The sequence below is a fragment of the Prorops nasuta genome, unplaced genomic scaffold (genome assembly GCF_024137725.1).
Source record: "Prorops nasuta isolate Cenicafe-Biocafe unplaced genomic scaffold, Cenicafe_Pnas_1.2 PNAS00008, whole genome shotgun sequence".
In the NCBI taxonomy this organism is placed as follows: domain Eukaryota; kingdom Metazoa; phylum Arthropoda; class Insecta; order Hymenoptera; family Bethylidae; genus Prorops; species Prorops nasuta.
The window spans coordinates 2,053,312-2,510,000 of record NW_027116805.1 but is presented as its reverse complement, the minus strand read 5'-3'; the positions used below and the strand labels follow the sequence as shown (position 1 = coordinate 2,510,000).

At 41.8% G+C, this 456,689-nt stretch overlaps 22 protein-coding genes, 2 long non-coding RNA genes and 2 other non-coding genes across 56 annotated transcripts in view; 15 read left to right on the top strand and 11 right to left on the bottom strand.

Moving 5' to 3' along the window:
* Eip93F (Ecdysone-induced protein 93F) overlaps positions 1-42,837 on the top strand; it is a 58,817-nt gene extending 15,980 nt beyond the window's left edge. For 3 of the 11 annotated variants that reach the window (XM_066731327.1, XM_066731320.1, XM_066731326.1), the window contains exons 2-11: positions 18,403-19,686; positions 31,574-32,370; positions 32,505-32,822; positions 33,433-33,693; positions 33,913-33,992; positions 36,927-37,359; positions 38,321-38,561; positions 38,978-39,506; positions 39,602-39,877; positions 39,961-42,837. In XM_066731327.1, the coding sequence (XP_066587424.1) occupies positions 19,593-19,686; positions 31,574-32,370; positions 32,505-32,822; positions 33,433-33,693; positions 33,913-33,992; positions 36,927-37,359; positions 38,321-38,561; positions 38,978-39,506; positions 39,602-39,877; positions 39,961-41,215 (4,284 nt within the window). In that variant the 5' untranslated portion in view covers positions 18,403-19,592 and the 3' untranslated portion in view covers positions 41,216-42,837. Of the gene's footprint in view, positions 1-106; positions 562-18,402; positions 19,687-31,573; positions 32,371-32,504; positions 32,823-33,432; positions 33,694-33,912; positions 33,993-36,926; positions 37,360-38,320; positions 38,562-38,977; positions 39,507-39,601; positions 39,878-39,960 lie in introns of all 11 variants that reach the window. The other 8 variants (XM_066731321.1, XM_066731323.1, XM_066731328.1 and 5 more) reach the window with 7 other exon arrangements.
* Positions 42,838-58,043: 15,206 nt separating this feature from the next.
* Positions 58,044-59,402, top strand: LOC136775927 (uncharacterized). Its single transcript, XM_066731132.1, has 4 exons — positions 58,044-58,629; positions 58,707-58,920; positions 58,992-59,167; positions 59,239-59,402. Exons 1-4 carry the CDS (start codon positions 58,437-58,439, stop codon positions 59,397-59,399), a joined length of 744 nt encoding a protein of 247 aa, XP_066587229.1. The 5' UTR covers positions 58,044-58,436; the 3' UTR covers positions 59,400-59,402.
* A 37-nt stretch (positions 59,403-59,439) lies between these two features.
* Kdm3 (Lysine demethylase 3) lies at positions 59,440-182,402 on the bottom strand. The gene is made up of 18 exons (XM_066731131.1): positions 181,062-182,402; positions 162,042-162,299; positions 161,844-161,957; positions 160,039-160,233; positions 159,484-159,568; positions 159,230-159,318; positions 151,277-151,385; positions 117,556-119,620; positions 79,179-79,329; positions 69,343-69,699; positions 66,936-69,248; positions 65,472-65,694; positions 64,652-65,049; positions 64,273-64,477; positions 64,044-64,174; positions 62,293-63,733; positions 61,960-62,215; positions 59,440-61,879 (listed from the first exon to the last, which is right to left on the bottom strand). The coding sequence occupies exons 1-18, from the start codon at positions 181,215-181,217 to the stop codon at positions 61,564-61,566; spliced, it is 8,862 nt and encodes a 2,953-aa protein (XP_066587228.1). The 5' UTR covers positions 181,218-182,402; the 3' UTR covers positions 59,440-61,563.
* On the bottom strand, positions 63,812-63,885 carry LOC136776027 (small nucleolar RNA SNORD36). Its single transcript, XR_010823017.1, has one exon. It is a non-coding gene; the product is annotated as a small nucleolar RNA SNORD36 (small nucleolar RNA).
* Positions 182,403-183,343: 941 nt separating the features above from the next.
* LOC136775573 (uncharacterized) lies at positions 183,344-199,373 on the top strand. 2 transcript variants are annotated; one of them, XM_066730474.1, is made up of 9 exons: positions 183,344-183,481; positions 191,568-191,640; positions 191,743-191,822; positions 192,588-192,822; positions 195,652-195,769; positions 195,878-196,025; positions 196,108-196,267; positions 196,401-197,615; positions 197,897-199,369. In XM_066730474.1, exons 1-8 carry the CDS (start codon positions 183,450-183,452, stop codon positions 197,589-197,591), a joined length of 2,037 nt encoding a protein of 678 aa, XP_066586571.1. In that variant the 5' UTR covers positions 183,344-183,449; the 3' UTR covers positions 197,592-197,615; positions 197,897-199,369. The 2 variants fall into 2 exon arrangements, with proteins under 2 accessions (XP_066586571.1, XP_066586570.1); XM_066730473.1 differs by lacking the exon at positions 183,344-183,481 and having other exon boundaries at positions 190,083-191,640; positions 197,897-199,373.
* Positions 199,374-200,345: 972 nt separating this feature from the next.
* On the top strand, positions 200,346-205,614 carry LOC136775591 (condensin-2 complex subunit G2-like). Of its 3 annotated transcripts, none has more exons than XM_066730506.1 (15): positions 200,346-201,131; positions 201,218-201,331; positions 201,390-201,536; positions 201,632-201,748; positions 201,819-201,986; positions 202,054-202,530; positions 202,607-202,933; positions 203,011-203,314; positions 203,379-203,548; positions 203,622-203,861; positions 203,924-204,607; positions 204,679-204,972; positions 205,051-205,187; positions 205,257-205,364; positions 205,434-205,614. In XM_066730506.1, the coding sequence occupies exons 1-14, from the start codon at positions 201,039-201,041 to the stop codon at positions 205,297-205,299; spliced, it is 3,315 nt and encodes a 1,104-aa protein (XP_066586603.1). In that variant the 5' UTR covers positions 200,346-201,038; the 3' UTR covers positions 205,300-205,364; positions 205,434-205,614. The 3 variants fall into 3 exon arrangements, with proteins under 3 accessions (XP_066586603.1, XP_066586602.1, XP_066586604.1); XM_066730505.1 differs by having other exon boundaries at positions 201,200-201,331; XM_066730507.1 differs by lacking the exon at positions 201,390-201,536 and having other exon boundaries at positions 201,200-201,331.
* Cog7 (conserved oligomeric Golgi complex subunit 7) lies at positions 203,336-209,187 on the bottom strand. 4 transcript variants are annotated; one of them, XR_010822956.1, is made up of 9 exons: positions 208,604-209,187; positions 208,323-208,412; positions 207,504-208,005; positions 206,631-207,437; positions 206,394-206,567; positions 205,869-206,330; positions 205,572-205,782; positions 205,439-205,498; positions 203,336-203,475 (listed from the first exon to the last, which is right to left on the bottom strand). XR_010822956.1 is itself a non-coding variant. In XM_066730508.1 (8 exons), the coding sequence occupies exons 1-7, from the start codon at positions 208,604-208,606 to the stop codon at positions 205,610-205,612; spliced, it is 2,211 nt and encodes a 736-aa protein (XP_066586605.1). In that variant the 5' UTR covers positions 208,607-209,187; the 3' UTR covers positions 205,257-205,498; positions 205,572-205,609. The 4 variants fall into 4 exon arrangements, 2 of the variants coding, with proteins under 2 accessions (XP_066586605.1, XP_066586607.1); XR_010822957.1 differs by having other exon boundaries at positions 205,609-205,782; XM_066730508.1 differs by lacking the exon at positions 203,336-203,475 and having other exon boundaries at positions 205,257-205,498.
* Positions 208,362-209,935, top strand: LOC136775593 (uncharacterized). The gene is made up of 2 exons (XR_010822958.1): positions 208,362-208,431; positions 209,223-209,935. It is a non-coding gene; the product is annotated as an uncharacterized lncRNA (long non-coding RNA).
* Positions 209,936-212,505: 2,570 nt separating this feature from the next.
* On the top strand, positions 212,506-281,553 carry LOC136775514 (uncharacterized). Of its 2 annotated transcripts, none has more exons than XM_066730359.1 (9): positions 212,506-212,966; positions 255,852-255,938; positions 256,234-256,648; positions 268,190-268,339; positions 272,562-272,834; positions 273,754-273,837; positions 273,969-274,017; positions 274,114-274,372; positions 274,456-281,553. In XM_066730359.1, exons 3-9 carry the CDS (start codon positions 256,433-256,435, stop codon positions 275,033-275,035), a joined length of 1,611 nt encoding a protein of 536 aa, XP_066586456.1. In that variant the 5' UTR covers positions 212,506-212,966; positions 255,852-255,938; positions 256,234-256,432; the 3' UTR covers positions 275,036-281,553. The 2 variants fall into 2 exon arrangements, with proteins under 2 accessions (XP_066586456.1, XP_066586455.1); XM_066730358.1 differs by having other exon boundaries at positions 212,507-212,966; positions 274,108-274,372.
* Positions 281,554-281,828: 275 nt separating this feature from the next.
* nanos lies at positions 281,829-288,615 on the top strand. Its single transcript, XM_066730677.1, has 3 exons — positions 281,829-282,182; positions 283,946-284,168; positions 284,944-288,615. The coding sequence occupies exons 1-3, from the start codon at positions 282,041-282,043 to the stop codon at positions 285,086-285,088; spliced, it is 510 nt and encodes a 169-aa protein (XP_066586774.1). The 5' UTR covers positions 281,829-282,040; the 3' UTR covers positions 285,089-288,615.
* Positions 288,616-288,760: 145 nt separating this feature from the next.
* Positions 288,761-299,231, top strand: LOC136775769 (uncharacterized). Its single transcript, XM_066730843.1, is given in 20 exon segments — positions 288,761-289,299; positions 289,377-290,338; positions 290,513-290,669; positions 290,908-291,179; positions 292,156-292,367; positions 292,438-292,532; positions 292,997-293,074; positions 293,372-293,435; positions 293,591-293,812; positions 293,856-293,974; positions 294,260-294,419; positions 294,513-294,564; positions 294,661-294,696; positions 294,760-294,874; positions 294,916-294,991; positions 296,481-296,869; positions 297,611-297,922; positions 298,006-298,272; positions 298,274-298,511; positions 298,583-299,231. Coding segments are annotated over 20 exon segments (4,329 nt in total). The 5' UTR covers positions 288,761-289,000; the 3' UTR covers positions 298,787-299,231.
* On the top strand, positions 292,999-293,070 carry TRNAH-GUG (transfer RNA histidin (anticodon GUG)). The gene has a single exon. It is a non-coding gene; the product is annotated as a tRNA-His (tRNA).
* A 138-nt stretch (positions 299,232-299,369) lies between the features above and the next one.
* Positions 299,370-306,106, top strand: LOC136775688 (uncharacterized). Of its 3 annotated transcripts, none has more exons than XM_066730672.1 (12): positions 299,370-301,201; positions 301,406-301,459; positions 301,698-302,145; positions 302,227-302,965; positions 303,035-303,383; positions 303,460-304,234; positions 304,316-304,552; positions 304,808-305,023; positions 305,102-305,284; positions 305,365-305,582; positions 305,673-305,828; positions 305,902-306,106. In XM_066730672.1, the coding sequence occupies exons 3-12, from the start codon at positions 301,734-301,736 to the stop codon at positions 306,103-306,105; spliced, it is 3,489 nt and encodes a 1,162-aa protein (XP_066586769.1). In that variant the 5' UTR covers positions 299,370-301,201; positions 301,406-301,459; positions 301,698-301,733; the 3' UTR covers position 306,106. The 3 variants fall into 3 exon arrangements, with proteins under 3 accessions (XP_066586769.1, XP_066586768.1, XP_066586770.1); XM_066730671.1 differs by having other exon boundaries at positions 301,695-302,145; XM_066730673.1 differs by lacking the exon at positions 299,370-301,201 and having other exon boundaries at positions 301,449-301,459; positions 301,604-302,145.
* Positions 306,107-306,301: 195 nt separating this feature from the next.
* Positions 306,302-308,703, bottom strand: LOC136775693 (transmembrane protein 230-like). 5 transcript variants are annotated; one of them, XM_066730680.1, is made up of 4 exons: positions 308,281-308,703; positions 306,970-307,082; positions 306,793-306,891; positions 306,302-306,701 (listed from the first exon to the last, which is right to left on the bottom strand). In XM_066730680.1, exons 1-4 carry the CDS (start codon positions 308,291-308,293, stop codon positions 306,564-306,566), a joined length of 363 nt encoding a protein of 120 aa, XP_066586777.1. In that variant the 5' UTR covers positions 308,294-308,703; the 3' UTR covers positions 306,302-306,563. The 5 variants fall into 5 exon arrangements, with proteins under 5 accessions (XP_066586777.1, XP_066586775.1, XP_066586779.1 ...); XM_066730678.1 differs by having other exon boundaries at positions 306,353-306,701; positions 306,769-306,891; positions 308,281-308,678; XM_066730682.1 differs by having other exon boundaries at positions 306,363-306,701; positions 306,769-306,891; positions 308,220-308,675.
* A 670-nt stretch (positions 308,704-309,373) lies between these two features.
* Positions 309,374-313,492, top strand: LOC136775689 (USP6 N-terminal-like protein). Of its 2 annotated transcripts, none has more exons than XM_066730675.1 (7): positions 309,374-309,519; positions 309,963-310,202; positions 310,282-310,605; positions 310,682-310,869; positions 310,950-311,110; positions 311,186-311,633; positions 312,010-313,492. In XM_066730675.1, the coding sequence occupies exons 2-7, from the start codon at positions 310,048-310,050 to the stop codon at positions 312,429-312,431; spliced, it is 1,698 nt and encodes a 565-aa protein (XP_066586772.1). In that variant the 5' UTR covers positions 309,374-309,519; positions 309,963-310,047; the 3' UTR covers positions 312,432-313,492. The 2 variants fall into 2 exon arrangements, with proteins under 2 accessions (XP_066586772.1, XP_066586771.1); XM_066730674.1 differs by lacking the exon at positions 309,374-309,519 and adding an exon at positions 309,530-309,697 and having other exon boundaries at positions 312,010-313,491.
* Positions 313,493-313,704: 212 nt separating this feature from the next.
* On the bottom strand, positions 313,705-316,036 carry LOC136775691 (mitochondrial carrier homolog 2-like). Its single transcript, XM_066730676.1, has 7 exons — positions 315,192-316,036; positions 315,041-315,125; positions 314,796-314,976; positions 314,608-314,739; positions 314,368-314,548; positions 314,224-314,291; positions 313,705-314,147 (listed from the first exon to the last, which is right to left on the bottom strand). The coding sequence occupies exons 1-7, from the start codon at positions 315,291-315,293 to the stop codon at positions 313,952-313,954; spliced, it is 945 nt and encodes a 314-aa protein (XP_066586773.1). The 5' UTR covers positions 315,294-316,036; the 3' UTR covers positions 313,705-313,951.
* An 815-nt stretch (positions 316,037-316,851) lies between these two features.
* Remo (Remoulade) lies at positions 316,852-323,480 on the top strand. The gene is made up of 7 exons (XM_066729923.1): positions 316,852-317,077; positions 317,328-317,539; positions 317,609-317,752; positions 317,823-317,894; positions 317,953-318,024; positions 318,112-318,195; positions 318,259-323,480. Exons 1-7 carry the CDS (start codon positions 317,063-317,065, stop codon positions 322,310-322,312), a joined length of 4,653 nt encoding a protein of 1,550 aa, XP_066586020.1. The 5' UTR covers positions 316,852-317,062; the 3' UTR covers positions 322,313-323,480.
* A 140-nt stretch (positions 323,481-323,620) lies between these two features.
* Positions 323,621-325,603, bottom strand: Coprox (oxygen-dependent coproporphyrinogen-III oxidase). Its single transcript, XM_066729926.1, has 2 exons — positions 325,463-325,603; positions 323,621-325,397 (listed from the first exon to the last, which is right to left on the bottom strand). Exon 2 carries the CDS (start codon positions 325,394-325,396, stop codon positions 324,242-324,244), a length of 1,155 nt encoding a protein of 384 aa, XP_066586023.1. The 5' UTR covers position 325,397; positions 325,463-325,603; the 3' UTR covers positions 323,621-324,241.
* A 479-nt stretch (positions 325,604-326,082) lies between these two features.
* Positions 326,083-327,733, top strand: SerRS-m (Seryl-tRNA synthetase, mitochondrial). Its single transcript, XM_066729924.1, has 4 exons — positions 326,083-326,221; positions 326,376-327,100; positions 327,165-327,332; positions 327,401-327,733. Exons 1-4 carry the CDS (start codon positions 326,156-326,158, stop codon positions 327,720-327,722), a joined length of 1,281 nt encoding a protein of 426 aa, XP_066586021.1. The 5' UTR covers positions 326,083-326,155; the 3' UTR covers positions 327,723-327,733.
* A 127-nt stretch (positions 327,734-327,860) lies between these two features.
* On the bottom strand, positions 327,861-331,066 carry kra (basic leucine zipper and W2 domain-containing protein kra). Its single transcript, XM_066729925.1, has 8 exons — positions 330,872-331,066; positions 330,300-330,371; positions 329,942-330,222; positions 329,547-329,851; positions 329,224-329,467; positions 328,828-329,047; positions 328,577-328,738; positions 327,861-328,336 (listed from the first exon to the last, which is right to left on the bottom strand). Exons 2-7 carry the CDS (start codon positions 330,358-330,360, stop codon positions 328,587-328,589), a joined length of 1,263 nt encoding a protein of 420 aa, XP_066586022.1. The 5' UTR covers positions 330,361-330,371; positions 330,872-331,066; the 3' UTR covers positions 327,861-328,336; positions 328,577-328,586.
* A 2,817-nt stretch (positions 331,067-333,883) lies between these two features.
* On the bottom strand, positions 333,884-342,075 carry Ide (Insulin degrading metalloproteinase). 6 transcript variants are annotated; one of them, XM_066731078.1, is made up of 15 exons: positions 341,994-342,075; positions 341,461-341,521; positions 341,161-341,360; positions 340,591-341,091; positions 340,308-340,510; positions 339,992-340,240; positions 339,522-339,914; positions 339,342-339,451; positions 339,117-339,261; positions 338,916-339,026; positions 337,691-337,811; positions 337,403-337,612; positions 337,022-337,314; positions 336,426-336,635; positions 333,884-334,984 (listed from the first exon to the last, which is right to left on the bottom strand). In XM_066731078.1, the coding sequence occupies exons 1-15, from the start codon at positions 342,058-342,060 to the stop codon at positions 334,754-334,756; spliced, it is 3,105 nt and encodes a 1,034-aa protein (XP_066587175.1). In that variant the 5' UTR covers positions 342,061-342,075; the 3' UTR covers positions 333,884-334,753. The 6 variants fall into 6 exon arrangements, with proteins under 6 accessions (XP_066587175.1, XP_066587176.1, XP_066587178.1 ...); XM_066731079.1 differs by having other exon boundaries at positions 333,885-334,984; positions 342,040-342,060; XM_066731081.1 differs by having other exon boundaries at positions 333,885-334,984; positions 341,998-342,040.
* A 1,610-nt stretch (positions 342,076-343,685) lies between these two features.
* LOC136775897 (CLK4-associating serine/arginine rich protein) lies at positions 343,686-348,483 on the top strand. Its single transcript, XM_066731085.1, has 14 exons — positions 343,686-344,356; positions 344,422-344,519; positions 344,603-344,778; positions 344,853-345,068; positions 345,133-345,308; positions 345,377-345,450; positions 345,529-345,870; positions 345,953-346,345; positions 346,408-346,515; positions 346,596-346,644; positions 346,985-347,048; positions 347,136-347,241; positions 347,337-347,636; positions 347,968-348,483. Exons 1-14 carry the CDS (start codon positions 344,225-344,227, stop codon positions 347,984-347,986), a joined length of 2,253 nt encoding a protein of 750 aa, XP_066587182.1. The 5' UTR covers positions 343,686-344,224; the 3' UTR covers positions 347,987-348,483.
* A 945-nt stretch (positions 348,484-349,428) lies between these two features.
* cin (Molybdenum cofactor synthesis protein cinnamon) lies at positions 349,429-352,446 on the top strand. Its single transcript, XM_066731086.1, has 11 exons — positions 349,429-349,582; positions 349,760-349,911; positions 349,987-350,174; positions 350,239-350,446; positions 350,507-350,782; positions 350,859-350,928; positions 351,002-351,110; positions 351,165-351,440; positions 351,516-351,655; positions 351,720-351,907; positions 351,978-352,446. The coding sequence occupies exons 1-11, from the start codon at positions 349,552-349,554 to the stop codon at positions 352,203-352,205; spliced, it is 1,866 nt and encodes a 621-aa protein (XP_066587183.1). The 5' UTR covers positions 349,429-349,551; the 3' UTR covers positions 352,206-352,446.
* On the bottom strand, positions 350,480-351,008 carry LOC136775900 (uncharacterized). Its single transcript, XR_010823005.1, has 3 exons — positions 350,872-351,008; positions 350,685-350,738; positions 350,480-350,573 (listed from the first exon to the last, which is right to left on the bottom strand). It is a non-coding gene; the product is annotated as an uncharacterized lncRNA (long non-coding RNA).
* A 152-nt stretch (positions 352,447-352,598) lies between the features above and the next one.
* Positions 352,599-356,716, bottom strand: Chmp1 (charged multivesicular body protein 1). The gene is made up of 3 exons (XM_066731087.1): positions 356,501-356,716; positions 355,951-356,416; positions 352,599-355,867 (listed from the first exon to the last, which is right to left on the bottom strand). Exons 1-3 carry the CDS (start codon positions 356,520-356,522, stop codon positions 355,753-355,755), a joined length of 603 nt encoding a protein of 200 aa, XP_066587184.1. The 5' UTR covers positions 356,523-356,716; the 3' UTR covers positions 352,599-355,752.
* A 420-nt stretch (positions 356,717-357,136) lies between these two features.
* On the bottom strand, positions 357,137-360,306 carry Alg9 (alpha-1,2-mannosyltransferase Alg9). 2 transcript variants are annotated; one of them, XM_066730278.1, is made up of 13 exons: positions 360,177-360,306; positions 359,787-359,925; positions 359,517-359,722; positions 359,345-359,458; positions 359,157-359,267; positions 358,808-359,090; positions 358,613-358,729; positions 358,331-358,544; positions 358,135-358,225; positions 357,929-358,058; positions 357,735-357,865; positions 357,485-357,658; positions 357,137-357,411 (listed from the first exon to the last, which is right to left on the bottom strand). In XM_066730278.1, exons 1-12 carry the CDS (start codon positions 360,254-360,256, stop codon positions 357,526-357,528), a joined length of 1,749 nt encoding a protein of 582 aa, XP_066586375.1. In that variant the 5' UTR covers positions 360,257-360,306; the 3' UTR covers positions 357,137-357,411; positions 357,485-357,525. The 2 variants fall into 2 exon arrangements, with proteins under 2 accessions (XP_066586375.1, XP_066586374.1); XM_066730277.1 differs by having other exon boundaries at positions 357,138-357,411; positions 358,135-358,276.
* Between the last annotated feature and the right edge of the window lie 96,383 nt (positions 360,307-456,689).

Sequence of the window (456,689 nt, the reverse complement as noted above, 5' to 3'; positions counted from 1 at the left end):
ATTTAACCAAGAGTTTTTTAATAAATAGAAAAATACGCGGGCAAATGTGAAGAAGGAGTAGAAGAAGAAGATGATAAAATGGTGTTAATGAGAATCGTTTTATTAGGTGGTTCGTGTGAAATTGTTCAGGTTCACCGGAGATCGAAGTCTTTTCTTACATTAGGCCGGTTTGACCTCGTTAGACCTACCCATGCAGACGCCTTTTTGGATCTTTTTTTTTCGTTTCGACAAAAAATAACGCTCGAAAGAGATAAGATATGAGACATTCGAAGATATCGAAATAGTCTATCATTCGTAAAAATAAAGAAAAAACAAAACAAAAGATTAGCAACTGATCTGGATGTTTCTTCGAATTCATGGTGATTGTGTTTTGAGCCGTGAGACTTTTGTGTTTGTTTCTTTCGTGTGCACTCTGTCGAATTTCAAGGACGCAAACAGTGCCAGTGCGCTTGCGATTTCTGGAAAATCCCACCTGATTGGATCGTCGAATCACGTGGAGGCGCGCCAGCTTGACGAGGATTGCCGGTCAATCGTGAAAAACTGAGGTTTTCAGTAAAAACGGTAATTCTCCGTGTTAATAATTTTTGTAAGTCAGTGAAACTGTTGCAAATTTAGGAATTTTGGTTGCATTGGAATTATTTGGGCGGGAGGGGGGGGGGGGGGGTTAAGAAAAATCTAATGTTTTTCCGATGGAGCGTTTTCGCGTATTATTATGCTGCTGTATACATATACTGTAACGACTGAATATAAGCCGAGATTCCTGGATGTTTACATCCCGTGAACCATTTACAGTCTGCCCAATCGACCGGTGCTCGCTTGGTTCGCGGGGCAATTAGAACGTGGCAAAAAAATAACCGGTGAATTAACATGGGACGCAGTGCGTGCATTATACTATACAGTGGTGTTCGAGGGAACGTTTCCTTATTGTTTTTTTCCCTTTGATGTTACACGCTTCCTCCTCGAGTCAATTTCATTCCGCCACTCTGATATATGCTATGCGAACTTGGCACTATTACTGAATTTATCGTAAGAGAGAAAAGTATACGGTGAGCTGCTGACTCAGATGTTATCCAGAGAATTTTTGCCCCTTCTTCCACTTCTTCTTCTTATTTTTTGACAGAAAAGCTTTTAGTATCCGATTACCGCTGATAAGCGTTTAACATTGTTAGTGTTACTTCGCGTATTGAAGATAGTAATCGAAATGGCATCATTAAAACGTAATCAGGAGTTCGCGCAGCGGTTATGTAATTATCTTAGCGTACAATCGCGACAATGTGCTGAATGCAATGAAATCGACAAACCACCGCCGATTATGCAGCTATTTGCAATTTCGCTTCATCGACAAAATTTCGATAAAGATGCAGCCTTGATTTGGAGCTTCATGGGGGGAGGGGAGAAACTATTGAAAAAAATGCCATTCGATCAAAAATTCATTTTCACGAGAGAGGATTGTTTGCGCCAGAGATTCGCGGCTCTGCTGCGCGTGTTTCACGATTGGCGAGCGTATAGCAACATCTTTATCCTCGCACGTTTTCAGCGGGTGATCGAGAAAGTTCGGCACGTTTCATCGACAAGTATTTTCAATCACGGCCGGTTCAAATGCAAAGCAAACTCGGCTCGCAGCGAATTTCAAACTTTCGACGCCCAAAGTCCTGGCGTGACCCTCTTTCGCGCCGGAAGCCCTGCATTATCCGCGTACGCTCCTTGACAATTCGGCAAAATTACCAGGGACGATTTCCCCAAAAGTTTTTCAAATCGCTTCTTTCTCCGGGTTTCGAAGGTGGGAGCGGATAATTGTATATTTGTATGCTTGACGAAGTTGGTTGTAATTTCTGCTTGATCCTTGTGACTCGCTCGTTGGAGAACAATTTAAAGGGAGGAGAGGAGGAGGAGGGAGGGGGCGGAAAGTTGTCCAAGGATGATTATAGAGAGTGGCTCTCGCGATGGGGGATGGGACTTCGGAGCTTCCACGTATGGCTCGTTTCTACCAAGGTCGTTTAGAAATCCCAGAAGCCGTCGGTACTAATTTTGAGCGGTGGATTTCGCGGTAAAGACGCGAAGACGTCCATCCATTACTTCTTGTTTTAGAAAGCTGAAATTCGCCGTATTCAGTAGGTTAAAGTAGAAAATTCGGTTGACCTCGATTTAGAACAGCGCGTACGTCGTGTCAAAGTCCTTAACCATCGACAGACTCTTATACTAATATTGTTGCTCGCTCCAATCATTCTCATCAAAATTGCCAGTGAAACAATTAAAATCTATATCGAATATCTTCGAAACAGTCCACGCGAAGGATTTTCCACCTCCTCGCGGTCCAAATTTCCATGGATATTCTCTCTCTCTCTCCTGCTGGAAAAGAAAAAAGGCTGAAAAACCTAAATAGTTCGATGAGTCTCTAAATTGTAGGGATTAGCTTTTAACTACCCTGTGGTTTTTTTTCCGTTGTTTTTTTTTTTTGGACTTGAACAAAAAGCAAATTTTCCTGTCGGGATAAAATATGTATGAGCCAGTTGACGGTTGTTGGAATGTTATTACAAAATTTACGAAATAGAATGCGACAAGGTAGAAAAATAAAAATGGCGACTACGGCCACAGTTACCGCAGGAAGCTAAAAAATTATTTGAAATTTAACGGAGAACGGCGGCGGAGGGGGGTGGGTGGACAGTGGAGAATGTGCGTTCTACGAAAAAAATTGCCACTACAATCATTATTATTATTGATAGAATTGTTTTTCTTGAAGAATCGAGTGAACGTTGACCCACAAAACTGAACGTTTTCTCCGGCGATTAGGTGACGCGCGACGACTCTTCCAATCGTGGCCAATTAGCGCGTCGCCATTCGATCCGCGCGATTTTTGTTTTCCATTTGTAAAACCAATTTGTAAAACACTCTTGTGCCTTACGTCTGCTCTTGGCGTGGATTGCTTGGAAAACCGCGAAGCCTAGTCATCGCGTCATCCGATCGATACTGATTTGCGCTTCAATTTTCGCCGCTAGAGACTGTAAAAGTCACGGCGCCAGGAAGAAGACCCTCTGCATAGTTTTTGCTCGTAATTTACACGCGCATAAGAGAAAAAGATAACGCATGCTAGGAATAATATATACTATATATATATATATATATATATATATATATATATATATATAGAGGTATATATACAAGGATGTGCTCGCGGTAGATTCGTGTTTGGAATAATTGTAATTGGGAAGGACGAGTTTGGTGGGGGGAATAGGAAAGAAATCTTGCGCGTTGGGCGGGGAGTGAATAATACCGAGAGGGAGAGTAGAGTAGTAGTATAGTAATAGTAGTAGTAAGAAGGGGGAGGACGGAGGAGAAGAAGCCGTGACTAGGAATAGATGGGGAGGTGGGGGGAGGGGCTAAAAACTAGACAAAGGAGTTTTCTGGAGGCTGCGTTGGCAGAGAATAGTTATCGAGTGACCTTGGGCATCCAGCGAAAGGTGTTTCTGTCCGATTGGATTCTTGCGCAACGAATTCTTCGCACCAAGGAATTTTTTTATCTCGTTTGCTGTTGCCATAATATCCTAGGCGTCGGTATCGCATCGCAGCCGTGATTTCAGGCTGACTGGCGCAACTATTTTGAAAATATTCGCGCTTGCGGGCTTTTCAAGCTCGGCCACAATGGCGCAACCTGTTGCACGCCGCCATCGGCTTAGAAACTAAGCGCCGACCACCGCACGCTCCGCTATGAAAGACGCGTGTCTGCTTAAATTTTGCATCCTCCCTCCCTTTCTTTCTTATCTTAACGTGTGTGTGTGTGTGCGCGCGCGCGCGCATGTGTAGGAGAAAGAGAGAGAGAGAGAGAAGCACGAACGACGAGATCCTCGAGAAAATCCAAGCGAGCGCTGCGCGACATTCGAGTCGGTAGCCAGAGAGCAGAGCCTCCGTGGCTTATATTGTGTGGTATACATAGTATACGTATACTGTATTATCAGATGGTGAGCGTGCGTGAGTGAAGTGGAGGGGCTGGAGTGAGGCAAAATGGCCGGCAGATTTAGACTTACGTAACTATCCGTTTGCCGAACGGGCTGGGCCGCTCTTTTTCTTTCTCGAAGCGCCAAGAACGCGTCCGTCCGCGGATCAGTGAGAGAGGAAGGGGGCAAGGGGGGCAAGGATGAACCGCCGCTGCGCAACGTAGTAAAACTAGTTCACACTACGCACACGTACAGCTACATCGTACGAATGCTCGCATACTTTTTTGCGTCGATTGAAATCGACCGATAATTCGATGAGCGATATTTTGCAAAGTTCGAGCAGTGGTCTCTCCGAAGAAGCCAGTGGACGGCGATATATAGAACGTCGCGGAATCTAAAACGGGCTAGCTGCTAAAATGTCAGTCGGATTTCAGATTACGCAAGTCCCACCGAGAGATCCTGACCTCTGCCACACACAGCCGTGCCGCACTTGCGGTCTTCATTTGATTCTTGCGCGACGTCCGAAAAAAAAAAAAAAAAAAAAAAAAAAAAAGGAATAACGCCCAGGCATCGAACGCGTAAGAGCACGTACGACTGCCGTAGCTCGATCGATTTGTAAAATGATAAGCGGAAGATGATAAAGAACAAAAGGACTAAGTGTGTGAAAAATGCAAGGAGGCGAGATTAGCCGAGCGTCGTTCAATTACACTAGCTATATGTATATAATGGTCCAGCTGTAAGAGAAAAATGGTTAAAAGTATATACTTGTTTAGCCGGAGTTCTGGTTGCGGCCAATAAGTGAGAGGGTAATGCGCGACACAGTGGTGACCTTACACTTAGGAGTGATTCTATGTAAACATAATGTAAATTGCTCATTGCAGAAAAACAGCTATTGTCCTTTCACTGCACTTTGAATGTGTCAAGTGACAGTACATAAGCTGAAACTTCCTCGGCAGCTAGGCCTTTGCGCGCTGACATTTAATCGTACAGAATAATATAATAGTTAAATTTCTGTGCGTTTTTACAATGAAACGGGAGCTAGTATGTACCCATATCGCTTGGCCGTGCAGGCGAGCGAGCCTACGAGGTTTACCGAAGCATCGTTCGTATCGAAATTAGTCAAGGCGAGAACGCATTATTTCGCAAGGATCGATGAAGAAATTGAGAATGTCGGCTGGCCGTCGCTAAATAAATGTATTCCGTACCCACGTGCCATTTTCCCAACGCGCGCAATCGCAGGCACACTGCCTTACCCACGGACAATATCTGCCTACGCGAGCACGTCGAAACAAGTCGTCGTCCTTTTACCTGACTGCGTACGAAAAAAAGCCAATCGTCAATCGCACCGGCAATACAGCCTTAACGATATACTCTATAACGGACAATATCGACAGTCCACGAAAAAAACATTCAGGCCAATCAGCATCCACGGAAATCTCGTTCCACTTTACTACTTCACCCCCCGCACGCTACCTCGATCTCCACTCGGAGATCTTGTAACTCTCAAATTGTATTCTCCATCGAGGCACGATTTATTCGTCTATGCGAAAGTTACTTTGCGGCCAGAATTTCTTGTTCAATTATTTATTCTGCCGTTATTTTCCATTCCATTAAATTTATTGGCGCGTTTCAAGAGGAGAAAGACGAATATCGAAGATCGCGCGGCATTAGAATCGTTCACGAACGCCAACGATAATTACTGCTCCTTCTCAAAAGTCACGGGATAACTCGAGCTCCGCAATTATGTCACTTTAAAGGCTGCGTTCCGCGTCCGATGGTTTCAAGTTTACGGAATCCTCATAAATATGATAATAAATAATTTTACAATTAATAGACTTTGGAAAGCCTCGTATAATTAACGAAATTCCTATTCCGATGGAAAATCTATCCGGGGGTAGGAGAGGAGGGGTGGGGGAGGGGCAGACGCAGAAAAATTGGCCAAACTTGCGAGAAGTTTATTTCAGTCCAATGGCTGTTACGTCACCGATGATAAGATCTTAATAACAAGCGAAGAGAGAGAACAAACCGATGTGCAAGCGAGACGGAACTACGGTGGCTGAAAATTATTGTACTGGCAGTATGTACGCATCACACGAAATAAACCGAGAGACATGGTGGGGGAGGGAGGAAGGAGGGAAGAGGGAGCTAACGCAGAAATCGATAGCACATACATAAGTAACACGAAACTGTTTAACGAGTCGATAATGCAGCTACATCGAGATTTCTCGGTACTAGATACGAATATCAAATACCTTATAAACTTATTTCCATCCCTATCACTGCGCAAACTATATAAAAATCTCGGCGAATCAAAGTTTCCCATGGGGGGGGGGATGTGGAAGGGAAAGGGGTGAGGTGGGGAGGGTAGGAGACGAGGGAGGGGGAGAGGGGGAGAGTCGGCAAAGGAAATAACGAGTAACGTAACGATACGGCAGAAATAATCCCTAGGTTTTTCCCTATTTTAACGTTGGGAGGTAAGAGTGTAGTGTTGTAACAATATCGAGGCGATTTGGCAACAATGGTGGAAATGGTTGGTTATCAAGCGTCGCTGACACTCGACGGTACGGACGTCAATGTGTGTACATGTATGTGTGTGTGTGTGTATACGCGTTTACCGAAACGCCTTGGGTTCTAGCCGGTGTCAAGCTCGTCTCTTATTCCTTCAGTTTGTTCTCTCTCTCTCTCTCTCTCTCTCTCTCTCTCTCTCTCTCTCATTCTGTCCTTTCTGTCGCACTGTCTCCACTTTGCATAAACGTTTATTGTCAATTTGGGGGGAGAAAAGGCCCGGCCGGCCGGCCGGCGAGCAAAGCAAAAAGAGCGAGAGAGCGGACATGCGATGCGCGCAGTAAAAGTAATGGACGCCGTTACTGCGGATTTTACGACGACTACCGGCCAAGAAACTCTTCCAGGGAAGGAACGTTTTTCCCGGAGAGAATCGTCCAGCGGCGTAGCGCGCGTTCGCTCAACCCCACCACGATATACCCATCTACCACCCAACAATACTAGATTCTTGATATGACAAACTCTATTAAGCGCATCGCGCTCTCTTTGTCTCCCTAATCGAGCAAATGTGATCATTTCCAGAAAAGGAAATCTCCCCTCCCCCCTTTATCCCCTTGCCAAACCACCAGAAAATCTCCAGAGAGAGTCTCCGTCAAAATTATTATTTTATTATTCTTTTTGCAACGCGTCTATTTAAAGAACGCTCGTAATATTGATTTTACAGAATTTTTCACGGTAAAGTTTAATTGGTTGTACAAAATTGTAATGCAGGAATCGCCTTACGATGTATTATTATTGGTTTAATATTTAGCAAATAATAACATCAATTGACGTTTAATTACTTAAAATAAAGATAAAAGCGTTTGAACGAAATCCCCGACCGTATGGCTGATTTGCCAGCTCTATAGCAAAGTATAATAATAATAAAAAGTGATAAAATAAAATGCAAATTCTTTCACAAAAATTCCATGCGGATTAAAATATTCAAGTGCTAATGGGTAATTTTTCGAAGAGAATGTGTAGGAGAGACGGTGAAAAATGGTTTTGATTAATGAATTATTGCGAGATTAATAGGAGAGGTAGAAGGAATCGATTGGTTGAAATTTGTTGGTAGAGAAATATGCGTGGCTCTCTTATAATGTTAGCTATATGGCAAACTGTCGTCTGCACACACAGTATTCTCAAGAGTATTTTTCGTGTTTCAACTCCCATTGAAACTAGCGTGGCGTCCAAATTGGTGTGCGAGTCGAGGATGTGTTCGTGCACGTGTGGGATAAGGTTCGTGTGCGTGGGCTAAATTCGCAAGTGGTTATGTGCATTGTATTTGTGTGCTTGTGTGAATGCGCGCAGCCGCGTGCAACGCGTGTAATGCGTGCGAACAAGAAGAAGAAGAAGAAGAGAGAGAGAGAGAGAGAGGCGGGGTAGTGGTAGTGGAAATAGAGAGAGGGGGGGGGGACTCTGCGATGTTTTCGCGTCGGACAGTAAATGCATGCAAGTGCATTTCGTTGGACAACGACGCCGGTAGCGTCCCCATTCTAGTTCGGCTATCTACACCGCTAAGTTTACGTAACCACGCGAAACCTGTCAGCCTGCATTTCGGCGTTAACCAATGGCGACTGCCATTGTTCATCCCTAGCTCCTTCCACCACCTTGCGCTACATCCAACCCTCTTTACAACCCTATTCCTACGCTGTAAATGTTCTTCTCCTCCTACAATGTTAACTAACGGTTTCTGTCTCTCTCTCGCACTAGCCTCCTTCGAGTGTTCACCAAATATTTTTAGTTACACTCTATTCGTAACGATCAAAATATTTGATTGAAAAAAAAAATTGGTTTATCATCGAGGTATCGTAATGGGAAAAATCTTTTGTATAACCAAGGGTAAAAGAGATTGATAAGTCGTGGGGGATTCGTGGGAGGAATCGATCTAGTCGAACGTATCGCCTGTTATGTTATCAGCTTTCTGTCAAGGACAAATTTGGCGTCCGTATGCGAGAGCTCTCCGACTGACAATGTTCGATATTTTTGTGTCCTCTCATTTCGCCAAACTTGACTATTCATTGTTTCGGCTTAATAAAATTACTTCTTTTCCATTCGGATTTGTCAATTGGTCGAGTATAATACTCCGAGAGAGTAGCATTCGATTCAGTAAATTCATCAAAGCCAGAAATACTAACGCAAAAATTAGGTCGCGCGGAAATCGAAGAAAAAAAGCAGGTTTGAAAGGTTTCATTTGAAACGTATATAGGTGTAGTAAGAAGTCATGATGGACGGCTAGTGTAAGTAGAAAAAAATTAGTTAACGAGGTAAATGGATTCAACGTTAATGCATTAATCTCGTAGTATGGTTAAATAAATTAATTCTCGCTCGTGTGCATTGTTTGCCACATTGTTTGGTCACAATAGCGGACAGCTCATAGTAGCATATCCGCACAGTGTAAATGACAACTCTGTTTGCTTCGCTTATTTAGACACGCAGTTTCGATGCATCTCAAGATTTGCTCTGCTTCGAAACAATACTAGGCCGGTCGAAATTGCCAATATTGACACACTCGTGTATTCTATATGTTCGTATATATATATATATATATATATATATATTATTTTGGAGAATTTTAAAGATGTTGTTTCACCCTGACGCGAGAAAGAGAGTCGAGTTGCGCGTGCGTTTTGCTATAGTATATGTGTGTGTGTGTGTGTGTGTTTGAGATAGAGAGAGATGAGAGTGACAGGGAGCCGGTGGCAGGGAGTCAACAAGTTGTTCAGCCGGACCACCCCTTCCCCAACCAAGGCCCACTTCCTATAATTATTAAACGTCACGTATCGCGTCAGTAGCGACCAATTTAGATTGTATCCCCCCCCCCCTTCCCGCGCTACCAAGAGACGATTTTCGTCGGTGTGTTTCAATTTTCGTTCGCCTGTCATTGTTGATTTTCCTTTCCATCGCGCTTCGTCCACCGAGATAACGCAGACGCTCTCTCCTAGTCTCAATTGCAGCTATAATAGACCCTCCTCTCTCGAATCCATTGAAACGCTTAAACGGTAAAATGTGCTGCGAGATTTGTTCGGAGATAGGTGCACCTGTGACGTAACCGTATAACTTTAACGCCTTTTATCCTTCTTCCATATAGCTCATCCTCCCTCATCGTCACACAGAGCTCAAACTCTGTATTAAATAACGCTGCGGGCTATCGATGCTGCCGCAAGTAAATGTCTATCGCAAACAGCTTATTAAGCAAAACGACGAGTATCGCTGTAATTAAATCCTCGTTCGAAAATTTTAGCCGAGTGTTTCTCGAAACTTCAATAATGTTTTCAATAAGAATTAAATTTGACTCTGATGCTATTGTTGTATCGCGTTAAGGCTTCTTGCGAGGGTTCTTCTTTTTAATAGGGGAGAAGGGGTGGGAGGGGGTGAGACTGATGGAGAGCGGTGGGAAATTCGCCTGGTCGTTGAACGTAGGCCGGTCGATTCGGCGTTTATATCCATACCGGAAAATCATCCGGTATGTACCGGTCTAGTCTCTCCCTGAGTTTCTCTGCGGCTAGCAGGCACGTATACTCGTGTGAATCCGTACACGTGTGATATCGGCGCGATACAGTCGATATATATATATATATATATATGTATATATGGTGTGTGCACACTAACTTCCGACCTCCTCCCCTTCCATCTCTCTTCTCGAACGTGACAGGCGTCAGGAAAATCCGCGATTGCCCCCTTCGCAAATCCATAAATTTTATTCGCCTTCCATTTCCCTACACATCCACCAGAGACCCTTTTTTTCCCAGACGAAAAACTTTGCGGTCAACGAGATTCATTCTTCGTCATATCTCTCGTACACACACACACACACACACACGTGTGTGTGTGTGTGTATGTGTGTATACGAGCGGGAGAAGCGTGTTTCACGAATGAAGAAAATTAATTGCTCTAGGAAGCCTAAAGCATCGGGGCAAGACACGAAGTAAATTTCCTAATTTCCAACTTGAGAGAGAGCGTATACCTCGGCCATTTGCCATTACTCTCTCTCTCTCTCTCTCTCTCTCCCTTCCTCCAAGGAAGGAGGAAATATTAATTTCAAGAATTTTTCCATCCGACCCGAGGGTGGAAGCTAGGGAGGAGCATTAATTTGCAAAGTCGTAAACAAGACGGCTGCTGTCGATACTTTTAATAAAATGCTAGCAATTAAATTGCGCGGAGACCAGTAATGGCCGGCCGGGCGAGAGGGGTCTCGGAAAAGAACGGTGCTGCTGGTGGCTACGTCGGGGGTGAAAGGTAATATCGAACTCGTATTTTAAGTGGGGGAGGAAGAACCGAACCGAGGACGAAGGGGTGAGAGGGGATGAAAAAAGAACTCGGAGAAACAAAAAGGAACTCGCGTCTTCGAGCTGTGTTGGCTCGGTTGTAGTAGCAGCGGTGCAGGCGGTAGTGGTAGTGGTGCTGCGCCTGCTGCTGGTGGTGGTGATGGTAGTTAACCCCCACCCTCTTGCGACAACCACCCCTTGCAGTTTCCACTCCTGGCCACCCCCGACCCCTTCAACCTCCTGCAGCCCCCGCCAGCCTCGGGTTCCTTTTCCTCTTCCTCCTCTTCCTTCTCTCATCCTGCGTGCTGCTACCGCCACCGCCACCACTGACTACTCCCTCTTTTTCTTCTTCTCGTTCGCTCGTTTCCTCTGTGTCTCCTGGTTTCTGAAATTTTTGAATATCCGATCAATAGGCGAGCCCCGGCAAAAAACAGGGAGCGGCCGCGATACTCCTCTCTGACCATCCTGTCGATGTCCCTCCGTTCTCACTACTACGACCACTGCCACCGTCTCTACCCTCTTTCCGATTTATCGCTTTTACGCCCTTCTTCTACTTGCAAAATACAACTCTTCTCCCTCTCTCGATCTCTAATTTTTAGACCATTAAAATAATGGCACTTTTTAAAAAGATACCCTTGCAATAACATAAAGATAATAACGATGAACGCATGTTTCATTGTCGAGCTGAATTTTTCACGTTGGACACGTGTACGTGTGGGGGTAAAGTTGCCGGTGTTTGTGTGCGAGTCGAGCACAAGTTGGTCGTAGAATTATTGGCTGCCGGCTACAATGCTATAGAGCAACTAGCTAGAGCACGGAAGTGTGACAGGTGGTGCTTGGAGTCGTTCTCCCTCAGAGGTACAACGTTAACTTTCCGTCTCGGGTAAATGCATCGATTACGCGGCTGGTCTCGATCGAAAAAAACAAACTCTAGATAAATCTTCTTTTATACAGGGAGTACGCTACCATTCCATTCCAAGTCTCTCCATATAGTGGGTATAATATATACCCCATGCAAATATTATTTATCAATCCTTTATTTATTTCCTTACGGTCATTCTCTCAAATCGATGTATTTTTAACAAAACAGCAAATTGGAAAATTGTTTGAGAACAACTTGAAAGTTCTGTGTTTTTCCTACGGACGTAGAAAGAGAGAGAGAGAGAGAGAGAGAGAGAGAGAGAGAGAGAGACGCGACGGTGCTTTTAAAAATCAGTAAACATTGAATGAGGGAAAGAGAGTCAAAAATGATTGGGGCGATGACTGAAAGAGGAAGAGAGAAAGGGAGAGAAGAGTAGAGGGGGGCTTGCTCATTTGGCTCGACGAAGTACTTTTAGCAACGGTAGACAGGGGGGTTTTCACATGGCAACGGGTTTTTCGTCGGGCTTTTGATTTCGGGCCTCGCGCAGTCATCGTCTTGAGGGTCGCGTCGGCGAGTTTTGAAGCGTTTCATAATTGAGACTGCAGTCGCTGCTGGGGGTTGCTGTAGCGCGAGGATCGATTTTTTTTCGGCTTAGGAACACACACGAGAAAAGCGGACCGAGAAAAAGTGATAGAGTGAGTGAGAGAGAGAGAGAGAGAGAGAGGGGGGGGGAGGGGGGAGGGGTGAGGAGAGGAAGCGAGAGGCAAGGTGAGGTGAGATGAGTTTTAAAGGGGTTGAAGGGTGCGACACACGCACGTTACGTGAGAGGGAAAACCGAGCGGAGGTGGCTCGTCGTCGGTTGCTTTTCGACAAAGAGGCGACGACGCTTTTTTATAATTGCGTTTTTAATTTGATGGATTCTTTGATGCATTTCGCCGTGCTTTCGGGCGATGAAGGGAGAGAGAAAGGGGATGTCAGGATTGCGCGCGGAGGTGGTGTTACATACTGGGCTTGTGGGGGAGGGTGAGGGAGATTTGGAGTTCTATCGCCGGACCAAGCCAGCTAGCATTCTTCTTCCCACCTTCTCCAATGCGCCGCTACCATCCCAACCTTCCATTCTTTTAGCCTCCAGGACCAGTTACGTGGACACGCATACACCTTCTACTTGCTGACAGAGTTTCCTACGCGTCTACGTGTTTTTCCACCCTTCTTCTCATTTCCCTCCCCCACCCACGCCACATCCCTACACATCAGACTAAATTACTTTCAATTGCGTCTCCCTCAGGCATTTCCAGCTAGATTCCCTACATTCCGATTTTTCAGCCGTACACCTTCCTCCTCCCAAGAATCGAGAGCACACGAAACAATACTCGCTTCTATTTTCCAACTTTGAGGAAACAAAAAGGAGAAATTGTACAATTTCATCAACTCGCAAAACTCACAAGGGACATTCTCAGGGGCAATTTAATTAGTGGACAATTATCGTTCGAAAAATGAAGCTTTGATAAGAGTTGACGTAGTAGGACGAAATTTCTCCAGGCGTTTTGGAGAGCGGCCAATTGTCTCTTTTGCTCTTTCGCAGACTCAATCGTAGCCGTTACACGAAAGGGGTAATAGGGAAGGAGGTGTGCCGAGGCTCGACTCGCCGATTAAAGTTATCCGAGGGCCTAGAGCGAAATTAGATTTCTCCGTACTAATCCTTTGACTCTCTCCCTCTTTCCTACGTAGAAAAAATAAATTGGAAACATCCGTAAGCGCTCGTATTTCCATTGGGATTCCTAACTACCGCGGCTTCGAATCACGATGTGAATTCTTGGTAGCTTTTGGAGAAGGCTGAAAGACGAATTCGATGTAGGAAAGCGACGCGCTTGCCAAGAAGCACCACCGGCACGCAATTAACGCCTAAAAGTCTTGTGACACGGTGGCGCGTGTTAGAGTAGGGTGTGCTACGGATACGAAGGGAAGCGGGGTGTGTCTGGAGAATTGATTACGTTACGCGAGTAGTCGTCGCGCAAGATCTGGCTAAATCATCATATAGCTTCGTGCTGAAAGAGAGCGACGTTTGAAATAACAGGGACAACGCCTGTGTAAAATAAAATGCATTTGTATATGGCTATTCTCGAAAGAAAGAGCGAAAAACTTATGAAATTGGCCTATATGTACCGATAAGGTCGATGACGGAACTAAATAATAGTAATTGAAAAGTGGAACATTGACGAGAAGGGGAGCGGCCAGTGTGGCGATGGTGGTGGTGGTTTAGGTTCGCAAAAGGAGGATACGAGTGGTGGCTTCTAGTTGTGGGGGTGCGGGAGGTAAGGGGTAGGAACGAACTGTTGCTTCCCCGAGAGCATGCGGTGCTCTGGTACTTCTGACACAGGATTTTCGAGAGCCTCCAAACAGGATTTCAACATCTCCATGCGAACCTTCTCGATTTTCACCTTCAAATAACGCTGAGCATTGGCCTAGCTTTTTCGCCTCCTCCTTCACTTTCTTTCTAACTTTCAAGTCCCCGCACAACCACCCAAACGATCACGAAATTTTACTCCGGTTGCTCCCCCGATTTTCATCGTACAGTATACACACTTTCTCCTGCCGATCAGCTGTTTCGACCCGTAGAGCAATCAATTTCCAGCTGAAATGAAGAAAAGATTGCGAGAGAGATTTGTATCGCATAATTAACGTCATTGGCGAACAATTTTATTAGCCTGATTACTCGTTACTCGGTACTTACTTTGATGCAGTACCAACAACGACGATAATGTATAGCAACGAATAAAACGATTATCCAATAATTCGTTGTATCGGCTTGGAATATCTTGAGAGTCGTGATGCTCTCCCGTATACCATTAGCGTCCATCTCATCTTTTACGAGGGCGCTGCCTATTATTAGCCATTTTAGGGGATTCTTTGATCACGCTTGGTAGGGTTGATCCAAGAGGGTTGAACAAATATGTGCTTGCCAGACCGTAAAAGCCTCCGAAAAAGGAGAAGAAAAAAGCACATGGAAAATATTTACACCTCGGGAGCACCTTGGACGGATAATTAATGGCAAGTGCACAAGGGAGGAGAATATATATATATATATATATATATATATATATTATAAAAGTGTATTGTGACTAATGCCTGCGTTGGAAGAGAATGAAAGGAGAATGTAAAAAATGGCGGACTGTAGAATTTTAGGGATGTGCGATATGATATGGTGGCTGTAGAGGAAAAGAGTGAGGGATAGGGGGGGGGGAGGGGGGGAGGGGGGGGGGGAGACAGAGAGGCAAAGAATGAAGAAAAGAAGGAAGGAGGAGCGAGAGGGAAGTTTGGACGGCAAGGGTGAGAGTGAGGGTGAGGGTGAGCGCGATCGTGGGTGGAAGCACGTAAAACAAAGTAACGACGAAATGCACTTCCCCCTCGCAGCCGGGGCAGCCCGAGGGGAAACGTCGAACCAAACGTTAAAAACTAGGAAGAGGAATGATAGAGAGCAGGGGAAGAGTGCGGTGGGAGGATGGGGTTCAGGAGGGAGAAGCCGGGAGAAACTGAGAGGGTGAGATGCTCGGAGGGGGTGCACCCTGGGAGGGTGCCGGGAGGTTATGACAGCCGAGGTATTGAGCGGATCCTTCGTTAAAAAAACGAGAAAGCTGAGGCGCGCGAAACGAAGAGAGAAAGCGACCCAGGGTGGGAAAAAGATGCCAGCCTGAGGTGGCTGAGGGAGAGAGAGAGAGAGAGAAAGAAAAAGAGGGAGAGATAGCGCGAGCTGGAGTGGAGAGAACGGGTAGAAAGAGCGAGAGAGCGAGAGATGATAGGAAAAAAGTGAGCGAGCTAGTCGGGCCAGAGAGGGCAAAGGGGTTGGGTGTGCGCCAGGGAGAGAGAGAGAGATAGAGAGTAGGAGTTGGTGTGGCTGGGGGTGAGAGTGCAGGGCTGGCAACGCTAGAGGTGGTCCAAGGGGTGAGACCAAGTAACCGAATCCAACGCACCCTTGCCTGCTGGACCCCTCTCGGGGGAAAAAACCGAGTGTACCAACCCCCACCAGCCCCACCTACCACCCCAACTTCACCCTCCGCTTTACCCCGAAAACCCCCTCGGGCTACCCACGATGCTCTTCCTCGAGCAGCTTCACCCTCTCCCAAGCTTTTTTCTACTCTCCCGACCATCCTTTTCCACCGGATCGCCTGCTGGCCCACCCCACCCCATCGTTCACTCATCGCCGGATTCCTTCTTCTATCTCCGAAAAATATTCCACCTCGCGTTATTAACCGTTCTCCCAGAAAATTTTCCACTACCGCTCTCTCCCTCTCCCCCCCCCCCATCTCTCTCTCTCTCTCTCTCTGATAATATTCATATAATATGCCACAATTGGAAAAATATTCGTCGCATACAATTTAATTTTCGAAAAATTAATAGCGACTTTGAATTAATCTGGATTTATAGAAATAAATATGTAAAAGAGAGAAATTTCAGTGGTGAAATGGCTTTTTGCATTTTTATAGAACAATGGAAACTTAAAATCGCCGGCACGCTTGAAGGCCGTGGTGGAAGAAAGAGACGGGAGTGGGGATGAGAGCGAGTCATTGGAGGGCTCGGGGATGGGAAGGGGTTACCTCGCGAACGGAAATGCAGGGTGGACACGCGAGTGTGTGCGAAGCTGCCCGGAATCGCGTAATGGGAAAATCGATTAGGGGCAGAGAGTAAGTAAGGCGACCGTCCAAGGTGCGGATACACCGCGTGAGCTTTCTACCCTCTTGCTCTCTCTCCTTTTATCTCTCCTTCTCTCTCTCTCTCTCTCTACCCCTTTATCCATTCCCATCGAAACACCTATCAAAGTATTCTAATATCATTTTTTTTTTGCGTAAACGCAATGAAGAAATATTAAATATTAATTTCAGTCATGAAAACTTTAAATTTGTAGAAAACTGTTTTGACTCCGTTAAAATAGTTTGATAATGATTAGCAAGCATGGAATTTTGTCCAGGAGGGTTCAATGACGTCGATGGGTTGGCTTGTAGAGCATATGCAAACTTCGTGGAAAGTGGAACGTGCGTGCTGGCTGCATCGAATCGATCTTCTCCGGATTCAGCGTCTAAAATAATGCAAGATAGCGAAAAGCAAGGGTGAAAAATCTATCGCGTAGAATTTTTGTAGTCTCTCTATTGCTTCGTTAATTTTGGTCTCCAGACTATTTGAGAAATATTATATACGATTAAAAAGTATACGCAAAGTTTACTACGCTAAACTTTGCTCAAAATATTTTGCTTCGACATTCCTGAATTTAGTTGTAATTTATATACAGAAGCCTTATTACGGAATAGGATTTCGTTTCCCAGATAAGCGTACCTCGCGAGTAATTGCAAGGAGTTGGCAGTGCAACAACAGGAAAAAAAAGCGACGCCCACTTAAGCGAGTGCTCAAGTTCCGCACTTGACTTCGAAAGCCAAGCTGGCTCGATGACACCCCCTCCTCTCCTCTGCCACACCATCGTCTTTTTGTTCCTCCGGTAATTTCTCTCGTCGAGAGAAAATTGCAAACTTTCAAAATATTTATTAAAATTCTCCTCGGGTATTATACGCACAGAGAAATTGTCCGGCGAATAGATCGAGCGATCAATTAATTGATAGAACGACAAACATCAGTTGGTGATTGGCTGAAATTTCGTGAAAAGGATCGAGAGCCATTGTAGTTGGTCGTTTCGACCCTGACAATCGTGCTCTCTGCTAATCGCTAAGCCCTTGTCTCGATTGTTAAATTTCGTTAGAAAATCCATTTGAGAAATGACGTGCGTACCGTTTGGTGGATCTCATCCCTATATATTGACATTGATTCCCTTTGCGATTGACTGTAAAACAAAAATTGGATGATTTGTTCGTGGCAACTTGTTGAAAGGGCGTAGAACCAACAGGTTCGAAAATAGAAATCAATTGGCAAGAAAGGTCTCTTGATTGGGCTTTAGCGTCGCGCAGGTAGGCTTTGCTGATTACGGATATATAAGTGCGAGGTTTTCGTAAGGTGGAAGTGTGAAGGAGTAAAGAGAATAAGCAGAAAAGTTAGGTGGGCGGTGGTGCGAGTGTCCCGGTGGCGAAGGCGATAGAGCGTCGTAGAGTTGAGTTTCGCGATGGGCTTTTGAGAGAGGGGTTTGCGGCCGAAGGGGTAGGTGAGACGGAAAGTAGGAGGAAGGACGAGGGTGTCCGCGGGGGCGGATGAAAGGACGCTTACCAGCTACTACCTATTGATCGCCAATTCTTTTTCTCTTGTTGCATATTAGGCGCACTCCTCGCTCCCTCTCTCTTTCTCCCCCGTCCCTGTTCTCCTACTCTGGCCAGCAGCCGCCCCTCACGGCGGTAGCAAACGCGAATCCGCCCCTGCAGCTCCCCACCCCCTTCGACACCCCCTCTAGGGGCTAGCCCTACCATTCCTAACTCCCCCCCCCCCCCCTCCTACTCCACCCAGCACCTTGCATCAACGCTTCATACCTACCTACCTACCTACCTATACTCCTTCCTATCCTCTTCCTATCCTTCCACGTCTCTACTTCCAACTTTTATCCGTTTTCCGGGGTGGGGTCCTACCCACCCACTCCCTCCCTCTATACTCCCAAAAACTAACCGACACCTCCTTCCTCTCGTCTCCTCTCTCCTTAATTAAAGCCTTCCTTTTCTTCTCACTCTAAAGCGCCAACCAATGGAACAATAAACTCATCCCCGGTAGCGGGAGACTAGTTGCATATATCATTTAATTGTTAGAGCGTTCTAATATTTTGCAGCGGTGATGAAACTGTCTTGTCTGACCGTATCGCGGTACTCTTGTGTTTCAGGTGACTGCACGTAGTCGGTTTGGCAGAACTAAGAGCCGGCCGCGCGAAACAACAGAGCGAGGTGTCTCCGCACGAGGATTCCGGGAGGAGAAGGAAGAAGAGGAAGAGAAGAAGGAGAAGGAGGTGGTGGTGGTGGAGGAGGCAAAAGTGTGGAGGGGAAATTGGACTAAAGGGACGGAAAGTGGGGAATCGTGAAAGAACGAAAGAGAGGTAGATGATAAAAAGAGACAGATAGACGGGGTGAAAGGGAGAGGGAGGGAGAAGGAGGGAGAGAGAGAGAGAGAGAGAGATTGAAGAAGAGAAAAGTATGAGAAGGGTGAGAGGAGGATCGCAAGGGTGGTGGTGGTAGGCGACTGCTACGGTTACGGCTACGTTTACGGCTGTACAAGCACGACAACCTATACGTATAGGTATAGGTATAGGGATACGGCTACGGCAACGACGACAACGACGGCGACGGAGCCAGAGACAGAGACGGAGGAGACGTCCAAAGAGTGCACTTTCGCGTGTGCGCCGGGACGCTCAGGGCGCAAGCGTCCGCGTGTGTGTGCGTGCGTTCCTATGCCCTAGCCCTGTCCCACTACGCGACTTTATCCCCACTCTTTGGCTGCTACGTCGCCGACGACAGCAGCGCACCCTCACCCACCCCCGCAAGACGAGCCGTGCCGCCATACACACAAGCACGCCAACACTCCTTTGTCAAGAAGGCAAGGACGAAACTAAGAGGGAGAGAGGGAGAGTGAGAGGGAGAGAGAGAGAGAGAGAGAGAGAGAGAGAGAGAAACAAAAGAGAAAGGGGCTTGGGGTAAACAAACAAAGTAGGATATATCGATATATGTGTATATATCATAATATATTGTTTATTATAAATTGAAGAACGAGCGCGAATATTCCTCCTTTTGCATATTGGAATGAGGAGGCTCGTGCAGTAAGAGAAAAGAAAAGGGAGTGTGTTGAATTGGCGAGATATCGGGTGACCGTCGTCGCAATTGTCGACGACGCCCCAGTAAGGGACACGACGTCTCCGTGGAGTACGGTGCCCGCGGCCGGCCAGGCCACGGCGACGACGAGGACGAAAAGGACGACGCAGCCGCCGGTAACCACGCGGCCTCAGCGACTTTCGGAAGTCATCCAACTACCAGGCGCACCCGGCCGGTACGCGCACACACACCCTAAGATGTGATTTCAAAAATGGCGGATTGCCCCTATGCCCGCTGCATACAGGAACGCAGACACATTAGACGAGAGCTGCTGCGATGGACAAAGAATATGGTCTTCGTAGTCGGTAAGTAAACCATCGTCATCTCTGCCATCTACATTGTTGCTATATGGATACTATTATTATTATTGTCATTATTATTTTATTACTACTACTACTACCAATCGATAACAATAACATCGTATACTTATTTGCGTTTACTGCAGTATACCATGAAACTTATCAGTTTGCACTTGTAACGAGGCTGGTTTAAATGGTAGTGGTGATGCAGATGTAGAGGTGGTAGGGGAGAAAACTGGCTGGGAAGGGGTGAGAGTCTGTCGGTGGTGGCGAGAGAGACCTGTTGCGAGTGAAAACGCCGAATCCTGGCTCCGAGAGTACGAGCCAGAGACGACTCGACTCTTATATGCTATAGTATACTGAAATCCGTGCGCTCAACAGGGTGGTCGTTTCACCCTGTTGGGGAAAACTCAGTTACTCGGTTCAATGACACTCCTCTACTGTACGTACCACCGATGCAACGCTTCGCCTATCGAATTTTTCCACATAAACAGCGCTGCGAAAAAAATCCAACTTTTCCAATCACAGCGCGTCACATTCCGATCACGTAATTTAATTTGCAGTGGTTGTAAGCGGAGACTGATTTTATGGTTTGGTGGGGAGTGCGGAAGGGGAATCGATGATTCGGATGGTTGCTTAGAAGAGGCCAATGTTTTGTATGGGGAGAAGCTGCTGGCGTTTCTTGACCACGGGCAAGGAAGGCAGGCAGAGCGAGGGGCGATAAGAGTGGGGTTTCGCTTGGTACGAGGTCGGCTCCGATGGGGGAGGGAAACGGAAAGCGATCCCGGCCGCCGCCCGAAACCTTCTTTTCTTCTTCTTCCCTCGGTCCCGAGCAGGCCTCTCGCGTCTGGAGCCCCCACCATTTTTACCCCCACCAGCTGCAGAGTTGCTTGGCGCGGGGGCGAGTTCTCTCCTGGAAGGCACGTTTCCACGCGATGCGTGCACTCGCCGTTACGCTTCCTCTATTTTCGTCACATCTCCCTTCACAGCCCCCGTCCCCTTCTCCTCTCTTCCTCCACATCTGAGAATCCGCCCGCAGGAATACCCCGGCAGGTCGTACCAGTTTTCCACCCCTTCCGGTGTCTTAGACTCCCTTCTCCATCCCTCTCTCGTTTATCGCCTCCGGAGGGGGTGGAAACCGAAACGCAGCTGGCCGAGGAATTTTCGTTTCCATCCCACCCCCGAATCCCCTTAACCGACGCGGAAGATGCTATTTCTTTTCGTCCTTCGTTTCCTTCGTTTCCTACAGCTTTTACAGAGAGGGGGATATCGAGCCTGTGTGCAAGTCCGTGTGATTCTCGGGAGGGGTAGTTACGAGACTCGCACGATCTTCGGAGATCGACCAGTAGTGCAGTTCGTTCGTTCGGGCTGGCCGATGGAGGAGGGTGGCGGGACGAGAGAATTCCTGCCGCCTACACGCACCATCCCGCTTATAGGACACTCCCGATATGCAACCAGGATGCATCATCCGAAATTCATCTCGATCGACGGACGCGTCACGCGACTTCTCCTCTCGCAAATTGCCGCTAAAATTTTTCAATAGGGGAGCTGCGCGCAAATACCGAATCAAATAGTGTTTAACGTGGTAGTGGTGTGTCTCTGTGCATGCTTCTATATGTGCGTGTGTTTATGTGTATATCGCTGTGCGTCCGTGAATTTTTCCAAGTCTCCTCGCAATGACTCTCCTGATGCTTTTAACGATCGTTGAGCGAAGAGTGTGTGTGTGTGTGTGTGTGCCTATACATATATATATATATATATATATATATATATATATAAATAAATAAAGGAAGAAAGGCGGGACTTTTGAAAAGTGATTGAGAATAATTGCTACCGTACGAGGACTGGCTTGTTATTGTAGGATGAGAGCGTTGCTTTTCGGAGGATTGGAAATGTGGGAGGGGCTTTCGTGCTACAGGAGAAGTTTGGCTGGAATTAATCATGTTGACCGGAGAGTCTGATCCAGCTTCGTCGCAGAGTACAAACGCCAAGTGGACGAGGCAAAACGTAGCGACGTAGGTAAAATACACGGCGGCGTATGTAACACACATACACACAAGCTTCGTTTTGGCGACGCGTGGTGCAACATGTGCACGTGCATATTCAGGAATAACATGGGAATCCTGTTCCTACCCCACTTCGGTTCTAGATTCCCTCCCTCCCTCCCTCCCTCCCTCCCGAAACTCTCGACATTTCTATTCCTTTTTCACATTCGCTATATATATATAGTTGAACATTCATTGTTTTTTATTTTTTGTTGTTTCATTCGTTTGATTTTCTTTTTTCTTTCCCCTTTTTTTTAACTTCAACTCGAAATAAAAGGATTCCAATTGGAAGGAGACAAGGAATGTGCAAAGACTCGTCCTTGGCTTGGGCGTCGTCTACGCACTTGTCGGATAAATTTAATATCGATAGTCGTCCTCGGCTGAGCAGCAGTGAAAACAGGGACAATGTATATATAGTATAAACATTCTTTGAGCCGACGGATTATTGCGTGTATTCTAGGAAGCGTCATTCCTTTCTCTCCGTCAATACTTGATACCGTTGTATTTGAGAAGCATGAACCCTATAGCGATAAGACGGAAGAGAAAGGGTGAGAGGATGAGGATGAGGACGAGGATGTGGATGTGGATGTGGATGTGGATGAGAATGAGGATGAGGATGAGGATGGGGGATAGGAGGGAAGTTGCAGTTGGCGCTGATCGTTAAAAGGCGCATAAAAAAGGGAGAAAAGAGGGATGAGGGATGGTATATAGAAGAAGGTAGATAGCTGTAGGAGGGAGGGTGGTGGGAAACGAGGTGGCTGGCGCAAGAAGTAACAATAAAAATTCGTGGGCATTCGTGTTTCGTCGTGGAGGGAGAGGAGCAGGGGGGTTTCGGCAGTAGGGGGTGGCTGGCTCGTTGGAGTGGGGTGCGTAATGAAACGATATTGAGTAGCTGTGGTGGGGAGAGGGTCACAGAGGTGGGGGGTCGTCTTCAGCCCTCTCCGTCGATTGACCTCGCTTCGACGGAGTGGGGTGAGGGCGGCTCAGGGGCGGACTCACCCTACGGAGTGCCATTCCCTCCAATTTCAACTTCCTGCTCGATCATGCCATACCCGCTCGTGTATTACCCCACCCAAAACCCTTTCTACTTTCTCCAAAAAAATCACCTGTGCATCTCATCAACCCGACCAATTTCCACAACTTTAATCCATTACCAATCCCATTATTCCAATTATTTCCCTCCTTCAAATTCCAACCAAATAATAAAATCGAATGCTTTTCGTCTGGGCATTGTATGGAAAGTTAGGCGACTCGTCGATATCCTAATCGTTAAAAGTTGATCCGGAAGTATCGGCTTTTCAGGCGTTACAACTTTAAATCAGCGTGTAACCTTTCCCGTCGACGTTTCAAGGCGGAAAGAGCTGTAGCGGAAAGTTTTCCTCCTCTCTCGCTTAGTTACGACTACGCTTCGTGGAATTTCGGAAGCGTAATACACACCTGTGACTGTCGCGAGATAGCCGAGCCACGGCTGAACATTGCATCGGCCTCTTGGAAATTGATTCAAAAATCTCGGAATAATGTGACGACGATGCGGTTTCCAGAAGTTTTCTCAACTAGAGTATCGATGTGCAGTATATATGCGTGCTATAGCTGCGACTCTTGCTCTTTCATCGTACAGCCTTCAAACGGATTAATTTTTGGTAATGGACCATATCGGTAAAAGTCGTCGGTCTGCTATAGCGAGAGCTTTCGCAAATAACGAATGAGAGAGGATTCAAAGATTGAAACGCGAGCAAGATTGAATTATAAATAGGGAGAAAAGAGAAAAAGGAATATATTGGTATAGGCATAAGCGGAGGGAGTTTGAAGCGCATAATAAAACACACGTGTGTTTGTTTCCGTCGACGTTTGTCTGTGTAGACGCGCGGCTAATGTCATCATTATTATGCTACGCCGAGCTTTGGACGGACGAAATTCGACGATTAAAACGCAAAAGAGATCACGGCCTCTCCCATAACTCCCAAAACAAATAACACTCCCCTTTTCACTTTATTTGCAAATGTCGAGCAATCTTCATCATTGAATAAACCTGCAATCGTCCAAGTTTGATAATTCCTATCTTTGTAACTGGCGACAGTTCGATCCGCGGAAAGGCCAATGAAAAAACGCTGGATAAACTCGTTCAAGGTTGACATTTCAACGAGTCTCGATGACCCAATCTTGGACGAATGACGCGGGAAATGTAAAAATCACGCGAGATAAATTGCGTCGATTGTAGAAAAAATCCAGCAAAAAGTCTCGATTACATTTATTGGCGAATGACGCGAAATTCTTAAATATATTATAAAAGTATAAGTTTAGCTATGTGTGTGTGTGTGTGAGTTGCTGTCGGCGAAAGGGAAGGCTGGGGGAGGGGGATGGTTGTTAGGCGAAAAGAGGGGGAATGGATGGAACGTGCCGAAAGTACCGACTTTGTCAACGAGAGAGCGATTTCGCGCTGAACTCGTGAAAACGATTTGGCGCGAATGACGCACGGCAGTGGCGACGAAAGCCGATAGTTCGGACTCACCGATATTGTCCTTATCGGACCAATTATTATCCAACTCTCTGACGTCTCAGATCCGTCGGTGAAAATTTCACCAAGCCCCGGGCAACCAGATACACGCACTCACACAGTCGTGCGAGCACGTCGACTTGTTTTCAAACATCAAGCCGCATCCGTTGATCGCCGCGAGAAACAATGAGCTCCACAGTTCACGGGGAATCGCGCTTACGTCATTTCCGTTATCGAGGATCCGCGAAATTATCTGAACGCCTCGTGTTTAAGGTAACCCGAGGCTCGGCTCTAAGCTTAATTGTGAGCTGTCGCCGCAGCCTCTCTCACTCGCGCTTCTCCATTCTTCTTCTTCCTCCATGCAATCAGCCAGCAGAAGATCGCCAAATTGCAGAAATTTTACAAAGGCCTATTATGCAGCTCCTGTATAGTTTGAATTTATGTGTCACCGTTAATTGCGCTGCGCTCCGCTGTACGAATGTCGTTCGAACTGCAGCGTTGCCTCGGTGGGGGAGAAAGTGGAGAGAAAAAGAAAAGAAAAAAAACAAAATGGTCGGCAATATAGTTGGGCCAGGTAATCTTAGAGCGGTGGACGCGATAAAATGGGTCATCATACACGCAAATAAGAACGGTGTCCGATTTCCGCTGACGAGGAGAGACTTCAGGAGGGTCTCGCGCCAATTCTGGCCCACCGTGTCTCAGGAAAACTCTTGAATTCTCCTGCCTTGATTCTCCGGTGTGCGCGATCGGTGAAATTATATGAAATTATTTCGGATGCGGTCTTAAAGGTGCGGATCGATGAGAACCGGAAGCGCATCGTTAACCCAATGGCTTGATTCGAGAGGCGCGCGACCTTAGACCTTAGTGTGTTGGACGAGCTTTGAGCAGAGGCTGATTATTGGCTTCCCGATTGATAATACGCCACACTGCCATCCCGTGGCACTCGCCAAGTGGCACACGCCGCGAGTCCAGCCACTTTGATGGACTTGCCAAGAACACCGCAATCACGTGCAACGTTCGGCTTGGGCCGTATATGTATACATATATATATATATATATATACGTGTATGTACACTTCTCCTCCGAGCTCCGCTGCAACTGTATCTTATATATATATATATATATATAAAGCTATCGCGCGACATCCCTCTCGAATCTTTTCTTTCTCTCGCAGCCTACACCCCAGGCTATAGCTGCCACTCCGACGAATCCAATTAATTCCGTCGATGAAAAACTGGGCGCAAAGCCACGAATAAATCCATTCCATCGTGGAAATCTAATCTAGACTTTAAGGAAGACTTCCTCTTGCCACTTTAAATTCAGTTTTCATTAACGCGTAATCACTTCCGCTGAAACAAATGTTGGTATATAATCACAGCGTGTGGTTCGTTACGTCATTCCGCTATAAATGGCAATCGCTCTAAAATAATTCCTATCGAGCGTTGTTGTATTTCTTATCAATAATGCCATATGTTAAAACGCCAGTCTCCACGAATCGTCTCGCAATTAGACCGCGGTCCGTCCAGTGGAACAGCTAAATCTCCCCCTTTCACTCCCCCCCCCCCCTTCTTTAAACAAACCAAAAGGCTGATTTGCAATTCCAACATCATCGCGAGTCGCAAATTACAATATCGCGTGACGTATTAATATTCCACGCGATCTCTTAAATTACGAATTATTTTTCGTAGAATTAGATATTTAGCCGACGATAATAAATTTTTCGGTTTTCGATGTATGTCTGTTTTACATTAATTGTTCATTGTGAAGCTCGGAGCGATGTATATAGATTTGGATCGACGTCGACGGGAGCAGGCCACGATATGCTTATACCCACGATTTACACATCTGGCAGGATTAAGGATTCCCAGTCAATGAATTTAACGGATAAAATAGCAGTGGTAAAAAGGGTATGGAGTCTAGCGAACGATTAGCAGGCTTGAATCGATAATTTTAATTGAGAAAAGGGAGACTGAGAATTTTCTCGAGTGATTCGAGTCGAATTAGAGAATGCAGCGATAGGATCGTTGGAAAAGTTTGGAGCGAGGAGGGGCGGAGGAGGGAGAGTGGGGCGGAAAATGAGATTGGAAGGAAGATAAGTGACGTAGGAGAAAGATGATGCAGTGGAAGAAAAGGAGATGGGAATGGGAGAGAATGGGATACGAGGTCAGCCCACGTTCGCACATATTCTCACGTCCCTGTGTAGGCAGCGTGTGGATGCACACACGCGAAGCAATCGACGCATGCACACCCATATAGCTGTACGAGTGCATATAGAGCCGAGGAATGCATGGCTGAATATTTTGGCGAATACGCAAACACAGAAATGGGAGGGAACGTGCGGAAGGGACTCGACGACGATATTATAACGTTTCCTCGTGTGTCTGTTGAAAATGGAGTAGGTACTGGTGTAGTGGTGTATATATATATATATATATATATATATATATATATATATATATATAGTGGTGCTTACGGAACGGAGGGGAACTCGGCTCGAACGCAAAGGGCCCAGAAAATTTGGCAGCTGGACCCAATTGGCCCAGGAACAAAAAACCGGTCTTCTGTCCTTCTTTTGTTCCTCCGTTCCCATTCTGACCACTCGTACACACACCGCCCCATTGTGTCTGGCGATTCCTGTTCTCCTCTACCCCTTCTCCCCCACCCCCTCACCATCACCATTCCTTCCCCCCTTCGGCAAAACTCAAATATGGAGCAGTGGATCCTTTACGCCGAGCAAACTTTTACTCTCTCTCTCTTAACGTACTTTTTCACATGCAAAATACTTGTCGCAAGCACACCTATCGCACGAATATCGTATATATATATGAGGCGACACTGGCGCGAATCCACTTATCGGCTTTTCCGCGAATTTAGCGGCCACACGGCTAAGTGTAGAAATTAGCGCGCTGGAAAAACTAGAAATTCCCTTTGGTCAAAGCGATCCGAGTGGCTTTGTTGCGCGATCACGAGACTTCCATTCACCAGGTAGGGCCGGCCACTTAGCGGTTTCCGAAGGACGAGGAGCGCGTCAACCAGCAAAATGTTGAAACTGCCACGGTTCGTTGTGAAGTGTGCTGTTTCCGTTGAGGAAAATTCGCGGAAAATGTAACGAAAGAGTGTTTTTCTTGAAATTTCTCGAGGTGAGATAATTAATTGGGTAAAATTGAATTTGATTTGGGAGAAAGGATGAGAGTGAGGTAGCTGCAATGTGCATGCATGTGTATATGGTATTAGAGTGAAGAGAGAGGGAGAGAGAGAAGAAGCAAGAGCTGGCGAGCGGCACCATTCTTCGGTGGGTAGATCGAATGGCCTCGCGGGTCCCGCAAATGGGCGTAGGAGAGGGGAGATTGTAGAATTTTCGTAGCATCGGTCCCCCACCCCCGTAGAGAATTTCCATGGTCCCGTCTCTAATCGGTCTCGACCAATGGCGGGCCTCGGTTTGGAGGAGAGCCGAAGCTTAGAAAATGGGTGGCCTAGCTACGTGGTCCCTGCTCGGTCGCTGTATATATATATATATATATAGCTAGGGTACTACGGTGTGGCGGCACGAGCATGAGTTGGCACGAGCATGGCATGGCATGGCATGGCTTGGCGTGGTGGGGCCGAACCGACAGCGAACCACCGGGCTCTCTCACGCAGCACAAGGCTATCCTTTGTCCGAATCCCGACGGCTCTCTGATGCGTGCGTGAACGCTAGAATTCACTTCCCCACGAAAATGGGAAAGTTGGTCAAGGCGCGCGCAGTATTATCGCCATTAAATTCAACTCGAATCTAATAAATTCTCAACGAAACAATCGACGCTAATCGCCGACCAACGAAACGAAGCAATTTGCCTTCTTCCAGCCGATCGCAAAGTCGCGTACTTGGATTCGTCATCGTCGAATTTTCGATCCTCGGAAAATGGAGAGAAAACTCGATGGATTCCAAGGAAGTCTGCAGTTTTCCTAGGAGATTACTCCCATGGAATTCCATTGATTATTGCACCGCGCCGCCGCGGATCCGGCCTCGAAACGAGCGCGCGCGCGCGCGCGCGATAAATCTTAACGAAGATAATGAGAGCTTTGGCAGGAAATGAGAAATGCTTTGTAATTCACTTTCGTTCTTGAAAATTCAGCTTGATTCCGAAACCAACGCCTCCGCGATGCTACATAGGTACACTCGCACAGTTTTCCTCTCCTTCCGTGTGTATTGCGTGTGTGTATATAGCCTCTCTCACGGTGTATCGAGCTTTATTGGTCATCGATAAGCTTCGAGCACAAACGTGATTAATGCGAACATTTCTTCGTGACATTCCATCGCGGTATAAAAAGTGAAGGAAGCGCTGGGAGAATTTTATTGTCGGTATATATATATAGGGGACAATAATTTGCCTCGCATTTGAAAACAGGGTCGTGTGTGACTCAGGACGCGATGTGTCGTCGAGAGCTGGAAGGTCGTCGGTTGTCACAAAATTCGCAATTGAGTCAGAGCGAAGAAGGAATAAAGACTCGCATGGAAGAATCATGAGGCACGAACGATCGTCCTTGAATTTCGTACCGCTGACCAAAAGTACGACACTCGAGAGATTTCCGACGAATCTCATCCATGTACGCTACATATATTACTATAATGAAAATCGCTTGGATTTTCGCGATTTTTTCTGACTCACGGCCGCGACGATAATTTATCGCGTCTCGATGACGCTTTTGCCGGCGCTTAATAATCACGTGGCAAAAATAATAATGAAACGTGCCATAAATGCAATTATACTCGCTCAATTATGATCCATGGCGTGACTGGATTTTCCACATAATTCTTTAACACGAGTGTTTTAATCTCTCACGTGGATATTGGGTAATTTGTCAAATTTCTGCACGACGGAGAATTCGTTTCTCTCTCGGTGAACGTGCACATAGATACGCGGTTGGTTGGTTTAATCCCGGGCGTGGTCATCTGGCCTACTTCTTCGTCAACTTAAACGGCACGCGAGATAAGATTGGTTCGGGGCACCTCCTGCCTGGAATTTCATCCGAAGGCGCGCCAGCAATCTAATTACTTCTGATGGAATCGATCAAGGACTCGGACTTTGTTCGCTATGAATATCTAATAACGGAGAACCTCCGTCGCAGCTGCCAGCCGTCCTTTCCTTCCTAAACGCTATCCACTCTTTCCATTGCTTCCACCGAAATCCGCCATTCCTCCTATATATATACATATATTGATAACAAAAGAAAAAACCCTCATTTTCTCTCTCTCTCTCTCTCTCTCTCTCTCTCTCCCAACCACGTAAGTTAATCATATACACCACGATGTATTTCCTTTCGAGAGTAAATTACTCGCAGCTTTGTACAGCTCGATTCGGGGAGGGAGTCGTGCGAGCCTTCCAGCTGTAAAAACTAAAACACGTCGAAAAAAAGGAGCCTTATCGCGTCGTTCTATAATTTCACTGTCAAGGGCATGTTCGTGAAAAACGCTCGGGCATTTCCGCCGGTTCTACGTCACGCTGCCGTTCTATAATGATAGGTTCGCATATGCGTAATTTCGTATTTCCTATCCCCTTGCCTTTTAACAGTCTATATATATATATATATATATATATAGAGAGAGAGAGAGAGAGAGGCACATCCCCCCGAAATGGCTGCGTCTGCAATTTTTCCAGCGCACTTTGAACGATGCAAGTAATTTTTGTCGGTGGCTTCGAAGGACAAATATTGGACACGGTACGTACAGACGGACAGTCGCTCTACTGGAGCAAACATTGCATCACTCTGCCAACACGGATAATTAATGATCCCTTAATAACGCTGTGCAAACGATTTTCATCTGCACATCGCACACACTTATTTCCTTTCTCGCGGCGCGCTTCGATGGACGATATATACCTTGAATACCTCCCATGGTTGTCGAAGGAAAAGGAACCAACGAAGAGAGTTGTCTTTTTTCGGAAGGATAGAAAATTTGCAACATTGAGAGCTATCACTGTGCACGAACGTGATTGCATGGACGTCCCTGACTCTAATGTTCACGCGCAGGTTGATTTTTTTTTCCAACAACTAATGCACCCCCAGTTGTCGCGCATAAGCCGGTGGATCTACTTGGCGTTTCCGCAAAGCGGCATTATAGCATGCCTATATTTGATAAGCTGCGTGAAACTAGAACGCTCAAATAATAGTCGTTTGTCGACGATGAACTGCGCGCGATGGTCTGCGACGTTCTTTCATTTCAAACATTCGACAAACAATCATAATTTATTCAGATGTTTTTCACTCTGCGCTCGTACACGTGGCAGTCGCCTCTCGTTGAGCTATAATTCGTCCAGGACTGAAAGCAATTCTCCGTTTTGCTCTATACTCTCTCTCTCTCTCTCTCGCGCGCGCGCGCGCTCTGCCTCTACGAGAGCCAATCGTAGAGCGAATCGATGGAATTAGGAGATTAGACGTCTGATAAAATATTTAGCATGATTTATGACGGGTCGAGCTGCGGATGGAGAACGGAAGTGGAAGTGGAAAGCTTGAGTGACAAAAAAAGGGAGCGATTCGCGGTGGTCGATTAGAGTTCCGGATAGAGAATCGATCGATGCATTCATCTCTCCGTAAGCCGGGAATACTCGTTAAGGCTAAGCGATTTTCATCGAGTTTTTGTTCGGTTTAACGATCGCCGACGAAAAGGAGCCCCGAGGTCACTGAGAAATTGCACAGATGGTCGACACTTTTGCCAAAGCTCATTGAAAACTGGAAAAATTAACGATATAGACTAACGGATTGATCGACTGTGACGTTACCATATATACATATATACACTGGCACCAAGGACAACTTGGCTCGAAAACCGCGAAGGATGTAATTGCGATTAACTGCTGCCGGACGATAAAATCTCTCGCAAAAGAGAGCCAGAGAGAGAGAGAGAGAGAGAGAGAGAGAGAGAGAGGACGGTCAATATATAAAATATAGCAGCACTGACGCATCTGTATAAAACTGACAATTATAATAATAAAATATATATTAGGAAAAAGAAAAGATAGAAAGAAATGTAATTGGTGAATAAAAGTTAGCGAGTGATTCGCAGTTAGGTGCGTCACGTCGTTTCGATAAGAGACTATTCGGCCTTTGGATAAGGAAGTGAAAAATTGCCGTTATCACGGTCTGTATCACCGGCTGCAGTACCGGCGAGAGTGAGATCGTGCACATTGGACGAAAGTTGGCTATTTCATTGTGCACAAGAAATAAAGTATACTATTATATATGTAAATATATTAAAATAATTTAATTGAAGAATAAAGGATGCAGATTAAGGAATAAGAGCGAATGAGAGCAGAAAATAGTATTATCGAGACGCGTTGCGTGATTGTTTGATGTATTTGGGCTGATGTCGTAGGTTTGGAACGAGTAGCGGAGGAGTTGATGGGCCGTAGGAGATGGAAGCAATACCAGGACACCCTGTACAGCGGGAGCCGCAGCAGCGAATCAGCGACGGGCCACCACCGGGTATACCAGGGGAGGCCGTTGACGGGCTGCAACCCCATCGGCGGCGTCAGCAGCCTCGGCAGCAATCAGGGTACGGAGCTCGTCGGGCCCCTCCACGGCTCGGCAAGCGACTCCACGACGATCGGGAACAGCAGCACCAGCACCAGCAGCAACACTCCTGCGACGACTATCTCTACGACCTCAGCAGCAACGGCGACCTTAACGGCGACCCCGGGCTCGCCCGGTCCGCTCAAGGAGGCCACGAGCCTTCAGAGGCATCACCACCCCAATCATCATCATCATCACCCACACCGTCATCACCCCCCGCAACCCCAGGAGGCCCAGCAACCGGACGATCTCCGTCGTCTGAGGCCGGAAGTGAAGCAGGAACCCTCGGAAGACGACGTAGTCGCGGAAAACGGCATCGTCAAGCTCAACTCGGCTTCGAGCCCGGTCTCGGCGCTCAGCTCCAGGAGGAGACGGAGGACCGACCTCGAGGACGGATTGGAAAACGATCGGGAAGAGGGAGAAGTCGAGGAGGAGGAGGAGGAGGGGACGGAGGGTACCGCGGAGAGCCGAGAGAACGAGGACAAGGAGAAGAGGCTCAAACTGGAGGATACGAATCCTCCTACGAGGGACTCTGTCAGTCCGTTGAGGCAAGAGAGGGACCAGTCTGCTGCCAACGCCACCGACCCCGAAGGGACCAAGGTTACCTTTTCTTTTCATTCCCTTTTTATATACTCTCTCGTATTTATATATATATATATATATATGTACTCTTCCAGTTCAATATATTTACATATAATGTGTATATACATTAATGAGAATATTTAATCCTTCAGGAACGAACGGAGGAATCCGCGATAGGGCGGATACCGGTGACGCAGGGCTTGCTAAGGGTAAAGAAGGAGGAAGAGTTGCAAGAAGTGCCGAGAGTATCCGGTTCGACGGCGGAAGGAGAAACGACGACGACGGTGACGACGACAACGACGACGACGACGGGAACGGGAAATTCGGAAGGAGCATCAGCGAGAACGACGCCCGGTGCTTTTATCATTGGAAGCAGGCGTGCCAGTCCACCGCCGGAGGATTGGAAGCCGCTCGACAAGTGTTACTTTTGTCTCGATGGAAAACTGCCCCACGACGATCAACCGCCGCTTGTAAGTCTTCGGACAAAACGTGCTCTCGGATTTTTCAAAATTTTATACTTACGTCTGATGCTTGTGTAGTAGTAAGAGTCTACGGCTTAACGGGCAACTGCATTAAACGCGAGATTTTATTCCTTGATAATCGATTAACCGCTAGGAAAAGAGTTAAAAATAGCTGCTGGGTAGAGTAGTTAGGTTAGATGAAATCCTTTTGAGGGGGTTTGCGTGTACTCTTAAGAAAATACATTCGAGAGTTATAGTATATATTCTTACGTATAGGCTGCGGTATAGTGTAGTATACATATAGAGAGCAAAGGGGATAGAAAGAAATATATATCGAGTCGTTATAACCGATTGAAGTTTGAACGAACGGATGTGGTATATACACCGAATTATCCCTGCTGTATCGAGTAGACTGCTTGAATTTTTCATGACGAATCGGATCAAAGGGAGTCGGATGGAAAGTTGAGAGGCGCGAAGCTCGTATTAAAGTAGTAGTAGTAGTAGTAATAGTAATGGTAATAGTAGTAGGTATATTAGTAGGATACACAGTAGTAGTAACAGAGGAGGAAAACGAGATGTAGAAGTAATTCGAAATAAAATGTATATTACACGTTTGCAGAGTCCGCAAAGTGACAGTAGTAGCAGTTCGCGATCGGTCGAGTCACCGATGTCAGTTCAAGTAGATCCCATGGCCGCCTCGGTGGTGGCCGCCGCTCTAAGCGGCACTTATCCCACCTTACTGCCCCAATGGTGCTTGCCACCCCGGGAAGCACCCCTTGTTACCGGGGTGCAAGCCCATCAGGACAATTCGACGTCGGTGGACCAACCGCTCGATCTGTCCGCCAAGCCCAAAAATTCTCAGGTGAGCAGAAAACGAAAGGTGAGCAACAGTTTTTTTTCTTTCTTTTTTATCGTTTTATTATTTCATTCTTTGGTCACGTTCCTTCTAATTTTCGCAATCCCCCCCCCCCCCCCACACACAACGCTAGTTTATTTTTCTCGTTATTTTTTAATCCCCACAATTCAAGGTGATATTAGAAGGAATTGTGTAAAATCTTACATTTTCTACGAGGAGTGGGTGGATTCTTTTCTGTTTCAGGACAACAACATATCCTTATTGGAACAACAGAAAATACCTCTGCGAATGGCGGCAAGCATCGACCCGAAGAGCATCTTCAAGTAAGCAATTTTCCATTTATCTCCCGAACACTTAGCTAGGTGTGAGTAACGATCGCTTGTGTTTTCTCGCGAAACCGATAACGGCCAAACGACAGAAGCATTATCGCTAACTTTTATTTTCTCTGCCAACTACTTGTACACGCTTTTTCCTCTCCTTCTGTATCTCGATAAAATCCCATTTTCCATTTCCATCTCTGGTACATGCAAAATTTACCACTTTTTAGTTTTCAACTATCCATGTTGATCGAACTGATTAATAGTGCTCCAGATTCTTCGATTAATCCCGTGCAGTTTGGAATTGCGCTAACAACTGTAATTTTTTATTAAATTGTCCGTAACTCCAGGGCTAAACAGAAAGAGAGAGAGAGAGAGAGAGAGAGAGAAATTGTAGAGTAACAGTTTTTGAAGGTGTGAATATTAAAGGTATATTAAAAGTAGTTTCGTGAAACCTTATCGGCATCGAGTAGTTTTACACGTGAACGCGAGCCGCTGATAAAATGCATTCCAGTCGGTCGAAAAAGTTGGAATGCATTCCGCTCTGCAAGTTTTGAAATCACTGTAAAATTCGATTACCCCTTATATATGGACTCTGCCTTTCTATCATCAATTAGCTCGTTTAAAAATTAACAATTTACGCTTTTTATTTCATCTCGAAGCGATTAACGCTAATGACAGTTTTGTTCGCTTAATTATTAGTTGTTCTTGGCAGAAAGCAACGCTTCTGTTTGCAGAAGAAAAGTCAATACAACGAATTCATAAATAAATAAAAAAGTTTCTAATTTAGTGACTCGACCTTGAGCTGGCCAGTGGATTTTTGCAAGCGAATTTCGATTACGCGATGAGTCAGATAAGTCGACCGCGCGTGAGATTCGGCGAAAGCCGATCGATTGTTCTACTGGCGAATGTTTTTATTTTGTCACGCACGCACGCGTCGCGGCGAAAACATGCAAAACGCCAACGGCCAATCGCACTTATCGACTTCGAGGAAAATGACTTGCATGCGCCGCTCTCTCTCTCTCTCTCTCTCTCTCTCTCCCTCTCCCTCTCTCTCGTTGTCCCAATGTTCCTTTGACTACCATCTGTGTCAACAGCGATAGTTCAGTTGTTTCAAAGCTATATTGTCGATCAACAGACTTTTCCGTCCTTCGATCGCTTCCCCAAGTCTCGCCGAAAAAACCAATGATCCTCTCAATCCATCTCCGCTCATCCTAGTACTCTGTCCACATTCGAAAGAGATGATTTTTCAACTAAAAAAAAAAATCTTTCGTCCGATAAATTTTAACGGTCGAACAACAAAATTGGCACAGAGTTTTCTGGAAAGAGTGGAAAACAGCGATTCGCCGGGCGATGCCCTCGTGTTTTCGCTGTTTTCCTCGCAGTGAGCATTTTGCGCATCAAATTTTTATCGTCGTCTATTATTAGTCCACCGTAATCTGCACCTCCCGGCATAGATTGAAAGCGCAAAGTACCCTAGCATGAGAGTATTTAATACATGAATGTCTCTCCCTCCCTCCCTCTCTCTCTCTCTCTCTCTCTCTCTCCTCTGCTTTGTGTGCGTTAGTCCGTCCAGGAAAGAGAAAGCCAAGGCGCATGCGCCCGGCGTAATTACCGATAAGATACGCCAAAAATGATCAGCCAGCCGAGACTCGCCAAATTCGCTAGTGCAATCGACTAACTTTCATTTCCAACATATCAGACTGCCCTAACAAATGACCAATTTTTCCTTCTTTTCGACCCATACGCTCCGTTAATTATACATGCCCGCACTTATCGTGCCCTAAATTGCACATATTCCACTGTTGATATTTAGTTAAACGCGTCGGGCAAAACCATTTAATCCCAATCAATCTTGGCCACCGTCTGATTTCCCATTAGGATATAATCGTCGACTAATTTTCGTAGATTTATCGGTCCTCGATTCGCGCTTAAAAATTTATCGCTAAGTCTGAAACCGGCTCTTCGATAATTTCGTTTTTAGGCCACGGATACTGGATTACCCGAATTAACAATTAAATGCTCCCGATCTAGCCCAATCAATCTTTCGCGAGATAATTAAACGAATGTATCGGGAGCTCCCCAAAATTGGATAACATATTTTTCCAAAAGAGAAAAAGCTTTTTAACGATTAGACGGAGGGTGGGAAATGGTTGCGCAAGTTTTTCGCGGAAGGAATTAATCAGTGGAGGAGGAAAGAAGAAGTGGCAAATAAATTGGTTGACGTTGGGCAAGTGTTTTATCGGGGGGCCATGCGAACGAAATGCACTTTTTATCACGGCCGAGGGTCGATGAACTTTCGAGGGAGAGAGGGAGGGAGAAAGAGAGAGAGAGAGAGAGAGAGAGAGAGAGAGAGAGAGAGAGAGAGAGAGAGAGAGAGAACGTGAGAGAGGAGGGGGGGACTCCAGCGATGATTCCGTACTCGTAATCTTATCGTCCCTCGCCGAGACAAATTGCACCAACCGATACCTATCCTCCTGTCCTCCTCCCTTGCCGATAGTTTTTCCTATCTGTCGCAGAAATGATTTATTTCTCCAGCACTGTACCGTACACTATATATCGCGGAACCATGATGCTGTACGGAGAGGTACATTTTTAAAAGCAAAAGTATAATCGTTCTTAAATATATGAATAGACCTGACAGACGTTGACGCGAATATTTCGGTATATATGGAAAATTCGTGAAACTTGCATTTAGTTTTGATTATCACGTGTATGTGAAAGACGGGAGGATGAGGCCCGCGTTAGATGGCCACGTGGCTGCTGGCTCGTATGCACGTGTATACCGTGTAGCAACGATCGATCCGTGTCTGGCAGGATGAGGACCGCGCCGCTCTCGTCCTTCTCCCGTAATCGTGCAGATTCCAGTGGAGAACGCGTTTAAAGATAGCGTTGCACATGGATGACGAGGTCCTCGGCTGAGAGAAACGAATCTTACAGTTCGTGTTACAGGGCGAAGCCACGAATGACGGGTCAAGTGACGGCGGCGGCGGCTGCGGCTGCCGCCGCTGCAGCCGCAGCAGCAGGCGTGACAGGTGTGCCAGTGGTCGGTGCTGGTGGTGGACGTCGCACCTACACGGAGGAGGAGTTGCAGGCCGCCCTCAGGGACATTCAGAGCGGGAAACTCGGCACGAGGAGGGCTGCCGTCATCTACGGCATCCCCAGGAGCACCCTGCGCAACAAGGTCTACAAGCTCGCCTTGGAAAGAGAACGAGACGCTTCCCTGACCAGCACCCACACTCATCCTCACGAGTCTGCTGCCCCAGTCTCCACGACCACCACCACCATCACCAACACTACCACCACTACTACCACACAACCAAATACGACCCAAAACGCCTCCACGACCACTCCGCCCCCGCAAGTGGACGAGGTAGGTTTTGGGGATTTCACGGAAATAACGAGCGATCACTCGCGCAATTGCAAAAAGACGCTTTCCATGTTTCTATTAAAGCGTCGGTGCGTCTATCGCGTTGCTCCAAAAGGGCGGACGATGGTTCATTCGAGGTATCTTTGGATGACGGAGAGTTCGCGAAGTACGCTTCCAAGACGGTCAGTAGGGTTTTGGTTAGGAAGAGCGAATGGAGCTTCTCCCCAAAACATACCTCTGGCACGGCTGTCCTGGAGTTTCTTTGAAATTTTCAAGGATGACCGTCGAACCGTGTAGTTGTGTCCATTGTGTCAGTGACTGCATGGGCTTTTTAGTTGTTTCTTTTTTTTACAATTATTTGTAGTTTAACGTACGGCCTCTTCGCCTCTACGAGATACCGCGACTCTAGGTAAGTATTTGGGAAGATTGTAATCTCGACAAAGTAATCAACTTCTAAAGGGAATACGCTTGATTCAATGTGGTTGTCGATGCCTTTTTACAGAACTTAGTCATGTTTGCAATAAGTCGTACGCTTAAACGAACCTAGCTGGAAAAATTCTTTTTCCATCTTTACTATGAGCTGTTTTAAGCATTGGATCCTTTCCAAATTCCGTAAATTTCAATTAATACGAGGATAAACAATTTTATGTTCCTGTCACATTCGAGGTAAAGATGAGTATTTGACCTCATTGAAAAAGTCCGTGAATGGAATGCGAAAGAGTAGTTACACGACTAGGTCCTGCATGACGCTTTTCATGCTCGACGAGCATAAAAGATAAAAAGTCTACCTAGGATACACACGCTGTACTAAAGACAAGTCACACCAATATGAGAAAAACATTTCCTCGATAAAAACTATTAGAGAACCACTCATCGGTCTGTAGAATGAATAAACATGAGTAGAGAGTATGTAAATTGTGGAGGAGATTTGAGAAAATACTAAAAGATAATTGTTACTCGACAGGTGGAGGACAAGGAGCTTTCGGGTGCGGAGGAGGAGAAGGAAGTGGAGAAGGCACTGCTGAAGCCACTGTTGTCCTTGGAGGACCTCGTGAGGTTCTCCGCGCTCGAGGGTAGCGGCGGAGATTCCCTGAGAACTCTGCTCCAGCGAGGCCAGGAGACGGGAACCGAATGGCCAGGACTGGAGCACGCCAATATCGGTCCTTACATTCAAAAGATGCTGGCTGCTGCTGCACCATTCAAAGGTGAGACTAATAAAATCCCTGAAGAGAGTTTAGGTAAAGAGCTTCGTACAGGCCGCACGTACATGGCATTTCTCTTAATGACGGATAAATAAGGCGGAATTTAAGCGGTTAAGCTACTTAAGGGGTACTTCAAGCCCGAAAGGCGTCGAAAGTGTCGGCGACCCGGCCAACCGGCCACCGGGCCTGGCTTCTATCGATTCCTGAAGTCCCACCGCGTTATAATACACTTTCCAACTTTTTTCCCGAGTCTCTCGGTCTCCACTTATCCGGTCAGCGACGAAATGAACGGCAGGATCGATGGAAATGACCCAAATACGAATTCAGTTAAGGCAATCTTAACGCGCGCTCGGCCGATAAGAGTTGCTCCTGCTAAACAAACTTTTAGCTTCGACTTAAGATGACTGGCTTGTTTTTAGGTTTGGAGATGCAGGACTATCGCATACCGGAAGTTATGAGGAGGCTGATGAGCGAGGACAAGCGATTGAGCAAAAGTGTGAACGGCGACCAATCGCAGCAGAGCTCGCAGCAGCAACACCACCAGCAGTCGCGTGGACCAATAACGAACGACGACTTCAATCCTTCGATAGAGGAAGAGGCAAGCGACAGTGCCCAAGGTCGAGCGATCCTGAAGATTCCGTCCTACAAACCGGCGAGCACTCCCGGCTGCTCCAGTAAGAACGGCGAGCCTACTTCCGGTGCGTTCGCTCAGGGATTCGCAGCTTCCTCTTCCTCGCCGGGTATCCTCGAGCGTGCGAGTCCCGCGTTCTCCGGTACCAGCAGTCCCACCAATTCCCTCGTCGGCAAAGCTGTCGCTGCTAACTTCCGTGACGTCATCGCCAAGAGCATAAGCGTAAAGTTCCAGGAGGGTCAGACCACCGGTTTACCAAGCGGCTGCACGCCTTCTTCGCAGAGCCAACAAATGATGGAGCCTAGTCCCTATAAGAGGTATGCCTGTATCAACCATATGTTACGTAACAACTGCACGACACTATTGTCTCTCGAACGCCGTTGATCGACGCAACGTTTCTCTGGTGAAACAGGGGCAGGTACACCCCGCCACAGCCGACGAGTCAGCAACAGCAGCAAAAGCCGCAATCCCAGGATGCGAATAAAGCGAAACCTGGGACGGGAGGCAAGGGTACGAGGCCAAAACGTGGCAAATACAGGAATTACGACAGGGATAGCCTGGTGGAGGCTGTCAGAGCTGTACAGAGGGGCGAGATGAGCGTCCACAGGGCCGGCAGCTACTACGGGGTACCACACTCCACTCTCGAGTACAAAGTTAAGGAGAGACACCTTATGAGACCGAGGAAGAGGTACGATTTTTTCATTTACCATCTTGTATTGTATCGAAAGACTTTGTTTATCCCCAATAATCGTTCGACGATCGTTCGTTCAGGGACCAAAAGCAACCGGACGACAAATCAAAGGACACAGCGGCGGCAGTGGCGGCAGCGTCGGTGCTTCGTCCCGGCAATGCCGAGAAGAAGCCGCAGCTGAAGCCGCAGAAACCATTCACCCCACCGAGCGGAATTCCAGGTCCGAACGGCCTGAAGATGCCACCGTTCATGGAAGGAATGCCGCATCTGCAGTTCACACCGTTCAACTTCTGGGGCCCGACGCACTTTATGCCATCGCCGTTTATGGCCGGTGCTGCCAACGTACCTACGATCCTATCCGATCAGTACTTCGCGACCCAGAGGATGCGCGGTCTTCAAGAACAGCAGAGAAACGCAGCGGCCATAGTGCAGCATCAGCAGCAGCGCGACAGGGACGGAAATCCGAGTGTCGCCACGACGGAAGCGCCGTGCACGTCGAATTCCCGTGGTACCCCGTTGGTGAAGACTCCGCGAGATATGGCGGAGAGCCTTTACGACGGCACGGGAGCGAACGGTAGCTTCCTCGACAGTCTGATCCGGTCGAGCCTCGAGACCGGAATCCCCAGGGACCAGCGTGCCCACGCCGAATCGAGGGCCCAGCAAGCACCGTCCTCCGCATCTCAGCAAACGCAACCGCAACATCCGGAGACCCTGAGCAGCAAGGCGCTGCTCGATCAGCTCTGCAGGAACTCGCGGAGAACGCCCTTGCCGAGGATCGCTCAAGATAGCAGCGAGGACGAGAGTTATCGGGCGCCTCCCAACAGATCCGGGATACCGGAAAGACCGGAACGAGTACCGACGGTGGACCTAAGTCCGTCGCCGTCCGAACGGAGAACCGACGATGGGAGTGATCGACTGACGTCACCCCCAACGCCCCTCTCGGTCTCCAGGGCAGGTAGTAGGGACGAGGACACCAGGGACTCTAGGAACAGCAGGGAGCGAGAGGTTCACAACGGTAGCCAGGAGGACCGGAAGTCAACGCCGCAATCCCAGCAATCCCAGCAGCAGCAACAACAACCACTCAACCACTATCCGGACTTACACAATCTTTACGCCGTATCAACTGACAAAAAAAGTGCCTGTGATAGTAAGCTTATAGTAGATCATTCGAGCCAGAAGACTCAGCAGCAAAAGGAGTTTGCCGCCGTGAGCGGCCTGGTCGTTCAGCTCCAGAGGGGTTATAACACCGGAAGTGGACGGCCGGAGCAGCAACAAGCGAACAGCCAACAAACGAGCGGCGCAGTGCTCGGCATGGAAGACTCCGTAGAGCAGTAGACGAAGTCAGTATCAGTAAGAGATATACAGTACCATCTTACAGTACAGTAAATCCGCTATACCATACAGTAAACGAGAAGAAACTTTGTCAACTCCCCCTCTCCTGCTGCCCCGTGCTATACGCGACGATCGCGGTTAAAAGCCGACACGAGAAATTCCAGAGGTCCGTTCGTTTCGAGCCCGATCGTCATCTGCGGAGAGGATCGTTCGGGATTAGACTGTTACATTTGTTAGGAGCGAGTTGTAGAATCCAACGATACTCTTCGTGGTGGATCTGCTGCGAGCGACGGACCACGAGGGGATCGTCGTGCGTACGCGAAATCTCTTTCACTCCCTACCGACATACCCCCTCATCCCTCCTAAGAGGATACGACAAACAGTGAAGAAAGCTTCGAAAAGACTATAAAAAGTCTCCGATCAACCGTTCACACACCGCGATCCCGTCAGTTGGCCATCTTCCGACCGGAAGGTGCCAGAAATTCTTTCGACTATGGCGATTTGACGAAACCGGAAGTATACAATATTTCCCCGAGCACCATCCAGTCGTAGCTAGACACAGTTAACCTGCAGGGCTAATCGAATAAAATCGCATACGTGCGCGCGTAATTTTTTTCTCGAGCCAGGTAGATAGGCAGTTAGGCGAGCGAGCAAGCAAGCAGATAGGCAGGCAGGCAGGCAGGCAGGCAGGCCGATGGGAAGAAAAGAATGAAATGAAGAACGGAAGGAAAGAAAAAGAAAAAGAAAAACACAGAAGTCGACACAACGTATTTTTTCCTCTATCAATGTAAAACTACCTAATGCAACTTATACTATTAACATTACTTAACTCGTAAGGAGCAACATAATTATATAAGGAATGATATATTATATATATATATTATATATACATATATTTTTGGTCATTACGAAGTATGCGACGAAATCGAGCCAAGGCTTTTGTTGGCGCGCGAAATAAGTGGCGTTTTTTCACAAGGCGACAATATTTCTCTAATCTCTCTGTTCTTTTTAGGCGTTATAACCGGCGGCGGATAGTCGAATCTTCCCACGTTGAAATCTTAGCTAATTAGGAATGTTAAAGGGAAACCAAACTGAAAACATGAGGGAGAGCAAAGAAGCAAAATATGCGGAAAAAAGTAGAAATTGTAGAGAAGTGAGGAAGAACACCGTGGGACACCGCCGAGTTGTGAATTTGGCGGATTCTTTTTTTCTTACGCGAAGCGAGTACGCCCACCTTTTTGATACGAAATGCAAATTTTCTACCAAGTAGAGGAACAGCGCGGTGTGTAGAGTTTCCGAGAGGAGACACGCCCATTTTAGGATCTCTTTTTTCTCAACGGCATTTCACGAGGGGAAACGGGGAAACGCGGCTCGATCGCCCTCGCAATACCATTGGATAGAAACCAAGAGATAAATGTGCGAAACGAAACAAAAAAAGAAGAAAGAAAACAAAGAGTGAAAAGAAAAATTCTTCATCGACCCTCGAGACGAACTTTTAATCCCAATATTTTCCATTCTAAGAAAGATTGATCGATTACCTGACGTAATTATACGACGTAAACTTAGAATTAACGAATAGGAAGAACGCTGAAATGTTATTATTATTATTATTATTATTATTATTATTATAATTAACAAAATTAAGGTGCGTTGTACTGATTATCAATGTTAATATTTAGATTATTATTATTATTATTATAATTATTATTGTAATGGTGATGATTGTGATGATAATGATGATGATTATTGTTATTATTATGATTATTATTATTATCAATCATAAAAAGGACGCGAAAGGGGATTTAGTATACGGAAGCTTCCCGTGATACGGGGAAAAATGTGATTTAGGACCAAGATTGTATACGCTGACGAGGGTTACCGATCGATGGAAAGTAAGAAGCAAAAAGAAAGCCGCGATTTTCCGATTCCGTCTCGCGCAGAGCGTCGTCGCGCTTATTGTTACAATTTAGAGAAGAAAGGCAGGCGGGTTTTTGAAAGGACGACAAGCGATAATGCAAGGACGAATCACGCACTCATCATATTGTGACTCTCTCTCTTATATCGATGATAAAGGAGGAATGAAAAGAGTAAGGATGAAGAGAATGGGGAGAAAGTAGAAAAGAAACTAACGACTGAATATTGAAAAAAAATCTCTAGGCTGTACATAAAGTATAAGGCATGTATGTTCGGTGTTACTTAAAAATGCAAAAATTCCATTATTAATGAAAAAAAAAAAATTATACCTTAAAGGAAAAAAAAGCGTAAAAGCATAAAGCATGTAAGTCAAGGCTACTCTCTCGGTGTTTTTTGGAAATCTAATCTAAAAATTTTACCCCCTATTTAACGGCAAAAAAGTAAGAAAAAACCGTGCAAATTAAATAAGGTATTAAGAAACGACAGGGCGCGGCTCGAAAACACCGAGCCAAACCATTGGGTGTAAAACTTTTAAGGTCTCTCCTTATATAGAGTAAAAGGGATAAACAGCAAGCGATGCAAGAAACACTAATCGTGATTGTGTGTAAACGTAAATTTTAACCTTCTCCCGACTTCCTTCGTCCTCTCTCTCTCTCTTTCTCTCTCTTTCTCGCTCTATGTTACTACCTCTATTGCTACCACTATCGCTTTTCTCTCTTCATTCATCCATCCATCCATCCATTTCTTCTATATTCACAAACCCTCTCTCACTTCCCTTAAATGAATCCACCCCCACCCCCATCACCACAACCCCACCCACGAACGACTTCAGCCCGCATATGAAGCCCTTTTTACGAAAGACTTATCGTTAGATGTGAAAAATGATATTTATCGTGCGGATGATTGTAAAACGTACGTACACACTATGATTGTCGTTAACTGAATTACAATTTGGAGAGTTCGTCGCGACTTTTCCGGTGGCTGTCGAAAACTTGCGCGCGACCCGCGAATATCTCATTCTTCGATCTTTGCTATAGAAACATTCCCGTCTATAATTGTGTGCTTCTCTTTTTATTCCCAAATTTCTCTTCTCGATTTTATTCTCAATGGTATCTCCATTGCTATAGTATATTAGAAGGCATCGCGGGTTCGGAGCGCGAGCGATCCGGCGAGACGGATTGGTTGAAAACGGGAAGGAAAAAAAATCTTTAAGAATTAAAAGAAGATATATTATATTAAAATATCTGTGATGTAAAAAGTAACAAAATTTTGATGTATATTTTTCACAAATTATTGTAACCAGCTAGTGTATATGTATAAGAAGTACTAAAGAACTATTGTAATTAACGGTGTATGGTGAGAAATGCACAGGAGTGGAGGGTGGGGTAATAGGAAAACAGTTTTTTTAAGGGGGGGGGGGGAGGGGGATGGGCTAAAAACGGAAGCGATCGGAAGGGATATCGCGATATTATATACGATTAAGAATTAAGCCGTCCCTCGCGGAACTGGACTACCTGCTTCTTTGCCGTTTGGGACGGTCCACACCGGTGGTCAGACGGGACCAAGATGGCGGGTATCGCTCGGTATAAAGTCGGGCCCCGCCCGGACAATCCCGTTTCTCTTTCGCCTTTTTCTCATTATTAAATGATTCGAGAAAGAATTTTGCAAAAAGAGCTCTCTCGAACCGTTGACCGAACTCTCTCACTTGGTCGTCTTTCGACGATCGACTGGAATGACTCGAAGATATTCCATTCGGATGCTTTAATTCGCTTTCGTCAGGGAAAATGGGAGAATCGGGGAAAAATGGGTCCGACGCGACTGGCTCTGGTAACGGCTAACGGGGTCATCCACCTCGCGTTCATTCTCGTCGCGTTTCGTACGTTCACGGGGGGATGCTCGAATGACGATATACGAAGGACGCAGACTCTTGCCTTATGTTTCATTAATTTCGCTGAGTTTTCCTTGTACTGCGAAAGGAAAAGTTCCATACTGATTTCAAGTGAATTTTTGAAAAAGGATCCACGTCATTCGGGCAGCTCGAGGTTTTGGGATCGTGCGGGGAAAATGGTCTAAACAGTTCCAAATTGTGCCTAAGTTTTGAGGTTGTTGCGTTTTTACGAAACACAAGTGTAACGAATGGTAATTAAAAATAAGTAGAGTTTTAGTTGACGGATGTTTTGAGGGGGAAAGCTGGGGATCCGTGAGGAACGCGACTTGGAGCTTAAGCAAGTTTTAAGGGTGGATGCAGCACACGTTCCAGGGCCGACCGGCCGCCATCTTGCGTTCGATTTTATGTTCCGTTTTATCGAATAAGTGCAATTAGGTACACGAATACGTTCACCGCGACACACACGTTCTAGACACTTATACACGCGCGCATACATCCAAACGCATACGTTTAAATGGTAATTGAGAAAAACGAACTGTTAAGCGCTAGGTTACCGTTTTTTAAATTCTATTTTCAATTCACGCATTCTCGAATGTTGGGATTTTCGTGATCAACGAAGAGCTGGCCTGTCGTTCAAGTGAGAGGAGATTAAATAGCCCATTCGTGCAAACACACAGAGACTCATTCATATGGACACTTTGTACACACTCGCACACACACATACACACACGCGCAAACGCACACGCAAAGACAGTTACTCTGCACATACACAGGAACAATCGAAGGCGAGGTAAAAGAAAGATCAACGTCGACGGGATTAGGCAAATTTTCTCGATCACCTCTTATTCGTGCTCCTTGTTTTCTGCTGTCCATCATTCTTAGGAGAATATATGAAAATCGTCAAGTTTGTTCAATCAACGAAGATGATGGATCCATCGTGAAATATCATTCCAATGAAGATAACCCATCGACTGTGAAAAACGTGCATTTATATAATATAATATATTATATATATGTAGACATATATATATTTTTATTCGCTTAAGCTCAATCTTAGCCGAAGAAAGCGGAGGGTGTTAGTTAGAGTATTAACCCCGTGAGAAATCATTCCCAAGTTGATCTCATCAAGTACTCGTCGAGCCTCAAATTTTACACTCCAACGAACGAGGAGGGAGAACCACCGAAAGATACTCGATTTGTGCCAATGAAGCTTGACGAGTAAACGCAGAATTCAAGGAAATTCGACGACTCGCTTTATTCCACTGTTTCCCCCTTGATTTTTTCCATCGGTTTCTTATTCCGTTCTCCGAGACCAGAGGATTCTTCGCGTCGTTATATACATTCGGCGATCGAGAAAGCTCATCATCAGCCCCTGTTGACAAATCCTCCTTTTCGGAATAATCGAGAAATTAAATAGAGCAGCGTAGAAATAAAGACAAGACCATGAGAGTGATAAAACTAGGAGTTTGTTGTATTCCGATGAAAGAGGATCATCGGAGAGAGGCACGCCTAACGCGTCCCGTCGACGTCGACTTTATCGGGTTACGACGAATAAAATTGAATGATTTGAGCGCGAGAATGGCAACATAGGGAGAGGCCACCGATCGAGCTGTGCCGAGAACTCGCGCGATAGAGGACTCCTCGTCTACCGACCACTTCCGCTACCCGCCAAAACCACCCGAAGCATCCTATGCGAGTGCGAAGTTCAAATTCTATGCTCGAAACTGCTAAATTTCTTCAGGTTTTTACTTGATTTCGCGCCAATCGTGAGGTTTGCGATTCTTCGAGCGGAAATTTCATATGTTCCTGAGGTTTTTTTTGTAAGTGCGAGCCTAGCTTCTGCGTTATTGCCAGGCGATCGAGAGTCGAAATTACGTTGATGTTCCTAATTGAAGTGATCGAGAAGTGGGAGGAGAGGCAAAACGGAAGTGGACTCTTCGCGGTAGACTTTTCACGCTCGCGCGCGATTCAGAGTTCATCGGGCTCTCTCGTCGGTGGCTCCAGCCTAGGAAACTTTTCGACTAAATAGCTAATTAGATGAATGAGCGCCGACACTACGCAGTTTAGCAACTGCAGTGCTCGTAGTTTGCGGCGCTTTAGTTGTTTGTACATCGTGGTTTTTCCTTTTTCTATATTGTCACTATTCGGCCTGGCCCTCCCCAATGGACCATCGTTTCTCAGGCGCGGAACCGAAAACGACTAGCGCTGCTCTGCCAAGTAAATTTCTGTTAATCGAAAGAAAAAATATATTCAATGGTATATATAAAGAAATAAATAAATAAATCTCTATATAAATATATATATATATATATAATATATTGAATTAAATTGAGAGCTAATGACGATTATTGTTGATAAAAGCTATTATTGTATAGATTTTTCAATATAGTTTTTTAATGGCAATTGTGAAATTCTCGAGGAAACAATCAATGCGGCCAATGAAAGTCGATCGTACCGGTACTATTAAGTACGACCAACTAGTTACAGGACCAAGTACTGAAGCACCGGTGTTAAAGGCAGAAAACGAAAAGAAACAAAGAATCTCGAGATTCCAGTGGGCAGCGCTAATCCTCGTGGATAGACGGGAAATGAGAAAATGGTTTAACATTCGGAAGGGTCAGAGCCCCCTTATATACGCTACAAAGATTTTTAAACGTTAAAGTTAGTTAAACCAAATACGAAATGCGGTTCGTTAGCGACTATATAAGACATCCGGAATCCCCAGAGCACCCATCCGCACCAACCAAGAATAACCAGTTCCAAATCCAGCTTTAATTCCAAAGAACCCCCCCTGGCCACGCAAAACTAAACAGGAAACATATATAAAATACGAAAACACACACTAAGCGACAGCCAAGTGAAAGAAAAAATGCAGCAAACAGAGTGAAAGAAAGTATTTCAAATAGTCAAACGTACAGTCGCCGTTAAAAATTCGGCCTCCGAATACCAGTCGTCTCCTTACAGTTTCGAGAGGGCAGCCCGAAGGTGTCCGCGTAGAATGGTGGGGGAAGCTGGGCCCAATCGGCATATCACGTGGTACCAATTAGCTTCGAGATCGCGTTAGGCGAACATATCGAGCGTATTATAATAACCTATAGGGCTAAATAGACGATGCTGCCCGATTTTAAAGTGGGTCCAACCAATTTAAACGAGTCCCGGAAGGAGAGGGTCCAGCGCTTATTCCGTTCACCAAAATGGCGCCCGGTAAGGCTGCACCTCGATCGCTCCCGGGCTGCACACTCGCCCGGGACGCAGCAAAAAATAACTGGCAATAACACTACAGACAAACAATAGACATTTCTCAGTCGAGCAGTCAGTCAGTCAACAGTAGCGCACGAGGTCGCAGAGTCCCAGAATCAGACGGTGAATGAGAAGGGGGAGGGGGGCGTCGACGCGTACTCAGTGCTCTCAATCTATAAACATACATTCATGTGTAACCAATCTCTAACATTTAATCCAGCAGCAGAAATTTGGCTGAACGCAAATGCCACAGAAATTTACGCTAATAAGGATCGTTCGGATGCTCGGCAGTGCCAACCGGAAGCAGCGTCCCTCTCATTTTCGACGCTCCGCATTTTTCCGGAGAGCATCGTGGGCTCCGTGAAAACTTAGCCATGCGACAACGCTTACGGATAGTAGAAACGAGCTCGCATCATATTGGATTGCTCACGGTGTCTCTTTTACGCGATTCATGACGCCATTTCCGGTCGAGAAGGTGCTGGGCACTTCCGGCGGGCCTTGTCGATCCAATCCGACGATGGTCCCCTCAAATCAAAACCTGCAGTCAGCACACGGATAAGCGTTAAGTGCAGATGAAACAAACTACTATAGTAGGAAAGCTATATATTATAGTACATATTATTATGATGATGATGATTATTATTATTAATTATTATTATTATTATTATTATTAATTATTAAACATACATAAAAGAATATTATTAATAACACAAAAAGTACTATATTACTACTATTATTAACTATTATAATTCTTATTAAATTTAAATGAAACAAGATTACATTCCAACCGTCAATGTGCCACACGACTTTTTATATGCTCTTAAGAAGAAAAAAATAGCAAGTTAAACATTATGATAATCGTCGTAAAGCAGCGAGGCTCTCGATAGATCGTTACGAAAGGGTGGAAGGAAACGCGCGTAATTCGGGGAGGGAGAATTGAGCGAGAACCAGTTAAGATGAAAGTGAAATTTCAAACGCGTGAATATTATGTATACTATATATAAATCTCTCTCTCTCTCTATCTCTCTCTCTCTCTCTCTCTCTCTTTTGTTTCTCTCGATGTTTCTCTCGATACTCCAACGTTGAAATTTGTTTTAGATATCCGCACATATCACAACGCGTTGTCTGTTCGCAGCCATGCTGATTATCGTAGACTCCATCATCGTTGTGAGAATTTTCCAATCCTCGGTGTAGACCGCGCGTACAGACAGTAATATACATAAACACACAATTTTGGTTACTGGTAGAGTCCAATTAATGACCATCAAGAGCGCGGATTTTTTTTTCTCTCCGGCACATCGATTCCCATTGATTGGACTTTCAGTAGTAAAAGACGGTGCCTGGACAGGCGAGGTTTTCAGGACTCGAGGGAGCTATAGTGGTGAGTTGGAGGTAAATTGGGTTTCCGGCGTACAAATATTTCACGTATCCACAAGTGATTTTCTTTTCTCGTTACTCTCGTTCAAAGACGTTTTCAGTCATTCTCGCGAAAATTTACTCGACTTTCAAAACAAGAAATATGAGTGGTCGCCCACTAACGATTCGGCAAACTTTACCACGGCTCGGTATATTTTTGCGGCAAGATAGGATAAATATAGGAGATCGGGTACTCCGGCAGAAAATGGGAGGAAGGAATGATTAATAAAAGGTAAAGTTGAACGAGTTCGATGAAGAAAATCTTTTGAAGGTATCGGAGATGGAGATAGGGTGAGAGAGAGAGAGAGAGAGAGAGAGAGAGAGAGGAAAGCGGGGTTTGGAAGAGGTGATAGAAAAAAGTTGGAATGAGAAACTAAAAGAAACATATACCTGTCGTTTTTCTCCCATCCAAGCTGGCCCAATCGATAATGCGTTTATTACTGCGATTACGGTGAATTCTTAATGATTGCGATGATTATTATGATTGTATAATTAAGTACACTAGCCGTAAGTACATTTACTAACGATAACCTGTTCATTAATTGCATTAGTTATTACGATGATCATTAAGCGACACGAGAGAGACTAATTATTATGATTACTATTCTTCTTATTGTTCTTGTATCGTAAAGGGAGCGAGCGTGTATGAATGTGTCCATGTGCATCGTTACGCGCGTGTTCATCTTGCTTTTGCATGAGTCTGTATGTGTAAAGTGTACGAGGACAAGAAAGAAAGTGTTAGAGCGAGAGTGAAAGAGAGAGAGAGAGAGAGAGAGAGTGAGTGTATAAGAGTGAAAGGAGGATGAGAGAGACAAAGAGAGATTATAAATAAATATGGTCGACACACACAAACACGATGGATATGAACGACAGTTAATATAAATATATGAGATATATTATATTATATATATAGATATACATATACACGCGCGGTTTAATTATCGAGAAGAAATATAGTAAATATATATAAATAATTATTAAATAATTATATGAATGGACTTTTGAAGGCCAACGTCCGAGACGAACGAAAAGGTATAAAATACATTATAATTGGGAGCAAAGCGCTTTTTTCGGCAGGACTGCTATACGATTGTCGTATACGATTTTTACAGAAGGGTGAAATTTTTTCCCTTTCACTTTTCCTATATCGTTTCTTTTTAAACTTGGATTTTCGTTCGTCTCGCGGAGTCCACAGGCTCGAGACCAATCGTGCAATTCGTAGCTTTTACAAGTCGAGATGGTATTTCGAATTACCCCTCACACTCCATTCCCCTCACAATTCCATTCCATCGCCTCGATCGTTCCTTTAACCTATCCACAGCCTCCCATTCATGTACTTATACAGTATACGCTTGGCCACTTGGGGTTTCCACTGGCGGTGAGCGACACGCGCGGTTACCGGAGATCCAGGGACCCCGCGTTTTAAACAAACTTGGAGGGCATTTTTCTCGACCGCTTTAGTATACGTGTACACACACTCACACACACATATGACAAACCTAAAATACAATGCAAGCACAGTGACGAAGTAATAGTGAAAACGAGGAAGGAAAAACACGTAAACATGGCAGCTTCTTCAGAAATTTGCGAGGATTTCGCGACAACAATCAAAAAGTCTAATGTGTTCATAGGTAAGGGAGTAGTGAAATTAGAACGCGGAGAAAGGGGAAGAAACTGAAGGACTTTTATACATTCCGCGCCATGTCCATCCATGCAAATGTATTTCATCGCAGCGTCTCGTTCTAGTTATTTTCTCGAGATATGGCTATACTATCATATCGATTTGCTCGATTGATTCAATCATTTTTCTAATTAGCTTGTAAAGACTAGATTAAGAAAAACGTCGAGAAAATTCGTCCTTTTGTCGGTTCATTGGGAATATACTTCGTACGAAGGAATTTTCAACGCATTGAGATAGTTTAAGTTTTCTAATGGAAAGGAGCGTTGGTGGTGGGAAGAAGGGGTAGGGGCGGAGCGCGTGCGGATGGAAGAAGACGCGTTTTCCGTCGTTGCTTTACCACGACAGAGGTGCGACCACCGTTAATTAAACCGTAAATCTAATTTTGGGCATAGATCGTGCAAACATCGCTCGGTGTTTGTCGATCGTCGAGTAGAATCAACCCTGTACATACAGCATAGGCGTATATCATGTATATCACTCTCTCTCTCTCTCTTTTCCTCTCTCTGTTTACCCGTTTGTTATTTCCAACCCTTTCGTACCTATTGCTATACATAAAAAATTTAAACAATTTTAACTTCGTGTTGCAGACTGTCGGAAAATGTCGAAAAAGTTTTTCCGAAATTTGTTAATTATCACCTCTTTATTCTCGCGACAAGGTGCAAGATCGTTTGTGAACGAAGTAGTTACTCAACACACACACACAAACACAAACACAGACGAGAGTACACAGCGTGTCTCGTTCATATTGTAGGTAGAGGTTTTCGAGAGAATATTTTTTATATTCCATCATGGATTTTACCATTGTATATTATCGTTTCGACGAAGGAATTAAGAAACGTTCTCAAACGCGAACGTCATTTTATCATTTAATCGACAAATTTCGTAAATGCCTCACTCGCGCGTCCTTTAATAAAGCCGAGCAATTTTGTTTAATGATCAAATGCGCGTCGCTCTCCTCCTCTTTCCATTCCTATTTATCTCTCTCTCTCTCTCTCTCTCTCTCTCTCTCTCTCTGTCTCTCTCTAGAAAGGACATTTTCTTTTCCATTCCGAAAGAAGCTTTTCCATTGCCGAGCGGGAAAAATCCAGCTTTCCCAAGGGAAGCTACGAAAAATTCTCTGAAACACACGCTTACACCAGACCAATGTAATTGCAAATCGATATATTGATACATTTTGACGAGAAAACACATACATACGGATATTAAAACTATAGATGGATAAAGTAGAATTAGAATTGATTTACTACAATTAAGAATTTATTATATGTTTTTATAATTTGTTTTCTTTTTCGACTACCTGATTTTTACAGACCCTGCGTTTCTTTCTCCTTCTCTTCTCCTCTCTCTCTCTCTCTCTCTCTCTCTCTCTCTCTTTCTCACCCACTTCTGTCGTGTTTCGAAACCCCGGATAAACGGAAGCTGCGCGGACCGTAAAGTGTATACGAAAACGAAGGAAAAACGAAAAGAGAGAGAGAAAGAAAAATTAAGAAGAAAAGAGAAAACGGAAGCCGCGCCAAGCTCGACTCTCGAGTTGCGTATACGAAAGAAAGAAAGGTCGATTTAATGGATTTGATTGAGAATATGTAAGCTTTATATAATGTATAGAGACAAAACTAATAATGATAAAGAAGGGAGTAAATTTGAGGATATATATCGGATGTTCTTTTTTTCTTTCTGTTCCGTGTGACGAATAGCCCGAGGCTCGATGAAACTGTTCGCCATTCAAGGACACGCGTCGATATATCGCTTATAACGTAATAAGCAAGGCAGTACATAGCGAGGGGACGCGTAAAAGATACGAGGAGAGAATTCGGCACTTTGGTAATATCGACGCGTGACCTTGCAAAACAGCTATAGGATAGAGCGCGTACTCTCGTATAGGAGCGAGAAGAAAAAAACAAAGGAAAAAGAGAGGAAATATTTCATTAGGAAAATCGCCGAAGGTTCTTCGCAGTTTGGAAAAATGTGATATATATTTGAGAGGCGACGCGACGGTGCGGTTTCCGGGTGGTGGTCAGCGAAACTCCGACCGGAAGTCGCCCCTACTCGGCGCATTTTTAAAGCTTTTCTGCGGCGAGGCGCTCTTTTGTTGAAGGTTCATTGTTGTCAAAATGGTTGTGAGGTTATAATATTTGAAGTATGTTAACGATGCGACCACTCGAACTCCCGGAGATCTCCAAGGGAGAGATTCCTGCGCGTAAGACCATATCCGGATTTGGACGTTGCGGGAGAAGCATGAGGAAACCCCTGTCGGAAATCCCTGGTAAGCTCGAGTAAGGGCACGCAGCACACCGAAAGATCGCGCGCTTCTCCAAAGCTGTTAAGCGAGTCAAGAAAACAACGGAAAATTCTCTATTGACAGGCATCTTTGAATTTGGAGCCTTGTGTTAGCCAGAACTTTGTATCACGCATGTTTTTCAGCTGCTTCGAGCGAATTTTCCTCAGTATTAATTGTAGCTCGGAGAAGTATATGGAAGCGAGGAAGAAGTGCGCGTTCTCCACGGTGAGAGAATAAAACAGAAATAATAGAATAGAAATGGTGCCGTCTCGGAAAAGAAATTAAAGCGTACAACTGGCATTGCACTATCGGAGGCCTGCGTATGGAATTTGGCCGAAGCGAAAAAGACGATTCGAAAGACAAGTGAAAGAAAGAAAGAAATAAATAAACAAACATAGAAAAAGATGAGACTGATATAAAGCAGTATTCGCGCGAGAAATTGTAAAAGAGTGAAACACGTAGTCTTAACGGAAGTTAATGTGCAAATTCACACAAATCGATTGGCTGTTGAGAAACTTGCGATCGCGAGGGTGGACGGATCTAGATGGTAATACGTCCAGCCTGGCGTGCAATGTTTTTATAGTGAGAATAAATGTTTATTAGGTACCTTAGCGTATTATTGTGTACGAGCGTAACACGGAGGAAAATGCCAGTTGTAAATGAGCAATGGAATATTTTTGCCGAGAGGGAGGAAATATCCGTGGAAGAGGGAGCTTCCGGTGAATATTTATTCCGTTTCGGTAAAATTGGTCGCTGCGATATTCCAATGGCGTGACAGAGATTGGGAGGGGGGGGGGGGGGGGTGGTGAGAGCGCGAGCATGAAGATGCCAGGAAAGGAAATGGAGAGTGAAAAAAATAAGTGAGGACGGAGGAGAGTGGTTTTGGTCGCACTAGGCGATTCATTTTGTTAAATGAGTTCTTCTTGCTGTCCTTTTAATCGTATGTTTCTTTTTCTTCTTCATTTTTCTTTTTGTTTCCGGGCCGCGAAAGAAAGCCGGGGTACAGTACGGCATATACCTACTATACGATTCAGCGAATCACGTTACAATACTCTTGTCATGTGTATGCGCGATAAATTTTTCGAGCGACAGCTTTACCGATAGTTAACAATAGTTTTTTGCAACACGTGCACCCAAACACGTATAAAGGATGAAGGCAAAAAGCCGCCACACACAATACACCCTTACACATATGCATTATACTGTAAAAGCGATCTGAGCGCGAGAGAGAAAAACAAACAAACAAACCTACAAATTAAAAAAAATGTATGAATATAATCTTTGCAGTTAGGTGGGACCAAAAACGACTTTATATCTCTATGTGCATATCCAAGCAACGTGTAATTTAATTAATGAATTAATTAATTATTCATGATTAATGACTAGGTAAAACTAAAAGATCCACTGATAGCGATCGAAGATGACGACGAATAATTCACAAGTATAATTAGCTTATTAAGTTTGTTTATTGATACATTATTCTATTATTATTATTATTATTATTAAATTTATTGCCCTTATTCTTATTTTACTACAATATCATCATTATTTTTATTATTATTATTATTATTATTGACGACGATAACTTCACTATTTAAAAGAACGTTTTAAGACATAATTATTTAGAGATCGAGTAGATCTCCCAATAATTAATTATTATTTTTTAGTTATGATTATTATTATTATTATTATTATGAGACATTTTGTTGTATTATTTTCAATAAAATCAATTGAAAATATTAATTTTCATCGTTTTATTTATTTTAACTTGTTCAGGTGCTCCGGATGGTATTAAAATTCTCTTGGTACGGTAATATGGTCCGATTTTTCAATTTTCTCTTCAATTCTATGACGTTAAAAATATTTGATTCCTTCCTGTAAGATTAAGTGTCATGCATGGCACATATGTATAGTATATTATAATATACGTACAACGCGTTGTAGCGTTGCTGAAAGGGGGAACATAAAACTAAAGAAACTATCACAAGGCATAGCATGGAGCACTGGACAAATACCATTATTTCCCATATCAACTGTGATTTTAATTTTTAGTAAAGACTTTTGATTTGCTGTCGCTAGGTTGTCGAAAATCGGAGATCCGATAAAAATGAATAATCCGAGGACGCGCGCTAAAAAGTCACGATATTAAAATCGCAATTTGTATTATAAATACATTATACATGTGTGTGTGTATAGAAGACCCGCGATATTCGATTATCATTTTCCTTCCTTGTCTTTGTTACTCTCTCGTTTTATTCTTTTTATTCGTTTTTGTAAATTTAATCTATCACGCATGCTTTGTCTTATTCGATTGGATTTTCGTTTTCCGTGTTCTCTTTCGCTCTTATTGTATGCGATTATACTCTCGGGCTGATCCCATATCGTCTCGATAAAATTCAGCCCTTCATCCCTCCTGCCTACTCGCCTCTCTCCCAGCCTCTCAACCATCCGATCCGGCCCAGCATCACCACCACCACCACCACCACCATTACTACCACCTCCCTACCATCATTCATCTTCGAGAAAGCTACCCATTTCTCTCGTGTACTCTCGCGTTAATTTTTCGAGACTCGGAAGAACGAGGGAGGCAAACGAGCGGTAAAAAGAAAAAGGAAGGAGAAACTAGAAAAACCAATTGTATAGGAATACGAAGAAAAAAAATTGCTAGAATGTAGAAAAGAAGCGTAAGGTGGCGAAATATAACAAGGAGAACCAAAAAGGTAACAAAAAGAAACGGAAACAAGAAGAGAAGGAAACATGGAAAAACCACACGTAGAAGAGAAGGCACGGAACAAGCGGACAAAAAGGGCGGATATAGTTGTAAAAGTCACACACATACGCGTACACACATAAACACACAAAATATATTAGGTAAGTTCATACTGCGTATTGCCTTTCTGACTTCGGTGTGAAAATATATAAATAACAAAAAAACATCAGTCGTGGGATCTGCTGGTTCTTGCGTGCTATTTCCGGTAGTTTTTGGCGGTTCACGCTATTTTAAGAGAGAACAAGAAAAAAAATAAACAAACAATTCACTACTATCTCTTCTCCCAGCGTGTCATTTTCGCGATACTAAAATTCCACGAAAAAGAAAATGATCTACTTCTATACTATTACCATTAATACTACTGTACTACTACTACTTATACTAATACTACTACTACTAACTACTACTACTACTACTACTACTACCACACTACTACTACTACTAACTACTACTATTTCTATTATCTCATTCTCTCTTTGTCTGTCTGTCTGTCTGTTGCACCTCGCTGGAGAACGGATGGCAGCGAATTAAAAATATAATTAAGCAAACGTACTTACGCTCTTTTTTCACGATTTTTCCAAGTATACAAAATATGTACCAAGGCCACCTGAGCCCGCCGATACCCAGCGGCTGTATCTGTTTCATGTTTTTCAATATTTGTAATTTATCGATAAAATTATAAAAGGTATCGATACATAACAATCTAAAGTGTGCGCTATTCTACATAATATTATTATATATAAAGTATAAAAGTATACATTATATATAAATATATACATATATATTATATATAAAGAAGTATAATATATATATATTATACACACATTGGGATTGGTGAGAATATACGGTTTTTTCGCTTTGGAGTGTTATTTTCTGAAAATATTGAACAAAATATGGAAAAAAAAATTAATAAAACCAATGAATAAAAACAAAATACTATTGCTTTATCATTATTTCCTTATCGTAATAAATATCTATTCAGTGAAACTTACGAAAGCACACAACGTTTCTTCTAAATTTATTTGCTAAAATATGTAGCTCTCTACTCATTTTCCTCTTTAGGCCGGATATGGCTTATCAAAACTCTATAACTTCAGTTTGTCTTCAATTCCTACACACCTGGCTCGCTTTTGCTGCACTCTGTGGTGCAATAATTTGAAATAAGATAGGTATGTTTCTTTTCCATTCCAAACTTTAAGCGCCAGCAATGCAGTATACATAACAGCAAGCAAAAAAAGTGCAACAGAAATGAATTATGTTAAATTAAGGGAATAAGTTAAAGACAAATAGATTTTTTCTTGTTCTAACTATTATAACGCCAGAGCAGCAGCGCAGCAATAGAAAACAAATCTTAGCTTACAGAGGATAATCACCGGCGAGGGACTTCTAAAGACAGCTCAGCCATAGGCAATTATGCATAGTATCTAAAAAGGCTCTCCAAGGAAGACTCAGACAATGCCGGTAAATCACATTTATAGCGAATCTTAGGGAGTGCTTCGGAGTCCGATGTTCGCATGGTAAGTTTAATTTACCCAACGTCGATACACGCTTATCGATTAAAAAGTCCGCAAATAATAAAGAAATTATTATTTTTTAATAAATTGACATTATTATTTATTTCATTTATGGTAGCAAAGACAGAACAGTAGTAAAGCTAGAATTATAAACGGAGCAACGTAAATGAAGTCAGCTGTAGGTCATCAGGCGCTGCCGTATCCAGTCTCCAACTCCAATTCCTGTTTCCAATCAGTCAAATCTGGCTTCGCTGATTTATACACGTAGTAGTCATCGTAGGCATTAGTGCTGTCCCGTAGCGTAGTACTGTAGTGAGTAGAAACAGAGATAGACAAGCTTATACGGTAGACATGGAAGATATACAAGAAGGCAAAATATTGAATAATCATAATTTTTTGCAAACAATCCCGAAGAAATTGAAATCCCTCGCTACAGTGTCACTTACATTGGATATGGATGACCCGCGATATGTCATCGAGTTAGCAATATCTTTGTGAGTAAAAGAGAGAAATAAGGAAAAAGATGAAAGATTATTATTCTCCATCCAGATTCTTAGGATCTCTGTTGGGAATCCAGGACTACAAAACAAATATGGTTTCGTATTGGTTTTTGGATACATTAACGCTCCAATTAATTAAATATCACAAGTACCTCGATGAATATTACGCTAGTGTCTTCGTTAGTTGGTTAGCTGGTGGGATGAATATAATTCAAGGTATGTCATGCCAGAATTGTAAATAAATATTTGTATTAACCTGGAAGCTTCTCTCTCACTCTCTCTTTTACTTCTAGATAGAAAATATACTCATAAGGAGTTCTTTGATAAAATATCAAAAATAATTTTAAATTTTGAGCAAAGAATTAATTATGATAGTAATCCACTTATTCATTGGGATCTTATCGACTACGACGATCTTGAGAAGGTAAATGAACCAGTTGTTGCAATCAAAAGCGATCGAGACCCGATAATTGTTTTGGAAAAAATAATGGACTCCTTTTATGAGATGTATGATTTGAATTAAATTTGTGTTAATTGACTTAAAGTAAATGAAAATCCACCACCTATTGGTCTCGCAGGTACGGCTGTGAAGTTAGATACTTGCTAATTTATCAAATTTTTGTACAAAAAATAAGCATGCAAACACACTATTTGCCCGGTTTAAAAAGATCAAGATTGGTAAAATTCTACAATGACCAAATGTTACCATTGGGTACAAAATTGAATGAAATGTTAAGAAATCAACAGAAGAAAGGTAAATCAGGTTGTTATCTTTCCCCGTTGAAAAGGAATTAACAATATTTTATGCTTTCATGTTTATTAAAGGCAAAAAGAATGACAAAAAGTCAAGTTTCACACCACCAGAACCACCAGCGAATTCGCTTTTAGAAGAGGAACAATTAATGTTTAATCGTCAATACATATTACCTCTGATCGAATCCAACGAAGCCAGTGCTTTGCTGTATGCAAGAAACGATGATGAGTAAAACTGGGGACAGGCGTTGCAAATGAAATAAATGCAATCACTCATAATATAAACATTTTTCTTATTCAAACGTATGTCTTACATTTACACAGTACAAAAAATTATACTCAGACCTGCCGGCCCGCGGTTCATAACTGCTATGACTGGGGGCGACCGGTGGTGGGGTAGTGCGGGACTCTGGGGGTGGTGGATGCTTCTAGGATTCGAGGGCTGTACATTGTGTCATCCATTCCACTCCGCCCCCAATTCACGGCCCCTTGTTCACGCGTGCGTTTTTAACATCGCACTAATCACTCAAGCTCTCTCAACTAACGCACACACAGAAATACACACGTTCACTCTCATCCACTCTCGCTTTTAACATATTCAGCAACATTTAAATATCGTATTTTTCCTTAAAGTTAATCGTAATAATAATCATCATAATTATAGAATAATAGACTACCTAAGCTTGTAAAGTTATTAATCCGCGTTGGTGGAGTGTGTTATCCCTTAAAACTAAACTTTTCTTCGTATTTATATATGTATATGTATACATATATGCATGTATAAATGTATTTACATAGATGTAGCAAGAGAACAATTAGCTTTGCCTGCAATAATACACAGAGTACGAATCGTTACTTCTTTTTTCTTCCAGAATCTTTATAATACACTTGCCCGTAGGCACAATTGAAAGGTCTGCTTGTCGCTTACAATTTCCAAAGGATTAAGATACTTTAAGCCTAAGATACTTTATAAACTTTAATCGTTAAATATTAATCGAGTCGTTGTATGCTAGACAATTGTTGAGATCAAAGAAATTGCGAATTTTAGGATTCTACGGTTTCTCATCTTTTCGCTTTGCTTATTTTTGTTTCTGTTGTCGTTATACATCGATCATCAGTCGTTGGACAATTGAGAAGCGTAAAAACAGTACACGAAAAACAAGTATTAAAAATGTACCGCTCCTTGATTGAAAAAGAACCTTGCTAGGACTTCACATAATCCCGGAAGAATTAATAAACGTTGCACAGGCCGACAACAAATTTGTGGCAATTGCAGTGTAGTCTTATTCACTGATGCTTTTAAGCAAACGTTCAATGGATAGGAACACTTAATCGTTCCGCAAAATCTGACTTTTCTAAATTGATCTAACACGAGATTTAACGCGTTAAAAAGGTCCATCGTTCAAACATTGGCACTTTGAAAATTCATTCTACACACAATTTCGACATTTACAAATTTTACGCATTCGGTAATAAAGACGAATGGACATACCGAAAATAATTCATGATCCGAATAAAGCTGAAAATTTGCAGATACATTCTTGTATAAGCCTTGCCCATGGCCGTTACATTATCTCGCTTTTCTAAAAGCAAATGTACATTATACGTTTTTTCTCTTTTGTCTGGTTATTTGTTTGTTTATTATCGAAAACAAACAACTGAGTGAAGTCAATAAAATAGGCAGTGATAGATTCTTCGACTGCAGCCAAACGTAACGCAGGTAACGAGAAAATGCAGCGACCAATTTTGACAAAGCCCGAGGAACGTCGAAAGCACCGAGAGCACGATAAGTAGGGAGGACACAAAGAGTGTACCAGTAATAGCATTAATCCATTAAACAAATGTCGACGGCTAATTGCACAAAGGTAAATCTAGACAATCCTCTCGCAATCGCTAGTAGGAATTCATTAGAATATTATTATCTACAATGAATATCTATATCTATGTATGTATATGTATAAATATATATATATATCCATATATATATATATATATATATATATCCACATACAGATAGTATAGACAGTGTGTATTGGATACAGGCACGAGATACAATTAATTACAGACGATGTATGATCCAAAGTCCCTCTGGTATCACAATGGTAAATGGACGAGGTCGCACAAATGACCCACTGACTCCACTGAATGGACGCGGATCTTTGTGGTATCCGCGATAACGAAGAGCTCCTCTCTAGATGGAAAGGAGTCGATCAGATTGAGCTCCGTCACCGCCCTGACCCTCCATATCCCAAAACATCCAAGGATTATCACAAATATCTTATGTTCTGCAGCATCTTCCTTAAGCGAGGTTCACAGTGCGGAAAATGACATTCGTTCATAATAAGATTCACTCGAAATATCATCGGGATTTCTCTGATTTTTGAAAAAGCTTCGAGGCTACGTCTCGTCCTTGATTTTCGCTTCCTCCTTGATTCTTATTTTAGCCAGTGTCTCTTCCTTGACAATAGATAAAACGCTCAACGAGTCTTTAACGGCATGGTAAATGATATTCTTAATCTGCAACTTATCCTCGTGATTCGTGTGTGTGTCGGATAAAGCACGGAACTCCTGCGTCAGATGGAAACAGTGCGCTACGTTCTCCGGTGAGACGAAATCTTCGGCTACTTTGATGCAATTGTGAAGATTGCGCACCTGATGTGGTGCTCCGGCTGGTACAAATACGGCATCTCCCAAACATTGAACAATAGCATAACTGTAAATTCAAAGAAGATTGATGAAACTGTACTTTGTAAAATAAGAACATTGATAGTATGAAAGTTAAGTACTGCTTACCCTTCAACGCCATATTCTCGATAGAGACGTTCTCGCAATGGTCCATCGAGATAGCAGCTCTGATCGTGTATGGGATCGTGATGGGGCTCCAAACGAGCACCTCGTTCAAGAGCTACGGCATTCAATAGGTCCCGAATTTTATCAGCATCACGCGCAGCATAGATATGCCACAGTGCTCCTGGCGCTTCTCCCTTTTCACGAACTCGTCTTCTCGTCAAAATATCACAGCCTGCTTCGTCTATCGCTCGTAAAGCTTCTGTAAATACAGAAAAATTACCAGATGTGAAAGAACATGTCATTTGTTATAAGATTAATTATATTTTATTAACAAACCTTTAACGTGTTCATCGTTATCCGAGTCTTTTGGGATTCCAACGTACACCATAACATTGACAGCATCAGAGATGTCCAGATGAAGATTGGTAGTACCTTTGTTAGGATGGAGGGCGGATCCATAGGCGTTGTACATTTTAGGACCTAAGTCCGGCCTCACGAAGCAATCGGGTAAATGACTCGCCAAGTTAAGCCTGCCGTTTCTGTGAGTGTACTCGGATAGGGGAAGTGCCTTCATTAAATCGGCGAATCTGGATGGCAACAATTCAGCAAAATCATCACCTGGTGGCCAATCTTTCAATTTCAACAGCATAGGATTTCCCTTATCGTCCTTCAATCTCTTGGAAAAATGCTCGAATCCCTCCCAGAATTTTCGCATGGGTTGATTTGGCACTAAATTGCCCGTCATACAATTGATAAGATCGTTCTTTTCATCCCCGAAATCTCTGGCGAACGAGTCTGGATGCCATAAGTCCATATCCAATGATTTCGAGACGTCAGATACGATGACCGGCTGGCCCCGTTTCCACTGATCTTGAAATATTCGGTAATTATTAGGATTATTAGGATCGTTCAACCTCAGTAATTTCCCATCGCACAGCCATGAGTGCATTACGTCCGGATAGAGACTCTTGCTCTCGGTCAGAGTCATTATTCGAATGGGCAGTGGCTCACGGCCTCTCTGGGTCCATTTGTACCTCCTGACAAAGTGTTTTAATTGCCTTGGCTTTTCGTCACTCTCCAATCCTCCACAATCCTTCTCCTTTTTCACGCTGTGCTCTATAACGCTAGATATTACTTCGTCCAATGTATCCATCTTTGATTTTTTGCTAGACTTCGTCACATTGTTCTGTACAGCATTGGCGACGGATACCGTATTTGCACTCGGGCTATTGTTTGTGGGCGAATTTGATCTGGAGCCGCTACCGTTCGGTTTGTGCGATGGTCTGATCAACAATTCCCTCAAGGTCGAATAATTGCCGTCTCGATCCTCGTCGGAATCCGAGCTCGTACCACTCTCATTCTTGTCTTGGCTCTGAAGCGCAACATCCGCTAACCAATTCAATGGTGAGTTTTTATCCTCGCCATTTGCTTTGTTTTCCGTCGAGCCATTCGATTCATTCTTTTTCTCATCCTTTATTTCCTGCTTTACACTACCATTCAGGACAGATACAGAGTCGCCTTTAATCAGACTTCGTAATTGATCATTTGGAGTAGATGGGATAGCCAATGGACAGTCACAATGCTGTGGTATTCCCCATTCCGAACGACATTCGTGAAGACGCTTTCCAAGCCTTAACAAGCTATCGCCAGCAATGATCTGAGTGAGCATGAGCCTCTCCGGCTCATGGGCCTGTCTGTTGGTACACAAAAGCCATGAGAAGTCATCTCTGTCTTTCCCGCTTTCTCCCCAAATCTTGATGGTACCATTTTTTCGACCCTAAAACCATCATTAAACAATTTTAGAAACTACTGAAAGCAAAGAAAATAAAAAAAAGCTATTTTTTTCTTTTGTGACTAAGTCAGTGTTAAAAAGCTCGTTGAATTTTTATCATCACTCTAAATCAACAATTTAACTTTCATCATATTCTCTAACTGTTGGCAACATTTAAAAGTTTCACAGCAATTTTGTTTTCTACAATTCCCTCCCCTGTAGAAATGCCTTAAATTCATCATAAATTAATCGAACATTATTATAATGTTAAGTCGATTGATGACTTAAACTTTAATCCAATCAAATATCTTCTCACCTTGTAACAATCGATGCACACGACGAAGCCACATTTGCCACAAACCCAATGATAATTGAAGAGAGTAGTTTCGCAAACATCACACAATTCTCTCACGCCTATAACCACACGCTTCCAGGCAATTGTCCCATCTATATAAACAATGTGAATATCACGAATTAATAGATTACAGATCATTATTAACTGGTCAAAGAAAAATCGATTTAAAGCAATAATTATTGAGAATTACCTTCGGCCATATGTTCTTGAAGAGCATCCTGTTCTTGATGTAGCAAATCGCAAAATTGATCACCCACTTGACGCAGAAGTCTGTGTGCCATTTCTAAGTCAAGGTCAACTCTGTCTCCTTTGTCCTTATCGCTCTTATCTAATTTGTCGTCTTTACCGTCTGCTTCTTGGTTGTCCTTTCCTGGTAACCATAACCGCAGTTCTTCCTGTAAGATTGTAATTATATATGCTACTTGATTTGCATCTGATGATAAGATATATTCTCTCACGTTTCTGCTTGGTCATATATCTTTAGCACCAGTTTCTTTTTTGTTTAAGCAAAAATAAAGAGAGGGAGAGAGAGTGAGAAGTGGGAATTAAGATAATAACATTTTGCTCACCTCGGAAGCATCTTTGTGTGGGTCGCTAAATCCTGCTATAGCTAGTTGGCCATTTTTCGTATACCGCAGCCTGCGGAATGCGTAGAACCTACAAAAGTGAAGAAGGTGCTTCGACCGTTGGTGGGGCGTGAATCTGCATTCGCGACACTTAGCCAGCTTGGGTGCAACATCGCAACAGTTACCATCTTGTAGCCAGCTCTCCCCGGTCTTCTTCAATTGAGATATCGATGGCTTACGAAAAGGATCTCCCCTTCCCCCATTCCCACCTACTCCACTGTTACCGCTATTCCCACTCTCATCCCTACGCTCTTTTTTTTGCCTTGGTGACTGATCATCTATCTCACTACCTTTCGTAGTCTTTGGTCTTCGTCCACGTTTCCTTGGTTCTTTGTTGGTACCTAAAATATACAAAAGCAAAAAAGTTCATTTTTAATGAACATTTTAGGAAACAGAGGTCAGACAATGTAGAACTTTTATATTCAGTGTTAAAAAGCTCTTATATTTTTTATATATCATTGTAATCAATATAAATTTTTCATCATATCATAGACGTAAGAGGACTATCGTAGGAGCATGATTATAGGAAGTCCTTGTAGCATCATGAACTTGGAAAGCTTTATTTGACTAAAATAATTTGACAGTTTATATGTTACTACTTAGAAAGGCAAAAGAAAGCATTTGGATACCGAAACTTTCGAGTTCCATGACTTTTGGATAAGGATTGATCGAATGAGAATGGAACGCAGGATAACTTACCATGCAAGTGAATAGTTAGTTCACCTGCCGGGAAGTCCATTTACAACAAGCTACGTCAACTAACCATTTCCCGAGGAGTTGTTGGAATTGACAGTGGTCTGCCGGACCCGAGAAGGAGGTTGAACGGAGCTCAATTGCTCGCTGTTATCGCTAACAGAGCCAGCTTCACTTTCGTTACTAGACTCGCTGCCCACTCCAGCACCGCCACTTTGCTTATCTTCTTTTCTTCTTCGCTGATCTTCTGCGGCTGCTTGTTGTCTCCGTGCGGCTCCTTTCTTTCGTTTTACCTACCACAGGGTTTAGATTATTAAGTAGTCAGGAAGTTCATGCTTTTACCTCAGCTATTATCTACAGCTACTTCAGACAATACCTACTAAAGAATAAGCACTAATTTTACAAGAACGCATCGATTACAAATTATTTTCATTAAAAACTATAATTAAATTTATTGAAATGCCATGCCCTATTAGACTCACAACTTAAAGGAGTTAGGTTAGGTTTCGAGAACGGTAGAAGAAGCGTTCGAAAAGATTATTGTAAAATATACTCATCAATTGATCGTACAATTTGCCAATATCTCGAGGGGTCGAAAGAATCCATAACGAATAACGAGAGAATCATTAACTTTATCTGACGACATTAATTTCACGATACAAGAGTCCAAAGAATTTACCGCCAAAGTTCGCCATTATCGCCAACGACTTTCGCACGTATACCGTCAACCGTCACGACCACTCACGACCAGTCCACGACACTGTACTGTACTGTAAAGCTGCAATAGGATGGAAGCGATGTGTGTGGGACTGTGGCTTGCTTATGAAGTTGCAAAGGCGAGTTGCTGAGCTTGTTCATTTCTGTGGTCGAGCGACCCAACCCCCCTTTATCAACAAAACCTATAGTACCTATACTATTAACCGTTCATCTACGCATGTGTAATACGGTATCTCCCCACTAGATGCTAGAGTAACGATAAAATGGCGAATAGTAGCGCCAAATTCAAATGGAAAATTTCGTCGTGTAACAAAAAACTTGTAAAAATTATAAAGGGATGCAATGTTATTCTTTAAAAGCGTAATCTAAAAATTATATAGAGGATGAGACATTTGTGACTCTCTGCAAAAATAGGGAGAAAAAGAGAGTCCAGACGTAAAAACTATTAATTTTCATAACTATAAATGATATAAAATTTTCTTTATTATGATTTCTTGGAGGCATATCATTATTGCAAAAAACTAATACTTTTATAAATATAGAAGATAATAAATTTGTACGCCCAGGCTGTAATGTGTTTTATAAGTGGCACACCGTAGCTCGAGTTTAGGGACATTTTGCCATCAAACCCAGCATATCGACAAAATGTAACTCGTGCTTATACATTTATAAAAAAACAACGTGCATTCTCGCAATCCGTTCATGCAAAAGTTACTTTATACCAAAGCTAGATATGTAACAAACCGATTGAAAAAATAAAATCTCTCTACTATCGTCTGATGAAGCATAATGTTTTTTGATTCGGTTAAATAGATACCTTGGGTGGTTTTCTTTTTGGCGGCGACTTCCTTTCGGGGTCGCTACTGGACGAGTCCTCTTGTTGATTTTTTACATCGGTCGCGTGCCCGTTCAAGGATTCCTTGTTCACTGGTTTTCTGCCACTTTTGCCAGTGACTTTGCTCTTGTTAATGCTGTTAACAGCCATGCTGCCAATATTGTGAATAGAATTGACGGCACTTGGCAAACTGGCGGTGGTAGTAGCTGTGGTGGCTGTGGTACTAGCACTGATATTGGAGTCCTTTTCTTTGTTACTGCCGTTGTTGGGTTGGGAAGGCTGCGAAATGTTCAGGGGCAACGAGACACAGGAACCACTTCCTACCAAGCCAGTGGTGTCTTCCGTGCCATCTTCGCCGGAATGCCTTTGCAACCACGCCTTTTTTAACTTGTGAACCGGATAACTGGTACTGCTGGGTGGTCTTGGAGCCGGACTGTTGGATTTTTCGCTATCGACGTTGCTGGCGTTGGCCTTAGCCGGTGTACCGGGTGCACTTGGAGCTGGACTTGGCGCAGCCGACGGTACCGGGCTTGGAATCGGCGCGGGACTTGGTGCAGCGCTGATAGTCGAAGGGTTCAAGGAGCCTACACTGCCGGTGCTAGCCGGTCTGATCGAACCGTCTCCACTGGCAGTTCTCGGCGTAGGACTAAGGGCGGTGACGATAGTTCGCTCCTGACTCTGATTAGGCTGGGCCAGCATGGCTGCCGTATTGACGACAGTCGTTATCGAAGTCGCCGCTGATGCTATGAGGGGACTGGGCTCGCTGACCCTAGAGAGTACAGGGGGTCCCACGCATTGCAAGGACAAAGGCTGATGATGAGGCTCCTCCATTCTCCTTTTCTTGCACTCCAAAGAGACCGGTTGTCCAGCATCGTTCATCTGCGGCGTCGATGGCGCTTTTCTTTTGGGCGAGCCCGACCTCTCCACCCCGAGGTCAAGAGGTTGAGTCTGGAAGGAGGTAGTAGCAGCAACGGACATCTGCGATTGTCCATGCTGAAGCGTCTGGCCGGGTTGTTGATGGGTACTGCTGGAGTGATGAGCGGGATGCATGATCGGTCTGGACAAGGGCGCCGAGGCCGCGGTCGGTGGAGAACCGTGAAGCGGGGGTGGTGGTAATTTTGACGCGGGCATCGAGGCGAATCCTCGAGTATCGTAGACCGAGCGGCTACTGTGCGCCGGTGGTGGAAGCGGAGGAGGCGGCGCCCCGTGGTGATGAGGCACTTGCTGGTAAGGCGAGCTTCCGGCTTTCGACGTGAGAGGAATCGGTGCGGTGACGGTAGCGGGCTCCGACGCACGGCACACCGGCGTACCCGTCATAATCCCCGAATTCGGTTTTCCATAGATGTGAGGTGGGGCTGGACTGCTGACCTTGGGCTTGGAACCAGCGGGCGCAGCATAATGGGAGGTTGGCGATGCCGTGGGTGGATGAGGATAGGGATAGGAGGATTTTGGCGGTGCGTAAGGCAGACTTGCTTCAGGCCTGCTGAGGTAACGAGGTTCCGGTGGGGAGGGATGGGGCGGCTGATGAGGATGCTGCTGCTGCTGCTGCTGCTGCTGCTGCTGTTGCTGCTGTTGTTGTTGTTGTTGCTGCTGCTGCTGCTGCTGCTGCTGCTGTTGTTGTTGCTGTTGCTGCTGTTGAGTATGAGGGGACTGTCGATTGTGATGGGAGGACGGGTGATGAGCGGTAGTGTGCGGACTTGGCAATTGCTGAGCCGTCGTTGCTGCGCTGCTCGACCTGTGATGACCCTGAGGAATGCTCTTCCCCTGCAAACTATCCAGATGATGAAGATGATGCGGACTCTGCGTGGGACTCCTGTACTCGTACGTCGGTTTGTGCTGTGACGTTACGTTCTGCACGTTCAGGTAGGACATGATCTTGGGACTAGGCGAGTGTTGCTGCGGCGCCGGCGTCTTCTGCATCTCTCGGCCCTCGTTCTTCACGATAACCGAGCTCTTTTGATCGGGCAGCAGCGACGACTGATTCTGCATGACCTCTCTGCCATGGTGGTCCCTGACGTGAACCATACCGCTCTTGCTCGGCATCGATTTGTGCTGAAGATCGCTCTTCACCTTGATATCGTGGATATAGGAAGTCGGCGGCTGATAGGTCGAGTAGCTGAAGAGACTGACGTTCGGCTCGGCTTTCGGTAACGAACTGTGAGAGGATCCCACGACTTGTTGGGACTTCTCGTGGATACCACCGGACGGAAGCGACGACTTGGACGTCCTCGAGTGCGCCGGCGGAGGTGGATAATCGACCTTGCCAGGTACGCTGGACGGTCTGGTGGAGGAGGCCTTTGCGAGAAACGTACATAAAAGGAAGATTAGCGGGAGATGCTCTATTGTAGGGGGGAAAAGAGGTTGAAAATGTGCAGAGGTAGGTTTATACCTGTTGCGGCTGGGGTGCAGCGGCGTAATAAGCAGCGACATGGTCCCTGCTCTCGATTTGCCTGTGGAGCCTCTCGGTGGCGGCCAGGTGTTCCCTTTCTCGTTCTCGCTGCTCCCGTTCTCGCTGATCCCTCTCTCGTTCCCTGGCCTCCTTCTCCTCCCTGTCGCGTTGCTGCTGCTGCTGCTGCGCAACCGTCACCGGATGCGCCGAAACCGCTGGGAACTGATGACATACGTGCGGTGGTTGGTTCAGACTGAGGGGTGCCACGTGGCTCCGGCTACCGGGTGGTGGTAGCGGGATAAACGTGTTCCACGGCATCGAGGCCGACTGCATGTTCCTCTGCGGAATATAAGACACCTACTTCAATCAATACTGCTAATCATTTTCGCTGCTCCGCTCCGTCCAATATATACATATATATAGTACTAATAATAGCACGCCGACGCGTTAATCAATCTGCGGTCTTATTTCTCTTGTATTTTTCAGTAGCAGCTACTGCGCTATCACCGTTAAAATCACACCGAAGCCAGATTGAATTCGTGCATTTCGTTTATCGTCGAAACTCGTTTTTCGCGGAAAAAAAGCTTGTGCAAATAACTCGTACCGTTATCGCTCGACAAATTTGCTTTAAACAAGAGCCAGGCAATTTGATAAACGAGGCCTCTCGGTTTAATCACGTGCGAGCGACGGTAAACATCGTCGGATGGCTTGATTTTCTCGAATATCGCCACGGACCGTTGCTTTCTGACTACGTTCAAAAATTCCAACCTGGTGATTTCATTGCTGCACGGTCTCTCTCGAGCTCGAGCGTGTATTTCGTTTAATTGGCTTTCGATCCATTCTCTTTGGAAGAATCGAGTCAAGGTCGAAATCGTATCGGTATAACGCGGACTCTTAATAGGCGAGTCTCTGGCAGGAGTGGAGGAGGAGGAGGAGGAGGAGGAGGGGAGAGAAGAGGGAAGAATCGGAGAGCGTGAAGAGCGCGAATCTAATTATAGCTTCGAACAAGAAGAAGGTTTACTATGCTAATCGAAGCGTGAGTAAATGTCAACTCACGTTCTGTTTACCTCGTTGCTCGCGTCACCGTCTATACTTTGCCTATCGGTGAGCGTCGTTCCTTTCGAGCCGTGTATGCGTGCTCTACGGGCAAGGTGCAACGATCGCTCCTAACAAAAGCTCGTAAAATTCTCTCGGTGTGAGAGGAGAGAAACAGAGCTGAGAGGCGAGGCGTGGTGAAACGACACCGGGCGAAACGAGAGGCTCCGAGAACCGATATGCGTGGGAGAGAGAAACAGAAGAGAAAAACAACTTGAATAAAACATTGATTCGATCATTAATTAATGAAGAATACGAGGAAAAATCTCGGTGGAATTTTTCCTCGGACTATATTTAGTATATCGAGTTAACGTTTCTCTAAAAATTCTTTGTCTTCCATCTGTTTTAAATATAGGTATATATATATATATATATATATACGTTACACCGAGGGAAGTGAGATAAGTAGGTGAACGATTAAAATGGTTAGCTGGCGTTGCAATTCTTACGACCGGTGTAATAGTGCGAACGAGTCATCGTTCGTACGACAAAAAAACAAACTCAATTACTAATTAACGATAAAACGCTGGTGTAAGGATTCCTCGAGGCAGAACCTAATCGCTCAAGATGTATCTGCTGGTTGATGCTGAGGTGTTTGGTACGTGAGTCATTGTGTAACACGATCGACGATCGTTACATCGACAAATAGTATTCCAAGTGTTGTCGTCACACTCCCGACGTTTCGTGCCCATTAGTCAAACAAAGATTAGCTGGGGTCTGATAAGCATAATTAACACCGGATCGAAAGACGAATGTATGCCAAGCTTCTCATCGTGTTTATTGGTGCGAGAATAATGTGCACAGGTTTTGATAATTCAGGCTGGATCGCGATTAATCGGGCCCTCCAGGAATACCCCGAAGACCTCGTACTCTGGAGAAGACCGTGCAGGGACGCGATGAGTATGGCGACCCTTGCTTTCCACAACACCCCTTTTCCACTGCACAATAACCAGCAACCCCTCTCTCACCACCATTTATTATCAAGCCGAGGCGGAGGCGAAAAGCTGGATTAGCGGACGAGGATGAAGGGATGGGAGGGGTGGGTTGGGGTAGGTGTTCTCTCTTCCTGACAAAGCACAAAGCCGAAACAAATTCGCTTCCATCAGATTTCTTATCGCGTCGAAAAACTACACCTTGAAAAGGAGAGAACACAAATAAAAGTGCTGAATCGATAATTGAATTTTGCAGAATCCCGGAGAATTTAAAAAAGGTGGGGAGGTGGCAGGGACGAAGGGGAGAAGAGCTTCGCGTCGAGGCTAAAAAAATCATTAGCTCGTGTTTGCCAATGATACGAGTTATCCTCGGTTACATCGGCTTAATCGATAGTGGAGAATCACAGTGGCTTCGAAATACATGATAATATTTGTTGCTTGACGAGAAAAGCAAAGTTTTATCGGATGTAATAAGACTAGATGGCTGTTGTCGATTTGTACTTGGAGCAACGAAAGCGATACTGCGAATTCCATTACAATTTTGCGATGCTTGCTTTGTTTTTCGCGAGATAACTAGCGATAAGGAATATAAAGCCGTGGGCACGACGACGCAACACCAAAACATGCGAAAATTCAGCAGCTCGATCTATATCGAGTCAGTACATGAGTTGATCGTCTTCTGTTGACGCTATCTCTCTCTCTCTCTCTCTCTCTCTCTCTCTCTCTGTATACGAGTGCTTATTGCTACTATGTGCAAACACCTCGGGATTCTTATTTTTACATGCCACAGTCACAATTAGCATTCTATGTCTCTCTTATTGATATTGATTCTTTATTACGTTATTTATTAGATCAGTGGCAAATCAATGGTTTCCCTTGGTTCCGAAGAAATTAAGAGAATAGAGAAAGGGGAAGAAAGATCAGTTGCAGTTTTTAGCGTAAATTCACAAGGAAAATTCATTCTGGGTAATTAGGAGTTATCTTATCGGTGTGCGTTACGGTTAGAATATATTAATGCCGCACGAGGAAAAATAGAACACGGTGAGATAATTAACGATAAGCGTATAAAAGAATTCAAGTTGCGTGGAAAATTCACGATAACGCTCTCTTACTCGAACCTTCCGTGTTTTCTTCGAAAACGCAAGATAAAGAGTTTTGAGAGGAATATGCCGAGCGAGGCTATATACACTCTCTCGAAGAAAGATTACACCCTGTCGAATTGGCATAAATATTATTATTAAAACTGCAATGACTCGCATCGACCGGTATCGGATTATCTCAGGTTTGATTAATTAGCCACGAGTTTTTCTGCCGATCTTAGCAGAAAGAATTCACATATTTCTAGGCCTTTCTGGAGGTCGTGTTGACTTTCAACCATGCTCGGGGAGAAGCTCTGCTGACGAGGCTGCCACCGAGTAGGAAACTCGAGATCTTGGTGTATGCGTTCGCTGGCTCTCTCTCTCTCTCTCTCTCTCTCTCTCGCTAGGTCAGCAAAGCAGTCGCGAAAAGTGCTGATACCGAGCGTACAACCGCCCCTTTTCACAGCGCTAGGCGAAAGAAAAAGCCAAAAGAAATTGGAACGTGGGAACGATAATGGCAAATGAAAATTCAGGAGAGCTTTCGCCTTAAACTCGATCCTTAATTCGCATAGGTTAGTGCGTAAATTGCATTAGGTAGCGCGTGCGCTATTAAAGGTGCGACTTTGCTCAAAAATCCTCCCGTGAGAATTGGCGCGGAGCTGCTAGCTTCTGGCTTATCCAGCCATTAAACTTTGAGAATTAACGTCGAGTAGTTTTCCTGGCGCACGCATATCTATAAGAAGGAAAAGGCCAGCTTGTACCTAGATAGTATATATAGAGGAAGATGATAATAGTGAGAGAGGGTGATAGGCATCGGTGCCGGGATGGAAAAATTCCCGAGTCCCGTTACGCATCCGGTTGCCAGGTAATATTGCAGCTGCTAAAGGAATAAAGGCGAAAGCTTCGCAATTCCCGGTGCATCGTGTCATCATCCACACAGGAGCCTCTTCCTATATTTATGACCCAGTTATTCCCTCTTCCTTTTACTCCCTCCCTTTCCCCCAATCTAAACTCTCTGACCATTTCTCGAATAAACCGATCGAACCTCTGAATCAAGTCTGAAATATATAGCCAATTAATTCCGACATGAAAATTCCAGGTTTTAAAGGTGACCCTTTAAGACTATATTTACGGGTACCAGCTACATTCTATATACATAAACCCTTCGTTCTTTCTCCCGGTGAAATTATATCTCAGGCAGAGATGTTTGCTTTCTCGGAAATAGTAAAAGGATACTCTGCGCGTCGTATATATATATATATATATATATATATATATATATATACATAGTACGTGTATAGCAAGCGTAGGAATGCTGGCCAGTCATCTACGATCGGACTTCGGGGAAAGCACAAATTGACCTGTCAACTTCTGGGAATTGGACGCGTTAACGTCGTTCCCCTCTTATTTTCTTCTGCGTCACGAGACCTACCATTTTTTCTTACACCGTTCACCTCATCCTCCATATTAGTATATACTGCAATATAGCTTATTAAAGCGAGAAACGTTACATCGATCGACGTCTGCTAAATAATTTAAGGATGCACCGGTTTAAACGAGTCTCGTACCGATCGAGGAACGGGAGATGCTGTATATGATACTGAAAGAAAAAAACAAGTTGATTGACTCGGGGCTCGTTTCTTAATGGTCCGATAAAGAGTTCTCTTTCTTGCACACTGCTGAAGGAGGAAGGAGCTATAGCTTTAATATATGTTAGAGACGCGAGCGAGGGACGACTACTGCTGCAGTTGTGTTGCAGCCGACGTTTGATCGTTCGTTTTGACCTGAATATGACGACGGCCTTCTTCTTATTGCGAAGGATGGGAGCAGCGAATCCTCGGTGTCCGGAGCTCTCTAATCCTGTGCAAACTTAATTACCGCCTTGTCGGGATGCGCCGCGTTAGCTGCTCCTCATAAATCCTATCAGAGGCAAGGTGTGTGCGTGTGTGTGTGTGTGTGTGATGAAGTAGCGAGCGTGCATGCATATATATATATATATATATACACGTATATACGTGTGCTCCGAGTGCCAACACACGCTTTGTTTACAGTTAGCTGGCGAGCTGCGAAGAGGCGATCAAACGGTGCCTCAACAACACGAAACGTGTGACGCCAATGTGCGCTTCCGTGAAATTTATTCCCCGCCTAAATTGGTGCACACGTGTAGCGGAGCACCGCGTGTATCGCTCGTTAAAAATTAAACTTTGCCTCGCGAGGGACTTTTCTGATTTCCAAAGTCGTAGAAAAGCCTTTATCTAATGATGAGTCACACACACACACACACACTCACACCGAGCGCGGATTTTTATTGGTGCAATAACGATTAACGGTGCTTGAAATAGACGAGCGGATTAATCGAGTTAAAGCGTGTCTCTAATCTCTCCTTCGATCGGAATAATCCCCAGGGTCGAGTACGTAAATTAGGTGACCCGTTGCATATATCCATCTGCCTCTACTATAAACTATTTTTAGTTGCAGTTCTTTTAAAGTAAAAAAAAAAACACAGAAAAAGAAAAGTAAAGTTTGCGAAAGGGTAGAAGGGAGGGGAAAGAAAGTAAGTTTAAGCCGTGTGGTCGGACGGAGGTCTACGAGCGGAAACGGCAGGTGTCGCTGGATTTCCGAGATGAGGCACGTACATATATATATATATATATACATACGAGTGGCGCGCAGAGGTCATGCACCCGGTGAGAGTTTCCGTTGTCAAACGAAAAGCCAGCAAAGTCCATTATCGATAGCTGCAGCCGCGTGTACTGCATTATTAATGACCTTGGGCCAACCTGCCAAGTGCCGCTTGACACAGGTACATATTTAAGCTCGCAGTTGGAATTGCGTGAGAAGCCTTCGAGTTTTTGGCGACAAATTCTACAGCTGTCGAATTACGCTACTGTCTCTCTTACAATGCAACACGAGAGAGAGAGAGAGAGAGAGAGAGAGGATAAACTGTCTGGAGAGGAAATTATATTTACTTCTTCCTTTTTCTCCACGAAAAAAAGTTTCAAGGATTTGGAAGACGAGAAGAATTTTGTTGCTGGCACTGCGCGTTCCACGGAGGTTTCGTGGAGAGTTCTCGAATTCCTCGAGACGCGCGCGCGACATATGCCAGACAGATGCGCGCACTTATGAAAATATGCGAGTGCATTCGTCGAGCTAGCAGAGCGAGGGAAAAGTGCAATAAAAGCAACTGCGGAACAATAAAGAACGTGAAAGTTTTGAGCGTTGTCCGATAGGTAGGTAGGTAACGTAACACCGAGCAGAGCAGAGCAGAGCAGAGCAGAGCAGAGCAGCGTTGCAGCTCGACCTCGTTTCTCCTCCTGCTGCCGCCATCAATCCTCGTGTATTCGCGAACGCGCGAGGAGACGACGACGCTCGTATAACGCGTGTCCCCCGCTCATTATTCATTCATAATTTTCACGGACGACCAGAAGGCAAGACTGTGGCCGACAGCTGCGTGCCAATATTGCTTATATATATATATATATATATATATATGCCATGTAGCAGCTAAAAAATTCACCGAACACCTTGAAAATGTCCAAGCGCGATTTTTCTTCGATTCCCTCGGACCGCGTTTGAAAGAAGAAAATTATTGCTCTGGCGAAAATAGCAAGTGCGATCGTAGAGAACGTCTCTGTTTTTCTCGACGGACGTCACACGGGCTCTTGAAAAAACAACGTTTAAATGCATGCTAGTCGCTGATGTACATGCGAATCATCGTTATATCGCTAGAGATCGTTAATAATAATAAGAGAACGACGAATCGACTTGCTGAGACTTCTTTCTCGACATTTTTCTGTGGCAGAAAAACTTTTGTGCTTCCATCGAGCCAGGGATTGGTCGACGCACAGAGCCATCGGTCAATGTCACGATGACCATTTTTTTTCCCCACTGCGATCATCAACAGAGCTATTCCATTCATTGGAAATCACGTGACGCGACTTGGTCTGACGCAACGCATTACTGCACGATGAATGTAATTTTAGCTAGCACGGAAACACTTGCGCAATCCTTGCTATTTTCTCCGGTCCCTATCGCCACGCTCAGACCAATATCGCATAGGAAGAAAAGTGAAAGCGAGAGTTTCCCAGATCACGGGAAGAGATAAGGAGAGCCGGATTTTTGCGTAATCCAATATCTCCTTGGTGAATTAATTCCTTCCACACACACACACACACACACACACATATATATATGTAAGTGTGCGGCAGGAAAGAGAGAAGAAGCCTGCGATGTTTCAACTGACCTTCGAGGAGCTGTATTTCTTTGTCGGTCGAAACGGTGGGTCACGGCTGACATCTGGACACATGGAGGAATTCATTCACATCCTCGGCAGGGTTTTCTCAAAATTTCATATCTCTCTCTCTCTCTCTCGGATCAGGATAAAAAACGTTAAAGTAAATCATCCACACAAGCCTATACGGATGTACAGCGACACACACCTGGCCTTGCGAGCGACTTTATCCGGACGCGGGTCAATCGCGAATAATTCTCAGTCCCGTTATCTCCTGACAAACGACAAACATGCCTGATAACGTTATCGATGTTATCGCCCTCCGGCCAGAGCTCACGAGTCTCTCGCAGAGAATTATTAATTATGCTTGACTTGTGCGGTGACCTTGAGATCTCTGCAAGGCCCACACGGTCCTCTTTACAAGAGCGCACGTATAACAATGGGAGCTTCCTGGAGGAAGCGCGATTGAAAAATTCTCGGAAATCTAGTAGCACGTTCGCCGAGCGAGGGGACGATGGTCCAATGATACAAATACGTTATATATAAGTCGAGAGAATCTTTGCATCGTTGCTCACCCAGTGTTCTTTGTTAAACCAATCGACGCCTCGCATATCTCGTACATGAGCTCGTCCAGCTGATGAGAGAATAGGGTATATATCACGCGATATCACTGAAGAGATGTAGGGGAGTTGCGCGACGGAAAAAGAGTCTCTCGTAAGATTTGGCGTGGAGAGAAAAGAAAAACATATTTTCAGCAGAGAAGAACCGTGCTGGACGGGAGTCCACGAACGACTGGCAGGCAGCAGGAGCAACAGCAGGAGCAGGACATCTTTGTGCGAAGGGCAGGTAGTAGATCTCGTGAAAGGATCTTCTCTTATTCAACCATACGTGTCCTGCACGATGCGTCTACCGACAGTGTCTCTCAACCTCGCTGACTCGCTATACCGATGAGCAAACCAATCGTACGCACTTTTCTTATCTCTCGCACTTATTTAAACATATGCAAACTATAATTCATTCCCTGCGAGTCTACTATTTGCTAATATAACAGCTATTTTTCGCGACCTTCGCCAATGTACGCGCACATCAGGAATTTCCCAACCTCTCTCTCTCTCTCTCTCTCTCTCTCTCTCTCTCTCTCTCTCGTAGTCACTGATATTCAGAAGTTATATTCATTGAAAGGTGAAATGACGACGATGGTTGTGTGCAAGCAGAACTCATCATCGTAACGTGATTGCGTGAATCAAGGTATATATATATATATATAGTTTCTTCGCTTGGAAGAATTGTGGAGTTTTGGAGAAAAGAGATATTGTTGACGTTGAGAAGCACTGAGGGTCGTCCTTAAAGTCTCACGTACATTATAGGAGATAGAGAGAGAGGAGTGGAGAGAGGTTTGGTCAGGTTTGGATGGTTGTGTGAGGGTCCGTAAGACGCACAAAGGGGGCAGGTGCTGGAATGCATCGATTGGCCTCCACCCTTCTCCAGCTGAGCCTTTCAGAGAGTAAGTATATCTCGTGGTATCTGGAAAGCAACGCACCCTCTGGCCATCGAGATTTGCGAGGAGAGTGCTGGTCTCTCACCAGGGTAGACGACCCCTCTCGTCCTCCCTATTAAACCCTTCACTTTTCCAACCATCCCCCCACCCCTCCCCTCCTCTACAACACGATGCGCAAACTTTAATCGAATCGCTCCCCCATGGCGAAATTTCTCCGTCAAACTTCGCCTTACCCGATAAACATTGAAAAGTAACGATCGTTCTGGCACAAGCTCGAGAAGGAAAGAGGGAAGGGAGAGGGGGGGGGGGGGGGTGGGTGGTGGTGGTGGTGGATGCTACGCTATCCTCCGAAGGCAATCCCGTGCAAGTTCACCAGTACCCCGAGACCACCAGATTTATAATCGGTAAATTTAAAGGATATACGTACGCTCTCTAGCCTGCTCGACTATTTTTTCTCACGACGAACGAGAGGAAAGGAAAGTTTTATCAGCGCGATTGCACTCGTAGCGAGAAGCCTCTTCGCGGGAGGCTTAAAAGAGATTAAAGTGAAACCGAGAGTGGTCGAAAAGAGCGCATAGTATTCTATATACAACTGTATATATATACTTACTAGATATTCACGAGTCTTATAATACTTGGGACGAGGAGACGCGAATGTTCGCGTTACAATGACTGTACAGAAGAGCACGTAGAAACGTGACTAATCAGAGAAAGTTCCGAGAAGAGACCAGACTGTGCGCGCAGTTTAATTGATGCCCGGACAAAAACTTAAACTGTGTCAGCGGGAAGCGGCGCGACCGCTTAAAACTCTTGCCAACAGGTTTCGTTAAATGAAAGCGGCCAACACTTTCGAGTTACGTTGCTTTATCAACTGGTGGAAGGAAAAGGAAGAAGAAAAAAAAAAGCAGCCTGGCGAACCGCGCTGGTATTTCGAAGTTGGCAAGTCTCACGATCGCGTCCCAGGTAAATATAGGGAGTAAAATTCGTAAAGCCTGACTCACCTTTTGCTGGGCCAGCCTGAGGGACTCCTCGAAGTGTTTGTGAACCGCCTGCTCGGCCGCTCGTTGCTTCTCCAGCTTTTCTCGCTCCATCTTGGCCTCTTTCTCTCTCTCGCGCCTCTCCAAATCACGCACTTCCGCCTCGCGACGCTCCCTGCAACAAGAAACCGGTCTCAAGGTCAATAACAGCATCCACGGTATACAAAGCGCCTAGCTGGCGCGCTGGTACACAACGATGACCCGTGTATTATCCCAAACATTTCTCTTCGATCGTTTATTGCTATACGTTTTATATATAGTAGCAGCACGCGCGTGTTTACATACGCCTTTCGGCGAAGATGGCTTCGCTCGCTGAATCGATTCGTGATTCCAGGAACTGCTCGATCGTCTCGCTTACAGTCGCACGCGTGTCGTTGCGACGTAATTGTGCAGAGAGATTCTCTCCTACCACAATGGACTAATTGTATATAGTTTTTTGGCAGTGGCGCAAAATTGGCCACCGTCGATCGTAGGGATGATAAAGTGTGTGGAACTCGATCGAGGTGAAAAAAGAATTATTGGAAGAGAGTCGCATCGATCGATGCTTCGATTAATTTAGTTTTCGGAAGGAGCGAAGGGAGATCCAAGTGGGAGGAAACGCGTGTGTGCGTCGGTGAAACGGCTTATCGCTCGGATCCCGCGTGCATTTTAAGGTCCGCTGAGCGAGAACGATGATAAACATGCGCGTTGCGCACGTAACAGTATAAATAACTTGCGCAAGCGTTAATGAATGCTTATCTGGCGGGGCCCGTTAAAAAGTCACGATATACGCCGGGCGCACGGACAGACAGCAGCAGTCATTAGCGCCCATGCACTCTCGCACACACACGCGCGCGCACCAACTGGCTTTGGATTTCTCCCCATCAGCCAAATTTCCTTTTCCCCGGTGTTTATCGTGCGCACCGATGAGGAGGGATCAAGGAAGGAGAGCAAAAGCAAAGAGTGATAAACGGGAAATATATTTATAGATCGCTGCTGAGATAATTGCAATTACATAGGCAGAAGCTCGATTACTACCGCTTTTTGCCCGACGATGCCAATAATAATCTCTGCGACGCTGCTTTGTTTACGTTGCATGGATATAGGAGGAAACAGAGCTGTGCTGCGATAGCGCAACTACGATTCCAGGAATTAAACTGCGAGAGATATTACGCAAATCATAGTTTGGTGTAACGCATCGAGGAAATGGCCGCTCGCTCGATCCTACGATTGCGGTACACCGTGTGCCATGCCGTAAAGGTGGATTTGCACAAAGTGACAATAAGGGATAATGGCGTTTCTCGGGGAAAATTCCCGGGAGAGAATCAACTATATAGGCGGGCGAGCGTGTGCACGGCCAGAGAGCGTAGCCGAGAAATCGAGTCGACCGATAAACCAGTTGGATTCTGTCGTAGATGGACCCGGGATCTTTGAAAAATCCGCTCGTTTAACCGGACAAACCTGAACTACCAGCTCTCTCGGGTATCACCAAAAAAGGAATTACGCATCCCTACCTGTTTTTCCTCTCTTTTGTTTTATTCCCCTCTCTCGACGTCCTCCTCCTCCGCCTATTCATTTCACAATCTATAATACTATATATATATAGTACACTTTTCGACAAACTCCCGAGAAAGTACACGTGCGGAATTAGTCGATGATAATTCTTTGTGTTCTTGCGACATTCACTTTTACTACCTATATATATATATATAGGTACACTTGGTGTGTTTACTACTCCTCCAACGATATGTAGATTAATATCTCTCTTTCTTCTTATTTGCTTGTTTTGCCAATAAGAGGAAAAATCACAGAGACACAGAGAGAGGGAGATTAGATAATGGATCTTTGTTTGGATGGTGCGCGCGCGAGCACTTTAAGAAGCGACAGGTGCGAGACCTCGGGTCTCGGTTGACCTTCGTGCTTTTTCCTCCCAAACAAATCCACGGTGCTGTCTCTGTTTGTCCGTTCTATTTGCGCAGCGTGGCCAAACGGTTACTCGAATATCGTCTACTCTCTAGGATCCGTCTAGCTAAAATTTCTTGGAACTCACAACTCTACGAGACTCTAAGGCCCGCGATTGGCGTTGTTTGTTAATTCTTATCCCGATCGGACAATGGATATGGCCGACGAGACACGGGCAAGACGAGTGAGTCAACAATATCGGATCAAAGAGGTCAGCGCGATAAAACGAAATAGGAGAACGTAGGAAATTCATCCAAACACCTCGCTCGATACTCGTAATATAAACTTTGGGCTCACGCGCAACGCTACACTCGCGATACTGCGGATCGCTTACTGATCATTCCTACGAATCTAGTAAATATATGCCCTGTGTTTATTGACATACTTTATGAAATGAAAAAAGCTCTCTTTCGGTCGAAAATATTTTTCAAACACAACTTGGGCTACGACCTTCGGGCGTTATTTATACTTTTGAAATCTCGAGCCGGGTATTATTTCGATTGAGCTGTGCGCGTTATGTCATAAAAAAAACGGCCACTTAAGCAGGATTGATCGGCTGAAAATGCGTCATCGGATCGAGGCACACACGCGCTCGTAATGATTTTTAAACGAGGGCTGTATCAAGGCGAGCGGCTTCCCTAATGAGTCGCTCGATAACTATAAGAACCAACGCAAAAACACCTATCCACCAGTTAGCTTAACAAAAAACAGCTCCATTCAACGCGTGCATCTCGGCGAAAAAAGAAGACGAAGAGGTTACCGAATAAAACTGAACAATCGTCGAGAAAAACGATGCTTTCATATTGGGATATTTATTTCTTTTCACAACTATATATATATATAGGAGACTCGAGCAGTCTAGCGAGAGGAGGCTGCTTAAATAATTCAACACATTGAAACTCGCCTGCAGATACGAATTTAACGATTTTCCAGAAAAAAAAAGTTTCTACTATTGGTAGAATTCCAGTAAGGTGAATACTTAATAACTCTTATATCAGTAAACACAGTGATCATCCATCTCGTAATGAATTCATGAATAGCGAACGTCCCGTTTCTGCCGTACACATGTAAATATGAATTATTCAAGTTTCGCTGTCGCAATCATCAGGAAATATATCACCGGTGCCAGCTGAAACTGTCACGTGACTCTCTCAAAAACCAAGGTGAAACGAAGAAGATCGAGGATGAGAATGCAGCAGCGCGAATGATAATATTGTTGCGATTGGAAGAATCGTGAAGAATTTGGGCATATCGAGGGAATTGTTTGTGCGAGAGAGCCTAGCCTCGGCGGCTCGTATCGGTGAGCGCGAACCAGCTTGGATTCTTACGCTTTCTGCACTCGTACAGCGATTATCGTAATTCCTACGTGACGTAATTTCGCTGAGACAGAGGTATGCATCATTCTAATAGTTGCTGCTACGATACAACGAGATACTTTTCATGCACGCAATTAATACTCCTAATCGAATATTCCATCATTCTTAATTATTACCGTCGTAATTTATTTATAAGCTCCTATATATCGAGAGAGAGAGAGAGAGAGAGAGAGAGAGAGAGAGAGAGAACTGATAGAATCTAGCGAAGGCTCCATCGGATTTCAAAAAATGCAAAGCGGCAATTGTACATAAGAAGAAGGTCAAAGAATCTCTATTGGTGTATAGCATACATTAGAAAAAGTGTGGAAAAGGCAAGAAAAAAATGGTCGATGCGTTAAAAAAGAGTTGGGAAGAAAAAAAAGAAGAGTTGTGTATGGGAGGAGCTTCGATGGATAGTCGAAGAAAGTTTTTGGTGCGATAGTTGTACGAAGTGTGGTTGGTCGATTCGTGACGTGTAATCGAAGGTATATCTGCCTTCTCCAAGGTACATTAAAGTTGAATCGAGTTGTCAGAGTCGCATGCCATTACTGCGTTGTGAGTTTATTGGATTTGGTATTAATGACTTCCAGGTAAGCGTGTGAGGCAGCTATAGCTATAGCTGTACGGGCTCAGGCATATTACAAGGTTAGTGACATTTACCGACTCTGCCTCTCTCGTTCTCTCGTCGTGTGCTTTCTATAGACGCACCAGCGATCGAGCGCGCGCGCGCGTGTGCCTATATAGGGATATACCCACACGAACAACACCGTGCGCGACACGCGCGTCCTCCTCTCTCGCACGGTCGTACCACGTAATCCTTGCTCGGCTGCTCGCTCGTACGGAAAAATGTGACGCCCAATACAATTTCGCTCGTCCCATTAGTAGGAGCTTCCCCTATCGAATTTAACCTGCCAGTTAATCCATTTCATTTCGCGTCCCTGCCTCCACTCCCTCCCCTATCAACTTTGTCCATCTCCCGCAGTCAAAATTCCCCAGCTGTACCAGCAGCAATATTATTAATTTTCAAGTCTGACAATCCTTAAATTTGCCGGTTTCATCGATAATTGCTCTCGGGACGAGTCTGCGGGGCTGTCGTTGAAAAATTCACGCTGATTTCGCCGCTCTTGCTCATATATCCTCCTCTCTCTCTCCCTCTCCTATACCCTTGCAATTGCACGGAGACTTGAATTGAGCTCTCATGAAGGGGGCAGACGGAGAGAGAGAACGTGATAAATCAATACAGCGGTTGCTCGCTATTCCAGGACCTATAATGAACAGAAATGCCTCTTCGTTGCAAGCCTCTTGCCAATCGAGAGATTCGACGTGTGTCTCAGGATAATTTCATCCATCCAATTCTCTTCCCCCTAGGTATTAAACGTGTGACAAGAAGAAATAGGATTCTCGTATTTATATCGTACAAGGAGGAGGAGGAGGAGGAGGAGGAGGATTGATAAAATAACGATGTTGCGATGGAAAAAATCCAGAGTGGACAAAGATGAATATATATATTTAGAGGTTCCGAGAAGGACGCTTGTTAAACCGTCACTCGCGCGAGAGATAAAGCGTTGACTTTGTTTCGCAAACGTGTCAGTTACGCGGGAGAGACCGTCTCTCTCTCTCTCTCTCGAAGAGTATTTTTAAACCGGCTTGGTGCGCGCTGCTGGCCGAGCGAGCCAGGGCGTGTTCAGAATTCATCAGCGAAACTTATGAGCGCGCCACGAATGAGTTCGGTAACCCACACGGATAGAACGGGCGTGCGCGCGCGCGCGCGCGCGAGCCCGAAGAGCCTCTTCTGATCTTTATTCGCGCCGAGTGATTTACCGGTTCGTTGCTCTTCCTGCTCCAAATTGTATTTCAGACGAACCTTACCCTACTCACTCCATTCCTCGCAAGAACCACCGATAATCTTATTATAAATAGTTGGCCGGTTTATCAACAATAAAAGCGCAATAACGAGTTTCTCTCCACCTCCTGGCGCCGGGACCGGAGCCCCGGCGTCGCTCCCCTCTCAACTTATTCCTCGACACAGCCTTTACCACGAAAATCTCATTAAAACTTGGTCAAGTTCTTCCCGGACTTTAAATCGACTGAGAATTTCGCTCGAATGAAGCGGCAGCCTCGTCGCTTACGAAATCTATAAAGAACATTGTGTCTGTGCGTCTCGAGTACTACGAAGATGTGCTCGATCAATCAGCTGTTATCGATATCTATATTTGTGTGTGTGTGTACGAGCTATCGAACGTTTATACTATATCTGGCGGCAAACACAGATCTCGATAAATCTCCGCAAAAGTTTTTCTTCTAGTTCCTCCGGTGTGTGGATCGAGTGGAGACATAAACGCTCGTTGCACGTTTCAGGATCAGGAAGGAAAAGTTTTTGGATTATCGCGTATTAAGGGGGCGTTGTCGGTACGTGCATGCCCTCCTAAGAAGGTATATATATATATATATATATGCTATACACTCGTAGAAGGGTCGATCAATAAGTCGAGGAAAGAGGGGGGTGGGGGGGGGGGGGGGGTCGAGATGAAAGGCGATGGTACAAAAGGTCGAATAGGACGAGGGCGGCCTCACAAGGGTTGGCGCGAGCAGAGTTCATCGATCCTTTATATACACACTTTGGAGAGAATCAAATATACGAAAATCCTCTGTGGACGTTGCATGCTCTCGCGATAAATCCTTTATCGAATCTCGCGTTCCAGCAGCTTTTTTCTCTACAAGTTTCTCAGGTTGAACATCTCGAAGACACCGTAGGCTATATGTATACGCCATATCGGGTATATGGAGTGCGCACATTGATTTGGTAATTGGAGGAAGAAAAGTGGTGGTTTTCGTGGTGAATTGGAAGATGGCCAAGTGCGTGTTTACGGAAATCTCGGTGGAAGGGAATGCGATAAGGGGAGTTCGGTGAAAGATTCTATTTGCGGTGTGACGAAGAGGAGGAGGACTCCCGGTCGGCCGGCCAGCCACCCAAGCCGGGACCGGAGCAGACAAAAGATCTATCTCGCGCGCACTGCTGGCTAACTTATCTTCTTCCCGCGCGCGCGCATATATGTATATATAGTACAACTATATGGACGCCCGTGGTTCTTTATGGAAACGCGATACAGCAGGTTTGAGAAAGAAAGAGAGAAAGAAGGTGTTTTGCTCAACGACTCATCTTGATAAGCCGTCACCTTTCACATTTGTATAGCTATCCTACGCTTTCGACCGAGCGTTTATCTTTGCTAAATTTCACCTTCGTCCTCCTCCCAGCGCAATTATCAACAATCTTCTTCTCTTTTCCACTTGCTCAATCCGAAGCTCGCAACTCTCGATATCGTATCTTGCTCATTATTGCGGCGTTGATCAAAGGATGACGCGAAGAAATAGAACGGGCGATTGACCCGACTAAATATAAATCGAGTCGAGTTCCCAGAGTTTCTGCAAAGACTCGGCAGCGTTGCGAGAGAGAGAGAGAGAGAGAGAGAGAGAGAGAGAGAGAGAGAGAGAGAGAGAGAGAGAGAGAGAGAGAGAGAATCTTGCGCAAGAACAAACGCCGGAAATAAGAATGGAGATGCGTGCGAGATAGAGTCGAGCGGAAGGTCAACACGGGTTGATGAACGTTCTCTCTTTCCCTCTCGGCCCAATTAAATTAGTATTGCGCGGCTTATAGCGTTAAAGCGGACATTTATTTTCGTAATCTCTCTCTCTATATATATAAACAACTGTTTAGTCGGGATGGACGTTTGCAAAAGCCGGAAAAATCACGTAAAAAAGGGTCGGTTGCCGTCGTCGACGACTGCCAGGACCAAAATAAACTCCGCGGTGGTATTCAATGCAGAGTTTGCCCCTTTCCTATGGCATTCCAAATGAGAAATTATTTCGCTTGGATCGAGCAGCCAGCTGGGAACGCGGCCAACAATGGACACGAGCCTCTGCCAATCCTTCGAAACGCACGAATGAATTGCCCACAACTCGAAACTACGATTCAATAACCAAGTCTGCGAAGGTCACGCGACACAAACAGGATCCATCTCTTTTTCTTCTCTCTCTCTCTTTCATTGCTAACATAAATTCTTATCGGATAATAAACCGCTCGGTCAATTAGAGTTTATACTCGAGCGAAAGAATTGTGCAGCGATGATTGACTACATTGGAGAGAACAAGAGGAAAGGAATTACCAATATATGTGTGTGTGTGTGTGTTCTGTGTTGACGGAGGGATCGAAGGCGAATAAATGTACCAATCACACAGAGGGAAAAAGGGGTACTGCGGGGGTGGGAGAGGCAGCGGAGTAGGAGAGGAGGTGACAAAACCAGCAGATAACACTACGACCCGTTGCTGTTGATAAGAGCTTGCGCGTACAACTGATAAGATAAGGTCTCTGTGTGCGCGCTTACCGACAAATAGAGATTTTTCATCGCCGTGTCTGAAAAAGATTGGAGCTCGAACTGATAAGCCGCGACAACAATTTCCAGCGACCTTCGAACTTGTTCGCAATTGCAGTTGCGGACGATTCTCCGATAAAATGCGGAAGCTTCTTTGGCTCCTAGCCATTCAATGTAATTCGACTTATCTCTGCTCCATTATATATACAAATACACGCACACATACACGCTTTATACTCGCACACGGTGTACGTATGTACGACGCGTATATAAATAATGCGTTGCTTTGTTTGCTCTGTTGTTGCGAAGTTTGCGTTACGAATAAATTCAACGAAATGGCCCAATTGGCATTGTTTTGGTCAAAGCCGAGTAAACGGTGTAGTGGTGTACTCTTAATGTGTTGTATATATGATACCAAGTATATAGCTATAGATATACTTGGTAAATACTTAAATATCTGGTGAGAGGAGCGTGATTTACCACGTCCAAGTTTAGATCGCGTAGTACGCCTCTGACCTTGACGGATTGAAAATAGCCCATGTGAAAATGCTGCTGTGCGCCATGTATCGAGTGACTGAACGTTCTTATAATCACCGGATGTATCTCCAGTATCGCGTCTCCTCGCAGTTGCTTGCAAAGATTACCCGATATTTTCTGTATATACTCTCGTAGGGGAAATGACTAGAAATTTCTTGGCAAATTGTTATCCTTCGGTCGACCTGTACAAATAATTGTATAGTCCATCGATATTCGTAGAAGGAAAGCTGGATTAGTCTGACGGGTTTCGTATATCTATGGTCGACCGTTGCGGTTGCCTCTGCTTCTCCATTTTCAAACCCTTTCCTCCCCCTTCCACCTTGCAAACTACCTAGTCCATAGAAGAATAACAACCGCAAATATCCTTCGGCAATTCGCTCTCCAAGACTATCGAGAGGAAGACGAAGAAGAAGAAAAAGAAGGTATAAGAAAAGAATAGGAACGATCGATCTAGGTCAATCGAGGTTTAAACAATGGAGATGCAAGTCGAAACGATAAAGAGAGAGAGAGAGAGAGAGAGAGAGAGATTTGCATTGGAAGCCGAGAGAGTTCGATAACGAGGAAAACCGCGGACAGAGAGGAATTGTGGGTTTTAGGTCGGTCGAGTCATCAGAGATTTTCGCAAGAAGTGCTGGAAACTAAAGGGCATAATGATACCTGGTGAAAAGGTAACAATGCAGTTAATCGGGCGCCTGGCTCGCTTTCCCGCGTAAAGACGAGGGGAAGAGGAGAGAGACGGTGGCGGTAAAAAGTTTCTAGACGCCAGGCATTGCTCCCTTTGTTGGTCCAGGGCTCAGGCTCAGGTAGAGAGAAATCACGAAAGTCTACCACATTCTATGGAAATACACAAAGACGGGACTGGTCCCCCTTTGTTGTCCCGCGGCCTTTTTCTACCTGCCCTCCACGACCGAGTCTCGACCAACAATGCCCAGGACCAGAAGAAGAAAAAAAATCGCGAACCGTTTCTAGCTCTAGACGTTGCCCGCTCGAGCGCTCGTCTCTTTCGAGATCACGCAAGGTCAATTCCCGAGTCTCACCTTCCGTCCAAGGGATCCAACAGCAGCGACACAACAAACACACGGGCATCCCATCTCGCTTTTTTCCATTTGGCCCGTGCACGCGCTTCACGGGTCAAATGGAAAAACAAAAACAACCGCGAACGCGAAACTTTTCTTTCCTGAAGAGCCTCGACGCACACACACACACACAAACACATATAGTCTCGTAGAAAACGAAAGCTGGCTAATTAGGCAAAGTTTCACCGGGCAGAGAAGCGTTTACTCTTCGTGTTCCGGTTCAGGGTCGAGAGAGCCTCGTTCCAATCGATTACCGACTGGATTCGTTCCGTCGAGGATTACCAATGCCGAGATGTCCCCCCTCCCCCTCCCCACCCTCTTCCCAAAGCTCTGTTATACCACGCTTCGTCAACTTCCATCAATAAAAGCCTATCTACAGTTGTTATTCCTTTCCGGGATGGAAAAGAAAAAAGAGAAGAAATAAAAAATCATTCACGCTAATTTGATCAAAAACAATTCTCTCTCTCTCTCTCTCATCAACGTTCGAATGCTCGAAGCATGGTATACAGGTACTTTTCCACCAAGCTCAAATGCTCAGTGGTTCGGTCTTAATAAGTCAACGGATAAATTAGCTGTTCAGGGTACTGGATGCAGTCTGCAAACTGGTTTCATTCGCAATGTCGAGCTGGTTGCGCAACGCTTGACACGTTGTTAGCTCGACACACCACTAGAACACTCGACACGCTCTTCGTCACGAGAAAATAATTGGAAAATGCACAGAGTCGTTTCTCTCCTCCTCCCCCCCCCCCCCCTCTCCCTCTTGTAAAAGCTGCTAGCCACAGCTGCTTTGAGAACCTGCTTTTTTTCAACACCTCCTCCTCCTACCTCTCCCTTTCCAAATAATCGATAAACCACTCGAGAAACTTTTAGTAGTCAGGTAGGTTCGAGATCGAATGGATAAACAGAGGCTTCTTTTTTGTTCGATGGAATTAAATGACGAATCGCGGAGCAATTAAGGAGATCCGAGTCTGGCCAACAGCTGTTGGTACACAGGCGTCTGGAGACTACAATACACACCAAAGCACAGACACACACACACATGGATTATACCGCGCGAAGCGTTACTTGGCACTATTTGCCAGAGAAATTTCCCAGAAGCGATTTGCATATTCTGGCACGTGCTGGCAAAACCCAGTTACGCAGTGCTTGGCCCATAAATCCCTCCTAGCGATGCGTTTTCTTCGCCAAAGCTCCGATATCGATTCCAGCGCACTTGAATCGATTAGTGAACTTTTGACCTTGGTTGGGTATCTCGGGCGCGGCACGATATAAGCGCAGGTCCTGCGAGAGACGGAAGAAGGAGGAAACGGAAGGATACATCGGTCCGGATAAGGTCAGGAGGAAAAGAGGATCCGAAGGTTTAACCTTTGGCGTGGATCGAGCGCATAGGTATACATAAGCTCGGAAGGACGACACCTGCACGCCATTTGGAGTGGAAGGAGAACGCGAACGAGCGTTCTCTCCTTCGCTCTCGCGTGGATTTTATCTCAGACAGAGAGGAGAGGGGGGGGGGGGGGTTGACGTTAATTAATACTCGGGACATTAAAGTGAAACTGACGGATGCACCGAGGCTGGAAGGACTTACAAAGAAATAGCGGTGGCAAGTTTGTTGGCTTCCGTATCGTGAAAGCTCGTTTGTTGGGATTGCTGGAGATGAAAGTGTTGCTGTTGTTGCTGTAGGTGGAGATGATGATGATGCTGCTGCTGAAAGGGTTGATGGGAGGAGGGTGATGCGGCCGGCGTTATTAAATTGTAAGGCTGGTAGAGCAGCTGGGGTGGTTGCTGCGTACCGGAGGACGCCAGGAGAGTCTGTTGATGATGCACTAGGTGGTGGTGGTGATGATTGTGATGATGGTGCGGGTTACCCTGCGTGGCCGTCTGCGGGCTGACCGGAAGGACCGCCATTGCAGCTCCTCCTAGCACCGGTGCCATTCTAGTTTGGTTCCTTCGACTCCCCGACTCCTCCAGCCTGGCCTGCTGCTCATCGTACGAGCCGCACTCTCGTTCAAGGTGCGGCTCATCTCTCGCAACGGTACGGACCGTCACGAGACCCTACCTCTGACCTTGCCACTACCAAAACACTCCTCTATCACCGCAATTACTACTACTATTACTCTACTACTACTCTTACTGCCACGAGGATGAGGACGACAAAGACGACGACGACGATGATGAAATTACTCGACTCTCGCCTCGAGCTATCACGCGCGGTGCACTTTCCTACGAGCAAATAACGGGCCTCTTCAATTTCTCTAGCGGTAACTTTGTCGATTATCTGCACGGCTCGCAATTATTCCCCTCTCAACCACCTCCTCCTCCTCCTCCTCCTCCTCCCTTTTCTTCTCGCTGTAGCAAATGTTTCTCGCTCTTACAATATCATACGCACTTGTACAACTATTTACGAATTTAGCACACTGATAAAGATCCAATTGCTTTCCTGCCAAAGTGGAGAACACTCGGAGAGCTCGTTAATCCAAACGCAGCACTATTTCCGACAGGACACTTATTTTTGACATGCGTGTTGCATCTCCATAGAAGGTTCACTGCATGTGTGTACTCACTACTATTACGGGGTCACTGGCTCTAGCGCGCACTGCAACCTGGAGACTCTCGAGCACCGCGAGGAAAATCTCTGCCAATTCCAAGGTCACTTTGAGCAGAGGCAGAGGTAGCAGTGGAAGAACGGACAATAAAGAACACAACACACGTTCGTCTTTTCTCTCTTCCCCCCTCTTTCTGACACTGCGTGTCGAGAGATCGCGTTTAGCCAGAGGCGATCGACCACGAAGATTGCCGAGCGACCACGAACCTACCACTTGATCGATCGGCCAACAATGCTCCTCGATCTCCCTTTTTGCTGTCGATCCTTCTCTCCTCTTCCTCCTCCTCCTCCCACCGCCGCTCTTGCTACTACCACTACTACTACTTCCTTTCCACCAGAGAAAGCCCAGCATTACGGCATTCTTCCAGGACTCGCCGGATTTTATCGACCGGCAACGCGAATTACGGGACTCTCTTCTTCTTCTTCTTCTTCTTCCTCCTCCTCTGCTCGCTTCTCTTATGATATCCACAAAGCAGCCTTCTTCTTCTTCTTCTCGAGAAGAATTAGAAGCGCGAGAGAGGAGCTGAGAGGTCGTCTGGATTTTAAGGAGAAACCTCACAGGGCACCACACTTGGTATTTCCCGAACGGGAAGACACCGTTATCGGAGCTGGCTGCATTTCACGAATTCCCCGAGCTAACAAAGGATTCACTCTTCTCGGAGATCTCCCTCGCGCACTCGGTTAGCCTGATCAACTCGACACACTGCCACTTGCTCCTATATAAAACTGTCCTTTTTCTACTCGCAGCTAGCCAGCCCGACCCTCCCCGCGTGTTTCACTTGGACTTTGGACGAGCGGTCGTGAAACTCGCACGCGCTCCACGAGATTCTTCCTTGGCTTCTCTCCTATGTGTATATATAGAGAGAGATGGTTTTGGTGATAATGGCGGGGTAGGGAGATGGAGGGACCGGATAGTTTACTCGCGGAGATTATTCGACGTTTCGCCTGTGTGTCGAAGATCGCCACTTATTGGTATATATATATATATATATAAAGTTTCGCAGGAGGATATCGAAAAGTAGTTACTGTTACAAGAGTTGGGAGCGACGCGTGAACGAAGATCAGATCGCGTCGAAGGCCGCTACTCTACTGCGGCGGTGGCTGGCGGCATCGAGGCAGCCCCCACCACGTCTACCCTAGCCTGCTGCTGACTTCCCCTCCGACCCCGGCTACACCACCCCCCCCCCCCCCCCCCACCACCCCGTCTACCTCGCCGCACCACGACTCTCCCATCAAGATTGCCAGCCAGCCAGCCAGCCAGCCAGCCCCAGCCGTCGCGCAAAACCCCTTCCCCTCTCCCCCTGCCGCCCTCTTCAGGGTCTTCCACGTTCTCTCTCTCTGGCGCGTTCACCGACCGACGTATTTCACTCCACTCCTCCCACTCTCTTCTCTTCGCTTCTCTTCTCTTCTCTTCTTTTCACCCTTTCGCCGCTCCCCCCCCCCGCCTCCTCATCCTCCTCCTCGTTGCCCTTTCAGACCCCTCTCTCGCCTATTCCTCGTCTTTCTTGTCCGTCACAGTGTATATGTGACCGAACGAAGGCGACCGACCGACCGACCGATAGAACGAGCGCACAGCCAACTCAAGCACGACTCTCTCTACTCTCCGCTTCGTCTCCTGCAAAAAATACTCCGCGTGCATTCACGCACACGTGCTCGCGTGTGTTCCTACACTGGCGTAGCCCCACGGCCTTTCTAGCCTCGCGCTCCCTCTTTTTTGCCCGCTTTAAATGGACACGCTGCCCTTTTTTTCCCCTCCGCTGATTAGGCGCCCGCTGAATCACGTGCCTCCGACTCCCTTCCCCTCCCCTCCCCCTCCCTCTCCAGCAGACATTTGCCTTCGTGGAATTCGATCAATGAAGTTTTTGTCCCAGTCCCCGATCTCCCGGTCCCGTCCCGCCGAGCCTCGTTAATAAAGTCAGTTTCTCGTTGTCGTCCGAAATCTTATTATTGTCGATATCGTTACGATCGTTGTAAGGCCTGTCCAATAAGGCGCAATTATTCCCTCGTTCGCAAGCGCGCTGCTCATTTTCTTCAATTCCTATATATATATTTTCCTCCATTGTCCGTCATCGTCGTTTGTTTTTTCTCGTTGCTGGCTTAATTGGAAAAGGATTCGACGCCAATGGGGAACGAGTCGGTACCTCGCGTTTGCTCGGCCCACGTATACGTTGCACATTTAAAATATTTCGCAGTGTGTCCTTGAGGTGGGAGGCGTGATAGCGCTACGTTGGGATCTTCTTTGGGAAAAGAGGGGACGGTGGGGGGGGGGGGGGGGGGGGGGGAGCGAGGAGTGCGTGGAAGAAACGTTGCTGCGTGCCTTTGCTTTTTCCGTCGCTGCCGTAGTCGTAGTCGTCGCCATCGCCGTTATGTAAGGCGAAATTGTTTTCCACCGGATATCGCACGACGCTCGATTTAATCAGGAATCGTGGGAGTCGAGGTTGGAATAGGTGAAGCCTCCCCACCTTCGCACTCCTCCCGTTTACGAAACAACGACGATTCTTCGGTTGTTTATCGAATTTCTCGAGTGCGCACAATCCTGTTCATCGATATAATTGGCAAGTGGCAAACATTAAAATGGAAGGAAAAGAGAAGCAAGAAACGAGCAATTTCTTCTCTCTGTCGAGTAATTATTGAATTGGCTACCTCTGGTTGAAGGAACGACATCCATTGTACATGCACGCATTGTACGAAGAAACGTGGATGGCTTCCGGTGGCCGATAAAATCCGGCTTATCTGCCAAGTCGACAATTCCGATGCAAGAATCGCAATTGCATCTCGTTGGAGACAATAAACCGATCTTGATACTCGCCGAGTCATTCCTCGAACATTCCTCCGATCACTGGCCAACAACGCGATTGCAACATGAAAAATGCAAAGTATAAAAGAGAATTTCGTATTCCAAAGTATTAAAAGAGTGTTCGGTGGTAGTGAAATTATAATCCGTTGTGAATTTATTAAAGAAAGTTGGATGGGGAGGATGGTGGGATAGGGAGAGCAGGTGGGTGGGGGAGGGGGAGGGGGCGGAGAAGAGAAGTTGGGTATCCTGTTTCAATCAAGATATTCCGGGGAGATTCTATTAATTAAATGGCAACGAACTATGAAGGATTATGAAAGAGATAAGAGAGAGAGAGGAAGAAAAAAATGTTAATCTATTAATTAGAGGAGCGATAATCGGTTCTCGTTGGAAGGTAGTAAACACGATGGACATGTTACGCGAGGAAATGCTGAGCGGGACAATGCAAATGAGCGTCGAGAGACTATATAGCAGCTGATTCGAGCAATGAAATATTGTCTCTGCGCGTATAGATGTGCGTTGCCAGAGAGAGAGAGAGAGAGAGAGAGATAGAGAGAGGTATTATAAGAATATAGGGCGCGAGGTATACGTGCAAGATTAGGCTATGGGACACGGGGGTCGAGGACCGGGGACGAGCCTGCTTATAGCATCCCTAATCGTCCAACCGCATCTCTTCTTCTTATCAGCGTGCCTTGTGTTCCATTTCGATTGTTCGAGTTCTCTCTCCGCTTCCATTTAAATGATTATTAATGCAATTATTGCACACACTTATATATGCAGTATATACCTTGGTACATTCATCCCGCTAACCAGATAAAATCCGTTTACTCACGGATTTGCCTCCATTATATTTTGTCTAGTTCCCGTGTTCATTTAAATGGAGATTTTCTCACGCGACTTTCCATTCATTTTCACTGCTCTTGCAATCGCACGGATGAAGGAGCGAACGCTGGAGTTTCTAGAAATAGAGGAGTGCAGAGTGTGGCAAAGTCCAGTTTGAGATACGCAGTAAGGCAATCGGTATCTAGAGATTAGACGGGATCGAGAGCTATGCGTCAGTTGAGAGTTTCTGATATTGGCATATCCATAAGGCTATTTATCCCGCGAAGCGGAACTGCCAGATAACATTCAGCTGCGTAATAAGAGTATCGCAATAAAATTCTGTCTCCGTTGCCCCCTCTCCCATATATACTACACAACTATCAACTTGTCTGTTTGCTTGTTCACGCACGTGTGTTGACGCTGCATATTTCAATCGAGTACATCGCTATACGTATATCCCTCCATTTCCCTTCTTCTGCTTGTTTATGGTGGCACAGTGCCCCTCCCCCCCCCCCCCACCCCTTTCACCAACAATAAATAAACCATTATCATTATTGCCATATATATACAACTTGTCGAATATGTACACGCGCGAAATACTGCGCAAAACTTTTACGAATCAATCTACCTATCAATATGAGTTTATATGTATATAGGAAGTAAGGTCCAAGTAGAGGAAGATAATAAAAAAAATGACACGTGGTCTAGCGAAAGGTTTCGGAGCAGAGTACTCGATGCAAAACTGATCCAACTAGTCGCATTGTTGATGGCACGTTGCACTGTTAAACTCATCGCTGAATCGGAGGATGAAACTCGATGATTTAATTACGCGTGTAAATGAAACGGCTGAATTACTACGTATACTTTGCACACCACGTGTCCCAATTACACGCTTAAATCACACGTTTAAATTGCACCTTTCAATTACACGTTCTTATTTAATGGTTAAAATACACGCCTCTCGAGTGCCTCGTTCAAATTGCACGTTTATATTTAACGCTTAAACTTTGAATACAAGTTTGGACTGGCCGAACACATGCAGTGCTGGCTATACAGCTGTGTGAGAGAACACAGGTCGTATTTTAAATAGTTAAAGCACAATGCTGAAAATAGTAGACTAAGCGTTGTATTTATGAATATCTATATATTATTTATGTTTATACTATATTTAGTTTGAGATCGAATAAGAGAGAAAGGTTGGATATATTGAATCTTGGCGCGAAGGAATAAGAAGCAGCGGCAGCAACAGCAGGGATAAGAATACAAACGTTTCGGTCAATTTCGATGAATAAGATTATCCACGCGTGGCAGCACGTTTGGGCGTAAACAGGATTAGACAGAAGTTGGGTATAAATTTCAGTGGCGGCAGCGTGCGGCGTGCGGCGCTCCGATGGTTTTGGAATAGCGATGAGAATAACCGAATCGGTTCGCGGAAGAAATTTATCGGTGGAAGTGGATCGAGTTTCGCTGGTAGCTTGAAAAATTATCCGACCACTCGTGTTGCAACTCGTGCGCGCATCTCTGTCCTTGAAGAACGCAAGGGTCTGCGCGAATGTGCATCGGGGGACGTCGCCGCGTACTAACACGCTCCAAAAAGAGCGAGAGAGAGAGAGAGAGGGGGGGGGGGGGAGACAGAAACGCATGGGGAGCGAGCACGAATGTGTGTTGAACTGGCAGGAGGCAGCTGTCGGGAATGCGGGAGACAGCAGACACTCGAAACGAGCATTAATGTCCCTCTTCGGGCGTGTTACATAAACCAGCAGGCTTCCCTTGACACACGCACGCACGCACGCACGCATACACACACTCTTCTCTTTATCTTATACTGCAATTCCTCTCATTGTGTTCTATTTTCTTCCTCTCTCTCTCTCTCTCTCTCTCTCTCTCTCTCTCTCTCTCTCTCTTCTTTACCTTTGAAAACGTATCTCGTCGAGTCTGGTCGAAAATTGCGAAAAAAGGAGAAATTCATTTATTAGCACGTAAGCTACGGAGCCTGGCAAATCGAAATGGAAAGGAATGAAGGAGGATCTTGTGGAATTTTGGGCTAGTTGACAAAGGGCTGGCAAAAGGGAAGTAGAGGGTGGAGAGAAAAGGGCGGAGACCGGATGGAAAATTGCGCGACTAGCAGTGTGGAGCGAAGTTGCGGCACGCTGCTCTTCCGGCCTGGCGGAATGCGCTTCCTCCAAGGGTAGTTTACCATCCTCCCCCCTCTTGCCCCGCTCTACCCTCCTCGCATCCACCCTTTCCATCGCTCTGTTTGGTGCGCCGGGGCTTTCATCCCCTCGCCAGAGGGTAGATTGAATCGATAGGAGGTTGCACGCGCGCAGTCTCTGATGGCTCGCGCACACGCACGTTTACCCAGCCGCGTATACACACACACATATATATATATACGTGTGCTCGTGGGCCGATCAAGGCCGCTGCGGGGATCAACGTGATTCCAATTTACTCCCTACCCCCTCCCTTTATCACTCCTTTTCCTCTTTATGCCTCGATATTCCCGATTCCGTATCTCCAAGGAGAATCTCTCCATCGCGCATCGCTTTCTACACACACACACATATATATTTACTCGGCTTCTCCGCCATACGCGTATACGTCGTCTGCTGTGCTCTCCATTCTTGTATCTTTGTTTACCGCGTATTTTCAGGCGCTTCTCAACACCATCGCTCGTCCCTGTGTGTGCGCCTCGCGCGACGTTTTACGACCAACTTTCCTATAAAACTCATAAATGTGCAAATGCCGCAAGCTTTATACCGGATATACGCGCTGGAACGAGGGTGAATTCCGGAGGCGGAAGCTCTCGCAAAAACATCGATCCCACTCTTTCTCGTCTGTGCTTATACCCATATAGTATATACATATAACCACGCTAGCAAAACTTGTCTAATCGACTCGACGTCCAAATAGATAAAGCGCGATAATTCGCTTATCGAGACGAGAAGAGTGATGGCAAAATATTTTTCGCTCATCTCGACTGGTAATTTATTTTTCCCATCGGACTAACATATATATTATTATTCGCTCGATGTATTGGATGGATCGAGTCGCGTCTCGGCTCGTTTATGCACGCGTAGAGAATTCGGTGGAGGAGTATTATTTCGAGGCGGGAAGGGGGTGGGAGGGGGCTACTAGGTCGATTCCTCCTCCAAGTTGTCGATGTACCAAACTGGTAAAGCGAGACGTATCGGGGTGAGGTCGTGTGGCAAGGTCCTCGGCACGATACGCCCGGCCAAGCTCTCTTCGGTTGTCTCGCAACTTTCAGCAAACTTCAGTCTGCTGGATCGACCCTCAAGGTCGACCTCCTTGGCGGCGCGCACGGATCTTTCAGGACTTTTCCAATTTTCAATGCTACGCGCGCGCGCGCGCGCGCCAGCTTTGCCAAAGTTTGACAAGCGAGCTATAGTATAGCAAGAGAGCTCCTATACAGTCATCGATTCGATGGCCTGGCACTGCGGCAAATTAATTGCCTCCATCCAATCCATCTTATCGGCTCTTATCAGTCGCGTTGCTCCTCGATAATGACCGCGGGCAGAATTGGAGAAAGGCGAGTCGATCGGCCGTAGAGATTAAAATGAAATTTGGCATTGCGGAGAGTGCTGGCTGTTGGCTAGTACAGATAATAAGTTGCTTGGCTATGTAGCAGCTTCGTGATCCAAGGCTTCCCTCCCTCCCCCTCCCCCTTGAAATATGAATTTTCACTGGTCGAAAGTTGCGGAAACAAGTTCGCTCGGAAGAAAAGCGAGCACGTAGCAAAAGCGGTGACGCCGGGCCCCCGGTCAAAGTAGCGATTCCAAGAAGTTTTATCCGAGTTTTGCCAAGAAGTTGGCAAGTTCTGATTGGCGGTGCTCCATTCCATCCAAGTTTGCAAGAACTTTGCTCACCGAGTATAACTGATTATGCGTCGAAACTTGCTCGCTCAACGGGTTGTTCCACTTACAACCAGGCCATGGGGGATGCTGCTAAATCAGTGAAATTTATACGCCAGAGAAAATCTCTTTCGTCCCCCCCCCCCCCCCCCTTTCAACTATCATATACCTATATAGAGTTTGCTCCATTATCGCAGACGATGATGATTATGATGATGATGATGATGGAGAAGCAGAAGAAGAAGAAGAAGAAGAAGAAGCAGTTGGTACAAGTTGAAAGCGGATCGGATCGAGCGAACAATTTGATCGCGAAACATGTGGCGACGAGTCATTTGCGAAATGACCGTCACGCCACGTGACCCGAGCAGTAAACGCGCGCGAGCGAGCCATCTACTGCTACACACACACACATATATATATATATATACATGCCATAAACGAGCGATACAGGAAGAGGAGAGTAAAGCAGCCGAGCTTAACGAGAATGAGATAGGCACGAGCATATATATACGACGGTTGGCCAAGTCGGTTAACGGAAAAAAAGGAGCGGATTGCGATTAGAATTGAAGAAAGATCCTCGAGATACCGCGATAACATTCTTTTACTTTTCTTCTCTTTCACTGGAAAGCTGCCGGATGAACGAATAAGCGAGCGCACCGTTGCGAGTCTCCTGAATTTATTATATTAATAGGGAGGCAGTTGCAGAGTGGTTAGCGAATGACACGTATGCATACAAGGTGCAGATACATGTATGTTATATAGGAAGAAGCTGGCGCGTCTCGTCAGAGCGAGAGAGTCACTCTTCGAATAGGGAAAAGGTGCAGTATACATATAGAGATGGAGAGAGCGCGAGCCGCGCCGAGGGAATAAAGAGGAAAAAAGAGGTTCGTTAAGGCATGACCTTTAGCGTGGAACGTGGGAGGTTGTAAACGTACACGTATATACACTGCACGGTTTCGTTTATCGCGAATGCAGGTCGGGGGGAGATCCTTCCGCGCGTAAATGCACACCCATCGAAGAAATTCATGTGCTATGTCTACACACGTATATATATACTCACGAGAGTGGATCGTCGGGGAATTACACGCGTATATATATATATATATGTACACGGGGAGCCGTATGGTGAATATATTTGGAGCGAGGGAGGGAAATAAGAGGGGATAGAGGAGAGTAGGTGGAGGCGGAGGAGGTCAGAAGAGTCGGAACAGAGACACGAATAGAGTTGGCTGGGATGACTTGGTGGAGTAGGGGGATGAGGAGGGAGGGAAGAAGAAGAGGGGAGGGAGGTCAAAGGCCTCGGTGCAGCGCCAATGTGCCACGAGTAACCACCGACTGAGCAGCTCTACCGTTCCATCCATCCCCCCCCCCTCCCCCTCCTCCTTTTGTCATCCTACCATGGCACCAGTCAATAATATATTCCGTGCAGAGCCAATGGTAAACGTGCCGACTACACGTGCACCACCAGCCGACTATATAGTATTTCCAAAGTTCTTCATCCCGATCAAGCAAAACTACACTCTCAATGCTGTTAAAGTTGGTCCAATTGTATTTGCGCTTTCATAAAATCCAATATAACAAACTTTAATTCGCGCTAACTGCGAAACACAGTCAAGTTCTCTCGCTGGCTAAGGACTCTGTAATTTCGTTGAATCCTAACTATTCGCTACTAAACAATCCACGGGAGTAACATGTGTCTGTGGAAAGTTTGCAAACTCTGTTCTATCCGACTGACACATCCAGTCTATTTCTGATGCTAACCGACCAGTTCGGACTACTTGGCTCTCCCACTATCCAGTTTCAGAATATACTGCCAGGCTTGGGTCACACAGAGGGAGAGTGAGGGAGAAGGCGAACTGTGCAAGTTGTGTAGCGTGTAGAGCCACGGTTTAATAGGGAGATAGCGCGATCCAACAATAGCGACATTTACGAGTGGATTTAAAGAGCGTCGCGCACGAGTTAAAATCGACCAAGAGCACGAGAGGCCACGTAGTCGTTGAACGCATGCGTATAGACTCGCTCGGTTCTTCCCAATAGCAATGTAGGGACGCATGGCTACACAATAACAGAATATACGATGCACGGCAAGCTCTACGGTATACATATAGGGCTGCATGCTTGCGCGATAGCGCGAGAGCTTTTACAGCCGGCCTGGGGAACGTTGACTGATAGCGTCTAGCTCCGAGGAGGAGCTCCACCAGCGCCAGGAGAGGGGGAAAATAATGCATGTCTCGACCCAGCGAGCAAGAATGAAGGCAAGAGTGTTTTCTCAAGAAGGTCAACGTATCAACGACGAGAAAGAGAGAGAGAGAGAGAGAGAGAGAGAGAGAGGCGGGCATGCCGATGAATAATAGCGACCGAAGGTCGGAAACCATCATCGACTCACTCTCCGACGCCTGTAATTTTTTAAACCAGCCATGTCTATCGATATATTGGCTCTCCCTCTCCCCTCGCGTCTCCCTTCCCCTTCGCTCTACCTAATGCATAATAACTGTGCAGCTTTAAATCAGCGATCGAGAGAAAATTGATCTCCAAGGAAAATAGCTCAAATACACACACACACATGTATAGAATATAATGGTTGCTATATAGATTTATAGGGGAGTATTCGGATGTGCTTTCACCGGTTGGCTACGCTATAGGCACGAAGAGCGGATCGTGTGTGCCTTTCGAGCAAGAAGATCCCCGAGTCGACCAACGCCACTCCGGGATATCTAGGTCGTTGCTGTTATCCTAACGGTATTATAGCCGCCACTCGGCCCATGAACAACCCACCCAGCACCGACTACCGATGCCCCGTCTTTCTTGCTGCAGAGAGAAAGGATTTCTCGCAAACGCGACGATAATCATTTTATCTTTTTACTGCCCGGTTCCGTAACCGATGCTACTTATTCTCCGGCTCTTATTAATCGTTAAACCTTTTCCCGCGTCCGATATATTCATTAAAAACTTTTCTCCCTATTAATATAAGGAGGGGGGGGGGGGGGGGTGGGGGAGCCAGGCTCGTTTCACAGACTAGAAATGGAACGGTGCACGTATGCGCGCACCTACTGCAGCGGCAGACGGATAAATTACAGCAATCCCGATGGTCATTATCTTATTACCGGTTATGGTTAATAGCGATCGCTCGAAATAACAATTTAGTGGGTGTTTTAAATCCACCTGCGTGTCTCCGTGACTCCAAGAGACTCCTGGCTTAATGACGGGTCAACGTTCCTGACGAAGGCTTCCCATTAAAATTGTTCAAAGTATAGTCGGTACTCTACTAGTGCATAGGACTCGTCAATCTCGTTCCAGCAGCTTGGTCGCTGTAGTGTTTCATTGGAGAAATTGCTGAAACCGGTATGTATAGGTAAGACCCGTGGTACGAGGAGGGAGGAGGTGAGGCCCGATGGCGTGGCAGAGACTCCCGCTTGGTTGAATCGTCATTGTCTCCGCGCAGCACCACACGTGTTCCTGGTCCGTTCCAGTGACTCAACCTCTCTCCTCCCTCCCGTCTCTCTTCCCCTGTAAACTCCGAGAACGCGCGCGCGCGCGCGATCGAGCATCGTCGTCCACAAGCCACGCTCGCAAACCAAATGGAATCACGTAGATATAATAAGGAGCAGAGGAGCACACGGAAACGCGGCACGACAGACAATAACGAGCAGCCCAGCGCAACGAGCGATACAAAGAAAAGCTCTCAGAGTCACATATATGTGTGTGTGTGTACTGTATAGGTTTGAGGGTGGGGGGGGGGGGGGGGGGATAGGTGGATCTCTATCGAGGCGAGTATTTATAGCCTCCGCTCTTCTACCGGCCCTTCGGTCCGATTGTTTTTGTCGGCGTGAATTTTATAAGCAGCGGTTTCTGCTGGCGAACTGGTTTTGCGTCCCGCCAGGACGACGCCGCGAGGAATTACAGCGTGTGGAAACCTGTCAGACCTGCCGGAGGCAAAAGGTGCAGGCGAGAACAGGTTCGTCAAGCTTGCGCGGAACTGGTCCGCTTTCTGCACTTGTATTCGTTCCTTTCTGCCCCGACGCTTTTCTCTACTGCGTCTTATTCACTATGTACATACAATGTGTATGTGTATGTTCCATAAGGTCTTTTTTCCATGTACAGCGCACGCCGTCGGTGTAGAGAGTTTCTCGAACCGCTGTGCTGGAATAATGCCATGTGCGACACACGCGGTTCGATACAATAGGAAAGTGTAACGACGCGCGGGGACGATGGCTCGCAACTCGACTGCTATAAAATCACGCTGCGGCATGGGCAAATTTGCAATTGCTCTTTATCACGGTGACCTTGAATCTTGAATCTTGAATCTAGATGGAGTCAACGGAGAAATTGTGCACGCGGTTAGAACAGTATGCTCGGCGATTCGACGAACGAACGTTGCGTCGTGCACGGAAACGTTTCTCGCGTGACTTTCGAAGAGAGAGAGAGAGAGGAGAAACTGTTTTTGCTTTATCGTTACACCTACGTTAAAAGCAGCTAAGAGTCCAGTGGGAGCTTTGGCAAAGGTCGGTGAAAAACTCACGCGAATCGTCTCCGCGAAAAGTTTCAACCGTCTTCTCCCCCGATCTTCAAGTTTTAATTGGAGGACGCGATCGGTGGAAAACTTTGAACGCTATCAAGATGTGCAAGTTTTTAATCAGCCGGTGGCACGCTACAGCCAATTGCTGGCGTATTTCCCTCTTTTTTATCCTCTTGCGCTACTTTTTTCTTCGCGTCGAGGAGAGCCGAGGCTCTACAAAAGACGAAAATTTGGTCGGAGCAATGCTCATTTCGTATGTATGAAGTCGGGCCAGTGCTTTGAATAATGGCCCATTATGCAATCAGTACCGTTTTGCCATTCTACTGCCTCCAGTGATACCAGCAGAATTATCCCAAAAACCACGTTGGATATTTATAACTTTTAACCAACGACTAGATGCGTGATCGTGCTCTACTATATATATGTATGTATATGTACAGTACCATTTGCCAGATATATCCTTCGTAAAGATTTAATTTTTTTCTTAGCAGATTCAACTAGCTCAAACGACTAATAAACCAGCCTCTTCTCATCGGTGCTGAATGACGTAATTATATATGTATATATATATATATCGGCGAATGGCACGTGCATGTCTGGAATAATCTTTGCAACGCTGAGATTCGTAAAGAAGCAAAGTATTATTGCATATATATATATATATATAGGAGAGAATTATTTTCTCTATTGACCGAGCCGTTGTTACAGTCGCTATCGGGCAAACGATAACCTCGGCAAGAATTTGTTTTGAGCGTGAGGAGCGCGTGTCGAAAGTGAAAAGCACGGTGACGTCGCGTCCGTTTATCGTCGGGACTCGGGAGTCGTCTTAATTATCGTCGCCGACGGACGTCTCGACGAGCTTGCGGCTATAATTAAAGATAATTAAAGCGGATATGGATGGATGCCACGAGGAATCGCGTCCAACGAGTTGCGAGAACGATTTTCGGACCTTCTCTGCGAGAAGCGCTCATCCTCTCGTTTTGAAAAAAGAAATGCTGATGTGGGTCTGCGAGTCGACCTTGAAATTATTGCGGCAGGCAGGGAGGGAGGCGTGGAAAACTCTCTCGATGGAGATGCTACATAGAGACGATGATACGAAGGATCGCGGTTGTTGCACGCGACGTCATCGCGGCATAAAAGTAATTATGATTAATGAGGCGAAAGAGAGCCGCGCGGCAGAGAGGTAAGGCGTTGTATAGCAAATGAAACCTGTCGGGCAAACGTACAAGGCTCGTGCAGCTAATCGATAAATGGCTATATCGACAAGTGCAGATTCGTCCGATGAGGTTTTCCTCGCCTTTTCCGGTCGCGAAAGTGGGACGCGCGGGTCATCGCGATTAACCTCGTAAATTATTCGAATTTTCATATAGTATGGAAAGGACTATGTGTGTGTGTGTATATATATATATATATATATGGGAGTGGGGTGGGACACGCGGGACGGACGCGTACGTCATTAAGGATTAAATGCTCGTTTCGTTGATGGAGCCACTCGTGGCTGCAGAGAGCGCGGACAGCTTTGGCAGCAATTGATCTTGGAACTCGCTTGCTGGAATGCCAATTGCCACCTATTTGTTAACGGGCCAATGGCTTCCCAAGGCTCCACGCTCCGTGCTCGCTGCGCCAAACATCCGCGTGTCGAGCCAAGCGCAAAATCTACAATCTCTTCTATATACATTTGTGTATGTGTCCCTGAAGAAAACCAACCGAAGAAACTTGTCGCTCGGACAAACAACGGCGAGTTTTCGGTCAATCGGCGAAACTTGGGAACGATCGACGAGAACTGGTTTTCCAGCAGTCTAATAAATCAGAGCTGTATATACATATACGTATGTGGTAGTAGAGCCGTAGACCGATGGTCGATGAAAAACGGTAGAAACCGGTTTTCCTACGGATTTTCCCGTGTGAAGGAAATTTCAGGCACAGGTGTTGGAAAATGGGTGATGAAGCGGTAGTGCGGTGCAGGGGATGATGATGGAAGTGCCGCTTTGGGAAAGAGGGTCAGGTGTGACGTCGAATCTCCAAAGATTTCGCTTTGTTTGCTCGTGGGCCTCTGCGAGACTCGTCTGCGCACGCGTGTCATGCCCTACTGGCGTACTCTGTCTCTCGAGGGTGTTAGGGTGTAGGCAGCGCCAGGTAGTTCGGAGAGAGAGAGAGAGAGAGAGAGAGAGAGAGAGAGAGAGAGAGAGAGAGAGAGAGAGTCGAGGGTGAAAGGCTCTGGCTGGAATACGATAGAGGTCACGTGTCTCTCTATCCACCCTCGTTTCAGGAATGCAACGTTTGAAAGAGCCTTCACCCCTCTTACCGAGACTCAAGGGTGAATTCCCCACCCTAACTGAAACTATACACGCTGTATACTCAGCTTCGCATCGGCAGCCCCGGTGGCACAGCTGGTCTCTAGAGGACCGTCCAGATCGTTCCTACCGACTGCAATCTATATACTACACATACATATGTATATAGCGACGTTTTGTCCAGAGGGCCATTTAAATTTGGGGACGCATCGAGCTCCAAGTGGCTGGCCAGGAAAATATTAAATCCCATTCGGAAGGCCCATTTATCCAATTGATCCACATGGCCTTCATCCTTTCTCCCATTGAAATTGCCTACTTGCTTGCTTGCTCGTTGGCTCGTCGCGATGCTCCGTTACACCACGATACAATTAAATTGGAACGATCGGTCAAGTTAAATTTGAAAAATCAATGAGATTATGAAAGAATAATGAAGATAAAAATAGTATATATATATATATGTACGATGGTGGAGTCAGAAATCGGTTGAATAATCGAACGATAGGACGAAGCACTTATATATATATATATATATATATATATAAATTCTACAAATGTGATAATTCGGTGTGAACGGATTTAGAATATCTTATATTGATAACGATTTCGCTTATCGTTCTATCGCGACTGGTGCGTTACGCGTCTCGCTTCTTATCGGCCGTACACTTTGGAATGTAACACGCCATGTGCGATAGGCCACATACACACCAGTATATAGATATATGACTATTTACATTAAATGCTCCGTGTCTATATTGACAGAGAAGAACTACTTTATCATTGCTCGCGTCTTAAATTTTCCTCTCTATCTCTCTCTCTCTCTCTCTCTCTGTCTCTCTCTCTCTCTCTTTCTCTCTGTTATTATTATTGCTCCTTTTCTATATACGAGCGTACGTGTTGGATAGATTGGTATTGATCGAACGGGAGAAGAATTGACCCGACGAGCGAGTTTAGCGCGCGCGCGCACGAGGGTGGAAACGATCGCAAGGTTTAAAGAGAGAAGAGCGAAGTGACAATAATACGCGCGTTGTTGAACTGCTGCAGCTATTCGGCTTGCGCAACACAGCAGCTTGCAGACTGCTGCAGCAGCCGCTGAACCGCAGTCGACGGCCTCTTTCCGTCTTGTGCTCGCGCTACGCGTCTCTCCTCGTCTTCTCCTTTTACAACGCGCAAACCTGTTTTCCCAAGCCGGAACGAACGGTTCGATCGCGACGTTCCATCACGAAAGGTGACTCGTTCGTTGCATCCAATGACACAGAAACTCGCTGCGATTCCCGAGATGAAATCGAGTCAAGGGAGGGGGTTGCGTTATCTTCCACCAGTGTAGATTATACGTTCGTTCAAAGAAAGTATAGACGCGTGTGTATTGCGAGTACGTACACACACATACACACGTAGAGAGAGAGAGAGAGAGAGAGAGAGAGAGAGCGAAGAAGACGCGGATCGGCGATGTTTATCAGAAAAATTGGATCGAGTTGCGAGGGAAAGGCGGTATGCGTGCATGGCACGGTTGTCCTTGCGCGCGAATAAATCATTTGGGTGAGGCTGCGGAGCATCGAGTGCTGGAGTGGGAATAATGGGAAGTCTATCAGGCTTAATAAGTCGAGTGTGATCGATCCTCGTTGAAAGGTCGACGGTAACAGATCGTCCTGGCAGGGAGATCCGATCTCGAGGAGACCGAGAGACACCTTGCCCAGGTCCCTGCGGACCTCCCGTGGTGATTTATAGCTGAAATAAATGCGAGCTCGGCCTTTCGAGAAAACCAATACCAGCCAACCGCACACGCTCTCCGCTCTCCCTTCTCTTTTTGCCACAATCCTCCCCCCCCCCCCCCCCTCCAGCATCATCAGTTATATGTAGTCGTGTCCAACGCAAGAAATCCCCCCCCCCCTCACCCTATATATTATGGATGATTCAACGTTATCCAGTGTGTATATATATATATATATATATATATATTTATATATCCGCTTGCAGCAGTTCTCGCCTCTCCGTTATTGCCAATTATCAGAAATAATTTGCTTGATTGGCAAAAAGGGGCTAAACTTATTCGCAGCTATAGAGTAAACTATGGATCCTTCTTCTGTACATATATAGGAAGCAGCAGCAGCAGCAGCACGTAGGACGCTGCAGATCTTGCTAAACGAATTCCCGGAGCTGCAATTTCACTGTCATTGCTCCCGTCAAGTGGAATTCCATTATCTTCGAAAAAGGTCGAGAGAGTTTTGCTCGACTCCTGCCTGCCAAACGATCACTACGTGTTTTCCATTGTTCTCAAGCCTACCGCACACGAGCAGCCATAAAGGGATCCCTCTCAGTTTTTTCGACCTTTTTCCTTTTCCGTTTCCGTTATCCTCCGGCTTTCAGCGTGTGTGCCGTTGGAGCATTAAAAAAACATGAGAAAAATAAGTGAAAAGCGCTTTATCACCGCTCACCTATATAAAGCTTTTCGCGTTTGTCAGTCTCGCGCGATGGACGCTACAGACAGCGATTCGTGCAGCCTTCCGCTCGTACTACGAGGATCGTGAAAACTTCGATCGTCCTGACGGTGGCTGCGCTGATCCTTCGGGATGACTCATCGACATTCGTGAAAAAACAGAAGCGACACAAATAAAACACCCTTTTACTCGTCCTTTCTCCCTCTCTCCCTTCTTTTTGCTTCTTCGACTCTTCCACGGATTTTCATCTTTCCGAATGATTTACGCGAGTGACTCGAATCCGAGAGTAGGTATATAGGAGCTCGTTCGAAAGGAGAATTTCTACAGTGTTGGAGGACAGTCTGTGGGGCTCGAACAACGAACGGATGGATTTCAGTAGCATCCTGCAAAAGAGCCCCGCACGACTTGACCCATTTCCTCAACGAATATATCTCCAGACGAAAATATCTCATTGATTAGGAGGATTCGTTGGACGATGCGCGAAAGAAAATATTAGCCACGTGGAGAATTATTCCGTGCAGAAGACTGAAAGTTTCGGAGCGTGCTTCTATATATGTGTATATGGAAAAAGACATTCGTGACGGCGAACAGCATATTCCGGCAGTTTGATTTTAAGTGGCGTTGATGGAATATTTCGATAGCGAGGCCGAGGCTCTCGCGGAATGTAAAGAGCTACTTTCGATCTAGCTTTGAAAATAGCTCGATCGAGTTATGCAAACGACAGGACGTTGCAGTTTGCCAAGGTCCCTGCAGCTGAAATTTCCATAATATCTATCAACCGATGGGGATTTGCATACCCACCCTGAAATCCTAATGAAACATATTGTCTATATAGGTCTGCTATATATCTCTGCTGCGCTGCGGCAAACTTTCAACGATCCCGAAATAAATGGAGATCCGCGAAACGATCGATTTCCAATTTAACGTTCAAGGTCATCGAGACAAAGTAAAACCAATAATCTCCCGAGGGGGAGATATTAATGGGCAAAACTTTTCTCGGGCAAAAAGTTTGGGATTTGTCGAAATAGTTGGAAAATGCACCAGGACGCCGCGCGTCCAACGAATTATATTTCCCAACAGTCGCGAGAAGAGAAGGTTCCTCCCCTGCAGACGGGTAATTAACGTTGGACGTATATATAAAGCAAGAGATTTGAAAATTGGCAAGAAAAATGGAAGCGAGATTTGAAAATGAAGACAAGGGGAAGATTTGTGCCAGTATAAGAAAGTTTGTCGGAGAATTTAGTGGATTGGAAGTTTGGCGAGCGAGCGAGGGCGGCGGCGGGTGGTTTGGCTGGTTGGTTGGTTTCCTTGAAAGTTTTTGGTTGATTTAGAGGCGTCGGAGTTGCGAGAAAGAGAGGAGTAACGGGAGGTGGGGGTTAGAAAGTGAGTTGGGTGCGTCCCTACAGACAAATCTGGTAGTTGGAGCGAGTCGGATCGAGAGTGGGAAGAAAGAGGGAGGGGGGGAGAAGGGAAAGTGGAGGAGGGGGGAGGGGGCTAAAGGGTGATGGTGATGGTGATGCCGGTGGTGGAGGTTAGGAAGAGAAGAACCGGTTGGACAGGTTTCCGAGTCCATTTAGCCGGGCATGTAGCGCCTACCTTCGAACATTATGTATTATGCAGTCCCTCTGTATGTGTAACGCATAACTACGGTCTGTTGTAGCCGATGAGGTATAGGGAAAAGGATCTTGCGGAGAGAGAGAGAGAGAGAGAGAGAGAGGCTATATATGCAAGCGAGCGAGCATAAGCAAGGAAAGACGTATGTGTGTATATGTACATAGGACGCGCGAGGCTCTCGCTCGCGCCTCGCGGCAGAAAAGGAAGAGGCTAACCGCGCCAGCTATTTGTGCCACGCGATAAAAGCGGACCTGACCTCTCGCCGATCTTCACTCTCGACTAACGTCATTCGATCCGCCAGAACTTCCTTCCAGACTTTGTCCCCCTCTTCCACACAACACCTTTCTCCGGAGAACGTGAATGACCTTGCTTAACCGAGGGGAGCCCTCTCTCTCTCTCTCTCTCTCTCTCTCTCTCTCTCTCTCACTCTCACTCTCTAGGAAAATCGATCCATTAAAATATCTTAATCTTCGTTATCGCTCCACACCGATATGGAATCACGCGCGCTTATCGCAAACTACGATAACATCAATGGTCATTATGGCAGCTGTGCGAGAATTCTCGTGTCAAGCTGACGTGAGAGTGTGTGCATGTGTGTGAGTTGCGTCACAGCGTAAACTATACGGACAAATATAAGCTACGGCAAGAGAACTAAAGCGGCGATAATCAAAATTCCCAACAATCGGTCATTGCTGAGCGGCGTGAAAATATTTCAACGTTACGAGTCGAGTGCTCAAGGTCGCCAGAGGTCAGAACTATAAATACGGTTTAAGGATTCTTCCCGCAGCTCGCGTAATAATTCCTTCGAGATTTTCCAAGGACGACCAAGAACCAACCTCTCGCTTAAAATCTACTCACGCGATTTGCCTCGATAAAAAACTGCTGATAACCCGAGTGATATGAAAAAAAAGGAAGAAAAAAGTAGGAACAATCATGAGAGGAGTAAGACGAGGGGGGAATATTTCGCGCAATTACCACGCGACCTCCGTGTGTAATTGAACGGGACTGTGTGGCATTGTTCTGTCGGAACAATGCAAGAAATTTCGTCGAGTCGTAGGCCTTCTCGGAAGCGCGGTTTCGTTTCAGACTCCTCTATATATATATATACTATATGTATATACACAGACTGGGACTACTCCGTTTAAAGCTCTGCGAACCACGCCAAGTGAGACGACGACCTTTCACAGTGCGCTGCTTCCTGGAATGTTCCAGGAAGATTCGATAGGATAAACAACTGGTCGTAAAGAAGAGAACTTTTTGACAAACGTTTCTGTAGAGAGAGAGAGAGAGGTTTAAAGTCGCAGGCGAGGGATTATGTAAGAGAGAAGCTAGGGCGTATCGGATGGTTCCATCTCGCTTTAACGGGCGTGTCGGGGCATTTCCCGCGAGAGACTGAGGGGTGGGTGGTGTGTATCGGTGAAGAGGGCGAAGAGTGTAGCGGGACTAGTTGGTATTCCTGGCGGATGCCTAGAGCGGCGCTCACGCAGGCATTCCAGCGAGACGTGCTAGGCATCGTGGCTGCGCCTCGGCACAGCTCGAGGGTTGTGCGTGAACAAATTCGACATTCTCATCGCGCGATCCGCCCAAAGGAAACTCCCGGTACTTTCCTCCGCTTCAGCCTCAATTTCACCTTTGCTCGCGCATCCTTCCAAATAATCCACGCGTCATCGATATCCCTTGAAATTCATTTCCAAAGAACGGATAAGGAGACTCTGCGCGTATCGCGGTGATTGGAGGGTGAAGCAGAGAGGGTTTGTCGGGTGTCGAGGTACGCGCCAGAAGAATGGTCTACGTGGATCTTGCGCAAATATCCCGAGGGCTCCTTCTTTTTCTCCTCAAATTTACGAGGACCGCCGAGCTGCCTGAGAATATCGCGCCAGCTATAAATATATATTACAGCTTGCGAAAGCTGTAAGGGCAGAATAGCGAGGACGCGCGAATTCCGAGCTTTATCTCCCGTACAGCGTGCCCGTGCACCTGCCCTCTCGCGTCAACCAACGCGTCAAATGGCTGCAACACCATCCAAACTTGTATTATATACATATATATATATATATATGCTTCCACTCTACGCTCTACCTCTCGGGCAAAATTCAAATCCAGTAAACGAGGAAAAAAGTGGAATTTCTTCTCGGACTCTCTTCCACGTTGGAGAATGTGGCGAAAGAGAGGGAATAAACTTTTTGCACGGAGAAAGGTGCGAAGGCCAGTTTTACTTGGCCGCTGGCCACCAGACGTAAACAATCTTAAGCTGGCGCGGGCCAAACTGCACCTTCGAGACGCAAGCTCCTTCGCAAAAACCTCCTCCTAGGCGCTCAAAGTCTCTCGTGTATATATGCGCGCGACTATACATATATACGGCGTTAACGGATTGGCCAAGTCATTAGCAAGAAGCGTGTGCCGCAAAGGTCCTCGAAGAGGCAGTGTCGTCGGCGTGAGTCAGCGTCGCTTCCCCGATAATTGCCCGTTAGAATCATGCCAAGCAGTACGCGATCATCAGCGATGAATTAAGACGACGAGTTCCTTAAGACGATCCTGGATTCCGAAAAATTCCACCGTCGAACCCTGTGCAAAGTGGGAATAAAACAAGTCGATCAAGGGTCGCGTCGAAAGGATTATTTATTATTGCGATGATCGATGCGCGTCGCGGCGCGATAGAATGCAAATTGGACGCATGGGAACTGGGATTCGCCGGGTGGGAATTTACCGCGTGGCGATTTTCTTAATGGAATTTGCGTCTCATGGATATTCGAATGTCGAGAGGCGTTTGCTTATGTAATAGCGGATGCGAGGAGGCCACCTTATAAATACAAACGAAGCGACGCGACGTTTCCGCCTCGACCTCATTGAGCATTCGTATCCTCGGCTGTAAATCCGCCCCGCTGCGCGCGCGCGCGCGCACGCCAGGGCCAGCCAGAGCGATCGCTTAGTCAGCGGCACAGCCAGTCGAAAAGGGGGTTGCTTGTCTTTTCCCCTCCATAACCGTTCCAACCGTATATATATATATATATATATATATGTATAAATATAGCAAAAGTGGTAGTGGTATAGCGAAGAATCGGGATCGCGCGGGACTCGGAAAGCTCGCTGGCTCGAGTTTCTTGTTGCTTTATGCGATTCCACGGGTTGCGTGCTCGAGATGGAATCGGCGGGCGCGCGCGCGCGCGCACGGTTTTATGGACCGTTTCGCTTTACTTTCCTCGTAAAAATTCCTCTCGCCGCAAAACTATTTTTCCCTTCGCTTCGGCAATTCCATCCCTCTCTCCCCCTCCCCACCGCATCATCCTTCCGCTATATGCCAGCTGCAACAATTTTTTACGTCCCTCGACAAGAGAATTAATTCCTCCCCCCGGCCGATCGAGATGCGAGATCATTCGGAGCGCGCGGCGTTCGAGGGATTCGCTGAAAATTTGCAATCTTCCCTGCAATTCTATCCCGAAGAAACGTGGAATAGGTTAAATTGATTATATAAGCGGCGCTATAAGGTTATTTTATGTTGGGAGTTTTATGGACGGCGAATGGTGGTGCATCGACATCTGCCACTGCGGTTCGTTGTGCATAAAGAAGAATAATGACTGCGAGAAAGCAGCTGCTCTGGCTGCTCGGCGTTCAATCACCTTGACCGGCCGTAAAGAAAGATTGCAAGTGCAAACACACGGTTGCTGATCCTTCCTATCCCCCCCCCCCCTCTCTCTAAGTAACGCTCCACTCGCTATACTATCGAGAAACACTCTCGATAACGCTCGTCCTTTTTGCCCCCCCCCCCCCTCTCCCCTCCTCATTGTCCCCACAGCAAAATATTCTTCTTCCTCCCACCTCTATTTAAGATCACATTTCAGCAATATTGCCAGCTCGTTGAATAAAAGATTTTCTCTCCACGGAGAACAATCGAGCGTTGACCATTATTTATTTACGACCGTGCGATTCGTTCGTTATTAATGAAGTTTCAATCACGGCACCGTGGGGATACAATTAGCAACACTATAGACATATTAATTAAGCGAGCTAGAGCGAGGAACGATTTATTTGTTTTTCTCCATATTAATAAGAGTCCTTGTTGCAAAACTTGCTCACTGCGCACCTGTACCTCTCTCTCTCTCTCTCTCTCTCTGTCATTCGCTTTTATCCAACGAGATGAATTTTCATTTACTCGCGAGAGCAAACACGTTCATCTTGATATATTTTTTTTCTTCAGCTCTTCTTCCTAATTAAAGTATCAATCTTCCATCCACGGTACTCATTTTTTATTCTCAACCTCGAAATCCTAGCTCATTCTAGCAATTTGACTCAATAATAACGTACCGTGGATAAAATTGCGATGCTAGAAATTTCCCTTCCATCTGGAATAACGTTGGAATAAAATTTTGCCGAGTCAGTGACCCAGGGAAACTCCCTACCGTTAGGTAAATGGATTTTTTTTACCCCTAATCCACTCTCTCACCCTTTTCCCCTTTCACGAGTATCCTTGAAGATCCTTAAAGCATTAAAGCGGAAAACTCTTTCTTTCCTCTATTTTTCCTCGATTCGATCTGTAAGAAAATGTCAATCGCGCGAATCGGTCCTTTTACGAAGCTTAAATTTTTAGCGTGCCTCTGTACGTCGTCGAACGAGATTATCGCCATTGTTATAATTCGTCCGAAATTTTCGGCTATTATTAAATAGTTGGAAGATTCCACATGGACGCGCTTCAACACAATGCAGCTACTGAGAAATTTCGTCGACCGGACTAACTTCACGGATCGATATAAAATTACAGTGAGAGACAGCAGATTCCTCGAGAAATTGATGCGTCGCGATTGCGTTGGTAGAATTTCGATGAATCGTCCCAATTGGAAGCTGACAAAGAATTCCCAAGTCGAATCCGGACTAGTTCTGTAACGATAGTAATACGCTCAGCCCGAGTTACATCACTCTTATCCCCTCTTGACTCTCGACTCGCTCGCGGATTTACTGTTACTTCGGCCCACGCTTACCAACACACGGCCGAGGCTCTAAGGAGAGCAACACGCGAAAGCATATATATATATATATATATATATACAGAGAGGCGAACACAGACGGACAACTTCACTGGCATCAGTCCCTCTAATCCTGAGAAAAGTCCTACGTGATATCGACCGGAGCAGACAAGCTTGTAAATCTGCGAGCAGTTGGATAGCTTCGAGAGAGTGCGGCAAGAATCGTGTTCGACGTACGCACACGATATTCTCTATATTGAAAGGAAAAAATAAAGAAAAAATAATGAGAAATGCACTCGCTCGAGTTTACGATAAAATTGCGCAAAGACACGTAGGAAAGACGTAATGCGAAAAAGAAGCACAATGTAATCTGCAAGGTTGCGATTGCCTTTGTAGATAGAAGCATTACTGCGCGAGTAATAACGTTACAGCAAACTTTCTGAAGGATTTTCAAAAAATGGCAATAAAAGTTTTGCGAGGTACAATAACTTGTATTTGTGCCGAAGATAATGCTAATGGAGGAGTTGCGGAGAATGAGCTAGAGCGCGGGGGATATCGAGCCATCGTTGAACAATACCAACATAAGAAAGAGTGATGAGGGGGGGGGGGGGGGGTTGAATGGAAAGAGAACTGGTCGCGCGGAGAAAGATTTTGCACGCATGTGCGTGACGTGACAAGCCTGTAAACCCGTTGCTTCTGATGGACATGCGCCACGTGAATTGCATAATGAAGAGCGATCATTGCCTGTACTTCGCCCACTCGGCTTAGAAGCGATCCTGCCGCCGTCAGCACCGCGACGTCCCTCGTGGGAAGATAACGCGATGACCTCCGGATAAACTGCCCCTATCAATCCCAAATCCCTCCCCAATCAATTCCGATTAGACCCTGACGAAATTCCCTTCGATTCAATTATACCATCACGACGCGCGCTACACCTCTGCTTTCATCTTTCAGGCTTCACCTTTTAGGGCATAAACTAACGTTTATCACGCGCGCGATACTATGAAAGCTTCGACGCTGGACAATTAAAACGGTATTTTGTTTTGGTTCGTGCGAATCAGTCGTCGCGTCAAACCAGAGTACAGTCACGAAGCAAACGCCTTTGAAATTCGCACGAGCCAGTAATTTTGCCATTTTTCCAATCGGCCCGCTCTTATTCTGCTCCAAATACGTTCAATTACACACTCCAAGTAGCTCCAGCAGTATATATATATATATATATATAGGTAGTGCAGCGTCGACCGCGATTTAACGCTTATGCAAGTTCCCCGTTAGAGCCCGACTTGTTTCTCTGCCGTTTCTTCATCGTTTCTCCTCCTCCTCCTTCTCCTCAACCATACCTGCCCAACGAGAAAAACAGCCCGACACGCTGGATCTCGATACAGAAACTGGCATTTGGGCACAAGGCCACTGTACTGCCGACTCGCGCGGTTCGTTCCTCTTATTTTAGCAAAATCCCCTATTCTATGTGTAGTACTATATATCTCCCATTTCTGTTATTTCACAATGGCCATTACAAAAATACAAACAGACGCTCCATTATCTTGGATTGAATAAGATCATTCCCATGAAATAAGAGGGAGAGAGAGAGAGAGAAACGGCTTCGCAGGAATCTACAAGATTCCCACTTTTCTTCTCTCCTCGCCAATATTGAAAGTACTACCTGGGAAGAAAAACAGGTTGTCAGACTTCTATAAAGAGAAAGAGAAAGAGAAATGAGATATAGCCGTGCGTGGTCATTAGGACTCCCATTCTGGTTTCTCCCTCTCCGCTTGCTTCTAAAGCACCATTTTCGACCTTGAAAGCGGACAGGGCTATTAGGCAAGAGGGAGAGAGAGAGTTGTATATCCAAGAATAAGCAAGAAGAAGAGAGAGACTAGAGTTCTGACCCGAGAGAAGGTTAAATCTGATTTTTCTTCTCGTCTTTCCTATAACAGCAGCAACAACTAACTGCGCAATATGTTCTCCACTGGATATAATGAAACGGAATGATTAGAGTCGGTGGGGCACTATGTCACGTCATGAGTTCGCGGTATTACGCCTGATGATCTCTATCAAGCCAATTGTGGGATCTTGAAGAGGTCGTTCCACCCCTTAATCATCCCAGAATTATGCAATTATCCGTGAACGATACTCTCAGCTTTAAAAATATTCTCGCAATGCGGACGTTCGCCTCCTCAGCGTCTATATACAAAAACTTGTCTTACTTTCTTATTGCTCTGTTGTATATATATATATATATATATATACGACCGTTGGTAATTCGTTGGCGAGAACCCGAGGATTAATATGGTCAGAAAGCTGCAAGGTTTTTTACCCCCTCTTCAACAAGGTATAAGGTAAGAGAGCGCCTCGATTGGGTCAAGTGGGAATGGTTCATTGGCACGTATACACACGCGGACACAGACGCAAGAGCTTCGCGATGTCAGTGCTCACAGAGTTTATTTATATCAGTGTGCAGCGGTTTCGGGTCATTGCTTCGTGCTACCTAATGATTTGATTGCTCGACCACTGCGAGCATCACCATCGCGCCAATCCAACGGAAATTACCGCTGCTCGCTCTCTTCTTTTGCTATCCGGAAAGGAGAGCGCGCGTCAGACTCTCCAAAAATCTTTTCTCCCACTTCCCAATGAATGCTCTAACGTACTATTATATATTTGTGTGTATGGTTTGACGCACCAATCTCTCAGGCTAGCGAAAAAAGTTTGGAAAAAATTGTAATCATCCCGATGATCGTGTTTTTTTCTGTAGGAGAAAGGAATTCTCGTGTATAAAGGCAAATTGTTCATCGGTTGGTTTTAGGTCAATTCAAAGTCTCCGGGAGGATTAGCATAAGGTATATGTGGACTCTCGTATTCGTCGTACAAGACCCCGAAAATATCGATAAGTAAACAAGCGAGTTTGTATTCCCTGGCTATAGGTACACGTATCGACTACGAAATGCAATTTCATTGTCCATTTGGCAAGAAAGAGAGTGGACGGTTGACGTAGCGGCTACCGCAGTCCGTTCTCGAACATCATTAATATTTATGCTGCCCGACTATATTTAGAATTCCGGTTACGCTCTGTGTGCCACTAGACTACATTAGCTAATCTAGAAAAGTGATTTAATGAACGGGTTGAATTGATTGGGAAAAGAAGAAGAAGAAGAACTAACCTTAGCATCCTCTCGTGTCTGTCCCGTTCGAGAAGTTCTTCGGGAGTGGGCTGGTTGGGGGCGAGAAGAGCATGAGGTAACGGTGGGTACCTCGTGGGCGGTCTCCAGAGCATCTCCGACGCAACGGCGGGATGATGATGACCGGGCGGTGGTACCGGTGGTTGGTAGCCGACCGGGGGAGCGGTAGCGGCCGTCCCCGGGGGCCCCTGGGGATGAGCCATCAGCAGGGACGAGTGCTGGACGCTTTGCACGTGCCAGACTCTGGCCGGTGCGGCAGCCGGGGCCGAGGTGGAGGAGGTTGTAGCGGTGGCGGTGGTCTCCTCGATACTGAGGGCGGAACTCCTGGAGCCGCTGCGTTCGTCCCCGGAGCCGGCGCTCCTCAAGGAGCTTACCCCGCTGTCGGAGCCGCTGTCCCCGTAAGTGGCAGCAGCGGCGGCGATGCTCGAGCTCCCGCGAATACCGATGCCCGAGGTCGCACCAGCAACTCCGGCCCCGGCCTCCACCTCCATGAGGCCACCTCCCTCATCGCCGACCCTCGCTGGCACCTGCTGTTGCACTTCGAGGAGGGTGCCCGGTGTCAAATGATGAAGCTGGTGATGAGGGTGCGCTGCCTGTGGACTCGCGCCCAATTGTTGATGCTGCAGATGATGATGGTGACCGTGGGAACTGGGAGGAGGATGATGATGGTGGAGGTGATGATGATGATGGGCCTGAGGATGGATGTGGGAGGGCGTCGATGGCTGCTGCTGATGATGATGGATCACCGGGCTGCTGTTGCTCGAGTATCTATGGTGGTACTGGAGGTGGTGATGCTGCTGTTGCTGCTGCTGAAGTTGCTGCTGCGATTGCTGATGGTGATTCGCGATCGGCGGTGGCGGCTTGTTCAGTCTCTCCGCTAGTATCACCGGACTCTCGTTGTGCCTGCTACGCTCCTGGTCCCTCTGTTCCAGCAGAAGGTTCTGCTGCCTCCCACCGCCGCCCCCGCCGCCGCCTCCACTCAGAGGACTCAGCCTCTCCAGCACGGAGCTGGAGTCCTGACTGCTCGACTCCAACAGTTCAACCGACGCGACGCTCTCCGCCCTTCCGCAATCCTCCTCCTTCGAGGCCGACACCTTCTCTCTGGCCTCCTCGCGGCCAAACTTCTTCGCACCCTCCTTGATCCGATGGCAAAGCTTCTCTCGCGTTTTCTCGAGCTTCGCCTCCTCTTTCACCGTACAACGCTCCACCGGTGGAATTTTCTCCTCCTCGAGGACAGATCCATTAACGAGGAGCTTTCGCTCTTCCGACTCGCACTTGTCACTTTTTGCACAAGTGGGAGCCTCCTTGCCTCCAGGATCTACCTTGGCCGGAGGTGGTGGTTCCGGTTCCCGATCTCTCTCCCTCGACTGACTCTCCTCGTCCTCCTCGGGTTTGTTGTCCACCGCTCGCTTCAACCCCCTTAACCTTTTTTCCTTCCCCTCGACGTCTACCTGGTCGCCGGAGGAAGGCTCCTCGAGGTTCTTGTCGGATTTTCTGTCGGACCTTAGCTTCCTCGAGACCGGGCTGGGTTTGAGTCTTTTTGTCAGGGGATCACACCTGTCTGCTTCCTCCTCCTCCTCCCCCTCCCCCTCCTCCTCGTCCTCCTCGTCTTCGTCTTCTTCTTCTTCCTCTTCCTCCTCTTCCTCTTCCTCTTCCTCCTCCTCCTCCTCCTCCTCCTCGAATCTTCCAGCCAATCTTTCCTCCTTATCGGATTTAACCCTCTGCTCGGCCGGCTCCTCCTCTGTTTTCACTTCCTGCCCACCTGGCCTGGGTCTTCTCCTCGCCGGTCTTTGATTCGCGTGCTCCACGGGACTCTTAACCGTCGTTCCACGTCTTCGTAGCTTCTGCGCGCTTCCCGGCGCACCGTTGGCCTCCTCCAAAACCGTACGAGTTATCCGATTGTTCGGTTTGCCGGACGTAGGTCCCTTGTTCTCCCTGTCCTCCTGTTGCCTCGTCGATAATGCGACCTCGCTATCCTTCTCGAGCTTCTCCCTGCTCCCACCCTCGCTCGTCCTTCGTCTCCTATTATTTCGAGCACTGCTCTTTTCTGCAACAAAACGAATCGACAAACTCTCGTTAGCTGCGCGATCAAATAGCCAATAAAAACTACTTTCTACCGACTCTGTGCTCTATAGTATATACGCATTATTTTCCATAGCGAGATATATATATATATATACAGAGGGAGGGGGGCACGGAGGATGTAGGAACGTTGCTCGATCGAAATCTTTATGATCCTTAGGTGGGGTGGTAGATATACCATATACATATACATATACGGAGCGAATGTCGAAAGGGACGAAGCTGCTTTTTAACGAACAGGTCCTTTTGATGCGATCACTCTTCGTCCCTCGATCTCCTCTCCCTATATACCGCTCTATCCCTCGTTTAAATCCCCTTTAAGCACACCGCACTCTCGATAAAAAGAAAAATCATCAAATCGATTTAGGATTCCAAGTGAAGTAGTTCGAGAGCGAAGCTTCAGTGACGAACGGAAAATTTTGCTGCGTCTTGCATTGTCTCTTGCGGAATTGAGGAGAGCGAATAGGTATTTGGCTTTGGTGAGATTAAGAGAAGAGGAGGAGGGAGGCGTCCTCGATTAACCCAGTATAGGAACACGGTACAGTGGCTGGAGAGCAATTTACAAGAATACACGCATTCGAGGGATGTGTGTGGATTGGGATGGCGGCGGTGGGTTACGGCTGGGAGGTGGACAGGTGCGGAGCAGGAGGAGGAGACCGAGGGGGCAGGAGCGGGGGGATTTATTGCTCGGGATTTACTGTTATTACCGTTGAGGGGCTGGGGGGAGACACGAGAACCGGCAACGTTGCATTCGTGGGGTGTGCGTTTATCCGATGAGAACCACGTGTACTATACCGGTAAATCCAGGAGAAACCTGTAAATTTCATCCCTCGCAGCTCTACTACGAAATGTGATAACACGTTTCTACACTCTATACAACGAAACAAACTTTGAATCTGTAAACTGCACGTTATAATTGCCCGCCAGGAGAATTCAGAAAGTCTTCTTATTACTGCGCTATATATCTGTGCTATGTACCTACTCTTTTAGCGATGGGAAATTGAAAACTACATAATTGGGTAAACAACGAGGCGGACTTTAATGGCGTATCTTTTTTGTCGGGAAATGAAAAAATGTCGAAAGTATACGCGTACAGCAATTCCGATGAATATTGAAATTTATCGGATTATGCGAGTTGCGTTGGAAATACACAAAAAATCAACATTCTTTTAATCGTTTTCAATCCTGCCCCGTTTTAAATTCTCCGGTCCACGTACGCACGTTTTGCTAGTTTTACATCCAACCAATCCAGATAGAAAAGAATCCCGGTATAACCTAACGGTTGGTAATGGTTTCCCCTTTGCAGTTTCACGGCTCGCATCCCATCCCCTTTTAGCAACGCGCATTATTCGAAGAGTCATCGTAAATAAAAGAAAAAAAAGCAGCATCCGTTCATGGAGAGAGAGAGAGAGAGAGAGAGAGAGAGAGAGCGCGAGAGTCGTAAAAATGGAAATGGAATATTTGGAACGCGATGGTCTCGGGCGTTTGGGTTGAAAATACGGAAGCAGGGTTGTAAATCGCAACTCGACCCAGCTGCCAAAGATCTGGGAGAGCGATGATTTTTCGTCGTTTTCCCTCGTCCCAAAATGATCGCAGGGTCTAGACTGGATCTTCGTAAACAGGGAGATAGTATCGAGTTTCGGGTGAGGCAGACTGCGCGCGTCTACTGGTAGCGTTGCAGGTATGCTATATTGGTGGGACGGAGAGAGGAGGGGTAAGGAGGGGGAATCTAGTGCTGGAACAACCGGGAAAATATCCCTTTGTACCTTGAGGAAGGATACAAAGTCCGATAGGTATCGATTCCTCCTGACCCTGGAAGGACCTGCAGGATGGAATTAGATATGCTCGAGGTATACCCCGGAGAGAGGAGAACCCTTTGTCAAGACCTTCACCCCACGGGGAACCGACCATAACCTTCCCTCTGCAGCATTATGCGTCCATTTAATTCTTCTCTGCTGCTCTGTCTGCTCGCCTTCTGCCTCCGTCCCTTCGAGTCTGCCTCGTTAAAACTAATTAAATCTCCTTCACCCACTTTCACCCTACACCGAATTTCCTCTCCAAATCAATCCTTCCATACAACTCGACCCCGTACGCATAATACACAGCTCTCCACATGTATATATATATCCATCACATCACTGTCCCACCGTATTTTCTCGCACAGTCAATAAAGCGAAAAGTTTGCGTGTCGGTCGAGAAATATGGCGAGAGGGAAGGGCTGATTTTCCAAGTGTGACCGAGCTCTACATATATATATATTCCATATTAAAGAGAGACGGTTCGTTTGTTGATAAACTTGTATATTTGAAAAGTAGGTGGCTAGATGCACAGAGGAAAAATTAGAGTGAGAAGGATTTTCAGAGAGAGAGAGAGAGAGAGAGAGAGGCAGAACTAAGAGAGCTGGCCCTTGGCCAGAGACTCTTCAGCTTCTTCCGAGACTCTTCGGCCCAGAGCCAACGAACCCAGACACTCTCCGTCCGTCTACCTAATTTACTCGTAAAACAACTTTTCACCTTCCATCATACTCTCTCGTTCCATCGACGTTTACGGCACCACCCTTCAATCTTATCCTCCAAGTTTCACCCCTCGTTTAAGCGTAGCATTCGGGGATGAGAAAAAGCGATATTTTGATCGAACGATATATTTTTTATCCACCGTTTTGATTATCAAGAAACACGCAGATTGATTTATGGTAGTTGAAGGGATAACGCTGTTATATCCTCCTATCCCCTTCCACCACCTCGCGGCCGTCCATCTCCGTCCCTATATACGAAATTATTGCCACAGCATCGATCTTAATTAATTCCAGCTTATCGAAGCCCGCTGCTAGACGGATGAACCTAGAAACCGATTTAACGAATGATAACGAAGTGGCGTTTGCTGTTCCCTCGCCAGACATTTTTCATTTAATCGCTTCGCGCGTTTATCGCTTATTTAAGCAACCTCCACTTTTCCTCCATTCCTTTGTCAATCGTTAATCGAATGGCGTGCTATGCGCGTTAATTTATTAATCCTAATTGGTCGAGAGGAGTTTTGGGTTAATTTCAATAGGCAGAGGAGAGGCTAGGCTCGCGCACCAACGATTCCCAATTATAATTCTCTCTCCTACTATATACATATGTGAATGTGTACTCTTGGATATTGTATAATAGGGAGGAGGAGGAAGGATTCGAAGGAACCACCTCGTGTAACATATGAAAAGATGCGGGTGCAGGGATCGTTGATGGGAATAATTTATCGGAGCGAGCCATGGATGGGATGGCAACGATTGAATGGTCACTGACCGGATGTGACGTGGTGGCTGGCTGCAGGCTGGCTGGCCTGCTCGCCAAGATGGCCGGCAACGATAATTACTCGCGTGTTTACGACCGATAACGCTCCAACGCGAATACCCCCCCCCCATCCTCCCCTTCACCCTCCTCAGTTATTCACCAAGTAAACGTGACGTGCTTTTGCTCTACCTGCGCATACATATAAGAGCAAATCAAACGCGACCACCAATTAGGGCCGAGTAAATTCCACGCGTTCCGCTCGAGCATTATTATTAACGTATTGTCATTACACTGTTACTTCTTTCTCTCTCCCAGTCTGAATGAGAGAAAAAAAGGAAATTCTCCGAGCCATCCAATCGAAAGCGATTAAACGACTTTTTGGCTGGACGCGAGCAGGTTATCGCGAGAAAAGAGATAGGAACGGGACGGGACTTTGAAAATCGCTCGCTCGTCGGTCAGAGTGGATGTTTTTCCAGTTAAACGGGGGGAGATTAAAGGTATAGGCGCAGCTGAGCTGAGAAAGTAGCGTGGGACCACCGCATCGATGTCGTCGTAGACGTCTCGTATGTCATCATATGCGCCAACTTATATGCACTGGTCTCGACAAACACGTGATATCGCTATCCGAACCGTAAAAACAAAGCCACTAACACACGTATCTGTGTTTAAATATTCAGCTTGACACGTAGTCACACATGTACAATAATCGCAGGCTCGCATGCATTATATAGCCTGCTGCGAATCGTATTTATATATGTACATTTGATGATTTTGTCGAACCGAAAATGGCCAATAGTGATTTATTCGACTCTGTCATAGGCGTTCGATGAAACATTGCTTTATTATTGGAGCAAGCACGATCCGAGCTTGTAATGAATGAAGGAAAACCTGTTGTTTGACTGTATCTGCTTGCAGTAATAATTTCGTAGCGTGATCTTTCAATCGTGTTTATCCCGAGGCGAGTTCAAGGTTTCCCCTTAATCATCCGGTAAGATATGTGTGGCGTCGGGGCGATCTCGCTCCGTGTACATGACAGGAAATTATTCATTTGATGACGAGCGCGTGAAAAGCATGCGCTTCCGGTGTAAGCGTAATTGGTGCGACTAAGAAACTCGTAAACGCGTCATTAGTCGCGGGAGACATAATAATATAAAGGAACTATATATATATATATATATATATATATATATATATATATATGTGTGTGTGTGTATGAATAGAGAGAGGAGAGTGCAAATATTTGGCAGATTTTTAACAGCAAAAAGAGCTATATATACACCAACCATGCGACGACGAATACCCTGTAACATATATATATATACATATATATATGCCTATCTATCGTTTTGTGACTGACTGTATGACCTTGCGGGAGCTAGGGATTTAACGACGCTGGTGCGCTTGCGATAAAAATTAATTCTTGCGTCACGCTATAGTTTTACGATCGGGTTAAAAGAGAGAAGGATAGATGTATGTGGTTGGATGTAAATGAAAGATCTATTTTGGTGGAGTTTTGGCCTCGAGGATAGGGCTGTTTTCACTTTCGCGCTGAAACAACGGAAGCGAATGAATGAAAACAATCTATTTTGGGAAATGTTAACGATCGAATGGGAGCAATGGGCGGAGGAAAGTTTGAATCGGAATTGAGTTATGTCGCTGGGAGTAGAATTCGCTCATTAGCCGGGTCGATAGCTGGGAATTCAACGGCCATTAGCCGCCTTTGGCTTTATGGTCGGCAGTAAATGCGGAAACGAGGCGGAATGGTCCCGGCTACCTGGCGGGATGAGTCCTGCAGGAGCTCCCGGGACTCTGACGATCGATTTTATCACCGCCCCACAAAATTACACGTCTACACACATACACACACACACACAAACTCTCTACCATCCGGCGCGCGCGTTCCACCTCTCTCTCTTTCGCTCTAACACTACAAACTCTCCTGCACCAACTTCTCTCCAACTTGCAGCTATTACCTCAAGTTGTGCTCCCGCGATTTTTCGTCTTTTATCCGGAAATTCACCGAGTTCCTCTATAGTCTCCCCCCTTTAATGAATTCTCAACTCTTGGCGGAGATTTCATCTCGCGCGCATAAGCCACACTTAATAAGACTTTGTATAATGAGAATCGTATACATATATATGTGTATGGATATGGGAGTAAAGGCACGTAAATTCGAAATTGATTCTCTTGTACATATATATATATATATATATCGATGGAGGAGCGAGCGTCGATAGTGCAGTGTCTAGCGGAATATAAAGATGAGTCATCGCGAGCTTTCATTCGCGTGCTACACGGGCGCGTATATAGGTGCATCAGGGACGATGACATTCGACGACGAAGACGACGAGCCTAAGAGAGGATAGAGCTACTCTCTGGGACTCTGCAAGCGAGTCATGCTTATCTTGACGGGCGGCCGGACTGGCGGGAGTGGCAAACGAGATCGCCAGACCATCCAATACGTGCTGCTCTGTGTCTTTTACTTTATACATACATATATATATAGGATTGGCGACCAGTCACGCTCTCTAACAGTTCCGTCGCATCGGTCGAAATGAAGAAAAAGAAAGAGTAGAAGAAGAAGAAGAAGAAAAAAGGAGAACCACTTAAAGCCATCTCCCATCCCAATAAACCATATGTCTTTACCCACATGTCGACTTCCGCTTCTTCAAAGAAATCAACTTTTTTAAGCGAGAACATCAGGAACGAGACTGCCGAGTCTCTCCTCTCGTTAAGACTGAATTATTTGTCGATTGGTGTAAAAATGCAAGAAGAGAAAAAAGAAAGATGAGGGAGCGGTCAATTAAAGTCAACGGATGGTAGGAACAAAGGGAATCAGTGAGAAAGTGAAGAAACGAGAGCCGCTTTAGAGTTGAAAAATAAAAGGGACTTGGCGAGTTGAAAGAGAGGTCGACAGCCCTCTTCTTCGGAAGGCTTCTCTCCTCTCTCGCCAATGTTCCGCGTGTTCATGGAAAAAGAGGGGTAAATGGCAGAGAGGTGAGGAGGGGGGGGGGGGGGGGGGTGGGGAGGAGGTAAAACCAGCTCGACCGGTTCGGCGGAACTCGACTGGTTTCATTAAACTCCTGCTGCAACCTCCCCTTGTCCCTAACGCATACATCGACGTGGAACGATGGAGGGAGGGAGGGAGAGAGAAAGAGAGAGAGAAAAAACCTTGAGTGTTCTCGACAGGGTACCCCCTACCTCCCATCCAGTTGAGTTTTGCACGATTATGCAGGATGCGCGCGAGTAGTGGAATGAGTAAGAGAGAGAGAGAGAGAGGAGGCAAGGTGCAAAAGGAAAGTCCCGGATAATTGCCAGGGTCCCGTAATGCCCAGACTACCCGTTCCGTGACTCAGACGCGCCATAATCTCTTACCCTCCTGCTACATCGTAATTCCTCAGACTACAATCGTTCTTCTATCTCATTTTCTCCTCCCACTCCTCACTACTACCATTATAGCATTAGTATCAACATGTACCCACCATTGCGCACTCCCAAATACTCGTCCGCATATTTTTCGAGCCATCAAATTTTACGACGCTTTTCACGACTAAATTAGACGATTTATCAGGTCGCTAGTGACAAAGCAGGAAGGAAAAGGAGAGTATATCTATGGTACGTATATGCTTGTATAAACGCGAAGGAGCGGTATATAATATTCGATATCTGTGTGCGCGCGCCTGTGAGTGTCGTCGCTCGCTCGCTCTCTCGTTTCCCGTGAGACTGAAGAGTCCTTCTGGATCGAGGCTTGCTTTTTATGTCGATCGCCTCCTTCTCACTTCTGGGAAAGCGCGTGCGTGCACGAGTGCGTTTATTCACGCTCATTAATTAAGGTAAGTATAGCGCGCGATCGTTAAGGTAACAATGTTGTCCACTGTATATTTACGTAGCTCGCAGCTGTAATGGGTCTCATCGCCTTCGTGCATATTCCACAGGAGAAACCAAAGTCTGTAATCGAAACCATATTATACGGAATTATCCGTTTCTAATTATCTCGAAATTTCTCTCTCTCTCTCTCTCTGCTCTTATTGCATTTAGTGTATATGCATCTATACGATAATTCAGTGCGTCGATACACTTGGCAAAGAAATCCCTTCGATTGGTACTTTCTTACGAATAGAAGAATTAATTCCAAAGACATTTCTCCGAGAGCTTTTGTTATTGGAAGGTCCGCGTTGTTGGGTCGTCCCAGAACTCAACGCGTGTTCGTTTACCCTTCTCTCGATCAGTCGCCAAGTAAGAAAATAAAGAAAAAAGTGCGAGTTGTAGGGGAGCCACTTAGCGAAGTATACGGATCAATAAGTTCTGTGCAGTAATTGTGGTGTACCGTTGGCGAATAGCCTCGAGGGCGAGCATTTCCCTCGCTATTGACAGCAAACTATCTCGTAACTGTTGATATTTATTTCTCCAGCGATGGAAAAACTTTGTAAACAACTCGCATTAGCGGCCGGTAGTTTCGTCTTTAATAATAAAGATGCGACTATGTAATTTCAGTGGAAGTTGATCGTACATGTTGAAGTAGCAGCGAGCGATGGAGCTATGGGGAGCCCTGCAGGATTGAAGAAGGAAGTAAACTCCGAGGAAAATGGCATTTAAATTGATTCCCCGGCGAAAAGCGGCGAGTGAAATGGATCGAGGTGTTGCCAGGGGGAGGGAGAGGTGAGAATTTTTTAAGCGTCCAGGAAGCCACGAACCTGATAAGCCTCTCAGCTGTCGGTCGAGGAACCTGATAACGTCACGTTCTCCGATATTCGACGCGTGTCCTTAAATGAGAGATTACAAGCGCGCAGGGCTTACGCTCCGATTTCTTTCTCGACCATTTCGCATTCTACCACGCGATTCCTCGAAAATTTCTCCTCTTTGTCAAACTCCTTTCACGACGCAATGCCACTCGAATTTTCTTGGAAATCCATGCAATTATCACTGATTCATATTTCAATCCAACGGAGTTACGTAGCGCATTCTCTTTGACTTGTGTTATTCCTTATTTTCTCACTATCATTGCCAATATATATATAGGCTTTGCTGATCTTTGCTTTTCTCTTCCGATCCATCCTTACGAAATTATATTCGTTCAGCCTTGTACGCAGATTTCTCCGCTTGTGTTTTATTCCTCTCGGTTTTCCCGTTTCGATGATCCATCGTTGACCCGTGCTTGCTGGAAATATTTCCAAGCTTATCTTTGCAGGCTTATCATCGTGCTGCAAACATTGCAGTTGACATTTGTCCAGTGTATACGCATACGGAAGTATTTTTTCATTAAATTCAATTATATATGTATGTAGATATATATATATATATATTTGAGAAGAGGATGGGGAAAGAGAAAAGCTGCTGACACTATTTGGTAAGTGAATCTGCCTCTTATCGATTTTTCTGTGCAGAGAGAACTGTAGGAGGGATTCGCTCCTTCTCTTCGCTCAACTGGAGACGATTACGTTATTCGAGTTATACGACAGTGAGACCGGCTCGTCGGGGTATTAATAAAAGCGAGCGGTGCCGTGTTTTATTGCGACAGGGGGGGAATTAGCACGCGATCGTGGAATTACGAAAGTGGAATGCGTATAAATGTCTTTCCCGTGGATGCTGCGTCACTGACCGAGAGAAAATTCTCATCCCATCGTAATTCGCTCGAGTTTATTGGCCTCAACGTTTCTTCTTCTTCTTCTTAATTCTTCTACTGCCAGTCTGCCTCCCCCTCTTAAAACGAGAAAAACAGAAACATGGCCCAGTCCTGCCACTCGAATATCCGAGGAATTTCAAATTTCTCATTGGCCAACCAAAAATTTCTCATTCGAGACAATCCTACTTGAATATATGGCGGAGAGATTAGAAAGAGCGATCGCTGTTTGACGATCTTATGCAAAGAGATTGAGAAAGTTTATAATAGCAATAAATTTTTCGTATAGTCGTGGCACCAGCTGGCTCGGCTCCTCACGTTTACACGATAGTGATAAATGATTTATCCGGCAAATTCTGGTCGTAAGCCAACATTTTCTGTCGCCGCTATCCTACTTCATCCGCTTTTATTAACTCCCCCCCCCCTCTCTCTCTTCTACCAAACGCATGATTCCCGAATTAAATTTTGCCGGATAAAAATCGTACAATTTCGCTCTGCGTTTAATGCTCCGGAGAAACTCCATGTATTAATTATAAAGTTACGCATAGTAAAAGTGTGTTTGTGCGTGTGTGTGTGTTATAGAAACTCTTGGTGGAAAATCCGCAGTAATCTCGTTTAGAGCTTTCGTAAATTTCTTAGCCGCGGAATGGAGCGTGCGCGTTATAGATGGGTCCTTTGGAAACGAGGGGGGCATGGTTCTCAAGGTTACGCTGGGTCCCGTGGTATATATATACAGCGACGCGTCCTTCGGGAGCTTTTTCCGCGCGTTATCATTTCTCTGCGTGGTCGCAATGTGCACAAAGGACTCGAAGGGTCAACGAGTAAAAAGCATGTACATATTTAGGGACCGAGCGAGCACGAATTGTCGGATGACTGCATGAAAATCAAATTATTTGTCTATTTTGGGGAGAGGAGAAGGGGGGGGGGGGAGATGACCACGTTGCGCGCGACCATGGGAGAACGAGGCATGAATGGAAGAAAATTTACATGGGATCGGTGTGTTTATTTAAAGGATGAATATGCGTCTATGAGAGGAGGAGGAGGAGGCCGTCAGGTGAAACGAACGAGTTCTCGGGAACCAGTTGGTCCGTGTAAGGGCTCGAGGGGAATGGCGGAATGGCGGATTCATCCTGACTGGTGCAGGGAACGTGTGCAGCTCGCGCAAGGACTATAATACGATGAGGCTAACAGTGCGTGCGCATTTCTCCTTCTGTGTATGTGTGTGTGTGTGTGTGTGTGTGTGTATTTTTGCAGGAGGGTTTTCTCAGGCGCAGTGACTACTTCTTGAATAATGCATGGCAGCCGCGGGCCCACGCCACTGTATATATATATATATATATATATATATAGGGAGATGCCAGACACGCTACTCGAAACACCAAGTTGTATCCTATAGCACAGCAGTACAAAAGGAAGTCCAAACTATTTCTCTCTCATCTTCTCCTCTCTCTCTCTCTCTCTCTGCACAGTCCCCTCCTCTCCCTTCAATCTCTCTATTGAATGAATTTGCTGAATAATCAACTCTACTCTTTCCTCGCTATACATCTCTCATTCCTAAACATTTTACTTTGATCAACTTATATTATATATATATATATATTTTAGCTTTTAAAGCGAGTATCAATACTCTCTTTAGCTCGCCTCCAAACTGAATTTGTTTTGTAAATGATATAATCTCTCTCTCTCTCTCTCTCTCTGGCTCGCTATTGGAGGGCAAATTTCGTCAATTAACCGGACTGATTAAAAGTTGCCAATTTGCGTGGAACAGCGAGCGTTCCCCGGCAAAAGCACACGGGCTTTTGAAATGATACAAAAGCTCGCGCAAACTATCATTGTGCTTTCGACAGTCCATTGAAAATCCTTGCTATAGGCATAAATTAGCAAATGGAGCGTTCCCGTTCCTATGTACCGAATTAAGCGTGCGTGCATGTATAGAATATATAATGACAGTCTCTTTACGAGTACACGTATTATACTACCGCGCATTTATATATGTACAACAAAACTAAGTTGCATTATTGAATCAAGTTGAAATTACGCAACGAATGGAAAATCAATTTTCCTGACAAAATTTCCTGGAGCATTCGTTGGAATAACCGTTGCCCCGTCGAGTGAAATTAGCAGGAAAATCGAGTATCGATTTTACGATAAGTGTCAAGCTGCAAAGTTTGTCTTGGGACGAGTGAGAGTCGGGCAGGAAAATTTGCTCGGGAGAATATCGCGCGCGCGCGCGCGCGCGCGCGTCCTGGAGCACGATTATTCCCCTATAGCGGAGTAGTTTGCCACGAATAACGGCAGTTTCCGTGCAGACTCCCTGAAATAGATTACAGCGAGCAACAGCGTTGGCTCACCAGCAACTACTTTTAACACGAATATATATCCGACTTTCGCCCAAACCGTTTCCCAACTTCGGTCGGGCTTTTCGCTCCAACCTCAAAATTGATTCGATCGATTAGTTTCCAAATATTCCCTTAAAAAATTTACTACGAGACGCCGAAAGAATTTGTTCCATTTGGCGAATCATTCAGGAGGATCCAATGTTAAGGAGGATGGTGTCGGATTGAATTTGACACGCATCGGCGTAGACTTTGCACATAAATTCTACATACTTATGTGTGTGTGTGTGTGTGTGTGTGTGTGTGTAATAAAGAAAGGACAAATGGATCGGATGAAAATTAAGGGCAGGCGTGGGGAGCCGATGCAGCCGGGCAGTCAGTCGGGTCTGGCTGGTGTCGTCATGGTTGGGGCATTTTCACCTACACAAACGCTCGGTATATACAACGGCTGTGCATGTTTTCGTGCGCAGCCAAGGCGTAACATTATTCGTGTAGTGCCGTGATTAGACACGCCATGGTCTTCGGAGAACCGGTTTTTCCTCCTTCCATTCCTCCTCCGTTTGCCCTCCTCTTCTAACTCGACTATACTCCCCCACCCTCCTCGTCAAACTACGAGCAATCCGCAGCATCCAGTTTCCCATAGGAACACACTCACCTCGGAGACAAGTGGACTCGCTTCGCTACGAGAACTTCCTCGCTCGCCCGCCGTCAACTTTCTCCTTGCGTAATTCCTACCACAGCCTTTCTTCTTCTGACCATCAACCACCATCATTTCCATTCCCGTTACTCATCGTCTATACATACATATAATATTAACTCAAGCAGAAGTATTGGATCGCCTGCAGTCTCTCTGAGTCCGCCAACTCTCGGATCACGAGAAACTCGTGTCTAAAACTTTTCATTATATTATATATATATATATATATATATATCAGTTTCTCTCTCAATCACAAGAAATCTCTGCCAAATCGGTATATATTCCCTCCCCCCTCCCTAATACGTCATGATATTTTTCACAAACTAAACACTTTTTCCCGATTTTACCACTTTGTCCGATAGTTTCAATTGGAAATAGTTTGGAAGTTTTGTCGAGTCGACGAGGTAAATAGTTGGCATTGTGTGCGAGGCGGCACCGACTCTGATACGCGGCAAAATATATTAAAGCTGCCGATACTGGGGCATGCACGTATTGCATATTCAAGACATTAACACCCACGCATTCCGGACGTCTTTGCGTAATCCTAGCGTACCGTGAAAAGCGTAATGAGCAAAACCTCCGCATTTTTATTATTCCGATCCATCTCCTTTCTTTTCTAAGAATAAAAAAAAACAAAGTCTCTCTCCCTCTTTCTCTCTTTGTCCGTTCTGCAAAGGCAAGCTCGACTCAACTACGACAAACGTCCTTGAAGACTTTCGAGAGTTCAAGGCCCTCTTCCCTTCTCCACCGATGAGCAGCACTTATCTCCGGGCAAATTAAAATTCAGGTCCGAGTCGATACCGCGGCAGGAATTAATCTCATGATTTTTGACAAAGTAAAATAAGAAGAGAAAAAATAGTACAACCGACGGTAGAGAGTTTTAAAGCTTCGACCGATAAAAATTCCCGGTACGATAAGCGGAGCAAATATTTACCCCCTCCCCCCCCCCCCCCCCCCCCACTCTTGATTCCCAAATACCTTTAGGGCGGAGATCGTTAAAACTTTATCACAGGAATCAATGTACTTGTTCGTGCAGAAAGAGAATATTTGCCGTGGAGAGCTGGAATAAATTTGAATGAATAAACACCATGACGCGTAAGCATCTATTAACATTTCTATACATTCTTGAAAAGTGTCGGAAAATTCTCAAATTCCAATTAGCACGGAATAATTTCCACTTTGATTTTCTCGAAGCACCGAGTCGTTAAAGCTCTGGCTTTATATTATTGGCCGAAAGTGTTGAAAAAGTTGAGACGCCCATCGGGATCCAAGCGAATTTTGCAACAATGCTGATGGAGATTCATGGCGAGAGTTATTGAATTGAAAACGGTGTAAGAAGAGCGAGGGGGGAGTAAAAATGGCGACGGAACGTTGTGGTTTTGTCGAGAGGGGACTCTCGTATAAGGATTCAGGCCAGGTTGGGCCATAAATCGAGGATAACGACTGCACGGTCTACGCGCTACGAATACCAGCATTAAATGCCGGGAGAGCGCGAGCTAGTTCGTGTTCCGCAATTATTTCGTCGAAAACGAAACGCCCTGAGCTCCGGGGGGACCACTTTGAATCCTCCGCGCCGCAAATCCTTCCCGTGTATTCCCTCCCCCCTCCCCTCATCCACCCATCAACCCCACTCCAACTTCACTATCTTTAAATTCAATTAAATCCTCGCCCCACTCGCGTCCCCCCCCCTCCCCTCCCTCCTCCCCAGAAGACTCATATCTTTTTCCCTGCGTAGGATATAATAAAATAATCCAAACGATCGGTCGACGAGAAGAAGAAGTACGTACGCCAATCCAAAAAGAGAAAAGAAAGAAACACTTTGGAGAAGCACCGGATTTACCTGTTTATCACTGTGAGTTTATATTTTGCAGAGCCGACAGCCGGCAGGAATAAATAGCATCGTAGCACTTAAACACTGGCCGGCGTATCGGGTTGCAGCACATCTCTTCTCGATCATCACTCACAGCCTATGTATAGATTACGTCACAATAAAAAGCACGAATGATGGGACGAATATGAAGAAGCTCGGAAATTGCACGCACGCACGCACGCACACACACACACACAAAGCGAGAGGGACGTCGAGGGGAAGCGGCGAGGCACGAATGCATATAGGTAGAGTCCCGGGTAGATCTCGCGCTCGACATCCGGTTCGCGTGTTTTCGGGAACACGCGCGAGCTATTGGGAAGGATTGTCCATCCGTGTGTCTCTCCCGGGAGCGGAGCGCTCGGAGAACTGGCCGCGACTAGGCTCGCCTGTGCTCGAGAGAGCCGAAGAGCCGAGAGGGACGACGCGAGAGAGAGAGAGAGAGAGAGAGAGAGAGAGAGAGAGAGAGAGAGAGAGAGAGAGAGAGAGAGAGAGAGAGGATGGTGGAAAGCGCGTAGTCCGCGTATACTCTCCGCCGCCAGGCGCGGCACAGCTGGGTAAGACGCACTGTGGTGTGCACGCCAGAGTCACGGCGACGTCGACGACGACGACGACGACGACGACGACGACGGCGACGGCGGCACGACGACGGCACCACGGCCACCACATCAACTTCTTCCAGTGGCCATTCTCGATTCTGCGCAGATCGAGATGCGCGAGTCGCACTTGCCACGCAGCGAACCGAGTTCACAGTCCCGCGCTGCGCGTATACCCAACACTCTAACTATATATACTATATACCTACCTCTCCCTCTCGCTCGCGCGCAACGCTCCGACGTATATTGTATTTATATATATATAGGAAAATCGACGATTTCACTGCACGGCAAAAGCCGTTATCGCTCGTCTCACCGGTATCGCGTGTCGCCTCAAACGATTCATGAAACTCTGCATAATTTTAGCCGGAGGATTAGCCCCCCTGGTATTGCTGAAATTACCCAAGTGCAATTACGCTCGCTAATGTAGCATTGTCCTGGCGACACTGACGTAATAAATGAGACGATCGTTAATCGTATATATATATATATATATATATATATATATGTATGTGCGTGTATTTCTGATCCAATTATTCGAGTGACGTCATTGGAATGCGAAAAAGGGAAAATATGTTTGAGGAAAAATCTAACAATGAAGATGGATAGGGAGGGAGGGTACATATAATTGAAGCCTTGAAGTAATTGGCAGACTGGGCCAGGCAGGCAGGCAGGCAGGAAGAGCATCGTTCACAATTCTACCTTAATCGGCCTGAAATTGCCAATGCAACCGATATGGTATATTGGCCGCGATTAATAATTCATAAGCATCGTCTCATCCCACTTTCTCCGCTTCACCTACTTTACATTACGAGCATGCTTTCGTTGGCCACTCCAAACCGAAGAAATCCAATCCAATCCAATGGAATTAAACGAATCTTATTGCCTTTTTACAGAAAGCGACAATTAAAAGGAGGCTTTTTCTCCTCTTTGCATTTCTTGCCTTGCTCGGCTCTTTCGTAAAAAGAGGCTTCGACGACGACGACGGGAGTAGAAAAGTTTTCGCAAAGAAACGGTATGAGGGGTGTGGGGATTTTATGGTCTGTTGGCGAAGATAATGGAGCGCAAGGTCACGTGGGCTGGGGGATCGTTAAAATTCGCCGTAGCAGCTGCACCGAGAGGCGCGGGGGCGAAAGCACATTCTCCGCTATACACGACGCATGCACACTTGCGTACATACGTACTCTCTGTAAGACTGAAAACTCACACGTTTAAAAGTTGCAATCGATCGCTCGTGGGCGGTCCGATTTCGAAAACCGGGCCCCCGAAACCGGTTCGGGGCTTCCCCCTATAGGGGTCGAGTACCTGGTGCAACTTTGTCCGTAAAAAAAAAATAAACTCCTGCGAGCCTTTTTCACGATTCTCTTTTTTTATCCCCCTCCCCCTCCCCCTCCACTCTCGAAAGATGTAACGCTGCATGGATTCTACCGAGATTTCTACCGACTCTGCGGAATATAAAGGGAGGACTCTCTCTCTCAAGAGAGAGAGAGAGAGAGAGAGGGCGAAATTGGGTACGAGTAACCTCCGGAAGATTAACAAAGTTCAGGTGATTCAGGCTCTTCTGCGCGCTATTGATCGTCGCGCAGTTTTTTTCAAGGAGCGAGCAGAGCATCGATCTCTCGTCTCTCAGGCCAACAAAGTCACGCGATCGTAATGCAGTGCCATTAACCCAGAATTCCTGGAGGACGGGCGAGTCAGGTTTTGCTCGCCTTTCAACCCTCTCTCCTCCCCTCTTCCCCCCTTATTCCTACCTCCTTCTAGATGGACCCATTCCGGATGGAATTTCAAGACGAAACAAGGCAATTAACCTTGAGAAAACTCGACACCATTGACCAATAGCTCTCTTACCGGTTTTTCTTTGCTTATTTTTTCATCTCCCCCGCCCCCCCCTCTCTCTCTATCTCTCTCTCTCTCTCTCTAGCGCGTGAGATGGAGAGAAAAGCTAGCGCCAGTAATAATAAGCACACGGGCTTATAACGAGCACTTGGGCAAACCCATTTGATGACCGCGAGGGGAAACGTGGAAAGATCGCTTCTCGATCGAAATGGAAGAATAAATGATTCTCGTTATATTTCCGAGACTTCCTTAATTACTAAATCACGAAGGCTATAGCGAGCAGTCCTGAAATAACAACTCCTACCATATTGGAGTGTCAATCTTCTTCCAGGAAGCTTCTATTAGGTAAATTACCGAATGGTATTCGCGGTTATTTTCAATGAAATTTTCACGAAATTCTGCTTCATTATCGTTACAAGACTCTCTCTCTCTCTCTCTCTCTCTCTCTCTCTCTGTAGAGTGGATACTAAATTTTCCATTGGTCTATGAAAATTGGAGAAAAAGCGAATTTGCCATAAATCTTGGCAGATTTGATGGACCTGGAGTTTCTAGACGGACACGAGAGCGCGAGGCAACTTTTGGATATGAATTATGAAAGCTTCGAAAATGATACAAGTTACACGGCGGCGGAGGGTTTTAGCGAAATGGGACGAAAGTTTATCGCTTTCCACGAATAGCGCACGGACGACTCGCTAGAAATTCGTTGGGAAATTTCTCGTGGAATTTGCTAAGGTTAGAAGTGAGAAAGATGGAGAGAGGGAGGAGAGACAGCTTATAAAGCGCTCGAGGATCCTTTGACAGGCTCGGCTGTTGGTCGTTTTTCCAGCGTTACGGCTCGACCGGCGTGACAGAAATTCGACGAGTAACAAGCCGAAATGTGTCGTGTCTGGCTCGCACGTGTGAGAAACGTGGCGCGTCAAGTGCTTCGTTTTTCTAAAGCCAGCTCTCCTCTTCTCAGCCTTATTCCGCTCTCTCTCTCTCTCTCTCTCTCTCTCTGTTTTCTTAGATAAGCCGTCTCGTTCCAACCCTATACCTCGCTATATATACGTAAATAGGAGATGAGGAAAAAAAAAAGGTTTGGATAAATACATTCCTTAATTACCAAATGTAATTGGGTGTTGCCGGGGTGATTCGAGGACAAATCTTGCAAAGCGCGCGCGCCCCTTTCTTGCAATTTCGACAGGAAGGGACAAAAGATTGACTTGCAAATCACTCGGCTTGCCTCGGTTTCTACCCCCTCCCCGTGCCGTTCCATCACTCCAGCACGCGGAATGCAATTACCCTAATTGCCGGTACTCCGAGGGCAGGTTGCGTAAGGGTGCTCGTTATCGGCAACTACGAATTACATCGTTAAACTCAAGCAATTCATATATATATATATATATACATGCAGATATATGACGCGGCGTGTCGCAAGCTCGACCTTGACTGTGCAAAAAAGTCAAACTTTGCAAAATCTGCTGGAAAAATTTGGCATTCATTCTGTTTAGTTTAAATTCCGTGAACGAAATTTCCACGAGTTCTCGGCTAGTTCATCCACCATTCCCTTTTCGGAGTTAATTAGTTCCCCAGTGAAATCTGACGGATTAATCCCGTGAAAGGCAAACGGTACAAGGTGGAATCCGGTCAGCGAACTTGCCGACGAGGCGGTAATTAAGCAAAACACAATTAACGCTGCTGCGGAGGGTGGAATGATAAAAAGGGAGGGAACGTAGGCTGCGAATTTTCTTCCAACCGTTATATATATATATATATATATAGGTATACACATACTACGTCCTACGTGCAAAATACCAAAACCATCCCTATATACATCCGATAGTCCAAATTAATTAAATACCATGATTTTTTATCGTCAAGCAAGCTGCTGTAAGTCTGAAGTAGGCAAAAGTATATATTGCGTCAAGGTTACCAGATGCTTGCAGCAAATATATATACATAAGTTTGGATTTTTTGTTATTATACAAGAGGGAATTGGGAAATTTGTCGAATTGAGAAAATCCTCTCAGGATATCCCGAGGTTAATTACGCCTCGCGTGTCTGTTCCAAAAGCGAGAGACTCATGGTCCGACCAGCACAGAAGGTTCCACCTTCGGGTGCGTAACAGTATGTGTTGGACCCGCTGCACATTCCGGGCCAGTGATGCTAGCCGAGGCGCAGCTCGTCGGTCTATGCCAAGAGACGGAGATCCCGGCGATATCTTTCTTCAACACGGATGCACGACCCAAGTACGTACCATTACCCGCCGGAAAACTATCCATGCTTCATCGAGAAGCGCCTATCAAATAAGAAGAGTCCATCAATCCCCCTGGCACTCGATCGATAAATATCCTTGTCAATTTATATCAACCATATGAATTATCATTATTATTAGACACGCTTATAAACGGGCTTCCTTATTCATCTTGCTCCGTAAAGCAGTGTGCGTGCGAAACTATCGAATTTCGAGAATGAATCCGAGAGACGGAGGATAGATTTGCGGCTTCGCGTCGTTCTCGTCAAGGTCGCCTGGTGGGAGGATAAAAAAGCAAGGAGATTCCGTTTGAAGAGGATTCTACTTGTTGGACGAAGAAGATGGAGAGCGGTCTCGTCGCGGATACATTGCGGACCTGGCTGCTGGCCAGGCCTTTCAAAAACTCGTTTCCAAAACCTGATTCTCCCGTCGAATAAACTAACCACCCCCCCCCCCCCCCTCTATCCGATAAACCGCAAATAAATAGATCGTTTACAGTGCTTTTTTAAGCAACGGAAAGCGTTCGGATCTCTCCAAAATCTCTCATGATTATTTACGTCATGTACATGCATATATGTCAGAGATAGACCTTTAAATATCGTTCGCTCTTATATTACACTGCCCCTTTAAAAATTCCTACGAGTCTCCCCACTATGTGTATAGCTGCAGCTATAGCCACGAGGCCTTTGACCCCCTCGCGGCATATACAATTTTCCGCAATTTTCCCTCCAAACTAATTAGATTTTTTTTCTCGGCTTCTTATTTCCATATCCGCGGTATATAGAGTCAAAAGCAGTGGGCGCTTACAACAATTGTCCAGACATTGCTGAATAGAATAAATAACGTTGATTGTTCCCTTTATTCATTTTGCTCGTTCGTTGCTTCATTCGTAAGATAATCACACATGGCCCCCTTTTCTCATCTCAAGGACTCTCAGCGCCAAAGTCGTCAAACCAGATTTAGAGTGAAGGCAGGTTCGGGCCAAGCTCCCAGAAAAATCCACCATTCGGAGACTGTATTATTCGACTGCCCGCACACAAACTTCTTTCATTCAATAAATTTCTCCAAAGATAGAGGCTCGAGGCAAGAAAGGCGTTTGGCAAAAAACCTTCCGTCTGGCCAAAAAAAACAAGAAAAACAGAAAAGATTCCTCAAACTAATTTCTTTTAAAATGAAGCGAGAATATGTCATCTGGACCAGCGAATAATGTCAATTGCTGGCAAAAGTGTGTTTCTCGGAGTGTGAAAGAAATAGAGTAGAAAAGTTAATTCTATTTATATTATATAATATACACGCGCGCTATACGCGTATATATATATATATATATGTATATACAAGAGGCGTGGGCGAAAAAGATGGAAAAAGTGTGTTATAAACGTACCTGTACACAATACGTGGGTATACCATTTGGAAAGGATTTCAAGGTATTGTTGAAGTTGAGGGGATGAAAAAGTGGATTTTACCATCTTGTGGTGGTAGAATAATCCATCTCTGGCAGGAGACATCAATAAAGCACTTACACAAGGGCTTTCAAAACATCTACACCTGCCAGATAAAGTTTCCTCTGAAAGACCCCACTGTGAATTCAATTCCCCCAATGATGAGTATAAGCTTTCAAAGTTGCTGCTTCTGCTTCTGCTGCTTTCCAAGTTGCCTTGGGGCTCCCATTAAAATTATTGATACACAAGCCTCTCAACAGCTTTTCCCTTATAGCAATTTTCTCAATTTACCGAGGACAAATGAATGAGGACAAAACCGTTCGAGTCCGAAACAACTACAATATATAATTGCGTGCTTTACCCGGAAACGCGGCTTTACTGTTTATTATTATTCAGGAGGGATAACCTTCTTGACTTTGCGCGTGGATAAGAGAAGAAAAGGGGTTATCGCGTAGATATACTCTGGTTCATCGCGCACAACGACTCGAGTCATCGACGAGTTTCGACCTGCCGCGCCGCAATATTTCTCTTTTCTGGCCAAGAGGGGCAATCGGAGAGAGAGAAATATAACTTTGATATTTTGCAGAAGAATGGAAAGAGTTGTGCGGGGGTGGGACAAAGTTGGTGGTTTGGCCAGTTAAGCAATGATGTATCGGCTCTATGCCGAAGGATATTGGCGGGTTATCGGCAGTAAACTTTCTGCCCGGTATAGATATACAGAGGACGCAACGTTTCGCACGCGTAAATCAACTCGAGTGAAATTCAGCGGAACGCTTTCGTCTAGAATTTTAGCGAGGGATCTCCAGCTCTGACCGATAACCATTCGCTGTTTATGGTTCTTACGCGATACGGAGAAGGGACGTGTCTCGCGCCAGAGAGTTTGGTCCCGCGGGACCAAACCGACCGAGCCGAGGATCTCTGCACGGCGCGGCGCGGCGTCGGGCGACGGTCATCGAGATTTCCGGGTAAATGCAGCAGGAGGAAAGTGGATTCTTCGTAGAGAGATGGCGCGCAAACTCGATGATGAATATTTAGCCGAAACAATGGGCAGTCGTTAATAACTCTGTGTGTTCTGGGCACACGCAAACACGGCGTTCAACGGTCGAACAAGCGCCGTGGAGAGACAATGGGCCGGAGTGCGGCGTGCGGCGCGGGTGCAACGGCCACTGCGACGCTCGCGCTGCCATTCAGCCTTTTCGCCAACAAAAGCGACGCTAATGCGACTCTTCCGTAATTACAGGTCACGCTCCGATGTTCAGCGCTAATTCATATCGCGTTTCAGCCCCCCTTCATCCCTGTGTTTTCGAAGGGAGGGGAGGGGAGGGGCAAAAGGTTTCTCGAACGGCGAAACAGCGAATGGCCCTTCCAGCTCGTCCATCGATCTGTAGCCCCTATATATATATATATATATATATATATATATATGCGACTTTACAATTTTATTTTATTTCGTAATGCGCGCGAGGTATCGACGCGCGCATCGACGCGATGATATATATATATATATATATATGCTGTGCCGAGTAGCCTTTTCACCTGGAGAGGAGCACGGGGCCGCCTCTCAAGGTCTTCCGGTTTGCACGATTCAGCAGGCACGTGTTAATTTATAAATAAAAGTGCGCCGAGGGCACTCCAGATATTTATATACACCTGCCAGTCGCATGTTTCTGCAGTTTACCGCTATTTTTAAACTCCCCACTACTGGCGATGCCGTTGCGAGCGCGAGCAGCACCCTGACCAACCAATCCCTTCTTTCGGCACACACGCGCAAAACCATTGAAATTTCACGTCGCGATATAAAAGGGCAGAAGAGGCTATCGAGTTTTCTTCTTCAATTATACATTGAATTCAGCGCGAATTATTTCCCATAGTGAGCGTATGCGAGAGTCAATAAAGCTTGTTTGTCAACGGAAAACGTGCTTCGCGGAGAATCAACATTTTTCGCTTGTTATTATGGCCGTTCAATTATTATGCAAATGCCATTTTGTACGTCGCAATTGAATATTCATGTAGAGCGCGGAAAAACGAAAAAGGAGGGATGAGGGCGGAGGGGGAGGGGGGAGGGGCTGAAGAGAGTGCTCGATAATACCGTGCGCGCACTTTTAGTTATTATTATTTCAGGCGATCAACCAAATTTTCTCACTCGATTAAACAGATTCTTCTTGGAGAAAGAGCAGCTGATCCGCTGCTGGCAGTCGACGCGTGCGCCAGCAGCATTTTCCCGAGAAAATTTAGCCCATTCCAATGTTATTGCGAGGAATTGCACAGTTTCCTCCGTACGCGCGTATATTATATATATATATATATATATATATATATACGGATGATTTCGTTGAATCCTCCAATTGTATTTTACGCGAGGGCTCGTGCAAATGGAGGTTTTTAATGGAGAGAAAATGTTTCGAGAGACGGAGAGTTTTCGGGCTAGCGCGAGGATATTTTCAGTGTACGTGAGGATTTTGGTGGATGGGCTACCCCACCATCCCACCACCCCCTCAGGGTCCTTTCACCCTTTTGCTTTACTGGTTCGGCACGTCATTATCGGACCGGTTGCAGCAGCTGCGAGATCCGACCGAGGCTCTCACGCTCTCCGTCCGGAGGCTCGCGAGAGAACGTCGGCCGCCGCGCCGCGCCGCGCCGCGCCGTGCCGGTGGCCTAACCTTCGAAAATCGATCTTCGTGACTCGATCGGTCCGCCCCGAATATCTTTTTGCTCTTCTACGATTCGCCAAACTTCCCCCTCGACTCCCACAGCTTTCTTCGGGCGGTAACCGATGAATTATCACGCTTCCGCTTATTTCGTCGCACGGAATTCTTTACTAATGTATAAATCACACACAGTATATCGATCGATGCATTATCTCGCGTATGGAATCGGCAGGCAGGGACGACATTCTTGCTAAAACGATCCGTTTGTTAAAGGGAGAGACTTCAATTCAATATGTATATACGCATTCTAGCAGGAATGCGATACAAATTTATTTACGCGTGACTAACATATTCGCCCTGGCTTTTATTTCGTATATATTCGCCTCTCTAAATTCCTATAAACAAGCAGAACCAAAAGAATTCATCGGAAATTACCGAGCTGTGCAAGTATATATACATAGTATATATAATCGCTGAGACAATAAAAATAAGCGCTCTCCGCTGCGGGACTGGAAGAATTTTAGAATTACAAAGTTGGAATACAAAGTTTTTGCTTTGCGCGAGCTTTTGGAAAATTCAAGTGGATCAGCGAAGTGAGACGTTTATGGTTAATTTATGGATGGGATGGTTCTATAGTTGCGTAACGGGGAATCTTACGGTATTGTTTGGCCGATCGTGCACGACAGGATCGGAGTCCTTTTACGTGGCATCGCGCGACAAGCGAGGATTCCCACTCTTTCCGTAGGTCCTCCATAAAAATGGAAAGAGCATCGTTGATTCTATACAGCCGACTGCCAGGCACGATCGGTAAACATTTCGATGGAAAGACGTACTTTATCCCAGCTTTTTTCCACCATCATTTTCTTATATATATTCAAAGTAATTTTTACCCTTTCCCTCCAGGCCGAGCGCGAGCGCGCGCGTCTTCCTTTATTCCTCTCTATCCTCTTCCCGTCCATGCATTCTCTCGCTCGCCAAACCTCCTCCCTCCTCCTTCCCCCCAGCAAAGATCCACAAATTATCCTGCCACTACGATACCTTACGAGAGAGAATTTAGCCGCACCGCCCCATTGCCCGCGCTAAGACACCATTTCCGCCCACCGAGCACAACTTTAAATCCTCCTGAATTCTTAAAGCGTATCAGCCACCGGACTTGATTTATATACCGCTAGACAGAAATCTCTGCGCGCGCGAGATCAGCTACCACTTCCGCATCGTAGATTCTGCAAAAAACCTTCTCGGAGCTATAGGGGGCTCCTCCGTGACTTCCGAGAAAAAATTTACTCGCGCCAGACTTTGGAAACGCATGAAACGTGCTTCTACGAAACTATCGGCGCGAAAGCGCGTTTCTGGGAAACCGAGAGAGAGAGAGAGAGAGAGAGAGAAAAATTCATTGTGTAAATACTGGACACGCATACCTCTCGCGTGCTTGAATCGGCAAGAAAAGAAAGAAAAGAGAGATAAAATCTAAACCATAAGCTATTTCCGGAAGGGTCTATTAAAGGTGAGATGTTCGAAGGTAAAAAGGGAGGCGGGGAAACGAACGTGTTGCAAAAGACTGCGGATGGAAGTATCGGGAAAAATCAATGCGCGCGCGGCCTAAGTAATTGACGTGGCAGTTTCTCTTCCGGGGCGTCGAAGATGAAGAGAGGAGCCGAGTGCGGAGGACAAATTTATTTGGAGCAATTGGAAGCACACGGAGGCACCACCTTGCTGCGATGGTGAAGGGCGTCCACGGTGGAGCGAGGGTGGAGGGAAAACCGTTAAAGGGTGGTGTGGGCCGCGCGCGGCGTCGCCTTTAGGAGGTTATCCTCTTTAAGGTCGCTGCTGCTACAGAGCCATAAGGGCTGCCAGCGCAGCCAGTGGGTCGATATCGTCGTCTACCCGACTTGTGGAACACTGCAAGCAAGGGGTGCACCCGTTAGGGGCTCTCAACACCCCTCCTCTCTACCCCATTCAACCCGACGTGGATGTTTATCGAAAGAGGTTACTCCCACCCCCTCGCTATTCCAAAGGGTGTTGCCACATTCATTGTGCAAATGGATTCCTCCCTACCCACCTCACATATTTCACTTTAATCACCAGCAATAACAAGCCATCCCCCCCCCCTCCCCCTCTCTAACGAGTAACAAAAATATCAATCATTCCACGCAAATTTCTCCAGCGTAGAAATACTTCCTCTCGACGACTGAAATAACCCCATTGGCAAATTCGACAGTCCCTTCGAACGTCTTGAAATATCTCAGCTGTTAGACGCAAGTATATACATGTATAGAGGAGGAGGAACGCTGCGCTTCTCAAACGTTAATTATAGCGGGCAACCTTTAATGGTATCCCACAGGTATTACCCAACTTGCGGTATCTCGCACTAACGAGCCACGCTTGTTTGCCTTACGTGACGTGCAATTGCACGGCCACTTCTCTCTCGTCGTCTAAATTTTGCCCAACTTATATCGAATGGTAGCGAGCTGCTAGGAAGAACTCTGTCGAATAACGAGAGGAGCCTCTCGATTTTAAAGTCTTTATATATATATATATATATATATATAGATTCCCTCGCGTTATTATTGTTCTTCCAAAACATCTGCCACCTTCCTATTACATACAATACTGTACTCGAGTCGCCGAATCGATACCGCGGTGCGAAGATTGATCAGTGAGAAAATGGACTATCCTCTGCACACATATAAGGGTCGTGTGCGAGGTTCGATCGAGCTCGATGAAATCATTATTGTTATCGCGTGGTCGTCGTTGGAGAGACGCTGAAAAATTCAGCCTATGTATTTCCTCTTGAAATATATATATATATATGTGTGTAGTTCTATAAGGGGGTGTGGGAGAGAATTACCGTAGAATCCTAATTGGTGAGAGCAACGACGTGAGTCAGCGGTTGATCGTTGTTCATCGTCGAGCGGACAAAGAGAATACATCGTATATTCCATAGAGTTTACGTCGAGTCTCTGCTGCCTGACACACTGAGAAGCTTCCGATAAACGCGTGGAATAACGCTCAGCGATAATCCTCCCACGCTTCGCCGAAAGGACTAACGAGTCTTTTCCTCCTTCCTTCCTCGCTCTTCAGGTTAAATCGGAGCCAGTGATTTCCACAAAAATCCTAATCTCACGGAAATCTGACTAATACCGGTATGTGTGCAACCGTGCTAAGTGTACGAGTGTGATTGATCGCTACTTGACGAATGCGTCGACCAGAGATAAATATAAGTGTGTGTGTGTGTGCGCGCGCGCGTAGGGCGGTTGGTTGCGAAAAAAGAATTTCAATGAGGGAGAGACAGAAGAGAGCGAGTGCAAGCAGGCGCGGCCCGGTGAGTTGGCAGCTCGCGCGAAAATAGTAGGCGTGCCAGTTATTCCGTGTGCCCTGGCTATCTGCAGGATGGTTGGTTGTGCGTGCGCGCACAGTGCATACGTAATGCAACCGAACGACGCGCGTCGACGCATATTTAATCGAAGCCAGCTTCGATCGACAACTGCATGCCGTCGCTAGGCAATATTTTTCTTCCTCCGCATCATTCTCCATCTCCTTTAAAACAAACAACATTTCCGTTAGGATAATTCCAATGCACGCGCTCCGATCGTCTTATTGCACGCCTGCGTCACATTTTATCCAACGCTTTAGTGATTTTATCGCTGCGTAAGGAGAGGTGTATATATACGTATTACGTATGTATACAAGTACACGAATAGCAGGGCGATAGCCGAAAAGCACGGGAGAAATTCTCACCTTGGCACCGAGCCAGTCCCGCACTTTCCATCTTTTCCCGCCGATTACCCCAACCTGTACAATAATCTTCCTAAATTATCTCTCCTCCTGGCGAGTATTTCCAAGAACACCGAGGCCTATCGAGCGATATCGTCCAAACGTCTTCGTTTCTACGAACAAACGCGATAAAGTTTAAAGTTTCCTTCGTTGGAATTCTCGCGATAGTACGCGTGCGATGAAAAAAGCGTTGATCCACCTGTTTATCCTTGACCAGCCACACTGAGATTACAGGTGAGGCGTGGAGAAGGAAAAAAGAGGAATGCGGAGTGTATGCATGGCTATATAGCTGCATCTTTGGAGGAGGATGTGGAAAGTTTAACGATAAAAAGAATTGAGGGGAAGGATTTGATCGGCAGAAGCGATGATTCTGCGATATACCTCGTCAGGTAGCACCTGCCGCTCTGGCCACTTGCAAAGTTACACCTGCGCGCCCTTACTCAACCTTCCGAATGCGTATACATATATATATATATAGAGAGAGAGAGAGAGAGAGGAACCCTGGCGCACGCACGCCACAGGAATTTTGCGCCAAGCAGCTGTGCGCTGCAACGCCGCTTTATTCGATTATGCAATCCAAACCAGTCAAGTACTCCTTCGATACTAATTCTCAACATGCGATTTTTTTATTCCGAGCAATTAAGCAATTATGCGGTAGAAATAATTGACGAATGATAAAATCGAAAAGATTCGGTAGATTGGAGGGAATTTCAAGGGTCTCGGCAAAAGTATCCTCTCTCTCTCTCTATATATATATATATATATATATATATATATGTTTAGTGGAAGTGAGGGGGAATGTGACAAGGAAGGTTTTACGAGAGCTTCGGTGTTAAGGCGGAAAGTTTCTTGGATGAAAAGAGTAAAACTATTGCAAAACTCTTCTCGGGAGCCGTAGTTTCGCTGTTGGGCAAAAAACGAAGCATAAAAGTAAAAAGGGCGCTGGCATAGGTGGGAGAGGTTAAAGGGGAATGTAAAGGGCTCGCAAGAGGAGGAGGATTGGACGGATGTTTTATAGGATGGGATGAAAGTTTGAAAGGGCAAGAGGGGAGGAGTGGGTTGGGGAGGGGGGGGGGGGAGAACTACCGAGGGCAAACTCCAAACTTAATATACACTGGAATCGAGCTGGCTAACTACCTTTGCTAACTAACCTAGCGAGTCCCGGCAGTTTAACTTCTGCTTATCGGTAAATCGTGACCTCTAGATTCCACAGAAGAATCTTCGAGGTATATATACTTTGCCATAACCATCCGCGAAACGTACTTACGTAGATTGCTTCTTTTCTTTCTTATTTTCAAACAATCGCACGAACACTGGCACAGAAGGCCGCTTTCATTAAACTCGCAATTTTCCTTCGGCGTAAAACTCGAAAGAGTTATTTCTGGTTTTCCTTTAGCGCAAAAATTTCCATCAATATTCCACTTGGGAAGGAATGTATTATAGGCGGAAAAGGGAAGTTGTAGCTTTACGAGTTGTCAGTCGATAAGGTGGTTTCCGAAACTGCTGCTTTTAGGGTGCCATAAAGCAGCTCCGATCCACACTCCCCCCTCCTCTTACTACTCCCGTCAATGGAGCTTTTCCGCGCCTCGGAAATTTTATCGCGAGCGATCAGCTCGGAGCTTTCGTGTCTGGAATATTAATGGAGCAGTCTGAACTCTCCGCCACTATAGGAATCTGCGGGAATACAAGGTAAAAAACATTTATATACCCTATATGGCATACACAAGGTATAGAGAGAGAGAGAGAGAGAGAGCGAGGCCACGAGTACATATACAGCCTTATCATTTTTATCTTTCATCTCCCCCACACACGAGCCCCTCGCGAAAAATTTCCCATGGGATTAGCTTTAATAAATTTACTCCGATTGCCATTGGTTGAACAACGGGAAGGAATTTTAATCGGCTAAAGAGGGACCTCTCTGTTCCTCCTCCATTCCTTTCCAGAGATATCGGCTGAAACATTTTTTCTCGCCTCCTATACCTATACCTATATATATATACACAGATGGAGATTAAAGAGAATTTCTTATAGCTTGACAAATAAGCCGCAGTAAATAATCGAGAGATAGCATTTGTATTTTAGGGCAGAGTTAAAATTGGATATTTAAAGTCCGAGAGAGAGAGGGAGAGGGAGAGGGAGAGAGGCGTAGGGTGAGAATCCTTGGCCGGGCGGTTAGATTAGAAGCGAAGTGGTAACGTAAACCGAGCTATAGCTATCTAGTTCGCAACAATAATTATCCGAGTTCTGCAACTAGTGGGCGGAACACGGCCGTGTGCCATTAAACCGGAAGGAATATATATATATATATATATATATAACCATCCACATAGCCGTGTTATCCTGCCGCTCCTCGTGCAAACAAATTCGCCTCGGTTTGTTTATGAACTCTCTTGAAGCGAGCGGCACGTGAAAATTTCGTTGAATTTGGAGATGCAGGTGGAGGAGGAGGGGAGGGAGGGGGGAGGGGCATTGTTGGTCCAGCGATCGATACACATTCGAGGCGATTGTTTTCTCACCGAAGAAACGTCAATAGCCGTCGGCAAGAGTTCATATATTATGCAATAAAAATATGACTTTGGCGAAAAGTTTGTAAATGGAAAAATAACAAGCGTCTCTGTGCGAGAGCTATCCGGAAGAAGATATCCCTCCCCTCACATCGCCCCACGCTAGAAATCATAGAATAGATGGCGCGCGCGCGCCTTCTATTTCTTTAAGGTCATGACCGAGCCTAAACTTTTTTTATTAGCCATCGAGTAAGTACAATCCAGTGAAATTGGCAAATCGATTTATCAACGTTTATCGGTGAGTCATCGCCGCGAGCAAGGAGTTTCTGCTCATTGAAAAGTCACACCTCGTGTTTCGCGTGGGTTGTCTACTTTTGTGCTCGCCAGTGTGTGTGTGCGCGCGCGCGCGCGTTCCGTGTTAAATCCTTCTCGTCCTCCTGTTCCTCACGCTCCTCGCCTGTCGCGCCACCCCCCGCAACGGCCCGTGACCCATCTGTTATGGTTGCGTAACAGATCGAACGCCAACGCGCTCGATAGCGATCGCGAAATTACATATTCGAGCCGCGCGACATTTCCTACACATTGCCGCCACCGCCGCTCGCTCCTCTGGTGCTTCACACCCCACGACTCTTCGTTTAAATCTGCCAGGATTAAATTTCATCCCTGCGAATCATTCCTCTTATCCTCCATGTCATCATCATCCTCATCCTTATTATTATTATCATCGGGAGGAAAGATTCGCTCGTTACTGTCCTCCCGTTTATTTATTCGTAGATAATGAAAAGATAAAAGAGTGCAGCGTGACGTGCTCCAACGTAATTATTTGGACACGCGTGGCGAGAATTGGCGAGAATGGCCCTTTGCCGTTTCTCCCTTTTCCCGGCTCTCCTCTAGGGCCGCTTTATATCTCCTCGTACCAATTACGCGAGAGTCACCGCCGTTTCAGGAAATTATACGCCCCGCTCGTCTGTTTTCCTCGGTCCTCGCTCTCTCTCCCTATATACCACACACACACACACAAAGCCATTCCTCACTTCCCGTCAGTTGCTTCGCGATCGATCAACAATTACCAGCCCGCTCGTTTCTCACATCAGCTTTTATCCGACGCATGTGCCAAGAACGAGTCGAAAAAACCCCCGAACAATTACGCAGCGTCGATCTCTCCTACAACTAAATCAAATTCCACATTCTGTTGCGTTATATATGTATAGCAGTGTGCAAAGATCGCGAGTGGTGGAAATAGCGGCAAACCTATAGATACGTGGTTCACGGGCCTTTCGCGAGGAAGCCTTCGAAGAAAGAGTAATAAGAGTGCAAGAGTAGCACAGAGAGAGAGAGAGAGAGAGAGAGAGAGAGAGAGAGAGAGAGAGGGAGGGAGACGAATAGCGGGAATAGCCGGAATAAAGCGAATGGCAGAAAAACTGCTAGCCGGTAGGCACTGGCTGCCTGGCTGCCGGGCAAGGAGTTTATGCGAAGATTGGCCGAGTGCCAGCTCGTCCAGCCAGTACCTCCATTATCCCCCTCCCCCTCCGTTCTCCCCTTCCCACACATTTAACTCGAGAGCCTATCCGTATACTCGAGTATTTAACCCGGAGAAATCGGGATCAGGTGCATCCCGCGTAATTGCCAAACCAGACCCCAACGACGCTTCCCTTTTCCATTTCACAAATATTTCTCCCATTCCGCTCTTATAATGCTATTCTCGCCTGAAATCTTATCCTCCAAAGTACAAAAGCAGTCGTCGTCGATATACAATAGCGATGTTTATTCATCGAGTGTGCAATAACGGAAGGAAACCTTGGGATTACGCGGGAAACTCGTCTTTATTGCTTTCCGTATACGGTACATCGCGATTATTCCGAGGAGTTTCGAAAAATCGATAATAGGATCACTTCGGCAAGATTATTTATTAATGAAAACAGTCCGATCCTCCCAAGTCTCGTTCCACGCGAGTGCTGAGAGGAACGACGATAAAAGAATTTCGTGGAGGTGGGAGCGAGGGTTGTGGGAGAAGATAAGATTACGTGCCGGTAGACAAAGAGCGGAAAGCTTTTGGAGATCTCCGAGGAGGCGTGTGTTCCATCATAAGAGAACTACCACTACTCTCCTCCTTCCGAGAGAGAGAGAGAGAGAGAGTCCTTCCTCCTGCTGGCCTCCCTCAATAACCGCACAGAGTCTTTTGTTTGTGGACCGGTTTCTCTTGCACTGTTCCTCGAATCATTTATCCCCTCCCCACCCCCTCCTCCAATCCACCACCTCCCATTGCCCGTTCCTCCGTTTCCAAAACCAATCAGTCCCTACTCTTCTTTCGCATTCCACTTTGTTTTGAAAATCTTCAGTAGACGGGGGGGGGGGGGGGTTGGATGAGGAGATTCTTATCCAGCAAATCGAAAGTACCGTATTGGATTTTCATCGGAAATCGAAGACAGCTGGAATAAGCTATTGCCAACGGTTGATAAGGATTAATGGCCGAGCGTGGGATTACACGCCCAGCCACTGACCGAATGCAACAATCGACCATTTTCAGAGTGACCGCACGGAGACGCGCGCGCGCACGACTCCATGGCTTTTATTTATGTGGATTGTTTATTTTTTATTGCCTTCCTCCAGGGAGGAAGAGGGGGGGGAGGGGATCCGTTTCTCTTTCATCCACTTCGAGGTTGATCTCCCTCCGTGCGATTCTCCTAGAGATTTTCGAAGGTCAACGCGTTTCTGGAGCATACTCGAATTTGATCGGGGAATCGGTTATCGAGCACAGCAGCACACTAACACAGTCCCACCATATGCGTAATTAATTACCTTTGTCGAGCTGCTGGGGGGTGATGGGACTCTGCGTCCTCGGGGGTGGTTGCTGGAGCTGAGCAGTGGCGTTCCCAGGTCGTCCCCTGGGTCTTCTTCCCGATCGTGGCTGGAACAAAAAGCACTCGTCAGCTTTGGAGAAGAGCGAAAGAGAGAGAGAGAGAGAGAGAGAGAGGAATTGGCCAATGGAGGACGAAATACGCGCAGGACCGCGCCACTCTCTTAATTTTATAGGCTATTTTAACGCGTATATTTTAACCGAGCGGAATCTCTCTTTGGTCCATTTCTCTCCTCTATATAGCTACATACTCGCTGGTCTTGGAGGGAATCAAGGCTGGAGTTTCTGGCTCTGGGCCAACGGGCAAGCCGTTTCACCCGAATCGTCGCATTCTCTCGCGGAATTTAAGCTACGCGTAACGAAAACCTCGATCCTCTTCCAATCGAACCTGCAGCGAGAAATTCCGTCGGAGGAAATTGCTCACTCTCGAGTTTCCCCACCAATCGTTCGATTAAATGTCGGAGCGGTATATAATCGTCCCTGCAATATATTGCGTTCGATGGACAAAAGCTAATACTTGAGATTTATATACGAGTATCCGTGTGTCGGTTTGTTTAATGCGAAATCTCCAATTGGGTCTCTCCAAGGGAAATTTTAAGATATATATATATATATATATATATATATATAGCAGCGTTAACGAGAAAGAAGAACAGGTCTCTCCCGCGCGGACCAAAGTGTATTTCAGGCGCAAGTATAGATGGTTGATACGGGACACGCGAGGGGGTGGTATGTAAGTTGCAGAGTCAGGCGGAGGAGGGGAGAATTTACTCGCAACTATATACAGGTATGGGTGAACCAGTTTATGGGCGGGAGAAACGACCGGTACTAGCAACCGGTTTGCCCGAGAGCTCGAAAAAATCGCTAAACAAGCCTGCAGGACCGGCCGGCTGGCTGGCTGGCTGGCTTTTTATCGCGACACCCCACGCAACTGTGTTGGTAATCGTTTATTTATATACAACTTTCCGCACGTGTATATCTCCCGAGAGTCATCGCTGTGCCCGTATCTCCGCACGCTCCGGGCTCTTGGTGTTTATACATGTAAATGCACGTGTACACATACATGGAGAGAGAGAGAGGCAGCGGAGAGCGATATTCGATAGAGTGGCAATTTTGGCCGATCGAGCAGCGTGCGCGTCTGCGTGGGTCGCCTGCATTGGCGTAGCCACACTCCCCCCTCCCCCTCCCTCTCCGGCGATTTTTACCAGAAGCAAAAGTTCATCCGGAAGGAAGCTCTCGAGAGGCTCGGCCTCGCCCTCCACCATCCATTTACTTACTCGCGCATACAAACGCACCCTGACTCCCTCCTTCAATGAATATTCCATTCCTCCCATCTCGCATACGTCGAAGAAATCTACCAGGATGCTGTCCTATCTATATATCCGACACGCAGAAACTTTCCACGTCCCTAAATCGCGCAAACACGCCGCTATCAATTTTTCAAGTGCTCTATGCTATATATCTGTATACATATAGCGCAATTGCCTTTTCTCCCTTTGCAATATTTATACATTTCGAGAATCGTATCAATCACGAGTAATTTCCTTTCTTCGCTCGCCGCGCAAGTAGAAAAAGAAGAAGCCAGTTTTGTTCAATGACTTACTTTTCCGGAAGATTACCGGCTTGCACTTTTTATCCACGAAACTCTCAACGATCGACTTTCACCGACTCGCGGCACGGCATTATACGCACAATTACCGTCGGCACTCGCATAAAAATTTATCCAATTCTTCCATCGTCACTGCGTCAACAAAATTACAGCCGAGTCTTATTTCCAGCCAGCGAGGCAGCCGCGCTCGGCGCTATCTCCAAATCGACTCTCCGCTTCATTCCCATCGCTCTTTTTCCCTTTTTTGCCCTCTCGCGTAAACTCGGATTTATGGACCCGTCGCGACCGCTCCCAACGAAATCTTTTTTCCCGACGATAACCCGGTGAATTTTCAAAGTGGAGAGCGCCGACTATTTCGCGGGCGAGTCAGCGACCATGTTGCAACGGCCTGCACTCTAACGGGATACCGTTCTAATCGCGCGATAATGACGAGATCACCACGATAATAACAATGATGCGAGGACGGCCCCCCCGCGTTGGACTCGCGATATAGCGAAACAATGGTATACGCGGCGAGCGAGTGTGTGCGCGAGAGAGCAATGGGAATTCGTATAGCGGGACGGGAACAAGGTGTCAGGCAAACGAGGCGAAACCGTCGCGTCGAGCTGACATTGACCACTCGTCGCCAACTTCGCACCGATTCTCTCCCACTTGTCCCCACCCTCGTCGATCGAGCCACCTACACCACCTCACCCACCGTCCACTCGACTATGCGATACTGTCAGCCAGGAGTCAATAATCCGACAAACCGTCTAGACTAACTCGCATGCACGCCACCCCCCCCTCCCTTCCCTTCCCCAACACTACTCGCCACTCGATCCAATTTCACACTTCTTTCCACCCTTCCCCCCCCCCCCTCACCCTGCTCCAATCCACGTCACCATAAGAGCCAACAAATTCGTCGGCCCGAAAATACCGAAGGGCGAGATCAAATCTATCGTTTTCACCACTCGCAAACTATATATATATATATATACCATGTACCTAACGTACACACGCACATACACCGGAGAGTGTTGGGAGAAAAAGAAAGCTCGCGAGGCGAACGCCGAGTCGCAGATTACAAATCCATTGAAGAAGCTCGATCCATCGAGATGTTTAGGCTCACCAATGAAAATCCAGGAGCACGGAGGCAGGCAGCGGAGTACCAAGAGTGTGGCAAGAGGAGAGAAAGGGCGAGGAAGAGAAGGCGCGTACAACTCAATCCTGTGACACTGAAATCCTTGCAGGAGCCGGAGTAAAGATTGGCCAGTCTCTCGAGGACGCTCCGTCTTTCCGGGGGATGGATCCTCGCGCGCGCGAGGAACGACGCGACTCGCGGAACTCGGTTGGCCGTATAGAATCGGGATCGATCGTGTCGGTGACGCGGCTCGGCGGCTGCGACGGGCCGGCTACGTCGCCCTCGGGAACTGCAGCCTCGATCCGCCACGGAGCTTCGCTCTCTCGCCAAAATGGCTAGGTTAGTCCCTCCGTGTGTACGTGTAGGTGTGAGCGTGCGCGCGCGCGCGTGCGAGGGAGAGAGCCGCGATACGCGCAGGCCGCCGTGCTGCCACCTACTGGCGAGTAAACTCGCCGGAGAATAGCCGCCTCGCTTCCCCACCACGCAAACTGCTTTCCCAGCTCTCGTCTCTTCCTTCCTCTCTCGCTTTGCTCTCTCTCCGCGAGGGCTTAACCGTTTTGCCAACGGACGACGCGATTCTCCCAGCGCCCTCTCTCGCCCGCAGGAACCTCCATCTCCCCCCCCCCTCCACACCCTCGTACCGTCCCGCACCCCACCTATCGTCCACCAAACGCCAGAAATTAGCCTGGATTCGAGCATCGAATCTTAAATTCTCCGATAACAAACGCAACTTCCCATAAACGATGTATAAACGAAAAATGGTTTGTCCGCTCTCCCCTCCAGCTTATCTCTCCTCGTATGCTCCGCTCTTCGTCCACTGGTGACACATGTGCCGATTCCCCAACGCGCCCTGCCATCGCGGGCTTTCGGTCAAAATAAAGCAAAGATTCGCATCGCGAAGCTTTGCACGTTTCTCTGATAGCGACGACTACAGCAGGTATTTATAGCCAATCAATATCGACTTTCCTCCCACCCCATGTTCTTCTCCCCTTCCTCCAAGTTATCGCAGAATTTTCAACGACCGCGGACACGCAATTATGAATCTATAATGGGGGACTGATCGATTGGTCTTGAATGGACGGTGAATGCAGGTGAATCGCACTTTGTATAGGTGATTTCGGAGTGAGAGGGGGGAGGGGGGGGGGGGTAGAGATGGATAAATATTGAAAGGTTGAATAGTTTCGGAGGTGGGATTTCCGGTGGGAGACGCGGTGCAGACGCGCTTTATTTATAAGCTCGAGGAGAGAGAGTATCGATCCGTCGCGTCATTCGGGAGTAGTTTGGCCAGCCAGCGAGGCAACTTTGTTGTTGGGAACTGAAAGTTTCGCGGGAAACTCCCGCACAAACAGGTGGAACGTTGGTGAAAGCCTTCTGGCGCCATCCTCCTCACCCCCCCCCCCCCCCCCCCCGCGTACTCCTCTTACGCGTGAGTTTCGATACACCTCCGAGCAGGCTAAAATCACGAGGGGGTAGTTTTCATCCCCTAACAACCCTACACCTTTATGCACGCGATAATAAGTGCTAGGGAAAATACGATACGGCTGGCTGAGCTTCCTACCAACACATGCATGTGCCTCTACAAACCACCCTCTCTTTCCTTCCTGCCTCAATGTTACCGCGTCGCTCTCTCTCTCTCTCTCCCTCTGAAACGGGCTAGGGTTGCAAACGACCCTCCAGGATTCAAGGAGAAACTGCCAGGGTCAACCCGACGAGACGAAATTCGATCGTAATGAAATTCCGCTCATGCACTTCCGGTTATTATTAACGATCAACAATCACCACCCGTTTCTCCGAGGATATATCTCAGCACCATCAGGAACATCCGGCTCTGCGCTATATACCATATATATATACCTGTAGCAATTAATTCCATTGTCAGGTTTCTTCGGAAAAAAAAAGAGAGCAGTGTCAGTCAGGTAGACTTCTCGTTTTACTGCGCTGGATCTCTGTATCATTTGGGTCTGCCAGTCTCGTGATATTCAAGCGGGAAAAATTAAAATTGTCGATAATACATATTCGAATTTGTATATCGTAGCCCGATAATCGCTGGAGGAACGACGTTGTGGAATTTCTCGAATGGAATTTCGAGTGTGTAAACTATAAATAGAGGCAGGAGGATTCGCGGTGGATTTACAAATGATGTTTTACGTTAGTGCAGGGGATGCGGTGGGAGTAGGTACGAGAGCGTTTCGAGTAAGAAAGAAAAAGAGCGAGTTTGGTGTTGGTTGGTGGGGGGTTGTGTTGGTGTATCCGAGCGTACCCCTCCGCTGGGGCTACTCACTCCCACCCCGCTTTAAACCCCCACCACACGGCGACTTGCCCGAGAATCAATACAGCTACCAACCACCGCCCCAACTCCTAAAACCTCGAGCGCGCGACCCCTTCCCCTCCCCCCTTCCCCTAGGTGCTTTCCATACCTCGCGCGCACCCCCCAATGCCGATTCCCATTCTGCGATCCTCACTCTCGTTTCTTCAGTCCCGACCCCATCTTCCATATATCCTCTCACCGTCCTATACGCGGAGACTCTGTTGCACTCTGTTTATTCTTACCCCTCGAGAATTCCTCTTTCAATTCCTCCCTCCCCTCCTCCTCCGTACTATAATTCCGCACCCACGTTCTCAAAATTCCATCCTTCCTACGCTGCTCTCCCACTCTCCCCCCCCCCCCCCCCCCAATTCTTCCATAGCCCATAATAGTTTATATACAAGTTTTTAGTCCCTGCAGGGGAAGACAACGAGCAATCGAGCAAATTCCTCGTGGTGTTATTTTCATGGGCGAAAAGAAGAAATGCGAGTTCGAGCCGCTAATTAAGTTTTAGGGAGAAAGTTTATTAAGCTGGTTTACGGCTATGAAGCCACTCGATCTGCTCGAGCTTCAAGAAAGCTCGTTCGACGAAACGGTCGAATAAAAAGGCAAGGCTGCGGTGGCGAAACTGGCGAGGGAAGCGAAAGAGATTCCATCTCCGACTCGCACTTTTAATTTCACAACGGTGAAACATCCACGTCGCTGTTTCTTATTCTTCCTTCATTCTACGGATTAAAAAGTCATTGTGCCGATGGGGGGTGGTTGCGTGAATTCTGTGGGCAGGCCTCGAAACGTTTTCAGGGTGATACGAAAGAATGCGGGGGCAAAAGTTGTGCCATGCTTTCTTTGCATGGAATGGAAAAGTGAGAAAGAACAACGGATAGTGCGCAAGGTCAGAGAAATTCCGATAGCTGCAGAGATCCAGCAGCTACAGAAGAGCTGCGTTGAAAAGCCAATGCAGTCGATAACTCGTCCGTGGGATTTTCGTCTCCGAGGTATACTAACGTATATTGGGAATTCCGATGCCACATTTTCTCTTTCCCATTTGCTCACCATTTCCACCCCCGTGCGTTCCATCTCGTCAGGGGGTCAACAGGACAATGAACTCTCTCATACCGTATATTTATATATACACGCATGGTAGCCACAGCTGTGAATCCGGTCCACATAGCGAGAAATTGGCGTTAAATTTCCCCGCTTACTTATCTAAGAGCTCCCGATAAAAGTCCACTCCTCGAACAATTATAGTCGTTACGATCTTCCGGTACTCTACACACATATATATATATATATATATATATATATATAGGGTCATGACTGGACCGTCAGCCTTAAGAGGAGACGAAGACTATAGTATTATTATGAAATGGCTCGAGTAGCTCTCCACAGTGTGGACCTGTCATCTCTCTCTCTCTCTCTCTCTCTCTCTTACATTTCTCATAAACATGATCGACTGAAAAATACACGAGAACGCTTTGAAAGAAAGAAATATCCAAGCGTTTCGACCGAACGATATTTGTTTACCGAAATTACTTTGAATTGGCGCGCGAACACACGCATAGCGAGAATAACAAGGGGTCCTTGAGAGCTGCTTGTTTGGCGAGACATATCAGCGGACTATAACGCGTATATAGCTTCCAGGAATTTCAACAAGCAGGAAAATTTGACGCAGCGAATCCGTCACCTCACTCACGGGTATCTTCCATGCAGTGGGTAGGAAAAAGTCGTCAAACTTTCGGCGTAGTCCAAATAATTGCACAGCTGGTTTTCGTAATATTTTCTGCACTGCGGAATGTTTCGATACTTGAATAGATATTCCGCGATGATAAATAACAAAGGGATTGGTATATACGATTGAAGAATGTTATTGATGAATGAATAGAGAGCGTGGCGAGTCAATTGCGTTGTGATTTCTACAAGATAAATCAGGTTGGGTCGTGGAACGAGTGGAGGGAAGAGGGGGAATAAAGGAGGAACGGTGAAGGGAAATCGGTCGCTTTGTGTAGGAAAGCTCGTAGTACGTGTGGAAAGCTCGGTCGTCCGGAAGCGATTCTTGAAAGCCCCAGCAGCAGCGGTAGCGGCAGCAACAGCAACGGCAGAGACGTCGATGTGCCGCTGCCTCGCCTCTGGGCGTCACTTTATCGATTTCTCCATTAAAGAGAGAGCTTACGAAGCTTCCGTGCAATTATCAAATTCATTTTCTCAACTTTGATTAATTCCTCGTCCAATTACATCCTCCGACTCATCTATTTCCATTGGACTTACTTCCATTGAAAAGCTCATAAATAAAAGATTTCCTCAAATCTATGAAACAAGTTGCTATTCCTGCCTGCGATGCGACTCGTGTTCAATGGGCCAATCTAAGAATTTCATTGATATCGCGATGGCAGTCTAGAATAGTCAAAGTTTACGAGACTGGTCAAGGTGTTTCTTACGAATCGCGCACGATCGATAAACACGATGGTAAACATTGAAGCTCGCCTCTCTCTCTCTCTCTCTCTCTCTCTCTCTCTCTCTCTCTCTCTATCTCGAGGACGTACGTTTGTCGAAAGAAACCTAGATGGATGGTATATTATAGATAAATTCCATTCGGAAACGCGCAGTCCCTCGATCTCTTTCCGTAATAATTCGAATCTATGCCTCAACGATGCAATTAATATTCCTGACCTTTAAAAGAATTTCTCAGGAATAATTTAATCGTCAATAGTATGCTGGAGCTCGTTTGATGATTCAATCGGGTATTGGATGAAGGAGAGGGGGGGGGGGGGGAGTCTTTGACGATAATCATCACTGAACGAGTAGAGGCAATAAGTTTTGCGACGGGGCATTTAATAATAGAACGGGAATTGGATTTCACTCACCACGACCAGTGCGTGCGTCAGAGCAGTCGATGACCTCGACCTCCTGGGTGTCATGCCGACGACCTCGCCCCTCATGATGCTCTCCACAACTGCACAAAAGAGAAAGTAACATCATCAATCCGTCCAATCTGGGTCGCAATTGAATTTTTTACTCCACCCCTTCTTCCCTTGCCTCGGTCGTGTACGCTCTACAGCGACAAACAATTTTCGCCCGTCCCGATAAACACACACACACACACACGTGGAATACGAACCTCCATCACCAATCAGACGCATCTGCACCAAGCTCGGATCCTCGTTATGATCCTCCAAAACCGTGTCATCCGTCACTGTTAAATCCTGCAAACGCAAAAAATACAAAATACGTTAGATTAATGAATTGTGCAGCGAGCAAAAATTAAACGGCAATTTTGCGCAATTCCTCCTTCGGCACTGGAAAGAGCCAGAGAGATTTATACATTCGAACGATTTGCGGTTCTTCGAGTAAGTCGGTGGAACGAGATGGGAAAATTAAGTTAATTAACTCAGCGGGATATTAGGGGGGAATCGTAGGAAGGAACGAGATAAAGAAGCATGCAATTGATCGGTATGTTTGTGATATAAGACATTTCTATTGCTTAAAAGGTTCGTCGACTTCCGGTGTAATATCCGACTGTAGGTTGCACGCGCGCACTTGCTGGCCTCTAGACGTAGCTAAGGTTTCGTGCCATTACACGAAGGAAGGATCCATAAAATAGCCGTTCATGAGGAAAAATCATAAATTTAACAGCGAGTTTTGACTCGATCGGGGAATTGAAATAAAGTCTGACCTTGGTGGACTCGTTATAGCCGACGATGACGGCAGTGTACCACTGGGTGGTGCCTTCCGCTCGATATACCTCCACCCTGAATCCTACAAGGACGCTCGGTGTTGTCAGGAGGATCCTTTGACCATCCTGCATCTCCGCCCATCTACGCACAGCGTTGCCCCAGGGCATCGATCCTTTCGTCAACTCCCAGTCCTGCTGCAAGTTCAATTACAGATTCATTATATAATCCACTGGACATTCCTCGCGTACCATCCCCCCTCCCGTAAAAATCGACCATCCCGTAAAACATATTGCTAAACATTATCTTGTTGATGCAAAAAAATCTTCCAACGATATATACAAAGTATCTTTGATGAAATTCACATAATTTTTCATTAATTTTCATTAATGTCACATGTGTAACGAGTATACAAAACGAATGTGTTTATACATTGCACGAGAAAAGTTTACAGTTTCATTTGCAAATTTACCTAAAGATGGCCCAAAAGAATAGTATAACGCGCTTTATTATTTGCAGAATTTCATAGAAATAATTGTTTACGATGTTTCTCTCGAAGAAGCAGCGATGATTATCATTGGCAGCGGAATCAACGACGCGAAAGGTGCAAGAGAAAGCGTCGAGTAATTTCCGGTAAAATTTGACCATGCATGTATCGTAGTTTTGCGCGTATGTCACGTCTTACTACATTGCACTAGATGGCTCTGCGTTCGCTGCGTTACGTATAATCGCGTTGTAAGGATGATGGACGTTAATGGAAACGATGTAACAGGCATATAGAAGGTAACACAGCAATTATAGCGCCATTATGGAAACCACAAGTGCACTTAACGCGCGTGCGGCAGGCGCCGAGGATTTTTCAAAAGCCATCGAGGAAAATGGGGAGACGCGTGGTTCATCCAATCTGACAATTTGGCCATATTCAATCTCTCCAGCGAAAATCCTTCCTCCTCGCATTGACCAGTGGCGAAAATTGCAAAAGTCAGATAAAAATTCGATCGATCCATCCGATAATAACGGAGATTAATTAATTTACTGTCAATGTTGTTAGCACGCGCGAGAGATTATTATTATTCTTCGGTCGGAATAAATATGATGGTAGACCGACTTTCTTTAATACCACCACCACCACTCCCCCCCCCCCCCTCTCTCTCTCTCTCTCTCTCTTTCAGCAGGCCAAACTGCTAGAGGAAAAAATAGCTAGACCGTTGAGTAAGGGCCCGGCGCGCGATTCTTTAAACGAGTCACAGAAGAGTGAGTGAGTGAGTGAGAGAGAGAGAGAGGGACGGGCCAATTGTTTCCAAGCAATTAAACTGCCGGAACTTTTGCCGTTAAAAGTTTTGCCCGCAGCCGGCCCGAGTTCTTTCCATTTTTCAGCGCATTATACTGTGCCATAAAAAATCAAGGAGAAAGTTTGAAGGATAATTCGTTGGTTGAAATCTACGCCAATTCAACGTTCTGCCGCACGTGTCCGAGACGATCGATCTCCCATTTTAACAACGCACTGTCAGCGGCGGCGAGCCAGCGAGCTGTGTGCCTCTCCTCTGGACAAACGGTCGAGCTTGGCCGAGGCAGAAAAATTCCTCTCAATGTGCATAATCATGGCTGCTTCCAGAAGAAATTCGTCCATCTCCGAGGACCGAGTGACTCGCTGCCGATAACAATAGGCCGAGAGTCGTCTTACTGCTACAACATAACCTATAAGAGCGCCCGAAAGACGCTGTCTGTCTCAGGGCGTACTATCAGCAGGTGTCTTATCAATAATCACGCTGGAGAGTGTAGTAGTGGTGTAAGTGGAGAGAATTACAGTGAAAGGCTTGAGCTTGGAATAATCGACAAAGTCCAGTTTGCGATCCTGCATGAATTCGACCGGCATGCTGTCCTCGGGAAAGTCGGCACGTGCCACCAGAGGATAAAAGGTCTGAAAAATAGAGTTATAGGATTTCATATGAGAAGGCTCCGATGGTTCAACGGTCGATAAGGTGAAAAGAGTGGTGGTACTTACGAGAGCTGGCCAGGGGACGGTGTTGGGAACCGGCGTCGAGCCCCTGAGAGTCTTCCCGTTGATACGCGGTTGGTGGTGGTGGTTGTTGTTCGAGTGATGATGGTGCTCGATGGCGATTAGACTGGAGTGCTGCCTCGTGTCCGGCCTCTCCGCCCAATAGAGTCCCTTCTCCACCAGGAAGAACGAGAACAATGAATCTCTGTGAGGCGACAGCCACTCTCTCCTCTGCCACTCGACGTCATCGTACTCCACCAGTATCTGTGCACCAACAAGAGCGAATCGTTAGATGGTTTCAACTTGTGCTGCTTCGCTACCCTGTGGCTGCCTTCCTCGCGCGCGCCAACAGTCGAGAGACGAGCCACCGCGCCACGAGTGTGAAATCAATGTCCCCGCAGGATTTTACGCGGGAAAAGATGCTTGGTTGAGCCGGGGAGCATCAGATGGCGGTAGCTGTCGGAGTAGGAGAGAGAAAACGATCATGGCCGCCGTTGGCGTGCGACGCTGGCCCCGCCTCTTGGCAATGGCCGACACCCCGTAACGGTTTCCATGCCAACCGAGTCGGCGGCCATCTTGCATCTCCACGACCTACCGCAATCCTCGCTCCCCGCCAATCCACCCCCTCCAGTATCTATATACAGTGCACAACAGCTTCTTTCAAATTCACAACCGAATCGCTTCTCCGCTCCAACGAAAAAAGACTGGCGCGTAGAAGCGTGGCCCGGTGGTAGAAGAGAGTTTCCAAAAATGCCAATCCGATTATCGACGAAAATTATCGTATTATTGGCTTATCCGTGCTCTTCTCCCGAATCAACTTTCGGTCGAATGTACAACATAAGAGTCGAGCAGTCCGAGCAGTTTTAGGCAAAATTTGCCATATATACGAATAGCGCGCTGTACCGGAGAGAGAAGGATGTTCGATAGCGATCAAGTGGGTGGAGACGGAGCGAGGAAAACACATGGAGATATCGATCGAGGGAATCCGATAACTCGGTCGCGGCGTGCATGCTGCAATTGCGCGCGCGCGCGCGCGCTACGTCCGTCGGTGTTTTACGTATATAGCAGCTCTGTAATACGTGTAGGTATAATATATACGTGTGTGTGCCGTCCGCCCGTTATTACGCAAGTGTCCATTAACTGTTACGTTCCTGAGGTACACACGTAAAAGTACAGAAAAGAAGCCAAGCGAGTCTCCTGTTTCTTGCGTGAATCTTGTTTGGTCTTTGACACGTGCCGATGGAATATTCCAGCACTTGCACTTTTTCCCCGTTATCCTCGTCTCTTATTCGTGCACCCTTGGTTAAAGCCGAGGACAGCGGGCGAATGCTCTCTCGCTGGGATTTCAAAGCGACGAGGATCGAGCCCACTCACGGAGCGAGCGAGCGAGACGAGGAGAAATTGTTTTCCCGCGTATTTTCCGCCAGTGGATGAGGTTGTTGCGAGAGACGGGCGCGCGCGGTGCGAGATCGAGACTTTCCCTCCGTCCTCGTTCGACCAAAGCGCCAATACATTCACTATACGCTTTCCCCCACCACCACGTACCCCGGCTTCCTTCAGCATTTTACGCGCATTCTACGTATTCCGATTCTGCCGTCTCTACTGCTCTCTGTCGCGCCACGCCACGCCACTGTGTGTGTGTGTGTGTGCGCGCCGAATTACCGATCGTCCAACCAACCACGATGCGATTTATGCCGCGCGAGAACGAAAGAAGGAACCTTGAGAAAGCGTCCTTTAGCCAATTCTTATCGCGAGAATATATAGCGCAGGTCGCGCGAGAGTTCACTCGAACGCCGATTAGATAACGAGCAAGCGTAATTTTCGGATATGCCCATTGAGCCGTAGCGCGAACGTCTTGGAATATTTGTAAAATTGCCAAGTCCCGAGGACGACGATTACGAAGGATCGAACGTGTGCGAGCGCGTGTCTCGTTGGTCCGCAACTTGCATGCTTGACGCGTACAAGTTAGCAAAGGAGGTGGTGGAGGTAGAGGAGGGGGAGGCAAACTCCTCTCAATGCCGAGTCACCGAAGGCGCGCAATAACGGGATTGATGGAGGCTTTGCCTCTCAGCCTTTCCCTTTCAACATTGTCGTCGTTGTCACCCAACTATCAACCTGCAGTCACTAACCTCGGGCCCCCCGACCCAATAAACACCTTCCCCGCGCACGCGGACAAGAACAACCTATAACGAGCGCAAAATGGTAGCAGATTCCTTCGAATATCCCTAATAGAAATTGCGCGATATGCCTTGGCAGTGTGCGATTGGCATGGGTGCAGATTTTCCGTAAAATTTCACAGCCATCCTCTCTCGTTTCTCCGCCGTAGTCCGGCTAAAGAGAGAGCGACGCGAGACGGTGATGATGGCTCGCGCGGTACGTTGCGAGTGGCCGGAGGAGGCCCTTGCCGAGAGCTCGGCGCACCCGACTATTTTCTTTTCCTCTTATTCGCTCCACGCGCGTCAGCATCAACGCTGCCACATCAGCTGCACTATCGGGCGAATTCTCCCTCTGCTAATTTCCCATCCACCCGCTGCTCGCGATTACTCGTTAAAATTTATTGCGCGTGCAATTCTCAAACGAGCTTCTCCCAAATTAAGCCGAGGGAAACGAGTAGAAGGGCCGGTGTAAGGGCTCCGGCCCCAGAAGAGACTCGGCCAAGGAGGTCGGTCGGGGCGCGTTATTGTTGCAAAGTGCTCGGCTGCATGCTATGCCTCTTTCAACGCTTAAAAAAAGCCATCCGAAAACGGAACACTCGCCGCACTTTCACCCCTTTAAATTTGCAAATGTTTGTGCAATGTCGAACGGATAAAAAATATATACATGCTCGTCTATAAGGAGAGAAAAGGGAGGAAATGTAAGCATTTCCTCGCAGCGCGATGAGTCTCTCGGCGGATTTTCATTCGTGAATCCTTCGAGTCAGGTTGCGCAATTGGAGCTTTATGATTCGTTATGGTTTGGTTTCATTGCGAACGCCAGAGGTAATTAAAAGTAATAAGGGAGAAAAGTGGGGAAAGGCGGCGCGCGCCAACTTTCCTCCCGCCAATTGAATTATTTTCACTTGATACTGTACCATCCATTTTCATGGACCAATTACACGCGTATGTTGATTCCAATGCTCCGATGCACGTTCATAGCTCGACTACAATTTATCTTTCTGCTCATCCATAATATTTCAACGAACGCAACTTTTTCGTCCTTCCTCGACTCGATCGCTATGTACGATGGAAGAAAGTCCGTGCGCTTTTAGCCCGCGCGTGAAAAATGCATGTATCGGGGGGAATGAGAGATTCTTCGAGTGTTGACAACGGGTGCACGCGTGCACGTATGCAGGATGCTATATGGATTGGAGAGCGACAAACGCAAGGTCAAGCGCGGCGGCCTCCAACTTCCGCTGGTGTTTCAAGTCGCACGGACGCAAACAAACATCGAGGAACGGACAGACGGAGAGCAGACCACACACGCACACACGTGTACAAACGCACGAGTATATATAAGAGCTTGCGAGCGCGCGCGCGCGCGCAGATCCTCCTCCTGCGGACACATCGAATCCACAACCTGTACACGTACACTCCATCTAATCGAGCCACTAATCCTTCCTCTCCTTTCCATTTGCCATGTATTTCCCGCCAAAACAGCGCTTATCCGCGTGAATTTCACAATCTATTCGTAAGCTTATCCGATTAGTCGTTCTCGGAACGAGCCAGAGCAATTCCGAGAAATTTGGCGCGACGTAGAAGGAGAAGAAGAGGAAACCAACTAATGAATAGAAGAAGCGAGCCCATTGGACATTGATAAGAATTGGCCCGAAGCAGCTGTTCAAGTATCGACGCGAAAACTATCGATGCTCCGGTTCAAGTTGCAAGGTCTCCCGCGGCGACCAGATACCGTCGTGCAAACTCTTGCGCAATAAACATATATATATATATTATTTATAGAGAGAGAGAGAGAGAGCACTTGCTTCTCAGAAACCACAAATCCGTTACGACAATAAAAGTATATATATATATATATATATATATATATATATATAAAAATAAATCAATGAAAAAAGATAAGACGCCTACGAGTAAATAATAGTTGTGCGCCATAAAAAAAGGCGGGTGGGTCATGGTGCGGGAGAAGAGACGAGTGATGGTGCCTATCGCAAAAAGACGAGAGAGACAGAAGGGTGGAAAAAAGGCAAGTATCCGAGAGGAGACAGGAAGAAGGTTCAATAGTTTGGCCGTTGGATCATGGCAGACAGCAGGGAGATGGACAAAACTTGGCCCGTCCGTGGAAGATCAGATATGGACCCCTTTAACAGACTGGAACTGTAATATGGGCCATTCAAGCCGATAGTACAATATTTCCTTTGCCCGATGTTTACTTACAACCACCGCGGTGTGTCTCTAAACCCCGTAATCAGCCTCTCTCAATAACAATAATAAGTCCGCGCGCGCACCACGCTTCTTCTGCACCGCTCATCCGACAATTTCGAAATTTCTCAGCCCGAGCCAAATTTCAGCCCCCCGGTACACGTATTGCTTACATTAGCCAAGGAAGATTCCTCGCGAGAGAGAGAAAGCAAGAAAAAAAGAAAGAAACTTTTCTTTTTTTGCTGTTGCTGCTGCTGCTTCTTCTTCTCCTCCTCCTCCTCCTCTCGTGCGGTATATTTCATCTCTCGCCCATACACACCAAACGATAAGCTCGCGATACATTAACTTTTTCGCAAGAGTCGGCAAATTAATTTTTTCCTCCAACATTTTTATCGTCCAGCAGCTCTTTCTTGTTTTTTAACACGTATAAATCGAGTTTACGTTTGGAAACGAAAGAAATGTGTGCGTGAGAGCGTAAAGATTTCAATGGCGCGTATCTCGTGTAAAGTGCAAATGGGAGAGCTTGTGGAAACTAGGCTTCGCGTTAAGAAATCGATAGGGCAGACCGGCTAGCGAGCAACACTCGTTCGATGCTCGACTTTAATTCTTATTTGCTTCGTCCAATCCGAGACGCGCCTATTTACCCTGTCCGCACTCTCCCACCCCCTCTCATACTACAGAGAGGCTTGACGAAAACTGCGAATAAACATATAATAATGTTTCACCCTTGGAATAATTCTTTGTTATTATTGCGATCGTAAGAAAAAAAAAGAAAAGGAGAGGAGAGCAGAGCGAGAGTAGGATTTTTGTACGCGTATATATATATATATAAGCGAGGAGGAGAGCATGTGTGATAGCGGTGCCGCAGCCCGCAGCAATATTCTATGGACGGATAGAGTGGCTAAATGGAAAAACGAGATTCGTCTGGAGTCGCTGGCTGGCGATTCCATAAATCGGTCCTAGACATTCCCGCAGGAGAAAGGGCCAAGTTTTATGGCTCGCCGGGAGAGAGAAAATCCCGAGGAAAATATGGAAATCCGAGAGGAAGGAAAAAACGCGGAGAGCAAGCCTGGTTAACTCGAGTGTTCTTCGCTCCTGCTGTACCGCCACGCCGTCGAGGCTAGAAAAAATTATGAAAAACCCTCGAAAGAAAGAAAGAAGAAAGGGGAGGAAAAAAAAAGAGAGAGACAAGGGGTCCCCTGCGGCTTTATTAAGGAGGGGGGGGGGGGAGAATGCCACGTATAAACACTCTCATATTTTCCTATACGCATATAGGAGCGAAGGAACAACGCGTTTTTTACTATACAGGAGGAGTGGAATGGGAGGGAGGGAGGGGGGGGGGGGTAAGATGTAAAATTTAGCAATCGCCAGCTGTAAGATGAAAACAAATGCGATTTGCGAAGAAAAATGGTATATTTGGAAGCGGTACGGCCGTATCTGGGCGTTGCCCGATAAAGCGACTGGCCGTCAGGCAGGGGCTGCGGGGGTGGCGCAGGTTGATGGCCGTCGAGAGGGAGGGAGGGAGGGTCGTCCAGGGTGCGCGCAGCCGGATTCGTTTTAATCAAACCTTCCCATTCACCTCCCAACCCTCTGGCCGGCGACTACTCGCGGTACACGATGCTTCGGATATTTCCTCCTACGTGTCCATCCACTGGCTCATCGTCCCTCAAAGAAAATATTTTTCCTTCTGATTCTGCCACACCCTGTATATAGCTCTCCCTCCCCCACTCTTCAAATTCACGCTCCTCTATACCTCCTTTCTCTCTCCCTCGTAAGATTAATCATCGAAAAGAACAATATTGCAGCACCCCGTGACTATATACATATATATATATATATACATATAGGACCCTCCTGAAAAGGTGAGAGGGATTCGAAATTGGGCAGAGAAAAGGATGTAAAGAGCTTTGCGATCGCAAGTTTTGCTTGGAGGGAAGGAAAGGTTTGTTTTGGCCGGCGTTGAAATTCTGATAGTTCCCCTTTAAAAAGCCGGGGTGATGTTCCATCCCCGTGCGAGCACGAGCCATTCAGTTGTAGCGTGGCAACCCCGCCCTCCTGCAGAGGGTGCGAAAGCTGCCTGCGAGGCACGCATAATTTAAGCCATTATCGATCCTAGCCTCTCGCGCGCCAAATTCTCTCTCTCCCTCTCTCCTCCCGGCCACGCCGATAACAATTGCACTCGCGAGAGAAAAACAGAAATGCTTGCTAGAGAGAGAGAGAGAGAGAAGAACACACGACAAGAAGCGTTCGTTCGGCTTGAAATTTGACAGGCTTTTTCTTCTCATCTCGTCTCGCTCGCTGACGATTAATTAAAAGCCAGCAACGTCGTCGTAGTTCGTCGTCCACGGACGGAAAGCTGGCCGCGGCTATTAAATGGCTCACCGTGCATCGTCCGGCCGTCTCTCTCTCTCTCTCTCAGTCTCCGAGATTTCTCGTCGCTCATTGCCAGCATAATGACGCTGCGCTCGCTCTAGCAGCAGCCCTATGCAAGACTCGTTTAATGGAAAAGCATCGAGTCTAAAGAAGCGACAGAGAGAGAGAGAGAGAGAGAGAGAGAGAGAGAGAGAGAGAAGCTAAGAGGCCTATATAGGTGGCTGGCACGAGAGCTTTCGACCAGCCTCGCTATATGCAATATTTTTTCTTTTTCCTTTCTTTCTTTTATCGAATTTCCAAATGAAAACTCGGCATTGATGCTTTGGCCGTAGCTTCCTCGAAAGCTCGAGGAGAAAGAGCGCTTTTTTCAAGGCAATCAGCCGTGGTGATTAAAGTGGAACGAGGCATCGCAACCCCGTAACCCCCGCGTCCCCCACGGCGTAGCCCGCAACGCGCGCGCCCCGCGGTTTTCGCGATATATACTCGCGATGCAGGCCACGCGCGCCGTAAACAAGGTCAGGAACCGGATAAGAAGCGCCCGCGATGCCTCCCGAACGGGCCCATCTCGCGCGAGCGCGTGCGCACAAGCGCAAACGCACTTCTCTCGACCGATCGATAAATAGTAATCTTTGGCGAATCTTGTTGCAATTTGGAGATAGCAAAAAACTCATAATAGAATATACTATATATACGAGTGTGTGAATTAACCGAATAGAACCGTAGGCGAGTCGAAAGCTGCATCGTCCAACCGAAGAAAGTAAGCAACGTGGAAAAGTATTGGTGGTGGTGCGCGTGTGTAAACCATATATATGCAGGAGTGGATATACGATGAGACGGGACAGGAATATAGTCGAGAGAGAGAGAGAAGAGTTGGAGTGGGAGGAAGGGGAGGTGGGACACGTGCACCGACCGTCTCTATTTTTGTATCCAACTCTTTCGACACGGTCCTCCTCCCCGCCTCCCGCCGCCAACTACGTGGGAGTCCCTGCACTTTTTCTCACATTTCCTCCGACGAGAAACTTTCAAGAAAACCTACCTATTCATCTCTTGGTATAGGAGAGTATATATTTATACGTACTATACACTATTTATTTCTCCACATTAGAAATACCTCTCTCACTCTCTCGTCCCTTATTTTTGCATATTGCCTTACATACATCCCGTCTGGCCAAAGAAAAACTCTCTCGCGCGCGCGCGATTCTCGTCGGACAGCGATAAATCTATCCCCTCGTTCTCGCTTTTATCACTCTCCTGCGTGTAGCGCGAGAATCGAGAGAGAGTGAAACTTGAAAATTGCCGAGAAAATAGAATGGATGGGAAAAAAGGCAACGACGACAAAGGAAATGATCAAAATTATTGACGAAAGCTTTCACAGTGACTGAAAAAGGATCACCCAGAAATTATACTTGTGGTTTCTCTCTGTGCTCGGCGAATATACTACATACATGTACATATATATATATATATATATAGTGATAGAGTTGGGATAGTCGGGGATGATGATGAGAGAGGAGAGAGGATCGAGCTAGGTATCTAAGGAAGGCGAGTATGGAAAAAGTGGGAAAACTGAAAGAAATTGCGGAAAGAGAGAGAGAGAGAGAGAGAGAGAGGGGCAAAAGTGTGGAAGAAGGGCAATGGGAGGGATATTGAGAAGAGCGAGAGTTGCCATGGTGACCATCAAAGGCACCGATCAGACACGCCGAGGGATGAAGTAGCCTTTATCGTAAACTTTGTTAGAGAGTGCAGAAGCTACCGCCAAGCGGAAAACACACGCCATGTATCTTATTCCTTCCTATACATGTATATATATATATAGCTCCCTTTCTTTCTCTCACTTTCAAAAGTCTCGTTTAATTGTTGACCTTTTTCGAGAAACATCAATGGCAGTCTACACGCATACATATATATATATATATATATATACGTAGGAGGATCCCATGATTGCAGTCCTCCTGGCGTCTACCAATTAATCCCCCCCCCCCTCCCCCTCTCCTATTATATACCAACGCCACCGCGCGCGAGAACTTTGTCTAGAAAGTTCATCCCCGTTGAAACGTTTGAAAACCCGGGGCAAAAGTTTGCCGAGGAAAACTCCGCTGACTATTCATGAAAACTAAATTTATATTTGACGTATCCAGCGTCCAAGACCAAGGTCAAAGCATTTGCAAAAGGCGAATGACGCGACGAAGCTCGAGGGTTGAAAATGTAAGAAAAAAAGAAGTCTGTGGTAGTTTTAGAGTTTTAAAATAGCTAAGAGTAGAGAGAGAGAGAGAAACAGCGGCGACATTCGCGTATACGCACTTGGAATAGTTTGAGGAGAGAAAGAGGGTTAAGCAAAGAGACAGTGGTGTATATAGAGTTTGCAATGTGGGTCAAAGGGCTGCTATGATCAATAATTCCCTGCCCTACACACTTTTCCTCTGTCGATTTTATAAAACTTTATTCCTCCTTCCTGCACCTCTCCCTCTCACACACACACACACACACTGTACTTTCTTCCTCTCGCGCACTATCCATCAGTCGACTGCAATTTTTACATTAATAATTCAATCCAGATGGCCAGCAGCAGCAGCAGCAGAAAGAGAGCTTTTCCATCCAATCTCCAGCCGAAGCCTCGCAGCTTCTTTTTTAACTCTACCACCCCCCCCCCCCCCCCCCACTCCTCTCCCCTCCCTACATTTTGCAAGATCCCAATGAAAAAGAGAGAATTTCATTTGAATATATAAATCTAGTCGACACCACCGGTGACCGCGAATAATTCCTCTGAATTATAATAATACTGCCGCAAGTATAAGAGTGCTGGTGCTGGTGCATCGCTCGTGGGTCTCCAAACCAAAATAGAATATGACTTTTTAAGAGCGAGAACTCTCTTGAAGAATTATGGATGCGCTAGTCTCGTTGCTTCGCGAAAATAAACAGGATCAAAGAGGAACTGGCCATATATCACAGATGATAAAAAATATTCCCTAGGTCGAATTTCACTCCTCGCTTTCTTCCAATCGGTCTATTCTTTTTCTCCCTAGCTTTGACGCATCCTCAAATTCATTAATCCACCATAAGCTATGCATATATAGTTAATTATATCATATACGGAGCGCATGTCTGTGAAACGTGAGATCCTCTAAATACTTGAAGCAAAAGAGAGTTCTTTGACAGCACTCGAAGGTCAGTTTTGCTTATTTAAATTATAGAATCCTCCAGTTTTTCTCATCTCTAGAGTTTTCCGAAAAACCATGGCATTGAATCGATCGTTTCATTCAATCGTCCACTAGACACATCGAATTGAAATTGCACAGAGGTGTGTGCGTGTGTATGGCTGAAACAGTATTCACGGTCGCTACACATACACGCAGATTAGTTGCTCGCACATTATAATTTAAAAATCGCCTTATCCATTGATAAATTCGATAGAGTTTTTCGGAAAGCTCTCGAGATAAGCTGCGAGACTTGGGCCAAGAAAGATAGTGAGTTGCATTTACAAAAATCAAGGTGAACCTTGAAATAATCTTGTAAAACTTTATCCTAGGTTAAACATAGATGCAATCTGATATAGATTTTAAAAACTACCGTTTATGTACTCGGCACAGATTTGTTTTGTGTAAAATGCTTGGTTTTCGAGATCCTCTGCCGTTCCGACCCTTTTCGGGCATCTCGTATGCATGCATATTGTATATACACGTCCATATAGGCGTAGGTTGTATAGGAGTATGAATGGTTCGCTGTATTATAAGCATGCATATTCGTGCCACGTAGCTTCTTGCCATTCGTTGGAGAGCGATAGGTTTGAAAGCGTCGAAAAAAGGTCAGCAAAAGGCCTGAAAGAAATTGGAGCGTGCACTTTTAACACGCGTCTTCTCTTCCTTTTTTTCTCCGTTACTATCCACCAACACCACCACCAGCAGTAGCAACGATGGGGACAATAATAATTCTGCGTGTGCCATTTGTTTTTAGCAAGAGAATAGACTATAGAGAATCTACACACGTACATAATATACATGCAAATATCGAGCGGCGATTTGAAAAGGAAGGTAGAAGAGAAAGAGAAAAAAGTGTACGTCGTGCGAGCGAATGCTACGCAATTATAATCGGCGAGTATAAGAATCGTTGATCGCGGAGCCGCGCACTCGCCAGAATTAGGCCGACGTGGTGGTTCGAAAGTTGGAAAATTTCGAGCAGCTTATTTTGCTGCAAGCGTAAACGTTTATATACATATATATATATATATATATACGGTAGAGTTGCGTGCGCGTGTGTGTGTAGGGTCGTCGCCACGCTTGGTGCACATGTCGGGGGTCAGTGACCCTCTCGCACACAGCTGTGACATAACGCGCGCAAACACGCACAAATACCAGCAAGCTTTCTCAAATTACGGTGCATCCCTGCAGCGAGGATGCCCCCGTCCACCTCCCGGCCACCTCCACCAAACCAGAAAAATTCCTCGGTATTTTTCTCGATTGCGAGCCTCCTACGCCAAATCTTTCAAGGGAACAAAATTCTTCGTTCAACTTTTATTAGCGCGTCGCGCAGGTAGACTATACATACGTTACTAAAAATACACGATCGTATCGAGAGACGATTAGGACCAAGAGAAGAATAATTATTTTGAATATATATAGGAGGTAGAAAACACGACGTTCGGATACTCGCGGTAATGTGTATTTATAAGTAAAGTTCTCCACGTGTGTCCGGTTATCCCGATGGCTTTTTTCTTCCTCTCAACATCTCGCCGAGGCAAGGTCGACTAACTGTATTGGAGATAGCTGCATACATGCTTGGCGCGCGCGCGCTCGCGCGAACGAACGGACGAAGGCAGAAAATTCTGCTAGTTTTGCCTTCGTTCCCTCTTACAATAACCTCGTCGAGATCGAACCGGCGCTAGCTCCTATGACGCATTCGCGCTGCTGGAGAAATATACATCGCACCTATCGACACGGTCGCAGGAGGGCGAAAGGATTCATAAATACAGAGGAATAATTAAAAGGCTCGTAGAAATTTTTCGAGACGATGCTATAGATGTACGGATGCACGAGTTGCTCCGCTATAGGTCCTTGCGGGAAGGTTTCGCAAGGGAGCGCGTCCCGACCAGTGTGAAGTTAGCACCCCAAATTTTAAAAATGAAAAAAAAAAACAAAAAGTTCTAGTAGCACTTGGACAAATTCTACAGTTCCTCGCTATTTTTCGAAAAAGTTCTGGAGATTGAACTTGGAAAACTAAAAAGATGATTTACGGTGCCAACTTCACTTTCTCTAATATTCAAACGCTTCTATCCTTCAAACTAAAAGTCCTATCGATAAAAACTAACAGACATAGTTGTAGAACCCTTTGGGGTGCCCTAAGAATTCCCACGAGATTGCCTGGAACTGTTAAACAATTTTTTTTAATTTTCGATTTTTAACCAGAGTTCTGTAGGATCCCCAAAAAGTTCTATAACTATGTTTCATAGTTTTTATCGATAAGACTTTTAGTATGAAGGATAGAAGCGTTTGAATATTAGAAAAAGTGAAGTTGGCAACCCAAATCATCTTTTTACAGTTTTTCTAGTCGAATCTCTAGAACTTTTTTGAAAAATAGCAAGGAACTTTAGAACTTATCCGGGTACTACTAGAACTCTTTGATTTTTTCCATTTTTAAAATTTTGATGTGCCAACTTCACACTGGCTGCGTTCCGTTGGATCGGCTAGTTTACTCCCTCCCTCCCTCTTTCTCTCTCTCTCTCTCTCTCTCGTTCATTTAGCCTGTAACGAAGCGAGAGAGGGCGCATAAGCGCGGGAAATGAGTCCTACGTGCGTCTCAGCCTGTCTTATATCTGCGTAGGAAATCGTAACACTTAAGACGACCCTGGTGACCCGCAGCGACGCACCGCGACTCGACTCGACTCGACTCGACTCGACGGCCAAGCGTCCATCAGTTACGTAAGATTTAAAGCGCCACCGATGCTCGCTCGCTCGAATAAGGGAAAGAAAGCAAAGGAAAGAGATTATCGTCTCTATTCTTGGTCCCGTTTAGCCAAGTTTACGATATAGCGGGGGCTCGTCCCCCTCCTCCCCCTCCTCCTACGTGCATCGCTGTCATAAATGTCGGCCGGCGCGGCGCGGCGCTAGCACTAATGACGTCACGGAGAGTTTATCGTCCCAAGGACGACCGCGTGCCTCGCGCCAACCACCACCACGCGAGAGAATAATGCCACACCCGCGACGTATAGCCAAATGACAACCCAAGTGGTCTTCAAGCGGTACGGAATCCGGCCTCCTCTCCTCTGCTCTTCTTCTTCTGGCCCCATCCTGCAAAGCACGCGGGACCCATCCGACCATTCGTATTCTCCTGCCACGCGCCTTTTGAAAATGAGATATATATATATATATATAGGTACGATCTCTCTGCTCGTTGCTTTTTCAGGATGGGAAGCAATGAGGTCGTCGCGCCAGATAAGCCCTCTAATCGACGATAAGCTCTTCTTATCAGACTCCAGGGTGGCTTTTGCACGCGCTAGCTCGTTCATAAACTTGCATCACCGATCAAACTCGATCTCGTCCATCCCTCCTTCGCTCCCTACTTTTCCTCTACTAATTCAGAGAGAAGACAATCGCCTGCAGATTTTCTACATTAACGAATAATAGTGTAGTGCACGGTGCAGTGGTATTATATATATATACATATGTATAAATAGGGAAGAAAGAGAGTGGTTGTTGGAGCGTCGAGGAAAAGGCAGGCAGCAAGCAGGGCCTTTCGTGGGCCGTTGTAGGGATGCGATGATGTGGAAAAAAAGACAAGTGTAGTGTAGAAAAGGATGGAAAGGGAGGGGGGGGGGTGGAGGTAGAGCGAGAGAACAGGTTCCTGGCGGACCAGCCTAGGCCCCAGGTCACTCACCCAGATTCTACAAACAACCAAACAGCCCATCCCCCTCTCCCTCGCTTCGCTACTATTCTACCTACCACCGGTCTTTCTCCATCTCCCCCTCCCCCTCCCCCGATACCCTTCGCCACGGCATTCTCTCCGTTTCTTTAGGATTCCTCACCCTTCGCACCTCTTGTGCGCGGGTGAAGCACCGCAACGTGGCGGCGGTGGCGGCGGCGGCGGCGTCTAGTAGATTCTGACGAGCGAGGTCACGGTATTAGCGATCCTCTTCAAGGTTGCCAGTCTACCCCCGGACCAACCTATCTCAAATTTCCATCTAGTCCGAGGTTTTTCTTGAAAATTTATTCGCAAAAACTTTATCTTCTTTTTTAGAAATCTCAAGTAAACGGGAATCCATGTTACACACACACACACACACAATATAGATATATGTGTATAAGACGTAAGGTAATATAGGTCTATAATGGGAGGAGGGAGAAGCGAGCGGTGGTGTTGGTGGCGAGGAACGATCATCTGGGTCGCGATGATCCGGGTGAAAGTGCCTCTCGACGGTTAACGGGAGTGTGGAGTGTGCACAGTGTAGACCCCTACGGCAGATCAGCCTCCGTTTTCTGCTGCTCTTGCCGGAAAATCCAACGCGAGACTCTCGTCGAATAAGAGCCAAGAAGAATCGATTAAAATTGGTCTATTATAATGATGCTCTAGGGAACTATTAATTATCAAGGAGAGAATTCGTGTCCCTTGTAGTCTCAGACCCATATACACACACACACACACATATATATATATATAATAAAATTCGAAGCAGCCGCATCCGTTGTTAATGGATATACAGGGTGAATCGATGAAAGCCTCTGGCTAGCACGGCTTCCTCCTCCTCGCGCTCGCTCATTCGACAACTCTATACTATATATATATATATATATATGTTAAATGGATTTTGCACGCTAGATTTTCCAAGCAAGAGTGTAGCATGTATACGTGGTGTGGCGTGGCGTCAGGTTAGGATTATGCAAGTCCGCTTTCTACGCGGGCTTAGAATCTGGGTCGAGCGCAAAGTCATTGTTTACAACGACCAACAAGCAGGGAATCCCCTCGTGCTCTGCTCCGCTCCGCTCTGCTTTTCTTTCCATATCTATATATATATAGTCCCTATAAAATGCCTCATCTCTCTCTCTCTCTCTCTCTCTCTCTCTTGCTCTCTGTCTCTGTGTACGTGTGCATTCAGTGTTGCTGCAGGATGGAAACTCAAAGATCAATTACACAATTTGTCAGGATACTCGACAATTCTGGAAAGAAGATATATATATATATATATATATAGAGAGAGAGAGAGAGAGAGAAACGAGGTTATCAGTCTGCAAGATTTTCCCGCGTAAAATGTGGCTGCGAAGACTAGGAGAGTAGTCTCACGCACACACACACACACGCAATACAAGATGTTGGCTGACCGACGCGACGCAGGAAGAAATAAGAGGGGGTGAAGGGAAGGGGAGGGGGAGAGGCCTCTGGCTGGCTCGCTTTAGGATTCAAGGACGCGTGCCTGCGGAGCAACCGTAGGCCGGGTGCCGGTGGTCTAAGCCGGCCTTCCATCCCTCGATCCACCGACCTCGGGGGCTCAGGAATTTTCGGCAGACCCTCGGCTAATCAACTATTAATTTCACAACCCACCTATACATATAGCTATATATACATAGTATGCTAAAAAACATAAACCGTGTCTCTCTGAGCAACAAACAACGATAAATAAGTTATTTCCGAACATCGAGTCTCTCCTAAAATTTGTACTTGTATATATGAGTGTTGTAATAGTATAATAAAGATGTACGTCATAGAGGAATCCATGCAAATAATAAAGACCGATGCTCGAATTTCGGAAGGACGATTCGTACAACCTCCTATAGCGAGAAAGAGATAGTTACACGAAGAGGGAGAGAGAGAGAGAGAGAGAGAGAGAGGCAACTGTTCGGGACAGTGAGGAGGATCGCGGCCATCAGGGACTCTCCTCTGGTTTTTAGCGGCAACCGAGAGAGCATCCTGCAGAGCGAGAAACGCCGCCAAATCGATTCTCTCTCTCCGAGAGCGAGCAGTTTCTCGCGAGGAAAAAAAATTGTCCGCTCGAAGCAACAACTATCGCTGCAGAAGGAATATCGTGGAAAATTTGACGAGGCTGAAACGACCCGATGGGCATTTGGGTTCGTTGACCCCGCTCTCCAATAAGAGAGGGAGAAAATCCCGAGTGAGAAACGAGGAAACGAGTCCCTCTCTCAAACTTTCGGGACTCGACGCGCGGCCAGTGCGGCCACCACGTGAAATCTCTGCTGAGAAAATCTTCCTTCGGTCTGGATCGGGATCGCTCGGCACGGTTCGCTTTCGCCCGCGGTCCCCGCTGCAAAAAGAAATCTTTCATTAGCCGAAAAACCTACGAGAAAATAGCCGGTGGTTCCCTCCATCGGGCACCGCGAAATTATATATCCTCCTGTCGGTGGCGTGGCGTGGCCTGGCACCCTCCCTCAAAAGATGGAAGTAAGTGGAGAGAGGGGGGGGGGAGGGGAGTCAAAGAGATCCTTTTAAAAATCCATGAACGCCAGTATTTTTGTTTTTTCAAGAGTGAGCAGTATATATATATATATATAGGTAGGAGAAAAAACTTTGTGGTTCTGGCAGTTGTAAAAGGTTAAGCGCAATTACGGTCGATATTATTACTTACAGTGGAATGTTCCATGCAGTTCTTGGTGGCTTAAAGCTCGGTAATTCGACGAGCAGGTATTTATTGGTGGAGCGAAACGCGCGGCTTTCCTCTCGAAAATTAACGACAAACCGGACTTTTTTGCCCGAGCGTAGAAATAGGGGAACCCTAATAAAATTTGGAGAAAAGTACACGCGTGCCGAGAGCGGAGCAGCGAATTCTGCAGAGTTCCATTGCGAAAATGAAATCGAGCGAGCCAACTTGGTCCCATGTATAACCGTACTATAGAGAGACACGTGGAGGCTGCTGCTCCTCGGCCCAGAAACAACCAAACGGTGCTGCCGTGCTCGCGCTCGATCCTTTTGGTGCAAGTGTAACGGTACTCGTGGCCGATGCACCTGCACCACATCGCCTACGGATCGGCCACCGTGCGAGAGAGAGAGAGAGAGAGCGAACATCTGACCGCTAGGTATAGAAAAAACTTCACGAAAAAAAGAAAAAAAAACCACCACCGGTTACCCACAAGGGTGACAATGAGTCTTTTCGATCGTCCCCCGCTCCACCCTCTGTTGAGAAAAAAGGAAAAAATTCCTTCGGAGGTAGAGGAGCTGGGGCACGGAGCACTGCAGCAGGCGTGCCCCTATTATATTCGAGGGAAAAGCAATCGATAAAGAAAGAGCAAACGAGAGGAACATGAAATTCTGACGTATGGAAAGAACGTCAACAACACTAACTCATACACACACATACACACCGGAGACATCAATGAGAGAATTTTAGATTGTTCCATTTTTACCCTCGACTTATTATAGCCGCTTATACCGAACGCTCTGCCCTACTATTCTACTTATCAATCATTCCAAATTCTAATTTTGCGCCAATTTCGATATTCGAGACAATTTTTGAAATAGACGAGAAACTCTTGCCAAACAATTCGCTTCGACTTTCTTATTTTTCGCTCTTATCGATCCTCGTCGCGCGCCCACTATTTTTAAGCCCGTGTCACTGGTTTGAAATTCCCTCAGCCCCACCACCACCTTCTTTCTCCTCGTAGAAGCTGCGAGGTAACTCGAAGAAAGATGCTTAATTGCTGCTATATATAGAAAATAGCAGCGATTAGTCGTTGAAAAATGGATGCGCGAAAATGTTCGGAAGGCCGAGGCTTGGTTTTATCGATCTGGCAAAATGGTCACGAATCCTCGTGTACCGGAAATGAAAGTCACGACTGCGAGCCGGGGATAAACGGCAACGAGCTTTTGCCGTTTCACGATAATCAACGTCTAATTTTTCGCCGGAGAAAAATTGCCTCTGACGAAAATGTGCGGCAAAAAATATAGCTCCGGGCTCGCTTCGTGTTTATTCTTCGTAAGAGCTCTGAATGGTCAAACTTTTCGTTCCAGGGGACCCTCGACGAGTGTACACGGCACTGGCGAAACGAGATGCTCCCCGAATTGACGACAGTAAACGTTTTAATAGGGCATCCTCCGTCGGTTCATAATTTACCAGAGAAAAATCTACAGTTATGCCTAGCTACCTATATATTCTATTGATTGCCGAGAGTCTGGCAAATCCTTGGGGGTGACACTAACGACGCATACGGCACTGGCAACGTGTGTGCGTAGCACGATATAAGTAACCCACGTACTTAAGCGCGGTGTCCTCGAAAACTGAAATAGTTATGACTTGCCGTTGCAATAAAGGTGGAAAAACTCCGACTAAGCAACTCGTTTTACTTTACGTAATCTTGATGAGTCCCGATGCAAAATATTACTACTATATTTCTCTCCCGTTCACTCGTATTTATCGCACATTACCAGCTATCTTCCATCATCATTAGTCACCCCCCCCCCCCCACCCCTTTTTCTCTCGTATTTACACCATTTTCCATTGAATCGTCATACACATCTGACCCTTTTTCAGAAAATCCAAAATAAACAATAGAATAGACGCAACAACAGCACAATTGAAACTTATTCCCTTGTCTCGAAATGATTCACTATTTGTTGCTTCGAGTAAAAGTCGATAAGCGAAAAGTTTGTTTCGATACAATTAGTGAGTCCGTGTTGTTGGCTGGAAAAAAAAAGTAGATGACAAGTGTATAAAAACAGGTGAAAGTTGTTATGGAAGAAACTCGTGGAATCGTTAAGTGCTGTGATATACCGTCGTACGGAATTCGGCTCGATTAGTTTTCGTGGAAAAGCAACGTGCAACGGAGAAGAGGCACTGAACAAAAAAAGAGGTGTGGAGTGGGGAGAGGTAGGAGGGAGGGGGGTGAGCACTCTTGCATCGAATATTGGAATAAGAATTCGCGGGAGCCGTTTTCGCGGAATCGTGCTTTCGCCATAAAGGTCACAACAATGTAAACACAGAAGACACGTTGGCGCCATTGAATTCCTGAAATTTGCGCGCCAACAGAGAAGAACCTTGTCTTCTCGAGCCTCCAATTGAATTAAGCGGCTGATTAAAGGCGAGTGAGCATGAGTTTGCCTTTCTCCCTCTTTGTTTCCATACGAGAAACCTGCCGCAATTCTCTTTACACGATGCACCGAGAGAATTAACGAAGCTCTTGTGCCCACGAATTTTTAGGCATCGTAATTTAAAACTTGTATGGTTTTAGGCGCGCGAGTTTATCAGCGAGGAAAAATATGGCAGATAAAATTCGTGAGATAAGAATCGTCCGACGATTTTTGGGCGATGGTGAAAATTTTGAGCTAACAACAGAGCGTGTAGCGTCTGTCTATAGTATTTATTTACCTGAAGATCGAGGCAGTTGTTATCCCTGTGACTGGCAGCCCTTATCACTCCGGTCCTCCAACCCCATTCACTGATTTTATTCACTTTTAACTTGGAGAAACCACTGACCGATAGGAACCGCTTTCCCACGATCTCCTCGCGAAACTTGTACGCCATATTACGATCTGCGACCACGGCGTGCCGAATCCGCGATTTCGGATCGCCAGCAGCCGGGCCCCTCCTACAATTCCCCTCCTTCGCCCGCTGCCCCTTTTCCTCCTCCTCCTCCCACCCCACCACCAACAAGTCGCCCGATCACTCAGCTTCGAGCACACGGGGATCCGGTCCCCGAGGTTACACACCTTTTCCTTCTCCACCACCGAGAGAAAGCCACGGTACTGCCTGTTTTTCCTTTTCTCTTTTTACCTCTTCCTTTTTTCACCCTCTTTATCCCAAATAACTCGTGAAAACAATAATAACCCACACTTTTCTTCGATCTTTTTCACGTTTCGACACTTTTCTCCCCCCTCTATCTCTCCTTTCCTCTCTCAAGTACACATATACGCTGAATCCCTCCTACTATGTAATCTTAAGAGGCTGCTGACGAAACATTGCCAACGGGACACACTTCTCCTGACTTTTCACGTTTTTCCTCGACGAATTTCTCTTGTCCACTTCGATCTCCCAGCTGGAAAACTGCATTGGTACACTCTTTTCTACGATCTATTCACTCGTTTCACGTATTTGCTCCAGCCAATATCCTATATTGCGTTTTGCGTTCGTTGAAGAAAATCCAGGGTGAATTTTCCGCTTGGTAACAGCGTAAATACGTAAGACAGTGATTAAAGATTAGCTTTTCTATGTACACTGAACACGACGTGGATCGGCTTTATTTTTCCGAAGAACACTTATTTTGTCAAATATACTACATTAATAGGTAAACACAGACCACTAGGCGGCGACCTCTCGAAAACAACGGAACTCTGTTGATCACGCGTTGAACAAAAAAAAAACAGACTCCGCAGGAAGGTACAGTGCGCGAGACGAAACACCAAAAGGCCACTGGTTATTCGCGAAGGCTCGAAAAAACAAACGTTGAGATTTTTTTTAGCAACTTCCGTTAGAGCGGGAATCGAGGACACTTCCGGCCGCTTGATTTTCCAGCGAGAAACCTGCGAGTGTGATACACGATGAATGCTTATCGGGGCTTTCGACGGAGGGAAATTTGGCTTTTGGAGTCTGTCAATGATGGCAGTGGTACTTCCGGTGACAGACAGCGGAACACACAGCGAGGGTTGACGGGAAAAACGGCACTGAGAAACGGTACTAGTGTAACCGTGAGGGTGACACACACATGACCGACCAGCGATATCGCGTAGCGCGCACTGCGGGACGGACGGTAGACGCACGGAATCCTTTCCGCTCACCCCCTCCACCTACACCTCTTCCCGCCAAACCTCACTACCGCCGCCACCTATCCCTACCACTATCGCGCGCGCGCCAACGCACTTGCGCGTGACTCGCCAAGTGTCGGTGAATCAGGGCCGTACGCTTCTTTTCCACTCTGACGGACCCTTTCTAATTGCTATATATACCAACCGCACTCTATCTCGCCTTTCTCGTATCTTCCAAAATTCCACTCACTTGTCTTCAGCAGATTAACAGCGAGTACTCTTTTCTCATTCTTTTCACGAGACTATACCATACGAATTTTTTAATGTTTTCGCCACGAGCGTGATGAATCGTTTTGCTTAGGATGAAAGTGAATTTTGCAAATCTCGTTTTAAGAGAAAAGAGTAGCATTTATTTTAATAATTTTAGGCAGATTTGGAAAGACCACGGTGGGCTACTTTGCGGTAACAGAGATCAGTGAGGGGATATATAGTCACGTATACGTAAAAACATTCTCTCTATTATTTTTCATGGCTTATATTTAAATATCTCCTCCCAAGTATCCAAATAAGCCTTGCAAGGAATAATTTGATGACGAATGATCAGCTTCTCTTTCGTTGTTCCCATTATACATTCGAATCTTCGGTAAATTGAAAGAAAAAAGGAATGATATTGCTGCTTCTTATGCTATTATTAACAAGTACGTTAAATTAGCGGATAGACACGAGTATTTTATTTTGCTCGATAGAATTTTTAGTCTTGCCGGTAATGGAGGGGAAATGCGCGAACTGACCTTCCACCAGGCGATCGAAGCAGAAGACTGCGGGGTTTTGGCACGTTCCTGGTGACCACGTGACGAAAACAGACGTGACGTCACGGGCGCGCAGCAGCGAGCGACCAGCTGCCAGGCAGTTCAACATGGCCGACCAGTGAGCAGCGATGCTACGGTAGGACCTCCGCAAATTTTGCCAAATCTGTCAGTTCCGCACTCGCATCAGCCTGTCGACGCACGTCAATATGATTTCTTCTATCGTCTCGCGCCTTGTCATGTAAGTATTTACAAGAAATTCCACGGGAAACCTGCTATTTCACACCTCTGCAACCCCCAACCCAACCCTTGTCGTTTCTCGCCACTGAACGTTCCATCAATTTTTACCATTTTACCATTGGATATTCTGACCCATCCCAAAGAAACAAGAGATAGCTTTATAGTCCTCCAGAGTTCTTTGTTCCCGAAGCAATTTCGAAGACCAAGTTGATTGTGCGCGCGTGTGTACACGGTATATGTGTCGAGTGAGGCTCCACTGCAGAACCAAGTGGCAGTTTTTCCCGGTCGATTCATTTTCTCCATGGGAAATTGAGTTTTCCACTCAATTCGGGAATACTCCGGCTGGAAAATTCAGTGCTTGCAGCGCGAGGATTTAGGAAAACCTAAGAGCCCGGCAGGGTGTATCATAAACAGAGCATAATTTGAAGAAATGTTTGGTGGGTTTTCCATGGGAAAGGCTCGATTGAAAATTGGAGTTGACGCAGAGATAGGTTATTGACCTGCCTTTTAAGCGTCAAGAGTTCATCCTACTTTCGCAATGGCCTGTACAGTGTGTATATGACCGTGTAAGGTGCCTTTGAATAAAGATAAACATTTCTCTATATTACTGCTGCTCACAAAGGCAATGTGGGCAATTAACGGAGAAAGCATAAACACTCGGCGCGCACTGGACGATGACTCTATAGCTTTGCTGGCTAACCTAACCTCGCACTGGAATCGATTGCGTCATCCAAACAATACATGAACAATTATCTATACGGGCTATAGTATATCTGGTAAATACCACTTGCCATTCAACACGGTTAAATGTAAGTGCTTCCCCCATTAAGTTGAATATAATAAAAGATTGAAGCACGAGTGAAAAACCTTCCAAGGTTCGATGATTTTTTGTCTATTTATTTCGGAGTCGAGATCAAAATGACGAAGAAGCTGTAGCGTGGAATGGGGTGTATACCTACATATATATATATATGGTGGCACGGATTCCTTTTATTGGTCGCTATATAAGGCTTGGTCGGATTTTCACACCGGTCAATTCCTTAATGGAAGCTGTTGCCAGGACGCATTTGGAAGTCTTCCATGCCACGTCGCTTTTATTTGTCTCTGCTGTACCATTTTCTTTGTGACTGTACCCAGCAGCTCTGCTGCACTCCGAAAATAAACTCGTTAAAGGGCAGCGGGCGTCTTCGTTTGGGATCACAGCGAAACTCGTACACGCGTAACAAAGCGCGCGCGCGCGCGCGCGCGCACACACACACACACGTTTAGAAAATAATGAATGAAAAAAAAGAACAATGAGCAATTGGTAGAAGAAAAGGGGATAATAATCGATAGCAAAATTTTATTTCTCTTCGTTCCATTGCACAAATCAGCTGATTTTATAAAACAACGTCACGAATGACGTAGTAAATTTTCTTATCGTATCGTTGTTTCTTTGTCATTTGTTCGGACCATCCAGCACCGTACCCCGCTAATTATTAAAAATTCTTTATCACTTATTACACCATTATATCTTCTGTATTAGCTACTGCGTTGAAAACACACGCTAATCGACCTTATCGAATTACACAAAGAAAATTTCCCTCCTGTTTTCCAAACAGTCTATAAATATTTATTCACGCATTTATAAGCAGTCTTTAACATTCGTCGAATTTGAATCTCGTGATTTCCATAAGGCATAAGGTGAAAGAAACGCTTGCCAGGGATGGCGGGGCGGAGGAAAATGGAGGAGGAGGAGGCGGGGGCGAGGGGGGGGGGGGGAAGGCAATGCTACGAAATAGTTGATTCTGGTTTTTACAGGACAGTGCACGCCTGTTGTAATAACGAAATGAAAGAAGGTAAGAAGATGGACTTTTTTGGAGAAGTTGTAGCGTTCACCTCGTGCCAGTTGGTCTCTCGCCTCGTTCCAATTTATTGTCAAGTGCAGAGCGGCCGTGAGTCACGTCTCGGCAAGGTTGTGCATGCAGCCACACACACACACACACACGTAGGTGCTTCTGCCGTTGCTCGGTGTGGTACCGCGAACGCCGTGAACGACGCAGTAAGCAAAATGTGCCGGGGCTTTACACGAAGGAACGAGGAGCGAGGCGAGTGCAACAACCCGTGTCATTGTGAATTCTGACGCGTGCGATCAGCTGATCGACGTATACAGACCCCTCTCCCCTCCCCTCACCATCCATTTAGCGGGACAAAGTCTATTCGAGAGCCAATGAGACACGCTCTCTCTTTCTCTCTTTCTCTCTCTACGAGCTCGCGATTATCCAATTCCTCCACATATGTATAATTATAATTCTCCGTAAATTTATCCGTTGGAGATAAGTGGGATTACAGGAGTCGAGCTAATTTATTAGCGTGGGCTAATTTGATGGACCGAGCTAACGAGCGATAAGGATCCCCGCGGCCTATGACGAGGTTGGCGATGTACAAATGCAGATATATGTGGAGTCGAAAGGACATTTGCATTTGCATTGGAAAAAGTGAATGGCGGAGGTACAGCCTTGTCTTTGGAGGAGCCAGGACTGGCACAGAGTAGCTGCATGAGCGGCTGAGTGGCAGGAGGCGGAGAAGAAGGTGCGACGCGCCGGCCACGGGCCAGTAAATATCGAGGAGGATGCCGCGCGTTATCCAGTCGATCCTGCAATCTCCTATATATATATATATATATATATATGTATATCGGGTAGGAGGAAAGCGGTGAAAATTTAGAGCCTCGTTGGTCTCTCCTCGATGCTCGAAGAGCGTGCAAGAGGGAGCACTATATCCTGAGAACGAGGGGTGTTTTTCGAAGGTCCTTGCGTTCTCCACGCAACAGTCCGCTCGGCTGCAGAGTGCAGTTGCCAACCAAGCATCGATCCAACAACCGCAGCAGCCACCCTACCGCACTCTTATTCGCCCCTCTTGCAGGTACTACTGCACTTTGCTTCTTCCCTCGCAGCCCTTTCATTCTTTCTCCGCTAATTCCTTTCTACCACGAAACACCAAAATCGACAAACTTGGACACGATTATTAGATTTACGCTCCTCCTTTCGTACATCTCTCTCACTCGCTCCGCTCTCGTTAACTTTTCATTTATTTATATCTTTGTGTTGGACATCTTGTATTATTATCGATGGCTCCGGACCACTCGAACCAGTCGTTAATTTTTCAAAACGCCTCGAGCAAAAATTGCCTTTTCCTCGTTCGTTCGGCGCAGGGATTTTTCTTCCAAACATGTATATATAACGTTAAAGTTTTGAGAAAGTTTGAAGGAGAATCGCGCGAGGGCTCTGCTCCTCTCTCGTTTTTTCCAGCTAATTAGTACAAGCGTTGATATTTATCGTTGATGTACGTAACACGTGCCATCGATTGAATCTTCCAAGAATTTACGTTTATAGATTTTACATAAATTTGCCTTTGTCGTTTCGTGGAACGGCGAGAGTATATATATATATATGCAAGGTATGTGCTGGATCCACCCACGCGAACACTCCACCATTCGAAAGTGTGGTCTGTGTGTATACTTTTCCTCGCAGGGGCTTTGTTTTCTTTTTTTTTTGCTCCAAAGTCTCGATCGCACGCGCTCTTGTCTCGTAGCTGCTGGATTCCTCACCTCCCCCACAAAGCGTGAAAAACGCTCTCTGTGACGTCGAGTGTGTGTGCGTGTGTGAGTCGCGTTAAATATAAATTCGGCAGCAGAAGTGGGCAGCTCCTAGTCTCGGCGTCGCGACGCTCGTGGAACAACACTGACGAAAAGTTGCCTTCTTTCCAATAGAGAGCGGCATGTCGTCGAAAATCAAGCAGCACATAAGAATCACCGTGTTTCTCAACGATGGAGTGATCGTTGTTTACATTTAAGAGTGCAGCCGCGGAATCCGATAAAGAAAATCTCTTGGAAATTCAACCTCGTGGATATCGGCGGTCGAAGGGACAAGAAGCTGAGTGGAATAAGCAAAAGGGAGATAGAGAGAGAGAGAGAGAGAGAGAGAGAGAGAGAGAGAGAGAGAGAGAGAGAGAAAGATTGACTGGAGGGCAATTGGTGATACATAGAAAAAAGCTGGCTGGTACGGAGGAAAATTGTTGGTGGACGACGGTCGTTGCACCGTTGAGACGAGCCGAGCAGGCGATAAAGGAGTCGATCGAGCGTGCAGATTCAACCGGCCAGGGAGGGCTCGCTCGCCTCGACGAAAAAAGAAAAGTGCGCAAAGAGTGCATCGGAGGACTAGGAAGGAAAAGAACGAAGAAAAAAGAAACAAACACGGGCGAGAGAGAGAGAGAGAGAGAGAGAAAGTGCCACAACGGCCAACGGGGTCGTCGTCGGAGTGCACGCCGAGGACACTGCGGAGATTCGACCATCGCGTTCCAACCTTAACCACTGATTTTACAACAGTTTTCCTCGCAGAAGCCAACCTGCCTTTTTTCAGAGCGAGCCCAATAATTATATTAGGAAAAATTGCAAAGCGATAATTGAGAATCGAACGAATGCACGGGGCTGGATCGATTCGGAAAAGGAGCACCTGCGCGCGCTCGATCGTAAGGATTTAGCAGTCGCAACTTGGATTTCGCAATATTCTTCGGCAAATCTGCTTTCTAATCTTCGCGTCGTGCGATCCTGGCCGAAGGCTAATGGCCAATCAGCTGAGGAGTTGTTCAAATGCATAGAATCGAGGCCAATGCTGGACTCCATTCTCGATCCTGAGAACGAAACCGAGCCCTTTCCTTTGCGTCACGTACGACTAAATGTCAATCCACCATTATTAATAATACACACACATATATATGTATACACATCAACGATTGTAATCATAGCAATTGTAAAAATGACGTGTTTCCTACCACCCTGCAAGAGGAGCACGCCTGTGATCGTACCAACACTGGTACACTATTCCCGGAACGTACAAACGCCAATTTTTCAAAGAGTCACGGTTGTCAATACGATCTCCGTTATTTTTCTGCCGTCGCCATCGAAAATTGTCAAGTCCTCCTGAAAATCGTCCATGCACTCGATGCCTCGCTCATTCCTTCTCGAGTCTTTATACATATATACTTTAATTGTGTAACATCTTATTATATATATATATATATATATATTGTATATATTTATTATAATGCAAGTAAAACATTTTTCCACGGAATAAATCATATATACATATACGGACAAACACCTTGATGGTGTAAAAGAGATTTATTGATCCTTCGACCCACGTTGGATTATTTTTATTTAATTCGCAGTTTGTTTTTTACTCAGACGCGCCTTTTAGCCGCACAATTTCATTCCTCTATCGCTTTGTTTCCGCCACTTTTCCGGCGTGTTTATTTTTCCATCGCGAAATCAGCGATTCCTCGAAATACCGAAAACTATACCGATGGATTTTTGGCCCAGGGCCAAAGGTCGTTAAACGCCAGCACGCACGCTCGCAACAATGGCGATCCGATGAATTTTCCGCGAACCGTCCAATTCTTTCTTCAATCTGATAATAATAATAGTGCCACACCTGTGACGCGTCCACTGCAGAAGAATGAACATACGGAGAGCTGTGGCATTATATAAGAACAATCGTTCCTTTCTTCATTTTTTAGCGAGACGACCTCACGCACGCATCGAGCAAATCGTTCAATCGCAGGTTTACACCAACGACCGATCAAATCGGAACTATACGTATATGTATACATGCCGTTGTAAAAGGAAAAGCCTGGAAATTTTTCTATAAGCGTAGTTTCGCGATGGACGGGTTAATGCTCCTCGGCCTCATCTAGAAATAACAGCTCAAGCAGCAGCAGCACACAGCACCCTTCCTTTACACATGCACTGCAGCCAGAGACGCGAGGAGAGTTTGTCAGCTGCTGCCTCATCAGCCTGTTAAATCTACCGTGTCGTAGCAGCTCTCTCTCTCTCTCTCTGCTATCTGGCCAATAAAAGAATCGAACACGCCAATCCGAAAGCAGCCGTGGCATAATTTTGCGCAAAAAATACACCGTGCCAATTGGCATGATTATCCTACCTACTAACGAGCTCTCCACTCTTTTTTTTTTCTTGCCTTTTATTCATCTCCCGAGCAAGCACCATCCACTCTTCTCGCTTAAACTCCATTGAAGGATTCTCCGCGCGTCGAATTGCAAAAAGAAACTTTCAGTCGCGCGTGTGGCATAAGCGATAAATTGGAAGAACAACGGAGAAAACTGGGTCGGAACGCTCCGATCCAATCTGGATGATTGGCTGAGATAAGGCGGCGAATATATATATATATATATACATATAATAAGTGAATCTTATAGATAACAAATCTGCAGGTTTATTAAACTGGCGCATCAACTGGATCGTTCTCGTGAAAATCTTAACTCGGACTCGTCGCACGCACATACGACAGTTTTGCAGCTATTTACACTTTTCGCTCCTGACTGGTACTTTCGTCGCTTAATTCCATTCTCCGTCTGCTTTTTTCGCAGAGAGGAAAGAAACGCTCGGTGGAAATTTCGCCAGTCGTGAATGTCTCGCGAGGTACGGCGATTTCTGTTACGTATACGCGATCGACACAATGATCTTGGCCTTTCGGTTATTTTACTGTCACGGGCACGAGCTTCGCGACCTTGACACACTTTCGATCGGAACGCGAACAAAAGTATATCAGCGAAATTCTTTCCATTTGCCAAGCTGGGAAATGAGGGAAAATGACGAAAGCGCGAGGCTTGTACTTTTTCATTCGATTCGTAGATCGCATTGGAGTGCGTGGTGTGTTTTTAAAAATTAATTGGCACTGCGCACAAAGCAACAGCACGATGCACGGATTATGCAACGACCGAGAATGACATTGATGTCGATCATCGAATTACCTTCCTCGAGCATATATTGGTCGGAGTGTCGTAGAAATTCTAATAGAAAATTTCCATTGTTCGCCCGAGTGGACGCTTCTACCGTGCTCGATATCGCCTTGTTATTGCGGGCAAATAACGTGAAAATAACTCTGTCGCTTTTTTCTTTATGACCGAGCAGTGAAAGAAACGTCGGAAACTTTTCAAAGTGTCACCGACAAACGATTTGACTTTGACCGAGTGCCGTTTAAACTCGGGTCTATATGTATATATATATATATATATATATAAAATTTGTCATACGCACAGATTTTTTCCGAAATCGTCGGGGAAAGTGGTCGGCAAAGAGTCATTGACTCGGCCATGTGGCCGGGAGTGGGAAATTGGCAGGGAAATCCATGCACAATCTAATTTCACTCTGCTCGCGAGAAAGATGGCCGATTGGCTCCGCAAGCTCTCCAGCTGCAGGCTGCTGGTGCCGAGATGGTCTTTTTGCGTAACAGCGGCTTAGGCTGCTAAAATAGAGCCGTTAAGAGTGCGTGCAGTGCTGCCAGAACTGCCTCGAAGCTTCAGTTTCGACTTTGGTTCCCTTCTGGAGCCATCTCTCGGTCGGTGCTGCACCATCACCACCACCAGCGGACCAATTTTCACCCGATACCGAAACAGTCGAACGAAGGTTGGAGTGAGAAGGGTCGACGGACGATCGTGTGAATCGCCGAAGCCTCGGAGAGACAAGTACCACCCCCCCCCCCCCTCCTTCCCTCCCTGTTTCATATAATAAACCATCTTTGTGCGCGAGCAATTTCTTCAGCCGAAACAATTGGCGAAAACCGAGTGAAGTTGGTCGAGAGTCAAAAGAGGTCGACAGGTCGATCGACGGAGGAAACCATGACAAGTACTTATTGGCTCACTGGACAATATTCACTTAATTTCCTGGGAAAGAAATGTCGAAATTTCATTGACACCGTTGATAGAGAAGCAACGCCAAATTTCCAGCGTTTTCCCAAATAAATTGTAGCGAGTTGTGCGAGAAATATGTTGAGCATGAGGAGAGAAAGATTAAACTCGGATGATGAATTGGGCGAAAGAAATTTTGCTCGAGATTTGCCGTTAGTCCTGGCAGAGAGAGACAAGACCAACGTTTCGCGTATCCTCGTCGAGTATTGGATCGCTTGGGCGCGATACTCCTTGCAGAGTCTCCCTGTAAAGATGACCTTGGTCAATCTGGGAGCTCTAACAGTTTTCCTATCGATCCTCGTGCCAAGATACGTCACTTATCTTCTGGTATATCCTGTTTTTAGATTGGTTTTCGGCACGCTATATCCGGCCTATGCATCCTACAAAGCCGTTAGGACCAGAAACGTTAAGGAATACGTGAGTATTGTTATTTTCCTTGGGCAAAATGTCGCTGGAAAATTCATCGAACAATTCATCCTGACGATCATACCGATTTATCCGCTATTTATTGAATTTCAGGTGAAATGGATGATGTATTGGATAGTCTTTGCACTTTTCACGTGTGCCGAGACTTTCACCGATGTCTTCTTAAGCTTCTGGTAAGTTATGCCTCGAGAAACAGTACCTTTAATATAACGATTAAGGAAGCTCCGATCGATTGATAAATGGCCCACCGAGGCTTTTCCACGCGTTCGATGATTCGCTTGGGAATTTCACGCTGCTTCTTCTTCTTCGAGAAGAAGAAGAAGGGAGAGAGAGAGAGCGAGTTCCTAAATTCTAATTTCGGCCGAGATGGATATTGGCTTACACGCGCTTGTGGGTATTCCAACTTGCTTGCCCCAAGCAGGAGAAGTTTCGTGCCAGATATCTCCCCCGTTCCTACTCGGATTACACCGAGGAAGCTTATTTCGGTTCCGCCTGCAGAAACCCTTTGCCTTTCCCTTTCTCCCACCCCCTCGACTCTCGATTTTCCTCGGCGAAACATTTTCTCGCTCAACCCCCCCCCCCCCCCTTTTCACCATGAAAATTCCCCGTTGAGCCATTTATGCACAATCTAGACGCCCGCCTTTCTTCTCTCCAACCCACAAAGAAACTAAAGAGTTTGTAGAGTCTATGGATTCGAAAGTACTGGTGAAGCAGAGTATCGAGAGATAACGATCGAACGCTTGAAAATCCAATTATAGAGCGATTGGAGCATCGTGGAGTCTCCCATTCGCTCGCTCGCTCGCTCGGCTCCATTCAATGTTCTCTTTGCTAATTTTTATGAGACTTCTCATTCATTGGACGGTCGATCTCGTTGATCGATTTCCTCGATTGATTCTGAAAACGAATTGAATAGGGTTGTTGCTCGTGTGTCGATGCAGGTTTCCGTTTTACTATGAGATCAAGATCATCCTGGTGGTATGGCTGCTGAGTCCAGCTACGAAAGGCTCGAGCATCCTGTACAGGAGATTCGTGCATCCGGCGCTGATACGGAGAGAGGCCGAAATAGACGATGCTTTGGCCAGGGCGACCGAGCAGGGCTACACGGCGGTTTTACATTTTGGCACCAAAGGTGTCAATTACGCCACTACTGTCCTCATGCAGACCGCCATCAAGGTAAGTAACCGTCTCCACCTCCGCGATACTCTTCTCTTACTTACTTTTCTTTTCCTCCCTGTTCAGTCTCTCGATTCAGTCATTTCATTTCTGTCGAACGAACAAAGTTTATATTTTTCGAATTAATTAAATCATTTGATCCTCTGTTTCCATCCTTCGCAAACTTTTAATTTCACCATCATGCAACGAGTCATTGCAGTAATTTCCATGGATTCTCTCGAAGAAATGATTTTTTTAATTCTCTTTGTCCGTCCAAGCTACTTTGCTTAAAACTTAAAGACACTTAACCAAAACGACAAAAACTAATATGTTTGCATACTCACGATTTTGTTTTGTCCACCTCCCCCTACCTCACGACCATTTCCATTAATCCAACGAAAAAAAAAAAACACCTTGTCACTCTTGTATCCCCTATCCACTCACCATCACTGCAAACACACTGCAAGCAACGCCTAATCATCGCCGACGTCTAACCATGCAAATCTAACTGGCCACTTCACGAACCAACGACCACAAAAACGTTAAAAAAAAATCCATTGCCAAAAAAAAAACCAATGACAAAAATTGGCGCGTGGGGAAAATATGGCAGAGCTTGCCGATCTTAGCCCCGATGAGCCCTCGCAGCAGCCAATCAGACTCGGCGATTTCTAGCTCGGCCAACCCCAAGGAGAGAAGGAAGAGCGAGGGTTCTCCGATCGGTGCATTGGAGTCGTCCAGGACGATTAGCGATGACCTTGAGAGGCAACTACAGCAGCGGCCGATGGAGATGGACGAAGGAGATTCGTCGGAGGCAGAATTCACCGATACGCGCTGCATCCCTGACTTTAATAACGATCAGGAGAGCTTCAAAGTTCCGGAACAGCGAGCGAAGAAGACCAGAAGACAAACCACCAAGAGGCCCAGGTCCAGAACCTCCAAAGAATCATCCTCCAAAAGTAGTATGACCTTGAGATCTTACGAGGCTGAATTCAGCGACGAATTACCCGAGTGAATCCTCGAGGCGTCCAAATTCTCGTTTCCCTTTTCGATTCTTAGGGAACAATTGTTTAAATATAAAAACGAATCAAAAACAAACAAACAAAAACAAATTGAATTTTACTCGCGCGAAATTTATTGCAATTTCATTTGTTTAAAAATTTCTTAATACGATTCCTTCAAAATTCACTCGATGCACAATCAACCTTTTTTTTTATCGTTTTCCTCTTACATTTTACTTTATTTTATACGTAAGCATCGACGTACTTTTTATTGATCGAGTTTATTATATAATTAGGTATCTAGATAAATATCACTCTTTTATATAAGCGTAGAATTTTTATTCGTGTTATGGACGAGCAAGAGATTTACGGATGCTATACTTGTGGTGAAAATCGTCCGCATCGGTGGACGCACGCACTTACTACCTTGCTTAAAATCAGTCGATGATGGACCATATTTTTGTCTGAAAATCAATTAATGCGAATAAGCCGATCCTAACAGGCGCTCCAATTGTACGCGTTCTGCACGCGAGTGTCTTTACCTTAGTAAATATGCTATATTTATACGAGATATATTTGCGTATAGTATATTTTTTAGCGATAATACAACACGTATTTTATACATTTTAATATTCCCTGAGAAATGGTTTGCATATCTTGCATAAGCTATCCTGTTAGCTAGTCGTTTCTATTTTATTGTAGCCAATTGTAAATCTGGAGGGAATACGTAACAGGGACCCGGACGTCTGAAAAAGATTGCCAAAATTATATAGATAGTAAAGAGAGACATAACTGATAGGGGAGCACCAATAAGCGCCTTAAAATTGTTGTCGAATTTATCATGGAAATTATAGAATTTTCCCATATTAACTTATATAACATTTGCTCTCGGCGCTTGCTGCTGATAATTTAGTAAAGATTGATCCTATTATCGTTACTACTATTATTATTTTTATCATAATTATTACTATTGTATAATTATATCGCTGTGATTTTTCTACAAGTGTTGCTATTTAGTACCTAAGACTTTTAAGAACCCAAAGATTCTCTGCGGAATTCTGAGCTATCCTTTTGTTTCTTCTGCAAATAAAATAAATTTACAAAGTAAAGAAAAGAAACGAGTGTCAGTGGTGTTGCCAATTGATTTTCTAATTTTAATTAATTTTAAGTCTGGCCGAGCTTCTTTCAACATTATCATAGATCATTATTAATTGCACTAATTTCAAATGAGATGTCGTAAATATAATTCACACGAATTTTCTCAATCACTGTTCATTGCAAGAGTATTAATTTGGGTTTAACTTTTTAACTTTTGCTTAATTATTAATATATCAATGATTTACGTCCCAAACAAACTGCGATGAAAATCTTTATATAACGGTTTGGCAAATTAATCGAAAGCTTGCATGTACGAGTTCTTTCAAGAGAATCGGCAAGAGCGTTTTCTGCATTTCTTCTAAAAAAAAGAGCAATGTGTGTGTGTGAGAGAGAGAGAGAGAGGGGAGAGGAAGAGAAAGAGAGCCAATAGAAAAATAGGACTCACTGCACATACCGGTGATGGACAATTCCAATTATTAACACCTTTTTCGCGGTCGGTAAGACTTTTTTTTCTTCAATACGCGGATAAACATTTTATAATCTATGGCAGTTTTTATTTTATTCTTTTCTCGTGTGTACTACAAAATTAAATAATCTAATTGTCTTGGTTACTCTGCCATAATTTGTCATTAATGTTTTATCTGTTTTTATAATTACATTATAATGTTTTCTATGATAAGAGAAAGGTGAAGCGAAGAGAAAGAGGGGGGGATGAGGATTTCCATGAAATATTTAATCATACTGAATATTTCAGGGTGGTGGTGGCCTAGTTCAACAGCTGAAGAAAAGTTACAGCCTGAGCGATCTTACTGGAGAAAAGGAGGACGAAAATCGAAACACCACAAATTCTCGAGACGAGACTGATATGCAAGGTAAGAATAAATTATAAATTTATTTGCTGTCCCGTTCAATATAACAATAGTGTATATAGATATCGAAAGTTGGTGCGTTTATTAATTTATATAATTTTTTATTTGCAGTAGAACCTCGTCGACGGGAACAGCCTGGCAGAAGGGGATACAGCCCTCGAAGAACACAGTCCAGCAGCAATCGAGTAGAGATGTATTTTTCTGAAGTGGACGTTGACGTTAGACAGCCGAGGACTAGCGAGCCTATAGTTAATTTATCGTAAATATCATGTTCATGCAACTGCATCCATCAAAGCAGAATATAGCTGCTAGAATGAACTTATGATTATATGTATTTGTAGAAATATTAGATCGTCCGAGGACATATCGAGTGGATATAGCAGTGGTGAAGCGTTGCATTCTCACAAACCAACTACTCAGGTCGATAGTCTAATAAGAACTTCCAGCGTAGGTGCCAGGGTAAGGGCAAAGCCCCGCGCAACCACGAAGAAAGTTCCAGAGGTTGGTAAAAGAGATCTTGGCAAAGTTGTGGTAAATTTGTATCATTTCTCCCAAGGCTATTACACTTCTTTTTCAAGACAACTAGCCTCGAGTTTTCAATTTAATTTAGAGCAATTTTTTATGGTATTTGAAGGAAGATGGGGAGGATTCGGACTGCGTCGATTTTGATTCTTCTGAAAGTACCCAATTTCCATCGCCCTTAAACTTTCTCACGTCCGAGCAGGCACTTGAGCTTTTAATGTTACTGTCTCAAAGGAATTGTCAAGAATCGACGCAATTGGATAGAAGCCGGGAGGACCAGGTGATAAACGCGGAAAACGAAACCTTTGTGAATAAATCAATAATCGTTACCGTTACTAAAAGTAACCAACCTGAATCACACGATGAAATTAGCAAGAATAGCAATGTAGAGTCCGATTCACCGGATAATTGTGAGAATTATTTGGGAGCAAGTATTTCCGAAGTAGAATCAGGTCAGACGGAAAAGAATATCTTGGTGGATAACTTGGATATTGTTAGCGAAGACGATTGCAGTCTATCGGGAGAACATTTAAAAACCCCTGCAGGATCCTTTGACATTGACACTCGTCTATTGACCGATGAAATTTGTCAGAAAAAGATTGAAGAGCTGAAAGAAATTTTGACGAATGCTCGACAAGCAGCGAGTAATATTGTTTCGAGCCAAGAGTTACGCGAGAGCGATATTTCGGAGGGTCTCGCGATGTCTGATCTATCGAGAAGCAATTCGGACAGCTCTACTAGAGCTGGGAAATATCACAAAAAGCCTGCACCGAAAGTACCAAGTACGAGCAGGAACGAGGAAGAAAGTATCGGGGAGAATGCACTAAAAGCCACATTGGTTATTAAGACAGGAACGATAAAGACTTTCTCCACCATAGATAGTACCAAGGATGTCTTCCTGTCACCTCCTGAAACAAAGAAGAAAACTTTGACGAGAAGCAAAAAAGATGGCTTTTCCAAGCTACTGACGATTCCAAAGAATATTTTTCACAGTGCTTTTCACAAGGATCAACCAGATATCAAGGATTCATCGAGTTCTTTGGAGAGTAGCGTTGCTTCAACTTCCACTGCCGAGTGGACGGAAAACGTAGAAAATTCCCAAGAGGAGAGCGGCATAGAAATTGCCTTGCAGGCGGCTATGAATGATAACTCGGAAGAAGGTGACTTCTTGAGAAGAACGGATGATAAAAGTTCTGTTGGCGATCAAAATCACGAGGACTCCGAAACCAAGTCAAAACTGAGAATTCGACAAATGTCCAAATCACCAAGCAGGGGTGGAGGAAAATCAATGAACATTTGTTAAGAGATAAAGCTTTTTTTTAAAGGAGTACGTAGGTCTCCAAAAGTTTGTTGCTTTTTCATCTCATTCTCTGACTAGCGCGCTATGTGCATAAAACGATACGCGAGAAAAAAGGAATAACTCTCCCCATCTAATCAGCGTGTTTCTACTGATCAGCCATTAAAATTTCCTAATGATTTATTGTTTCTTGCATGTTTTCGTAATGTAGTGTAGTATATTAATGAAAAAGTGTATGTTTACTAAAAATAATATCTTCATTCAAACTCTTTTGAAGATAAGCATACTAATTCCATTTCTGTTATTTTCAGATAACGAACTTTGCTACAATGCCTCGTAGTAAGAAGAGCAGCAAAAAGAAGGTAGCATGAGATCCAGCAGTTGCTGGTCGAATTAAGGAATAGGACAGGACCAAGTCTTTCCTTGAATTTGAATCAAGTATCATCTTTCTACAACACTTTTTCTAAAAGCGCCCATCAGCAGCAAGTATTAATAAAACGCCAAAACGCGCAATACTCGCAAGGTCCTAGGCTGCATAGGATTTTTCAATCGACTGTTAATTTTGTTATAAGTCGTTCAATGTCGTTCTGAAATTTTGATATGAGAAACCTACTGGACATGCCTGAGGTATCTTTCAGACTTTTATTGTCACAAAAATGAAATGAAACATGGTTGTGTAACGAAGGACGATAGATTTTACGATAATAGAAATCAGAAAAATTTCGTTTGACGCTAATTTGCTTCTAGGCAAACTATTATAATGCCTCATGGACACTTAGATCCGGTATCGCCTACTTTTAAATCGATGCGTTATTCCCGAACGTAATGTTTGTTATGGAATGACTTCACACAAAGAGCTAAACGGACTACGTCTAGTCACTAAGATCTTGATAGCTTATTACTAAGCTGCGCTCGAATCGTGCCACTTGATACTTTCAGTTTACCACTAGACCCTAACTATATCCGAACAATTAGATAAGCGTAAAAGCCAATTTCATCTCGTTTCTTATAGGGATTAATCGATATGAATTATGCTAGCCGATGGAAATTGGCTATGTAAAACTTAGTTAGTCATGAAGAGACTCAGAGACCGCTGTGAATTTGTACCGATTATAAGAATTAATATTGTATACTTTTACTCATGGCGATTTGGAAAATGTTTTAATCCGACACGGGATATTTCTGATGCTTGTTTTACGTTGGAACGCATTTTAAAATGATTGTTAACTGGCGTCTGTTGCTTGTTTATCAATAGTAGCCTATTTTACTTTGTATAAACTTGCGGAAATATTCTCTTTTCCTATGATGAATCAACGCACAAGAGTCGATTAACTTAACAGAAAACTGATTAATCGTTGTTATTGACTTTGTATAGTTTATATCACTATTTTAGTAAGTTAGGTCGAATTATCTCGTGTTGCATCGTAGTAGAATGAATTATTAAGCAACAGGCTGCTTTAACATATAATATCGTTAAAAATTGACTTTTTTTACGAAATATTGAATACTTTTCCTTTTTTGTGTGCCCACAGTGTATTTTTACATAGATTTCTGTATTGTGATGCTGTTATGATACTCATTATTATTATTATCATTATTTCTGTATCATGCACTGTGCGCCACTAAATATTTTCGTCGTTTGCACAAATTATGCTCTCTGCAAACGAAGGAGAAGGATAATTAAATTTTATTAACGATTTCTTTTCTCTGTAAACTATTTCTAATGAATAAAGAAATTGGATAAAAATTTGCTCAATATATTCCTATATATACAATTAATATTATTTTTTTTAGTTTTTACTTTTGATGCACTTGCAATTTAAAATCGGTTGCCTAATATCCAGGGCTACTGAAAAATTAATTTCTTGGCCAAAAATCAAAAGCAATATGTAAACCTAAAATTAAATATGTATACATTTGTTACCTATTAAAATTAACGGTTGATTAGTATGATGAACAAATTTATTTTATAAAAGATCTATTTCAGATTCGCGTGTAGCTTATGCTTTTATTTGACAAATAATATTCAAAATAATACGGCAAGTTTTAATTTAATTATAAAAAAGTATTTAAAAAGTATATAGTCTTAATTTAACTTAGCATAAATGTTGCATATGATCTAATATTGCAAGTCGCAGCTTACTACTCTGCTTATAAATGATCGGAATTCAGATATACCGAGCACTCAACGTTCATGAATAACAGAATAATATGTTTGTAAGAATAACTGTATAATTCCTGAACATTCCGAGAATTTGATCAACTTTACGAATATTAAACTGGAGCACATTCAAAATAATTGGTAATGTGTAGTTTCTGATAACTTCGTAATTTTTCATTCAAGTTTGTTTATTATTTATTATTGACGTTACCAAAAAAGAATTCAATGATGGATGTTCCAATTGGACCCGAATTCTTTAACTTTTAATAATTGTCGGTGTCATCAAGGACAGAAAACATACATTTATTTCATTACATTTAGCGATATTTGTCATTAAGGGTGAACGAACACGACCAAGCAAGTTAAGTTCACTCGACCCACTCGACGGCCGACACCCGTCCGTCCCTAACTGCGACCGACTACAATCGAAACTTGCCGGTAAGAATAAGTTAGGTGCCTTATTGGTTTAGAACTTGGAATTGCGGATCACGGACCAGAAACTCCAATCGGGAAGTGAGATCCTAAAAGTTCTGGAACGTCTGGGACTTGGAACTTTTAAAATGGCGCACGTAATTTCTAATAATATACAAGTACTTACCATAAATATAAGGAATGGGGATTAATGGAGGTTGAAAGAGCATGAACTTTCCATAATTAATATTCTGTGAAGATTTTCAAGTTCCAAATTTTTAGTCTGAACATTGTTTTAATACAATGTTAGATAATTTACAGGTGTACTGTAATGTATTGAACGAGAGTTTTCATAAATATTATCATAAAGGCTACAGCCTATCATACATGTTTATAACGTTAATGGTCATAAGAGGTGGCTATGTAATATATTAAAATTTGTTTACTTATTTATGCTGAATTTTTCAGCAAATTTAAAAAATACATTAATCAAATTATCAAAAAGATAAGACAAAATAGGCTCAAAAAGTTATTGCCAGTTTTGTAATACAAAAGTTTTATCACTGTGATAACCCAAAACGCTTGCGGATATTATCACGTGTCTTAAATTGTAAAATATAATAAGAATTTATTAACCGAAAAAATGATTATGCTCTTTTGAATTAAAATGTTTTGACAATAAAATAAGTTTTGTAGAATTACAGTGGTATGATTATATTCTTGCATTAAGTTGAAAAGCAAAGTGATTACTATATTAAGAGAGCTTGAGTTTATAAAGAATTTATGAATTGTTTTGAAAATTTTTAAATTATTGAATATGAATCCAGCATGAAAATCACAGGAGAGTTTAAACAGCAATTGTCAGAAATTGCAGTTCCATCATGTTGCAACAACGAGAGTTATTAGAAAACAAGATATTGTTTCGTGTCTTGGAAACCAGGGGCCTTGATATTTCAGATATATGCAAGAAATTGGTATATCTATGATAATCACAATTAAATATTTGAAAGATTGAATTTTTAGTGTCCATTATGCTTTTCAGAAATACAATGTGAAAAAGATTAATTTGTTATCAGAGGATGAGCTATGCCAGTTATGGTGTCCCATAAAGAGGATTTTGCTTGATGCGCAAAACATATGCCACAAGAAACATTGCGATGATACATGCACTCAAGTAAGAATTTTTACACGAAAGAAATTTTTGTTGTTTAATGATTAAATTATAATTTCAGGGGCATAAAACTTTACATCAAATACTGAATGTCATAATTTCTTTGGCTCTTGAAACTATACAACAAAGAATTTTTGTACCTAATGTATTATTAGAGATTGTTATTATTTTACATTCAACTACATTAACAAAGATAGCTGACATCAAGGTTCATTGGCTTAAAAAAACTTAAATATTAGCAATACTCATAAAACTATTGTAATATTTGTAATTTTGGTACAATGAAATTATTATGTTTTAAAGGTAAAGGATAAAATTTCATATCTTTTGGAACAATGGTGGATCTTGGATATGATTTGGAAAGAGAAAGTCATTATTAATGCAGTAAAATATTTAATAGGACGTTCTGGAACATCATTGGTAACATGACTTCCTTAAAAATTACAATTTATAATGAATTAACTTTAATGGATGATTTGAATAATTTTAGAAACACATTAAACGCTTATATAATATTAGAACTGCAGTATGTTTATTAAAAGAAGAAGAAGAGATCCAAGAACTGTTAATATTTGCACAAAAAAAGCCTGTGCTTTCGCTTTTAGAAGGAAAAGAATTACTGAGTTTTCTTTTATCTCTTGGGGAAAAGTGGATAATGGTATGAACTTCAAATTAATTAGTTGAAACATTTGAATACTTTTAATAGAAAATTTATTTGTGTACAGGGCATTTATGGTAATATAAAAGTTTTGCTAGAAAAAACTGATTCATTTACCGTTCTTGCTTATGCTGATATTTATGCATCAGCTATTTTATCAGCAGACAAGATAAACAAAAAATTAATTACAAACAAATGTTTGGGAAATATTGTTTTTCATTGTTTAAGAGCGGAGAGAGGCTCCTCTAAATCTGATAAATTAAGAGAGAATCTACAAATATTTCTCAATTACCTTTACAATCATCGGCAATTAGCTATACGTAAACTAATGCATGAAAAATTTGATACAATGCTGTGGGATCATTTGAAAGCTCCTGGATCTTGTGTTAGATGCAACGCTGCTGAATTTCTCTTCATGTCTTGTTATTTTCCAGATAAATGCGTATTAAAAGGAAGGAAAAACAGTTTATTTATTAAGCATTACAATGCAGTTACAGATCTGTTGAATGATCCTAATCATGAAGTTTGCCTTGCATCTATAAATGTAAGCAATTCATTCTTGCAGTATTTGCTTATCAAGGAAATTACTTCATAATGTTTTTTTTCTGTATGTATTGAAGGGCTCTTGTAAAATAATGGAGAAAAATTGGAGTTTTATTCCAAATTCAATTAAGGAAAAGTGGTTTCACACTTTTTTAAATTATACAAAAAGCTCAAACAGCTCTGAGATACGAGCTGCTGTATTCTATGGTTTAAAGCATGTATTGACAAACGGGAATACGAGAGAAATTATAAAGGAAATACTGCCTCATTATTGCAATAGTATTTATGATACTAATGAAATGGTTGTTGAAGCCTTTGTTAAATTATTGTTTTATGCACATACTAATGTAGGTATTTTATTTTGGGACATTATACCTGTTGATAGTGTTCTGGAAAAATTGGAAGCAAGTATTATTTTAGTTTATAGAAAAGTATACAAATCTGAATGATAACCTTGTTTAACAACATTTTTACTGTTTAGGTAACGGATAGCAAATCTTTGTCACAGAATTTAATAAAATTATTGAGACTACGAATATTTTCTAAAGAGAGCAACATGTATGAAGCTATAAATGATTTGCTTAATATAGGTTTAACAAATATAAATGGAGTAAGGAAGGTGTTCCTTTATTCGAAGGATGTAATTGATTGGAATACATCGTTAAAGTTTATGAATAGTATGTTATTAGTTTTAGAAAAAAAAGCAAATGTGGTACCTCCGAGAAACGAATGTAAACGTCGACGTATCAGTAATTTTCAAAGAGAAGAAATTTGTCTTTTAGAAGGTAAACCATGTACTTTCGAATGAAAAGTTGAAAAAAATTCAAGTAATTTTATTATGATTTATAGAGAAAGCAATTATATCCAATACACAGTCTGTTCACATCTTGATCGATTTAATATCTATTCTATTGGTGATAAGCAAAGACAGTGCCCGTTTGGAAAACTGCAAGGAAGGAGAGAAAGATTTAATTTCTATGATTATGAATATTCTTCCTAAACTGTTAACTAATTTTAAGGTAAAACGGTATTATAAAGTGTATAGCTTTTAGTAAGTAATAATAATAGTAACATATTTTCATTATTTTATAGAATCGTCAAATACGTGAATCAGTGATTTTTTTATTTTCGTTGGTGCCCTTAGAATTTATGACTAACGAAAAACAGTATATAGAAATATTTCTAAAAGAGCTTTGCGAAACCAGCGTTTCTAGTGATATGATTTTGACAATTATCACTGTATTGATTAAATGGGGTGCAATGGACTTACTTTTTGTATCACTGACGGACCATATTGACGAAGCAGTTATCAACTATTCCGAATGCCAAAAGGTATAATAAATGTTAACTATTCAAATCATTTAACACCACAAACTATTTTCTATTGTTTGTAGGAAAAATCGACGGGTTTAAAATATATAAAGGATGAAAAATCATTGGAACTTAGTCTAAGAATATTCAAGCATTTACTTCATATGGAATTTCGATCAGTTTTGATGATTAAGTATTATCATTGTCTACTTCATTTCTGGGAAAAATTAAGCATATCTAAATGTTTGGTAGTACAGAAAATTCACAGCATTGAGACTGATAATAATTTTACATCCGTGGAAATAACATTAGATATCTTTAGAGAATATGTCAATATGATTTCAATATTACAAAAAACTGATGAAGATTTATCATTTGTAGAACATTATGAAGACGTAATGGACTGGGCAAAAAGGGAATTGGTTCCTAATGCTTTAAAGTCACAAGAAAATAATGGAAACGACTTTTCTGTAGAAATTTTACGAATAATTTTAAATGCTTTAAAATTAACAGTGCTAAAGTGTCAAACGACAACGAAATTATGTTGCAAAATTGTGCTCTTCTATTGTGATTGTCTTGTCTTGTCAAATGGTATCATTTTCGTTGATGATGCCTTTAATCTAATCAATAATCTATTAGATTATGGCAAAACTGCCTATAATTATAAAAACAGTGACATATTAAATGTTATTGTTCCAAAAGTCTTGTCGGCTGTAATGATCACATTAAGTAAATACTCTGAAAACATTATAAACCAAAGTACAAATGTTAGTTATATATTTGTATTGCAATTTGCATTAATTAGATTCTGAGATTTTAAAATGCTTGATATTTTCAGAACTTGAAGAATTTTTCACCAATAATAGTAAAATGTTTGATTACGGCTGAGCGAATTTCTAAACAGTCTGAGTTAAAATCAATGTTTATGGCTATCGCGTTAAACACAGCTGTTTCTTGTATAAGTAAGGAGCTGAAAAATTTCTTTTCAAGTACCATCAACCAAAAAATAAGTGTTCTTGATATCAAATTGCCTTACTTATCTGGAAAGATTCTGAGTATTATATTACATACAAAAAAGTATAAACTACTGTGTATTCACGTTATGAAAATAGCTATGTCGAAATATACCAAGGTAATGAAAGAAGATATTAAAGAAATCATTTCATTAACTTAAAAAAATATATAGAAATGTGTGTGATCTAAATTTTAGTTTGATGCAGTTTCTGGACTAATAATTTTGTATAAAATACTTAAGTTACCAGCTAAACCAGACACAAAATTATACAAGGAAATAATTGAAACGTTTCAAGTAAAGCACTGCCAAACTGTATCCACGGAAGTCGATAGGTATTTATCGATTTACTAAACGGTAACAATGTTGGCACTCTATACTAACAAATAACTTTTCTTTTCTAGAATGATCAGCGACGTCGTGAAAAATTTATTGAGCTATGTATAAAATACATTGACAAACAACAATAATATATGATCTATCCAGTAAAAGAAAATCACTGTTTCACGCAGGTAAACTAAGTTCTCCCCACTAAATTATCATAGTATGTTAATCATACAGTTTGTATAAATGTTATGTAGCTAACCAGAGATTATCTGCCCAATCGAAGAATTTCAACTTGTCACGAATTGGCGATGTTTTCTCGCTGAAAAGAGTATAAATATTAATTATCACTCTAGGCATATAACAACTTTGATAGCTAGCAAAAAAATGTGTACATTGCATAAAAGCTGTGATCATGATTTTATAAATTACGTTATCCGGATGATGTAATATTTCTCATCTGCCTTACTGCAGCTACTACACGTGCATTGCAGCCAGAGCTTTTACTTTGATAGTCCTCTGTTGGTATTCGTAGCAACAGTGACATTTGCTGCAAGTTTTCCGATAAGGATAAACCAAGTTCCTCCAGCACGTTTCCAAGATAATCTATTAATTTGAATAAAATTAATAGTAAATAATAATTGATGGTTTGAGGTATTTTAATTCGCATGATATTAGCAATATATACATACCAATGTCAGTAGCTAACTGTTTGCAAGCAAACGAGTTTAATCGATAGATTCCCAACGTTTGATCTTGAAACATCTGACAAGTTCCTTTGGCCAAAATATCTAATAAAACTCCTGTGAAACCCGACTCAGATGAGCTTTGTTGAGCGTACTGTGCATCGGCAGCTCTCAAGGCCAATATAAGACTTGGATTGTCCCTTAAGAGAAATGGTTCAAGATGTTGTGGTAGCGTCATCAAGTACTGGCCCACCTGAGTAATGTATTCTTGTGGTGCAAAGCTATAATCAGGTAAGTCTGAATTCAAGTTTGTGATTTTGCCAGAATCTGTTGACCAAGCAGGAGCTTTTTGCACCAACAAAAGCTGCGTAAAGATTGGTGCAAAAATGATTTCGTACGTCGTGTGATGCAAATCCGCGCAGAGTTTTTGAATCGCCTTTATTGTCGAATCCAGAATAGTTTTATCTTCTGTAATTGATTTTCTTTTTTAGTTAACATCATTACCATTTAAAAAAATGTGTTGAATTTTACCTTGTTGAACAAATGCAACGAGATTTTCAAAGTCCTTTTGACCTGCTCCATTCAATAGTAATTTAGTATACTGCTGAAAAGATTTATTTACACTGCTTTGAAACTTGTTATTTATTTCTATAATATCCACTACAAGGGATTTTTCAAACTGTTCAACTTGCCCCAGAAGATCGCCTGAAATAGTGATAATTATTTAATTACTCAAATCAGTATTATTAATTAATATAAATTTATTACCAATGCTTTGCATCAACGTCATGCACATTTGAAATAAATTCCAGTCTTCGTTTTTAACTTTGCGTTTCTCTAAATGACGCACCGTCACACGGTATTTATCCAGATATTTGCTGAAGTACGTTTGAAGCGACTTTAATAGCTCTGGAAAACCACAACCATCGGTAAATGATTTACAGCGCTTATTGGCTTCATTGGCATGATCAATAGCTTTGGAAATGCTAAGAGATAGTGCATTAATCGTGTCGCTTAAATCTTCGTGGGCACAATTTAAACTTTGAAGTTGTTGTTCGAGCTGTGCAGTTTCGTATATGCTGTATTTTGTAACATATTGAACATAAGGGGCATAGATTGCTTGCGCCAATGAAAATATTTTTTCATTTGGTAATTTTCCTCGCGAAGATATTTCTATTGCTCCGTTCAAGTTTACAGCGAAGTGATTTGTAATTTGCTTCAATTTGAGTAGTAACGATAGCTTCGTTGCACTAGGCTGTTGTTTTAATGCAGTCTCTATACATTCGGAAATACCAGGGTCTAAACTTCTCAAAAGATCAGCATAAACTTCTACAAGAATATCGACGGTCGTTGTGGAAAATACTTGATGACACCATTTAACTTGTTCATGGAAGGTGGATAACAATTTATCGTAATAGCTGTGCAGCCAATAGCCTACATTTTCATCTTGTGCCAATTCAATTATACGCCTCCATTCTTGCCCAAGTGATACTTTTAAACAATTGTGATAATATTTTAAAAGCTGCGGTAAACGCTCCATTTTTTTGAAAATATCCACATAAGTTTTAGATTGCTCTAAAAAATATAAACCCTCTTACCGATCAAATATAACACATTCAAGATAGCATATAGCACCAATACCTAAATTTGCAGCTGTGAAAGCTTGAACTAATTTAGGACTAGTTATAGCCTCGAGTCTATTTTTCAAGCCTTCCAGTTGCATCTTCTTATCCTCGTAGTCCACCACATTTACAAGCATTGCCAATGATTTTTGCATGCCGAACAATTTATTTGCAATGGCTTGAGTATCTCCAGACTCAAACACCTCCTCCACATCATTGGCGAGTAATGTCCAATTATCAGCTTCGTGCAATCCTTGCTTGGCTCTTTCTAAACTAGTTTTTATCCTGTCTATTCTCTCCAGTGACTCTATCGAAGAAGCTGTATCCTTTTCCACTTTTGCTATCTCTTGTTTCACAGTAACCATTTTTTCCTTCAGGGCCAATGCTTCTTGTTGTAGAAGCTGAGTATCCCGTAAAACTCTTGGCAGACCTGAGAGAACCGATTGACTTGTTTCCTCTAACGCTCCATTCACTTGTTGTACATACAATTGCAATTTCATGACTAAGGAGGAAACAAATGCCTGAAAACATTTAAAAATAAAGCATTGTCATTAATTGATAATACAACTGATAAGAAAGTAAAAAAAAAAAGTAATTTTCTGTGTCTTTATTTGAGTACAATACATTTTTTCTACATGTTTTTATCATGAATTTGGTAAAAGCAAGAAGATTAAATTCAATGAAAAAAAAAATGATCTTTTAAAAAGACGCGAGGTGTCATTGACCGCCGTGCAATGGAAGCCGTCAGTTTAGTGGCTGATTGCAACTGAGTGCAGCTTGAAATTAAAACACTGCATGTTGAGAAAAAATTTAGTAAACGAAATTACGCCAAGCTTACATCTTTGTTTTCCTGAGCCTCGGCGGTTTTGAACGTTTTGTTGATCCAATCCTTGACGTCGAAGCTGTCATCGGAAAAGGCAGACACATCCTAGAAGAAACTTTTTAAGGTTAGGAAGAGCAAAACCTCAAATTCTCTAGGATTTTAAGAGGTTTTATTAATTTTGCGTCAATAATATTTTTTGAGATGAATTTATGGTGGTTACTATTGAGATTTACAAAAAAAGAAGCAAATCAAGCGAGAAATGTAGATAGGAAAATGAAAAAAAGAACGATCCTTACCATACCGGAATGGAGGAAAACGCCAGTCAGTATACACTATACAGTATACAGTCAGTAACTCAGTTCCAAGTTTTAATCCTCCTGACAGTCGCTTTTTTGGCCGGTAGTCAAGAAATTCAGATTAAATCGAACCTGCGGCTTTTAGATAAGATTTGATTTTCCCTTCATTCCTTTTTACTGCTATTGTTTTGAATGCGTGAGTCGTACCCTATGGCGTTATAATACGTGTTACGTTCAGTAAATTTTATAACATTGCCGAGCTACAATTTGTAAGTTTGCAGCTTGCACTATCAAATGTCATTAGAAAAGGGAAAAATACCGAGCAAACAGACCAAGCAGCGTGAGTCGGTAATATGAATATTATTTGATGGAGAGCTAATCTTAAGCATAGTTTAGTATAAGTAAAAGATCGGTTTGATTTATGTTAATTCCTTAAATATAAGATTAATTCGTAAGCTAGGCTACATTTATCAGTATACTATTATAGTGTTTAGTTGTTGAAGGTTAGGTTGTTCAAGTACACCAGTGATAATAGGAAAGTGGGAAGGTGACGGGAAATGGGAGAAGGAGTAAAATCAATAATTTCATTAGTTTTAAGATTTCTTATGAATGTACTCAGTTTGCAGAAGTTCGTGTTCACTAAGGCTACCTTTCTTGCGGGTTTGTAAATTTGGCGGGATAGTCTACATTGGCTTTTGGCAAGGGTGAAGGGGAGAACAAAGGGAGAGCGAAGGACAGCGTGTTAGCTGTTGTTTCCGGACCCTTTGTTCGTAATGGCCACGCCTCTCCCTCATATTACGTTTGCGCCCTACATTTTGCGCAACAGTTGGACGTTGAAATTTATTCCAGAGAATCTCATCTGTAATGAGGAAAACTGATCAAAGAATGACTTTCTCTCGTTTGAGGAACTGTAGTCCATTTTACAAATTTTTGCTCTAAATAACTGTACACATGTATTCTACCTAATTGAATGATCAATTGGCCGATAAATTTGTTTTATATTTAATGACCGTTTCTCTAGTAGCAGGAAAAAGACGTGAGTATTTGAAAAATAGGCGAAGACTGAATTTTTTGGTTACATTAATTTTTATTAATGGGATTGCAATGATAAAGTACTGCGAGTAAGAGTTCACAATTGTGTGGAATACTTTTTAACTGAAGTATCTTGCGTGTATTTAGAAAACGTATTTGTTTTCCCGAATATTGTGCGTCTGTAAAGATTATTGTATTAATATTTAAGAGGCTGCAAATGAAAATTGTGTATCGCTGTAAAAGATTGTAAAACTGCTGACAAGTTAAGATTTGTCATTGCGAAAACAATCATCCAGTTTACTTTTTTTTTTTTTTTTTGTGATTCGATGATTCTCCAAAACATCTCGACTTTGGATTGGATTCACCTGGACTTTCCACAGAGGAAAGAAAATTCAGCCAGGTAAAATTGAATTCTCTGTTGCCTAATTGTTTGTTTCTTTTCCATATGTCGCAAGGCACTATTCCTCCCTAGCACCCTGTCATCCAGCATCTTCGGCAATTGCAAGAGGATCCCAATGTGCGATAACGAGCTTATTCTGTTCTGTATTTTGTCTATGTATTGTCAACATAGGAATTGTTATAAAAAAAAAAATCGATAGGCTTTCCATTACACACTAGCTCTTTGCTAAAAATGTGTGGCTGTGCAGCACAGGAAATCGACCATTCTAATCGAAACGGAATGAACGCGGTAAAAAATCTGCCACAACACAGTAAAAATGTATGAGAAAAACAAGCGAGTCTTTTTCCGTGGTACACAGTCAATCGCAAACCAAAGCGTTGGAGAAGTAATTTTTATTCTTGAATTATCAACCTGGCTGCGATAAAGATTACTATGGACCAGCCAATTATAAAAGAATAGCGTGGTTACGGCCTCTGAAAAGCTTTTCTCTCTTGATCGAAGCTCGAAAACCTTGAAAAACAAATGTTAGTAATGTTCAGGGACGAGCACTGGCATTCAGTGTATGCGTATTCCCCTCACATGCACGAAATCAATGGTAGCACTCCTATCCGGAATGGCAAATCTCGAAAAATTGATGTGATTAGTTGTACAATTATTGGTGTCATGCAAATTAATAAATAATAAGAAGAAAAATGCATTTTTACTATGGAGAGATGTAGAGGGCGTTTGAAAAATGTTAACGCGCAAAAAATGACGAGATGCAGATGAAAATCCGTCGTGGAACTTTCGAAAGACAATCAATGGCTTCATCCGGCACTTTACAAAGTAAACGGTCTGAGGACGTTGACGGATGAAATTAATGATCTCCCCTCAATCTCGTTTGATTACAAGCCTCTCCCAGGGAGAACCACCTCCACCTTCTTTTCCACCTCCACCTCTTCCTCTCTATACCACCGTTCGCGTCCACCTCTCTTTTTTCCTTTCCACCACTCCTCGCCCCTCTACCCCCGTCTCCCTCCCCCCTCCCTCTATCCATTGCTTCCTAAACCAATTTCCCCGACAAAGAGAAAAGTAACGAACTCTTTTCGATATAACGAGAGATGAAAAATATCCATCCTACCGCGCTGCGATCGACCGTCCCGAACAGGTCCTTGACCTTCCGCAGGACTTTGCGAGATATTTCGCATTGAATTCTCCATGAAAAAGATTCTCCTCTCGCAAACGAGATTTTCTCTCTTCTTCCTCCCCCCCCCCCCTCCCTCTCCCTCCACTCAGCTATAAATAAAACAACTAGAAACGTTCTTAACTATTTTCATACAGGATCGCGCGTCGGTATTATTTTTCCTTATAAAGTGCTATTCGTAACGTGGATGGCAGAAATTTTTCGTACAACGCCACCAAGTCCAATGTAATTTTCCCTTGCATCGATGGTCGAATAAAAGCTGTTTCGACCATTAGTTTAGTTCCTCCTTCTCCTGTTACTTCTCTCATCTTGCTCCTTGATTCGAGAGATATATACACCAGTATATTCGCCTGAGATTGCTCGCTGCTGTGGAAGAAAGTCGTGCGATGCCCAAACGGAAAAAGAACGAACGAATTTTTTATGGCGACCTCTTTGCCTCGAGTGTATACATATATTGATTTTTATAAATTCCTCGCAAGACTAGCGAACGAGCCTACGGAAGAACGAGACGGCCCGAAGAAACGAGGACTCTCCGTCCGGGTGTATGTTTCACACCAGTGACGGTTCTCTCTAAGAATTTTGGGCGATTGCATTCAAAATATTATATCCACAGTAATTCACGGAAATTACCAGAATCTCCAAAAATATTTTAATCAAGAGCCATCCCGGTCCACTAATCAGACAAATAATGAAAACAAACAGACATGTGTCGATGTTTGTACCACACGATAATAATGTGATGAAATTCGTATAATGTATTATAGAATATACAATATAAGAGGCAGATGTAATAAGTGGGGTTGAATCAGGCGCGACGAACATTTACGAAATTTATATTTTTGTCTCGAGAAAATTATTGTGACGAGGGGTCGAAGGGTGGAAAATTCTTTGTAAATAGGCAAAAATAACGTCCCTGTGCTCGAAATAACGCGGACGGCCCTGTATTTAGTCGACAGTAATCGAAGTTGGTCGAATTCATCCGAGTGGTACAGTAGAGTAGTGGGGACCTCCCCTTCGCCGCTTCTCGCATCCCCTACATCCCCACCAACTCATTCTTTCTCTCTCGATCCCCCTTTCCCCCAGCCCTCTCACGATCTCGCTCGTTCACGATTCTTCCTAGGCTTCCTCGTGCTTCTCTCTCCCACCCGTGAACTCTTTTTCCGGCCAATTCCATCTCTCTCAGCCTTTGGTTATTTGCCTCTTTGTTTTGCCTGTCCTTTTCTCGCTCCGTCTCTATCTGTCTGCCGCGCCATTCCCCTTCCCTCTCACCATCCCCCTCTAACTCTTACTCTCTCTCTCTCTCTTTCTCTCTCACTCTTTTAGCCTTTTCAGTTTTCTCTCGCTCGCTCAGCTCGTTCTTAACGTCAAACCACTTAGGGCCGCGGACCTCGGCAGTCGATCTTTCCCAGCCAGCGGCGGTGGCATTCCGGCATTTTCCACCTGATCGGGCAAACGCCATTTTGTTCGCAAGCCCCTCGTGTGCGTTACGCGAGAGAACAAGCTTCAGTGACGCTTCTTTGGGCAAAAATAAATAACGAAGGAGACTTGTGCGGTGTGCCAAGGAGGGGCAACCGGAAAGGACGCCGGCTGTTGTTTTTCCGTTGACGAGTGCGTGACCCCGCGTGTAGTGCATCTCACTTGTTCATTCGGACTTCACACTCACTCGCTCCCATTCATTGAGTTCTTGTTCTTTATCACACCGACACAGTCTGTCACGTCGAACATCGCCAAGGAGATAACACGCCAACGTGAGTACGAATTCTCTTTTTTTTTTCTGTTCTCTTTATTACTGTGCCTTATAACCTATTTATTTTGTAATGCTGTCTCCTTCTCTCTCTCTCTCTCTCTCTCTCTCTGTTTTACTCTCCTCTCTTGTATCGTTTTTATTCCAATTCAAATGTCGACGAGAGGTTAGTTTTCTATCGCGTGTGTTTTATATATACGTCAGATCTCTCCATTATTATTAATACCAGGTCTGGCTGCAGAACTATGTGCGTGTGTATGAATATGTGTGCCGAGACAGGGGAGTTGGTGATAAAGTGCAAGTGCGGAAAGTGTCAACTAGACGAATATGACAGGAACTGTCAAGTTTCGATTGATGCTAGTCCAAGGGCGGGAAATTAACGGTGGAACGCGAGAGCCCAGATATCGTTCTAATTTTCTTTTTTAGCTGCACACTGTATTTCTCGAAGCGAACATAACCTCAAAGGTCCAATTTATGCGAGAAGGAGGATGCACAATAGCGGTACTTGTCAGTCGATGCTATCGTTACTCGCATGCTATGTAATATACGAGCATTGGAGTGCATCGGCTATATCGAATTAATTAGAATTATACCTGACGTTCTATTTCGTCCTAACACTCGGTTTCCTTGGAAAATACGTGTTTCCTCAAATTCGGGAAAAACCAGTGTGAACCTTTTTTATTTTGCTGTTTAGCGAAGCGAGGAAAATTTATAAAAACACGCTGATCGGTCGTGCACGCATATCTCGGGAATTTCGGAATGTTCCACAGGAATGTTTTTCAGGATTATCGTCATTTCGAGAAGTGGCGTCAATAAACTTGCCATGAATATTCATCGGCCTTAAAACGTATTAAAGCGTTAAAAAACAACCTCGGCTTCGGTCGAATTTTCGCAAGTTTTGTCTTTTTTTGCTTTTTATGCGCGTTTTGACTTTTCGTTCGAAGGCCGGGGAGTGGGGAGGGGGCTCGGAGAAGGGGGGGGGGAGGAGGGGGTGAGTCATCTTTTAGCCAATCGGATTAACGAGGTTTTTCCTCGAATTCTCCTACGCAATAGGCAGCAATAGCTAATTCGATATCTTTGCGCGAAGCTTTTTAGTTCTTGGAAATCGAACGACCGGTCTCTAGCCGTACGGCAAAAGACTCGTAAATCAACGTGACTTTCACGACATTCAAAACTGGATATAGTATGCTATACACATGTATAATTTTCTACATATAAACACAAGCGACCGAGTCGTCTCTTTTTTCATCAGCATTTTCAAATTTGACTAACAGAGGGAGCGAGTGACGAAGATGGAGCTTCCGAGAAATAATAAGGTATACGCGAACAAGGACAATATTATTGGCAATATTTAAGAGAATGAAACTTTGTCAAGAATGAGAGCTCCTTACCGAAGAAGCCATACAAGTGTTTGTTTTTTTCCAATTGAGACCTTCTTGGAATTTAGGAGCCGCTGCCAGTGTGAAATGCAATTTTGTCCAAGAGAAAACACGATGAATTGGTTGATTTGATTGTGTTTTCGGGACAAATGTCGCAATTACGATTTTATATAGACCTCATGCTGTTTTTCTGCGTTACGACACTGTGTCTGCGGCTAATACTACAAAATTGATTAACCACTTGTATCATTCAACAATTTCCTATTATCTTTGTTTTGTGTTTTGCGAATCGTAACCAGTGCGTCATCAGAAATTTCTGCCGCTAGAAAGAAAATCGTCATTCCGAAGCCACCTGGCGTGATTTTCTCTGACGCAAGTAAAGAAAAATCGTTTGTTGGGGTTTTTCCAAAAATGGATGCAAAATGACGGCGCAAAATCGCTCGTTGAGAATCCAAGAGACAGTTTCAAGGTCATATCGGTCCAAGAATATTATTCTGGGAAAACGCGCGTTTTCTGGATCGAGCTTTATCGGTGCTATCGAGACGAAATAAAAAGTGAACAGCTCGGCAATAATAAATACAAAAAAAAGTAGATAATTCTGGATGGGAGTGTTGTGTAGGGGGGGGGGGGGGGAGAGGGGATGGAGTTTTGGGTCGAGAGTGTTTTGACGCGTGGATCGAGGGAAATTGAGCAATTTGATGGAAAATCGTTTAGTGAGAGCATCGATGAGTGGCTCGCGGTGTTGATAGCTCGTGTTACGCGTTCCTTGTCCGAGATCAGGGCCGTCTTATATGTGGGGGACAGTGGGTGGGGGGGGGGGGGGGTAGCGTTGGAGCCAACTCCACGCGGTTTCCAGGAGACTCCTCCCCACCCCGCAGCTACGCACTCGCTCACGCACGCACACATGCTGCTGCTGTAACAGTGGTTCGCGCACGCAATGCGAACGACCTCCGCTTAAAAGGGGCAGATGATAACGATAACGTGAAAATTCCAAGGTTGACAACGCGGCTCGATAAAATATTTTCACCCAGAGAAATATATTTTTCTTTTTATCATTTCTCTTGACGTTGATGATTTTGAGGAGGAAGAAAATTGTCGAGTTATTGGACTGTTCGTTCCCAGGGCTTTTTAAGCAACTGGGAAGACGCGCCGCGAGGTCGGGGTCAAAACAGCGCGTCACGTGTTGCACCTCCTTGCGTAAGGTTTTCTGCGCGTCAGATTTTCTACTTATTTCTCCGCGCACGGTTCTAGGAGCTCGTTGTGCGTCAGCCAAAGAACAAAAAAATAGGCCCGTTCGGTTTTTCACTGCTAGGCCAGCGTGTTTACACGTTTCGTCACTCGACTGCCAAGTGCCAAGTCCAAACGAGCCTCGATCAACTCGAACGACTAACGAATTTTCGCGAGGTGTAAATCATTTTCGCTATATAGATTATTATTGTATTTAGCTTGATCGAGCGAGAGCGAATGCAAATAAGGTCGAGAACTCGTCGAGTCTCTGCTGTGCGGAGCGGGAAAAAATAATAGCAAAACCGAAAGTTCAAAGTTGAAGACTTTTTGCGATCCGATCTGCGAGAGGTCGATTATCGGAAAACGCGCTGAAATGGATTCGAAAAGAGCTCCGCGACAATTCTGTTTGAGTTAATTGTACAGTGTTTGAGCTGGAATAATTGATTGACCGGATGTCCGAGAGAGGGAGAGAGAGAGAGAGAGAGAGAGGCGACTGCTACGCGCCGCTCCGCTGGAATTGGTGGATAAGAGAGAAAAAACAGCTGTACGGCAGCTTTTTTCCATCGAAATTAGGAAGGGCGTTGGAATAATGACGCGAGGAGTGACGCTCGTTTATTATTTGGTCATGGGGGATCGGTGCGAAAATTCCGTTTGATAATTGACCGTATCGTTTGTTTGCCGATATGCGCACTGTGACTATGTATATATACATGCATGTATGTATATAGGAAGGAAGAGGAATATAGCGTCGGTGATGGTGGGGTGGTCGATCATGATCGCCGTCTGCCAAGCTGCCATTGCTTTGCTACTCGCTCGATGAAAGCACCGGAGGAAACACGTTCCGTTGACACACTTCCTCACTCTCGAAAACCTTTCCCGCTAGGAAAAATGTTCCAATTATCTCCGTGAAAGCACGTTTGCCTCACGTTTTTCTTCGTAAAAACTTTCCGTCAAATCTACCTGTCATCCCGTTCTTTCTCCTCTTGCTTGCATGGATTTCATCCACACGATCCCCCTTCTTTTTTTTTTCCTTTTTCTTTAAGGGGATCCTACAGTTTTTGGCCACCAAAAAACCACAGGCATTCCTCCTATATAAATATATATATATATATATATATATATATACATATATATGCTGCTCCGACACGAACCCCATGACAATTAACGCTATCATCCAGCAGCTCTGATAAACATCTACAATTACTATAAAGTGGCCAGCATTTAGCCACTCGGACTCCTCCAGTTCCTTCGAAAACACTCGCGCCATTATCATTCCCCCCCCCCCCCTCTTGTTCATCCTTCCTTCGGCAATTTACCATTCCGATGCTCGCTTGCTTCGCCCATTTACATTCCCTCCGAGACAACCCTGGCACTGCCTCGATACCTCCGACTTGTAACAAATCAGTCAAATGCCACTTGCGCAGATATACATTTCCTCTTGCTCTTCTTTCATTCCTTCGTCTATAGCTGGCCGGGTAACGGGTCAAAATCATCCTAGGGCTTTGCGAACGTGTACCACGGAATCGCAATTACCACGAATTTGCTTATAATCGTAAATATAATGCTTTCCTTTGTTTTTTCTATTTTATCTGAAAGTGCATCAGCTACTAACAGCTTACGATGCTGTTCGGGGAATAAAAAGGTTATTAAAGTAAATAATAGTAAACGTATATAGGCTTCTAACGGTTGTACTAAAAATTGTTATTGTTACAATTTTAGATTTCTCAAAGTGCTGAAGCGCATCAAATTTCTCATCAAAAAGATTTTCACCAGATAGAAGTAACTAGATTCATTATTGAAGAGTAACCTTTAATCAAATTACTTATGGAGCAGAGCCTCTTTTAAAGTAATTAAACTCATTGATTATAATAAAAGATATGTAGCGTGGAATATATTCTGTTGGAAAATAAAATTCTTAACTAAAAAAGGGACTGGCCGGGCCCACGCGTTTCATACATTATATCATTTTATAACCGTGCTACAAAAAAATGTTGTTTATCAAACATTATAATTTCTGTTATTTTATGCTTCTCTCCAGTGCAGGGGCGGCCAATACTCTTTTGTTTCGTAATTTTTGCTTTGGACAATATTTCCAAACATTCTTTTGTTAAAAAATGTAAGTTTAATTATTGTAAAACACCCTTTGTGTCAAAGGTAATCTCAAAGGATATTTTTTCTTAGCGAATTTACTTATTTCTAACTGGTGAAAATCTTTTTAACGAGAAACTTGCTCCACTTGCTGCTATTAGGATTTAGCCTATTATTTTTTATTAGCGTATTACTATTTTTTATTAGAATTAAAAATACTTGCTAAAATTTTAATCGTACTTTTTTAATTAATACATTTGTTAGATTTTTTGGATAATTAATTATTTTAATAATTATCGCATATATTTTTTTGTACAGGAATTGATTTAATAATGCTAAGGTTTTCATGTACTTGCCGTCTGATTTTTTTTTAGGTATAGCCTTATTTTTGCCGACATATATAGATTCGTACTAGTAATTTACGACTTTCTTGAATTTTTTCTGCTTTTGAAAAAAACGCGCGCAAATGAAATGAGCTTTTTATTTGGAATAAATATACTGGGTGGTTAGTTAACTATGACGAAACTTATGAATTAGCGTAGTATGGGTACCGATGATAAGAAAAATTTCCTAATCCACTTTTCATTCTAATTAGACCTTACTGACAATTATTAAGAATACAAATTTGTTTAATTCGAGACTCGATATTGATCAGGAGCAGCGCTCTGGTGAAGCCTAATGAATAAAGGAAAATCGGTGAATTGCTATAGGTACCAGGGAAAAGTGTGGAATTGAGCAATTTTTAATGGTCACAATAAATTCTTTGATGAAGGATTATAGATCGAAAAGTGGTAGGTGAACTTTATTTTCATTACAATGATTAAAATGATCGAAATTTGTAGAATTTTCGAAAGTTATAAGCGGCCACCCAGTATACGATCTTTTATTCGATTATGCACTTTCTTCTCCTTCCCTTTTCCAACACTGCAATCTTCCACTCTGGATTCAGGCACCGTTCGGTTTGCTCCGCAGTCTCCCATATAAATCCCGCTGATTCTAATTAAGATTTTTAATTAAGGCGTTTAGCGAATGAAGCTTTGATCGTCTTTGCACGAGGAAGATTCGAGAAAGGATGAGGAAAAGGGGAGAAGGGAGGAATGCGCGGTTTGAAACGCGTATAACGTAGACTGTATATATCGAATTTCAAAACTTGGAGATTTTAGTGGAGCAACGGATTTCGAGATTGTTCCTTCCTGTACATATACATATATACAAAGGTGTAGACAAATATTGTAGAGTCGAGTGGAAGTAGGTGTGCCAGTCAAAGGTCGTTTTGAAAACTCATTGGTTGAGAGAGAGAGAGAGAGAGAGAAGCGAATGTTTACGATCGAGACGTACGTAAACGCTCGCAGAGTCATGCACGATGCGGGCCACGTTGAAAGAGAACCTTAGCGGACGCACACATGCAGAGAATGGCGGGGCAAATTTGCGGAATGTACACACAAGGATGAAATAGGAGAGTCGAGAGACGCGATAAAATCCAGACGGTACGTGGCTATACCGCCGAGGAAGAAGGTGGGGGTGGTTAAGGAGGCGGGGGGGGGGGGGAGTAGTAATAGTTGGGTTTTGAGCAAAGAAGAAAAACGCACACGAACGCGTTTACCGAGACACGGATGGTCGCTTTCCCTCGGAGGGAGCCCGCAAAAACTTGGAATTCCGCGAGGCCGCCGGCGATTCTATGATTAATGCGCGCGAGGAAGCCAAACCTTTCCTGCCACGGCCTATATCCTGGAAAACTCTCCGAGCGAGAGAAATTTTGGCGCTCTCTGTGTGATCCACACCCCCCCCCCCCCTCCCTTCCTTCCTTCCTTCCCTTCCTTTCACTCTCTTTAATTCATCAATCACTGATAAGTGCAAGAAATTACTGTAGACTCGCGCAGCTATATATATACATGAGCCCCACAGCGCCTCTCTTATTATTCTCACGTAAACTAGAAAATTGCTACGAATTACGGTTGACTATGCGAGGCAGAGGATTAATCGTCCGTTTGCTTTATAGCAAAAATATTTCTCGACCGAGTGGATTTTGTGAATGCCGGACGGACGCCGCCGCCGCGTGGGTCTGCGATGTAGTTAATTTGCAGGGGCAGTAAGGGGGGAGGGGGGAGCGTATATCCATGAAGCACCTGTCGATTTCGAACCAGTTTTTAAAAATACCTGGAATGAATCGTCGGATTCAATTTAGAGGGAATAATAGTATAACCGAATCAGCTCCAATTCAATGAAGTCGGGACGCGTATAGGTTGACTCTTGCCAAACCTTTTTCCACGTGTCAAGTCTTTGTAGTGGTAACCGTAGTAGATTTTTTTTTTCATTCTGCGTATTCGTAACCGCCATCGAGTGTTGGTAACACTGAAAATATACATCCTATATAAGCATTTTAATTAAGGTACATGATACTGTCCGATAGATATTCCAAGTTATCGACTTTATCGATGCTGTCGATTGAAATATTCAGGATCCGCGCGCGCGGCGGCCGCGGCAGCCAGCATTTCCTATCGCCTTCCCCCATCCCCCCTTGTCTCTCTCTCTCTCTCTCTCGACCATCATGCTCATCGGCCTGCACAAAAATCTATCGCCGTTATCCTCCCCCCCCCCCCCCCCCTCCTTCCAACGAGTGACGTCAGTACAGGTCGAGAAATCGAAAAGTCATATTCATTATATCAAGCCACGCCCAACAAAACTTTGCTTTTCTTCCTTTTTCCTTCACTTTCACCCATTCCCTGTAGAGCAGTCAATGCAAATTGCTAATGTTTATTAATGGCCAAATTGTTGAAGTTTTCGATTGAAAATTGTCGAGGCATTCTTCCGAGGTGGTTGGCAAGGATTTTTACTCCCCCACCTCCTCCTCCCCTCCCCTTCCCTCTCCACTCTTACCCTATCACTCCCACCGTCACACTACTCCTCGGTGAATTTGTTCGCCGAAAGCCGAACTTTTCCCATTGGAGAGCACCCTTTGCTCCTCGCATAGCTCTGGTGCATAGTAAAAAACCAAAACAGCTATATCCTTCCCCTCGTAAGTCTATATTTAAAATTTCAACGCGCTATTGACGAGAAGGAGAATTTTGATGGAGAGGGGGGAGGATTAATCTCCCAAATAACGAACGATATTTCTCTGTATACAGGCGGAGGCTTACGAGAATTGCTGAAATCTCGTAATGTATATTTGGCGCGAGTCGTAAATTATATTTTTCTCTGCCAAAAGATTGGCATTAAAAAAGCGAGTTTTGTTTCGTGGAGTGTGGGGTGGGGTTAGGGGCGCACGTACAGAGGTCGTTCTGCCGAAAAAGTCTTATTATACGCGTATTTTCTCTCCCTTGAGCACGGATTTACAGGGAAAGAGTGTAGGACGTAAAAAATAGCTGGGCAACGAGAGCAACAATAAAAGTTGTCTGAAAATAGGACGTTTCAGATAAGGAGAAATGCTCGAAGAATTGGCGGAAAGGAGACGAAGAAACGTGCCGGACGATAACGGACCGACAGCGTTGATTGGGTGGGGGCGAGATTGGAAAACAAGAGCCGCGACGAATAAACATTATAGCCAAAAGTATGCCGCCGTTGCTGCTATAATATTTTTATGAGAAACTGTGTGATTTTTCGTTTGCTGGCGGGTGCGGGGGTAGTTTCGGATGCGCGTTAAAAATAAGAGATGATATAGGGATTGGAGGGCGGAAGGGGTGGGGGGGGGGGGTGTGTGCAAGAGCATAGGAAAAAGTGTTGTTGTCGAATGTATCCGAAGAGGGGTGGGCTGGCTTCCATGTATAGGCAAATGGGTAAAGTGGAGAAAGAAGAGGGTGGTCGAGGAAGTTGGTTGGTAGAATTACGATAGTATGTGTGTGTGTGTGTGTGTGGAGGGGGAGGTGGGTCGGTAAGGGTCGGCGAGAAAGAAAACGAAGCGCGCTGGCGGGTCGAGCCGACAGCAATCGCAAAATCAATTTGCATTATTCGTTTAAAAGTGTGTGCCACCCCATGACGTCAGAGAGCGAGCGAGCAAGGGTAGCGTAAGGGGGTTGAAGCGGAGGCAAGTGGCCCCGTCTGCTCGTCGATGCTCTCAAACAACCCCTTTCCTCTGTTCCACCCCCCACCAGTCCATCGCCAACAGCGACACTACCAACCCACCCCGTCCAACCCTTGCTCGCGAGACCAGCACGCTTCTCTCCCATTTCACTACCACCTCCATACCCCGCCCCCTTTATCATACTTTTCTATGCGTCCGTCCCGGCCTATACTCGCGCGCGCTCTCTCTCTCTCTCTCACTCCCTCGACAAATCCCCCCTCCCCAATCGCGCGTTCGTCCGTCTCACGTATACACCCACACACAAATACCAACGCAACGGGGAAAACCAACCCCCTCGTGTTTATTCGGAATTGCTACGTTTCTTCTTACACTCGATTTTATAATGAAAATTTTCTTCCGTTCTCTCCCTCCGTGTATAGGCTGGCTGCATGGCTGCTGATCCTTGCCAACTTCTCCTAGTCGTTTTTTCGTCAAGCTGCCAAGCCCACTCGAAATTCTTCATGAGAGTAATTGGCAAAATGGCCGCGGAGGGAGGAAAGTAAGATTAACTATCACCGGTGCATCCATCTAATTAGAAATGCCATTTTCGCACGGTATACCTCCTCGCACCCTCCCCCTTTCATTCCACTTTTCTTGGTTTACTCGGGGCAAGGAGATTGGACGGGAAGGAGGGGGTGTTGGGGTGGCCGTCGCGAAGGGGTGGAAAGAGAGAGAGAGAGAGAGAGAGAGAGAGAGAGAGAGAGAGAGAGAGACGAGGAGGCCTCCGTTCCACGCCGCGCCTCGCCTCGCCTCGCCTCGCCTTCCCTCGCCGTCCTACCACCGTTGCACTTATATTAAATTCTTACGCAATTCCATTAGAGATACTTCTTATTGAATTCCGTATTTATTGCCGCTCGTCCAATCGAATTTAACAATTCCTTGCTTTACGTCACTAGCCGATACTTTCTTCGCGAATATTCATATATATATATATATATATATATATATAGAGAGAGAGAGAGAGAGAGAGAGAGGAAATTCTCTTATCGCTTATCAAGCAGCCAGCGCAAAATCACGCCCAGAATTGCAAATTTTCTCTGCACTTTTCTTTCCTCTATACTGTACCCCTTATATATATATATATATATATATATACTGTGACTGGGAATTTTTTAAGGGTGGTATAGTATAGTAGAGGGGACGAGTAGAGCTTTATTTTTGCCTGGTTCGAGACGTGGGAACAACGAAATCTCCGAACCGAAAGACGAGGCTTTGTGATCGAAATTAATTAATTGGTCGCTGAGAGACGACATTGAGATAGAATTGGCGCGAGAATCTATCAGAGGACATATATAATTGATCGCCCTATGACACCCTCTTGCCTGCTCTCGCTCCTCTCTCGCGTGTATATGAAAAATCGCTTCCAATTTCAATTTGACACTTTTGCAAATTTGTAATAGGCCAAGATGAATATCCGACGATTCTCGTTTGCTCTCCGGTTGGCCAATTAGCTTCAACCGTTTTCCTCTCGGATTTTTCCGATGCGGCTCGTGTCTCGCAGCGTCGATTGAAAAATAATTACAACTTTGAATTGGCGCGCGCGCGAAAGATATATATTATATATATATATATATATAGCGAGAGGGGATTTTTAATCGAAATATAAGATGCAGGCTCGAGGCTCGAATTACAATTTGGTGAAAAGATCGCGATGGGGATGAGAGGTCTCCTCTAAAGGTGGGGGAGAGAAGAGGAAAAAGAAGCTTCCGTTAATTCGATACAACTTCCGTAGCTCCCTATTGGACAAAGTGTCCGCATCGTAGGGGCTGCTCGAGTTTTGACCGGATGTTGCGTGACGCGGTGCTTGACCCGTTAGGATTTTATTTCGCGGTTGCCATTCTCTTGGAGGCTCGTGAGGCTCGTGCGCCCGTCCACAGACCAAAAATCGAAGCCGCACTGGAAGGGAAAGGAAACTGCGCCAAGTCTGCCTCTGCCGATCGATTTAGGGCCATTTTTCCCATTAAGAATCCCCCCAGCAGCAGACCCACCGAGAGACTCCTTCCTTCCTTGGCAAACTTGCGCAATGCAATGAGAAGAAGAACGCTTCGCAAAACTCGATCCTTCCATCTAGTATTGAAAAAAAAAAAAAAAAAAAAAAAAGAAAAAACAAGATGAAGCGAATAAAAGAGATATTCATCCTCGCGAATCTCGCTTTTTCATTGTTGCAAGAACGTTCGAGGTAGACGAAAACTCCCGCCACTTTTTACTCATCGTAATCCTCGTTGACCAACCCAGTGTTTATATAATATCTTGTATATTCACTTCCATCGATTCCTTTGGCATATATAAATACACACACAATGAAAGCTCCCGCGCATTTTCTCTCAAGAAAGATTCAGTAATTTTGCGCGACTCGCAAAGAATTTATTGGGAAGAAACGTCTAAAGTGTTGCAACAGGACTGAGTGGAAGAGGATACGGGTGGACGGACGTTCGAGGGCAAAGATTGGACGAAAGTTTAGCTAAACAATCCCGAGTGGTTTCGCGCGCTTTCAACTGGATGAATTTGCTCGATGAATGGAAATTAGAATTGCGGTTTCAGTGTTTAAAAATTGGCTTCTCGCTCGCTCCCACAGCAGCTAAACAAGAAGAAGGTTGGATTTGTTCGAGGTGACAAGAATTAAGGCTCGGATTGGTAAAAAGACACGGGTAAAGACGATGTGCTCGTTACTGGAGGGGTGGGGGGTGGAGGGTCGCGTCGCAAGGCTGACCGACAGGATCCGCCGCCGAGGAAAAAGGAAGGTCGTCGATTGACTTTTTCCCCCATTGGCCAACGCTGCTCCGCTTTTCTCCTTCTTTCATCCTCTTCTTCTGCATCCATCTATCCCCCTTGCTCTCTCCCTCCCTCCCCCCTCCCTTCTTACCTGCCATAACAGCATATTTTTTTACCTCGATTCCTCACTCTGCACCCGAGCGCTCCAACTTAAATATCCGCCCGAATTCCACTGGCAAAATTCTTATACGTGGCATTTTCTAAATTTGCCAAGCGCAGGTATTGGGCTAGTCCGTCCTGAGACTTTTTAAAAGATCAAAAATTGTATGGAAGGATAGCGATGATGGGGAATAGCGAAGGACGAGATGATTGGGACGAGATCGACCGGGGCTTAATTGCTAAGGAGTTTTGGCAGATTTTTATAATTCCTGGTTGGGGAGATCTCCGCGCAGAGTGCGCGTGTGTGTGTGTATGTCATGAATAGGTGTGAGGGGGGGAGAGAGGGAGAGAGAGAGAAATTCTTTATGCCGTGGAGGGTAATCGTTCGCGACGTTGTCCTCTCGAACGGGAGGATCGATCCGGCGGGTCCTCCATCGTCGAAAAAAGAAGAGCTCGCGGAGAGCGAGCCAGAGAGAGAGAGAGAGAGAGAGAAAGAGAGACGATCGAATAAGGGAAAAAAGGAGGTGGGGAAGTAGAGGAGGCAAGAGAAAAAGATAGGAGCGCGCGGCAAAAGGGGGCGAGAGAGTGGAAAAAGAGAAAAAGAGGGTTGGTTGGAGGGGATGTGACATTCCAGGGGAGAGAGGGCAAGATGGATTCCCTCTGGAAGTTCGCGGGCCTTAACTCGCGAAAAATGTCAAAGCGAGTAGAGGAAGAATAGACGCACGGAGGCCTGCGAGCGAGAGAGCCGGAGCGCGCGCTGGTCGTCGTGTTGCCTGGGTATGAGTGTAATGGTGGGTGGGTGGGGGGGGGGGGGGGAGCGGACGATTGAGAAGAGTAGGAGGAGAGGAGAGTCCGTCTGCAACGTCGTCGTCGTCGTCGTCGTCGCGCCGCCACTCTGCAAAATCCACGTGCGCCAGCCAGCCTCCCGAGAACGGATCGAAACAAAAATAATCAGAAAAATCAAAGGAAACGCCTCGCGACCGTGAGAAAGAGCGTTCCGCGGGCATGTTCCTTGTGAAAACAGGGAAGGAAGAGACGAATGAGAAAAATGCTGCATATTTATGTTCGCGCGCTATTTCCTTTGCCCGTTTTCCACTACGAAGCAACTTCTTACCTCCTCTTAAAATACCCCCCACTACTCGCGAAGCTGGAACCCCTCCCTTGCTTACTCTCATCCCCACCCAAACTACCGCTCCGTAAAGAGATCCCCTCCATCGCCGCGAACACGGATATCCCCACTCCACTGCGCTCTCGCGCCACTTTAATGTTACATTAATAAAAAGCAACAATCAATATCTTCCCCGTAAAAAATTTTAATCTATAACAGAGAGAATTCCACCCCTCCCTTTGCCTCGCAACCCCCTCCACCAGTCCGACCATCCGCGCTCGCTTGTCCCATCCTCCCCCCTCCCTTCAGGAAAGCATCGCTCTTTCGCTCTACTCGACTGAATGCTCTCAGTATCGTACCAACTCGATCGGGGGCCCTTCCCTACACCCCCTCCCCTCCCCTCCTTTCCTACTCATTATCCATCAACAGACTCGCATGCATGCATGCATTTACGCGTGGCAAACATTAAAACGTTTTACACGCTTTCAAGATCCAGCAATTTCCACTTTGAAATCCACTTTAACCTTGATGCATCCTCTTCTCCATCATGGCCACGAAATATATCGAAAATATCTCTCGTGGCACGAGAATTTTGGAATATTATTTTCTCGACAGATTTGCTTATCGTTTCCTGGATTTTGTCGCTATCGGCGTCTCCATGGTTGTTCGGTTTTTTATTTTAAAGCCCCCCCCCACCACCAAACTGTATACAGTCCTCCCTCCCTCCACTCTCGGTTATCCGTCTCGCACGTGTGAGTAAGCGAGATGGGGCTAGGAGGAGGTGGGAGGGGAAGTCGAAGGGTTCGTTATGCACGTATGTACATACTACGTATACATGGATATAAGTATAGCAGCAGAAGGATAGGGCCCAGTTAGCCACGAGGTTCTTTCCCCGCTCGCCTCGCATCGTATAGTCGTGGTAGTGGTACGTGGTAGGAAGGGTGGGGGAAAAAGGGACGCTATATTCCAGGCACTCTCTCTCTCTCTCTCTCTCCTTCTATTCCTTCGATGCTCTCGGCCAGCGTCAGTTCTCTCTCGCACGGTTAGCGAGCACCACTTCCAGAACGGAGCGCGCGCGCGCGAGACGCGAGAGGAGAATCGCGTGAATAGCGTGCATTGTTGTTAGTAGTGTGTTGCCTTTTTTTCTCATCTTCTCTCCTTCCATTCCCATTGCTCCTCTTCCCCCTTGCGCCAACCGCGCGATTTATCATCCTTGCCTAAAACAACTATAGCATCTAATATACCACACACGAACGCGCGCTGCATCGAGAGAGAGAGAGAGAGAGAGAGAGAGAGAGAGAGAGAGAGAGAGAGAGAGAGAGAATAGGAAAAATTCTCCTTCTCCGCATATTCGGCGAGTTTTCTCGTTCCGCTCGATTGGACTTTTCCTTGGCGTTTCTTTGCGTCGGGGAGCAGCGAGCGAGCGAGTTTGGCCGATTGGATGGTTGGCGCGCGCGCGACAATTGCCAATAGCAGCTAGGCCTCGCCAGTGCACTGGAGGATCGTCGTGGCAGATTTATTTATAGCGAGGCTCTTGATTGTGATGCGACGAGGTTCAGGCTGGTGCTCCGGCTGCTGGTAGTCGTGGCTTGTGCGATTCGATAAACACGAGAGCGCGCGCTCTCACCCACACCAGTGCACGTACGACTGTGGTAGGCACCGGAGGAGCGAGATAGCAGTGCATCGCGAGCGTGGATTTTCCTTGTCCCGTGTGTCGGTGTATACGTACGCGCTCGTCTCTGTCGGCTGGCTGCGCTTCGCGGACAAAAGTGTTTTGAGGAGGGAGAAGAGGGGGGAGTTGGCTCGAGCCTCTTTGCTGGAAAAGTGCAAAAGTTTTTTGGTGTTGGGGAGGGGACAAGGAGCAAAGTCGCGCGCCGGTGCTGTTACTCTTTCTTCGGGCCACAGTCCCAAACAATATATATATATATATATATATTGCGCAAGACTCTGGCCGATAAAGCCGGTTACTCGAGCGCGGTTACTCCTTGGAAATAACGCGAACACGTGCGACACACGCGCCCCTCTTTTCTCTTCTTCGACGAATCTTCCTCAACTTTTCTTGCTCGCCACTCTCAACTACCTTGTGCGTCGACAGTGAGTGACCGAGTGCTTTCTTTGTGGTGTTGATTTCTTCGTTTCGCTATACTGTTTCCAGTGTCAAGTGGAGCCTTGCCAAATTACCGTCGATTGCTGAATTTTTTCACCGTTCATCCGGAATTTTATTCTTTCGTGAGTTGAATGATTTTTTCTTATCGCGATTCTCAAGCGCCCTTTATCCCCCCCCCGCCTACCAAGATAGACTACCTTTATCATCTCGTAGCTCAAATGTACCAGTGTAGTGAGAAACGTGTTTGTTGGTGAGTCTTGGCGCGCTCCGATTCTATACTCCGTACCGAGAAATGAAGGGCCCTCCCCCCCCCCCCCCAACCTTTTGGCAGATGACTCACGCTTCTCGTCCGCTCTTTGGAAAAATACCAGCGAGTTTTTACCGTGAAATATTTCTTCGCGCGTTGTGCCATAATTTTAAAAGTTTCCGGCTGTGCTGTGCGAGAAGCTGGGAATTTTCCGAAAAATTTCCAACATTCGCGTGTAAAAATCGTTACTTAAATTAGTATGTATTTGTGCGCTTTAAACGAGAAACGCGAGTATACGCACGCGAGCGGAAGAGTAGTGTGAGAGGGGGAGAGGGGGAAGTTTGTCTAGTCGAAAAAAGATTAAGGGGCACATTGGTTGAAAAACGGCGGAGGGGAGAGGGGAGAAAGGGACAGAGTGTAGCGTTTGGATGAAGAGAGCAGGTCGTTGTACGGAGTTGGGAAGGGAATTACAGCGTAGTAGAGAGGCGCGATAGAGGAGGACGTGGTTTATCTGCAATAGTGGTAGTGACGGTGGTGGTGGTGGTGGTCTTCGTAGTCGAGAGAAGGTACAAAGTGTAAAACAGTAAGAGACGCGCTCCACATAAAACCGAGAGAGTGCCTGCAGCACAAAAGCGATACTGCAAGCTAAAGTAGAAAAAAACATTGAACGCTGGAGGGGAGTGGGAGCGAGAGGGAGGGAGAGAGTAATAAGAAAAATGGAAAAGAGACGGATTAAGAGGGAAAAAGCGAGTGGAAGGAAGGAGTAATACGCGAGGGGAAGGGGCAGGATAAAAAAGCGGGATAGTGTATAGAAGAAAATGGAAATAAGGAGGATAAAGAAAAAACAGCGCGGGAAGGGGCGAGGAGGGGGTGGGGAGGGGGTATTGGAAGCACGCGGGTTAGGAAGGTTCACGTTCTGCTGTAACTGAATGGAATGGGTCGTGGAGGAGGGAGCCAATGGGGTCGTTGGTAGGCGGGGGAGGGGTGGCAAAGGGAGCGGACGGACCTACACACGTGCGTCTGGAACCTACGATACGCGTACGTTCGTTGCGTCGCGTCGCGTCGAGTCGCGTTGCGTTCTCCGCACGAGCGAATGGTTCGTGGCACTGTAGAGAGAGAGAGAGAGAGTTGGGGTGAGGGCGAGTGAGTTGGGGAGGGGTGGAGGGGGGGGGGGGAGACTGGCACGGGGGGATCGCACGAGTAATTGTCGACGAGGGATGCGGGAGGGGGGGAGAGGGAGCATAGCTGCGTCACAGCTCACGCACACGCGCGCGCACGTGCGTGACACCGTGCACTTGGCTCGGAGAACTCGAATATCGCTGCGAGTCCAGCTGTGTGAATCGATTCCAGGCCAGATTCGATTTTTCCGCCCTTTAAACAACCCACCCTTTCACCGATTTTTCGCCAACCCAAACTCTCTTTCCTCACTTGAAATTCAACATCCTCTTTCTCGTAAGCATTTTTTATGCAGCCATGCTGGCCAATATTTTATTCATATTCACGCTGAAAGTCTGATTTCGTAATTTTTAATATATCGAACCACGGAAACGCTAATTTTAATTATATTAATTCGATGCATCTGGCTGCCGCGTAATTATCGAGTCGATGCATCGAATAATTGTCGCATTTTGCTTCTCCGCCCTTTTTCCTCTTTTGTACATTGTTTTTGTTTTTTTTTTCTTGCCTCGTGCAATTTTCTGCTAAATTCACAATTCGTAGGAGGAAACGTTCCAGGCAAAATTTATTTTTTGACACAGGTGGCGCTTCTGCTGGTCCGAAAATGTCTGTTCAAAAGTCATTTCAAGGTTACCTAATTTTGTTTGAAATGAAGTCCCCTGCTTTTTATCGCGCAGATTCTTGTAGCTTATCTCAAGACCTTTTGAAAAGCTTGCTTTCATTTTTTCATTTCATCCAGTTGTTTACGAGATATTTCGATTTGAAATTGCATATAGAAGTGGGTTTGTCCATAGTGGTGTGCGTGGCCGCTGCGCGTACACATACACACACACACACACACACACACACGAATATAATCGCTCACCTACTTATACTTTCAAATCGAAATATCTCGTAAACGACCGGATGAAACGAAAAAATGAAATGAGGGTTTTGCAAAGCTCTTGAGATAAGCTACTACGTATACGTATGCAATAAAAAATGCGAGGTCTCGTTTGAAAAAATTGAGGCAACCTTGAAATGACTTTTGAAAAGACATTTTCCAAAAAAAAAAAAGAAAAAAAAAGTGTTCGGTTGAAGAGAAACGTCAGCTTTCACGTGAAACGAATTTTGCTTGAAAGATATTTCTCTGAAACTGTTAGTTTGCTCGAAAATCGCATGTGCATTATAAATGAAGTACTCTATATAAAGTACAGGAGGAAATTAAGCCAGAGACAGAGAGCAAAGGAAGCAGCAGCAGCAGCAGAAAGATCTCTTAGGTGTAATGAATTTCTGTTTCTCCTTGAAATTAGAAGGCGCGTGATCGGTATTGCGCGTTGGCCGGGCGGGACGCGGGCCGGGCCGGGCGTCTGTCTGTGTGTACCTTTCAATTTCGAGGGATATGGTAGAGGCTCCTACTGGAATGTCTTTTCACTGAAATCACACGATTCTCCCATACAAGTTTCCCGAAGCGCGCGCAGATATTTTGTCGAACGTACCAACCAAAGGAGCGAGTTCCCAGGAAAATTGAAGAATAATCAATCTTATATATTTTCTCGCGTTGGAAGATGGCGAGTTTCGGCATAGATGAGAATTGAGCAAAAATGAGAAAGAGAAGGTAGGACGGGAGAGAGCGAGGATTTTTCCGAGATTCGAGAGAATTAAGTGGGGGGAAGTCTGCGAGAAATTATACATTCCGGGGGCAGCATAAGTCGAGCGTAAATAAATTACACTGGCAAATTGATTCGGCGGATTTCGTTTGAGAGTATATGGACTGCAGTGGAGGGCATTTATGAGTCTTTATGATTAATAAAAGAGCGCGCGACGAGCGATTTAAAAAATGCATAAGAACCGGAGTCCCCGTTATCAAGTGGGTGCTTTCTAGAGGCTCGCTCTTCGCGCACCTAACCTTTCCTTAACCTAAAAGTAAGTTGCCCCGGCTACATAATATGTCAACTCGCGCTATTCCTCGCTTTGTAACGCTCGTGCTCGCGCTCACGCTATATATAGTCACGGTTCTTGCACTGTTTTATCTGTCGGTACTTGTGCCGGTAATCGTCCTCTTCAACTTGGCCGAGTCGTAAACTTCCAGGCCGTATAGTAATTGACAGTCTCTCTCGACTTTTTCTATTATATATACCTACCTCCGAAACCGAGATTCTCTCTCCCCTCTCGCGCGCTATATAATATCAACAATCGTCTCCATTCGATTAGAGCAATTGCATTTATACCGTGTTTCATTACCCCCCCCCCCCCCCCCCCCCCCCCCCACTATAAAGTCTATGCTAAAATAATCGATGTGCAAGCAACCGCGCCAATTCGTATATATAACTTACATACTACACTTCCCTTTTATATATAGAAATTCCAATGTTGTTTAATACAGAGCATATTATATGTATATATTATGGAGCATAATAATTTTGTAGATGAACGCCGCGCGCGCGCGCGCGCGAGATTGTTCGCTCTGATAAATGGACGGAAATGCAACAGGTTTTTCGTGCAAGCGTCGATCGGAGTCCTCGATCTTTCGCCGAGGATTCTCACTCTCCGGCGCGCGGGTCACGGAGGATCAGGGGCGCGATATTTAATCCCAGGGGCGTACGTATGCTTGTCTCGCGATTTCTTTGCTTTTCCAACGCGCGCCACGCGGACTGCGCGGCGTCTCCTCGCGCGTTTCACCAATCGACTAATTATATACCGCGCACGTATGTACGGCGCTTCCTCCGTCCTAACAGTTTTTCAGCGAAATCTCGACATGAGAAAATGGAGGATATCGAACCGTTTGGATTCCCATGGGATAATATCGCACTTTTCGCCTGGAATTAAATTTTTACGGCGCCGGAGTTTAGATTGGAAAACGCGTCCGGGGCCACAAGGGGGGGGGGGGGGGAGAAAGAGAGAGAGAGACAGAGGCCACAATCCTCGCGATATTCTACGTGGAAACTCGAACACGATAAATGCTTATTAGTACAAATCGCGGAACTGTTTGCTATGTATGATATGCTAAATATAGTGCGAATACGGTATATATAAGCGAGCAAGAACTAATTAAAATGACTAGACGGCCAGTGGCTCGAGCCGAGCCGTGCCGCGGCACACGGTTGCTCTCTGGATAACGTAATAATAGCAAAACGCGCGGCTCCCAGGGATCTTTCTTTAGGGAGGCCACTGCTACAACGCGCGCTATATGGATTAATTCATTAAGCTTATTATTATATGCATGGAGAGAGGAGAATTCTTTCAATTATCTATCTATATCTATCGCGTGGCCTCTCTTTACTCTCCTCAATGTTATATTCCGTAAAAACTATTTCTTTCCATAGTATAATAATTTCTAGAAAATGTGCTCTTTGCCTTGTTGGGATTACCTCATTTTATCCAGTTGACCGGTGCGCCCGATCGATGACTTTGTTAAATCGATAGGCCTGCCGCCGGATGGTTGCATCCTCGCGGGACACTGATTTTTTTCAAAGAACTTTGCGTCGAGGAATCTCGAGGAGGGAATATAAAGGCTCGCGTGCTAAAATCAACGAAACAATCCTGTGTATATATTAGAGTGGTCGTTAAAAAAGGCATTTTTTATTTCTACCGAGGCGCCCTCCCCCCAAATCTACCCGAAATAAATAAAAAAATATATCCCCGCGGAACCTGTGGCCGCTGAGAAAATATCCTAAATTACCCCCCGAGCCGCTTTCTTTTTCCCATTTTTAAATAACACTGGATTTCGACGGATGTGTTAAAATAAATTTTGCATTTTTCGTAATTGTTACTTTAACATTTTTTCAACCGTATTAAACTGTTAAATATATAGGTGCTAGTATATACTTGTAGAAATTTTGAACGATTTGTTTATACATACGCAAAGCTTGGTACTTCTCATTCAAAATCGACCCTAAGACCGGTTTCTGCTTGATTACAGTAATATGTCAATTTTTGTACGCGAAAGAAAATTCGCTAAAAGTTTCCACAAATACTGATGCTCATACCTGACAGTTTTATACGGTTTATAAAATTGCTCAAGTTATATAAGAATAATAGAAAATCCAAAATTCATTTTTACTGTCCGTCAAAATCCTACGTGTTATTGAAATGGGAAAATGTAAGCAGCTCTCTCTCTCTCTCTCTCTCTCTCTCTCGGCAAATGCTTTAGGATGTTTTCTCAGCCCCCACACTCTACGTATATATTTCTTTATTTATTTAGATTAATATGGAGAACGCCTCGGTCAAAGTAAAAAGAAATAATTTTGAAGGACCACACACCGATACATAAATATATACAAGAGCGTGAAATTCGTATCGATTATTTTGGTCGGTCGAGATGCGATGGTAATAAACGCTTGCTCCTCCGATGTATGCGCGAGCGAGCGAACGTGGAGATGTGCGACAAGAAGAAGAAGAAGAAGAAGAAGAACAATGCGCCCAGAAAGGCACGTAACAGTTAGCCAAGAGTGGCGCGCTCTTATGTGAAAACTCGGCGAGGTTACATTCCAAGCGAGTATCTCAAACGGGTCAACAAACCAAGCGAGCTATATGTCTATACATCTATGTGTATAGTACACAAACAATATGTGCTGTGTATACCGCACAGCCTTAACCTTAGTATTTCAAGCGTGCCTCGCTCTTGCGCCTTGCCCCCCGCGCCACGTTGAAGAAAATCTTTGACACGGAACATTAAGACTGATTAAACGAAAATAACGAGAAGTGGTGTAGGAGGCGAAACAAAACGGCGGGAATCCCAAGTAGACTTCCGGTCTGGATTCTCCCGCCATTATTAGAGATACGTGCGAGGACGAGCGCGAAGTTGGTCGCTTCGGAATGCCCGGCCGGCTCGAATCCCTCCTCGCCGGAAGTTCCCGCACTCTTTCCACTCCGAGCTTTGAACTCACGCGCACACTCGCGTCATTCGAAAAACCCATGCAGCTCGAGTAGCATCGTCGTGCCGCCACCGCAACGCGATCCGCGGGATAACGTTATTTCTCCGTCTTCCATACATATATATATATAGTATACATATAGGCATGCACGCGCATGCATATAAGGATATAGCTATATATTATAAGCTTCGGCCGTAGAGAGTCAAACGGCGCGATTGCATTCCGCGCCATGCAACTATATGTATATATATATATATATATATAGGGAATCTTTAACCGTGCCGCAAGCCAACAGTTCAATCCCTTCGCCCATTCTTTATTCTTCCATCCTGACGTTTCTTTTCTTACAACCACGCGAAGCTTCTTCATCAGCCGTAGATCTTTTCGTAACACAAGAATACACCGCTTGGTCGTCGCTAATTATCGCCGTTAATTAAACGTGTAAACGCTCCATACCCCCTTATTCTCTCCATTATACAGTTTCTCCCGGTGGCTATCCTATTGATTTAGTCGCCGCGCGCTCAAACTTTGCCCCCCTATTTTTTCTCAATTAATAAGCGCGCGCGCATACATATATATACCAGCTGTGTTGCAAATGTAAGAAGACGAGTCTCGCGAGGGCTTTAATAATCTCGACAATTTTCCGGGATGGCCCGTGATAATTGTTTTTTTTTTTTTTAACACTAAGGATGGAGGGGGAGCGAGTTTTGATTGGTCTACAGCATTTATATGTTATTCCAGGTCACTTATATTTGGCCTAGGCTAGATTTGATTTCCCACGAGGTGACTTTGTACACCACTGAAATCTTAATGAGCGACTGACTGAATGCGGTTATCGGCGCCTCTACACGCTTTTTACACCAAACAGTCAGCCTGTCATTATCGGTTTGTGGCTTTTGCGTCGTGGCCAATTCTACTCGTACTCTCCCGTAAGATTTTTTCCACCGATCCCAGAGAGGCAAACAAAATTATTATTCTTACGAGAAAGGTGAAAATTCTTGGACCGAACTTTCCTCGAGAGTTTTATCAAAGGGTACGCGAAGGAGTTGGAAAGACGGAGTGGGGATGCACCGTGAGAGTAAATAGTCCCCACGTCGTAATCAGCTGATTATGACAGGAACGCAAACGGGTTTGCGAGTTCCCATGAGATTCTGGTCGGTTGGATGGCCTCGGGCGATTCTTCAGGTAGATAGCGACGGTCCTATCTGCATTGCTCCTCCGCTATCGCGAACTCTGCAAAACACTATAGAGAGAGAGAGAGAGTGGAAGACGAATAGATGCAAAAAGAAGGCGCTATACATATATATACGTAAGGGGGATATGGGATGTTAGGGGAGAGGAGGGGGGAGGGGGGCTAGTGCAGAAGTTCAGATCGTAAGATAGAGGTCTGGAGCACGAAAGAGTTTAGAGGAGGAGGAGGAGGAGGAAAAGTTGGGAAATAACTAGAGAGAGAGGGGGGGGGGGGGTGGAGGTGAGAGAGAAAAACGTACGGTTGGTTGGAAAAGAGGAAAAGAAAGAGAGACGTTGTTGCAGAGAGGGCGAATAAAGGAGAAGTATATAGCAAGCGGGGGTAGGGGAGGGAAGGGGATTTTACAAAAAGTCTGGGCAGAGCGGCCCCTTTTGTAGAGCTGCGGGATGGAACGAGCGAGCGCGCGCGGGTGAGCGCGAGAGAGAGAGGTAGGGTGAGGAGGGGCGGTGGTGGGGGCGGCGGGGAGGAGGCCGACCTCGGCGATGATACGACAAAAAATCAGATGCACGGCCATTGGCTGTTCTCAATTCGAATTATTGGCTTCCCCAGTCGCCGTTCGTCAGCAGAGCCTCCCCGACCTCCTCGATGCGAGTTCTTCTTTCTCTATCCTCCCACAAAACCCTCCCTCCTCTTTTGCACAGCGTTCTCTCTCTCTCTCTCTCTCTCTCTCTCTCTGTGCTCTGCTCTCCTCCTCGTCCTCCGGCGGCGCAACCTGCCTCTCACCCCCTTATATCCCGAGCCGGCGAGAAGGGCCGAAAAAACTTGGAAAAAAAAATCCAATTTCGTTGCCATGGTGACCGGCGTGCGTTGACTTTGATAAAGATCCCTCGAACGAGCCGCCACCACCACCCACGACGGAGGAGGAGGACGGAGAGGGGAAGGAGAAGGGAGGTAAAAGGTAGAGAGAAGGAAGAGGAGGAGGAGGAGGAGAACGCTCGCGCGAGCGAGGGAGCGAGGGGGTGACTGTTCCTCTTCATCCTCTAGCACCACCTCCTCCTCCACCTCCGGCCGACGGCGGCGCGACTAGGACGCCGCCACCGCGACGCTATACTTCTCTCTAGCTCGCTCTTTCCTCCCCGCAGAGAGTTTCTACGACTCCTATAGCCGGCCAGGAGATACAGGGGGCGGTTCGACCCCGCCAACCACCCCCGGGGTCGTCTCGCGGGTTACCAGCCTTTTTCCTCCCTCCCACACACTCGTGTCAGTATTCTTTTTTACACGCTCCTCTTCCTCTCTCTCTCTCTCTCTCTCTCTCTCTCTCTCCCTCTTTTTTGCTTTTCGACTTTTTACCGCAATTTTGATGGATTGCTCTCCAGGAGGTAACCTGCTGCCTCGAACGGATAACTTCAAGTTTTTCTTTCTCAAAAATTTCCCATTTCTATTATATTATTGCTGCTGCTGCTGCTTCTGCCTCTCCTCCCTATTTCTTCTCTCTCTCTCTACGCGATATAAGCGAGATATATTTTTTCAAATGGCAATTTCTTCTTATAATGCGATGTAGGATTATTTAGGCTGGAATTATCCGGTAACGAAGCTTCAATTATTAAACTGAAACTTTCTCTCTCTCTCCCTCTCTGAATTTTTTTCGTTCCCTGTCCTTAATCAGACTTCAATTACGCCATACAGAGCGAAGTTTTCCTTTAATCAGACTTCATTTATGTTGTAATACGTGTAATCCCGGGGACGCCTTGATTGAGATTAATGGTAATGCGACCATTTATTTTTTTACGAGCCCGCGGATGCTATCATTTCAGCCCCGTGCGCTATATTGGGAAAATTAAGTGCAAGGGAAATTCTTTTAATTACCAACAAAGCCGTCGTGCGCGCGCGATGTGCTTTTCTGTCCACGCAAAGGATATCAGAGCCACGGGAATTTTCCCCAAAAATCAGCTCTGATCGAATTACGGAGATTGCCACGAGTTTTCGCGGTTGTCTGATTAAATTGCAATTTTTCTTTTCTTTTTTTTTTTTTGCAATGTAAAACCGTAGAGCGAGGAAGGTGGGGGGGGGGGAGGGGGTGGAGTCCTTAAATATTCCAAGAAAAGTGTCGAGTGTCGAGAGTCTCGCGAATTAAATTAGTCAGGGTGAAATTTGTCAATTGTGGGGTTTGGGGTGAAATTGCATTTCCACGAAATATTTGCCGGCCGGCCGGCCGGCATTGGATAATCCAGCGAGATTAGAGTGGGTCGAAAGTCCGTAATCATGCCATATTGTTGGAGAACAATCGTGGAACAGAAGGTAAAGCAGTCGCGATACGTCGGTGGTGCACGCGAGACCGAATTCCCGCAGATTTCCACGTGTGTGTCTCTCGCGTGTATATATATATATATACTCTATGGTATACACGACTCGCCCTCTACTCTAAGTTGGGTGAGGGGGAGCTACGAGGAGAGATACGGGAGCGTTGAGGCTGTTGCAAATACACAACATCTATCCAGTCTAACTCTCTCTCTCTCTTTTTTATTTTGATTTTTTATTCACATGGACACACACACACACACACACAGAGGCATAGTACAGGTAAGGTTCGCTAGCTACCCCTCCTCTGCAGCATACTTCAACATTTGGCATCCGTGTGGGTGTGATTTTTATTTCGAAAAACTTTTTTAATAAAAAAGTTGCGAGGCCGCCCCGCCGGTCACGTTTCCACTGGCTGAGGCTATATCTGTATCGAGGGAGAAGCTACGTTGGTACCGGGGCGCGCATTAAAACTTTCACGGCGCTCGCGATATTTCATAACTTTTCTGTATTTCGAAAAACGTGCCGGGCTGGCAATGTGTGCGTTTCTGTTGCAAACACTCGCTATTCCCGTCCGTGTACACGCTACCTGCATTCTCCCTCTCCTCTCTCTCTCTCTCTCTCTCTCTCTCTCTCTTACACGCACACACACACACACACACAAATCTATAAAGTATACGCCACTGCTTTCTTTACTCCGAACATTATACGTCCTTTCGGATTCCACGCCGGAATTATACCGTTCAAAGTTTTCTCATCTTATTAATTGTTCGCTTCTCCCATCTATCTTCTTTATGCATGTACAATAACTATATAGCGCTGTACTGCAGCATAACGTAGGTTTAACGAAGCTTCCTCCTATTATGTTTACCTTGTTACCCTTTCTTCGAAATACTTTTAACACATTTTATACGTTTCCAGTATTTCCATATATATATATATATATATACAATTATACCAAAGGTTTCTTTTGTATCTTCGCTCCTTTAATCCTATATATATTTATTTATTTTCGCATGTACATTTGTACTCGGAATCACGATTTAGAAATCCGACTGTTTTTGTATATCGCGCTCGTATTATATAATGGAAGATTGGATAAATTTGATTAATAATTCGCGGTTGTCGAAGAAGCAAGAAACTGATTTGGAGATGCAGCTTCGACGGGGAGAATATTGTGCCGTTGCGTGGGGACGGAGAGCGGCAGAGGCAGCGACCAGATGCGATTCGGAGGAGTCTGATTCTCCAGGGAGTATGGATAGAAGGGGGGAAGCCACAGGTAGAACAGTCTGGAAATCGAGAAGGGTGACAGACCGAATGAGAAACGCTCTCTCGCTAAGCCCGTGGATTCTCTCTATCCACCATCTCTCTCCTCTATTATATATAAGACTGGAACACAGTATATATATATATATATATAGGAAAGAGTCTGGAAGCTGCAATTCTTAGAGAGAGAGAGAGAGAGAGAGAGAGGAGTCTCTCCGGTAACAAATGAATCATGGAATAAAACGCTGCGCGATTTTGGAAAGCACAGTGTGGAGGAAATCTCCTATAGCGATGAGACTATATTATCCCGGGTGGTGACTGCCACGTGGAGGTGCGAACCAGCGAGTTTCGGGCGGATTCGATCAGAAGGGCCGTTGGACCTTGGCTTACGAGAGAGAACGGCTCAGTGTCTGGTTTGCTACCCACACACACACACACACGTGCAAAATCCACACGTATTTCTCCCAAAATTCGCCTCGTCCCCAATTTTTCATTATAGAACGAGACGAAACTTTTGTCGACCAACTCGAAGAATTTTTTGTTTGTTTTTTCTTTGATGCTTAAATCTTGCCAATTTTTTTAAAGTCTCCGGGCAAAACTTGTTCAGTTTCTGCGTCTGTTGTTGAAAAAGGGATGGGTGAGGGGGCAGGAGGGCTGCGTAGAGATTCGTAAAAAGGGTGGAATGCAACGGGTGCCCGTACGTCATTCTGTCTGTGGGCGCTTGAGCATGGGATCGGGCAGGTTAGTCGTTGGAACCACAAGAGGGAAGGATCGGGCCAATTTCATTGGAAGAACAGCTTTTGATCTCGCGCGAAAACGAGTCGAAAACACGCGAATATCCCCCACCGTCGTGGAAACCAAGAATGATTAATCGATCACTGCTTCTTTGGCAAAAGTCGTCCCTTACCTTACCTCATCCCGCCAATTCAACGGTTCAATCGTCGATTCTCCCGTTTCTCCATAAATAAACAATTAGCGCGATCGATAATGCTTCAACGATTTTGTCTTACGTCTCGTTGTTTTCGTTCTCCTCTTTGTACAGTCTTATGAGAGAAAGATTAGTCCCGCGGTGATTTTAATTGGAAAACACTAATGGTCCAATGAAAGAAATCGATCGATTAATTTTCTCAATTACAGAATTTTTATTCAGAACGGACGCGCGCTAATCGATCGTCAGACCTTTTACGAGATCAGCAAACGAAATTGTTACACATTTGTTTGCGATTATGCAAAATTGCGAGAGAGGGAGAGAGAGAGAGAGAGAGAGGGATAGAGGAGGAAAAAAAGAGTCTAATTATACGCCGTCACACTCGCGTAGAAGCGTGAATACATTCTCGTGCGTAAACAAAATTTAATTATTCCGCGAATTTAATTATCGCGCATCTATTTTTGATTATAAGGAAAATGTAATTAGCGCCAATTTGGCTTGAATTATTTTTAAATTTAATTATATTTCGTGGAATAAAAAAAGGAAATTTTCACGTGGTGTCCGGTATAAAAGCGGGGGATTGACGGGAAGTTGATTGGCGGTGGGGCAGCGAAGGGGAGGGAGGGCAAAAATCGCGAAGGGAAATAAACGAGAGATGCTTATGCGGTGTGGTTGATAAAAGTTGGAAGCTCGCAGGAAGTGGAGAGACGGGAAAAAGGCATGTAGAGTTCTCGGGGCAAGAAGAGAGGGAGGGGGACAAAACGCAATGCCCCTATATCGTCGTAGCAGCTACTACGCATATATATATATATATATATATATATATGTGTGTGTGTGTATAATGTATATGCAGTAGCAGCGGCGAGACGCGCGCGGCGATAGTTTTCTTTCAGCAACTTTTTCGCAGTGTCCGATGGACGCGTTGATCGCCGTCGCTTCTTTAACCATTTCCTTTCATTTGGCTTTGCTTTGCATCCCCCCTTCCCCCTCCCGTTCACATCTCCAACAACTCGACCAATCAAACTCCTTCCCTCCTCGCTTTCCGATACAATATTTCTTTTTTTATCCTCTCTTCTCCGAGAATTTTTCTCTCAGTCGTCGTCGGAGCTCTCGCTCGTTTTTTCTCCGAGGGATTATTTAACGGGGGCGAGTCGTCGTAATTTTGTTCCCTGCCGAAAGGAAGAGAAGGTGGTGGTGCGGTGGTGGAGGTGGTGGTGGAGGTGGAGGGAAGGAAGGAACGGAGAAGGTGGAGAGGGGTCTTCTCCCGAGGGGCTCGGAAGTCTCGCCCCGTCCACCTTGGCTCGTCCCCACCAAAGGGGTCTTCTACCCCCCGTTCCTCACCCTTCAACCCGATCCTCCTCCAGCCCCACCTACCCGCCAGCTTTTTTAATACACGCCGACGCCGTCGCCGTATTATGGAAATTTTTAACCAATTCGAAAATCAATACCCACCTGCGTTGTATAATGCGCGGTATATCTTTTTACCGTATGAAAATTCCATCTACCTTTCCGTCTCGACATTTTTTCCCCCCTCTTCCGATCTTCCCCTCCCCCTTACCCTCTCTCTCTCTCTCTCTCTCTCTTTCTACTCTCGCCCCTCCCCATTTTTTACTCGATTTTTTTCCTTGGACAGCCTTTGACTTCCGGTTTCTGCTCTCGTCAACTCTATCACGCGCGTCCTACGAGATACCCCCATTCCTCAACCTTATAGCAGTAGTGCGCCATGTACCTGAGCTACACTACCTATATATATATATATATATGGATATACATATATAAACCGATGGATTTTCAATCTAACCGGTATTATGGAGATTTTCAAGCAATTCGAAAAAATCGATCCGCTTTTTGCATAATGCATCCCGATTCCTGGACTTTATTAAAGTCGGGGGCCAATCATTTATTTCCTCCACTCCGGTCTCTTTTTATCCGCCAGTTTGATCAATCCTCGGCTAATAGCAGCAGGGCTCTAATCTATACTATAATCCACGATCGATGGATTAATCAATTAAGATTTTTAGCATTTTTAAATTACTTGCCGCTATATACGCCTGTATTATATATAGTACAGCGTAGTTTTTCCTTCGAACATTATTGAATTTATATTTGCTATCTTGCTGGAAGAATTTTAATCAGGAAGTTTCCCATTGGATAGCATCGTGAAAACTTGCGTATAATGTATATAGGTGAGGAAAAGCACATTCCCTTCATTATTAGAAATTTTACGGTCGTAACTTTAATGTCTCGCCAATGGTCAATTAACGTTTCATCATTAATTAAGTCCGATGATCTCTTTGGATGGCTGTGCTGCTACAGCCTGCCCGCCCGCCCGGCTCCAATTGGAAATTTGCTCAATTCCGTACGTACGCGACTCTCTAGATACGATTCTCCCATATTGTATCATCCTTTGGCCCGTCGTATCTATTATTAATTTCACCTCGGGGGTATAATATCTGATACTTTACGAGGACTCGAGGGAGGAGGCTTTTTCGTTGCGAGGCGAAATCGAGTTGACTCGATAATCTGGATGTTCCGGAAAGTGGGAGAGGAGAGTTGGGAGAAGAGGGGGGTAGGGGGAGGGCTGCTCTACCTTCTTTCGTCGGTCGTACAGAGTAAAATCTGAAAAAAGGGAGGGAGAGAGAGAGAGAGAGAGAGAGACTCCGATCGACTTGTGCATTTTCCCATTGGTCTCCTCTCCCCCTCTCTACCCCCTCTCCAGCAGCAGGAGGTAGCTCGCGACTCACCTTGGCAAGCAACCCTCTCGGCCGTCGCGGAATTATGGAAATTTTGAACCAATTCGAAGATCAATATCTTCCGGCAGGCAGGCAGGCAGGCAGGCAAGCAAGCCCGAGTAGAGGCTGCCCGAGCCTCCCACACCACCCCAACCTTCGAATATCTGAAATTTCCTCCCCTCCCTCAATTATACATTATATTGGATTTCTTTATTCTTCGGGCTTACCTTTAATTGCTCCACCCTTGCCCCTCCCTCATCCCTCTCGCTCGCTCTTTTTCCCCCACACCTACGCGAAGCTTCATTATTTTTATTTACTCGAGTATACTCTCAGTCTTGGCGAATCTCTCGGCGCAATAGCAATTAAATCCTCCGTCCGTTGTTCCACCAATGATATACGTGACTGCTTTGTATATACGAGGATGTGAAAGGCAATGGGAAAAAGGAATAAAATTTTGAAGAGATGTGTTTTTTCAATGCTATACGTTATATATCTATACATATATGCATGATTGGTCAAGGGCACTCGATGATGATTCGAATTTGCAAAGGGCGCTTGGTTAGGTACGTACAATCCTGGGAAGAGCCGAAGACGTTCCCCTTCGTTTATAATCTCTCTCTCTCTCTCTCTCTCTCTCTCTCTCTCTCTCTCTCTCTCTCTCTCTCTCTCTCTCTCTCTCTCTCTCTCTCTATTCCCATTCCTCTCGCCGTGTCCTTATTTATTTATTTCCTTCCTTCTCCCTTTCGCTATTTCTATTTCTCTCTCGCCCTTGCATTTGACTCCGCACTGCTCCCTCTCTCTCCCGATCGTCCCGAGCCCCACAGCAGCGTGTATATAGACGCAACCGGTTTCCGCGGTGTTCACCCGCTTTTTGAGAAAAAATTGAACCAGTTTGTAAAACGAAAAAAGCTCTCCCTACCAGCGGGAGAGGTCTGCCGCCCTGACTCCCCCCCCCCCTCTCTCTCTCTCTCTCTCTCTCTCGCGCTCCATCTCGCTCAGTTGGCGATCCTTCTCTCAGGCGAATGGCACGGAGGATCATGGGAACCGAAGCGATTCCAGGCGTCCCGGAATCCGGTGGTGCCCCTCCAGCGAAAAAGCCTCGGCCGACAGAATCTCCCTACTCGTAATTCTCCGCTCGCTATTTTTCCACGAGAAAACCTGACGATAACCCTCATCCTCTCGCGTCTCTTGAACGCGAACAAAAAAAAGGAGAGAGAGAGAGAGAGAGAGTAATAATAAAAAGAGAAGAATCTATATCGAAAAATATTCATGAAAAGTTGCAAACTTCACGGGCTGATTTATGTTGGAATTTTTCGGTGGAAAACAATTGCGCGACACGTCGAGTGGCGTGAAGAAAGATCGGATGGATATAGACGGGGAGTGTATAATTTTATTTAGCAGATAACGCGCTCGACACTGATAGACTTTTTTCTATTTAAAAATTCGACAAGCCGGTATTGACGAAAAAATCGATCAAGTTCCGACACACACACACACACACACACACACGTGCAGACACGGCTGGGAGATAACACAACAACGACGTTCATTAATAATGCGAGATGTGGAAAATAGTATAAATATGAATAATGCCTGGTTTCACATTGGTCCTTGCTTCGCGAGCAACGCACAGTGGGATAAAAATGATAGCGCGCGCGAATAACGAAAATATATATTCGCCGCCGCAGGGCCGTAAACAGCCTTTTACACTTTCGCCAGAGCGATGAGCTCGCTACATATATATATATATATATAATAAATATTAATTTTCCTTCGAGGAAACGTCCGGTCGCGCATGGTTTTTGCCATATCTCGAAACACTTGGCAATTTTGAGCATTCGCTTGGCAAGTGCGTTCGCCTAACCGTCTCGTCCTCGCCATGCACCGCAGGTTAAATTCTAGCAGATGAGATTCACGGCTACAACAATAAACTCCCTCGGAAATGCAAGATTGTTTCGAGCCGTGAACGGCAGCTGCTGTGATATCGAAAGGATGATGATTCGGAAGGGTCGGTTGGTTAACCCAACGAGCATCGTCTCGGCATCGAATGTCCGATATAATATATATATATATATAGGTATAAAGCGAGTGGCACCTATAGCAGCAATGTGGCCTATACGTGCGTACGCTGGCTTTTTTGCGCTCGGTTTTTGCCCGCTCGCTCGGTGTTTCACGCTGGGAAATTGAACATGGTGAAAGCTTTAAGGCGATTTGAAAAAGCCTTTTGTGCGTGACACACTTTTCTCTTTCGCGAAACCTATTCTAGAGAAGCCATTGGCTAGTGGATTTCCATTAGCGAGCGTGTATTATTATTTACCAGGCGCGCTGCTGCTCCAAGAATCCAGAAAAGTCTTTGTAGGTTCAGGGCCGTAGGAGGCGCGCCAGGTGCCCCGCGGGAAATCTCTCATCCATCTCTCTCTGGTCGGATCGCGCGCGATCCATGCACTCTCGCGTACCTCATCCACTTGCGCGTTAAAGTCTGCGAGATGGCTCGTCGTTGGCCGTCTGCGACATTCCTTCGCTCCCCGCATCGCGTAACCGCATTTTCCCACCAAAAATCACGCGTTTTTCCCGTCGACTGCGGCGGACCTCTCAAAAATTGATTTTTCTCAACAGTAGCACGTGCGAAGAGCGATCGTCTTAAAAATAATTTAGCGATGCGCGATCCGGCTTTATTCTCCTTTTAAAGTTTATCGATTTTTCCAAGGAGCGTTTAAAAATACTTTCGCATCGAGCCACTTTTGCCAATACACGCGAATCAGCTTGTGTGTGTGTGTGTGTGTGTGTGTGTATATCTGTGTGTCTAGGCAGAGAGCGGCCTACAAATAACGAATTATTAATGAAAGCATTATAGGCGGACTTGAAAAATTTATTTATTCGTCGGTTTGCGGCAAATGTCCGTAACGATGGCTATTGTTTAAAATTATTGAGAGCGTAGAAACGGTTGATAGCTGCCATACGAAAAGTCCCGATGATCATTGTTTTTTTTTTTTTTTTTTTTAATGACCATCAGCAGAGAGTTTTATGCATAAAATGATGAGGATTTATCCAGGTATGTTAATAATTGACAACAAATGAAACGCGCGCTCGGAACTTCCGCTACTGGCGGGAGCACACACACGCTCACACATTTGTTCTAAAAATGCGAAATTTATCGCTTTACGCGCGCGCTCGCGAGCGAGAGAGAGAGAGAGAGAGAGAGAAATCGCTACAGAACTAATAATGCCACATTCGGGAAATTCCCCCCATTTTGGACAGTTAGAATTCTCTCGACGTTGGAGTTGGTCGAAATTAATGTTGAAAATCGCACGCGAGATCGGTCGGATGGGTTTTTTGTTAAAATGTATAAAAATTATTTAGAAAAATCCAAGCCCAGAAATCCTCTCGGTAAAAATGGTTATCGTCCAACTCTGGCTGTGCGTGCACAGGGTGACCCAACAAAAAGGTATCAGCGTCGAGGCATTTTCAGGAAAAGCGATTTTTTTTCTTTTTAAGAAAAATGCTCGAATGCGTAAATTTATGTTTCGAAGGGGCCATAAATCAAACATATAAAATATATTCTCGGTGGAGGAACTTGTGCAAGTTATAAGGGGCACCTTAACTTTTTTAAATACAATCCCCCACTTTTTATTGCATATTCGTGTAACTTATCTCGAGAGCTTTCAAAGACCCTCCTATCATTTTTTTCATTTCATTCAGTCGTTTACGAGATATTTCGATTTGAAATTGTACACAGAAGTGGGTTTGGTTAAAGTAGTGTGCGTGACCGTAATGTCTATACGGACGCATAGTCGCTCACGTACGTATATACTTTCAAATCGAAATAACTCGTAAACGACTGGATGAAATTAAAAAATGATAAGAGGCTCTTTCAAAGCTCTTGAGATAAGTTACATGTAATATAAAGCAGGGGGTTGTATTTAAAAAACTCAAGGTGACCTTTATATAACTTGCAAGATCCTCCACCTAAAGTATTTTTACGCGGTTATTTTATGGACCCTCGAAAGCATAAATTTACGTGTTGGAGCATTTTACTGAAAAAAAAAACAAAAAAAAAACGAAAATTTAATTTCCTTAAATGGTTCGGTTACTTTCGCGTTGGGCCACCCTGCATATCAATAAATATTCGTCAAACAGTTTGATCGAGCAAGAAAAACAAATGGTAATTTCATAGTGATGAGCCATCAGGTAAATCCGAGTTTGGTGCTTCGCTATATGCGAAAGAAAGCAAAGGCGAAAAACGAGGCAAGATTTGAATGGAGTGTAAATTGCTCGCGTGTGTATGTGTGGGGCAATTACGAGTATATAGATATAATAATTGAGAGCGAAGACGCATGAAAATTCGGAGTTGATTTTAAAGTTTGGTTCGGCCGCGAGCAGCGAGCGACGGAGCCAATGGCCCTTTAATCGAGATAAGTACATTTACGGGGTGACATTAATCAACGATGACGTAATCCAGCGTTTAGCGAGCGAGGAGCTCTCTCGTCGTCAATTCTCATTCTCGCCATTTTAGAATAAATCATTCAATTGAAAAACTTGGTCGAGTCTCTGCCGCTCTCGGATTAATTCATGGCGCGCGTACATTTTCACCGCCTCTCTCTCTCTCTCTCTCTCTCTCTCTCTCTCTCTCTCTCTCTCTCTCTCTCTCTCTCTCTCTCTCTCTCTCTCTCTCTCTCTATACAGCTATCGATTTTATTATTTATTCCACTCATAAGAGTTCTGCTTAATGAAATCAATGAGGAGGCGATGGAAGAAACTAGTAGCTTAAATTTAACGAACGAGCAGGATGTGCAAATGGCAATAAGGATCCTGAAAATTCGACAAGCTCGACTTTATATCGCGACACAAAGCACGCGCGACTCTCCTCCTCCCGATGCGTGTGGATCAAATTGACTGGTTAATGCGGGAATCAAGCATGTGGAGAGAGCGAAGAGAGGGGGGAGGGGGGTTGGTTGGTATTCTTCGACAATGACGTCAGGGAAGAGCAGACCTTCTGCCAAAGAAAAAGTGCATTAATTTTCCATCGTAATCATAATAATAATATATAAGCGGGACCGTTATATACTTTCCATCATGCATTATTTTATCAACTCTTTTCTTTTTCTCATGATTTCTACGCTTTTCCTAGCTCGCGGAGTACTTTTTCGCCGGACAAAAAATATTCCAAAATCTACTGGCAAAATGAGCAGCTGTCACGGCCACTACTGCAGCATCGTTTTTTTCTTCCCGGTGGAGCAGTATGTATATATATATATATATAGGTATACACCTACTGCTAAATTTTCAGTGTGATTTTTCTTGCTGAAAAGCAGTAGCGGGGTGTGCACCATATTTGCTTTCCGTCCATTATTATTATTCGTCTCTTTTGTATATAGCATATATAGTTGTACGTTTTGTTTGGCAGAAAGAAGCTGGATAATTTTTCGAGGGAGAGGTGGGGGGGGGGGGGGTGCCAATAAGAAGTAATAATTTCTCGGGAGTAAAAGGTTTTGGAGGAATTTTGATTTTGCCGTGCGGAGCAAACCAATTTGTTCGATGCGCATGACGCTATTATCGCTTGGTAATAGATAAGCGGAGCGTTTATTGGGGAGAGGGGGGGAGGGGGGGGGGTCAGAGCCGTAGATGCATGACTTTGGAGTTTCATCCAATTGGAATAATTTTCCGAGCAAGTGGAAGGAATATCGAGTGTTTTGGACGAAGGAAAAGTGAATGTTAGTCGAGCGAGAAAATTGTAACGCTCTCTCGACGCGACGAGTTATCGAAGGTCAGGAGATTTTGATTAGCGAGCAAATTGGGTGAAAAAGCCGAGTGAATTCCGATTGATTATCGTCAATTACAACAAGCTGATATTTGTCTGCTTTAATAAACATTGGATAATCCTTCATGATCGAGGTAAAATAGCCTCTGGCTGCATGGCTGACTGGCTGGCCACGGCTTTATAATTGATGAAAAATAACCTTCGTCGCGGCGTCATAATCCGAATGGATCGACGCGAACGCTGCGCTATGGATATAGCGGCTGCAAACTGTATTGGACGATATTCGATTTCGGCGCTTCGTTAAGAATTCATCTCCAGCTGATAAGTTCATCCGGCCATATTTAGTTTACAATCTCGGCCAAATGGTCCGGCCCGGCTCGGTCTCCGGCCAGATTCGCCCCCTCTTTTTTCACCAATTCACGAGGTCGTCGCGGCGCACGGGCAGACGAGAGTGCACCGTGCAGCATGCAGTGCGGAGCGGCGCGGCGGGCGCGTCGAGCAACGCCGCGCGACCTTGGAATTTCGAGTCCCCGGGCTAATTCCAGCCTGGACTCTCAATTTGGACACCCAGCTCCATTTTCCCGTTCTTCCAGCGCCTGAAAAATTCATTCGCCGCTTCCAATTTTTATTCGACCTTTCGACCATTTTAATCCGTCCCGCGAAAATTGCGTTTTCCCTCTATTTTTAACGAAGCTTGAGAGCCACTGGGAAATTTCCACTTTGATTCAAGCTAGTGCAATTCAGAAGATCCACCACCACCGTCTCTGCCGTCGAAGAAATTCGAGTTGAACTTTTGCCCGAGTGCCGCAATGAGACGTCGTACTAGATGTATATATACATATATAGTAAACGCCGGTGCAGAGGGAAGTAGGGTATGGAGGGGGGAGGGGGGGATTCTTTTGTTCCGAGGCCGCGAAGAATTTTCAGGAAAATCTCGAGCGAGCGAGCGTACACTGGTGGCTGATCGACCGCGAGGTTATCTGCTGCTTTCGACCTTCTCAGCCTGATAAGAGCTGCTTGTCTAGCGCGAGGAGCGTTTTCAAAATGTTTTTCAAAGACTTCCACGATTTTCCATCCACGTTAATTCTCTCGCCATATCTTGTATACTGTACGAACCTTAGAAAATATTCTCTCACGATTAATTTGTCAGGAATCGGCCGAGCCACGCACGAGATGGCAATTAATTCGACGAGAATCACTGTATTTAGCCGTAGATTCACTCGCTCCGTCTTCTCTTTTAGCTCGCTCGCTCTTTTTTCACGCATTTTTCTCAAAGCTTTACGACTACACGCGTGGGTTTTTTTTTCTCCCTGCGCATTGATATTGCAGCTCGAAACTCGAGTGAGCGTTCATTATTTTTCAGCGGGCTCTTATTATCAATCGTAATGGAGTGTTATTACAGCGTGCATTAATTTCACTTTTCCAGGTTGATGCAAAAAGGAGACACGCGCTCGGCCGTAATGCGAGCCACACGCGCCTACAAAAAAAGCCCCCGTGCGCGATAGAAGCAAAAGGAAAAATGGAAGAAACAAAAAATTGTACGCGGACCCGATCGTAAGAAAGCACTAAAGAAACTCGGGGATTTTATATCGGTGGAAATGTTGTCGCGTTAAATTAATTGCTAAACTGTGTAGAGGCTAAACGTAAATACGTGTGTGTGCGAGCACAGATGGGTAGAGCACGTGAGAGGTCAAAGCTGCAATGTGAAATATTCCAATTGCCAGTTGTTTAACTAGACAAAAAAAACAGCGAGCAACAACAAAAACGCTCTGGAGGAAAATAGAATATTATTGACATCCTTCGTCTTTTCGCTCAATGACAAACGTAAGAAAGAGATGTCGAGTACTCCTATTTTTCTCATAACTTTCAACGGAATCCAATTGTTTCGCTGAATTAACGAGGCAAACTAAATTCATCGTTATCCATCAGGATAAGAGGGAAGAACAAAGAGAGAGAGAGAGGGAGAGAGAGAGAGACAACAAATTAATTTATGACAGAAATTGGATTAATTTTCAATCAGAGAGATAAGAATGGAAAAAAGTGTCGAGAAGGGGACAGTAAAGAAGAGAGGAGGGGGGGGGGGAGGTTATACGGGGAAGATAACAATAAATTTGGTGGTTGCATAAATGGAGGGTCGAAGTAGGAGATAAATGAAATGGATGTGAAAAAGCTGAAAATTAAAAGAGAGAGAAAGAGAAGTGGCGGTGTGAGGGGGGGAGGGGGTGTTGAGGGTATACGTTCCTGGCTGAGATCCTAGTGGTGGGGTTGGTTGAACGTTGGTGGGGGCAGAAGGAATCGGCCTAAGAAGGGGTAGAAAAGACGCGTGGGGGTGGCTCGACAGCCGCCGAGGGGATGGAAGGGGATGGGTGGAACGCGCGTAGAGCGGTTCCGTGGCATTTGCAGCATTGTAGGTCGTTGCGTTTTATAACGCGACTCCTTAATTTTGTCCAGAGTTGCTTCCTTCCACGCTAGTCTCCCTCGAGCCGCCCATCGCTGAAAACCCCTCGGAAACCAAACTATATTTTCACTATATTGTTCAACCCGGACCAGTCGAACCCCCTCCCTCCTCTCCCACCTATCCCACTCCCGATCTCTCCCTCGAGCAAACTTTGTTCGCGTATCACCGGTAACACTCGTCCCAGCCTTAAAACCTGACTGGGATAGACGTGTTGTGATTCGTAATCGACCAGCTGTTTTCCATTAGTGCAGAGAAACCAAAGGAGATTCCGGGTTTCGCGTAGCAGATTCTTGTCCCCTGAACGATTGGAGCGAGCGACGCGTGAATCGCAGGACGAATGATTCGAGTGAATCTTTGGGAGATCGCAAGGAGCAGTGAGATTCGTGCTTGTGCGAGGATTAATTCGTCTCGATAGAGAAAAAGGTTAAACGGTGGGTGGAAAATAAGGCAAGCGTTACGAGAAACTTCTATAATTATGGTATTTATTTGAGGTGGTAAGTTTTGAAGGGTTGCTATGTAGTATATGTGTAGGAAGAGAGAGGGTTAGTGGAACGAGCGGTTGGCGAAACGGGTAAAGCGTTAAATAGTGGAAAAGGGGATTTGCTAAATGGGAAAGAGTGGGGAAGGAGGGATGGGAGAGGAGGGAGGGGGCGAGATAGAGTGAGAGGGGGGTGGGGGGAGAGGATTGGAAGCGGCGAATTTGCCAAGCAGTGCGCGCACGTGTTTACAGAGCTGGCTGGTCGATGTAACTGAGAGTTACAGGTGTCCTGGCGACTTGTAACTCACGCCACGTGCTACTCGACCTGCTATTCACCAACGAAACACACCATTTTTTCCACTCCCCTCTTGCAAACACGCTCATTCACCGATCCACTCTCTCTCTCTCTCTCTCTCTCTCTCTCTCTCTCTCTCCCTTGCTCGTCCATTCTTAGGCATGATGATGCTGAAGAAAATAAAACAAAGGAAGATAGGTAATGGCACATCGTCTTTTTTCCTCCCCCTTCTCCCCTCTACTCGTACCCCTCCATAAATGCTTAGTTTTTTCATCATCACTTATTTTTCCAACGCGATCGTCGTAAGGTCAGGATACTCGGTGCAAGGACTCTCTCGATCATTGCGCAACATTGTTTACGACTTTTTCTCCTCGCTCTAAATATATTCCGCGTCATTTTTATGAATTCGATATACTTAGTATTCCTCGATTGCGTAACTTTCGATCTCACTCTCCGTTTTTCTTTGTTCCACCTTAGGTAAAAATTCAACCAGCGCGTCTTCACACAGATATCCCGATTACGTAAGAGTTCGTGATATTTTTTAACTATTGAATCGATCGCTTAGTCGGAGCGATCGGACGTTTCCAACGGAAACGCTTATGTAGGGGAGGGGGGGGGGGGATATAGTACGTGTTTTGTTTGTTCGTTTCGTAAAAGGTCCTCGTGCGTACAAGAGCGAAAGTGGTCTTCGTGAAGAGGCCATCGAAATTTTCAACGGATTCTTTCGTTTTGACTGGAGAGACTCGTATGCGCATGCGTGTACGCCCCCTTTTCCAGTGAAAGAGAAAGAAGGGGCAAAGGGAGAAAATAAACTGTCCATGTATACGTGTGCATCGAGGTTTATCTTTGGACGAAACGCGATAAAGCTGCTATCGCTTGTCCATGCTTTTATTCCTTGCGCAAAAGAGAGACAAAACTTTCCCACATTGCTGTCAACTGCAATTCGCGTTGTTGTTGTTGTTGTTGCTGCTCTATAACGGTCGCTCGCTCTCTCTCTCTCTCTCTCTCTCTCCAGAAAGCACTTTGGCTCGAAAACGAGTTTACTATATACATGAGCAAACTCAGTGGAGAATGAAAGATGTCACGAACCAAGTTAAAACAGAAATGAGAGCGCTCTCGATCGTTGAGAAAAGAGTTGAGATGTATAAAAATATAGGCTCACACGCAAGCGAAGGAACAAGCAGGAAAATTTAGTTAAAGATCGACAAATATATTTCCTTTATTCCTCCGACGATCGAGTCCTTAACGTTCTATTTGGACTGTTTCCATTTCTGTTTTATCATAGGAAAATCAATGTACGCGATAAAAGCGAGAAATTATTCAACTCGAATGTTTCCGTAAATGGTATAAAAATATGGAGAAGAATAAAATAGGAAGAGACAAATCTGTACTATTATATAGTTATATATGTATATAGGTGAGAATAGATCCGTCGATTAAATTTTTCGTGTTTGACGCTGCTGTGTTAATTTATTAATGTTTAGCGGCTATTAATGTTGTTTCGATTTTGCCAACGGTGAGAAAAAGGGAAAACGGAGGTAGGGGAATTTTCTCATTGAAAATTGAACGGTCATAGGGGAATAAAATTTCTTTTCGAGGCGTCGAGTGCGCCGTAGCAGCAGTCTCCGACGCGATGGTCGAATAACGAGGAGGAGGGGGTGGAGGAGGGAGGAAGGAAGGTTTGCGCGCCGAGCCCGAGATGGCTGATGCGGGATCTAACGGTTTCCCGCGGTCGCGAATACTTCTGGGAGGAGGCGGACTCGCTCCGGCTCGGACTCCGGCAGCCGGTAAGCGAGCAATGGAATAGGCAAAATTCCTATAGGACGAATAAAACACGCGATGAGATGCCAAGGGAAGACGAGCTTCGCTCGCTGCTTCATCATCAGCCGCGTCCGAGCGAGAGAGTCCTCGATATACTATACCATCATATAATATATATATATATATATATACCTTCTGTATACGAATGTTCTCAAAGATTTTTTTAGCAACGAAGGAAGACAATTTTCTCATGCGTATCGATCGACCATCAGCAATTTTATATCACATGGAATCCTCGTGTCTTACATTTCCTCTCGAAGGAGAATAATAATTTGCAGAAAATGTTCTCTTAATTTCCAGTAGAGGCGCATAACGAGGAGATTTATTTCGATATCAACGGCATTGCTAAGGTTAATGCGATTCCACCTATCTCAACGCGATACCAATGTTCCTTCCGCTCAAAATATCTCAGCTTTATAATACCATTCAATTCGTTGCAATTTATTTTTTATTCAATCGTTTGTTCCAAGAAACAAAAATAAATCATTTAATTCCTCGAGTCATCGCAAGATGGCTGAGCGATGTTTCGTTTTACAGAATGAATAATGAAATTGACGAGTCCTCGTTAGACTGTTTGGATAAAATTTTAAATGGTACACGCGGTAATTGACATTGAAACACTTGGGATGTAATGAGATGGAGGAAAGAACAGTTTGAGAAACACTGGCTTATAGGAGATGATAGCACGAAGGAATTCACGTGCGTGCCACGCGGTAATAGCGATTCGACTATGCTTGGATTATTTTTATGATCCAAGTTGAAGTTGATGCAGGGATGCTTCGATTGCGAAATTATAACAGTACTTTCACGATGAGTTCCACGCTTTTGCACACCTCATTCGCCAACCGGTAATATATATAGTAACTTTTATTCCCGATGTGCTTCGGATGGTAGGTATAGGTATACTCGTGTATATATACTATTGGCAGATTTGCTTGTTTCCTTTGGAAAAGGAAGATACGTGTCAAAGATAGGGGGCAGAGGGGAAAAGAGAGAGAGAGAGAGAGAGAGAGAAATTTCAGTTGATTGGAAAAGTTGGATAAACCAAGTGAGACCGAACGATTTATGAGATTTCTTGTAAAATACGAGTGGATGATAAATTTAGTTGGCCAAGCGAATGTCAAAATCGATCCTGTCAATGACCGATAAACGGATCTTGCAAATGCAACGAGCTCTCCTAGATTCTCTCTCCCTCTCTCTCTCTCTCTCTCTCTCTCTCTCTCCGTGTACTTTCTATTATGTTTGCGGATCGGATTAAAGTACCTTTCGCCGCTGAGAAAATGACCTGTTTTCCAGCCGGGATGGATTGGCACGGCACCTTGCCTTGCCTTGCCTCGCCTCGCCTCGCCTCGTCTCGCCTCGGCATCCCCGTGATTGTCAATATCGAGACGAGAGATGAGAACCGAGCAAACAGTTGAATTATCTTTGATGACTTTTTAATTAACCCCCCAAGCACGGAAAATCACCAGATACGCGGTTCACCCTTACTTTATCACCGGAACGACATTTTCTAAATGAAACAAATAACTCGTCTCGCTATATCATCTTGCGGACAGTTACATCCCCCACCCCCCCACCCTTAATGCTTTCAACGAAATGTATCGATCAAGCGGTGGGGCAACGCGCATTCGTGTTTTCTCTCAAATCATTGTTTATCGATGAACGTTACTCGATCGAGTTTCACCGTCCAATAATAAGCAGAGTATTTTTACTTGTCAGTGGATTTTTATAAGAGGAAGTTTGAAACGCGGGGAAGAAAGTTGGTCAGAATCGAATGTGCGATCTAAAGAGGGCTTCTTTTTGTACCCTCGCGAGCGTTTGAAAATTATCGACGCATGCGGTTAAGAGGCAACGACCTTGAAGCTGGATGTAGAGTCGTCTGTTCCGCACGACAAAGAGGAACAGTGAGTCATCGTCGAAGGTCGAAACGCGCCAACCGGATCAGGACTTTCGAAAACTGGATGCGCAGGGATCTTTTGTGAAAAAGAAAGAAAGAAAGAAAGGAAAGAGTTCGCCCCATAGCTTATTATTATTCTTCGATGCCTGTGCTGCTTTCGCGGACATTGCGAGGCACCAAAAATGTTCGATAAAAATCTAATCGATCGAGACTCTTTCTTTTCTTTCTTAAACCGAACGCTCCTCTTTTCCCCGAAGCTTTCGGACGAGTCGATGCCATAAAAAGAACGCTGCACGGCAGCGGGCAAAAGGCGTACGAGTGACCCTGATGAAATGCAAAATTCATCGGAAGTGTCTCCGAGAAAACGTGTAAAATCACTGTCGTTGGCAAGTATAGCTGGTCGAGCGCGAGTTTGATCGGATGAATAAAAATTCGCTGACGGGCGATAGTTTGAAGAAATATGTATTTCATTCAACCGATAGCAATTTTGGTTAATCGCGTTAGGTCCTGTCAAGCTCGTGGCGAGCGAGCGCTGCTATCGACAACTCCATCACCGAGACTCTCGAATAAATTTACTTTCATTCCGCGAATTGACTCGTCGTAAATTTCTGCTCTAATTTTACAACGAACCTCTGTCTCTCTCTCTGTTGCAGAATCCTGGTGGACCAGCGTTCGACCTTGAGAACGAGCTGAGTGACTAGGGGGTCACCGTTGACATTTTTATCGAGGAAAAGAGTCTGGTGAGTGATTGTTTGTGTAGAGGGTGTAACGTCCGAAGCGCTCTGGGAAGCTTTCTGGAGAGAGGAAAGGTCGAAGGTCGGTCGGGCACACCTACCTCCTTCCTTCTCGAGACACGAACACAATCGCCCGGTTAATTGTACATTTGATTTTCTCGAAAGGAAATAAAAGAGAAGCGTGCCACGCGTATTCTTCTGCTACAGCTATAGTATATCTATTTATATATATATATATCGATATAAGAATGAAGCTGGAATGTGTCGGATCGCGTCTCTAAGGTGGTTGTTGTCGTTACAGGCGTGGGTGAGGGTATCTGGGTGAGTCGGTGAGTTCCTGATGTTGGAGAGGAGGAGGTGGCCGAGGACGCAGGGTGGTCATCGTCTTTACCGAGGGGCGGAAAGGAGGTGAGCTGTTGAAAAGCGAGAAAAGAGGGGAAAAGGCCATCGTTACGACGGAGTACGGCTGCGGAGTTGGGCTGGCTGGCCCAGGGCCGCGGATGCTTCAGCTTAGGAGCGGCTTAGCAACGCCGGCCACGAGCACCTCAGCCACCACCACCACCACCACCACCACCAACATGTTCCCACAGCAATACTGCCTTCGATGGAAGTACCATCACAGCAACCTGCAGACCATGTTCTCGCAGCTGCTCGAACGACAGGCCTACTGTGACGTCACCTTAGCCTGCGAGGGCAAAACCCTCAGGGCGCACAAGGTAATCTCCCCATATATATATATATATATATATGTATATACAGACACCTTAAATGATTAGTCGGTGCTGCGGAGACGAGCTTCGAAATTCCAGACTGCACTCTTTCCTCTTCCCTATATATAAGAAACAATCAATTTTTCAGGGCTTCTATATAGGTTCCCCTATCAATGTGTATAGGAAACCTCGAATTATGCATTTAGAGGTGGAGTGGAAGAGTTTTTTTTCCTAGAATTATCCAAAATATTTGCAACCTTTTCTTCGTGTTTCACAATCCCTAGCTAACGCGTGTATAGCCACGGTGTGTATGTTGTTAGCTCCGATACACGAAAGTTTTGAACAAACATTTGACTGGAAAAAATTTTACTACAATTTTTCTAATGGATTCTAATTGACGTTGTAGGTATAGCTCTCTCGGGTCAAGAAAGTTGAAGCTGTTATCGATTAGATTCCAACTATATTGATCCCACGATTCTTGTATAGCATGCAGTGCCTCCTTCTATGTCTATGTGTCTCTGTCTCTGTCGAGAGAGAGAGAGAGAGAGAGAGGAATTGAAGGGTTTTCATGATTTTGGCAGACACCATAATCGAAGAAATATCAATATCAATTTCAATGTCTGGTTGTAAAATTTTCTACGCGTATAGACAAAGTAATTAGCCATCTTTGTAGCAAGGCTGGTTGAATGAGGAGAGAAAAAGTTAGCTTATTTATAGCTCCATGCTTTTTGCATTGGACCAGCTTATAGTTGATCAGGCAAGAGCGCGAGATTGGCGCGAGATGGAAACAAATGGAATATTCGGTTCGCTCCAGCAGGCTTTTTATTACGAGTACTCTAGCGGCGCCGACCGACCACATCACCTACTCTTATATCTCGTACCTTATCTCATTAGCCGATTTTCAATTAAAATTATAACGAGAAACGTTGTAGGTTCGATTCGTAAACTTTTTAATTAATGGAAAAGCTAAACCAAAGCCGAATTTTGCAATATGACAAAGTTTATGAAATTTTCAGTGTTATAGATCGAGGAGGAGGGTAGGTCCGACGTGAAAAGGGATTTGATAAAGGAAAGGAGCCAGGTTGACTAATTACAGAATCGATTCTTTATTAATCCATGGAGGATTTGCAATTGTCGCGAAGCGTGGAAAAGCGTCAGTTGATAATGGAAGCCGATATTTCGTGCCGAAAAGGCTGGAATCGACGCGAGACGGAGGCAATCTCGTCCAGTCCCATAGTTTTCTTGTTCCTTTTTTCATCGTACACGTGTCTCTCGTTTCCTATACCACCTTTAACGCTCCACCACCACCAGCATCGCTACTACCACCACCTTTCTCTGGTCAATCCCCACCAGTTAGTAGTGGTATAGCAGACGCACGGAAGGAAGGGGGAGAAAGAGCTATATGTATATATATATATATATATATATATAATAGTGGATGGAGGTCCTCGCAGGTTTTTCCTGACCGTAGAAATTTCCTCGTCTTATTGCGCGTCGCGACGGACGGGGCCGAGAAAAGAAAAGAGGATATAAAAAGTACTTTGGTGGAGAGGGTACGAAAGGAGGAGGAGGAGGAGGGTGGTGGTGGTGGTGGTGGTGGTGGCGACGGCGGCGGTGGTGATGGTGGTGGTAGCGAAGAGGATGGGAGTTTGGGTGAACAGGCCACCACCACCCCAAACTCCCAGTCGACGAGAGCATAAAACTTGACAAACGATCAATTTTCTGTTCTTTGTTTCTTACCAGAGAGCTGGAACTCTGGTATTTCACCACCCACCGCCCCCTCGGAGGCATTTTACCCCTCCTTCTCTTTCCATTTTTCTTTCTACCCCCTCCCATGCAGACAAACGGGCCAGGGGATGGATTCTCCTTTTCTGCCAGTTTTTCTCTCTTTCCCCCCTTTTTTCCTCTGCCGCCCGACCCGTCTCGCTCTCTTCCTTTCTCTCCGCACCCCCTATCACCCTTCTGCGCCGCGCTGTCTCTCTCTCTCTCTCTCTCTCTCTCTGCCCGTGTCTCCCGGTGCGTCGAAACGAGCCGCGCAGAGGAGAGGCACTCTATCAAAGTAGAGTACGTTTGGCTTGGTTTATTTTTTACTTTGGGAGGGGTCCAAATTGTAAAATCAATACTTCCTCCTAAATTTAGAATGCCGACGCTGCCGACAAACGCGCGGGCTTTTTCGCTTCTTCCTCCTCCACCTCCACCTCCTTTTCCAACGCCACCTCCGACTCCTATCTGCCTGCCTGCCTACCCCTCTATCCCGAATCCCTCCTCCTCCTCCTCCCTCGGATGAAACCATGCTAGCCAGGATCAGAAAAATTGAATACTCCAAGATGAGCTTGGCCCAATCGCGTACCGCAAAAAACTCCCCCCTTTTATTTCCCATTTATAATCATGAAAAATCTTGGATTCTCTTTGGTCGTACAATCCAACGGAGGAATCATTCGGCCTTTTTTTCAGATGGATAAACCAGGGACTCAGGTGTTTTTCGGCTGGAAAATCACCGACTCCTCCTCGATATCGTTCCTTCGAAAAGTCTCTTCTGGCTGCTAGGTGCTTTATCCCCCTCCCCCTCTTACGCCTCTCGTCTATCCGACAGTAGGCCATTGGTGAAATCGTTACCGTTAGGCGACACGCTCGAAGGAACGGGCGATAAAAAAACGATTCGATGGAAAAAAATTCTAGTAAATTCAGCTGCTCGATTTCGGAAATTAGATATGTGAAGAGCTTTCATCGATCGAGTTGCTCGCCCTCCATGGTGATTATCTACCCTGTTATCTTCGCGCTCTTTCAGATTTTTATCGATCGCATCGTTTTTATCGCGACTCCAACCTGCACGCGCCTCCTTGGGCCGAAAAATCATTGGAATATCACACGAGTTTTCCTATATTCTTATCATTGATCAAACGGAGCGAGAGGAGGGGAGTGTGTGGGATATCTGGTAAAAGTTTCGGGAAGCTGTCGCTGGAGGATGCGAAAAAGGAAAATTCTCTGTGGGATTTACTTGAGAATCCACTCACGGTCGGAGCTCGTTCGTGGGTCTGACGAGAGGATCTTTTCGGGATAACAATGTGAGAAGTTGAGAGTAGTCGAGCTGATTAACGCGCGCAAACTGAAAATGCCGAATGCTCTTTGGGTAAGCATCGGAATGTGCAGGTGTTTTTTTCGGGCGAAATGCGAAAAGTGTGTCGCTCGCTCTGTGGAGGAGGAAAATGCAAAGCGACGAACGCGGATAGGGGGGGGGGGATGCGACCGATGAGGCCGATGCGGGCTCCTACCTTGCACATTATCTTCCAGCTCGAGATGATCCAAGAGAAGAAGAGGGCTCGATGGAGGAGATAGCACACAGTAACGTAATCGTCGATCGAGCCGCGCAATCCATCTCTTTTCTCGATCAGCAATAATGTCTCGATCCTCGAGGGAGCGATTTTCCGCAAAGGATCCAACGGGATGACCTCGCGAAAGCGAAAAAAATAATGTCTCGAGACACAGTGTCAAGCGTGCTACGTTCTAATAAAAAGGAGCACTATTATTTGTACAGTTAGGAAGGTGCACGTCATGTTTTTTAGATGGCAGGATATCCGGGTTTAACGACCTTCGCACCTGCCAACCCTTGCCTGCCACGGCATATAATTATCCGGGAGAGACCGAACAGGCAAAAGAGCCGAGCTGCATCTTGCTTGGGAACGTATGCGTATCGCGCGTTACGCTGCCAGTCGCCAGGAATTCCTCCTCGCCCTTCCACTATTTTCTTAATAGCGATTCTCCTTCGCTTCTCGGCCGCCCGATCAAAATTACCTTTCACCGATCTTCCGATATCGTCTTCCTCTACCCCCCCCCCCTACCAACTGTCGGTAAGGAAGAGATTCACTCAGAGATCCCCTTAAAATTGTCCAAAGTCCTCAAATTTCCTTCATAAACAAATACAAACTATATATATATATATATAGTATGTTAGTACAGGGAATAATTGAATCGCGTTTGAAATTATGGTTGCGATGAATTGGACTGATTGTAAATGATCAACTAGATGAAAAGGATATGAATAATTTTTGATTTTGCAAAATCCGTGCAATGGGGATAAAACGATATAGCCGAGAGATGTTTGAATTATAGCGTCGGCTCCAGCTAGCGTGAGAGATGGAGCGCTCGCGCGTGTTAATAGGATTTTACGAGGAGTGCGTGCGTGCGTGCGTGCGTGCATGCGTGCATGCGTGCGATATAGCGGAGTACGAACTAAAGGGAGGGAGGGAGGGAAGGAGCTTGTGTTACTGTTGGAAAAGAGCATTTCGCGAAATTAACACTCGCCCGAGCCTCGGTTAAAACTCGTAAAAAAGTATAATCGATATTTTCGTACGAGCGACTGCTTTTTCAACTCCTACCAACCCCTTTTTGCCACCCTCTCCTCTCGCTCTCGCGCTCGCTTCGCTTTCCTCGCTCCGTCTCACCTTTTCACCCCTCTTTTTTCTCAATTTTTACACCCCTCCGCCCGATTTCACCGTCTTTCCACCCCCACTATATGCTCTTTGTCGAGTCTCCCCACTCCTTCTCTTCCACCCTCTGCCAACCTGAAATAGAGGGTTCCGCTCTATTCGGGCTTCTATCCCGTTGAGTCACGCTTTATCACCCTCTTGTCCCCTTCCCCTTTGCATCTCTCTCTCTCTCTCTCTCTCTCTGATTCTCTCGCCGCGCCAGCCACAGTGGCGTAGAAGATTAATTTATTTCTCCGCTATCTCGCTGGCTTCATATTTTTCATTAGATTTCTCGAGCCCACTCTCGTCTTCCCTCTTCTCACGCTCACCACCTCTCATTCTGCGTTCTCTCATTTACATTGTTAGGTCCCTATTGCATCCCCACCGTACAATCGTCAATAATCTCGATGCTATATAAGAACAAAAAATAATCCTTCGTTATAAAATTTATCGAAAATACTCCTCGATCGGAAAGCGTTACCCGATCCCACATTGAAAATTCAATTATGGATTTGACGAAATTAACGAAACGAAACGCGAGGAGGAAAATGATTCGACGCTCTCGTATATAAATATGACATTAATGACCGGCAAGGGAGTAGCGAGTAGCGACGAAGCGAGTGAATAAATGATGAAAATCATTTGATATTCGTGCAAATAAGGCGTTTTGTTACGCGAGTGATTTCCCGGAGACACGCGTACTCTAACGGACTCCATGTATATATACACAAGCAGAAAGATGGATTATATAGGCGGTAAACAATTGTCACCGCGCGTCATCAGGATCCATAGTAGTCCCTCGATCCACCCCACAATAATCCAGCTTACTAACGTTCCCCCCCCCCCCCCTTCCCGAAACTCGCACCGTTAAAAATTCTAAAATTATAATGCTCCCATTCTATCTAATCGAACATATCTTTACGCTTCAGTGCCATCTCAGAATTCGTTTTCCATTGGACAACCGATTCTCGATTCTCCGTCCGTGTACTTTTTATCAACCCTCTGCCACTCGCGTTATCTTTTCCTCCCATTCTGCCTATCTCCACCCTCCCCCCCTCCGTCCCCCGTTTCTTGTAATAGAAAATGTGCGCGCTAGCGTGCAAGAATGGTTTATAAGCATGGTACATACACATATATTAATCTGAGGTGGGGCGAGGCGGGGCGGAGGTGATAAAGGGAGCGAAGGGGGATTTTCAGTAGACTATATACCTACATCGTTTACTCCTTCCCGAGGAATCTCTCTCGATATGGCAAGAATGGGAAATTCAGTTTGCGCGCCATGGACTGCGCTATTGCGATACCGTTATTAATCCGAGATGAAAGGAAAACGAAAAGCTTTTTGTGCCCGCTGCGCGCTCCGGTCATTGTTACCAGTCCCCCTCCTTCCTTTATTTTTTCCACCCCATCCTCCAGAGTTTTCTCCATTGGACGAGGGACAATGCGGAATAATCGCGATTTGCCGAATGAAAATGTCCTGGAATTTTCTTAAATCTGATCCTCCCACCCCGCACGCCGTAAGTTTTAATTAAGAAGCTAATTACCTGGGGAGAAAAAGTTTGATCCTATATACCTACATATGTATATATATAGCTTATAGGGCTTTAGAAAAGATTAGCGTGTTTCGCGGCTAATTTTTAGGTAGATCCCTGCGCGGCAGATTTGATACAGGGCCCGTAGAGACGCTGTAAAAGGGCTGAAGCACCCATTGGCTTTGGCGTTCATTCGGTGTAAGTGACATTTCACTTGGTAGGAAGTTTGCGTCTGAAAAACGGGATTACCGGCCGCCGACGACGACGACAACGACGCTGACTGCAGTTACGTAATTCGGTCGATAGTTTAGGCGTTTCCCATTTCTATACCGAACGACCTGCACGAGGGGCACGGACAGCAAAGACAACAAAACTAACGAGTTTATACAGCACTATAATTGTATGGCTGGTTTCTTCGTGCAAGTGTGTCGTTGTGCGAGCCGCTCTTTATCGATGTCACGTCTTTTATTAACCCATTTTTCGTCACCGTACCTTTTCACCACTCTTAAATTAATACGCGAGCGCGAGCCGTCATTCGCGACTACGGCCTTTCCGCTCCATTAACAATGTATCCTCGACATCTCGAGACCAACTTATAATTCCTCCTCCCCCGCGATTCTCGCACGATAATAATTTATCCCTACATCTGATAAACTATCCGCGACTTGGACCAAAAAATCCAATCCCCACTCGGTAATTCATCTTATTCCTTTGCCAAGAGAGAAAAAGCTACGTGTAAGTACAAACTATTGGAAGATTTAGTCCTCGCGCGGTGCAACCCTCGGAATAACAAGACCGTGCAAGTTTTTTATAATTTTGGCGATACACGCGCATATATAACCTATATAAGTGTACGATATACATACATGTGTACGCGTACACTATAATTTTTCCAATATTTTTTCGTTTACCAGTTACATCGTGCTTTTCTCTCCCCGTGTGGACGGTTCCTATCAAGCGGAAATTGGATTACCGTATTTCTGTTGGGTAATATCGATTGTAAATGAAGCGGGGGAGTAAAAATAGCGACGACTTGAAACTTTCAGCTATTGTCCCCGTAATATCTTACGGCTGGAGTTATCCCACATTTAAATCGATTTGCTCGTGGATTTTTTTTCCCCTTAATTATAGCGCCTTCGTAGGTATAATATTAACGCGTATTTGTACTTCGAGGCTGCACCGATCCGACAGAGAGGATTTTCGAGATTGATGCATGGGCAAAAAGAACGGTACCGCGGCTGCCTGAAATTTTTTTATACACGCGAAGGCTGAGTGACCGAAGCAATTCCGCTTGTTCGAACTCGCTCGCGTTTGAAAATTTAAAATTAACAACCGTGCGCTGGCTCGAATGATTTTCGATCTCGCGACAGACTTTATAGGAGGCGTTAGAGTTTCAGGGGAAAACTTTCGTGTTGCTTTATTGCGGGGGAGAATACGGCACGTCGCCATGGCTTAATAGGAGGCGTAAAATTTTATTGTACTCTGTTTATTCATTCGAGAAATAGCCCCCTGTGCGCGCCGTGGAGAAGAAAGCTTTTTCTAACTGGCCAATATTTTTTTAGTCACTGTATGCGCTCGCTCCCCGGCTCTCCTGCTCCTTTTTTTGCTCCACAGATCCAATTCGATCCAGTTATCGATTTTATCCGAATCGCGTTTTTTTCTTCGCCGAGCTACGACGTTAAAATTAACGCGATATATCGTGCAAAATGGGTCCTGGGACCAGCGGCTTCTGCGGCGCGATCTCCTCTGTTAGAACGGGGAGAGGCAGACTCCACCCAGTGAATAGCCTGAATATTTAATGTCAGAAGTTCCGTATTGATTTTCGCAATTTTTACGTCTCCGCAAATAAGGCCGTAAAGGAGAATGAGTGAGAGAGAGAGAGAGAGAGAGAGGGGGGGGGGCGTTACTTTTCAGTGTCCGCTATATAACGCTTTATTATGCCGGGCCGCTTTTATGGGAAAGTACAGCAATGAAAAAAGAGACGAAGACGAAGGGGGTGGCCAGACGAAGAAAGAAATTGCACTGCCAGGGTTTCATATCGAGTCATTACGATCCCCGAGCCAACCTCCTCTCGCCAACCCCCACAGCGAGCCGTCTTCTGACATTAAACTTTTTATCGTGCATAACGGCGCTTCGTCTTTCGCGAGGAATAAAAAAATGGGAGGCTCTCAGCTCCCCTCTCTATCCCTCTCTCTCTCTCTCTCTCTCTCTCTCTCTCTCTCTCTCCCTCCCTCCCTCCCTCCCTCACTCCTTCAATTTTTCCAAGACAACTTTCAGACCAAACTTTCGTCCTCCCCGTGTGTATACGCCCCCTCCCCCCAGCACTTTTATTTTTTCAAACTTCCCTTACCCTCTTCTGTCTTCAGACTCGTCAATTATTCGCACACTTTCAACTTTTTCAGCTTTTGCCAAATTCCTAACGTTGAATTTCAGCCGACTTCTTATACCTACGACGACAGGGTATAGACTATCCTCCATTGATATTTGAAATTTACACGAAACAACTTTTCTAATTAGCCACGTACACGCATCGATATTTGAGGGAAAGCACTCATGCTCTACGTAGTTTTTCGGAAAGAGCGTCCTTTGATAGAGGAGCGAGGCGAACGTCGACAAATCGAGTTTTCCCGAAACCCTTTTGTAGTCCAGCGTTGTCCACGCTAACCAGCCAGCCTTCGTCCCTAAACATCATTGTGTACTACCGGTAAACCAATAACCAAGTTGGACAAAATCAAATTTGCCGCTAATCATTCGGTAAAATCGCGTTAACATTAATGGCCAGTGGCCACGCAATTTTCTCCTTTCGTTTTGTGTTTAGTTTTTTATATCTTCCTAATGGATCACTCTTGGTAAAATTGCCTTAATTTTAAAAAAGAAAACGTGGAATAAAGCTCTCTCGCTTCGCTCCTCTTTTTTTTTTTTTTGTATTCCTTTTTTTTAATAGATGTTTTTTCAAGGGTGCTAAGAATAATAGTAGTGAGTATAGTGGACTAAGCACAACATTCTCGAGACGGGACCAGAGTGAAACTCGTACCTCATCTGCAGCATCTCTCATTTATTTGAGAGTTCTTATATCATCTCAAATAGTTCCACTGTCCTATGCTACTTGTAATAGTAGTTATCCTATTTTTGTTAGGAAAACTGATTTAGACTAATGCGAGGTGCTATTCTGGCTTCGCGCTAAAAATCCCAGCATCTCTTAAAAAAAAAATTAACTTTCTTAACGTATCTTGAACGCATCTACAGTTTTATGCTATTTTGAAAAATATATTTTTTCTGCTTGGCCCCGAAAATATATTCTAAATAATAACAATCCCCAAACGTCCATTACTAACGTTTGAGCGATAACATCTCCCACTTTTCAGGGTACCAGGTGCTAATAAAAAATATACCAGCCGCCCCTATTCAATCCACTGAGGATAGTTACGAGGAGTTGCAATTTTGTCGAATACACGGTGAAAAGGATACAGTCTCGGTGAAACCGGAACTCCTCGAAACTATCTATCTTTAGAGCACCGCGAGTACTATCGACTCTGATATTTGTTTACTGATATCCCGCATTCCAAAAAGTGGGTGACGCTATCGTTTAAATTTTCAAATGGCCATTGGATAGAAGTTTTTTTTTTAACATACAGTTTCGAGCAAAAGGCCAATAAAACTATTGTTCAAAATAACATAAAACTGTACAACTATTGGACACGCGTTGAAAATTGTAGTTTTTTGTTAAGAGATATTATGGGCTTTTTAATATAAAGTTAGCATTTAATTTTTTAAAATTCATCGTTCTTGCAAAAATAGAAAAACTATATGGCTAAGAGTAGCAAAGAACTGTACAACTCGCGTAGGATATTGTAAGAACTTTTAAAAAATAGCTGATGCTGATAGACGAGATAACACAGATTCGTATCTAGCGAGGAGAGGACTGCGCGAAAACAGAATATATCTACGCAATTAAATATAATGCGTATATTGATTTTAGGTAAAACGAGAAGGCACGTTTAAGTGGGAAATTACAGGTCGAAAGGGGGCTAACTTTGAATTTTCCATGATACGAACGGGATACGATGAAAGGAGGAGAATCTATTAGTCAATGAGAGATGTTTGACCTCTCACGTGTCTGGATGATGGATAAAAAATAAGAAAGAGAAGAAACGGATTAGCACGGGCAAAGATTAGATTATCGAAATTTGACGAGGAGAACACGTCGATCATCGTTAATTATATCGGCGACTGGCGAATCTGGGTCTCGCGTTATGTTTCACTGACAATCAGACAAATTAAACGAGCCAATCGCGAATAGGTATACGAATGGCTAAAATATATAAATCGAGCCTTGTCGACGATTTCTGTCAATTTCCCGTCACGTTGTATATAGTCTCGCAAGGACATGAATTTATCAAAAATTCGTCTAGGAAAATCATCGAGCGATTATAAGACTACACGAATTTTCTTCTATATGGATTCGTTGTCGTTGCTGGGTAAACGTAATTGCAATCACAATTACGTTTACAACTAGAACTTTAGAGTCACTGCAATATAATTTAAACTTGCAGATATAATATAGCATTCACAAATAAACACGAGCTTTAAATGTACAATTATATATACACAAACGAAATATGAAATTTTTCAGTTCATTTTTTGCATTTAATTGACAAAAATTGAAAGGATCTTTCAATTGTTTTGCATTCTGTCCAAGACTAGGGATTTGATAAAAACTAATCAAAGAGTCGATTTAACCATTTTTTCAACGCGAGGCAGCTGTATAAATTTGGCATAAATATTTAAAATATTAGCCGAGGTTTGTCGAGAGTTTCTATCTATATTCCCTCATCCATGGCCACCGAATGACTATCCTATATTTGGGAGAATGATCAAACAAATATAGAAAGATTAATTTTTGAGTTTTTCCTATAAGCCAAATAACAATGCTAGAGCGAGAGAAGAAAAAATTTCACGTCGTATAAATTAATAAAGTTGGACAAGGGGTAAAATCCTTTCCAAATGGAGAAGAGAGTTGTCACAGTGTACGAAGATTTATATCGGTAATTTCATTCATCACTTTTGGTCACAGAGGAAAAAAAGTGCGAGAATCGCTTCAAAGATTTGATTAATGGTATATTATCCAGCGAGTTTCTCATTGAGCTCCATCGACTTGATTCGAACCTGCACGACGAAACGAGTCACGTGTCTCAGCTGATAGACAGGAACCACGAGGACAGTGTTCGATTCATATTTCAGAGATTACATATGTCAGGTATAGAGAGAAGAGTTCATTTTCGATACCTTGTCAAATTAATTTGGCCGATAAAAAATGTTGGAACGACATATCTCTCTGTGATATTCCAAAAATACAATCTGCCAATCGGTAAAAAGAATGGAAACTATTTTCATTCATAGACGACTCGATAGAATATATTATTGCTTATTGGAGAAGGTTAAAATTTCTTAGGTATAGATTGTAAATTGACGTGGAAATTAAATTGTAGCAGGAAGAAGACGGGGAGTATTTTCGTCAATTCGATTAACATTTTCTCATGTTTTCTGTGCAGGTTGTTCTGTCTGCGTGCAGTACGTACTTCGACACGATCCTGTCGCAGTACGAGGAGAAGGACCCCATTGTCATCATGCGTGACGTCAAATTTTCCGACATCAAAGTCCTCGTCGAGTTCATGTACAAAGGAGAGATCAACATCGATCACGTGAGTTTCCCCTTCTCCTTATAATTCTCCCACACCTCCCACTACAAAAAATATTTATTCAATATACGCTACTTTATATTACATCATTTCTAGCATATAATTCCTTCCCGAGCAAATTTTTTCACACTACACTTATCGCAGGCTCACTATTCATCCTTATTTTATATAGTTTTGTGCAATAAGAAATTTTATATATGTATTATATCTACACTGAGAAAAATTGTGCGTTATTTTTCCGTCTATTAACGCAGTTATTCGTTATATGAATAAATTAATTTTATTAATGTTATGAATAATTAATTATTTATCGAGTTGGTCATAGGATCAATAAATGCATAGAGTTTATTGACATGACGAATAACTGTTAATAGGCTGAAAAGTAAACGTATAGAATTGTTCCCAGTGCATCTTTAGCTGTCTATCTTTTTTTCACTCCCTCTACGCTCTCTCTCTCTCCGTCTTTCCATTCTCTTTCCTTTATTTACCCTCTTACGAAAAGTTGAGAGAATCTCCCTCGATCGAAAGCTACCGTTATTCAAACAAATAATCTCCAATTGGTTGGTCGACTTTCTCGCGTGGGAATTTAATTGGCAAGGATTGGTAACACACAAGTAGGGTAAATTTATTTTCGTTCCATGGACGATAAATTTTTAACGAATGGTAGAAGCTGCGTCGATTGGACGACCAATGTTTTGACAGTCCGCATCAGTCATTTATATACTTTTAACTTTCAACTTTTTTCCCGCAGCGCCGACTATATGCTTCTCAGCTTTTCACGTGGCATAGCTTTTTCACACACGACTCGTTTATTTGCGCGGATAAATGATATGAGAAAAACTCGTCGAATTTCAAAGCTCATTAATGAATCAGGAGATTCGGGCGATGGAAATTAAATAATTTCATCGGGCTGGCCATGCAAGAGCCGTACGCGTGCTCTTATCACTCTCCTATCCTATTAATTCAACGAAATAACTTTTAAACGCGCGCCAATTTTCTCGCGTAAGAATATAGTCGAGATGTTATCGCGAATGTTGGATTCTTGGGAACCTAATATTTTTCTGAGCACTCGTTATAACAATCTTAAACACGTGCTTTCACTGATGTTTTGCTCGCTCGACGTTTTTCTCAAAACTTTCATTTTATCGTAAAGATATATAAGAATAAATACAAGTTCGCTGACACATTCATCAAATAGACGTTGTTGAAAATAAATCCTCTAGGTCATTGGCATCGTAATAAGTTCACTGCTACCTTTATGCTTTCTATTAAACTTAAAGCTATAAATATTTGAAAATTCGTGAAAAATTTCTTTCTCTCGTTGCTGGGAATGATTGTATTTATGAGTTCGATGATTCGTATTACAGTAAACGGCTTCTATAAAATCCTGTAACCGCATTTGATTGGATATAGCGACGTGAAAGCTTTCTCCAGCACACTTTTCGTGTATCTGCAGCATAACTAGTGAAAAATGCATAACATCAATGTCGAGAGAACATTAGCCAAGTGAAAATCTCTCCTGGAATTACATTCATCCTCGTTTCTAATTTTTCCTCAATGATATTTAATTTCTCAATCGAAGTTGCGCGAAATTGTTTGATCAGCAGGCGCCTATATATATATTCGCGTTGTGCGAATTAAGATGAAGCATCGCATGCGAGCAAGTGAAAAGAGACGCGCGCGCGGCTAAAGTTTATATACGTGTATTATTAAAAGAGAGGAGCTAGGGATTTTGTAGAATTTTTTATTGAAAGGTTAAAGAGGAATTTTCGGTGGATCGTGGAAGTTTTTGGTGCGAGAGGGGTGAGAAAGGTCGCTGTTGCATGGTCCGTTTACACAAGAGAGTTTAGGGGAGAAGAGTGTTTCTCTCGAGGACTTCCGGTTCTTCCAGCTTTTTGGTAGCAAGAGGGCGCACGCGCGCGTATTATGAATTCCCATTGGGCGATTGGCATCGGTTGCCAGCTTCTGATCGGATTTACGTCACACTCTGCTCCTTTTTCATGTGGCAGAAACGAAAGCGGCCATTTCTGAAATACATTATTCGCCGGCAACGTTGCGCCGGCGACGCTGACCCACATAAGCATTTTTCCAATTCCGGCCTCTCCGTGCCCGATAGAAAGCCAGCCGCCGCCGCACTACAAACCTTTGTAGAAAGTTCCCATATTATTTAGCAGTAGTCCCACAACACTATGACGATATTGCCAACGGAATTAAACGATTTTTCGTTAGAGCAGAAGAACAAACAAAAGAATCCTTCTTCTCTGTGTACGTTATATATATATATATATATATATATATGCATACACACTTCCACCTTCGTCCGTCTTCCGTCGAATTTTCATCTCCAGAGTCAGAGACCGATCAAGGCCAGTACGCGATATATTTTTTCGCAGTATTTTTTATCGCTTTCGATGAATCATTTATATATAGAAAGCTGCCATATCATTTGAGAGAGCCATCTAAACCGAGTCGCGATCTTCTTTTTTCCAGCATTTTATATAGTTCTCGAAAGAATCTTTCTTTCCAGCCGCGCTTGATATAGTTTCGAGCCGTAGACTTGAGAATCGAACGGATTTGCCGAAGAAAGGATGGTCTTGGAGGATGACGAGGCGAAAATAGATTAAAAGCTTCTTTGACGCGCGGAAGTGACACATTTTTTCTCGTCGAAAAAAATCGTAAAACCCTACTACCCCCTTTCTAAAAATACACCAGAGAAATTCTCCCAGTTTTATTTCGCAAGAAAATTAACGAACGAATTACTGTAACGAAGGTGGTGCCGAGTCCTGCGTTAATGAACTGGTCTAAAAAAAAAAAAAAAAAAAAAAAAAAAAAAAAAGAGGAGGAAAAACAGAGAGGGTGTCAAGTTGGACGAGTTCGATTCACGAAATTGAAACGTAAACTCGCTCTGGAAGTTTGACAGTGGTCCATTGAATTGAAAATATAAATCCCATGGTATCTTTTGCACGGATGCTCCGTTCGCCACCGCGCATGCTCCGCTCTCTTGCTAATTTAATTGCCGGTGAAGAATACTTGGTAATTATATCACAAATTAGGACTAATACACTTTGTTCATTCGCTGCACGTATCATAAATAAGGAATAATCGCGAAGGTTTCCAAATGAAAAAACACGCGCAATGTATTTCAAATACTTGAAACACGAGAAACTTGAAAAAAAAAGTACTTTGCTTCGAAAACGACACAATAACGAACGGTCGAAGGATTGCAAATTTTTTGTCGCAAGTCGAGTGCCATTTTCTTAAAATGTTAGATTATAGGAAGGAGAAAAAAACTCTCTGTTATTAAAAAGGAATTAAGGTAGAAAAGGAAAGAAGAAGACATTTTTCCAGTCGGAAAATTGTGTTTTGCCAAAGAGCAAGGACCTTTAGTGGTGGAAGCTGTTAGAAGGAGAAGAGAGTGTAGAAGGTGAAGGGTGAAAGCGTGTGGAGGGGGAGGGGAAGGGTGAGTAAATTTGTTCCCGGTCATGTTTCAGGAGTAGCCATGGTGTTTCGTGTACTTGATTATCGTGGACTCTTGGATTGAATTGCTCGGGGAAAAGTCGATTGTGGGGAGGAGGGGGTAGAGGAGGGGGTGCGCCGCTGGAGAAAATGGTCGTGCACCTTCGTTTATGAATCGATATTCGGCTTGTTTGTGGAGAGCCACTTGAAAGCAACCCCTTGAGCCCCCCTCGGCACACCGGAACCAGGCTCTCGGTAGTCCCTCTCTCTCTCTCTCTCCCCCCACCCTTACTCGATTCACAAGCACCCCGCCAAGCATATAGCGGTGGCGGCGGCGCAGCGTGTTTACTTTACAGTGGAATAGGCTGCAATTTTTCTGTTTGCCTCTCTGCCAAGTATTCGCGCATTATGTTCCGTGACAAACGGAAGCCTCGGCCGTTTCATCAATAAAACTGAAACATTGCTCGCAGTAAAATCTTCTCCCCCCCCCCCCCCTCTTGCCCCTTTCCATCCTACTTTTTAAGTGGCTCTCAAGTCCCGCTTGAATTTATTCTCCCCGGCTAGACTGTGAACCGAAGCCGATCAATTTCCAAGAATCTTTCCAAAAGAAAGAGAAAATTGCTACTTTGTCACGTTAACTGCAAATCCTCCAATCTCTCGCTTACGTCCAGCAATATCTTTCCTTTATTTCCCTGCAAATAATATTCTTACCGCTGTTTCTCTCGTTACTGTTATTATCGTCATGTTCTTATCATGGATGATTTGGCAGACGAGGCTATCGTCCCTTCTGAAGACGGCGGAGGACTTGCACATAAAAGGATTGGCAGAGGTCAGTTGGCGCAGCGATTCGACGCAAAACGATCTGAGCAACAGCGGTCACAGTCCCGGAGCAGCCACACCTGGAGTCGAGACAGTTCTGAGGGAAGGAGACGCCGATGAGCCACCCCCACCCAAGCAAAGGCGCAGGGGTCGTCCCCCCCTCGACGATCCACCTTCGGCCCACGACGTTTTCACACCGAAAATCACCTGCATCACCGGAAGTGTACGCATCATCATCATGTTTCTTCTCTCGCCTAATCTCTTTTTTTCGTTCCACACAATTCACACCCTCCCCCACTCGACCAATTAATTATTCCCACCCGCACACCCACTCGCTTCGTTATGTACGGGACAGCGATGAAAGATTTTAGGAATCCTGTGTGTGTGTGTGCGTGGAACTGTGCACACCGACGACTCCTTCCTTCGTTTCTTGTCCTGCAAGAGACGCAAGGGCGTCGCGTATAAGTTGCACAAAATATATGTATATATATATATATATACATAAGATGGTGAATTTCCGCAATCTTTCATCGCTGATACAGGATGCAGCCACACTAAATACTTTGACCAATTTTCAGGTAGCTCCTCTCTTCTTCGGCGTACCGTCTGATTAAAATTCTTCAAAGAAACGATATACTCGAGTGACGTGTCAGAGCAGCGCGCCTCAACTGCTCAAAAGAGGGTCGAGAAAGCCTAATTTTCAAAGCTCTGTAACTCGGTAACCACGACTCCGATTTTAATGAGACTCGAGAGGATTTTAATGAGACGGATCTCCGCGGAACAATATCCGTTAAAAACGTGCGGTCATTTTGTTACACCCTGTAGTCATCTCTATAAAGCGCTTATACCGTAAAAGTACAGTTGAAACGAGCAAACGTAAACTTAAACTGGATATGATTTTATAGATTCGTCGAACCTTATTTCACATTGATTTTAGAGCTCTCGTCCAATTATTCGTCAGATTTTAATGCATTCCCTTCCCTGCTATCCTTCCTCCGTGTTTTTTTTCTCTTCAACCTCCTCCCATCCGACATTTCGTCCATTAATCAAGCCGCGCATGCCACAGATTATAGCATATAGTTATTTTAGAATGGGCGGGGATTCGTTATTTCGTGCTTGATTGAGCTTTATTAATTTTGCAGGAGGAAATGATGAGCGAGGGAGACCACGAAAGCTGGGACGACGAGATGATGATGAACGAAACTAATGAAACTCCACTGCCGGTGGTAAGGAACTCGCACTCTCTTGTATAATATATATTGTGTAGAATAAAAGACAAAAACGATACAAATCAAACGATGAGAAAAAGTCATTTATACTTTTGAATATCCGATTTACACCCTTGGCTTCCTTTCAGCTTTCCTACATGCCCAAGGAGGACAGTATGTCCGACCAGGATAAGAAACGTAATTATCAATCCAAAAGTAAAAAAGTAATGGAATAGAATTTTAAGGTGAGAAACGAATAATCAATCGTATACGTGTATGTGTGTTTAGCGATAGCGCCTTCCACACCGTCAAATTCGAACGCGACGAATCTTTCGATCCCGGAGCAATTCCGAGACGTGGTGAAGATGAACGACTACTTGACGACGGGCCGACGCCAGGAGTTCTGGGAGGAGCCGTTCACGAGACGCGTGATGGATGCCATCAAGAGTAAGGAGCTTGAGATGAAGACTGCAGCCGAAATTCTTGGTGTTTCTTATGGAACGCTCTATGGGAGATACCGTGATAGTTATGGTTGCCTTAAACACCCCTACAGGTAATGTCAAGCGCGTTCATTGAGATGGTCCATGCTGCATGGAGCATCGAGATAAAAACTTATACCGTTGAATCCTTCTGCAGAGTGAGGGATTTCTGGTCCGAGCCAGGTCCGGCAGAAGTTCTGGCCAAGCTACGACGGAAGGAGATCACGTTGTTTCGGGCTGCGGAGTTTCTAAACGTCACCGTTCACACTCTAGCGACGTACCTGTCGACTCTACAGGGTCCCGACAGGATCTCCTTGGCGGGAGACCTGAGCGTCGCCTCTGGGACTATCGACGGGAACAACGAAGCACCGGAGAACAGCGATTCGGTGAACGACATCCTGCAGAAGATCAATGCGAACGCTGCAACGGCGACGGCGGCAGCCCCAACGACGTCGACGCCGATAAAACGCGAGGGCGGTGGCTATATCGAGCTGCCATCGCCGGTTCCAAAAGCAGCGACCTCCGTCCTCGAGAACAATCCCGATATCACCATCGTCAAAACCGAAAGCATACCTCGTAAACGCGATTACGCCAAGGTATCCAACATGGAGAACAATAATGCAAAGCTCATGAGCGGCGGCGCGGTCAGCGAGATCTCCCAGCCGATTCAACAACCTTCGCAGACACCCCAGAAGATCACCGATCCTCTATCGTTAAACAACGATAGCAAACCCTAACTATTCAGGCCTTATCTCGCACCCGGCACCTTCCCTGGGATACCCGGAGCCGCCTTCAGATCCGACATGAGTCCGCGAAGCTTCTACTCGAATGTCTTTACCCGTTTTCTCACCAATTTCCATCTTAAATAACCATTCAGCCTCGTCATCGTCGTTCGATTCGACCATCTTGCTTTGCTCCGCGCGCGTTCTACCTCTCATAAATTATTCCCTATTAACCATTAACAACTGCGATTAAGTTAATTTCTCACAGAGCGTTTCTGTACCTGGGCCGTAGACTAGAGTATGCTTCGATATATACCGACATAGGCCATTTCGTGTTCGGAGCGTGCGCGAAAATATGCTCCAGATGCTATGTGCTGATCAAATATAGTAACGATTAAATTAATGTCTGTTGAAACGAACAGCTACGGCTTTCGGTTGAGTAAAATCTCTTTTATCTATTTATTTGCTCCCCCCTTCAATTATCAGCGACAATTGAATTTCAACTATACCCCAACTGATATCATGATGTTTTATTCGCATATTTGACAATATCGAGGAAGAAGCTTCCGGGTCATGGGGATATTCCACAATGGCGATTGAGAAAAGCGTTTCATCAAACTTCAGCCATCCCTGCGGTTAGTGTTCGAGTGTCAACGATAGCCTTAATGTTAAAGAAAAGCTAAAAAGCTTCGCGCATTGGTGGATTCGTTATCGCCGCCATGCAAAGCTTGTAAAAATAATCGATAGATCCTTCGAAGCATGCCGCCTTAATGCGAAGTTAACTTTTCATGCGAGCAATGTCTGCGTATACGATGTTGTCTGAAAAATTAACTTCCGGGAGAGCCCTACGTCTACTTCCGTATTCTCGCGCTCGCTCATCAGAGCTAACAGCGAAACATGCGTACACTGAGGCGATAGACTCGAGAGAAGCGTGAATTCAATATTTGTGTGCGCGTAAAACGATGCAATTCTATTTTTTCTTCTCTCCCTTTTTTATAATACGCATGTGCATACACAAGCGTGTGTATATGAAAATATTGCGCGTAGATGTTTTAGAAAAAAGCGTTGTTAGGCGTAGCGTATTACATATATTGTATGTGGATGAAAAGGAGAGGGGTAGAGGCAGTGAGTGTGTATATATATATAGTCGAGCGAGTCGATTTCTTTTTTCTTACGAAAAATTTTAAGTGATCTTTATTTAATCGCGATAAACGCTGATCGATATCAGAGAAGATTTATTTGAAAATATAAAGCGCTTATTACGTCCATTGTAAATATTGATGCAATAGGAGACCTAAAAGGTGATTTTTATTTGTCACAAAACGTTTATTTGACAAAATAGACAAAGAAAGAGACGAAAATGTACAAGTGTGAAAAGAGGGATCGGGGGGGGGGGAGGGGGGGGGGGTGAGTAGTAGGTAGTTTTTCTCAGCTTTTAAATCGTGCAATAGCGTCATTCTGGGTCTTATCGTAAATGAAAATGTTGAAGAGATCGGAGGTGGAGGAAACGACGAGTGTCGTGATTTGCCTTGTTGGTATACCAACTTGCGATTCCATTTAGTTTATTTTGTTATAAGCCTTTCAGACATGGCGCCCGGATATCGTATCTGGCGCCGAGAAACGAGGCCGCAATTTGTAAAATCGTACGTACTCTCCGCGAGACATTTGACTGGAAAAACTGAGTATTCCTGTTCGCTGAAGATTTAAAGTATAAGAGTTAATTGATAAATATACATAGTAGAGGTATTCCCATTGATATTTTTTGATGATATAAGACTTAGTTGCGTCGATGCATTCTCACGTAGTAGTTACGAGAAAAAGTGGGTACTTGTAAAGTAATCGATAAGAAACAGACTTTGGTAGCAGTGCTGAATATGTTTCATTGGAGCTTTCTACGGTATGTCTCAATGAAAGTGGTATTGCGTTTTGCGCATTAGTGTATATATACAAAAGTGTAAGATATAGAGAGTACTTGGTAAGTGTTCGATGCGTGAACGCTGAGTACATGTATATCAGTTTTTCTCTCTTTCTCACTTTCTCTCTCTCTATCTATACATTTAATTTGCGATAGAAATCGAAAATAGAAATAATATTGCCAGGATCTATTCCGTCTTCTTCATTTTGAAAGCGTTGCTTAAATATTTCTGTCATCCTTAAACGATTTTATACTGGATACTTATGAAGTGTTTAAAAGCAAGATTTGAATCGTTTAAATAACTATTACAATTGGTCCAGCTGAGAAAGCGCGACCTTGCAAAAAAAAAAAGAAAAAAACAATATGTTTTCTCTTATCAAGCGACTTTGCGCAAAGAATTAATTGATTGATTAAGACTTCGAAAAGCATTGATGGAATAGTTCTAGATGCATAAGGGACAGAAAGAATCTATTTTGTAATAAGTCGTTTACTTTCTTCTTCTTCTTCTTCTTCTTCTTCTTCTTCTTCTTCTTCTTCTTCTTCTTCGACCACTAAGAAGTTTTTGATTACTTTACGAGTGCTCCGACAACGTTTTATCCCACGTAATCGTTTTATATTTTTGCGACTTTTCTTTCACATTTTTTAAAAACCATTGTTCACTCATCGAAATTCCTTTCTCGCGCCATCGATGGGAAAAGGAAGAAACAAAAACTAAGAAAGCAAGATCTGCTCATTCATTATTTAAATCACGAGTAATCAATTGTGTCTCATTGAAACTCTTGTATTAAGTGACTAGTAATTCATTTTTTAATAAAATAAGACTAAAACATACCAAATGAGAAATGTAAGGACAAGTTTTGTTAGGTTTAGTGTATTATATCGCATATCAGGAGAGCGCAAGATGAATAAAAAAAAGAAAACTACGAGCACTCTGTATTTGCTTATGCACGTCCCGGCGAGCGCGCATCGGGACGCACAAGACCACTTTTACTCTAGAAAGGGTATACGACTAGAAGTATTAATTAATATTTAATCTTAATCAATACGATTTTGTCCGAGATGGATGGTCATATTTTTGAGCATTGCCAGAGCCACTGAACAAATGAAAAAGCTTTCTTATATTTCCTTGTGTATTTTTCTCTCGCTCGTGCAGAATGAACAGCAAACCAGAAGCAAAGACGGCTCGCGACCACTTGAACCTTGGCACTCGTTAATAATGTAGGAGGATGTGGTAAAAAAGAAACAGTACCAAAACTAGATAATGTATCGGTTTACCAACGAGCAGCCAAGGTTCGACTGGTCGGGGGTAGGAAGAATCGGGAAAATACTCTTGCCCTATTCTGCGCATAGAATCTTGCTTCCATTCGGCACAAGTGGAGAGTGAAATTTTCACTGAATAATTTATTAGTAGTCCAAAGAAGTTTTTTAATCTATTTTTGAGAGAGTACAAAGAGTAGTACGTGTGTTCTTGCAGAAAAGTTAGAGGGTAGTTGTGATTGAGCAGTGGACATTTGAGAAGGTTAAAGAGGGAAGGGAAAATTTTTGATACTCAAAGAGGCATGGCCATTCATTCGGGAGGCTCTTGTATCATAATCATGCAGCGGTTTGATCCTCACGAGGATGCTTAACCGGTAAGTTTGTGTGTGTGACTGCATTTGACATTTGTTGTAAGAGTTGACAGGACAAGACTAGCCTATTGGCACACACCGATTGCCATTCGCGGCTATCGCACCATGAGACTAAAAATACAATTCGATATCATAATTATGTGTCGTTTATAAACGAGTAACGAGTATAGTATGTATCATCGTTTTATACACAACCTAATTATATCTACGTACACTATGTACATTCCTAGTAATACACGCCTCTCACCGTCATATACACATTTACACGCGCATTAAAGGAAGAAAATAAACGCATGGATCTATTCTCTCCCCTATATATATATTTAAATACAAATATATATATGTACAATATACTACATACCATACGTATACCATGCAAGATATTATAAATATACATATATACATACATATAAATATATTTATAATTATATTAAAATAGCTATTCTAAACGGACCACCGCGCGACATCGGTATGCGAGATCATTGAATTATGATAACGATAATGATAATGATAATAATTATTGAATCGAACTTTGTCAGATTCGGTAGAAAATAATTCATCTCGTTGTTGTCTTTTTTTCTTCTTCTTTCATTTCTCTCGTGTTTCAGACCCATTATCTTTTACAAGAATTCGTTTCATCGCGCGTATCCATCACCGCGCGCGATGATGCGTCGTTTTATCCTTTCCTCTCACCTCCCTTCCTTAGTTTGTTTCGAAAGGAAGAAAAACAGAGATGAGCGACCCTTCCCTACATTAATTCTCTCGTTAGTCAATTTTTGTGTTCTAGGTGCACAATAAACGATAAACAAATATATTTTAGGACGATTTTCCAGAGCGTAATAGATTTAATCATGCGTTTACACGAATCTTTCGATCCTTTCGCTTTTTATACTACTATCTTAGGGTTAAAAGCGTGCAAAGACTGAATTGAAAAAGACGCGTTGAAGCTCACAAGTTCCGCGAGAGTCAAACACTGTATTTAATCCTAGAACGCCAAGTTTATTATATTATATAAATATATACGCGGTCCGCCAATTAATACGGCTCGGATCGTAGATGCACAAGAAGACGCGTATCTCCTTAACTATTAGAGTTATCAAAATTTTTTATAAGAACTTTCCAAATTTAAATAATAAGACGTTTCGAAAAGCTTCTATATGCAAAATTTTCATATCTTTTAAATGTAGTTACGGAAACACACGTTTTTCGCATCTATATTTTTCGGCGTGTTAACTGTGGCGGATCCTATATAAATGTAGACTTATTATTATTGAATAATTGAGACGGAACAAAAAAAATAATTCGCCATACACTGTTGTCAAATATAAGCCGAATATAAATACGAATGCATATTTAGCGCTATACTCTGTTTTTTTTATACAATATACATATAATAGAGTGATACGAATAAAAAGTTACACATTTTTAAGCAGATTCTTCCTTCGCTCTCTCGACCTTGAAAACTCTTTTTGTATTCCAATCTCAAAGATATATTGGCTTAAATCAGGGATTTTCTCTCTCTCTCTCTCTCTCTCTCTCTCTCTCTCTCTCTCTCTCTCTCTCTCTCTCGTATACACGAAGTGGGCTAACATTAGGAATAGTCGTACAAGAGGATGACTGAAGGCGTTAGATAGAGCTTGGGCCAAATTTTGGTGTTCTGGGGTTAAAGCCAAGCCTTAACACTAGATTTCCAGGCCTTGTTTTTATTTGTAAATTACGAAAATTGATTTAATCTATATAACATATTAATCTTTATCAATTGAATTGCCTGATTAAATAAACTTTTATCAATGAAAAATATATATTTCTATGCTTTATTTATATTGCGTTATAAAAATGTGATATCCGTGAGAAGTTGTCGGATCTCATATGAATCTAGTGTTAAAAGCATATCGTTCGTAAACATTCGTACACGCGCAACCCTCTATGATAGTGGTTACTCATACCTGTACAAATCATTTAACATGGTTTAATACTTTCTGCTACTATTAATCGATCATTGCCGAATCAAAAAGTAGGGAAACAGCAAATAGATTCTATTGGCCTCTCTTCGTTCTCTTTATCAAGCTAATATTAGGCCCTTTTAGCCAAAAAGTTTCCTTTATAGTTTTTCTTCTTTTCATCATTTTTTATTAATTATTTTCTCTCATCAATTTCATTCCTCCTTCTTTCTTTCTCAAACCGTATACACACACACACATACAATGACATATACATCCCTCTTATCAGTTTCAAGTCTAATTTCTCTAAAGTATATATATATATATATATATATATATATATATATACATGGTGTACCACTTAAAATTACCTGGACCATGAACAGGCGTAAAATACCTTTTATCTTCGTAACTATATAAGAAATATCAAATTTTGTTTTACATAAGGCCTTTTAAAATACAAATAAAGGGACACTTCAAAAAGTTCTCATAACAAATAGTTGATATATATTATAATTATGGGGATAAAATAGACTTTTACGTTGAAATGATCTGAGTCATTTTAAGAGGTACGCCCTATATATATTATCATTAATAATCGTGGTAATTTCTAGACTTAGAAGAACAATATATTAGCGCATAGAGATTAAAGTATACATAATGAAATAAAATATATATATATATATATATATATATATATATATAAATATTATATATATATATTGATAAAATATCGAGGTCGCAATTAGAAATTGGCTCGAGTGCATACAATGCCAGAGGCGATGATGAGAAAACAAAAATGATGACGATGATGATGAAGCTAACGGAGAATACAATGATCGAGGAATAGTAAAATGAAAATCGAGGAAGAAAAAGAAGGTTCCGATAGACGGCAAAAAGTAGATCTGACCGACAGTCAGCCTGCTCGCAGAGAATATTCATTGATTGAACAGAAGAAGATCAGTAATGTAAATGTTTGTAAACAAATTATGAAACATTATTTGTTCAGTGCCTACATATTTACACAGTAACAATAAAGATGAAGAATTAGCGAAAATGTTTATTTTTATTACCCATATTCATCTAGATTTTTACTGATTTTAACCTTAAAATTAAACATATGTATATATATTTATTAACAAAAAAATAGTATATGGTAGTAATTATACACGCGAGTCGTATTAGGATTTTATAATGAGAGTATTTGAACGTTTTAAATTAGCGCGCTTCTAAGTGTTTAAGCAGACGCTTATCCATATCCCCACTCTCAGTTTTTTTCCTTTTCCCAAATACGACTACCGGCCGGCTTCACTTGTGCCCGAGTTCTTCTGACTTCACAGCCTTCACTGTCTTGTCTGTCTTCACTCAGGCTTGTCGGAACTCGACTCTGCAGTACGTTACTCTTTTAATTAATATTATAATTTTGATCGGTTCAGTTTCGTTTGGAACAATTAAGGAGCTTCATTCGGTAAAAACAGTCGTCCGTGTTAAAAGTGAATCTTGATAAAACCAAGTCTTTCATGTTTCATCCTGCAAGATGCGTGTTCGCGTTCAGCAACAACTTCCGATGCCCCAGGTGTCAAATTCTTTTTTCCCATTCAACCCAAGTCTCTGGGAGGAAATTCAACGATTGTTTTCCGACTGGGCCGTAGAAAACCCAAAGGTCGTATTTCCTAACAGTGAGTACAAATCTTTTTCTTTTGTTTAAATACTTACCTCCATCTTACCCTTGTTAGCAAAGCTTTCGCAAATCTAATCTTCCCTTTCAAAGCGCCATTTTTCTTTACAATTTTTATCCCATTTTTTTCTTTTGTTAGAATTTTCCCCATTTTTTACATTCAAGTTTCTTGAACTTTTCTTCTGGTAAATCGAAGCAATAACTGTCGTTGCAAATTTCTTTTAGTTCCACTTTGATAAACTTATCAGGTCTCCTATTACAATCTGTTCTCTACGCAATGTTGTTCGCCATGCAAAGTGTTCTTATTGTCAACTACTAAAAATCCGTGTATATTTTCTCTTTTGTTTTTGAAATTTCGAGTAAAAAACTCCGAACAATGCAAAGTCTATTTATTTTCTTAGTCATGTTACCTTTTCAATACTTCGTGGATGTAATTCGTTTAAGCAATTTCATTAGGAATGATAATTAATAATCTCCAGTGAAGTTAATTGTAATAATTTAAATATAATCATCTTATATTTCTTACACATTTGTTTTTATTATGGTTACGTTAAGTAAACACTCGAGAAGGTCCTGACACTAGAGAATTACTTAAGCTCTAGATTTATGGGACAGAATACATTATTATACCCTCAGCATTTTCTTGGAAGCAGAGATTAGTCGATACTTTCGAGTGACATTTCCAAATAAACAAAGTGTTCACTTACGTGCTCGATAAATTTCCTTTGGCCACTATTAAGTATATATACTAGAAATCCACGTGTACAGATTCCCACACAGTTGTGTGAAGAAAAGTGAACATTTGCACATCCCTGTAACATTTTGTATAGAACACCTACAGTCAAATGATATCGGAGATGTTTCAGGGATGTGTAATTGTACACATTTCCTTGAGCTGTATGGGGTAAGTCACATTCAATGCTTGACATGATACGGTCAAACTTGATACAAGTCAAAATTCAATACCAGAGTAGACATAATTAAGGTATGAGTATTAATCAATTATTAAACTTCATTAATATCTGATGATATTTTATTAATTATAACAGCTTTTAGACAAATGTGGTTGCAAGTTATTTTTGCGCATGGAGACTTGCGTTATCTTGCTTTTAATAATACAGCATATAGGGGCGTACAGTACTGTATATTCTATTACTTATACAATTATAAAATAATTAAAAGTGATAAAGATATAAAGATTCAATTCATTGTCATCTATTTAAAGCATAGACTAATTCACCAGTTTGCTCTATTCTATTTTTACTTGCCTCTTATTTTAGAAGTTTATATTTATTTCTCATAATATAGTTTTTCGACACTCTGAAGCAAGTCATTCTATACATCTCTCGAAAGCCCTTTTTATGTTTCTGTCCCTCTGTGAGAATCGCGTCCTGCAAACGTAAACAATCCATTGTAAGTATTACGTCGTTATACCCTCTGGATGACCCGAGCTTCGAGTCTAATGCGTAGATCCTTTCATCGAAAATACTGCAAACAACACGTTTTTATTTTCTCTTATTTAAATTTCATTACTTTCAGAAGAAATCTCGTCGCTTCCAATTCCTACTAAAATGGCTCCACACAACTTATCCCCCCCCCGATCTTTCAGCTTAACCTCTCTAGTTTCAAAACAAACCTTTTTTCCCAATAGTCTTGTACTCAAGTTTAAAAGAATAATGCCGGAAAATATTGTATACGATGCAAACGAGTAACGGTATAAAATATCAAAAGATTGTAACAATAATTTCGTGGTATTTTTTACAGCTGAGGATGTTATGGAAGAGTTTCGCCTGAACGGACGAGATTTTGAATATTGCCCCGACTTGGAAAGCAATATAATTCCTATACAAAGCTTGCAACGAAAAAAAGTAAAGAAAGACCTACCGGACGAGTGCGTATTCTGTAAGAATAATGGAGAGACCGAGGAGTTTTATAGAGGTCACATACTTAAAGATGCTTATGGAAAAATCATTTGCCCAGTACTAAGGTGATCCTATTTTTACTAAATCATGTGTAATATTAAAATTTTTAGAATCCCGGTATAACGCACCAAAAATAATTTTGAACCCTTCATATCTATTACCAGATTGCGAAACTTGTTCAAGATAGCTCGAACGTAAATGAGGGGATTCTAAGAAATAGATACTCTTGTTTGTGTGTTTATTAAGTAATCAAAATTATTTCCTCTGAGTATCCCATTGTTCAACCTCTCTAACAATAACTTAATATAATGGAGGTTAGGTTTTATTGCCTATACACTTTACACCCAGAAGGGTATATTACATGTTGCATATACTGTAGAGTTTTTAAGCTATTTCAAGTTGGGATGCCATTTTCCATACTTTTTGTTCGCTTCTCTACTCCTGCTTAAGGAAGTTCAGAGAAACAGATGAAAAACAATTGAGAAGTGTAAGAAATTGACTTTCTAGCTTAAACTTGATTGAAAAAATGTATAGTATACGTAACATGTAATATACCATTTTGCGTATAAAGTTGCAGGCAACAAAAACAAGTCTATGGTAAGGTAGATATAAAAATTGCATAAAAGTTGCAAAATCGATTTCATATTTTTAATTTACATACTTTTGCACATACGAGATCTTGACTTAATAACACATTGACGGGAAATCCTTGTGCAATAGGAGGCCAAATTCTATATAATGTCAAATTAAGATAGAGAAAAATTTTATTGGTCGGTCCATATCTATAACCACAAAAATCCCGTAGAAGAGCATTATCACTCATTACATTAATTTTTGCAGGCAATATAAGTGTAAGATTTGCGGGGCGAGCGGGGATTATGCTCACACAAGAAAATATTGTCCAAAAAATACAGAGCCGGCGTTGCGAACTATTAATGAGATGAAAATGCTGAGAAATTCAATGGGGAGACGCCGGAACAAGTAAATCACCGAACTAATGGAGAAAGCAAGAAAAGAGAGCGAGGGAAAAACAGGGCTAAGTTTGAAATTTCTACGAGACTTTTACGCGTGCCAGTAGTTTATATATACATATATAAATAATATATTTTTTGAAGAGTATTTTTCGAAGAAAGGGAAGGAAATGAATTTCAACTGCAAAATGCCCAGTTTCGGTATCTACACTGCAGGCAGATGTGTATTACCGAAAGGAATTCAGCAATTAATGCCGAACGACGTGCCTCTCTCCAAAATTCGATAGATCAATGGCTGATTGTCATCAAAGATCCGTACTTTATTTTCGAGTGTCTATCATACGTATTAACGCTGGTGCGTTATGATAAATACACGATAAAAATAAATATGTATAGATCTAAGGACAATTCTTGCCATTCCATCTGTTTACATGGCAGAGATAAACATTTCTTCTGATATCACATGTGAAGATCAACGCTCGGCTTTAATTGCGTGTGACGATTTCCAGCTTACATTTCTTTCAAGAATGTTCCTGAAAAAAAGAGCTTCGTTTAAAAGCTTTCTAGTAGTCTTAGCTTACACCAACAGTTCTTACATCAAAGATTTACTGATCTTCAAAGGAATTAGCTCTAGTTTTCACAATTGGGTATAAAAGTATAAAGGGGAGTAACATAATTGACGTTTTTTATTAAAATGTTCATTTGAAAGCATTTGGATGTCTCCAAGCTTTAAAAGGTATTTTCATAGTCTTAGTTATTAGCAAGCTCCTTTCAAAGAGATAATTTTTAAAAAATTAGTTTGATTTTTACCTCGAGGTAAAAAAAATGCTGGCACTGAACGGTATCAGTGATTGTTTATAACGACGAGGTTTTCTTTTTTTTAATATGATTAATGTATACCTCGAGTTAGAAAGGACAGAATCGAAGAGACCTGAGATTTGAAAAGACCACACGCAGTATTCTTACTGTAAGCTTTTTTAATACTTAATTTCGGTATCTTAATGTTGACGCACATCTTTTTTTAGTTTGAGAGAGATTTAATTTTCTTCCCCCCCCCCCCCCCCTCAACTCCGTTCTTCTCCGTTCTTTTGACTAAATGGCACAAAATGACCAATATTAATTTAGCGATTTTTTTAAATCAATAAAAAAAGATCTGTTAACAATATTTAGCGTAACAACAATCATGAGCGTTGCTTGATTAAGATATCATTCCAGACTTCATTTTTACTCGAGCCAGAAACTTTCTGGATATTTTTCACGTTCTTTTTGGCACACACTCATTGATCATGAACACTTTCCATTCTTTCGGGGACCAACGGAACGCGAAATAACAGTGAAAGACAGATTTATTGAAATCATGAACGGGTCTGATAAATTCGGGAACTATCACACAATTGTTTTTACACAGGGAAATTAAATGTGGCCGATGAAAAAAATTTAAAAGCAGCAGAAATTTTCATAGCGCAAGAAAATAAGCAAATTAAGATTTGATACTTGATTTATTTCGCATCTCTTGGCCCCTTTCGTTGATCAATCTCTTTTTATACGTACGTTTGAAAATTCGGTACTTCCGTGTCGCGGTTAGCGACACAGGGATGTGCAAATATTTTAAACATACTTTGTAGTAGTCTTCTGCTCGGATTTTCCTTGCTTTTTGATTTTTTACCCAATTCATAAGCTCAGGAACAAGTTGCTGCAAGCTCAGCAAGAACTCTTCCAAGTTTTGCGAAGAAGGAACGACATCGAAACGAGAAAAACACGAAACAATGTCAGATGGATTAATAGTTTCTCTTCGATTACTTTGAAGAGCTTGTTGCTGGCTTATCCTTTCTCCCAGTCTTGAGCCTGCTGCTTACGTTTTACAGAAAAATTATCAAGCAAGGTTCGCAGGATACGAAAACAGCAAATAAAAGTTAAAGCAAGAAGCACGCAAAAAGACGGATGGAAGAAACTAGAGCAGTCCTTAGACGTTATATTCATACATACGTGTTCTCTTTAGTCTTATTCGATATTCAATAGCAGTCTTGTTCATTACAAATTCCAGAATTAGGTACTTTTCACACATTTTTTTTTTGTCTGATCGTTTGTATTTACACATATTTATTTAGAAATATAGTTTACGGAAACGAAAATATTCGTTTATTATGGTCGTCGATTAAAGTGTTTTTCAATATGTACATTATAATTTAGTCGTTAAGCTATAAGATAAAACTTTTTATGATAACTGGCAAGAAAAATGGAAATTGATAATATGTAACTTTGCCTGACGAGCCCCTGTTAAGTGCATCACAGTGATTGAACAATTATTGAATCATTTTCAAGCAAGAATTCGCAGAGTTTCTAAAATATTTTATCCATACTTATTGGTCTAAATAAATTTAATTAATAAGCTTACATAACTATTAACATTCAGATGATTATCATAACCCAAAAATATTTTCATTAATAATGCGTAATTTTTAAACTACAGAATCTTTCCACATCTTATAAAAAATTTGATACGCTTTTATTTTAAAAATGCCTTCAATTATTTGCAAAATTAAGTCTAATCCGCACTCCATTTAAGCAGTAGTTTAATCGATCAGAGAATTTTGGAATAAGAGAAGGTTTGAATTTTAAATGAGTTTCAACAAATGAATTATACTGTATGCGATTAATTGGTTATGAGATTAAAATTTGTTATTATGTCATTAATTGGAAGCATTGAGAATACTACAGGGGCTTGTTGTCAAAGAAATCCTTATTTTTCTATAAAAAATATTTTAATTGTTAATATAATATAATTGTTTCTATATCCTTTATTATTACAGAGTGGTAGTGAAATATTTAAGACTATTACACTAAAACTTTGTGATTGTTACCTTCTGGCCAAATTCTATGCAAAAGAATTTATATAATGTTAAATTATATTATAGGCTTTATAGTTAAGAGTAAACTTATCGTTCGATTTCGCCAGGCAGTTGTCTTTAAAAAATATAATATTGCAAGTTACATTGATAAACAATTAAGTAATTCTGTCTGTAAATGAAATTTTAAAATTTATAATAAACTTTTAAACAGAATAATTATAATTTTAGATAGTAGACAACTGGAAGTAAAGGAGAAAGTATCGAAATCGAACGAGACGGTTTAGTCATTTTTGAAAAACATGTAGGTAATGCATGAAGGACCAAATTGATATAATTAAATAATAATTTTTATTTAATTTCGGTGATAAACATCTTTCACGCTCGATTTTACAATATTCGTTATCTTAAATCAATGGAATTTTGTCAGATTTTATTTTTTGTAATCAATAAAAAGGAAACACAAATAACATGCAAACCTTCATGTTCTACTAATATGCGATTAAAGAGAGTATAACTTATTGTTTTAAGTATCCGCTATATTTACGTCATAATAATTACGTTTTCTGTAATTATTTATATATTGTTAATAATGAATAGCGTATGTATCAAAACGGTTGTATTTTTGTATGGCGGGAAAGCAACTGTTACAAAGAGAGCATACGAAATACAATATATTTATTTCTTTTTCTTTATTTAATGTTTGCAGTGTGATATTTTCCAGAAGGACGATGAAAGTCGAATGTTCTATTCCCTATTAAAATATCTTGTATCTTAATGCTGACTGATAAAATATTTAAAGGGTTCGCGTGACGGTAAATTCCAGATGAGACAAAATGAATTTCTGTGTAAATTGTCGCAGTATCGTTTCACAGAAGAGAAAACAAGAGCTTTCATTGTATGGATTACAGTTTGGTGGGCAGAGGTGTTGAGAAATAATAATTGGAGGCTGGTAACGACGGATTTGCTATTCATAATTTGTATCCTATGAACTAAAAAAACTCATCCGCATCCTGCATGCAAAAGCAAGCAGCCGTGTTAAAATTCGTTCAATAGGAGCCGAGCCGTCACACAGACACCATGTCACGGTTCTCAACAACGACACTATTTTTCACGATTCTGTCGCTGACGGTATCCACGCCTGTTTTACCTGCGAAGAAGTCCGAGCATCCCTCCAAGAATCCAGCAGCAGTCACATCTGAGATAACGCGATCTGTTCCAATCTTTTTGCTAAGTATCCTTAAGCATAAATTGAGGTATGAAAAATTGGAAAAAATTCCTACGACCCCACCGGCCTCAGATTGCATTTGCGTGCCGTATTACCTTTGCGATGCGAACAATACGATTGTTACCGATGGTCTCGGAGTTATAGATGTCAGGTAATCTTGATCAAATTTAATAGACTACCAGATAACAGAAAATAAATTGCAAATGTTTATCTTAATGAAAATTGTAGGCAAAGACATTGCACCGGAGACTTGGAGGTATGCTGCAAACCACCGAAGGTCACTTCGTCAACTGCACCAAACATAACGCCAACTGTAACAACCTTGGGACCTACCGAACCTGAGACGACATCACCAACCATCGCAACAACAATGCCGACGATACCTCCGACAAATATGCCTCCGATAGTTTTCCCGACAAAGCCGCCAACTCCTTCAATGCCTCCAGTAATCAATTTTCCGACTGGTTTGCCACCCAACGTTAACTGCATTTGTGTACCAATATCTCAGTGCAGTCCGAACGGAGTCATAATCACCTCCGGGGATGGGTTAATAGATCCCAGACAGCAGCTTGGATTGTGCCCTACTACAGATTTGGTTTGCTGCAGGTTGGAAGCCATTATGGTATCACCGAAACCACAGACAATTCCAACCTCAGTTCCAACTACTCCAACAACACGACCCACTCCGACTTTACCGCCAAATCAACAAGTATGTGTGATATGTGGTAGCGTCTTGCAATGTGGAATCATCCTGATTCCTGGAACAGGAATGATAGATCCCAGGATACCGATTGGACAGCAATTAGGCAATACTTGTATCAACAATTGTTGTCAAGCAGGTCAAGCTCAGCCACTGGTCACTTTACCGCCAGAATCCATTTTGTCAACGACTCTGGGTCCATTAAAATTCCCAGGAACTCCCCAGGCCTGCTACTGTGTAAAAACCTGGTTTTGTTCCGAAGGAAATGCAGTAAGTCCTGATGGCGTTGGTATTATAGATCCAAGATTTACCGCGTGTGCTGCTGCTGACCAAGTCTGTTGCAAACCTGGAGGTATTATACAGGAGAACCGTGTCTTGAGAGATTACTCGCCTGCTGAAATCACAATGATTGTCAACGATGACAGTGGAGAACCTGATCCAGAAGAAGATTATTCCGTGTGTGGGATATCCAACACTGCTTTAGCTCCTCGTACGGGAATCAACATTCTTTTTCATAAAAAAAATTGGTCATAATGACGCCTAGATCATCGAATTTTTAATCGTACTAACGTTTTTATGTCCAATTTTCTATACTTAGGATATAAATAGCTCCTTGGAATATTATTATCCTCTTTATTTGTTTTTAAATTATCTTATTTTCCAGCCCAACCGTATTCCTTGGATTCTGGAAAAACTTATTTTGGAGAGTTTCCATGGATGGTGGCTTTATTCGTAAAGAGGCCAGATTCCTATCTTTTTATATGTGGAGCATCTATGATCAATAACCGAGCTGTCCTTACCGCCGCACATTGTGTTGCAAGGTAGATCATTTTGAAGTCGCGTTTTAACCCTTTAATATATGTAGTATATCCAAAAACAAAAGACTTTCTTGAAGTATATTTTTCGTAATTTATATTATAACTTTAAAAATTAATGCATAATTACAATAATATTGTATTTATTTTCTATCGAAGAAGAAATAAAGATCATGAGTTACAGTGTTAGTAGCAACTTCATAATTTATATTTATATATCATGTTAATGTTGTCTCTCTTGCAGTCGCGAATATGGAACATTGGTGGCGAGATTTGGTGAATGGAAATTGGAGAACGACACAAAAGATATGACCTATCAGCAGGTGAACGTTCAATTTGTAGTTACTCATCCACAGTTCTACAAAGCGGGACTGTTTCATGACGTGGCTGTTCTGATTCTGGAAAAGCCTGTGGTGTATGATTCGAACGTTAGACCCATTTGCCTTCCTGAACAGGGCATGAGTTTCGCCCATGGAACCAGGTGCTACGCTTCCGGTTGGGGTCGCACATCCTTTGGTAAATAACAATTGATTTATTATAAATATGAATAATGTCAGTGAGCACAATCGAAAGGCTTTATAATTTAACTTATTCAGTAAAATATCTCAAACACTAATAATCCTACAAACGAAATGTAAAACAAAAGATGTATAACTTGGAGGGGAATATAATTTCGTTTCTCACAACCTCCATTCTGAGAATCGTGCTAAAGAACGTGGGGTTACCTTGAGAGTTTTTTAAAATGCATCTCAGTTCTTTGTCATATATTCTTATGGTTTGTCTCAAGAGTTTTCTAAAATACAAATGAATTGATCATTTTATCTAATCGTTCACTATATTTTAGGTTGGAAATTATAAGTAGGTGAGCAACTATGCGCGCGTACATATAATGTTTATGCACGCTACTTCAGTCAAACCCGATCTTACATGCAATTGCAAATTGAATTTATTTGTAAACGATTGGATGTAACGAAAAAATGGAAATAGAATTTTGAAAATACTCTTGCGATGAGCTACTACAATATTCAATAAAAATGAAGGATTTCATTTAAAACACTTAAAGCAACCTCTTTATATTCTCCAGCAAGCTCCCCAAAGTCAAACCAATGATATCCAATTATGTTCGCCACTAAGCCATAAAGCTTTTGTTTGATATTTTCTTACATATCATAAGTTTTAGAGATGTTTGAGTATATAAATTAACATAGGGCAGAGCCCCTGCATATATATTTCAGTTCTAAAACATGAATACAATAAAACAAGCATGCTAAATAAAAAGTAATTTTGAATAGAGTATTATAGCTAAATGCAGTATTGGACAAATAGCAATTGCATTGAACACTTATTAGCTTCAACTAAATTAATTAAATTAGTTTTAATTGAATGCTAAAAGAAAAATAATTTTTCAGTTGCTAAAAACTAATTGTATAATTGTTAATTGCATTTGATTTCTCACACATGCTAGGAAAGACTAATATATGTATTTTTATAGAAGGACCGTTTCAAGACGAGCTGCACAAAGTCAATCTTCCCATAGTGGATCGTTCAGAATGCCAAGCTCGATTAAGGACGACCAGATTGGGTCCATATTTTCAGTTGCATGGATCTTTTATGTGTGCCGGTGGAGAAATGAATAGGGATACCTGCGATGGTGATGGAGGCGGACCATTGGTCTGCAAATCAACCATTGGAAATTATATTCAAGTAAATAACTATGATACGAGTCAACCAAATAACGTAACACGGAATTTAATGTCCGTTGTTTTAATTTTAGGCTGGAATAATTTCTTGGGGCATTGGTTGTGGAAAATCTAGCACTCCAGCAGTTTATGCTAGTGTACCGCAACATAGGCAGTGGATAGATCAACAGTTAGCAAGCTACGGGGTCCTATAAAGGAAGACTCTCAAAATTAATAATATTCAAATTGTAATATAAGTAAATGCATGGACGATTTGACGTGGTAAAAGAAAAATAAGTATGCGATTTTATCCGAATCAAATACAGCGCTATTAACTGGCTTTCCAGATGAATAAGCATATACTGACACTTTTTTGGTTTTATGGGGCTACTCTTCTTTATAAATACAAAATGGCTATATAAAACTATACCCCAAACTTTCAATAAAAAGCATGATAAAATCTTATTGTTTTCTATATTTCTCGATACTGTTGTACTCAAAATTTCTATGAGATACATAAAAATAGATTTTATTCTCTTCTATTCACATGAAAATAATGGTAATCGTAATTATCATGTCTATTTTTTGCCTCGAAGTAGGACTGCTGGGCACGCTTTAACATTTGATAATCAGCGGTTGAACCAATCCTTCCAGTAGCCGTGATCGTCTAGTGGTTAGGACCCTACGTTGTGGCCGTAGTAACCCAGGTTCGAATCCTGGTCACGGCAATGTGTAAACACATTGTCACGGTGGAAGGTTTTTTTTTTCATTTTTATTAAGTACTAAGCACATAATTCATTTACTTTATGAAATTATTAAGAAGAAATATTTTCAAAGCATTTTATGGTAATGTTTTTAATATAATTATGAAAATCCTTGACACTACAAATTCATAAAAAGTGTCAATTTGAGCATTTCAAATTTTGAATAACTAAAAATTAAATAATCATTCGTATTTTCTTTCTTTTTAAATAAAAACATGCCATCAATTATGTCAACACAGACTGACTTAATTATTTAAGTCAGTAGGTACATAAATAGGTATATACTGAGAGAAATTAGCAATTGTAATTTAAAAGTAGATCTAGATATTGTTTATAAACGTAGCTTTAAATGCATGATATTTAATCTGTGCTTGCGATAAAAGAAATATTTTTTACATTTGATAGAAATACATACATAATAATATACACATGTAATATAATCTTTAAAAAGTTTTTAAGATTAAAAGGATATATGGAATTCTAGGTAGTAGTCAAATTTGGGAGTTTCATCATGATGAGTTATTACAAAAATGTTTCCAAAAAGTATATTTTTGTCTTTAATGCGCTGGGCGTTAAAAAGCTACAAAGCTTGTTGCGCAAAGCCTCCAGCTTTATATTACTAGCTATAGCATATGGTTTGCTCAAACAAATTAAATCTGGCGTATGTAGTCCGTTTAAAATGGGTCACTGCGACAGGACAATACTCGTAAGTTAATTGTCATTAATGACTCGTAGAGATTCAACGATAGTGCTTACATTGTACCATTGCTATCGACCAACGAACGATGACAATGCTATATAATTACCTTTACACATATTGTCCCCTAGGTGTTGCGACAATCAACTTTTGCACGCTAGAAATTTCAAAGTACGTAAAAGAAATTTTTATCTCTCGGATCGCTATTTAAAATTGGCATTTCCTACTTCTCGTTTGATATTAATTGTATACTATTTATAAAATTATGTTTCAGTAATTGGAGTAATTTTCATTAAAGACTAAATGTGAATAATGGAAAGGAAGAAATCATTTGCTGCTGGGAGTCGAACGATAGAAAAACTTATTCGGATTTATTTATTTCATGAATTGCGCAAGAGAGGAATCGAAGCTTGGAGCATTAGTACTACTCTCATAGGATTTTAAATTTATATGTAGTATAGAATGGGTCATGGCTCTCAAAATCTCTTTGGAAATGTATTCTCGGAAAGACACGAGCAGAACTGTAGATATTGACCTTAACACCAAAAGCGTTGGATCAGATATGTTGAGGTTTGGCAAATGCTTAATCTTTATTAGTTTAGTAGATGTGAATGCAGTAAGAGTTAACTATGTACCGCTGAAATCTTTTGTCGATCAAATCAGTTCTATAAGAGAAGATAAGTTTAATTATAAAGATTCTTCGTTTTAGTTGAATATTTTTAAAGTTACATTTATTGTTCTTTATTCAATGCATTGGTACAGTAAATTATTTGGAAGCTCGAATAAACCGAGCAAGCTTATATTATTTCTTTATTTTGTCTGTATAAAAGCGAATCATTAATTTTATTTTGTTTTAGGTGCACTATATTTGAATTTTGATTGTGACGATGTTTGTATTATAATCGTGCCGCTTCAATCTATTATTATTGTTACGGTCTTGTTGATCTGAAGAACAGTCGAATTCCTAGAAAACGGAAATGACTGTGAGCTGGGAAAAGCCGGGTATTCGGTGTTGGGGAGCTGCCTTGCTTCGGCGATAGCGGAGAGTCAAGTCTGCAAAAGAGACGAAAAGTCATTAAGGTGGGGATATTGGCATAAATGCTTGGGAGTAGGGATTCCCGATCGTATACAGAAGACTTGTGGACGCCGAGACAGACCCAGGGTCGCAGTAATCGCAAGTTGCTCGAGGTAGAAGCTGATCATTATAAGTTAAATCTGTATGTATCTTTTCTTTCTTTAATCTCTTCTTTCAATAACGTTTTTCATGCTTATTAATAAAAAAAGTCTCACAATTGTTAAAAGTTAACATCAATTGCAAAATATCCAATGTAAAAAAAGATGATTGATTTGTATATTAACAGAAATATATTTCTTACTCTAATCTCTTCTATCAACAATGTTCTTTATCTACATTAACCAAGAGTTTTATAATTCTTCAAATTTAATTTGACAGTTTCTTTGGTTACCAATATTCTCTAGTGTTCTCATAACTCCAAGCAATGGTTACCTAAATGTTCGTTAGCTCAATGGTGAAAATCGCACTAGTTTTTCCTCAATATGCTTCTTTCACTATTTATAATTTTATTTGTCGCGTAGGTATTCACGATTCATTGATCGTTTCTCAATTTATACATTATAAAATTTTCAGGCAAATATAATATAATGCACTTTTTGTTTGATTTAGATAATTTTCGCGGTTTGTGATCATTTTGATTCTTCGTATTGAAGAAATAATACATATAATTGGTAATTACGCGATGAGAGATTTATTTCACAATATTTATCAAAATGGTTATGTAAAGAATTATCGACGTATGTATGTTTATTTGTTAAATTATCAGTCTAAGTTTTTTCTTTATAGTTAAAGTCCTTAGCTAGCTTTAATGTATCCAGTAGGATAGAAAGAATTGATACATCATTATGAACGTACTCTACAAAATTCAACAAAACTGGTTTTATTTACGTAGACTTACTGAGAGGAATCTGACATTGACGCATGACAGCTATTTCGAAAGACTATCCTTGGAAATATCCCTGCGCTAAACTCAATGATCTTGCATCAAAGATTATTATAAGGCGATACTCAAACTTTTTTTTCCCTTTAAATTCTCGTCATTCGTTCTTCGCATCACTAATTTCTGATTTAAACATCACTTTTTGCATCAGCTATACCAATAAAGAGGAAACTTGGATGGAACACGTGGAGAGACAAAAAGATTACCAATACTGCAAAAATATTTGACCTTGCTGGGAGAATTCCAGAAGATTCATCGAATCCTACACATTCTTCAACGTTTTAACTATAAATATCCATTATAAGGGAGAGTTTTACGTATATTCATATTTTGAAAATTTACACGGTTGAGAGACTCGACGTTTTTTTTACATGGTATACGTAAAGTTTGATTCACTATTATTGTGTTTATCCGTGGCAAATTGTAATAGCTCGTGGTAATGCGTATGATTATATCTGAGATTCAGTCGAGCGTGAGTAAACAGCAATCAATATAAGATATGTACGGAAAAACAGTTATTTTTCGCATTGAATTTTTCTGCCAAGATTTTTCCAAACCAAGTAGAAACCAAGCGGAACGCTAGTTAGCTCGAGAAAGGATATTTAATGTTATTTATCATACGACTCGTGAATCAAACTTAAAGGTTCGCTTTGCTCTTATAGGAAAAGATGGAAAGAATTTGTCGAGCTGCGTGTATCCTGATCTTAACCTTTGCTGGACATTGTTTGACGGCACCTCAGGGTAACGGTGAATCTGGAAGTTTGGACGACTTGATCAGCAATACCTTTGGAAAACCACCTCAACAGAACGGACAGAGTCAGCCGCTAGGACAGAATATACCAACTGAGGCAACCACCACCACTGATGGAAATCTCGATGACCTCATCAAAGACATTTTCCGTACTGGAGATAATACCACAAAGACTCCTGGCACCATTCTCGGCTCTCAAAACACCCCCCCTCCGAGACCCGACAACTGCGAATGCGTTCCTTACTATCAGTGCCAACAAGGAACCATTCTTGATAACGGAATTGGCCTAATTGATATCAGGTCCGGTTTTGATGATAACGATGATAAGCAGTCCCAGGGGTGAGTTTAGGTCCCAAAGATCAAAGTCTCTCTAAAAGATATACTTTTTCTTATTCGAAACCCGATGGTGGACTGCCAGTTCAAAAATGCAAATTTTATACTAAAAATTGGCTGGTACTTTTACAATATTCTAAATTTCTTACTAAAATTAGATAACCTCCCTCCCCCCCCCCCCCCCTCCCTCCAAATTCAAATTCGCATGCTTTATTATCCAGTAACACTATATTATTTTTGTGTATACATGTCTTTTCATATGTTACGTCTAGCGTGGATACACTATTTGTTGTATTTCTAAAATATTTTTTAATTGGCTGATGTGCATGTCTTCCAGGCGTGAGAGACTATCTTTGTGTGACAATTCCCCTGAGCCTGTTTTACCAACTTTACTCACGACTCGCTTGTGGATTTTATCTTTTAATCTTAAAGGATTTTACAGTCCTTCTAAGTCAAGAAGTCGTACCTCCACGAAAAATAAAAGGAAAATGACAGACTGATTTTAAATGACGCGTATTCGTAGTATTTTTACAGAATTTCACAAGATTCTGGATCGCACATTGTTTCCTTACTCAAAACTTTATTTTTGCTGGATAGGACTCCTTGTCTTAGCATGGCACACTGTTTATATTGATGAAACAAGCTTTACTTTTAAATATAATTCAATTTTTTATTCTCTAAGGAAATTATTTTGAAAACATAATCTAGAGTCCAGGGAGGAGCATGCGAAAACTATCTGGATGTTTGCTGCAATCCGCCAGACATTAAGCGTCCCGAGGAAAAGGTTACTCCTCCGCCTGTACAGAGGAAAGGTTGTGGTCAAAGACATCCAGAAGGTGTTGGATTCAGGATCACGGGTGATATGGACAATGAATCGCAATTTGGAGAATTCCCTTGGATGGTTGCCATTTTGAAAGAAGAAAATGTTGGTAAAAATGGACAAAAATTGAATGTCTATCAATGTGGTGGTGCTCTTATTCACAGAAAAGCAGTTCTTACTGCTGCCCATTGTGTTAATGGGTAATAATTTTATACTGTTTAATCATTTCACGCGCAAAGTCTTAACCTTATATAATTTATTTTTATTTGTATGTTTAAAATAGCAAATTGCCTTCACAATTAAAAGTACGTGCTGGGGAATGGGACACTCAGACCAAAAATGAGATTTTTCCTCACCAAGATCGCGACGTAGAAAAGATAATTGTTCATGATAAATTCCATTCAGGAGCTCTCTACAACGATTTTGCTATTTTAATTTTGACTGAACCAGTCGATTTTGCTGAAAACGTCGACATAGTTTGTTTACCGGAACAAGATGCTGTTTTCGATGGATCTAGGTGCTACGCAAGTGGTTGGGGTAAAGACATCTTTGGTAAGTTTTAAAATATTGTATAGCTTTTGATACAATTTCTAATCATCACTTGACAAATATCTTAATTTATCAGGTAAAGAAGGTCATTATCAGGTAATCCTTAAGAGAGTTGAGCTCCCGATAGTTCCCCACAGCTCTTGTCAGAATTCTTTGAGGCAGACCAGATTAGGCAAGTACTTCGTTTTGGACCGGTCCTTTGTTTGTGCCGGTGGAGAAGTTGGAAAAGACACTTGCAAGGTAATGAAAATAAAATCTTTGTCGAATAATGCAAATCTATTATGTTTTCAAGAATTAATTTAATTTTATAGGGTGATGGAGGAAGTCCCCTGGTTTGTCCCATGAAAAGCGACCCAAGTCGATATTCACAGGTAGGTATTGTCGCCTGGGGCATCGGCTGTGCGGAAAATGAAGTTCCTGGAGTTTACGCAAACGTGGCCAATGCTCGTCAATGGATAGATGAACAAATGGTTTTCCATAATCTGGATATCACTACCTACCAATACAATCCCTAGAAAGAGACTGATATTTTTAACATTGAAAATGACATAAACCAGTCTGTCTACTCACAATAAATGTATGCTTTACATTAACTCGCCAAATTTACGATTGGCTGCTACCAGTGACTAATCTCGAAAATTAAACATTAAGCAAGAGGCCTTACTTGTTCTTAATTAACTTTCTTTACTTTCAGTATTTTTTTCTTTTTCCTTAATATAATTTGATACTGTAAAAATGATAGAAAGTACAGATAGAACAATAATCTTCTACGAATCAATATGGTACTACTGTGAGTATACTTATAATTTAAAGTAAAGTTTTATGGTACATCTTTTTATATCACCTTACCCTAGATACAAAAAGTATAGAATAAGTAAAATGTTTAAAAAGCAGGAATTGACATGCCTACTATTTGTATTGTGATAAACTGAACAAGAATTTTTCCAATGAGATGCATAATTCTATTTATCTTATTATTTTTTACCTTGTTAATGAAAGCTCCCGTAATTGTTGTAATAGCTACAATAAAGACTCCAATATTAACGCGATCCTTCATACCGAAAACAAAACAAAATGGACGTCAATGATATGGCATCATGTTTGAAAACCAATTCAAACTCATTTTAGCATTTTACTGATGTCGAGAGCTGTTCTTTCTAGTAAAAATGTTAGATTTAAAAAAAACAAACAAAAAATTGTTAAAAAGCAGTTTCACCATCAGAGTTATTTTTGTATTTTTTTTAATCTGATAATTTTATGGGAAAGAACAGTTCACGACTGCACTAAATGCACTAAAATGGTATAATGAATTTGAAACAGTCATCAAACGCAAAGCACACAAGGCAGTATTGCCGCTACGTGTTTTTCAATTTCGTTCTGTAATGTCGGTATGAGAGATCCCGTTAAGGGGATGCATTGAGCGGACTCGAACTCTGGTCAAGTTTCCAAACTATTGGAAATATTAACTTTCTTGTAGAGACTAAATTTACTCTTTTGACTGTGCTGAAGGGCGTTACAAAGTCGTTTTCTCAAAATTATAAAAATAAAATTATAGATACTTGTATTTTTGTTGCTTATAATAATATTGAAAGATGGGCTTTGTAGCGCTTTAAAGAAGAGTTGTATGAACTATGAATAAATTCAGACCAACACACAAGAAACAAATATACCTAAAAATATGGAAGATTGTTTGAAAAACTAATTTAGCTAGTGAAAGTCAAATTTTAAACTGTTTTGCCAACGGAAAAGTTTCAAAGTGCGTTAGACTAGAACCAAATACCCCTTCTAAAGCCGAGAGAGCTGATAAACTTACTTGTTTAACGCACTTTGAAACTTCTTCGTCGGTAAAGCAGTTTAAAATTTCACTTTCATTAGCTAAATTATAGTTTTTCAAACAATCTTCCATATTTTTAGGTATATTCCTTTCTTGTGTGTTGGTCTCAATTTATTCATAGTTCATACAACTCTTCTTTTAGAGCGCTACAAAACCCATTTCTCAATATTATTATAAGCAACAAAAATATAAGTATTTATAATTATTTTTTTATAATTTTGAGAAAACAACTTTGTAGCGCCCTTCAGCACAGTCAAAAGAATAAATTTAGTCTCTACAAGAAAGTTCATATTCCTAATAGTTTGGAAGATAAACGTGAATAGAGACTTAGATTCGCGCGCGCGCGCCTTAGTACATCCCCTTAAAGCTCTTGTATTTTAAAGCTAAATAATAGGAAGAAATTCTTTGACTCAATATAAAGTAGAATTTTTAACGTTTGTATAAAAATCTCAACTGAGTCATAACTTTTAAATCTATTTGAAAAAGAATATTCAATCCACATATCTGATACAAATAATTCATTTTTATTTTTGTATTCAATTTTTCTGTTCCTTATAAATAAAAAATTGCTGTTTCAATAAAACCATTTATGACAACCTTTTATGAAATTTGCGAAAAATACTGTTATAATTTCTTTACTACTTCTCCGTGTTTACTTTAGACAAAAAGGTGTTAGAGCGGAGGGAGGAGCGGGAGGAGTGCGCGGGAAGCAGGATAAGAAAAATGCTAACGTAGCTTACACAACAAACTACAGGAAGAACCGAAGTAAACCGATGAATAAATCTCTTTTAGGGTTGTTCCACTATACATATGTATATAATATATATGGTATTATTGCTTGGTCTGGACAACAATCCTTTTTATACCAGTTTTTCGTTTGTTGCCTTCGAAAATAGTCGTAATGACCTTTTACGCGCAGTGAAACAAAACTGGCAACATAGGTGCCTATTATTTTTCTCGCTGTGCTGTAATCGAATACATGCACATTTTTATCCCACAACGATTTTCAAACATTTCGAGATCCCGTTTTGAGCAAAAATTGATACCTTTTTACATTCAAGTTCTTTTTTATTGAAGCATACAACTTTCGGCACACGTACGTATACATTCAATATACATTTTATAAATTCCATGAACCAAATTAAATCACAATAAGCAAATAAATATTCAACCATGTTCTACTGTATTTTTCTGTCATTTAACGAACTGCACGTGGTTATGTTTGGTTAAATTAACTGAATATTTCCCTTTCTTTTATTCAATTGCGCTTTTTTAACAAACAATAGACTGTTCTTTTTAGATTTTAATTGTGAAAACTATAAGAGATCAAAAAGGGCACATCGCTTTTTAACAGGTATGTTACTACACCTATTAATTAATAAAGAAAAGCTCTTATATAATTTTCTGTTTCTTTTCGATTAATTAATAATAGATAATATTTTAAATAAAGATAATTCTAGTTAATTTTCTTGTATGATGTTCTGATTTTCTGTCCAAGCTTTGAATGTTTCTCAAATGCAAATTTTAATCTTTCTCTCAGTATTGTGAATGATAATGAAACATTCTTACTGTTAATTATGATTCTTCAGTAGCAAAATAAAAAGTTTAAACCTATAAGAATAAACAATATGAAAGTACAAAAGAGCTCGTGTATACCTGGCAATACATGCTGTCATTCCAAGAAGAAAAGATCCGTTCAAGATGGAAAGAATGTTGAAAGGAAACTAGAGCGAAGCAAAAATTTTAAATTTAAGAATAATAAATTGCATATGGAAGTGTGCAATATTAAATTAATTGACTTTGCAAAATGTGATTTTATTGCATCGGATTATAAATCCTTTTTTTCTAAAAGTGACTTAGATATCATAAGGAAAGCGTTAAAAACTTTGAACGAAAAAGTTAAAAACCTAAATAATGAAAATCAAAGTATAAAACTAAATCAAACTAGTCCTAAAAAGTCTGTTGATAACTTGATAGATGTAGTTAATAAACGGAAGAGAACTAAAAGAAGACCATCTGAAAAGGATGAAAAATCAGGAGGTATGTATACATATTATTTTAAATTCTACTGAATTAAATGTTTTCCATCTGTTATTAACTACAAAATTGTATCTTTCGCAGAACCAAAAATTAAAAAAAGAAGGAAAAAAGATATTGAGAATAAGGGTAAGCAAATGAGAAAAACTAATAGTACCCAAATATCAATAGAAAATGATAACTCATCTACATCATCTGAATGTATCTCAAGGCCTAAAAAGAAAACTTATATTGACTGGTCTGACAATAGTACAAATTCAACATTTAAAAATTGTTCTGCCCTAGAGGGGGTTCTTGTAGATACAGCAAAAGAAGATCATATATCAAATGCTAGTACTTTTAAGAATGAGAAGATTCAGGAAAATTCTGATACAATAACTTTATATGGAAAAGACAGTTGTCCTTTATCTTTAACTGTTAATAACTGTGATAAATTATTGTTATTAGAAGAAAATGTAAGAAATTCTTATAAGAGTTCGGAGGAAACTCTATGCATTAATGGATATCAAGTTGACAAAGATACGAATAGTGATAATCAGTATAAAAGTTTACTTATTCCAGAAACAATAAACTCTATACAAAATAATAATGGTTTAAAAAGTGTAGAGACAAAGATAGCTACATTGACAGAGCAAAATGTAAATATAAATAATAAAATATGTGAAAGTTCTTTTTATAATTTAGATGTAGGTATTAAGAAAAAGTTACAAACTATACCAAAACTCAAAACTAATAAAGAGCAAAACTTGTTACAAGAGAGTCAAACAGCAGAAAATGATTCCGATTGCATATCTCTATATGCAGAATCTTTATTTTTGTTTCAGTATGTTTTGCTTCTCTTCACTTTCCTATAATATGAAAAAATGGTTTATTCACAATCAATTATTTTCAGGGAAGAACCTACTATACAAATAAAGGGTTCAGTTACACCTCAATCTGAAGATAACTATAGTATGACAGGAAGCATGATTGACATTTATATGGAAAAAAATAAGAATGAATGTACGAAGGCACTTGATTCCATAGGCAATAATAAGAATAATAAAGAACAAAATAAAAAGGAAATTTTTACTCAAAATGTTCTTAAAATGGATAAATCTGCGAAGAAGTCCGACATAATTAGTTTTGTGCCAAAAGTAGATTTGAACAAAAATTATAATTCCCATTTTAAGGGTTATTGTTTTCGTGTTTTGCAGCGGGGAGACTGTGAATGGGGCAATAAATGCAGTTACATTCATAATGTATATTATATAATTTCCTAATCTCTTTTAGTATTGCATTAAATTTGAGTCAAATAATATATTTTTATTACTGCAGGGCCTGCAACTTCTACAATTGTGTCCAGAAGATTTTAAGTCAATTTTGGAGTTTATTAAGACTGCGAGAGATCGAAATTTTAATTATTTCGTAAAAACAATATGCACAACTGTATTCCAAAATCGTTGTTTGAAACACGAAGAAATTATCGCGCTATACAAAATAATATATGAAAGTGGATATTTGGATAGGGATAGTATTAATAAAACTGTGATCGCATTGCGAAAAATTAATATGGATTTGAAACAAATAGTTAGTGATTTATCACTAATAGTAACCGATTCAAATAGAGTCATTCCAAAACTAATTTTTCAAGAGGTTGAGAGGTTTGTAAACACAGGAAAGTATTGGGAAACTTTCAAACATTTGTTGACTAAATGTATTCCTGAAAAATACCAAGTTGAAAAAGTATTACAAGAATGCCTCAGTATAAATACTGACCTGAAGAGCATTCAAGATGTTAATAATAATTTTATCTCGAAATTGCCTGGTCATTATAAAAGGATAGTTGACGCCAAATTATTTTTGTCCTTCAATAAAATTTTGAATGCTAATAACGGTGTAGCAAATAACCATAGTTCACTAAAAGTTTCTAATAACAAAAGTAATCGAGAAGCGTTCGATACTATTTCACCAGGCTCACCAGGCTCGACAGATAATTGCTTTAGTAAATTAGATAATAAGAATAGCTTGAGTAATATTGAAAATTTAAGTCCAGAAGTGTTACCGAATCCAGGTGAAAGTATTATATCGTCGTACACATTGCATCCAATAAGTAATTTGAATTTCTTTCAAACTCCACAGAAAGCGATAAATTGATATAAGAGATTAAATTGAAATTATATTTCCCTTTCAGAAGATCTACCGGAACCACGATCCATTTATCGGGATAAATTTTGGAAATTCTATCTGGACTTGGAGAGTCTTAAAGAGGGCTTGAAACATTACGACTATGATTATGTAATTGGTATTTTAGAAAAAACGTTGCATACAGTAGAACAAAAACCTCTATTTACCAATACATGCTATCAAATTTTAAAATCACAGATAAAATTATCACAACACCATTTATCCAACATCATTAAACGCACAGGTAACAAATATTTTTAAAAGTGCAAGATTGCTTTTACAAATAGGTTGCTAAATAATGATGAAAGTAGTAATTATTTAGAAATTTTACTGTAAGCTGAAATAATTTTAAGAAAGAGTCTGTTATTTACTAGTTTTTGTATTTTTGTATTAAAATGTATAAATAATAAAAAAAATTAATAAAACTACTAATGATAGTAAGCAGTTGTAATTAGTTTTATTAAACAAAGCCTAATTCCTTTCTTTTTGGACGTTTCAGTCCAAACCAGGTATGCGACAGTTCAAGAAATAATAACGGAGGCTGCATTATTGATCTTGATAGATTTAGTCGAAGACAATTTGTGGATACTAGCATACAAGCTACTTAAATCGCTTCAGATGTATCATATAGAAGTAGATGCTAAATTTGCCATTTTATCGGCAGAGATTAATTTGGCTCTCAATAATCCCATCAAAGCTCTCAACATCCTCAGACGTGAGTTGGAAAATTTCAATCATTCTTTTTTATCCTCAGCTTCAGAACCATTACGATTATAAGAATTACGCATTACAGAATATAATATTATTTTTACAAATCGAGACAAATGGTCTGTCAAAAGTACTTCGGAAGACGAAATTTTTCGAAAATTTGTGATGAACCTGTTATTGGAAATGCTTTGTAGAAGCAGTGTAGAACACGCTTTTTTTCTAGTAGAATTTTTACTTAAGGATCAGATATCGTGCTTTTATCCTATAGGTAAATCAACTGACTTTTATGGATGGATTTTATTATACTGCTATAAAAGTAAAAATAATTGTTCTTTTTTTTATTTTTAGATATTTCACGCTACGCTTCAATATTAGTTTCAACAGTTTTGTTAACAAAGAATGATAGTATAGCTATTGAAATGGGCAACTTGTTGATTAATTATAATTGGATAATTTCTCCTAAATCAATACGTGCTCTAATAGCTACTTTAGTCCATATTGAGAAAACATTAGCCCAAAGATTATATCGATATGCGGCTTATCTTGGTATTTATGGAATGTTAAAGGTTTGTTTAACTCTTAAAGAAAAGTTTATTTTGAGCTTAGTACTTTTTTTTCAAAGTTGCATTGCTAAATTGAAACAAAATATGGTTTAGATATCGCCTGATCTGTACATGACGATAAACATCGATTGGACGGAAGAAGAAATTTATTTAGCGCTTTTAGAGATGATCCATACTATTTCTCTAGAACTTGGATTCTGTTTCAAAAATATGCGAACAACGCAACTTTCGGTGTACCTTATTTTTGAGGTATGATTATCTTATTTTGATTTAAATAATATGCTAATTCAAATTGCATAAAAATCCGTCTTATCTATTTTAGTTTATGGAGACGGAAGAGCTTTCGTGGCACGACTCCAAAAAGTTGTTGTATCGAGAAAAGCTTAGAAAAATTAGATTATTAACTGCAAAAGTATTACGGGAAAAATTTTATCCACCATTGAGAATGACTAAAATTCAACATAATCGGTTATGTAAAATAGTTGGTAAAAGTCTGGCTATTCATTTAGTGATAAAAAATACATAAAGTTTTATTTTTATTTTAATTGATTTTATAAAGCAGAAACTGTTTTTTATTTTATTTTTTTCTTTTGTCTTACTTAAATATTCATTATAGTTTATTTATTAAATATTTTACATCACTGTGCAAGTATTAACATTTCATTTATACATTAATGCTAAGATATATATACTTTAAAAATATTCCTTCATGTGTTTAGCATGATCCCTTTATCTAAACAAAACTAATATATATATATATATATATATAATTTCATTCAATATAAAACACAAGTTTTTATAAAAAAAATGTCTCAAGAGAATACTCTATAATCTTTTTCCTTACATATGTACAAATATTTCATAAAATTATTTGTGGTAATTGCAATAAAATAAATACCATAGTTGTATGCAATAAAATATAGATTGTAATTAATAAAAAGTCATTTTGGTTTTAAATTGCTTAAATGCAAAAAATTAAAGCACCTATTCAAACTCTGGTATATCATCGAATGAATACCCAGGTACTTTTCTATATGCTAAAATTGCAACTCTCATATGGTAAGCTCCCGGTATAAACATCAAAGCTCCTAAAATAATCACTGGCCACATACGATCTGAATACTGAAATAAAAGTTGGAATTATTTTTTAGACAAGTTTTAAAATGTAATCAAATCGATTAGCTCTAACCTTAGAATCAATGTGTCCACTCACAATTAAACTACCCATAATTAACATTATGGTTCCACCCACAAATAGAAGTGCTGCTAATGTTATGGCTTTCCATGGTATTTTTATAGGAGGTATGATAAACTGCAAGATAATAAAATAAATTTTTCATTGCATTGGCATCAATGAAACAAAAGCATTTGATTTAATAATTTGGTTTACTTGTGAATCAACGAAACCACTGTCGGTTTCGGTTAATTGTGTGTAATCCACGTTTTCAAATTGTCTTTCCCCAGCAATCTTTCTTCTAGACATGCTCACCTTGTATATGTATTCTGTAAATTGAAAAAAATTAATAAAAGAAGTCAATGATAGGTTCTTTATACTAAATATTTAATTCCTTTTAAGTAGTCATTGAAAGCTTGGAGTTTATTATAAAATTTGTTACAAAAATTGGTCTGTGGTTTCTTGCTTATATTCTTAAGAAATAGTTCTGTATTTAATTAAATTACTGACCATACAGTGTTGAGTCAAAGCAATAATTATTCCTACTAATTTTTAATTTTAATTATTTAAATAACACTATTTTATGAAATAATGTTGAAAACTAATCTGTCTTAAAATATAAATTTATATACCTTGCGAATTTTCCCATTTATTTTTAAAAAATCGTATTTATTTTAGAAAACTTGTACTACTGATCATAAAAGTGATAAATATAAAACAATTCTGACGTATGTACATTGCAAGAGGAATAGTTATAAGCTTATATGGATAAACGGATGCACTACATAACACATATCGATCGTAGAAAAGAAAAGGGTATACAAAATGTTATAAAAAAAAACTATTCACAATTCATTTCGATCCTACAATGAGGAAAAAATAGTTTTACAGCAATTTACATATTGTTTCTTATTATCTTTTAAAACTTAGAGGCTTAAAATATCGACTAAAGAATAAACATTTTTTAACATGTGAAAGTATGATACGACAAGTCGACAATGCGAAAGGTTAAGGTTATTTACTTATTTAAGGTATAGAAAAATTTATACATATAGGTGTCACTGGAGTGATTCGCGCCATTTTACAAAAACATTTTCTTCGAGAAGAACGATTACTAATAAACAAAGAAAGCATTTATAATGTGGCCTTCACTAATTTTCTTGTTTAAAATTTAATAGGAATTAGTAAGCTACCTAGCAAATAAAAATTCTCCATCTGCATCGGTTTCTTAATCCTTATAATCTTACAGAAACGGCAACGTTGGTAACCAAGCAAAAGCATAAATACCGTAAAGTAGAAAAACTCAATCTTAAAAAGTCCTTTACTGTTATATCAAAACGAGTTTTTATAGAGATATTAAAACATAAATATATGAAAAATCTGAATAAGGTAAATGCTAAGCTAAGATGTTAAATGAAGTTTAACATGTGTATATGTATATATATATATATGTATGTATATATTACAGGCAGAAAGATTGGAGAAGATGCAAGTGTAAATAAGCATGCGAGAATTTGTCATTTTCACCGAGAAATCGCATTATCAGCAATCAGGTGATCACTTTTTAATGTGAAGCTCTTTGGATAAATTATCCTGCGGTTTCCAGAAAGGTTAGAACGTTAGGAGTTTCAGCAACGAAAGTGAATTTGTTCCTGGATAATTTATTCTGTGCCAGGTTGACCTCTTGCGAATTCCAGGATTTGGCACAAAACTTATATTGACACGTAGTGAAACTTAACTTCGTAAGCATCGCATTTTCGCGTAAATTATCCTATTTTCCTTTTCTATAGTAGCTTCTAATTCTGCATTCCAATCTAGTCTATGAATCGATCTACTGAAAGCGAAAGATGCAACTTCGAATTTTCAGATTTTGCATTTCCTTTTCTAATTTTTCCTGCTAATATAGCTGTTTTTTTACGCGGCTACAGGGTATACTTTTATGCTACGGAAAAAATTGATTCGTTGTGGTTCAACTTTCAACTATGCTACAGTGTAATAACAACAACAGTTTTTTCATGTTAAAGTACAGAGTGAAGCTAGCCGAACCACACACAATTCAATTTCCTATTTTGTATGGCTTGTATGTATGTATGTATGTCACGTTTATTACAGAATTTAAATATTTTATGCCTCTATCCGTATAATTTGGGATAAACCCTACTATAAGCATATTTAAAATATATTTATCTTATTACAACTAATTACACTAGCTCAACAATGTAGCGGAAAAGAACAAATCTAATAGCGAATTCGGACATTTGCACTGATGGCACCATCGCTGCCATCGCTGAATGCTTTCCAAATATTTCCAATTTTCCAATTAGTTTAAAATTCAACACAGATACAAACAATACACACCATATTTTCCAAACTATATATTTGTTTGATTGTGGCGATCTTTGAGCTAAAGAAAAGCTGCTCGATTTTTCGTTATCATAAAATTTAAGGCTAAGCGATACGCAACGCTGGTCGCTGGTCTAAACTGGTCTGGTGCTGATTGGTGCTGATAACCTGAGCCCTTTTTCAGCTAGCTTTAAAAATCAACACAAATATATAGTTTGCGTGACACGCAATATACCACTTGTATCAATTTTCAAGTTAATTAAAAAACAGTCCTAGCAGAGGCAGATTTGCAGTAGTAATTGTGTGTGGCACTGGCACTACTGGACCCTGGGCCTGGGGCTTGACTTGGACCGCCTGCCGCCTGGACCCGAGCGTCCCGGGCTGGACCTATCGCGGATCGCCTATCGGTACTTTAGCAAGTTGGTAAGCAGCAGTAAGCAGCATTGGATAGCGAAACGCCGCTTTAGCCTTTGGAAGTGTACTGTTGTTTTAAAAGGTGGTTTTTGTGAAAATTAATTGACATAAACATAATATGAAACGAAGGAGACATTTTAGCATTACCTTCAACGTTATCTCTTTATAAAAACTACCACTTCATACGGTAGGTTAAAGAGTATTGTAAATAATCATTGTTTCTGCTGCTAAGTATATAACCTTCTGTCATGTCAATATGTTGTTATTTCAAGCCAGAAAATTTAGCTTGAAAAATGTCAGATTTAACAAAAAGGGATATCTTATTTTATAGTAAATAATTTACATATTTCTCTGCTTAGGAATAATTGATACTTTCTCATTAACTTTTTATTACAGAACAGTTAAGTTTTAGTTATAACTATTATTATTATTGTGAACTTTTTTTTGTCTAGATGAATTAGACTAGCCTATGATATTTAAGCTCTTATAAAGAAGACGGTATGTTTCTGAAAGCATGGTTGCATATTCTCCTGTGGAATGAATGAGGAAGAGCTTTTAAAACGATCAGCAGCTGAGAGGGATAGGATATTTAGCTGCTATGACCGAGGAAGAGAAAATGGAGCTGAGATAGATCCCTGGGAAGATCCAGCTTATGAGGTCTATCATACTACTGACAGATATGGATTTATTCAGTAAGTGATACAGAAAATATACTGAAACAATACATTTGTAAATAAATATTGTTCATATGGAATACTTCTATATTTTTAGTGATAAAAGATTACCTCAAACACATAATGCTAGTGAACTGAGATCACATCATGTAGAGATGGAAAGGGTTAAAAAATGGGAGAAGATGACTAGACAGTGGGATCATTCTACCACTAAAGAAAAATTAAGACGAAGAATTTACAAAGGAATTCCTGATAGATTTCGTGGACAGGTTTGGATTTTGCTCTTAGGAATAAAAAGTTTAAAAATTGAACATTCTGGTAAATATGAGGAAATGTTACAACTGGCACGTCAATGGTCAACAGAGATCAGACAAATTGATGCAGATGTAGCTAGACAGTATAGGGATCACATTAACTATAGGTTTGCTAAAAATAATTACTATCATTATAAAATATTTACTAAAATCTTTTTATAATTTATTTATGTCACATTGCAGGGAGAGATACAGTATTAAGCAACGGTCTATGTTTTACGTTCTTGCAGCTTACAGTATGTATAACATGGAAGTAGGATATTGTCAAGGAATGTCTGTATTAGCTGGATTACTTTTATTATATATGGATGAGGAAGATGCATTTTGGGGTCTTTCGGTTTTGCTAGCAGATAAAAAATATAGCATGCATGGTAAAACTAAAAATAATTTATTTAATTTTTTAATTTTACCTGATATAATAAATTGCATATGGATTATCTTCTTTTTTTAGGATTTTATGTAGATGGGTTTCCAAAGTTGAACAGATTCATTGAACACCATGACAAGATAATGACAAAATTCTTACCAAAGTTAAAAAGAAAACTAGATAAATGTGGTTGTGACTCCATATTATATGCATTAAAGTGGTTTTTTGTCGTTTTTCAAGAAAGGGTAAAGCATCTTTTTAATGTTAGTTTTACATATATTAATAAACATATATTAAAAATTGATGTTCTATTTGTATAGACACCAGTGAGTTTAGGTCTGCGTATCTGGGATATATTTTTATTAGATGGAGATAGAATGTTACCAGCAATGGCATACACAATAATGAAACTACATAAACGATATCTGGTTGATATGGAAAGTTTGGACGAATTTTGTAATTATTTACAAATTAAATTAGAAAAGGATTTTCGGTTTGATGACGATACAGTGATTAATGCTATGGTTCGCCATATGGAGGAATTGAAAAGAGCAAAATTAGATTATCCTGGTCCACCATTAGAGCATGAGCTGCCTAGATATCCTTTTGGTACTTTTAAAGAGCCGTCATTTTCTAGTAAAGTTGGAAGGCGTAGCGCAGAATTTAGCGAGGCACAACATGTGATGAGAGAATCCGTAACACAGCGAAGGGATATGGCGGATATGGCTGTTGTAGAAGAGAATGGAGAAAATACTACCTACATAGACGGTACAATAAGTTTCTATTATTGATATATTATTAAGAAATAAATTAATTTGTTCAAGTGTCTAAAAGAAAAAAGATCATTTTTTACTTAAAATTTTCCATGTGCCCAAAATAATTGAATAAATCAATTAAATGAGTGTTTTCAAATGTAAACATACATGTATCAAAAAATATTGGGTATTTATAAATTCATTTTAAATGACATTTTTTTCATTCTTAAAGCTTTTTTTGCTCCAAAATATAATACTTCCAGCTAAACCAGTTGTTCCAAAAATGAATTTATATAGCTCATTTTGAAAATTTTTCAATATTCAAACGTGGACTGTAATTTATTACAAGTTTTATCAATGCCTTATTTATCCGTATCTCTTATTGTTAGGTAAATATTCATACGATTCAAGAATCGAAGATAGCACGTCTCCTAATGGCTCCCGTAGATCTCTGGCCGAGACATCAGTGACCTCGACTGCTGATTTATCGGTATTTAGTTCAGTAACGAGATCGCAGGCGCTGGATAATAGTCTAGACACCCAAAGTAACATATCCAACGGCAGTTCAGAAAGTGGAGGACTACTAACACCCAGGGCGACTCCTCACCAGCCTAGTCCGGATGTAGTACGGATTTACGTCCCATACAATTCACCATCTGCTTCATACAAAGACGATCTACCACGAACCTTACCGAGGTCCCTTGAAACCAATAGAATTCGTATCCGCGTAGATCCTGATCAAACACCAATTGTAGAAAATCTTAAACCATTTACCCTGGAAAGTCCGGAATTGGAGGTGGATTTAAAGTAATAATGGCTTCTCTCTAATATTTTTAAATCAGTGTTTACTTCTAAGAATGTTATATATAGTACCCGACTAACTTAGAATGTTATATATATATATATATATATATATATATTATGTTCGGCATAAACCGTGTTAATAGCCAAGTCCATTGTAATATACAGAACAAGCATAATGCGTCTACTCATAACGGTTGATAATAATAATTAGAATTACTGAATGAGATAAATTAATATCGATCTATTTGGTAAACTTGAATTTTCAAAATACGTGTGATGTGTAGAAAAAAATTGTTAAGAATCTTAAATCGTATTATAAACGCGCATATGTATAATATGTAGTAAAATTATAGATATATTGAAATAATTAGATTAGAGATAATGACAACTCCAATTGTTAGAAAAATCTGTTCGTACACATATTAGGAAGCTCTTTTCTGTATCCTGAAAAAGTTATTTTATATCATACTTTTTATTAATAATATCATTTTGATTTTTATAATTTCATAAAAATTAAGTAAGAAACCTAGAAAAATTTTTAGCTTAATGAAACAAAATATTCTGCTTTATTCAAAACTAGAAGAATTTTTGGAAACTACATTATTTTTTAACAATTTATTTTTTTTATTCAATTCTGAATAAAATTGATTACTCATCTAAATATTTATACAGGAAGCAAGTCTTTATTTATATTATAATGAAAGAAATCTATACATTTTCAAAATTAAACTGTAATATTCGCAATGCCTTCAATATACAATGCAATTTGTTACATAGCAAATTGCTGATTGGTTTATTCAATGTTATAAAGAACACAAAGTACAAAATTAATGTATAAAATTATCATTATCGTAAATACACAAGGCATTACAGTGTTGCAATAAACTTAAAACAATAATTAAAGTCTCCTATCTGTTGTATAGGAAATATACACATATAACAAATTAAATTATATTGGGATAAATAAGAACTATTATTTCTGTCTTTAAGATTATCATATTTACTTTAATAAGATTTTCTGTGTCGCATTTCATATAGATGATAAATATATTCTTTTATATGTAAGACATATATATATATATATATATATTTAATCAATTTTTCTTTAGTTTGACTAAAAATGAGAAGTAGGCTTTTAAAACGTGTGAACTATTTTGTTACAATTTTCATTGATTATTTGCAGAATATTCGTTCAATTAATTACATTATTGTGTTGGCAGAGTAAGTTTTGTAAAGTTACATAAAATACATGTTAATTTTTTAATTTTTATATCTTAAAAACAATAATACTCATCTCTCTTACTTTATTCAGTTATTTCTTATCTACATCTTTACTTATATACATTGGAAACAGAAGAAAATAGTTGTTAATCAATAATAGTGAATATAAAATTTTAAATAATAATAAAAGTTATATCAATTCATCCTTCGTTATACCAAAACAATAATAATAATTTAAATATGTATCAACTAAATATATTTATATTTTATAATATCGCTATTGAAGCAACGATATGATTTGTTCAATTAAATCTTTTTAAACATTTTTAAGTCAACATTATTTATAGGCATTGGTACTCCATTTATTATAACTTGTGGCCCAGGATAATAGCGCCATAACAGACTGGAGCCTCTATTTAATTGACGAACAGATGATAAATGTCTCCAACAATCCAACCAGTTATTATAAATTGGCATATTTGGAGGACAGCCAGCAGCTAGACTGTAATAATTTTAATGAAGAGAATTTGCTGAATTAATTAATTTCTTAAGTCATTGTTCAGAAACTCTTTACTTACCCACTATTATTAACAGCCATGCAATGGGAAACCAACAAGCATGGATAAGTAACTGTAGTTGCAAGGAACTAGAAAAAATTTATTAAGGGAATGAGTCAAATTAGTCAGAAAGGAATTAAAGTTAATAAAAAGATTGATTTTTACCGTCATAGCTGACTCAGTATTAATATCATGATCTGAAATAAAGTACTTATTTATGGCATAAGTAGAAGCACTGACCATTATTAGAACAGCAGCATTTCCAATTATCCTTGGAATTATTCCAGCATAATATCCCATTATGCCATTTTCCCTATATACTTCTCCAAATGATCTGAGTAAACCACTGTAAATAATAATAATTCATTACCAATGTATTTAAAAGGATAAAATATAAATATTTACTTGTATTTGTTTTCTCTTCCAACAAATTGAGCCATAATCCTTAGAGCAATAACATCAAAAGGATGACTAATTATAATTCCTACAATTCTACTAATCAAATCCCTAATCAACTTAAATACACATTTAGAGCGTCTGTAAAAAAAGATCATTATTCATAATTTATAATTTTGAATGAAAACAAAGATTACCTCTCTGATTCTGTTAACTCGTCATCTTCTTTCTCATTATACAATTCATATTTCAAAGTTATAGATTTGCAAATAGTAGTTGTTTTATCAAATGCTATAGCACTGACAGTATAGGCACATAATTTTGGAACAAGACCTCTGTAGCATCCAGTAAATCCATCTACGCTTTTGATATACTTTACTGTAATAGAAAAATGTTCAGGTATTATACAGTAAACTCAAAAAATGTTGTCTTTGTCACATACCATACTTAAAAACATTTGGTAAACCCAATGCAGGTTTTCCAAAAAGAGTCGTAGTTGGTTTTGGTGGAATAGGCTCATGACCGATCTATGGATACAATGATTAAACTTTTCCTTTCATACATTATTAGTATCACAAATAAAATCTATTTACCTGTATCAAAACTTTTGCATATTCAATTGGGTGTGCAATGGTGTTTAATAACATCCTAGATGCGATGCCAGACCATAATGATTCATCTTTTGATGGAACCATGATGTTTTACACAGCGAATTTTTAGACCTCCTCAAATACACATATAGTTCGATCCAAAAATTATTTCTAACCACAAACTATTTAATTGTTTTTATTCACAAAACAGGTAAAGGTGCTGGCGGTGCTGGCACACGGCGCGTCGCTCCATACGCCGTGAATGCGGTGTGTATGTATATACGTATAATATACATATAATATACATTCAAATACACTGTCCTATCGTCCAACCCAATGTCGATTCGACTGTTTCAACTGTACTATCAAATATGCTCCTCATAATCTATCAAGTATGTACATACTATGTATGTGTATGTACTCGACTCTACTTGCTAGTACTACTTTAAGCTTTAAAATACTTCAAATGCTTCAATGCCTTCAATTCGAGAAATGGTGAATGAATCAAATCTGTCCAATGCTTCTGAAAAATTGAAGATCGAAGGGTTCTAAGGGCCAGCTTTTCTACCTGCAGTTTAGCCTATTGATAAACGTCTTGTTAAATTTATTCGTTTGGTAAAGCTTGAAATGGAATAGAATTTATTACAGTTTGTAATAACCAAATAAATAAATTTTAATAGGTGGAAAAACTGTGTTGGGATCGATGTGTTTCAAATTTCATATCGTTTTTCCGATAGTTCGCTGAAGCTGGGCAAAGCTTTATAACATTTTAGGGTCGGTTGTCCAGGTAAAACTTACAAACTGTAGTAAATTCTATTTAATTTCAAGATTTTTACCAAATGGATAAATTTATCCAGACGTTTGCCAATAGGTGGAACAAGTAACAACCGACTCTATAGAATCTGGGCGGCTCATATCATAGTATATAGCTGCCTATACACAAATGACGTCACATTGTCACATGAATAAAAAAGAATGTCAACCTGCTCAGCTCAGCTCAGATCAGGAGCGCAGCGCAGCTTCCTTTCCCTTACGTCTTTTCAACCCTTTCAACCCAGCAAATGTTTACCTTTTAACGAAAATTTTCGGTGTCGGTAAGGATCGAAAATGATATATATACAGATATACATTTATTATTATTCATTACACATGCCGATACTACTGATATTTATCGTTAACTTCTGCCTTAAGGATAAATATCGGTATACAGTTTAAATTCCCACAGTGTAGTTCGTAGTGTTTTCGTCCTTCGGCCGACCCACTTGGCACTTCTTCACCCCTCCTTCGTGACCCGTGAAGTGAACGAACTTATAGGTCTGTTCTTTTTCGTTGCACTATCGAACTGGTGCAATTAATTGAAATAAGACAAACATATGTATGTTTTCTCACTCCAACTCATTGCACTAGTGCTGTAATGCAGCGAAGAAGAACAAACCTTATGTGAAATAAACATGCTTTATTAATTTAACTGCGGTATTCATAAACGGAACTTAACCTTAAATTCAAACTTAACATCGGTAAAACCTATATTCTACGTTACACATCTTATAGACTTCACGGCAATCTTGAGCCCAAGTTCCATTGATGAATACCGGTGTTTAGTTGCCGTTGAAGCGACATCTCTAATTCAACCGATCAGGCGATCAACCTATATCAAATTTGCTCATCCATGACAGTCATCAAAATCCAAGAAGGTTTAGTTGATTCGTATGATTATGGTATTTTGGTTAATTAAAAACCTTTATTATGTACGCATACCATAATGAATATTAAATTTTCACCACTTCCAAAAAACAATAAACTAACTGCAATTTAAAATATTTTATTGTCACAATGGTTACAATCGTTACAATGTGAAAATTATAAATGCTCCAATGGCCGCAAGCGCCGTAAGTTTATTTTACTTAATAACATTTATATATGCTTAGTTTATCTTTCAGTAATAACATTAATACAACAAAAAAATTGTGATGTGCTTACTTACATTTACTCTTAAACTTTATCATTCAGTTCTTGTCCATTATTTTTTTTTTCAATAATATATACTTTTTAATTTTATTTCTGTTTGATGTATATATTACCACTTAAATACTTGATGAGGCCTTATCTTTTGTTTTTAAAAGTCATAAATGATTGTAGGTGAAAGACTCAATAAAATTAATCATGAGAACTTTCTTAGCGTTAATTGTTTTGACACAAGTAAAAGGAATTTTTAGTCATTCATGCCCAGAGCAATGCTTGTGCAAACCATTTGGTTCTCAAGAGGAAGGACTGCGGGTCAAATGTAATGATCCAATACAAAGCATTAGAGATATTAATATTACTGCTATTAGCACAGAATTGCTAAGCCTGTAAGTATCTTCCTTTTGTTCTATTTCAATAAATAATGTTGTATACTGCAGTGTTAATATTTATTACAGGAATTTAAGCAAAACTAATATTTATATTATTGAACAAAATGTATTTAAAAATTTAACAAATCTTAAACGTTTGGATTTATCTGAAAATAAAATTACTTCTATAGATGAAGAGGCATTCAATGGCTTAGAAAACTTGGAAAGATTGTAAGTATATACAAATTTTGTGTTTCCTGGTAATTTCTTTTTAATTAATTTAAGTTATTTTTAATTTAAGGGACCTTAGTAAGAACCAGATATCAGCCATTGACAGTTTTGCTTTTAGAAGACTGACCAATCTAAAAAACTTGTAAGTTTTGAATTATTTTCTATTTACTATTTGTTAACAAATTATGTATTTATTGCAGAAAGTTAAATGAAAATAATATAACGACTTTAAAAGAAGGAACATTTTATGGTTTGAAATCACTAAAGAGACTGTAAGTTTTGTTTGCTTCTTTTAAATAAACAATCTCTTATTAACTAAAGTAATTAGCAGATACAATATTTTTTAAATCTTTATTTAGGGATTTATCGGATAATCCATTAGAGTGTGATTGCGAGCTTTATTGGTTTTCTACTTGGATTCAAAATTCTTCAGTAAAATTGAGGTAAAACCAAAATAATAAAAAGAAATGATTTGTAATTATAAAAATATTTAACAATTTTTTTAGTCCCCCACCTATGTGTGCATCTGGCTTTACTACAAAAGGGAATACCGAGAAAAGACTAAGGTTGGATGATTTCCATTGTCAATGGCCAGCACCATTAGTGGAAGTTTATCCTAGTAAGAATCAAGTAGTATTTGCAGGAGATTCGGTGACATTAAAATGCAGAGCTCCCAGTGTAACAGAAGATAGGAGTGCTAAGCTAAGTTGGCTTTGGTATCCTAACACAACAGCTGAAAATGTAGATATGAATTGGTATAGTGATCCACGGAAGAAACTAGCCAATATTAAAATAGAAAATAGATATCTATCTGACAGTGGTATTGTAGATAGTTCATTGAATATTGTTCCAGTAAAAATGGAGCACAATGGACAGTGGAATTGTTTCTTGGTTTCAATGAATGGTAATAGATCAAAAGCAATTAGTATTATTGTTATTTCTGATGAGACTCAATACTGCCCTTTGACAATAACAAGAAATAACAAAGGTATTTATGCCTGGCCTAGAACAGTTGTAGGCTGGAAGGCCGAACTACCTTGTGAAGGCAATGGTTTGTCAGGATTAATGCAAATATCATTAAAAGCAACATATCAATGCAATACAACTGGATTTTGGGAGGACCTTGATACAGAGTCATGCCCATATATTTCTCACACAACCAAAGTTCTGGAACAATTCTCGAAAGTTAATTTGTCTCTAGCAAAAAGTACTTTGTTGGAAACAGCAAAAAGATTTAAAAATTATACAGGGAATGGAGTAGCTTTGAGTGATCCTGTAGAAATTAATTTCATAACTCAAACTATAGAAAATTATCTAAACTTTTTAACCGAGGAAAAAGAGCTAGGTAACATTTTAATAGATATAATTAGCTCTGTAATGAATTTGCCAAAAGAAATTTTACAGATAGCAGAAAATAATTTTAAATCTTGTACAAGATTGTTAAAATCAGTGGAAACTATAACAAAATTTAGTCCTTCCATTCAATCACATAAAAAGAATATGGCTTTGGAAGAATTTAAAATTAATTCAGACTCGTTTAATGGATTGATGTGTACCTGGTATTCTGGTATTACTACCGAGAGTAAAGAAGAGGATAAATTATTGTATTGTGCAACAAATAATAAAACAGCTCCAATGAATATGAAAGATAAAATGGTTGAAGCTTCTGTTCAATTGCCAGCATCCCTGCTACATAAAATTAAGCAGGCTGCAATTCAACAACTAATGGTTTCTATGTTTAGTGATAGTAGAATCTTCCCAAGAGTTCTGGACAAGAATTTGGATATTTCTACACCAGTGGTTGGTGCAAAATTAATTGGAGCAACTATACAAAACTTATCCGAGCCGATTTATATAATGCTTAAAGTTCCATTCTATAAATACGCCAATAAAATACCAAGACCTGTTGTCTGGGATCAAACAGACGAATCTAGTGGTTGGTCCAGCAGTGGCTGCAAATTATCCAATTTTTTAAATAATTTAATTATATTCCATTGCTACAGATTGGGCTATTATGCATTACTACAAGATGTTACAGATTTGAATCAAAACAGTTTAAAAATTGGAGCTCAATTCAAATTCTCTCATCCTGCAATTTATATTGGAAGTTTTATTAACATTAGCTGCTTGGTTTTTACAATAGTAACATATATACTTTGCTATACTTCTATTGGAATGCAAAAGAAAGCAAAGCATTGCGTTATTAATATTTGGCTTTCGATGACACTATTAACATTTTTGTACATGATAGGAATACATCAAACGGAAAATATACAGATTTGCCAAAGCGTTGGATTGATCTTGCATTACTTGTCTTTATGTTGTTTACTGTGGATGGCTACTTCGGCAAGTAATATGTACAAAAAGTTATCGAAGCCTGACATCACCGCTTTGCCGGAAGATGAAATGTCGGAGCAACCATTACCAAAGCCTCTTTTGGGACTCTACCTAGTAGGCTGGGGAATAGGACTAATTATATGTGGAATATCGGGAGCAATCAATTTAAGAGAGTACGCAGGATATTCTTACTGCTTTCTTAATTCAGGACCAGCACTGGCTGCTCTATTCATTCCAGCATTGATTTTATCTGTTTATTTGATAATTTTCCATTTGTTCATACAATGCGCCATTAAAAACATTGATCTGAACACACAACTCTCAGAAGGCACTCAGGCAACAGAGAACATGGATTTGGAATTACTGGAACCGAATGCTAATATAATCGGAGACAGAAACAGTACTCATGGAACACAGACTTTATCTTCAGAGGCCGAGGATCCAGAACATTCACAAATCACCCAGTTAAAAGGACAGATTATAATGTTTGTATTATATTTGTTTTCTTGGACAGCAGCTGCAATGACTACTGCAAAACCACTACTACCTTACATTTCTTTTGGAGAAACTGCATTTGCTATTCTATATGCTGTCTTCAACAGTACTTTAGGAATTTTTGTATTGTTCTTTTATGGAATAGCAAGAAATGACGTGAGAACCCAGTGGTTGAAGACTCGCTGCTGGTTTGCAAAGAGAAAGAATCATTGCTGCAGAACTAGAAACGTCTCGGATGCAAATCCTGTGATACCAAGTCAGCCTCTGGTTCAAAATTTGATGGGCCCTCTAACAAATTCACAGGCAGCCCAAGTGACTTCCGACACGATTTCTGTTACCTCATCTAGACACACGAATAGATCTCAAAATATCTCTAAAACTGACCACGTGTATAACCAAGACACTTTGCCAGTTGCTTCTAAAATGGCAAATGTCAATCTGGTGGTTTTCCACCGTCAGCAACACAGATCAAACAATTCCGTTACAACTTACGCAGAACCTTCGTCAACCTGCGTAGAGATGTTTTACAATCCTCACCAGAGCGGTGTTGCAAGGAAATTTTTTAAAAAACAGCGTAGGCACACTAAAAACAACAATTTAGGACCTCGTAAACAGGGAGATGGTGGGGCAACCAGCGATGGTGGAAGCTGTATTTCAGTTCCACGATCAGGGAAATTGGAGAACGATATAGAATGCAGCATCTTAAGTAGCAGCGCTAAGGTCAACAATACAAACATTCATGTAGAAATGAATCCGATCACTGATACGAAGAACATAAATATTTTATCCGACAGCGGTGGAAGTATTTCAGAGGAAAGAAACATGCCAATTCGCTTCGTGATTGGTCAAGAAACCTTGTTGAGGTCAGCAAAGAAGATAAACAACGATAGAATACAAGAACAACCTATTAGTGGTATGCCAGTACAAACAATGACTTGCACGAAATTTCAATTGTCTAATCCAATCTCAGAATCGGAGACTGATGCTAAGACTGACGAAGAGAAGTTTCTCAGAAATGTATCTCAGCAGTGTAGCTTGGAGTACAGCTCAGGAATAGAATCGAATACTCAACTAAACAGTGAAAGAAGTGATCATAATCTTCCGGAGATAGGGGAGAGCGAGGAAATCAGGGAATTCAGGTGTTCCAATAGTAATGATGCCGATGTTGAACAATCCAGAGTTTTTGGCTGGGCTTACCATTCTAGTAGTATGTACTGTCTTCCGGTGGATTCAAAACCCTTACAGAATAGTTTTAGGAGCTCCTTGAACGATGTTGCTTCCATTACAAGTTCCAAAAATTGCGAATGGTCCAGACCGTCCTTGACGGATTTGCAAAGTACTGCAAGCTCCAATTTCTGCGATCAAGCTCCGGAATCTCAGAAAGTATTGGATCAATCCGAGCAATCCTTGTCAGAGATCAACAGCCTTACTAGCGATAACGCTTTCACTCTTATCCAGACCAAGGAAACTTATGCTGACTCTATTGCTAATATCATCGATCATTCAAAGAATTCGGATAAAATATTAATCGACCAACCTGTAGATCTAAACAATAAAGATCTCAATGAGGTTTCGGGATTTGCGTCAATTAAAACTATGTGCAATGTAGAGCAATGGAATTTGGATGAGAAAGTAATTAGCGAGATTGCAGATTCAAGCTTGCGACATATCAAGGCCAATGAATATTTGAAAGATGATGTCCTGGTTAAAAAGGAAACAAGTGTTTAATTTTAACATATTTTTCTTGGTACTGAGTTTTGTAAATTCCCAATCAATATTTCTGTTTAGTAAAGATAATAAACTACAGTAAATTTGATTCAAATTAGATCTTTATCAAACATAAACTTATCAGAATGTTTACAAATATGTGTAAGCGCCGACTCTAAGAGATATAATAGCTCAGAATTATCAGAAAATGAAAGCCAGGTAGCAAAACTAGTCACAGTAATGTTTTGAATATCAACGTTTAATTATCCTGACGTCATTATGATTAATTTTATTGTCTGAAAAATAATTCTAATTTGGAATTGCAGCGTTTTAAAAGTAACGAATATTTTAGCGATGAAAAATGTTGACTCTCTAAAGTAATAAATGGACATTAGTATTAACATACATTTTCTGAACATTTTTAAAAACAGCATTTTTTGGACCTATGATAAAGTAAATAGTAATGATTATTTTAAAAGGTAAAATTACTGGAAGATCGAGAAAAGAGGTCAACTTTTAATATTTGACGTTCCATTTTCGTGTATAGAAAACTGTTTACTTTAACATGTACTAAGTTATTAAAATCGTAATTGCTTTTTTGAAATCTATTTATGTTAAAATTTGTTAATAGTTCCTATCTTCCAGTAAAGTGCCAAGTAATATTCTTATTTAAAGATACATTTTGTACATTGTGATCTCAAGCGAATTTTGTATTACATCCTACAAAAGCGAGTTTTCGATTATATTTTGCTAATAATGCATTTTATTTACTGATTACTGTAAAAAATCTAAAAATATTTTTTAATTTAGGCTGTAAATAAGACTGTTTTTTTAAAATTATTTTCTTATGGATTATCGTATATTTGAAAAAAAAGAGAAAATTAAAAATATTATGGCATCGATTTATAAACATCTTTATTTTGATTTGTATATCTGTATATGCCATACAATTTACCGTAAAATACATTTTCATAACACGCGAGGAAAAAGTACATAGCTTTTCATGCCTTTTTTGCTAGATAAAAAACACGTTTTGCTGACTAACTGGAGCAAAATAAGTCTAGCGAGAGAAATATAAGTTCAGTGGGGTGAAATAAATGATTTTCACCCCGCCGAAACATACTTGAAAACTGTACTTCTTCTTATTTGTTATGGAACGTGCTATGTTGACCACGGTCCTACGGGAGGAATGTGATGAATTACCGACGAAGTTTGGATGTACTAAGTTACGTTAATAACTTCCTCTTTGGTCGGATATCAATCCCGTCTCGTACATCCAAATTTCGCACCTCGTCCATCATCGGTAATTGATCAGTTTTTTCCTTTAGTTATATATATATATATATATATATATATATATATAACAATGTACTACTTGTTATAAAAATTTATTTGTTTAGCCGCAAGATTCAATGTTTGAGTTTCTAATCGGCATATTTTTTGTTACATATGTACAATTTTTTTTATATTATGTGTACTCACCATTACTTTTTCTATTTGCCTCTTTTAAGGTATAAACTCTTTAATAATTAACGAATTTTTTATAATTTTGTGTAAGTTGTAGATATAATAAAAAGCCGCATTTACAACTGATTTTTATTTTTTCGCATAAAGACTGAATATTCTGTGTAATAATTATGGAATAATATTTCAGAAAACCATATATATGTACTGATATTTAAGAGTTTGTGTCATTTATATGAAAGCATACTACTTGGTTTTTGTATAATAAATAAAAATTAAAATACTTCTTTTTAAGAAGTTGTAAATATTATGTAGTGTTAAAAAGAAATAAATTTGTGTTAATTTTAAAACATTTTCCATTTTATCATTATAAATTTAATAATACTTTTTAACAATATACAAAAACATGTTTTTACAATAAAAACGTTTACAGTTACAGATTAAAAAAATTTGATTGCAATAACTTTTTTTAAAATATTTATATTATTACTGTGTTATCCAATTTTTTGGAGTTTTAAGTACCTCCAAAAGTTGAGCCTCTTTTGATCCTGGCTGAGGCTCATGCATATATTCCCATTTGGCATTCAATGGTAAAGACATTAAAATGCTTTCGTATCGTGCTCCTGGTGTATATAAACCAAATTTGGTACCCCTATCATAAATTAAATTAAATTCAACATATCTTCCTCTTCGTAGCAATTGCCATTGTCTTTCAGTATATCCATATCCATCTTCCTTATGGTTGTTAACGATTGGAATATATGATGGTATAACTGCTTCTGCACAAGACTTTACAAATTCAAAAGCACTATTTTGATCTGGTTTATCAAGATCATCAAAGAAGATTCCACCAACCCCTCTTCTCTCTGCTCTATGGTTTATATAAAAATAGTCATCACACCATTTTTTGAATTTTTCATAATAGTTTGGATTATGTTTATCACATGCAATCTTTAAAGTTTTATGAAAATGCTTTACATCATTCTCGTTTAAGTAATATGGAGTCAAATCTGTTCCACCACCAAACCACCATTTCACTGAGCCATCTTTATTTTCAACTTCAAAGTAACGATAATTAAAATGTATAGTAGGTACCATTGGATTACGTGGGTGAATAACAGCACTAACACCAGCAGCAAAAAATGGTACTGATCCTTCATCCAATTCTTTTCCTCTAGCTCTCATTTGTTGCACAGCACCTGGTGGTAATTTACCAGACACTACAGATATATTTACACCTGCCTTTTCAAATACTTGTCCATCTTGCAAGACACATGTAATTCCACCACCTCCCTCTTTTCTCACCCAGCGATCAACTTTAAATTTAACATCATCTTGCTCCAAAGCTTCTAATGCTTTACAAAAATCTGATTGTGTTCTCATAATTAGCATCTCCATTTTAGTTCGCATATTGTCTTTGTTTTTCTTTAATAAACTTATATCAGTAATAGGTGTAGCCATAAAATTTGGGAAATCATAATCCATAATTGTGCCTGTTATATTAGATATATTAAATAATGTAAATCCTACTAAAGTTCCACCTATACCTAGATATTTGAAACTTTTGTTACGAACAGTACTAGATTGAAAAAATAGAATATTTATTATTCTCCATTTTTTAAATATTCTTCTTGTAGCCATTCTGAAAATAATTCCATTGATTATTTGTCAAAGTAGTTGTTTTAAGAACATTAAATTAAAATTAACCTTGCTTCAGGATGTAATCAGTTGAAGGAAAATCTGCTGCTGCTTATAATAATATTACCGAATTATAATTTCTTTGTTATTTGATAATATCTTGTCTATTTAAAGAGTAATAAGGGATATAAAATAACTGTAAGCATAATCAAACTAAAAATAAAGAGATATTGAATGAGATTTCGCGGGTTTTGTAATAGATTTAATTGACCTAAACAGAAAATAATTGTCGTCAGTTATAATAACACGCTTAGCCCAATCAATCTTTCTGCTTTAGAACAACTTAGATAAGGTTATGGATTGAATGAAATTCTAATTAAATGATGTTTAAAAATCTTGAATACTAATGATGCACTAATCAAAATCCAAATATGCATAATACATATCTAATCGCATTTATACATATACATAATAGCTATATATGGTTATGTGTAATTAACTTTCAGATTACCGGTGCTTTTTTTGAATTAATTTTTAAATCTGTTCTATGACTTTTTTGACTATTAGCAATATATTTAAAGTAAAAAACTAAAAGGTCACAACAAAAGTTACACCTCACTTTAGTGGCGTCCGCTAGTCTTAAAAAGGTTTAAAAGTTAAAAGAATTGTGTTACACTGAATTTTATGTACCAACAATAGTATTACCATAAAAAATTAAGACAATAAATAAAATCATTAAACTGTATCAAAATAATTGCTAACATGAGGGTGGAAAAAAGTTTTAAAACAATTTTACAGCTTAGAAGATTTTGTTGTAAACCGATGTATGTAAGTGCTCCTATTTAACCTAAAATAATAATTAATGTTTCACATGATATTTAATGCTAACTTTGTTTTAAGCTATTTATCATTCTCGTGCGTTTCAATCTACTCATTTATAATTCATAGTATAATTTAATGTAACTGTTTATTAATTTAATAGGAGAATATTACAACAGATCATGTTAAGTTGAATTTTTCTGTGCCTCCACCAGAGTTTGATATCAATTTTCTATGCAATCCTAAGAACCGAGAACTTATTTTCAACAATATTCAAAAAAGGAAAGGAGTAGGTGATATTGACAAAGTTTTAAAATTATCTAAAAATCCGGATTGTCAAGAAGAATTATTAATTCAACTAAGTAAAATACCAAACTTGACAGACCCATCAGTATTAAATTATGGAGAAACATCAAAAATTTTAAGAGAACATGGCAGTAAACCACAGTTTGAATTTAAACCAAAAAGTTTCATAGCTTTGGCAGAAAAACTAAACCAAATAAAGATGACTGAATTATCTCCTTTGTCTGGAAGTAGAAGTTATATTTTTTTAGGAGAAATAGCAGAGCTAGAAGAAGCTCTAATTCATTATACAATCAATCAATTATTAAAATATCAATTTAAATTAGTATCTGTGCCTGATATTATTCCTACGATTGTTATAGAGCGTTGTGGACTAATAAATGATGGTGAAAGATCTCTTGTATATAATTTAGACCAATGTCGTGAGGTTAATTATAGCTTATCAGGTACAGCTGAAATGTCATTAGCTGCTAAACTAATGAATTCTCAATTTGACTTTAACCAATTGCCAGTTAAATTAACTGCTGTTAGTAGATGTTATAGAGCAGAAATATCAAGTTTAAAGGAAGAAGCTGGGATCTATAGGTTGCTTACTAAATCAAAACTTTCTAACTCTATTTTCTTTAATATTAATAATTATAAATTTCAGAGTTCATCAGTTTACCAAAGTTGAAATGTTCATATGTTCAAATCAAGTTGATTCTGAAAAAGTATTTCAAGAAATACAAAATATACAAGAGGATTTGTTCACATCGCTTGGATTAAATTTTAATGTAGTCGATATGCCACCTCATGATCTAGGAGCTCCAGCTTATCGGTATAAATAATTGATGTGGTAATTTTATAAATTTGTAATTGATAAGTTTATATTATTTGACTAATTAGAAAAATAGATATGGAAGGATGGATGCCAGGAAGATTTATGTATGGTGAACTTTCAAGTTGTAGCAATTGTACAGACTATCAATCTAGGAGACTAAATATCAAATACAATTCAGAAACTGGGAACTTACTACATGTTCACACATTAAATGGTACAGCGTGTGCGGTACCAAGAATGTTGATCGCTATTTGCGAGACTTATCAAACTAAAGATGGTAATATTAAAATACCACAGAAGCTAATTCCTTATATGAATGGTAAAACTATCATTGCCAAGCAAAACATTCCTGTTATGAAGATATACAAGGATTGGAAAAGAAATTAACTGTGTCAAATGTAAAATTTCATTAAGATTAAAAATAATTTTAAAGTAAATTTAAAAGAAATGCTTTATTTATTACTAGAGTATCTTGATAGAACTTATTGCTTTTACATATAGGAAATTAGAAATAAGCGAAACATGGTTATTAAACACCACCTGACAATATATTTTCTATAAACTAATACAATATTATTGTACAAAGTAAGACGGGTTTTCGAAAACTGTACGTACACAGGGATAAAGATTTCTTTCATAATTTCTTTGTTATTCTGTATATATTTTGTAGCGGAGTTATAAAAATGTAACACAAAATATGTTTCCTTAAAGTAATACAATTCAGAGACATTGCAAATGTACAATTCTTTTCCCACATAATATGGGCCTTTAGTATTATCCTCATTGTTTAGTAACAATTTAATTATTTCTTATATTGGCTCCATCTTGTAGAATGTAGCATGACTGTAAAACTTGATCTGCTTGATTTTGAAATTACTATTCATACGTAGGACTGATTTATATTTCACTTTGTATTGTTTAAAAATTTTTTGACAAAGTGTAGACATTTTTTATTTCTCATTTGTTTTTATTTATTTCTGGCAATGATTTTTTAAATTATTCTGAAAATATATATTTTATTCGTTAAGTCTGTTACCCGAGTTATTTAGGCATAGAAGACAATGGGTGCATTTAGCCTATACAACAGTTGAGTAAGCGATGTAATTCTGTCGCGTGATTGGTCAAAGCTCGGTTAGAGCCAAGGTATACCCAATCAAATGATAGAATCACTGATGAATTACTGATCGTTTACCCAATTGCTGCCTGGACTGGAAGTATGCATTATTAATGGTTTGATTTACTTTTTTATCTTTAGTCCTCTTCTTCCCCCGATTCTGATTCTTCCTCAGCATTCTGTAGCCACTCGACAAATTTTTTCATTTGGTCCAAAAACATCATTTTTCCTTTAAGAGAGTGCCCCTCCTTGTACCACTTCAGAATCACTGGTTCCGATACTACATCGGCTGAAAAAAAATAGAGATTAAATTATTAGTTGAACAATAAGTTTTTTTTACAGAAGGCTTATTTATTTATGTAAAAGAAAAAAGTATACTTTTATAGAAGAGGAGTATGATCTTTTGGAAGACTTTCATAAAGTTCATGTTTTCATAACAGAACTCCTGCACCTTGAGTATAAGAGCAAGTTCAGATCTGGCAGTGGTTGTAAAAGCTTCAAATAAAGGAGTATACGTTTTTAAATGTTTTAATGCTTGCTCAGCAACCAATTCTTCTTTCTTATTCCATTCTGCCTGACCCATTACAACAATCCAAATCTATAACATAATCAATTATACAAAACTATTGGCTATAACACAGGCAATTAGTTGATTAATTTATGGTTAATTGAATTATTTAAGAAAATTATAAGTTCTTTATGCTCATTTAATTTTGGTACTTGTTATATTTCTATACATTCATCCATTTAACTACTTCTAGGAGATATATTTACCAATCCAATAACTTCATGCTCTGGGATGTTGCTCCTTTGGGCCATTTCTTTGAGATCAAAAATAATATCTTTCATAGTACGGTTATCAGCTAAGTCGTCCAAGAGAAGAGTTTGGAGATCACGCTTTGCCTCTTGGCTGGCTTGAGCTTTATGCAGTTTTACAATATCTGCTAAACCTACAGTCTCAAACACAGATCGAAAATATTCTTCTGTCCTTTTATTTGGTGGCACAAATTCCATTAGCCTGATAAAAAACAAGAAAATATATTAATTTTATAACATTTTATAAATTAAATGTAATTACTGAAAAAGAAACTACATACCTTCCTTCAATACCTCCTCTTTTCAAAGCATTCATTAAACTAGGTAAACCCTTCTCCTGCTTCCAAGTTACAAAAACTTCCAATAAAAAGTTTAAAGCTAAATTGTCCTTTACAAGATGCTCATTTATTAAAACTGAAAGGACTGTTGGTGGTACAGAGCCATTAGAAATCCATAGTGCTGTCATTCGTGCTAGCTTAATCCTTTCTTCAGGTGTAAATCCTTTTATAAAAACTAGAACCTTCTTCATTTCCTCCTCAAACATTTTTTCCAAATACTTATAGCGTCGCATAAGCTTAATAAAGACCTAATATTGAAAGTATTATTGATAAAAAAAGTAATGAATAGTTAAGAGACAAAGAATTAATACTTGTAACTTCAATTGATTTTGACTCACTTGCTCAAAATTTCGCATTGAATCCATGTCATCTGATTGCTCGAAAACACATGCTGTTGTTTTAACTGGCTTGTCCCCATCTTGAGCAATAGAGCCACCTGGAACCAAGAGGCCACCAGCTATCAGGATATCAAAGAGTGCTTCACCATAGCGACGGTAGTCCAACTTTGAGCCAGCAGAGTCCAAATACTTGTAAATTGCTTCTAGGTCATTGCCAGCCTTTTCCAACCCAAGTAAAATGGCATCTCTAAATCCAGTCGGATCATATTTCTCTTTTTCATCTGTAATTTAAACTCAATTTAATATTCTTTTCACATTGCCAAGTTAGCAATCAAATAATAATAAAAATAGGATCTACCTCTTTTTCTGGTCTTTATTCGTTGACCCGACAGTACTGGTTTTTCTATTTTTTGACTCATACAACAATCTTCTGAAAATAGAACTCAATATATAATATCATGAAAAATTAGATTCATCAAGCATGAACAAGAAATAACAAAAGAGAAGTCAGTTATGTCCTAGACGAAAATGGTCAATGGTTCGAAAATAAATAAGAGTATATAGAAGAAAATTTAGTTAATAAAAATTCGAAGCGACGTATGTAGCTTTATGCAGGATTTCAATAGCTTTTGACACTTGACCTTAAAATGAAGCATTGTTATTTTTAGGATGTAAATATAAGCTAGACTTTTCCTCTAGTTTCTTTCGTACAATCTTGAAAAGGAAATAGGTGGGCAAGAGGAACAAAGCGAATATTTTTGATCTATTGTGTAAATTATGTTTTTGACCGAGGTTAAGGTCTCATTTAGGACCACGATGGCTGAGGCCTCAAACTTTCCGAAGCCGTGAAAATCGCATGGGATAAGCGATGATTTGGAAACACATTGTTCAGATAGAAAATGTCTTTAAAAAGCTGAACTAATTACTCACTATAATGCACGTACGACTTGAGAACCGCTCCTTTCCAGGTGAGAATCAGTGATGCGAAGTGCTTCAAGGAGGATTCTGAGCACTTCAGGTCAACTTCAGGATAACTGATGTCTGTGTTGAGGTCAGCGAAACCAAAGAGAAGAGACGAGACCGAGACTCGGAGAACAGAGGACAAACCAGACTTGACGGAAAATAGACAGCGAACTTTCCTTTAGTTATTTTATAAATGACTCGACGCCACCTAACGTAATATCAAGTAAAGCTTATGAAAATTCAATATGGCGATCAAAAAGCAGTGAGAGCCATGAGAGCAAACCGGTAGTTAGAAGCAGAGATGAAACGGGAGATTGCTCATGCCGATTGCCGTGTCCCGAAGCAATCCTTGCCGGTAGGCGGCGCTTCGATCCCATCGTTTAGCTTCCTGCAGCTTCCAGATGATTATGCCCTCGCGCCATCTATCGAAACTGATGCGAAACAACACGGCAGAGCTTCGAATAGGGTAAAACAGGTCTACATTAGATAATTTTATAATTTAAGAAAATATTTTTATTTTAGCGTAGAAAGATACACGAAAATAGCATTAATTTGTTAACAAACGAAATTAATAAAAGTATTATACATATACCCTACATTATTATTACAATATCCTTCTTAAATTTAAATATATGACTTCCAGATGATTTGTTTGATATATATATATATATATATATGTATATGTCTAATCGGGTAGATACGGGGGGTCGGGGGATACGGGAACCAAATCTTGTGTAAAATGGTATTTAGCGGTACATCTGGTACAAGTAAGGACGGTCCCCATAACTTCAATAAGTCTGAAGGTATATATGAGGACGGTCCCCACAAATTTAAGTTTTTACTAAACGGTAGTTATAGGTACCGTCCCTATATATCTGCCTATACTTATACATAGTATAATATTATATATGATTATATACGAAAATATATATATATATATATACTCGTATATACTATATACTATACATAAATATGGGTAGATACGAGGACGTACCCATAACTGTCATTTAGTAAAAACTTCTACATTTATATATCCATATATACGCAAATACGCATGTATACGCGTATATAACAAACACTATTAGTCAGTATAGGTAGATACTAGGACGTACTCATAACTACTATTGTGTACAACTTTAAACTTAAATATATCCATACAACTATAGGGAAGATGAATTAGGGCCAAAAACGTGTATATGGATAAGACACTTTAACGAGTTTGCAATGTTTAGGTTCAAGTTCAAAATTTTATACATAGAGAGCATTCTTTCGTGTTTATATCTCACTAAATGTAATATACGTAATACACAGTTTAGGTCTACTAAATACAGGATTTCTAATATGTTTGTAAATTTCTAAGGATCTCAGAAACCAAAGAGTCCAGAAGCATATACATTTTCTTAGGCGAGTTAGGCTGAAAAGAGACACCCCAGACCTCTCCAAAATGGCCCAGATATAAGTTTTTTAAATACTCTTTAGTTAAGCAATTGTAGCTTAATTAACAAGTTCCTCGCCTTCTAGAAATCCGATAAAGACGAGAGTAGTCTCGTTGGACTCATCTTGGTGCATATTTTCATACTGCACCAAAAAATATGGTTATGCAATTTTATCGCATAATCGGATGGGATACGTCGAGACAAGAAAAATAAGCCCTCGCAGAGCTCTCTACGATGCTCCGTTCGCGAGATATGAATTTTTTAAGTATTTGTTGGTTAAACAATTTGTAGCTTAACTAATGGATTTCTCAGCTTCTAGAAGTCGGATTGGGACAAGACTAGTCTCGTTGGACTCGTCTTGGTGCATATTTTCATCCTGCACCAAAAAATATGGTCATGCAATTTTATCGCATAATCGGATGGGATACGTCGAGACAAGAAAAATAAGCCTTCGCAGAGCTCTCTACGATGCTCCGTTCGCGAGATATGAATTTTTAAAGTATTTGATGGTTAAACAATTTGTAGCTTAACTAATGGATTTCTCAGCTTCTAGACGTCCGATCAAGACGAGATTTGTCTTGCTGAACTCATCTTTGCCTATATTTTTATTCTGAGGTAAAATATATAGTCCGGCAATTTTATGGCAGAATCGGATAAAAAATGTCGAGACACACAAGCAACCGGAGTCCTTGCAGAGCTGCCTACAATGCTCCGTTCGCGAGATATAAATGATTGAAGTATTTTGTAGTTAAACAATCTGTAGTACAAAGGGAATTCATAAATTATTTCAATATTATGCCAGTCGGCTTTAATGTAAATTTGTGTGAATAGATTGAAATTTCGTTAAAAAAATTGAACCTCTAGCAAATGCTATTTAAGGGGATGCATTGAGCGACTCAAACACTCATTCAAGTTTATCTTCCAAATTATTAGGAATATGTACTTTTTTGTAGAGATTAAATTTACTCTTTTGATTGTACTGAAGCGCGCTACAAACTCGGTTTCTCAAAATTATAAAAAATAATTTTCATAAAAATTATGAATACTTGTAATTTTGTTGGTCATAATAATATTGAAAATTAGGCCTTGTAGCGTGCTAAGGAAAAGTTCTATGACTAATTTTAGACCAAGAAGAAACAAATATACCTAAAAATGTGGAAGATTTTTTTGAAAAACTAAATTAGCTATTGAAAGACAAGTTTTACACTATTTTACGGACGGAGAAGTTTCACTGTGCGTTAGACAAGGACAAGCCTATTAGCTCTCCTCTCTTTAGAAGGGGTACCCACAAAGACTACAAAGGCGATCCGATTGGTCCGAATCCGATCATATGTATGTATATGTATGTACAATACATGGGCCTATGATTTTCTTATATTGAATTGTATCACTCGTAATTATAGAAGTAAAAAATAAATTATATTTGATTAGATTATTACTATTCTTTATTAGGGTATGCAGTAAATTCATGTATTTTATTTAATATAATAATAACTATATTCTTATTTTATTATATAATATTATTACTGAACGTATATTTTATATTAAAAAATTCTGTTGATTTTTTCAAATATTTGTTACTTTGTAATTTTCCATTAATAATTTTCATTTCATTTTTTGTGCAAACTTTATTTGCCATTAAAATATATATTTTTTGTCATTCTTATATTTTAATGAAATACAATCTAAAAAATTGCTATTATAGCAACATACATGTACAATTATAATTTAACTGAGGTGTCAAATTTCAAAACTCACTCAATCGAATTTTCCAAAATTTTCAAGAAGTAAATATATATTCTTTAAGATTGAATGGGTTTTTATGTGAAACTTGATATTCAGGAATTATTTTCATAAAATGTAGTGATTTTTCACTAAAATCCTTTTACCCATGGATAGATTAGTTTGAAATTTTAAATTAGACAAACATAATTTTTTGATAATTTTAGATTTAGCAATTTTTACATTATGACGTATCAGTTACTGATTATCGATATGATAATACTTTTAAATAAGTATGGTGTAAGTCTATTAAATTACAAAGTTTAAAATGCTTTTCTAAGTTGATTATTCATTGATAATTGGACTGCGAAACGTCACGCAAATATTAAATTAAGTTTTTTTTTTCTTAAATTAACTTTATTGATATAAACTATTCATCAAATTTCTATGAATCAATACAATCAATTTAAAAAGTTGAATTTGGTAAAGTTTTATACTTTATTTTAAGCCAATAAATGTTAAAGTCCTATATTTGTATAAAGATCCGCAGTTCATTCATGACAAATGGATAAACCTTTTTAATTGAATGTGATCAAAGTATAGTCTCGAAAAGTAAAAAAATACTAACTGACTATACCAGACAAATTAATTGTAATCAGAGCTAATGCTAAGCCATTTAGCAATTAAAAACTTATAATTTAGAAGAACGCACTCCTTTTCTTGGAATATCCTTGAAAGGTTTTAGAAGTGGATAGAGAGACTGACTAATTTTGAATGACACCATGTCGTCGATCTTTTTCATTGATTCATTAGCTGGGCACACTTGTTTTTCTATCTCAGGTGCCACTAATCCAGCACCGTCTGGAGCCATGGATACTACGTGTACGGAAATCTTACTTCGAAGATTGCTGAAGCAAATGTCCTGATAACAAACAAAACATATTTATCCTAAGATGAGAAAAGAACAGTAAATTTGATGTGATATACAGAAGGTTTAGCAAACAGTCTCTTGGATTAACCCGAAGAGATCCGGCATTCTTCCATATATCAACTTATCAATTTGTTTAACTAAAATTTATTCAAATATGTAACCCATTTGACTAATATAAACGGCAAGTTTGTTACTGGCTGCATATGTGAGAGCACCGACCTTTTAAAGGTTGAGAGAAACTTAACTAATATGAGATAAAAATGGTTCAGATAATAAATTACGAAATTAAAAATTATGAAATCTTCACTTTAAATAAGAAAGTATACTAGCTTCATTATTTAAAATTGAAACCACATTTTTAATAAATATAATATTTGTAACTTATCAAATCTTTCATTAAAACATTATATTAGTGTATTTTAATCTTGATATTTGAGATATTTGGATTTGAAATTATAGGCAAATGAGCGAATATACGTGTATACATGTAGCGGCCGTACACACTACGCTTGAGAAACCTATATCTATGTAGAAATTTAAACCTATATTAAGAAACAAAAGCGTGATGTTTAGTTATTTTGTAATCAAATCAAACCAATGACAGCTACTATAATATAACAAGGTGTTTTACTATCATTATGATTTAAATTGAACCAAATAAGTGATGTACATATAAACAATTATATTTTTTCATAACATTAATTTTAAAACGGGGATGCTGTATTGGATTATAGTAAAATTCAACAAATTATTTGAGAGCAAAATCAAGCAACTACACCTAAAAATGTAAAATATTTCCTTGCTTAAAAAATGTAGCCCTATGAAGACAAATTTTAAACCTTACCGACTTACAAGCTATTTGTTAAACAAAGAAAAGTGATGGTTGATACCCCTAATAAAATAAGAAAGATAATACACCAGTCCTTATCTGATACATAACCAGATTACTGTCTTGGTAACACTGTTCAAGATGTCTTTGTAAGACTACACATTTTATTTATGAAAAGCGTATACTTTTTTTATGTTTATTTGCTCTTAGATTACTCCGAGTAAATCTTCATTAGCTTAATATAGCATCCTATTTTCAAAATTATTGACAGAAAAAACACAATTGTTTATAGCTTTAATATTTTAATTTTTGTTGTATTTTCTAAAGAACAGGCTATACCAGTGTATAACGCAGTTAAAGTAGTAAGTTTACTCCTTATAAAAAATCCATATTCTCAATATTTTAAAAGAATTTCTTGATTGAAATATTTTGTCAATTTAGATTCCCTTAAGCCTCTGATGCGATTAAAATAGTATAAGATACGTATAATAGTTGATAATTATTATAAAAGTTGTCTCATACAAGTCGTGACCGAGGCGGAGATCTTAGCACTCTAACATCCTGTATACAAAAAAATGAAATTGATTGCAAAATGTATATTACCTTAAAAAACTGTAACAACTTCTTTTTCGTAATTGTCTTCAGATAGGCTACTTCGATATTGGCACGATCAAAATTGTATTGTTGGTGTACAATTTCATTCCAAAATCTGGTTGATTTTGAAATTAACATTTTAGGTTTTTCAAGACGTTGTACTGCCAAAGAATCTTTTTGCTTTTCAAATTCTTCGTCTGTAATGTTAGTTATGCGCTCCTAAAAGATTTAATAAATGAAAATTTTTTATTTCATAATAAATGTTTTCAGCCCTCTATAGGCTGAATTTTTTTTAAATGTTTAAATTTTTATGCAGCTTCGTAACTTTAAAATTACAATTGCTCACAATGTCATCAGTTTTAATAGTAGTTATCTTACAGACAATATATATATATATATATAGTCAAAACCTAAGAGCAATTTGTAAAAAAACTTAATAAACATAAATTATTTGATAAAATGTTGATATACCAGCTTGTGACTTAAAAGTTAAACAGGTCAGAAAAGTGTTAACTTTTACTAAGATTATGTTAAAACAAACTGCAAGAATTATGCAAAGTAATTTAAATTCATAGATTATTGTTATTAACTATAAAAACACTAACCAGCATGATGTTCAAAAATGCATTAACTCGGCTTTCAAGATATTGGGGATGCTTATCACTTTGTACAATAACTCTCAAACCTTGAGACCCGCCAGTCCTTCTTACTCCACTAAATACGATATATCCCAGCTGCTCTTGCGTTCGTAAAATATTAAAACAAGGCTCCGATATAATTTGTGCTAAAAGTTCTAACAGCATATTTGATTTTGTTGATTGCAAACCACTTTGATAGTAAATCTCAGTACACGAGCTTTTGTGTAATTTGTTTTCAGTTTCATACACAAAATTAGAGCCTAAAAGAATTTCTGTAGTTAATTATCAAATTATCTAATATTTAAGTGCGTATATTACGAAAGTTTAAGTTATAAAATTTCGCTTTACCTTCATCTAATTTGATTACACGATTTAGAACTAATTGTCTTGGTAGCAATGGTATTAAATCCACTTTAAATGAATTTTTTAACTTAGATTCGACTAATTTGATTATATCTAAAGCTTCGGATGAGGTAACGTTCCCATGTATCAAACCTTCTATATGACATTTGTTGAAAATTTGCGGTATGAAATCTTGGACTTTATCGGCAGTTAAATCTAAGCAGAGTGAACTGATTAATAAAAATTAAAAATAATTTTGAATAATTTTATTGTGGGAAAATATTAAATACTTACGTGAACATGCTTCTAGCATCTCATCCTGTAGCCAAATAGTCTCTGATAATAAAGCTTCAAGATAATAAACAGCATGCTGGTATGGTTGGTCGGCATCATAATTCTTCAAGTCTCTAATGTACTAAAATGTATTGTATTATATTAATAATGTACAAAATTAAAGAGGTATTCCAATTTTTCTGTCAGAAATTTTAATAATTTTTAAAAAGATTATATATTAATAATAAAAAAAAAATATATTTTTTGGGAACAGTTTTTCCAATGGTCCTCAAATACAAGAAAATATTCTTTTATCATTTTTTATATGGTTTTTCTGCACACAGTCTCGTGGTAATTATTTTTGTTTGCTGATGAGCATAAACCCGAGTTACTGGAACCAGAGATACCAGAATTTAAGTTTTTTGCAGCAAAAGAGCAAATAGAGGGGGATACCTTCACGCTCAACAAATACATGTCTGCATGATAACATGATTGTGCTTATGCTGCAAAGTTGTGCAATTCTGATATCCTGGAACATCTAAAGGCAAAAAATTTAACATTGTCAGAAAAATTATAATTATTGCCATAATATAAACTACAATATTTTTATTTGTGAGCAAATATTTAGAAAATACTGAACTTCTGAAGTTGATGGTTTCAAAAATATCAATTTTCATAATTAATCCAAAAGGAAAAATAAAGATAAAGTTGTCAAATCTTATTCAGTGTAGTCTACACTGGGAAATAATCATAATTTTTCTAGGTTTACATTTTTAATTTTTGGTATTATAGTTAACCACTATCGTTTATAGTAATATATAAAAATAACTTCTCCGAGAATGTAAGAAAAACTATGGAATTATTTATATAGGGCATACCACTTAAAACGCCCCAAAGAATAGATACAAAAACGTGCGTAATTTTTTAACTATAAAAAATATTCAATTTTTACATAGGACCTTTTCGAAGCCTTTTGTTGTTTGTTTTCAAAAAGTTCATATACAAAAACTGAATATGTCTTATAGTTAAAAAGATACGCGTGTTTTTTTGTATCTAAGCTCTGGGGCGTTTTAAGTGGTACACCCTATTTCTTACATTTAAAGACTTAATATATGTAACATAAATTATGTACTCACAAAATTTTTGTTATTGATTCATCAGCTCTTTAAAAATTACTAAAATATCTGACCAAGAAAGTGGGATGTCCCCTTAACTGATTTTAAATTAACAAAAAATTGGAGCATACCTCATCTTTAAGGATTACAAATCTTTCTGGATCAACAGTAAAGTGAATCATTCTATCCAAAATTTTTTCTAATAATACGCGTTGCTTATCATCGTATCCCCCAATTGACAGCTATAAAAGTAATGCTTTTCTTAAAGACTAGTCGAGAGTTTATTACTTAATTCAAAGATACATAAAATATTAGTTATTTATTTTACTTACCACCATTCCATATTTACTATCTGATAGTAACCATTTTAAACCTGCAAGATCAGCTTCGTATGAATATTCGTTAAGCGCATCTTGGAATAAACGAACGAAGAGTTTACTCAAATTACAGCTGATAGGATCCATGTAGACAACAGGGCTAAAAATTGGAATACAAAAAATTAATTTTTAAAGATTGAACTTATTAAATATTTTATAATTGAAGAAAGAAAAACATGCCTGACAAACTGAAAAGTTATATTTGCTTTAGGTACTAAAAATTCATCATCCTGCTTAAACCACAATCTTACAAACAAGTTATCCTCAATAATTACAGGGAACTTATCTGCCTATAAAAAATAGAAACCGAAATGTAATTTTTTCTATATTTTACGACTATAATTTTAATATCAAACTTACGTTAGGATCACACGGTTTAATATCGAATCGAGTTGGTATAAATTCATTTTTCTCTGGAAGCTTAAAATCGGATTTAGAAGTAGGATTTTCCCATTTCTCAATAACTTCTTTAGGTATTTTTTCCTTTTTAAATCTAGTACCATACCAATATTCTGTTTCGTCAGCTACGCTCTCATAGCATTTAGCAAGTACTCCAACTCTTATATTTCTTGGAGTTAAATAATCCATGACCCAATTAATTAAATTTGGTCTCCATTCAGGAATTAAGTTTTGTGCAGTTAAAACTTCTTCTATTGGATAGTCCTGTAAAGCTTGCACCAATAAGCTGACATACTTGCGAGGAGAAATTTTTTCTTTAAATCTAAAGTTCATTGCTAATATGTCCCTACATTCCTATAAAAAAAAAAGAATTTGATTTTTTTTTTTTGGAAAAGATAATTATGTACATGATTTATACAAAATGAAATTACTTTATAGATCCATTCTACTGGACCTTCTTTTTTTAGCATATTAATATATTCAAACATTATGGTTATAATATCATCAACATGTTTGATACCCTCTTCTGTAAGATCAACCTGAACAGTGTAAAAATAGAAACCCCTTGCCCCAGATCTTGAACCTGCAACTAGTGAGTTGCACCATCCGTTTGCTTTAAGAGTGGATAATAATGATCCTTCTCCTTCATGTCCTATTAAATGTGAAACATATTTGGCAGGCTAAAATTTTTATTAATTAACAATTTTGATTAGAATTTTAATAATTTTAAATATTGTAGAAACATACAGAGGATCTGTAATATCCATGCAAATCTGGCAATGGAAATGATATAGTCAAATTCCTAATGTCTTTAATTGGTACAATTAACCATTTGGTTTGAAAATGTTCTTCCGTAAATGGGTGGTCAGACCATTTTGGAGCTTCTATTTCTTTATTTTCCACATCTTGAAATTTGTCCACTACCATTTCTTCCAGCTCATCCAAAGTTTCTAAATTATAATATTTTAGTAAGTTTTTACAAAGTTTGAAAAAATTATTTGCCAAATGAAATGTAAAAAAGAATAATTACCTTTACCAAGTATGCACAATGACATAATATTAGCAGAATAATACTTATGATGAAATTCTAACAATTTTTCTCGTACATTAATACTATTCTGTTTAGGAATAGTATCTAAAGTAGCTTTGCTTCCAGTTCCAAATTTAGAATATGGATGAGAAAGATTACACGATGATTTCTCCAATTGATTTATACGCCATGTATCATTTGCTAAATTCTTCTCATGCTCTGAATTTACAGCATTGAGCTCTAACTCGGTCAAAGCTTCTGTAAACAAGGGTGTGAGAAAGAATTGTGAAAATCTATCCAATGCTCCAGAAAGTTTATCAGGGGTTACATCAAAGTAAAACATTGTATGATCTGTATAGGTAGAAGCATTACTGCTTCCTCCATTCTGAGATAAGTACATGTTGTAGTCATTATTATTTGGATATTTGCTGGTTCCCAAAAATAACATATGTTCACAAAAATGTGCTAATCCTGGCAATTCAATGGGATCACTCATATATCCTTAAAAAATATATTAGTATCATATACAGTTTAATATTCAGAAAACTTATTAAGAAACTAATTTCATACCAACATTGACACTTAAAGCAGAAGCACTTTTGTCAGTTGTTGGATCGCTGATAAGAAGCACTTTCATTTTGTTACAGAGTAAAAGACCCCTATAAGACCGTTTATCATTAGGAGATTTTGGGATATCATTGTATTTTTTTTCAATATTCTGATTTAATTTTTTATCTATGGAGAAAGTTTTGGCCGTCGTTGATTCCTGCCTAAAATAAGTAATATGTAAATTTAGACAAAGGTTTCAAATGTTAAGCCTTAAACACAAATTAAAGTAGAAGCTAGAAATTTTAAAGTAAGGGAGCTTACTCAGCGCTGCTGCCTTCAATCTGTACACTTTCATCATTCTGCTGAAGCGATGTCATTACACCTTTATATTTTAATTGCAAAAAAATATTGAAATTTTTGATAATAAAAAGTAACTATAGTGTTTATTCCAACATCATAAAAAGCTTGGAAGTACCATTTCGAAACGGTCAAATTTTTGCGCCGTAGTTCGAGCTCAAGTTCTGCGCAGAAATATGACGTTTTTACGAATGGGTTAGTGATGTTGGAAAAAACCTTTAATATTAGATTTAAAAAAATTAAACGAATTAATGAATCATAATGAGGATAAATAATTGAGAAATAAATTTAGGATATCAAAAGGCGCATCCTTTTGTGTACTAATAGAGCATTGTCCTTTAATCTGTCTATTAAAAATAAAGGTAGAAATAATTTAGGCTAGAATGTCTAATCACGGAATGAAATACATATTTATTGCTTCTAAAAAGCATAGAAAGAGCGTATGATAAATACTTTACAGTATAGTTATTTGTAATTAAATATTTAATACTAATAACTTTCTATGTAGTAAAATCCTTGGAAGATTGAAGAATTACTATTTACCAAGTTTGGTTTATACACCATGTATTACACTATACATTACATACATCAGTATGTGTACATACATACATATATATACTTTTACAGGATGGTATATGTACTACATACACATACCCTGAACAGACCGTGATTGGGTATATCCAGCCGACACTCAGCCGCTAAGTAAAATATGCTTATGATTGGCCAATTTTAACTGATCAACCAATCATACGCGGATTTTACTTAGCGGCTGAGACCGCTGAGTGTCAGCTGGATATAGTGGATACACCTCATTGAATATACATAGTATACTACATACAATGTATTTTTTCAGTAATGGGAAACTTTGAATTAGGATCTGACACGTGGGCGGAGTCAATATATATAGATATATAGAAAATTTAATATGGCGCAGAAGTGCCTAAATGTCTAAATGTCTATTGAAATTACAGGAGGGTTATAATGATTTCGATGGAGAATATCTGTACAAACTTTTCTCCCAAATTCAAAAGTTTTAAGGTTTTCAATAATAAATTGCAATTTATTGAAAAATATCCATAAGAATCAATGTAAAACCCGGGCTTCCTCTGCTTTCATTTTTTACCGCTTGGAGCGCTTCAACTATGTCAGATCCCAATAGTTGAGCCATACACAATTCAATTTTATACTCACTGTGGGCGCGTTCACGGAGACGCTATCAACGCTACTGCGCACACATTTCAATCATTTTTCTATGCGCAGTAGCGGTGGCAGTGCTAAAAGCGTGCTCCGTGACGCGCCTTGTGTGTGTATGTATGTACAATTTTGTAACTTTGGACTAAAGTGGTATAATTTCTATCACGTGAACTATACATGGTTAACTAGTAGGGTTTAATACACTTGTATGTGTTGGCCCTAAAGGGACAAGACGTCATTGAACTCAACTTGGGCATATTCCACTTTAGGGTGAGGTTCACCATTCACCAAGCCCGGCTTGGGGCTAACCGGGCTAAACTCATACAGCTCATGTAACGGAAACTATACTACTTTATCCCGAAAGTATACCATATTAACCCGGCTAGCCCTCAAGCCGGACTTGGTGAACCACTTGGTGAACCACTTGGCGAACCACTTGGTGAACCTCACCCTTATGTCCCAAAACGCTTATAGTTCATGTAACAGGTATTATGTATTGCAAGCGTTTTCGGCCTTAAGGGCCGGTTGTTCCACCTATTGACAAACGTTTGGATAAATTTATCCGTTTGGTAAATCTTGAAATTGAATAGAATTTACAGTGGGTGCTTTCCAGTTAGACTGAAAATCGACACAGTCAGACACAATCGGATTCAAATGTACATTTTGGGTGACATGCAATGTACCATTTGTGTCCGATTATGTCTGACTGTGTCGAATTTCAAGCTAACAGGAAAGCAGCCAGTTTGTAATTTTTATCAAGCTCATAAATTTTACCAATAGGTGAAACAACCGGCCCCAAGTAGAATACGCCCCTCGAGGCTTTGAAACTACAGTTTACGTAACATATACTGTAAACTTGAGGGAGTCGAGGTTCGATACCTACAACAGATTTTTAGGATATTTGGAAAACAGCCATTACATACATTTTAATACATGATTAAAAGCTTTATATATAATTTTCTACTTACCTTAATCCTAAAAATTTAATAGGTAAAATATTAAGAGACAAATGTACTCGAGCATTATAACTTCGTACAAGAAACATTTTGTGTAATTGTAATTGACAATCAATTGTAACGTGATTTTGGTTATTAAACATAAAGGGAGGACGCTACCGACCACGGCCCAAACTACCGCAGACTGGTAGTACTAACGGGCAACGGCACTAACCAGTGCCACCACTGCCGCCGCCCGCCCACGGTCGGCACACGCGGTCCACTCAAGTCCACTGCCCAGTGCGATAGTTAAGTAATTTTGTAACAAGATGGCGTCTGATCATGAACATTGACCAATTTTCTTTAATGATGACGATCAATCTAATGACCAATGGCGAGAGCGACCAGTAACGACTGATCGGACTGGTTGCAAAAGCGTGTCAACAACTTTATTAAATCAAAAGGCATTGTTTGTTTTTCAAGCAGAACTTACAGATCCTTGTAAGATTTTCGGATCGTATGTGTAATTGCAGGAATTTGCAAATTCAATGGAAGTTTTTTCAATTTAAAAATAGTAACAAACCGGTTAATCGTAGAAAATGAGTTTTTCTGTTAAGAAGACCGGTGGTAGAATGTGGCATGAAGCTCGGAAGCAAGAAAAGAAAATACGTGGAATGTTAGTAGATTATCGACGTCGAGCAGAACGTAGACGAGATTACTATGAAAAAATTGTAAGTTCGTATTTGAATAACTAAAATTTAAAAAAAATTTAATTTTGTAATTCATATTATATTAGAAATCAGATCCAACACAATTTCTCCAATTACATGGACGACCTTGTAAAATTCATTTGGATCCTGCGATTGCAGCAGCAGGGGACAGCCCAGCTAACATGTATGTTTAATTAATATTTTCAAAGTAATAACTGTTAATATATGATTTTTCTGTCACTTCTTTATAAATATTTTTGTTTAAAGGATGCCTTGGCAAGGTAATGAAGATACTCTTATTGATAGATTTGATGTTCGAGCCCATTTAGATTGGATACCAGAAGTTTCGGATACAATTGATGTAGAAGTTCCTCTTAGTAATGAGGATAGGCATATAAATTATGAGCGTTATCGTATAATTGTGCAAAATGAGTTTCTGGGAGGTCAGTTATTTACTCCTTGAAAAATAATTTCATTAGTTACAAGAAATTTTAATAAAAACTACTGGTTTACATAGTTACTGAAGAAAAGTTTCTTCATCAAATTCATTTGGAGGAACAGTTTGGTTCGTCTACAAAAATAGATGCTGGAAAAGATAAGAAGAAATCAGCTAACAATGCTGCAATTGGCTATAATTATGAAACAGAAGAGCCTATTGCAGAGACTGTTAAACCTGCTGATCCAGTAGTAGCAGAAGAAAAAGTAGATGATGAAGATAGTGATATTGATTTAGGTATACTTCATAAATTTGTATTATATTTTATGGTAATTTAGAATTAATGATATTTTTTTTACAGATATTTGTGTAGATGTTTCTCAAATTGAACCATCTCAAGCACATGAGATGAATATAGTTGCACAAAAATATGGTCTTTTAGGGGCTGATTACTTTAGTTTTTTAACACAAGATTTTGAAGAAGCAGAATCATTAAGACAAGCGAGAAAACAAGAAGAAGAGAAGGCTATGTATTCGGTAACTACTACAAATCTTAAGGCCTGTTTTTAATGTACAAATAATGTACATAATCATTTTGTTAATAGGGAAGAAGGTCACGAAGAGAAAGAAGAGCTTTTAGGGAGAAAAAAATGATTGGACGTGTTATGTCTCCCCCTAGGTAAGTAAAATATAGTAAAATAAAAAGCAATTTAATGGTGTTTTAGTTTAAAAATTAAAAAAATTTCTTTTACCACAGCTATGCTGCAAGGGAAAGTCCTGAATATAATCCTTATAGAAAGTCTTCTTCCAAATCCCGTTCACGATCAGTATCTCCTGTAAATGCTGGACAAATCACATATATCACAAGTTTTGGTGGTGAAGAAGAAGCACATGGAAGCACTTCTCATGTTACCTCTTCAAGTACCAGAAAAGTAAATTATTCTCACCTAAGGCGCAGGAAATCTGAAAGTCCTGTTTTCAGCGAACGAATTGTTAGCAGAAGAATTTCGAAATCGAGATCGAGAAGCTGTTCTAGATCTTTAAGCAGATCTAAGTCCTATAGAACAAGGGAAAGAAAACACAGTGTTACTTATATAAGGTGGGCTTAATTCTTTGAAGAGTTCAACTAAATTGATAAATATAATTTTTCGTAGAAAACTTGATCGCATTCATATTTTCAGAGGGCGAAGAAGCAGACTAAGAAGACGAACTAGATCAAGAACGAGAAGTCGTTCCAGAAGAAGATCACGAAGCCGTAGTAAATCGCGATCACGTGGTAGGAGTACGAGTAAATCACGATCGAGGTCTATGTCACGATCCAAAACACGATCTAGATCGCGCTCGCGACTAAAAAATTCTAGGAGCTCTTCTCGCAGTACAAACTCAAGATCTAGATCGAAGTCGCGTAACAGAAGTCATTCAAGAGACAGCTATCGGAAGAAACGTTATTCTGCTTCGAAGTCTATATCCAAATCACGAACCAGAAGTAAATCCCGTTCTAGGTCCAGGTCTAGAAGTAAATCCAGTTGTCCCCGTTCTAGAAGCAATGAAAATAAGACATCTGCACTGCCAAGGTAAAAAGTACGAATAACTTTTTATAAATAAATTAATTTCAACAAAATGTATCTTCTTTCAGATATTATGGTCGACGTGGAAAATCTTCTAGTTTGGAACTAGAATTATCAGACAGTGATGACAAGAATAACCCTAAAACGTCAAAGCCATCTATTTCCAATATAAATGCGTAAGACTTGAAAATATTCAAAACAATTATTCTGACTACTCCTTGTTATTATTGGAAATCATTAGGCATATTTTTTTTAGGAACAAGCCAAAGGCAGGGTTAAGTACAAATTCTGGTGGCGGGCACAAAGTCAGTAAGAACTATAACGCTTTCTTAGTCACTTAACGCGCTGAGAAACAATATTCTTGTTCCTATGTCACTACGCTTGGCGAGAAGTAACAGCGAATGCTATTCGTTTTCATATGTTAATGAAAGCGACAACGTCACAAATGCTACAATTATGTTTATTTCTTAATTGATTCCCGGACGTAATTAGCATTTCATAACGCGAAATAAAGTCGTTAGCATAAATATCCTATCCACGAAAGGAATAAGATCGATCCTAGTTTTATTTTTCACTTTGAATGCATTTTTCACTAAGTACACAGAAATTCTTTATTATACCAGACTAAACTTGTTCATTTTTCAGTCGGCCAAGATTACTCCTCAAGAGCGGCTTAAGAAGAAAATGCAAACTTTGTTGAATCGACAATGTGAGTATAATAAACTTTCTTATTAAGTCTAGTATATTGATAAATTGGTTTTATATGTGTGTATATATGTATATATATATAATTAAGACAAAGCTGATAAAAAGGCAGAGCAGCTTAGGATTGAGAAAATGGAGCAGCAGCGGCAGGATCGAGAAGATGAAATTCGGGAAATGTCTTTAAAACTTCGTAGAAAGTTAGTATTAATTAATTATTTTAGTAACAAATGTTTACATCAAATTAATTCATTAAGAGAATTTAATTGTATTATTTCACCGACTACGTATTTAGACAAAGGGAAAGAAGACATCGATACGAAGGTCATTCTTCAGACACTCACTCTTCAGTTTCTCGAACGCCGAGCCCGAATCGCAGTCCACGTCATCAAGTTAATCGTAAAGAGAGAAGGGATAGAGATTTAAGAGATTCTGATGTAAATCAGGAAAGGGATAGGGAAAAAGATAGGGACAGAGAAAGGGAGAGAGAAAGAGAAAGAGGCAGAGAGAGACATGATAGAGAAAGATGTAGGCTAGATGCCAGAAGAAGATATAGGGACTCTCCACTTCGTTCTTTAAGTCCAAGAAGTAGTCGGTAAAGTTTTTTTTTAATTCTCAATAAGCTATAACACATTTTAATATACATAACAACTTAGAATATCATTCTTCATAAATTATTAATTTTAACTAAGTCGAAGCGATAATTCAAAATTTAAATACAAAGTACATTTGTACATTGCACATATAGTGAAAAATTGTTCATAGAGGGTTTTAAAATGTTAATTCTTCAAAATATAAGATATTTTATATATGTTGCTGTGCTAAATTTCTTAATTATCCATATTCATTCATTACTGTAATAAGTTAGTAACGCTTGTATATAAATATTTTATACATCGTTAAAATTCTCGATTTCTTTTATTTAGAGGTTTGGTTGACTATTAGAGAGGAGCAAATGCAGTTTTACCGTCTTCAGGAAATAAGAAACTATTGAATCTTCTTGCTCACTGCATTTCTGCAAACTTAGGCCTTAAGGATTTGTATAAAATATTGAACTAAGTGGTATGGATTTTCATTGAATGTTTCAATATTTGCATCACAATACTTGTTTTATTGTATTAAAAGTTTTGTTAAATAAAGCTCATGATTTGATTTAATTTTATATTATCGATTTTTGCTATCAATAGACGCTTCCAAGACATGGATATATGAAAGACATGAAAGCATTTATTTTTATAATATTAAGCGGCCTTCATCGTTTGATGTAATATCAAATGAGGACTTTGCAAGGGCAGCTCTTATGTTTCATTAAATTTATTAAAATTTATGTAACAGCATTGACGACAGTACTATTTGTGATACAGAAAGAATTGTTGGCCAAAAATAAATGGTGAATAAACTGACGGACGCAAAAATAGCCACTAAAAGACTGAGTATATTGTTTTTAATTCATTAACTTTCTATATCTTTTTAATTTATTTAAAAAATTGTTATTTATTTTACGTTAACTTTATGCAAAAAGAGTTAAAACTATATCTTTTTGGCAACAATATATATACTTAAATTCGAATACATAATAGAATTTCACAATTTCCTCCATAAAAAAAGAACTACATTTTAAAAAATTATATATTTTCTAAACTTCTTTATCGATTACTTGGTCGATGACTTTACACTTGAACTTTCTTTACAGATGTCATGATTTAAGTTTCAAGATTATGTTTCTAAATTTTGAACAACATCAATAAATTATTAAAAGTCGACGGAGTCACCATTTAAAGATACCAATTTTTGCATTTCCATAAAGAAAAGCATATAAAAAATTGATGTCAATTGGATTGACGGAAATAAGTGTTTTCTTATATACGTTGATTCTTTAGGGTATTTTATGTGACGCACTCATAAAGCCATAAATATACACAATACAAAATTGTATACAAAAAATGGAATGAATTAAATAACGGAATTTTCAACACACTTGCTTATTTTCTGAATTCCTATTATTCCTGACATTATTAACGGGAATCCGTATACCGACATTACAGGGCGAAAACTATTTTGCATACAGCGTCGTCATTTGTTGACGGATTGTAAAGTTATTACAAGTTTTTGGAAATGCCAGAAGCTTATCTACTAAGTTACGTTAGGAAAATTAACAAAAAATGAAAAAAAATTTTTGTTTAAATAAATATAATAACATTATTGAGAAACAACAATTAAATCGCAAAATCCCCCAACGTACTTCACTAGATAATGTTTTTACGTTTCCAAAAAGTCCACAAAAATGCAAATCCGTCAAGAAATGACGACGCTGCATGCAAAATAGTTTTCGCCCTGTAATGGGCGTATTCCACTTAAGGCCAATAACGCCCACAATACATATATAATACGTGTAACGTGAACTATTACCAGAGATGAAACGGGAGATTGCTCAATGACAAAAGGCAAAAAGGCGCAGTGAAACCGACGGAGGAACGTTAAATAACGTAATTAATAATAAAAACGAAAATATGACGATGATTAGATATGGCATTTTAATTGGTAAGTTGTTTCATTTTTATTAATTAAGAAAATTGAGTAAGTCCTTTATTTAAAGTTTTAGTTATTGTTCGTTTTAGTAGTAATTTTAGGTTATTCGAGTTACTTAAATATTTTTATTATTTTGTTAAAATTAAATGTTGAATATAATAGAAATTGGTATTTGGGTAATGGTTTTAGTTAGTGATAGCTGTTCTTCAGGAGACAGAAAAGATCTGAGCGGCCCTGAAATTAAAAATATAATTACAAATAAAAGTACAGATATTGGAAAGTTACTTAATGGTACAATAACCTGCGAAGAAATTGTTGAAGATAATGAATATAAAATAATGGTAATAGTTTTAAAGTTTAAAACTCTTCAATAGTAATAATTGAATATACATTTTGTGATGTAAAAAAATTGTTAGGATTTTTTGGCTACTTGGTGTGATCAAAATAAAGTAGATGTAATTTTGACATCTGGGGGAACTGGATTTTCTGAACGAGATGTTACACCAGAAGCTACAAAAAAAATAATACAAAAAGAAGCTCCTTGTATCATATTTTCTATGTTTCTAAATAGTATAAAATGGACACCAATGGCTATGCTTTCAAGGTAAGTTTAATTATATTATGATTAGTATTTAAATAAAAACTTATTAGATATAAAAATTTCCTAGAGCTATTTCTGGTATACGAGGAAAAACCTTAATAATTAATTTGCCTGGATCACACAAGGCTGTGAAAGAATGTTTAACAGCAGTGGCACCTGCTATAAGTCATGCAGTAGATCTGCTTCTTAACGATAAGTCATCAGTAATAAAAACACACAATGCAGTACAAAACTTCTCATTTAAATTTTGTCATACTCCTGCTAGTACAGAAATGGTAATATGTAAATCCAAGGTTTTTTAATCATATAATAATTTGTTACTTTATTTTCTGTAGTTAGGATTGCACAATGTATCAGAACGTTCTAGAAGTTCCCCATATCCAATGATTTCTGTGGAGGAAGCTAAAAGTATTATTTTTAAAGAAGCCTATGTAATGAACGTTGAAACTATAAATATTAGTAATGCTCTTGGTAGGGTTATTAAAAATAATGTTTATTCACAATGTGACTTACCTCCATTCAGAGCATCTATAAAAGATGGCTATGCTGTTATTGCTAGTGATAGAGCTGGAAAAAGAAAAGTCTTAGGTGGTGTAAAGGCAGGATCTACAGTAAATAAAACTACTATCCTATTTGAAGTTATATTAAGCTCTATGAAAAATAATTATAGTTCACTATAATTTACAGACTACTATCTTACCTAAATTACTTCCTGGAACCTGTATAAGAGTAAATACAGGTGCACCAGTTCCAGATGGTAATAATTGAAAAATTCTCATATTTTCTCAATTTTCTGCAGTAAATAAGAGTTATATAATTGCTGGTTTTAGGAGCCAATGCTGTGGTACAGGTTGAGGATACTAAGCTTATAGAAACACTGAATTCTGAAGAAGTGGTGGTAGATATATTGATTTCTCCTAAAGCTGAGCAGGATATTAGGTAATATAAACATATTGACTATTATAGTATTATATAGTAATACATTTTTTGTAGGCCTATTGGATCGGACATAGAAAAGAATTCATTGGTGTTATCAGAAAATATAAAAATTGGAGCAGCAGAAATTGGAATTTTAGCTGCTTGTGGCTGTAAAGAAATAGATGTATATAAACAACCTGTAATTGGAATATTATCTACTGGGGATGAATTGCAAGAAGTAGGAGAACCACTTTTACCTGGGCATGTCTATGATAGTAACAAATTAACATTAATGTCAATTTTGGAAGAAAATAATTTCAAACCTCTTGATATGGGTATTGCACAAGATGAGTAAGCTTCAAAAAGTATGAAAATATATTAATAAATTTTTATTTATTCATAGTTACCTTCTTTATTCTATTTTAGTGAAATGACTATAGTGCAAACAATAACAAATGCATTAAAAGCAGTCGATGTGCTCATAACTACTGGATCTGTATCGATGGGAGATAAAGATATGCTAAAGCCCATCTTAAAGCACTATTTTGGTGCTACATTGCATTTTGGTTAGTGGTAAAATTGGAAAAAAAAATAAGAGAACAATAAACAACTGTATTAATTATCTTGTAGGTCGAGTAAACATGAAACCTGGAAAACCTACAACTTTTGCTACTTGTATGTTAAATAATAAGAAAAAATATTTATTATGTTTACCCGGTAATCCTGTTTCTGCAACTGTGACAACTCACTTATTTGTTTTACCATTATTGAATAAGATGCAAGGTTTATCAAGCAAGCCTATTATTGTGCAAGCAGAGGTTTGTCAACCAGTTTTACTAATCTAATAATTTTTACTCTTTGCATATTAAATTATATTAATTTTTTCAGTTGACATCTGATTATCAATTAGACCCTCGTCCTGAGTATGCAAGAGTAACATTAAAATGGTCAGATAAAATAGCAAAAGCTTACAGCACTGGAAATCAAATAAGCAGTAAACTTCTAAGTTGTCAAAATGCAAATGCATTTATTATCTTGCCTGGATCAACAAATCAGAAAACTTCATTGAAGGCTGGCGAATATGTTCCAGCAATGCTTCTTGGATTTAATCAATAGCTTTTTAAGTTAATTTTATTACAACTTTCTTAAATATATATATTTTGGTTATGAAATATTAAGTACTATGTTTATACTACGCAAAGTGCATTATAAAAGAACTATATATTTTTTATTAATTGTTGAGTTGTGCAATTTTTATACCAGCATAAGAATTTTTACTACATTTGCTCATTACTATCTGACTTTAAGCTCTATTTCCTCCTAATTCCACAATAAAATACTACGACAATATATGTAATTGAATACCTTTTATATATTTTTAAATAAATAAAAATTAATATTTCTGTATTTTTAATTTATTTTTATAAAAATATTATTTAATAAGTTGATTGCGTTTTTACAGTTAAAGTAAGTTTAAACGCAACGTAAATCGGATTTCAGTTATGTTATATACAGATAAAATTGTTCAAATTCTTTAATAAATTTATTATATCATTAACTTGCTGCAATAATGGTATTTAAAAAATTTTAGACTTTTTAAATATTACTTAATTTTAAAATTATTAATTTTACATAACTGAGTTAGATCATACAAAATAATTCATATTGTATAGTTTACTGCAGCAGTATTTGTATCAATGTTACATGATCTGATGGTATGTAAGGGGCTAATTTTAACAAATGATTAATATATTTTTTAATTACCTGTGCTTTTTAATAAAGAGTGGCAAATTCATTGCTAAGTGAAAATTAGAAGAGTTATTTTGGCACCATATTACTTAACAGTAGAACATATATGAAATAAGATCGTTACAGAGGCTTAACTCAAATTTATATTGTTTAAGTTGTGTCATTATTGCAGCCAATAAATGATATAATGTATATGATTATTAACTTACATGGTTTTATGTCCTGTCCCTTCTCTCTCTCTCTCTCTCAAGAAACTAAAAAATAGTATTTGACAAAACAGCTTTTTAATTAAATAATGCAGCACTTTGATGAGGGACAAGAGTTTTCAAAAACTGAAAGTTAAACAAAACTCTATACATGTATTTATAAAATAATTATAAACAATTAAAAAAGCTTTTTATTTGTTTTAAAAGTTTGTACAATTTGCACAATATATTTTGATTGGAAATTTTAATTTTTTATTTCAAAATCTATAGGCCTACTACATATACCAACACAACACCATGCAAGTAAGAATGTTTAGTGATCCATATGAATTAATGCATGTTATTAGTACTATCTATAGGTAAATTTTGTCAGTTTTTGGGTGACTTCTTTTTATATGTATAATACAATTATACATTTCACTTCACTTTTATTGTGTCGTTATGCAGAAGGCCTATTGGTAGCAGAGATACTAGAATTGACTGTTTTACAGCAAAAACACATTGTGATGTATGTATGTATCCCTCTTCATTCGTTTTCTTGCTGTAAAAATTATTATTGTTTCTAGTATCTTTAATTAGTAGTATTAGATATTGCTGTAATTACCGTTTCAGCAAGAAAAAGAATAAATTCTTTATTTGAGGTACTGAGAAATTTTGTTTCTTAATAATAGCCTAATAATTCTTTCCATGTGTGGGTGATGATAAATAAAGCAACATAATAGATGTAATGAATGTGGTTCAAGCTATACAAAAAGTTTACATTTACTTATGTTGCTTTGCTTGCCATCATCCTAACTAATTTGATGTTTGTTGACATCCGTGCAGTCCCTTAATGAATATATTGTTTGACTGTTGAATTATTAAAATTAATTTTGAAGTTTTTATTAGTATAGGCCTACTGTATACCAACATAATGACAATGAAGTGAAATGTATAATTATATATGTATATGCATAAGTTACCCCAAAAATGACAAAATTTTCCAATAGAGAATGCTGATAATGTGCATATTCATTACTCCACATTCTGGCTTCTACGACGTTATGTTAGTATGCAACAGACCTCTAAAGTTTCCTGGATTATGTTACCTTTGACATAATTTTGGAGTTAAATTTTTATCTCTAAGAGATGTTTGTATTTATAGATTTATTGAATTATGCAGATTATGCTAGTATTTAGCAAAATTAAATATTGGATTTAAATAAATAAAGGCAACCTTGAAGATTTTCAGACATGTCTTATGAAATCCTAAGATTAATAAAAACTATTTTCTTTATATCAATTTCACTATTTTCATGAAAAGTACATGATTTCTATATTTCATAAATATTCATAATTTGATAATTATGTAGAAAAACTTGTTACCTGGAAGCATTTCTTTTGGTTGATTCAAAATAAAGGTTCCAAAAAATCTATTTATAAATAAAAGTTAAAAAATTCATATGTGCCTTGATTTTGTACACCTTTAGGGATTAAATTAGTGTATTGAGATATTAGTACGAAGTAAAGTGTATGATGGTATGGGTGGAATAAGAGAAGAGCCCATACACGTCAGTATTACCCTACACTCTGCAGAGGCACAGTTAAGCACCGCAACAATTATACCTATTTTAATGTATTGTTTTGTTTTATACAATGGCTCTGTTTGTTTTTGCTGTACTACTGAATTGGTGCAGTTAATTACAGTGAGACAAAGACATTTAAATAAATTTTCTTTTATTTTAATCAATTGAATTAGTGCTCATTGATGAAACAGTACAATAAAAACAAACATACTTAATCAACGATTAGTGGGAATGATCAAGTCAAATCTAAACTATAAAAAAAAATACAGTATATTGTTTTCTTCTGATAGTCATGTGGATCTGCTTTGCATTGCTTTAATATATAGCTCATCCCCCATACCCTCTCCTACATACTAAAACTTCAAACACTAATGGGTCTATAAAAGTCTATAAAATAATGTCATGTATAGATTTTTGACGCTCATAACTTTGTACGAATGTGAAACCAACGCATAACTGTAAGGATTCTAAATCCCTTATTGCATGAGCATATGATGGCACTATGAACATACCCCTCTAAAGGGGAGGGGGAGCTTTTGCTTATTATATATCTTCATTTTCTACAATTTTTTATCTCTATAATTTCTTAAGGATACTTGACTGTAAAGTGATCTTGCCAGCTTTGAAGACTTTGAATAATTACCTCTTGAATAACATCAGAATAAGAACCTTTCAGCGGTTATAAGTTTTTCTACACAATTATTCATAAGTTACTCAAATAATATTTATATAATAATATTCAAAGCATTATATTTTAAGCGGTATCTACAGGGTTTAATATGATCCAATAATATAAAATTTTAAATAAATGGACCAATTTTTAATAATCACTAAAATAACATTGTTGCTAATATTGTCTTTTATAGAAAAACTTTTCTGGAAAAATAAAAAATGGATGTTGTACAACAATCTTTGATCTCAGCAAATTATAGATTTTCAGTTCATAACAAAATTTACCACGCGAGTATAAGTATTATTATATATTAAATTTAATAATGAGACTTGTAAAAAACTGATATTTGTTGTAGCACATCCTTTTATATAATAGCTTTGGGCAATATTGTAATATATAACGATTGCTATATTCAATATAGCAATTAAAACATACAAGCATAGGAGAGAACATTGATATCAATATTAATACTACTCTCTAAGTCTAGCCAACCTTTGTGTGAGCTCATCTTGTTCTTGACTTACTGCAGTAGATGTACCAATACTTCCTAATTGCCCAGAGGGCAATTCCATATTTAATTCAAGCCTAAAATAATTATGGTTATATTTCAATCCATAATAAAAATAGAAACTTAACCTATATAAATGAAATGGAAATAAGATTCTTACCCAGCTTCATCTGCCACTTGTTGCATTAATGTATCAACATCATTTTGAGGAACATTTGTTGTTGTAGTTTGAGACATAGCATTTTCCATATAAGAACTTTGTACATCTAAGTCTTCAAATTGACTCTCAAATTTATCCATAAGACCAGATATTTTCTCTAGATTCATCGATTTCATTGCAGCATCCATTGCTTTTACAACACCTGCCATGGATTGTGTAACTTTTCTTGTTGTCAGTGCAGTTTGTACTCTACTAGCAACAGCATCAACTCTGGCACTCATCCGTAGATAATTCAAAGCTTGATTTTTTTGTCTAATGGCATTTTCAGCATGAATACGAGCTCCTTCCATATTTCCTTTCTGTATTGCTTTTTTCACCTTTGCTTTCTCAATTTTTTCCTCTTTCTCGCATTTTTTCGAATTTCTTTCTAGCTCCTTAACAGCAAATTTCAAATTGAAAAGATTTTCTAATTAATTTGATAAGGAATCAAATAAATATCTGATACATTTAAATCTGAAAATTAAAACAATAAAGTAAATAAAAAGGATACTTTCCATCTGAGAGACGGACATGGCTGACTGTTCGGCCCCCGTTTTGACAGGAAATTAGGTTAACTTTTGATTTAATTTGCAGTTAATGCACTGAGTTGAGTTCATGCAGAGATGAGGGTGAGAGCTGTGAGAACTGATTGTTCACGGCATATCCTAAAATAACCTTTAGATGGTGGCGTCATCATTTCAGGTGAAGCTAGCCAGAGTGTGAGTACTACTGTGAGTGCCACCACCAGAAGTGCCAGATAAGAAGAAAGTCGGTATGGCCATCTATTGGAAGTAATGCGAATTGCGAAGAATTTCCGTTCTGGTTTCCCCTGGAACAGTTCAGAAGAGAGCCAATGGAAATGAAACCAAATGAGATGAGAAGCAGAGGAACCTGAGGAACTGGGCTACGCTCTTTATTATGCGGGTATTTTCAACGACTGAATACTGATCTTTGATGATGCATAATTTTTTGTAAGTAAGCTATGTAACCTTATAGAAAATAATTATTATTTTGAGATATGACATTTAACAGGCATCTTTTTTTGGAAGTAAAAGGATTAGGAAGGAAATAGTACAATTTTTATATGAATTAATATTGTGAACAAATTTCATTACTCTTAGGATATTTTTAAATTTATTTTTTTATTAAATATCTATGTAGGTACGAAAAAAATTAAATTGTATAACAATTAAATTTCAATGAACATATTTTAAAGTTATACTTTACATATAAATATCCTATTTACAATTCTAATAAGATGAATTTTGTTTTAACATGTTTTTACATTAATATATACATAATACTGCTTATAATTACAGTAGTTGTGGTATATTTATTTAATAAACACATTTTGTGCCTTGTTTTTTATAAGGCGAGTAGCTTAAACATTCCATTCTTGTTTATTCGATTCCTACAGAACAGCTAGAGCACAAACATTTACAAGTTTATTTAAAAAATATTTATAAATTAAACTTTTGCTGTGTAGCACACTTACTTAAAATTTTATTTGAGAGCTTAGAGAAGATGTTTTCTTTCTTAAGGAATGTTTGTCTTTTGCTTTGTAAATAATGGTTTAAGCTTGATATTTTGTAATAAATTATATGAACCATATTTACAGTATTTTGCAGAAAGAAAAGGTATGTAAAATGCTCTAAATAATGGGTGTGACCTAGGAAGAAAGACAAAATATAAAACTTGTACATTGCATTATATTCCATAATAGAAACGAATAAAATTCTACGTACTTAGAATTATCTAGAAATTTAGATGATTTAATAACTATAAAATTTGAAGTTTGTCGAGAATAATTTGGCTCTAGTTTAGTTTCAATGTTATTATCAAAATCTAATAGAAAGTGGCACTTATCTACATTGAACTGAAATAAAATAAATGTATTAATAACAGCTATTAATATAATTATTTCATTTTAAATATTTACATAGCGTGATGACTCTTCTTTATTTAGATTGTTAAAATTTGACTGAATTATACTAGTAGCATTTTCATGATTTAGAAAAGCTTGTGGTAATTGTCCCTTGAACTCTGATTGCAAATATCGCAATTTCCAACTGAAATTTTTTAAATGTTTTCAAATTATATAATCACTATAAATATTTCTACTTTATCAAGTTATCAGATACACACTTATTTGTTGGGAAGAAAAAACTGTTAGGAAAACGATGCCATTCCTTGCCAATACAGAAGTTGATTGTAATGTCGTTTGGTAACTCCTTTTCTGAAGCAAGTTTATTAACTTCAATCATGATTTCCATTGGAGCATAATAACCTATAAACAATTTTTAATAATAATGAAGAATGGTATTTCATATTTGATTTATACCTTTATGTAAAGCAAACGATCTTGACAGTCCTAACGAGCCCGATATGGCTATTGCTAATACAGTAAAATGCGCGGTGCATTGTAAATAGTGAGATCCACCTTGGGGCTGATAGAATTTTGATCGTAAGAAAAAATACAATTTTTGTAAAACATCCACAAAAATTGCTCCAGCTAAGCAGATAATGGGATAAATAGGAAATAAAAACCGTTCTTCCTGAAAAGAAACAGATTTAACTTAAATAAGAGAAATTTAGTTATTATTTAAATATATATAATTACTACCTTATGAGGTTGAATAAAAAAGATAAAAATCCAAAGGTAAAGAGGAGAGAGAGAATAATAATAAGGCAAGCACAGGCGATTTCTTGGTTTTGCTGGTAGCAGATACCAAACCAATAGCTAAAAGAACATTTAATTAGGTGCATTCAATTTTTTGTACTTGTACAATATTTTGTCAGTTATTAATTAAATTCTTACAAGACCAAATGGTGCAAATAAAGCTCCTAGGAAGACAAAATTAAAATTTAAAAATAAATTGACAAAGTAATAGCTAAATGGTTCTGTGCCATATAAATCTGGACCATGGGATGTAAAAACATTATACAATATTATATTGAGTGGAGCCACCACTAGCTTTCCAAAATAAACTGAGTCAATCCAGACTACAGGAATTAAAATAACAATGGCTGATGTTAATACCCATTTAAAAAATTTCAGCCATTGCTTTTTATTGAATAGCATTTCAATAGCTATTGGCAATCTGCAATTATGATAGTGGATTATATATATAAAATACATTTTTGTCAATTGAGCATAAAAAGTTTACCCTAGCAAAGCAGCGAATGGCCACCCAAGTATGGAAGAAATAGCTGTGGCAAAAATAGCTAATTCATATTGATGGTCATACCATGCTGCTATAGCAGCAGTACTGAAATACCTACAAAAATTGTTAAATATTAATGAAAGAATATTAAACTATAAAACATTTTTTTATATAAAAAAGAAATTACACACATAGAAAAGGATGATGGCAAAAAGGCAGCACTGGAAATAAACATTCCGGAGCTCAAAATTAAAAATCCTAAAGTTAGCCTTGCTATGTGAATACCAAATTCTTTGCATACATTCCTTAAAAGAAAAACATTTTTGTAATATATTTTTAAGAAGAAATTAATCTAAAACATACTTGTAAAAATAAACTTCAGACAAAGCACATCCCATAGACAACAAGCAACGTATAAAGTAAAATATTATTATAGGATTTGGCTCTCTTAAATATTGGTATAACTTTGCTGGTACTATATGCATAAGTAAGTACGTGTATGATCTTAAAGCATAATCTGGACTGTATTCCCATGTTTGTTGCCCATTTCCATAAAGCAAGTAGTGGCTCTGTTATCATAGAAAATTTGTTAAAAAAGTTTTAAACTAAACAGATAATTATAATTGAACATACTGGTTCCCAATAGTTATAGGTCTCATCGCAGTCTGTTATATGACTCCATATGGCTGAACAAAATCTGGCAGACAATAATAATTTGAATGCTGTATCACCACTGGGAAAAATGAGTCCAAATTCTGTTGCATCTTCATGCCTAAAGAAATAATTGAAAATTGTAAAAGAAATAGATAAATGCACACTCTCAAAGTGTTTGCTAGAGTTTCATTAATTTATACTAGAATTATTAGGAATCCAATGTATAATTTTTTTCAGGTATCGTTGAGACAGTAAGAAAGGTTAGAGGAGCCGGCACTAGTTAGTTTAAAAGGCTTTAAATTTTCTGACTAAGTATGATAAATGTTACTTGAACAAGAATGATAATTATTAAAGAGAAAAGTGTATTACTTGGATAATCTTCTTTCGTTAAGTTTCTTCCCCTCTTTTTTCCAGGTAGTAAAGTGTCGTTGACGTTGATTAGGTGCCATGGTTTTTAGAAAAAGAAAACGATGTTGATCTTAAAAATCTTAAGGTTGACTAGTGTTTACTTGCTGTCGATAAAAGAGGCATTTATATTCTGTATTACCCTAAGAGTAATAAATAAATTTTAGTAGTATATTCCTCCGCTAGATGGGAGGGGGGGGGGATGTGGAAAATTTGTTGGTATCAATTGAAAAGAAATTTCAATTAAAGAAATCATATTCACATAAATAAATGGCAATAAGGTTGGAGAAATAAACAGACAATTTAAGATTACGATCGAATATAAAAGAAATATTACGGGAGCTAGTTTGCTCTAAAGGCAAATGATTAATTCAATTGAGCATATGTTTCATTGCTCATTAATTATTCTTAATTGCCGTGAATGATTAGTAGGTATTGTGGGACAAAGTTTGCTGTTATAGTTTCAAAGAGAGCATTGCAAACAATCTAATCTATCTTCCATAATGACGTAGAATCTGATACTGGTACGTACATAGACAAGCATTTTGTGCTTAATTAAAGCATGTTACAGACAAAACTGATAAGTAGCTTCATTTCTTGGCAGTTGGCTACCTCGTTTCTGACGAAGATAAAGCAAATGAGTGCTGTCTAACGATTGAAAGAAAATCTTCTCGTCAAAGAAGAGCTATACCATTCAGTTCCTGCATCTGCTTCCTTTTTTCCTTTTAAATTATTAGTCCCCGAAACACCATTTCTTATTTCTAATATTTTATGCAATTTTTCTGAAAATAAAAATGTACGCGAAGCGATCTCGATCACCGAATAATCCTTGGCTTTAATTTTTTAATTTTTATTACGCGCCAGTATCCACACGCCCTCAAATATCAAAGCTCAATTCGTTCAAACAGCATTATCGATCATTCGGATTTGGTTGATAAAGCGCATGAGGGTTGAGCGATGACGTCATTGTCCCGATTCAACGTTTAGTTACGCGGTGGACTTGATCAACGATTAATTAACAAACGAAGTCACTTCGTAGAATCGATTAGCAGAAGGTTAAACTTATTTATATAGACGGGATAATTGCTAGAAGTCGCGGTATTGGATTGGTGAAGTGATCGGAGGGGGGGGGGGGGGAGTCTTGAAGAGTTACAGACGGGAAGTAATATTTGAAGAAGTCATCGAAGTAGCAAACTATATACTTATTGATTTTTTAAAATGATTTCGGTAAATATCAATTAAGATAAACATTGCAATATTGGAAAAGAGGAAAACATGAAATGAAGAAGAAAAACTAGCGTGGTTATATATATCAAGCGAAAGGGAGATTTGAAAAAGTTTGTGGTTTGCTCGAAGGGAGAGGGTTGGTTGTCCGGCATAATGAAAGAAGTCTGAGCGATAAATCGTAGATAGGTTATAGGTCGGGAGGGGTTTTTCTCCGACAGGAATTCTTGCGGCGTTATTGCGGCTGCAAGTGGGCACGTGGAGCGAGAGAGTAACTCGACTAACCCGAGCAAAAAACTTGGTGACAAATAACCGGAATGAAGCAGGAACGTCTTATATACGTTGAGCAGAGGAGAGTCTCGGTTTGCATTTTTCAATGTCGAATCTTCCTATCCCGCGGGAATCCCGACATGTGAGAATTGCCGACGAAGTTGTGGAACGGTGGGCAAGAACCACCCTATCCCTTGACAGAAACCTCGATGGTTCTTGCGAAAATCACGGATTTGAAAAACTGACCAACTTCTTAACTCACGATCATCCCTTTGACTCTTGCTCAAAAAATATCAAACACTCGATTCACCTTCCATATGGAGAATCCTTTGACCAATCCATTAATTATTTGCCGAAGATCGATGTTTTTTCTTTCATCAAGCAATAGTAATCATATATATACGTGCGACAGGATATTGTGATTAGATATCGGAAAATATTGATACTTTGGAGATTATTGCTCGTGACGGAATTTGTGAATATTAGAAGAAAATACTACTATTTAGTATGATGCACATTGGTCCAATAACTGCATAACTATGACATCTATATACGAAGCGTGTATATAGTTAGAAAACGTGCACACGAATCAATTTAATTCCCGTAGGATACTATCACTTATCGTTGACCGGCGCTGGAGAAATATTCGTGGGATGCAGCTGATTGGAAGGGGGCAAGTTTGAAATTGTGCGATGGGCATCGGTAAAATTTGTCGAAACTGGCCGAATTTTCGTCAAGTTTCTAGGGGTCGTTGGTAGATTCGTGGCGGGCGTCGATCGTTAAAGGGGATGAAACGTGGCGCGTGACACGGATTTAGATAAAACTCGGGCTGCAGGTGTATAGCGTGAACGGGGCTTAAGCACAGAATTACAGAATTAGAAGAGCCGATAGCGATATCCTTTTATCGCCCTACGCCATTTTCCAACTGGATTCTTCCCACCGTTTCTTCCAAGCGACCCTCCCTTAACCCTAAAAATAAATAAAAAGGCGACGGAGTCCCAATTGATCGTATCTATATCGATTCTGCTCTATGATTTATCTTCACCTCGCCCTCCCTTCCCTGCTCTCCCATCGCTTCTAAAAATAACTTCTCTAAAGAAAAATGAAGAAAACTAAAATTTCGCGATTCGTTCGTAATTTTGTTTTCCTTCAAAGTTGCTGAATTATTTTTGGAAGAGAGACCACGCGCGTTAGCCGCTTTCACCTCGTTATTGGCTCTCGAAACGTCCGTCGTGGCGTTAAGTTTCTTATTTCTTCTGTAGGACGAAAAATGTGAAATTCGGAAGTTTCGAAGGAGCGGCAATTATTTTTTAACGAGTAGCAATACTGTAATGATTTGTGGAAATGTTGGAATTGAATTTTCGTTTTGGTAGCGCGCGAAGGGGCAATTAGCTGGAGTCGCAGTTGGTCGATGGGAAGTTTCTGGTTGATTGGGATATTTTAGTGGTGAGTTTAGTTGGCGGTGGTGGACGTGCAGGCGTGGATCGTGAAGTTTCACGGGAGGAGGCGTGCACGTAATGAGCCGGTGTCCGGCATGCAGCCCAGGACCAGTTAATTAATCCTCGGGAGATGAGATACGTTATGGCCGAGCTTCGACCATAATTATGCGTGCCTCGGTACACAGTCTTGCATTCGTTCGGTGCAAGTGCACTCGCGGACTCTCCCCCGATCAAGTACTCCTGCTGGCGCCAGATTGGCGAAAAAAAATTTCATTAGAGCCTCAACGAGAATTATTCCATCGGGATTTCAACTTACCCCTCGTGGATAACTTTGGATAATTATTAGCAAGCTTTATCGTTCCGACCTTCTTCCCCCAACGCGAAAACTAATTATCGTATGCCCGATAGTTTTTCTTCTCCTTCGGTATTTTTTCTTACGAACCTACACCCTTCAAGTTTTGTTCGGTAATAGTTTTGTCGATCGAGGATTATCGTCCAATGAGAAATTTCCATATCGTCCCAGCCAGACAATTGTCAAACTTGCCGTATATGGCGATAAGATTTATGCGACTGCACGATGATCCATTTATTTTTATTTAGAATTTCGTTTATAATATTCTCTGAACGTATATGTTATTTTTGTAAGAACGAGCGAGGGGGATAACGGGGGTAAAGAGAGGGAGGGAGAGCGAGAGAGAGAGAGAGAGAGAGAAAGACAGCCAATTATCGCCATTTCATTTAACTGGCGGGACCTTTGAGAAATGTGTCAGTAACGAACCTGTCGGATCACCGTGTGACAGACGAGAAAAAATTCACCCCGTCACCGCAGAGATCCATACTCGAAATTAGTTTTAGTTTTCCAGAGGGACCAGTAGTTACCTCGAAAATTCCTCGACGAGTGTTTTTCGTGACTCGTGGGAAAAAATTAAAGGAGAATCATTTCACTCTAGTCAAATTAATAATCTCTATGCCGAAATCGGATTTTTCTCATTAAACGCGTAATTCAGCGAGTAATTTCGTGGTTTTATTCACTGCGAGAAACGAGCTGTCGGTACGAATAAATTATTTGCATTGTAAAAATATGCTGGAGCGTTATATAAGACGAGAGAAAATAAGATAAAAGGCAGGAGCGTTTAAATTGAACGTGCACAGCCACCCCAGAGGGGGTGGAATCGTCCGAGCTGCATAAATTCGTCCATCGAAATTGGCGAATACTTTTACAATTGAAATTATGGAAATCCCACTGGTACGTGTGTGTACCTATATCCTTCCGTACGTGCGCGTTTATTCTGCAAGGGATTTATTTCCCTCCATATACCGTACTCTGCACAATTTTCAGGACTTTTTCGAGAAACTTTTTGATTCGAGCTTCAAATTTTGCGACAATTCGGATGGACAACTATACCAATCGGCATAATTATATATATATATATGTGTTATAACGGTGTTATCAGAATTATTTCTAGATTTTTTTCTTCATTATTTAACTGCAGGTATATATGATACATTGCAAGAGTTGGAGCATTCTCTTTCTATCTCTCTCTGCCAGAGATTTATATTTCTCCGCCTATAGGGTATTTTTAAATTTTCAGAAATTTCTCGAGAAACATTTTGATTTGTGCTTCCAATTCCATGTCGTATACAGATTGATATAATTACAAGTTCTTTAGTGGTTTCTGTTGGCACTATTTCTGGTTGTTGTTCGTTATTATTTAAATAGTACGTTGCAGAGTTAGAGTGTTCTGCAAGGAATTTATTTCTCTTCGTGTAGTATCGTATTACCAACAATTTTCAGGACTTTTCCGAAAAACTTTTTGATTCGAGCTTAAACTTTCACAGCGTTTCTGGTGAACGCTGGTATACCAACGACTAATCGATACAATTACAAATGTTTTAATGGTTTTATTCGTGGCTATATCTGGATTCTCTTCGTTATTATTTAACTAGTAGGTTGCAGCGAGTTAGGGTCCCCATCCGGACAATGAAGACACTTATTATCGTTCGTGTATTGGATGAAAAGGGGAATTATTAGATTATGGAAGAGTACGACGCTAAAGGGGCAGTAACGACATTACTCAAGAGTTTATCAACACTAATTGAACAGCTAAATGAGGAAAGTTCGGAAAGTCGTACGGTGAGAAGGAATCGGATCTTATTGCCCAGCCTTCCCTCCCAGAATTTTACATCACAAAACCAACTAGTTTCAATGGCTTCCTATTGTTCATAGAAAATTATATTAAATTTCACTCCCAGTTGAATTATGTTGGTTCGTTCATTCGATGCACTACATTAAATTGCTATATTAATAAATTTTACGTGATTAGTCGCTTGACGAACGTAAAATTATTAAAGTTCGATGCATAATATGATGGAAGAACTTGAGCCAATAAAGCAAAGAGTGATATATGACTAAATGAGGGAGAGAGAGAGAACATTTTTAAAAGCAGGATAGCTGGATATAAAGTTGAAGGAAATTTGGTTGCTTAGGATTATCGAGTGTGAGTTTGCTTGATATTCGTCCTACTGCAGGCCACCCTCAGTCTCCTTCTCTTGCTATATTTCCTATACTACACAGACAACAATACCCACTCTCCGTTTTCTTGTTTCCTCGCGTTTCCCCTCCTATATATATATATATATATATATATATATATATACGTGCGTGTATATGTACATATATACAGCAGTTTCATCCCCGAAGTCTGGAGTGACAGGCAGCATGGTCCGAGGGGATGACGCGCGCATCTAGCAATCCCAACATCCGCTCATCCACATCCAGTCAACCCCGACCAGTCTCATCTGTAAATATTTCAACTGGAATTCCCTGAAAATTGCTAAATTATTAAAATATATAAATCATCCTCCTCCCACGTAATCTTCATAAATTAACAGAAAATATTCTTCGCCAGTGAAATATAAAATGCTTGAGAGATATTTGTATATTTCAATCTAATTTAATTTGGAGCATTATGCAAAAAGTATGTATGCGTATACGCGTATTTTGCGAAGAATAGCGTTAAATTGAATGAATTAGAAGAGCGTTGGATATATAAAAGGGGGAGAAAGAAAAACTTTCCTTTTAGCATTGAAACTGATCGTGTACCCTTGTTGTGCTGCAGTAGCTGGATAGAAGTGGAGGAAGTTCGCGTCAGGGTAAAGTAAAGTACGCGAAACCGTGAAAGGACATCAAGTCTTGACACCGAAGGGATCCCCGAGTGATGTGGCGTGACGGCTACCGTAGAGCCTTGATTAAATAAACATGAAGTTGCCGTTTGTCTGACATCACAGAAAACTTCAGCTAAACAGAAACTTGCAACTTTCACGATTATCACTGCTTGCCTGCCTTCTTCCTCGACAAATTTATTCAACCCCGAAATTCCCTCCTTTTTCAACCAACCTAACACTGTATATTAATAAAATATTCCCATCTTGCTTTTTAATGCAAATTCTCACAATTTTCATATTTCAATATTGCTCCTCTATTCATTATCCTGCACTATAGTCCTTCTACCGTTTATTTCGGATAGCTTAGGGTGGAATGGGAAAAAGCTGAAATTAGCAAAAGTTGAGTCAGATTCTTAGGTTATTTTTGTTGAACGGTTGAGAGAAATGAGAATGTTCCAGAATGAAAATAATTGCAAGTCGTATCGAGCAAGTTGGCCGACTGTTTCGAGAGGGATGCCTTTGCTGTCAAATAAAGAAAATTACATGACAAAGGGCGCTGAGACAATTCTATTTTATACAACGCTTCGTGCATACTCGAAACTATTCCAATTGTGGAATACTCGAAGCATTCTTCAAGCTACGTGTTGCCTGAGTCGAACCTGAAAACTTGCATTGTCTGCTGTGTTTTGCGAAAAAATATAAATTGATCCTTACGCGCAAGGAGACGGAAAGTTTCTCTCGCGTGAACTGAAAATATTCGAAATATGATTTCACTTATTTTTTCTAACAAATATTCCAAAGTAATATAGATTTTTTCCAGGGATACTTTAACAGCGCATAATCCATCAGGTGCATAATAGGTGCAGGGTGACGGTATTGGATAAATAAAGTTTGTAGAATCTCATCAGGGAGCGCTCGGTCTTGTTCGGATGATCCCTGAGCGACCGAGTCCTGCAAGGATCCGCAGAGACTCGAAGGACACTGGCGGCTGGCCATAGCCAAGCCAGGCTAATGCGTGTTCTATCATGGTACATTCGAGGAACTGAATAAGTCTGGTGGGGGAAGCCAGCATAAATCACAATTATAATCAACGTCCTCGAAACTTACCCCCTTCCCCCTCTCCTACCTCCGACCATTTCTCGTTGGCTGGCAGCGTCGCATGAAAATTTATCGTCCAACTTCAGTTTCCTTCAAGGTCGAAAGCGCTACTTTGCATAAATCTTCTCTATCCAACACTTTTTCGCCAATTGTCCATCAGGCCATTGTAGATTTTCCCTTGCCTAGCACCCCAATTTTCCAAACACACACACACACACACACACACACACACACACACACACACACACACACCACGAAAACGGGTATCGATATACCTCTATTAGAATTTGCATCGTGTAACTCTTCGAATTTATGAATGAACACACTCGGTAAACACAAATCTGCACAATAAATTATAAAATAATTTTTTATTCTGCTCGTTAAAACCGAGTAGACGTGCAATCGTTTGAATAAAAAGAATAAAACTCTGCTCTCCAAATTTGTATTAAAGTTGCAGGTGAGCAAGCTTTATACCAAAGCTGAAAGTTTTAATGCTATTGGATATTTCCACCTAACGAGATGTCAGCTTTAAATTTATCAACGCATACACGGAGTGTGGTAAGATATTTAATTGAATGTTAATAAATTAATGAGAAGGGATAGAGGAGAATAATGTCATTTATAACCTTTGGTGTGCCAATAAGTTTTTGCAGGTGCAGACGGATTCTGAGTTTATGAAAGTTTTCACAGCAATAAGAGAGTCTCACGATTTTTTCATCCTTATTCGTTTCTTTGAAGCTGCGTACGATAATGCGATTGGACTTTTGCTCTTAGAGCGACGAGGGATTCGCTTACCGTGACTTCTGCATGTCTAGGAGAGGGTAAGGGTCGTTATCGATTTCAAATCATCGCAACATTAAGTGCAGCGGGACAGGCTCCCCTTTTGCGGGATAATGTTAATTTTTCAGCCACTCCTCCTACCCCCCCCCCCCCCCCCCAGGCAGAGACGCGCTAAGGGTATTTCAATTGTCCGCCATTACTCGTAGAATAATTTATCCCTCCCTGCAGCCTCCTGGCATCGACGTGACGAGAAATTATGCTAACCCACTTACACCAAGATCCACCGTCGTCTATCCAACTATTTTCATCCAACCAGGCGACCATTTCCACGATTTCCAAATTATCATCAATATATTCTCCTCCTGCTTCATCCCTTTAACGTTCAATTTCCATTGTGAATAGTGCTGGATTCGATGATTGCGTGAAATAATGTTGTTTCCTCGATCGTTGGCTCGACGGTGCGTGTACATATATATATATATGTATAGGAATAATATTAGAGTAATTAAATGGGCAAAGTTGAAGAATAGAGAGAGAGAGAGAGAGAGAGAGAGAGAGAGAGAGAGAGAGAGGGAGAGAGAGAACCTCGCATCGGTGTTTCAGGAAAACGTCACGCTCATCATTTCGACGAGTAAAACTGAAAAATATAACATTATCGAATGTTTCTTCGATAAAATCAAACTGCAAATATTGATCCTAATGTCCGAAGAGTCCCGTTTCGAGTTCCTTGACGAATCGAATCATTGGGCAGTCATCGCAATTCAAAGCCCCGTCCCCTGGGTCCTTGAAAATCTACTTACCACCTTACTCACCGTGCCGCTTGTTTTACACCCCATCCAAATCAATTTTACCATCATCCCCTGTAATCCTATATAAGGATATAAAATATCATTGAAGAGTAATAATAATAGACTAGGAAAATCATTCCAAAGTTATTTTTGAAGTTGGGTTTTTGCTTGAACGATGAGAGAGAAAGAGAGATTTGTACGTATGATTGCGGAATAGGCGAATGGCCGGGTAGAATCTCTGGTGTCGGCTGGCAATAGGAAAAGGCGATTCGCTACCGAGTTCCGTTCGACTGACAGTCGGCGATCGAAGATATCGCTTTATAGCTATGCAAACGGCAAAAGTGGAATGAATTAATGGCCGGCCCGAGCACGTTAACTTGCCTCTTATGCTAATGAGAGGATCGTTAACAAAAGAATCACCATGCTCATTCAGCCTTTATGGTAAGTTGCATTCGGTTTATACGTAAAAGACCTCTATTCCCTACTACCCTCTCTATACTCACCACTAGTTTATATTCCGTTAGCACTCCTTTGACTAGCATTTATATGGATTCAACGAGGATTATTGCTCAATTAACATCATCCTGTCCCTCGCGATTAATTATCTCCGGCTAGTACATTCCACAAAAATCAATGCTATCTTGAAAAAATACTAGAAATCATGAAGAATTTATTGAGACATGATACAGTACATGGAGAAGACTATTCGACTCCACTGTGCGTGAGTTTTTTACAAGAAACTTCTACAGGTTTTATTATCCATAATGTATACATATAATATTGGAAGGATATTTTTAAGAATAGATAATTGGTGACAAAATAGCGTGATTAATAAATGGTCGTGAGAGGTGTCGGTAGAAATCATTGAGGAAGGGAAATAAATTCATCGGTTTGTAACGGTCGTCTGCGGAGTTGTTTGGTAGGAAAAGAATTGGCGAAATCTCTTTGGTAAGTATATCTATTTCTAATAGCATTGAGAGATATGTATCTGGTAATAGTGGCGGATCCTGTTACGCAGTTCACTTGCAGATGGAGACGCCGATGCCGGGCAGGAAGGTGCGTTGGATTGACAAGCAGCGATCGAAGATATCGTGTTATAAGCGAAGTATAAAAGTAGGATGAGTTATGGCTACCTACCAATATCAAGATCTCTTTTTATACTGAAAACCACCTCGCGTCAGCGTGTAACAAGCCTCTATCCTTCAATTATTCATTTTCATTTTCTTCCTTTTTTTAAATTGTTTTTCTATAAACATCACGCGTTAAATATATCACATCGGTAAAATATTCCATTACTTCTCCTTGTCTATATGTTATTTCTACCAACAGATCTCCAATTGGTTCGCGTGACCCATTGTGACAGAATTATATAAGTGCATACAGGACGAAATGATGAATTTACAGGAAAGCGAGAAGTGTCAAGTGGTTTGCTCAATGCTAATAAGAAAACTCTCGAGAATCCGTAAGACTGATAGCTGGGATTTGGATACAGGCGAGCTCCATGCATATCTGTGTAAATTCATGCGTGTGGGTGAGCGTAAGCGCGCACAATTCCACATAACGGCATCCATATGTCACTGGCAGTTGCAGGCAGTACTGGATTTCGGCCTGCATCGAATTGATTCGTAATATGAATTATACATCTGTAAAAAAAAAAAAAAAAGGGACAATGGAGTATAAAAATTTGTACGGATTTTGATTTTTCATGGTAATTCGCCTCCACCACCCCCTGTGCCATGCAAAGAACGTCCGGATTATTTATTTACTTACTCGAGATTAATACGCACAATATTCTTTAATCCTTCTCTCAACAATTTTATATTTTTACTCACGAAATGCTATATCCTGATGGAATTTATAAACCGATCATTGGATTAATATGAATAATTGTTGTTCTCGTAATCGCTCGGTTTCTTTTTTCAATCGTTATCCAATCAATCTCTCTGTACTTTGGCTAATCCTGAGTCTGGAATTGATGGCAGGGAGGTGCGTAAAATTTTGGACAATTCTTTCGACAGAAACTGCTCCCCCACGAGGCTTTCGGAATTTACACTTATCTCGGGGAACGAGCCGACAACGGGTTCGTTCGGTTGGGTATTAGCATACTTAATGGCCCTTTGTTTGGCGAACTTGAACTACGAATGTTGCGAGCGACACGGTTCGTTAACTTGACCGAATCAAATTACATGAATTTACTGTCCTAACGCCTCCGTGGCATTTCACGTGAATCCATAGTTCACTTTGCACCCTCTTCCCCTTTTCCAGTTTGTTCGTCCAATGACCAAATCAATTCCATACTGCCCCTCTCTTATATATTTACCTTCAATCATCTTTCAAAGATTCGTCTCGAATCGTTCGATAAATTGATTTATCTCTATGATGCGATCGATATACCATCGATTATTGTCTTAATTATTCAATCATTGTTATCTCGACACGTGGTGCTTAGAAATTCTAAACTATAATCGTGCAAAGAGATAATTGTGCAATTACTACAATATTTAACAATTTAACGAATTTTCTCCAAAAGTCTCTTTATATAGACATATTTTCACTTCGATCATCAATCTACGATTATCTGAATTTTTGTCTCAGTATAGAATGCATTCAATTTTGAGTTTCATTATCACATGGTCGTTTCATGCATTATTAATTTTAATTATCATTTTTAGGTGCTCTCTTGGTGAAATATCGTGTCAGGTTTCCTTGGCATATATTGGGGTTGGACAAAAATGTACAATAGCTGTATGTATGTGTACTATGCTATAGGAATAGATTTTTCTCGAGAGTATACAAAGGCGTATCTGGTTACAGAGCAATGTATCTTGCATCAAGCCTTGCAGATTCTACTCGATGCATTGTCTTCGACTGAAAGAACAGAATTTGATCATTTTCAAATTGAAATTTCGGGAAGCGTATTATAGCCCGGGTATTTGAGAACTTTCTTCGAAATATATTCCAATATGCTCTCGAATATGCTTGTCTATGTGTGTGTGCAGGTTATCATCATACCATGTATATGTTCAATTATATTAGTGTTTATCAATGTGAAAACGTGGTGTTTTAGTCAAACAATTTCGTTTTTAAGGGATAGCGGAAAAATTGTATGATCAAATTTTCATAAAGGAGAGAGAAAGAGTGTATGTATATGTGTGTACAGGGGGTGGAAGATTATATGGAATTTCGCGATTATCACTTTCAGTAAAATTAATTTACATTAATATAAATGCCTTTTAGAGCATTTGCATAAAATATCGATGAGCCTGACACCCACCTGAAGTCGGCTGCGTTTCAACGCGAGAAACCGACGACGAGCACTCAGAATCTTGGAATAGTTGCCAGGCATCGAATAATGGACACCATCGTTCATAAATTTTAGCGTGATGCGCTTCGCTAGACGGAGCAAAATTCCACGAACGTCCTCCTTGTATTCACAAAGTCAAATAATAAGAACGATTAATCAATCTTTCAAATTCCTCTCATAATTATTACGCAATGCAATTCCAGTTTCGTATATAATTACGATACGCGTCCTTTAAAGGGAACAATTTAACTTTTTGTCAATATTTTTTGAACCTCTGATAAGCAAACTAATTTTAGCATTCTATTTTAGACGAAAAAAAAAGAGAATCTTATTTTCATTATAGCTTTTCATAGTTTAATTAATCATAGGCGTTATACCCCGATAATGGTTCTTCCAATAAAATTCTCAGTGTTCATTGAAATTAAGTATATTGGTGGAAGAGGTTGCACTGAAATCTTTCGAGCAGAGGAAGGGTGTTTTAATTAATTATTGAGTCACACCAGGATGCAGTAAAAACCTACCTATACATACATAAAGTATAATATCGAATTCGGAGGGCAGTGACCGAAGTGATACGTCACGATCCTGACGTTGGTTTGTTTTCCCGAGCGCAGGCGATTTAAATTATGACACATCGCGCATTTTACTGGGAGAGTTGCAAATGTTGGAGACTTGCCGGCGCCCCGAGTATAATTGAGTTACCACGTGACATGTCGCAGAGTCATCCCTTCTACTTGAAGCTAAAGGCTAGTTGAAGGGGGGTAAGGGAATGATTTGGTACGCGCACGCGCAAAACTATCGAATCACATTTAATTGAAAACTTTAAAAAAGTCCTAATTAATTACTATATACATATAAATGAAATCGTGCAATTCCGTAGAGAAACGAGTTTTTTTTTTTTTTTTTTCGTAAAACGTCAGGATAAATTATTAGGATGAGTTTTGGATGCAGAAACGAAGAAACGGTTTTTGGAGTGCGGGTAAAGGGGGTGAGTTTTGCGGTGTAGGGGATGAGTAGAGGTAGGAGTATGAGGACGGGTTTCCGGTACGAGGTTGAGCGCGCCGATAAAACGCAAACATTTAATTAAAAGATAATCAAGCGGATTGGGCAACGCTCGCTAATGTTGCAGAACGGGAGATAGCGCGAAACAATCGGTTCTTTATGCATATGAGCGCTGCCGTGCGTGATTTAATTTTACACGAATATAAATTCGTATTGCAGCGATATGCCCTCGCATTTTGCCAGGGGGCCCCTACAATATCGTCGGAGGACCAGATACGGGCCCGTATCGGTTAACACAAAATTTTCCCGCTCGCTTTGGATCACGCATCGCTGGACAGCCACGCGCCGACAAGATAAGCCCATCCCCACTTTGTTTCATCCAACAAATTGCACTACGACCTGTCGATGTTCATATGTGTATTATCTATACCCGCGTAAATACCGATAAGAAATGTACCTTTTGTTAAATGCTCTTGATGAATGAAAACTTATTGACGACAAACGTTTCAGCTTATATCGTGTGTAACCATCGAACGATTTCTGATTTGATCAACGAGCTATATTTTGCACGCGTCATAATGGCAAAATGATCCATTTAATATGTGTACTGTATCTAATTCGTATACGATAAAAAATTTCCCTTTTGTTAAATACTCTTAAGGAATAAAAATATATTCCCTAGAAATGTTTCAGGTTACACCTGCACAATACAAGTCAATGCATGTCCGTACGATTTCTGATTTTATCAATCAGCTTGGTTTCACTCGTGATAAAGGCAGAGCTGTTTATTTTAGGATCGCTACTGAATTATTTAAAAGGTTTCAGCCATTAAGTTGGCAAGGATTTATTTGTGCTCGAAGAGTTCTGGCTAAGTAAAGACCAGAGGCGAGCAGGACGCGATAAGCCTTGAAGTGGACGAAATAAACGAAAAGGGAGAGAGGAAGACGTAGGAAGTTTGGCAAGGGAGGGGAGGGGGGGGGGGGAGTGAATCTGGAATATTAAGCTCGCGGTCACGTACGCCATTACCGAAGCTAATGCAAAGCTGCCAGTGCCTGCCAGTCGTTTTATGCCATCTGTAACCGGACTCTTTCTCTCTCGTGTTGCAAAACTCATTCGATCGATTTGCTCCGGGCTTGATTTTTTACGTTCCTTCACTCTCCTCCCCTCTATTCCCTCCCACTTATCCCTACACTTCATAAAAAATATCCCCGTCTATTTTTCCATTTCCTGTCGCACTTCCGCTCGAATTTAGTCCTGCCACCTTAGACTTTTCTTTCTTTTTCCTTATTCCGGCTTCCAATTTCTCTCTTATAATTTGCCTTTTTTCGCTCGCTACCATGCATCTACACTCCCCTCCTCTCTAGCCGTCTTTTTGAATTTTCCACTTCTCGTTTTCCATCCTGGCTCTCGTTTCGGGCTTGGCGAACCCCTTCAGGGATTTGTCCCCTCCCCTCCCCCTGCCCATCCCCCACTCCTTCTCCTGCCTTACCAGAGTGTACCGGGGAGGAAGAAAAGTGTCTCGAGATTTTTTTCCAGTCCCTCTCGCGTGCCTGCTGACAGATTTCCCATCACTGGTCGAAGTCAGTATTCCAAGGGCGCGATCGTTTCGCTTCAAGAACGACGTGATAAGCCTCGGCAGGCTATAGGAAAAATTCCAAGTACCCTCTCTACAACGGGGATACAGTGATTTGCAGGTGCAGGCATTCCCCGAACGCCATCGCGAACCTTCCAATACCATCCGGTGATGAAGGGGATCGTCTAGCTAGAATATTTTACCAATAGTCCCCAACAAATTTTCTCTCCTTCGCACACCTACAAGCACGAAACCATGGGTAAACAATTTTTCAGATAACTATGGAGAAGGATTTTCGTCCAAAACTCTTTCCACTTGGTTGATTGGATAAATTGACGGATGAAAACGTGTGAGAGATTGAAGGTTGACGGATAGGAAAAACAGGATGAGTACGGGTTGCGTTGGAATTAAAAGAATGGCTCATTGAATATATGCTTGTACATACGCGGGCATTGAAATCACGTGGTGATCAGAGAGACGAAGAGGACAATCAAGGAAACGAAGAGGGATCGAGGAGGTGGAGGGGGAGGGGATGGAGGAAGAATCGCAAAGTTCCCAACGTTCTCGGGTTACTTATGCGGGCAACCACAGAACGCATACTCTGACTCTCTCTCTCTCTCTCGCGCGCGCGCGCGCACACGCTGTCTCACTCTCTTAACTAGTAAGCGGACGTGAGAGCAGCCGGTCGATTGACAATAATGAATGTCAATGAGTCGGATGAGTTAATTTACCTTCATTAATTGATTGGGCTTCGGGGTCCACGCTCCGACTTGCGGGGGACCTATCTCCCACACGGGAAGAATGCGAGGGACCAACAATTCATTCCCAGTTACATTCGCGTTAATTATTCCTGAATGCGCAATTAACGATAATCGCTGATCGGAAAACCGCTCTGACCCCGGATTCATCAAAATTAATCAGATGTAAACCAATATCAATTAGGCAACAATAAAAAACGGTTGGATTTGAGGTACACCAAATTGCTGGTTCAAAAGTTTAAAACTTACATTTTATTTGCTGCAATTCTTAAGATGCCCACTCTCCTTCTCTCTCGGTTACGTTGCAGTCTTAAACGAGGGGCGGTTCCGCTTAGAAAAATCAGCTGGTGTGCGTATATATTTTTACGTATTGGTGTGCATGGAAGTCCGGATGGATACGCACAGCGCGTGCCCACGCCCCACTTACGAGCTTTACCATTAATTCAGAAACACTTCAACGCTACAATTACGTCGTATGTTGTTCAGCTGTCCGAAAAAGAATCCCGAAACGCATAAAGTATAGGACCACTGATAAATAATAGTTAAGGCGAGAATTATGACTTCTACTTATTATAGTGAATTAGAGTCGTTTATCTCAAAGAACTACATCCACTGTAAGCTAGCTTTTATTTAGCTGTACGGTCATCTAATTTTCGTCTTATTTTTGAAATTAATATATCTATGTATGGTACAGTTTCTCGTGTTTCTTGTCGATGATTGTAGGGAATAATTGCGAAAGAGGCGTTATTGGATGTTGAATGAGCTATTAGTTTTGCAGAGTACGAGGTGTTCGCTGCTGCGAAAGGCAAATATAGGTCCTGGAGAAAATTAAATTATCGAACTCCCCACACCAAAGGGCGAGATTGAGGTATGGTACGCAGGGACTTCGTTATTTTTAATGAGTGAGCACTTAGAAGCTTCGAACGAAGAATGAGCAGCCGAAGCTGCATCCTCCTCGATGATTTAAGACCGGCTCCCTTTTGTTCTCTGATATTCCTCGCGCGATTATCGATAACGAGATTCCTCCGTGATTCTTACGTCTCTAAGAATCGAGTGAATAACTCCCGGCAGTCCGGAACTTTTCAACCTTAAAGCTCCGTTGAAATTGTTTGATTTACCGGCCGAGCAGAAAGAAGATTGAAAAAAAAAAGATTTAGTACTATCAGTTAAAACTCGACGTGATAAAATTCAGTGTATATATACGCGTCTGCTTTTTCAAAGGATAAATTAACATGTACGAATCTCCTTATCGAAAACGAGATCCCGTTATTTTTAATCCTCGCGAAGAGCGAAGGCACGTTTTATCCTTAAGGTCATCCTGAAGCAGTTTAATTTACCGACCGAGTAAGTTGGGGAAAAAATGATTCGGGTCGTTTATGAAGACGTTGGGTGTGATGAAATTAAGCGGCCTTTCACAACATAATATATACAGATGATACAGCAATCGCAATAAAATCTCCTTGGTCGATAATAAATGGCTGTTGAAAGAGAATCATTATTTATTGCTTCCTATTGATAATGCCCACCGCCACCGCCCTTCTCCCGGCTATTAATTATCGCGGATCGTTGCTTTTGCGTTATTCCATTGCGGCTGTGCACGTTCTTAGGGGTCTGTTTGTGCATGTGTGTCTGCAAGCGAATCCGGATATGCACCGTTGCGTCTCTAATCAAATTAATTATTTCGCAAACGAATCATTGTTGCTCTCTTAAGATCATGACGTGTAACACTTGGATCGATATAGTAAAGATTAAATTTTGATATATTTGACAAATAACGATCTCTGTTCACTTATTTTGGCAGCAATAAGCAAAGATATTGCTATAGGAAGGAACGCTTGCAAACGTTTTTAAGAGAAGAAAGAAGGGGAGGGGATGCGCAGGGAAGCAATCGCAGCTAAAATTGGGAAACTCGTGGTAGTCGGCAATAAAGTGGAATATAATTAATAGGCAGAAAAAAGGATTGGTATTGCGCAGTGTCTACGCGGGCGCGTTTGAGCGTGTTAAGACCGATCGCGGCGTGTTCTTGGAGTTCCACGAGCTGTTTTTCAGTATGCCCGTGTCCGGGACCGGGTTGCGCGTTTCACGGTCGCGCGACGCCAGACTTTGAGACTGCCGTGGACTGCTCTATCGGCCCATTACCAGCTTGGCACGTTGAATGCCCTCGTAAATCACCGAAGAGCCTGCCTCTGCCCCTACGGTTTCTTCGACTTTGCCACGCTGAATATCCACCAAGAGCCGCCATCTTCCATCCTCTCTATCCCACCCACAATTATACCGTATAATAAATACATCCACCTTACAAATACGCCCTAAATGGAATATCATGCTTTTTCCTGTTACATCGAGCTCGTATAAAGTCATTAGAGGAGTAAATCAGTCGGAAAATAAGCGAATTGAGTAGCACGAACGAGCTGAGCTGCAAAGTAGTTGGAAATTAATTTATTAACAGTTTTTTTGTTTATTTAAAAGCGCGGAAACCCGAGACTTATGAAGATTGAGTTTTGTGTTTGGAAGATTGAGAATTTTATGTTTTCGCTTTTAAGGTTTTTAGGAATAATACATGAATGGGCCAGAGGGAGAGAGGGAGGGAGAGAGAGAGAGAGAGAGAGGGAGAAGAGAGAGGGTACTTGGTTGATATATGTATAGAAGCTGCTGAGGTAAGGGCTGAGGGTTATAGGAGCGTGTTTACGTTTGGAGCTGGCATATCGGGCGTGAGAAGGCACGGCTACAGTATAAAGATAGGCATCTTTTTCGCCCTCGCACGGATTCGCATTACGCCAAATGCGCGCTGCACGCACTTACTTTAACGCTACGCTGCTCTACACGACCCTTCCTATGTTACTGCTTGTTTTATGGCGTGTTACCGTGTGCTATATCGTTCTGCTCAACCTCTTTTCTAAGCATCTATACTAGTGAAATACCAATTAACTAATAATATTGAAAAAACTTATAGGTACGGACATTTAAATAATATTTTCAAAATCAAATTCTAATGTAGCAAGGAACGTGAATTTATTGGAAATGTTCGAATCAAACCCTTTTGATTTTTGCTTCTCTTTTGGGGGATTTTTATGAGGCTTGTAGTACTCTCTCAGGTATATATATATATATAATATAACGTAGCTAGAGGAGTTTCTTTTGAGCGACTAGGGCTATACTAAAAATAGCGAAACGCCGAAAACGGGCGTTAAGATAGCGCTGGGCGTGACCGAGTCTGCAGTTTCGCGGGCTTAAGAAAGGGTTAGCGCGGAGTAATAGCCCCCTAGAAGGGCCAAAGTAAAGCAAGGTAAAAGGGGAGTAGCTGGAGAGACCTTTTTTCTTGGCTCAGCATACGTGCACACCTGCATGCATATAAGACCGCAGTGTTTAAGCCTTGATCAATGGTAAATCGACGCTTAACACTTTCACTTTGTCTAAAAATTCAGCCTCAATCCCTAATCTTACGCAGATTAGCAAATCTTATACTTTCCTCGTAACTTATTGCGAATCGGAGTTTCGTAACTTCCTGCAACGTAAGAAAATTAGTGACTGGCAACGAAATTCGTTTGAAATAATTGAATGGCATTAATTGGATGAAACGAATTTTGTTGGGTAAATTGATGCAATTTGGAGGATATCGAAGTATGGACGATTCGATTTGATGGAGGCAGTCGTAGCTCGCTTAATTTATACAAATAGATATTTCATTTTTCTCTCAAAAGAACTTTCCATCTCTCGGCCTGAGTATTAAATTAAATTCGCTCTTTGTCGGTGAGGTACTCGATACCCGACGCGACGCGACGCGACGGTACTTTCAGACCTGATCGATTATTCGATATAACTTTACTGGTGGTAGTGGTCGGATGGCGAGGGCTGGAGAGTGTCGGGAAGGGGCGGGGCGGGGGGGGGGGGGGGGGGGTAAAAGTTCAATCGCAGATGCTTACTTTAACAGTTAAGAATGTCTGTTAAAAATTATTGTAGAGAAGAAGCAAGGATAGAAGGAATTGATAGTAGTAGGAATCTCGAAGAAAAAGCTCGGCCGGCCGAAGCTATACGCTTTCTTAATTCGATTGCAAAACTTCTCGTGGAACGTCAGAGGATGTCCACTTATCTGGGGAAATTCAAGCTTTATTGCTTTTAGACTATTATTTCTTAGCCTATAGCTACCTCCTCTATCAATCCTAGGTCATATCCCTGTGAAAACTCTAATCCATTTTCCTCTCTGTCCTTTTCAGCTACCAATTTACTTGACATTTATAGTTCTATACATATATCTTCCTTGTAATCTACTAATAACTGTAATCAACAAAACTAATTACACTGGCGAGTGATATTATTCCAAATTCTTAATAACCTATATCTACTGTGTGCTGAATGATTAAAATATTATTTTTTGATAAAATATATAATATCTTGAAGAATTTCGACTAATTTATTTAACTAATTTATTTAGAAGTGTGCGAATCGGAGTTGTGAGAGTTCCCGGGTGTTATTGGTGCGGCGGTTCTTGATGGAAACCGCTGGAACCAATTCCAATTGCTTTCGTGCGAATCAACTATTAATACGGCGAGCCCAAACTTCTTCCACTCTCCTTACATACCCTCACCCCCCCACCCATTCCATCCCCAACCGCCAATTCACTTCCGTTTCACCCTCATCGGTCTTCCTTGCGATTTCAGCCGCAACTTCTCCGATAATGAGTTCTTTAGAAAAATGCTATCGACCTCCGTGCGTGAATAATTTAGGAAGAAAAATATTTTTTATTAAAACCCGCCGCACAGTACGTCCATCAACTTTTTCTATCATTGATTTTCTCGATCTTACTCCTTCAAGCTGCAAATCTAAAGAAAACCATTGATTAATCTCTCGTAAAAATATCTCCATCCATTTCCGCCGTCATTGGTCCTTTCCATATTACCTTATCGAAGAGAAATGTCATTGGACGAGAAAAATTGCTCTTTCTTATTTAATTTGCGCTATTTTCTATAACTTGGTATATATATATATATACCAAGTGGATACATATAACTAATGAATTGCTGGGATACGAATACGAGAATAATCTGATAAAGTAAACGTATCAGTTTGATGGGGGAAAATGTTTTAATTAATTTTATTATAAGACTTTGCGAACAAACTGTAATGAATCGATACGTCAAACAAACTTTTAGAGTTAATCTGACGAGTTAGGAAATTGAATCGGTTTTACGGTGAGTTATCAAGGGCTTAATGTGATGAATTACGTTATTGAATGAAATTTACACAGGATTTGTTAACGAGTCGTAATCGTGGCTTGTTGTTATTACACGAATGGTCATTCATCGAGATCCCTCGAGGGTTCGTTGCATCACGCGAAAATTGTTTACATTTAACTGCGAAGATTAATATGATACTACAATTACTGTATTTAACAAACGAAATTCAGACAATTTTTCAACAGCTCTTTGGCCAATATAAAAGAGGAAGTGTGTATATAGTGTGGAAATTCGTAGCGAGAGCAATAAAAGGGGATTTATGAAAATTTCATTTTTCTTTGCGACCTAGGGTCGTAAAATTAATGGCAGTCCGGCGGCTTTGGCTTTGATTGTGCTGATAAGGCGTGCAGTACAGGGGAGGGTCGGGTGCTAGAACTTGCAGTTTAGAGAACGTTTTGGGGACAAACGCGCAAGTCCTGTCACCATGATCGTCCGGTAATTTCCTTCGCGGTCTGCTTAGCGTGCAATCGAGTCGTCAAAGGCGATGCCCAACGGCCACCAATATAATTACACAAGCCCGTACACACACATCACTCTTGTGTTTGAAGTCCAGGATTGCGTTAACACACTGGTCCGAGGTCTCGAAGGGGGTGTGAGAGTGTTGCTCGGAGTCACAAGGGCTACTTTCTCTTAAAAAACGTCAATTCCTGTAGAGAAAAATAATCCAACGCTTGAAATTGGAGTTGAAGGTGTTGAAAAAATAAAATCTGGATGACTGTAGGCTGAAGGAGGGGAAGAGGGAAAGCTGCGTTTCGAGGGAGAGGAAAGCAGAGGGTGCGTGGCTCTCGAAAACGGGTGTCTGCGGGATATACGATGTAACGAGCGTTGCTTATTGAAATTCTAAAATGATTTTATAGCGAGTGACAGGTAATAAACGCTGCTTCACGGTTGACCTGCTCTTGCGCAACGATTTACGATGAATATTTAACGGTGGGGTGCTTTGTTTTAGCCATCTTAACTGGCGTCGCACCAAAGCCTGCTGAAAAACAATTTACTGCTCGTTAATGATCAGCTGCGAAACTCAGCAAAAATTACATCTCTCCTCTAATTATTCTGTTAATTGACTCGTTTGCTCGTTCGACGTTTCAATTATCAGATTCGCTCTATTTTCTGCAGCTAGACAATTGTTAACTGTTCAAAATATTCAAAGTTTAAAATGTAGCAAAAAGAAATACAGCGACTACTTTTTATAAAAGAAAATGCAGATTTATGATTAAAACGCGGAAAGTGCATTTCGTAGAGCGATCGGTGCATGTGCTGCGAGCTATTCGTCTATAAAACTCTGATTGATAATAATAATAATAATGATGATGATGATGATGATGATAGAGCGAAGGAGGAAACGTTAATGAAATTCTAAAATGAGTTTATGATACAACGTTGTAATTTCAAAGTGATTTTATACGGAACGACTGGTAATAACCAGTGTGTCACCACAGGCGGCCAGCCAACAATGAATATTTAACGCTGGTCCAAGCCACGTGCTTTGTTTTACGCGGTGCACGCATAATTTGAGCCACGAGTAAAAAGGATGGGGTGGGGTAACGGGATACGCTGGTTGGTTGACTGCCCGTTAAACGATCTATTGTCGATTCAACGGATTTCACTGGAATCACCAATAAGCACAACAATATTTCCAGTAATAATATACAATTACCGAGTGGTCCATATCAATCGGCTACCAGTTCTCTCAAAGCTTTTCATAAAAATAAGCTCCCTATGGTAAAACACCAGCTAGGATCCAGGCCAATAATCAAAGGTTTTGAATTTGATCAATTACAATCCTCCATAAGCACTATTGAATCGCTTCTGTGATATTCTATCATATTATGAAAGTATTCACCCGATACGTTTATTTAAACGCTGCTGTTTTTATAGCAAATCGATAGATTAATTTCGGCAGCTTTGCGGCATCTCGTTTATAGAATTTTACGCTCTATACATTTTTGCAATGGAGTGTAATAAACTCGAAGCGTGAGGATTTCCTCTGCACGGTATATACATTGCTACGTTTCGCGCGATGAGTTTGTTATGGTGAAAAACAAGGATTGGTGTATGAAAAATATTGGACGCTGGAGGGAGATTTTATCAGAGCGAAGAAAATATTGGGTGGAGCGGGGTGTGGGCAACGAGCCGTCAAAAATGTGGGACAGCGGGTCCTTTTTTCCACTGCAAATAGCCCGCATGCATCACGCGAGAGCCGCTCCCATTTACAAGGGAGCCAAACTTGTGGAAATGATGGCCTTCGCGGCCCAGAAGAAAAGCAGAAGCTCCCAACAAACGCCACTAAAAGATACGCGTATAACGCTATTTATTCTCCCACGTCCAACTCGATCTACGACTCACACACCGAAGCGCTCTTATTTTGTCCAATGTATAACCTTCCACCATCCACTCTTGCGAACACACCGATTCGCAATCCTCGCTTACCAATTCCTCCCCTCCCCTCCCCCACCATCACACTCACACTGCTTTCTTGCAACTCGCCATTTATTTTCCTCCCGTACCCGTGCAGTGTAGTGGTCTCCCTCTCTATTTATTTATCCTCGTCTCTGACCCACAAATACACTTGGAACCAGCACTGTGTTTTTGTTTTGTCGCGCTATATACGTTGATCCACCCGATTCTACCAATTCGCGTTAGTAAATTGTTTTATATCCATATATTTAATGTTTCTTTTTTTTTCTTCTGAGAATTTCACCAATTATATGGATGGAAATAGTTTGGATTGAAAAGAGCGCATTGACGAAACGTTGACTCTGGACAAGTTGGCAGTGACGGGCATATTAGTAACGGGTACCTCGAGGGTCAGGAACAATTTCCTGAAATTTATGCACCCTGCCGTCACTGCAGTCGACCTCGCGATATATCCAGGAGGAAGAAATAAAAAATAGGAGGAAGTTGGTCGTGCAAAGGAACCGTTGAAGAGGGAAGGGGGAGGGGGTGGAAAATAACAAAGCAGGGTGGCTGAATAGGAAAGCGAGGGCGTCTTTTCCTGAACGCTTATCGAGCTTTCAGGAGGAAACACGTCACTCCGGCTGATATTGCGACGAAATTGACAGTGAGGGGACACCATGGTAATGTCGATAAACACACGCATACTCACTTTTCCCATAGGCCGGCCCTTTTCGTGCTCGATTTTCAATTCTCTCCTACTTTTTCTATTGTCCCATACGCACCTCGTTCCCTCCACCCCCTCCGCGACTCTCCGGAATCAGCTTTTCCAAATTTTCATCAAAAGCAGCAGCCTCCCCTAAATCGAACCTCATTGAATTCTCCGAGCGGTACAATTAATAGCCAAATATTCCGATTCGCGTGGCATGATAAATTCGCCAATGTTTCTTTGCTATTATCGAGCATTTTGTGCGGCAGGAGGCTTTCGGAGGATCGAGGGATCTACGCGTGTAGCGATTAATCAGGATCGAAGCGGAGCCTGAAGAGGCTGTCGCCGTCGGGACCAGATGACGGTCAGTGGCGATACTCTGTTCTGCATTTTATACGGTATCGTGTTATGGTTTTGCGGTCCTCCACTCTCTCCCCATCCCCTGCAATTTCTCCCAACGACTCGTTAAATTTTCCCCCGCGAATCACCCGCGTAAATTCTCGCACCTGCCTTTTTTTTGGCACCAGGCAGAAACTAGCGTTTGACCGTGTCGTTTCTCCATCAATAACCTCGTATACGATCCTCTTGTTTGCACCTGTTAAAAAGCCTGATTCGACTATAATTCATCGATAAAAATCCAAATCACTGCAACATATCTCAACTCGCCGTTAGTGAGTTTCGTTTTATTCGCAATTCAATGATAATAACAACGCTTAATGGAAATTGGAAAAAATTTAATTTCAATGAAAGCAAATGAATAAAATTCATGAAAGTTTATCGTCAGTCGACGTGTTTCGATTGGACGAGGAGTGGGCGAGAGCTGAGATTCGAAGGTTCGTTGTGCAAACATTATTGCTTGGGGCGTGATAAATAATGTTGAGATTCGTGTTAAATCGTCCGTTAACGTATTATCGCTGTGGGCTATTCGCTTCGCAGCAACATAACGTTATACTAGACTCGCTTGAACTTGTACGAGTGAAAGCATAGAGCACGCGATCCTTGGTACCCTCTCCCTTCTCTCCCCCACCATTGCCATCCTGGCAAATACGATCCATTCCACGAAGGCGTCGAAAGACACGCGAGAACTTCCCAGGAAAAGATATGCATAATGTTTAATATTTACGTGTGACGCAACTTTACCACGAAGCTCGCCAGAAGAGCCTCCTACCTAGCTCTGCTTTAAATAAACTTTAGCAACGCAAAGTTTCCCCTGCGATCTCGCGTCGACTACCAATTAAATCTATCAAAAGTTTTCTCCCGTCTGGAAATTACATGCAATTTTTTCAATTAAGTATATTATTTAGGAATAAGTTTGACAATTGCGATCGGTTGGATCGGCCATCTTGAATCAAGAGAGAGAGAGAGATTCGTGGCTTACAGAGCGCGGATCGCGTTTAGCAGGGAGAAAGAGGCCGCTTCTTCTCGAGTTTCCAAAATAATAATGAGTCGGATGAAATAGGTCAGCGAGGTCGAGGGATCGCGCGAAATCAATGGGACTTTAATAAAGGCCCTGCGTCCCTTAACAAAGCTTCATTGTACCGTTGTTATCGTGTAACACGAGATCACCCTCCCCCCTCCCACCCCCACAGAACACGCGGCTGCCTTTCTTCTCGAATTCTTCCATCATCAGGTATACGCTTTCTTACCTGGCTATCCAAAGATTCATTTCATTCTCTTCGTCTCTCGCAGCTCCGTCTCAAGAAAATTCCCACTGATCACGAAGCCCAAAGGAAATTAAGCGACCATAATGAGCCAAGTTTTTCTCCACCCTCCGACAGCCATTATTCTCGCGTTAAGATTTATTCGACGAGTCTCACATAGCAAAAGTTTTCTATGAAACTCGATACAAAAATGCAGCAACGATCGCTCGCTTCTTTAACATTGGATTCTTGCGATTTTAATTGAGAAACGCGTACTGCAGAGTCTGCAAAAATATTCAAACGTGCAAGACCTCTCTCAAGTCGATTAGTTTTCCGAAGGATATCGGGGAGGAAGTATCGTATTTCTCTTTTTATCGCGTATATATTCACAGTCAGTGGTATTGAAATTTTTCAACCCTCCGATTGTTCGCCTTAAAGTCGCCTTATTATTCCCTTCCCGTGAAGAATGAAAGAAAACGGAGATTATAATATAGGAGGAAGAAGGGCTCTCGATTTGAAATCGACTCGAAAGTTTTCATCAAGCCAGGATTGGTCTCGGACCTGCCTCTGCCAAGGCCGTGCCTTCTTTTTCCTCAATTTTTATTATTTCAGCCCACCCCCGTCACCCTGGCCCCATCTCTTACCGTTGCATCGCCATCTGCCTCCACAGGCATGGCTACCCCACTCGGCCTCCTCCGCTCTTTTCCGCTTTAATGACTTGCAAACAAAACCACTTTCGTTTCCGGCAACCCTCTCGTAATTACGCGGGAATTTTTCTCGTTCACGTACATCTCCTTTGCAGCGGGAAAAACATATCGAGGATTATGTTTGGGGAAAATTAAGTACCGGACCAAAAATGGATTTCCATATATTTTCCCGCTAGTGAAAACTACAAAGGGCCCTCCCATCTTTCCGCCCTTAGAAACATGTGCTGGCCCTCCTGGGATATTAGTGTATCCTTAGCCTTCCGTACGTTATAATAACTTATTTGCCTAAATTTCCCTCCGACAACATCCCAATATCCACTCCTTCCTTATTACATTCGCGCACGTAAAATTCGCAAAATTTGCTCCGTACATATTTTACAAGTCTATAGAGGATTAACCGCAATGTTCCGTAATACGTATCTAATAAATTATGAAATAACATAATTTCGTGATACACGTATAAATTTGAACACCAATTTAGTTTAATAACTCGAGCATCGTGCGGTTAATGGAAAGAAATAATTAGAGATTAATATTTATGTTTTATGATACGATAGCTGTTTATTGTATGCTTTATTGTGGATTCACAGAGGTAAAATGAGAGCGGGTGTTTGTTATCAGCGCTTTCTTTGAGAGGATATTTGTTAAACTCGTATGAAAATTCATTGGGGTTTATCTATATACACATGGTCTATTATAAGCATCCATATTCAGGGCTTTGATTACATCAGTTTGGCATTGTTCTTTGGTGAAAGCGTCGAGAGTCCAGATTTCCAGAGGTGCTGCGTATCACGTTGCTATCGATTTCAGTTGCACGGACTCTCATTCGTGAGACACGAATGTGTGCCTCTAGTATTCCCTACCAGGAATTCGCGTGAACAAAAGGCCCAAACCAAACGCCTCTCTCTCTCTCTCTCTCTCTCTCTCTTGTATCTGGCTCACCATGCCAACTTGTTTGCGTATATCCAAACGTAAAAAATCAAAACACAAATATTTGACTTTCACGAAAAACTGTAGGGAGAGAGAGAAAGAGAGAGAGAGAGAGAGAGAGACAGACTGTACCTTCAAACGACGAAGAGTTTACTCGCATCATAAAAATGCCATTTGAAATTTGTCGATAAATCGTGAAAAAGTTTTTCCTCTTAAAATGTTGTGTCCCTTTTGCGAACTTTTATTCATAAGTTGACGAGTTCTGTGGGTAGCCTAGGAATAGCAGATTTTACGATCGTTTTGGTACGGATCATTCGGGGCCGATTAGAAATTGAGCAGTTTCGTTATCGCGGATTTGGGTTTGGACGAAGGATGGAAGGAGGTATTCACAGGTGTCGTATGGAGAAATCGCTTTTCGGGGGCGCGAACAAAGGGTTTCAGGGGCTCAAAGTTGACATCCGGCGCCATTGAGTTCCCACACCATCCGCAAGCTCGGCATTATAGTTGAACGCAACGATGATGCCTTTATCGGCAGCTGACGATCATTCGAGGGCACAAAGCCGATCGTAAAATTGCAATTAACGCGAGATACGCCCAGGATCGACCATCCAACAAGAACCATCCAGCTCTAACCCTACCATATCAACCATTTGCCAATTATAAAATTTACGTTCTCTACGTACCGTAACACCTGCCCTCTACGAGGACCTTGAAAAACTTTCATTAAACCGTCATGAAAAAATTAATTACTCGATCCCATCAATAATGCTCTCGATCCTCGGCTTCGAGTAAAATTCTTTAATCGCTTTAATTTAACCCACTTCATCACGCTCCTTCATTTCCGATTCAGTAAAATTCTATAACGTTTTTCTCTAGTCATTGACTCGTAAAAATTCTAAGAAAAACTGCACTCTACTTTTTTTTTGGTTAACTCGTCGAACCAAGAACGATTGCCGATAGATAATAAGCGTAATATTGCAGGTTGCAGCGAAACAGTTTAAAAGCGCTGGAAGATTACGAGTCGTTGGGTGGTCTATTAAAAGATCGTACGTACTTCACATCAAACGTTATACCAGTGTAAAAAGCGAAGTGTACGCGGCGATATCGGTATAAGCAGAGCGCTCGCCTGTGTTGGTAAAGCGTGTTTCCGATATTTGAAAGTTAAACTCATTAGCATCGGGCTTAAACTTTAAATTGGAAGGGAAATGAAAGTAGAAATTCGCAGTTCACAATCCACCAATGTGTTTAAGCTGCAATTTGCGGTACTGAACATGGAAAATTGGGTAATCTTTCTTGAAAAAAATTCACCCGGCCGAAAATAACGGTGGAATAACGAATGAATTCGTTGAATCGATCAAAGTCAGATTCACTCGAGCGGACAAAATTCTACTTTCCTCGAATACTCGTGTCAAATAGAAAAAGCTGTCTAAAAAATATTTTCCCACCAAAATGACGCGTTCGATGAAATCCAATGAAATCGCTGGGTTATGAAACAAAGGTTATGGATTGAGAAAAGGGAGCGCGGGAGAGAGGGGGATGATTCCAATCCGTTATGTCAATGAGAGAAAAAGAGAATCGGATCAATTACGAGAGCAGGGAGCAAAGTTAGAAACTGGCCGTTCGATTGTTGGCTGGGAATATAATAGGGGTATGAGAAAGGTGAGAAGTCTTGAATATCTTTGCTCGTGGAAGAGAAGGTATAGAGTGGGGGGAAGGAGGGGAAGAGGGGGGGGGGGGGGGTGCGAAAGCGGATTTGGCAGGACCAACGACGGGAATTTCTGGCTTAATCGAAATCGATGGCTCGTGCGATGGGGATCCCGGCGAGTAAATAAAGCACCGAACGTTTACAATGCTCGCAGGAGGGTTCGCAGGACTCGCGTCCTTCCTCGTCCTGCAGGCGTTGTGTTGTTGCTTGTCACTCGCTTAAACCGCTCGTGTCAGTCGATATCATCGCGCCGAGTGGAAATTTCTGCTATTGACAAGCGCATGAATATCGTTAATAAATAATTTCATCCCCTCCTTCCCCTCCCCTCTACCCCTTGCTCCACGAGTTTTCACTCCGACTGTCATCGATCCAAAAGTCCATCACGCCTCTGCGACACCTTTTTCCAGCTCGATCCACTTTTCGTACGTCCGTTTTTTCCTCTCGCCCTTTGCATAGCAAATCTTGCAACTCCATTTGGAAGCACGTCAAAATTACTGTATACTACATTCCTCCAAACGTTAATCAACTTTGGTACGCACACAGGTAATTTTTTTCTATACAAATCTGATAAATCTGCAGATATATATAGTTAGATGGAGAGGAAAATGTTCTTGGAGTTTCTGTAAACACTTGTGTACATAGCAATCGTGTCTTGGCAAAGACAATTCAGCAGTATCGTGATGCATTGTACAAGCAGGCTCCTTGTAAAATGCGAGTAAAACTAATTTGCGGTACACGAATCGCGCCAGGCTTAATCGAGCGGGGAATAATTGAAACTAGCATTAACCGTGATAAATGGTAACGATGCCTCGTAATCCACTACTATCGCTTCGCTGGTATAAAACTTTAATCTCTCGCTCGTGCAAGCCGCGAGAATGCTTAGCTTGCTTCATCCACGAGGAATCTTTCGCTATCAACGATTAAGTTCTACGATTCTACTTTTTTCTTCGCATATAAATTAAACGTGAAAAATTAGGAAAGGACTCGCGCGCGTCCTGCATTTTCGGTAGGGGATCTTGCTTTAAAAATGAGAGATTGTATATGCAGAGGTGGAGAATAAATTTAAATAGGGGGGACGGGGAATATAATGGTGAATTAAATAGAAAGGAGGAGGAAAAAGGAAACAAACTTTTTTTGTGTTTAGGAAGGTCTGGTGAGGTCGTTTTTATCTGTTTCCTGTCTCGCGTATGGCGAGGGGAAGGGGAGGGGAGGTAGGAGGCAAGAGGAGTAGGAGCCCGGAGAAATTGGTGAGTGGGGAGGAGGCTTGAGGTGAGTCGCGTCGATTTGCATATTCATCGACTCCTGGAGCCACCCTCGAGATACACACACGTTGTGCAAACGGCTCTTTCATGTAAACGTACCATTCTAGTGGATGAAAGTGCGCTTTACTCTGTTGATGTTATGTATATGTGTGTGCGTGTGTATCGTGCTTTCATTGAAGCGAGCCACGGCTAACTTAACTTAGAATACACGGATTGGCTTGGCTCCCGTTCGTGTCGACGAATCATTAGCGTCTTAAAATCCCCGTGATCTTCTAGCAATCACCACTCCCCCCCCCCCCCTTCAGCCTCACCTTTCCTTTATCCCTTTCGCTTTCAAATTCTAGTTAGCTGCACACGCCACTAAGGAAGTTACAATGTATTTCTATTAACCCTTTCCTTCACTTTTTAAGAAGTTGAAAGATTTTTTTATCGAATTTGGACATAATTTCAATCGACAGAAAATTATTTACATAACGAAATGTCACGATAAGCCAACATACATTTTGAACTTTGATAAATATTGGAATATACAGGGTGTATCAGCAATGATGCTTTTAATTTTAACCACATATTCTTGAACATAAGCTAAGTCGAAAAGTCATGTATCATTAATACCATAAAAGCATCATTGCTGAGATAAATCAATTTGAAACCGATAAATCAGGGGGCTTTGATTCAATGGAAAAATGACTTTACTCTCACTTTCGCTGACAGTTCCTTTACGAAAAGCAAAAGAAGTTCGTACTTCTTCACCGTTCCGTATTGTCATACACGTACTCACACATGCATGCAACTACGCCGACTATTAATTATCAGCATATTGAAATGCTTTAGGATTAAATTATTTTTGAATTGAAAATTGCTATGAAAGAATTATAAAGATACTAGTATTTTTAGATGAAGGTATATTTTTCGAGGTACCTTCTCTCCCCTAGATCTATTGCTTTTTGCTAAAACAGGGGCACCTCGTGTAGGGTATTGCAATGGTCTTGAACAGAGCAGAGGCTATGTTTGTTTATTCTCATTTTAATTTATCTTTAATATACAAATAATTTGTATATTTAAAGAGAAAAAGTCAGAAACGAACAAAACTCATTGCGCATTACTCTGTTCCTGAGCATGTTTGCTCTTACCCCCGGGAAGAGAGGGGAAGGATAACAAAATGTGGGAATAGGAACCTGAAAAAGAAAGCCTACGTATCAACGAAAGCTAAACCTGAAAAAAAATACATACGCACCCAAAATATGTTAACGCAATGAAGAACCTGAAAAAGAAACACACGCACGCAAAATATGATAATGCAATAAAGTCACATGCACAGCAAAATATAATATAACGCATTTAAGAACCTGAAAAGAAAGCCTGCCTAACAACGAAAGCTATAGTGCCTACATAAAACGCAAAGTTAAGGGCCCCCCCCCCCTACCTATATCGGAAATCTAAATAAACACTCGCGCGTATAATATTATAAAGCAGAGAAGAACCTGAAAAGTTAAAAAAAAAGAAGAAATTGTTTTAACCGAAGAAGGACCGATTGGAAGCTATCGGTAGATTCTTTCGGTCATTTTTCGGTTAATAAAAAAAATCCACAGTTTTACCCGTGGGACTCACTCATTCGGCGAAAATCTAACAATGATCCACCTGCAGCCTGCAGGATATGATGACGATGACGAGGATGACGACGATGGCACTCGCGATAATTTAATTTTAAATTAATAATACGACGCGGCGCGGCTCGGATTTTTTAATCGAAACTATATACGACTCGAATATTTAAAGAAATTTTATATCGCGACGCGCACTTACATCTCACAGTGAGATCGCCCACTGTAAAAAAGAGAAAAAGAAAACGTTATTGGATTAAAATGTATTCAATATTAATGTTCTGGTCTATTCTAGTTATGAAATAAAAACAATGATACTCACAGGCTATGAGAGTCCTTGAGACTGTTGCCCTTGGCCGCTGCATGCACCAAAACACTGCATTGTCACAACACTCGCGCCGCGTACTGTCTTTCTTTACGAATTCTTTCGTGCGAAAATACATTTACTTCAATCACACTATGCATTTCACTGTTTTATTAATTTAATTAAATCCGCACTGAGAAAAATGTCTTCAATCCATGGACTATTTTTTATTACAACAATAGATAAATTTTGTTAATATAACAAATAAAATCATTGATATAATAACGAATAGTTCATTACGTACTAAACTATTCGTTAAAAAAATCAATGTATCTGTTATATTAATTCACTTGTTCATGCTTATAACAAAAATTTGTTCAATCCTTGAAGTTTTTTTCTCTTGGGGGTAAAATTAAATAATCGCAATAATGAAACTGCACGTGCGCGATTGAAATATTTAAAGTATTTAATTATATTTAATCGCGAATCAATAATTGGTTGTCAGTGATTATACGACGAAAAAAAAACCAACGCGCGCGATTCACTGACAACCACCACGTGGAGATTCGAAAACTGGACTGTCACTGGTGATGAGCAGCGTCACCATCCGGAAATGCGACAATCGAATCTGATTGGTTGGAGATTTGGGCTACGCCAATCAGGTGCGATTACTGAGTAAGCTGCGTAAAGACCACTTCCGGTTTAAATGATCTTAAGACTGGAGCCCTTTTGGATTTAAAATGGCGATTGCTGATTGCTTATCGGCATTTGTATAATCAATCAGCGATCAGCATTCTAAATTCAGCAAACAATTCATCATTAAGCGTGTTTAAACAGCTTAGCACTAGGATCGGGAATGTAAGACATTAGGAAGTAATATTAATAATAGGCGCAGTTGTGTGCGTGCGCGTACGACAATACGGAACGGTGGAGAAGTACGAACTTCTTTTGTTTTTTGAAAGGGAGCTGTCAACGAAAGTGAGATTAAAGTAATTTTCAATCGAATCAAAGCCCTGATTTATCGGTTTTAAATTGATTTATCTCAGCAATGATGCTTTTACGGTATTAATGGTACATGACTTTTCGACTTATTTTATGCTCAAGAATATGTGGTTAAATTTAAAAGCATCATTGCTGGTACATACTCTGTATAGTTAATAAAATATGGGATTCATGACATTTTAAATACGAAAATCTTCTCGAGCGGAGAATCCAGTTGAATTCCGTACGCATCGCGAGTGATGGCTTGTATAAAACGGAAGTAGAGGTGACGGAGAGTGGGGGTAGGTCCCATGCGTAAATACATCGTAGGGATGCATTGTCGTATTAATGGAAAGGATTGCTTGTTCAAGCGTGTAACGGGAGTAGCGCTTCGACGGATCTAAATTGAAATTCAATTGTCTAGTGTGCGAGGCGTGTTTGCGCTGCCGATACAATTGTCGCCGTAGACAAAGACGTTGACAAGGACTCGCCATAGACTTTCCACTCCCCCCCCCCCCCCCTTCCAACATTCCCCCTGACAGACCCTGAAACCCTCCAGTTCTGAATTGTTGACTGCTGCTACTCGCGTGAATTTATAATGAAGTTTGAAGCTTCGCGCGGCTTAATCGACTCTGCGAACTCGCTGTGTGCTTCAAAAGCATAACGAACCGCGGATATCTCGCTGGGCGAACTTTGGCGATGCCACCGCGTTCAAAATTAACTTCCATCTAAGAATTTCAACCAGTAAACACCATACGATAAGCGGAAACGTTAACTCGTTCCTCGCTATTAAAGATTTCCATTTTGCAATAGGAAATAAACGCATAATTTGCAAAAGAACGTTGGGTATGTATAGCGTTGACAAATCATGTGCTCTGTCAGAGTGGATAAAATAATCTATCTGTTGGTCAATGAATTTGTCGATGAAATAAATTATTGACGTTTTTTGCTCTTGATTATTTATTTGATAAAATTTATTACCTTTACTTTAATTGCAAGGGTCAATAAGAGATTCGTGATTCAATCACGTCGGCAAGTAAGAACGTTTCGCAATGACAAATATGTTGGGAGGGTAAGAGGAAACCGGAAGTTGCAGACGCGTTGCAAGCTTGCAAGTTTTCCACCTCTGATTCGTCGAAAAGGAAGCACACGAACCATACGTATACGCGGTACTGCAATTAGCGTTACATTCACGGTGAATAATGCTTGGATAAATTCATTTACCTTATTCAAACAAAAACAAGTAAAAAAAGAAGAATAAATCATGATGATAGAAGAGGCATTAAATAAGCACAGTTTTGTACAATGATAATAAATTTAAGAAAAAATGTAGATGGAAGGACAGGGGTCTTATATATATATGGATATAAATATAAGGATATATTTTTAGTAGGGGTAGATAAGAGTTATGATACCGGAAGTGCGAGTGGACTTGTGGCTGTAGAAGGGGGTTGGGGAGCAAGTTGAACAGCTGGAGTGGAAGCATTGAAAAGGAAGCACACATCGTAGTCAGGTTTGCAATTAGTGTAATATTCAGGGATGAGATGGCTGGCACGTGGTCGATAATGCCTGGTTGAATCCTGGATGAGTCCTGGCTGGATATAGACTTTGCCATGCATAAAACCGCGTGGCCTTGTCACGTTCAGGAACCGTTCTGCTTCCCTGTGCGGTGCATCGTTCTCGGGGGAGTCATGCACGTCAGGAACACGGATCATCCGCACCTGGTTACAATATCAGACCAACCTAGACGCGTTACGTGTATCGCATGTACACGTTGTTAAAGTTTAACGTGTTCGTGCCTTATGTGCCCTATACTGCACAAATCTCAATACATTTCCTCCATTGCAGTTGGTTCATTGAAAACGATCCAGCTGACGGTGTTCTATGCATATATATATGGTATATATATATACATATTTCTATATCGTCGTCTCTCTTTTTTCCTTCAATATAATGACACGTAAAGGACATTTAATTCACTCTATAAGCTCTATTTCATCCATTTATATAGTACACATATGCGTCCTTGTCCCCGTAAAATCGTAAAATGTACATAGTATTTACTTTGCACTCGCGTGTGTCTTGTAAGTGGAATTCACCTCGTGACTTTCTTTCCTCTCCCAGCCTCCCCCCATTAGAAGTCCTTGGATTTATTGCACGACTTCCTCCCTCCAATTTACTCCATTACATTTTATTACGATTGAATTTCCTCCATTCTGCTTTTATGGTTTAATTCCCCAACGAGTTTTACAATTGATTTTACGGTTATTGATTTTTTTTGCGTCTTTTTCATCCCGCCCTTTCATTCCTTTACGGTTTCTCAAACTTTGCAGCGGGAATTTTTATTTTTTCTTCGTTACACTTCGTTACTCGTAGTTTTCCACGCGATATTTTTCTTTTCCATTTCGTTTCACAAGTTCATTCTCGAGGTTGGCCACGCTCGTTGGCTTTGCGTGGATGATTAGTTATAGTTTTTGGGTGCCGATGACGTTTCGAGCGCTGGGAGTTAGGATCAGTAACGATCAGCAGCGTAGTAGCTCAATATTCGGAGGCTGAGAACCTACTTCTGTCCCCGCCACCACGAGGTCCGACGATGTTTGCTCGAGAAGTCAGGCTAAACCCCAAAGTATACACTGGCGAACGTACAACAGGCAGCTTAACATTTGAACCAATAAATAAGAGGCAATCCCGTAATAAGGCTTAGCTCTCGTAGTCAAACTGCTCTTGACAAGCCTTAAATCATTCCACTATCATGCACGAGTCTCACGAATTAGCATGAAAACTTTTCCACGCTCTCTCGCACATATGAGACCATGTGACGTATACTTATATATATATATTTACTTTTCTTATGGCAAATAGCATCGTCAATTTTTCTTTCGTGTCTGCGTTGGGCCAATAATAATGGATACACAAAACGTTGTTTGGTTTTCTACAGGTTTGGTGCGAGGACCTCCCGAGGTGTTAATATCGATAGAGATAAGCCTGCTTGATCGTGAACGCGTCTCGTTTATTGAAAATGTTCTTCTATGTCGACTACAAAAGGTATTTTATACCACCATCATTGAGAAAGGGTAACAGTTGGCTGGTGGAAAATCCCTCTTGAGAGTTTTTCACGGTTCGTCTCTCGAAATTATGAAAGGTATCAGCAGAACTAATCTTTGAAGTGCCAGCTGGCAAATTAATTAGAAAATTTTCCCACGTTCTATCTACAAGCTCGCATTTTAGTATACGCTATTAATTTCGCTCGATGAATATTATTGCTATATATACAAGTTAATATTTCATTGCTGCGCGCTCCAAGAGGATGGTAGAAGATTTTCCAACACGAAATATACAGCTATTAGCCCGAGGGAAAATATCAGTGTTGACTGATGATCGTCAGTGTTGACGCAAAAAGTGTTCGAGTTCAATATTTATTCAAAGTGGAGAGGGCGGAGGCTGAAAAACGACAGTTGTAGGTATGGTTAAATCTCGCCCGGCATTTTTACGCTCAGTAACAGTGGGGAGATTATTCCGTGCACGCGCGAGAACCTCTTCAGGGTCTCCCCCCTTTTTCATTATCCGCAGAAGGAGCCGGTAGCCCCCTCGTATCTGGACCACCGCAGATGTGCCTCGAAATTAGACGGGCCAGTCGAAAATGGCGGCCACCAGACGCATGCATCGATCTCCATAAAGAAGCCAGTCGATTGAAAATAAATGTGGAATGTCCAGATTCACCCGATATTAACCCCTCGGCACGTACACACTCACACACGTACCTGGCTCCCCCCATTGACAATAATTGAATTTTCATTTCACGTTCCAAACGGCGTACACTACTTAACCAAAAACGTATTTATTTTGTAATTTTTTGTTCGATTGGCGTCAATTTGCTGTTATAGTAAATTCTTTCGCGACTCAGCAATGATGAAATTATCCGGACTATTGTTTGAAACTTTGCACGAGATCGAGTGAGCGAGGAATCGAATGCTGTGACAACGACTTATCGTCGGCTGGAAAACGTTATCGAGGGATGTGTTATCCGTGGAAAATCCTTGGAATAGACTAGGGGGGCTATGAGGTAGGACAGCACGGTTCGGCTTGGTTCGTAACCTTAACGGAAAATCGAAGCTCCTTACCATAAAGTCCCCGTAAAGCTCGAAATCCTGCGCGTCCTGTGCCGTTTCCTTTGGGGCCGCTGCTGGATTGAAAAAGCCAACCACCCCTGCGCTCGCCTCGCCCACCTAGAAAAACTCCCACGTTCTCCCACTTGCCCCCTCGACCTCTCTCCGTACCAGCTCGGATAAAAGCCAACCGGAAATACAACCTACTAAAAGAATCTAACGCTCCCGTTGCGAAAAAATATGGACCCGCCTGTCTATCCTTTCCATGGCAAAAACATAGATTTTTATCCAATTTTATTCTAAACTATTCACCCCCAAGTCCCGAAACTCGCGCAATAGTCAGGAAGAAGAACTGTTTCGTTATTTAACTTGGAGTAATCTATTTATATAGACTTTGCAACGAGATTTTTAAAGAAGAATATCTTTTCATTTGGAAACCTTTTCCTTTCCATAAAGTCTGATCGTTTGAACGGTTTCCGAGGGACGGTCTTGCGCTTCCGGCGTGACGATGAGTGGTTACTATAGATAGATTAAAGTATTTAATTCTCGCGTTAAGGTGGTTGAATATCCAGTTTCTGGGAAAGCAAAGGCTCCATCGTCGGCGACACTTCATAGTCGGCCAAAGTCACAGTGTGTTTACACAATGTCAGCACCCGTGTTTGTTCTCCGCGCTTTGGATTCCCCACTTCACCCCCCGTTACTCCTTCAGCGCCAGTTCCACGCCTTGGCCTGACCGTATTATCCGCCACGACACGCTTACCGAGGCGAAAATGGATTTTAGATGTGTTCCGCCGCTCAATGACATTTTCATTGTACAACGGCGCCTCGTTGACAGAGATTAATTGTGCTATATGCACTATATAATATATATATAATACCCCTACAAATCCACTCAAATTACTACTGAATCGAAAAAATTGGTTTTTCCAACTCGATAGGTTCGTAAGTAACGAGCGAGCGAATGTTAGAAAGAAGCTGTGAGAGATTTTTTACGTGGGACGTTCCGAGGATGAATCTAGGACGTTTGCGGGATATACGACGTGTAGTTGCTGAAGGAAGAACTGACGGACACGGGCGTTGTCAGTGGGAATAGGTGGAGATAGCCGTGTCGAAATTGGACGTCGCTGCACGCGTGTCTCCTTCGAAATCTTACGTGTAAGTTTCAGGCAGAGTGAGTCTGTGTAAGAAAGAGAGGGTAAGGGAGTGAATCGAGGCTCGCCTCCGGAGTACGTAAATCTCGGCTGTGGAACCGGAACTCGCTTAGCGGCAGATTTAGTACGAAGCGTCGGCTCCGCCTAGAAACCGCGGAGTTCGAGTTAAATGGTTTATGCAAGACCGAACGAAGCGGTAATGAAGTTCTCCTGCTAGCGAGTAACGTGTACAGGGATAATCTACGGTACCCCGATTTATCGTCCGTTTATAATACGATGCTTACCTTCTACGAACGCGTGCAGGTTTCCAAATGGTGTCCCGCCTATCCCTGCTGTACCTTGGTCCTTCTCGTCGTGCCCGGAAGTCCATCGAAAATCAACCTCTACGACAGAAAGATTTCATCTGTACAACTAAATTTCTGCAATGTATATGCATATTTAAGAGTAAATCTGTAAAATATTTATTCCAGATTAAACTTTCAATAATTCGATCGATTTTTCATATATTACATATACACGTGTTGTCATTCGAAAGATTCTTACAGAATGTTTCTTCTATTTAAAATTTTCATACCGCCAATATATAATCGAATACTCAGTGTTCAACGTATTATTTCTTTCTATATATAGGAACATTTGAATTTATTTTATAAATTGCACTGCGAAGTTAAATTCATTATATTTCTTTGGCACGAAAAAATAGAAGACCTCTTGCGAAAACTGGAGAAACTCAACGGTTTCATTAAGATATTTCAAAACTACTTGGATTGAATATTCTCGAAAGCACGGTAGAGAATATCGGGAGAGAGACGTTTACATAGCGAGCAGCTGGTAACTAAATTAATAGGAAGTCTGGGAAAACTCGTGTCTCTCGGCCAAATGCATTCATTAGCGTTTTGATTTCGCGGATGACATTCCTGAGTTGGAAAGCGGTGAGAGAGTTCGTGTGTGTGTGTGTTGAGAGGAAAAAATCGGTAAAATTCCTTTTAGATTTTGGCGGGCAGGGCTAAAAGACCGCAAATGCATGGGAAGAGGGATCGATGGGCCGTATTAACGCGCGCAACGTCGAGTAATTAATGGTGAATCGCAAATGTGAGCTGGATTAGTCGATGGTCATATTGGCCACCTATGGTGAAAAGTCGAGCTGTGAAAGCTTTCAGCGTGCCGCAGCAGTGGGACAAAGCAAACATTGCGCTATTTTTCTTACGGATGCCTCCAACGAATGCTCTTTGCCCTCTTACCTCATACTCTTCGACCTCTTTTTTTTATTCCTTCTTTTTTCCCCATAACCCCTCCCCTCCTCGTCTTCAGACTCCATCCTACTTTTCAACTCTGATTTGTTTTTTCTACCGACTTTCCGTCGTTTCCCGGTTTTCACTCCAATTCCTATTCTTTCCTCGTCAAGCCACGTTTTTTTCACTTACGTAAGCATCGTCCCCTCGATTTTTTCCATGCAGTTCTCGACTTCCTTTGATTTTTGTCTTATTATTATATTGTTATTTTAAGCTACGATTTCTCCTCATTTATTTTTATCGCTGTCCAATGTTATTGATCGTTCCTTCGATTTTCTTCTGTCTCCACGTTCCATCCCTGTTGCTTTTTAAACAACCCTTCGACATCCTTCTCTCTCATCGAGTTCCTTTCGTTATTCCTTTAACTGGAAGCACGTGCGGTTTCCTGCTGCAGGATACACACGCCTTCCTCGCCTCGTGGAAGGGGGTGGCACACTTTTATCTGATCGTCTTCCTTTTTTCAAGGACGCACGAAAGACCCCACGGGAACCAGGGAAGAACGATCTTGACGACAATTTCATTTCCTCATATTGCCAGCACGTGTTCCGGATTCACGTATATATACTATATCGTTTACGATATATTACTAGTTCCCCTACCCATTTAGATACAGTGGAGAAATATCAATATGCTCGCAAGAAACTACGCTCTTCCCACTACGGGAAAGATCATCGATTTTATTGGAGGCCAGGAATATATCTGAACCGGAGACTACCACTTTTGGATAAAAAGTAACCAATATATATATAGCGATAATATCAATAATTAAAGCGGCAATATCGTCGATCCAGAGGAAGCTTGATTTATGAAATATTCTGCGATAAAATAGCAAAATTCTTTTTTATCGATAAAGTTGCACAGAAGTGGTACTTCTTTTTTTCTAGTTTAGTTCAGGAGGCTCATTTAAAGAAAATTAACATTTAATAGGATTCTTATTCGAAAGATTTTCATAGTGGGCGGGTTAACGACTTTATCCATGTAAATTTTCACATGTTCAACATGTGTCTTGAAATTTCTCTGTAGCACGCAAAGTTTGACTCCTTTTCGTTCTTTTTCCTTCCTCGGTCGAGCAGCGTTTGAAGCGTCCTCTCTCTCTCTCTCTCTCTCTCTCTCTCTCTCTCTCTCTCTCTCTCTCTCTCTCTCTCTCTTACTCACTGGAGCTCCGAAAAGGAAAAAGTCAGGGAGTTACGCTCTATTAAAAAAAGCAAGATGGCCGGTTCAGCTAACGTGAGTCAACGGCTAATGTGCTGTCGACGGAATGTTGGGACTTTTAATTAAAATTGTCGCCCGCTTCGCTCCTTTTTTGCCAGAGACCGTGTGAGAAAGAAAATCTAAAGCACCGGGCCGCATTCTCACTACAAAGTCTCATAAATTCCCTCCTATTTCCCAGATGTAAATTTGAATTATGCGCTACAAATATTTTCGACACGTGCTTGCTACCTCACGGACCTCCTCTCTCCATTTTGCTCGAATTTCTCGAATAACCTTTTTCGACTCGAATTACGAAATGTACACAGTTGAACTCGCTGATTCGAGTGAGTTTCATTGAACTATATTTTCTAATTTCAACAAAGGGAATAAAATTTTAAAGAAGAAATATTATGGAGAAAATCAATCGGGAGCGTAAAGTGAATACGCGAGTAGATCAGAGCGGAAAGCGTTGCCAAGTCGTTTAAAGAAGAAAAAGAATGGATGATCGATGGACGGTTCGAGTCCTGTCGGCTGTTTCATGGCGCAAGACAAAAGTTTCACGTCACGTGACGACTGTCAATGGTGGGACACGCTGGTTATACTCTCATGCTGGGACTCACGGAGCCTTTGAATGTCGCGAGGGTAGCCAAGGGTCTCCACGGATCGATGGATCCAAGCAGATCCCGCAACATCTCAGCTACCACCCTGCCGTCACCTTCGCGAAATTTTCCGACGACGACGACGACGACGCTATTCAGCTTTTTCTTTCACGTCAATTTCCGCTCCCTCTTAGACTTTGCTTTCTCTCTCTCTCTACTCACGTCACCTTCAATAATACGTCAATCAATAATAACATTTTATTTATATCCATAGGAGAAAGAGGAGAAGAAGAAGCACGATCGATCAAATTTACCATTAGACCGAGGCTAAACTGTTTTACCGACCGAGCTCGATCAAAATATCACTAATAGGACTTTTCCCAAGCTGACAATCGAATCGTTCAAGAAAATTTGTTATAAACAAGTAACTGGATGAGATCGAGAATCGGGGAAGAAGGAGCTTTATTGGATAAATTTGAGGAAAAATGGGTGAATTGGCGAAGAAAAGCGAGTTAGCTGGGGGAAGGGGTTCGAGAAAGCCTTAAGGGTCTTCCAACACGAATTTCCACTTGTGGCTGCTGACGGGGCGCTCGGTTCTTTCGATCCCGGTGCTCGCATACTAATGGAAATGGGAATTCGTGGTAGCCGAGTGCACAGAGTCAAAGCACACGGATGCAAAATAAACAGCGGCGGCCTGTCTTTGCAGGAACTGCAAACATATCGATGATTGATTGGCTTACCCGCCGCCGATGTGCGGTTACTGCGGTTTCCGTATCTCTCCTCTGCTATGACTGCCTGCCTGCCTATACCATATCCCTGGTAAGTAAAGCTTTAGCTTCGACAAAGTAAACCGAGGATATAGATTTATCCGCCTCGGTAAACCTACGATAGTGCACATGTAATTCTTGGATCGGCTATTATCGGACGAGACTTAAATATTTATGCACAATTTGTAACGCGACTCCAATCGACGTATTAACAAACTTCCCTTTTCCACCTTTTATTCGCGCGAATAAACCTTCTGTTACTCTATTATAACCACGTACCGAAGGTATATATCTATATGGAGTTTCGCCAAAGATGTCCTTAAGAATTTCATTCATTAGGAGCCTCGTTCTTAACCAACAGTGGAAACTTTTTTTCTCGTAAATTGTCAACTCGTGTCTTTCCTCAGAGTATTTATGGACTTTGTCAGTCTATGAAATATTACAGTGTACGTATATTGCAAAACGGTTTTAGCAATTGTTGGACCAGCGAGTACAAAAGGATTTTGTCATTCCCACAAGGGTCCTTCGCGGTTTCCATCAATTCACTCGAAAGCGACTTTCAAAGAACTCCGCTGAATAGAAGCATTTATACTAGTCTCCACAGATGTAATTATGAAACCGTTCTTTTGTTTAGGTTCTCCTTCCGAGACCGGAAGGACGTCCGAGCGAGACCCTCGGCTCTCGCTACCTCTGTCATTTCCTTTTAATTATTTTATATCACTGCGCGCGCTAGACAACACTTTTAGGGGAGAAGATATAGTACGGTATTTAAGAAAGTGAGAGAAAATAAAGAGGAGGAGAGTTTAATTCTCTCTCTCTCTCTCTCTCTCTCGTTCTTAAACATTAATCAATTTATTCGCATGGATCATGGCTTGAAGTTTCAGCGAAGAACGTTGGTGAGATAAATTAAGTCGAGGGAACAAATGAAAAGTAGTGTGAATAATGGCTGCCAGGATATAAATAAGGAACAATACGGGGTTTTGCGAAAGGTGGTAGGAGACACTCGCCTACGTGGCGTGGCATTTGTCTCGAAGCCCCGTATAGTAACACGCTTCAAGGCGGGTAGCGTGAATTTTACGAGCGTTTCGCACGTCTTACGCTGAGCTTCGCGACAATGTGTTTCCGGTTGGGAGTAGCTCGCTTTTCGCGCCTTTATTGCCGCTTTGCGGGGGTGGAGAGTGACAAAGCCCGCGAGATGAAACGACGTCACGGCGCGTCCTTTAAGGACTTGCGAAGCTCTCCTATTATTACAGGAGCTCCCTGCGATATCCTGCTGCCCTCTCCAAACGGATCTCACCTGTGAACCCTCCTATTGTATCCAGAACATCCAGAACAGTCTTATTATCCCTCGAAATCTTAACAATTTCGAGAATGTACTTCTGATATGCTTCTTTTTAATTTCCTACTTAGAAAAGTATGATCATTAAAGCATATCTCTCATTGATTTTTAGAGTTTTCGAGAACCGAGGGTGAAGTGTGCAGACGTCAAATACGCCGGTCGTTTCCCAGGAATAATACTCGAGAATTATAGATATTTCTGAATATGTATATATAATGAAAGTGTTATTATAGATTTTCAATGAAATTAGTCATTCCCAAAATATATTCCCATAAAAGAGGGTAGTAAACTCAGCAGATTATTTTTTCAAGTTACTTATTGCTGTCGAGACCATTACAGTTTCTCTTGATTATATTTGTTTTATTTGGAAAATTATGAAAGTATACCGATAAAAGCATATCTTTGATCGATTTTCAGAGGAGCGAGTCCTGGGGATGAAGGATCAAACATTAACTATGGTCATTTCTGAGGAATAACACTCGAGAATCGTAGCTGTGCCTTTATTAAGCTCGACTCCCTTTGGCTTTGAAACGTGATCAAACGTGACCGACTGCAGGCTAAGCGAGAGCGTCTTGACGGATGACGAAGATCAATGGGCCCTGACGACCAACTCTCTGCGTCGTCTACTTGCCCACTTCAAATATGCTAAATATTCTGTCTCCTTTCTCTAATTACCAAACTCATTAAACAATTTTTAATTGCCTCCTTTACTCCCTTCACTTTATTTCACTTCATTCATGGGATACAGCTTCATTTTTTTCATGTTCTACCACTTGTAAATAAAATTGCACAACTTATTACATCTTTAAATTAGTATATCTCAGCAATAACTTAATATAATAACGCTTTGCAATAACACTTGACACTAGCAGTTAAAGAACACGCGGAACTTTATTATAAACGAATCAAACGTGTTTAACATAATTTGTGAAAATGTGTAAATCAACTAATACACAATATTGGATAAAATTTTACTCGGTTATTCATGAACCAATCTTATTAATTTGATTACCTAGTATCACAGAATGAGAGATATACGTTGATAGAGAGAGAAAGAGAAAGATGGAGCCAGTCCGGTCCAGAGACGTATTTACACGTGGGCTATCGATAGATTAGTGGATGTAAATCGAGGATTTTTCCAAAATATTATGGCAGTAAGGTGCACGAGGCCCAGTGACACTTGACAAATGGATCGCGTTGAAAAAATGTTCTCTTGCCGGAATGAACGGAATGGGACAGCTTAGTAAGAAGTTTCAAAGGTGGAAATTCCGCGTGCACTGGAGCGCAACGAGAAATTAGTTAACTAAGCATTATTAATGAGTCTCGTGGTGCATTTAAACGTATCCAGTTCTGCAAGGCGCACGCGCACCAACAACTTGGCGCCAGGATCTTTTTACATAACGCCCATATCGCTTTCGATACCAACGCCCAAACATAATTATTCACGTCGATCCTGATTCGACGAGCCAATAAAAACTCCAATTTATACCAAGTTACGGGTATACGGTAGGCAGGTACACGAGCGCAAAACTCACATTTTATCCTGAACCAATTTCCTGTAAATTCATTGGGCAATCAACAAGAAATTTCTCATGATACTCTATTTTCATTGATTTTTTTACTTTTTTTCGAGTAGCGTTTAGTGGTCTCTTAATTAGGCGACTTAAATTTATAATCATACGAATTTATAGTCGTAGGGTTTCCAGTAATTCTGGTAAATCTCTCCTAATATCGGATAGAGAACAAAAGCTCCAAAGTTTTCGTTATTCGTGGAAACGTTAAGCCGCCTTGTGAGTTTTGCCATTTTCGCGAAGATCGTTGGATTAAGACATCGGTTGGGTATCCAGGAGGATCCGACGAGGTAGTCTGTGTACCTATGTGTGTGTTTAAGAGAGAGCGAGTGAGGATCCTTTTGGTCTGCTTGGCGAATTACAAAGTCGTTTGGCGTCTCGCGTGTTCCGGTTAGTTTCCAAGTGCAACGGGTCCAACTTGAATTTGTTGGTGGTGAGGGGGTGGGAGTAGAGGGTGAAGAAGGAAAGGGGAAGGTCTCGCAGCACGGATAATTAACACGAGCTACTTCTCGCGTTCTATATTTGCTCGACCAACGCTTAATAAGAGGAAGCCAAAGCGAGGCTTTCCCTCTCGTGCAGCTCGGCAAGGAGAGCCGAGAAATTAGGGATGTCTCACGAGGATATTTATAAAAAGGTTAATTAAGGGTTTTGCTCGGGTTTGATCTGCCTAAGGCCAGGTTCACCTTCTCACCTGCCTGTTCTAAACCCCTGAAAAGACCTTTCAATAATATTGCACAAAATACAAAAGTCAACCTTCAAAGTCATAACGTTTAATATATATACGTTGACGCAAGCTTAATAATTCTTATTGCGCATCAGCTTCAAAATACCTCAATTATCAATCTGTTTGAAGCATATTACTCTACAGCATATATAATAATTTCAGAGATAGCTTCCTTATGAATTGAAGCTATCTGGAGAAAAAAATCGTAGTAATTTTTTTCTATACGAAACACTTAGTCCAAGTAGACGAAGCATTAAATTCTCAGGAATTGTACGTTTAAACAGCCAACAGGCTTTTTACTGATTGGAAATACACCCACTGTATTTACGTGGAAGGGGGAGGGGTTTTGGTTGTGGTTAGGGGTCAATATAAATATAATTAGGGTGTTGATTTGAGAATCTGACCTTGTAAGCTGGATTATTGGTGGGGTTGTGTCAGTGATCGGCTAGTATTGCTGTCAGCACAGAGAGGAGCTAGACTATAGGAGAGTTATAGGAACGAGCCCCTGGGCAGAGCATGGTGGCCGTGGCCAGTGTGAATTATCCGTGGTGGCGATCGATCAGCTCGCTAATAGCTTGCTCAGGGCAACACTCGGTGAGATAATACAAAATTGATGAGTCGATTCGAGTGTTTGTAGTTGGCAGATCTATCATACGTATACATATACCTATTGAAATTACCCGAAAATAATTTCCGGTCCATCGGTAATCATTTCCAATGATTTAGCTGAAAAAAATCTTGAGTCCCTGGCGCGACCAGAACCTATAAACGATAAATCTGGAATAAATCGATGGGACAAATCCGAGAAACAAATCAGGGATAGCGATAAATTCGATTGGGAGCGTCAATAAGATTAACCAATGAGATAAATCTGGCCAATCCTGTAGATTTTGCATTATACACAGTCATATATATATATATATATAACCGCATTCTAGGTTAGTTATATATTTTCCCAGTTCTTCCACTATGGGAGTTATAAACAGTTAAATAAATAGTAAGAATTATAGAGTAAGAAAAAATATATAGAGTCTAGTTTTGCGAGAGATTCAAGCTTCTATCCTATGGGGCTCCATTGTTCGCGGCTGAACAGTTTGGAAAGTTTTGAATGAATTTCCGGGTCCCCTAGGAGATTCGGCCTTTCCAGTCATTCGGACTCGCATAATTAGTAAACTTTTTTGCAATGCTAATTCCTCGCGAGAGCCTGTTTATCTGGCTGAAATGTTGCCGGAACGTGGCCGCGATTCCTCGGCGCGTTTCTGCTTTACTGCTCGCTCCCTCGGCCCTGGACGGCTGCGGATGTGCACGCCGACTGCAAAGCAGACGCCAGACGCGATGCAAATGAGCCCGGAATTTTTTATTATTTCCGTATATTCGCGCTAAATTATTGGCGATAAATCCTTCCTATTAACGCCGCCTCGAACGAACCGACGAGCCTCGCTTGATTGCGATTTACGAAGTCATTGAAAACTCGCTAAAAAATCCGGGAACATAACCGAAAAGGTAAATAAAGTGAAATCCCCGGAGAGATTAACATCTTCTGGTGAAAACCTCTCAAGCAACAAAACTTAAATGCAAATTCCGAGAAAGTCATCGAATCTTCCTCACGTTTCTTTTTACAATAAAAGAAGTATTATAATATTATATATATAGAAGATATATATTATAAAAAGGGGAGAGAGAGAGAGAGAGAGAGAGAGAGAGAGGAGGATAATAATCAAACATGACGTTGAAGGGAAATAATCAGGAATGATCGCATAAATGTCGAGATATAAATATATAGCCGGTTAATATCCATTGAAAGCCCGTGCTTTAATTGAGGAAATGTGTAATCCAAGATTGTAATACGGAGGGAAACCAGAATCGAATCGGTAATGCCGATAGAATGTCGAGCAAAGTAGGCAGGAAAGATCAGAGCTACTTAGCGGTGATCAGCGTGGCACGTAGAGTACACCAGACAGACTCGCTGAAAATAGAAATGACTTCTAGAAGAGAAAGAACAACTTGGATAGAATGCAAAGTCCGCGGGTCATTTTAAGAGGTAGAATGACGATAATCGGACAGAGATTGGAACTATGTATAGATGCAGTGGAAATGCGGTTTAGGGATGACAATTAGGGAGATAATAATCGGAGATTGTAGTACGCGATGGAGTCTACACAGTTTAGCGTGCTGCAGGAAGTCTGAATTAAGGTAGCTCTCGTATCGGTGAAGATTATGAAGCGCGTATCGGAGACAGGCTTACCTATGGTGGGAAGGATCTCGACTGGGATTGGGTTTGCCTTTGTAACAAGAGTCTAGTACACGCGAGTGCCTCCGAGGGGTGGGGGTGGCAAAGGTAGATCCCTCGGGATCCACGTGTCTGTCTGGGAATTCGCTCGACTGTAACCAGTCGGTGCATATTAATCTCCAAGGATGGAATATCTCCGGCTTTGAAGAAGCTCCGAACGTTGGTAGCCGGAGTAGCAGAGAAAGAGATTCCGATAGATGGAGAGTTAAAGTTGGATGGGCGTAGGGTTGTTGCTGCTGCTGCTCCTGCACTGCTGCTCCAGGGGGTGGATTTCTCGGGAATCCTTAAGATCAGTCGACGAGAAGTTTCGGGGCTGCAGCATGGCTATATATATATATATGTATACACGATGCCGTAGACCTTTTAAATCGTATTAATAATAACCATAACTGGCAAACTCGATCGAATTATCTCGACAAATTTTCCAATTCGCTCCTGCTTTTCTTCCTTACACGGAATCAACGTGGTTTGATTAATTATTCTTCGATGAAATTGAACCAGTGATTAAAGATTATAGAGCATGCGTACTCTCCTCCATCATCAATAATAATATTCGTCCCATGCGTCGTTTAAATCAATCAATCATTGGCCATTGATCGAATCATCGGTGCTGCGAATGACAACGAGAAATCACAGAAGAGACTATGTACTGAACCGGGCTGAGCTTGCAGCTGGATCAAAAGAAAAAAGATTGAGCTTTGAATAGCAGCGAATCATTAATTTTATTCGCCCGATTGATGATCGTGATCAATCGACATTTGGATATCGACTTGGTACTCTAAATAGCTCATTAAGCGGGGTCATTAATTTAGTTCGTTAGATATTTGTCGCTCTAATGATTGGGCTTATAGGTCGAGTCGTCAATGGAGCGAATTGTAACAAGGAATTATGCGCTAAATGGATAAACTCAGCGATTAACATAATAAACAACTACTGCGTCATAGGAACATTGAAATGCGAGTCTCGTACACTCGAAAATCCTGCACTGCAGCCATGACACGTGCACCGATTTACTTGTGTACCTCCATGTTCTTTCTCTCTCCTCTTGGTACTTCATGCGACACAAAATATATATGCATATACGGTATATAGCTGCTTTGGTTTGCATATGCGTGCACGTAGAGTCGAGGACGATTTGTGCTATCAGACCAACTCGAATGTGCAGTCTCACAGCGTTTCTGCTGATGCGGCAAATCCTTCAGGGCTGTGCCTGTATGCGTGCTTCACTTCACTAACGATCCAGCGTTCAGCTGGACACCTATCTACCACGCCAACTAGTAAACTTTGTATCCATGCAAGTCCGTGTAAACCCGGTAATGAAACATTGTACCTGAATACGCGTGTGTATGGATCTCGATGATGAAATTTGCTAGTCTACGCGAGTCTCTAATCTCACTAAGGAATATAGTATAACACCCAGGTATAAGCATAATAACATTAGCATCCAGATGAGTTCGCAATGCGTGTGCATCTCGGTCCCTTAATGAAATACTGTGATTCATCACGATATAATAAAGAAATATTGCATGAAAAATCTCTGCCAACCATTGTTTTTCCACTGCACTTTGGTTATTTATGACAGGATTTGATTTATTCACGTGCAAATGTTAAGATTTGTCTCTCTGCTGCCACTGTTCATATTTGTGAGCAAAAATATTTGTTTAACGTTATATATTTGACATATATCGTATGGCTGGACGAGCGTATGTTGGAATCGCAAATGAAAAATGGTGAGTTTGCCTTTTACTTTCGATCAAGGTGAGAGTAAACGTGAATTGTAAATTTACGCGATTCCAGAATGAGGGGGAGGGGGAGGGGGAGGTGCGACCGTAAGTAACGGCATCGAGGCAGAGGCACGTAGAGCCGTGTGTGCGTAAATATGGAGGATAATTGCGAGTGTATTGTTTACGCGTTTGTCGTTTCCAGTAATGAAACGCCAAGCACGTATATATATAAGTATATTCGTGGTATTCGCGTCCACTCGTGTCTGACAGTCGAGCCAGTCCCGAATGCCATAACACGGAAAATGCGGTTTTGCGCTAGTCTGCTGTAAGGGAGGTTAGGAATGTATAATATTTGCAATGGGAGGGTAAAGGCAAACCAAAGTTCGTGCGGGAGATTTTGCCAATCGGCAAGTCCGCGCGCAATTCGATTTCGCTAATGGCCCATGCGCTGGACCGTCCGATGTCGTAATTTTTAACGGCTCGTCCAATTGGCCCCCAAACCATCAACTCTCGTTCCGACTGGGTCAAAATGTTACGGGTCTAATTAAGATTCGCAAAAACCCATTTTCCCATCCAGCATCGCGGCTCGTACCGACCTTGCCAAAAGTTTCGATCTTGATAAAATAAGAGCGCGAGACGGAAAATTCCACGTGAATTTCTGAATGGGCTTTCAGAATTGCGAGTAAAATCGTGTTTTTGGAATGACGAGAGAAGATCCGAGGAAGCTGATTTGGGTTTGCGAGGGCTGGATGGACGAAAAACGGTCGAGTCATATGAATGATGGGTTGGGCTGGTCTAATCAGGATGCAGCAAGTAGGCGAAACAAAAGAGTGAAGGACTGTAGTCGACGAGTTATGCGGAGGCCCTGGAGCGTGCATTTGACTAAGCCAACCCTCATCTCTCGTCCTCTCTTCGCATCTCCTCTCCATGCTGCTGCTGCTTCTTCTTCATCTTCTCAACCACCACCGACTTTATCTCCTGGCTTCATAAAAGTGCGAGAGAAATTCTCATCACTCCAAATATTTATTTTGCAATAAGCCCTTGCTCTTAAATAAATTTACCAATTTTCCTCCTACGTATTTTTCCTTCGCTCATTTCGTCTCGCTGTATCGTTGTATATATACATACGCGTAGTATGTGTGTGATATTCGCTGCACTGAAATAAAGAATTTGGGCATTTGAATGGATTTTTCAAGTTTTCTCGTGAATTGTTGTGTGGCTGATTCCGTATGCACAAGAGGGGCCGCGAGCAGGACTTATGAGAGTGCAAGGTGGAAGTTCACTCCTCCCCCCCCCCCCCCTCACCGGCCCTCTCACCATTTACTATTGCCCACTCACGTGGAACCAAGAGCGCTGCTGCGAGGGACGAAAAGAGGTGAGAGGCAATAAATAAGACGTCCTGTATGTAAGCCGGTAAAACCAGCAAGATTTCTACGCACGAGCAGCGAGAAGAGCTCTCCAAATACATACTAAGCACGCTCGCAATGTCGGCTCGTGTGTGAACGCGCCTTTACTACCTCGTAAACGCGCAGATCCTTGGAAAAATCTTCAAGATCCTGACACAAATTGTCACCAACTCGTTGTCCTTAACGAAACTGGATTCTCTTCTCTCCCATCCGTCAACGTGTAATCTTCCTTAATTCTTACCCCTCGTCCACCCCCCCCCCTTCTACTCTCATACACACAACACATTCAAAACGTTCCCCCATCACTCAAAAACCAATCAATCTCCCTTCCATTATTATTTAAGAAGCATAGAAATTTGGTAAATAATCTTGAAAATTTGAAAATTTGCATGGCTCGTTGCGTTTGTATGGTAGATGATTTTTATGCAAATATTCTGCGTAAAATTGGAGAGAGGAGCACAGGGAGGGGAGTGTGTTTTAGGTACGTGTCGATTAAACAGAATTTTAGACGGTACGACTATGCGAAAGCTTATGAGGGCTGGCATCGAAATTACATTATGCATGCGGTGCCAAGTACAACCAGTAATTACACGTATTAATAGAATCAATCTCGGTGCACATGCTGCTTTGACATTTATTAGCGACGCGTGTGCGTTTGCAAGAAAGGCTTTTCCGCAGCAATTTCACCCGTTGCCTGCGAGAACCAATCAATTTTTGTCTTTTCTATTTATTAAAAAGAATATATATAATTATTCAAATTTTATATCGCTGCAAAATTTGCAATGTTTTTTTTATCAAGGTAATCGGCGAAAGGGGATTCGAACGGACAGGTAAAGCGTAGTAAATGGCGTCTCTTCATTACAGGAAGTAATCCCTGATTAATCCCGCGCGTCTACTGAAATCTGGACACATTCCCTTTTCAAGCTTCCCCTATCGCTGCAGCTTTCGTTATTTACAGGCCAACGTGATTCACGCAGGAGTCATTGAATCCGGAAAAAAATGATAGACTATATCGATATAATGGGAAACGCATTCCTTCGAAAGTGGCTTGATTATCGATAAACCGTAATTAGCTATAAAAATGTTTCTAATGCCATATAATATATACGTCCTGTCATTATAATTTCGTTGGAGGAGATCGACTTAAAACTTTTTAATTAATTACGACTATCAGCTAATCCATTTCTAGCTCGGTGTAAATTTCGTCCTGCTGAAACTTTCCGGGGGATAAGACTACTTTTTTTTTTAACTATAACTGGATTCTGCCATTATGGAAACGTGCAGGTCGTCATTGCAAAGCTTTAAATCTGCTCTGCTAACTGGCCGATGAATCATTCTGCACGATTTTCCAAGCGTAATGGATTCCAATGTTTGCCCATCGTGATATGAAAATAAATTGCTGAACGACTGAAAATTATTTAACGTTTGGCACGCTGCACTTCCATTGCATTATATCCTCCGTGGGATTAAACGAGGTGCCTGTGAAAAGTAACATTCTCCTGCAATCGAGCGTCGCCCTTTTCAAACTCAATATTAATGCATCTCTATTATTACTGACTAATTATTTTTCCTTTCTTTGTGTTTCCTTGACCATCGTTATTATATATTTTCATGATATTTTACGCGTTCCAAATGGAGATTTTATCGCAGCTTTGCTTGATTTCAGAATAATTAGCAGCTGCAGGGTAAGACAGCCATTATTCCAGGTATTGCTGTAACTCTAAGAGGTTTCCGAAATTTGTAACGTTGAAAGCTTCAAAGTTTGCTCGTTTGCCATAAATAAACTCAGCGGCTGTTATGTAGAGCTGAGAGAGATTGAAAGAGAGAGAGAGAGAGAGAGCGAGAGGAGTGGGTGGGGGGTGAATAGCGTGAATCATTTAAAACTTGCCAGACATCAGGAGTGTGCCAGCTAATTAACAATTACGAAAACAAATAGCTGTCGTGATGTCGGATTAGTCTAGCCGGACATTCCCGTTACAAGCGCGATAACGCGAAAACAATGACTTTATTAGCCAATAATAAACTGGAATACGATGCAGTTGATGCTTGTTAATCCCAAGTTGAATCAGCTTTATTGAATTTCTCGATGCGTAAAATGATTACAAACGGCTGCAATTATTATTATTGTTAAGACGCGTGAAGAATGAAAAAGCGAGAGGAAATTTTATACCAATCTGATGGTGTAGGACAGGAATGAACGACTCGGGGAATATCGGGATTTAGTTGGTGAATTTCGGATATGAAAATTGCAACCACGACAGAAATGATATGTCGGAGATATAAGCTGGAAAAATTCGGGGTGAAAAAAAATAAAACTCCGGGCTTATCTTGCGTGTAAGGCAGGAATTGATAGGAATCGAGAGATTTTCTTTGAAAATCCTGAAGAAATCGGTGAGATTGGGGGGAGTCTCGTGAAAATCTGACTATCGCAGTCTTCTTGCCTCTTTTTCTTCCCTTCCTGTTTGCGCTCGAGTGCTACCCATGCGTGTATACTGTACGTATGTACGTAGCAACCGAAGCAGGAGCGAGAAATCCGAGGACAAATGCAATCCGGGAGTAACTCAAACAGGAATTCGAAAATTCGTAATGTTAAACCAGTGAAGACAATTTAATGGAAGCTACCGAAACTGTGCGTGATCCATTTAAAACTTGTTAAGCGACTTTATACGCTTCGCTGCAGGTGCTAATTAGCGATAATTAAATTCTGAATTCGTTCGTTTTCGTGCAGCCTTCCCCCACTCCTTTCCCTGTATCTCTCTTTCTCTTCTGAAAAAATGCCAATTTCGCGAGTTTTACGTCTTCCAATTCAGATTTATTTATTATTTTCCGCTGCCTCTCGTGAAACGTCACTCATAAAACTGTTCTTTGTCGTTTATATTCACGATCATTTTTCCCCCCTGTAAAAGATGCTGCTACTTAACAATATTTTATAATATTTTTCCGGTTTCTTTAGACGGGCACGTATTCCTGCAATATTTATAGAGAGAACTCGTCATTCTTGAATTTATTCGAATATGTCATTCTATTTCGTTATTCGTTCTTGTTTCTTTTTCGAGAGGTTCGTGGATTATTTATGATTCTATAGATATCGTTAATGCCCTAGATTTTATTACAGATTTCATCCTTCCTTATTTATAGGTCGATTCATTTTTGTACGTCTCTCTTTTAACGAAAGTTGTTTTTACGTAGTTTGCGCGAATCGCTTATTATTATTAGGACCGATTCCAAAGCTGTGCCTCTCGAATGAAGTGTAAAATTACTCGTCTTTAAAATTGTGCCAGCAGCAAGAGTAATAAACTTCTTGCGACGATGGTATAAAAATAATGAGTTAATCTCGCGTTTCCCAGTCGGCACGTGGGATATGTCTTGGGGAGAGCCGGAGAACGCGTAGGGCATGCATAAACACGTAACGACGCGTAGCAAATCATGTTGAGCGGTAAAAACAATATTGAAGTTCTTAATGTTTCGCGTAGAATTGCCGTGGCGTATCAAAATGGCAATCGATGTTGCAAAATGGTGCACGTTGCCTCAAATGAATTTCTCATTTCCTCCCTCCACAAGCTGCGATGTGTTTTTTTCTACTGCAAGATTCTTCTTTAAGCATCCCCCTCTCGCTCTTTAATCATGTAGATTAACGTCGTCGTACCTCGCATACGATAATGTTGTTTGTACGCAAAAATAGTATAATCACCGTACGCATAGTGAGGCCTCCAATTCGTTTTCTTACATACGATATTTATGTTCATTTATAATTATCTGCCAATTTTTACACGATTTACGATTCGTTACTATATACATAGCGATTGGCATATAGAAATTTTCCACTGGAAACTGATTGGTATACTGATGACGTAGGGAAAATCGATCGCTATATCTATGGTTGTGTGATGTCATTAAAATTTATTCGAGGAATTTTCTCGGTTTTGAAAACAGTCGAGGCGATACGTAACTATGAAAAGCTGGCAGATCAAGCTGGACAGCGTTGAAATGTGATGTTGTCACATTCCGGTAGTGGATGATGGATCCAATCAGCGATAAAATTCGACTGGAACCGAAGTACGCTCGAGTTTTGCGTTTTCCTATTCTATCATTTGCATATGGACCAACTTTCGACGAAACCCGCTGCAAATACAAACCTCATTTGAAGGGAGCCATTACTTTCCACGCTACTCTCATGTCAGTCAATGACACTCGAAATTCGCCAGTTTACCCAGCAAAGCCAATAAAACATTTCTCCCGCTCACTCTCTTCTATCATTTCCCAATATTTTCTCTCTCCCTTGACTTATCATTATTATTGCTGCGGTATCGTCTCTAATTAATTGTCATATTCATTACTGCCCGAAATTTTCCACTTCGGTTCTATTTGAAGTAAATAGAACAGACGAATAAAATAGAAGATTCATCGATTTTCTTTTTTTCTAGATTTTCATTCCTCGCTACTTAACTGGAATATATATATGAGCAAAGTTCGAGAATAGTCTATTTCTCATAGTGTAATTAATTTATTATCATATTCATTGTAGACTGAGGCGCATGGTTTAGACTCTATGTAAAATCCAGAAATTGAACACTAGACGTGGTCGGTTTAATATTTATCGCTCGTAAGTGATTTAACTGATAGGAATCTAGAAGGTCCATTAGAGGCCATTAAAATTCAAAATGTATGAACGAGTACAAGATGGAGCGCCTGGTGTCATTCGGAACGAATGGAATATTTAAAATTCTCGCGATGTTTTTACAGATACTATCGATAAGTTGAATATCTTCTATGGTTATTTTTTGTCAAAATTATAAATTTAAATGGTATATATATTGCTTGCAGACTATAATAGTTTTGTAATCTCGCATCTTCGGAATAGGTGGGTATTTATAGGGAGCGAAGAATAGGGATATATATAGATGTGGGAGAATCGCATTATTGATAAAAAAAAAATGCAAAATTCGCGTGATTTGTGGGAAAAGTGGTGAAAAGAGGGGGAGGCGATGGAGGAAACAGAGAAATACTTATTGCTATTCTTCTTGCTACTAATATTACGTGAATGTACAATAAGCAACTGAAGGACCACCAGGATCGTCAGGATACCGGTTCTCCAGCGGGTTATTACCCACCGGTCTCCCAACACAGTGGCAGAAATTCCTGAAACTCCCTTGGAAAGTTTAAGAAAGAATTCTGGCGAAGGAGCACGTGATCCCGCGGGATACGTAAATTGAAGCTTCAAGCTCGTTGAATGCTACAAATTACCGGTCGCGAAGGAATTTCTTCACCGGTATATTCCCTTTCGCGAGATCATCTATCGCCTCTCTCTCTCTCTCTCTCTTTTATTTCTCATCGTTACCATGGAGAATTCGGATTCCACCAATCGAATTTGGGACATAACTCATCCATATCAGAAAGAATTATAGAATTTCCTCCGACTCTCTATGCTAATAGGCTTTCTGTATTTTTCCCTTCTAAAATAATATATCTTCGATAGAGAAAATATCTAGAATACATTCTACTTCAAATTATAAGATTATTGAAAATTGGAAGCTATCAGATCTTAGATTTCAGTGACCATATGTTGGATTTTGAAATAATCACCTCACACTTGTTATCAGTGACTTTAAAGCCCTATAAAATCATAACGATCTTCGTGGTCATTTTGCCAATGGTTAATTATACAAATATTGTTTATTTATATGAGTAAGTAAGAGGCAGTTTATTTTTTTGTCCGAGAGATCCAAAGAAAAATATTTATAGCGTTGAGGTATAGGGTATTAATTTCAGGATTCCAATCAAATTACCAGTCAGCCAAGGATTCTTTGCCGAGCAAAATACATCGTTTCGTGCCTTCTTCGACTTTATAACTTATCCCATCTTTCGCTTCTTCTCATCGGTCTGTTTGCTGGATTGAGTTACTTTGTTTTAAGCCCCTTCGTACGATATTTAACATACCATAAACGGTTTCACGTTCTTGGATTACAATTTTAGCTCTTATGGTGTTTTGTTTCAAGTACCGATGCAAGCATCGGAGCTCCTAAATTATCTGCGCTCTTCCATTTTCAAAATAAACTGTAGTATAAACAAAAACAGAAATTAATAATAAATTAAGAAATAATGTTTAAATTATGATGAGAATGTGACGTAAGAAAAATGTTTGCTAGTTTGCTGAAAGGACCTGTTTTGCAGGGACTCCATAGAAATTTCGAGTCTGTTAAATTGACACGTCATTGGTCAGTTAACAAATTGCGGTTCTTTCAGTCAGTGTATACGATATAGAGACACACCCGCCATTGTATCCATTCAATTTTCAACACGTTTCTATTTACCGGACGGTACCATTCTGTATCCTAGCCGAATCCATTGTGTCCATTCTGGTCTTTTCAGAGACACACGTACGACACACACCAGTGTTCGTCTGGTCACCATAAATTTCCGATGTCCTGACATCGCCACGGGAGGGAGAGGGTGGCGGAGGGAGCTGAAAGACACGAGGAAAGAAGAGGGAATCCTTTTGTGGGGGTGGACAGCGATAATTATTCATGCAAATGCCTCACAGACCTTGTACCAGCCTATCTCCCAATGATATACTGTATTAGACGAATTAATACGTCTCGTAAAATAAATTCTTTCAACAGCATCAATATTTCTTCTTTCCGACCGTTAAAGGCGCACCATCTAAAAAGAGTAGTTTTAATTTTATAACTATTATTTAATTGTGTAATAATATAGCATCAATGTTAACTTGATTGTTTTTTAAAATAGGTATATAGTTAACTTTCGAGAATATAAAAGACAACAGAATTTGTCATAGGTCAACAATGATGATAGATGATTTTTGGAGTAGCACCTAGAAGAAGATATAAGTTGAACATTATTGAAAGACCTGAAGAGGAGACAGAGAGGTAAGGGGGTGAATGAGGTAAGCACGAAATACATTTAGTCCAACAAGCGCCATCGTCCAGTAATGAGCGAGACGAGCAATTACCGATGCCTCGTACTACAAGCTGCCCAACTATCTTACAGTCTTCGCTAACATGGCTACTTTTTCTTCCTCTTCTTCTTCTTCAACAGTCACGTGTCCTTGAACTCCTGTTGATTCCCGAGGGAACTGGTTTCCACCCCACAAGAGCGAGATAGTACCGAGATTGTTAATCGGACGGGACCGATAACGCTGTCGGTAACCTGTTTATTCTAATTAACGGATATCAACCGCCATTTTCCTACCATCCGCCATTTGCACGAACAATCGTCATCCCTATAACCTTCTACGTTAAAAAACTGTCTACACTATAGCGTCAGTTCGTTACTTGGATCCTTTCGATTTTAACGATCGTAGACCTTGAAAAAGGGAAGAACATTTTTAAGTGCATTCGCACTTTTTTATAGTTTGGCAAATATACATAGCATGGCTATAGGCGGATCTTTGACCCAGTTGGAATAAAGTTCCTTTAAGGATATGGTACATTATACCTACTATAGTAGTTGTATAACGAGGTGTTTCTTCGCGGGTTAAAGGCAACTTTCGTGTTTCCACACTGAGATATACTTTATCGATCGGCTTTTAACCGGGGCGGATAATAAAATGACGATCGTTGTTATTCACTTATTTTATTCCTGACTTTTATTCGACCATTTGTAGCCGTGGTAAGAGAGCGAATAGAATAAAGTTCGACGTCCACGAGGGAATCAATGGAGAATTTTTCCCCTCAATCCTTTCGTTTTTTTTCCATCGGTAGTCTCGCAGCGAGCCGATCGGAAAATCGTTTGGCGCGAGTGACAAAAATCGGCGCTTATGTCGAATAAATAAGGAAGTTTAAGGGGAGAAACCGGTCGATCGTGGATCCCACCATCGGCAATCGTCGGCGGTTATTTAGCTTTAAATCAATCGTCGTGCACCTTAAAGTCCTTTCATTTCTCCTATTTATCCCTGTTTAATTCAGATAATTTTACAAAGTGGGTCCGCGACAATTTACGCATCCTCTCATGCATATTTCTTGCATCTCCTTGCGAATCTAAATGTAAATTGAAGCGTCCTTATGAATTAATTAAATCGTTAAATCTGTGCTCAAATCGATCGATATACAGGAGATTATAAAGATAAAGTATTAACGAGAAGTGATACGAGGCTGATAAATCTGAGCTAAAGCCCATATCTAATGCAGGCTTTGACGAACGACAACAGTGAAAAGTGTGAGCAAAGGGAGGGAGATTTGTATCGGAAAATGTTATTAATTTTCTTTTTTCGTGGAAAAAGTGGAGATTTCCGAGCGCCGCATCGACAGTTAATCCGGAGCCTAATATCCCGTATAGGAGGAGAAGAAAGGAGGGTTGTGGAAGTGGGTGGTGGAAGTTGGGTAGAAGTTGGGAGTACCCTTTTCGTGAGTTGGCAGGTCGGAAGCCGTCGTCCTTTCAATCTCCCCCGATTGGATACATCGCGGGTTAGAGAGGGGAAAAAAAGGTTAATTGGCCCAGCATTGACGGACGTATCGGACGTAATCTGGCGGGCTGCGAAATCTACCTTGGACCACGCTGTCCTGATTGCCACAGCAATTCCGATCATGGTATCGACACCTGGATCCCATTTCCGTCAAACCGCAAAACTTTTTCCACCACATCAGGCGTGCTACTTCTACCCCAAATCGACTGAAAAACTCCTCGTCTCCGCGATATGTACTATATATATAAATATAATTAATCTACCATCAATTTTTCACTCGATCGATACTTGCTATATATGTACATTTCTATAGAAAATAAATACTTAGGATTGATTCGTAAGCTAAATTAATAGCTCAATCTATTTGTAAGGTGGACCAATTAGTTTGCTGCAATTTCTTATCTATATTCTTGTTCATTTTCCGTATTGCACTCTTGTTTTTTTCACTGGACGAATCCGCTTATAATTCGATCGGATAAAGTTGCAGGCATTTAATTGCATGTTCGTGCGACAAGTAATGATCATCGGATAAACAGGGAACGTGTTATTCGAACAATAGCCAGTATTAGATTAAAGAGTTTAAGCAGCTTCGGTATACCCACGTGTACTTTTCGTTCATCGATATAGCAAAACGTACACCAGTAATACGTACCTCGCCTTGTAGGTACTTTAACTACGCGTGAATATTTAAATATCGATAAAACGCTCGGTCAGACGTATAACCAATTCTCAACGACAAATACCATAAGAGAAAGAATTACGAAAACCTCGTAAAACAAAACGAACGTGCCGTCTCGTCATATTTTTAGAACAATCCTTGAGCAGAAAGGAGTTCTCGGCAAGTTTGCGTTAAAGCAGAAACGATCCTCGATCTCTTAGGTGTATTTATATATTGCCTTAATCCATGTTTAATCCGATAGCGTGATCGATGAAATGCTAAAATTCATGAATCTTTCATGAATATTGCGATTAATTTGATAAATGTATTTATTAACGAGTATCGCCAAATAGCTGTAGGCGAACGTTCCTTGAAATGGTAAGCAAATGTATAACGTATATTATAATATTATATAAATGTACGCGCGAAATAAAACAAATAGAAATAGCCCGGCGTATATCGTGATGCACTTAATAGAAGCATTTTCGGCTTGACCCTAAGGAGATGCTGGATTAGCATAAAAATGTCGTCTCCGGAGCTGGGAGTGTAAACCCCTCTTGAAATCGTATGTAAATGAAGACGAGGGCCAGGTGTAAAGTACAATAATTGGAATCCAGGAGTGGGGATAGCTGGGCAGGACGCCCTGAAAATCCCATCGAACCCACTACAGAGAGAGAGAGAGAGAGAGAGACAGACTCCAAGTGCGAAGCTTCTGTCTTACGATCTGATAACGCTTATTATGCTATCGTTCAGCTGTCACAACAGATCTCAGATACGATTCTGATCATGTCGAAAATAATTTAAACCGATTCTATGCCAATTCCACGCAGATTTCTCCTTCATTCACTACCAGCTGTCTCTTTCCACCAATGATCAACCAGGGAACCTATTCCAGCCTCTGGCTACCCTACGCATTCCTAGATTTTACCATCTGATAGCTACTATTCTCAAATTAAATTCCTTGTTCATCTTCAAAGATACAACAACTACCAAGTATTCCTTTCCTACTCCAGACGATTCAATGAAATAAAGCTTCCAAGCTTGTAATCGATTTTATTGATTTTCCCCCTAAAATATTCTACCGTCTTTAATTGTTAACTGGGTTATATGTATTCAGGGTTGGTTTCGTACATACACACCGATCTTGTTCTCAGTGAGGTTTTTTTTTGTTGTAAAATACACGTTTTTTTAAGCAATAAATAAGATGATTAAGGGGCTTTCGAGTAATAATATTGATTATAATTAAACATGTCTAGACTTTCTAGAGGATCCGAGCAGACTTTTACAAGCCATGAAATTCTTACGAAATTATAGGGTTCGGCATGGATCTCCTTAATATTCTATCGTCGCAGCAGGCATCATCATTATGTCATGTGGATACCTAAATATTTTTCGTAAATACACAAATTTACATATTAAACGAGTGCATGTCCTTTTCAGGCTCTGCTTAATCCGTATAGCTTTTAAATTATTTTATTTCAATTTTTTTATAATTCCATTTTAGTACAAAAAAGTTGGTCAATTATCCATTGGTATAACGTTTCGTACTAATTTCAATAATTACATTTATTTATTTCGCGTAATGTAGCGAATGTGATTAATTTCGTTTGGTACTTGCCAGCCTGTTTTGAAGCTTTCGAGAGATATATTTTAATATTTCTCCGTTCATATTTTCACATTACTGCTCTCGTACCGAAAGCGGATTCTGGCATTTGAAAATTACCATGTCACCGAATTTACACCCCACCCCTCTATAAGCCCTCCTGTCAGACTGACACAGCTTTTGTTTCACGGGGCCAGACGTATTTCGCGAATTTATTTGTTCTCCTCGCACCACTTTTTCGACCCTCTCAATTTGTGGAGCGTAGACGAAACTGCTTAAGTGCTGGACGAAGAGAAGAAATAAAAGAGTGAGAGGGATGAAGTAAGGAGAGAAAGAGAAAGGGGAGTGGGGGAGATAGAAGTCACATTTTATTTTATCATTTCCTCTATCGTAATAAGTGGTCCGTTCTGAAACGTGGACATTATTACTCTCGCTGCTTAAATTTCAACGATTTATCGAGCAGAGAACTGAAAGATCGTTCTATATAATGCAATTTTTGCAAAACACAAAAATAAAGACCGACAGATCGATGGATGGATTTGTAGAAAAATACAGTGGTAAGCAAAAGCTGCAACAAATATCGAGAGAGCGAAGTGAGGGAGAGACAGAGGGAGTATGCGACAGAGAGCGCAAAGAAAAATGCAGGAGAGAATGCGAGTTTTTGTTTGTTCCGCAAATCTACCAGCGCAGCGGACGTATCTATAAGTAGCTAACCTCATTTCACGCAGGATGGTAATGGCTTTCCGACTTTCCTGCACGTGAGTACCGAACGCATCTCGACCTGTTCCAACCCTTGCACTAACCCTTTAAAACTTCGACCAGAATAAATTTGACGAGACTTTTAATTAAATTACTTTCTTCTCCCTCCCCCTCCCACCCCTGCTCGATGTTACAATCCATCCAGCGTTAATAAACTTAAACTTAAAAGCGAAACAATTTTTCTTCTCTTTTTCACAATGCTTGTGCAGGCAATAATTCCATAAAAATATTAATTTATTTATCGTTTGCGAGCTTGGTTGACTAACGGTATAAGAGTGACGATTAAATTAGTGATCGAATAAAGTTTATTTATAGTCAATTAACAGATAGGCAGAGGAAAAAGATTGACTAATGTGAGATTTTCGAGGTTTTTTTATCGAGAAGCGGACTCCTGAATGGTGTACCGTTTGGCCAGAAGCGATTACGCCAGCTTGCGCTTGTCAATAAATCAAAGCCGATATCGGTTGAGTGTATTTACGCGAAACTCCTTGGTTATACAAATACATGTACAGTTTGCAAAAGGAAATCACTGGAAACGAGATAGAGATGGATAGAGAGAGAGAGAGAGAGAGAGAGAGAGGGAAGAAAAAGGTGAGTTTCGCGGTCGCCATAAATCGCAATCGTTACCCGATGGGCGTTACGGGAGCGTTAATTATCCAACCAAGGTTTTAACTGACACGACAAAAACTGGTTGCCTCTTGAGAATCCCCGCGGGTCACCCGAGGAATCAATGGATCAAACCGGGTGGTCCTTATAAAGTGACAGGCTCGATCAATTACTACGATAATTAGATGAATATTGAGAAACCTTGCCGGAGATTCAAAGTCCAGTCTCATTTCGCTCGTCTCTTTATACAATAATTTATTCTTAATTTATTCATAGAGATCGTCATGTTTATATAGGCATATATATATATATATTCGTAAATTTAATTTTAGCCATGTACCGATATATAGGAAACTAATGAAAGCTGTGGATGATTTATGCGAATGTTTGGTATTGGAAGAAATTGAGCGATGAAAGAAAATTCCGAGTGCAGATTGAAAAGTGTGCTACTAAAACGCGGCGTTTTAGCATTTTCGGGTTTTTTCCCCTCGAAAGTTTCGAGGCATGGTTTTTAAACGGACCATTAAACGTTGGTATTACTTTCACTGGCAAGCACCATTGCCACTTCCTCGTATCCTTGGTTTTATGCATATTCCGAGAGTTTATCCCGAGCACATAAAGTGAGGAACGTCCAGAAGATGGTGCTTAGAGCCCCCTCACGAGAAGCTTCCAGCCCCGTCACACTCCCTCGTCGTCCACTCACCGTTATACTATATTTATACCCCTTCGTATATATTTATATGTACACATCTTTCGTCCCCGACGAAATGCTCGCGTGGATTATAAAGCTCGCGAAATATTTTCGGGCCACGACCGTCATAACTCAAGTCCCTACTCGTTTTATTCTAACTCCACCCGAGCTTTGCTCGGAACCACCGGCTCCTACGGGATACACTGTAATTCTCGCCAACTTCCACTCTTACCTTAACGCCACTGAACCCCAGTCCGACAAACCACTCGATTTTATTGTTTCGATAAGAATATCCACTGGATTTTACAGCACCTTCAATTTTCCATGGAAAATTTCCTCATCTCGTCCCCGCTATAAACTCCTCGCGTTATTTTATCTTATTCTTTTTCCCTACGTAGCATATAGCACACTGTACACGAATTTGTTGAAACTCTTGTTTTTCTTCAAAGTTTTCCAGTTGACATTCTTTCCTCTTTTTACTTTTAGCGAGTGTAGGTACGCGAAGCGCCAGGTTTGATACATTTTTTAAAATTCGTATCACGAAATTAGTTTTGGATGGAAAGAGTGCAAGAGAGCTGGGTTTCCTTTTCAAGTGTCCCGCGCGTAGACAGTATTCACGCTCGCTTTATAATTTTTTTCTCGCCATCCGAAGAAACGACGAGAGCTAAAAGGACAGTATATCTTCCCGCTTACCAGAACGGATACTCGCTTGTCACCAACAGAAATAGTTTCACGTACCAGGACTTTTATGACATTCGCAGCTAAGGGGCGAGTAAAGGTATAAAGTGACGCGAGAAAGATCACTTAAAAGAAGGATAAAGTGTACTTATACCTATATAATCCATTCAATCTGCCTTGATTTTCTCTCAATTTTTATCTATATACCAAACCGGCCTGATCCTTATTTCACGCGTTTTTCATTATCGATTCTCCCCCCTCGCTCTTCCAGAAGGACACACACGTATATATATATATATATACGATTTATGTTGTCTTTCTCACCGTGCGTGCTATTTCAATTTTCCAATGCAGGCCAAGCTTTGCGTAGCCTACGATCGAGGTCGCCACAGCTTTCAGTTTATATCTTCATTAAGCTTTCGGACCTTTTCGCGGTGGATTTTATCTTTCTATCGTATCATATTTCTTCGTTAAGCTTTTTAGTCCTCTTATTATTATCCACGTGCTTCTCGCTGTTTCGTTTATGATTCTTGCTTTCGCCGAAGTATGCAGCATCTGTCCGGGACGGGATTCCAAGCAGGAGGAGAGGAAACACATTGGATTCTGCCATTCAGCGATGCTAGGTGTTTATCTCAATCAGATCCATCGGTCGAGGCCTGTAATTTAATATAATTAATCTTCCCGCATCTCCGCTATTGTTGCTGCACCGCCAGGAATTTAAATGCACTTAATCACGAGCATTAAGCGCCTCCTTACCCTCTTGGAATCTACTATATGCATGCAATTTTACTTACTTGTAATTGTTCCTGCTTTCTTTTTACTTCACCCGCCCCCCCCTTCATTTCCTTCTCTACCACTTCTCCATACCCCTTTTAATTCCTTGTTTCCCATTCGCGAGAAAAATAAGCCCAAGATTATTCTCGTCACGTATACATCCACTACTCCGACACCGAAGTTAATCAGAGGTGAAACCTAATGGATTTATGTCCTTAAAAATTTACACGCGTCTCTACTTTTTAATCTTAACCGTTGCGCCTCTTCGCCGGTATAACTGTTCGTGAAGGATTAATTATAGTGTACGCTAAATACGACGTTTATTAAAAGTCTCAAAGAACAAAATTCAATAATGGTACGATTTCACAATCCTCGTTCTACAGCACCACTAACAGGTTGCCAAGGATATACTATACGTATAGAGTATACATTTTATTGATAGCAAAGAGAAAAAATAAGAGATTAAGGTTGGCAATTGGTGAATTTAATTGGAATCTCAGCGAAGTTTAATGGAAGGAGACGGAAACGTTTGGCGCTGCCAACGTTGAATCGGATAAAGTAAATACAAATATTATGTAAATCTTATTAGTGGTTTGAACCAGCTTGGGCTGGGGCGCCATTAAAGCTTCTCCGCTGTTTGTGTTTCATTGACAGTAATAGACCGCTTGTCGTCGGATGAGTTTGCCCGTAGCTCCTAAATTGTAAATCATTAGGGATCATATATCCCGACACACTTTGGGCGGAGTCAAAACAGACTGGCAGGATTTATCAAGCAAATGTCGCGAAATCCTTCGATGAGAATTATTGCTAGGCAAGAGCATTGATTTACGCCTATTTCCTTTATTTGTTATAATTAAACAAACCGTGCAAGCGAATTAAGAAACTGAATGAAGTCTTTCGTGGCTTTAATTGGTTTATTGAACTGTAATATAATACAGATTCTTTTCTGCTCTCTCTCTCTGCATCAGTCTCTCTCCCTTTACTCGCAGAGCGTTTCGCAGTATCACCGTTTCGATCGCCATAAATCGCGTCTTCTCTCTTTTTCTTGGCGCATTTTGGGGAATTTTGTCGAAGTTGTAGCGACTTGGGGAGGATTTAATTAATCGCCATGAAAGATTAGAAACACGTGCTGGGTGATTTTGTATGGTGGCCGCTGAGAGTTTCAAGGGTGAGTATAGAATAGGAAAGTAAGGGGGGAGGGCTATATTTTGGCAAAGCGGATTCGGGCCTTCATTTGTTTTTAGTAGATCATCTGTGGCGCAATCGGAGCGATAAATTGCAGGCTGCGTGTCTGGTGCGTCGAGATCACTGCGATTAATTGCCGAGTCCATGCAGCACTTAACGAGTAGAGCCAATGAGTAGCTTTCTCCTTGTTCTCCCTCATCCTGTCTCTCTTTCTCTCATAGCGCTCGCATAATATCAGTCATTAATTGCGACATTTGTTTTGTTAATTGACGCGGAGCACACCCCGTGCACAATTAGCGTCGTGGAATGCAGATTTAGTCGGATCGATTTTCCTTCTTGTGCAACAACTGATTCTCTCTCTCTCTCTCTCTCTCTCTCTTTACCCCCCTGTATATACCTCTCTTCAGAATATTCCTGTCCAAGTGTCGTATCCTAGAGTGAAACGCGACTAAAATAAATAGATAAATAAATGTATGAAACAAGAGCAGTAAGATTCGTGCAATTAAAATGGACGCAGAGTTGAAACACAATTACACGCAGATTTAAAGTAGAATAACGTGTATGGGGGGAGATTGATATTATTATTTGAATTTAATTGAGCGAACGGAAGGAACCGTTGGACAAAGAGATGTAGGTTTTTGATGAGAAGAAGCTGCGGCATTGATTAGAAGCGAGAATTTAAGTGAAAGGAGGATGCATGTTATTTGCATAATGAAAGGAAAATTCGGAGTACAGCGCAATATCCTCTTTGCAATCTCACCTTTATAATTATATATATATATATATATATATATAGAGTATAGGGGTCCTTGAGCTTTGGCGAGTTTTTCAGGCCGATCGGGCAAGGAAAAAGTCGCCGTGCAGCGTGCTCCGCGCAGTCGAGTAATTTCGCTAATGGCCTTGAATTGCTGCCCCTACCTTTCCCCTCCGAAGCTCCGGTCAAGGTAATTCGCCGCTGGAAATTCGGGAATTAAATTGGTACCTACGAGAAGGCCGCTTTTAATGCGCGTAATTACGTGATTACGCGGAGCCCCAACTCGCCAACCAACATTAAAACATATCAGGCCCGGATTTCAGGCTCTCCTAATGCTCGTGGCGCTTTAAAACCTCCCATCCCTTTTACCCCACATTGCACAGACTAGCAAACTACGTGCTTTCGTAAATCAAACTCTTTCTACACTTGGGAAACTTTTACGTCGCAGCTTCTCTTTCAATTTTATTATATTCGTCAATCGTCGGACAAACGTACAGTGTCACGTGACCATAGGCTGCAAAACATCGAGATTCACAATCGATGAAAAAATCCGGCGTCAAACGAGTCGTATAATCGACCATGAAATATCTTGCTAGCCCGCCTGTTGCATTTAACGTTCCAATTTCCATACCTATCGTGCGATTCTAATAAAACTTGACGTAAATGTTATATATTCCTTCTGAATCGTAAAGTCCTGTTGATATTTTGTTGCTAAGCGTCTGGAAAGTAACGAATGAACGGTCATTGTGTGTCGATGATTGCAGTAATAAGAAAAGTATAATCTCGGACTGTCATCAGAAGTGGTAGAAATTTTGTCGTGTCGTTAACGCGATGTTAATGCGCTGATTGTGTTATTTAGCGTTATGACTCTCCCAACTATCGTGCCATTCTAATAAAATTAGCGGTCAATCATACTTTTTTAAATCGTAAAATCTTGCTGTTATTTTGTTGCTAAACGATTATAGATATATAGCAAAGACCGTTGCATATCGACGATTGTAACAATAAAAAATAACTTTAGACTACAATTAGAAGGTATAGAAATTCTGTTGTGTCGTTAACCCGATGTTAACGCGCTGATTGCACTTAACGTTACGATTCCCATAACTATATGTATTATGGTTCTAATAAAAGTTGGCGTTAACTATATATTATTTCTAAATCGTAAATTCATGCTTTATTTCGTTGCCAAGCGATTGGATAGCAAGGAACGGACGATCCTCACCGTTCGAAGCTTTCCAAACAGCCGAGTATAATATTAGACTGTCGCCAGAAGTGTTAGAAATTTTGTCCCGTCGTTAGCGCGATGTTAACGCGCCGATTGCATTTAGTATTACGGTTATCGTATCTCTCTCTCCGTCCACGTTTGCCGTCGTTTCTAATAAAGACGGACACGCGCAAACGCGTTTCGCGGTATATCGCCGATCGGCTATTCAACTCTCTCCTCCCGTTGACCAGAAAATCGTTTACAGCGGGTTCTCGATTACTCGGCTGCCTCTCCGCATTGTGCACGACTGCGTGGGCGTGTAGCAGCCATACATTTTATTTCCCCAGCGACAGAAAAAATCAACCATCGCACCGAGCGCACCTCGAGTGCCCTACCAATGACAGCCGACGAATACCCACTTCACTTTTTTTTTTCTCCAAAATCTTCGCTCCTCTCCTTCTATCCCACAGAATCGTACACGAAGTTCGTTGAAATTATCCACTCAGCATCATGGGAGAAGTTGGCTGGTTCGCTCGGATGTAAATCATTTTCTTGGTCCATCCCGGATTATATTCATTGAGCATTTGCTCAGTGACTTTATCCGCTGAACTTTGCCGATGGAGTCGACTCGCTCCACGCTTCCATCCTGCACCTATATGGCTTTCAATTCTGAGTCTCGTCAATTGTAAAGCTATCGTTACACGTTTAATCAATCGCAGTGTCTGCAATTGACGAGCGTATAAATATTAATTTACCAGTTGATTAATCGTAGTCCCGCTGCACTTCGCCTGGGTTCTGTAAACAATTGCAACGATTTCCCGGCTGATTTATATGGAGAATCGAAATCAATCGGTCGAGCGACCAGACTCGTGGCGCGGAAAATCGCTGTTGGTTGGTTAGCTCGAGCGTGGCGTTCGTGAAAGATACGCGATGTGCCATTATCGTGGCGCGTGGGAGTCGCTCGCGGAGTTTCTGGCACACGTGCGGCGGCATCGATCTCACCTATTCGATAAATACGCGAGGCTAACATATCTCAGCCCCTACCATTCCCCTCCTCAGACCTTCAATAATTTCCCACTGACAGACAGCACCCACGACATAAGATTTCATGAGAAATTCTTCTTTAATGCATTCTATGCCATTTCTCCTCTCAAACATGAAAGAAAACATTTTATTTTGCATATATATTTGCAAAATGCAAAAAAGTTGCTCGTTGTTGCAACAGAGTCCTGCACTGGCTTTGTTTATCGATGTTTTACGATTGTAACGTCGAGGTTTACCGCGACCGAGAGTATATATATATATATATACACATATATAAGGTTCGAAATTCGTCTTGGTCTTTGGATAAATATGCGTGGCAGATATCTCGAATCGGTACCGGCTCACGCCCTCCTAGTCTTTTTCCGGCTGCTCTCTCGCACCCACGAGAGTCGCGCGAGAGCGCAGTTTTACGAGCTATTTCAAGTGGAGTGACGCTGCAATCTCGCGCGCCAACAATGGGCCGCCTTTTTTCTCCTCTCGCAGAGATCGCTGCTCAGGGCAGCGATCGGCCACGCGAATTATCCTCAAACATTCGCCAACGAAGCAGAATAACTCGCAGATTCATATTTATTAATCTGATCGATGATATCCAATTATTTTGCAATTTGTCGCTGCGGGCATTTTTTGCCTGTCATTATGAGTCGCACCGTTGGAGGAATGCGGTATCGGTGGATACAGCTCCTTGCCGAGCACTCGCGTTATTTTTTTTCCCGAGCTCTCCAGAATTAGAGAGGAATTTTTGGCAAGCGTAAATGAGAGTGGAGGTTGCTGAAAGGTGTTGTGACGGGGGGCGGTTGCTGGTGAAAAAAGATAGTCTGACGAGAGAAAGTCAGTGGGCTTTTCAACGCTCGACTTTTACCCTGAATAAATTTGTCGTTATCGTTGCGTCGGTACACCGGAAGTGGATGGTCACGCGGCGAGGAACTGGGTGGAGGTGGAGGGTCCCGTGATTGCTCGCCCTGAAGAATTTCAGATTTCTTAATCCATAATGCATGAACCGTTTAAGGAACGCTTAGCTCGAAACGTAAACTAATAATGCAGCAAATAGCTCGGCTCATTCGACTGAAAATACCAGGCTTCCTAATTAATAACTCTTCCATTTTCTCTAATGAACGTCAATTGAACTTTATGATAAAAGAGACTGGGAAAAGAGTGATTTTTTAAAATTATAACCGAGCTATTCGTTACGTACAATATTAAGATAGTTCAGGAAGACACACACACACACAGATTGATTAGAACGAAACGCGCGAGTTGCGTTATTTGCGAGTTTCACTGCATACATTATTAGCAACGATATAATGAGGCATGAGAGCTGGGACGACTGAGGAGGATGAAGAGTCCCGTGGGATGCAGGGAATGTCCAGGATCAGGTCTCCTCGCGCGAAGGAGGCTCCTCTCAGGGTTGGCGCGAGTAAGGTGGGAGTGATAAGTATTTAGAGTGTGGCGGAGCCAGGCAGGGCCGAGAACGGGACACGTAAACGCGAGTTTTATTTGAGGAACGTGCCGCGAGGATACTTGGAGCAGCTTTTGCGGGTAAAAATAGCGGAAATTGCATCCCGACAGGCCGCTGGATGAAGTCCCGTCGTAGTCTGTACGTGACAGTCGTAGCCTGGACGGGGACTGACACCTTGTGTCTGTATACTGTCGTATATTTGGATGCCATGTTGACTCTTTACAGCTGTTACCTTCGTGCAACCTCGACAGGCCTTTTCCACTGGCTTACCGGAAACTCAATCCAACTTCTTTCACGTTACATCGCCTTCTAATAGCTTCCTCTTTCCCCTTTCCGCTTCCTACCTCATCGCATCTTCTCGAACAACCTGCGAATCTTTCGATCGTTCTCATCCACCCACTCAAATTTGTACTAAAACAAATATCTATACTCGCCATTCGTATATAAAAATCATAATACTACCGCTCATATTTTATAACGGTAATGTTTAAATATCTATATATATATATACATATACGCGCTTCTTGGAAATATTTATAGTTTTACGAGAAGAAGCTTTATAGTTTCTCGCATGGACGAATATTTCATAAAAAATATATAGTATAATCGTAGAGAAGGAGGCTTTTTACGAATTAAAAGCTTTATCGTGTAGAGCGTTGGAACGGGAAAGGATTTTAGCGTGATAATAAAATTTACAGCTAATCAAAATGGAATTATGGTTTAAAAGTGTAATGGAGGAAGATGATTCGCGGGTGAATAAATGCGACGACGGAGGGGAGTTGGATTTCAGCGGACGCAATCCAGACTAAATTGCATCGGCGATTCTTAGTAGTGGCCGGAAGTCGGTCGGTTGTGCTGGCAAAACGCTCATGGAGAGTCGGAGGAGGAGGTGAGGGGGGGGGGGGGGGAGGGGGAGAAGTGGATAGAGCGCATAAGAGAGCAGCGCACTTGACGCAATAAAATTCCTACCTTCTTAAGTATCAAACAGGACATTCGCACACCCCATAAATGAATCTAATGCACATTCAATTAGCTTCCAAGAAAGTATTGAAAGAAACTTAATATGCTCGGATAAGAAGATGACTCGACCATTTCAAAGTTGCTACATAAATACAAATGTTAAAAATAATTTGTATTGATTAACGAGCTCCGTGATTTGAGCAAATGAGTTATTCATGCACGTACACGTATATTATACGTGGATGAATGAGATGAAAGAGTTTGAATCGATCGGAGAGCTGCGTGGAATTATGCAGGCTTACGCATATTATATTGAGATGAGTCTAAAAATGGGAAAATCCTTTTTAGCGGCTGATACGGGATGATTTCCGGTAGGAATGGTCTGAACGAACCGGGACAATTATCATGATCGGGATGGATTAAGGTCCGCGGCTTGTCGTGCCGAGGTTGAGCCAGGAGTTGATCCGAGGGCTTAGGGCAGTTTGTCTGTCGGCGCGGCTGAATTTAATCGTCTGAAACGTCCCGCGCGCCACCGGGATCCGGCCTGTCAGATGACGAGACGTTAAACGGTATCTCTCGAGGTATTACGACCAGCTACCAAGAAGAACATTCGAGGGACGGCTCTTCGGTAACACCTCCAATATTCCATCGCGCTGCTGATGCACGCAAGCAAATGTCCCCCGGAAAGAGCGTCATCGAATTTAAAACGATAAACGCCTGCGAGCCTCACCTTTTACCAATCGACGAAACACTTGGATGATCTCTAAAAGAAAATCCACAACGATTCTTTATTTCCCCCATATTAATAATTCTTTTCGATAAATATTCAGAATGCGAATAAATTTGCAGCTTTATGCCTTTGTATTACAAAGGGATACTATTATTTTAATAAATAGATTCCTCGTAAATATGTCTTGCCAGCAATTCAAAACAAATCTCCCCAGAAAGAGCATCATCGCGTTGAACGTGATAAACGCCTACACACCGCGATGCCAACTGAAAATATACCACCAACACTTGTCGCCCTTCAAACTCGACTTGTAAACTACTTTCCTCGACGAAACCTATATTAAGCTGATATGAATTAGAGGCTTTTGACGAATTTGCCTGTATAAAGTAGCAGTTAATTAAATTGCGAGGAATATAAGGACGAGTAATTAAGGGAGAAGGGGCTCGAGCTGCAGATAAGACTATTTGGGGGATATTTTGTGGGATTTTTGGAAGAGGGTACGTTGAGGAGAAAGTCGAGATTACAGCGATATTATCGCAATGAGATAAGGGTAGAGTAACGTGGCAGCTAATCTCAGCGTGTAACCATATATTTATGCATGGACCTTTTGTCTCTATTCGCCGCTATTTGGCGGTGAGGGGAGGATACGGTGAGGCATTTAATTATTCCTGCGGGCAGCTCTTATAACGAGCGGATCTCCTGGACGAGGTGGGGGGATGATCCTCGGGGCAGAAATCGGATTTAGCATCTTTAGGGACACGTGCACTTAAGCAGACACGTGCTCATCACGCGAGATCTTCTTTTATGCGAGTCCTTATCGCGACACACCGCTGCCACAGGTTCCTACTTACCAACGTGTCCTGGAAAAAGTAAAGCGATACGGCTCATCTCCACGAAATTTAACTACTATATCTCCTACACTCGACCTTCGAGCGTTCGCTCCAATACAATCGCTGCGATAATTCCCTCTCAGCTATAATATATATATATATATATATATATATACACGCTTGAAGCTACAGCGTCGACCAAATGGAAGCTAATCTGTTCGATGGATTCGCACAAATCTTAATTGAAATCGAATGAAAAACCGTTTTGGATTATTAGTAGAATTTTCAAGTGGTCTGTTTGTATTGGTAAGAAGATAGGCAGCTGAATGTGTATTTTAAGATTATGCTACCGCAATCGCAAAGCTGAAGGAGGTGGTTAGCCATCAATAGTTCCCTCTTTCTCTCTACATATTTCTCTTTCGAGATATCGATCGGTACTTCGCCTTTCACCGACCATTGTCCACGGCGGCCACGGCAAGGCTCGCCAGTCGGCTGGAAATCTAACTGCCGATAATTGCCTCCGAACCCGTCAAGTCATACGGCGTAATAGCATAATAACCAGGGCTAAGAGATCAGATTAAGGAAACGAGTGCCTCTGGCAAACGGTAACCCTATGCTTACCTCCTTGCTTGCTCCTCTACTTCCATTTCTTGCCTCGTCTTCTATTCCAAAATAACCATAACCCCCTCCCTCTAATTTGTATCTACAATAATTTACGTCCATCCATAACACACATTTCTATATATCTCGCATTACGAGAGAGACTCGCGATTTATTCCACTGTTGCACAGTGTGTTTTGTTGCAGCTTTCTTCACACTCAAGCTTATCCGACGCTTCAGGCTTTACCGAACAGTTTTTTCCTCGCCCATCTGATGGGTCGATACTCGAAAATCACTCTGGTCAAGGGATAACGCTATTTCGATAGATACCAAAGCTATATATGCAAAACGTGTATGTATTCTGTACATATACGTGTACCCGTGTGGTTCGTCCACGCGCAAGTGTGCGAACTCGCGACTAATTCCATTATACTCGCTTGGTATCCCATGTCCACCAAATGGACCAGCCCGGAGTGCCTGATTTCCTTCTTCCTACGTAATTATTCCACGACTAAATTCATAATGTAATAGTCCTTATTAATCCCTTCACGAATATATAATACTGCTCGATTGGCTTTTCCATTTCGTTCGCACACATATATTTTGTATATATTGTTGTTTCTTTTTATCAGAGTTGAGTTTAAATTCAGGTTTGATTCGTGGGAAATAGGAAGTGATAACGTTTCGGTGGTTCGGGGAGGGCTTTAATTAGAAAATGGTAGTAACGGCTATACTAAGTAGCGAGATATTTTCATGGAGATCGATTTACGTTCCGACTTGAGGTGGCTGCCGAGGCTGTTGGCGAGTTTTCTTAGTCGCGATGTAATAAGGCGAGGGACCCGCGTGTTTACGAGGCGTCGTCGACTGCGTTTTAGCTCGTAAATGTAGGCGGCGGCACATTCGGTCTCGCGAGACACGAATTTACGTCCTTTGTCCACCTCGACTTCCCCATATCCTCCCCCACCCCTCCCCTGACCCACCGAACATCCAGAAGTGCTTTAACGCTGTCACCCAAGCCAAATGTTTAACATTTGCAAACGTAATCCGCTGAGATCACACCTCCGGATTAACCTCGGCCTGTTTCCGTGAGAATCAAAACACCTTTCTCACTTTACTTCGTAAATTTACAACTGTAAAGCTCAACGGGCTAATTCCATACTGCTCGTAATCGTGAAAAAATCACATTTTATCACCTTAACGAAATTCCCAATAGCGATTTTCGATCGCTTTGGAAAAGCTTTTGTTATTTATGTCTAACAGTATAAGCTATGGCTTTATAATATATGCATATATTTATATATATTAGAATATATGAGATACACGTTGACAACTGTAAGTGCTCGCATATAACTCCTAGGTATAGACGTAGAGCATACGAACGATCATGCACTGTCAGCCAGGCGATGACTAAATCCATGCCGTAATGAGCTATTACAGGCTACCAATCAATCGTCGAAGACTAAATTGGCGCCAAGCAAGAAATATATTGGCGCTGGTACACTGTGGTATCCTCAAAATGGCCTATCCCTACAGCAAGAAATTTAACATTGTTCAGACTGTGATATATTGTTATTGGAAACGCGAGAAAATTGTCAAATTGCAGGAACATAAATGAAAGGAACTATTTGCGAACGGGGGATATGTGCATACGCGTTAAGTGAAAAGCAAACAGAGCTCGTAAATCGAGTTTTTAGCGAAATGTTAAAAATTTCCGGATTAAAGCAGTGTAATAAATTGATTTGCCAGATGGGATTTTCAGTAAAAATGTCGATAGGCTATGGTTATTCGTAAATTTAAACAATACGGTATAAATCTATGGTATAAGGCTGGTAGAAATGGCGTTGTGCGCAGGGAAATACGGTTCGGAAGATCTGTAATCGGTTTCCTGGACTGAAATGCCCCACCAGGAGAGATCGAAGCCGTATATCCTTAAAGTCTGGTACTTTCGCCTATCGATCTGACTAATATCCCGCTGCTAGCTGATTGTAGATGTTTGTTCGCGCCTCCAGGCACGAAAAGCAAACTGCACGAATGCTATTTACGATCGGTCAGATAACTGTAGACGATCGACTTCAAATTTAGCTGAAAACTCAATTTTTCATCAAACTATCTGCCCCTTAATATATACAGTATAAATCCATTCTCTACTTCAATCAATAGACCGTTATCCACTGTGTTGCTGGTAGCTATTATACCTGTACGATCTTTTTTATGGGAAAGCTTTATTGATACAAAATGTAATTTTTCAATAAATCTCTATGAAGAGATATAATAATATGAACCAAATAACTTTTAGCTTTACCGATTGTTGAAGACGTTTTAGACCCAGATCGAAATAATATAAAAGTTGGTTAAGAAGCATTGTTTAAGGATGGATCAATAATGCTTCCTCAATTTTCATGATGCACGATGTATAGCGCGAGCCCGTCTCTGTGGTGAAAGATTAGATATCGCCTAGATTAACGATTTATTGAACGCAATCGACCTAGATTTCTGTCTTGGCTGGAGAAACGTTTATAATCTAATAATATCGCTCGAACGGTAAATCATTGTGCAATTTACGATTATCCATCAAGTATGAGAGCAATTTGGGATACAATGAAACAGTTATAACATTTTGTATCGACTATGAAAATTCTGCTCTAACGAAATCTGTTCATAAAGAATCTCATAAATTCTTCATTTATCCATGTATTATGTAAATGATGAATATTCTAAGTGATTTACTACCGTGCCAAATATTCAACTATAAAAACTCAATACGTATATTGTGAAATCGAAACAATTGATTAATTTAGAAATAATTCTATTGTCTGTGTGGTATATTAATTAAGTGGTATAAGGATCTATTCTTTGGCTATTAAAATTTGGGTTATTAAAAGGAAGGAGGAGAGAAGAGAAGAGTAGGGAATGGCAGATAATTAATAACCCACTTGTGATGTTCCTCTCGGTAGAACTTGGTCCCTTTGTAATTCGCAAGTGAACGCCAGAGACATTCCTGCAGTTTGACCTAACCTATACATTACGTACAGGAGCAGGAGTGGTCAGGACGACGATTCATTAGTCCAGCAAAACACTAATTGGTTCGCTTCCCCGAATTGTGGTCCACCAATCTTGACACGATTCCACTTTGAACTAGGAATAAAAACACTTGATTCAACAGTGCAATTCAATTTTCAAAACCAATATAATCCCTATAGCAATTTTCTTTCCACTTATCTTATCTATTCTTATTTTTGTAAACCCCAATAATGATCACTGATTAATTTTCCTTTCAATCTTTTCAATGAATCTTTTCGCCGTCTAACCATATAACACACATATCTAAGTATAATAATAATATTAAGTCGTTTAATGAATCCCCGTTGTTAATAGTTCATCGGTTTCCATCGATAAAGCTGCTTTTGTTAGTCCGCTAATTAAAATGAAATTAACATATAAGGAATAAGGTAATAGCGGAGCAGTGGTATAAATCAGACGAGCGGAGTTCATCAATAAATCCTGTGAGAAGGAGTTTGAAAGAAGCTGCGCACGGTAGCCGGTCGCGATGCGAGTCGGCTCTTCAGGAGAGGAAAGAAGGGGAAGGGGAAGCAGCGGATAAAAAAAAAATAGAGAAGGAAGAGAGAAAAAAAAGAGGTAGGGATGGCGGCCAGCGGTCTCCGAAACTGCCCACTAAATCACCAGGCCGAATTCCATTTGGCTTTGGGCCTCCTCTCCGCAGAGTCAACAACGTATTTACTCGTCGATTTGCCTCTTTTGCGGTCACTCTCTCCCCTCCCCATTCCCTCTCCGACTCTTTACCCCCTTTACTGCCCACTCCCCTCGGTACCCTTTGGTACCATTGTCGGAACGACTGCCAACCAAATGATCCTCTTCTGCTTACATTTTTACCCATCTACACATAACCCTTCTGCACCCCCCCTCCCCTCCTCCTCTATCTCCATCTCCATCTCTATTCTCATTTCTTTGATTTTTTTTATTCCTTTTAATCTCCCATTCTTTGCTCCCACCATCCCCTTCCACTTCCCTCTAACCTTCTTTATCTCCTTCTGTAAAAATTATTATGCAACTATTTACATTCAATTTTATTCAAGGCTTGATAGCGAAACTGTCATCGGTACAAATGCATCGGCCTCTGCTTCATCCTTTCGCATTTTTTACTCCTCAAAGGTGACTATTCTTCACGCGACATTCGTATATATATTCATATTTACATTTTGACGCCTGACAGATACTGATCAATCCACGTCGTTCAGCATAGACAGCCTATCCTCCTCGAAACATTCTAGATTTCTCTCTGCGCCGAGAAATCTTTGGTTGTGCAATTTTTCGAGATCGAATCCCGCTACACGTGGAGCCGGGCGGAAGAAAGTTTCAGGGGGACCGTCGTGCGAGGAGCAAATGCCCCTTTACGAGGGAGTACTTGAGGAGGACCGTCAAAGCCGTGTAATATCGCGTAATCCACGCGCTGAGGAGGCCGCAGAAGGGCTGGAAAGGAAGGAGACAAAACCGAATACGGCTTTCAGAATACGGGGGAGTCCCGTAGTATATGCATAAAACAAGAAACCTGGGGCAGTTGCGGTGAAATATTACTTATGAAACAGGCAACTATTCGGGTAGGCGATTCCTCTATACTCTATACTTAAAAGAATAAAATGGTTTTTAATTTCGTGCACGCGCGCTCGCTACCACCGCGCGTCCTCCTCTTTATTGATCTTAAAACGATGCGGGACCTCGAAAATATTTTGCGAGCCCTCGTCGAAATCGATTTGCCAGTTATTGACAAAAATTTATGAAACTTATTTAGTAACGAATGTAGATGATGTAGGAGAAAAATTGTAGCAACGATCTTCTTGTTTCACTCGTTTTTACATAATCGTGTGTAGTGTGGCTGGCTTTATTGGTGTTTGTAAATCATACAAGGTTAGATATTACGATGGCCGTTAGATGTTGTACCAACAGCAATTCGCACGGATGTTAATAACAAAGACAATTAAAAGCTGAAATCCTGTAATTTACGTTTATTCGTAAACTGCGCGAACGCGCAGGAGACAATAAAACACTTTAATCTCTCTGTTAATGCGAGCACATTATCTGCCATAAATTGCGTGCCAGGCTTAATGCGGCACATTTTATTCGGCACGAGGAGTTGAGACTCTGTGTCTCGCAATATTCGCCAATATCCTGGCAACAGGACTTAACAATGCAACGATACTTCACCCTTAAATCCCAGGGAATCGAGACGTAAGCTACCCTTTATGATCGCGGTACAATAACGAGGAACAGCTCAAATTTATTGTCAATATACTCCAATCTTGTTCGGCTTGGCTCGTTTGCCATGTCTCTGAAACAATTTAGAGTTTATTAAAAGAATATTCGAAAAATATTTTGATTTTTCTTCAGTCGCAAGTAGATATATATATATATATATATATACGCACATATAATAATTCTCGTTTGATTAAATAAAGTTATAGGGATCGTGAGGAGTTTGACGAGAGAAAGATATATAAATTTCTGGTGCTGCGATGCAGTAATAAAAAGAATGATTGGTAGGGTATAAGTTAAGGTTGTTGGCGAGTGTCAGGAGGTTTTAGGGTTGCGGGGGTGGGAGATCGTTGCTTCCGCTTAATTTCGGCGCACTTCGACCGTTAAAGAGGAGCTTTAAGGCGAAGCGGCATATTTCTGCTCCGGAATTGCCGGCTTAAGGCAGCTTGCGGCCCTCCCGTCGCTCCACGCATATCAAGTACTTCGGGATTCCCTCCTCCATCCTCATCTACCCTCACACCTTTACAACCTTTCCACTGTCAAAGTATATACCCACCACCACTTACGAGGAGGACTACGAAAAACCACCCGTTACTTCTCTATGCTAATTTCTCCACTTTCCACTAACAAAACGCCATGAAACTGGAATTAAAGTGACGCGCGGACTACGAAAGGTTCAATTGGCACCGGAAGTAGAATAAAGGGACATAAAATCGTCGCGCTCCAAGGATTGATTCGGTATAGAGATCAAGGGAATAAAAAAGGTGGAAAATGGTACGGGAAGATATTGTTAAATAGGGGGGAAGAACAGTACCGAAGGAGATGCTGTGCTGTGCTATAGAGAGGACTCCCTCGAACGATGCCACTTCCCTCGAGTGTTATACCATTATTAAGGTGCCGTTCAACCCTGCAATATACGCACCCCTGCCGATTTTCCTGTATATATCTCATTGTTTCGCCAAGAAATTCCACGGTAAACGGTCGAGAATGCTAGGGAAAAAAGTCTTAAGGGGTCATCAAGAGATTCCAGAATGCGTCTTGCCAGCAAGATCCGTATAAGTAAGGTCTGCAAAAATGATGACCTATAAAGCTTTGAAAGTTCGTCATTAAACCTCCTGCATAATAAATTTCTAGTTCTACGTAAAACTGTATTATACTATTCCTGGTATATATATATATAGCGTTGTTTAAAGAGTAAAGGAGAATTTTTATCTTCTCGAGACTCTGGAACCTATGAGGAGCGAGGGATTCGTTTCAGGATTGATTCTGAAGAACTATAGCAGAAGGGGTTGCCGAAGGTTTGATTTGTTAAATCAACCTTAATGGGGGAGGTTGACTTTTAAGCTACCGTAATGCCGACAAGTTTTATTTGGCAAGTCACAATGAACGAGCGGAGGAATATATACATTTGGAAGGCATTAACGCGTCACTCCGAAAATCTGACAGGAGCGACGAAATGGCGCTCATTAAAATTCCATCGGGAGTCCCTGCCGCGAGGTTATGGGTTCCGTGTGTGTATGTGTCGTTTCGTTCTTGACTCCTCCGCGTAATGACGCGACTCCAACATCGTTACATCTGCCAGCGCCAACAAAATCCTACCCAACACCGGAAAGACACGATGTTTTCTAACGTCAAACTGTATGCCCCCAACACACCTTATAATTAACTCCTTGTAGCCCCCGCCCCCCCCCCCCCCCTCCACTCTCTCCTGCGGTAATCCCTTTTCCAAATAAAGTCATTAAATCCACTTATAAACTCCAATCGCGGCTAATGTCATTAACGATAAATCGTCGACCTGTCAAACAATTCTGCACGCAGGCTCCTCGATATGGCCTAATCGTGACTCAAGAGAAAAACATTTGACCGAGCAATTTTATTTCCGATCATGTTCTTCCATGCAGAATTTTTGTACCGAACGAATGAAATACTGATTAAATTGCGAGGGAGAGTCATTAATGGAGGAATTCCGAAGACTCGAATAATATAATTGACACGTTTGTCTGGTGGAGAAAATTAGCGAAGGAATTCTCTCCAGGATGATGGGTGTATGGGATAAATTTGGTATATTAATTAAAGGGATAGTTTTTTTGATCAATTCTTTCATATATCTTCGTTGCCATGGATTGTCTAGATGTACGTAGCAGAGGGCTCCGGATTTCGGAGTGCCGGTCCGGGTGAGAGAGTGTAACATTTGTCAGCGCAGAAACGTTGTGGCGAGTTGATATAAATAGATTGAGCGGTGACAAACGACCGGTTCTTACGACAAAATAAGCAAACACAGCGTGAAGTGGTGTACCGTTGCATTGTATGGCGGAGGGATATATGCCTTATAGGTTCCTCGCTCTGATATAGGTGAGTTTATATCGCGAATCACCTCGGGAAGATTCCTGGGAGGTCAGATCCCGAAGGATCTTCCTCCGAAAGATATCGAGGGCTCGTATTTTTATACCCTTGGAGATGAACGCACGACTCAAGACAAATTCCCTCCGACGCTTCTATATTTACATGATCGAGACGAGTGCATCAACGGCCAGTGAAAAATTTCCCACTTCCTTCTGATCTATTCTTTCCACCAACCCCCTTAGTCTTCATTAAAAAATTCATTAATTTTGTCACAACCAATTTGCTACGCTCATTCTTGATTCAACAATTTTTTCTATATACTAGCTCCAGTTTTTTATCTACCTTACGTTCTATTTATATACGTCTAAAATTTTGAGAGAGTATATAGAATCGAATCTCTTCCAAGTTGAGTTCCAAGTTTAATTTCAGACGAACTGAGTGTATTGTACATACGATACACAGTTGTATCATTGAAAATGTGATGGAAATTCCCAAAGGTTTTGTTCGCGGACTAGTTATTGAATTTAATGCGAGTACTTTCTTGCAGGGTTTATATCTGTTTATTCAAATTTTGCAGCAGACAATACATAAAATACCTCGATAAATTTCGAATGCATGTAGGTCACGGCAAAAGCAGCAGACCTTACATTTCTCAGATCTATGCTCGCTGGCAAGGATTCAACAATGAAGCCGTACTACCAGAATTGCACTTTGCTAGCCATGTTTCTAGCTTATTTATAATGCAGCTATTATTCCGACGAAAACAGCGCTAAGTAAGTCTGCGGAATATTCTGCCTAGGAATACTACGTACGGCTTACCACAATAAACTCCCTAAGATTATAAAAGATCTCCCCTGGAAATAGCTCTTAAAAATTTTAAAGGATAGGATAAATTTTGCAAATTGATTCTATTAATAAGATAAAATTAGAGAGAGAGAGAGAGAGAAGGGAAGAGAAAAAGTTTCGTGAGAGGTATAGGTTTAGCGAGACAGAAAAGAAGTAGGGTTCGCGCGCACTTTAGAAATGAATCTGTCAACTGTTGGGGGCATTAATCGTTGCAGGAGAGTTTAAGAATCTCTTGGCGAAAGAAATCTTGTAAATATATGGAGCGTTTATATCCGAGAGTGTCCATTGGCGAGCGTCGAGCCAGCTGCAACGGGTCACTTCCGTTTTCGATGACACCTCTTCCTCTTTCAACCCTCTTGGCTCTTTTCTTCCGACCGATTTCCTCTCCAAGAGCCGCGCTCGCTTATCCCGCCACTCCACCGTTCATCGTTATCCACCACCAATGACTTTAATTGGGAGAGCCGAGAAAACTGCAATGTACTTCTCCGCAGGGGAGTGCAATATATATATTTTTAGTCTTCTTAAACTTTCGTCTATACCTCTCCTACCCCTTCCCCCTTCCCCATATCCATCTGGCCCGTCTCGCGGGGGCGGAGTTCATTGAGAAACGAATCTGTTGACGGATTGACGATGAAACTCACGCAGTCCCGCATAAACGCAGTAAATGTTTCGGAACTGTCCGACATTTGGAACATTTTCCTGAATTCACTACTCACATAATACACCTACTTTATGCGCTTTCAAGACGCAACGCTTGCTCGATGCAATAAACGTTTTATCGAATCGGTTACTAGCAGCTCTATAAGCCCAAATACTCTTTGCAAACGTGCCAATACGGTCGCAAAATGTTCTCTTCCAATCTCGAATAACAGTCCAATAAATTATTTCAATAATTCCTGCAAGCTTTCGAGATTTTCATAACATTAATAATCCAGAACGATTAAATTTATCGATAACCAAAATGATTTTACCGCGAAAAAATTCCCTCTACAAATTTGATGTGGATGATCGTTTCGCTGAATCGCATTCTGGATGAATTAACGGGGATTTATATACGTGGGAGAGTGATAAAAAATGGTTGAAGAAGAGTGATTAAAGGATTTATTCGGTGGATGAAGGGGCAGGAAAATGATGAAGAGTTTGCTAGCGAGTATATAGCGCCGAGCGCGAGCGTTGCTGGCTGAGTTTTCTTCCTCGCGGCGGTAGCACGAGTATCCGAGGGAAAGGGATTGCATTGAGTCATATGTTACAATAATACTAGAAATTTCTTCTCGACGGGGTTTGCACGCTGTTTCGTATGCTCGTTTAACGATATCCAGCCGAGCGAGACGGTAAAATGGCGTAAATTCGTCGAAGGTGGCGCGAGGAAGCAGTGGCGGCTTTTCTAAATCAGCGCAATAATTCATAGCTGCCCAACGAGCCTTCCTGGAATGCACTGACTAAACTCGGGAACGTCCCGCGTACCCTGGCAACTTGACAAACCAATCCCGCTCGACCCGCTGCGCCTGCCAAGGCGCCGTGTTCCTATTTGTACCAAAATACAACCCACGTGCTTCGTCGCGGTAAAGGGAAGCCACTAATTTTTTATAATCTTCACAACAATACACTGCAGGATACAACCATGCGAGTTTTCCACTCACGTTCCTTTCAACAATTCAGCAATAATTCTTCGTTACAATTTGACGAATAGTTCTGCATTTGTGTTTTTTGGTTAAATATACAGCAGGTTCGTTTTACCGGAGAATTTTCATTGCGATGTACGCGAGCCACTGATAGAAACTTAATTTAGGGAGTACCAGAGAAACTCGCGATGAATCCAAGGTTTCAGGTATTTTAGACAGGGCGAGATGGCGATTATTCGGACGCGTCGAGTGCCAAGGTCCTTTATCGAATTCTCCGGCAGATCGACACGATCAAACTTCCAAATTTCTTGCCCAAACGATTCAATTCCTCGCTCATTGTTCCCGTTGCTCACCCCCTTCCGAACCCTTCGATGTGAATAATAATACCCGCCACGAACGATGTCAACTTTGATGAAGCTCGCGCCATTAATAAATCGTAGGAGAAACTATACGAAGAATACTTTGATTCGACAAGAATGAAAATAAATTGATAGTAAAACGTTTGCCAGCTTTTGTCACCGAAGAAGGTCCGCTACAACGGACTAATCGGAACGCTAATTCTAAGTTTTATTTCTATGCTATCTTCGGCCTGTGCAAATCTGGCAACCAACTGTTCAATTAAGATCGGTCTAGAAAGCAACCCCTCTAATCTCCCCCATCGATCTGCCAACAAGGAAAAGGGAGTTGGATTAGAGTTCGAACTAAGACATGCCCTTTCGAAAATAAATCTATCGGTGCGGCTATATAAAATAAGCCGGGCAAGGAGATTGCAATTCTTGTGTGGCAGGATTAATCAAGAAAATTCTTACAATTTATCCTTTCATTAGATTAATTGCCAGATCTCCAGCCTTTTACGCCTGTTCGCTAAATCAAAACAACTGTAGTTTAAAAGTCTACATTTCGTTCGACTAATTTGATCTATTTCGACCTCGATCCGCATGCGCGATAATTTATTGATCGAATCGACTGGTATGACGAGTCTGTTTGATGAGCGCATTAAGGCGATCGGGAGGCTCGTCAATGGGATTGTTCGATGATGAAAAAATCTAGAGCGGTTACCGACCGAGCAGCTCTACGATCGGCTTAAGGACTCTGACGGTAATGCAGTGGAAACAGGTCAGACCTAATGGCAGAGATATTGCATCAACATTAAAGTGAATGACAAGCATGCTCTAATCGCTTAGGATTCACGGCACCGAAACGTCCTCGTGGTCGTTAACGCGATGAATAAGCAAGACGTGAACCGCTGGACAGGCGTGTTGAATTTCGGAGATCGCTTCCTTCTTCGGCTTATCGATCGATAAAGTCAACGTCCACGTTCACGTCCTCATCCACTGCACCCAAACGTTCCTCTCTACAATTTCCTTTAACTGTTTTTCATACGTATCTCGGGGATCAACGTCGTCCCATTTTTTTTTTTCGTCAATTTTTACACCGTTCTCTCACGAACACTTTCATTCCTGTCTCTCGTTTATTTTCCCCGCTGTTTTCACTTCTTTCTCTCCATCCTTTTTCTCATTGTTCTTACGTGGCTTCTTGCTCTCTTGCTCCTCGTGTTGGCAGGCGTTTCTTGACGACCCACGTGGTCCGTTGGACGATAGGAATCTAAGTGTCTCGTGGGGCTTTGGTGAACGCGTGCACCGGAGAGTTCGTTACACGGCCAGATTACGCGTAGGAGTGGTGGGACCCCGTTAAATCAACGGTGGTCCGTGTGTAGTTAAAATGCCGATGTTAATCGGCAACTGGGCCCTCGTTAGCGGCCTTTACCTCGTGATCTTGCGCCTTCCTCAATGCTACCGCTCTCTCATACGGAGTACCTTGCTTATACCTTGCATCGTATTAATATATAGGAAACTTCATCCATGTGCATATATAACCACAAATTGTAAGCTCGACCCTTTAAAGAACTCCGCTAATCGATGGTTCGAGGCTGGCACAAACAAATTTCTCTAGATTAAATTCACGGATGAATTCTATATATGAAATTTCAATCATTTAGGGGTTTTTCTCGATTATACAACAGATCGAATTGTCAATTATCATCAGGAGCTTATCTCTCGATTGCCACTCGAGATGTAATAATGTAATACTTTTTCCATGCTTCATGGTACATTAGCCTCTATTGTTATCTTATGCCGATGAGGCTGGCACGCAAACCATGCAAAAAGTAGACTAACTTAGCCGTAAAGGCAGGCGTTAAAGTGGGAGACGCTTAAAGATGACGAGGCTCCTCTACTTCGATGGTCTCTTAAAGAAAAACAGACCCCCAGAGCCAGATGCCGCTAAATTGGCACTTCTCGAAAGGGGAAATAGGGCGGGGAAACGGAAGAAGCCGAATTGGGGATAAATTTAATTTGTACCAGCAGGGCGAGCTGGTTTTCGCGGATCTCGCTTCATTCTGCGACAAACGCTAAGGATGTATTTTCAGCAAATTAACCTCATAATGCTTTCATGCTTTCCATCTTATCCTGCTAATAATGTAGAGTAATTCCTCTAAACTGCATATCTATCATAATCACGTCAATAATTGACTAAACACCTCTATTATCGTGTAAACCACTAAATTATACAAGGTATAAAAGTATCAGTGTATACATATACAAAGGATATCAAATTTGTGTATAAGAACTTGTCATGAATTCGTTTTGTAGGATCTATATCGACTAATCATGTTAAAAATTTAAGTTATATAAAGTTATTATTGCATTAGGTATAAACAGTACACATATTTTTAATTCCTTTAATTAATATTGAAATATTATTGCAAATTTTAAAACGAATTTAACCAAAGAAAAGTATCTCATTCATTTATCATCCCTCTCTTTTTATTCGAGTCCTTATTTCAAATATATATTTTTACTGACAATATCTAAGATATTTGTGAAAGTACTAAAAATTATTAGAAAGAATTATATAAATATCTTGCAAATCTTGGGTTATAGGGACGAGATGGGCATTGAAATCGTGGGATTTTCACGATGTAGCGAATCGATCTTGATTTGACGAGCGTGTTTCGTAGTACAACAGTCAATTTGCTGAGACATTTGGGCAGGTCCATTGGTTCCCTGTAGTCGTAATGTAGTGCGTATTAATTCCGGTGCCAGTATCCAGAATCGATATCCGGTCTAGAGGGCTTTCCGATCAAGCTGGCTTTACGATCGAAAGCGCTTTGCTCCCTCCAGAAACGTCTGTAGCTGCAAGTGAACCTACTACATACTCAGTTTATAGTCCCTATAGTCACTATAGTTCAGCTGCGATGCGTCATAACCGAACTGGACCCGCGAATGACGTTCCATTAACCACGAGAACCTCCTGAAACCCATTCTGCCTCACCGGATATTCATATCGCTTGCGATTCACTCTCTCACGCTACATTAATACGCTTTTCTTCGTCTCACCTGAAGTTTACTTTCAAAAATAATGTATCAGAGTCCTAGACATTTTTTCCCATTCTAGTCTATTCAGTCTAGCAGAATTTATGGACGATCATTTTTATTTAACGCGCACTTAAGAATTTTCAAAGCGATGCCGAGAAATTCTTTTAAAAGTAGACCATTTTACGAGCTATTGTTGGGTTTATGTGTGAGCAGTTGTAGTTGGTAAGATCGATTTAATCGAGCTCCGAGCGAGCCGGTGCGTCACGCTGCCGGTAGATTCGCGCGCGAATGATGTGCCATTAGCCACGTAAGACTGACGGAAACCCTCGCTTCTGCAGCCTCGCTGACTTTTCTTGCCGAGGAATCGCCGTTTAATGGCACGAGAGACCATAGCCGAAAGTTTCATTGGGGTCCCACTCAGCGATGACTCACTGCGAGATTTATGCTCGTCTCTTTTCGCGACCCAAACGAATTTCCTTTATTCCGCCTCTCTTCCCCCCCCCCCCCCACTGTTCTTGACAGCAACTCCCCCCACCCATTTCGCAGGCAGAACGCGTGGAAAGATGAGAACTGGATTAGGCAGATGAAGCATTAATGCCTCCCAACTCACTTTCACGAGTTTATTTTATTAATCGTGCCTGCAAATTTGCTTTATGCTCGTCGGTTCTACGAATTTATCTCGCGTATATCTCGGCCAAAACCTCGATTATCACCCTCGTTGTTCCCACGTAATCTAAGCATCGCTCTTCCTTACAAATTGAGTCATAATTGTTGTCGCTATATAATATCGATTTTTTCTCCTAGTTTATAGTCGGTTTAGGAAACTCCCATTGTGGCTAACGACATTTTCAACCTCGCAATAACAACTAAACGCGACTATCTATTAAAAGTTACTAACTGCGTTCGGTCATTTAAATATTGAACGTTGATTTAAGTATTCCTGTAGATCCTTACACTGGAAGCAAGCTACAGAGATTGCCCAGTTTCGAGAGGATATTAGGGCAAACAGGGTCCGATAATGGGAGAAGCGAGGTTATCTGCAACAATAGCTTAGCTCTTGGCTGTATCAGATTCGATGTACTACACAACGCGCGGGGTGCACGGGTATTGCGAGACGACTAGAGTGAGAGGGAGGGGGGAGTGTGCGTAAACTAGACTGGACTGGGCAGAACTAGGATATCCTGTGTCGACTGTTCCATTCGTGCAGTGAAGGGGAGACGAAGAGAGAGCGACGCATGAGTGGATGACCTGGCTCCACAGCGACACCTATGTGATATTTGCATCGGAGCAGAGATTTATGACGACACCATCCACAGCAACGACGTGTATTATGGATTATCTTTCCAGCACGTAGATCAGCATTAGACGAAATCGGCCACTGGCAATCCTGTCACTCGTCAATTCCGATTTACCATTTGAAATCACTTAGCGGCCCGTCAAACTGGAAAGCAAAAACTTCTCAGCCGTTGCCTTTACATTTGTCTCCGGCTCCTCCTCCATGTGCCGCATGCCGGTCGCCCCTCGCAATTGTTCGCGCCTGTCTGCTTTATCGACCGGAAGCCTCGATACTGCACTCTCCAAATGTCCTTGGACATCCAGCGACTCCTTCGACTCGCCAATAATGCAATCGTCTCGAAAAATTCATTCGACGGGCGTGGATTTCGAGCCTGCGCATCTGGATCGAGTAAATCTTGCAATTTATTTGCTATACGTGTAGAAATAACATTGAAAAGTAGTAGAGGGGGTAACATTGACGACTAGCGAGCATTTTGGTACCCGTTTGCAAAGAATAAGCGAGCTTATACGCCGAGCTGTGTGTGTGTGTGTGTAGAATGAAGTAGGACCTGATGAAGTTTATCGTTTCCTGTGGCAATTGTAGAGTCGGAGACATCTTGCGCGCGAGGATTGACGATACTTTTATTGGACCTGTTACGGGCTAATTGCGCCGGCTCGCCCACAGACTCGGCGAAAGCGGAAGCTTCGAGAGAGCAGAAAGAGCAGTAACGGCGGAGAGCGCAGCTACTGAAACGAGACAACGAGTAGCTTTGCACTTTTGCACCGACGCGCCAAGCTGTCATTAGCGATTAGCCACTTAAGCGACGCTTTACGCGGTGCACCTCTTGGAACATCCGACGTTAGGAGACCTCCAAGTGGATATTCACAACCGGTTGGTGTACTATGTACTATATATATACTCGCTGCTTCTTCATCGTGTATACTATAGCTAGACTTTCGGATGTTTCATTAAATTGTAGCGACATTCCTTTGTGAGGTGAGTTTCGTGACTCTTCCGACAATTTAAAAGAAATCTGCGTTACACGCAGCTTGAAAAAAGGTGGGAGAATCGAAAATAAATTTGACGAAAATTCGCAACAGGCGCGTAACAATTTCCGGTGGGTTATTCTGGGATCGATTGGCAACCCCTTTGCCAGGTCTGAAGTGGGTGGGGTGGTGGTGGCTGGTGATAGGTGGAGGGGAAGTGTCCCCCTCGACTGGTAGCAGCACTAGCAGCCCTCGTCCAATTTTGCTGCGAGACGAGGCACGCGCTTTGCAAGAAAAGAGAGAAATAGCTGGCATGGCGGGAAACTCACTTCCAAATGGATATTAATAGTTCTGCTTACCGCGCGACGGGATCGCTCCTGATTACGCCGTTACAGCTGTTATCCTTGATTAAAGCAACCGACCACCTCCACCCGTCTGCGCTCTAGAACCTCTGAATCAGCGCGACAAAACTTATCACTCCTAATCGCCGACGATCGCACGCACATAAATTTACTCCACCATCAAAATAGATTAAATGTCGATCCAGCCCTTATTAGATTTACGCGCAAATAATTGCGTCATATTTTTCCTGCAATTCCTGCTTTTGCGGTCCAACCGAGATTCGCTTTGATAAATCAAAGGAGCTTTATATTAATAACGGAAATTCTCTCTACACGGGACAACATTTTCCATTTGTTCTTTGGAGAAATAAGAAGCTCTTTTTATATGCTTTGTATTATTGATCAATGCTGATAAACACTATATATGACGAGAAGAACGCTGAATCGGTTTATTTGGGTGCGTTGACGAGAAGTCTGAAGGTAAAAAGTAAAAATGATAGAAAAGCGGATTGTCTAAAAATGTAAATGAGAGAATGTAAAGAAGTCTCGGGACAAAAAAAAAATAATACTAGTATGAATACCGTATGAATATTAATAACACTACTCGGCGTCTGCTTTACAGCTGTTATCTTTGATTAAAGCCAGAGAGCGAGCTAGGAACGACAGGACCCCCTTAAAACGGGAAAGGAAGAGTGACAGCAAGGAGCGCTCTTACATATAAAAATGAAACTCAGAAATGGAGATGCTCTCTAAAAATAGTACGCGAGCCTGCCAAAATTTTACTCGTGTTCCTAACGCGATTCCTTCATTATTTTTTATTCCCTAAAACGGTTCAGTGCGCGTAGCGCACATTACAGCGATAATTAATAGATTAGAGAGGAGACGTACTATCGACTAGACGAATTAAGTAACAGGGTTTCGCTCCGTATAAACGGGCAAAATATTATAATTGGGAAGGCAGGAATGATTTTTATCAGACCAATAAATCTTTTGGTAGAAGAGTATAGGAAGGAGTGGGGGAAAACGCGAAAGTCGAGTCGTAAAAAGTTTTGAGATCGGAAAGTCTGGTGGATTTTCAAAGTGTTTCAGGTCAGCGCTAGCCTTAAGGCTTAATTAAAGGGACTCGCTGCTTTTTCCACTCGGCTCGCAGGACAAAGCGTCTCGCTGGCTTTCAGCCGACGATTCTCCCTTTTTTCTCTTCTTTTCCTGCTTTTCACATCGAAATGACGTAAAGCGACCGTACCAACTACCTCATAATTTTTCGCTCAAATCCATTCGCTGCCCCATACCTTGTATTTCCCAATCTGTACAAAATATTACCACTTCTTCCCCCTCCTCTCTCACTGTTATACCATAATAACTGAACATTTCGTGAAAATCGCTTCTCTGATGAAGTCTTGCTGCGATACGATTCTCGTGAGGGATGGAAAAAACAGAACGATATAACGAATATATATATATTGTATTGTGGAGTTTGGGGTATTCTTGGATAATTTTCGTAGTCCCAGGGCCACGGTAGCAGGTTATAAGAAACTTTAGGAACTAGCCGAGATTTGCATGGCATTAAAAGCTGGGCTTGAGCTTGCTCGGGCCAATATCGTAGCGGTATTATAAGCGAGCCACCAACCCACGGACATTTACATAAAATGGGCGCTGAAGTGCGACAAAACTGACGGGGCCATAAACTTATAATTCTCTTGCGTGGCTTCTCACTTGCCACTTTAACGGTGAGTGCTTTCCCGTATTTTCGCCAACATTAACGTGGCTAAGGATCCCTGCAAGAATTAGCTTGCTTAACTTTCGTCCTATCTGCAATATTTTTTAGATTTCTTATTCTTCGCTTTATAGTATCTCAGCTAATTGTGCAGTTTTTTGTAAAACCAGTAACCGTAATTTCTCTCCGCTCGTTTGATTTCAGTCTGATTTAAATGACGAGTTGGAATTATGGAAAGTTGGTTAAATGGAGAGGAGGACAATTTGTTTTACCAAGTTAGAAGAAACTGGAGAGAATTGGTCAATGCGGGACTCGAGCCGGAAAGAATCCTAGCGAGTAGCGAAAGAGTTGCCTGCGGTGCGCTATTAAATGTAATTAAATTAATTGGGCCACGGAACAATCGGACCAATTACCGATACCAATCAGGCATCGCGCCTTCACTGGCGCGGGGCTTTTTTGCTCGGATGACAAACTCCATTAATTACAGGACCGTGGTGCCGAACCCTCTGAAATTAGCGCTCGATGCCCGAAGCTGCCAATTTCAGCTGCTCTACCTGCTCCTCGTTCCCGTATCCTGCTTTTCCGAAAATTTCGCATCTCGACTAAACCCAAGGAGAAAATAAAAATTACATGCAAACATGGTAAAAGTAATTTTGATTTCTATAGAAAATCACCGTGAATAACGCAGAAGAAATTAATTAAACGATTTTCTCGAACCGGCGCCGTAGCCGCGCGTAAGTAAATTGGAATTGCAGGGAGTGGAAAGTATAAAATGGAGTATAAACTCGAGGTTAATTCATAATTGTACGTTATGGGGCTTTCGCAAGCTGGGATTGCGGTGTAACGGCAGTGTTTATGATTGCCAGTTCACGTCGATCCGTCGATTAAATGATTACACCGATTGAATCGATCTATTCGTTAGTACAGAAATGGGTGTTCCCGCTAAGAGGAAATGTGTACTTTCCATCGCATAAACTTTGACGAGGCTCTCCAAGGCATGCTAATAAGCAAGCAAGATTGTTGAAAGTACCATGCACTTTTTTCAACCGGCCACATGGAAAATCTGTCGAGCAAGCCACCAGACTATCGGACTTATTTCGCTATCCTAATTATACGAGAGAACGGTACAAAAACCATACATATGCATATACGGACTCTCGAAATTGGTTCATCTGATTTCAGATGATCCGTGAACTCGCCGGACGAATTGTTTATTTTATCAAATTTAATATATTCGGTTAGCATAATTTCCACGATGTGTGTTCGGTATATATAAATATTGGACATAAAAATGCCCCGAGGAGGAATATCGTGATTTATTTTATGGATTGTGGCAATTTATGAATGGTAAACAAAGCAAGGGGTGTGAGAAATGAAATAATTTTCAAAAATCTGGAAAGACGCGCGACACGCGTATGCGCGCAGTATGAAAATTATTGCTAAGGTTAGGATGTTTTACGACAGTTTCGACTTTGGCGTACACAAAATGTCGCGTCTGCTAAATCCTCTAAATCCTCTGGCTCTAAATCCTACCCGGAGATACGTGTAAATACCACGAAGACAAGATTACAGTTCTTCGTTCGCGAGAATTTCTACTCGCCGGCTAGGAAACATCGACTTATGCACTTGTCTTTTATCGAGTCTCTCTCCATCTGCTGATTCAACGAAACTCCAAAAGCTGACAGAAAGCATCTTTATCTTCCCCGATGAATGCCTTCACCGAGCTGACACTGTCTACGTCCCAGACTTTAACAGCTTAGCTACTTCCCGGTTAAAGAAATTCGAAAATTTCCACAATTTTTGTTCGTTTGCGACAACTTTCACACGTCAGCTATATATATATGTATAAAACATGGACTTATGCGCTTGTCTTTCATCGAGTCTTACCCTCTTCGTCTGCTGATTCAACGAAACTCCAAAACTGATAGATATATATAGCAAACTTATCTTCGGATACTTTCACCAAGCTGACACTGTCTACTGAAATTTAACAGCTTCGCCATTTTCTCAATGACTTAAATTGGAAATTTTTCAAACTTTATTTGATTTGCGAGTGGTGCAGCATTGATATTGCACGCATAATTTCAGAAAAATTGATTGTTTTACAAGCGCGTTGTAGGAAAGATTTGAAAGTATGGCGAAGCACTGGAGAAAGGAGGAAATATATGATACATTGTTATCGCGGTTATTACGAAAGAGGGGAGGATAGGAAAATTGAAGAAATGTATAAGAATGGCTAAGAGTGTATAGTGTCGCGGGGAAAGCAGAGATCCGCAGAAATACAAGAATGGAAACAATTTCGCTGGGGGCTTCCTTCGCAACGACTTCCCGAAGAATATCGTTTCCTCAAGTATGACGCAATAACGCTGTAAAGTTCATGTGTAGAAGCGCAATACTGTGCCTTCTTATGGACTTCCGGTGAACGCTAAGAGCCAGCGGCTTAATAAAAGACAAGTGCATAAGTCCGTGTCTACTTAACAGTCGTGAATCGTTATCTCCTCCTCCACATATTTGCACGCACATCTCTCATTTTTTATCAGTTTACTATTTATCATGCAATAAATGTTTATCACCCTAGCTCGCACCTAGCATGTATCAATGTGATCGTTGAAGATTATTCAAGAAAAACACGCTATGAGAACAGAATCACTGAATGCCTTTAGTGGAGAAATAAGTAGATTCGAATTTGAGAGAGATCTTTTTTTTTCATTTCGTATGCCTGCTGCAAAATGTCTTTGGAATAAATGGTCTATAGAATTGCTTGAATGCAAAATCATTGAAACCTTGTTGCCGTATTCCGGCGTATTCGTTAAAATCCGCGGAACGTTGATCGAGCGAGGCTCTTCAAGTTCGTTGGGTTATTCGTCTTCGTTTGGTGAATCCTTTGACCAGTCCAGTCATACATATGTATTCTCTTCGGTGAGCATTGTAAGGTTGTTGGCTCTGAATATGGTAGATAAAGAACAAGACTTTCTTTTCTCTTCTCTCTCTCTCCATCTCTCTCTTCCTTATTCCTAGTAAATAGTCCACGCGATTTTAGTATCGCAATCTGGGTTAGATAAATCCAGAAAAATATAGTTAGTAATATTGATCACGAGAGTATTTGTAAATGTTTATTTATGTATAACATAAATATTAATAACTGTAAAAACTGATTGAAAAGATTTGTTGTTGCTCCATAAAATTGAATGACGAAGGTGGTTAGATTTTAATAATCAAGATTACCTGTTTCAATGAAAATGTATATTGATACTATCAAACGTGAGTCCGTCCATGTCGGGTATACCACCACCAAATTATATTCCCTTATCACACAAAAACGTTCACTCTGCCACTCATTTCGTATCAACGACTTATTGCGATCGAGAACCATCTTCTCTCTCTTTATGATTATTTTCTCCATTTTCACACACCTAGAAACTACCAATTTTTTCAAATTTACATCAATATTCGTAAAAGCTTCTTAAGTACATTTTTTTATCTGCAACTTTTGCCCTTGCCAGCTTTTACCTTAGTAATTATTGAGAGAGAGAGAGAGAGAGAGAGCCGTTTCATAAATAACATTGAAGAAAAGATATTTTCAGTATATTGATTACTGGAATTCTTTCTTTGCAAGATGCAATCGAGCTCACTCAGAAGTAAGTCGTAAAGTGGCGCAAATTAATGGAAAGATTTTTTATTTATCAGTGGTATTATTAGTTCGTTTATTTGCCAAGGGTCTTAAAACGTTGATTGTATAACTGCTGCAGTTGGACAATAAAGAATCGACGAGAGAGAGAGAGAGAGAGAGAGAGAGAGAATGCTGAAAGCGAGCATACGGGGAAGGGAGAGTTTAGGATAAAAAAAAATGGGAGCGATTGGAAAAAAGGATGGAAAATCCGAGAAGAAAGACATTGAATCCAGGACTTGGTGGTTCCCGAGGGTGCAGTGAGCTTCCAACTTTGCTCTCTCCGCAATACAATAAAATCCTCTTTGCACGGCGCGTCATTGTTTAACGACTGATTGACGTTGATCGAGGAGAGAGTCGGCTACCCCTGCTCGGAAAAGTGTCACTGGCTTGCACTCGCACACATATGCAACCCTCCGACACGGCTCGCTCACAATTAAACGTCCACACTGACATTCATACCCACTACAGGATCAACAAAACACGCGAGCTCATCGACGAAGCAAACACGAATATTCGTTGCAGTGAAAAAAAAAATACTGTGACTCACAGAAAGCAAGCTGTAGCAGAATATACAGAAAAACTTAAAATCACCCACAGTTTTATACAAGCAAATACGACATGCTCGCGTGTACACAAAGCTACGTATACAATTGGTTTGGAAAAATGTTGGAAATTCAATGCAAGTAGGAAAACGAGAAAAGCCAGCGTTACTGGGGATTTACAAAGCTAATAAATGAGAGATCGAAACATGCACATGGACACGTCGTCATTTTGCTGTGTACTATATCTCAAAGCGCACGTACTTGTACAATGAATGTATTGTGATCAGAAATGTAACTTCATACCTACTTCCGACACATACACATACAATCCAACACAACGCGTATATCGCTATCGCAACCACGCCAATAAAAGCTTGGAGTGTAATTCGCGATCACCAATACAGTCTTATTTTAGCATATAAGTAAGGCGATTCGTGCAAATTCGACAGACTCAAGGTTATATGGAAGGTGAGATTGTGTTGGTCATACACGAGTATAGGCACA

What these genes read in the sequence shown, in the direction of transcription:
- LOC136775927 (XM_066731132.1), top strand. Translation starts at nt 58,437, where the DNA reads ATGAAAGATTATTATTCTCCATCCAGATTCTTAGGATCTCTGTTGGGA. An exon ending in TGGGATGAATATAATTCAAG is followed by an intron (nt 58,630 to 58,706) that starts GTATGTCATGCC and finishes TTTTACTTCTAG; the next exon opens with ATAGAAAATATACTCATAAG. An exon ending in AAGAAATCAACAGAAGAAAG is followed by an intron (nt 59,168 to 59,238) that starts GTAAATCAGGTT and finishes TGTTTATTAAAG; the next exon opens with GCAAAAAGAATGACAAAAAG.
- Kdm3 (XM_066731131.1), bottom strand. Translation starts at nt 181,217, where the DNA reads ATGGCGTACAAGTTTCGCGAGGAGATCGTGGGAAAGCGGTTCCTATCG. An exon ending in CCCCCAGCAGCTCGACAAAG is followed by an intron (nt 119,621 to 151,276) that starts GTAATTAATTAC and finishes GTTTTGTTGCAG; the next exon opens with AAAAGAGCAGTGCTCGAAAT. An exon ending in TCAGGCTGGCCCAGCAAAAG is followed by an intron (nt 69,700 to 79,178) that starts GTGAGTCAGGCT and finishes TGATTGAAGTAG; the next exon opens with GTGTCTTATATTCCGCAGAG.
- LOC136775573 (XM_066730473.1), top strand. Translation starts at nt 191,302, where the DNA reads ATGTTGAGCATGAGGAGAGAAAGATTAAACTCGGATGATGAATTGGGC. An exon ending in AGACGAGACTGATATGCAAG is followed by an intron (nt 195,770 to 195,877) that starts GTAAGAATAAAT and finishes TTTTATTTGCAG; the next exon opens with TAGAACCTCGTCGACGGGAA. An exon ending in GAGCCTATAGTTAATTTATC is followed by an intron (nt 196,026 to 196,107) that starts GTAAATATCATG and finishes ATGTATTTGTAG; the next exon opens with AAATATTAGATCGTCCGAGG.
- LOC136775591 (XM_066730505.1), top strand. Translation starts at nt 201,039, where the DNA reads ATGTTGCAACAACGAGAGTTATTAGAAAACAAGATATTGTTTCGTGTC. An exon ending in GCGATGATACATGCACTCAA is followed by an intron (nt 201,332 to 201,389) that starts GTAAGAATTTTT and finishes TTATAATTTCAG; the next exon opens with GGGCATAAAACTTTACATCA. An exon ending in CTATGTCGAAATATACCAAG is followed by an intron (nt 204,973 to 205,050) that starts GTAATGAAAGAA and finishes TCTAAATTTTAG; the next exon opens with TTTGATGCAGTTTCTGGACT.
- Cog7 (XM_066730508.1), bottom strand. An exon ending in AGGCTCAGGAAAACAAAGAT is followed by an intron (nt 208,006 to 208,322) that starts GTAAGCTTGGCG and finishes AAATGTTTTCAG; the next exon opens with GCATTTGTTTCCTCCTTAGT. An exon ending in ACAGTTAGCTACTGACATTG is followed by an intron (nt 205,783 to 205,868) that starts GTATGTATATAT and finishes TCAAATTAATAG; the next exon opens with ATTATCTTGGAAACGTGCTG.
- LOC136775514 (XM_066730358.1), top strand. Translation starts at nt 256,433, where the DNA reads ATGCTTCAGCTTAGGAGCGGCTTAGCAACGCCGGCCACGAGCACCTCA. An exon ending in AAACCCTCAGGGCGCACAAG is followed by an intron (nt 256,649 to 268,189) that starts GTAATCTCCCCA and finishes TTTTCTGTGCAG; the next exon opens with GTTGTTCTGTCTGCGTGCAG. An exon ending in GTCCGACCAGGATAAGAAAC is followed by an intron (nt 274,018 to 274,107) that starts GTAATTATCAAT and finishes ATGTGTGTTTAG; the next exon opens with CGATAGCGCCTTCCACACCG.
- nanos (XM_066730677.1), top strand. Translation starts at nt 282,041, where the DNA reads ATGCGTGTTCGCGTTCAGCAACAACTTCCGATGCCCCAGGTGTCAAAT. An exon ending in AAAGGTCGTATTTCCTAACA is followed by an intron (nt 282,183 to 283,945) that starts GTGAGTACAAAT and finishes TATTTTTTACAG; the next exon opens with CTGAGGATGTTATGGAAGAG. An exon ending in ATCATTTGCCCAGTACTAAG is followed by an intron (nt 284,169 to 284,943) that starts GTGATCCTATTT and finishes TAATTTTTGCAG; the next exon opens with GCAATATAAGTGTAAGATTT.
- LOC136775688 (XM_066730672.1), top strand. Translation starts at nt 301,734, where the DNA reads ATGAAAGTACAAAAGAGCTCGTGTATACCTGGCAATACATGCTGTCAT. An exon ending in AAAGGATGAAAAATCAGGAG is followed by an intron (nt 302,146 to 302,226) that starts GTATGTATACAT and finishes TATCTTTCGCAG; the next exon opens with AACCAAAAATTAAAAAAAGA. An exon ending in GTATTTATGGAATGTTAAAG is followed by an intron (nt 305,583 to 305,672) that starts GTTTGTTTAACT and finishes AATATGGTTTAG; the next exon opens with ATATCGCCTGATCTGTACAT.
- LOC136775693 (XM_066730678.1), bottom strand. An exon ending in GTGGTTTCGTTGATTCACAA is followed by an intron (nt 306,892 to 306,969) that starts GTAAACCAAATT and finishes ATTATCTTGCAG; the next exon opens with TTTATCATACCTCCTATAAA. An exon ending in GTGGACACATTGATTCTAAG is followed by an intron (nt 306,702 to 306,768) that starts GTTAGAGCTAAT and finishes CTTTTATTTCAG; the next exon opens with TATTCAGATCGTATGTGGCC.
- LOC136775689 (XM_066730675.1), top strand. Translation starts at nt 310,048, where the DNA reads ATGAATGAGGAAGAGCTTTTAAAACGATCAGCAGCTGAGAGGGATAGG. An exon ending in GACAGATATGGATTTATTCA is followed by an intron (nt 310,203 to 310,281) that starts GTAAGTGATACA and finishes CTATATTTTTAG; the next exon opens with TGATAAAAGATTACCTCAAA. An exon ending in TAAAAAATATAGCATGCATG is followed by an intron (nt 310,870 to 310,949) that starts GTAAAACTAAAA and finishes TTCTTTTTTTAG; the next exon opens with GATTTTATGTAGATGGGTTT.
- LOC136775691 (XM_066730676.1), bottom strand. Translation starts at nt 315,293, where the DNA reads ATGGTTCCATCAAAAGATGAATCATTATGGTCTGGCATCGCATCTAGG. An exon ending in ATGCAAAAGTTTTGATACAG is followed by an intron (nt 315,126 to 315,191) that starts GTAAATAGATTT and finishes TTGTATCCATAG; the next exon opens with ATCGGTCATGAGCCTATTCC. An exon ending in ACCAAATGTTTTTAAGTATG is followed by an intron (nt 314,977 to 315,040) that starts GTATGTGACAAA and finishes TTTCTATTACAG; the next exon opens with TAAAGTATATCAAAAGCGTA.
- Remo (XM_066729923.1), top strand. An exon ending in TTAGAAAACTTGGAAAGATT is followed by an intron (nt 317,753 to 317,822) that starts GTAAGTATATAC and finishes TTTTAATTTAAG; the next exon opens with GGACCTTAGTAAGAACCAGA. An exon ending in AATTCTTCAGTAAAATTGAG is followed by an intron (nt 318,196 to 318,258) that starts GTAAAACCAAAA and finishes CAATTTTTTTAG; the next exon opens with TCCCCCACCTATGTGTGCAT.
- Coprox (XM_066729926.1), bottom strand. Translation starts at nt 325,396, where the DNA reads ATGGCTACAAGAAGAATATTTAAAAAATGGAGAATAATAAATATTCTA.
- SerRS-m (XM_066729924.1), top strand. Translation starts at nt 326,156, where the DNA reads ATGAGGGTGGAAAAAAGTTTTAAAACAATTTTACAGCTTAGAAGATTT. An exon ending in TTTGTTGTAAACCGATGTAT is followed by an intron (nt 326,222 to 326,375) that starts GTAAGTGCTCCT and finishes TTAATTTAATAG; the next exon opens with GAGAATATTACAACAGATCA. An exon ending in CTAGGAGCTCCAGCTTATCG is followed by an intron (nt 327,333 to 327,400) that starts GTATAAATAATT and finishes TTGACTAATTAG; the next exon opens with AAAAATAGATATGGAAGGAT.
- kra (XM_066729925.1), bottom strand. Translation starts at nt 330,360, where the DNA reads ATGAGTCAAAAAATAGAAAAACCAGTACTGTCGGGTCAACGAATAAAG. An exon ending in AGAGGAGGTATTGAAGGAAG is followed by an intron (nt 329,468 to 329,546) that starts GTATGTAGTTTC and finishes GTTTTTTATCAG; the next exon opens with GCTAATGGAATTTGTGCCAC. An exon ending in AGCATGAAGTTATTGGATTG is followed by an intron (nt 329,048 to 329,223) that starts GTAAATATATCT and finishes ATTATGTTATAG; the next exon opens with ATTTGGATTGTTGTAATGGG.
- Ide (XM_066731078.1), bottom strand. Translation starts at nt 342,060, where the DNA reads ATGGTGTATAAACCAAACTTGGTAAATAGTAATTCTTCAATCTTCCAA. An exon ending in TGCTTTAAGTGTCAATGTTG is followed by an intron (nt 341,092 to 341,160) that starts GTATGAAATTAG and finishes ATATTTTTTAAG; the next exon opens with GATATATGAGTGATCCCATT. An exon ending in TTGTAATCCTTAAAGATGAG is followed by an intron (nt 337,812 to 338,915) that starts GTATGCTCCAAT and finishes AATACATTTTAG; the next exon opens with TACATTAGAGACTTGAAGAA.
- LOC136775897 (XM_066731085.1), top strand. Translation starts at nt 344,225, where the DNA reads ATGAGTTTTTCTGTTAAGAAGACCGGTGGTAGAATGTGGCATGAAGCT. An exon ending in ATTCTGGTGGCGGGCACAAA is followed by an intron (nt 346,645 to 346,984) that starts GTCAGTAAGAAC and finishes TTCATTTTTCAG; the next exon opens with TCGGCCAAGATTACTCCTCA. An exon ending in TCTTTAAAACTTCGTAGAAA is followed by an intron (nt 347,242 to 347,336) that starts GTTAGTATTAAT and finishes CTACGTATTTAG; the next exon opens with ACAAAGGGAAAGAAGACATC.
- cin (XM_066731086.1), top strand. Translation starts at nt 349,552, where the DNA reads ATGACGATGATTAGATATGGCATTTTAATTG. An exon ending in GTGTAAAGGCAGGATCTACA is followed by an intron (nt 350,783 to 350,858) that starts GTAAATAAAACT and finishes TATAATTTACAG; the next exon opens with ACTACTATCTTACCTAAATT. An exon ending in ATGGGTATTGCACAAGATGA is followed by an intron (nt 351,441 to 351,515) that starts GTAAGCTTCAAA and finishes ATTCTATTTTAG; the next exon opens with TGAAATGACTATAGTGCAAA.
- Chmp1 (XM_066731087.1), bottom strand. Translation starts at nt 356,522, where the DNA reads ATGTCCGTCTCTCAGATGGAAA. An exon ending in GTCCGTCTCTCAGATGGAAA is followed by an intron (nt 356,417 to 356,500) that starts GTATCCTTTTTA and finishes CAAATTAATTAG; the next exon opens with AAAATCTTTTCAATTTGAAA. An exon ending in CAAGTGGCAGATGAAGCTGG is followed by an intron (nt 355,868 to 355,950) that starts GTAAGAATCTTA and finishes TAATTATTTTAG; the next exon opens with GCTTGAATTAAATATGGAAT.
- Alg9 (XM_066730277.1), bottom strand. Translation starts at nt 360,256, where the DNA reads ATGGCACCTAATCAACGTCAACGACACTTTACTACCTGGAAAAAAGAG. An exon ending in AACGAAAGAAGATTATCCAA is followed by an intron (nt 359,926 to 360,176) that starts GTAATACACTTT and finishes TTATTTCTTTAG; the next exon opens with GCATGAAGATGCAACAGAAT. An exon ending in TTGCCATCATCCTTTTCTAT is followed by an intron (nt 359,268 to 359,344) that starts GTGTGTAATTTC and finishes CAATTTTTGTAG; the next exon opens with GTATTTCAGTACTGCTGCTA.